Raw genomic sequence first — 576,716 nt, 5'->3', positions numbered from 1 at the left:
GAGAAAAATTACTCCTAGATCCATTATAACCAAACTATCTAAAGTCAAAGTCAAGGAGAATAGTGAAAGCAGAAAATAAAAGCAACTCATAACAAACAAGAGAACTTCCATAAGATTGTTGGCAGATTTCCCAGCAGGAACCTTAGGGTCAGAAGGGAGCAAGATGATATATTCAAAGTGCTGAAAGAAACCGTGTCAAACAACAATGTAGTATCTGGCAAAATTGCCCTTCAACAATGAAGGAGAAATTAAAGCTTTCCCAGGTGAATAAACCTCTGTAAGAGTGCTAAAGGGGGCCTTCAAGTTGAGACAAAAGTCCACGTCACGTACAACCACAAGAATTATTAGTTATACTCCATGCATGTATAATATATCCAAATATACTCAACTGCAAGTGTATCTAAAAAGGAGGAAAACAATAAAAATAAAAAAATTGAAACAAAAGTATGTGAACAGAAACACAGAGACATATGAAAATAAGGTTCTCAGCAAATAGAGTAGCCTGTATTATAATTTTGGTGTGTATGATTTAAATTGCAACAGACTTTTCACTATAAATCTATATTAATGGATATATAATATATTGATATATAATATATTTGTTAATCAAAACATGGAGTAGGGGAGAGGTGGAGCTGTAAAAGTATAGAGTTTGGGTATTGGATTGAAGTTAGGCTATTACTCTAAAATTGATTGCTGTGGGCTGGGGTTGTGGCTCAGTGGTAGAGCACTCGCCTAGCATGTGCAAGATGCTGGGTTCGATCCTCAGCACCACATAAAAATAAAGGTATTGAATACAACTACAATTAAAATAAATAATTTAAAAAATTGCATGCTGTAAATTAATAGCATTTAATAGAATGTTATAAATTTTTTTTTTATGTAATTGAAATGGTAACCCCCAAGAAGACAGGTATAAGATATATATACACACACACACACACACACACACACACACAAGAAGAAGGAGAATCAAAGGATACCATGACAAAAAAAAAAAAAGCAACACAAAGGAAGGCCAATTCAAGCAGAAAGGAGAAACAAAAAAGCTTCAAAACATTTAAAAGACGATGAATGAAATGGCAATAATAAGTTCTTCCCTATCAGTAATCACCTTTAATGTAAAAGAATTAAATTCCCCAATCAAAAGGTGCTGAGTCACTAAATAGATTAAAAAACTCCCTCTGTAAGACAGTCATTTTAGATTTACAGACACGCATGGTCTGGAAGTAGAAGGACAGAAAAGGATATATTAAGCAAATAATAACCAAAAAGGTCAATTTGTATTAAAATCAGACAAATAATCAGACTGTAATAAAAACAAACAATAAAAATAAAAAATTGAAACAAAAGGATGTGAACAGAATCACAGAGACATATGAAAATAAGGTTCTCAGCAAATACAGTAGCCTTGCAGTCCAAAACTGCTCCGAGAAACAAAGAAGGACATAGCATAATGATACAAGGGCAAATTCACCAACAAAATAAATATGTATAAATATTTATACACCAAATCTCCCTAAATATGTAGAGGAAATTTTTATGGAATGGGGGGTGGGCAGGGAGCCAGTCGAGAGCAACATAATACTACTAGAAGTCTTTAATACCTCACTTTCAATAATAGAGAGCAACCAGACCAAAGGTCAATAAGGAAATAATGGGCTTGAACAGCACAATTGAGCAACTGGGTCTAACATATCAATGGGATAGTTCACCCAACAACAGAAGAATGCACACTCTTCTCTATATGTATGTGGAATGTGTGTATGGAATGTCCTTCAGCTTAGGTCAAATGTTAGACCACAAAACAAGGTTTTACAAATTCAAGAAGGCTGGTATCATAAAAACCATGTTTCCTGGGAACCATAAGATGAAACTAGAAATAATAAATAGCACAAGGAAACCTGGAAAGTCCCCCAAATCGGTTAAAATTAAACAATACACCAGGGGGTTAAAAAAAATCACAAAAGGAAAATGTCTTGAAATAAATGAAAACAAAAAACACAACACACCAAACTCATAAAGTGCCTATATTTTTAAAAAGGCCTCAAATTATCAATCTAACTTTACATATCAAGTAACTATAAAAAGGAGAACAAAATAAACTCAAAACTAAAAATAAGCAGAGGTAAAGGAAATAGAAAAAAAAAAACTAAAAACAAACTAAAAGTGTTTTTTGAGATCATCAAAAATTAACAAGATTAAGGAAAAATAGTAGCTAAAACTAAAAATGAAAGAGGAAACATTACAACCAATATTATAGAAGTAAATAGAGTTTAAGAGAGTACTATGAATAATTTCATACCACCAAAATTGACAATTCAGAACAAGAAAATACATTCATAGAAACTATTACAAATAAATAGAGAACCTGAACATAAAAATAACTAATAAGATTGAGTCAGTAATCAAAAACTTCCCAACAAAGAAAAGCCCAGGAACACATGGCTTCACTGGGGAATTCTATAAACATTTAAGGAAGAATTAACAGCAATTCTCCTGAAACTCTTCCAAAAAAATTGAAGAAGGGTAACAGTCTCAAACTCATTCTATAAAGCCAGCATTACCCTGTTATCAAGTCAAAGAAACTACATGAAAACTATAGATCAATATCCCCGATGAATATTGATGCAAAAATTCACAACAAAATACTAGACGATTAAATTTAAGAGCATATGAAAAGGATTATGCCCCATGACCAAATAGAATTTATTTCTGAATGCAAGTATGGCTTCATATATAAAAATGAATCAATGTAATATGCCACACTAATATAATAAAGGAAAAAAACCACATCATCTCAATAGATACAGAAAAAGCTGACAAAATTCAGCATCCTTTCATAATGAAAATGTACAATAATCCAGAAATAGAAGAAAACTACCTCAACATAATAAAGATCATGGCCAATATCAAACTTAATGGTGAAATGCTGAAAACATTTCTTCTAAGATCAGTAACAAGACAATAATTCCAATCTTGATGCTGCTTTTCAGTGAAAAGAAGTATTGAAGTCTTAGCTGGAGTCATTAGCAAGAAAAAGAAATTAAAACAATACAAGGAAAGAAAGAAGTAAAATAATTTCTGTTCATCCATAGATAACACAGTCTTACATGCAGAAACTCTAAGGATTCCATTCACAAAAAGAACTTTTAGAACGAATAAACCAACTCAGTAAAGTTGCAAGACATAAAATCAATAAATAGAAATCAGTTGTGTTTCCATACACTAAAAATGAACAATCTAGAAAAGAGAAATTAAGAAAATAATCCCTATTTATAATAACATCAAGAATAAAATACTTAGGAATAAACCTAACCGAGATAGTGAAAGACTTGTACACTAAAGTGTACAAAAAAATTCTGAATTAAATTAAAGATAATAAAAATGAGTCTATAGGCATCTTACTGCCATGGGTTTACAAGGCCTAATATGTTCATACTATTCGAAGTGAGTCATGAATTCAATATAATCCCCTTAAAAACTCAATGGCACTTTTTCAAGAAAAAAAAAATTAATCCTAAAATTTATTTGGAATCCCAAATGATGTATAATAGTAATTTTTTTTCAAAAAGTTAGAATACAGTTGGAGGAATAGTAATCATACATCCTGATTTCAAAACATACAACTAAACTACAATAATCAAAACAGAATGGTACTGGCATAAATACAGACACATAGACCAATGGCATGGAATAGAAAACTCAGAAGTAAACCCTCACATATAAGATCAAATCCTCCTCAACAAGGTTGCCAAAACCACTGAATGGGGAAAAGAGAATTTCTTCAACACATGCTATTGGGGAATACTGGGCATCTTCATGAAGAAGAATGACGTTTGACCCTTATAGTGTGTGCAAAACTAAAATACACTAATGACTTAAAGGTAAGACATAAAACTCTAACACTACTAGTAGAAAAATAAGGGAAAAGCTCTTTGATGATGAATTTGGCAATGGTTTTTTTTTTTTTTTTGGATATGATCTCAAAAGGACAGGTGACAAAAGAAGAAACAGACAAATGGGATTATATCAAACTTAAAAATTTTTGTGCATCAAAAGGCACAATCATGGGGTGAAAAGCAACATAAGTACGGGAGAAAATATTTGAAAATGATATATCTCATGAGGAAACAATAGGCTGAATGTATAAAGAACTCCTGCAATTTGGCCATGAAATAACCAAATAACCTGATTAAAATAGACAAAAGACTTGAATAGACATTTTTCCAAAGATGACATACAAATGGCCAATGAGTATAAGAAGATATGCTCAATGTCACCAATTTTTAGAGAAATGAAAACCAGAACCACAATGAAGTGCCACTTTACATCCACTGGGATGGGTATTATTTCTTAAAAAGACAGAAAATAATAAGTGTCGGTGAGGATGTAGGGTATTTGGAATTTCTGTGTAATGTCAGTGTAATTGTGTAACAGTCATGGAAAACATTATGATGGTCCCTCCAATACACTAAAAATAGAAATGTCATGTGATCCATTTCTGGATATGTATTGGAAATTTTGAAAACTCTCTAACTTGAAGAGCTATTCCACTCCCATCTTCATTGCAGCTTTATTCACCATAGCCAAGAGGCAGAAACATTGACAGATGAAAGGAAACTCAAATTGTGGCCTAAACACACTATGAAATATTATTCATTCCTAAAAAGGAAGGAAATTCTCACACATGCTACAACATGAAAGAACCTTACAGGGTATGATACAAAAAAATGAGCCAGGCACCAAAAAACAGATACTACATGGTTTCCTTCACATGACTTATGTACCTACAGTGATCCAATTCATGGAAAGTAGAATGGTGGTTGCCAGAGGCAGAAAGGAAGAAGAAATGATGAATCATTGAATGGGTATGGAGTTCAGTTCTGAATGCTGAGAAAGTTCTGAAGATCTGATTTACAATATGACTATATTTAACACTGATGAACCGTGTGCATGAAAACAGTTCAGATGGCAAATTTAATGTGTTATATACATCATTTATATAATCTAATGTTATATATATTATCATAGGAAAAAAAATCCAGAAGCAGCTATGTATCTTTAACAAATTAACATTGATTTATAGATTCTTTTTTTGAAAGCAGGTAAAAAATAAAGTTGTTTTCTGAAACAGCTGCATGTTTAAATCTTCTTTATCAGTTACTGATTTTTCAACTGCCTTTCCTCTGTGCCTACATTTCCGGGAATTACAAAGTGTGAGTTAGCTTTTCCTCATTGTGACAAAAATACCTAACATGAACAGCTTAAAGGAGCAAAGATGTATTTTGGCTCAGTGTCAGAGGTTTCAGTTCCCATTCAGCCGGCTCTACTGCTCTGGGTGAGGTGAAGAAGGGCTTCATGGTGGAAGGGTGTGGCAGAGGAACGCTGCCCAGCTCAAGACAGCCAGGCCAAAGAGAGAGAAAGAAAGAAGGAGAGGGAAATCAAGGAAGGGGCCAGGAACAACATATAATCTCCCAGTGACCCACTTCCTCCAACAATGCCCAATTTGCCACTTTCCGCCACGTCCCAGTAATCCAGCTATGACTGCATCGAATGGATTCATTCATGGGTGATGTCAGAGCCCCCATGATCCAATCACCTCCCCCCAGTCTCCACCTCTGAACACCTGAACCTTTGGGGAACATTCCAGATCCAAGCCATGATACTAAAATATCTACTGATTTCCACAATCAGCCCCCAGCCGACAGCCACTTCATGTTTTTGTGTCAATTTCTGGGAGAAGATGATAAGGCATAATGTTGATTCCAGATGTCTTTGTGAGCATAAAGAAAACGAAAGCAGATGTTACCTGGGAGGGATTGCAAGTAGCATCAGGACTCCCCTCAAGTCAGGTGACTATTTACACAAGGCCTCAGGAGACCCGGAGCTGCCAGAAGTCCAGAGGTACACAATAAGTGTTTCCAGAACAATCTAGCTTGTCAGAGGTGGGTGACGACCGGCAGCCCGGTTATCATTTTTCTCTGCAGTAACCATCACTATAAATCTGCCTGCTGCTAACAGCTGCGTTAAGGAAGCCAATGCAAACAGTAAGCCTTTTGCCAAATATATAAAACGAATCCCTTTATTTCTACTGATTAGCCTTGTAGACTTTTTCCTGCGGAGGAGAGGCTGGAGTACCTGGTATAAAGTGCTGTTTAATTAACTTTTCCTCCTCCAGGGAAGGACAGCTTTGCCAAGATGGCTAGATTCTAAGGAGATTAAATTAGCTTGCACTAAGGGCAGTCAATTTCTGGTAATTTGTTCAGGCACCAGCGTGTGCCATTTGGATTACTTTCCCCAATTATGCAAGGTCCTCCGCAGGGATTTGGGTTTCAATATCCTCACTTTCCTAATGATACCAGCCTGGGGTTTTTGTGCCCTTTCAAAGAAAATGCTGCTGAGGCACATTTTTGGATGAACTTGGGCTGGTAAGAAAGTTTCCGTTGTTGAAGTAAACTCTTCTTCATGGCAAAAGCAAATATAACACTCCCTGTTTAGGATATAGTCACTACAGTTTTGTGTGGCTTTCTGCTACTTTGAGATGATACTTACAAAATATTTTCATCTTATATTCTTTGTTCTGTATATTCATCATTTACATGTCTTTATATCCCACTCCACTAAAATCAGACCAAAATATAGTTGATCTTCTAGTTATTGCCCTACACAAGTGACAGCTGCCTGTCACTTCTCAGCTCCACAACCAGTTATGCTTTAGTTAGCAGATATTAAAATCCTGAAACCAAGGCACAAGCTATAGGTCTTATTTCATAGACAAGAAGGGCACCTGTAGCCCCACCAGCATCCCTCAGGTGAGTGGCCCCTAGTCAGCCCACTTCTGATCCATGTAGCCCAACCTTTCCCAGTACAGACAGGACCAGAACTTATGCCCCAACTCCATTGGCCAAAAAGCTAATTTTAAATATATCTCCAGTGCACTCCTGCAGGGTGGGAAGAAGGTTTGTTTGCTAATGGGAACAAAATAAAAGCTGAGTTTTAAAATTTAGGACAAAGAAAAGGGGAGAGTTTCAAGACTGAGAGGCTGAGAGGCACATTTGGTGTGGGGTGACGGTGACAACTACAATGTCTCTAGCAACTTCATTCCAGCACTGAAAAGGATTTGTGATAAGAGTTAAGAGAGTGGCCAACATGATGCTCGTTCTTCCATAGACTGCCAGGAGCACATACTGCTGGAATCTATTGTTCCAAGGGTCCAATGCCAGTTGCCTCAGGGTCAGGCAAGAAGCCTCACTCAGCCGGGAAAGTACTGAGTTCCTGCCCCAGTATGGCAGGAAACAACAATGCCAACTGGAGCTTGCATGCCCTGCCTAATCTGCAGACCTTGATCAGTCTCTGTGACTCCCTCCAAACAGCCAGCAAGGAGCAGCCCTTGAAAATGGCTGTCTTCCCCATTAATAGAGATCCCAGTGAAACCCACAGGTTAAATGCTATAATCCATGGACAGCCATCTGGACACTGCTCAGCACACAGTGGGTTCTCAGTGAAGGTACAGATGAGATCTGTAGGAGCATTTCTGGATACTCCACATCTGCTCCTCATAAACACCTGAGTATAACAACTTTGGCATGAAAGGCTAATTTGTCTTCATCTAAGGACATCCTGTTGTTACACAGGTTTCCCAAGACCCCAGATAATAAAGGCCCTGGCCACTTGCCTGTGCATTGAAGTGTGATGTCCACAATTATGGAATGAGAGGGTACTATTCAACCAGGAGACCAGAGAGCTTTGAAATATCCATTATGATAGCAGTTGGGCCAACTGAAGCGAGTCACAGTGTTGTCTCTGCGTTGTACATGGGGAAGAAGGGGGGAAATGAAATTGAGTACCTCAGCCCTCATAAAAGTCAATTCTTTCTTTCTTTTTGTTTTGTCAACAACTCAGTTTGATCTCCTAAGTGTCAGGCATGGCATAGTCTAGGCATGGAGTTATGTGGTAACAGCAAAACCTACATAGTTGAGTGAAGGGGTGGGAAAAGTCTTCAGGAAGCACAATCTCATTAGGTAGTCAATAACTTCCATTTTGTGTACAATAAGGCAATATGTTAGTTTTTTTGTCATTGTGACAAAATACCTGAGAAAAACAACTTAAAGGAGGAAAGATTAATGTTGAAACCTCACAGTTTCAGAGGTTTCAGTCTGTGGTTGACTGGATCCATTGCTTTGGGCCTGAGGTGAGGCAGAACATGGAAGAAGAGCAAGGCAGAGGCAAGCTGCTCAGATTATGGTGACTGGGAAGAGTGAGAAGAAGAATGAGGAAAAGGAGGAGGAGGAGGAGGAGGAGGAGGAGGAGCCATGGATAAGATATAGTCCCCAGGATCACACTCCCAAGGACCTACTTCATCAACTAGGTCCCACTCTCACAGTTTCCACCACCTCCCAATAGTCCATTGAACTATGAGAACCTCCATGGACTAATCCACAGATGAGGTCAGAGTCCTCATGATCCAGTCTCTTCCCCAAAGCCCCACCTCTGGACATGGTCTCACTGGGGATCAAGACTTCCAATCCTGAGCCTTTGTGGTACAGTCCAGACCCAAACTATAATAGGCAGGTAGTTCCGCCATCCGTGCCTTGGCTCATTCCCCTTCCCCTAACCTCTACGCCTGTAGGCCACTTACTGCGGACATCTTGATGCAGACTGAGGGATTTTTTTTTTCTCTCTGATTACCAGGATACTCTTGGTTCTTAGTGCTCTCACAGGGCAAGCAGGAAGTGCTGGGAAGATAAACTTCCGGAAGCAGCCAACAGACAATGATGGACGAGCAGCTGGAGGATCAGTACCTCTGCTGTCCCCCTCCTTGGCTGAGGTAACTAACTGCGGCCTCCCAGGGGCTGGAGGGCTCTGTGGGCTTTACTCCCTTCCCTTGCTCACTTCCCCACTCTCTTACCAGTCAGTGTTTCCTAGATTCCCTTCCCAGATAAACTCTTTGTACTCAAATCCTTGTCTCAGGGTCTTCTTCTGAGGGAGTCCAAACCAAAGAACCATATGACTTTGATTTTTTTCCTCCAGAGACTTTCAGTTTAAAAAATTCCATCCACTGCTCTATGATGGCACATGTTCTGGTCTAGAAAACCTGTTTGCCACATATATGTGCCAAATAAGGTGTCAACCAAAGAATGATCTTTTTTTTGAAAGCAATAAAAGCCATCTGTGGATGCCAGAAATGAAAATACGAAAAAAAGAGAGAGAATCGTTTGAAATATTTTTTAAGAAGTTTATATTTTAATTTGTAAAAATGGAGTCTGGTTACTTTTGCTCAGTGCTTAGAACTGTAGGGAATTCACCAGCATAAAGGTCAAAGCACACCTCCAGCCATGGTGGAGAGAGCTGGGTTAACAAGCCCCACCGGGCTGGCTTTGCTCAGCCCTCATTCCTGCCAACCCAACCCTTGCTCCAATGGCTCTTGTCACCACGCTCTGCTCTGCGCTTACAGAGCATCTTTGAAGGCAAAAAACCTTCAGCGTGGTTCCAGACAGCCTAGAAAAAAGTACACATATGGGGATCCAATACGGGAAAAAAAGATAAACAATGAGCTTCAGAATTTGCTTAGTGTCATATTACATGTCTCCCCAAAGTCTTGATTTTAGCCAGACTTCCCCCAGGCCAGTTTGAAGTCAAGACATTTTGAACTGTTGATTCATAACCCAGCTGCATAAAAAGTCTGCTGATACCCTATTTTTGCATTTTATGCAAGGGACAGTGGGAAAAAGTGCTTTTTTTTTTCTTAACAGCTCTAACCATAACACGAAACTTTACAAAAATCAGCTAACTATATGTGGCAAAACGCCTTGTCCTATAAGAATTTGATAAACCAGAAAAAGCACAATGATAATTATACACAAAGATAATTATACTCATACACACACCAACACCTCGACACCTCACCTGGTCTCACAGTTTCTCAGATGTATCTATCAACAAGCAGCACATTTTCTCGTCATTTCGCCAAAGATCAGTTAATCTACAACAGCCACTTACTTGCCATCCTTCGATTTCTAGAGTACCCAGACTGGCTTCTGTTTTCACAGGTGATCCCAAGAGCCTGTTTCATGGAGATACACTTGAAGGTCACAGAAAAAGGTAATTTCTTTGTTTTTCCTTTTTCTTTTCTTTTTCATCAATACATAATAATTGCGCATATTTATGGGGTACAGTGTGATATTTCAGTATGAGCACACAACTGTGTAATGATCAAATCAGGGTAATTAGCATTTCCATCTCATCATTTCTTTGTTTTTTGAAGACTCTGAGCTCTATTTTCCTAGCACTTCATAAAATATGTAATAGATTATTGTGAACAGTGGTCACCCCTGGTGCTGCAGAACACTGGAACTTACTTATCCTATCTAACTGTGAAGCAGACAATTTTAAGAACAGTGAGTTGGCAATTTCGGTCCCTGAAGAGAAGAAAAGAAAATAGAGACTACAAAGAAAGGACTTATGATTTTTTTGTTAAAATACAATGACCACCTAACTCAGGACGAAATATGCTTAGAACGTGCAAAAGCAAAAGTGAAATTTCATTATTCATCATGATGAACCAAAATCATTAAAAACACCCAGAAGCATTAGAAAGAGTCAATGCATGGCACAAGATTTCTATTTCTTATTGTTTTGAAGCCATCACATACCAGCCTTCGGATAAACATTGTTGAAAACACCTTAGATTAATATCTTAAACAAGTTAAAAGAGTCAAAATAGGAATATCTTTCTTGCTTATATCAAGATAACAAGATAGAGACTCATATCACCCAGACTCTTTCAAAAAGGTAAAATTGAATGTAGCAAATATTTACCAAAAACTTACTGAATACTGTGACTTCTCCATGCCTCAGTTTCCTATAAAATGAGGATGATTGTGGCACCAACCTCATAAGGTTGGCATGAACATTATGGGATTTAATAAGTGTAAACACTCAGAACAATGCCCAGAAAACGGTGAGCCCTGTGTGTGTTAGCTATCAGCATGCCATTCTTCTGGGGAGATATCATGAATACACCAGTAACTATAACACAAAATGGCAAGTGGAAGTTCCCTTGATAGGAACCACAGCACACTCAGGTGGAGCCAAGGTTCATTAAGACAAAAGCATGTCAGGGAGATGGCTCATCTGGGATCACTCACTCTGAGTGTCAGAACTTGGATTCCAGTGGTCAAAAGGTGCACCCAGGTTCAAAGTCAAACAGCTAAGAATATTCTTTAAACTTAGAACTTTATGGGAATGGAAAATGAAGTTGCTTAGAATGAATAAACTTATGCCCTGTAATGAGAACCACATGCCCTTACGCATAGGAACAAAAACTATGCTGGCACCCATCTAGAGACCACTGTGACTAAAACTGATGGAAACCCTTCTCCAGGGTGCTGACTACCAGCTCACACCCTCTTCTGTGGTCCAGACGCTGGCTGGGATGTCTGCGACTTATTTCGGGGCACTTAAGGTTGACCACTGATGGTTTCAACCCTTGTTTTTTAACTCAGAACAGTTGCCCTGATGTACACTGCAGTTCTGTCTCTACCCTGAACACACAGCGAGCTCCATCAGCCACTTCTCTGTTCCACCTGGACATGTGGAATGCACACTTGGACATCCTAAAAGCTGTGTTTTCTCCCTATTGTGACCACACAAAAAATCTTGAAGTCCATGGAGGAAGAACTGCTTTTAACTTGGAGTTCGCATTGAACATATGTCCCTCCTTTGTGTCTTGCTGAAGAGAATGGACTTATGATTTTTTGTGTTCATGCCTCTAAATATTTCCCAAGCAATGGTAGCTCAGGGTACTACTGTAAATTGCTTTGGGCTTGGTGTCCTATAGATTGTGATGTGAGAGCTGTACATAAGATTTAGGGTTTCAGGGATGGGGTTGGTGAATGGGGGGGGAGGTCAGAACAGAGGTTAGGGAGGACAAGGATGTTGCATTTGATAAGGTCTTGGAAAAGCGGAGCTGGGGATGGAGAAGAGGAAAAGTGAGAAGGAGGAAAACATTCTAGACTCTGCTTCATGATGCAGTGCACTCTCACTATGCACTTAGTACAGAGGCATGTCATAGATAAGCAGTAAATAGTTGGTGAAGGAGTGAATGAATGAGTCAACAGGAAAGCAAATGACAGGTGCAATGGCGGATAAGGATAAGGCAGATTTTCATAATGCGAATTACTCGGTTTTTACTGGGTAAAATTCAAGTTGGAGGACAGTAGGGAATTTTGAAAACTAGAGGTGCTTCACAGTGATGCACCAATAAGTGAAAATCATTTATCATTTTTAACATCTAGGTTTCAGTTTTAAGTTTAATCAGATTCTTCTCTCTTCCCAATATCTGTCTTTCTTTCCCCTCCCTTTTAGTTCCCTATTCCCCACTATTTCTCCATTTCATTCTGAAAATGCCTACCATATATCACTTTGATTATAAAGCACTTAAAATGCATGACTTACAAAAAAATTATGAACCGAATTTATGCAGTAATGATTAGTTGCCAAAATTTCCTAACAGATGTGATGGGCTGTCCCAAACCACAAGACAAGATGGCTCTTTCTTGCCCTTCAACTCACTGTCTTAAAATCAGCCAAATGGAACATGGCTCTAGGATAGATGGCCTGCAAGGTTAGGAACTTGCTATTGTAGTTACAGATCTGTGTGCCGTAAATTATGTCGCATTTTACAAATAGAGTTGGAAAAGGTCAGCACATTTTCTCTGCTCTTTTAAAGCTGTTCTCTTTATTTATTAAAGTGTTTGAGTTACAGATTAGCTTTCTACCTTTATTAATGTTCTGCCTGCCTCAAAACCAAAACTGTGCATGAATGACTGGCTTATACTGTTGCATATTTAAATACAGCGCTTTTACAAATAATTTCATTTGTGAATTTAATTATTGTCTCAGGGGAGAAATATTTACCAGTCAAGGAGAGGAATGGAGAAGAGAAAGAACCTCGTGTTCAGACAGAAGTGAAGTCTTGTCATAGGAAAATATTAGATAAAATTTTAACCTGTTTTAGAAAAACAGAATTCATTTTTTAAGGACTTAGTGTTCTGGGAAAAAAATATGTTATGAATAATTAATGATAGAAGGTGAAGTTTGCACATTTTTCTCATAACTATGGCAGTTTATTAGCATACTTTTGTAAGAAATTCCCGAAAGCAAAGAAGGAGGCTCCACTGAGAACACCCAAGCAGGTTGATTTCCTCTCCAGGGATCCACTGACTCACAGGCATCTGAGTCCACTCAAATCCTACCATTCCCTTCATAAGCAGAAAAGGTCAACAGCTCCAAGAAGCCACTGTGGCTTCCTCTCTCCCTCTGAGAAGTCCCAAGTGAATTGACAGGCAGTTCTGCAGTTCATCAGCCCTGCCGGCAGAGGGAGCAGGGTCGCTTTCCTGCACTCGCAGCCTCTCTCTAGCGCCACCTCGTGAGCACTCAGAGGCCTGCATTTCCCCTGCCTCCCATCTCTCCCTTCCTCCTTTCCTTCTTCCTTGCGATTCCTTTCTTCCTCCTTCCCCTCTCCCCTTTTCTTCCTCTCCTTTCCTTCTCTCTTTCCATATTTCTTTCATCCCTTCCTTTCCTTCTCCCCTTTATCCTTTCTTCTTCCTTCCTCCCAAACTTTCTACAAATTTCTTTAATTTTATAACTATTCTAATTATACAACTAATACAAAAATGTGTTCTCGTCACAGAAAAACTTAAAACTATATCCACGTTTTTCTTGAGCCCTATGGCTATGATTTGAATGTGTCTGCCAAAGAGCTTGTGTTGAAAGCTTAATCCCCATGCAACAGCTTTCAAAGTGGGAACTTTGAGAGATAATTAGACCATGAAAACTCCACCTTCGTGAATGGTTTAACACAGATGATAGGAGTTTGAGATTTCGAGTTCAATCTCAATCTCTTCCCCACCCCATCTTCTCTATCACTCTCTCACCTTCAGCCTTAGGATGATGAAACAAGAAAGCCCTGGCCAGATGCTGGCTCTTTGATATTGATCTCCCAGTATCCAGAACTGTGAGAAATAAACTTATTTTCTTCATTAATTTTCTAGTCCGTGGGATTCTGTTATAGCAACACAAAGTGGATTAAGACACCTGTCTACCATGCCATGGTCTCTCCTTGGAAGTAATCACTATGTTCAATGGGTGAATAGCCCAACAGACCTTTAAATGCAACTACAAACTCACAAATAGATGGAGTTGTTGCGTGCAAATGTGTTAAAATTTCAAGATGCTCTACTGCACATATTATTCTGCAATTTGCTTGTTAAGATATCTTATTAGATCTCCAATAGATAAAAAATAATCCAAGGTATGTAAAATGTATAGAATAAACAAACAACGAACTCCTCAGCATCCAACGCCTGATTAAGAAATACCATCTGACTCTTGATGTGAAAGCTCTCTAGTTCTTTAATCCTGTTCTCTTCCCTTCTTTTTTTCACATGAATTTTGTACTTATCATTCCATAACTTTTCTTTATAGTTTTTCCACTTCTTTTTCATTCCTAAAGGATATGTCATATAGCTTTTCATACTTTATGTAAAGAAGATCAAATCTGGGTGTGTGTGGATTGAGTGGGTAGCTACAATCCATTTGTTTTCACTGTTTATTGGTAGCCCAGTATGTATTTAGACCACTATTAATGTACACATTCTATTGTTGGTGTAATTACTTCTAATTTTTTGCTAAATATCTTCTTGTTAGTGTCATTTGATATGGATACTGAAGCTACTCTCGGTCATATATTCTGAATTTGACTGGCTGATAGGTATGCACATGTTCAACTTAACAGATAATGCTAGATTGTGTTCCAGAGTGGCTCTACCAGTTGACACTCATCTGTAAGTACTGCATGAAGAGTCTAGTTGCTCCGTATCCTGCACAATACTCAGACATTATCAGCTTTTAAATTTTTGGCAATCAGGTAGCTATCTCAGAGCAGCTCATTGCTTTAGTCTTTATTTCCTAATTGATAATATGGTTGATCATTTTTTTATATATTTTATTTATTTGTCTTTATGTGGTGCTGAGGATTGAACCCAGGGCCTCCCTCGTACTAGGTGAGCGCTCTACCACTGAGCCACAACCCCAGCCCCTGGTTGATCATCTTTTCTTCTTCTGTGAAAAGCCTGTTCAAATTTGGGATGCATTTTTCTAGATGGTTATTTGCCTATTGGGAACAAGGGCATGGCAGGATCTGTTTATATAACCACCACATTAATCTCTTGCTGGTTATAAAAGTTGTAAATAAGTTCTTCAAGTTTTTGTGTATCTTTTCACTTTCTTTTCTCATCTTTTGATAAATAGTTTCTAATTTTAATGTATTCAAATATATCAGTATTTTCCTTTAAAATTTATCATATTTTATCTGTTATAAGAATGGTTTCCTTTCCCTTATTTATGAAAGGAGTGTACTTTTGCCTTCTATAAATTTATGGTTTTTGCCTTTCACATTTAGATTTTTAATCTTCTTAGAGTCTTTTTTGTCTGATGAAAAATAAGATTGAATTTGCATTGTTTCCGTGTGGATAATCACTTGACACCATTCCATTTATTGTAAAGGCCATTATTTTTCCATTAATTTGAAAAGCCAGCTCTGCCATAACTCAACTCTTCCCATGCACGTGGGTGTGTTCCTGGGCTTTGATATTTTGTTCTATTGGATGATTTTTTTTTTACTGTTCAAATACCATCAGTCTTAATTGTTATAGATTTCAACCTTGATATTTAGTAGGGGAAATCCCCCACGTTATTCTCTCTTGAGAGTATAATTATGCTTATTCTTCCTTTAGAATCATCTTACCAAGATCCACCAAAAAGAACCCAAACTGAAGAACAGAAAACTGTTGTAATTTTGGTTGGAATGCTTTGAATCTAGAGATTATATTGAGAAGAACTGATCAGCTTATGCTATTAAATAAAGCCACTTTTGAACATGACATATGACTCCATTTATTTTTATCATCTTTTAATAATGTTTTATGCTGTTTCCATTAAGTTATTTCACATCTCTTGTTAGATTTATATGTACATAGCTTGTTTTAATGGTTTTAAATGGTATTTTTTGCTGTATTTTACATTTGCCATTAAAGTATATATAGTTGGTTTTATGTTGATTGTGTACTAATAATCCTGTTAAATTATAAAAATATATCTGTCTGTTCTTTCTACTTCTTTATGTAGACAATAATATCATTTTCAAGTAATGAGAATTTTTACTCTTTTACAATACTTGTAAATTTTCTTTCTCTGACTTCACTGTATCAGCTAGATTTCCTAATACAATGTTAAATAATGATTACAGGCAATCTTATCTTGTTCGTGGATTTAGTTATTTTGCAGTAATGGGGACTAGACTTAGGTCCTTATGTGTGCTAGGCAAATGCTCTACCACTGCGCTACACACACGGCCCTTGTTTGGGATTTTAAATAAAGTGCATTTATGATAATATTTCACATATCTCAGAAATGAAGAATTAAAATTAATCAGATTGTGGGGCAAACTAAAATGAAATACAAATCAACAATTGAGCATAACAGTAATACAAATGAATACATAATCATATTAAGGGAAGTGGGTAAGAAAGAAGTGATCTAATACCTTTGGACAGTTGTAACTTGAGTGTGCTCTATAAGCCTAAAGATTTGTACCCAAACTTGTACTGGAGATAGTGCATTTGTTTGCACAGGAGTATTCATTAGAGATGCTGAAACCATTTTATGTGTATATTTGGATCAAGAAAGTAAACAAATATAAAGAGTATTATGAGATCCAGTTTTCTCACTGTCAGAGAGAAGAATTAGAAATAAGGAAACAGGTGATAGGCTAGGATGGGCAGTAGACGGTCACACTGAGGTCCCAAGTATCAGTATGACTCATGTTTCTTATATACATATATAGTAGATACAGAAATATCAGTGTACCCTTTACACATTTTAAATCCTTTTTTATCATATTAAACACACATATTTAATATCCTGTATATGTAAATTATGCTCAAAAGCTATGCGTATCTGGTTGTGTTTGTGATGTCTGTGACTCACCCTCTTTGCTGTAGCTTCATTCATGTCTCTGTGTGTCTGGGTCTGTGTTCACACAGTGATTACTTAAAAATGTGAGTGTGTATTTTTTGGACCTTCAACTGTGGAAGTTCTGTGAACACTAGCTTGAAATGGACTTCTCTGGAGGGCTCATGCTTGTATTCGCCAGTTGGCTGGATTCCTGCTCAATCCTGGATCATTTGAATTCAAGTTCCTGGTTTGAAGTTTATTGAACAAACCCAGCAATATGAATGTAGACTTAAAAAACATGTGGTGTCTGGTTTGTAGTTATAAGATGTAGAAGTGTGTCAAGATTTGAGATAGGCAAATTTCTTTAGTGGGGTTAGGAGATAAGTCATCATTCTTGTTGGCCTTTACATTGAAGAGTTGGCCCTTCAGGACTCAAGATTTAGGCTACAAGTTTGTCCTTATATTCTTCCATACATCCTTTCCCCACCCCAGGAGAAGTCCTGGGCTTTGTCCTGTGCACTTAAAATCACTCACACACACACACACACACACATACACTCACACACACGAGGACACAGGATTTCAACACAAAAGCCCACCTCTGCTTTCTGCTTACCTCTCTGGGTTCTCACTCTGAGTCAGTCTTTGGCTCAAGATGTCTTCCCTCTTGCCAGCTCATCAGTACACTTTAAAACATGCATTTCCATATTTTATACAAAACACGCAGTTGTTCTTGGCAGAAGGACTGGTGCAGTGCTCTTCTATCGACACTAACAAAACCAAATAATCCTCACAATGACCCCACGAGACAGAGATGATTGTTTTTGCATTTCCCAACCAATTTACAAGTACTCATGTTTAAGGGTTCCATGGTGATAGAGTTCAACTGTAAAATAAGGATAGATGATGTGATTGTTGGACATATGGAAGCCAAGAGTTTTCTCTGTTCAGAATTATCTTCTAAATAGACTCACATCTGCACAGGGAGAGCAGCTTACAAGCGAGTTGAAATCCTGATTGAGTATTACTTCTGTGATTTTGTACTGTGCATTAGCCTGTCAAGAATTATTTGATCTGGTGGAAAACAATGGCATTCCATGAGTTAGTAACAAGATGAGAACATCTCATTCTGGGAGACAAAGGCCCTTTCAATAATCATTGTTATTCCAAGATTTTTAGAGGACTGTTGTGTTATGTAGGGCAAATGTCTATTCATTTATATACCTGATTAAGTGGAAGATTTGGCCTGAAATTATCCATTATTCAGACTGATGTGTTCCATTAAGTCTTTATTTTTTAATTTTTATTTGTTTTAATCAGTATACATGATAGTAGAATGCATTTATGCATTTTGATATACATAGATGAATGTAATTTCTTATTTTTCTGATTGTATGTGTTGTAGAATCACATTGGTCATGCAGTCATAAATACATATAAAGTAATAATGTCTGTTTCATCCTACTGTCTTCCTATTCCCATATCCCCTCTTCTCCCCTCCCCTCCCTTCACTCCCCTCTACCCAGTCTAAGGTAACTCTATTCTACCCTAGTGCCCCCTCTTATTGTGAATTAGCATCCACATAATAGAGAAAACATTCAGCCTCTGTTTTTTGGGGATTGGCTTATTTTGCTTAGCATGATATTCTCCAATTCCATCCATTAAGTCTTTAAAAAAATTGTTTTTTAGTTGTAGATGAAAACAATACCTTTATTTTACTTATTTTTATGTGGTTCAGGATTGAATCCAGTGTCTCACGCATGCTCAGCAAGGCTCTACCGCTGAGCCACAACCCTGGCCTTCCATTAAGTCTTTTTTTTTATTGTTGATTGTTCAAAACATTACATAGTTCTTGATATATCATCTTTCACACTTTGCTTCAAGTGGGTTATGAACTCCCATTTCTAGCCCATATACAAATTGCAGAATCACATCAATTACACATCCATTGATTTACATATTGCCATACTAGTGACTGTCGTGTTCTGCTACCTTTCCTACCCTCTACTATCCCCCCTCCCCTCCCCTCCCCTCCCCTCTTCTCTCTCTACCCCCTCTACTGACCTTCATTTCTCCCCCTTGTATTATTTTTCCATTTCCTCTTGTATGTTCTTTTGTATAACCCTGAGGGTCTCCTCCATTAAGTCTTAATAAAAAGCTTACCATAAACATTTTTGTCTCGTCATAGTTAGAATGGTAGATTACTCTTCATTAAAATTAACTTGTCACTTTTAAAATCACACTGAGAAACAAAACAAAACCCTAAACAAACAAACATATCCTTGAGAAGTCTATAAAATATTAGGGATAAATAATTCTTTCAACAGACATACTAAATTGAGCAATGTCACAGGCACAGCCCCTCAGCTGTCTTTGTCTAGGGCTGCTGTCTAAGGAACCTTATCCCCAAAACAAAAATTGCAAGTGAATGTAACATATTGGCTGTGTTTACTATTCCGTATGGCATTTTTAGACTTCACAAATAGATTGCTTTGTAAAATTCCGAGGATTTAGACATTGTTAGAAGCTTCCTGGGGATAAAGCTGTTCTTAACTTTACAGAACAGTGTCTCAGGGTGAAACTGCTCCGCTTCTCCGGCAGTGATTTCCACATAATGGAAACCACACTTAATACACACATTTGTAGAGCTGCTCACATGGCTATGAGCATCACTGCCAAGGTAGAGACACCCCATGTTGAGATGAAGACGTTTGCCTCAGGATAAAACAATGTGTTTTATTTCCATCTCTCCCCTGTTTTTATTTCATCGTTACAATCAACAGAAACTTACTTTCTTATGTGGAAAAATAATTCATCCATGGAATTCATCAGGGGAGACAAGAAGCACATATATGACTGTACACTCATATGAGAAGCATCTGATAACATTCAGTGCAGACACCTCCGTTGGAGTGCTCTCCTACTTGACTTGCATTGGAATGAAAACTGGTCACTTAGAAGAATTTATGACTGTACCCAAAGAGCCAGTTATCTTTATAATAATACAACTTTAAGGGTTTAGCTTAAATGTCTATCTCCTTAAGCCAAATGAAGTTTAGAGTTGAGCTCATTTGGAACCACATCAGTGATTCAACTTCACATGTTCATCTTCTGGGGATGGTATATGCTATGGTTTGGATATGAAGTGCCCCCTCAAAGCTCCTGTATTGATGTGGAAATGTTTAGAGGTAAAATAATTGGATTGTGAGAGCGACAACCTAATCAGTCCATCCTAGTTAGGACGGATGGTGGTGGGGTAAGTATAGGCAGGTGGGGCATGGCTGGAGGAGGTGGGTCACAGGGGTAAGCCCTGGAAGCATTCATCTGACTTGCACCCCCATAACACCAGTCTACTTCTTGACCCCCAGGAATGGAGCAGCTTTGCTTGACCATGTTCTTCCACTGTGATGGTCAGTTTCACCTTCAGCCCAGAGCAAAGGATTTAGCTGACCATGGACTAAATCTATGGAACTGTGAGCCAAAATAAACATCTCTTCTCCTCTAAGTTGTTCTTGTCAGGCATTTTGGTCACATAAATGCAAAGCTGACTAATAACATTTTTGACTATTTATTGCACAGTATGATGGAATCATCTGAAATCCTTTAAGGAATATGTCAGCAAATAATGTATATGTACATATATGCAAAGTGGTTATACGACAAAATAGTTACTATAGATTACATCTGAATCTATAAAGACAGAAGGCTCGAAGAAGTGCAATTAAAGTAATGTTTTTTTCAACTATAATTCTTACATATTAACAAGAAAACTATTTTGTTGTTACTGAAATACAGAGGGCATTTAAATCTTAAAGACTATGGCTTCCTTTTCTCTCTCTCTCTCTCTCTCTCTCTCTCTCTCTCTCTCTCTCTGAAGCATGCCAAACAATGGTATCTTTAAGAAAAGAAAGAGTGTGCAAATTCTGGTGCAGTGTGGCAGTGAGCTCTGTTTTCGATTCATAAAGAAGACAGTGTTAGACCATCAATAGGGCAAGTATGGCAAACCATTTCACTATGAGGGTTTTGCTCTGATTAATCTCATTCCCCTAATCTCTAATGTAACAGCAAAATAGCATGAGTATGAAGTTTTTATTTTTTAATTTTTTTTAGATGAGCAGCTGGAATTTGGGACATTTAACTGCTGCCATATGGTGTGTGTATGTATGTGTTTAAAGAGAGAATTCTAGTAAAATTAACAATTGCTATTTTGTTCCTGAAATAAATCATTGGTTTCCAATAAGGAAAAGTGTTTTTAAAAACACCTATTGCACCCCAAATTATAACTTAACACTGACCAACTAACTTATAACTGTATGTAGTTTTTCAAAAAAAGGAAGAAGGAGGAGGAGAAAGAAGAGAAAGGGTAAGAGAAGTAGAAGAGAAGGAGGAGGAAGATGAAGAGAAGAAGAAGAAGAAGAAGAAGGAGGAGGAGGAGGAGGAGGAGGAGGAGGAGGAGGAGGAGAAAATGAGAAGGGAGAAGAAGAAATGGGGTTGGAGGAGGAGAAGGAGGACAGCACTGATGTCAACGATGACACCAAGGAGTCAGTGCTAAATGTAAACTCACTCCCACGGAGAAGAGATGCATATGTATAAAAGGCATCGGCACCGTGTAGCTGGGGTGGCAGAGACTGCCAGGTGCCAACAATGCACCCATTGTCTCTTCTGCTCATTGATCACTGGGTCCCAATTTCCAGCTGCGCATGTTGCCATCTAACTCCGGGACCATTAGCTCAGTCCTCCATTGCAACAGGAAGACATGATCAGAAGCGTGTTGTGGGGCTTTCACACAGCTCAGCCCATGAGAGTAAGGGCCCCTCCCTGCACATAGCAGCACCAGGACTTCTGAGGCTGCTGTGTCCAACTCCCAGCGTCTAAAATCCTGGTGGGAGCTCACCCCCCCACACCCCCGCCACTCACTTCTAGGGCTGCTTATTTGCAGACTTCTTCCACATAAGAAAGAAATAAACTTTTATTTAAGCTGTTGTTGGAAGATGGGTGTCTCTTTTTTGGTAGCAAAACTGAATCATAAAGGATGCAACTTAGCATTCTAAATATTATACATCTTTTCACATTCATTCTCTGTAGAATAAAAATGGTATGGTATGCAGAGGATTATTATATGATTATTAAATATTCTTAGGATTATTATCTCCATTTTATAGATGTGGAAATGGAGGCACAGGAAAAATATGGATGTCTTGTTCAAGGTTAGAAGGCTTTAAACTAAAAAAGCAAATCTAGAATTCATTCTGGCTGTCGTCTTACTTTCCTCTAAAGTCTTAATGGCAAAACTGTGACCTGAATTCAGGCAAATTGGCTTCAGAATATGAGAGTTTCACCTGTGTCCTCTGAGCAGATGAAGGAAAATATCATGGCATCGTTGATGAACTGTCGAATCTCTTCTCCTGTAAGACTAACCATACATAGTGTTATAGTCCTGGATATAGACAGTATTTGTTTGGGAGAACTTCATTGTAGGCATTCAGGAGCTGAGCTAATCATTCAGTTGCTTGAGATAAGGGAGGAGGGCAGGATTCTAAGCTAAATTTATCTCTGCTTCCTCCCTGTCTCCATCATATGATGCTTTGATTGTTTTGAGAAAATGAAACCATAGGTCAAATAGGTAGTGACCTAAAATATTTGAGAAATGGGAAGATATTTATCCTTGAGTTATATACACCTATCATGTAGTAGGAACTCAATAAAAATGGTAGTGGTTGTCTACACTGGTCTCTTCATGTCGCACTGTGTAGTACACATTTGTTTGATTTATTTTGTGGTTCCACAGCCTTAATTCTTCCTTCTCTTGATAACAGGAACTCCAATTTTCCTTTGAAAGCCATTTCCCCATCTCAGTCCATGGGTTTCCTCTAGAATTGAACAGAGTCCTTTTCCAGAGAGGAGCACAGAACCTTTGATTTCACATTGGATCCAGAACCTGCCAGCCTTCTTTGTCTGTCTACAACTTTGCAGGGTGGGTGGGAGGTTCCCTTATTAAAAGATCTCTGACCACCTGAGAGGTTGTGAGTCAATCAACAAGAATCACAGTGAGTGGATGGGCAGCTAGGCCACCACTATTCAGGTAGTGTAGGTATACACAGAAGAACCAGGTGTTGAAAGGATGGAACTCTTTCCCACTGAAAAGACAAAGCGTGGGTATTTTGTGCATCATGCAGAAGCATTGCTGCCATTAAACGTTTGACTTGTATAATTGGTTGTCCTCCTACTCTTTTAAGATTCGTTATAAGTGGTCAGAAAGTTCACCTGCATGATCAAACTCATTTCTCCTTTATTTACAATGAAGAATGTCTTCCTCACTGCAGGAAGGTAAAGGAAATTTTCCATATCATCTCTAAGATACTATCCAGAAAAGGAGCCCATGCTTTCAGACAGAATGAATACCGCGTCATCATTTATTGGCCTTTGCTTCAAACTCATGTTACCATGAAAGGCTAAAATCGGTCACTAGCAGGACTGAAACTTAATTCTGTTACAAGAATGATGTGAGGCTAAGTCAGCATTCACAAAGCCTTGATGAAAAGAGGGTTTGCTATTTTCATGAGATAAGACCCTGGCCTTTTGGAATACTCTTTGAGGAACTCAGACAGAGCACTGAGTCACCTATGAGTGGTTGCATTGCTAGGAGATGTCTGAGGGGTCTTTCCAGTCCCATCTCCAGTCAATGAGAGCTAGCAATCTCTCCAAAAGGGCCAGGCTAAGGCAAAGCAGGAATGTGAGTTCTCTTTGGGGAAAGAGAAGAGATGGGATTGTGTTTCGTGTGGAGACCACCTGAGAGGTTGTGACCTCCTTCACCTAGGAGAAGGTGAATCTAGAAAACGCAGATTCTACCTCCTGGGTAGCAGCGCAAATAAAGGCTGGTTCTTCCCATGGCTTGGGCTAATCATTCAGAAAGACAAGGAATGGGACTGGGAGGGCAGGAGAGAGCAAGGGGGAGAGACAGAGAGAGAGGGAGAGATCTTTGAATAAGGGAACCCCCCCCCCCACTCACCCTGCAAACTTGTAGACAAAGAAGGCTGGCAGGATCTGGATCCAATGTGAAATCAGCGAGCCTAGAGCCATACATGAGTCTAGGGGCTGTTGCTAAGGTCTCAGAGATGTTGCTAAGGATTTCTCTTTTTTGAAGCTATCAAGGAGGAATCTTAATACTTCAGGATTAGTGAGGTGGGTACCAGGTTCTGACTTAGAACAGAGATTCTCAAGTGGTCCAAGTACATGCTTCTCCTGGGGTGCGGGGGATCAAAAAGTTTAAGATCATGTAGTTCATGGGAGGACTTAAGAATCCTTTAGTGATTTCCTATTGCTTTAAAAATAAAATCCAAACACTTTCTCACAGCCTCCAGGGCTGAGTATGAGCTGGTTCTAACCCTCTTCCCTTCCTATTTCTTACTGTTCCCTTTGCCTATCACCTGGAATGAGTCCCACTATCCATACCACTCCAGGGTGCTGCTCTGTACCCCTCCTCCAGGACTCCCAGGCTCTGCCCTGTCTCACTCTCACCCTTGGGTCTAGATGCCTCACCTCCCCCAAGGGATTTCTCTAGTCTCTCTCCAAAGTGGCCTCCCTAATTACCTACTTTCTTATCACTCAGTATTCATTACAACCTGTAATTATTTGGTCTATTCATTCTTTTGTTTGACATGAAGCTTCATTTGTTTACCTTTCTCTGTTAGAATATTTATCCATTCCAATAATTATTTATTCAAGCAATATCGAAGGAGCCTACCATGTGCCTCAAACAAGATTTATCAGTGAACAAAGCAGACAAAGCTTGGCATCCTTAAGGCCTTACCTGAGAGGTGGGGGAGATGTGTAATAAATAAGCCAAGTGCTGGGTATGTCAGGTGGTGGTATTTAACATGGAAAATGTAAAGTAGGGAAGGCGAGGAGGGGGCTAGAGAGAGGCTGCAATTTGTTCAGAATTTATAATTTTATTACTCATGCAGGAGCCCAGCATGGGGTCAGTGTCAGGCTCAGTGTATCTGGTAAGACAAGCGGGATGCAGAGGAACGAGGAAGGAGGAGAAAAAGCAAATTCACAATGCTACGATCTTGTAAGTTTCCACCACTCCTATGAGCATGGTTACATCCGAGAGGGATTTAGAAGTGGGGGAAAAAACAGAACCATGCCTTAAACTTTGTTATTTTGAAACTCACTTTATGCACCCTCCTGAAATGCAATGATTTGTGTGCTAAGTTTCTCTTCTTTAGTGCAGTTTTTTTTTCCTTAATCCTGTGATAGAATTGACTGCAAGACTCACCAGACAATATGATACAAAATACTCACATCAAATCTAAGATGCATCTGGATTTAAAACATGTTCAAATGGTGGGAACTGTTGATGTTCTAATCAAGGAACTATTTTAATTATCTCTTGACAGGTGATCAGGGAAGTAACCGTGATTTTCATTTGGGTTTCAGTCCCAGAACTTCCTAAAAAACTCAACCCACCAGAAACTGGTGTTACCTGCAGGCAGCAAATAGTCAATACATGGAAAAGTGCTTCAGGAGGGAGAGGTGGCCCTGCATGCTCTGAATGAAAACTCTCCAAGTAACAACAGCTGAGTAGGACCAGTCCCAAAGTGCTGTTGCAAAACAGCCTGACGGTTTTATGCAGGAACTGCACGGTTTTACATGAAGCAAAGTTCTCCTATAGGAATGAATTTTAGATACTAAGCTGTGATGAGGGACTTCTATGGGGATTGGTGCTCATTATAGAGAAATTCCAGTGTATTTTGCATTCGAAATGTCCTATTTGCATTTAAAACCAATTTGATCATCTCTAAAAATAATCCAACCACTATGACTCTCCTTCCTTGCCAAATGCCACACACACACAGAGTGAGGCCACTGGTTTACTTTTGTATAACATGCCTTGTCAGTCTGGATAAGAAACCAACAGACCACAAAATATATCTTTACATGACAATGTTGAAAAATCCAGCCATTATTGCTCAGGGTCAGAACTTGTTTTAACAAGCTCTAAGAGAATGCTCCCATAATTTACATATCCTACAGTTTGGTTGTATTGAATATTGTTTTTATTATGCAGCTAGTATTGGCCTAGGAATAATTTGTTGTAATGGGATTCAGCTTGTACTTCCTTTAGACTTTATAATTATTCATGCTAAGTGAAGAAAGCTATTAATTATTCAATTAATCCCCCTCTGTGGTAAAATGTTCATTGGATTCTTATTATGCATTTTAGCTACCTAGTTAGACATAATTAACCAAATAAATGATAACTTTCTGTTTTTCAGGATCCATTTATGCATAGTCTCAGTCTCAAGAATGGACTTCTAAATAGAATATTAGTAATCGCCACAAAATCACTGAAGTCAGAGCCTCATGGGGCATTGATCATAACCAAGTGACTGGAGAATACTTCTTTTATAGACTAGTAAGGCTGAAAGGTGGCCCACTCTTATTTCTTCTAATCCTCAGCAAGACTTCCACATTTTCCCACCCCTCAATCAATCAATAATGCTGTAATAATTTAGGAAGGGGTTATAAATCATCTTTGATATGTCCAAATGTTTTATTCATGGATAAATATGGTCCCCAAATAGGATCATCTCTTTCATATCATTCCACAATCCTCTAAGGCTCTGACTACTTGAAGGTGCAATTTCACTTGTACATACCTGTGCACACTTGAGCATACCTGTGCATACTTGTGAATGTCTCTTCCTCCCTGTCCTGGGACTTGAAGGAATTTAATGTACAGAAGGCCTATAGGAGCCCACTGTGTATTTGTACCTGAAGGATTCAAGGTCCAGGAGACATAATGCAGGGTTCAGCCTCCTATTCCCTGGGGAAGACAGTTCTGAGACATATCTCATAAGGCTCTTCAGAAGGTCCAGGCTGGACAGAGCATTATTTACCCATCATGGTAGCTCATTGGATGATACCTTTTTGTATTTTTTCCCTCCTTCCCTGTGTTACACCCCTGTCACACAATCATGTCTCCTGAAATTAGCCCTGCACCCACAAGCCTTTGTCTCGGGCTTCTACTTTGTGGAGGAACCCAGATAGCCCAACAATATTGGGTTTCTATCTTTCATACCAGAACAAATACATCATTTTCCCTTCCAACCCAAAACAAATACAATCCTGATAGCAAATCACTAATCCAATATACAGCCCTGGCACAGCGCGAAAATCAGCCTTAAAAAATTAGAAAACAGAAACCTGGGACAGACGTGGTCCCTCATTTGTCTGGCAAATGTGATTGGACACCCACCAACACTGGGCTCTCTGCCATGGTGGGTACACAGGGGAATGTGGGATGGTGCTTGCTTCAATCACTCTCTCCCAGGCATCTCTACACAGTAAATGTCTGTGGGGTGGGCAGCGCACAATTCCTAACTCATCATGCCTGTATGAGGTACTGCAAGGCTGGGAGCCTATTGCCAGTTGGGGGTGATTAACCCTGCAACTCAAGTTCCTCCTGGGCTTTCTACACCAGGAGGTATTTTTCTGAGCCCAGCTTTCACCAGCATTTCTGGCGAGGGGGTCTTAAGAAAAGGCAGTCTCCTGACAGTGCTTGCTTAGCTTGTGTGAGGCACTGGGTTCAATCCTTAGCACTGCATAAAAATAAACAAATGAAGTAAAGGCATGCTGTCCATCAACCACTACAGAAAAGAAAGAAAGAAAGAAAAGGCAGCCTCCTGTGGGCCTGGCCAACACCTGACAACACCCTGCAGTCCTTCTTGGGAAGCCAGCCAGTAGTGCTGAGGCAGCACAGGACACAGGCTGGCAAAGCACTTCCTAGTTAGGATAAAGATGTGGTTGGTGGGGGGCTGACGTTGTGGCTCTGTGGCAAAGTGCTTATCTTGCACATGTAAGGCACTGATTTGATCCTCAGCACCACATAAAAATAAAAAAACAAAATAAAGATACTAGGTCCCTCTATATAAAAAAAAAGTTTAAAAAAGATGTGGCTCTTCCTCAGATGTGAAGCAGGGAATACATTTTGCAATTAGTGTTTTCCACTTCAAATCTCCAGGTAATCTGGCTTGAACTCATTTCTCATGGACTCTTATTTCTACCAAAAGTTCAAAATAGTTTCAATGCTCTTAGATAGCCTGTGGAGCCAGAGGCTTCCCCTGGCTTACTTTTGCATGGCTAAGACCTCCCAGCAGGTCTGGTCCCAGGTAGGAACTTCAGGAATGCCTCAGAGAGGAAAAAGGCATCTCACTGTAGTGGCCTTTCATGGACTCTGCCCTGGATCCCCAAAGATCAAGACTCCCAAAGCACTGTCACTCCATCCACTGAGCAGCTATTTCTGAGAAGAGTTGGTCAAGTCCTTTATTTCGATACTTTCTATGAAACCTTTTAAAAAGTTTGTCAGCGTTCTTTAACAACTTAGGAATTTGACATATAAATCAATGAGACGTTTTGATTTCATGTACAAAGAAAAAACACTTTATAGATATATTTTTATCCATTCATATATATATATATATATATATATTATATCATATATAATTTTTTATTTAATATCTCATATTTAATTTTAAAAGAAATCATAGATTGTAGCTGTAGCTCAGTGGTAAAGTCCTTATCTGGCATGTGTGAGGCCCTTGGTTTACTTCTCGGTCCCACAAAAGAAAAAAAATTTCACATCAAAGTTCAAAAACTTCTATTTCCTTATATTTCAATTCAGTATGATATTTTCATATGCAGACACTAAAACTTCACTTACCCAACATTAATTGGGGTACAATAAGCTAATTCAAATTCTACCATTATGGGCCCCAAACTGTTTTTGGAAAATGGTAACCATTTTGCATGAGTGGCTTTCTTAAATATAGTATGGTTTTCTTGTCAAAAAAAGCATGTACATAATCTCCATAATTTTTAATGGCTGAGGGTCCCCCCAAGCTTCAGTTTTGTCCTTTGCAGTGGTACATGGGGCTAAGGAGGTCCTGTTGGGCAGCCCTATTTACTGTGACAGTAAACAACCCCGGGTACCCATCTGGGTTCAGTTCTTGTCTCTGCTTGTTTGGGTTTTGCTCTCTTCTCCCTTTTCTATTTATATTTCTCACATCCCCATCTTTCTCTAATGCCCATCTCCATTTATCCACAGTCACAATAAGTCACCCACATAACTACTTCTGATTTATTCCATTGTGGGTTAGGAGAAGGAATTGTAAAACTAGATTAAAAATAAAACTGAAAACGTTACCTTGCATTGGAGTACAAGAGATAATGACAGGATTGGTAGCATGTGGGACCTTTCAGACTGGAACACTGACAAACTGTTTTTGGAGCTCTGAGACTTTTTGGCTGACCACTTTCTATGGAGTGAGGTGGCTTGATGAATAATTCTAGTTCAGTGAGGTTCTCAGTTTTCTTATTTTTTATGATTAATGTGCTTTACTGGTCCATTTAGCTAACTTTTAAAAAGTTTCCTTTATGTTTTTAAATTTTTAGTTTTAAGTGAATTTCAATGCATATATTTGAGATTTATAACATGTTGTTACTGGATGCACGTAGATAATAAAAATGATTACTCTAGTAAGGCAAATTAACATCTGTCATCTGACATAGTTTTTTTGTGACAAGAGTAGCTAAAATCTATTTAAAATCCTTAATAAAAAATACTTTTAACTATAATCCTCCTCTTACACATGAGATGTCTAGACTTAATTTTCTTATACATCTGCTTCTTTGACCTATATCTCTCCACTTCCTCCTTGCCCCAGGCAATTTCACTGTTTTATTCTTGATCTCTGTTTACTTGACCTGCTTTTTCCTCCTTTGTTCCACATAGAAGTGATATTAGGCAATATATATTTTTTTCTTTTTGTGCCTGGCTTATTTCACTTAGCATAATGTCCTTGAAATTCATCCAAGTAGAGGCAAATGGCAGGACTTTTTTTTTAAGGCTAATATTTCATTTTTTAAAAAAATGTTTTTATTTGTCCACTGACAAATATTTAGGTGTTTCCCTCTTTTGGCAATTGTGAACAATGCAGCAATGAACATTGGTGTGCAGATACCTTGGAAAGGGGTTGATTTCATCTCATTTGAGAGTGTACTCAGAAGAGGGTCATATGGTAGCTCTACTTTTAATTTCTTTAGAAATTTCCATATTACTTTCCTTAGTGGCTGCACCAATCTACATTCCTGCCAGCATGTATACTACGGTTTCTTTTTCTCCACACCTTTTCCAACATGTATCTCTTGTCATTTTGACAATAGTCGTCCTTATGTGAGCAAGTTGATATCTCAGAGTGGTTTTAATTTACATGTCCTTGATGATTTCAAGCATGTTCTCATGTACCTCCTCTTACACAATCATTTGTATTTCTGCAAAAGTCCTTTGCCTACTTTTAATGGATTTATTTGTTTTCTACCATTGAGATCCTCATATATTTTGGAATATTAACCCCTTATTATATGTATGATTTACATATATATTCTCCCGTTACATACTTTGTTTTTACTCTGTTGATTATTTCCTTTGATGTTCAGAAGCTTTTTAATTTCATTTTGTTTCATTTATTTATTTTTTGCTTTTGTAATCTGAGCTTTTGGTGTGATATCCCAAAAATAATAGCCAAGGTCAACATCAAGGAGATTCCCCCCATGTTCTCCTGATGGAAGGAAGTGTTGCCTGATTCTAGACTCACCAATAAAGTCAATTAATACCTTCAAATTAAATCTGTTGTAATTTTGTGTCTTGACACTCTTTAAATAACCTTGGAATGTCAGTTTAAAAGTCATATCCATTTCCTCCTCAAAATATCTCTAAAATCACTCCTTTCTCTTCCTTTTCTGCTATACCCGCATCCCCCCACACCCCCCAAAACTTTTGGATAATTGTGCTTACTTTCTAATTTATTTCTCTGACTTTATTTTTCTGATCTCTAGTATGACATTTAAGTCTTTTTATTCATTTGGAGTTAATTTTTGTGTATCACACAAGATAAGGGTCCAGTTTCCTAACTTTGCACAAGGAAATTCAGTTTTCCCAGCACCATTTATTAAAGAGATTATCTTTTCCCCTTTGTGTCCTCATTCAGCTGATTTTTAATTTCTTTGTGTTCTTGCCTATTTTTTCCTTTTCCTTCCTTCCTCCTTCCTTCCTCCATCCCTCCTTCCTTCCTTCCTTTCTTTCTTTCTTTCTTTCTTTCTTTCTTTCTTTCTTTCTTTCAATTAGTTGGTGGTGGGTATTGAACCCAGGGCCTCACACATGCCAGGCAAACATTTTACTACCAAGCCACATCCCCAGCCCACCTAAATATTTTTAGAGTGCAGCACCCCAATGGAAAAAGACAGTTTAAATACCAGCAACGACTGTGTGAGTTTTCAGACCTTGAATAAAATAAAATCCCACAATTTTAAAAGAAAAGAAACCAAGCCATATTTATTTGCCACAGTCCTGGAAAAAAGCCAGTTTTTCAGGGGTAGCTATTGCTGAGACCTGTAATTTTAAAGAAGGGGCTGAGAATCAAGGGAGCTGGTTGAGGACAGGATGTTCTAAAAGTATTCAGACTTTCAGGCATGATGAGCAAATGGATGGCTGGACTCCAAACTCCTGCTTTCTGAGCAGGACTTCTATTTATCTGAAGACCTATTTGGCTGTTCTATAATTACTGGCCTTTTATCTTAGTTTCAGAAACTATGTTAGTTTTTCTTTTTATGGGACATGTCACATTCTGACTTAATTGCAAAAAAAAAAAAAAAACCCATTTTAAAAAGTTCTATTGTTAATAACATTATTCAGCCAAACATGCTAAGTTGAATATTGGCTATACCACCCTCAATTTTAAGTTGAAATAGCGTGATAATTTCAATGCAAGGCACTCAGCTTCTGGGTCCTTAGATCTCTGGTCCTCTTCCAACCTCCCCTTTGGCTCTGTGTTTTGGGTTGGCATCTGAACTCTTCTTCCTCCTCTTGCCTTTTGAAAGTGAAGGCTCCCTAAGGCATAGCCTCAGGCCCTCTGCCTTCTCCACCCACAGCCTCTTTGGGAACACTCCTCTGTGTTCACAACCCCACTCACAATCCATGCACAAAACAGCCAAATCGACATCCCATGCCAGCCATGACTTTCACCATCCTTTCAAAGTCCACTCGGTTCGCCCAGCCACCCAATCTCAACATCTGGAATATTTTTGATTCTGTTAACATTCGTTAAATAAAAATTATAAGAAACCATTGTTTTGGAGTGAGCTTCTGAACTAAATTTCAAGAGACCAGACTAAAAATCAAGATGGAGTCACTCATGCTAAAGTTGCACCTCACCAAACCCCAAACTAAATTTTATTTGACCTCCCAAGAAATCAAGAGTATTAATAGCAAAATTTCCAGATACAGGTGAGTTTCAATCAGTATTATAATGAAGTTCCCTCTGCTTTAATTTTCATAATAATAATAACAACAACAACAACAACTGAAGTAACCTGATCCGAACCAATTAGTTATTTTTCTATGGTTCTGTCTCCTGCCTTTGCCCTACAAGGACAGTAACTCTGAACTGACCAATCTGCTCGTTGTGCTTTGTTTCTGTTTCTGTTCAACCTTATTCTGTCTATAAAACCAACATCTTCTGCTCAGCTCATGGGAGCACTTTCTCTATCTGATGGAAGGAAGTGTTGCCTGATTCTAGACTCACCAATAAAGTCAATTAATACCTTCAAATTAAATCTGTTGTAATTTTGTGTCTTGACACTCTTTAAATAACCTTGGAATGTCAGTTTAAAAGTCATATCCATTTCCTCCTCAAAATATCTCTAAAATCACTCCTTTCTCTTCCTTTTCTGCTATACCCGCATCCCCCCACACCCCCCAAAACTTTTGGATAATTGTGCTTACTTTCTAATTTATTTCTCTGACTCCAGTTTTCCTCTCCTTAAAGGATTAAATCCCATTTGAATACTAACACAAACTAATTTTAAGAATACAGTACTTGTGTTACTTTCTTACATAAAAATCCCCATGTTCCTTTTCGACTTTCAGTCTTTTTTTTTTTTTATTGGTTGTTCAAAACATTACAAAGCTCTTGACATATCATATTTCGTACATTTGTAGACTTTCAGTCTTGAGTGTAAATTTCTCTGCCTGCCTTGCCAGTCTGTCTTTATGAACCAGGTGTGAACTCCAGGGTCATCCAACGCAGTTTCTCATGGAGCTCATCTACTGACTCTGCAAAATAGGGATAATGAAACTTGCCTTGGAGGATTTTGTGAAAATTAAATGCAACATTCAATGTCAAGAAGAGAACTTGAAAGGTGACAAATGTTGAAGATTCATGAACTATTTCCCGCCCAACTTGTTTCTTGATGAGATTGAAAACAATTGCTTAATTGACAACCAACCAAGCAGAGCACATGTACCATATTCGTGATGAATGAAGACACGAGCTGGGAGTGTTCATCTGAGTGAGAGTTTGGTTGTTTGGAGATGGCACAGTTCCAGAAATGAGAAGCACTCATGGGTGGCTGAAGTGTTGGTGTTGGGGAAGTGTGATATTGTGAATCTATATTTGGTTTCCACCTTTGTTTCCTGGTATACAACTCCTAATATGCTTGGAAATTCTCTGAAATTATGTGTCATTTTTGTATGTGACTAAATGGACAGATGGCTGGCAGCCCTTGGTTGATTTCAAAATGGGGGCCAGTCACAGAAAGACCAAGCAGGATTAGATGGTTGGAACTTTTAGTCCCACCTCTTAAAATACTTCCAGTGAGGGAAGAACAAAAGGTTAAGTTAATCACAAATGACCAAGGATTTAATCAATCAGGCCTGTGTAATGAGCCCTCTATTAAAACCTAAAAGAATAGTGTTCAGAGAGCTTCCAAATAGCTGAACACATGGAGGTTCCTGGAGAGAAATACTCCAGGGAGAACATCAAAGCACTGTGCCCCTTCCCTATCCTCACCCAATGCATTTCTTCATCTATATCCTTTGTGACCTCTTTTATAGTGAACAAGCATTTCCCTGAGTTGTATGAGCTGCTGAAGCAAATTAATGACACCTGAACGAGTGCAGTGTAGGAACTCCAACAGTCAAGTGCACAGGTTAAATAAACTTGGGCTTGTTATTGGCATTTAAAATATGGAGACGGTATTGAGACTGAGCCCTTAATCTGTAGCATCCAATTCTATCTGGAGGTAGATTGTTTCATAAGTGAATTAGAGGATTCCAGCTGGTGTCCACTGCTTCAGAACTGTTTGTTTGGTGTGTGGGAGAAAATCCCTACGTATCTGGTGCTGAAAGAGTGTTGTGACAGTGTGTTGGGAGAAGCTGAGTTTTTTTTCCTACTCAGGAAATCACTGGTGAACAAGACTATGATCCAGGATGACAGCCTTCAGTGACAAGGCTGCTGTCCTAATCCAGAGCTCAGCATGCACATAACTAATGGCAGGTGCACCAGATGTCATGAGCCTTCTGAAATGTTGCAATGTGTGGCCTGCAACATTGCCAATGATCCATTTTAGTAAAAAAACATTAGTGGAACTGGAGTTGTGGCTCAGTGGTAGAGCACTTGCCTAACATGTGTGAGGCCCTGGGTTCGATTCTCAGCACTACATATTAAAAAATAAATAAAATAAAGATCCATCAACATCTAAATTTTTTTTTTTAAAAATTAGTAAATTGGACCTGTGAAGCTTTAGCTATAATTTCCAGTTTATAGGACCATAGATGTAGCCATCATACAATACACAGCTCAGATCTTTGGCTGCAGAGGGTGACATGGACCAAGGTCCTCTGGATCTGCATCTTTGTGACTACTGCCCAGTCAATAACTGAGAATGCCCAAGTTCCTGGGGCAGGCCCATTCCTGTGAAATGTGCAACTCCTCTTGCTAGAGCTTTATCATAAATTCCCTGAAGTGTATGATCATACCTCCCAATACATTCCTTTCCCTTCTCCTTTACAGGGCTCTGATCTGCATCACAGTCTGACAGCTCAGCAGCTCTCTCTCATTTATAATCCAGTGACATTCTCCTCAATAAATATTTTGCATATGTAATCCCATTTTTGTCATCTGCTTCTTGGGGACTAGAACTAACTCAAGTGGTGCCAGGAATTGTCCAAGAGAACAAGATGGGGTCTGAAGACTGGTTCAGTCACCTCCCAGTGGACAAAGAATGACATTCTGGGGGTTTTATGAGATAAAGATAGTCTCCGATTCAGCCATTATTTTTTCACTGGTAGTACCTGGGGATAGTGCCAGAGAAAGATAATATCTTTGTAGGTGAAATTATTTGGGTATTTGAAGATATAGGGGTAGCAATGACTATAAAGATAGCAGATCTTGCTATTTACTACCCAGTTTCCTTGCTGCCTGGTGGGGGGATTACACGAGACTGAGGACTCTTGTGAGTGTCAAAGGCAGAAGTTCTCTTTGGTAACTTATCTCCTGTGGCAGATGAGTAGACACAGCTGTACAACAGATGCAGGCCCTGATATTTGCATCACCCAGCTCCAAGACATTTAAATGAGTTGCCAACATCTATTATATCAGGGCCGGGCCAATCATAGGCTGGACCTTCTTTTTCTTTGCTCACAAGAATCATTAGTGTTTCTTCAGGACTCCACATTCAATAACATCATATTGGTAGCTTAAAATCAGCCATGTGGAATATTTGCACCGAAGGAATCAGCAAAAACCATGAATCAAGCATTTTTTTGGTTCAGTTTTGTGTTGGGCATTCCATTTCAGAGAGCTAATTGTTAAACACGTGGCATCCCATGACTAGTCAGGGCCCTTGCTAGAAAATTCTGGGACCCAAACATGAGATGGGGTGACGTAGCTGTAAATTTCAGAAAATGCTGGCTCTGAAGACCCTCCTGAAGCCTCAGAACCTACAGAGGTAGCCCGTCATCCCCGGGAGAAGCTTCTTTGTGCTTGAAGATACTGCGGAAGCTTCTCTGCCAAGCAGTAGCTGCATTTTCCATTTACTGTCCTGACTGCCAGGCCAATAATGAGGGTTACATCCCAGCATGACCTGGCTGAGACTGTAACTGGACCTGATAAGGGAAGAGAGAAAGATACATGTAAGGAGCTGCAATAATTACCCATCATTCCCTGACAAGAGCCAGGGGTGCATCCCTGGTATTGAATTTGGCGAGCAGTTGATGAAGGGGAAAAGAATATAGGACTTCATGAGCAAGAATAAATAGACTCAGGGATGCCCTTTTTTGAGCACAGGATTTAACACCCTGGCATGGACCCCAGGGAAGGTTGTCAGATAAAAGAAAAGCATGCTTCATGTAGTATTGGGGACATAATTATGTTAAAAAGAATCTGATTATCTGAAATTCAAGTTTAACTGGATAGCCTATGCTTTTGTTGGCTAAATCTGGCAACCATAATCCCACGAGGTGGGGAAACTTGCCTATGGGGGTTCTTTGAAGTCTAGAGAAAGTGAAAAGCACTAAGTGAAGTGGAAATGCCTGAGATGTCTTGCCTAGAAGTAGAAGACACAGAGGTTAAGTGAACTGGGCATGTTGGAAGGCATATATTACATAAAGCCAGAAGATCTCCCAAAGGTCCACTGTGTTCCACAAGACGGCTCCAAGTACATCCCATCCATTAAGGTCTTGGAAGGGCAGCAGCATGATCAGGAATTTCAGTGTTGGCTCCTCTGCAGGCTGGGATGACAATGGGAGGGGCAGATAGAATTTGAGCTCATTAAGGTCCATGAGAACAATGGAGTCCCAAAGTAGCAAAGGCCACGTGGCAGCCTTACAGCAGGTCGGTGGGCTGCGATTCCCTTAACAACTGATGACAAACTGTCAAGGGAGCTTGTGAAGGTGCTCTGATAAGACAGCAAGGGGACCCAGAATTTCCTCCTTCAGTTTGGCTCATAAGTGTGGTTAGAGAGAAGCCCACAAGGATTATCGCTGTGGAATTTTTCTAATAGTGGAATAAGGGAACAGGTCTAAAGATCTAGAACTAGTTAAATAGATGATACATTTAGTTCTGGAATGGACCCATTGGTTAGACAGGGTTTCAAATTGTATGCTGATTGGGAGGATCTTCACCCCAGAGTGATGTGTGAAAATGACAAGTAGTGAAAGGATATTAGCTGTGTATATTCACTCTGAAATAATTCCTTAAGCTGATTTGCTCATATATATGACACTTCAAAAAAGTCTATTGGAAAACTGAAAATGAGTAGCATGTTCTCATTTTATATAAAAAAAAATCATGTGCTCATGTATATAGATGTGTATGCATAATTTTGTAGGCACATGCGTGTTCTTGGGTGTCCATGTGAACATGAATAAAGATGCAGGTGTGAGTTCCTTTGCATGTATATATGTGTGCACAGGTGTACGTGTGTCTATGCAAGGTGGGCACATATACATACACAGGGGGATGGCTGAGGCTATGGGATAAAAAAAGATATTTAATTCCAAATATATATTCCATGTGAGTTTTTGGCCAAAACCTTTTTATTCTTTTTCCATTTAAAAACCAAATTTTATCAACCTGGGAGAAAATGGACAGAGACTCATGGTCAGGACTTGACGTGGGGGAATATAAAAGGACACTCATTCAGACCTTCAACCTTGATAAATGGAGCTTGAGAGTATAAACAGAGAGGCCCGGAGTGGTGCTGACGGAGAGGACTAAAGTTACTGCTCTCTGGGGATGGATAGGTCAAAATCAAGGAAAAGTGGTATAAGGAATGTTTAGAGAAGGGTCAAGTAATTTGCCAATTCCTCAGTGCAAGTCCCAGAAAGCCCAGGAAAGTCGTGGGAGGGAGAGGGGGTGTTTACTCAGCAGGAAAGACATGCAGGAATGAGAATGCTAGAGAAAGTCAGTCATCTATAGGGAGTATACTTTTGGATAAAAATAATCTGAGTTAGGGTGTTTAATTCTGAAAGCCACTCGGAGGGAGGGACTAGAAGTAAGGTCCAAGGTTAGGAGAGGGTGGTATGTTGCTGTCACCTAGAGTAATCATATGGAGTCATACTGTCTTTGATAGCCATAAGCAAACCAGCATGAGGCCAGCCCTTCTCTTGAGAGCACGTGGCAAATGTGGTGGGGCTGGGGGTGAAGTGGCAGTATGACCCATGAGAGTCCATACAGTCTCTTTGCTGGGTCAACATTCCACCGGGTCATGGGTTCGGCTTTCTCCATGGTCTCATACTTGCTTTGCTCTAGGGATGGTTGGGAGGAGTAGGATGGGATTTCAATGCCATGCTTTTTAGCAGGCATACAATGGTGAATTAGAATTTGGAAGCCAGGTAATAGGACAGGGTCTGATAATTGAAAGGACCTCCAAAGGTCCGGACAGAAAGTGCAGGACATTTTAGGACACTGGAAAGGCCTTGAGGCTTATTCTGTGAGTGATGTGAACTGACATACTCTTTAAGTCCAATGAAGAGTCAATCCTCCTCTCCTTTCCCCTCCCCAGTCTGGCCATCATTCTTTGATTCTATGAGTTTGACTCTTTTAGACAGGACACCTGGATAAAATCACACCTTTTATCTTTTTGTAATTAGCTTATTTCACTTAGCATAGTATCTTGAAGGTTCATTCGTGTTGTCTTGTATTACAGTATTTCCTTCTTTTTTAAGGCTGAATAATATCCCATATTTTCTTGTTCATTATTCATCAACCTCTTGGCTATTATGAGAATTGCAAAATACTAGTTGGAAGACTAATATCTCTTTGAGATCCTTATTTTGATTCTTTTGGATGAATACCCAAAAGTATGGTTGTTGACTTATAATACAGGTACATTTTTAATTTGTTGAGGAATATCTATACTATTTTATGTAAGGGCTGCACCATTTTTTAAAATTCCCATCAATAATTTCTCCACATCCTTGTAAACAAAGATCTATTGTACAACATTGTCCCTACTGTAAATAATTTTCCCTCATACACATAAAATTTTGTTGAAAGGAGAGGTCTCATGTTCAATGTCTCACCACAATAAAATGAACTTTTAAAAAATCTAGATGTACTGAGAATAGACAAAGAGGGAGACAAAGAAGAAGAGAAATCACTTAAGGGTATGTTGCAGGACTTCAAAGAAAACATGAGATCAGGTTTGACCCAGGATGGTAAGATTACAGGTCATAGTAAGTGTTGATATTTTGGAGATACTTTGTAGACACCAAATAATAGGTTTCATGACAGACCCTGACTTTAAGAAAGTTTTCTTAACAACTGGAAAAGTGGAATTTCCATCAACAAATGGAATCATCATCGGAGATGGGAAGGGCTGTTGGAGGTTTGGAGAGGGATCAGTAGTTTAATGATCAGAATAAACTTGAGACGCCAAGCAGAACTTTCAAATGTCAGAAAGAGAACAATTAGGAGTTCTAACCTGAAGGTGCACATTTGGGAGTTATTGGCATGTGAGTGGTCCTTAAAGCCATGTGAGTAAATGAGGTTCCCAAAAGAGTGGGAGTAGATAGAGAAAAAGGATTAAGTAGTCAGTCCTGGGTTGGGTTGTGGCCAACTACACTGGTTTGCTTGGGATGGGGTGTTCTCTAGGATACAGGACTTGATGTTTTAATACTTGTACAGTACCAAGCAGACTGGGATGAATTACTTTACCCTAACCTGGAGCATTTCTGTTGAGTAAAGTTCCCTCCCCTGAAGTGAACATAGAATGGAAAGAGTAGATGAATAGCTTGTTTTAAAATGATTAATTTTATGTCATGTAAATTTTACTTCCATAACAACAAAGAAGAGAGAACAGAGGAAGAGAATTTGAAGGCAGTAGTGAATGTAGACTTTTTAAAGGAGTTTTGCTGAGTGAAGAAATGGAACTGTAGCTAGTGGGAGAAGTTGATTCAATAGAAGGTTTTATTTCCTTCTGTTCTCAGATGGGAGAAAAACTCTTTGTTCCTATGCTGATGAGAATTATCCATAAGAAAGTTGACACAGGAGAGGGAGGGGAGAAATCCTGAGAAGTAAGTGAAAACCGATGCCTTTACTAAAGTTGCCCTTTAAAGCATTCTGAAAGGGCATTACCCAAAGTGAGACAACCTCGGGCAAACAAAAGGACTCACTGAATTTAACCTGCACTGAATAACACACAAAGCAATAAATAGCAAGTAACAAAAGATGTCAGCATGGCCAAGTTATTCTAATATCACCTGTTCCTCCTACCTGTGATGCTGCTGAATATCCAAAATACGTGGGTATTTCCCTATCTGTCAGGGGCTAGGGTTTTCCCCTTCTCCTGGTTTTGCAGAGTTGATTGGTCTTACTTCTCTGTCTCAGATTAGTTGGCACCTATCTCCAGCTAGTCCACAATGGCATGGCGACCATCGTTTAGTACAAACTATGTTTGGCCTCTGATTTGACTTATTTAAATACAAGTCTTCCAAGTCTGGATGCTTTCAGTCCCAGCAATAGGTAATTTCCATTACTATAGTTTTTTTTAGTTCCTGTGGCATTTTACACATCATGCAATAGATATGGCTCAAGAGATGTGACTTTATCTAAAACAAAAGCCCTCTGCAGATGCCTTCTGCAACATGCCTGTGCTCACTGAATTATTTCTACAAAATGTTTCTTCCATTAGATTGGGAATTGGGGAGGTGGGTGTAGCTCTCCAGAGTTTTGAGGGATCACCCTCCAGGCTCAGTGCCGTCTTGATTTCCCCTGCCTTCAACTTCTCAGAAGTTTGTTCACTATCTTTCACCTACATTTTTCTAGCATCTTGAGTATGGAAATTAAGTCAAAAAATTCTGATTGCAATTTCATGAGGATTTGCTGGGTGTAAGGCGCTACATGAGCTCACATCACACTTTGTCCTTTCCAATTTTTTTTTCCCACTGTACTGGAAATTCAATGCAGGGCCTTGCTGATGCTAAGCCTATGCTGCCACTGAATTACATGGACTTCCATTCCTGTGCTTTGTCATTGTCTAAGCATAATTGTGGTACACACTCTCTTCAGGATCCAAAAAGGTGCTTAGTTCTGCCATCTGTTTTTTTTTGTTGTTGTTGTTGTTGTTGTTGTTTGTTTTTAAAGAATTCTCCTTGATTTTATTTTTTTTCTAATATTTTCTTGTAATCTCCATTTTTTTTCTAGGATAAATAATTGTGATTTTTATTTTCACTGAAATTGAATTTAAGTGATACCTAGAAACTATACAGATCGATGGGGTACTATGTGATGTTTGGATACATGTATACACTGTATAATCAGGTTAAATACATTTCTCAAACACTGATCACTGCTTTGTGACAAAAACATTCAAATCCTTTTCGGTTCCTGCCATCTTATTTATTCAAGGCATTGGACTTTTATCAGAGCCCAGTGATTCCAAACTATGCACTGCAATGCTATCCATTTGAAACCAAAAAACCCATCCATGTTTTTCTCTATCATATATGTCACCTATATAGTGATAGAAGTAGCACGAGAAGTTTTGTTGTTTTTAATTGTTGGAGAGGAAAATTTTCACGCAGAGACTAAAACTAAAACTGGAGTACATACTTTTAATAATATGGCATATGGTCACATTTCAGTTTTTTTATTTTATGGAAGTTATTTCAAGACACTATTTTGTGTTCCTATTTTTAACAAAGGTGAGTATTTTGACTCAATTGTGGATCTCTCTTTCTTTTTTACCCCCTAATTAATTAATATATTGCTTGGGATGCATTTTTTATTTCTTTTTACATGGCTCACAGGAAAACTCCATGGGATTCTGAGTACAGAGATTATTTCTGATTATACACTGAAGATCTCAAAAAAGATTTAATTATAAAACTAATTAGAAAGATAATTAACAAGTCATCATTAACCCCATGTAAAAAACAAATGAAAATAATTCTTTGTTTTGTGACTAAAATCTCAGAGTCCCTAATCCTAGATTAGGTTTTCTGATCTGATTGCATACACCAAAAGTAAATACAAAAATTGATTGAGAGTACAAAATTTTAAGAGTGTATTTTTTTGTAGTCAACTGTGAGTCAACAGTCAAGTGATCTGGGATTATCCACATGGAATGGTAACTAGTCATAATAAAGTATTGTAGGTTTTATTTAGGTATACGTCAACTAGCTCTATTTTGTTCATCCATTGTCTCACACAACACAGAAAAATCTGAGTTTATTCCAAAGTTTACTAAACCCCAAGTCCTACTGCATGAAGCAGGAGCTGGGGTACATAGTCATGACACTGAGTGCATCTAGCAGAGTCCCATTAAATTATTACCACTGAATGAGCATATAAGGAGCCCCCAGATGGATTTTCAATGTTCGTATAATTAGCTCTGAGGTTCCATGTTAATATGATCATCCTTTATTTTTAAAATTCCCTCGTTTAAATCTTAGTTTATTTTCTAGTCTCCTCTCTATAATTAAAAAAGTTCAAAAGATTAATTCCCTACTGCCATGGTTTGAGTGTGAGCTCCAAAACCTATTATGAAATTTAATTGCCATTGTATGGTATTAAAAGGTGGACCTTCAAGAGATGATTAGGTCATGAAAGTTCTGCCCTCATGAAGGGACCAATTCTGTCCTCAAGGGAGTGGATTAGTGGTGGCAGGAGTGGGTCCCTGATGAAAAAAATGAGTTTGCCTTGATTTTCTCTGCCTTGCCCATGCTTACCTTTGGCCATGCTGTGATGTAGCCTGAAGGCCCTCACCAGGTACTGACACCATGGTCTTGAACTTGAAGCTTCCAGAACTGTGAGCTGAATGAATCTGTTATTTATAAACTAACCAGTCAGTGGAATTCTGTTATAGCAGCAGAAAACTAAGATTTTTACCCTTCCAGGTCTTGGCCTTTGGTTTGTTTCAGTTGAAAGTCTGCTGTAAGAAAGCCCCAAATACCAGTGGCTTCAAGACAGGGCTGTATTGCTGCCTTGAATGACAGTGTGAGTGCAAACAGCCCAGAGGTAGTTTGGTGCCTCTGTTGTGTTAGATTGTTGTTCAGCTCTCCTCAACATGTGGCTTCCAGATCCTGGTCTATAATGCTGCTTCTTGCTTCTGTCCACTTTCTAATCAGTGGGGAGAGGGAAGGAGAAAGAGGGACATATCTGCTTTCCCTGTGGACACAGAACTCAGAAGTTGCATGCATCACTCGGAACTGCCCTTTCATTGGTCAGAGTTTAGTTGCAAAGCCACACACGGCTTCAGGAGAGTTAGGAAATTTAGTCTTTAGTTGAGTAGTCACAGACCCAGCTGAAACTGGAGATAAAGAAAGGAAAAACAATGGACAATGAGAGACACCATAGGAGTCTCAAACACAAATTCCATTTCTGCTTTCACTAGTAACTATCTGCTGAGGTTTGCATATGGAGAGTGTCACTCAAAAGTTCATGTAGTAAAGACTTGGTCCTCAGGTGGCACTATTAGGAGGTAGGGCCTGTTGGGAGGTCCCTAGGTTGGGAGTATCTCCTAAGGAGTACTGTAGGACCCCAGCCGGTCTTCTTTCCTTTCTGCCTCATGGTATAAGCAGTCTGTTCCAGCACATGCACTTCCACCGTGATGTGCTACTCTTACCAGTGACCTAGAGCAACTGGGCTACCTGGTCTTGGCCTGGAATCTCTAAAAGCATGAGCCCAAATAAATCTTTTTCTCTATGAATTAATTATCTCAGGTATTGTAACAAAAAGCTGACTAATACACCCTCCAGAGTGGTTTATCTAGGGCTGAATATTTCTATTTTAAGCTCCTTTTGAGCCCAGCTCTGGGGATTTCTTACACCTGTGTGTTACACTCACATACAGCCTGGGATGAGGGTAACTGGGCCCAAGAGGTTCAGTCTGGACTCAGAATTTAATGAAGAGTCTTTGATACACAGTTGTGGTCTAGTCATGCAGAATATCTTAACACAAGCACTGACATTTCCATCTTGGACATTTAGACATTGCTTCAGGATGAATGTGTGATCATTTTGCTGGAGGGAAGGCAGCCAAGCAAACATCTTTTGGCAAGTTTGTTTTGCCAGAAAGCTTCATCATGACCTCTTAAGAGCCAAGAGGACAGAGAAAGGAATCGAGACCTCACAAACTAGCTTGGATGGACCTTGTTTAGGTCACTGAATGGAAATGTAAGAACAGTTGTCCAGGAACTGATTGCTTCAGGGGCTTTCTGCCACTTGGAGTGTGTTGAAAGCAGGCGGACAGCTGCCAATTTAATTTTTGCTTGAGTGGGAACGTCTGGTTCTTCTGAAAGGTTATGAAGCGCTTTTGTGAGGGCTATGAGATCACCTCATTCCCAAAGTGCTTAGGCTTTGCTTTTAAGTAAATCTTGAACAGTTCCCCCAAATGTAAGAATGACAAGCCACAGATCCTTTAATGAAGTGTACCTATCACATAAACTTTTATTCCTAGTCCATAATCACCAGGTTATAATAAAAAAATTAATTAGGCTCTCCATGGTCTTTCTTGACATCCACAGTGTGGGCAATATTTTCTTTCTTAGAGTGTTTTAATGTTTATTGATGAGAGAGGAGAGCTGAAAATGGGCCCCAAAACTGTTTCCACAGGACTAAGTTCACATAAATAAAGGGCTCCAGACACTAAAATTCCTTCCAACAAGTAGGTAACTCGGTTCCAAATCTTTAGAAGTTGCTAGCAACCATCTAGCCTATCTAAATAGTAAAGGTTTCTTAAAGCAAACACCTAATAAGTGATTTTAATTTTTTTTATTAGTTGCTCAAGACAATACAATGATCTTGACATATCATACATTTGATTCAAATTTTTAATAACTTAATTTGAAATAAAACAGCCTAGCCATCACGTAGGTGCACACCCTATAGTCCCAGCTACACAGGAGGTTGAGGCAGGAGGAACATTTGAGTCCACAAGTTTGAGAACAGCCTGGGCAATAGACTCCCCATCCCAACAAAAAATAATAAAATAGTCCCAAAGGGGTGCGCATTAGGAGTTAGATGGATTTTTTTTTAAAGAATAGATTCAGCAGCTGTGATAAAACCAGAACAAACAAAAATCAGTGTTAGGAAGTAAAGAAAAATTCCCCTTGAAGGAAAGAAGAATACATTTAAGAACATCTAGATTAAGTGTAATTAATCTTACTAACTAATTACAGTTTGAAAATAGCTGGAGGTATTTAATTTGGGATCAAAAAAGTTTGTACGATCAATTTAGAAGAAAAAGGGATGGTGATTAAAAGGTGAAGATAGAAATGTGGTCACAAGAAACAGGTAACAATTATAGTTCGGAATATTTAACTTGATTTTAAAGAAGGAAATGAAAGGTAGGCCTAACAAAATGGGATTGTGTGCTTGCTTTCGTTGTCAGTCTGTATAATGAGCTTGTCTGTTCCCATTAGATATATATTGTTTATCCCTAGCAAACAATTAGGAAAATGAGCTAGCCAGGCATGACAACAATAATTCCTTTAAAATATAAATATATTTTAATACATAAAGGTAATTATCCAAGCTGCAAAACATTTGGAAAAGAAAAAAAATCTCCTTTAACGTCATTACCATACCACATTTAATGTTTTATTTTGGGTGGTTTTCTACCTCTTTAAGTTGATGCATGTTTTATTACATTTACTCATTCATACTGCTGCGAACAAGATGAACTAAAAATATTCCTGCCCTCCTTGAGCTAACACTAATAGGGAAAGATAGCAAATAATTGAGTCAATTGGTGGTGTGTTTGAAGCTGATAAATAAAGCAGGGTGAGGCGGATGAGCCTGGTGAAGCTGGGTGATGATACGTGACTCTTGAACCAAGGCAGGGAGTAGGTGGGGTGTAAGCAGAGAGGATACCTGAGGAAGAATACTACAGTATGCAGCTACTTTGATGTTTATTGCAGCACAATTCACAATTGTTAAACTGTGAAACCAACCTAGATGCCCTTCAATGGGTGAATGGATAAAGAAACTGTGGTATATATACACAATTGAATGTTACTCCGCATTAAAAGAGAATAAAATTGTGGCATTTGCAGGTAAATGGATGGAGTTGGAGAATATCATGCTAAGTGAAGTAAGCCAATCCCCAAAAAACCAAAGGCCAAATGTTCTCTCTGATAAGTGGATGCTGACCCACAATGGGGAGGGGCATGGGGAGAACTTTGGGCAAAGGGGAGGGAAGGAAGGGGAGGGGGAATGGGGGTTGGAAAGATGGTGGAATGAGATGGACATCATTACCCTAGGTACATGTATGAATACATATGTGGTGTGACACTATATCATGTCAACCAAAGCAATGAAAAGTTGTGCTTCATTTGGGTATAATAAATCAAAATACATTCTGCTCTCATGTATAATTAGAACAAATTAAAAAAAATAAAATAGAAAACTATTGATTCACCAAAAAATAAAGAAAAAAAGAGTATGTTTCTCTATATTAGTTATTCTTAGGCATGTAAAATTTTCATAATAATTACCTAATAATAATTATAATTTTTAAGATTGGGTATTACTGGTATGTACAAACTCTATTCATTTTAGTATTTTCACCTTGCATGCAATTACTTTGTTGGATTTTTAAAGTTCTTATAATTTTTCAGTTGATTTTTTACTGAAAAAATTCATTCACCTATATATATATGCATATATACCAAATTTTGTTTTATGCCTGTTATGGCTTGGACATGAGGTATCCCCCAAAAGCACCTGTGTTAATGCAAGACTATTCAGAGGTGAAATGATTCAGTTATGAAAGCTGTGACCTAATCATTCCATCCTAGTTTGAATGGACTAACTGGTTGGTGACTCTGGGCAGGTGGGATGTGGCTAGAAGAGTGGGTCACTAGGGGCATGTTCTGGAAGGGTTCTTCTTCCCTGAGGTGCATCACCTCTATCTCTCTGCTTCCTTGCTGTCATGAAGGAAGAAGCTTCCCCTTACTGTGTCCATCTTCCAAGATGTTCTGCTTCACCTTGGGCCCAAAACAATAGAGTTGGTCCAGGTTGAGGATGTGTCGGAAAAGTTTCGCTCATACATCATTGGTGGGAATGCAAATTGGTGCAACCACTGTGGAAAACAGTATGGAGATTACGCAAAACTCTAGGAAAGGAAGCACCATTTGACTCAGTTATCCCACTCTTCAGTATATATCCAAAGGAGTTAAAATCAGCATACTACAGTGACACAGCCACATCAATGTTTATAGCAGTATAATTCACAAGAGCTAAGCTCTAGAGCCAACCTAGGTGTCCTTCAACAGATGAATGGATGAAGAAATTGTGGTGTATATATATACAACGGAGTGTTACTCAACCATAAAAAAGAAAGACTTTATGACATTTGCCACTAAGTGGATGGACCTGGAAACTATCATGCTAAGTGAAATAAGCCAAAACCCTCAAATCAAAGGTCAAGTGTTCTCTCTGATATGTGGAAGCTAACCCACAATAAGTGGGTGGGAGTAGAAGTTCAGTGGATTAGACAAAAGGGAATGAAGGGAAGGGAGAGAGAATAGAAATAGGAAAGGGATAGGAATGAATAGAAATAGAAAGAAATAGGAATGAATCTGACATACATTTTTAACCTTTATTTTATTTATTTATTTTTAGATGGTGCTGAAGATTGAACCCAGGACCTCGTGCATGCTAGGAGAGTGCTCTACCACGGAGCCACAACCCCAACCCCCCGACATAACTTTTGTATACACATATATGAATATACCACAGTGAAGCTCACCATCATGTACATCCACAAGAAATTAATTTAAAAAATAATAACTACAGGTAAATGGCAGAAAGATCAATAGAGGAAAGAGAGCAGGGAGTGGGAGGAGGAATACAAAGGAGAGGTACTGGGTCTGAGTTAGAACAAGATCTATTCCATGCTTTTATAATTATGTCAAAACGGATTCCACTGTCATGTATAACTAAAAAGAACCAATAAAACAAATCATGTCTAGCCTGGTGCCTGGCCTGGTTCATATTAGAAAACACTCATTGGATGGATTAATCCAATTTACCCTCACTGCCTATATAACCTCTTCGTCAGCAAGCAACTTTTTTTTTCTTTGACCTATTAAATAACCATAGAACAAACTAAATGTCTCCCTGGAGAAACTTCCTTGGAGAAAGCTTTCCTCCATCTCTCCCCAGGGCAGAATTTTGCAAGCAATTTTAGCAAACTCTAGAATAGTTGCTAGAAGAATCATAACTCACAGCCCAGCGTCTGTCTGCAGGGACTGCAGGTGGTGGCACCTTGCACAGATGACGTCTATTTCCACGCGTGCTCAGGTGCAGTGCCCCAACGTTAAACATTTACAATATGCGTGATGACAGATGATGACTGATGTCTACAACGAGAGCCGGAGGCAGAAAACACAAAGAGGGAAGGCCAGCCTTTTATCAAAGACCCCAAGCTGATCACTGAGTAGCTCCAGTGCTTCATCTTCACAAGCAGGACCCACTGCAAGATTTTGTCGTTCTGCTTCACCATCCTCCAGTGCTCTGCTATGTCACCCTCCAGTGCTCTGCACCAGCAGAGTGTGGCAGGGACAGATGCCTCAGATCTGACATCTCGCACCACCGCAGAGCAAGAGAGGGGGCGGCTTCCTTGTTTCCTGCCTCTCCTGAGGCCTCTCTGAATCCAATGGTTCTTGTTTTAATACAATGGATATGTCCTTCACTTATGCTGTTTCTGTTTTCAGCTGACTGTTTTGGGGTCCTATAAAGCATTCTGCTCATTTAATACACTGCTCAAATTCCTGCTTCCCACACACAAAAAAACTGAATCATTAATACAAATGTGAACATTTATGTATGACATCAATGAACACCACCTAACACCATATCAGAGGCTTCCCTCCATGACCAACACCATCTCAGTGATGTTTTGGGAAGAGGCTGTGGTTTGCATGTGTCCCTTCGAGTTCATTTGTTGGAAACTTAATCCTCAAAGCAACTGTGTTGAGAGATGGGACCTGTTCGGGGTCATTGGGTCCTGAGGGCAGAGCCTTTGTTCTGAGAGTGGTGCCTTATAAAGGATGCGTGTGGCCCCTCTTGTGTGCATTCTGGTGCCTTTCACCCTGTTTTGGTACAGCAAGAATGTCCTCAACAGATACATCCCCTCAATGTTGGACTTTGTAGGCTCTAGAACTATGAACCAAATTAACTTCTAGTCTATAAATGAATTAGTCTGTGGTCTTCTGTTAACAGCAGCAGAAAACAAATCAAGAGAGGGAGGATAGGATAGCTGAGTTTTAATGTACGGTAAAATATTTATTAGCACGTTGCATCGATGAATTGAATGTTTAAAATCATACCCTAAATCAATATTTAAAAAGATTTTGATCACCATCAGCACCTATTCCTAAAAACATTGTGAATGAAAATGGGAATGTAAAGATACTTTCTCATGATGATGAATATTATGTAGTTTAAATCAGGAGGGAACATCATACTAATGGTAAAGTACTAGAAACGGTTTTATGATAATCCAAAATAAAATCATGGAGTCCAATACTATAATGATTATGTGATATTTTAGGTAGTTAGGGATGATCACAAGAAGGCATTTGTGTTAGCTTTTCCTTACTGTGACCAAATATCCAGCAAGAAGAACTTAGAAGAAGAAAAGCTTATTTTGGCTCATGGTTTCGGAGGCTTAGTCCATTTACCAACATTTATTGTTACTTATATTCTTGGTAACTGCCATTCTGACTGGAGTGAGATGGAATTTCAGTGTAGTTTAAATTTGCATTTCTCTAATTGCTAGAGACGTTGAACATTTTTTCATATATTTCTTGACTGTTTGTATTTCTTTTTTCTGTGAAGGGTCTGTTCAGTTCCTTAGCCCATTTATTGACTGGGCTATTTAGGATTTTTTTGTGTGTGTGTTAAGGGTTTTGAGCTCTTTGTGTACCTGAATATTAATGCCCTATATGAGGAGCAGGTGGCAAAAATTTTCTCCCATTATGTAGGCTCTCTCTTCATGCACTTAATTGTTTCCTTTGCTGTGAAGAAGTTTTTAGTTTGATACCATCCTATTTATTGATTCATGATTTCACTTCTTGTGCTTTAGGAGTCTTGTTGAGGAAGTCAAATTCCTGAGCAAATATGTTGGACTGTTGGGCCTACATTTTCTTCTAGCAGGTGCAGGGTTTCTAATCTAGTTTCTAATTCCTAGGTCTTTGATCCACTTAGAGTTGGGTTTTGTGCAGGATGAGAAATAGGGGTTAAATTTCATTTTGATACATATGGATTTGTAGTTTCCCCAGCACCATTTATTGAAGAGGCTAATCTTTTCTTCAATGTGTTTTTAGCACCGTTGTCTAGTATGAGATAACTGTATTTATGTGGGTTTGTCTCTGTGCCTTCTTTTCTATTCCAATGGTCTTCATGCCTATTTTGTTACAGAAAGCATGCTGATTGTGTTACTATAGCTCTATAGTATAATTTAAGGCCTGGTATTATGAGCCTCCTGCTTAGGCTTGATTTTTAAAAAATCTAGACTTAATTAATGAGGTAGGCAAGAATATTTAAGGTCCCTGATCTCCTTTTCCTATTTATCCTTTTCCTTTCTCTGTACCTCAGGCTTCCAATGACTCACTGTATCTTAATTTTGGGTTTTGTTTTTATTTGTTTAGTAGAGTGTGCCTGATAGTAATAGCAACAGTAACACTAACAGCAACAGAAGTAATAATTAACATTTATTGACACTTTATGCCAGGCACTGTTGTGAGTGTTCCCCTTGCATTAACTCATGCACCTTCCCAAGGACCCCAGTGCTGTGATTATGGAAGAGCATTAAGCCACTTACTCAAGCTCATGAGGCTGGAAAGTTTCAGAACCAGGACCTGAACTTGACCTCAGTTTTTCTAGTGAATAGTCTATGAACCAACCCCCAGCAATCAGTGAGCTGCAAGCATCCACAAGTCCGCTTTGCAGAACAAGGACAGAGCAAGGGCTAGTTCAACCAGACAGTCATGGTGCTGTTTTTATGTGTGTTGCCTGCAGTTAGCAAGTAACACTCATAAAAAAATCAGTGAAACCAGAGCGAACAATAACAGTCAAAATTATAAATTAGTGAAAAATGGGCTTTGTGAAAAAAAAAATATTAGGAGTTTGGATTATTTGACCCAGGGAAACATAGGCAGAGGGGCCATCTCAGTGTTTTCAAGTTTACAAAGAGCTATGCTAAGGGGGATCAGCCATTTCTACAAAGGGCGTTTTAGAAGAAAGAGACATCTTTGCATAGACGCTTTAGATGAGGTGTAAGGTGGTGTGTACTGACAAGTAAGGACAACCACTGGGACACCTGTGTTGGGGACATGAGGGAATTCAGGAGATTTAGAGAAAAGTGCATGAATTCCAGATGGTCGCACTGTCATTCTGTCAAAAATTTGAACGAGTCAGTGTTTTACACGTGTTTTCTATACAGACCCAGCAGTTAATTTATTCCTCCATTCTTTTTACCTTTCTTTCTTCTGAGTACCTACTATGTGAATTGAACACGTACGATGGAAAAGGGCGGGAGATGTGGATCTGGCCGTCTTGTAATTTACAGGGTAATGGGGAAAACAGAAAAATCAAAGGGTCTTCAAATACACAGAAAACTGCCTGATAAGATAGTTTGGTGGGGCTGGGGCTGTGGCTCAGTGGAAGAGTGCTCACCTAGCATGCACTGCACGAGGCACTGGGTTCAATCCTCAGCACCACATAAATGTAAAATAAGATAGTGTCTGCCTAAAACTTAAGAATAAATATTTTTTAAAAAGATAGCATGGTGGCTTCACCCCCCCACACACACACACACACACATTCGTCTTCCTTTGCATTCAGCCATGCAGGTGACCCACTCCCATTTGTGGCCCCTGGGGAGGCTGGACAGAACAGAAAACCAGGGGTGGTTTCAAGTCTGGCTGCTTTTGCATAATAAAACCAAGAAACCCTCCAGAGATGACAATTCCCTAGGATAAAGGAACTAGTTAGAATGGGTAGTCCTGAAACTAGAAAGTGACTACCTGAGGCTTGGGGGAAAGAAAAGGAAAAGATAGAGAGATCAGTGTTTCCTGGATAGACATGGCAAGAAGGGCAAGACCTTGAAAGCCTTTGGAATCCCAAGAGCAGAGGGGTCTGTGATCTGTAATCCATTTCCTGGACCCAGGGGAGGGCAGTGAGATTACAGAGAGAGCAATCGCTTCAGGCAAAACAGCTCTGCTTTTATCTGGTGTATAGGATGGATTTCCAGTGAACAATGGTTTCGAGGTTAAAGTGTGAAAACTGCTGTAGGAAATTATTTCTTAGATGACTTTACTCTGAGCAATGTATACTTCAGAGCAGCAGCTAAATGGACCCAGGACTTTTTCACCTCACCCATATGTGCACACCCCACCAGCCCTCAGTCTTATGTGCTCCTGTGCATCCATGTGCCCAGTTTATCCCTCCCAGAGTTAATGAGTGCACAAACACTGCTGTTCACTGCACAGTACACACACTCTTGTGAGTCCTTTTACCCCAGACTCTTCCTCTTATTTTTCTTAGCCTTTCAACATTTTTCCTTCTTCATTTTGGTTCTGCCTGTTTGCCTACATTGTATTGATGCATTATTCCTAGATATCTTCAAATATTAGCTGTTATGGTTATTGTCATAGAATAATTTACATTTTAAGAACAGTGATGCTTTTGAGATAATTAGTATAGGATTAATAGCAATCATTTCTTGAATGCTTTTTTTTTTTTAAACCAGGTGTCAGGTTAAATTGTTAAAAGGTGTATTACCTGTCACTATAACAAAATACCTGACACAGGCTACTTATGAAATAAAGAAAGATTTATTTGGACTCCAGGTTCTGGAGGTTACTGTCCAAGATTGGGTGGCTCCATTGGTTTGGGCCTCTGGTGAGGAAAGTATTACGGTAGAAGCACATTTCAGATTGAGTGGTCACATCTAGATTAGAAAGCAGAAAGAGAAGGCCAGCTGCATTTTATAATTCCCTCCAAGGGTACAACTCCTATGACCTAAGACCTCTTTTAAGAGGTACCACCACTTAAAGATCCTGACCTCACAGTAGTGCTACCCTGGGGACCAAGCCTTTAACTGTGGACCTTTGGAAGACACTCTCTCAAATCATAGCAAAGGAATAATCTCATTTCATCCTCATAGTACACTATATGGGACAGACATTATTGTTGGCTAAATAGATATTAGGTAATTTGCTCAAGTTCACACAATTAAAATGATTGCAGAGGTGAAATTTTAACCCAAGCAATTTGACTCCAAGATCTTAACCACAGTGCATTTTGCCTCTAAGAAAATGGAGCTTATTCACTCATTTAATCATATTTACTGACTTATATGAGTATAACACTAATTTAGGAACATTTTTATCAACACAGTCTGGTCATTGTTATGTTTCTTTTTTTAAATACCTTTATTTGTTTATTTTTATGTGGTGCTGGGGATCGAACCCAGTGCTTCACACATGCTAGGCAAGGGCTCTACCACTGAGCCACAACCCTAAGCCCTGGTCATTATTATCTTTCAATCAATCATGACCTCTAATAAATTCTTGTAACTACTAAAACATACAATTAATGAGAAAGATGTATATCTTTCCTAAGAACGAACAGTGACCTGGAAGAATTTAAATCATCCATTTGTGTAAGTTTTTGGTATATTTATGATTCAATGATTTATAAACAATGGACTAAGAACATACAAATTATGTACTTTGTACTTTTTCTTTAGCCCAAGATTCTGTATGCTTATTATTTAGTATACTAAATTTTAACCAGAAATAAATAGAATAACTAACTCAATATATTTGTGGAGCTTTTCTGTGAATTCTTTCTTCATTTTTGCTTCCCATCGAGAATTATCAAAACCAGGGTATACAGTAGAATGAATCAGATGTCACTTTACTCTGTTCGTATATGAATATACCACCAGTGTAACTCCACATCATGAACAACCACAAGAATGGGTAGTTATTCTTCATGTATGTATAATATGTCAATACTGTCATGTATATCTAAAAAGAACAATTTTTTAAAAAAAGTAAAAAACCAAACAAAACAGGGTCTGCTTTTGACATTGGGTGATTCTTAGTCTGGCTAATACTTCTCAAGTTGGTCAGTATTTGTGAATTGGTATTTATACGCATGTATACTTACAGAGAAAAACAAATTTGATGTATACTAAAGGAAGAACTAGGGAACATGGGAGTCACCCAAAGATTTAACACATTTCTAGAGTGTGGGAACATTACTGAAGTAACAGGTACAAGGCAAAGTGGAAAACTGGTTCAGTTACTTGTCTGATTCAAATCCCAAGCACCCATTTCATCTCAAATATGTGTCTAGTTAAAAAAGAGAGGGTTGGGGGAGATACACAATACACAGTTTGAATCTTCAAGGCCAGCTGGACAGTCAGACAGTTTATTCCATTGCTTTTCAAAAGAACATGCGAGGCCTCTTCTTAGTGATGAGGTTAGAATACAATTAAATATGAGGCTGCAATGTCATAATGTTTTCTAGTTGGCAAAACATTGTCACATATACAATTTCACGTAGGCACAAAACCAAGACTAAGTGGTTGTCCTAAGGGATGAAGAGATGACAAAAGCAGTCCTTTGCCTTGGAAGTTAATTCTGAGAGTGTACTGTGGGCTCAGAACACACATTTATTATTTTTAAAATTAAAAGAAAAAAAAAGATGATAAGAACAGAGTCTCCTTGCAAAGCTGCATCCTTTCTCTAAATCCAGGGCTCTTTCTAAAATATACTGCAGATATTCACTGTGTTGGGCTACTGCTTTCAAAAAATTGTTTTGTAGATTCTTTTCTTTTGGTTTTTAAAAATGTCCTTTTATGAGCAGAACTGTAAGATCAAAGATTCTTACCCTGGGATTTGTGGGATTACAGGAGATCTGTGCAGGGAAGCCTTTGGAGCTCTGTGGCCCTTTTCACATCAAGTGCAAAATATACTATGCAAAAGCAGGGCATATGCAGGCACAAATTTGTTTGATGAAATAACCAGTGATTTTCAAAACATTGCTAAAGAATCTGTGGACCTCTATTTCCAAAACGATAAAAGCATTACATTAAATATTCCCAAGTTAGACTCCACATTTCTAATTGGATGATGGTCTTCATAATTAAGAATTAAGTGCATGGTCATGCCATGAAAACAATATCTTCTGAATGTACTTAGGAAACCATTTGGCCTAAGTATCATTACTTTGTTTCCTGTATCATTAGTTGCCGGAGGGATTGCTTTCTTTATTTCTCCCAATATTTTAAGGAGAAGAATCTCATCAATCAATTCTGAAATTTTACAACTCAGCCTTTTTCAAAAGTGGAATTTAGAAGATAAATTTTTTTTTTTTTGATTAGGCTCGAAGCTACAACCTAGAACTTAAAAGCACAGGTTCTACAGTCAGACAATTTGACTTTTAATTTTGGCTATAGAACTTATTAATTGTAGGCTTGATGTGGTGGTGCCCACCTGTAATCCCAGGAACTCAGGAGGCTGAGGCAGGAGGATCGCATGTTTAAGGCCAGCCTCAACTATTTATAGAGAGATTGTCTCAAAATAAAAAGGTCTGGGGATGTAGTTTAGGGGTAAAGCAACCTTGGGTTCAATACACAGTACTGCAAAGCAAATAAACAAACATAAACAAAAAGTTATTAAATGTATAAATGTTCACTTCACCTCTATGCTTAAGTATCCTTTAAAAAAAAAAAAGGAAGGATTTCAATCCTCAATTCATGAATGTATTCAGCTTCCATTGTGGTTGCAAAAAATGATGGCAATTTGACAGGATAAAACAGTTCTGGGCCTGCCCCATGCCACCACAGCCTGGAATTCCAGGGGAGAGCCACCCCTCACCCCTGCGGGGGCCACTCTGCATTCATGGGGAGAGCCACCCCACTGGAGTTCCTTATTCACCAAAACGTGGCTCCGCAGCCCAAAATCAGGAAACATATAGGCTTGAGGCTGCCACTGCCATGAAACTGGGATATCACCACTTCTATCAAGAGACAACAATAAGGACCTGGTAAGATGTCACCAAGGTACCTGTGGTCTGGCTGCACCAGAGGTTTCTCTACTAGAGGTGCTAACCTTTATCCTGTTGCTGAGTTAACAGGGAGTCTTGCCTGAGGGTGCCTATCTCTTGTTTCTCCCACTAACAGCCAACTTCTTATGATTACCCTCTCACTAGTCATATAACCTAATACCTCCATATTCTCACATCCTCCTTATAAACATCTAAGCCAACCCCTCAGGCCCTTCCTCCACCACCATTAAGCGAACCTATTGATTATATGGTTGAAGATAACCAAACCCATAATTTCTAATTATAGTGACAAAACTGTAAATGTGAAAATAGAAGCTAACAGATATATGGCTTCACGTTGGGTACATTGAGTGCTATAATATAGATCTCTCCCTTAAAAGTGAGGTATTGGTAACCTGTAGGCACACTATAAGACAATAGGGCAGAAGCTGTAATACCTCAGATCTATACTGTTAGAGAGGAAGACATATAGACATCATGAAAAAACAAGGGAGGAAAGTGCCCCAAACAAACCGAGACACTACAACAATAGAATCCATAGATGGTGAAGGGTGAAATATCAGGGAAGGAGTTCAGAATACACCTAACTAAAATAATTTGGGAGTTAAAGAATGACCTAAGTGAGCAGATACAGGCAAAAATCGATCACACCAAGAAAGAGATAAGAGAGCAAATACAGGTTGCAAGAGATTACTTCAAGAAAGAGATAAAGATACTGGGAAAAAAACAGAAATACTTGACATGAAAGAAACAATAAGCCAATTAAAAAACTCAATAGATAGCATTACCAACAGACTAGACCACTTGGAAGACAGGACCTCAGAAAATGAAGACAAAATATACAGTCTTGAAAATAAAGTTGACCTCACAGTGAAGATGGTAAAAAATCAAGAACAGAATATCCAAGAATTATGGATACCATCAAAAGACCAAATTTAAGATTTATTGGGATAGAGGAAGGTTGAGAGATTCAAACCAAAGGAATGTAAGGAATGCACAATCTCTTCAATGAAATAATATCAGAAAATTTCCCAAGCATGAAGAATAAATTGGAAAATCAAACACAAGAAGACTCTAGGACACCAACTGTACAAAATTACATGAGATCTACACAAGACACATTATAATGAAAATGCCTAGCATACAGAATAAGGACAAAATTTTAAAGGTTACAAGAGAGAAAAATCAGATTACCTATAAGGGAAGACCAATTAGAATCTCAGCAGGTTTTCCAACCCAGACTCTCAAAGCTGTGAAATCCTGGAACAACATATACCAAGCTCTAAAAGATAGTGGATGCCAACCAAGAATCTTATAACCAGCAAAATTAAGCTTCAGATTTGATGATGAAATAAAGATATTCCATGATAAACAAAAGTCAAAGAATTTACAGCAAAAAAGCCTGCACTAAAGAACATTCTTGGCAAAATATTCCATGAGGAGGAAATGAAAAACAATGAAAATCTCCAAAGGGAAGAACTACAATAAAGAAAAAGCCAATCAAAGAAGAAACCAAGTCCAGCTAAATACCAACAATAAACAAAAATGACTGGTAATACAAATCGTATCTCAATAAAAACCCTAAATGTTAATGGCCTAAACTCACCATCAAAAAACTTAGGCAGGTAGATTGGATTAAAAAAAACAACAATATGCTGCCTTTAAAGAGACTCATCTCATAGGAAAAAACACCAACCGACTGAAGGTGAAAGGTTGGGATAAAATATACCATTCACATGTCTATGTAAGCAAGCAGGGGTTTCCATCCTCATATCAAATAAAGTAGACTTCAAGCCAAAGTTAATCAAAAGGGATACAGATGGACATTCCATACTGCTTAAGGGAACCAAACATCAACAAGACATAACAGTTTTAAATATATATGCCCCAAACAATGGAGTATCTACTTCCATCAATCAAACTCTCCTCAAGTTCAAGATTCAAATAGATCACAACACAATAATTCTGGGTGACTTTAAAAAACCTCTTTCATCACTAGATAGATCTACAAACAAAAACTAAACAAAGAAACTATAGAACTCAATAACTTAGAATAACCAACATATATAGAATATTTCATACTTCAATGAGAGAATACACTTTCTTTTCAGCAGCGCATGGATCCTTCTCTAAAATAGACCATATGTTATACCACAAAGCAAATCTTAGTAAATACAAAAAAGTAGAGATACTACCCTGCATTCTATGAGAACTCAATGGAATAAAATTAGAAATCAATGATGAAATAAAAAAATAAAAGCTACTCTAACATTTGGAGACTAAATAATATGCTATTGAATGAACAATGGGTCACAAAAGATATCAAGGAGGAGACTAAAAAATTCTTAGAAGTAAATGAGAATACTGATACAATACATAAAAATCTCTGGGACACTATGAAGGCAGTGTTAAGAGGAAAGTTCATTGCATCGAGTTCATTCCTTCAAAGAAGAAAAAGTCAACAAATAAATGACCTCACACTATATCTCAAAGCCCAAGAAAGAGAAGAACAAATCAAACCAAAAGTAGTAGGAGACAGGAAATAATTAAAATCAAAGCTGAAATCAATGAAATTGAAACAAAAGAAACAATTGAAAAAATTGACAAAACAAAAAGTTGGTTCTTTGAAAAAAATAAATAAAACTGATAAACCATTAGACATGGTAACAAAGAGAAAGAGAGAGAAAACTCAAATTACTAGCATCCATTATGATGGACACTACAGAAATACAGAAGATAATTAGACATTATTTTGAGAATTTGTACTCCAATAAAATAGAAAATATCAAAGGCATCAACAAATTTCTAGAGGCATATGATATGCCTGAACTAAATTAGGATGATATACACAATTTAAACAGATCAATTTCAAGCAAGGAAATAGAGGATATCATCAGAAGCCTACCAACCAAGAAAAGCCCAGAACCAGATGGATACACAACTGAGTTCTACAAGACCTTTAAAGAAGAACTAACACCAATACGTCTCAAACTATTTCATGAAATAGAAAAAGAGGGAAAACTTACAAACACATTCTATGAGGCCAATATGACCCTGATTTCAAAACCAAACAAAGACATATCAAAGAAAGAAAGCTTCAGACCAATAACTCTAACGAACATAGATGCAAAAATTCTCAATAAAATTCTGGCAAATCAAATACAAAAACATATCAAAAAGATAGTGCATCATGTTGAAGTAGGGTTCATCCCAGGAACACAAGGTTGGTTCAACATATGAAAATTAATAAATGTAATCCATCACATCAATAGACTCAAAGATAAAAATCATATGATCATCTCAAAAAATGCTGAGAAAGCATTTGATAAAATATAGCACCCCTTCATATTCAAAATGCTAGAAAAACTAGGGACAACAGGAACATACCTCAACATTGTAAAGGCTATCTATGCTAAGCCCCAGGCCAACACTATTCTCAATGGAGTTAAACTGAAATCATTCCCCCTAAAAACTGGAACAAGACAGGGATGCCCTCTGTCACCACTGCTATTTAACATAGTTCTTGAAACTCTAGCCAGAGCAATCAGACAGACAAAATAAATTAAAGGGATACAGATAGGAAAAGAAGAACTCAAATTATCACTATTTGCAAATGATGATTCTATGACTAAAAGACCCAAAATATTCCACCAGAAATCTCCTAGAACTAATAAATGAATTCAGCAAAGTAGCTGGATATAAAATGAACACCCATAAATCAAAGGCATTTCTGTATGTCAGTGACAAATCCACTCAAAGTGAAATTAGGAAAACCACTCCATTTGCAATAGCCTCAGAAAAATAAAATACTTTGGAGTAAATTTAACAAAAGAGGTGAAAGGGGCTGGGGATGTGGCTCAAGCAGTAGCGTGCTTGCCCGGCATGCATGCGGCCTGGGTTCTATCCTCAGCACCACATACAAACAAAGATGTTGTGTCTGCTGAAAACTAAAAAATAAATATTAAAATTTGAAAAAAGAGGTGAAAGACTTCTACAATGAGAATTATAACATACTAAAGAAAGAAATTAAAGAAGATGGAAAGATCTACCTTGTTTTGGAGAGGCAGAATTAATATTGTCAAAATGACCATACTACCAAAAGCACTATACAGATTGAATGCAATCCCAATCAATATCCCAATAGCATTCCTTATAAAATAGAAAAAGCAATCATGAAATTCATCTGGAAAAATAAGAGACCCAAAATAGCCAAAGCAATTCTTAGCAAGAAGAGTGAAGCTGGTGGCATCACTATACCAGACCTAAAAACTGTACTGCAGAGCAATAGTAACAAAAACTGCATGGTACTGGCACCAAAACAGACCTGAGGACCATGGTACAGAATAGACGACAGAGTCTAACCCACATAACTTCAGTTATCTTATATTAGAGAAAGGCACCAAAAAATGTACATTGGAGAAAAGATAGCCTCTTCTACAAATGGTGCTTGGAAAACTGGAAATCCACATGTAACAAAATGAAATTAAACATCTATCTTTCACCATGCACAAAACTCAACTCAATGTGGATCAAGGACCTAACAATTAAACCAGAAACCTTGCATCTAGTGGAAAAAAATGTAGGTCCAAATCTCCATCATGTTGGATTAGGCCCCAACTTTCTTAATAAAACTCCTGTAGCACAAGAATTAAAGCCAAGAATCAATAAATGGGATGGATTCAAACTAGAAAGCTTCTTCTCAGCAAAAGAAACAATCAGTGAGGTGACTAGAGAGCCTATAGAATGGGAGCAATCTTTACCACAAGAATATCAGTTAGAGCACTAATCTCTAAGATATGTGAAGCACTCAAAAACCTTAACACACACAAAAAACCAAATAATCCAATCAATAAATGGGCCAAGGAACTGAACAGACACTTCTCTCGGAAGAGGATATACAATCAATTAACAAACATGTGAAAAAATGTTCAACATCTCTAGCAAGTAGAGAAATGCAAATCAAAACTACTCTAAGATTTCATCTCACCCCAGTCAGAATGGCAGCTATCAAGAATACAAACAACAATAAGTGTTGGCAAGGATGTGGAAAAAAGGCACACTCAGACATTGCTGGTGGGACTGCAAATTGGTGCAGCCAATCTGGAAAGCAGTATGGAGATTCCTTGAAAAACTGGGAATGGAACCATCATTTGACCCAGCTATCCCACTCCTATGTCTCCACCCAAAGGTCTTAAAAACAGCATACAGGGACACAGCCAAATCAATGTTTATAGCAGCACAATTCACAATAGCTAAATTATGGAGCCAACCTAGATGTCCTTCAGTAGATGAATGGGTAGGGTATATATACACAATGGAACATTACTTAGCATTAAAAGAGAATAAAATCATGGCATTTGCAGGTAAATGGATGAAGTTGGAGAATATGCTAAGTGAAGCAAGCCAATCCCAAAAAAACAAAGTCTGAATGTTTTCTTTGATATCTGGATACTGACTCATAATGTTGAGGGTGGGTGGGTGGAGCATGGGAGAAATGGAGGAACTTCAGATAGGGCAAAGGGGAGGGAGGGAAAGGAGGGGGTAAGGGGGTAGGAATGATGTGGAATGAGTTAGACCTCATTACCCTAAGTACATGAATAAGACACGAATAGTGTGAAAATACTTTGTGTACAACCAGTGTCTTAGAAAATTGTGCTCTGTATGCGTAATATGAAATGAATTGCATTCTGATATCATGTATAACAAATTAGAATAAATGAAAATAAATACATACATACATACATACATACATTGGGGGGGGCCTCACAGTTCTGGAGGTCAAAAGTCTGAAATAGATATGGAGGGTGGGCAGGGTTCTGTTCCCTCCAGAGGCAGGGGATTCTTATTTCCTTCCAGATTCTGGTGGTAATCAGGTATCCCAGTCTCTGTCTCTGTGGTCCCCTGCCTTCCACTATCTGCCTGTGTCAAATCTCCTTATTCCTCCCTCTCATTAGGCACTTGTGATTATATTTAGGTTCTTCCCTTTTAATCCAGTATAAACGCCCCACCTCAAGATACTTAACACAATCCCATTTGCAAACAGTTTTTCTCCACATAAGGTAACATCTATGAGTTCCTGGATGGGGACTCACTGTCTTTGGCCATTATCCAGCCTCCTACAACAGGCCTGTTCTGCAGAGCCCCAAAACGGTTGGCACCTACCCCAGTGCCTGGGACTCCTCTATGAGCACTTTCTGAGTGTGAGAGTTACTATTACACCTACTTGGGGCGGATGTGGTCAGCAGCAGTGGTGCCAGACTTCCTTTGAAATCATCAGAGTGAGGCTCCTTCTTTATTTTCAAATTTTCTCAAAATTAGCAGTGATGCCAACAAATGAAGCAAATCACATGATCTGTCTCCTTTTTCCAACCACTTCCGCAAAGGTGGAGTTTGGCTAAGACCTTCAATGAGAAAACTAGTCTCAAAACACAGTCTAGGGTCAATACACCCTCTTTTCCCGTCAGGACACAGGACATCTCAAGGGAGAAGGAATGGATGAGAAATAATAGTTTGTACTCAGGATTTTAATCACCCGAGTTTACTTTCCTTCTTAGAGCTCTAATATCAAATTAGCATAGCTGTATGAGAGTTTTGATGATTTTTTTCAATTTTAATTTTATAAAGAGATTAATGAAGTATATCTAAATCGACAAACCATTTAAAACAAATATTGATTTGTATATATAATAAACATATAATTCATAATATATTGATAAAATGTACTATATACACAAATGTATACACATATATTTCTCTTCGAGATATAAATTTTATAAAATATATCAAAAAATCAGAAAATAGTCACTGAATAACTATTATACAGTGGAAAGAGCTATGAGCAAAACAGATAAATCCTTGCTCTTGCTCAAATCTTCATATTCTAGTAGAGAGAAAGAAAGAGAATGAATCAATATGTAAATAAGCATTTCCAGTATGGTGGGTGGGGGAGAAACAGGCTGATTTCTTTTTTTTTCCTTCTTCTTCAGTACCGGGACTTGAACCCAGGGGTGCTCTACCACTGATCTACATCCCCAGCCCTTTTTAAAATTTTTATTTTGAGACAGGATCTCACTTAATTGCTGAGGCTAGCCTCAGAATGCAATCCTCCTGTCTCAGACTCCCTATTTGCTGGGATTACAGGCACCGTGAGGAGGCAGTTTCTTGTAGGATGGCAACTAGTGCAGGATCAAGTCCTGCAAATCCACAGAACATTTCCCCAGGAAGGTGAAACTGTCTAGCATGTCAGGTGTTTAGTTGTTGTTGTTGTTGTTTTTAGTAGAACACAAAATAATGGTGTAACTGAAGTTGATGATGCCTTAGAGTTACCGAAATACACACAAATATCTTCCTATTGGTTGGGGTGGTTGTTTATTTTCAAGGCAAATTAAATTAGAAATAATATGCTCCCTATTTAAATTAGTTCAAGTCCCAAACCAATAAATACTATTCTGGGGTGGCAGGGAACTTTAGAATCTTTCCAGTGCCCTTCAGAGGTTGAGCACTACTCCTGGGACCATGTCAAGCCTGTTCTAACCTAGACCACCCTCCCACAGCCATCGCTCTATTGCTTTGGCAGAGTGGAAGAAGAACCTCATGTTTGGCTTGCTTTACCAACTTTCTTGAGTCTTTACCCTAGGCTCTCCAAACATCCTGGGGGTCTTACCTCTGGACCCATCCTCTGCACTTTTGGGAGTTCAACTGGCCTCAGCTGAGCTGAGGACTCCCTCCTCAAACACGACCCTGCCAAGCTCAAGGAGCGCCTCCTCACTACTCAAAGAAACTTGATCTTCAAGTGCACCTTGAGCTTAGACCTCAACCAAGTGTTTCATTTGTCTTTTCCATCTCCTAAGAACAAAGAATTTTGAGTCTCTATTCTCCGGAATACAAAGGACCTTTATCTAGTAGTCAAAAGGGGAAAGTTCAGGAATATAAGAGATCCAGCAACACACCAAAGGGAATTAATTTAGCAATTATCATCTCACCACATGCATTTGAGCTATGACATAGTCCTGGTTTTCTTCTCTAGCAGAAAGGGGTTGATTTCTTTTTATATTGTATACATTATTGATAAGAGCCTTTATTTTCTTTATTTCCACATCACACCCTATTAGTTAGTTGTGTGCTTGCAAAACATTTTAATTTGCTTAGAAAAAGTTGTGATTATGATGTTCCTGCTTACATGTCATTAAAAGATACATGCGAGAAAGAGTGGTAATATAAAAATTTACATCAAATGTAAGTATTTACTGAAATATTTTCACAACAGAAAATTACCATTTCAATTCTCTCATAGTATATAGGTAAAACGCAGTGGCGCAATCAGTAAAAATGATTAATAGGCAACATTACCTTTATTCCTATAGTAGCACTTATTTAGTTTTTCAAAAATGTATATAATTTGTTAGCGTCTCTCCTAAGAAGTTTTGTTTTCATGGAATCAACTTCAGAATCAAAAGGATCTTTACGTTTTTTGTTTTAATTTTCCAATCTATAGGAGAAATTGAGGGTCATGGAATTTAAAAGGCTTGCCCAAGTTCATTCAGAAATCAGGACCTTTTGTGTCTTCCGGTGAATCTTGATAGTATACTGTGTTGCTTCTTAGGCCAGGTTTAAAATTTTATTTCTAAGCAACGGTTATTTAAGGCATGTGTGAATAAACCTGCTGAAATAGTAACAGGGAAAAAGAAACTTAAAACATGGACAGAATGCAATTTATTAGTGTCCTTTGCCAGCCAGCCATTGTTCCACTGACACAAACTTCTTCAGAAATGCAGTTAATTGTCATTCTGAGACATATTCCAGGGCCGTGTGAGTTATAAAAGATATGATCAGCATTTAATGGTCTTTCTTTTTCAGGTAGCCTATGGTAAAATAAAGTGTCATTTTTCACATACATAAAAGTAAACTAGATTGAGCGGTTTGATGTTTTCATCCACTTTCAAAAATAATCAGTGGGGCAGTTCTGAAGATGGAGGCATGAACGGTGTATTACAGCATCCTTATTTATGGGAGAATTGTCAGTACATCCGATAATGTGACCCAGAGAATGTAAACTGACCAGAAGAGAGAAAGGAGCCGGCAGGGAAGGAAGAAAGGGAAGGAAGGGATTTGGGGTATAAAGGGGGAGGAACTTTAAGGAGCCAGAGAAAGTGCTGGACAGTAAGGTTATGAAGTGGAAATCAGATGTCCAGAAGCTTGTCAATTTTGTGTATGCAACACTAACCCGTATATAGCAGGAAAGGGATGGGTTCAGCCGGGAAGATTGTTTACTGACAAAGGAACAACAGTCTGAATGCCAGATGTCTCTTTTCTGCCCTAGCCAATCCCTTTTCTGTTTGCCCAAGAGTTGAAGGAAAACCTGTGTATGAAGGACCTGGGAAGGAGCATTGGAGAGCACAAGGAGGGCAGCAGGCAGTGGGGAAAGATGCCTAGTGTAAGGGCACATGGCCTCTGAAGCTGCTGGGGGGACAGACCTGGCAAAAGCCCTGCTCTTACTAATGAAATATCCCTGGACCCTCCCAGAAGAAGCAGGGGTGGGTGAGCAGGGCCTCCTAGCATGGAGCTGTGCACTCAGAATCCCTGGCTTCAAGTTCTGGCTCCATTGCTTCCTAGCTGGGAGAGTTTGGGCTCCCTTTTGTCTACATCCTCCATGGTACTGACCTGTTCTATAGCGGCCATTCTTACTGGGGTAAGGTGAGGCTCATTGTGGTTTTGACTTGTGTTTTCCTGATGATTAGTGATGTTGGACATTTTTTTTCATGTACTTGTCAATCATGTGTATGTCTTCTTTTGAGAAATATTAGTGTAAGTCTACTATCCATTTAAAAATTGGATTATTTTTTTCTGCTACTGTTTTTAATTCCTTAAGTATTTTGGATTCTGACCCCTTGTCAGATGGGTAGCTTGCATATGCTCTTTCTCATTCTGTAGATTGTTTCCTTTTCTGTGCAGAAGGTTTGTAGTTTGATATAATCCAACTTTGTCTATTTGTCTTTTTTTTTTTTTTCCTATGTTGTTCGAGTCTTGGCCAAAATACTCTTGTCAACTTCAAAGTCCTGAAGTATTTGTCTTGTTTTCTTCTAGATGTTTCAGAGTTTCTGGTCTCACATCCAGGTCTTTAATTCATTTATTTTGGTTTTTATAACTGGTTAGATAGTTTCATTCTTCTGTATGTGCATATCCAATTTTCTCAGCACCATTGGTTGAAAAGACTTTTTTTTCTCCAATGTGTTTTCTCAACACCTTCACTGAAAATCAGTTGGCTGTAGATGTAAATGTTTACTTTGAGGATCTCTATTCTTTTTCATTGGCCCATGTGTCTATTTTATGTCAATACCATGCTGTTTTGATTACTACAGCTTGTATTTTGCAGTCAGACCATATAATGTTCCTGCTCTGTTTTTTTTTTCTTTTTGTGTATGTGTGTGTGCTCAAGATTGCTTTGGTTATTTGAGGTCTTTTCTACTTCTATATGAGCTTTAGGATTGCTTTTCTAAGGTCTATGAAGAATGTCATTGGTATTTTGATAAGGATTGCATTAAATCTGTCCATGGGTTTAGGTTATATGGAAATTTTAACAACATTGACTCCTCCAATCCATGAACATGGGATGTCTTTCCAGTTTGGGTGTCCTCTTCAAATTTTCTCAACAGTATTTTATAGTTTTCATTATAGAGATCACATGTCATTGGTTAAATTCACTCTTAGGCATTTTAATTTTTTTCTAGCTATCCTAAATGGGATTGCTTTCTTGATTTCCTTTCCAGATAATTCACTCCTAGGTATTTTAATTTTTTTTCTAGCTATCATAAATGGGATACAGATAATTTGCTATTGATGTATAACAATATTACTGATTTTGGGGTGTTGATTTTTCATACTGCAACTTTGCTGAATTCATTTATTAGTTCTAATGGAGTTTCAGTGGAGTCTTTGGAATTTTCTGCATGTAAGATCATGTAACAGGCAAATGATGACAATCTTTCTGTTCTTCAACTTGGATGCCATTTAATTTTTATCTTTGGCAAGAATTTTCAAAACAATGTTGAATAAACATGAAGGTGGGCACCCTTGTCTTGTTCCAGATCTTGAAAAGAAGCTTTCAGTTTTCCCATTTTGGTATAATTCCCTGTTGCCTTATTATATATGGTCTTTTAGGCGAGGGGATGGGATCATGAACCAAAATAGATTTCCATGCATGCATGAGTTTGTTGGGATAAACCCAACTCCTATTTATAGTCATACAGCTATAATAATAATAATAGCAATCATCATCATCCTCATCATCTTACAATGGGTTGTTAGATTTAGTTTGCTGGTATTTTGAGAATTCTTTACCCTGTTCATCAAACCTATTGGCCTGGAGTTTGCATTTGCATGTGTGTGTGTGTGTGTGTGTGTGTGTGTGAATAGGAATTGAACCAGGGCCTCCTGCATACTAGGCAAGTACTCTACCTCTCAGCTGTACCCTGCAGCCCTTTTTATTTTATTTTGAGGCAGATCTCACTAAGGCACCAAGCCTGGTATGAAACTTATGATCCTCCTACCTCTGCTTCCCAAATAGCTGGGTTACAGGTGTGTGGTCTCATACCTTAGCTGTAGTTTTCTTTTTTTCTTTTTGTTGTGTCCCTTTGTGGTTTTGTGTAATACTGGCCTCATAGAATACATTTGAAAAGAAATTCTTTTTCAATGTTTTGCAATAATTTAAGTTGTTAAGTTTTGGTTGTTGTTTTAACTTTTGAGACATAGTCTTGCCATGTTGCACAGGCTGGTCTTAAACTTGTGGCTTATGTGATCCTCCCACCTCAGCCTCCTGAGTATGTGGGACTATAGGCATACAATACCACATCTGGCTCTGGAATGATTTAGGAAGAATCAATATTAGCTCATCTTTAAATGTTTGACAAAAACCAGCAGTGAAGCTATGAGGTCTTGAGCTTTTCTTTAATGGAATGAAAGATTTAAAACTATGATTCATTCTTGTTGCTTACTATTGGTCTGTTCCAGTGCTCTACTTCTTCATGATTCAATCTTGGTAAGGTATATGTATCCAAGAATTTTTCCATTTCTTCTAGGTAATCAAATTTGTTAGCATATAGTTTTTCATGATACTCTCAAATGATCCTTTATATGTCTGTGGTGTCATTTTTAATGTATCCCATTTTATCGCTGATTTAATATTTTTTTGATACCTCTCTCTCTTTTTCTTTGTCTAGTTTAGGGTGTTTTCAGTTTTGTTTGATTTTTGAAGAACCAGCTCTTTGTTTCATTGACATTTCACTTTTTAAAGTCTCTTTTTCATTTATTTCTGCTCTGATCCTTACTCTTTCCTTTTACTAACTTTGGGTTTGGTTTCTTTTAATTTTTCTAGTTCCTTGAGATGCAGTAATAGGATGTTTATTTTGTATCTTTTTCTACTTTTCCATATAGTTGATTTTATAAGCTTATCTCTTAGTCATATTTGCTGTAACCAATAGGATTTTGAAGGTTGTACTTCTATTTTCTTTTGTTTCAAGAAATTTTTTAACTTACTTTTTGATTTCTTGCTTTATCTATTGGTTGTTCAAAAGAAGGTGGTTGAGCAGTTGTGGTTGTAACTGAGTAGTAGAGCACTGGCCAAGCATGTGGAAGGCACTCAGTTCAATTCTCAGCACCACATATAAATAATATAAAATAAAGGTCCATCAACAACTAAAATTGTTTTAAAAAAATACGTGTTTGAATGTCCCTGTATTTGTATGCTTTCCAAAGTTCTTCCTGTTATTGTTTCTAGTCTCATTGCATTGGGATCAGAGAAAATATTGAATATGATTTCAAATTTTAAACATTTGTTGAGACTTGTTTTGTGGTCTATTGTATGTTCTGAACTGGAGACTATTCCATGTGCTGTTAAGAGAAATGTTCCTTCAATGTCTGTTATGTGTATTAGGTCTAAGGTCTATTTAACTGTGCTCTTTCCTTTTTGATTTTTCTGTCTGGATGATCTATTTATTACCAAAATGTCGATGTTAAGGTCCCAATTATTGTATGTGCACTTATCTCTCCTATTAGGTCTCTTAATATTTGCTGTATATATTTGGTGCTCTGATATTGGGGGCATATATATTTACAATTGTTTCTTTCTGAATTGACCCTTTTATCTTTACATAAATGATCTCCCTTGTTTCTTTTTACTGCTTTTCAATTACAATCCGTTTCTTCTGGTGTAATTTTGGCTACTCTGGCATACTTTTAAAATCCATATTCATGGAATATCTTATTCCATCCTTCCACTCTCAGGCTATGTGTATTTTTAGAAGTGAATTGAGTTTTTTAAAAAACACATGGTTGGGTCTTTTTGTTATTCTTGTTCATTCAGTCACTCTATTTCTTTTCATTGGGAATTTAATATATTTACATTTAATAGATAATTTTCAAATGATAACAGCAAAACATGTTAATAAAAAGAAAAAAAAAGAGAAAATATTCTAATGAAAACTCTCTTTTTGTCCTCTGTCCTCCACGGTTTGAATTTTTCTTTTTGGGGGGTTACCAGGGATTGAACTCAGGGGCACTTGAACACTGAGCCACATCCCCAATCCAATTTTGTATTTTATTTAGAGCCAGAGTCTCACTCTGTTGCTTAGTGCCTTGCTTTTGCTGAGGTTGGCTTTGAACTCTCGATCCTCCTGCCTCAGCCTCCTGAGCTGCTGGGAATACAGGTGTGCGACACTGCCCCCAGCACATTTTGATTTTTTAAAGTCTCATTTTAGATCTTTCTTTTGTCTATCACTTGTTATATTAATCCAGTTATTATTTTTAACTGTTTTCTTTTAACTCTTCACACTAAAGATATGAATGGTTTATGTGTCATAAGTGCAATGTTAGAACCTCCTCAATTTCTATAGTTACCCTTGTTAGTGAATTTTATACTTAATGTTATAGTTTGTATCTGGAGCATCCTCCAAAGTCTCATGCATTACAGTACAGTCTGTGACATTATTAAGAAATGGTGGAAATATCAGGAGGTAGTGGAAGGAAGTAAGGTCACTGGGCATGTCCTTGAAGGGGATATTGGAACTCTGCCAAATCCCACTTCCCAGCTATCATGAGGTGAGCAGCTCTCCTGTACCAGGTGCTTCCCACCATATTGTTCTGCCTTGCCACAGGGCCCAAAGCAATGGAGCCAACCCACTATGGACTGAAATCTCTGGAATCATGAAATAAAATAAATCTTTCCTCCTCACAAGTTGATATATCTCAGGTATTTTGTCATCGCATCAAAAAACTAAGTCACGTTCCAATGTTTTCTTCTTATTCATTAATGTCTCTTTCAATTTGAAGAACACATTTCTTATGGAACAGGTCTGGTGAAGCCGTATTCTCTCAGTTCTTGTTTGTATGGGAGAATATTTATCTTTCATTTCTAAAAGATAGCTTTGCTGGGTACAGTGTTTTTGTTTGGCAGGTTGTTCCCCCCCCCTTTAGTATTGTGAAAAATCCCATGCACTCTTTCTTGGCTTGTAAGGCTTCTACTGAGAAGTCGGCTGTCAGATGAATTGGGACACCCTTATATAATTATTTGTTCCTTTTCTCTTGCTGCCATAAGAATCTTCTCTTTATCTGTAGTCTTTGGGAGTTCAATTATATCTTGAGGTAGATTAGATGACTGGTGACCTTTGACCTTCCTGTACCTTCAAGGACATTAGCCCATAGTCCCCTAAACCAGCACAATATAAGATAGGACCAAAGCACACACTGCTATGGGGTGTGGACTTATTAAGATGGACTTATGGCTTAAGATCACTTCAATCAGCCACAGGATATTTGTATCACTTCTCCAGATTTGGGAAGTTTTCTGTTATTATTACTTTGAATAAGCTATTTACATACTGAGCATACTTAAGTCTCTCTTGAATCCCAATAACCTAAATAATTTCTCTTTTATTACTGACCCAAAAGCTTTATTTCCATAAGCTTTGCTGATTCCTCTTCGTTAATTTTTTCTTTTTTCCTCTGTGTTTTCAAGTTGAGGAGTTGGACTGCCTCTTTTAGGTGCCTTCTCCAGATCACAATGAAAACCACATCAATTGCCAATCTGGGACAAACCTGGACTTGTATTAGCCTCTCGTGCTGAAATAGCAAACAACACAGCAGTGGTGGACTTCCAGTAGACCTGAAATCAGGGTACCATAGAGCTTACAAATTCTCTCTTCTGTTTAATCTATTCAACTATTGATTCCTTTTATCATATTTTAAATTTTGCTTAATGTGTTTTGAGCCCGAAGATTTATGTTGGCTTTTTAAAAAATGCTTTCATCATTGTTAAATTTCTCTGTTAAAAGTATGGAATTGTTTCTCTGTGTGGTAGTATATTTTATTGAGTTTCTTTAAAGCTGCTATTTTAAATTCTCCATCCAAGAGTTTACTTGTAGTGGTTACTATCTGGTTGTTTTCTGGTGTCTTATTTCACTTGTAGGGTGAAGTCATGTTTCCCTGAAAGATGTGTGTGTGTGTGTGTGTGTGCGTGTGTGTGTGTGTGTGTGTGTTTTATTGGGGATCAACCCTAGATCCTTGTACATGTCAAGCAAGCACTCTATTACTGAGCTGTATCTCTTAGCCCCCATCTGAAATTTCTTGATGTTTTTTGGTGTGTAGTATTTTATGTGCATGGAAGAATTGGACATTTATTCCAGTCTTTGTAATATGGCTTGACTTGTGGCAATCTTTCCAAAGATTCAAGCAAGCTGCTTATTTTCTCTGAGCCTACATTCTCTTCCACAATCCTCATCACTCAATGGTACCCTAATTTCACATCTACTGGAAGGCCACCATTGCTGTATTGTTTGCTATTTCAGCACGAGAGGCTAATACAAGTCCAGGTTTGTCCCAGATTGGCAATCGATGTGGTTTTCATTGTGATCTGGGGAAGGCACCTAAAAGGGGCAGTCCAACTCCTCAAGCTTCTGCCTGGCTGAGTTTGGCCCAAACACCACATCCAAAGTCACTAGCCTGTGGTCAGGTATAAAAAAATCTTAGCTTGCTCTTGGCAGAATTACCATGGAGGGACCAATCCCAGGTTCCTGTTATCCCTGTGTATCAACTTGAGCCCATGTTCCCCTTAACCAGCACAATATAAGATAGAACCAAAGCACACACTGCTATGGGGTGCCTATTGCTAAGCTGGACTTATGGCTTAAGATCACTTCAATCAGCCACATGTGATGCTCGACATAATAGAATTCCAATGGACAAGAGCTGTGTGTTTCCATCTAACACTGGAGCTGTTCCAAAGGTTTTGTTCATGAGCTCTCACCTGATGCTCTGGCCAGTATTAGATTTCACCCAAATTGGTACTGAGTTCTCAGGCAAAGTTCTGTGCTTACTACCCTGTCTTACTCCCCCAAATGGAGTCTTGCTCTATGCTGTATTGACTGAGGTTAGGGTAGAGCTGATAAATGCAATCCCTTGCCTGGCAAGGCTGACATTAAGTTTAATTACACCTGAGTCTCACAGTTGAAAGGATCTGCACAGTGTCAAGGGAACCATCCAGGACCTTACTGTAATTGGCAATGATCAGGTTGACACACAAATCCATCCCATCAGGGCTCAAATCAGTGCCTGAACACTTGCCTGGGGATGGCTGTGCTGCCTGAGGTTGGAGGAGGAGAAGTAGGGACAATTCCTGGGCCACCAAGGGTGATGCTAGGTTGAGTTGTCCCTGAGTCTCACAGCCCCAGGAACCTGCACAATACAGTTATGGCTGCATGTGTGTGAGTGTTGCGGAGAGGAGTTCCTCTTGAGGGTTGGCAATGATGCAGGTCAGAACTCAAGCCTACTTCCTGGTGTGCCGGTCTGTGCTTGATCTGGGACAGGTCTCAAGGTTCTGTCTGCAACATCGAGCATGACAATAGGGGCCTTTGGGTTCTTTCTGTTGCTAGATCTTACCATGTTGGACCTGGCACAGAGCTCCAAGGCAAAGTTTTGTGCTACATTTTGTGCCCTGCTCCCCAGCAGTTGGGAGTCTTGTTTCCCCCTCTTCTGCCAGACGTTAGGAAAGGGGTGGTAGAAGCAGTTGACCACCTGGCCAATGCAGTACCATCAGCTTAGTCTGCAGGTACAGCCTTGGGGCAGTGTTCTGGGGACTCTCCTCTAACTGACTTTCACCTGCTGCTGGATTTCAAGTGTAAGGCCTGGACCTAGTTCACTCTCCCTTCTCTTACTACAATGTAGCCAGCCCCACACTGCCTGGAGTTGGGGAAGAGGTGACACAGGCAATTCTCCTTCCTGCCTTTTTCAATGCATCTTTTCCTATTATTTTACTAAAATAAGACACTCACCTGGCTTCCTCAGGTTTTTCTGAAGGTAGTTTGGTGGGTGAATAGCTGTTTAAATTGTTGTACCTGTAGGGAGACAATTGCTAGAGATTCATAACAGCAACAATAAACATGTAGAAAAATTGCAAGGGGTCTAGCTCTCAGTGCTTAATGTACATTAACTCATTTACATACATTGACTCAATAATCTTATGAAGTAGACATTATTATACATGTTTTATAGAAAAGGAGATTGGCCAGGCACAGTGGTGCATGCCTATAATCCTAGAGGCTCAGGAGGCTGAGGCAGAAGGATTGCAAGTTCAAAGCTAGCCTCAATAACTTACCAAGGCCCTCATCAATTTGGTGAGGCCCTGTCTCAAATTTAAAAAATGAAAAGGACTGGGGATGTGTCTCAGTGGTTAAGTGCCTGTGGATTCAATCTCCAGTACCAAAAAAAAAAGAGAGAGAGAGAAAGTCTGAAATACGAAGAAAAAAGATTTCCCCAAATTTCCCAAGCTCTCTCACACACACTTTAATTTTCTCTTTATTAAGAAGCATAGAAAAGGGCTGGGGCTGGGGCTCAGCAGTAGCACACTTGCCTGGCATGTGTGAGGCACTGGGTTCGATTCTTAGCATTACATATAAATAAATAAAATAATGGCCTATCAACAACTAAAAAAAATTAAAAATAAAAGCATAGAAGACATGTACACCCATAGAAGACATGTAGACACTCATACTTAAAACTGCAATTAATGCCCCAATAATCCTGACAAAAATTCATTTTCTGTGTTCATTCCGTTTCTGGAATACATATAAACACATGACTATTGAAAAATAGAACACATCAAAGTTGAATAAACTTATGGGTAACTTCAATTATAGAATAAAATGTAACAAATAAGGAATAACTTGATATTTTCATAACACAATTAAAACTTTATCTTTCATTTTTCCATCCAGACAGAACACTAAGTCATTCTTTGAAATACTCCCTTAGCTTCAAACACTTAGTGACAAAAATGCTTAAAGAATACAAATACAAAACCAAAAGAAAAGAAAAATCTAAGTTCTTAAACAGTAAAACCTTTCAGCGGATCAAAACTTCAAGAGCAACTAAAGAGCAGTGACTAGAAATGAAGACAACCACTAGCTTTACTCCAGGTCTGGAATCAGAAAGTAGTGCCCAAGAAGTTCACATTCTGAGAGGCAGAGAGCAGGTAAGGGGCTCATAATAGGAAGGGGCAGAGCAGTGCAGGCAAGAGAAGGGCTCTTACCATCAAACAAAAGTTTTGCTGTCCATCTCCTTATCTTGTAAATTTTAGCAAGCTAAGGACCTAGACAGAGGGGAGGACAGGCAAGGCCTGAAATATAGGAATGGAAATGGATCAGTCCCACTTCAAGGCTGGATATGCACTCTCCCTGATATATCCCAGCATTTTAAGAACCCAAGAACCCCACATTGCACAACCAGCCATTCTCCTCAAATTGACCTATAAAATAAATAAATGGCAATCTGATTCTGAAACACACAGTCATGTGCTATATACAATGATGGAATCAAATTCTATAGTGGTCCCATAAGCTAAAAAATTCCAATTGCTGAGTGATGTTGTAGATGTTATAACATCTTAGTGCAACACCTTATTCACATGTGTTTGGTTGTAATAGTGTAAACAAACTACTGCACTGCCAGTCATATAAAATATAACTCATACAGTCATGTAGAATACATGATATTGGATAATAAAGGACTATGTTACTGGTTTATGTACTTATACTTTTTATCATTATACTGTATACACACACACGCATATATAATGTAAAACATTATGACACGTAACACTGGGTGCAACTTCATATAGCTTGTGTTTACTGTACCTTCTGATTGCATCAAGAGGACACATGGAGTGACTGACCTACACCATTTAGGTTTGTGTAAGTACACATTATGATGTTTGCACAATGACAGAATTGCCTAGCTACAAATTTCTCAGAACATGTCTTTGATATTAAACAATGCTTGACTATTTATGGAAGAGTCAAGATTGACATTAAAAAATTGGAGATCAATGATGTGGGTATTCCTGTCAGATATTAAATCTATGATGAAGCTAAAGTTTGATGAAAGATTAAAATACCAATGAACCCAAAGACAGAACCCCAAAATATACTATATATGTATATACATTATACTATACATATATAGGAAAAAAACGTTTATAACTTCAGTCTTCTTCATAAAGATGCAATATGCATTTATTTTATAATATAAAATCTATTATTAACAGAAAAATAAATGAGAGAATATTCATCGAATTACAGTTTATAATCTCAAAATATTGGAACTGACATGATCTTCAATCAGAAAATGAAAAATAATTTGTAAATTATTAAAAATAAAGCCATTAAAACGAATACTCTAGACCTACATGTTTCAAAGCAAATGATGTTCAAGTAGTATAACTTCAATATTAAAAGCAAAATTATAGCATTATATATGTAGAAAATACCATTTAAATGACATTAGGAAACATACAAAATCTGTCACATATTTTTAAATTTACACACCTATGTAAGAATAGTAAAAAATATATTCATAGTCATATAAACACTGTATTTTTGAGTGATATTCGGCTCTAGAGAAGGAAGGAAGGAGACTGAGTTGAGTAGGGTTACCCAAAAGCTTCCACTACGTCCAATATATTCTATTTCTCTGCTGCCATAGTCTCTCATAAGAAATAAAAACCAATAAACTAACTACACACACACACACAAATCAACCCCCCAAAAAAACCCCAAAAAACAAAAGCAAAAAAAAAAAAAAACAAGCCAAAACCCCAATAACTATGACAAAATGTGAAACATAGATCTATGTAGTGTTTTAAGGATATATTTTATACTCTCTCCAATCATTTTTTATGCACGATAGGCTTGATACTCATTTTAAAAGCTTGCTTTCTTAAATATGCAAATAATTAATGTAAGTTTACAAAGGCTAATCCTCAAATTCCATTTGATAATTGATTATATGAAATGAATAGAATATTCAAGAATTGTTAGCTACAAATAAAAAGTTATCCCACACATTACTCCAGAGCTCTATCATTTATTATCATTTATTTAATGAGTATAAATTTTTATCAACATCATGGTTTATCTATTTATTAACTACAGTAATTAGAAATTATAAAATGTCAATCGTTGAATCTGAGAATGACATAAATCTTAAATGTTCCTGTTTTTATTATCAGTTGTTTTAGATTTTCTGGGGGAAAAAAAAAGGATGAGCTAAGAAACTACTAGATATGATTTGGCACAATGATCCTTCTTTTTGGAATATTCTGCAAGGAAATAAATATGTTTAAAAATTAGTTATTATAAAATATTTATAGCAATGCTATTTATGATTACAGAAACAAAAACACAGCAGGGAAAAACCCAAATACCTAAGAATAAGAGATGGCTAAGCAAAAATATGTCTTATTACAACAGAAGCTTACTGCAAAGCTACAAAAATGTCAACAGTGGGGTTCATGGTGTTGCATGAAAGTGTTCAGTAAAATTAATTTTAGAAGACAGAGTTACAAAAATGTCAGCTTTAAAAACTTTTGCTGATACATGGAAATATATTAATATTAATTTAGAAAAGAAAGTCCCAGCATTTTCTGATTTCCACTATATGAAAACAAAAATATTTGGCAAAAATAAGAAGGTTCCGAGAGAGAGAAAGAAATTGAATGTGTAGGATTCTTATATTTCAGGTTGTCTCAGTTGACATATATTCTTTAATAAAACAAGAGGACAATGATTTTATCAGCAGTGCAATGATTTTATGAATAAACAGACGTATCTGAGCCCATGTGGCATGATTAGTAAGCAGTCACCTTCAATCTTTTAATGCTGTTCATCCATCCTGTGAGCAGGTGCCCACATTAAGAACTGGGGAACAATGTTTTTCCCTCCAATGTGAACTATGATAAATCTTTACAATGATGGTTGTCTGTTCTGAAGTTAGAACAAATACAGTTGTTATATAGTAAAATGCTAAATCTATATAATACCTACTGGATAATTTAAAACAATCATGTCACCATGATTGTATCATAAATGAATAACTCTATAGGTCATTCTATACCATAGCAGATGTTAATCTTCCACCTGGGTCAAAATCCATGAATCAACGGAACAAATAACCCATGAACAATCTGACTCCATCTGTCAGCTACAAACCTTTTGTTATAAATGAATGCATGAGTGAAATTATAGAGGAGGTAAAAGCAATCCAAATAATATACTTAGTTTTCTAGGGATAGAGAGGATATAAATATTTTTTTCCAGAAGAACAAAATTATTTTTGAAGCCTTCTGTTTTATCTTAAAAATCCAAGAAAATTTTGCCTCTACTCCATTAATATAAGCACATTTGTGTTCATGAAAAAAAAAAAACAATGTTTTAAATCATTGGCTAAACAATTATTTCTCCTTATGGTTAACAGTAAAGAACAATATATAGAAGTTGGGAGCAGAATGATGATTACCAGAAACTGGGAAGAGAATCAGGGGAAAGAGGAATGGGGATGGGTTGATGGATAGATCCTAAGTTATAGTCAGATAGAACAGATATTGCACAGCAGGGTGACAACAGAGATTGATGATATACTATATATCTCCAAAAAACTCCATGAAGGAGGGTTTCAATGTTTTCACCTCAAAGAAATGACAAATATTTGAATAGATAGATATGTTTACTCTACTTTGAATATAATGTATACATTTGTAAAACACTCACATCAGATTAATTGGTACAATTAATTGGTACAATGTTTGTGTCAATTAAAAATAATTAAAAAATAGTCTAGAGAAAAACAGATGTTCTAGGAAGATGGTGATGAGTTTATATACTTTCAGCACATGGATGCCCACCTACTCTGGTGCAGAATCTGTCCCCCATTTGGGAAATTGATGCAAGAAAATGCTTTAGTGTAAGAATTGGAATGACAGAGGTCATGAGGGAGGAAAACTGATATTTTCTTTGCCCGTGAGATTATTTTTGCACTTGAGTTTTTTTGTTTTTTAAAGAAAATGAAATCAATATTTTTTTCCTAAGGTAAAGGATATTTTTATTTATTATTAGAAAGTAGTTTATACATAGTTTTATTAACTGTTTTCCAAATATTCAATTGGACTTATGCTTAGTGAAAAATAATAAATAGTAGTAACTTTTTTTTTTTCATGGTATCATTGTTACCTACAAATTTTTTTTTAAAAAGATACTGCTATTTTGTGGATCGAAAACATGCCCCAAAAGCATGGTCCTGGCTTTGGAGCAATAGAGATGGAGATGGAAAACACTTTGGAAATTGTGACCTATTAGGAGGTTTCAGGTCAATGAAGGTGTGCCCTCCAATGAGACTGTGGGGCCTTGATCTCTTAGTTTTCCTCTTGATTCCTGGACATGAAGTGAGCAGCTTTGCTCTACCATGTGCTTCCTGCCATGGTGTGCTGTCTCACCATAGGCCTAAAATGATGGGGCCAATTTGTCATGGACTGAAACTTCCAAAAAGTGTGAACCAAAATAAACCTTCCCTCTAAATAAGCTGATTTATCTCAGGTATTTGTTACAGTAATTGAAAGCTAACTAGCAAAGATGTCACTAAGTGTTTTGCCATCAATAGCTGATTATTTAAGATAAGATGTTTTCAAGGTTGGATTGTCAGAAATCAATGAAACCAAATTAACTACATTGTAGAAAATAGAAAAAAAGGATTCTTTCTCCATGTCTAAAATAAGAAAATAGAACCCAATTGTGTAGTGGGAGTTAGTATGAAGATTGAGAGAAGTATTTAGAAAAAAAAGTGCTAAGGAGGCATTGATAAATTGTATGTGACAAAAGCCTCATATTCTACAGTTGTAATTTGCTATTTAAAGTTTCCCTTAGGGCTTAAAATTGAATATAAAGATGATAAAGAAAAAGCACCTGGATAACTGATGACAAAAGCCTGTATTAAGAAGATTATTTTCCCTAAATCTTTAAAATCCTTTTGAAATATAGTTTACGTTCAGTGAAACATAAATAGAGTGTAAGACCTTATCTATATCCTGAGTAAATACTGGAGCAATTCAATGAACAAAATCAATGTGTGGTGGTATGACTTACAAATACTTGTACAAATGAAAAATTTGTTTGGATTATTGAAACTTTTAGTCATGAAGTAGGAGTCCTGTCTTTGGACTTATTTATTTATTTATTTATTTATTTATTATTTATTTATTTTTGGTGTTGGTGGTTCATTTTCAGGTTTAAAGCAGCCTATGGAAGAAAGATGATCTCAGAGGATATCCTTTAGATAGATTGGGACTCTATAATAGAAAACCGTTGTATCAAGATTTATTTGCTGAGTTGGAGCCTAAGGTAAAATGATTTAAGATTCAAAAATGGCAATCAGACGCCCCCCACCACTCCCTCAATGTCAAGGTTATCCAGTTGCATGCCTAGAGCTCTATTTAATAGCTTCTTGGACACTCTGTAGTCAGAGAACAAAGAGTTAGCATTTAATAAAGGATAAAAATAAAGAAGAAAAGAAATAAAAGGTGGAAGGAGGTGAAGCTCATTTACCAACCTTCGATGTGGGAGTTATGGCCTGTGGAAGGAGGCTCGTGAGATGAAATTGTGATTAATGAGTAGACTATAAACCCTAGACTAAAGGGCTAGTTCCTTGCATGCATATCACCATCACAGTGACCGTTTAAGGCAGAGAAAGAAAACTCTGGATATACAATAATGAAAAGCATGTAAGGAATATTAAGTAGATTCCTTAGGGTTGAATTGTGTACCATGCTTGTCATCACTATTTACTGAATGACCTGGTCTTTCCTGTCAATTGCAGGAATGTGCCCACCTTGCTCCAGAGCCACTCTCTGCATGTGAACAGGGATGGAGTCTTAGGAAGGATTTAAGTTCATCCAGATCAAGCCTGTGTGAATACCTTTCCTCCACGGTGTACCTCTGATGAGACTTCACTCAGCTTCTGCTTAAACATGATAAAGTAGTTTCAATGCCAGAAACTCAGTTGGAGCACTTATCATGTGTAAAGAGTTATGCAAGGTGCTGAGAGAGTTACAAAGTCAAATTAAAAATGGAAACTTGGAAGAGTTCACTGCATTCATCTTTGAAGTACCCATCCCAACACAAAGTCACTTAAATAAATTGAAACAAAAAGGCAATCTTTTCTGTGTCGTAGAAGCAAAAGCAAACATGCAGCAGAACACAAGTGCTAAAACTATGCCCTAAGCAGTTTCTGGATCCTGAGGTGCTAGAGGTGGATGGCAGTTCCATTTATGCTAAAAAGATTTAATGCATGGAAAGGAGCCTGAAGGTAAAGACTTTTGCTGCCAGGGGTTACAGCTTCTATGAGCTATATTCTTCCAGTGCAGTCACAAAGAAAGGTTTAGGACTGGGCCAATTCCTTACTGTCTTGGTGACTATAACTGTCTTTCCTTCAGTATCACTAGAACAGGGGGCCAGAGTTGGCAGTAGAAGACCTGAATCTATGGAAAAAGGTAAGGGCTGAGAGAAGGTAAAAGAGGGAGGCAGTGGAGAAGGGAAAAAGATAACCCTTGCCCCCAGCTAGAGGCCCCGAGGATTGTCAACCATGATGGGGAGAAAATAGTCAATAAAGCAAAAACTGGAAGATGAGTTAACCAGCAATCAGGAACAAATCAGAGAATATAGAAATGACTTCCAAGTAAATATATTTAAGATCCTCACAGAAATAAAAGGAATAAGCTCTATGAAGCAAGTTGTTACGAAAAGAATAATTACAATAAAAACTATTTTAATAGATATTGAAAGAGCACCTGATAATATCCAAATCTGTTAAAGTTAAAAAAAAAACCTACAAAATACTAGGTAACAAGAGATAAAGAGATTTCAGTAAACATGGTCATTTAAGATTAAATCCGGTTGAAGTCAGGAGAAAAATAAGATTACCATGACTGTCTCCTATTCCATATATACATATACTCAAGGTGCTAACTAGCGTGTTAAGATTTTAAAAATATGTAAAAATCAACATTATCTTTTCTTTCTTTTTAAAAAAGGATTTTTTTTTTGAGATATGGTCTTGCCCAGCCTGATTTCAAACTCATGAACGCAAGTGATCCTCCTGCCTCAACCTCCTAAGTAGCTGGGGCTACAGGTGAGTACCACCATGGTTGGCTTCAGAAAACTTTTATTACTTTGAAGCAAGGAAGTAAATTCTTTAAAAGACAAAAAACTTAGAAGTCTTAAAGAGGAAGGTTTACAGGAGGATATGTAGCAAATTCAGAACAATGTTTACCTCTGAGGAAGGAGGTGGAGAGATAATTAAATGGTTGAAAAAGGAATTCACCTTTATAGTGTTTTGTTTCTTTCTCTCTCTCTTTCTCTTTCTCTCTCTTTCTTTCTTTCTTTTCTTTTCTTTTTTTGTACTGGGAATTGCACCAGGAGCACTTAACCACTGAGACACATTCCCAGCTCAGTTTTTATCTAGAAACAGTGTCTCTCTGAGTTGCTTAGGGCCTTGCTAAGTTGCAGAGGCTGGCTTTGAACTTGCAATTCTCCTGCCTTAGCCTCATAAACCATTGGGATTAGGTGTTTTGTTTCTTTTAAAAAGGCAAATATGAAAAGTTAACAGAAATTCCTCTGATTAGTGGATGAATGGGCATTAATTACCTTATGTCCTGCATTTTTCTGAAAAAAAAAAAGGTTTTAAAGAGGATAAAAACTAGCAGCTAAAGCCCCACAGATAATTGAATATTTAAATGCCTTAAAAGATATAGATAGATCCTCTTCTTAAGAATACCATAGAGTTGTCAGAATTATATGTAATCAAATGTATAAGTACAGTAAAAAGCAAAATAAAGTAAATGCATTAACAAATGTATAAATATAGTCCAACGTAGAAGAAAAACAAAGCAAAGCAATACAATTGATAAAAGCACCATGGAGGTAATTTCAGCAGTGCTGAATGTTCAAAGATATGTCATGTTTCAATATTCAGAAAAGGGCTTGAAGGAGGACTGCACCCTGATAAGCATCTTGGGAAAATGGGTCAACTTGTAGCTATTCTGGGAACAGGGAGTGTCCTGTGAATGGTGATAAGTGGGAGATGGAGCTGGGGTGACCTTGAAGGCTTGGTGGTTCCTGCATCTTTAGGCCAAGAAGAACCAGGACTTGTTTTTGAGGAAGATGAGATTTGGCTTGAATATCTTCATAATAGAACTGAGAAATCCTGGGACAGTGAGAACACACAGAGAGGGCTGGAGAAGCTGGGAGAATCTGATTTTGAAGACTTGGGCTAGGTTGGATTTCTAGCTCAGGCACCATGCTTAAGCTACCTTTGGATTTAGTGTCCTCATTTGCAGCATGAGGAAAGCATTTCAGAATTATATCTGTGTTGTTGGCTTTGGAGGGAATAACTTGTTTAGAGTGCGCTTCAAAAACTTTAAGGATCAAGACAAATGTGGTGGATGAGACATTTCATGTGTAAAACTCACAGCTCTCCCACCCCTCTCCTGCCTAACTCCCTCCATGCAAAGGGGCCTAGCTCCCGCTCAATCCCATCTGCCAGGAAAGAGTGTTCTGTTCCTGGCCTTATTGCCTTTGGTTTTTTGTAGTACAAGGCTGGGAGAATGGGGAGAGAGATTTTGAAAAGGAGAGGCTGGAGGAAAAAGAAAAGGCAGAGGTTTCTTAAGGGATAGTAAGTGTTGACTTAGGAAAGAGAAGAGATTGAACTTAAAAGTGTGGAAGAAAAAGAGCTTTTCAGGCAGTTCTTCTGTTCTTTCACAGATAATAAAAAAGGATAGGGTTTCTTTTTAAAAATCTCTTCTAACAGTGAATTCTTCTCTACTCCATGCTTAAACAATTACATGAGTGCCTAAGGTAGAAATGTTCGTATAAAACTGTTTATAAGGAGAATATAGTTCTGAAAATGGATCATAGTAGGAAATGGGAAAGGGGGAGAATTTGAAAGAAAGAAAGAGGGGGAGAGAAAGGGAAGGATAGAAAGAAAGAAAGGGAGAGAGGTAGGGGGCTGGGGAGATAGTTCAGTGGATAGATTGATTGCCTTGCCTGCATATGGCCCGGGTTCTAATCCCCAGCACCCCACAAAAAAAAAAATGGAAGGAAAAAAGAAAAAGAAAAAATGAGGTGAGGAGAAAATACTAACATAGAAAAATGTCAACAGTTGGCAGCAGATTAGGCTTGGAAGTTTCAGGGAGAAGGAATGGTTGGGAAGACGGGGATCTCAAATAAGGGCAAGGGAAGAGAGGAATAATAAAAAAAATGCTCAGAGGGCAGAAAACTAGAGAGGATTTGAATATATCAAGGGGCAGAAAAAACTTGGAAATTTTAGTGTGTGACTCTAAAGAAATGTTGGTGTGAGATATATAGATTCTGGAGTAAGAAACTGCATAGTTGGTGTCAAATTGATAAATCTGAAAGCTTAAGAAAAGAGCCCAGATTTAGAAGGGAGAGAACCTTATCAGTCATTGCCAACAACATAAGGAATAGGAGGGATCAGCTAAGGAGACTAAGAAGTGGCCTGAGGGTAAGGTGAAGAATCAAGATAGGACTGTACCAAGGAAGCCAAGCAAGATGCTGGAGACACATCGGGGGGCACCTGCCTGTTACACCTATACCAGCGTTGACACATGAGTCAAGCTGGGTCCATTAATTTTTCTCTCCCAGAATGAGAAACTACAATTCAGTGAAACTAATCAGTCTGTCAGGTGCTTGAAGTGGGCCTGGAGCAACTGGTTTTGGCCACATATATCTGCGGAGACAGAGAGGGTGCATCAGAGTAACTGGGGACAGAATGAGATGCAAGGAGGACCTGGAATGACAAAAAGTAACCTCTGCCCAGTGCCTTGCGAGGGGAAGGTGTGCTTCTTGACATTGTGTTCCCAGACAGCTCTCTGACTTGCCAGATCAAGTTGGCTTTTTTTTTTTCCTTTTCCCTGAGCAACCTTTGAGGGTTTTGTCTCCAACCAAAGCCAAAGGAGAGAATTTGAAGGTTGGGCTCAGTATCATTAAATGTTACCGAGGAATTAGGTAAGAGAATGACAGCATGAAGGGACGCATTTGGAAATTCAAGGAGCATTTGTGATCTTTAAGAGCATGGTTTCAGCAGAGTGTGTGTATGTGTGAGGTGGGGGAGACATGGGGCTGTAAGGAGTTAAAGCCTTAAAACAAACTATAGATAGATTTTATAGGAGTTTGCCAATCAAGGGAAGAGAGGTGGGGCTGCCCAAGACAGAAGCAGAATCAAAGGAAGGTTTCTGTAGATGTCAAAGGAAAATGCTTGAGTGACTGTAAATCATGGGAGAGAATTAGGAGGGAGGAGAGAATGGTTGTGCAGGGGAGGACATTAATCACTCGTTAATGGATATACCACTGATAGTAGGGTGTACTGTCCTAGATTTGTGCAGAACATAGACTTTTGTATTTGCTCCCTACAATTTTATCCCTGAAATCAGAAATGCTGAACTTAATACTAACCCTCAAATCGTAGGGGAAAAGAATACCTAGCTATTCATTTTACTCCAAGAGAAAAGACATTACTTTAGTGTAATAAAAATTGAATAAATAATACTTTAGTCTCATCTAACTATTTTTGCCTAAAAATACCCATCCCAACATTTGGAAATTGGACACCATAAACACTCCTGTCCCCATGGATTTGGAGTGGGCCTCCTTTTGGCACAGGATGTGTTCACCAGCACAGAAATTGCAGAAGCTTGTTATTCAAGAGTTTTCCTAGAACTTAATTTCCAGCCCAAAAAACCATGCTTCTCAGATGTCAGTAGGTAGGGATGAGAGTTCTGGCCCTCTGATCATTTTGTCTTTCTGGTGACCAGCTCCACTCTGAGCCTATCTAGAGGCTCTACCCTCAACCACCCTATTAGCATAAATTCAGATGTGATGGGAAGAGCTTCATTCTGAATAACAAAAGACACTGCTATCACTCAGGAAGTTCTGATTTTAGGATACCTGTGCCAGGCATTGAAATACAGTTCTTATTATAAATGTGCGTGTGTGTGTGTGTGTGTGTGTGTGTGTATGCGTGCACATATATACCTAATCTCATTTTTCAGCATAATATTAATGGCTTACTAATATAATTAATTGCATTCAATCCAGAAATGGGAAACAGACAATATTTAAGTTCAAAGTATTGCTGTACATTTGGTAATTTAAAAGTTCAAAGAAATGCACAATTTCTATCCCTCTCAGGGTATGTAAAGCCTTTTTAATTTTTCATGGAAATGTCACTTTAGCAGTTTTATTTATTTATTGGTACTGGGGATGGAACCCAGGGATGCTCTACCCCTGAGCTACACCCCAAGCCTCTAAAAAATTATTTCAAGACAGGTTCTCACTAAATTATCCAGGCTGGCTTCAAACTTTTGATCCTCCTCCCTTAACCTCCCTAGTCTCTGGGATTAAAAGCATGTGCCACCTCAGTTGTCCACTTTAGCAGCTTTACAGAAACACATATTTCTAAAATTAGAAGTTGAATTTTCTAAGACTTTGATTTGGACATCAAAATGAAAAAGAACAAATGCCTATTCAACCTAGAAAAATTGGACTATTCATAATATACCAATATTAGATGCTATCCTAATATGCTAAGGAAAAAAATGGTCTTTTTACTTTGGTTAGTGGTTTCATAAAATGGGGAAAATTAAATCTAAAACTGAAACAATTCAAACAAGTTTGGATTTAGACAGGTAGTATATAAAGGATGACATTTGGTACATTTGGTACATAAAGGTACATTTGGATTTTTGAGAGTAATTCAAGAAAAAGTTAAGAACAACAACTGTGGAGACAGCTGAAAAGAAAACAAACAAACCAGTTTATCATTCTTCAGAATTAACATTCCCCAAGAGACAGTTTGTAAATATATTGCCAATGAGGTTTTTAAAGCACCCAAATACAGGATTGGCATCAAAAGAAAACTGGAACTCAATAGTAGCACATCCAGCTACAAGCTTTGGGTCTCTTGGCTGGAGACATCTCTCTGTGAGTTGTTACTTATTGACACTATCCATTAAGAGCAGCCAGCTCTACTTGTTCTGATTTCATGGTCACTTGGCATTCTTTTGCCTCCCTTTGTAGACTGTCGTGGTGGGAATGTGCTGACCAGGAAATATGGATGTTTTTTGGGATCAGTGTCTGCCAGTGTAATTGACCTTCTTGTTTTCAGTTGGTTCTTCAAATTTATAGACCTAGTCCCTGAATCTGGGGATTCTTAAACCAAGTTCTGTGCTGTGACACACTTTGTATACAGCCAGCTGATTTTTGTGTCAGTGGCAATAATAGTAATAACAACAACTGAGCCTGAGCATGTCATTTTACCACTGAGCTGCATCCCCAACACTTATATTTTTTTTATTTTGAGATAGGGCCTTGCTCAACCACTGAGGCTGCTCTGGCACTTGCAATCTTCCTGCCTCAGCCTCCTGATCTGCAATCTTCCAGCCTCAGCCTCCTGAGTCATTGGGATTACAGACACATGCCACTGTGCCTGACTTTCTAGCATGTATTCTATCTATTACATCGCTATAGCATCTGCTATTTTTAAAGAACCTGTGTTGAGTTACAGTTATTTGAGGTATATTGCTAATCCAGATAATATGAATTCCCTAGAACCGAATTTTCCTTTTGTTCTTTTATTGGTTCTCTCATTTTAGGGATAGCATGGCTGTGTCTTTAATATATATGAAAATGAGAGTAAAGGGATTGATAACTTTCCTTCTGGAATTTTCATGCCCCTTTCCAAATGCTATTAGTTTATTTAGTACTGGTTGTAGTGGGAAGAGAAGTTTGCTTATTTGATATAAGGATCCTTATCTTTTTCAGTTTATACAGGGTAAGGATTATCAGAAATATTGTATATACCCTGAATTTTTAAAAATTCTAGGGAGTATACTCAGAGGCAGTGTTTTTATCCTTGTTTATGATAGCTTATTCTAGTGATAAGATGTGCAGGCATAAAATTAAATACATATCTTTATGGATTTTAAGTCATTTATTCATCATAGCATAATGTGCACATTATCATTTATGAAAATTTTCATTGCTATTTTAAAAAGTTTTTATTATTCAGTATAATTTATGTTTCTTTCTGAACTAATATTTACATTTAAATAGAACTCTACAATTATTTATATTGCAACCCATGAAGGCAAATTTAATATTGGACCATCCACTTAGAAACACATCCTAACAGACAAACTGTAATGGAGACATTTATTAACAGTAGTATTAATTTGAAAATAAACTTGATAATAATAGTTGTTACAGACAAGTGATGACCAGTAAAATAAGGTTAGTGGCTATGGACACTTTGGTTGTGGAGCAGGCATAAAATTATGTTAAGATAACATCTCATTAATTAACCAACGTGTGTAAATGAATTCACTCTTTGCTAACCTCTCACAAATGGTCCTATTCAAAGTTTATGCTGGAAAACAACTGTGCATATTCTTTTTTACAATTGTGCATTTTGAAAACAGACCTGTATGATTATTCAATCCTGCTGTTGATCTAATAATAAAGCAATGCAATTTAATCCCACTTGGAAAAGAAATGTAAATACCCAACCATAAAAAAGTAAACAACTTCAGCATATTTCAAAATTTTTAAATTTTATTCTTTGAATAAATGTGATCACTCTCTTAGGAGGTAGGAATCTTTCATTTTCACCAAGACTAGATGGACACAGACAAGTTCCAGAAAGCAGTGATGGTTGCACTTTGAGGACCTTCAGTCAGCATTCTTCTGTATTTACCATGCCACCAGGTTTAGCATGCTCACAATAAGCCACCCTCTCTATCTGGTCAATATCAACTTTGCCTTTGAATTTGTGAGATTCTATTGAATTAAAAAAAGGAAAATACCTAGTAGCTATCAGTGTTCTAAAACCATTGCTCATGACGGACCATTGGTAAATTTATAATAACTCATGTGGCTACTTCACTTTAATCTGAAGTTGTTCAAATGAAAATAATTTATTGTACCCGCTTTTTAAAAAACTTAATAAGGAGTGTACTAATGTGTTCATGATTATATTCCTATAAATTCTGAATAAATGTGCAGTTTAAAACAGATATCAGCTTTTCTGAATATAATCTTAACTTGTCAGTACTATGCACCTATGCATTTACATTTAAGTAACCCCGATAAGGTTTCCTGCTTGTGTTCCTATTTTATTCCTGAATCCTTTTCTTTTTTAAAATCTAGTCCACCAAAACAAAAGGGTTTGACTTTCATAAACTTAAGCTCAATATAATCCATAAACATGTTATAAAATTATAATTTGTTTTAAAAGAATGAAAACAAGGTGATGCAAAATTCACTCTATTCAGATTTCAATCCAATTTTCTTTGACTATATAAAACATTAATAATGATTTTTTTTGAGGGGCAGGTGGAGCCAGAAGTACCTTTAACTATTTCTGTGCTGGTAGGACCTTTTAATGATAAGTAAACACCATTGGGGTTACACTGTGGTAATTGAAGCAATTGTCCTTCATAAAAATGGAGGAGGAAGAGGAGGAAGAGAGGAAGTGGAGGAAGGGGAGGGGGAGGAGAAAAAACAACACTGTGTTCCTGTAAATAGCAGGGATGGGGACTCTCATCTATCCTTCTCCTCAACTGGGTCCCACTCAGATTTCTCCCTCCCTCCCTCCCTTTCTTTCTTTGTACTGGGGATGGAACCCAGGGGCACCATATCAGCCCCTTTTTATTTTTTTGAGACAGCATCTCCCTAAATTGCTGAGACTGGCTCTGAACTTGTGATCCTCTTGCCTCAGCCTCCCAAATCACTGGGATTACAGGTGTGCGCCACTGCGACCAGCCCATTCTAATATGGTCAGGTGAGCAAGAATCCAAAGGTGGTATCTCCTGATGTATTCCAAAAATGCATCGAAACCTTGTAAGGTCTTAGCACAGACTTGCTAAAGTGGGATGAAAATAAGTACACCACTTCATTAATGCTTTCCTCTGTATACCACTGCTTTGTGCTATTTTTTCCCTTAAATCTTTCTTTTTTCTAAAATGATTAGAGCACAGGCACAGTTTGTATGCCATGTTTGCATTTTTAAGTATCTGTGATCCTCCTCCTTAATTTAAAAAATGCATTAGCAAAGGATTTTGTATTTCTCTCTTCAAGAGCAACACCACATTATGTTTCTAACAAATGGCCAATCTTGCTTAAAAAACTAGTGTCCAGTTTTGGTTTTATAGTCAACAGCAAAACAAAAAGATTAGCTTAGATGTTGCTATTATTATTCATGTCAAATTATTGAATTTCTTGCTGGAAGCAACAAACGCATGCTTATTTTCCTTTTTCTGTACCATTAGCTATTATGTGCATACTAGAGTTTATACATAAGACTCCCCCTGGAAAGAAAATTTTATTTAAGGTCACTAGGCTTCTAAAGTCGTTAATTAACAGCTACTTTAAACCATAAACCAAAAAATGAACGATTTAACAAGTTCCTTCCAAACCTAGCGACAATGATTTATGACAGGCCAAAGTGAGCCAGTAGGGACTGTAAATTCCACGAGGGCAGAAACTGACTAGCTCCGGTTGCCTGCCCAGTCCCAAAGAGCTACGACCTCCCCAGGCTTCTTTGCACTTGCGAAGAGTATTCTTTTATTTTGAAATGGTATCCGGGAACGCGTGTATGGCAAAGTCAAGAGCGGGAAAGGGGCATCGGAGAAGAGGTTGCAAAATCGGACAGAGCATCAGAAGAGAGGTGTTGGGAAGGGAGAAAACGCTCGGCAGGTGAACCCCAAGAGCTGGTTGAAGCAGCGGTGAGCGCCCCGGACACCGGTGCAAAGGACGGGGGTGTAGGGCAGGAAGAAGCGAAGGTTTGGGGAATCCTGTCCAGGGAGCCAATACGGAGAAAGCCGCATCTGAGGAGCGAGCCGCGGCCACCTCCCCGGCACGGGAAAGCCCCGACCTTGGCAGCCCAGCGAACCTCGGCTCCCCGGGGCGCTGAGCCGCTGGCGAGGCAGGTGCGGCGCGAGCATGCGCGCGGGCGGAGAGTGGGGGGCGGGGGCGGCTACCCCTCCCCGGGCGCGCGCCCTCGCGCCCCTCCCGCCGGGCACCGCGGGGCCAGCGGCGCGGCAGTCTGGGCCGGCCCAACCTCAGCGCTCAGGCTCGCCCCCACCGGTGGCCGGCTCTGCGTTGCGGGCCGGCGCTGCTCCGGTCCGCTTGGGGTAAGGAGAACGCCCACCGCCCGTGCGGGCTGGTCTGGAGCCCGCGTGGGTGCCCCGGCCGCCGCTGCGCGAAGTGGCCCGGGGCCCCGGGCGGCCGAGGGGCGTGTGCGTCTCCCGCGGCGAGGGCCCGGCCGAGGGGGCGGTGGCGGTTGGGGCTCGCCTCCGCCCCGCTGGCTCTTTCTCTTTCTCTTTCGGCGCCCCACTTGTCGCCCACTTTGGACGGGTGCGGTCGCCGCAGAGCCCCTGCTCCTCTCTCCACCGAGGGCCAGGCCGAGTGTCAGGCGTGGCCAACGGGGTGGGGGTCCGGGGGCCACTCCCGGGGTCGCAGCTGCCCCAGGCACCAAGCGCCGGGCGGTGGGCGTTTGGCTTTTGTTTCCTCTCGGGGGGCCGAAGCCCTCTCTGCCCGCTTGTCCTCCTTGGCAGACAAGTGCCATGTGCCCACTCTGGGGAACACCTCTTCATCCCACTGCCCCTCGTTGCTTGTCTTCCTCTCCGGAGTTCTGCCCGGCCCGGGGTGCAGAGCGAGGGAGTGTGCTCTGGGCTGATGTCCCGCGGTGTGGGACGGTTGCTAACTAGCCTGCGTCCTAGCCAGGGATCTGCGACACCGTCGTCCTGGCTGCTGTAGCCTTCGCCTGCTCCCTTGGCCTGGCCTTCTTGGGTCAGCCTGTTACTGTTGGAGACACACCTGGGCCAGAGCCGCAGCGACTTGCGCGAGTGGTGTGAACGTTTTTTTTAGGCTGGATTCCCCGTAGGTTTTGTCCCCAGTCTTTGGTTAAAGTCACTGGTTAAGGTCCTCAGAATATGCTTTATTTAATATATAGCTCTGTGCATTTAGAGGAACATTTCTTAATGCACCAGTCCCCTTAGAGGCTGAAAGGAATAAAAGGAAGGCCTGACCACTGTTATTGAGAATACTGTGTGAGATAGCTGGATGAAGTCAGTTTGGTCACCAGTGACCTGCCCGTCTCGGCCAACACTGAAACTTCAGGTTTATTTGGTCTTCTGGATCCTGCAGTTGGAATTGTTCTAGAAGATGCATGTGGCAGGCTCCAGTTTCAGTCCTTGGCAAAAATAAGTGTAGTGAGATCTCGTGGTGTTTTCTAATCCTCTTAAAATCAAAAAAAGATTATGGCAAACAGGTGGTGGTGGGATGGAGTTTGTTCTTGGTGCTGGATAATGTAAAGACTGAATGGATTTAGTTCTTCTCAAGCTGCTGAAACTTGAGAATAAACTTCATTTATTCATACTATAGAATAGAGAGAAAGGGTAAAAAAAGGAGCAATTTCAGAGCATCCCGATGGGTTGGATTCTGCTACACAGACTTGGTGTGTAATCGTTGAGTAGGAAGATGAACTTAAAACTGCTATTTTCAGATGTAAGGCAGCATTGGTTGTTTGTATGCCATGAAGTCCTTGACTGTGGAATCCTTGAGTCAGCACTTTGCTGGACAATTTTGAGGTGAAAAGAAGTATTAAATTTGACCTACCTCTATGATAAGCTTTCACTGTGGTTCCTGATGGGAAGGTGATATGATGAAGACAATTAAGTTAAGGAACTGACTTAACTTTAAGGAGAAATAGGTGTAATTTCAAGTTCATGACAAGAATCTTAGGTAGTCTGTGTCTCTATACTTCGGGTGCAGTACCGAAGTGATTTGTATCTTAAATCATACTTCTGATTGATCTTTAGTAGTAGTAAGACTCCATTGCCTGGCGTGGCACTTGACACATGATTAAGTGTTTGTTCAGCTGATGTTCATAGGGCCAAATCTGTAAGTGAGCAGACTCTAAGCAGAGGCACTGGGTGCTAAAAGCAGCAGTAAAGAAGATCAGTGTGATTCTGAAGGAAGATTTGCAGATGGGAAGCCATGGAGTTCTTACTGGGAAGAGCAGGTGAATAGGAAAAGTCACATGAAGAAGGCTGTGTAGAAAGCACCAGCCCTTCAATGGGGGCAGAAGGACCCCCAACCCCTCTGCTCCCTGTCTTTCCCATGTGTCTGTGTTTGTTCCCCTTCTCTAGAGCCTAAGGAAAGACAGATTGAAAATCACTGAGATTAGTATTCATTATTTTAATTAGGAAGAAAAGCTGCTGGTGGTGAACTGGGGGAGTTAGCACTCGACCCAGCTTTGGTAGACTGGGAGCAGAGTGGAGCAGATAAGTTCAGTTTATAAAGTATAGAAAGAGACGCTGAAACACCTTCATACAGAGGAACTGATACCATTGGGCCAGGAGGTGGCCAGCTAGGGAATATTCAGCAATTTTGTATGGGGTGACAATAAAAAGCATAAAACTGTGTGAATAAATTAGCCTAGAGAGAAAAGAGGAGCTCTGTGATTGTAGGCCACATCCAGGGAAGGAGTAAGAGAAGCCAAAATGTGGTCAGCCGGGAGGAAAACCTGGTGTCACCATAACAGCAAATCCAGTGGACAATAAGTGAAGGGAACACGGGGCCAAATCTCAGTTGGTAATAAAAAGCCCAAACTGAGATGATGTGGTTGAACTTGGCTGTAAGAGTTGATCATGGCATTATGTAACATTTCAATGGCTATGCTTTGCTTTCTGCTTTATAAATATAGATGTCCCCATTCATTTGAACAGTGTCTTATAGTTTACAATGCATTTCAATCTTTATAGCATTGGTAAAATTATTTTGAGGATATGTTATTGTAGAAATGTAGCTTCAAGTGAAGAGAACTATTTAGGTCCATTAGAAAATCAATGTACCATTTGCATACTCTAAAAGGGTGCTCACAGCAAGCAGTGTGTCATGATTATCTTGTATTTCAGAAAAACAATGAATTAGAAGATACTTCCCAGAACTGAAACTATAGTTCATTCACCCACATAAAATCATCTTTTTAAAAACATTTTTATTGTTATTATTTTTTTTAGAATAGTACTGTAAGAGAATTTATCCTTGTTTTATTTTGCAAGTACAAATGATTTTCCATGACAGCAATGGAGAAGTGAACCTTTACTCTGAGCCAGTCAGAGTTGTCACTGCTCTACTTTCTGACCTGCAAGTACCTTTTGGGGGAGGATGCCATCACAGCAGAGGTCCCTGCTCAGTGTCACTTCCTGAACTTTTTTCTCCTTCATTTTGTGTTGATTTGAGCTCACTTGTGAAGCATGCTCTTAGTGAGACCAGACACTTTGGAGAATGCTCGTGCCTTCCTCCTGAAGATAGCTGTTAGTATGTTGAGTGATAAAAGGGTGGTTGCTGCTGCAATTAAGAACTGATTAATGTTGTTTGGGAAGTGTCAGGTGAGGGCAGTGGGAGCTGGAGCATCACTTCTTGTTTCTGTGTTGCTGGGGAGAGAGCCTAGGGCCTTGCATATCCTAGGCAAGTGCTCTACCACTGAGCTGTATTCCTAGCTCTTAACACTTTTCTTTGTTACCATATCTAGTTAGAAAGAACTGTTTAAAGAGAGGGACAGCATAACACTTTACATTATTTTATTTTAAGAGATGGGGTCTCCCTATGCCAGGCTGACTCCAAACTCTGGGTTCAAGAGATTGTCCTGCCTGCCCTCTGGAAAAAAAGGGACTACAAGCACTTGCCACCATGCCCAACACATTTTTATATACGGCGTTTTGGTATGATGTTATCATGGCTTTTGCATTTAAATAGTTTTTAAGATTTAAATCATCATTGACTTGCTTCCTTTAGTTATGAGTGGGAGAATGAGTCAAAGAGAGGATGAGCTGTTTTTGTTGTGTGTGCTGTGTGTGGGGACAACTGTATAGACATGAGCCAGGTCTCTGTGGAGGTCCCATAGTCTAGTGAGGGCCAGGTGTTAATTGATCATCTGAATAAACTTACCTGCAGACTGGAAGTGCACTATGAGGAAGACCTCCAGGAATGTCTACTTTGGGTATTCAGGTCAGCAAAGGCCTCTGAGGATGAGCAGCCCCTAACTAGGAGGGATTAGGGCAATAAAGATCAGGCAGAGGGAAGCAAGGCAAAGCCCCTGAGGTGAAAAAGAGCTTGGTGCACTGGAGGAGGGGAACAGAAAGGGTTGGAAAGCCCTGCGTCAGGAGGGACTGGCCTGTGGGCACAGTGGCTGGGGCTAGACAGGACCCAAGCATGAAGGCCATGCTGAGGACTGAATTTTATTTCTTTTGCCGTGGAAGGCTTCAAAAAATTGTGACATGATCTGCTTTATGTTAGTAAAGGCCCACTCTAGTGCCATTGCAGAATTTGAGCAGGTGGCAAGAGCAGTTATGATACCATGGTGGTTGTCCAGGTGTAAGTCAGTGTGCTTGGGAGAGGGGAAGGTGTCTGTGGAGCCAGGTGGAAGTAGAGAGACTCCAGGAATATTTTGGAGGTAGAATTTACAAAATTGCTGATGGATTAGAGGATAGAGGAAAGGAAAGAATCCAGTACTACTCTCCTGATCTCTAACCTAAGAAGCTGGGTGGATTTTGGAGATAGGAAAGACTGGGGAGAAACAGACCAGGTAACTTGCAAGCCGTAGGGGATTATAGGGTATTTTTAAGGAGACAACTTGGTGTGTTTGTGAGATATGTCAAGCACTCAGCATTGCACTAGGCATGTGGTTTTGGACTTTGGCAGATATGAGCTCTCTTCCCTTTTCTATAGCTGTAGGGTTTTGTATTCTACTTAGCGCACACCACTCCTAATGGGTCTCCTAAATATGAACACCCAGCTTGCCTGTAATGGGCACAATGCACCTAATGCAAGTGGTCTCTGAGCCTGCCATCAAGCAGTCTTTTTGGTAACATTTTCAGTCCTGACAGGTAGGTCTAAACTTGCCAGGTATGGTGTCCCAACAATGATCCTGATTCTTCATGGTTGCTTCTTTTGTGTCTGCATCAGACTTAAAAATGGAACCAGGTATGGTGCTGCGCCCCTATAATCCCAACTGCTCCAGAGGTTGAGGCAGAATGATTACAAGGTTGAGGCAGAATGATTACAAATCCAAAGCTAACTGGGCAATTTATTGAGACCCTGTCTGAAAAGAAAAAGAAAAAGGACTAGGACTAGGTGAATAGCTCATTCATTGGTAAAGCTCTTACAGGTTATGCCTGAGGCCCTGGGTTTGATCCAAGCACTGCCAAAAGAGAGAGAGAGAGAGAGAGAGAGAGAGAGAGAGAGAGAGAGAGAGAGAGAGAGAGAGAGAGAGAGAAGATTTCTTTAAATGACAGCATTTCAGCATTTTAAGAATGGTCATCAGTGTTTTGGGGATTTCTTTCTAAATAAAAAACCAAGGAGCAAATTTTAGCCATGATTCTGGGCCTGTTTAAATGGATCTAGGTTAGCTGCTGATGCCATTCCAAACCCCAGTTCATCTGTGAGCAGATGGTTTGCCCTTGGATTTGGTTTTCTGATCTAGCTATGGGAGGTACACTAGTCTGGTATTTTTTGGCAGATGGGTTAAGAAGTAAATCTGGGGTCTAAATTTGAATGTCTAAAGGAAGGTAATTGAGTGAAGCAGGCAGACGAGATCTCAGAGTCATCTTGGGTTTGCTTTCAATTTTTTCACCTTTAAAAACTGAACATTAGTATTTTTCTACTACAAAAATTCTTTTAAGAAAAGTGAGAGAAAAATCCTCAAAGTGTTATGGAGACACTAGGAAGTGGTAGAGAATATGGCAAACCAGGGATTTTACATGTTCTAAAGGAAGTAGCTATTTATTAAAACACAACACACATATTAAAAAACAATTTGGAAGTCAGTATTTAAAAAATATAAACTCTTTCTACTTAAAATATTGGCTCAAATTTTAAAGGACATTACTAAGATAAACTGGATCTGTCTACTGACCAGATGCAGTTTGTGGTTTTTTCAGTTGTAGGGTCAACTGCCATTTACAGTTGTAGGGTCAGTTGCATAATTTGCTGAATGGACTTCACTTTTGATCAGGTGTTTTTTGGTTTTTTTTGCCATACATGAATGCCTTTCTTACTTTTATGTTGTAGAGTATAAGGACGCTTGCTGACTTCTTATGCCATTGATTCTTGCCCTTTCAAGTGACCTTTATTAAATTTGTGAGTGGTGAATGGGAAGCTGGGCTGAGCCCTGCCACTCTGCTAGTGTGGGGAGGTAGTTAAGGGTTACACTTGTAGAACTTTCCTTCATGTTTCTAAGGACCCCCACATATTCCCACTGTAAAGTGTTTTCACCAGTTGTCTGATGGTTTTGCAGTATATGGACAGTATTTTTGTGTGAGTAGATGGACACAATGTCCTCTCTCCCTGTGGCTTTTTTTTCACATTTTTACCTGCCTTCCTTGTGAATTTTTCTTCTCCTGGAAGCTTCATGTGCCTCCCTAAAAGTAGATCATACCCTTTAACAGTGTGCTTTCTGTTAGGTCTGTTGCTCACTAACTCCCAGTTATGGGACTTTAGTTTTTTGTCTTCTCCATAAAACTTTTTGGGTTAAGCTAGGGCTTGTAACCACATATTTTCAAAGCTTAGAAGTTGCCTGACACATGTGAGACACTCAGTAAGTGAAGCTTGAATGATTTTGAGTCAGTTTGTGACCGCCCCTACAAGAAAGAAATTTTTCAAAGTTCCTAACATTTTGGAATTCTGTGAGTAACCAGCTAAGATTTTGAGTTTAATTAAAAATGTAAGCACTGACCTTCATTTTATTAATATTATAGTCACACATCAAAAAAAAAAAATAAAAGGTTCTACTGTTTTTACTTTGTGGCAAAGAATATCCTTCAATTTCCTATCATTGCACCCTTTAGTGCAAACAGAGCGCCTCCAAGTCTATATTTTATGCACACTTTTTCTGAGAATGGTTAGAACAATTTTTTTTTTTCCCAAAAAATGTCCTTTTCTCTTCCCAAACTGAGTTTGCTCCTAGAAGACTTGTGAAAGTTGGAAACAACTTTTCACATCACAGGTGTAGGGAAGGGACTGTGAAGGTTCAGGGGCTAGCCCACTTTCAGGTGCTGGGGTCTTTGTTTTTGTGTGAATGGAGGCCCACCCACTTTATTACATTAGATCACTAATAATTTTAGGGCCACTTTCTTCTACTGTGAGGATAAAGAAAGTATCCTCCTCCGTCTTTTTCAGAACTGGCTTGCATCTGCGTCCAGAACAAGCAATGCCAGTTGCTATGGACTGACTGAATGGTGAGAGGACAAAGAGGGAACAGTGAAGAGTACAGTTATGTATTGATCACCAACATGATGCACAAAGTGCAAGGTTAATAGGTGTGTTTTTAAACTGCATCCATGTCCAAGTTTGTTTTCTTTCATATTTCTAGAACTTTCAGCTGGGTAGCTACAATTTCTGGGATAGCCAACGATAGCCAATCAAGAAGCTTCTGCCATGTTTAGCAATTTTATAGTTTTGTTGTTGTTGTTGTTATACATTTAGACCTAGTATTTTGAATTTTAGATAGTTTGTAAATGATCTAATTCAGGATTTCTCAATATTGGTACTATTTTTTGTTGTTGAAGAATCCTTCTGTGTATTCTAGGATCTCTGGACTCTACCCACTAGCTGTCTGGGTTCTCCTTCCTTAGTTGTGATGACCCTAAATGTCTCCATACATTTCCATATGTCACTTGGGGAGAGAACAGAGGAGCAAAATTACCCAAGATTGAAAACCATTGATTTAACTCAGTTTATTTGCAGATGATAAAACAGAGGTCTGGTATATTAAGTAAGGTTTCCAAAGTCAGAAGTCATTATGTCCGAATAGAAATAAAAAAAGAAACAGTTATCATAGCTAGGTGTGGTGGCACTGTGCACAGTGACTGGGGAGTGTGATGTAGGAGAATGACAAGTACGAGGCCAGCCTCAGCAACTTACTAAGGCCCTCAGCAACTCAGTGAGACCCTGTTGTAAAATAAAAAAGGACTGGGGATGTAGCTCAGTGGGAAAGCGGCCCTGGGTTTAATCCCCCTTCCCCTAGAATAAGTTAATTACCTTACTTAAGGGAATTTATTATCAATTCAAAATTTATTTTCTCTTGTAAAATAAAAGTTTTTATGACAATAGATGGCCCCTGCTGATGAGTAGGAAGCAGCAAGTGCCATTATTGCTAATCAAGTTATGGCAAAGGTATAAATAATAATTTGTGCTGTTTATAAATAGTAGTTTGAAGAACTGAATTGCCTACCTTTGTCCATCTGAGTAATGGCAGAGTTTGAACTGACTGGACCTTTCAGAGTCCCCAGTCCATGAGGTTTTCTGTGACATCATGCTAACCTGTGTTTTCATATAAAGTTGTGCAGTACTGCTGTATTCAATAGCTTGGCAAATTTTACTCTAGAGTAGTAATTAATTCTTTATGTGTTTCCATAATTGGGAATTATGAAGTCAATAATATTAATATCTGCTAAATGTGAGGGCATTCATTTATTTCACAAATGTTTATTTAGTGTCTGCTTTGGCCAAGGCTGTGCTAGGCCTGGGAGTATAAGGGATATGAGAACTAGCCAGCACCGGAGACTCTGGTCTTTCCCAGGAAACTCACAACCAGGGATGTAGATTCAAGTTTGAGATATCTCTTGTTGTGTTATGGGATGCTCCCCAGGTTATTTGTGCAGTTATTCCTTCAGCAGCATTACTGAATATCTAAGATGCACTCTGTCCCTTCTGCCTAGGAAGTGCCTATGCTGTTGACAGTGGAGCGGGAGGGTGGGGCTGCTGTAGGATGTAATGGGCCCTCAGATTCTAGGAGGGAGGCAGGCCTGTGAAGTGTCAGGGCCTGTGCTAGGAAAGAGCAGGGAGTGAGCGCGCTTCTTGAAAGAGAGCTAGGACCTCCTTGTCAGGTCCCTGATTGACAAGCTCCAATGTCCTGCCCCACCCATGGTGCCTCAGTAGCTACCTGTGGAAAGGGACACGGCAGCAAGGCCTCTACCTTCATGGCAGCTCCTAGGCTTTGTCACCTGGATCATGTAGTGCTCCCTCTGGAGACCATGTGTTACAGATGTAAGAAAAGGTGAAAGTTTTATTCAACCCCTTTTAGAAACGAGCATACCTTCCCTGCTTGTGGTATTTCAGCATTGTTTACAAAGTCCCTGTTGGCATATGGCACAAAAGAAGGAAGATTTGTTTCACTTTTTGGAAATTGACGAAACTCTGTGAATTTTCCTTTGAATTTTCTCACTAAGTGTTCTATTGCAAGTGAAGAGAATAAATTCAGCATTGTACCTGTGCCTTTATATATGAGTGTTAAAGAGTCCTCCAAGATTTCCCCAGCCTTAAGTATCTAAAAATGACAGTAAAAACTGGAATTAAAACTAAATAGCTTGTAGGGCTGGGGTTGTGGCTCAGTAGGTAGAGCGCTTGCCTAATATATGTGGGTTTTATCTTCAGCACCACATAAAACAAAAATACAAAAGGTATTGTGTCCATCTACAACTAAAAAGTATTAAAAAATAGTTTGTAATTATTTTGAGAGATGATTTAATTTGCCCACCTTCTTTAAATTATTCTGAATTTTATCGATTCCACTTCAATGTTTCTGTCATGAGCATCCCTTTTATATTTTTCATAACCATCACACTTGCCTATAGGCCATGAGGATCTTCTTCATGGGACTAAAAATTAAACATTCTTTTAAAAGAGGGGACAGGAAATTAAGCTTTTTATTTTTGTTTTGTTCTAGGAGCTTAAACCACCCCCACCCCTTCCAGGCATACAAATAGTCGCTTAAAAGAACTAAGGGGTGTCTGTCACCTATATTCCTTTTTCATGTGGAATATTGATTCTAAGGTAAAAAGAAGCAAGGTAGAAGAATGTTTCTGAATGTTTGTGCATCAGGGCTTCCAGCGTCACCAGATTTTGATAAATATTTTTTCTGTAGCATCTCCCACAGATCCTGAAATGAAATTAATGGGTAAATAGTTTACTTTGTATAGGCAAACTTAAATCAATATAATGGCATATATAATAAAATGGAGAAATTACTGGATTGTGATTTTTTTAATGAAATGGCATTTGTTTTAAAATGTTTATACCCAATTATCCCAGAGAATGCAATGAAACAATTGGTGCTCATTTCCCAGAGTCTTCAGGCAGCATTATGCTCAATGGAATGATTTTCTGAAGGAGTGAACAATCCTGATGAGTTCTGAACAAAACAAAAGTTTTCCTCAGTTTACTGATTTGAGAGACAAGAAATACTAGAACCATGCAAATAGGCACTTTTTTTTTTTAAGTTCTGTGAATGTCAAATGGAATGCTCTAGTCATGTAAAAGGCAGGATGAGATTTTCCTGTGAAGAGCTGTCCCATATGTTATAGACCCTGTTCATTAAATGCCCACTCAAGAAGCCTATACAAAATATAAAAATTCTCCTAGGGGTGATATACTTCTCCCTTATTTCTTGTTCTTTCCCCTGTTGAGAACTACTGGTTGGGATAAATAAATTAATTCTACTGATTACATGCAATGATGCACATGAAAGATGGTTTGCTGAAGGGAAAATTAATTTTTAATCATTTAGAATAATTAATTATTCTTTTAGGACTATTATATTATTTCATAAGAATTTTGTTAATCCCAAAGTTATCTTAATTCTTCCAGAACTTAAACCTTACAATGAAAATATTATGAATGGATGTTGGTTTTCTCAATTACGAGGCATTGGTTTACCAAGCTTGTTTTTTTGCTTTTTGTAAAATTTATATATGTATGGTTGACTTTGTATATGTTATGGTTAAACCTTGGTCATCCATGTGGCACTAGAGGTAACTAGGACACAGGTTTTGTTTTAGTTTAAAATAACCAAATTGTCTGAGGTTGGAATGGGTTATAGGTAGATTTCTATAAAATAGAGAGGTACTCAAGTAGAGTGACAAATATTCAAATTCAGTATAGATACTGTATTTGGGTGTGTGTATGTGTAAGGAGTTGAAATTGTCATTTAAGTCTGAGTTATATGATTTATTATATCACAGATGCTCATGATATTCCTAGCAGGCTAGAATAATTATTAGAATTGGAAGAGCTCTTAGAAGTGTCCTATCCTACTTTTCTAGCCAATATAGGAGTCATTTCTGCAGTATCCCTGACCGATGGCAATAGAGATTGTACTTGGAATTAAAAAAAATTATTTTGAATAATAGAACATCATTAAAACAAATATATAGCTCCCCAAAGTAATTATTTGGAAAGATGAATATAATATGAATATGTAAATCCTGCTTTAAAGGCAATTCTATTTATGCATTTTATGCTTCTAGTCTGATGCAAGTGTTTACCATTATGAGAGAAATAGATAACAGGAATTCATGTCTTACCAGGTGTGGTGGCACATGCCTATCATCCCAGCGACTTGGGAGGCTTGAGACAGGAAAATTGCATTTTGAGACTAGCCTCAGCAACTTAGCTATCTCAAAATAAAAATTAAGGGCCAGAGATGTGGCTCAGTGGTTAAGCACCCCTGTGTTCAATCCCTAGTACAAAAAAAAAAAAAAAAAAAAAGGAATTCACAGGTCTACGCTTACTGCTATGTGAAGCCATGGTTTAGAGAAATAGAACCTTGTTGGAAAGTTTATCTTAGCTTTTAGTTTTCCTGATTCCAGAGCAGCTTCTTCTTCCTGAGCGTCCATTTTGACTCTGGTTCTAGTTACAGAGTTCCTTCATGTGGAATTTCACTGAACTTTTGGGCACATTTTGTTTCCTGTGCCTTTGTCCTTGTCTTTGTACCCAGCCCACCCCAATTTTGGTAGTGATGGAAGTGTAATTGTACAGTGTGTGGAAATACTTTCCAAAAATTAGATCTGCCATGTGGATGCTAAGGATGTGCCTCCTTATCAGATGTCACCTTTAAAAAGTGAGTCTGCATTGTTCTGCCCCCCCCCCCTTTTAAAAATAGGAATTGAGAGAGAAACTTAGTTTCAGTCTTTAGGGCTTACCCATCTATCATTTGGCTGTAATGCACTAGTCCTTGCATGCTATCTCCCTGATATTTGTAAATCACATCTGAAAAGTTGTACTTCTCAATTTCTAAGCAGCACCCAGTGTGCTGATTGTGTTGTGGGTGGGTCTAGAGTGAGGGTGGGGTTGGATTAGATTCCAGTGCATTCTTATAGCTTGAATATGCTTTAAGAAGCAACAGGGGCTCAGATTTCTATAAAACATATTAATGGTGTTTGACAATTAGTCAAAATTCAGGGCCTGACATGTAACATATAAAATGAATATGTAATGATGTCTATAAATGGTACTTATAGGACTAAAAGTTGATGTGTTGTGTACTGACACCATACACCCATATACCACCCCCAACACAAATGTAATAGTTTCATTGTTGATGTGGTAACCATTATTGCCTATGAGATATATAAAGGCATATTCCTCCTAAGTTCAGTTAACCTGCTGCTATGTAATTAGAATCAGATACACTTAAGATTGTGTTTGAAGGGTAGAATGTGTGGTTTTAGAAAGTCTTTTTCTAATGATGAAAACTAGAGAGTAAGCTAATGACATCAGATAACTAAAAATTCTGTCCTAATCCACGAATGCAAATTGAGGGCAAGTGATAAATCTTAGCTTTTGAACCCAGGGGTCCTTAACTACTAAGCAATATCCCTAGCCCTTTTAAAAATACCTTATTTAAAGACATGGTCTTGCTGAATTGCTTAGGGCCTTGCTGAATTGTTGAGGCTGGCTTTAAACTTGTGATCATCCTGCCTCAGACTTCTGAGCAGGCCTCCGCTACTATGCTGGGCCAGCCTTAGCTTTTGACACACAACAGTGATGATGTAAGGTGTACAGGAGTTGGGTTTTGCCTCTGTCAGTGTGTGGAGTTCAACACCTGGCACCCATATAGGTAGTCTGTCTCTTTCTCATCTTTTCTGTAGATTTTAGTTCTTGGGAGTTGTGCATTGGTATTGGGTTGAGCATTTGGCTATTTTCTTGATTATTGTCTGGGTGTGCACTTTTGGGGATAATTCCTAAATAATATACAAAAGTTATACACACAGTTATGATGTATTTTTAGTGAGCAACTTATTTTCTGTTGCTTTATTATAAACTAATTTAAAATAAAAGGTTAATAAGAAAAAAAATTGGACACAGGTTTCTACAGGTATTCTGTTTAACCATCATCTCTGTACTTCCTTTCTCATTTTCGTCTCTTACCTTCTTCAGCTCTATGGATACAGGCTGGGTACAGAGCCATGAGGGCTGGTGTAGGTGATGGTTTAACAACTAGCATGGATTTACATTCAAACCAATGACAAGGAAGCAGAGACAATTGGCATATGAAATTGCTTATGGCTCACTCTGAGTTTTTGAAGTTTTTTCAGTAGTCCGCATCTACTGATGTGGCATTGAAAGAACTTTTCAAATGTCATGATTTTGAACATCCTAATTGGGGGTAATTTGCTTCACATATCTTTATAGCATTGTAGTAGGTACGTTTTTAAAGTTTAGCGTTTTTGATTACTTTGTACTTTAAAATACATCCATGTGAAATTCAGTTATTCCTTTTAAAATGTTTAATTAAATGAAAATATTGTATTTTGCTAGTGATCCACTACTTAAGAGTTCTATAATAGAAGAAATGGTTGGGGATTGAACCAAAATTACTGTTATTCTGAATACTTCAGTGTATCATATAAAGGAAATTCTTCTGAAAGACCTTCTTAAAGTTAACTGAATAGAATTTACTCTGTTAATTCACCATTAGCTGTATTACCTAAAAGATCCAGAGTTTGCTATTTTCAAAGATGTAAGTATAGAGAAACTTGACATTTTGCTCACTTTTGAAAAGTTGGCAACTGCTGAGCTTTTTTTGTTTAATTATATCCAGTCAGTTGAGATATAAATGAATTGGAAATAAATGCTTATGGCTGATAATTAATATGCAGTTAAAAAAACTCCTTAAGAACAAAAGCCTCTTATACAGTTAGGTGGCACTATTTCCTTTTTCTTTTCAAATGTTTGACTAAGTATAATTAAAATATCAAGATTCTTCACATGGCCTTATTTAGTTCTAGCTAGATGAAAAACAAATAGGAAAAGTACATTAGAAACCAGTTCAAAGTGAGGATCCAGCCCTTATGTGTCATTGAAGTATATTTTGAATCCATTGACGGAAACCAGCTGGTCGTTTTAGGGGTGCTCTCTAGGGGTGCTCAGAATCAGACTTCAAGGGTCACAGCTCTGGTATATTCTGGGTCCAGTGGATACCCTGAGCAGGCACAGTGGCCTGGGTTTAAAGATGGGAGGGAGGAGTGGGTTTGGGGTACTGGGGCCACACATCTGCAGGGCCTCTGCAATGGGCTAATGATGTTTGGGGATTTGAGTCCTCTTTTTTTGCTAGAAGTCTGAAATCCAATTACAAAGTGTGTGTATAATTTCCTGAATTAAAAAAGTGTTAGGCATAAACATCTGTGGTTGAATCATCTCCTGAGCCAAGAGCACAGAGGTGAGGAAGTCGGGCAGAGCAAAGGGCTATTTCAGGAAGTTCAGTGTACCTTGTTTTTGCTTTTGTGACTCAAGCCTAACATGACACCAGGCAGTGTTGGGTCTTGCAGTTGGCATTCTGAACCAGAGGCTTAGATTGATGCTCCATTCAGCAGCTGCTTGCAGAAAGGCAAACAATGTGCTCCACCTGCAGAGAAGGAAGGTTTCCGGCACTGCATTGTCCTGTGGACAGTGGCAGATGAGGTGTCAAGGTTTCAGAAGGGGCTGTGCCACCCCTGCTGAGGATACCCTCTACTCAGAGCTGTGTTGCCTGGTAACCCAAGGTTATCTGACTGGTCATTCAAACACTGTGCAGTAAAAGAATTCAAACTGGTCTATGATATGTGGTCTCCTTGAAGCTGTGGAATATCCCTGTGACTGCAATTTAAAGATTCTTAAGTGCTTTTAAAAGAATGGTTTAATTTAAAAAAAATAAAAGAAAGAAAAGAAGTTCAGTCTGAATCTTCATTGGGATATACTTGGTCATGACTTAAATGTGCAAAATTCAGTATTAGAATGTGAGCTAGCCCTGTTTTCTACAATAAGATCAAGATTTTATTTTCTTTATTAATTCTGTGAATTAAGAAATTCATAGATTAAGAATTAATTTTTTTTATTAACCCTGGAGAGGAAAAGTCATTGATTAACAGGCATAGTGAATATGCCAGTATTAGTACTGTAAATGCTTTGGTTCATGTCTGAGTCTTAAAAAAACAATGTTACAGTGCCTTGTTCTTTTTCTGCTTCTTTATTGTATATAATATCCCTGGGGTTAAACTATAAAAATAATATAAAAGAAAACTGAATACAGAATACCCATGCAATATGATAATGTATTACCATTTTTACTGTTGTGGAGCAAAAATGAAATCCACATCTCAGTTTTTACAGTGTTTAATTATGATTTTACTCCTCCCAAAGTGAAAGTTATCTCAGCTTTTCAAATGCTGCTACTACTAATCATATTTTTGAGACTATGATTACATTAATACATCAAACATATTGCAGTGCATATTTTAATCACTGAAAACAGTAAATTGGGTACGTAGGCACACATGTCACAAGTTTTGTGTCAGGCACATCATTTTAGTATTAATACATTTTTTAAAATAAAAGAGAAAGTTTCTTGATCTTTGGACTCTTTATGTATTTCATTACATTGTATATATTTCCTCTCTTCCCCCCTTAAATATTGTTAAAATCAGGGCAGTAATATTGGTCATTTTGCCAAAAGAAGCCAAAAGAACATTTGAATAGATGTGAAAAGCAGGTGGATAGGAATAAGACATGGCCAGCCAACCTGTTGAATTGTGAAAGTGGAGCAAGGAGGCCATCGTACTCATGATAATGATCATTTATCAATATTGAAGGTGAACCTGATAGGCTCACAATATTTTATAAAGTAATGGAACTGACATTTGGGAATATATATATATATATATATATATATATATATCAAAGCATTAAGAATAAATAATTTTGTAAAGAATAACCTACAGGGGCTGGGATTGTGGCTCAGTGGTAGAGCACTTGCCTAGCATGGGCGGGGCCCTGGTTCGATCCTCAGCACCACATAAAAATAAAGGCATTGTGTTGTGTCCATCTACACCTAAAAAAATAAATATTAAAAAAGATAATAACCTATGTATGTAAATTGAGTGTGCATTTATTTTCATGAGATTACATTTGTGAACTGTGTAAGCAAATGATCTTTCCATCTCATCCAGTCCCTTTGATGTGCACTAAAGAAATTTAAAAATAGTGTATGTATGTGAGAATTGAGGACAGTGTATTTTTGGTGGCAGAGTAGAATCTCTCTTTTAGTGTTTAGTTTTTGCTCTCAGTACATTTATAAAGTTGATATATTAAGCAAATATGGTGGCATTGTTTCAGATTGAATCATTTAGAACCTGGCACCTAGTTTCTTTATTCAATAAATAACTTTTGGGTGCCCAGAGTATGCCAGTCACTGTTGTGGGCTGTGGGTGTATCAGTAAGCAAAACAGGTACAGATCCATTGTGAAGCTTACATCCAGTGAGGGACAGGTCATCAATAATGATAAAATATATAGCTAAGTTATTTAGTGTCCTGAAAACTGATAAATGTTATGGAAAAGTAAAAGAGAAAGTAACAAAGAGTAGGAAGTCGTGGGCTGGGGTAGGTGCAGCTTGCAGTATTGGAAAGAGTAATCAGGTGTAGAACCAGTGAGATGGGGGTGTGGAGCAGAGTGGACAGTGTCTGGGAAAGATTTCCAGACAGAGGAGCAGCTAGAGTAAAGGCCAAGAGGGTGGGGCTTGTTGGAGGTCCAGTGGAAGGACTATGGTGAGCAAGGGGAGAGGAAAAAGCAGGGAGCTTAGAGAAGAAAGATGGAGGTGAAGGAGAGATGCTGCTGTACTCAGTAGCCATCATGAGGACCTTGTGTGCAGTGTGACAGGTCAGCCCTGGCAGGGCTTGGGCAGAGAGGTGAAATGGGTGGTTTTATGCTTTTGGACAGTCACTGTGACTGAAGAGTAGGCTGAGAGTCACCTGCTAGGGATATTTTCACTGTTACCAGGTAGGAGATGATGTAGCTTCAACTTGGATGGAAGCAGTATCTGTGGTGACCAGTGGCTTATTCTGGATTTGTTCTATAGGCAGAGAAATGCAAACATATTATTTATCATTGTTGATGACCTCTCCCTTACTGGATGTAAGTGAGATTCCCTGATTGATTGGATGTGGAAAAAAGAAAGGTCCACCCTACCCACAATGTTTTTGGCTTAAGCACCTGGTGTGGGAAGTTGTATCCTGAGATGGAGAAGGTTTGGAGAGACAAGCAATTGATGGGAGAATAGCAGGGGTCAGCATGGGTAGAGCTTTCACAGGTACTTAGTTGATGCTAGTTGCTGTCAGTAGCATTAGCTCTAGTAGCATTGGTGCTTTTGATTTTGTCTCCTAAGTTTTTTTCCAGTTACTTTCCAGTATATCCACTTGCTGCTCCCTATGAGAATTAGGTGTTAACTTTTTTCAGTGTTTCTTCTCAAATAATGCCAGAATAACCATCATACATTTGTCCCACACACTGGTGCTTTCTTTGTGCATATGTGAAATCTTCTAAGTATGATTGTGTATTCAAGAATAGAAATTTGGAAGAGGAGATCTTGGGGTAAGGGCTCTGGCTACCCCAGTAATAGGTCCTGCACATAAGGTAGCAGTACCTTCCTCCCTGTGATTAGTGAGGATTTTCCTCTTTGGGGCAGGCAACAGTTTCCAAATATGACTAATCATCACAATTACAAGAAAAGCTGTCTTTAAAAAGTAAGCTCTTTGACTTTCATCTTGAGAGATTCTAACATATTTGGAAAGTTTATAGCAGCACAATTCACAATAGCTAAACTGTGGAGCCAACCTAGATGCCCTTCAGTGGATGAATGGATTAAAAAATGTGGCATATATACACAATGGAATTTTACTCAGCAATAAAAGAGAATAAAATCACAGCATTTGCAGATAAATGGATGGTGTTGGAGAAGATAATGCTAAGTTAGCCAATCCCCAAAAAACAAATGCCGGATGTTTTCTCTGATATAAGGAGGCTGACTCATAGTGGGATAGGGAGGGGAAATGGGAGGAATAGATGAATTCTAGATAGGGAAGAGGGGCGCCAGGGTAAAGGGAGTGGGGAGGGTATTAGCAAGGATGGCAGAATGTGATGGATATCATTATCCAAAGTGCAAGTATGAAGACTCAAATTTGATGTCAACATACTTTATATACAAACAGAGATATGAAAAATTGTGGTTAAAAAAAAAAGAATTGTAATGCAAAAAAACCCCGCAAATTAAACAAGTATATATATAAAGACATGAATTGGTGTGAACATACTCTATATACAAAGATATGAAAAATTGTGCTCTATATGTGTAATAAAAATTGTAATGTATTCCACTGTTGTGTATTTTAAAAAATAAAATCAATTAAAAAAAAGAGATTCTAATGTGGTAGGCTTGGAATGGGGTCTGGGAAATTTTATGTTAAATATTTTCTAAGGATAAAAGGGGTATATATACGCTCTAGGAGGCAATTTAACAATTTATTTCTGATTCCAGTCTTACCTTCAGGTTTTACTCTACAATTATAGTAGCCAGTGTATGAGATAACATGTATATTGGTTGTATAAGAAACTTTTAATAGTAAGATCTTAGAGAACTTCTGGTTAAGGGAAGAGAGAATAGAATGGATAGGGATAGGATAAGAAGTGAGAGTTTTTCATATGTACCTGTTTATATTGTATTGATCTTTAAACCAGATAAATAAATCATGCTATTCAACACATGAATGAATATGTAACCAGGTAAATACACACAACTCAACACAGTGCTCCTGGTGATCACTCAGTTTGTGACCCTTGAGACCAAGGCCAGATGTAGTATAGGTTGAGCAGCCCTTTTCCAAAATGCTCAGATCCACAAGTGTTTCCAATTACATTTTTTTTTTACACTTGAGAATGTGCACATGCATAGTGAGGTATCTTGGGACTGGGACCCAAATCTAAATATAAAGTTCACCTAATGTTTCATATATACTGAATACATATAGTATGAAGGTAACTTTATACAGCATTTTAAATAATTTTGTGCATAAAACAAAGTTTCGTGGTGTGGACTTTTTCTGTTCATAGCATCAATCAGTATTGGTGCTTAGAAAGTTTCAAATTTGGGAGCGTTTTGGATTTGGGATTAGGAATGCTGAGCCTATAGCAAAAATCTATTCCATCTTTTCCCTGGTCCTTTTCTTGTTCCTGGCCTCCTCTAAAGCTTTATTTGCTTTTGCTTAGTAGAACTTCTTTCTGGAATTCGTGAGATAGTCAGCATTCCAAATTTCTTAGGTAGTTGGCACTTTGTATATTTGTTTCTTCATCTTCACCATCATGGTTAAGCTATCATCATTGTATCCACTGTTAATATGTACTGTCCACCTCCTGCATTCCAAGCATCCTTGGATGCTTGTGACACATTAGAAAGACTGATAAATAAAGTAGTTATGAAAAAGTGTGCCAATTGTCATGGTAAGGGAAGCACATCTATCCATCTATGGAAGTGTTTCTCACCTAGAAATAACATTTACTGAGACTTGATGAGGCGAGGCAGCTTGGAGGTGGGAAGTTTTATTCAGATAGAAGATAGAAGACAGTGAGAAAGGTCAGTTTGTGGCACGATTTGGCTAGGGTTAGAGGCTGGCTGGTTAGTGTGGAGTAAGGGCAGGAACACCTTGTTAGTATGGACTTACCTTTAGACGGTGGTGAGTCACTGAATGGATGTAAAGAGGAGAGCCAAGTCATAGGCATCTTCAGGCCACATATGACAGTGGGTCTGCAGAGTAGAAAGACTGCAGTCTCTGTAGACTGGGGAGACTGCAGTCTCTAGACTGGGGCTGGTGTGGTAACATAGGCAGTCACCTCCCAGTGGAAAGCACTGGAATAGGGGACAGGGTTTGAATCTTCTGTGTGGATATTTAATTAATTGATTAGATCATTTTGAATTATTATATAGTAACAGCCCAGATGTCAAAATTACATAAAGCAAAATGTTTTTGGAAGAAAAGATTTCATACTATTGGGAAATTCTTCAGAATATAAAAGCTTTATTGAATTGGGTCTGAAATGAATTCCATTTAAATATTGAATTAATTGAAAACCTTGCTTCTGAATATTTTTCCATAGATTTCACGCTCCTTTACAAATTTCATCTTGCCTTCTGTTTTAATATTGGCAATAAATCTAATAATAGAGAGGTGATGTTGAAGGGAATGGTGGTGGGAAATGTGGGTGATGGTGTAAGTGGGAAACAGTCAGCTTTATTATGGTGGGGTAGGGCAGAAGAGGGTGGATGAATTGTGTCCTGGTGTTTTCATTGGGTCCAGTACTGACCATAGGAGGGGATGAAGTACCACCATGTACTACTCAGTCTCCAAGTTACCACCTGGTGGCTTCAATTTAATTAATCTCTTTGTGGTATTTTACATGAAGTCATGGAAGAGGCCCTTTGTTTCTTCAGGTGTGGCTTTTTATATCTAGCAGTCCCGCATTTGACATGGACTGTGTGTTAGGTATTGACCTGCTGAAAACAGTGTGGATTTTGCAAATAAAGTAAGTGTCCTATTTGCCTTACTACTCAAGTGGAGCTACTATGAGGGATTTATTTATTTTGAATTTCTCTTCATGAAGCTTTTTGGCAAGCACTAGCTCTTTACCAATGTGAGACCATTTAATGCTCATGATGGCTCTGTGCTGTTATCATTGGCATTTTACACAGGAGGCCACAGGGGTGCTGAGGATCAGCTGCTTGCTGAAATCATGCAGGTGTGAAGGGGCAGCACTGGGTTGGAACACCACACTGGAATTCCAGAGGTGGATTTTGGGTAAGATGGTGTATGCAGGGTGTTTGTGTGTTTGCAGGTTACGTGTGCAGGATTAGGGGAGGGCTCTTGTTCTGTTTCATTCTTCAGGAGCCCTTTGATATACCTGGGACACTAAAGATGAGAACAGTGGAGAAATCCTTTTTTAAACACACACTTTTGTTTCTGCTATGAGTTTCTAAGACCATTCTTTAAAGAGCTCAGTAAATTACTTTTGTCTGTCTCTTGGGGAAAAACAAACTAAATCATGCATAGTTTTTACTTTGTTTAACTTTCAAGTTTATTAGTATTATTTTGTAAAGTTTATATAAATGGCGTGGTGTAGGTATTTCTTTTTATTAGTTCACTTGACACTTGGGCAGGTCTGAAACAGTTTGTAAATCAAGGCCTGTGCTCTAACTCCCTTTACTTTGTCTGGGATTGTCCAGCAGCTGTGACTCACTGGAAGATGATGTTGTGCAATGCCTAATCTGTTTAATAGTGTGCTGGCTTCACTGTCAGTGGGTTGGCTTCCTTGTTATGGCAGGGGATTTGGTACCACAGTTAGGGTAGAGTGACTTCTTTTTTGCTTTGTCAGAGCTCTAAGATCGTAGTATGTGTGCAGAGGTATGTGGGGGGCAGTTAGGCATGGGGGTTTAGTGGGGAGCTGTAATTGATGTTGACCCTGCAGTGGCTCAGCTAGAGGGGAGCCAACATCAAGTGTACTGAATAGAGGGTCTGCTTCTGTTGCTATGCAAGTAGGAATGGAAAGGACCTTATTCCCATTAAACCTGTCAGATATCACACATGCTACTTTTTAAAGCTAAAGCATTTTGTCTATCCTTTGAGAAGGTTAATACTACTCTGTTCAGTTTATTTCTATGCAGTACGTGAGATGAGCCATCCAGTTTCCAGCATGGATGGGGTTGCAGAGATGAGGATGCACAAACTGGATGGCTTCCCAGAATCTACAGAGTCCCATCTCTATGGTGCAGCCTTGTTATTTTTCTTGGAGAGTTTTCCTCCCAGAATATTGGGGAGTGGAGGTGGGGCAGGAAGACTGTTTAAATACTAACAAAATTTAGTGCAAAATCAAGTATATGTGATTTTTTGCATTATTCTCATTTTTGGATGATGATTTACTAAAAAGAAAAATAAAGTGTGTTTAAATGTACTTTGTAACAATAAAGCACTTAACGACCATCAATTATCATCTTGCTTGAAAAGGATACTAGATTTAAATCTTTCTTTCTATTATTTGCAAAACATAATTACAGTGGGTTAAGTTCTTGGAGGAAAATGTGTTTTAAGTGAAAAAATTGAAAAAATTGAAGCCAGACCATATTGTTCTCTTTTTAAAGATGAATCTCAAATGAAACATTGAAGTGATTTATATATTTTCAGAAATTGCATACTCAGCCATTGTTTATAACTAGAGTGACCATATAATTTAACGTACAAGCCAGGATGCTTTAGAGGCTGAAAGGGGCATGGACTGGATTAGAAACGGTCAGCAGGTGTAAAATGGGGCTGTTTTTTTTTTTTCAAACTAGTTTTGACTACCCATAGCATAAGAAGGTTTCCTTAAGGATGGATTGTTAAAAAGAGGAAAATGAAATAAAGAGTTGCAAAGTTTGACTTTACCCTACTTACAAACTAGTAAATTAGCCTGTTACTATTTCAAAGATGCTGGCAGAAGACATAGGACTTCCCAGTCAGTTACAAAGAAGCTGAGAGTTTTGGGCACAGCAAACAGTGTGAGCATCAGCATAATGGTGTCAGTTTCTCATGTCCACAAAGCCCTGCAGGACAGCTTGATATGGACCAGGTAGATGCTGTGTCTGCGTGTATTTGTATTACAACTGAGTTACTCACTGAGGGGCTTCTACCACTTTTTCAGCAAGTAATAAGGATGCATGTTAAGAGTTCTCTAGAGAAACAGAACCAATAGAATATGTAATTATAAGTGGGGATTTATTAGATTGGCTCACATGATTAGAGGCTAGATAGTCCCATGGTGGCCATCTGCAGCTAGAGAGGCAAGAGAGCTCTAATAGAGCTGGAGTTCAAGAAGCTAGGATCGGGTGAGGGTGGGGTGGGATGGGGTGGGGTTGGGGAGAGAAAGAGAGAGAGAAAGAAGTAAAGAAGAAGGAGGAGGAGGAGGAGAAGAGAAAAGGTAGGTAGGTTGGTTGAGAGAGAGATTGAGATTCTGTGAAAATCTTTAAGTTCAAAGCCTGAAGAATATGGAGTCCAATGTCTATGGGAAGCACAAACAGAAAAATGTACCTGCTCGAGAAAGTGTATTCAAACTTTCCCCTCCTACTTTTTCATTACATCTGGGACCCTTCCTCTTGGGAACACTTCACAGTCAGGACAGGTTTTTGCAACTGTTTGCTGACCCATATGCCTGTCTTCTCTGAAAATAGACATACCCAGAAGTATGTTTTACCCATATTTTAGGCATCACTCAATCTAGTTATGTTAGCAACCAAAATTAACCATCATAGGAAGCCTAGTCTTGGCTGGGATGGGAGGAGAAGGTGAAAAAAAGATGAAAGACATGGACTCACCTGTCAAGGTTACCATCTGCATAATTTTCCCTAAGAAAGGGCCTGAGTGGAAGGATGTCTTGGGTTCTTGCAGTCTTGACACACTCAGCAGGATGTGTAGGAGTACAATTGCCTGGGGCACCATCTCCCAACAATTCTGTGCTGTGAAATGTCTTTTCTTTATTCTTTCAGGCTTATATATATTGCATCAAAGTAGAGGGTGAAGAAACACTAGTGGGGAGAGGCTCATGGAATTTGGAAAGGCATCTTTATGATGGTGTTGATAACCTTCCTGGGAAACTGAACCAGGAATTAAAAAAGGAATTCTTTAGAGTGTTCTGACAACAAGCAGGAGATCAAATTCTCAGGCTTTCTGCTTCATTATAGGCTGGTATCTGTTTTCTCAACCTCAGTTCAGTGACATATTTATTTGTAGCTTAATTAGGAATGTGCTTGAGCATCATTTGCCATAAGCAAGCCCCAGTAGTCCTGTATCAGCAGTACCAAGAAATCTTGGAGTGGGCAGTGTAAGTGCACTCTCTTGCACTATGAATTTTGGTTAAGTTTCAGAGGATCATTTGTAGGAGGGTTAATTTTTCTCAGGACTGTGTGGGGGTGTTTTGTACTTATATTTTCCGGGTGCATTTCTCTCACTTGAAGCTTGGCCTTCCCAGGTACTGAATATCATCTTGTCTTTGAGAGGCTTCTCCGCAGGCCCTAATTCAACAAAGTGACCAGTTTTGCTTCTCTTTTCTTCCTCATCTAGCTGTACTTTTCACATACATTTTCAGCCCTTCTCTTGATTGTCTGCTGAGTACTCTGTTAGGTAAGTTCTGGCTACTCAGCTAACAGGAACAGGGTAAGCCATCGCTGGCAAACTGCATATAGCCTAGTGGCCAGATGTGGCCTGCGCTGTGTGTATAAATGTTTTTACTGGCACACAGCCATGCCTATTCATTTTCCTGTTGTCTCTGGTCCTGTAGTGTGACAATGTCAGAGTGAAGTATTTGAAGAAAAAACAGCAGGGTGCTCAGAGCCAAAAGATTTACTGTCTGAAAAGTCTGCGGACTTCCCGCCTAAGTTAATAAATCAACCAGGTGGAGCACTCTTTGGTGTGCCTGGGTCTTGCCCATGTGCTTCCCCACAGTGTGATGCGCATGGAAAGTGCTTGATGTGGATTTTATCAATGAGAATAAATGTTAATATACTGATGAAGTTGGGGGAAAGAGCTCTGAGGAGTGTATTTTGGTGGGGGCAGTGCTCTAAGCCAATCCAACTGAACTAGGGAGTGGTGGGCTTCTGGGGCAGGTTTTATCAGAGCAGTTGCCTTTTGCCTCCCTTTCTCAGTCTTCCCAGCTCTTCTCTCTTGCACTGCGATGATTGGCATCATACATAGATTTAACTCAGGTGACTTGACTTCTTTTAGCCATCAAAAAGGTATGAGTTTGCCCCTTCTGGGCCCTGAGACAATTGATGGCATCTGCTACTCTCTCATTTGGGCCTCTGGTTACACCATGAAATGCTGAATAGGAGGTAGAATTTCCTATGCCACCCCCAGACACAGGTTGGATATTATATCTGTGTTCAAACAAGGAACCATCAGTGTTGCCCTCTCATGGAAGAGCTGGATTTATTGCTCCTTTAGAGGAGGTTTATTATTTTCCAAGTCTGATTTTGTGTACAAACTTTTTCTTTGCATGAAAACGTCAGAATCCAGCTTCCTTGTAATGTTGGAATCTGTTGTTTTTTTCATTCATATGCCAGGCATTAATGCATGCTCCCTGCTAATCACTGTCCTGGATGCACATCAGAAAGTGGGACAGAAAAGGACTCCTCCCCATGCCTTCCCTTCACCCTGAGGGCAGTGGGAAGCCAGGCCCAACCTTGCTTTTGTAATGCAGTTTATGACTTTCTTTACAGATACCACTTGTTACTTTATAACTGGGCTCTTTCAGCCAATGAAGCCAGGTTCTTGGGATACCCCAACTCTTGTTTTCCATCCTGTGAATGTCAAGACATATCTAATAAGTATTCCCATTTTGGCCAATCTAGTTATAATCCTTCTGCTGGCTCTCAGAGCCCTACACACAGCATTCCCAAGAATATTTTCTCTTATTCTCCATAATAAATTGCCCTTCTGTGTCTTGTTTATTTCCCTCATCTGGAATGACTGCTCTAAATACCCTCAATCCTCTAATTCACCTTTGGCACTTTTCACACCTTTGGACTAGACAATTCATTGTTGTGAGGGGCTGCTCTGTGCCTTATAGGATGTTTAGCAGGATCCCTCACTTTCTACCTACTTCTTGTACTTGTCTTCTAGACAGAATATTGATGGATTATGATTTTTATGCACATTGGCAATTTCTGTCTGTTAGTTTGTATATTTTTGAGTTCTGAGATCCATTTCTCTTTTCTAAATTGTAGCCCTCCTCCTTTTCCTCTCTGTCAACTGTAGCCCTCACTCATCTTCTCTAACTAGGACCACTATAGGGCTTGTGCATACCATGCATTGAACTTATAATTAGACCATTTTGTGTTATCATAGCAAAATACTTTAAACATGCCACTTTATAAAAAAGAGGCTTATTTAATGCATAATTTTTCAGGCTCAAGGGGATGGTATGCGTTTTAGTTTTAGCTTTTTAGCTGCTGTAACCAAAAGGCCACATAAGCTCAATTTTAGGAGGAAAATTTATTTTGGGGCTCACAGTTTCAATGGTCTTAGTCCATAGATTGCTGGTTCCATTCCTCAGGACTCAAAGTGAGATAGAATATCATGGTAGAAGAGTGTGGAGGAGAAAAGTAGAGAGAGGGGTAGGTGGGAGGGGAGCAGAGAAAGGGATCCCTCCCCTCCATGCATACAAAATATAAACCTCAAAGACATGCCTCAGGGACCCACCTCTTCTAGCCACACACTACCTACCTACAGTTCAATCCCTGTCAGGGGATTAATGCACCGATTAGTTTAAGGATCTCACAACCCAATCATTCCACCTCTGAATGTTCTTGCGTTGTTTCACACATGTGCTTTTTGGGACACCTAATATCTAACCTATAACAGTGTGTCATCATCTCAGCCTTGTAATCATGATGGATGCATGTGCAGTAGGAAGAAATCACATCTTAAAACAGGAAGTCAATGATAGACCAGAGTCCCATAGTCTCTTTCAAGTGCCTATTCCCAATTGATTTAAAGACCTCCTACTAGGTCCCACTGCCTTCCAGTACCTTGGAGATCAAGCCTTTAACACATGGACCTTTGGGAGATCAGAGAAACAATATTGTTTGTTAACCATTTTAAGTGAATTGATCTGTGGCTATAATTTTGTTGTAGGTTCCTAAAATCAGGGACAATGTAGTATGCTAGTTTTGTGTGACTTTTAAAAAGTTTCTTACTTGCTATGTCTCAAGTTTTCTCATCTGCAGAGTAGGGATACTAATCTCTCTATTTCAGGGTTGTTTTGAAGTTGAACTAGTTATTACATGTAAAGTACTTTGAAGGGTCCTTGACAGCACACAATAAGCAGTTGCTTAGCTGTTAGTGGTATTAAAAGAGTTAACCTAATGGAGAGTCAATTTATTTTGCTTTTATTTCTTTAGGGAAGTGACTGGAATGGGAGCATGTGGACTGTGGCTTCAACAAAGATGGCTTGGTTTTCTCCCCATACTTGCACCCCAAGTATTTTTATTTTGTTGATATCAGTAAAGTATTAGTTGGTTCACTCTGAGTTGTGAAGGAGTGATATAAATATGCATATTATAGGTTATAGAAGAGAGTTAGAAAGAGAGGTGATAGTAGGGCCTGCTTTACCTTTGAGGATGGTAGGCCTGTAGTCTGTATGCATGTGTGTATGCTAATAGGCTAGGTGTGGTCTGAACATCCCCAAGGGTCCACATGTTAAAGGGTTTGTCCCTTTGGTAGCACTATTGCTGGGGGGTGGTATTTTTAGGAAGAGGGTCCTTATGGAAAGTTCTTAGGTTAATTGAGGGGATGTCCTCAAAAAATGATTGTGGGATACTGGTCTTTTTCTGCTGTAATTACTGTTTTGGTCCTCCATGCACTCCTGCTATGATGTACCACATTTATCACAGATCAAACCACTGGGGACTTGAACTTGGGAAAATGTGTGCTAAATAAACTGTTCCTCTTTATAAAGTTAGCTGTCTCAAGTGTTTTGTTGTGGTAATACAAAGCTGACTAATACAGTATACTTATTCTCTTTTGTGTGATTTTTCTTGCAATCCCCAGGGAAATAATGCTGACTTGATATCCTTGAACAGCTCAAAACTAAAGTTTTTTCCACCAAAACTTTCTTCCAAATATGTTCTTCCTATAGTTAGTATTGAATTCCAGTTTTGCCACTTCTCAGCTATGTGATGATCTCTGTATTAATTTCTTTAGAAAAAGGGAATGATACTACATATCCACGCCAGAGGGTAATTTTACGTTCTTGTTTTATTTTTTAAATATTTTTATTAATTATTGATGAAAATTGTTTATTTTATTTATTTATTTGTATGTGGTGCTGAGATTCGAATCTAGTGCCTTACATATGCCAGGCAAGCGCACTACCGTGAGCCACAATCCCAGCCATGCATCTTGTTTTGTGAACAAACCTCAAGGTAATCACAGTCATAAGTTAATCACAGTCCTTTATGACCATGAATACTGCTTATGTTGGTCTTTTTAAAGATGATGGGAAATCTGGGCATGGAGTGGCATCTGTGGACTTGCCCTTGGAGTGCCCCAGGTCATGTGACTTCAGGGATCTTGATGAACATGTACAAGCTGATGCAGCTACTTGGGAGAAGGGTGATAAGAGATTGCCAGGAACTGTTCCACTGCAGCTTTAGAGAATGCTCAGCCAGTGTACCTAATTGAGTGAAGAGAGGCCAAGGGAAGGGACTCTGTGCAGAGAAGCATTCTGTGTGGGATCAGACAAAGAGAGACCAGGGGGAGCAGCACTGATGCCAGCTAATCCCACAACCCCTAGACTTGGTGGGAAGTCTGTTCTCAGCAGGAGCAACTTGGTTCAGGAAGGTCACACCAAGTAGTTGAGGCCTTTGGTGAGAGAGTTTCCTCTGAGTTGAGCTGTATTGGAAATGGTGGCAGGAGTGACTATGAGTCTGTCTTTTTGGCTTTCAGTGATGACTTCTAGGTGGGTTTTGTAGTCAGAAATCTGTGTGCTCTGTTTTACGGAGGAATGATCTGGGTACGTATACTGGGAATGAGTGTTCTACTAAGGAAAGATGGTATTTCAGACCTTGAGAAGGGCCTTTTCTGCAGGGCCTAACTCCAGGGTTACGTGCTAGGGTGCTGGTCTTTTTCTTTGGTGCTGAGTGAGCTTCTCTCCTGGCTTTGCCTTCTGGTGCCTGCTGTGAGCTTTGTTAGGAGGTTGTGTTAAGTACCTTGTTTGGGATTTGGGGAATCTGATCCCTACTAAATACTATTGTTCTCTTTGCAATGAGAGATCTGTTCCAGAGTAAACAGATCTGTTTTAGAGTAGAAGGAGATCTTCCTGTAGGTAGATGAATTTCCTTTAAAAGTGCTAATGTAAGTCCTTGACTCTTTTAGAAAAAAAGGCAGGCAAACTGTGAGCAGAAAATCTTGCATTTTAATGGCTTCCCAGTATCCTTGGCATAAAACATCTGTATGCAGCTTAGTATTGTAGTCACAACAGTCTATTCAACTATATTCCTGCTGTGAATATTCTCTTTGGAATCATATGAAATTAGATACCCATTTAAAGTTGTCTTAACAGCTTTGCTTTATAACACGAATATAGGTATATAGAGCCTGTTAATATTAATTCTTTTGCATTATGAACTCAGTAGCTATATTTTATATAGAAATACTCACAAATCTTCCCCAGGCTCTGTTTTATATGTTTCTTTGCTTTCTTTTTCTTTTTTGATTCTCAAAGAGCTATTCCTAGATAAAGTCATTATTTAAAAACATTAATCTTTGTGTTTTAAGAATTCAGCAATATTGTGGACACATTCATATGTGAGAAGATGCTCTGAAAAGGCACATTGATGATATTAATGATATCTTTTCCTAGACATAATAGCCACATATTGTTCTCTGATATGAGCACATTTATTGATATCTTCTGTTTGACCATGTTTTGGGGAGTTCGGTATATTTCAAAGTCATTTAATGAAAAATGTACTGATAACCTTTGAACAGGAAATTCCATGTAAATATTGTATCAGAAAATGCATACTAAACTGCTTTTCCGTTTTATATGGAGTAATGATAGAGTTTAGTTAAATTTACAGGTTTATACTTGGCTTTAAAGTTAAGAGAAGGAGAAGACTGTGGAATTAAACATGTGGGAGTAACTTTTGTTAATCTAACCCATTTACATATATAACTGGGATTATAAAAGTCTATGAGGGAGAGTCTGGACGGGTTTCACTTCTGCCTGGCTATAGGAACCCCAAGTTCCAGACTACGATGTAATTGGAATAATCACAGTCAGGATACACCCAGATACTCTTACCAAGGCATGCACATATCCCTGGGCCAGGGGGCACATGTGAGCCTACCCCCCCCCCCACACCTGCCCTGTATCTTGCCAGAGCATGCTCAGCAGCTATCATAGAAGCAGCTGCTTCTTTCTCTTTTTCTCCTTCTCCTACTGCTGCTGCTACTGTGATCTCCTACACCTCCTGTCTTCCTTCCTCCCTCAGTTCCTGCTCCTCCTTCTATCCCCAGCTCCTCCTGTCAGGCAACAAAGGGTAGAGTGCTAGACAGCAGCTCTCCATCTTGGGCCATGAAGAGACTGGAACAGCCCAGCATTTCAGCCCATCTGAGCTTATTTTGAATCTCAGTTTCATTTTTCAACTTGTCTGATAACTTGTCAATGTTGAATCATCCTTAGACATGAACTTTACTACAAGTTTATACCTGGAATTGAGGAACTGTAGAGAGCAGTATCAACAAGCTTTTGTTTTTCATAAGGTTAAATAATATGATGCTTGATTATGAAGTGATATAGTAAATAGGGTTCAGTGGCATCTCTCAACATGGTGCTGATATTGGGATTAGGAGAAGTCACCCACTGACTTAAAGTATCAATATCTGGATATTTTCCCAACTTAGGGCTCTTTAAGAGAAAGAAATTCACAGTGTAGTCCCTTGTTTAAAAGAAGAAGTGAGAACTATCCCAATAGATGTTTAGACATACAAATAATATGAAAAAGCAAGGGAAAAACCCATCAAACACCCCATAATGCCTCGACAACTGAATCCATCAACAGCACAGTGGAGGAAATGTCAGAGGAAGAATTTGGAAAATTCATAGTTAAAGTGTTCTATGAGCTAGAAGAAGATGTAAGAGTGAAGTCAAAGAGAAAATACAGGAAGTGAAAGATCAATAAAGAGAGATTCTGGAAAAGAACCAAACAGGAATCCAGGGAATGAGTCAATAAACCAAATTAAAAAAACTTAATGAAAAGCATCACCAATAGTTCAGACCACTTTGAAGACAGATATTCAGGCCTCAAAGACAAAGTATATGAAAATAATGTTGACCATAAAGAAAAGATGTTAAGAGACCACAACGAGAATATTCAAGAAATCTGGAATAACATCAAGAGGCCAAATTTAAGAATCATTAGGGAAGATGAAGTCTCTGAAATACAAGCTAAAAAGGATGCACAATCTTTTCAACGAAATAATATCAGAACAATTTCCAAACCTTAAGAATGAGATGGCAATTCAAATACAAGAGGCATTTAGGACTCCAAATATATAAAATTACAATAGATCCACTCTAAGACACATTATAATGAAAATGCCTTACATACAGAATACAGGTAGAATTTCTAAAGTTGAAAAGAAAAATGGCTGGTTACATTTAGATATAAACCAATCCAGATTTCAACTTTTTTTCTCAGCCCAGACCTTAAAAGCCAGGAGGGCTTGGAGTAATATATACCAAACTCAGAAAGAAAATGGGTGCATATGAAGAATACTGTGACCATCAAAATTGTACTTCAGAATAAAAGGTGAAATAAAAACCTCACAAGATAAACAGAAGCTAAAATATTCATAACTAGAAAGGCTTTACTACAAAATATAGTGAAATATTTCATGAAGAATAAAGAAAAATAAAAATGAAAAACAGCACAGTGGGGAAATACCCTAGAAGAACAGTTAATTAAAATAGAATCAAGTCCAATTTGAACATTAGAAATAAATCAAGATGGCAGAAAATCAAAATCATCTCTCTATAATAACATGGAATGTTAATGGTCTACAGTATTCAATCAAAAGAGATAGGTTGGCAGATTGGATAAAAAAACAAGACCCAACAATATCCTGTCTGTAAGAGATCTACCTCACAAGTAAAGACATCCACAAATGAAGGTGAAAGTACCGTGCAAGTAATACGTATAAACAAGCAGGGTAGCTATTCTCATATCAGAAAATGTGGACTTCAAGCCAAGATTAATCAGAAAAGACAAAGAAGGCCATTGTAAACTGCTTAAGGGAGTCATACAACAAGATATAATGATTGTAAATACTTAGGCTCCAAACACTTGTACATACATAAAACAAACCTTTTTCAATATTAAGAATCAAACAGGGGGCTGGGGATGTGGCCAAAGTGGTAGCATGCTCGCCTGGCATGCGTGCGGCCTGGGTTCGATCCTCAGCACCACATACCAACAAAGATGTTGTGTCTGCCGAAAACTAAAAAATAAATATTAAAAGAAAAACCTCAAAAAAAAAAAAGAATCAAACAGATCATAATAGAATAATACTGGATGACTTTAACTCACCTGTCTCCCCAGTAGACAGATCATTCAGACATAAATTAAGTAGAATTAATTAATTAATTAGAGTCTACAAAACTAAAAAATATGATTAATAATATGGGCCTAAAAGATATCTATAGAATATTTCATCCATTGATGACTGAATTCACATCTTCTCAGCAGCACATGGACATTTTCTAAAATAGACCATATTTTAGGGTACAAAGCAAATATAAGCAAATAAAAAATTCTTATAAGTAAGTGAGAATAATGATAAATATATCAAAATCTCTGGAGCAATATGAAGGCTGTTCAAAGAGGAAAGTTTATTCCATTGAGTTCATACTTCAAAAGAATGGAAAGATAACAAATAGATAATCTATCATTACAGCTCAAGGTCCTAAAACAAGAACGAACCAACATCAAAATCAGTAGAAGACAGGAGATACCTGAGATCAGATCCAAAATCAATGAAATTGAGAATAAAAAAATATAAAAGGGCTGGGTTGTGGCTCAGCAGTAGAGCGCTCATCTAGCATGTGCGAGGCCCTGGGTTCAATCCACAGCACTACATAAAAATAAATAAATAAAATAAAGGTAGTGTGTGCAACTACAACTAAAAAGTAAATATTAAAAAAATAGAAGATAAACAAAACAGTTTGTTTTGTGAGAGTATAAACAAGATTGATAAACTCTTAACCAAACTAGCCAAAAGAGAGAAAACACTCAAATTAACAAAATTAGAGATGAAAAAAGGAAATATTACCACAGATACTACTATAATCCAAAGGATCATCAGAAACTATATTGAAAATAATACTCCAATAAACTAGAAAACTTTGAAGTTATTGACAGATTCCTAGAGATATATGACCTACCCAACTGAACCAACTAATGACATTGAAGCAGCTATCAAAAGCCTTGCAACAATGAAAAGCCCAGGGCTGGATGGAGTCTTAGCCGAGTCCTGCCAGACTTTTAAGGAGAGCTAGTACCAATTCTCAAATTATTCCATGAAATAGAAAAGGAGAGAATTCTGCCAAACTCATTCCACAAAGCCAGTATCACCCTGATATCAAAAGCAGACGAAGGGAAGGAAGCTTCAAGGAAGGGAAACTTCAGAGCAATAACCTTGAGGAACAGATGCGAAAATTCTCAACAAAGTAAGCAAAAACATGTTAAAAAGATAGTGCACCATGATCAGGTGGGGTTCATGCTAGGAATGCATGTTGGTTCAACATGTGGAAATCAAAAAGTGTAATTCAGCACATAAATAGCATCAGGGTCAAGAATCACATAATTATCTCAATAGATGCAGAAAAAAAGCATTTGAGAAACTACAGTACCCAGTTATGTTTAAAATACTAGAAAAGCTAGGGATAGAAGGAAGTTAACTCGGCATTGTAAAGGCTATATATGATAGACCCAAGGCCAACATTATACTGAATGGCGAAAAACTGAAATCATTTCCTATAAAAACAGGAACAAAACAAGGATGCCTACTTTTACCAATCCTCTTCAACATAGTCCTTGAAACTCTAGCCAGAGCAAGCAAAGGAAATTAAAGGGGTACAAATAGGAAAAGAAGAGCTCAAATGATCTCTGTTTGCTGTTGACATTATTATATATTTACCTAGTAGGTATTTTTTTTTTTTTTGTGCTGGGGGTTGAACCCAGGGCCTTGTGCATGAGAGGCAAGCACTCTACCAATTGAGTTATATCCCCAGCAATGATTATATATTTAGAAGACACAAAAACTTCACCAGAAAACTTTTCAAAATCATAAATGAATTCAACAAAGCAACAGGATACAAGATCAACATTCATAAATCAATAACATTCTAATAATGAATCTGCTGAAACCAATAATCTATGAAACCAATAATGAATCTGCTGAAAAAGAAATCAAGAAAATTATTCATTCACAATAGTCTCAAAAAGAAAAATATTTGGGGATCAATCTAACTAAAGAGGTGGAGGACCTCTACAATGAAGACTATAGAACTAAAGAAAGGCATTGATGAAGACCTTAGAAGATGGAAAGACCTCCCATGTTGTTGGATAGGCAGAATTAATACTGTGAGAATGGCCATACTCCCCAAAGTGCAAATCAGATTCAACACATCCCCATCAAAATTTCAATGATTTTTTTCCACAGAACTAGAAAAGGCAGTTCTGAAATTCATTTGGAACAATGAGAGACCCAGTCAATAACCAAAACAATTCTTAGCAATAAGAGTGAAGTGGGGTTATCACACTACTGGATCTCAAATTACACTACAGAGCTATAGTCACAAAAACAACATGATACTGCAACCAAAACAGGCATAGAGACGGATGGAAGAGTCAAAGGCACAGAGACAAACCTGTATAAATAGTTATCTGATACTTGACAAAGATGCCAAAAACATACATTGGAGAAGAGCGTCCTCAACAAATGGTCCTGGGAAAACTGAAAATCCATATGAAGTAGGATGAAATTTAACCTTTGTCTCTCACATTGCACAAAACTGAACTCAGAGTGGATCAAAGACCTAGGTATTAGATTAGAAACTGCACTTACTAGAAGAAAATGTGGGCCACATACTCCAACATGTCGGCTCCGGAAATGACTCCCTTAACAAGACTCTCAATTCACAAGTAGTAAAATAAAAAAATCAACAAATGGGATGGCATCAAATTAAAAAGCTTCTTCACATCAAAGGAAACAAGAGCATGAAGAGAGAACCTTTAGAGTAGGTGATAATCTTTGGAACCTGCTCCCCAGATCATATACAGAGTATATGAAGTACTCAAAAAACTTAACACCAAAACCGAAAACAAACAGTGTTGACGCTGTGGCTCAGCAATAGCGCACTTGCCTGGCATATGTGAGGCACTGGGTTCGATGCTCAGCATCGCATATAAATAAATAAAGGTCTATAAACAACTACACACACACACATACACACACACAAAAAATAACTCAATAAGTTGGCAAAAAACTAAACAGATACTTCCCTAAATAAGAAATAAAATAGTCAACAAATATGTATGAAAAAATATTAAACTTTGCTAGCAATTAGGGAAATGCAAATCAAAACTATATTGTGATTTCATCTCCATCCAGAATAGCAATTATCAAGAATATAAATAATAATAAATTCTGGCAAGGATGTGGGGGAAAGAATACACTAATATATTGTTGATGGGTCTATAAACTGGTGCAATCACTCTGGTGTATTACTCAGCCATAAAGAAGAATGAAATTATGGTATTTGCCAGTAAATGGATGGAACTGGAGGCTATCATGTAGATGAAATAAACCAGTCACCCAACAGTCAGAGGTTGAACATTTTGTCTGATATGCCAAAACTAATAATCCAAAATAAGGAGAGGATTAAAAAGTGAGAGAGAAAGGAAATAAAAAGGCAGAGGGAATTTCATCAAAATAGAGGAAAGATCAGTAGAGTAGATGAAAGGGATTAAGGAGAAGAGGGGAGGGATGGAAAAAGAACAGTGGAATGGATCTGACTGAACTTCTTCTTCTGTGCCCCTGATGAGGTGTATTTGGCTAAGGTCATGTGAGTTTTTCAAAGCTTACATATACACCTATAGTCTCTTCTTTATATTAATTCAGGAGAATAACCTTGCTAGAATCACTTTATCCAGGCTAGTTATTATTTAAAATGTGACTTGGGGTATCATCTGATGTTTTTGGTTAATTACTGATAGTTGGAAGATCATTTTGTTCATAAATGATGTAGCATTCTGAGTAACTTTTTAAAAGCCAGCAATTTTGAAGAAGGTGAAAGGGACTGAGGAGCCAATTTATATTAGGAGATAGTAGCTAGGATTTTGTTCTCTCCTTGACTTAACAATATTTTCTGGCTCTGTGGACATTGTTTTTCTTATCTGGAATCTGACAATTCAAACCACACCATATTCGGGGACTTATGTGAGCAGTTCCCTTCCTGAGATGGCTAAAATGCCCATTTCTAAGTAGGAAGGTGACAACAGAAGGAATCTGAGGAAGAAACAGAACAACTTAAAGCTAGTCCAAATTAGGCTCAATAGTTATTCTCTTGTGCACTTGTGATTAACCTATTTATATTTCTCACTTACTTCATAACGTATTTATGTCACAAAGGTAGAAGGAAAATGACAGCTTCTTTGACATTCCATAGGATATTGCCTTTCTATTCTGTCAATCTTTATTTTTTTTTTTGCCTGTATGAAACATAATGTTTATACATTTTGAGTTGTATGTTTTTTAACCTTTAGAAAGCTTTTTGTCTGGAAGGAAGCATGTCTTGCATAAATTGTATTCATACATACTTTATGTCATATGATCATCTCAGTATCTAGTAGATGTTTTTAACTTTAATTGTAATTGCTTTGATTATAAATATTCAAATTTAAGTGAAAAATACATATAAACATATCTAGAAGCATTAAAAACATTTTATTTACTTTGAAAACTTAAATCACATTTGTGGTTTTTCTTGGCATAAAATATATTAAACACTGCTTATATTTGCTTATGTTTCAATTAGATAAGAGTTAATTGTCTTTTGTGTAGCTACTTTTAAAATTGTACCTTAAATTTAGTTGATAACTACAAGCCATCAAAGTCTGAGATTATCATTAAAAAGTTATTAGGTGCTGTATAGTAACTGCATATACACACACACATACACACAACACACATACATACACACACACACTACAGAAACTTTTTTAAGTGTTGTAATTTATCCTAGTTAACATATACAACAGAAATATATATTTTCATTATACTTAATGTATAAATTTAAGTTTGAAATTTAGGGGATAATATAATTTTGACATTTTTAAAGGTTAGCAATTCATTTAATCCTGAAGAATTAGGAGAAAAGAAAATATTCCCAGTGGCTCTTCTATTTAGGAAGTCACTCTGATGCTTTTAGGTTTGAATTGTGGACTTTATTCCCCTGTGCAAATAAATAATTAATTAGTATATTTTAAGATAGAAGTTTAAAAAATTTTTGGTCTCAGGACCAAAAAACTAATGGAGACTCTAAAGACGCTTTTATTATTTTGTGCATTTTATTGATATCAATATTTATTGCATTATAAATTATGACAGAAAAACTTTAAGAACATTTATTATTTTATTTGCATAATAACTTTTTTGGGGGTGGATACTGGGAATGATTGAACTCAAGGGCACTTGACCACTGAGCTGCATCCCCAACCCTATTTTGTATTTTTAGAGACAAGGTCTTACTGAGTTGCTTAGCACTTTGCTTTTGCTGAGGCTAGCTTTGAACTTGTGATCCTCCTGTTTCAGCCTCCTGAGCCACTATAACTTATTTCTTAACACAATATGTTTATTTGAAAAATGACAGTATTTTCTGATACAAAATATTTAATAATAAGTGTGGCATTGCTTTGCATTTTAACAAATGTCTTTAATGTCTGACTTAATAAAGGCATTTGAATTGCTTTATCTGCTGCATTCAGTCAGTTGCAGTGCTTTGTGCTGGTTGAAGTATAAAGAAAATCCAGGCAGGTTTGCGTGACAATGGTGGGATAGAGAGGACCTAGGGGATCTCCTGAAAGTGCCATAGAGACCCTCAGACTACACTTTAAGAATCCATGTTTAACCTGGGTGCTGTGGCAAATGCCTGTTAATCCCAGCTACTTTGGAAGCTGAGGCAGGAGGATCTGAGGTTCGAGGCCAGCCTGTGCAATTTTGTGAGACCCTATTTGAAAATACAGAACAAAAGGAGTTGGGAGTGCAGCTTAGTGGTATAGCACCCTGGGATTCACTTCCCAGTCCTGGGGGAAGAAGCTTTTTTAAGATGTTGCTGTATGAATTTAAAGATGCTATTTCCCTCTTCCTTCAAATATTAGAAGTTGGGTGAATGTGATGACAATGAGAAGTTATTGAAACTTTTGCATTAATGTTTGCTGTTGTTAGTGGTTCTGTGGATTAAATATAATAGCTTTGATACTATATTCTCAGGGAGATTTAGGTTAGTATAGCCTTTAAATGGGTGTGGGAGCTCTAGACCAGGGCTACTTGGGTTGAAAAACCACTCCTACACTGATGACTTTGTAACCTTGGTCAAGACCCTTAATCTGTTGTCAGTTTCAATTTGTTCTTCTCTAATATGGGAATAGCAATTGTCCTCACTTCCTAGTATTTGAAGATCTGGCATGTAATGAGCACAGAGCAAGTGAACTCTTGTTATTGTTATATTTGGTTTCCATGTGCAGTTTAGTGTGAATGCCGATATATCTTTGTCATGTTTCACATCATTCTTTACAGTTTGCTGTAATACATGAGCTTGACTGTACTTTACCTGACCATCAGCTTCATAGTTCTGCAGCTCAGAGGTGGTCTGAGAAGACATGGGGGTATGGAGGTGTGTTGAGGCATCTGTGAGGTCTGGGTTGTGGGGTAGACAGTGAGGACTAGGGTCTCCTTTTAGATATTCATACCTGGGATTCCATATAAAACTGTTAGAAGAGACGCTTCCACAGTTAAACAATGGCTGATATCCACTTGCTATTAACTGCCAGTGTACTAGTTGTAAAAACAGATTGACTGTTTTTGCTATTTTTTTCTCTAATTTATTTTTTTTTCACTAGGGATAAAATGTCTGTGTATACCATTTAATTTTGTCCCTGGCACCTGTTCTAGGCCATCATTTCTAAGATTTCATAGAAAACATCTTCCTCATTTTCACAGGGATCAGGGAAAGTGCTGTACTGTAGGTGACTGCATTATGCAATCCAAGTAATGAATTGAGACTTGTCCCATTTTCAGGAAAGCAAGTACACACACCTTACCTTCCCTACCCTTCCAGTTGCTGAGAATTAATGTGAGTGGAAGCAGGTGGGAACTCCTGCACTGGGGTGGACCACTTTACCTTAGCAATTGTAACAATGATTTCTAATAAAATTGCATTGATTTCCCCATATTTTATATTGCTTTTATTTCTCCATTCCTTTTCAATACCGTGTAGAGAAAGTAGTTAGTAAATACTAGTTCATTACTTACTGTAAAGGTTACAGGCTGCAAGGGAGGGGTAGTGGTTTAATGGAAAAAGTGTGCATTTTAATGTCAGAGATTCTTGGGTTCAGAGACTGGAAATATCATTTGTTGGTGTGATTTGAGCCAAGATAATTTCTCTGAGGCTCCCTTAATAAGTGGCTGTAATGGTACTGCACAGGGATATTGTAGAATTCTTTCTGTTATTGAATGTAGTAGCCGTACTCCAAGAAACCACATGTCTGGCATGGGGTGTGGGGGAGAAACAGTTTTCCAACAGAAGGGCGTGTTGTAAAGCAAGGTAGAGTAGGGTACTGAGAAGGCAAAATAGAGAGATGGTGCTATATGAGATTACCTAATGCAGGACTTGGAAACCTGTTCACACTATCTCCTCTGCTTAGGCTCTTTGGTTGCTCAGAGCAGAGACCTAGTAGAGGTAGGCTAAGGTGAAAGGTGATATATGGGAAGGCTTCTGAAGGGTGTTCATGGAATTCATGTACAGGATCGTAACCAGTCTAAGGAGGAGCAAAACCCTGATGGGAACCCTGCTGAGGGCTCTGCTGGGATCTATCCTTATCTATTGTTTTCATTCTCCTTTCTCACTGGAGTCTGTTTTTCTCCATTTCCACATGATGAATATAGCCCCTGCCAACTGCCGCAGTCTGGCTGGGCACAATCAGGAGCCACTTGTCAAAAGAAACTAACTTTATTTTTAGAACCACACACGCCAAACAAAACAGCCTCTCAGGAAAAACCCTCAGAGCCTCAACTGCCACCACCGGCTTTCCACAAGCCTCTCTCTCCCACACAAGCTTCTCTCCACCTCCCACAATCCTCCTTCTCTTGAGGCCGATTGGCTGGGTCACGTGGGCGGAGCCAAAAAAGTCCCCCAATGAGCAGCTCCGTGGTCGGAAAGGGCAGGGAAACAGCCCAATGAGCATCACCGCAGAGGAGCCAATCAGCTAGATGTTGCTGGGGCCGAGGAGCCAATCAGCTAGATGTTGCTGGGGCCGCTGTGAGCCAATCATCAGCCGGCAGCTGGAAGTTTGCTGGCAGCTGGAAGTTTGCTGGGGCCCCTTCGGCTGTGGCTCTCAACATCTCCCCCTCTCTGTTTAAACAACAAGCATGTGGCTTAGGGACCGTGCCTGCCTTAGGTTGTCCAATAGTACATATGGTCCTTAGGTTGGTACCATTGCAATTGGATCTTACCCGTCACTGACTACCGGTCCAGTATACAGCCACACCTGTGGAGAGGTCTTTGTACCAGCGGGGGGAGGGGGGGTGAGGTTCTTTGCCTCACCTCTGTTGGCCCCCAAATTTTAGCTGGACGATCATGACAAGCAGAAGGGAGGAAGATACACCAAGCCAATTGACGGCTCCTTTTGGAAAAATTGTACCACAAATGACATCATCAGCAAAAATACCCCAACACTACCACAAGTCACTGCACCAACAGATAGTTCACAATGCATACAGGTGAGCTCACAATGTGTCCAGGCAAGTTCTGCAAGCAGTTCAGTGATGGCTATTGTAGAAGCTGTAGATTGGTTTTATCTTTGACTTCACCAGCACTGGGATGAAGATAGGAATTCTGGCAATAATGGCTAAAGAAAAAATTATGTAACATTACAGAAGGCACTAAAAGAAAACAATTTTCTTAACAATTTACATTGTCTTCACCGGCACTGGGATGAAGATAGGAATTCTGGCAATAATGGCTAAAGAAAAAATTATGTAACACTACAGAAGGCACTAAAAGAAAACAATTTTCTTAACAATTTACATTATCTTTAAGATAATTATTAAATATAATGAAAAGGAAAGGTAAAAGTAAACAAACAGATCTGTTAACCTTCTTTTTTGTTTACATATTAAAACAATCCTCAACAGTTGTTTACCCAATTTAAATTAAACCATATAAATCACGTGAAAAAAAATATTTGGATGCATTTTATCATGAGCGCTCATCATATATGATATATGGACATACATACATTCAAACATATAACACAAAACACAAGTGTGCACACATAATATAATACATACAACACATAACATTATAGTAAAGGCCTTATAACTTTTTACAGGTGAAATCTCCATTGCAATGTTTAAAAACTCTATAGTCAAAAAATAGAATTGATCAGCAAAACATTAACCTAGGTCTGTATGAGCTCAAAAAACAAAATAGAACTTCATGATATGGCAAAGGGCAATAATAAAATAGATATTGAAAAAAGCATCCTGGTTCTGTTGCAGATGTAAGAATAGCCAAACTGGAGTTTTGGATATCAGTTGTTATGGATTTGAGCCAAATCATCTTCTTTTTGGTCTGTAGAAATCGCTTTAGTTAATCTTTCTGGAATCCAAATCGGCTGCTGTTCTCCCTGTGGAAACACATAAACAGATCCCCGACTCCAGACAATCACTGGGTCAGGACCTTGGTTAATCTCTCTGGAATCCAAATCGGCTGCTGTTCTCCCTGTGGAAACACACAAACAGACCCCCGACTCCAGACAATTACTGGGTCAGGACCTTTCCATTGTCCTGTTAGAATATCCTTCCAAAGTACCTTGGGCTTATGCACATTTTTTGGACACATATGCCTTTCCGCAGCACTAAGTCCTGATGAATCCAAATTTAAAAAGTTTAGAGTAAAAAGGGTTATTTTAAGTTTATCTTTGGGGAATATATACCCCTTCCCAATTCCTTCTTTTTGCTTTAATAAGTACATTTTAATAGTTTGATGAGCTCTTTCAACTATGCCTTGTCCCTGTGGATTGTATGGGATTCCTGTTATATGAGTAATGCCAAATGTTGAGCAAAATTGTTTAAAAGAGGTGGAAGTATAACCAGGGGCATTATCTGTTTTTAACTGTTTTGGAACACCCACAGTGGCAAAATTTTGTAAGCAATGAGCTATAACATCTTTAGTTTTTTCTCCGGCATGAAGGGAGCCCATCAAAAATCCAGAAGAAGTATCAACTGTAACATGCAAATATTTTAATTTTCCAAATTCTGGCAAGTATGTGACGTCCATCTGCCAAATATGGTTAGGTATCAATCCTCTAGGATTGACTCCAAGATTAACTTGTGGTAAAAAGGTCACACAATTTTGACATTGTTTTATTATTTGTCTAGCTTGTTCCTTAGTTATTTTAAAACGCTTTGTAAAGTATTAGCATTGACATGGAACTTTTTATGAAAATTTATAGCTTCTTCTAGTGTAGAGAAAATATGTATGTCATGTGTAGTTTTATCTGCTAAATCATTGCCCAAACTAAGGGCTCCAGGCAATCCTGTATGTGCCCTGATATGTCCTATAAAGAATGGATCTTTTCTGTCCCAGATTAGACTTTGTATAGTGGAAAGCAAAGAGAAAACAGTAGAAGAAGGGGAAATCCTACCAGCTTCTTCAAGAGATACTATAGCATTAACTACATACTGACTATCAGAAAATAAATTAAATACAGAATCTTTAAACATCACAAAAGCTTGTAAAACTGCATTAAGCTCTACCTTTTGAGCTGATTGTTTGGGTACTAAAAATGTAAAAGTTTGATCAGGGGTAACTACTGCTGCTGTACCATTATTTGACCCATCAGTGAATATATTTGGAGCATTCATGATAGGTGTTTTTCTTGTCATTTTTGGAAAAATTACAGGATGCAATGACCAAAAAGACAATAAAGGATTAGATGGTAAGTGGTTATCAAATGAAACATTAGATTTGCACATGATTATTGCCCAAGTATTTAACTCATTAGCTAACTCATCAATTTGATCCATAGTATATGGAGTAATAATTTTATTGGGAGAAATTCCAAACACTCCCTTTGCTGCCTTTATTCCTTTGAGTATTAATTGTCCTACAGCCTCAGGATACCTAGTAAGAATAGTGTTAGGAGAATAAGATAAATGTATCCATAATAATGGACCTTCTTGCCAAAATACTCCTGTAGGAATATTTCTTGTTGGTAGTACAATAAATAATAAAGGCAAACTTATATCAATTCTATCCAAATGCATATTTTCCATATATGTTTCAATGATTTTTAATGCCTTTCTTGCTTCAGGCGTTAACATTCGGGGTGAATTTGGATCTGATGGACCTTTTAGGATATCAAATAAAGGTCCCAACTCTCCTGTTGGTATACCTAAATAAGGCCTTATCCAATTTATGTCTCCTAATAACTTTTGAAAGTCGTTAAGTGATTTGAGTTGATCTACTCGTATTTGAATTTTTGGTGGACGGACCATGGTTGAGGATAATAGAACTCCTAAATAATTAATTGGAAAATTTAATTGTACTTTATCTATTGCTATCTCTAGATTATAATTTTTTAATAAGTTTGTAAGTGTGGCATAACATTCTAGCAATGTGTTTTTATCTTTGTGTGCTAATAATACATCATCCATATAGTGAAATATTTGTAGTTCAGAATTTTGATTTCTAAGTGGCTGGATTACTTTGTTAACATAAATTTGACACATAGTTGGGCTGTTAGCCATCCCTTGAGGGAGTACTTCCCATTCATATCTCTGATCAGGACCTTCATGATTCAGTGCAGGGATAGTAAATGCAAAACGTGGACTATCCTCAGGATGAATTGGAATTGAAAAAAAACAATCTTTAATATCTATAACTAAAACATACCAGGTTTTTGGCAAAGCAGACAACTGAGGAATCCCTGATTGAGCAGGTCCCATAATAACCATCTCATTATTAATGGCTCTTAAATCTTGCAATAATCTCCATTTACCAGATTTCTTTTTGATGACAAAAATGGGAGTATTATGGGGAGATACAGAAGGTTGTATATGTCCTTCCGCTAATTGTTGTTTGACCAGGTCATGGGCTGCTTGTATCTTTTCTTTAGTCAGGGGCCACTGAGGAACCCACACTGGTCTTTCTGATTTCCAAGTAATTTTGATTGTCTCAGTGGCCCTTTCTGAAAATCCAACCCATGTCTTTCTGTTCCTTGATCTATTTGTATTGGTGCTGCTATACCTTGTTCTTGTTTTTCTAATCTTTTTCCTTTCCTAAAACCTTGTCTAGTCATAATAGTGGGTGCATTTTGGTTGATGTTATTTGTTAATGTCAAACCTAATTGATCTAGGACATCTCGTCCCCATAAATTTACGAGAAGATGATCCAATACATATGGCTGTATAGTTCCTTCACATCCTTCAGGATCCTTCCAATCTAATACCATTGCACTTCTATGGGGATTAGTCGCCACTCCTAGGCCTCGAAGCGTTTGAGTGGCTTGTTGTAATGGCCAATGTTTTGGCCATTCTTGACGAGAGATGATGCTAAGGTCTGCACCTGTATCCAGTAGCCCATTAAATTCATGTCCTTGAATATTTAGTTTTAGCATGGGGCGAGAATCTAAATTTAAAGAAAGCATAGCCCAATCTACACCTGTGGAGCCTAATCCCTTGGAACCTCTTTCTACAGTACGACTGGAAAATTTATCATGTAGGCTGGGTATTATTAGTAACTGTGCTATTCTATCTCCTGGTGAAATTACTGATATACCCTTTGGAGAACTGGCTATAATTTTTATTTCACCTTCATATCGGGATCAATTATCCCAGGACTTATCATAAGTCCTTTTAGAGTAGAAGAGCTGCGTCCCAATAATAAGCCTACTGTTCCTTTGGGAAGAGGTCCTTTCACCCCTGTGGGAATGATTTGAACTCCCATCTCTGGAGTTAGTACTGCTCTGGTGGAGGCGCAGATGTCCAACCCTGCGCTCCCTCTGGTTTGTCTGATGAGGGATCTGATGGACAATGTGTCCTGGACACTACCCTGATGGGGTTGCTGGGTTCCTCCAGTGCTCCGTATATTTGTGGTTTTGGGCCCCGGAGCATTGGGCCCCCCTCTCCATTTTTTGGCAATGGAGCCCGATGCCTTTCTCCACGATATCGTGGATAAACACCTGGTCCTTGTTCGTTTTTTGATAATGGAGTACCCTCTATGGTGGTTTGAGAACGGCATTCATTAGCCCAATGTCTCCCTCTACGGCATCGTGGGCAAATACCTGGTATTCTACTCCTTTGATACCTAGTTTTGTTAAACCCTCCTCCAATGGGGCAATTCCTTTTAAAATGTCCTGTTTGTTCACAATTGTAGCATGTTCTTGGCCTGGCATCTAAAGCCTGTTTTACTGCAGCTGCCACAATTTGCCCTTGTTCATTAATGTCTCTGGCATCTAAAGCCTGTTTTACTGCAGCTGCCACGACTTGCTCTTGTTCATTAATGTCTCTACATAATTTAATATATGTGTTTAAATCTTCATGTTTCCATGGTCTAATGATATCTCTGCACCAACGATTCGCTTGCTCATAAGCCAGGTGTTTTAGTAATGGCATTGCTTGTTCTGTATTCCCAAAAACTCTGGTAGCTGTTTGAATAAGCCTATCTACAAATTCAGCATAAGGTTCATTAGCTCCTTGTATTACCTTAGATAATTGACCTTGTAAACCTCCATGTCCTTGTAAAGTCTTCCATGCCTTAATTGCATCTGCAGCAATTTGTGCGTATACGCCAGGATCATATGCAATTTGTTGCTGCTGATCCTCATAAGGTCCCTTTCCTAACAACATATCTAGATTTCTCTGAGGATAACCAGCTGCTGCATTTCGCCTAGCCGTCTCCTTGCAAAATTCCTCATTGGCAACCTTCCATAACAGGTATTGTCCTCCATTTAGCACAGCTTTACACATATTAGCCCAATCTGCTGGCGTCATGTTCAAGTTGTTAATGGATTCGACCATGCTTACAGTGAAGGGTGCTTGAGGACCATAGGTTGTTACAGCCTCTTTTAGCTGCTTCACTGTTTTAAAATTTAAAACTTGGTAAAATTGCTGCCCTCCTGCCTCAAATACAGGGCATGTTAATATTTGAGATCTTGTCTCAGGATCCCAACTATCAACTGCGGGGGTTGGGGACCTCCCAGCATATGGAGGTGGCCTTGTTAGTTGGACACTTACGTCCTCTGGTGATAGAAAGGTGTTAGTAGCAGTCTCCTGTTGTAACTTTCCCCCTGATGGCTTTTTCTGTTTTACACTTTCTTTCTCTGTCTGACTAGCTTGAGAGGCCTTCTCTTTTACTTGAATCTTTTCCTCTGTCTGACTAACTTGAGAGACCTTCTCTTTTACTTGAATCATTATGTCTTCTTCTTCCTCTACCATTGTCTGAACTGAAGGCTTTGGACTAAGCAAACAAGATATGAACGTCCACAATGGCAATGTGCCAACTGGCAGAGTCCCTGGGCTTTTCTTTTCTATTCTTTTTAAATCTTCACCATGATGGTTCCATTGTGATATATTTAACAACTCCTCCTTAAAAAGCCATGGGCTACATTTTTGTATTGTATCAACGTATGCCCTGATTGTTCTTGATTTTACTGAGATGCCTCCTTCCTCTAACAATTTACTTAACACTCTTTCAGTTTGTTTTTTACTAATTTCTGATCCCGTATTTCTACTATAATACAACTCAACAAGATAACGCCTAACAAAACTGAAACTGAGTGAAACAAAATTGGAACAACACAAAATCATTATAATAGCGTCCTGAAATGTCCATCCGTCCTTTCTCCCTATCTGTTCCTCAGATGTGAGCGGTTTTTCTTCCATCTTACACATCTCCAGGGACAGGCAACTTAAAACAAAAGTGAAACAAAATAACAAAAGAAGAATCTTAAAATGGCTACCCATCCTCTCGCCCTGCCCTCAGGGGTGAGCAGTTCACTTACCCTCAGTCGCTCCCCGTGCGAGCCACCAAATGCCGCAGTCTGGCTGGGCACAATCAGGAGCCACTTGTCAAAAGAAACTAACTTTATTTTTAGAACCACACACGCCAAACAAAACAGCCTCTCAGGAAAAACCCTCAGAGCCTCAACTGCCACCACCGGCTTTCCACAAGCCTCTCTCTCCCACACAAGCTTCTCTCCACCTCCCACAATCCTCCTTCTCTTGAGGCCGATTGGCTGGGTCACATGGGCGGAGCCAAAAAAGTCCCCCAATGAGCAGCTCCGTGGTCGGAAAGGGCAGGGAAACAGCCCAATGAGCATCACCGCAGAGGAGCCAATCAGCTAGATGTTGCTGGGGCCGAGGAGCCAATCAGCTAGATGTTGCTGGGGCCGCTGTGAGCCAATCATCAGCCGGCAGCTGGAAGTTTGCTGGCAGCTGGAAGTTTGCTGGGGCCCCTTTGGCTGTGGCTCTCAACACCAACAATTCCCAGTCTATGTGTTATCATCCACCTACCCAGAGAAGGATCAATCTGATTTGCCTTAGTTCTGGTTACACCTTTTCCAGTAGGGGAACTGATTTGTTTAGCTTGAATCTGGACACTACTTGCCCCCATCGGCATTGCCAGGGGCTACAGTCCTACATATGCAGGGCAGCTTTCCATGTAGATGTATGGATGGTGGGGCATGGAGGAGACAGGGCAATTCTTGAAAAAGAGATGTTTGGAGGAGTGTCTGGTGGACTCTTGTTACTGTTTATACTGGAAAGCAAACTGAATAAGTGTGAGAGTATCTATTTGAGTCTTGGCTCTGCTGTTTTGAGTTGCAATGGCCCTCAGCAGAAGGGTACGGAAGGTAAGGTGTGTGTACTTGCTTTCCAGGAGGGTGTGCTTTTCAGTGCCTGGTTGTGTCACGTGCTTATTAACACATTGAAATCCACAGTGGAGGATCAATGGGGGTTGTTGCTATTGCTGCTGCTGCTGTTTCTATGATTATTTGTATTGCCATAATCATCTTTGTTACCCACTATACCTACCCAGGATTATTCTTGAGGGGATCACACCAAGTAACTTATGTGAAAGCAATTTAATCATACATGTATATCCCTTAAGATATTTTGACTTAACCATCATCTCTAATGTCATTCTCTTCATTCTTCTTACCCAAGTGCTGATCTTGCTGTTTAAGTCTTTCTAAGATTAAAGTGGTAAGTCTCCTTTCTTTTTTCTAATTAGTTGATATTTTATTTGTATTGATGAAATACAGTTGAGTACACCAAGGAGTTACAGTACAGATGCATCCTAGAAATGATTCTCCACTGATGTAAGAAATAACCATAAATGCTGGTAATACTGATGATTCTAGATACTCAACATATTTCCATTAACTCAAAGACTGTGTGTGTGTGTGTGTGTGTACATATATATGTATATATATATATGTACATATATATATATGTATGTAGAACATATTTCCATTAATCCAAAGTGTGTGTGTGTGTGCGCATGTGTGCGCGTGTATGTTCTGTTAATATTTATTATTTCTCTGCAGTAAAGGACTCAAGACAATGGAGGTGATCCCCAAAACTCCCCCTGCCCCCCCTGTAATGGATAGGTTACAGCTACAATTCAAATTGTAAGGAAGACTTGACAATAGACACCTTTGTGGGGGTCTGGTCAGACAATTATGTGGGGGTCTGGTCAGCTGGCCCTTGTGACCTTGAAATTAATTGTTGTGTGTCATATAGTAGGGATCAAGCTCAATATTTTTTTTCCATATAAATATCTAGTTGACTCTGCAGATCAATCTCCTTTCTAAGTTAATTACTTTTGGAAATTTTTGAATGTTTGATATATGAGAACCTTGAAAAAGTGAAAATCTCTAGAATAGCAGTGACTGATGAAATCTCCTGTCACATATCCTCCTTAGAGTGTTTTGTTTCCATGTTCAGTATTGTACCTCGGAGGTAGGGAATTATCTTTACTTGACAACTTATGAATAAGTTATGTGGAGATTCTGAATTATAACTCATACTTAAGTAACTGTGAAACATGAAGACAGGAAAAAAGGAAAGACCTCAAGTTCCTAGTCACATTCCTCATATGCCATGTGTTTACAGCTTTCTGCTTGCTACACACAAGCAGAAGGTTACATGAGGGGGAGATGCAGGGAAGGCTCAGTCTCTTTGATTGAAACTTAACTCTGAAAAGCACTGACAAGGCTTCTTTTTTTCTGAGGCTTTTCTTTGGTTATCACGAGCTTTAGAAACTGGTAAAGTCTCATTTCATCTAGCAATCTGGGAATATTTTCAAAGGTTAAAGTGGGTTCATTGTAAAATTTCTTTCAGAAATTCCCAGAACAAACAACTTATTGGGAATCCTTTAGAAAAATAATTTCTTTTTCTGTTTTAAATATGACATGGCTTAACTTTCCTTCCAAAAGGTTATTCAAGTGCAAATGAAAATATGATTAGTAAAAATTTATTTCAGCCTTCTGCTTAGGAATATACTTCTTAATTCTTTGAGGTCATGATATGTTATTAAATGTTGATCTGAGAATTAATTAAATTATACAATTTTATATTTAAAAATAATTTTAGAATTTTACATGACTGATAAAATAAGCTTATATTTATTGTAGATCTAGGCTATGTAAATAACTGGCACAAAGTGAAATCATTAAATTTAATCAATAAATATAGAAAGACCAAATGCTGTTATTGGTGAGATACCTTCATAATCTGAAATGCTACTGGAACTATCAACTTAGAATATCTAACAAATCAGAAATAAATATTGCAGCTTCACCTGATCAGTTCACCTGCTCACCCTCTGCTTCTTGCACTTCTTTTCAAGGACGTTCCTTGTGGAGCCCCCAGGCAGCACATCCTCCCTCCCCTCTGGTCCTCCTTGCCTCCCTGGCACTGTCCTCTTACCTGTTTCTTGTGTACAAAAAGGACAGCCTGTGCATGTGAAGTGTCAAGTTTGCTGAGTGTATACTTTCTAAACTTATACAACACTGAAACTTTCTAAAGCTGTGCCAGGTTATATTTTACAAGGTCATGGATTTAATTTGAAGAGCACTGGAATTTGGGATAGGAAAATGGAGTAACTGACATGGTGAGAAAATAGTCACTCCCTTATCGGTGAAGTCTTGGACTTTTGATACACTTTCTTCTTTTTGGGTGACTCTTCCTTTAATACTGTTATAAAATTTTGTGGGGTTTTGGAGAAGTCTGCTGAAGCATGGTAACATTAATCATTTTGTACCTTCTTAGAGGACACTTTTCACCGGCAGTGGGATAAAGTGCAGGAAGCTGTGGAGGTGAGTTGGCCCAGTGTTCTAGACTTGAGCTTGGGGTCAGCTAGTTCCATGACCTTGTCTCAATTGTTTGGGTTTCAGATTCTTTTTCTGTAAAACAAGAAAGTCAGATTGACTTGCATCTGTATTTTAAAAACCATTTCCATCAAACACTAGCTCATTTAATAGATACTCTTGGTAAAGTGCAAATTAGACTGGGAATTGATTTAAAAAGCACATGTTAGATCTAGAAGAGGTCATAAAGATCATTTTCTTGGTAGTCTAACCCATTGATTTTACAAATGAGGTCATTAACTTCCAGGGTAGTGAACCTGTGTAATTGATAGGAGGTTGTTTTCTTGAACTTGAATGGAGGTGAAAAGGTAGGTGAGACTGTTAAAGAGGATAGACACCCTGTTTTCCTGGCTCTGTTTTCATCTGTCGATGGATGGCTAGATTGAGGAAATGTTTTTAGTGGCTACAGTTTTGTGCCTTCACATGGAACTGAAAGAGAATAGTGAAATAATGAGATTATGTTCTGAACTTTGAAGCAGTAAATGAAGTCAGCCTGGAGATAGCGCCTTTAATGGATGGATGCATGAGTAATTCCATTTTGATGGTTGTATCACAATTTATGCATTTTACATAATCCGCAATGCTTAGGCAACTGATTTATCCATCAAATGACCAGAAAATCCACTCTCTGCCCTTTATGCATGTAGTTTGACTTTCCTCTCATGATTTGTTTTTTCAAAAGTTCTGATTGTGGTAATTGGGACCCAGTAGTTGAAGAGAATTTTCACAATTGCTTATGTGTATGTAGCATTTTGATAAGGGCAATTTAAATTCAGGCAATCAGCATTTGGAGGACTTCTGCATCCCATTAAGAATAAGAGCAGTTTCTTTTCCTCTGGAATCCTCACTACCTTGAATTAGAATAGACCATTGGCTGGAGGTGATGTGGAGGCTGGTTTAAAAGAAAATATGCTGCAATTAAATGAACTGCAGAAGGAAAAGAATGTTCTAGTTATCTTATTGTTGAGGATTTTTTGTTTTACACATTTCTAAATTTTCTCTTAGGAAATTCCACCTAGTGAACAGTTACGAATGAAATGTCCCAAGGTTTGATGAAAAAGTAACCAAAAAAAATATACAGTAGTTTCAAAGACTCCAGACAATTATTGCCTTTTCTTTTTAAGATAAGTGATGTTTCTTAAGTATATTTTTAAGGATAAAATAATAAAGTGAAGCAAGGTTTCAAGTAGGAACAGATTAATAAGATACCAGTGCTTTGGATGAGATAGAGAAAAGTGAAATATCTTTATGTTAATTCAGAAAATCAGAAAAAAAAATCTGTATAAGAAGGATGATGTATACGTGAATATTTATTTTGTAATACTTGGTAGGTTTGAAAGAATGCTGGTCTACACAGCACGCTGTTGATTGCCCCGTGGAGTATGAACATTACCTTGCACCAGGTCCTGGTACTCTGACTGTGTAAACACAGAGAATACTACAGAACTATTTTGGACTTAAAAATGTACATGCACAGAAAGTCCAGGTGACTCATAGGCTTTTATTTGTAACTAGAAAGAGATCTTGGCACAGGACGAGGTGAAAAGAATGGCAGTTGAAGTTGTTTTTGAGGGCTGTGATGCAGTGACAGAGGAGTAGAGCTCTAGAGGTCTCAAGTCTGCTACTCAGGTGACTTTGGGGTCTCAGAAATGGAATGGCCAACCTCCTTGGGGATGAATCACACACAGAAAGTGAATCCTTCTTTAACTTTGTTCTTCATAATTTGACTGAGAAAACATAATTCAAATGCAGACAGATGGGGGTGCTAAATATATATCTTTTACCTTACATACTTATTTATAAATCATGTAAGTGAATGGATTTTTAATATTGTAGGAGGTGGATGCACATAAAATTGATAGAATTTAAAAGCTTATTGAATAAATCCAGGTCTATGTACTTGCATGTATCAAATGATAGATCTTTATTGCCTTACAGTGAATAGAGTTAATTTATTAACTTTTAAGAAACCCGCTTAGTGTGTTCTTGACAGCACTCGTTTTACAAAACCTCTCACTCATATTTTTGTACCTTTTGTTTTATCACATCTGCTTCACTATAGTCCATAGAATTCTTGCCTCATCACTCATATCAAAATTCAATAGTAGGAATTCTTATTGAAAATAATGAGTAGAATATATATGTGATTAGAAGCAAATGCATATGCATAGATTCTTTGCTTTAATCATGGTCTTTTGAAAGTTGTGGTTGTAGAGTTATCTCCTGAACAGTCAGTTTGGTTGATTTGTATCATACTAAGAGTTAAATGAATGGCAGCAAGCCAGTGTATTTTCCTTCATAGTTTTTCAAGTTTGTGTTTAATAGACAAAATATGTGCATAGCTTATGACACAGAATGTGCTTTTTTAAAAAAAATACTGCAATAAACTGCACTTATTTATGGTAAATTATAATTTACATGTGTTTAGTTCAGTTTATTGAAAAGCTATGATTTTGTTTATTTTAGAAGGTCATGAGAGGTATTTGACTTAAAATAAAAAAATTATATAAACTGTATTATATCTGAATATTCTTTTTTATCATAGGATTTATTTTTATTTTTTTTAGTCATACATGACAGCAGAATGTATTTTGATATATAATACATACATAGAATACATCAATCATATTGTCTATTCTATTCTGCTGCCCTTCCTATCCCGCCTACTCCTCCCCTCCTCTCTCCCATCCTTTCTCTCTATCCAATCTAATGTGACACACTTTTTTTTCTTTTTCTCATCACAACATCATACATGTATTCTGTATAATGATGAGGTTCTCCTTCCATCTTCCATTCAACTCCCCATATCCCTCTTTTTCTCTCCCACCTCTCTTCCCTATTTAGTGGTAGTCTTCTTCTCATGCTCTTCCTCCCTATCCCATTTTGAGTCATTCTTTAGGAATATGTGATAGACAATTTAGGAGAAAATGGAACCTAAGGAAAGACAATATTTTTAATATTTACAGTTTCTGAAAGAAATCTGTTTTCAGTCTTCTCCAGTTTTGATGCCACTATTGTGTCTCCTTTTTCTTCTCATTCTCAGCATATAGGAAAGATGGTGAGCACATTGAGAAATCATATTGGCTATGGCTTAGCTTCCCTGACCATTTCCTGGAAAACATGAGGTCATTGTCCGGTCTTTAGGAGACTGGTTGCAAGGTTTGCTGGCCTCTGCTTTATAGAAAGCAGGACTCATAATGTGGGAAATACCCTAGATGTTAGGGAGCTACAAATGACAAATGGACACAGTAGATTTCATATTAATCTAATCAAAGATTTCTTTATTCTTCCAGGTCAGCAGGCAGGGCATGTGAGAGAAGTTTTCTTAGCTCTTGTGAGAATATTTACCTTCTTTTCTAAAATATTAGGCTTTCAAATTTGGAATGGATGATAATAAATACTTAAAAGTTGGTGACAGTCTACTGTGGAAGGGACTGTTTTCAGTGAATTTCTTAATTAACAAATCTAAACTGAGCCCCCCAAAAAAGATTTGACTCATTAATATTTGCAGATTTGGTTTGAATAAGATGAGAGAATTTCTGTGAGTTGGAATGATCATGGTATGTTGGAATCATCTGTTATAAACTTTAAGTGCTCAGGTGCTCCAAATTTTTTAGTTTTCATGAAGAATGTTGAAAGTGACCACGTTTTGAGTAACTATTAGGAGTGGAAAAGGAGAGAAGTAGAAAATCACAAGCAGGGGTGCATGGACTTATAGTCATAACAATTACTACAATGACTAAAAAAATAGATAATAAACTTTTAAAAATAATTTAAAAATTATGGTAGGATATACTTGGCAAAATTTCCTATTTCAAATATTTTGAAGTGTGTAATTCAGTGGCATTAAGTATATTTACATTGTTTTACAGCCATTAACATCATCTATCTCCAGAACTTTCTAATCACCCCAAACTGAAACTCTATAATCATTAACCAAAACTAGTCATTATCCTATAAATGGACTTTTTGATTGTTACTAGTTATACAGTTCAGCTATAGACATTCTTGTATATGTCTTTTATGTCTTTGGGTGAATATGTTAATTTTGTTGGGTATTAATAAGGAATAGGTGTGTGTGTGTGTGTGTGTGTGTGTGTGTGTGTGTGTGTGGTGGAGGAAAGCAGAGAACTAGCGAGCTGCACTAAACAGAACAGAATATAAACCCTAAAGTCCCCAGTGACTTACTTCTTCCAGTCACACCTACCTGCCTGCAGTTACCACCCAGTTAATCCCTATCAGTAGATTAACACACCAGTTAGGTTGAGGCTTTCATAACCCATTTCACCTCTAAACTTTCTTGCATCTTGCAACATCTCACATGTGAAATTGGAGGATGCCTCACATCTAAACCCAACAGCTTTGTTGTTTTACCTTTGACATTTGGATCCATAGTACATCTGGATTTCCTTTTGGTGTATAGGTTAGGTAGATATCAATTTTCTTTCTATACCACAGCCACCCGCTGACCTAAGTACTATTCATTCAAGACCATCTTTCCCCATTGTACATACAGTTACATTTCCTTATTTAAAACTGTGTCACTTGTCCTAAGTTAGGTAACTTTTCCGAATTTATTAATCTGTTCTAGTGGTGTCCATTTATCTTTTGTTAGTGTCATGCTGCATCATTATTGTAGCTTTGTAATATCTTTAAATATAGTAATGTAAGCCATCTAGATTTATTCTATTTCTGGTCTATTTCATTTCAATGTAAATTTTAGGATTAGTTTACCAATTTCATAAAAAATTACTCCAACATATTAGTTTTTTATTAGATTGTATTGAATCTCTAGATCACCTTAGAGACAATTTTCATCTTACAGTGTTTAATTTTCCAATCCATATATATGGTATATTTATTTACTTGGGTACTATAAAATTTTTTCAAGTATGTTCTAAGAAACTTTAAATTATCATTTTAATTGTACCTATTTATGTGTTTTAGTGTGATAATAAATACAAATGATGTATAATCACTTATCAGCATAAGCCAGCATTTCTATCTCCTCATACATTTTTTATTAACACATAATAATTGTACATATTTATGGTATACAGCTGTATACTTTGTGTATACAATGTGCACTGACCAAATCACAGTAATTAACATTTCCATGTCCTTAGCATTACTTTCGGTTTGGACCTTTGAGCTTCTCTTTTCTAGTTATTCATAAAATATATAATAGCTTATTGTGAACTGTACGCACTCTACTTGCTGTAGAGTAGAACTTATTACTTATATACATCAATAATGCATTATAGTTTGCAGAGTAAAGATCTCATTTATCTTTTATTAGATTTATTATTTTATCTTTAATATTAATTAATGGTCTTGCAAATGGCATTTTTAAATTTTATTTTGTGTTGCTGATTTAAAAACAATTACTTTTTATATTGACCTTGTGTCTAGCAATTTTGGTAAATTCTCTTATTGCTAATTGTTGATTTTCTTAGGTGTTTTTGTGTGTTTGGAATCATGTTACTTGCAGATAATGAGAGTTGTCTTCCTCTGATCTTTATGCTTATATTTATTTTTCTCACATAATTACACTAATCAGTGCATCTTTTAGAATATGGATAGTAATGGTAGTATGTATCCTTTTTATCTATATTGTGAGAAAAGCTTCCAAAAACTCACTATTATATAATATTTACTGAAGATCAGTTATAAAAACTCTTTGTCAGAATGAGGCAGTTCCCTTCTATTTCTAGTTTGATAAGTTTTTTTTAATTACGATTGGTGTGAAATTATGTCATTTTTTTATCTGTTAAAGTAGTTACAATTTACATCTTTCTATTAATTAAATTTTAGAACACTTTGAGAGTATGATTCTCACACACACACACACACACACAGACATAGTACATCTCGATGAGATTGGGGATTAAGGATACATCCATGAAAACACTATCATCATCAAGGCCATAAACATATGCTTTATCTCTCAAAGTTTACCCCTATGTTTGCTTGTTTTTGTGGTAAGAACACTTAAGGTCTGCCCTTTTAACAAATTTGTATATATACTGTATTATATATAGTATATCTTATATACTTTATTATATGTAGTATATATTATATACTTTAATATTTATGTACTATATTATATATACTATATATGTTATTATAGTATATATTATGTTGTTTGTATATATGCTATATATTTTATATATTCTATACTATATAGTATAGTATTTAACATATTATTGTGTTACTTTAATATTACTATTAAATACTCAATATATTAATTACAATAATAAAAGGCTTATTTTAGCTTACACTTTTAAGGGTTTCAATCCATGATTGATTGGTCTTATTGCTTTTAAACCTCTGGTAGGACAGCGCATCTTGGCAGGGAGTGTGTGGTGGAACAAAGATGCTCACCTTGGGGTGACTGGGAAGTAATAGAGAAATAGGAAAGGGCTGAGGTTCCAATACCCTCTTCCCAGTAGACCCCACCTCCTAAAGGTTCCATCGTCTCCTAATTTTGCCATTTTGGGGACTCAGCCTTTAACATATTGGCTTATGGGGGATATTACAAATTATGACAAGTATAGTATTCTTAGATGTAGGTACACTGCATAATGGAAGCTTCATACCCTTTATCTACATGTCCCTATATCTCTCTTCTCCCAGCTTGTGGTAATCATCATTTTACTCTCTCTGCTTCTATAAATTTAAATATTTTATTAGATTCCATATATAAATGAGGTCATATAAATTTGTCTTTCTGTGTATGGCCCACTTTGCATATACCCTTCATATCAGTCCATGTTGTTGTAGATAGCAAATTTTCTGTTCTTTTTTAAGGCTGAATAATATTCTATTATAGGTATATATAATAATTTGTTTATCCATTCATCTGTTGATGGATGTTTAGATTGTTTAATATCTTATATATTATGAATAATGCATCAGTGAATAGGGGAGTGTTGATATCTCTTCAAATTCTTGTATTAGTTCCTCTGGACTTATAACCACGTGAGATATTTGTGGGTCACATGGTAATCTTATTTTTTAATTTTTTTTTAAATAGGCAAGCAGATTATATATACTTGCCATTATGGGTCAGTATGCCCATACTTTATTTAACTATAATTTTTTTGGTTGTTCAAAACATTACAAAACTCTTGACATATCATATTTCATATATTAGATTCAAGGAACCTCCATACTGTTTTCCATAGTAGTTTTACCAGTTTATGTTCCCAATAACAGTATTCAGGGTTCTCTTTTTGGGACATCCTCATTAACACTTATATATTATTTTTGACATAATGACAATCCTAACAGGTGCTAGGTGATATCTAATTGTGGTTTTGATTTGCATTTCCATAATAATTACTGATGTGAAGACGATATACATTTCATCAATAAATATATGAAAAAATGTTCATCATTGCTAGCAATTAGAGAAATGCAAATCAAAACCACTCTAAGATTTCAGCTCACTCCAGTCAGAATGGCAGCAATTATAAAGACAAACAACAATAAGTGTTGGCGAGGATGTGGGGAAAAAGGCACACCATACACTGCTGGTGGGACTGCAAATTGGTGCAGCCGATATGGAAAGCAGTGTGGAGATTTCTTGGAAATTGGAATGGAACCACCCTTTGACCCAGCTATCCCTCTCCTTGGTCTATACCCAAAGTACTTAAAAACAGCATACTACAGGGACACAGCCACATCAATGTTTCTAGCAGCACAATTCACAATAGCTAAACTGTGGAATCAACCTAGATGCCCTTCAATAGACAAATGGATAAAAAAATGTGGCATATATACACAATGGAATATTTTTCAGCAATAAAAGAGCATAAAATCATGACATTTGCAGGTAAATGGATGGAGTTAGAGAAGATAATACTAAATGAAGTTAGCTAATCCCCAAAAAACCAAATGCTGAATGTTTTCTCTGATATAAGGAGGCTGTTCATAGTAAGGTAGGGAGGAGGAGCATGGGAGGAATAGACAAACTCTAGATAGGGCAGAGGGGTTGGAGGGGAAAGGAGGGGGCATGGGGTTATAAATGATGGTGGAATGTGATGATCATTATTATCCAAAGTACAGGTATGAAGACACGAACTGGTGTGAAAATACTATATATACAACCAGAGATATGAAAAATTGTGCTCTACATGTGTAATAAGAATTATAATGCCTTCTGCTGTCATATAAAAATTTAAAAAAAGAAAAAATAATTATTTATGTGCACCTTTTCATATATTTTTTAGCTTATTTGTATATCTTCTTTGGGCAATTGTCTATTAAGGTCCTTTGTTTATTTTTGAATCTGGTTATTTGTAATTAAAAATTATCCTATTTGTATGAATTTATTACCTATTTTGGATATTATCCCCCCTTGCATAGACTGTCTCTTCCATGTTGATCGTTTCATGTATGGAAGCTTTTTAGTTTGATATATTTTCACTTACTTATTTTTGCTTTTGTTGTTTGTGTTCTTGGCATCATACTAAAAATGCAATAGCAGTTCACTGGATTAGAGAGGTGGAGAAGGGATGGCGGATGGGAATCAGAAAGACAGCAGAAAGAAGTGGACATAATTTTCTCATGTTCTTATAGTAATACATGACCAGTGCAACTGCACAACATGTACAGCCACAAAAGTGGAATGTTATACTCCATATATGTATGATATGTCAAAATACATTTTGCTGTCATATGTAACTAAAAAGAACAAATAAAAAACACATTACTGAGAGCAATCTCAAGAATTATCTTAATATTTTTCTAGTAGTCTTGCAATGTTAGGTCTATTAGTTAAATCTAATCCATTTTGATTTTTGTATACTATGGAAGGTCAGTTTTTTTCATGTGGATTTCTAGTTTTCCTACCATCACTTATCAAAGAAACCATCCTTTCCTAATTTGGTATTATTGGTGTCCTTAGCAAAAACTAGTTGACTGTATATGCATGTATTTATTTCTGTCTATTCTATTCCATTGGTCTACATATCTGTTTTTATGCATGTACCATTATGTTTGATTACTGTAATATGAAATCAGAAATTATAATATCTCTTTATTTTTCTTATTCAAGATTATGTTAATTCTTGAGGGCCTTTGTACAAATACACATTTTAGGATAGTTTTTTTCCTCTTTTTTTCATGAAAAAATGCCATTTGGCTTTTGATAGGGATTCTATAAAATCTGTATATAAATTTGGGTAGTATCAACATTTTATGAGTATTAATTTTTCCTGGGAAAATGGAATATCTTGTGTACAATTTCTTTCATCATTGTTTTATAGTTTCAGTGTATAGGTCATTCACCTTGGTTAAAATTATCCCTCAGAATTTTACTCTTTTTGATACTATTTTAAATGTGATTTTTATCTTAATTTCCTTATTGGATAGTTTGTTGTTAGCATAGAAACAACTGATTTTTCTGCTAACTTTGTTTTATGCAACTTTCTGAATTAGTTTGTTCTAAAAGTTTTTTTGGTGAAATCTTTAGTGATATATATATATATATATATATATATATATATATATATATAATCATGCCATCTGCAAAGAGACAATTTACTCATTTCTTCCTAATTTGGAAATTTAGATGCCTTTTTTTTCTTTTGTTTGCCTAATTTCTCTAATCGGGAGTTCCAGTAATATACTGAATAGAAGTAATAAGAGCAAGCTCTTTTGTCTTATTCTTGATTGAAGAGGAGAAGCCTTCAAATTTTGACTATTATGATTGGGGCTTGTTATATATGACCTTTTTTATGTTGAGATCCATACTTAACTTGGTTGAGAGGTATTTTTTTAAATTATGAAGGGATATTGAGTTATTTTAAATGCTTTTTCTGCATCTATTAAGATAGTCATATATGATTTTTAAAACTTCATTCTGCTATAGAATGGGAGAAAATCTTGCCAGCTACTCTTCTGATAGAATATGAATATTCAGAATATATAAAGAACTCAGAACTGAACACCAGAAAGACAAATAACCCAATTGATAAATGGGCAAGTAAGAAAATGAACTAAACAGATGTTTCTCAAGAGAAATACAAACGACCAACAAATATATAAAAAATATGGTCAACATCTTTAGCAATTGGGGAGATTGAAATCAAAACTACCCTGAGATTTATTTCATCTCACTCCAGTTTGAATGGCAATCATCAAGAATACAAATAATGATAAATGCTGACACAGAATTGGGTAACAGTGATTACTTATACTCTTTTGGTGGAAATGTATTTTAGTGTAACCACTATGGAAATCAGTGTGGAGATTCCTCGAAAGACAAGGTTTGGTAACATCATGTGACCCAGCTTTATCCCTCTTTGACATTTATCCAAAGGAATTAAAGTTAGCATACTTTAGTGATACATGCATACCCATGTTAATAGCTGCTCTATTCACAGTAGTCACGTTAGGGGAGCAGTCTAGGTGTCTGTCAGTGGATGAATAGATAAGGAAAATATGTTATATATGTACAGAACAAAATTTTACTCACTTTATAAAGAACAAAATTATGCCATTTTCAGGAAAATGGATATAACTGGAGAACATCATGCCAAGTGAAATAAGTCAGACTTAGAAAATAAAGGGTCATGTGTTTTCTCATATGTAGACGCTAGAGAGAGAATTTTAAAAAGGATATCATGAAAATTGAAGGGATTTTTCATTCTAGAGTAGAAGATGGGGATTAAGCTGGGAGGAATGGACAGAAGAGTAAAGTACCTGGATAATAGTATTGACCAAATTATGTTATATGCTTGCACAAATAGATTACAGTGAATCCCTCTGTTATTTGGAATTACAATTCACCAACATTTTAAAAAAACGTTATTCTGTTAATGTGCTGTCTCACATTTATTGATTTTCATATGTTGAACCGTTCTTGCATTCCAGGGATATGTTCCACTTGATCAGGGTCTGTGATCCTTTAAAAATATGCTGTTGAATTTAGTCTGTTGTATTTAATGAGGGCTTTTGTATTTATGTTTACCAACAGTATTGGCACATTTTTATTTTCTTGTAGCATCCTTGTCTGGAATTGGTATCAGGGTAATGCTATCTTTTTACAAGTTTGAAAGTATTCTCTCATTGTCAATTTTTTGAAAAGTGGCTCAGCAACTTGGATTCACCTGTGAAACCATCAGATCTTTTTTTTATTGGTTATACAAAACATTACAAAACTCTTGACATATTATATTTCATACATTCAATTCAAGTGGGTTATGAACTCCCATTTTTACCCCAAATACAAATTGCAGAATCACATCAGTTACACATCCAAATTTTTAGATAATGCCCAATTAGTGACTGTTGTATTCTGCTACCTTTCCTATCCTCAACTATCCCCCCTCCCCTCCCCTCCCATCTTCACTCTCTACCCCATCTGCTGTAATTTAATTCTTTCTCTTGTTTTTTTCCCTTCCCCCTCAAATTCTCTTATATGTAATTTTGTATATCAATGAGGGTCTCCTTCCATTTCCATGCAGTTTCCCTTTTCTCTCCCTTTCCCTCCCACCTCATGTCTCTGTTTAAAGTTGATCTTTTCCTCCTGCTCTTCCTCCCTGCTCTGTTCTTAGTTGTTCTCATTATATCAAAGAAGACATTTGGCATTTGTTTTTTAGGGATTAGCTAGCTTCACTTAGCATAATCTTCTCTAATGCCATCAATTTCCCTGCAAATTCCATGATTTTGTCATTTTTTAGTGCTGCATAATACTCCATTGTGTATAAATGCCACATTTTTTTATCCATTCATCTATTGAAGGGCATCTGGGTTGGTTCCACAGTCCAGCTATTGTGAATTGTGCTGCTATGAACATCATTGTGGCAGTATCCCTGTAGTACGCTCTTTTAAGGTCTTCAGGGAATAGTCCGAGAAGCGCAATAGCTGGGTCAAATGGTGGTTCCATTCCCAGCTTTCCCAGCAATCTCCATACTGCTTTCCAAATTGGCCGCATCAATTTGCAGTCCCACCAGCAATGTACAAGTGTACCCTTTTCCCCACATCCTCTCCAGCACTTTTTGTTGTTTGCCTTCATAATGGCTGCTAATCTTACTGGAGTGAGATGGTATCTTAGGGTGGTTTTGATTTGCATTTCTCTGACTGCTAGAGATGGTGAGCATTTTTTCATGTACTTGTTGATTGATTGTATGCCGTCCTCTGAGAAGTGTCTGTTCAGGTCTTTGGTCCATTTGTTGATTGGGCTATTTGTTATCTTATTGTTTAATTTTTTGAGTTCTTTGTATACTCTGGATATTAGGGCTCTATCTGAAGTGTGAGGAGTAAAAATTTGTTCCCAGGATGTAGGCTCCCTATTTACCTCTCCTATTGTTTCTTTTGCTGAGAGAAAACTTTTTAGTTTGAGTAAGTCCCATTTGTTGATTCTAGTTATTAACTTTTGTGCTATGGGTGTCCTATTGAGGAATTTGGAGCCCGACCCCACAGTATGTAGATTGTAGCCAACTTTTTCTTCTATCAGACACCGTGTCTCTGATTTGATATCAAGCTCCTTGATCCATTTTGAATTAACGTTTGTGCATGGCGAGAGAAAGGGATTCAGTTTCATTTTGTTGCATATGGATTTCCAGTTTTCCCAGCACTATTTGTTCAAGATGCTGTCCTTCCTCCATTGCATGCTTTTAGCCCCTTTATCAAATATAAGAAAGTTGTAATTTTGTGGATTGGTCTCTGTGTCCTCTATTCTGTACCATTGGTCCACCCGCCTGTTTTGGTACCAGTACCATGCTGTTTTTGTTACTATTGCTCTGTAGTACAGTTTGAAATCTGGTATCGCTATACCGCCTGATTCACACTTCCTGCTTAGAATTGCTTTTGCTATTCTGGGTCTTTTGTTTTTCCATATGAATTTCAGGATTGCTTTATCTATTTCTATAAGAAATGCTGTTGGGATTTTGATTGGCATTGCATTAAACCTATAGAGAACTTTGGGTAATATCGCCATTTTGATGATGTTAGTTCTTCCTATCTATGAACAGGGTATATTTTTCCATCTTCTAAGGTCTTCTTCTATTTCTCTCTTTAGGGTTCTGTAGTTTTCATTGTATAAATGTTTCACCTCTTTTGTTAGGTTGATTCCCAAGTATTTTATTTTTTTTTTTGAGGATATTGTGAATGGGGTGGTTGTCCTCATTTCCATTTCAGAAGATTTGTCGCTGATATACAGGAATGCCTTTGATTTATGCGTGTTGATTTTATATCCTGCCACTTTGCTAAATTCACTTATTAGCTCTAGTAGTTTCTTTGTAGACCCTTTTGGGTCTGTTAGATATATTATCATATCATCCGCATATAGTGATAATTTAAGTTCTTCTTTTCCTATTTTTATGCCTTTAATTTCTTTTGTCTGTCTAATTGCTCTGGCTAGTATTTCGAGGACTAAATTGAATAGAAGTGGTGAGAGAGGGCATCCCTGTCTTGTTCCAGATTTTAGAGGGAATGCCTTCAGTTTTTCTCCATTCAGAATAATGCTAGCCTGAGGCTTAGCATATATAGCTTTTACAATGTTGAGGTAAGTTCCTGTTATCCTTAGTTTTTCTAGTGTTTTGAATATAAAGGGGTGCTGAACTTTGTTGAATGCTTTTTCTGCATCTATCGAGATGATCATGTGGTTCTTTTGGTTAAGTCTATTGATGTGGTGAATAACATTTATTGATTTCCGTATATTGAACCAGCCTTGCATCCCAGGGATGAATCCTACTTGATCATGGTGCACAATTTTTTTGATATGCTTTTGTATTCGATTCGCCAGGATTTTATTGAGGAGTTTTGCATCTAAATTCAATAGAGATATTGGTCTGTAGTTTTCTTTCTTTGAAGTGTCTTTGTCTGGTTTCGGGATCAGGGTGATGTTGGCCTCATAGAATGAATTTGGAAGAGCTCCTTCTTTTTCTGTTTCTTGAAAGAACTTGAAAAGTATTGGTATTAATTCTTCTTTGAAGGTTTTGTAAAACTCTGCTGTATACCCATCCAGTCCAGTGCTTTTCTTGGTTGGTAGTCTTTTGATGGCTTCTTCTATTTCCTCCTTTGTTATTGGTCTGTTTAAATTGTGTGTATCTTCCTGACTCAATCTGGGCAGATCATATGACTTAAGAAATTTATCAATATCTTCGCTATCTTCTATTTTATTGGAATATAGGTTTTCAAAATAATTTCTAATTATCTTCTGTATTTCTGTAGTGTCCGTTGTGATATTGCCTTTTTCATCCCGTATGTTAGTAATTTGAGCTCTCTCTCTTCTTCTCTTCATTAGCATGCCTAAGGGTCTGTCGATCTTATTTATTTTTTCAAAGAACCAACTTTTTGTTTTATCAATTTTTCAATTTTATTTTGTTGTTGTTGTTGTTTCAATTTCGTTGATTTCCGCTCTGATTTTAATTATTTCTTGCCTTCTACTACATTTGCTGTTGTTTTGCTCTTCCTTTTCTAGGGTTTTGAGATGAAGTGTGAGTTCATTTATTTGTTGGTTTTTCCTTTTTTTAAGGAATGAACTCCAGGAAATGAATTTCCCTCTTAAAGCTGCTTTCATTGCGTCCCATAGATTCCGATATGTTGTGTCTGTATTTTCATTTATCTCTAAGAATTTTTTAATTTCCTCCTTTATGTCTTCTGTAACCCATTGATCTTTCAGTAACATATTGTTCATTTTCCAGGTGATGCAGGATTTTTCCTTCCTTCTTTTATCATTGATTTCCAGTTTCATTCCATTATGATCAGATAAGTTGCATGGTATTATCTCCACACCTTTATATTTACTAACAGTTGTCCTATGGCATAATATATGGTCTATCTTTGAGAAGGATCCATGTGTTGCTGAGAAGAACGTGTATCCACTTGACGATGGTTGATGTATTCTATATATGTCAGTTAAGTCTAGGTTATTGATTGTGTTATTGAGTTCTATAGTTTCTTTATTCAGCTTTTGTCTGGAGGATCTGTGCAATGGAGAGAGCGGTGTGTTGAAGTCACCCATAATTATTGTGTTGTGGTCTATTTGACTCTTGAACTTGAGGAGAGTTTGTTTTATGAACGTTGCAGCACCGTTGTTTGGTGCATATATATTGATAATTGTTATGTCTTGTTGGTGGATGGTTCCTTTTAACAGTATATAGTGTCCTTCTTTATCCCTTTTGATTAACTTAGGTTTGAAGTTGGTTTTATTTGATATGAGTATGGCCACTCCTGCTTGCTTCCGAGGACCATGTGAGTGGTATGATTTTTCCCAACCTTTTACCTTCAGCCTGTGTATGTCTTTTCCTATCATATGAGTCTCCTGAAGGCAGCATATTGTTGGATTTGTTTTTTTAATCCAGGTTATTAGCCTATGTTTCTTAATTGGTGAATTTAAGCCATTAACGTTTAAGGTTACTATTGAAATATGGTTAGTACTACCCGTCATGCTTGTTTATTTATTTATTTTAATATGGCTAGTTTTTCCTTTTTGGTTTTTTTTTTCTTCCCTTTACTGAGTTACCTCCCCCTGTTAATTTTGGGTGCTGTTTTTCAATTCCTCTTTTTGTAGTGTTTTGCTCAAGATGCCTTGTAGTGCTGGTTTTCTGGCTGCGAATTCTTTTAACTTTTGTTTATCATGAAATATTTTAATTTTATTGTCAAATCTGAAGCTTAATTTTGCTGGATACAGTATTCTTGGTTGGAATCCATTATTTTTCAGCGTTTGAAATATGTTGTTGGGGCTGGGGATGTGGCTCAAGCAGTAATGCGCTCGCCTGGTATGCGCTGGGGGCTGGGTTCGATCCTCAGCACCACATAAAAATAAAATAAAGATGTTGTGTCCACCGAAAACTGAAAAATAAAAAAAATTAAAAAAAAGAAATACGTTTTTCCAGGATCTTCTCGCTTTCAAAGTCTGTGATGAAATATCAGTCGTTAACCTAATTGGTTTACCCCTGAATGTAATCTGCCTCCTTTCTCTCGTAGCTTTTAATATTCTCTCCTTGTTCTGTATGTTGGCTATCTTCATAATTATATGTCTTGGAGTTGTTCTATTACGGTTTTGAATGTTTGGGGTCCTATAGGCTTCCAGGATTTGGCAATCCATTCCATCTTTCATCTCTGGGAAGTTTTCTAGGATTATTTCATTTAATAGGTTGTCCATTCCTTTGGTTTGAACCTCTATACCTTCTTCTATCCCAATGACTCTCAAGTTTGTTTTTTTTATGACATCCCATATCTCTTGGATAGATTGCTCGTGAGATTTAAGCATCTTTTCTGTGTTGACTATATTATTTTCAAGTTGATAAACTTTGTCTTCATTATCTGATGTTCTGACTTCTACTTGATCTAGTCTATTTGTAATATTCTCGTTTGAGTTTTTAATTTGGTTTATGGTTTCCGCATTTCTAGGATTACTGTTTGTTTTTTTTTAAAATCTCTATCTCCTGGTAAAGCTCATTCTTTGCAGTTTGAATTTGTTTGTTTAATTTGTTTTCAAAATATACTTTCATTGCTTGGACTTGCTGTCTCATGTCTTCTCTAAGATTCCGTTCCATCTGAGTTAGGTATGCCTTGAGTTCTTTCCCTGTCCATGTTTCTGATGCTTCTAGGTCCTCCTGTAGATTTAAGTTGTCCTGCATTGTTTGTAATCATTTTTTCCTTTGTTTTTTCATGTTGTTCACGTTACTTTCCAGCTCTGTTTGAGTGCTGTGTAACTGCTTTCTCCTATAAATTTGTTTTGGTTTTGTATATCTCTGTTGTCTCTCCTTTGTGGTGGGAGATTATGCCTAGAAATGTTGGGCTTTATTGTACTTTAGAGCTGATTCATTCAATTCATAAAAGGCTTCCGGGTTCTGTTTGTTTTGGTTTTTATAGTTCCACTATCTCTCCTTTGTGTTAGGAGACAATGTTTAGAGATGTTGGATTTAATTGTGATTTAAGGTAAATTCATTGGTTTCATTAAAGGCCTTCAGATTTTGATGGCATATAGAGAACTGAGGTTTGGACTTAGGATTTTATGTTAAGGTCGGGCGATTTGATGGTATGGAGGTTAGTATATGTTAGCTTCTTTGGGGGGTTGCTCAAATGCAGCAGGATATTAACAAGAGAATAGACAGGAGTACTTGGGGGTAGTTAAGAGCTTAGGCGGACTATAGACCTATTCGTAGTATTCATCTATTTGCATTTGGTAAGTTATATGTAATCTGGGTGTTCATGCTTAAGAGGAAAGATGGGGAAAAGGTAAGGACGCAAACCAAGAAAGAGAGAGGGAGATAAGAAAGAAAGAGAGAAGAATAGAAAAGAAAAGAAATGATAAAATAATAATAATAATAAAATGCAGTAAAATAAAAATTACAGTTGAAAAAAAAGATAATTAACAAACAAAAATTTAAAATTAAAAAATTAAAGAATTAAAAAAAATGAGAAAAGAAAAAAAAAAGGGGGGGGGCAGTGTTAGGCTTCTATTTTCTTCGCTTCCAGTAGGTGGTGCTGTGCCTTCCGGGCCAAGATTTTGCCCTCTGGCTATAGGATACAGTCCTACAGTCCGTGTGAGCCCCCCCCCCCCCCCATCTCTCAAAAACCTGTTAGCTTAGGTTTATTCCTGGCCTCTCGTCCCCTGGCTTCTCCTGCTAGCCAGGCCTTCCCCAGTGTGATGCCTCTCGGCAGTTCAAATTGTACTGTGGGCCTGCAGTTTGCTGGGTGTGGCGGGTGGCTATTCGGAACTGGCACCCTACGCTTGCCCCTCCCCAAGAGCTGGCATGACAGGTTTCGTTTTCGCCGCTGATGAGAGCTGATGAGAGGGGAATTGGAGGTCAGTTGTCTTTACTTTTCCCCAAGTCTCTATGCAGGCTCCTTCTGATAATCCCTCCCCCGGAAAGCCTGGGAGAGATTTTATGTGAATTCCCCGTTGTATGGGAGATGGGCTGAGTAACACACACCTGTTTTATTGTTGCAATCTGTCGGAGACTGGCGATGGTGACATCAGCTCTCCAAGATGGTGGCCGCTGGCTTCCTTGGTGGACTGTCCGGTGTGGGGGATAAAACTGGACCGCTTCCTTCCCCCGTCTCAAACCCCGAACTCAGCCCGGAGCTCAGTGAGGGCACAGCCGGCAGGACTCCACAGAATCCGCAGCGCCGTTTCTCTCTGCTTGCTGTCCGCTTCTCCCATGCCCTGCTGTCTGTAGCCGCGGGGCGGGCCGTGGGGCGGGCCGCGGATCAGTCAGCCTGGATCTCAGGTCGCACAGTTCGTTCGCGTTTGAGACCCAGTAACTGGTCCTCGGTGATGGAAATCCTTCCTCTAGGTTTCGGTGCACCCCAATTTTGCTGGAAGTTCTTAACAAGATAGCTTTTGGTCGTTCTAACTTGTTATTCACCTGCGCAGTGACGCTGTACATGGGTGGGGGAGGGGTGTGATGCATTCTATTCGCGGCCATCTTCCTCTCCTCAAACCATCAGATCTTGGGTTTTTCTTTGTAAGGAGGTTTTTGATGACTAATTAAATCTTGTTATTTGTCTAGATTCTCTGTGTCTTGTTTTGGTAGGTTTTATATTTCTAGGAACTTATATCCATTTTTGGTAAATCATCCATTTTTTGATGAATAGTTTTTTACCGTAGTCTTTATGAACTTTTTACTTCTCTAGTATCATTTGAATTATTTCTTCTTTCTTTTATACTTTTGAGTCTTGTTTTTTCAGTGGTTAATCTGGCTAATGGTGTGCTAATTTTTAAAATATTTTCTGTTGTTTTTTTAGTTTCTGTTTTAATTTTTTCTGCTCTAATATTTATCATTTCCTTTCCACTGCTGTGTTTGGGCTTAGTTTTTTTAAAAATTTATTTATCTAGTTTCATGAGGTACTAGGTTGTTCAGTTGACATCATTCTTTTTTAATGTAGGCATTTATCACTATAAACTTTTTTCTTTGTACTGCTTTTGTTGTATTCCATAAATTTTAGAGTACCATATTTTCATTTTTGTTTGTATGAAAATATTTTTGGATGCCCTTTTGATTTCTTCTTTGACCTTTTGGTTTTTCTCGATTGAGTAGCTTAATTTACACATTTGTGATCTTTTCAATTTTTCTTCTGTTACTGATTTTTAGTTTTATATCATTGTGGTTAAAAAAGATCCTTGATATGATTTTCATCTTCTTAAAATTTGTTAATACTTGGTTTGTGGCCAAACACACACACACACACACACACACACACACACGTACATTCTGTTGCTGTTGTAATGTTTTTGTATGTGTGCTTTGGTCTGATTAGTCTACAGTGTTTAGTCTGCTATTTCCTTACTGATTTCCTGTCTGGATGAACTATCTGTTGCTGAAAGTAGGGTATTGAATTCCCTGTCACTGCATTGCCATCTCTTCCTTTTAGTTTTGTTAATATTTACTTTATATATTTAGGTACTCTGATGTTGTGTGCATGTGTATTTACAGTTATTATATCTTCTTGATGGATTGATCCTTTATTACTATATGATGACCTTTTCTCTCCTGATAGTCTTTGACTTAAAGCTTGTTTTTTATAATATAAATACATACCACCTCTGTGGTCTTCTGGTGACCACTTGCACAGAATATCTTTTTTTGTCCCTTTATTTTTAGCCTTTGTGTATCCTTAAGAGTGAAGTGAATCTTCTGTAAACACCATATATTTAGACTTTGCTTTTAACCCATGAAGTTACTGTGTCTTTGGATTGGAAAATTTAATCTTTAACATTTAAAGTAATTAACTATGTCTATTTCAGTAATTGTTTTTGACCCATGTATAATTTATTTCTTCTGTTGTGATCTCCATTTCTGATTTAATGATTTTTTTTGGTAGTGGTATGATTTGATTCCTAGGTTGTCTTTGTTTTTGGTGTATTTATTACAGGGATTTTTGTTTGTTCTTGTGGTTATTATGAGGCTGACATAAGATACTTCTGGTTCTATCAGTATATTTTAAGTGAATAACAATTTAGTTTTGATCACATTTAAAAAAACTCGTACTTTTATTTCTCCCCCATTTATTCTATATTATTGATATTACAATTTACAACTTTTTAATAATTTTTGTTTAACATGTATTAATTGTACATATTAATGGGGTTCAGTGTGATATTTCCATATATGCTTACAGTTTTCCCTGATTAGAGTCAACCTCCTTCCCAACCTTCTAGTAACCATTATTCTACATTCAGGTTTACTGTTTTAGCTTCCACATAGAAGACATACCACGTGGTACTTGTCTTTCCTTGTCTGGTTTGTTTTACTTACGATAGCCTCTAGTTCCATCCTTTTTCTGCAAATGATGAGATTTAACTCTTTTTAATGGCTGAATAATATTCCATTGTGTCACTATATCACCTTTTAAAAATTCATTCCTCTGTTGATAGGCATATAGGATGGCTTCATATCTTAGCTATTGTTAATAGTGCCTGAACAAACATTGGTGTACTTATTTAATTTCCTTTGATTATATATCCAGAAATGGGATAGCTGGATCATATGGTAGATCTATTTTTAGTTTTTTGAAGAACCTCTATTTTGTTGTCCATAATGGCTGTATAAATTTACATCCAATAGTGTGTAATAATTCCCTTTCTTCTGCATCCTCCTAAATTGGAAATTGTTATTATTCAACTTATAATATTTTGTATTTTGTATCCATTAAGAAATTCTTATAGTTATTTAAATATTTTTATGTTTTAACTTTTATAGTAGAATGAACCATTTGTCTAGCACCATTATAGTATTATGGCATTCTGAATTTGGCTGTACTGACCTTTGGCCAGTGGGTTTTATACTTTTATATTTTTCACGTTGTTAATCAGTGTCTTTTTCATTTAAACTTGAATAACACTCTTGCACATCTTGTAAAGGAGGTTAAGTGTGATTGACTCCTATTGCTTTTGCTTCTCTGAGTATGTCATTCTATTCTCTCCTGGCCTTCAAGGAGTTTCTACTGAGAATTACATTTCTACTGAGAAGTATGTTTGCTGTCTTTTATGATGGTTCCTTGTATGTGATGAGTTGCTTTTCCTTGGTTTAAAAATTCTTTGTATTTTGACAAGTTGACCATAGCAGGTCTTGGTGAAGGCATTTTTATTTTCTACCTCTTTGGGATTCTTTGGGCTTAATGATTTTTTTTCTTCATGATAAAGTTTGTTTTATTTAAATAATTGTCAAATATTAGTTCTGATACAGGATTGAGAAAGGTTAACAATTACGAAATCAGAAGGAAAACACTATTATTGCATTATAAAACACATTCAGTAAAGCAGACTTAAAGAAATAGGCACCTGTTTTTAATATGGACTGAACACCCCAGTATCATTTAGGTCGAAGAAGCAAAGAAACAAAAACAAAAACAAAACAAACCACCATCAATAGCAACATCACCACCACAAAAGGATGGGCAGGATAGAGGGAAGAAGACAGAAGGCAGAGCCTGAGAGCCTTTGACACTAGTGTCCCAAAACTTGAGTATAAAATAAAAAGTTTCTGCATTTAAAAAGTTTATATAAATCATATGAATTGTTCCTTTCATGAAAGTCAGAATGTTATTTGTTCTCCAGAAGATATGCCTAAGTAACATATTTGCACAAGGCCATGCAGTGTCCTGGATGTTAGTCATACAAGCTGAAGTCTATGGGTGATTAAGTAAAGATATTGGTTTGGTATTCTGTAAACACAAGATTATAAATTACTTCAGTTGTATAAAAGTCATGATTACATGTAGAATTTTATGAAGGAAATTTTGTATTTCCATTTGACTCATTACCTACTTTTTAGTATGTGAAGTTAGTGCAGACATCTGTGAAAGGATGTGAAAAAACTATTTTATTCACAGAAGTGGTACAAGGTGAATTTAACAGTCAATCAACACACATACTTCATTCACATCTTTAATAACCAAAGATATTCTAGCCCTGAGGAATTGAATAAGCATATTAACTTCAGTGGCATCTGTTAGGCACTATAGTCACATAAGTTACACCAGAATGGGAAATAGTGACCAAGTAACATTCTACTGTTAAACCAGAAACGGGTTTAAGACCTTTCAATATCAAGCACAGATATAAATCTCTCAGAGCTCTGTCTATTTATGTTTGAATCATAAAGCTTTTCTTTCAACCTGTTTTCTTAAACCTCTGTTTTGCATAATCCAAAAGGAAAATATAGAAGAGATCAGTATTATAAAGGTTGTATTAAATAAGAGTTATTTAAAATTTAGTTTAGATGAAGTAGGGAAAGCTAAAACATTAAAATTGTGAAAATTGGTTGTTGGAACTAGTCACACACCAGGAATTAGATAATATATACAGTTATTTTAAGTAGATCAACAATGTGGCTGAAACATGTCCTTTTCATCAGTGTACTGTTAAATTAATAAAAAAATTTATATTTTTTTCATTGCAATAGCAGTATATTATTGCTATCTATAAAGTTGTTAGGTTCTATTGACTTAGTGAATGAAAGGAAATAAAGACGGCTGGGGATGTGGCTCAAGCGGTAGCGCTCTCGCCTGGCATGCGTGCGGCCTGGGTTCGATCCTCAGCACCACATACAAAGATGTTGTGTCCGCCAAAAACTAAAAAATGAATATTAAAAAAATTCTCCCTCTTTCTCATCTCTCTCTTAAAAAAAAAGAAAGGAAATAAAGAGTGGATAGGTAACATTTTAGGGAGAAACAATGGGAATTAGAAGATGTATGCAGTGGGTGTTTCAGCCAGCTACCAGCTTGCTGGCAACAAGGTGATTTGCTTTGAGGAGGGAGGGTCCTGTGAAGTGGGAATATGGTCACCCTTGACCTTTCTCTCATATGGAGCTGCAATAGGAAGTTGATTGTTCCTAGTTTTTTGATTTACCTATGTTGTAATCCCTAAAATCAAAATATTTTTGCCCTTTCTGCAATAATTTTCTTAAGAAATCTGAACCTCCAGGCTTTTGTACCAGATGGGGATACCTTGCTTTTCATTTGGCTTCTTCAGCTTTGTGTGGACTAGTCACTTACCTTCCATTTTCCTCTGCTCCTCCAGGAAAGACTGCCTTGGGGACTTCTGTGGATACAGAGCTCCCTTTAACTCCTCCTTCTACTTACTGGATCTTGATGTTTATTTCCGTCTTGACTTTTCTGTCATTTTGTTTTAAGAGAGAAAGAGAGAGAGAGAGAGGAGAGAGAGAGGAGAGAGAGGAGAGAGAATTTTTAAATATTTATTTATTTTTTTCAGTTTTCGGTGGACACAGCATCTTTATTTTCTTTGCATGTGGTGCTGAGGATCAAACACAGTGCCTTAAGCTTGCCTGGTGAGCGCGCTACCGCTTGAGCCACATCCCCAGCCCCTGTCATTTTTTAAAACAACCTTGTCATCCCCTTCTGCGTCTCACTCTTTCTTGGATTCCTGGAATTTAAACATTGGTCGTTCTTGGTGTTTCTTGGTGTTCTCTGTAAAGTGCTAGGCTTTCTTCACTCTTTTTCATTCCCCTTTTCTATTTCTCTGACTGGGTAGTCTAAAATGATCTGTCTTTGAGTTCACTGATTTTTTTCTTTCTGCTTGGTTGACTCTGCTACTGAAGCTATTTAATTTTTCAATTTAGATCTTGTATTTCTTCAACTGCGGGTTTTCCCTTTAGTTATATTTATGGTTTCTGTCTTTTCACAGAACTTCTCATTTTGTTCATGTATTATTTCCCTGATATGATAGTGTTCTATCTTTGTTCTGTTTTACCTCACTGAGTTTCATTGTTGGGAAATTTGTAGGTATTCATTTCTTTAAGACCAATTACTGGTGCATTGCGTTGTTTTCCTTTTGTGGTGTTATGTTTCCTTGATGCCTTGTCTCTTTTGAAGTCTTGCATTGTTTCTTTGTATTTAAAGAGGTAGTCACTTTTCCAGTCTTTATTGACTGACTTCAGGAGAGAAAGACCTTCACCAGTGAGCCTATCAGGAGACTTGGGGAGATTCTGAGACCTTTTTGATGGATGTGCCTGCTACACTCCTCTTGTTTCTTCTTATGGGGAAAGTATTGGGATTGTGTGCCTTCTCTCCACCCTGCAAAATGAGACTTGATGTTGAGATATTTTATTTTCCCCAGGGCAGTGCCTTGGTGTTTTCAAGCTGTGTGCCTTCTTCCAGTCCAGCAGAGTTGAGCAAGCTACTAGGACTCACACCTACTGTTGAGATGTGTGTGCTGTCTGCATGGAGCCCATGTGCAATCTGTGAGACTGCATAGGGTATTTATAGGTATCCATGGGTGCTGACTATGAGGGGATACATGGTGTGCTAGTGGCACAGATCCACTGGTTGAGAGGGTGAACAGGCAAGTAATCCTCTGGGATTTGTGGGTGGGCCTTTTGATGGAGTATGAAAACTGGTTAGAAGGATCCACTGATAGTGGTTGTGATCCATGTGGTTGCTGTGAGCTTCTAACCCTTGTCCTGCTCCCAGCTGCTCCCAATATTATTCGGTTGTGCTGATTTCTTCAGTGGTCTTGGTTAAGTGAGACGGATCTGATTCTACTGAAAAAGGCCCACAAGGCTGTGGAAGCTAGCAGTTCACTTTGCTCTTAGCTTCTCCAGTGGTAGAAATTGTGGGCCAAGACTGCCCCCTCTCAACATGCAGGAATGATGTAGGTAAAGTGAAACTTCTCTTCTTTTCTGCTCCTCAGTGCATTCATTCTCAGTATTTTTCTTCCTCATCAGGTTTCTGGAAACCCAACTAAACTCCGGGTCTGTCGGAAAGGTCTTTTTGTAGGTAAGTATTTGCCAGAATTGGTGTTTCTGTGGAGATATAAGGTGTTCTGTTATCTAACTTATATTCTTCCTCTTTTTAAAATGAACTTTTGCATCCATGTTTGTAAAATATTGGTCTGTAATTTTCTTGAACTGTCCTAGTCAGATTTTGAGACTAATATTTATTGGTTTATAAACAGATTGAGATGGATATTTGTTTTCTTGTCTCTGGAAGAATGTGAGTTTTGTATTAGTTCTTCCTTAAGTATTTGGAAGAATAACCTGTGAAGCTGTCTGGGCTTAGAGTTTTCTTTATAGGAAGTGATTGAGTGATTCAATTTTTTAATGAGGAAGAAGTATTCAGAATATCAACTTTTTATTTAGCTTGTTTTAGTTTAAAGAAATTTGTACTTTGAATGTAATTTGCCCCATTTATTTCTGAAAAGTTGTTTATGATGTGTTATACTTTTAATATCTATAAGGTCTGTAGTCATGTTCTCCCTACCCTTGCCTGACATAGGGTGCCAATTTGTAGTTTTTTCAGTCTTGCTGAGAGTCTATCATTTTCTTATGTATTTATTTATATATTGGATATAATAACTTTATTTATTTTTATGTGATGTGAAGGATCGAACCCAGGGCTTTGCACGAGTTAGGTGAGCACTCTACCGCTGAGTCACAACCCCAGCCCCAAGAGTTTATCACTTTCATTAATCTTTTCAAAGAATAAACATTTGACTTTGTTGAATTATCTTATTGTACATTTTATTCCCATTCATGGTTTCTTCTATTCATTATTTCTTTTTCTCAGCTTTCTTTTTATTTGATTTTCTGTTCTTTTTCTAGCTTTTCGATAAGGCTATAACTTTTTTCAAAGCACCAGTTTTAGGTGCATCTCACAAATTCCAGTATATCATGTCTGAATTATAATTCAGTTCAAGATATTTACAGATTTCTGTTGTGATTATTCTTTGATCATTGTACTAATATCCTATTCAGTTTCCATGCAGGTGAGGATTTTCTATCTAAATAATTTTAGATAGAATTTAAGATTTTCTATCTTACTAATTTCTTGCTTAATTTCATTGTGTCCTGGGAGTATATTTTGAATAACAATAATGTCTTTAAAGTTTTTTGAAGTTTGCTTTGTGACCTAGCATATAGTCGGTTTTGGTAAATGCTTTGTGTGAAGTTGAAATGGCTTTTCCCCTCATATTTTATTGGTGCATTTTAATTAATTATAAATAATGATTGGATTTGTTGTGACATATTTATTCATGTGCATAATATAACAATATAATTTGGTGAATATAATCCCCCAGAATTTCCCTTCTCTCTCCCTTCCTCCTTTCCCATGGTCCCTTTTCTCTATTCTACTGATCTCCCTTCAATTTTCATGAGATCTCCTTGACTATCTTTCCCTTTTTTTCTCTCTAGGTCCACATATGAGAGAAAACATATTACCATTAACTTTCTGAGTTTGGTTTATTGCATAACATAATGTTCTCAAGTTCCATCTATTTTTCTGCAAATGACGCAATCAACACTCTTCTTTATGGCTGTATAAAGTACCATTATGTATATATATTATGTTTTCTTTATCCATTCATCCATTGACAGATCCCAAGGCCGGTTCCATGGTTTGGCTATTGTGAATTGTGCTACTGTACAACATAGGTATGTATGTATAGCTATAGTATGCTGACATTTATTCTTTAGAATAGATGCCGAGGAGTGGTATAGCTGGGTCATATGGCGATTCCATGACGAGTCTTTGAGTAACCTCAATACTGATTTCCACAGTGGTTGTTTTAATTTGTAATCCTACCAAGAGTGTAAAATGTTCCTTTATTTTCCATATCCTCTCCAGGATTTATTATTGTTCTTATTCTTAATGGCTGCCATTCTAACTGGAGTGAGATGAAATCTCAGTGTAGTTTTGATTTTCATTTCCCTAATTACTAAAGATGTTGTATGGTTGGCCATTTTTTTTTTGAGAATTGTCTGCTTACTTCCATTTGTCTACTTACTAATGGGGTTATTTGTTGGTTTTGAGTTTTTTCAGTTCTCTCTATATTCTAGATATTAATCCTCTGTCAGAATAATAGCTATCAGGGCTGGGGCTATGGCTCAGTGGTGGGGTGCCTGCTGTGCACGTGTGGGGCCCTGGGTTCAATCTTCAGCACCGTAATGTTTTGAGCAACCAATAAATTTCTAAAAAATAAATAAATAAATAAATAAATAAAATGTACACAATCACAGGCGTGATCCACCAAAATAAATAAATAAATATTGTGTCCATCTACAACTAAAAAAATGTTTTTAAAAAAGAATCATAGCTAGCAAAGATTTTTCTCCCGTTTGGCAGGTTCTTTCTTCATGTTCTTGTTTCCATTGTGGTGCAGAAGTTTTTAATTTGATGCCATCCCATTTTTTAATTATTGGTGTTTTTTCTTAGGCTTAAGGATTCTGTTGAGAAAGTTGTTGCCTGCACCTGTATGTTGGAGTGTTGACCTTTCATTTTCTTCTAGGAGTTGCATAATTTTTGGTCTCATTCCTAGGTCTTTGATCCTGTTTGAGTTGGCTTTTATTCAGGGTAAGAGATAAGAATCTAGCTTCATTCTTCTACATAGGGATAGCCAATTTTCCCAACACCATTTTAACAAAGGTTCTCTTTTCTATTGGATGTTTTTGGCACATTTTTAAGGATCATATTACTGTAGCTGTGTGGGTTTGACTTTTTTCTAATCTGTTCCAATGGTCTATGTGTCTGTTTTTATGCCTCTACCATGCAGTTTTTGTTACCATAGCTCTGAAGTGTAATTTGAAGTTAGGTGATACCTCCAACATTCCTTTATTAGATGAGAATTGCTCTGGCCATTTTCATTCTTTTATTCTTCCAAATTAATTTCAGGACTTTTTTTTCTAGTTCTGTGAAGAGTGTCATTGGTATTTTTATGGGGATTGCATTGAATCTGTATGTTGATTTTGGGTAGTATGGCCATTAAAACAATTAATTCTGTCTATCAATGAACATAGGAGGCCTTTCCGTCTTCTGAGATCTTCGATTTCTTTCTTCAGTGTTCTATAGTTTTAATTTTAGCGGTGATTCATTATAGCAGTACTTCATCTCCTTAGTTAGATTTATTCCTCAGTTCTTTTTTGTGGAAACTTTGTGAGTAGAATTGTTTTACTGATTTCCTTTTCAGCAGATTCATTATTGCTATATAGGAAAGCTATTTTTTTGTGTGTTGGTTTTGTAACCTTCTGTTTTTCTGAAATTTTTATTAGCTCTAGTAGTCTTCTTGTGAGCTTTTTGAATATTCTAAGCATAGGATCATATCATCTACAAAAAGTGATAATATGACTTCTTTCTTTCCTATTTTTTATCTCTTTTATTTCCTTCTCTTGCCTAATTGCTCTGTCTAGAATTTGTAGTACTATATTTAATAGGAATGATGAAAGTGGACATCCTTGTCTTGTTCCTTATACTAAAGGAAATACTTTCAGTTTTCCATATTCACCATGATGTTGTATACAGTCTTTATGATGGGGTAGGTTTCTTCTATTCCTAATTTTCTTCAGTTTTTTTTTAATCACAAGTACATGCTGAATAATGTCAAAGACTTTCTCTGTATATATTGAAATGATATGTGATTTTTATCCTGAATTTTAGCTATGTGTATTGACTTGTGTATGGTAAAACCTCCTTGGAACCCTGATATAAAACCAAAATGATGTTATGATTTGCTAATATTTTATTAAGGATTTCTGCTTTTAAGTTTCTCAGAGATATTGATTTGTAGTTTCTTTTCTTGATATGTCTTTATCTGGTTTTGGTATCAGGGTGATACTGGCTTCATGGAATGAATTTGGCAGTGTTCCATCCCTTTATATTACATGGAATAATTTAAGAAGCATTGACATTAGTTCTCCTTTAAAGGTCTGTTAGAATTCAGCTGAAAACTCATCTGATTTTCTTTGTTGGAAGGTTTTTATTGCTGCTTCTGTCTCATTGGTAGTTATTCTGTAGTTTTTTTTTCTCAATTTGTCTTTATCTGGTTTTTGTATGATGGCGACACTGGCTTCTTTTCTTCACTTCATTACTCTGTATATTCTAAAGAGGATATGGGAACAATTTTTGAGACCCCTCATAGATGTAGTATCCACAGCCTTTGTGTTAATTTTCTTTTTGTTGTAGGAGTAGATGTCTGTGAGTGGGAGTAGAGGACTCCCCTAGCTGTTCCTGCTTGGAAAGCCTGGTTATAAGTTTAGGGTTTTCTCTTCTTTACTTTGTATTAAAGTATTGCTGAAGTTTGAGCGTGGTTAATTTGTCAATTTGGATCAAGGTATGCTGTCCATGGTGGGCTTTAGTTCAGCAGCAGAATATCTACCCTGTGAACTTATAGTGTCCCAGTAGATTCCCATCATCTCACAGAAAAGGAGGCAAGAGATGAGCAAACAGTGTACATTGTTAAAGTACCAAGTGTCTACTATGACATTTACAACACTATCACAGAAATAGGGATGGCAGGGGCAGAACTTTTGCCAATAGCAAAAGCAATAAATAGCCTTTAACTAGATCTGGCATTAGAGAACAGGTGTCAGCTAAGCCACCCACATTACTGATAACTGCAACATTATGAATGGTGGGATGGGAATTCTGTGAACCAAATAATTCTTTTTTTTTAGTTTTATTGTTTTTCTTTTTTAAAATACATGACGGTGGAATACATTACAATTCTTATTACACATATAGAGCACAATTTTTCATATCTTTGTATATAGAGTATGTTCACACCAATTCATGCCTTTATACATGTACTTTGTTTTTTTGCATTATAATTCTTATAACACATATATAACACAATTTTTAATATCTCTGTTTGTATATAAAGTATGTTGACACCCAATTCAAGTCTTCATACATGTACTTTGTATAATGATGTCCATCACATTCCACCATCCTTGCTAATCCCCTTTCTCCTTCCTTTCCCTCCCACCCCTCTTCCCTATCTAGAATTAATCTATTCCTCCCATGCTCCCCCTCCTTACCCCACTAAGAGTCAGCCTCCTTATATCAGAGAAAACATTCAGCATTTGTTTTTTTGGGATTGGCATATGTACACAATGCAATTCTACTCAGCATTAAAAGATAGTAAAACCAAATAATTCTTAAAGATGGCAAAAATGCAGTTCATTAAGAAAAAAGAAAATGTGCTTAAGAAGATAAAAGAATATTTAGAATGTTCAAAATGTGAACAGAGAGAAAGTGGAAAAGATGTTGCAAGTGATGGCTATAAAGGAGGAGGAGAAAAAATAAAACTGAAGAGAGAATGAAAGAGAAAACAAGAGCATTTGGTATTAGAGGGAAAAGAAGGGAGAAAGGAATGAGAACCAAAAAAACAAACAAAAAACCAAAAGGAACAAACCTCCAACCTTTAAAAGACAAAGAAAAATGGTGATTGTAAAAAAAAAAAATGCTAAAAATGAGAGGACCCCCCCATGTATCCCTCCTCCCCCACAGCCAGGAACCAATCAACATAGCAAGAACACACACACATACACACACAAAAAAAAAGAAGGAAAAAGGATTATTAATGAAAAATGAAAGAATTGCCTCTATTCAGGTTGTCAGAACTGTGGCTGAGGGTGGATGCTCCCTACTTAGCCTGACTATCCTCTTTTCTGTTTCTTCTTGGGCTTTGTACCCCTGAAAGTGAGAATGGGGTTGTTGAACCCTTTCTGTTTTTGTGTTGCTCACTGAGCTGTGCCCTGAAGTGACCTAAAACTGAAGCTGATTCAAATAGCTCTCAGCTTCCCTTCTCAACAGTGCACAGAATAGGACCCTCCTGGTAGCTGGAGTTTTGTCAAGCTGGGGCTGCTGTAGAGTTCTGTGAGGGATGTTTTGGTAGGTGGAATTAGCTCTTATTAGTCCTTTGGGACATTATTGGGTGGTTTCTGCTTTGGAGAGATTAGATCAACAGCCCCCTAGGGCCCAGCAGATAGAAGTGTCTGCTGGGGGTCTGGATCTCAGGAGCCTCCCAGGAATTCTAGGGGGTGGGTGGGTGGCAATCCTCCATGTACTCTGCTGCCCATGAATATGACCTTCCCAGCCTTAAGTCTCTGAATATGATCATACCCACCTGTTCAGATTCCCCAACCCAGTTCAGATGATCACATGAGCCACCAGACTCAGCAAAGTGAGTGTCTGACTCGAATCCTCAGGTTCAGTCTTCTTTTGCTTATTTCACTCACATTCCCCTAGGTGCATCCTAAGATCACAATGGCAAATGTCTATGTGATCTTCTGGCTTCACTGAGGCATATGCCTATGGCAAATGTGTCCTGTGATCTTCTGGCTTCACTGCAGCAGCTGCAACATGGCCTCCTCAAGACGGCTCTCCCCTCAGCTCTGCACTGCCAGTTGAGAAACACAGAGCACTTTTCAAACACCAGTTCACAGTTTAGCCTCTGGATACCTAAGTTTGCTTTTCTGTTCCACAGATTTATCTGTGCCAGATCTCGTCATTGTGTTTCTCCTGTTTCTGTTATCCCTCCCCTCTGTGGTGAACCAGTGTTGTTCAGGTGTCCACTACTGGCTTGGTTCCCAGGTATTCCTTCTATTTCTTTGTTCAGTGTACCTGGGTTTCTGAGTCTCTAAGAGACTCTAAATGGATGGTAGTGAATTTCAGTGAATTCCCCCTTTCACACCCCTCACCGGTGAGCAGTATTCCTGCTGCTTGAATCTTGAGTCATAGAGCAACTGGAAATGCAGGCTTCCTCTAATCCACCATCTTGACTCTCAGAATTTCCTTTGAGGTACAGAATGCTTCCTTGAAAAAGGAATTAAAGATGCTTTTCAGGAGACAGTAGTGCTCTGTCAGTCACTCAGCTACTACCTAATTATCTGTTGAAATGGCTTTTAAAATTTATTTTTGTTGGTGCATTGTTGTATATGTTAAATTTTTTGGTTGCATTCATTGTCCAGCTCTTCTGTAGTCCTAATGAGTAGCTTTTTTATATATATATATTTTTGTTGTCAGTGGGATCTTTGCTTATATGTGGTGCTGAGAATGGAACCCAGTGCCTCACACAAGTTAGTCCTGTGCTCTACCACTAAGTTACTGCCTCAGCACATGATTAGCCTTTTCTTCCAGGCTGTTGTCATTCATTCTTCACATTTTGATGGTATCATCAGATGATCCACTTGACAATAACTAGGACTCCCCTATTCCTTCTTCAAGGGACATGCAAAGGGTGTATTGACCACAGCCACAAAGGGTTATTAAAAGTTGATTTGTCAAGCTGCCAGAAGACACAGCCAAGTCTGCTTGGGCAGGCAGTGAAAATTGCATAAGGACTGCTACCTGGCTGACAGCAATGCAGGACTATCTTTTTTTGAGAAGCATTAAACTGTACAAAATGTACTTTGTTATCAATCAAATATGGCATACTGTGGAATATATTATGGCCCCTATTATCTGGCTATTTTATGCATGATGTGTTCTTTATTTTGGATTACACATAATATGCATCTTCTTGCATGATGAAAAAAATGAAAAGAAAAGACAAGTCTACTGCTTGACATTAATATTTGATGTTCAGGGGTTATGAGGGAGATCATTGTAACATTATTGAGTGACTAGGAACATAAAGAGGCATAAGAAACCCTGACAGTGGATGACTGAAAGAAGTTGTCTTGTTTTCATTGATTTTCTAAGAGTATGCTCCAAATTATATAAGCACATAGGTGAGCATCTCTCTGGCCCCACCCCACATCCTCCCACTACCTGCTAATATTTAGTTTATAAACAATTAGGTGAATTTTTGCACCAAAACTTTATCTCCTTTTGCCTGCACATCTTCCAAAGCCCACTTGTTTCTCATTATTATCAATTCCTACCTTTTAAAACATTAATTGATATGTTTATTTTGTGTCACCTCTTAGTTCTCTTGAAGTTGTAAATGTATTTTCTTACATTTTAATTAATAAGAAGTCACTTTGTCTTAAATTGTTGTTTATAATTTTGTGAGTCCCCTTAAAGTTGATCAGAAGGGCAAATGTAGGTTGGATTCACAAAGTAGGATATGGTCAATGAGGCAGAGTAATGTTGGTATTATAATCTAAATCTTTCTCAGTATTTTAAATTGGGGACCAATTTAGAGAGCAACAGTCCTCTTGCTGCTGCTACCACTGCTTCATAATTTTTATTAGTCTGGAATATATCAGTTACAAAGGACAGAAACGTAACTCAAACTGACTTAAGGTCATGAAACTGAGAAGTCCTGGGTGGTTTTCGGTCAGGTATGGCTGGATTTGGGGGCTCATCACCTTCAACATTCTGGTCTTCCTTCTTTGGGGAGGTGTTTGACTTCAGTGAATCTCTCTTTTTAGTTGGTGGCCTCTAAAGATCCAGCAGTACATTCTGCTCACATAATTCTGAAGGAACGGTTGTTTTGCTTGATAGCTCCAGTGAGAGTCCTAGAATTGGATATCTTTAGTTTTGCTTGGTTTACCTACTTATCTGTGAATCAATGACTGTAACCATGAGGGTGGATTATATCGAGTTAGTCCTTTCTGCACTAATTAGCAGGTAGTGGGAGAATTAGCAGGTAGTAGGGATTGATAGTAATGACAAATGAGTGGGCTTTGGAAGACCTACAGGCAAAAGGAGATAAGGTTTTGGTGCAAAAGGGTGCCTAATTGTTTATAAACAAAAGATTAGCAGGTAGTGGGAGGATGTGTCTGCCTTCCTTAGGACCATGTGGACTCAGAATAGGTTCCCCAAAGTAAAAATTAAGTAGCTGGACAGTGAAGAAGGACAGTGGGCTGCCTAAACCAATAACATGTCCTTTTGGGCACTAAAAGTAGAAGTTTGGCAGTCTTCAGGACACACACATTCTTCTGCTTATCTGAATAAGCATTAGAAAGTAAACCTACAGTGCCTTGGCTTTGACTCTGTCAGGTTTGTAGAGTAATATTATGTCCCTGCTTCAAGGTTTTGTCAGTTCAAATCTGAGGGAGGAGAAACTGATGACAAGATAGGCAGGCAGAGTGACCAGGTGGGAGGGTCAGGGCCGTTCCCTGGAAGTCAGGAGTTCCTTGTGCTGCTTTTAGGGCTGGAAAATAGGCCAGTTATTTTGCTCCTGGATTATGAACTTCTGGAGGGTGGGGACTGTGCTTGGATTTGCTTCTTAAACACTTCTCTTCATCTAAACCTCCTGTTAGATAAATGTTGGGACTTCTTAGTTTACTCTGTTTCTTTTCTTTCATAATTTTTAGCATTTGATTTTCTTGCACTTTATTGTGGGTGAATGTTTCAGCTCTCAATTCCAGTTTATCAGTTTTTACTTCTAAAAAGTCTAAGAATTCAACATGAGTATAAAGAATTATTCTATTAAAAGAATTTGAACAATGTTCTAGTTTTGTCTCACGGAGTCAGTATTTTCATTTATCGCTTTAGGGTTTGTACACACTTGTTTTTAAGTCCCTCTTGGCTTTTCCTCTTATGAGGATTTCTTAGGCATCCATTCTTGACTTTGTTTCTTCCTCTGACTCTTACGTTGGTGCATTTCCTGATGTGTTTTGTAGTTTAGTCTGTGAGCTCATCTTCAGTGAGATGTTCTTTCATGCAAGTTTCAGTCAGTGTCGCAGGTTGTTGAGATATTGCTACAGGAGTTTTTTTCCTCTCAAGGTTATGAGCTTTCTACATTGCTGGGGAAAGGGAAATGGACCCTGTACTTATGGTGAGTCTTTTTCCATCAATTTAGTGAGGCAGTCCTCCTCCGTGCTCATACCTAGGCAGGCTTATCAGTCCTTAATCAAGATGGGCCAACTTTTCTTGGCTTTGGCTGTGTAGATTGAGACATTTTTTTTTTTTTAGCTCAAAACCATGCATGTAGTTTATGACTTCAATTTCCAGCCCCAGATAGGAATAAAAAGCAAAGCCCATAAGGTGTAGGGACTGACTGAGTTGCCTTCATTTTCTCCTTGTTTCTCACATTTCTCTTTTATAACAATCCAGAACTTGGATGTGTAATACAGATATCCTTGTTTTATTTTTCCAGTATTTTTTTATCTCGTAATCTGCTTAACTGACCTCTTCATCAGAAGACACCTAATTATGTTGTATTTTTATAACCCCCTAGTGTATTACATTGTATGAAGTGGCAATTCATTTATATATACATGTGCTTTAGAATTTTTATTTTTGTGTTTAGCAAATCACATATTTTTCTAATTAGAGAAAAAAATCATAAGGCTTACAGAAGAAACTAGAGCTGCTGTATAGAAAGGATGACACTTGAGTTTGCTTTATTATAATATGAAATGTTTATAATACAAATTATAAAAACACTTTCAAAATATATACATACATGGGAGGCAAAATTATGTCCCTCAAATATCTATGTTCTCTTCCCTAGAGCCTGTGAATGTATTATTGTTAGGGTTTGGATAAGTCGTATTGTCCAAAGGCTCACGTGTGAGACAATGCAAGAACGTTGAGAGGCAAAATGATTAGAATTTGAGAACTTTAACATCATCAGTGGATTATTCCACTGATTAATGGATTAATTGTGTGGTAACTATAGGCAGGTAGGCAGGTAGGTATGGCTGGAGAAGGTTGGTCACTGGGGGTGCAGTGTGTCTTTTGTCCCTGCTGAGTGGTCTCTCTCTCTCTCTCTCTCTCTCTCTCTCTCTCTCTCTCTCTCTCCTTCCTGTTGCATGTCCTGGCTGCTTTCTTCTGCCGTGTCTGGCTACCATGATGTTCTTCCTCACCTTGGGCCCAGAGCGATAGAGTAGGCCATCTATGGACTGAGACCTCTGAAACAGTGAGCCAAAATAAGATTTTCCACCACAGTAATCTTGTCAGATCTTTTGGCCACACTGATGAAAAAGTTGGCTAAAAGAATTATGTTGTGGGCTGGGGTTGTAGCTCACTGGTAGAGTACTTGCCTAGGATGTGTGAGGCACTGGGTTCGATCCTCAGTATCACATAAAAATAAATAAATAAAATGAAGTTATTATTACAAAAATCATGTTATATAGCAGCATGGAAATTTAGATTGTAGAAGGAATTGCTAATCAGATTGTTGCTAATCAGATTATTTTAAGATAGGGAGATTGATCCATATAATCACGTGGTTCCTTTGAATGTGGAAGAGGGAAGCCAAAGAATTAGTGTCAGGGTGATGTATTGTAAGAAGACTGCACCAGCAGTTCCTGGCTTTGAACATAGAGAATGGGACCATGAGCCAAGAGGACAGCCTCTGGGATGTGGAAAAGGCAAGAAAAGAGTCTTCTCCCTTAGCGCCTGAAGAAAGGAACATAGCCCTGTTGACACCTTGATTTGAGCTTACTAAAATCATGTAGGACTGGGGTCTATGTAGGACCCATAGCTGTAAGATAAGCTGTAAGTTTTAAGCTACCTTGTTTGTGGTAATTTGCTGCAACAGTAGGTAGGAAAGTAATTTGCATATTGATGGCTTGGAAATTCCATTCCTCCAGATGGACTTAACAGAAATGTACTGAACATACATTTCAACAGAAGAGATATAGTAGAATGTTCAAGTAGTGCTATTTATAATACCCCTAACCTGGCAATTACTCAAACATCCATTAGATACATAGGACAAATTTGTTTTACACAATCGACAGTAGTTTGCAACAGTAAGAATGGACTGTCTACATGTACATGCAACTGTATGAATTATTGCCACAAACGTGACGTTAACAAAAGAAACCAGACATAAAATTCAGTGCATACTGAGAATTACAATTTACATAGCATATAAAAAGAGGAGGAGGTAATGTATTGTATTAGAAGTTTCAAAGATTATCCTTGATGGAGAAGATACACTCACAATGTTCTGTTTCTGGATTTGGTTGCGAGAAGATACACTCACAATGTTCTGTTTCTGGATTTGGTTGCTAGTTACATGCATTTATGCCTGGAAATTTATGAAGCTGCACACTAATCTTTTCTTGCATGCATGTTATATTTCAGTTAAAGAAAGAACACATTCTACACATTATGTCATTTTCTTCAAGAGCCCCACAGTCTGTTCAGTGTGGACCAGATTTCTTGAGGATGTGATTTAACTTGTTCTCATTTCCAGTAACCTGGAATCAGATCTAAAACTTGTCATTAGTTGACTTTTTTTTCACTATTCCAGCCAGTTTTCTTTCCTGTCCTCATATCAGATTGGAGAAAGTTTTGGTAGTACTAGTTGTTGTTTACCTAATGAAAATTATAATTAATAGAACTCACAAAGATCTGATGCTGTACTTGAAGTATTCAGCAGAGACATGCTTTAGTACCAAAATGATTTGATTTTATTTCTCTAAGTAAGAGGGTTGCATGTCATTTAGTGTAATATGTTGTATTAGGCAGCAGTGTCAGTTGTCATGATTCAGGTGCCAGTGTATTAAAGATACTTCTGGAAGGTGTATATTTTGGTGTATATTTATTTGAACAGTGGTTAGTGTTGTGACACTAATGAACATTTAATTTTGCAAGGCTTCAGAATGGCCTTTGTTGGAAAAAGGATTGTAATGAATGTGGCCTGTCTTTCTCAATAAGATATGAAGTGATCTGTTGTTTAAACCCTAGATTCTGGTTTTAGCTCTCATCTATCTGCATACTTTATCTGACAATCAAAAACGTGTAAAAAGTGCCTCTTTTGCATTAAGCACAGGCTTCGCCTCCAGGCTGTAGTCAGAGGCAGCATCACCATCCTTGCAGTAGTGGAGCCCTTACTTACTTAAGTCACCTAACTTTTGGAATTAGGAAAATTCTAGTTTGCTTTTACTGGCCCTGTCACCTTAGGCTAGGTCAGTCTAAAAGGGTTTTTGTGAGGCTGTCACCATTCACTTGGCACATGGGAATAACTGATGCAGGGATGAAACTAGTTATGATTTGTTAAGTATCCCAGTTGTTTCTTGTGTTTCTGATTAAGTGGTTAATTTTGAGTCATTTCTTATATCTGTAAAACATTGGTCCTACAACTTTCCATGAATACCCAAATACTTGGATGCCCACTCTTTACATGAGATCATCTTATGTACTATATTTCATCTCTAGATTACTGCATGGTTTGGATCTTGAATATCCCCTAAAAGCTCATATAGTGTAGGCAGATCTCCATTATAGGAATGTTCAGAGGTGGAGATTTTAAGAAATGATTGGGCCATGAGGACTCTAACCTTATCAGAGGATTAAGAAATTGATTGGATTCCTGGGAGGTGGTAAAAACTGTAGGTAGGTGGGGATATGGTCAGAGGAAGTAAGTCACTAGGGATGTGCCCTTGGGTATTGTATCTTGTTCCTGTCCTTTCCCTCTCTGTCTCCCTTCCCCTCTCTCCCCCATCTCTCTTCTCTCTCCTTCCTGGCTCTCCCTGGCTGCCATGAACCAAGTAGCTTTCCTCTGCCACACTCTTCTGTTCTGTCTTAATGTTCTGTTTTACCTCAGCCCCTAAGCAATGGAATCAGCCAACCATAGTGACAAAAGAACTGACATAATTGCTTATAATACCTCATACAATGTCTTACTGCATTCATGTGGATTCACAGTAGAACACAGCATGTGGAAAATCCAAAATTTGATTTTTGGAACTTTCTGAAATTTTTTATCCCAAATATTTATGATCTCTGATTGTTTGAATCCATCCATGGTTGACTCATGGATGCAGAACCCATGAATGTATAATTTTATTACTTGATGATAATATTTCATGACAAATGAAGCCTTTAAAGAAGTAAATATGAAAACATAGAAAATTTCCATAAAATTATCCCCAGCTACTATTTACTGTAAATATTTTTAAAGTGCAATGAAGCATAGAAATTTAGAAAGTGAACAACTATGTTCTCCATCCAGATTTCCATGTGCTTCCTCTGTAAGGTGATTATATTAGCTCACACTTCCTCAGCAATCTGCAAGTGTTCCTATTGCTTCACATTTTCTCCAACACTTGATGAGCCTTCATGTTTGCAGTCACATTCATAGGAGTAAGAGGACATATTCTTTAAAATATACTTTTCCTGATTTCTAGTGATAGTTTCTTTTCATATGTTTATTATTTCTGTTTATTCTGAGCATTGTTTGTATTGCTTTACAATTATTTTACTCTGCATATAACCAAAGATCCTATATATTATACTGAAGTTAAGTTGAATAAATTATTGAGTAGTAGTAATTTAATGCACATGTAATGCTTAATGTGGTATCTGTTCTATAAGAAACAGTATTGTCAATAATAACATTAATAATGATAGCTATCAGTGGAGGATAACTTCAAACGGTATTTGAGGCAACAATTCAAAACTTATTTTTATTTTTTTCTTCCCTTGATCAACACTTGAAGCTAGTTGTTTCCTTCAAGGAAACAAGTCCTTTTAAAAATAATTGTTATTTAGAAGTCAAGATCTGCTGTAGGTGTGGTTGGTGAGCTCACTGCAATTGAGGCATCACTTCTCCTCCAATGTAGAGGTGGGGAGTATGTGTGCACTTACACCAGCACACTTCAACTCCCTATCACCCTCTCCCCCTTACCAGCAAATGGCCTCCACCTCATCCTTATTGGACTCTGGCATCATTACTTGGACTGTATGGATCTTTCCACCCTGGTGGAGATACCAACATGCTCTGCCCATCTACAAGCTTTAGGATAAAGTTGCTCAGGAAAGGAAGGGAAGGCAAAGGGGAAGGGTTGAGCAGGAGGAGGTAGAAGAGAAGAGCTGGCATTCATTGTCACTGTGTTCCACTCTTTCATCTTCATTATATGTATTAACTCTCACAAACTACCAAGAGAAAATTCAGTTAAATAATTGAAAGGTTATTTGTAAGTGTCCAGTTTGATCAACTTTATAAGTTGGATAACAGTCACTCTAGCAGGGATGCAGACAATTGGAGACAGTTCCTGTTTTGATATTATGATGATTGGTGAGATTCATGTGTGATGGGAAAGAAAGCAATAGAGGGAAATTCTAAATTTTTCTTTGGCCTGAGGATATAACTAAAAGACTTGTGACAGAATCATGTATTCTTATATTTGTTTTTCCCTGATAATTTATAATACCTCCTCTGATAACCATGTTTTCATATATGTCTTTTTATTTCAGGGCCTTCTCACCTGTTTAATTGATTTGTTTGCCTATCTCTGCCCAAATACCACAGTGTCTTAATAATTGTACTTTATAAGGATGAATGATGATATAAATATTTTCACATAGATGTTCTTATCTACTTTTATCTTTTATTTCTTCATTTTAAGAAAAGCTTGATAAATTCCCTGAAAATTGATACTAGGGTTTTGATTGGAATTATATTGATTTATAAGTTAATTTTAGCATGACTGTGGTATTTACAACATTTGAAAAATCTCTTTTGTCTCATTTAAACATTTTGAATTCTTTTTGCTTGTCATTCCATGAACTTTTCAGTCCATCTTCCAATTCACTTTTAATTGTTTGTTTATGTTCAGGCTCAGTCTATTCTCTCTTTTCAGAAAGTTTATTTTTCTTATATCAATGAGTACATTTTATTTTTATCTTTAAAAATATTTATTTTTGTTTTAGTTGATGCATAATACTTGTATGTGTTTATGGGACACAGTAGGTCTATACAACATGTATGGCAAGATCAGGATAATTGGATAATTGCAGTGATAACTATCACCGCAAATAGTTTTTGTGTTAGCAGTACTCAGAATCCTTTCTACTGGCTTTTCTGAAATATACATTAAGTGTTGTCAACCAAAGTTACCCTACCATGTTGTAGCACATTAGATGTCATTTCTCCTTTCTAACTGTATCCCTGTGAACCACCCTCTTTCCCACATCCTTTATAGCCTCTGGTAACCACTATTCTACTCTTCTCTTCTATGAGATCTACATTTTTAGCTTACATATGTAAGTGAGAACATGTGGTATTTGTCTTTCTATGCCTGATTTATGTCTCTTAACATAGTGTTCCCCAGTAACATCCATATTGCTGCAAATGATTTCATTTTTTTGCATGGCTGAATAATGTTTTGTTGCATACATATACCACATTTTCTTTATCCTTTCATCTGTCAGTGGACACCTAGTTTGATTCCGTATTTGGGAATACTGTGAGTAGTGCTGCAATAAATATGGAGTATAGGTATTTTTTTTACCATACTGATTTCCTTTCCTTTGGTGTATATCCACCAGTGGAATTGCTGGATCCATATGGTAGTTCTATTTGTAGTTTTCTGAGGAAGTTCAGTACTTATTCCCATAATGGCTTTCCTGATTTACATTTCCAACATAGGAGACTTACCCCCTTTCTGTATCTTTGCTAGCACTTTATTGTTTTATGTTACTTTTTTACAGTAGCCATTCTGTCTGGGGTGAGATGATATTTCATTGTGGCTCTTCATATACCTGTTGGCCATTTGTAAATCTGTTGAGAAATAATGGCTACATTTAAAAAGAGCTTCTTTGAGATAAAATCAAGAAATCTATGATTCACACATCCAAAATGTACAATGTATTGCTTTTTAGCATTTTTACAGACAGGGTTTCTTGATGATCTCTGTCTATTTTAGAGCATTTTGTCCTTTCCAAAAACCAGCTAATGCCCATTAACAGTCAATTTTTCTTTCTCCTTCACACCCAGAAATAGGGAACCTAGTGATCTACTTTCTGTCTCTATAGATGTGCTAAATCTGTACATTTATATTATTCATGTAAATAGAATCATATACTATGTGGCCTTTTTGAGACTCTCTTCTTTCACTTATAATGTTTCTACTGTTCCCCATGTTGTAACATGTTTCAGTGCATCATTTCTTTGCATTTGTGAATGTTGTTCCATCTTACCATTCATCAATTAGTGGAATTTGTGTTATTTTCATTTTTTGGCTATTATGAATAATGCTGCCAAAGTACAATTTTTGTGTAGACATGTGTTTTCATTTTTCTTGAGTGTATTTCTAGGAGTGAAATTAATGGATAATTTTGATTAATGTTTTGGAAAGTTGACAAACTGATTTTGAAAGTAGCAGTGCTATTTTGTTTTCCACCAAAAATATACAAAGTTTCTAGCTTTTCCATATTCTTGTTACTCTCTGCCTTGTTGATTATAGGTATCTTAATAGATGTTAAGTAGTATTTTGTTAAATTTTTGATTTCTGTTTCCCTACTGACTAATGATATTGATCACTTTGTCATGTTCTTACTGGCTTTTGTACATCTCTTTTAGAATTATATATGTTCAAATCTTTTACCAATTTTGAGGATTGTCTTTTTACTATTGGGTTATAATTGGTCTTTTTTATTATGAATATGATCATTTAGATATTTGATTCACAAAAATTATTTTTTTCTTATTCTCTGGGTTGTCCTTTCAGTTTCTTTAGTGTCAATTGCAGCACAAAAAATTTTAAATTTTGTTTTAGTCCATTTGACCTAATTTTTCTTTTATTACTTGCATATCTAAGGAACTGTTACTTAAATCGAAGGACATGAAGATTTATTCCTTTGTTTTCTTCAAGAGTTTTTCTATGGTTTTAGGTTAAGTCTATGATCTATTTTGAGTTAATTTTTGTATATGTTTGAGGTAGGAGTCCAACTTCGTTCTTTTCCATATGGATGTCCATTTGTCCTGGCACATTTGTTGAAAAGATTATTCCTTTCCCACGAGTAGATTTAGCACCATTGTCAAAAATCAGCTGACCATAAATTTAAGAGTTTATTTTAGAATCACAGTGTATTTGGTCTATGTGTCTATCCTTATGCCACTACCAGCTGCCTTGACTTCTCTAGCTTTATGTAAGTTGAGAAATCATAAAACATGAATCCACCAATTTTATTCTTTTTTTATAGAGGTTATACAAAAAAACCAAAGAGAAATCCTTGAAATGAAAGAAATAATAAACCAAATTAAAATCTCAAATGACAGTATCACAAGCAGAGTAGACCACTTAGAAGATAGAACATCAGACAACGAGGACAAAGTATATCATCTTGAATGGAATGTACACAGCACAGTGAAAATGATAAGAATCCACAAGCAGAGTATCCAAGAAATATGGGATAGCCTATAAAGACCAAATTTAAGAGTGTTTGGGATAGAGGAAGGCATAGAGGTCCAAACCAAAGGAATGAGCAATATGTTCAATGAAATAATATCAGAAAACTTTCCAGACATGAAGAATGAAATGGAAATCCAAATCCAAGAAGCCTATAGGACACCAAATGTGCAAAATCACAAGAGATCCACACCAAGACACATTATAATTAAAATGCCCAACATACAGAATAAGGAGAGAATTTTAAAAGCCACAAGAGAAAGGAATCAGATTACTTATAGGGGTAAACCAATAAGGATGACAGCAGATTTTTCAACCCAGTCCCTGAAACCTAGAAGATCCAGGAACAACATATTTCAAACTCTGAAAGTTAATGGGTTCCAACCAAGAATCTTGTATCCAGCAAAACTAAGCTTCAGATTCTTGAAGAGGAAATGAAACACAAGAATGAAAACCAGCAGAGGGAGATAGTACACTAAAAGAAAAACTAATCAAAGAGGAAAACCAAGTCAAGTTAAATAACAAAAATAAACAAATATGGCTGGAAATACAAACCATGTCTCAGTAGTAACCCTAAATGTTAATGACTTCAACTCACCAATCAAAAGACATAGGCTAGCAGCTTGGATTAAAAAGATGCTGCCTACAGGAGACGCATTTGATAGAAAAAGACATACACAGACTGAAGGTGAAAGGTTGGGAAAAATCATACCACTCACATGGACTGCGGAAGCAGGCAGGGGTCTCCATGCTCATATCAAATAAAGCCAAAGTTAATTAAAAGGGATAAAGAAGGGCACTACATACTGCTCAAGGGAACCATACACCAATAAGACATAACAATCATAAATATATATGCCCCAAACAATGGTGCAGCTATGTTCATAAAACAAATTCTTCTCAATTTCAACAGTCAAATTGACCACAACATAATAATCTTGGGTGACTTTAACACACCTCTCTCACCACTAGGCAGATATTCCAAGTAAAAGTTGAATAAAGACGTATATCAACCAGCATTAAGCAGATACATGTTCTTCTCAGTAGCACATGGATCCTTCTCAAAAATAGGCCATGTACTATGCCACAGGGCAACTCTTAGCAAATACAAAGGAGTAGAGATACTACCATGCATTTTATCAGATCATAATGGAATGAAATTGGAAATCAATGACAAAATAAAGAATAAAAATTTCTGCATCACATAGAGACTGAACAGTATGCTACTGAATGAACAATGGGTTACAGAAGACATCAAGGAGGAGATTGAAAATTCTTAGAGGTAAATGAGAACACAGACACAACCTATTGAAATCTCTGGGACACGATGAAAGCAGTACTAAGGAAAATTCATTGTATGGAGTTCATTCCTTAAAAGAAGACAAAGTCAACAAGTAAATGACCTCACACTACATCTCAAAGCCCTAGAAAAAGAAGAACAAATCAGTAGCAAAAGCAGTAAAAGGCAAGAAATAATTAAAATCAGAGCTGAAATCAATGAAATCGAAACACAAGAAACAATTGAAAAAATTGACAAAACCAAAAGTTGTTTCTTTGAAAACATAAGATTGACAGACCCTTAGCCATGCTAATGAAGAGGAGAGAGAACTCAGATTACCAGCATACATGATGAAAAAGGCAATATCACAACAGACACTACAGAAATATAGAAGATAATTAGAAATTATTTTGAAACCTTATACTCTAATAAAATAGAAGACAGTGAAGGCATTGATAAATTATTTAAGTCATATGATCTGCCCAGATTGAGTCAGGAAGATATACACATCTTAAACAGACCAATATTAAGTGAGGAAATAGAAGAAGCCATCAAAAGACTACCAGCCAAGAAAAGCCCAGGACCAGAGAGATATACAACCGAGTTCTATAAGACCTTTAAAGAAGAACTAATACCAATACTCTTCAATTTATTTCAGGAAATAGAAAAAGAGGGAGTACTTCCAAACTCATTCTATGAGGACAATATCACCCTGATTCCAAAACCAGACAAAGATACTTCAAAGAAAGAAAACTTCAGACCAGTAACTCTAATGAACATAGATGCAAAAATCCTCAACAAAATTCTGGCAAATCAGATACAAAAACATATCAAAAAGATTGTGCACCATGATCAAGTGAGATTCATCCCCAGGATCCAAGGTTGATTCACCACATCAATAGACTTAAAGATAAGAATCATATGATCATCTTGATAGACACAGAAAAAGCATTTGACAAAATACAGCACCACTTCATGTTCAAAACACTAGAAAAACTAGGAATAACTGCAACATACTTCAACATCATAAAGGCTATCTATGCTAAGACTCAGGCCAACATAATTCTAAACGGAGAAAAATTGAAGGCATTCCCTCTAAAATCTAGAACAAGACAGGGAAGACCTCTCTCACCACTTCTATTCAACATAGTTATTGAAACACTGGCCATAGCAATTAGACAAAAAAAAATTAAAGGAATAACTACAGGAAAACAAGAACTTAAACTAGCACTATTTGCTGACCATATGATTCTATACGTAGAAGACCCAAAAAACTCCACCAGAAAGCTTCTAGAACTAGTAAATGAATTCAGCAAAGTGACAGGTTATAAAATCAACACCCATAAATCAAAGGCATTTCTGTGTATTAGTGACAAATCCTCTGAGAAGGAAATGAGGAAAACTATCCCATTCACAATATCCTAAAAAAAAAAAAAAAAAAAAAAAGATACGTGGGAATGAACTTAACAAAAGAGGTGAAGGATCTATATAATGAAAACTACAGAACCCTAAAGAGAGTAATCAAAGACCTCAGAAGATGGAAAGATCTACCTTGATCATGGATAGGCAGAATTAATATTATCAAAATGCCCATACTACCAAAAGTACTATACAGGTTTAATGCAATTCCAATCACAATCCAAATGGAATTTCTCATAGAAATAGAAAAAGCAATCATGAAATTCATCTGGAAAAATAAGAGACCCAGAATAGCTAAAGCAATTCTAAGCAGGAAGACAGAAACAGGTGGTATTGCTATACTAGACCTTAATCTATACTACAGAGCAATAGTAACAAAACACCATGGTATTGGCACCAAAACAGGCCGGTAGACCAATGATACATAATAGAGGACACTAAGACTAACCCACAAAACTACAATTATCTTATATTAGACAAAGGTGCCAAAAACATGCACTGGAGATAAGACAGCATCTTCAACAAATGGTGCTGGGAACACTGGGAATCTGTATGCAACGAAATATGCAACAAAATGAAATGGAACCCCTATATCTCACCAGGCACAAAAGTTAACTAAGAATGGATCAAGGATCTAGGAATTAAACTAGAGACCCTGCATCTAATAGAAGAAAAAGTAGGCCCTAATCGTCATCATGTGGGATTAGGCCCCAACTTCTTAACAAGACACCTATAGCACAAGAATTAAAACCAAGAATCAACAAATGGGATGGATTCAAACTAAAGTTTTTTCTCAGCAAATGAAATAATCTGTGAAGTGAACAGAAAGCCTACATTCTGGGAGCAAATTTTTACCCCTCACACATCAGATAGAGCACTAATCTCTAGGATATATAAAGAATTTAACAAGCTAAGCACACAGACACACACACACACACACCACCACCACCACCACCACCACCACCAACAACAACAACAACAAAAATCCAAATAACCCAGTCAATAAATTGGCCAACGACCTGAACAGACACTTCTCAGAAGTGGATATACAATCAATCAACAAATATATGAAAAAATGCTCATCATCTCTAGCAATCAGAGAAAAGCAAATCAAAACTACTCTAAGATATTATCTCACTGCAGTCAGAATGGCAGTTATTATGAAGACAAACAACAAGTGTTGGCGAGGATGTGGGGGAAAAGGTACACTCATACATTGCTGGTGGGACTGCAAATTGGTGCAGCCAATTTGGAAAGCAGTAGGGAGATTCCTTGGAAATCTGGGAATGGAGCCACCATTTGATCCAGCTATTACTCTTATTGAACTATACCCATAGGACTTAAAAACAGCATACAACAGGGACACAGCCACATCAATGTTTATAGCAGCAAAATTTACAATAGCTAAACTGCTGAGCCAACCTATACGTCCTTCAGTGGATGCCTGGATAAAAAAAATGTGATATTTATACACAGTGGAATATTATTCAGCACTAAAAAAAGAACAAAATTATGGCAATTGCAAGTAAATGGATGGCGTTGGAGAAGATAATGCTAATTGAAGTTAGCCAATCCCCAAAACACAAATGCCGAATATTTTCTCTGATATAAGGGGGGGTGACTCATAGTGGGGTAGGGAGGGAGAGCATGGGAGGATTAGATTAATTCTAGATAGGGAAGAGTGGTGGGAGGGAAAGGGAGGGGGAAGGGGATTAGTAAGGATGGTGGAATGTGATGGACATCATTATACAAAGTACATGTATGAAGATTTGATTTGGGGGCCAACAAACCTTATATGAAAACAGAGATATGAAAAATTGTTGTATATATGTGTATTGAGAATTGTAATGCAAAAAAGAGTACATGTATAATGGCATAAGTTGGTGTGAACATACTTTATATACAGAGATACGAAAAATTGTGTTCTATATGTGTAATAAGGATTGTAATGCATTCCACTGATGTCATGTATTTAAAAAAAAGAATGTTTTTACTGTTCTGGAATACTTGCATTTCCATGTGAATTTTAGGATGATTTAATTAATTTCTGCAAGAAATCCGTTGGGATTTTGTTAGTGATTGTGTTGAATCTTTTACCAATTTGAGAAAAAGTGTCATCTTAAAATTACTAAATCTTCCAATCAATGAACAAGTAATGTTTATTTATTTATTTTTTTTAGTTGTCAATGGACCTTTATTTTACAAGTAATGTTTTCTACTATTCACTTACTTCTTTTTTTTTTAAATTTTTTATTGTGGGTTGTTCAAAACATTACAAATTTCTTGACATATCATATTCCACACTTTGATTCAAGTGGGTTATGAACTCCCACCTTCACCCCATACACAGATTGCAGAATCACATCAGTTACACATCCATTGATTTACAAATTGCCATACTAGTGTCTGTTGTGCTCCGCTGCCTTTCCCATCCTCCACACTCCCCCCTCCCCACCTCTCCCCTCCCCTCCCCTCCTCTCTCTCTACCCCCTCCACTGTATAACCCTGAGGGTCTCCTTCCATTACCGTGCAATTTCCCTTCTCTCTCCCTTTCCCTCCCACCTCTCATCCCTGTTAAATGTTAATCTTCTTCTCCTGCTCTTCGTCCCTACTCTGTTCTTAGTTACTTTCCTTATATCAAAGAAGACATTTGGCATTTGTTTTTTAGGGATTGGCTAGCTTCACTTAGCATAATCTGCTCTAATGCCATCCATTTCCCTGTAAATTCTATGATTTTGTCATTTTTTAATGCAGAGTAATACTCCATTGTGTATAAATGCCACATTTTTTTTATCCATTCATCTATTGAAGGGCATCTAGGTTGGTTCCACAGTCTTGCTATTGTGAATTGTGCTGCTATGAACATCGATGTGGCAGTGTCCCTGTAGCATGCTCTTTTTAGGTCTTTAGGGAATAGACCAAGAAGGGGAATAGCTGGGTCAAATGGTGTCTCCATTCCCAGCTTTCCAAGAAATCTCCATACTGCTTTCCAAATTGGCTGCGCCAATCTGCAGTCCCACCAGCAATGTACAAGTGTACCCTTTTCCCCACATCCTCGCCAGCACTTGTTGTTGTTTGACTTCCTAATGGCTGCCAATCTTACTGGAGTGAGATGGTATCTTAGGGTGGTTTTGATTTGCATTTCTCTGACAGCTAGAGATGTTGAGCATTTTTTCATGTACTTGTTGATTGACTGTATGTCCTCCTCTGAGAAGTGTCTGTTCAGGTCCTTGGCCCATTTGTTGATTGGGTTGTTTGTTCTCTTATTGTCTAATTTTTTGAGTTCTTTGTATACTCTGGATATTAGGGCTCTATCTGAAGTGTGAGGAGTAAAGATTTGTTCCCAGGGTGTAGGCTCCCTATTTACCTCTCTTATTGTTTCTTTTGCTGAGAAAAAACTTTTGAGTTTGAGTAAGTCCCATTTGTTGATTCTAGTTATTAACTTTTGTGCTATGGGTGTCCTATTGAGGAATTTGGAGCCCGACCCCACCGACTGTAGATCGTAGCCAACTTTTTCTTCTATCAGACGGCGTGTCTCTGATTTGATATCAAGCTCCTTGATCCATTTTGAATTCACTTTTGTGCATGGCGAGAGAAAGGGATTCAGTTTCATTTTGTTGCATATGGATTTCCAGTTTTCCCAGCACCATTTGTTGAAGATGCTATCCTTCCTCCATTGCATGCTTTTAGCCCCTTTATCAAATATAAGATAGTTGTAGTTTTGTGGATTGGTTTCTGTGTCCTCTATTCTGTACCATTGGTCCACCCGCCTGTTTTGGTACCAGTACCATGCTGTTTTTGTTACTATTACTCTGTAGTATAGTTTGAAGTCTGGTATCGCTATACCGCCTGATTCACACTTCTTGCTTAGCATTGTTTTTGCTATTCTGGGTCTTTTATTTTTCCATATGAATTTCATGATTGCTTTCTCTATTTCTACAAGAAATGCCGTTGGGATTTTGATTGGCATTGCATTAAACCTATAGAGAACTTTTGGTAATATCGCCATTTTGATGATGTTAGTTCTGCCTATCCATGAACAGGGTATATTTTTCCATCTTTAAGATCTTCTTCTATTTCTCTCTTTAGGGTTCTGTAGTTTTCATTGTATAAGTCTTTCACCTCTTTTGTTAGGTTGATTCCCAAGTATTTTTTTTTTGAAGATATTTTGAATGGAGTGGTTGTCCTCATTTCCATTTCAGAGGATTTGTCGCTGATATACAGGAATGCCTTTGATTTATGCGTGTTGATTTTATATCCTGCCACTTTGCTGAATTCATTTATTAGCTCTAATAGTTTCTTTGTAGACCCTTTTGGGTCTGCTAGGTATAGAATCATATCATCTGCAAATAGTGATAATTTAAGTTCTTCTTTTCCTATTTTTATGCCTTTAATTTCTTTCGTCTGTCTAATTGCTCTGGCCAGTGTTTCGAGAACTATGTTGAAGAGAAGTGGAGAGAGAGGGCATCCCTGTCTTGTTCCAGATTTTAGAGGGAATGCCTTCAGTTTTTCTCCATTCAGAATGATGCTAGCCTGAGGCTTAGCATAGATTGCTTTTACAATATTGAGGTATGTTCCTGTAATCCCTAGTTTTTCTAGAGTTTTGAACATAAAGGGATGCTGTACTTTGTCGAATGCCTTTTCCGCATCTATCGAGATGATCATATGGTTCTTATTTTTAAGTCTATTGATGTGGTGAATAACATTGATTGATTTCTGTATATTGAACCAGCCTTGCATCCCAGGGATGAATCCTACTTGATCATGGTGTACAATTTTTTTGATATGTTTTTGTATCTGATTCGCCAGAATTTTATTGAGGATTTTTGCATCTAGGTTCATTAGAGATATTGGTCTGTAGTTTTCTTTCTTTGAAGTGTCTTTGTCTGGTTTAGGTATCAGGGTGATGTTGGCCTCATAGAATGAATTTGGAAGTTCTCCCTCCTTTTCTATTTCCTGAAGTAGCTTGAAAAGTATTGGTATTAGTTCTTCTTTAAAGGTTTTGTAAAATTCTGCTGTATACCCATCCAGACCTGGGCTTTTCTTAGTTGGTAGTCTTTTGATGGTTTCTTCTATTTCCTCAATTGATATTGGTCTGTTTAGGTTTTCTATATCCTCCTGACTCAATCTGGGCAGATCATATGACTTAAGAAATTTATCTATGCCTTCACTATCTTCTAATTTATTGGAGTATAAGGATTCAAAATAGTTTTTGATTATCTTCTGTATTTCTGAAGTGTCTGTTGTGATATTGCCTTTTTCATCCCGTATGCTAGTAATTTGAGTTCTCTCTCTTCTTCTCTTCGCTAGCATCGCTAAGGGTCTGTCGATTTTGTTTATTTTTTCAAAGAACCAACTTTTAGTTTTGTCAATTTTTTCAATTGTTTCTTTTGTTTCGATTTCATTAATTTCAGCTCTGATTTTAATTATTTCTTGCCTTCTACTTCTTTGGCTGTTGTTTTGCTCTTCTTTTTCAAGGATTTTGAGATGAAGTATGAGATCATTTATTTGTTGGTTTTTTCTTTTTTTAAGGAATGAACTCCAAGCAATGAATTTTCCTCTTATAACTGCTTTCAATGTGTCCCATAGATTCCGATATGTTGTGTCTGTGTTTTCATTTATCTCTAAGAATTTTTTAATTTCCTCCTTGATGTCTTCTATAACCCATTGATCATTCAGTAACCTATTGTTCATTCTCCAATTGATGTATGCTTTTTCCTTCCTTCTTTTATCGTTGATTTTCAGTTTCATTCCATTATGATCAGATAAGATGCATGGTATTATCTCTACTCCTTTATATTGTCTAAGAGTTTCCCTGTGACATAATATATGATCTATTTTTGAGAAGGATCCATGTGCTGCTGAGAAAAAAGTGTAACTGCTTGATGTTGGGTGGTATACTCTATATATGTCAATTAGTTCTAGGTTATTAATAGTGTTATTGAGTTCTATAGTTTCCTTATTCAACTTTTGTTTGGAAGATCTGTCCAGTGGCGAGAGAGGTGTGTTGAAGTCTCCCATGATTATGGTGTGGTGGTCTATTAGACTCTTGAACTTGAGAAGAGTTTGTTTGACGAACATAGCTGCACCATTGTTTGGGGCATAAATATTTATGATTGTTATGTCTTGTTGGTGTATGGTTCCCTTAAGCAGTATGTAGTGTCCCTCTTTATCTCTTTTGATTAACTTTGGCTTGAAATCTATTTTATTTGATATGAGTATGGACACGCCTGCTTGTTTCCGAAGTCCATATGAGTGATATGATTTTTCCCAACCTTTCACCTTCAGCCTATGTATGTCTTTTCCTATCAAATGCGTCTCCTGTAGGCAGCATATTGTTGGGTCTTGTTTTGTGATCCATTCTACTAGCCTGTGTCTCTTAATTGGTGAGTTTAAGCCATGAACATTTAGGGTTATTATTGAGATATGGGTTGTTCTTCCAGCCATATTTGTTTATTTCTGTTACTAAACATTGTTTGTTTTCCTCTTTGATTATTTCCCCCCCCCTTTACTGTCCTACCTCCCACTGTTGGTTTTCATTGTTATTTTCCATTTCCTCTTCCTGTAATGCTTTGGCTGAGGATGTTTTGAAGAGATGGTTTTCTAGCTGCGAATTCTTTAAACTTTTGTTTATCGTGGAAGGTTTTAATTTCATCCTCCATCCTGAAGCTTAATTTCGCTGGATACACAATTCTTGGTTGGAACCCATTTTCTTTCAGTGTTTGAAATATGTTATTCCAGGATCTTCTAGCTTTCAGAGTCTGTGTTGAAAGATCAGCTGTTATCCTGATTGGCTTACCCCTAAATGTAATCTGCTTCCTTTCTCTTGTAGCTTTTAAAATTCTCTCCTTATTCTGTATGTTGGGCATCTTCATTATAATGTGTCTAGGTGTGGATCTCTTATGATTTTGCACATTCGGCGTCCTGTAGGCTTCTAGGATTTGGGATTCTGTCTCATTCTTCAAGTCTGGGAAGTTTTCTTGTATTATTTCATTGAATAGACTGCTCATTCCTTTGGTTTGGAGCTCTGTACCTTCCTGTATCCCAATGACTCTTAAGTTTGGTCTCTTAATGTTATCCCATATTTCTTGGATGTTCTGCTCATGGTTTCTTAACAGTCTTGCTGAGCTGTCTATGTTCTTTTCCAGTTGAAATACTTTGTCTTCATTGTCTGATGTTCTATCTTCTAAGTGTTCTACTCTGCTGGTAGTATTCTCCATTGAGTTTTTAAGTTGGTTTATTGCTTCCTGCATTTCTAGGATTTCTGATTGCTTGTTTTTTATAACCTCTATCTCCCTGTATAGTTGATCCTTTGCTTCCTGTATTTGTTTGCGTAATTCGTTGTCGAAGTGATCTTTCATTGTCTGATTTTGCTGTTTAATGTCTTCCTTGATACTCCAGATCATCTGAAGCATGTATATCCTGAATTCTTTATCTGACATTCCATCTGCTGCAGCTGTTACCTCTTCTAAAGTTGCGTTGACCTGCATTGCTTGTGGTCCTTTCTTTCCTTGTCTTTTCATACTGCTTGCGTATCTTTCCTGCAGGTGCGGGCGGCGGCTCTGCTCTCTCCTTATTCCAATTTGGGTGTCGTGGCTACCACGCCCGCAGGTCACTGGGCCTCTTCTGGGAGCTGGCAGCAGCTCTGTTCTGCCCCTACTCCAATTGGGGTGACGAGTGTACCACGCCGGCAGGCCACCGGGCCTGATCCGCCGGTCGGTTGCAGGTTTGCCTACCCTGCAGGCGCGGGCGGCAGCTCTACTCTGCCCCTACTCCAAATGGGGTGACGTGACTGTCGTACCGGCAGGCCACTGGGCCTGTCCCGCTGGTCGGTCGCAGATCTGCCCACCTTTCGGGCACGGGTGGAGGCTCTGCTTTGCCCCTACTCCATTTGGGGTGTCGTGACTACCCCGCCTGCAGGACGCTGGGCCTGTTCCTGGCAAGGGAGGCGACTCTGCTCTGTCACTACTCCAATTAGGGTGGTGTTTGTACCACGCCGGCAGGCTCCTGGGCCTGATCCGCCGGTCTGTTGTAGGTCTGCCTACCTTGAAGGCGCGGGCGGCGGATCTGCCCTGCCCCTCCTACCACGCCTGTGGACCCCTGGGCCTGATCTGCAGGTTGATCACTGGTCTGCTCACCCTGCAGGCACGGGTGGCGGTTCCGCTCCGCCCCCACTCCAATTGGGGTCACGTGACCACCACACCGGCAGGGCCTGATCCGGGCGTGGGAGAAGGATCTGCTCTGCCCCTACTCCAGTTGGGGTGACGTGTGTACCACACTGGCAGGCCACTGGGCCTGACCCGCCAGGCTGTCACAGGTCTGTTTACCTTGCAAGCGCGAAGGGCGGCTCTGCCCTGCCCCTCCTACCACGCCTATGTACTACTGGGTCGTGGGTCTGCCCACCTGGCGTGTGTGGGTGGCGGCTCCGCTCCGCCCCCTCTCCAATTGGGGTCACGTGGTCACCACGCTGGCGAGCCGCTGGGCCTGCTCCGGGGCTGGCGGCGGCCCGGCTCCTCCCCTCTGGCTCGAGGACATATTGAGGAGACTCGGGTGACTGAGCCTCACCCCCCTTACCAGGAGACCAACTGCTTATGTCACCGCTGGTATTGATGAAGATCTCTCCTCCACCGCTTTCTGCTGACATCAGATCTCTGCCATGTTGGTATCCTATGCGAAAGGCAGCATTTCGTTCCCCTTGCCGGGCAACCCAAGCAACGGGTGAGTCCTGACCGGCCCTCAGCAGGACCCGGACCGAGACGCAGTTTCCGCGGGCTCCTAGCCCCGGTCCAGGGAAGTTCCGGGAGCCGGAACTCGGCCGCTCAGTGCTCAGTGTAAGCTCCTATAAGTGTAAGCTCCAAGAAGCAGTCCCCGCGGGCTCAGTTCCGGGAGCCGGAATTCGGCCACTTAGTGCTTGGTGTATGCTCTGATAGTAGCAGGGTCCAAGAAGCAGCCTCCGCAGGCTCCACAGGCCTGAGCCAGGGTGGTTCCGGGACGGTTCCGGGAGCCGGCACTCGGCCGCTCCGTGCTCGGTGTAAGCTCCTATAAGTGTAAGCTCCAAGAAGCAGCCCCCGCGGGCTCAGTTCCGGGAGCCGGAATTCGGCTGCTTAGTGCTTGGTGTTTGCTCTGATAGTAGCAGGGTCCAAGAAGCAGCCTCCGCAGGCTCCGCAGCCCTGAGCCAGGGCGGTTCCGGGACGGTTCCGGGAGCCGGAACTCGGCCGCCCCGCGCTGGGTGTTCACTCCGATAAGATCAGATTCTAAGAAGCCCCCAGGCGCTGAACCCTAGCAATCTGTCTGCAAGCCGCAGGCGAATTGCATCCTGAAATTACCTCTTCTATGGCTGAATGAGCTGCGGTCAGTCAAAAACAGGTATGGTGACGTCAGTTTACCAACATGGTGGCTGCTGGCCTCCTCTGTGGTCTGACCGGTGTGGAGAACCGAGATGGACCGCTTCCTTCCCCCGTCTCGAACCCAGAATTCAGCCCTGAGTGCGGTGCTTGCGCGGCTGGCAGAAACTGCAGCGCTGTAACCCTGCGTCTCTATCCCAGCGCGCCTTGCAGACTCTAGCCGCGGGGCGATTTGCTGAATAAGCAGTGTTACCCTCCGTGCGACAAACCTCTCGCGTTTGAGTCACCGTAGCCGATCCTCGTGCGATGGAAATCCTTCCTCCAGGTTCCGGCGCACCCCACTATTGCTGGAAATTCCTAACAAGATTTCCTTTAGCCGTCCTGACTTGTCATACTCCCACACAGTGAAGCAGCACACGGGGGTAATGCACTCCCCTCGCCGCCATCTTCCTTCCTCCTCACTTACTTCTTTATTAATTTTGTTTTACATTGTTTTATAGTTTGCAGTTTATAAGTCTTATATTTCTTTTAAAAAATTGTTTGCTCTAATCAGTTATACGTGACAGCAGACTGCTCTTCAATTCATTGTACGCAAATGGAGTACAGATTTTCACTTCTCGGGTTGAACACGAAGAAAGGTCACATCATTCGTGCAATCATACATGTACTAAGGGTAATGATGTCCATCTCATTCCACTATCTTCCTATCCCCATGCCCCTTCCCTCTTTTCCCTCCCCTTTGCCAGATCTGAAGTTCCTCCACTCACCCCCCCCCCCCCACTATGAATTAGGATCCTCTTATCAGGTTTTTTGGAATTGGCTTACTTTGTTTAGCATGATAATCTCCAACTCCATCAATTTTCCAGCAAATGCCATAATTTTATTCTCTTTTAATGCTGAGTAATATTCCATTGTGTATATATACAACAGTTTCTTTATCCATTAATCTTCTGAAGGGCATCTAGATTGGTTCCACAGTTTGGCTATTGTGAATTGTGCTTCTATAAACATTGATATTGGCTGCATCACTATAGTATGCTGTTTTTAAGTCCTTTGGGTATAGAACAAGGAGTGGGATAGCTAAGTCAAATGAGATGGTTCCATTCTGAGGTTTTCAGGGAATCTCCATACTATCTTTTCAGATTGGTTGCACCAGTTTGCAGCCCCACTAGCACATATATCCTCGACCATATTTATTGTTGCTTATATTCTTGATAACTGCCATTCTTCCTTGAGAGAGATGAAATCTTAGAGTAGTTTTGATTTGCATTTCTCTAATTACTAAAGATGTTGAACATTTTTTCATATATTTGTTGATCGAGTGTATGTTATCTTCTGAGAAGTGTCTGTTCTATTCCTTAGCCCACTTATTTTTGGGTTGTTTGATTCTTTTGGTATTAAGTTTTTTGAGTTCTTTATATATCCTGGAGATTAGTGCTCTATCTGATGTGCATGTGATAAAAATTTGCTGCCACACTACAGGCTGTCTCTTCACTTCATTGATTGTTTCTTTTGCCGACAAGAAGATTTTTAGTTTGAATCCAGCCATTTATTAATTCTTAATTTTATTTCTTATTCTTTAGGAATCTTGTTAAGGAAGTTGGGGCCTAATCTGACATGAGGAAGATTTGGGCATACTTTTTCTTCTATTATGTGCAGGGTCTCTGGTCTAATTCCTAGGTCCTTGATCCACTTTGAGTTGAGTTTTGTCCAGGGTGAGAGATAGGGGTTTAATTTCATTTTGCTACATATGGATTTCCAGTTTTCCTAGCACCATTTGTTGAAGATGTTATCTTTTTCTCCAATGTGTATTTTGGGTGCCTTTGTATAGTATGAGAAAACTGTATTTATGTGAGTTTGCCTTTGTGTCTTCTATTCTGTACATTGATCTACATGTGTGTTTTGGTGCCAATACCATGCTGTTTTTGTTACTGTGGTTCTGTAGTATAGTTTAAGGTCTGGGATTGTGATGCCTCGTGCTTCACTTTTCTTGCTAAGGATTGCTGGGTTTCTTATTTTTCCAAATAAATTTTATGATTGCTTTTTTCTAGTTCTATGAAGAATGTCATTGGGATTTTAATTGGTATCAAATGAATTTGGTTAGTGCTTTTGATAGTGTGACCATTTTGAAAACATTAATTCTGCCTAACCAGGAGCATGGGAGATCTTTCCATCTCCTAAGTTCTTCAGTTTCTTTCTTTACTGTTCTGTAGTTTTCCTTGTAGAGGTCTTTCACCTCTTTTGTTAAGCTGATTCCCAAGGGTTTTTTTTTTTTTTTTTTGAGGCTATTGTGAATGGGGTGGTTTTCCTAATTTCTCTTTCAGAGGATTCATCAGTGATATATATATAGAAATGCATATGATTTATGGGTATTGACCTGGTTGAAATTGATGTTTAAATGCTTACATTGTGTATTTTTCCTGATTCAGTTTGGGCAGATCATGTGCCTCCAGAAATTTTTTGGCGTCCTTGGGATTTTCTATTTTAATGCAATATAGATTTTCAAAATAGTTTCTAATTATCTTGTATATTTTATTAGTGTCTGTTTTGATGTTTCCTTTTTTAATATAAAATTTTAGTAAGTGTGTTTTCTGTCTTGTTCTTTTCTTTAGGGAATTTAAGAGTTTATCAATTTTATTTATTTTTTCAAAGAACCAGCTTTTTGTTTTGTCAATTTTTTCAATCGTTCCTTTTGTTTCAGTTTCATTGATTTCAGCCTTGATTTTAATTATTTCCTGTCTTCTACTTCTTTTGGTGTTGATTTGTATTTCTTTTTCTAGGGCTTTGAGATGTAATTTCAGGTTTTTTATTTATTGACTTTTACTTCCTTTAATGGCATAATGGTATAATGGCATAATTTGGCGTGAACATACTTTATATACAGAGTTACGAAAAATTGTGCTGTAAATGGGTAATAATGAGTGTAATGCATTCCACTATTGTCATGTTTGTAAAAAATAAATAAATAAGTAAAGAAAGAAAGAAAGAAAGAAAGAAAGGCTTAACACAATGAACTTTCCTCTTAGCATTGCCTTCATAGTGTCCCAGAGATCTTGATATGTTGTATTTGAGTTCATTTTTTAAAATCTCTTCCCTAATGTCTTCTGTTACTCATGCATCATTAAGTAGCATATTATTTAATCTCCAGGTGTCCAGTAGCTTCTATTTTTTATTTTTTCATTTACTTCTAATTTCATTCCATTACGGTCAGATATAATTCAGGGTATTATCTCTGCTTTTTGTGTATTTTCTAAGACTTGCTTTGTAGCATAACATATAGTCTGTTTTGGAGAAGGATCCATGTGCTATTGAGAAAAAAGTGTGTTTGCTCGTTGATGTATGAAATACTCTATATATGTCTGTTAAGTCCAAATTATTCATTGTAGTATTAAGTTCTATAATTTCTTTGTTTAGGTTTTGTTTGGAGGATCTAGCCAATGGTGAGAGAGTTGTGTTAACACCATCCATTATTATTGTGTTGTGGTCTATTTGATTCTTGAAGTTGAGAAGGGTTGGTTGGATGTATGTAGATGCACCACTGTTTGAGGCATAGATATGTATGATTGTTATGTCTTATTGATGTGTGATCCCCTTATGCAGTATGAAATGTCCTTCTTTATCCCTCTTTACTAACTTTGGTTTGAAGTCCACTTTATTTGATATGAGGATGGAAATCCCTGCTTGCATATGCAGTCCATGTGAGTGGTGTGTTTTTTCACCTTCAGTCTGTGGATGTCTTTTACTATGAGTCTCTGGTAAGCAGCATATTGTTGGGTCTTTCTTTTTAACCCAATCAGCTAGTCTGTGTCTTTTAATCAATGAGTTTAGGCCATTAACATACAGGGTTATTATTGAAATATGGTTTGTATTCCCAGTAATTTTGGTCTGTTTTGGTTTTTTACTTGACTTGGCTTTTCCTTTAGTGTAGTTCCTCCCTTTGTGGGATTTTCAGTGTTGATTTTCATTTCTTCCTCGTGGAATATTTTCCAAGAATGTTCTGTAGTGTAGGCTTTCTCATTGTTTATCATTTTATTTTGTCATCCAATCTGAAGCTTGATTTTGCTGGATATAAGATTCTTGGTTGGCATGCATTTTCTTTTGGAGCTTGGTATATGTTGTTCCAGGATCTCCTGGCTTTGAGGGTCTGGATTGAGAAATCTGTGGAGATCTGAATTGGTTTCCCACTATATATAATCTGAAACTTTTCTCTTGTAGTTTTTAAAATTCTATCCTTGTTCTGTATTCTAGGCATTTTCATTATTATGTGTCAAGTGTGGATCTGTTGTACATACGGTGTTCTGTAAGTCTCTTGTATTTGATTTTCCAATTCATTCTTCATGTTTGGGAAATTTTCTGATATTATTTCATTGAAGAGATTATGCATTCCTTTGGTTTGTATCTCTGTGCCTTCCTCTATCCCATTAAATTTTAGATTTGGTCTTTGGATGTTATCCCATAATTCTTGGAGGTTCTATTCAGGGTTTCTTACCATCCTCATTGTGTGGTCAACTTTATTCTCAATATTGTATATTTTGTCTTCATTGTCTGAGGTTCTGTTTTCCAAGTGGTCTAGTCTGGTAGTGATGCTTATTATTGAATTTTTTTATGTGGTTTATTGTCTCCTTCATTTAAAGGATTTCTATTTGTTTTGCTTTTTTTAAGAATCTCTGTCTCTGTCTTGAAATAATCTGTTGCTGTCTGTATTTTTTCTCTTATCTCTTAGTTGGAGTGATCAATTGTTGCCTATATTTGCTCTCTTATGTCATTATTTGATTTGCAGATCATTTTAATTATGTATATTTTGAACTTCTTTAACATTTCATCTACCATGCTGTCAAAAAAAATTTTCTATTATTGTATCACCTTGGCTAGTTTGGAGTACTTTCTTCCCTTGTCTTTTCTTGCTTTTCGTGTGTCTTTCCTTCAAGCAATGTGGAACCTAGGCATTAGTTTCTACCTGATTATCTTAAATTATTATATATATATATATATATATATATATATATATATATATATATATATATATAATTATGTATACATAATAGCTGCCATTCTGTGCCATTAAAGTGTCTCTGCAGGTTTCTGGTATCCCACCTTGGTGCTTCATTTATGTTTTTGAATACTCTAAACTTATTTATCTAAAATATTCATCATTGTTTTCTATTATTTAAGTTTCCTTAGGACTAAATTCTTTCCCTAATGCTTGATTTTACAAATTTTCTTAGCGTCTTTTTTTTGTAATTTTTTTATTTATACATGACAGCAGAATGCATTGCAATTCTTATTACATATATAGAGCAAATTTTTCATATCTCTGGTTGTATACAAAGTATATTCACACCAATTTGTGTCTTCATACATGTACTTTGGATAATGATGTCTATCATATTCCACCATCCTTGCTAAATCCCTGCCCCCTCCATTCCCCTCCAACCCCTCTGCCCTAACTAGAGTTCCTCTATTCCTCCCATGCTCCCCCTCTCTGTTCCACTATGAGGCAGCCTCCTTATATCAAAGAAAACTTTTTCTTTTTTGGGATTGGCTAATTTCACTAGCATTATCTTCTCTAACTCCATCCATTTACCTGCAAATGTCATGATTTTATTCTCTTTTGTTGCTGAGTAATATTCCATTGTGTATATATACCACATTTTATTTACCCATTCATCTATCGAAGGGCATCTAGGTTGGTTCCACAATTTAGCTATTGTGAATTGTGCTGCTATAAACATTGATGTGGCTGTGACCCTGTAGTATGCTGTTTTTAAGTCCTTTGGGTATAGACTGAGGAGAGGTATAGCTGGGTCAAATGGTGGTTCCATTCCCAGTTTTCCAAGAAATCTCCACACTGCTATCCATATTGGTTGGACCAATTTGCAGTCCCACCAGCAGAGTATGAGTGTACCTTTTTTCCCACATTCTCGCCAGCACTTATTGTTGTTTGTATACATAATAGCTGCCATTCTGACTGGAGTGAGATGATATTTTAGAGTGGTTTTGATTTGCATTTCCCTAATTGCTAGAGATGATGAACATTTTTTCATGTATTTGTTGATTGATTGAATATCCTCTTTTGAGAAGTGTCTGTTCAGGTCCTTGGCCCATTTATTGATTGGGTTATTTGTTTTTTTTTTTGGTGCTTAGATTTTTGAATTCTTTATATACCCTAGTGGTTAGTGCTCTAGCTGATGTGTGAGGGGTAAACATTGGTTCCCAAGATGTAGGCTCTCTATTCACCCCACAGATTGTTTCTTTTGCTGGAAGAAACTTTTTAGCTTGAGTTCATCCCATTTATTGATTCTTGATTATAATTCTTGTGCCACAGAAGTCTTATTCAGGAAGTTGGAGCCTGATCCCACATGATGGAGATTAGGGCCTACTTTTTCTTCTGTTAGACGCAGGGTCTCTGGTTGTATTCCTAAGTTCTTGATCCATTTTGATTGAGTTTTGTGCATGGTGAAAGATAGGGATTTCATTTCATTTTTTTTTTTGCATATGGATTTCCAGTTTTCCCAGCACCATTTGTTGAAGAGGCTCTCTTTTCTCCAGTGCATGTTCTTGGCACATTTGTCTAATATAAGATAATTATAGTTTTGTAAGTTAGTCTCTGTGTCCTCTTTTCTGTACCATTGGTCTAACCAATCTGTTTTGGTGCCAATACTATACTGTTTTTGTTACTATAGCTCTGTAGTTTAGTTTAAAGTCTGGTATAGCAATGCAACCTGCTTCACTCTTCCTGCTAAGGATTGCTTTAGCTATTCAGGGTCTCTTATTTTTCCAGATGAATTTCATGATTACTTTTTCTATTTCTATGAGGAATGTCATTGGAATTTTGATCAGAATTGTATTAAATCTGTATAGTGCTTTTGGACATGTGGTCATTTTGATAATATTAATTCTGCCTATCCAAGAGCAAGGTAGATCTTTCTATCTTCTAAGGTCTTCTTTGATTTCTCTATTTAGGGTTCTGTAATTTTCATTGTATAGATCTTTCACCTCTTTTGTTGATTCCCAAGTATTTTATTTATTTATTTATTGAGGCTATTGTAAATGGGAGTAGTTTTCCTCCTTTTGTTTCTGAGGATTTGTCACTGATATACAGAAATGCCTTTGATTTATGGGTGTTGATTTTTTTTATCCTTCTATTTTGCTGAATTCATTTACTATTCTAGGAGTTTTCTGGTGGAACTTTTAGCATCTTCTAGGTATAGAATCATATTGTCAGCAAATAGTGTCAATTTGAGTTCTTTTTTTCCTATGTGATTATCTTTAATTTCTTTTGTCTGTCTAATTGCTCTGGCCAGTGTTTCAAGAACTATGTTAAATAGAAGTGGTAAAAGAGGGCATCCCTGTCTTGTTCCACCTTTTAGAGGGAATGCCTTCAATTTTACTCCATTTAGAATGATGTTGGCCTGGGGCTTAGCATAGATAGCCTTTATGATGTTGAGATATGTTACTCTTATCCCTAGTTTTTCTAGTGTCTTGAACATGAAGTGGTGCTGTATTTTGTCAAATGCTTTTTCTTTGTCTATTGAGATGGTCATATGATTCTTATCTTTAAGTATATTGATGTGAAGAATTACATTTATTGATTTCCGTATGTTTAACCAACCTTGCATCCCTGGGATGAATCCCACTTGATCATGGTGCACGATCTTTTTGATATGTTCTTGTATATGATTTGCCAGAATTTTATTGAGAATTTTTTCATCTGTGTTCATCAGAGATATTGGTCTGAAATTTTCTGTCTTTGACGTGTCTTTGACTGCTTTTGGTATCAAGGTGATGCTAGCTTCATAGAATGAGTTTCAAAGTGATGCCTCTTTTTCTATTTCCTGAAATAAATTGGAGAGTATTGGTATTAGTTCTTCTTTAAAGGTCTTGTAGAACTCGGCTGTGCATCCCTTTGGTCCTGGGCTTTTCTTGGTTGGCTTTTCTTGGTTGTATTAAATCTGTGTAGTGCAGATTTTTCTATTTCTATGGACTGCAGAAGCAAGCAGAGGCTGCTCTTTAGTCACTTGAAATTGATCTTTTTAAATTGTGTTTGTTAACCTGATTAAATTTGGGCATATTATATGACTCTAGAAATTTGTCGATGCCTTCAATATTTTCTATTGTATAGGAGTACAAGTTTTCAAAGTAATTTCTAATTATTTTCTGTATTTCTGTAGAGTCTGTTGTGATATTTCCTTTATCATCATGTATGTTAGTGATTTGAGTTTTTTCTCTCCTCTTCATTAGCAGGGTTAAGGGTCTGTCAATTTTATTTATTTTTTCAAAGAACCAACTATTTGTTCTGTCAATTTTTTTCAATTGTTTCTTTTGTTTCAATTGCATTGATTTCAGCTCTGATTTTAATTATTTCCTGTCTCCTGCTGCTTTTGGTATTGATTTATTCTTTTTCTAGGGCTTTTAGATGTAGTGTTAAGTCATTTATTTGTTGAGTTTGTCTTCTTTTAAGGAATGAACTCCATGCAGTAAAGTTTCCTCTTAGAACTGCTTTTATAGTGTCCCAGAGATTTCAACATGTTGTATCTGTGTTCTCATTCACCTCTAAAAATTTTTAATCTCCTCCTTGGTGTCTTCTGTAACCCATAGTTCATTCAGTAGCATATTATTTAGTCTCCAGGTGATGGAGTGGGTTTTTTTTTTCTTTATTGGTTGTTCAAAACATTACAAAGCTCTTGACATATCATATTTCATACATTTGATTCAAGTGGGTTTTGAACTCCCATTTTTACCCCAAATACATATTGCAGAATCACATCAGTTACACATCCACATTTTTAGATAATGCCCTATTAGTAACTGTTGTATTCTGCTACCTTTCCTATCCTCTACTATCCCCCCTCCCCTCCCCTCCCATCTTCTCTCTCTACCCCATCTAATGTAATTCATTTCTCTCCTTGTTTATTTTCCCATTCCCCTCACAACCTCTTATATGTAATTTTGTATAACAATGAGAGTCTCCTTCCATTTCCATGCAGTTTCCCTTTTCTCTCCCTTTCTCTCCCACCTCATGTCTCTGTTTAATGTTAATCTTTTCCTCCTACTCTTCCTCCCCGCTCTGTTCTTAGTTGCTCTCATTATATCAAAGAAGACATTTGGCATTTGTTTTTTAGGGATTGGCTAGCTTCACTTAGCATAATCTGCTCTAATGCCATCCATTTCCCTGCAACTTCCATGATTTTGTCATTTTTTGGTGCTGCGTAATACTCCATTGTGTATAAATGCCACATTTTTTTTTATCCATTCATCTATTGAAGGGCATCTGGGTTGGTTCCACAGTCTAGCTATTGTGAATTGTGCTGCTATGAACATCGATGTGGCAGTATCCCTGTAGTACGCTCTTTTAAGGTCTTCAGGGAATAGTCCGAGAAGGGCAATAGCTGGGTCAAATGGTGGTTCCATTCCCAGCTTTCCCAGGAATCACCATACTGCTTTCCAAATTGGCCGCACCAATTTGCAGTCCCACCAGCAATGTACAGAGTACCCTTTCCCCCTCATCCTCGCCAGCACTTGTTGTTGTTTGCCTTCGTAATGGCTGCTAATCTTACTGGAGTGAGATGGTATCTTAGGGTGGTTTTGATTTGCATTTCTCTGACTGCTAGAGATGGTGAGCATTTTTTCATGTACTTGTTGATTGATTGTATGTCCTCCACTGAGAAGTGTCTGTTCAGGTCCTTGGCCCACTTGTTGATTGGGTTATTTGTTATCTTATTGTTTAATTTTTTGAGTTCTTTGTATACTCTGGATATTAGGACTGTATCTGAAGTGTGAGGAGTAAAAATTTGTTCCCAGGATGTAGGCTCCCTATTTACCTCTCTTATTGTTTCTCTTGCTGAGAAAAAACTTTTTAGTTTGAGTAAGTCCCATTTGTTGATTCTAGTTATTAACTCTTGTGCTATGAGTGTCATATTAAGGAATTTGGAGCCCGACCCCACAATATGTAGATCGGAGCCAACTTTTTCTTCTATCAGGTGCAGAGTCTCTTATTTGATATCAAGCTCCTTGATCCATTTTGAGTTAACTTTTGTGCATGGCGAGAGAAAGGGATTCAGTTTCATTTTGTTGCATATGGATTTCCAGTTTATCCAGCACTATTTGTTGAAGATGCTATCCTTCCTCCATTGCATGCTTTTAGCCCCTTTATCAAATATAAGATAGTTGTAACTTTGTGGATTGGTCTCTGTGTCCTCTATTCTGTACCATTGGTCCACCTGCCTGTTTTGGTACCAGTACCATGCTGTTTTTGTTACTATTACTCTGTAGTATAGTTTGAAATCTGGAATCGCTATACCGCCTGATTCACACTTCCTGCTTAGAGTTTCTTTTGCTATTCTGAGTCTTTTGTTTTTCCATATGAATTTCGTAATTGCTTTATCTATTTCTACAAGAAATGCTGTTGGGATTTTGATTGGCATTGCATTAAACCTATAGAGAACTTTGGGTAATATTGCCATTTTGATGATGTTAGTTCTTCCTATCCATGATCAGGGTATATTTTTTCATCTTCTAAGGTCTTCTTCTATTTCTCTCTTTAGGGTTCTGTAGTTTTCATTGAATAAATCTTTCACCTCTTTTGTTAGGTTGATTCCCAAGTATTTTATTTTGTTTGAGAATATTGTGAATGGGGTGGTTGTCCTCATTTCCATTTCAGAAGATTTGTCATTGATATACAGGAATGCCTTTAATTTATGCGTGTTGATTTTATATCCTGTCACTTTGCTGAATTCATTTATTAGCTCTAATAGTTTCTTTGTCCACCCTTTTGGGTCTTCTAGGTATAGAATCATATCATCCACAAATAGTGATAATTTAAGTTCTTCTTTTCCTATTTTTATGCCTTTAATTTCTTTTTTCTCTCTAATTGCTCTGGCCAGTGTTTTGAGAACTATGTTGAAGAGAAGTGGAGAGAGAGGGCATCCCTGTCTTGTTCCAGATTTTAGAGGGAATGCCTTCAATTTTTCTCCATTCAGAATGGTGCTAGCCTGATGCTTAGCATATATAGCTTTTACGATGTTGAGGTAAGTTCCTGTTATCCCTAATTTTTCTAGTGTTTTGAACATAAAGGGATGTTGTACTTTGTCGAATGCTTTTTCTGCATCTATCAAGATGATCAAGTGGTTCTTATCTTTAAGTCTATTGATGTGGTGAATATCATTTATTGATTTCCGTATATTGAACCAGCCTTGCATCCCAGGGATGAATCCTACTTGATCATGGTGCACAATTTTTTTGATATGCTTTTGTATCCGATTCGCCAGAATTTTATTGAGGATTTTTGCATCTAAGTTCATTAGAGATATTGGTCTGTAGTTTTCTTCCTTTGAAGTGTCTTTGTCTGGTTTCAGGATCAGGGTGATATTTGCCTCATAGAATGCATTTGGAAGAGCTCCTTCTTTTTCTGTTTCTTGAAATAACGTGAAAAGTATTGGTATTAATTCTTCTTTGAAGGTTTTGTAAAACTCCGCTGTATATCCATCTGGTCCAGGGCTTTTCTTGGTTGGTAGTCTTTTGATGGGTTCTTCTATTTCCTCCTTTGTTATTCCTCTGTTTAAATTGTGTGTATCTTCCTGACTCAATCTGGGCAAATCATATGACTTAAGAAATTTATCGATATCTTTGCTATCTTCTATTATATTGGAATATAGGTTTTCAAAATAATTTCTAATTATCTTCTGTATTTCTGTAGTGTCTGTTGTGATATTGCCTTTTTCATCCCGTATGTTAGTAATTTGAGCTCTCTCTCTTCTTCTCTTCGTTAGCATGGCTAAGGGTCTGTCAATCTTATTTATTTTTTAAAGAACCAACTGTTTGTTTTATCAATTTTTTCAGTGTATTTTTTTTTGTTTCAATTTCATTGATTTCTGCTCTGATTTTAATTATTTCTTGCCTTCTACTACATTTGCTGTTGTTTTGCTCTTCCTTTTCTAGGGTTTTGAGATAAAGTGTGAGTTCATGTTTTTTGTTGGTTTTTCCTTTTTTTGAGGAATGAACTCCAGGAAATGAATTTCCCTCTTAAAACTGCTTTCATTGTGTCCCATAGATTCCGATATGTTGTGTCTGTATTTTCATTCATCTCCAAGAATTTTTTGATTTCCTCCTTTATGTCTTCTGTAACCCATTGATCATTCAGTAACATTGTTCATTTTCCATGTGATGTAGGATTTTTCCTTCCTTCTTTTATCATTGATTTCCAGTTTCATTCCATTATGATCAGATATGGTGCATGGTATTATCTCCACACCTTTATATTTACTAAGAGTTGCCCTATGGCATAATATATGGTCTATCTTTGAGAAGGATCCATGTGCTGCTGAGAAGAACGTGTATCCACTTGATGATGGTTGATATATTCTATATATGTCGGTTAAGTCTAGGTTATTGATTGTGTTATTGAGTTCTATAGTTTCTTTATTCAGCTTTTGTCTGGAGGATCTGTCCAATGGAGAGAGCGGTGTGTTCAAGTCACCCATAATTGTTGTGTTGTGGTCTATTTGACTCTTGAACTTGAGGAGAGTTTGTTTTATGAACGTTGCAGCACCATTGTTTGGTGCATACATATTGATAATTGTTATCTCTTGATGGTGGATGGTTCCTTTTAACAGTATATAGTGTCCTTCTTTATCCCTTTTGATTAACTTAGGTTTGAAGTTGATTTTATTCGATATGAGTATGGCCACTCCTGCTTGCTTCCGAGGGCCATGTGAGTGGTATGATTTTTCCCAACCTTTCACCTTCAGCCTGTGTATGTCTTTTCCAATCATATGTGTCTCCTGGAGGCAGCATATTGTTGGATTTGTTTTTTTTAATCCATGTTACTAGCCTATGTCTCTTGATTGGTGAGTTTAAGCCATTAACGTTTAGAGTTACTATTGATATATGGTTTGTACTCCCAGCCATGTTTGATTATTTATCTTTTTTATTATGTTTAATTTGTTTGTTTCTCATGATTAGCTTTTCCTCACCTCTCCCTTTACTGAGTTACCTCCCAATGTTAGTTTTGGGTGCTGTTTTTCAATTCCTCTTCTTGTAGTGTTTTGCTCAAGATGCCTTCCAGTGCTGGTTTTCTGGCTGTGAATTCTTTTACCTTTTGTTTATCATGAAATATTTTAATTTCATTGTCAAATCTGAAGCTTAATTTTGCTGGATACAGTATTCTTGGTTGGAATCCATTATTTTTCAGCATTTGAAATACGTTGTTCCAGGATCTTCTTGCTTTCACTTTCTGTGATGAAAAATCAGCTGCTCAGTTGTTCGGGCATATATATTTATAATTGTTAAGTCTTGTTGGTGTATGGTTCCCTTGAGCAGTATGTAGTATCCTTGTTTATGCTTTTTTATTGACTTTAGTTTGAAGTCTACTTTATTTGATATGAGGATGGAAACCCAGCTTGCTTCTGCAGTCCATGTGAGTGATATGGTTTTCCCAACCCTTCACCTTTAGTCTGTGAATGTCTTTTTCTATGAGATGAGTCTCTTGGAGGCAGCATTTTGTTGGGTCTTTTCTTTTTCATCCAATTTGCTAGTCTATGTCTTTTGATTGGTGAGTTTAGGCCATTAACATTCAGGGTTATTATTGAGACATGATTTGTATACCCAGCCATTTTTGTTGATTTTTAGTATTTAATGTGACTTTGTTTCTCCTCTGATTGGATTTTTCTTTAGTGTAATCCCTCTCTCTGCTGATTTTCATCATTGTTTTTCATTTCCTCTTCTTGGAATATTTTACTGAGGATGTTCTGTTGTATATTTTCCCGATTGTATACTTTGTCTTCATTATCTGACATTCCAAGTGATCTAGTCTGTTGGTTATGCTTTATATTGAGTTTTTTATTTGATTCACTGTATTTTTCATTTCAAGGATATCTGTTTTTTTTTCTTTCAGAGTCTCTCTCTGTTGAAGTGATCTTTTGCTACCTATATTTGCTCTCTTATCTCATAGTTGGAGTGATGAATTTTTGCTTGTATTTGCTCATTTAGGTCATTCTCTAATTCACAGATCATTTTAATTATGAACCTTCTGAACTCCTTCTCTGACATTTCATCAACTTCACTGTCCATAGGTTCTGTTATTATAGTGTCCTGGTTTGTTTGGGGCACTTTCCTCCCTTGTTTTTTCATGTTGTCTCTGTGTCTTCCTTTCTTGCAGTGTGGATCTGAGATATTACAGTTTCTTCCCTATATTTTTGTAGTTCCTGTGCAGATTGTCTGTACCCCACCTTGATGCTGGGCTTCCAGACCCTGATGGTGTCCCTCAATGAATGCTACTGCATCTTTGTCTGGATCCTGCACAAGTTGGAGTGGGTGGATCTGGCCTCTGGGCTTGACCTTTTGCAGTAGTCTGCTGGCAGGAAAGGACAGTCCTGTGCCAAAGGCTAGGCTGTGGCAGTGTCTGCATCCCCAGGGGAGGGGTAAACTGGGCCTACTGAGATCCTGGATCCTGTATGTACTGTTGTGAGCTGTCTTTTAGCGTCTGATTTATATAATTTAATATTTTGTTTTGTGAGTACACTTAGAATGGAAGTTTGTGTTCTTTCAGTGTGCATGTGCCCACTTTGCCCAGGCCTTTTGAGTTTTTGTGATTGGTTTCACTGGTTGCTGCAGACTACTTCCTGTCAAGAGTTTATGTTTATGTCTTTCTACCTTCTTAGACTCATAGCTATAGCCAGTAGCTCCATGCATTTTTGTGGCAGTTTATTTGACTTCCAGTGGTCATCTGAGGAGCCTCCTTTCACCTCTTGGCTTTAAGGGGCAATACTGACTCCACACTCCATCCTGTATTGACCACTTTGGTTCTCATTCCTCATGGATGCTAAATTCTTAACTTACTTTGCCTCTTTCTTGCTCTGGAGACCTCTGGACTCAGGGTCTTAGCCTCACTTACCACTCTGTTTCTGCTTTGCTGTACAGAGAGTGTACAGAGTGTGTTCTTTGGTGCTTATACTTTAATTTTGCTCTTTGTTTAGAGCAAATTCATGCTGATGTTACTGTCTCCAAACTAGGAAGCACTACCAAAGATATATGTGTGTGTGTGTGTGTGTGTGTGTGAGAGAGAGAGAAAGAGAGAGAGAGAGAGAGAGAGAGAGAGAGAATATGTTTCTCATAATCTGATTTTACAAAAGTTCTACTGGTGACAGAAAGGACTGGATTTAAAGGTATATCTACATAAGTAACTGTCAGAACATTCTCAGTTTCACACAATCCTGTGTAATACCCTTGGACCCTGAATTTTGGGACTTCCTGTGTCATTCTCATAAGATGTTATGAGTGCACACCTAACACAGGATTAACTATTGATTTTTAAAGATTTAAAAACTGATAATAAAGGCAAAAAAAAGTAGTTACAAGAGTAAGGGGCTAACTTGATGTAACCAGAGCAGCTATGCTGATGAGCGGTGTGCCAAAGTTAAGGATCTCACAGGAAGTTTAGTGTCAGTTTCTGATTTACATTCTTATATACACCAGGAGTTTGGCAAGTTTACTGAATGCCATAGTTTCAGATAACTAAATTTACACTACAGTTCTAAAAGCTATTGCATCATATATTGTTTATAGAGGGACTCTGGTTGTACTACCTGGTACTTGCCTGTTGTGAAGCCTTGACAAGTTACTTAATTCCTCTGTGTTTCCTTGGCCCCAGAATAGGTGTGATTATGGTTGTTGGGTTGTCCTGTGTGTTAATTGCAAATGTATATTACAGAACTGGTAGCTGTGCCTGGTAAGTATACTCAAGTAATGTTAGCTCTCATTATCAATACCATGAAGAGGAATCAGTAATTCCTACATAACTTGTCAACATGCATTCAGTTTGTAATAATCTATTAATTTATTCAAACATCAACCACTTGGTATTATTAATATTGAGTATAAACTAGACAAACGAATTTTAGTCTGGTAACATCTTTGAAATAGTGGGAAATAAATATATTAACCAGCTTTTTGTGTTCAATGTTTTGTTGTTAAATTCATTTTAAATTTATGTAGCTCCCTTTCTAGGATGTCTTATAAAGCATCCTTACTATATCACGAAGCCCCTGTGCTTGTGTTGGTGATAACAGATTATCAATAAATATTTTTGAAAAAATTATCAGTTTGCATCTGGATGTCAGCACATAGTGAATTATTTTTCTTATTTATAGATTCCTTTAATATGAAGAATTGAAAATGTCCATATGCCTTCTAAATAAAAATATTTCGAATATGTCTTCACTGGGAGTGTCAGGAAGACATGTATTTGACAATGTGCAGATGGAGAGTTCCACTGTAATGGGAAGTCAAACTGATTAAGATGATTAACTTGAAAAGTCAGCACTGTTTCCAAATTTTGTTCAGAAATACAAATAATTTATGTATACTCATCTGTCTCATTTTTTAAAAATATGAAACATTATTTAGAATATTCTCTAATTATGCTCATTTAAAGTCATCTGATCTATTGTAGTTAATGCCTGGGTGTTCTTTCAAAGCCAAAACCCACTGGGCAAAACAACTCAGTCATTGTTTGCCTTTTTCTCTGTCTAATATGCTTCATTAGTGTGCTTTATAAATTGACATTAATTTTCTTGATTCTAAAATCTTTATCTATCTTTAAACCCATCAAGGAGGCATGTGGCTGGTACAAACCTTAGGGTCCCATATGTTATGGATACTAAGAATAATCCATGTCTTTCAATGATACTCTGCCAAGGATATTAAGTTAAGTTTCTATCAAAAGACATATTCCATTTTGTTGATTAGAATTCATTCTGAGATGACCATCTCAGAATTAAATCTCAAAGCCCTAGAAATAGAAACAAAAGAAACAGTTAAAAAATTGACCAAAGGAATGTTGGTGCTTTGAAAAAAATAAATAAAATTGATAAACCCTTAGTCACACTAACAAAAAGAAGGAGAGAGAAAACTCAAATTACTAAAATTCATGGTGTAAAAGGAAATATCATGATGGACACTACTGAAATACAGAAGATAATTAGAAACTATTTTGGAAATTTATACTCCAATAAAATAAAAAAGCTCAAAGACATTGACAAATTTTTAGAAACACGTGATCTACCTAGACTGAATTAGGAGGACATACACAATTTAAACAGATCAATTTCAAGCAAGATGCCATCAAAGCCTGCCAACCAAGAAAAGCCTGAGACCAGAAGAATTCTCAGCCGAATTCTACAAGACTTTAAAAGAAGAAATAATATCAATACTCCTCATATTATTTCATGAAATAGAAAAGGAGGGAACTCTTTCAAACTCATTCTATGAGACTTGCATCACCTTGATACCAAAACCAGGCAAAGACACGTCAAGGAAAGAACAATATCTCTGATGAACATAGATGCAAAAATTCTCAGTAAAATTCTGGCAAATCACATACAAGAACATATCAAAAAGATCATGCACTACGATCAAGTGGGGTTCAATCCAGGGATGCAAGGTGGGTTCAACCCAGGGATGCAAGGTTGGTTCAACATATAGAAATCAACAAATGCAATACATCACATCAATAGACATAAAGACAAGAATCATATGATTATCTCAAGAGATGCTGAAAAAGCACTTGACAAAATACAGCACCTCTCCATGTTCAAAACACTAGAAAAACTAGGAATAATAGGGACATTCTTCAACATTGTAAAATCTATCTATGCTAATCCCAAGGCCAACATCATTCTAAATAGAGAAAAATTAGAAGCATTCCCTCTAAAAACTGGAACAAAACAGGGATACCCTCTTTCACCACTTCGATTCAACATGTTCCTTGAAACTCTAGCCAGAACAATCCAGCAAAAGAAATTAAAGGGATTCATATAGGAGAACAAGACTCAAAACTATCACTATTTGAGACGACATGATTCTGTACTTTGAAGATCCAAAAAATTCCACCAGAAACTTCTAGATTTAATAAATGAATTCAGCAAAGTAGTGGGATATAAAATCAATACTCATAAATCAGATGCATTTCTATACATCAGTGATGAATCCACTGAAAGAGAAATTAAGAAAAGTACCCCATTCAAAATAGCCTCAAAAAAGATAAAATACTTGGGAATCAATCTAACAAAAGAGGTGAAAGACCTCTACAAGGAATACTACAGAACAGTAAAGAAAGAAATTGAAGAAGACCTTAGGAAATGGAAAGATCTCCATGCTCCTGGTTAGGCAGAATTAATATTGTCAAAATGGCCACACTATCAGAAGTGCTATATAGATTTAATTGTATTACTAATTAAAATTCCAATGACATTCTTCAAAGGACTAGAAAAAAAGCAATCATGAAATTTATTTGGAAAAATAAGAGACACAGAATAGCCAATGCAATCCTTAACAAGAAAAGTGAAGCAGGAGGCATCACCATATTCTTCCTAGCCATAGTAACAAAAACGACATGGTATTGGCACCAAAATAGACATGTAGACCAATGATACAAAATAGAAGACATGGAGACAAACCCACATAAATACAGTTACCTCATACTAGACAAAGGCGCCAAAAACATACATTGGAGAAAAGATAGCCTCTTCAACAAATGGTGCTGGGAAAACTGGAAATCCATATGTAGCAAAATGAAATTAAATCCCTATCTCCCATCATGCACTAAACTCAAAGTGGATCAAGAACTTAGGAATTAGACCAGAGACCGTGCACCTAATAGAAGAAAAAGTAGGCCCAAATTTTCCTCATGTCAGATTAGGCCTCAATTTCCTTAACAAGTTGCCTAAAGTGCAAGAATTAAATTAAGAATTAATAAATTGGATGAATTCAAACTAAAAATTTTCTTCTGAGGAAAAGAAACAATTGATTATGTAAAGAGAGAGCTTACAGAGTTGGAGAATATCTTTGCCACATACACATCAGATAGAGCACTAATCTCCAGGATATATATATATATATATATATATATATATATATATATATATAAAGAACTTAAAAAACTTAACACCAAAAACCCCAAATAACCCCCAAACAAATGACTAAGGAACTGAACAGACAATCCTCAGAAGAAATACAATTGATCAACAAATATATGAAAAAATATCTCTAGTAATTAGAAAAATGGAAATCAGAACTACTCTAAGATTTCATTTAACTCCAGTAAGAATTGTAGTTATCAAGAATAAAAGCAACAGTAAGTGTTGGTGAGGGTGTGGGGGAAAAGGTACACTCATACATCGCTGGTGGGACTGCAAATTGGTGCAAGCATTCTGGAAAGCAGTATGGAGATTCCTTAAGAAAACTTGAAATGGAACCCCCTCATTTGACCCAGCTATCCCACTCCTTGTTCTATACTTAAAGGACTTAAAAACAGCATACTAAAGTGATGCAGCCACACCAGTGTTTATAGTAGCACAATTCACAATAGCTAAACTGTGGAACCTATCTAGATGCCCATCAATAGATATAAAGAAACTGCGATCTATATACATAATGGAATATTACTCAGCATTAAAAGAGAATAAAATCATGGCATTTTCTGGTAAATGGATGGAATAAGCCAATCCCAAAACAGTAAAGGCAGAATGTTTTCTCTGATTAGTGGATGCTGATCCTTAATGGTGAGTGCATCGGAAGAATGGAGGAACTTTGAATTGGCCAAGGGGAGGTTCCGGTGGGGAGAGGGAATGGGGCTAGGAAAGATGGTGGAACGAGATGGACATCATTACCCTAGATAATGATGATTGCACAAATGGTGTGACTCTACATCATGTGCAACCAGAGAATCAACCAGAGAATCAAAAAGTTGTGCTCCATTTGTGTACATTGAATTGAAATGCATTCTGCTATCATGTATAACTAAGTAGAATAAATTTATAAAAAAAGGAATACATTCTGTGGCTTGTTATCCTAAGGGTTTATAGCAAACCTCTGTGTAAGTTTTTTTTTGTTTCAGACTATTTGCCAATGTATCATTCATCTCCTTTGTTTGATTTTGATTTGCATTTTGTATTTGATTCTTTTATTGTTTACCAACAATATGTTATATGGATTATTAGGCACTTTTATGTTTTTGGTTTATTATTTCTAAATGTAATGGGAATTCTGTTGTTACCAAATTGTATTTTGAAACTACTTCTTGGTATAATAGTAGTTTTCTTCTGATATATGATAAATTCAGGCTTACTTATATTAAACAAACCAGGGTTATTGAGATAATTACTTGGTATTAGCAAGGCAGATCACCATGATTGTGAGGAGAAAAACATCAGTAGACATGATTTCTTTTTTTTAATTTTTTTTATTATTAGTTGTTCAAAACATTACAAAGCTCTTGACATATCATATTTCATACATTTGATTCAAGTGGATTATGAACTCCCATTTTTACCCCGTATACATATTGCAGATTCACATCGGTTACACATCCACTTTTTTACACACTGCCATACTAGTGTATGTTGTATTCTGCTGCCTTTCCTATCCTCTACTATCCCCCCTCCCCTCCCTTCCCATCTTCTCTCTCTACACCATCTAATTCATTTCTCGTTTTTTCCCTCTTTCCCCTCACTTCCTCTTATATGTAATTTTGGATAACAATGAGGGTCTCCTTCCTTTACCTCCCCCCTCTCATCCCTGTTTAATGGTGATCTTCTTCTCATGCTCTTCCTCCCTATTCTGTTCTTAGTTGTTCTCCTTATATCAAAGATGACATTTGGCATTTGTTTTTAAGGGATTGGCTAGCTTCACTTAGCATAATCTGCTCTAGTGCCATCCATTTCCCTGCAAATTCCATGATTTTGTCATTTTTTAGTGCAGAGTAATAATCCATTGTGTATAAATGCCACATTTTTTTTTATACATTCACCTATTGAAGGGCATCTAGTTGGTTCCACAGTCTAGCTATTGTGAATTGTGCTGCTATGAACATCGATGTGGCAGTATCCCTGTAGTACGCTCTTTTAAGGTCTTCAGGGAATAGTCCGAGAAGGGCAATAGCTGGGTCAAATGGTGGTTCCATTCCCAGCTTTCCCAGGAATCACCATACTGCTTTCCAAATTGGCCGCACCAATTTGCAGTCCCACCAGCAATGTACAGAGTACCCTTTCCCCCTCATCCTCGCCAGCACTTGTTGTTGTTTGCCTTCGTAATGGCTGCTAATCTTACTGGAGTGAGATGGTATCTTAGGGTGGTTTTGATTTGCATTTCTCTGACTGCTAGAGATGGTGAGCATTTTTTCATGTACTTGTTGATTGATTGTATGTCCTCCACTGAGAAGTGTCTGTTCAGGTCCTTGGCCCACTTGTTGATTGGGTTATTTGTTATCTTATTGTTTAATTTTTTGAGTTCTTTGTATACTCTGGATATTAGGACTGTATCTGAAGTGTGAGGAGTAAAAATTTGTTCCCAGGATGTAGGCTCCCTATTTACCTCTCTTATTGTTTCTCTTGCTGAGAAAAAACTTTTGAGTTTGAGTAAGTCCCATTTGTTGATTCTAGTTATTAACTCTTGTGCTATGAGTGTCATATTAAGGAATTTGGAGCCCGACCCCACAATATGTAGATCGGAGCCAACTTTTTCTTCTATCAGGTGCAGAGTCTCTTATTTGATATCAAGCTCCTTGATCCATTTTGAGTTAACTTTTGTGCATGGCGAGAGAAAGGGATTCAGTTTCATTTTGTTGCATATGGATTTCCAGTTTATCCAGCACTATTTGTTGAAGATGCTATCCTTCCTCCATTGCATGCTTTTAGCCCCTTTATCAAATATAAGATAGTTGTAACTTTGTGGATTGGTCTCTGTGTCCTCTATTCTGTACCATTGGTCCACCTGCCTGTTTTGGAACCAGTACCATGCTGTTTTTGTTACTATTGCTCTGTAGTAAAGTTTGAAATCTGGTATCGCTATACCACCTGATTCACACTTTCTGCTTAGAGTTGCTTTTGCTATTCTGGGTCTTTTATTTTTCCATATGAATTTCATAATGGCTTTATCTATTTCTATAAGAAATGCTGTTGGGATTTTGATTGGCATTGCATTGAACCTATAGAGAACTTTTGGTAATATCGCCATTTTGATGATGTTAGTTCTGCCTATCCATGAACAGGGTATATTTTTCCATCTTCTAAGATCTTCTTCTATTTCTCTCTTTAGGGTTCTGTAGTTTTCATTGTATAAATGTTTCACCTTTTTTGTTAGGTTGATTCCCAAGTATTTTTATTTTTTGAGGCTATTGTGAATGGAATGTTTTTCCTCATTTCCATTTCAGAAGTTTTGTCGCTGATATACAGGAATGCCTTTGATTTATGCATGTTGATTTTATATCCTGCCACTTTGCTGAATTCATTTATTAGTTGTAGTAGTTTCTTTGTCCACCCTTTTGGGTCTTCTAGGTATAGAATCATATCTTCCGCAAATAGTGATAATTTAAGTTCTTCTTTTCCTATTTTTATGCCTTTAATTTCTTTCGTCTGTCTAATTGCTCTGGCCAGTATTTCGAGAACTATATTGAATAGAAGTGGTGATAGAGGGCATCCCTCTCTTGTTCCAGATTTTAAAGGGAATGCCTTCAATTTTTCTCCATTCAGAATGATGCTAGCCTGAGGCTTAGCATAGATAGCTTTTACAATGTTGAGGTAAGTTCCTGTTATCCCTAGTTTTTCTAGTGTTTTGAACATAAAAGTATGCTGTACTTTGTCGAATGCTTTTTCTGTGTCTATCGAGATGATCATATGGTTCTTATCTTTAAGTCTATTGATGTGGTGAATAACATTTATTGATTTCCATATATTGAACCATCCTTGCATCCCAGGAATGAATCCTACTTGATCATGGTGCACAATTTTTTTGATGTGTTTTTGTATCCGATTCGCCAGAATTTTATTGAGGATTTTTGCATCTAGGTTCATTAGAGATATTGGTCTGTAATTTTCTTTTTTGAGGTGTCTTTGTCTGGTTTCGGAATCAGGGTGATGTTGGCCTCATAGAATGAATTTGGAAGAGCTCCTTCTTTTTCTATTTCCTGAAATAACTGGAAAAGTATTGGTATTAATTCTTCTTTAAAGGTTTTGTAAAACTCCGCTGTACACCCATCCGGTCCTGGGCTTTTCTTGGTTGGTAGTCCTTTGATTGCTTCTTCTATTTCATCCGTTGATATTGGTCTGTTCAAATTGTGTGTATCCTCCTGATTCAGTCTGGGCAAATCATATGACTTAAGAAATTTATTGATGTCTTCACTATCTTCTATTTTATTGGAATATAGGTTTCAAAATAATTTCTAATTGTCTTCTGTATTTCTGTAGCATCTGTTGTAATATTGCCTTTTTCATCCCGTATGTTAGTAATTTGAGTTCTCTCTCTTCTTCTCTTCGTTAGCATGGCTAAGGGTCTGTGGATCTTATTTATTTTTTCGAAGAACCAACTTTTAGTTTTGTCAATTTTTTCAGTACGTTCTTTTGTTTCAATTTCGTTGATTTCTGCTCTGATTTTAATTATTTCTTGCCTTCTGCTACATTTGCTGTTGTTTTGCTCTTCCTTTTGTAGGGCTTTGAGATTAAGTGTGAGCTCATTTATTTGTTGGTTTTTTCTTTTTATGAGGAATGACCTCCAGGCAATGAATTTCCCTCTTAAAACTGCTTTCATTGTGTCCCATAGATTCCGATATGTTGTGTCTGTATTTTCATTTATCTCTAAGAATTTTTTGATTTCCTCCTTTATGTCTTCTGTAACCCATTGATCATTCAGTAACATATTGTTCATTTTCCATGTGATGTAGGATTTTTCCTTCCTTCTTTTATCATTGATTTCCAGTTTCATTCCATTATGATCAGATAAAATGCATGGTATTATCTCCACCCCTTTATATTTACTGAGGGTTGCCCTATGGCATAATATGTGATCTATTTTTGAGAAGGATACATGTGCTACTTAAAAATAAGTATATCAACTTGATGATGGTTGATATATTCTATATATGTCAGTTAAGTCTAGGTTATTGATTGTCATATTGATTTCTATAGTTTCTTTTTCAACTTTTGTTTGGAGGATCTGTCCAATGGTGAGAGAGGTATGTTGAAGTCACCCATAATTATTGTGTTGTGGTGTATTTGATTCTTGAACTTGAGGAGAGCTTGTTTTATGAACGTTGGAGCACCATTATTTGGTGCATAAATATTGATAATTGTTATGTCTTGTTGGTGAATGGTTCCTTTTAACAGTATATAATGTCCTTCCTTATCCCTTTTGATTAACTTAGTCTTGAAGTCGATTTTATTCGATATGAGGATGGCCACTCCTGCTTGCTTACGAGGACCATGTGTGTGGTATGTTTTTTCCCAACCTTTCACCTTCAGCCTGTGTATGTCTTTTCCAATCATATGTGTCTCCTGGAGGCAGCATATTGTTGGATTTGTTTTTTTTTAATCCATGTTACCAGCCTATGTCGCTTTATTGGTGAGTTTAAGCCATTAACGTTTAGAGTTACTATTGATATATGGTTTGTACTCCCAGCCATGTTTGATTATTTATCTTTTTTTATTATTTTAATTTGGTTTGTTTCTCCATGATTAGCTTTCCCCTCACCCTCTCGCTTTACTGAGTTACTTCCCACTGTTGGTTTTTGTTATTGTTTTTCATTTCTTTCTCGGGTAGTGTTTTGCTCAAGATTCTTTGCAATGCTGGTTTTCTCGCGGCAAATTCTTTTAACTTTTGTTTATCATGAAAGATTTTTATTTCGTTGTCATACCTGAAGCTTAATTTTGCTGCATACAAAATTCTTGGTTGGCATCCATTGTCTTTCAATGTTTGAAATACGTTGTTCCAGGATCTTTTCACTTTAAGTGTCTGTGATGAAAAATCTGTTGTTAACCTTATTGGTTTACCCCTGAATGTAATCTGCCTCCTTTCTCTTGTAGCTTTTAATATTTTCCCTTTGTTCTGTATATTGGATGTCTTCATAACAATGTGTCATGGTGTTGGTCTACTGTGATTTTGCATGCTCGGTGTCCTGTATGCATCTACAATTTGTACATCCATTTCCTTTTTTATATCTGGAAAATTTTCTATAATTATTTCATTCAACAGGTTTCTCATTCCCTTGTTTTGAACCTCTATACCTTCCTCTATCCCGATGACTCTTAAGTTTGTTTTTTTTATGTTATCCTATATCTCTTGGATGTTTTTCTCGTGATTTTTTACCAGCCTTTCTGAGTTGGCTAGATCTTTTCAAGATGATATATTTTGTCTTCATTATCTGACATTCTGGCTTCTACTTGCTCTACTCTGTTATTGATACTCTCATTTGCGTTTTTAATTTGGTTTATAGTTTCGTTCATTTCTAGAATTATTGATTGATTTTTTTTAATAATCTCTATCTCCTGGTAAAGATGCTTATTTGCTTCTTTTATCTGTTTATGTAATTCATTTTCAATGTGTTCTTTCATTGTTTGAATTTGCTCTCTCATATCCTCTTTAAGATTCCATTCCATCTGTGTAAGGTATTCCTTGAATTCTTTTTTTTTTAAATTACTTAAAATAGTTCATTCAACTTGCAAAAACAATCAGTACAATTCTCTATTCAAATGTTGAATACAATCCATTAGATCATCTTTATAAATGTGGAAATAACATTTTACAAAATTCAAAATCCACATATGAAGTAGGTATGAAAAGAAATGCATTTGATATTATGAATGACATTCTTTTTTTTAAATTTTTTATTGTTGGTTATTCAAAATATTACATAGTTTTTTGTAATGTTTTGAACAACCAACAATAAAAAATTAAAAAAAAGAAAAGAAATGAAAAGACAAAAGAAAAAAATAGAAAATAAAAAAGAAAAAATTTAAAAAAATAATCAAAAAAAATAAAAATAAAAATTAATAAAAAGTAAAAATAAAAATTAAAAAAAAACAAAAAAAAATCAAATAAAAAAAATTTAAAAAGTGCAGTCTTAGAGTTCGATTAACTTCTCTTCCAGTAGGTGGAGCTGTGCCCACCGGGCCAGGCTTCTCCTCTCAATATGCCGGAACCAATCACTGTGAAGCAGCTCCTCCTCCCCGACTGGGTGGGTCTCCAATCCTGATTGCCTAGGGCCCTTTCTTGTGTTTAGTTACTTCCCCACTTTTCCTCCAGCCAGGCCCCGCTCACCGGTGACTCTCACCACGATACTGGCTACATGCCGGGTCTGCTGGTCCCAGGAGCCCTGTTTTCTTGAACACTGGGCACATTCTCCCTGCTTGCCATTCCCTCAGACCCTAAGGTTGTGGAACTTGGGGCTGAGAACCCTCAGTGTATTTTGCTTGCCCTCGGGTAGCCACGCCCCTGGGAGCTGGTGCAAGAGACCTCAGTTGTCAGCTGGGATCCCGTGCCGCTTGGGTCTTGTGCCTCTCCTGATTCCCTTGGTATGACTTTTGCGCTCATGGGAAAGCTGGGAGGGGCCCTTGAGGCCCCTGTGTGGAGAGGGAAGGCTAGGGGTTTACACACCTGCCGCTGCCGGTTTCAATGAAGTTATCTCCTCCGCTGCATTCTGGTGACGTCAGTTCTCTGCCATTTTGCTATCCCATGCGAATGGTGACAGTTCGTTCCCTTTGCCAGGTGACCGATGCAACAGGTGGGTCCTGACCGGCTCTCCCAAGCCTCGTCTTCATCCTGTGGCCACTGCCTATGAAGGCTCGGTTGGTATTAACCTCCGCAGGATCAGGAAAAGCCTACAAGTTGTTTCATTGGGATCATTTAGCATGAGTCACAGCGGTTTGTCTGCAAGACGCAGGCGAACAGGAGCCTGAATTCAGCCGCTCCAGGTTCGGTGTGTGTTCTGAGAGGTGCAGACTGTTCGCCCCAGATCCACGTCAACTCAGCATTGCCTAGTGATCCAGAGCAAACAGCATTTCGTCGGTTTAAGACTCCCTGTGCCCGCGCAGCTGAAGAGGTCAGAGACTTGATATCTCCATGCCCGCCGCCATGTTCGACATGATTTCTTTTTGACAAGCTATGGGGTGTTATTTATTGTGAAATTCAAGCCAGGCTGGGCTAGGCTTGTTGTGTATCCTCATGCAAGAATACTTTACTAAAGGCACCAAGCCTAAGCTGTTGATTTGTGTAGACGTTCACAGTGTTACTGGTTGTCAGACATGAGGGATATTTATAATTTAAGGCTTGTTAAATTAAAAAAAATATATATATATATATACATTGTTAGAATCATTCAAAATGAATGGGTTTTAAATGTCAGTACTCATAGTACTACTTATTGGTTCTCCAAAATGGTCAGCCTGCTTTATAAAACTTATTCCAATAACTATTCAAAGAACCTGGACAACTCTTTAGTAATATTGTGAAGAGCAGTCATTATAAATCAAATTGGTAACTTTTTTTATCTTATTTTATCTTTTTCAGATTGCTGTGCTATGCTTTGCATGATTAAAACAAACGTCTTACCATTCCTGAAGGACAGACTCTGTGAGTACAGAGACTCTACAGATTGCAGTGAATCCTTACTGATCATCAGCAAAACAAACAAACCGAAAAACCCAATATGACCCCCCTCCAAAACTCTTACTACAGATAAAACCCAAGGCAATAAAATCTAGTTTCTTTGTTATATTTATTCTAGATGAGATAGGAAACCCATCTCTGTCACATGATTTTATTATTATAAAACAAATAATGAAATTTTTGTCAGCTCATAATCAGGTTACTTATAATAACCAATTATAAGAAGTATAACTGGAAATATGTGTATTAGTCAGTTTTTGTTACTATAACAAAATACCTGAAAAAGTGTATTTATTTTTAAAAAGAGGTTTATTTAGCTCATAGTTTTGGAGGTTCAAGGGCATGATGACTACATCACCTTGGTTCTGTTGAAGACCACATGGCAGATGGAATCACAATTGTGGGAATACGCATGTGAGGGAAGAGACTGCACAGTAAGTCCAGAAGCTAGAATGGCCAGGCTTGTTTTCTTTTCTTTTCTTCTTCTTCTTTTTTTTTTTTTGTACTGGGAATTGAATCCAGTGGTGCTTAACCACAGAGCCACATTTTATAAAATTTTGAGACAGGATCTTGCTAAGTTGCTTAGGATCTCATTCAATTGCTGAAGCTGGCCTTAAAGTTGTGATCCCATTGATTGCCCCAGCCTCCTAAGTTGCTCGGATTACAGGTGTTCATCTCCACCCAGCTTGGTTTTATATATATAAAATAAGTACTCTGTTGGGAACTAACTGGGATCGCAGGAGAAATATGTTGATCCTTTTCAAAGGCAGTGACTCCACTAGGTCTCCCTTTTGAAGGTCCCATCACCTCTCAACATTGCCACACTGGGGACCAAGCTTCAACACATGAACCCTTGGGGATATTCACACCATATCGGAACTATAGCGGCATATTTTTTAATTTGCTTTGTAATTCTGAAGGGGCGGTATTCCCCTAACTTTTCATGTGGCCTTCTTTTGTAGAAGAACGCTGCTAAGAAGTGCTGAAGTGGCAATGAAACAGCCCAACAGGAAGAGAAAGCTTGGCATGGATTCCGAAGAGCACTTGGATCAGGATGGATGCTTGGTGAGATGTTGTCTCCTGGCCCTTCCTCACAGTCTGCAGTCACTGTTGAAAAGCTCTGTGGAATGGTGCAGCTCATATAACCATAATTGAGCAGTATTTTCAGTCACTTAAAACTACTTGCTGCAGTTGAGTTTTCATGTAACTCTATAGTATCATTAAAGTTTGGTACATTTAAAAAGGTAATCTTAATTTTAAAGGTGAAAGAAGATCGGTTGATCATTATCAAATAGGGGAATGGAGACTATGAACTGTAGGTGGTTTTATTAGGGTTCTTCAATAGAACCAATAGAATATCTGTCTGTCTGTCATCTAACACCTGTATGTAGAATTATTTTAAGGAATTGGCTCATGCAGTTTTGGGGGCCAACAAAATCTGCAGGGCAGGCTGGAGGCTCAGAGAAGAGGTGGCATTGTGGACTTGAGTCCCCTATCAGTCTGGGGGTAGAGTTTTTTTCTTTCTCTAGGGCCTCAATGTTTTTTCTTATGGCTTTCCGCTGGTTGAATGAGACTGACCCACACTATGGAGGGTAGTTTGCTTTTCTCAAAGTCTACTTAATTAGACGCTAATCACACCTAAAAAACCCTTTACAGCAACTTATAGACACCTAGAAAGTATAATGTTCATCGTGTATCTAGTTCCCTTCCCTGTGCTGTTTCCTTGAGACATCTTTATCTATTTCTGGGAATTTAAAAGTTGGCAGTATGGCCCAGAGACATCTCTGGTGGCCATTTTGGGGATAGTAGACAATTAACAGCATCCTCAATTGTGTTTCTTCATGGGCTCTCATCATTTATTTGGGTTTGGGGGTCTTCATGTGGTCTCTGGTTGTATATTTAGACATTATGCTTGGTGAAGTGATGTAAAGGAGGACATTTTGTGGCTCAGTGCCAGGTTTGGTGTGGTTGGATGAACCCTAGACATAAGTACTGGTTTGGTGTGAGCTTAGTTTTAAGATGTTAATTATAATTTGGTAACAAGCTTAAGAGCTGTTTCCTTGGGATCAGCCTTGTTGTGAGGTAGGATGATCAGGATAGAGCTGAGCCTGGCTCCCTTGGTGGTTGCATCTTTAGATCAATGCCAGGAGAGTTAGTGCTCCAGATGTACTGCAGAGAACACTGGCTGTTTAAGAGGTCACTTGAACCAGACCTACCCAGAATTTTGCCTTTCTGATGCTTTGTAAGGATGCCATTTTTTTTCAGTGCCTTTGGTTTGCTGTGTCGTGTGCCTTCTGAAGAGACAGAATATGAGGAGTTGATGTGTTCAGTTACTCCTGTGGTCCCCAGACAACAGCACCAGCATATCCTGGGGGTTTGTTAGAATGAGTGATTCTGGTACCTGCTGTTTTTTTTTTTTAAAGAGAGAGAGAGAGAGATACAGAGAGAGATAGATAGAGAGAATTTTTTTAATATTTATTTTTTTTTTAGTTATTGGCGGACACAACATCTTTGTTTGTATGTGGTGCTGAGGATTGAACCCGGGCCGCACGCATGCCAGGCGAGCGCGCTACCGCTTGAGCCACATCCCCAGTGCATACCTGCTGTTTTTTGAGAACTATTGTCCTAGGGTATAGATCTGCATTGTGCATCGTGCATCATGCATCATGCATCTTCTAAGAGTATTATAGTGAAATACATTTCATTGCATAATAATTGCAGATTGTATGCCTTTTTTTGCAAAAAAAGTGGGATGCAATCATTGCGTGAAGCTTTTAAAAAACCCAAAAAAACCTTTTCACTCAAAGTTCTATTTCCATGCTCTACAGTGAACATAATCATTTTCAGCTTGAAGCCTGCAGAATAGTTTTATATTTATCCATAATCAGGAAGAAATGCTTCATATATTAATGTATCATCAGCAGATGAACTGTACAGCTTAGCTGTGGTGGGAAGATGTGAGTCTTATTATATCATGTGACTTACTCAGGCACCTTTACTTGCCCACGCGCTCTCCTTGAGCCTGTGGCTCTTCATTTGGTTGAGTGACAACACTTTTAGTACTGCAGCACTCTAAACAAACCATACAAATTGACTGACAGTTCACATTCACTGAGAATTCTGGGCTCAGTGCTTGCAATGCTGGAGGAAAAAATGGGTATTCATATGCCACTGGTGAATACATTGCTGTTCTTTTGACCTTTTTAGTGACATGAGCAACAGAACTATACCATGCAACTATTTCATGATGAAAGGTCATCAACCAGTTTCTGGACTGAAAAAACAGGGTGTGATGATTAATGGTTGTATGGTGAAATGCAATTATCAATTGTGGCTCCTTCATTTTTCTGTATTATTTTAGTTTAACATTTGAGAACAACTCCTCTCTTTCAAAAATATTTAGGTCTTTAAATCAGTGTCATTTGTCTTTATTTTTTTTAACTTAATCTATTTTGTATTAGAGTATTTTAATTGTACATAGTAGTTGAGTTAATTTTGACAAAATCATACATGAATGAATTTTGATTTACTCTGTTTTAGTCCCTGGTGCCCTTCCTTTCCCTCTTGTCCTCCTTCCTCCTACTCTCTTTCCTCTACAGATTATTTATTTATTTATTTATATTTGTTGGGTGCTTTATACATGTGCATAAAGGTGGAATTCACTATGGTATATTTATATATGCACATAGCATGATTTTGTTAAATTCATCCCACATTTCCCCATCTCTCCCATCCTCCTCCCTTCCTCTCTCTTTCTTCCATTCCACTGATCTTCCCTATATCATTATAATATCTGATCCCTGGCCCCCCACCCCCTTGTTTGTCTTATTTTTCTTTAGTTTCCACATAGGAGAGAAAACATTTGACCCTTGATTTTCTGAGTCTGGCGTATTTCACTTAGCATGATGTTCTCCATTTCCATCCATTTACTGACAGATGCCATAATTCCATTCTTTTTTTTTTTTTTTGCAGTTCTTCAACTCCCCATTCACTTTTATTTATTTATTTATTTATTTATTTTATTTTTTTTTTAAATTTTTTATTGTTGGCTGTTCAAAACATTACATAGTTCTTGATATATCATATTTCACAATTTGATTCAAGTGGGTTATGAGCTCCCATTTTTACCCCATATACAGATTGCAGAATCACATCAGTTACACATCCATTGATTTACATATTGCCATACTAGTGTCTGTTGTATTCTGCTGCCTTTCCTATCCTCTACTATCCCGTCTCCCCTCCCCTCTTCTCTCTCTGCCCCCTCTACTGACATTCGTTTGTCCCCCTTATATTATTTTTCCCCTTCCCCTCACTTCCTCTTGTATGTACTTTTGTATAACTCTGAGGGTCTCCTTCCATTTCCATGCAATTTCCCTTCTCTCTCCCTTTCCCTCCCACCTCTCATCCCTGTTTAATGTTAATCTTTTTCTCATGCTCTTCGACCCTACTCTGTTCTTAGTTACTCTCCTTATATCAAAGAAGACATTTGGCATTTGTTTTTTAGGGATTGGCTAGCTTCACTTAGCATAATCCGCTCTAATGCCATCCATTTCCCTGTAAATTCTATGATTTTGTCATTTTTTAATGCAGAGTAATACTCCATTGTGTATAAATGCCACATTTTTTTTATCCATTCATCCATTGAAGGGCATCTAGGTTGGTTCCACAGTCTAGCTATTGTGAATTGTGCTGCTATGAACATCGATGTAGCAGTGTCCCTGTAGTTGCTCTTTTTAGGTCTTTAGGGAATAGACCTAGAAGGGGAATAGCTGGGTCAAATGGTGGCTCCATTCCCAGCTTTCCAAGAAATCTCCATACTGCTTTCCAAATTGGCTGCACCAATTTGCAGTCCCACCAGCAATGTACAAGTGTACCCTTTTCCCCACATCCTCGCCAGCACTTGTTGTTGTTTGACTTCCTAATGGCTGCCAATCTAACTGGAGTGAGATGGTATCTTAGGGTGGTTTTGATTTGCATTTCTCTGACTGCTAGAGATGGTGAGCATTTTTTCATGTACTTGTTGATTGATTGTATGTCCTCCTCTGAGAAGTGTCTGTTCAGGTCCTTGGCCCATTTGTTGATTGGGTTGTTTGTTCTCTTACTGTCTAATTTTTTGAGTTCTTTGTATACTCTGGATATTAGGGCTCTATCTGAAGTGTGAGGAGTAAAGATTTGTTCCCAGGATGTAGGCTCTCTATTTACCTCTCTTATTGTATCTTTTGCTGAGAAAAAACTTTTTAGTTTGAGTAAGTCCCATTTGTTGATTCTAGTTATTAACTTTTGTGCTATGGGTGTCCTATTGAGGAATTTGGAGCCCGACCCCACAGTATGTAGATCGTAGCCAACTTTTTCTTCTATCAGACGGCGTGTCTCTGATTTGATATCAAGCTCCTTGATCCATTTTGAATTCACTTTTGTGCATGGCGAGAGAAAGGGATTCAGTTTCATTTTGTTGCATATGGATTTCCAGTTTTCCCAGCACCATTTGTTGAAGATGCTATCCTTCCTCCATTGCATGGTTTTAGCCCCTTTATCAAATATAAGGTAGTTGTAGTTTTGTGGATTGGTTTCTGTGTCCTCTATTCTGTACCATTGGTCCACCCGCCTGTTTTGGTACCAGTACCATGCTGTTTTTGTTACTATTGCTCTGTAGTATAGTTTGAAGTCTGGTATCGCTATACCGCCTGATTCATACTTCCTGCTTAGCATTGTTTTTGCTATTCTGGATCTTTTATTTTTCCATATGAATTTCATGATTGCTTTCTCTATTTCTACAAGAAATGCCGTTGGGATTTTGATTGGCATTGCATTAAACCTATAGAGAACTTTGGGTAATATCGCCATTTTGATGATGTTGGTTCTGCCTATCCATGAACAGGGTATATTTTTCCATCTTCTAAGATCTTCTTCTGTTTCTCTCTTTAGGGTTCTGTAGTTTTCATTGTATAAGTCTTTCACCTCTTTTGTTAGGTTGATTCCCAAGTATTTTATTTTTTTTGAGGCTATTGTGAATGGAGTGGTTGTCCTCATTTCCATTTCAGAGGATTTGTCGCTGATATACAGGAATGCCTTTGATTTATGCATGTTGATTTTATATCCTGCCACTTTGCTGAATTCATTTATTAGCTCTAATAGTTTCTTTGTAGACCCTTTTGGGTCTGCTAGGTATAGAATCATGTCATCTGCAAATAGTGATAATTTAAGTTCTTCTTTTCCTATTTTGATGCCTTTAATTTCTTTCGTCTGTCTAATTGCTCTGGCCAGTGTTTCGAGAACTATGTTGAACAGAAGTGGTGAGAGAGGGCATCCCTGTCTTGTTCCAGATTTTAGAGGGAATGCCTTCAATTTTTCTCCATTCAGAATGATGCTAGCCTGAGGCTTAGCATAGATTGCTTTTACAATATTGAGGTATGTTCCTGTTATCCCTAGTTTTTCTAGAGTTTTGAACATAAAGGGATGCTGTACTTTGTCGAATGCTTTTTCCGCATCTATCCAGATGATCATATGGTTCTTATTTTTAAGTCTATTGATGTGGTGAATAACATTTATTGATTTCCGTATATTGAACCAGCCTTGCATCCCAGGGATGAATCCTACTTGATCATGGTGCACAATGTTTTTGATATGTTTTTGTATCCGATTGGCCAGAATTTTATTGAGGATTTTTGCATCTAGGTTCATTAGAGATATTGGTCTGTAGTTTTCTTTCTTTGAAGTGTCTTTGTCTGGTTTAGGTATCAGGGTGATGTTGGCCTCGTAGAATGAATTTGGAAGTTCTCCCTCTTTTTCTATTTCCCGAAGTAGCTTGAAAAGTATTGGTATTAGTTCCTCTTTAAAGGTTTTGTAAAACTCTGCTGTATACCCATCCGGTCCTGGGCTTTTCTTAGTTGGTAGTCTTTTGATGGTTTCTTCTATTTCCTCAATTGATATTGGTCTGTTTAGGTTGTCTATATCCTCCTGACTCAATCTGGGCAGATCATATGACTTAAGAAATTTATCTATGCCTTCACTATCTTCTAATTTATTGGAGTATAAGGATTCAAAATAATTTTTGATTATCTTCTGTATTTCTGAAGTGTCTGTTGTGATATTGCCTCTTTCATCCCGTATGTTAGTAATTTGCGTTCTCTCTCTTCTTCTCTTCGCTAGCATGGCTAAGGGTCTGTCGATTTTGTTTATTTTTTCAAAGAACCAACTTTTAGTTTTGTCAATTTTTTCAATTGTTTCTTTTGTTTCGATTTCATTAATTTCAGCTCTGATTTTAAGTATTTCTTGCCTTCTACTTCTTTTGCTGTTGTTTTGCTGTTCTTTTTCTAGGATTTTGAGATGAAGTATGAGATCATTTATTTGTTGGTTTTTTCTTTTTTTAAGGAATGAACTCCAAGCAATGAATTTTCCTCTTATAACTGCTTTCAATGTGTCCCATAGATTCCGATATGTTGTGTCTGTGTTTTCATTAATCTCTAAGAATTTTTTAATTTCTTCCTTGATGTCTTCTATAACCCATTGATCATTCAGTAACCTATTGTTCATTCTCCAAGTGATGTATTCTTTTTCCTTCCTTCTTTTATCATTTATTTTCAGTTCCATTCCATTATGATCAGATAGGATGCATGGTATTATCTCTACTCCTTTATATTGTCTGAGAGTTTCCCTGTGACATAATATATGATCTATTTTTGAGAAGGATCCATGTGCTGCTGAGAGAAAAGTGTAACTGCTTGATGTTGGGTGGTATATTCTATATATGTCAATTAAGTCTAGGTTATTAATTGTGTTATTGAGTTCTATAGTTTCCTTATTCAACTTTTGTTTGGAAGATCTGTCCAGTGGCGATAGAGGTGTGTTGAAGTCTCCCATGATTATTGTATGGTGGTCTATTAGACTCTTGAACTTGAGAAGAGTTTGTTTGATGAACATAGCTGCACCATTGTTTGGGGCATATATATTTATGATTGTTATGTCTTGTTGGTGTATGGTTCCCTTGAGCAGTATGTAGTATCTCTCTTTATCCCTTTTGATTAACTTTGGCTTGAAATCTATTTTATTTGATATGAGTATGGATACTCCTGCTTGTTTCCGAAGTCCATATGTGTGATATGATTTTTCCCAACCTTTCACCTTCAGCCTATGTATGTCTTTTCCTATCAAATGCGTCTCCTGTAGGCAGCATATTGTTGGGTCTTGTTTTGTGATCCATTCTACTAGCCTGTGTCTCTTGATTGGTGAGTTTAAGCCATTAACATTTAGGGTTATTATTGAGATATGGGTTGTTCTTCCAGCCATATTTGTTTATTTATGTTCCTAAACATGGTTTGTTTTCCTCTTTGATTATTTTCCCCCCTTTACTGTCCTACCTCCCACTGTTGGTTTTCATTGTTATTTTCCATTTCCTCTTCCTGTAATGTTTTGCCAAGGATGTTTTGAAGAGATGGTTTTCTAGCTGCAAATTCTTTTAACTTTTGTTTATCGTGGAAGGTTTTAATTTCATCTTCCATCCTGAAGCTTAATTTCGCTGGAAACACAATTCTTGGTTGGAACCCATTTTCTTTCAGTGTTTGAAATATGTTATTCCAGGATCTTCTAGCTTTCAGAGTCTGTGTTGAAAGATCAGCTGTTATCCTGATTGGCTTACCCCTAAATGTGATCTGCTTCCTTTCTCTTGTAGCTTTTAAAATTCTCTCCTTATTCTGTATGTTGGGCATCTTCATTCTAATGTGTCTAGGTGTGGGTCTCTTATGATTTTGCACATTCGGCGTCCTGTAGGCTTCTAGGATTTGGGGTTCTGTCTCATTCTTCAAGTCTGGGAAGTTTTCTCGTATTATTTCATTGAATAGATTGCTCATTCCTTTGGTTTGAAACTCTGTCCCTTCCTGTATCCCAATGACTCTTAAATTTGGTCTCTTGATGTTATCCCATATTTCTTGGATGTTCTGCTCATGGTTTCTTAACAGTCTTGCTGAGCTGTCTATGTTCTTTTCAAGTTGAAATACTTTATCTTCATTGTCTGATGTTCTGTCTTCTAAGTGTTCTACTCTGCTGGTAGTATTCTCAATTGAGTTTTTAAGTTGGCTTATTGCTTCCTGCATTTCTAGGATTTCTGTTTGTTTTTTATAACCTCTATTTCCCTGTATAGTTGATCTTTTGCTTCTTGGATTTGTTTATGTAATTCATTGTTGAAGTGATGTTTCATTGTCTGATTTTGCTGTCTGATGTCTTCCTTGAGACTCCAGATCATCTGAAGCATGTATATCCTGAATTCTTTATCTGACATTCCATCTGCTGCAGCTATTACCTCTTCTAACGTTGAGTTGACCTGCAATGCTTGTGGTCCTTTCTTTCCTTGTCTCTTCATACTGTTCGCGTTCCTTTCTACTTGGTGAAACTGTTGTGCTATTGAATTTTCCCCCTATATATTTATATTGGTCTTGTATAGTTGCAAAGTCTCCCTCGCAGGCACGGGAGGCGGCTCTGCCCCTCCTCCAATTGGGGCAATGTGCCTACCACGCCGGCAGGCCGCTGGGCATGCTCTGCTGGTCGGTAGCAGGTCCGCCGAACTTGCAGGCGCTGGCGGCGGCTCTGTCCCTCTGCGGGCCGCTAGGCTTATTCTGTCGGTGGTCGCAGTTCTGTCTACTTTGCAGGCGCAGGCAGCGGCACTGCCCCTCTGCAGGCCTCTGGGGCTGTACTGCCAGTGGGTCGCAGGTCCGCCTACCTTGCAGGCGGGGGGGGGGGGGCGGCTCTACCCTTCCTCACGCCACTGGGCCTGTTCTGTCTCTCGGTTGCAGGTCTGGCCTGTTCTGATGGTGGTCACAGTTCCGTCTACCTTGCAGGCGCGGGGGGGAGGGGGCAGCTCTGCCTCCCAGCAGGCCGCTGCTCCTCTTCTGCCGGTGGGTCGCAGGCCCGCCTACCTTGCAGGAGTGATTGGAAGCTCTGCCCCTCCGCGGGCCACTGGGCCTTTTCTGTCGGTGGTCACAGTTCCACCTACCTGGCAGGCGCGGGGGGTGGGGGGCGGCTCTGCCCCTCAGCAGGACGCTGGGCCTGTTCTGTGGGTGGTCACAGTTTCCTCTACCTTGCCGGCGCAGGGGAAGGGGGCGGCTCTGCCTCTCAGCAGGCCGCTGCTCCTCTTCTGCCGGTGGGTCGCAGGCCCGCCTACCTTGCAGGAGTGATTGGAAGCTCTGTCCCGCCGCGGGCCACTTGGCCTTTTCTGTCGGTGGTCACAGTTCCACCTACCTGGCAGGCGCGGGGGGTGGGGGGCGGCTCTGCCCCTCAGCAGGCCGCTGGGCCTGCTCTGTGCATGGTCACAGTTCCCTCTACTTTGCCGGTGCAGGGGGAGTTGGCGGCTCTGCCTCTCAGCAGGCCGCTGCTCCTCTTCTGCTGGTGGGTCGCAGGCCCGCCTACCTTGCAGGAGTGATTGGAAGCTCTGTCCCGCCACAGACCACTGGGCCTTTTCTGTCGGTGGTCACAGTTCCACCTACCTGGCAGGCGCGGGGGGTGGGGGGCGGCTCTGCCCCTCAGCAGGCCTCTGGGCCTGCTCTGTGTGTGGTCACAGTTCCCTCTACCTTGCTGGTGCAGGGGGAGGGGGCGGCTCTGTCTCTTGGCAGGCCGCTGCTCCTCTTCTGCTGGTGGGTCGCAGGCCCGCCTACCTTGCAGGAGTGATTGGAAGCTCTGTCCCGCCGCGGGCCACTGGGCCTTTTCTGTCGGTGGTCACAGTTCCACCTACCTGGCAGGCGCGGGGGGTGGGGGGCGGCTCTGCCCCTCAGCAGGCCGCTGGGCCTGCTCTGTGCGTGGTCACAGTTCCCTCTACTTTGCCGGCGCAGGGGGAGGGGGCGGCTCAGCCTCTCAGCAGGCCGCTGCTCCTCTTCTGCCGGTGGGTCGCAGGCCCGCCTACCTTGCAGGAGTGATTGGAAGCTCTGTCCCTCCGGGGGCCACTGGGCCTTTTCTGTCGGTGGTCACCGTTCCACCTACCTGGCAGGCGCGGGGGGTGGGGGGCGGCTCTGCCCCTCAGCAGGCCGCTGGGCCTGCTCTGTGCGTGGTCACAGTTCCCTCTACCTTCGTCATTTGTCTTTAAACTGCTAAGATTATCACTTTCTCTCAGTATTCTTGTTCTATAGCCTTGATATTAACTTTCTGTCTGTTAGCTTTAGTACAAATGCCCATTTTCTCTTAAATTCCAACTCAGTTTCTAACTTAATCCTGATGTGTCTACCATTATTCCTGCCCTAAAGTAGGATTTTCCCATTTTTTGAATTTAAAAAGTGCTGACAGGTGTGCTTTAGTGTGGGTCCCTGAATAGTTGGATTTCTGATAGTATCTGTTAAGTGATATTCTTAGTGTCTAATGGGATTTTTAGGCAAATGAATTTCTTGGATTAATAGCATGAAAATTATTTTTCAAAAGACCATATTACAATTTAAATTTTAAGGTGTTTGGATCACATTGTTATTTTAACAGATATTCTCATGGGATAATTAAAAGGTGCACATTGAAAATGAGTTTCACATTGCACAGTCACTTTGAGGCTCATTGCTAGTTACAGTACTCATTTTCATCAGTTGAATTCAACAGTTGAGCTAGCTCACATCAGGGGCTATCTATTCACTATGGAGAGAGGAGCCAGTCATGCTTGGATATTTCTAGGTTCCTTAAAATATAAATAAAATCCTTTGCTTTTTGTGTTCACTTCGGATTTTATAAGTAGCATTTCCTTTCAACCAAGTAAAAGCCCACTGGCAGATTAAGTGTATAAAGCATCAAGCAAATGCACAGTTGGACGTTCCTAAACATCTGCTTCTGAGACAGTAATTTAATTTTTTCAATATCCAATAATTTCTAGATGCTAATAGTATCTGTCAGTGAATGTTTTCCTGGATTAATATTTTCTAAGTATCTCTGAATAGAATTTTAAAAATATTTATTTATACTTTTCAAAATACAGTTATATGCCAGTGCGGTGTCACATGCCTGTAATCCCAGTGGCTTGGGAGGCTGAAGCAGGAGGGTTGTAGGTTTGAAGCCAGCCTCAACAACTTAGTGAGACTGTAAACAACTTCACGAGACCCTGTCTCAAAATTAAAAAATAAAAAGAGACAGGGATGTGGCTCAATGGTTAAGCACCCCTGAGTTCTATTCCTAGTACCAAAAACCAAACCAAACCAAAACCAAAACAAACAACCCAATCATTTGGTTAAAAAAATCAAATAGTACAGTCAGGTATTGAAATGAGATGTAAATTCTCCACCATACCCAATCAAATGTGTACTAACCTGCCAAGGATTTTTGTGAAAGTGGGACCACAGGACCACTGTTGATCATTTCTTTTATATCTATAGCACACAAAAACAAAAGAGAAAGTTAAAAACCCACACCTGCTATGCACATAAACATACACATCACACAATACATATCCCAAGTGGGCTCATATCCTACACATTTTCTGTATTGCCTTTTTTGCTATTATTACATGTATCTTGGAGATGTGCACCTTCTTTTTTGGTGGTACACAGTGTTCATTCTGTGAATATATCATAATTTTTAAATAGTTCTTTACTATGAGGATTTGGGTTATTTTTATTTTTGTGGTTAAACACCACATTACAACTAGTTTTCATATTTATATGTCTTTTTGATCTGGGAATACCTTTGCAGTTGATTCACAGATAAAACCTTATCAGAGGATTTAAAATTGAAAGTATGGATTAACCATTCAAGATCATCCTGCAGAGAGTTTATCTTCTCCCTAACAGTATCTGCCAGAGTGCTGCTTTTCCCTGGGTTTTATTACTCGTCTCATATCTTTGCTCACTCATTTCATTTCTGTGCACGTGAACTTTTGTTTCTGGAACTGGTCTCCTTAATGCTGTCCTATGGCAAGAAAGAATACCTTTGAAGAAAGTATTCTTTGAAACTCCTTGACATATTATGCCTTTGTGCAGCATCCAGCACAAAGATCAGTGTCATTTTGGGTGCCCTTTCCTAGCTTTTTTCCACCCACCTCCATTAGAATTGACTAGCATAGTGTAGGCAGATAGTAATTGGGGAAACAACATTTTTTATAGTAATTTTATAGATGTTTAGTGTGTATGTGGGTGTTCTGGGCACAAAACCCCCAAACATTATATAGGCTTTAAAATTTCAAATTTCCTTCATAAAAGTGCAAGTTTAACAAATAAAAGAATGTTTTATTTGACTGTACAGGAATAAAATATATGGCTTCCTATTGTGTGTATGCAATATCTGACATCAAAGAAATGTTAGTTCTCATTCTGTCTCTGAACCTTCTAAAATCAGCAAATCAATGTTTAAATATTGAGTTATAAATTTGGAATAGAGATATGAGATATTTTTATTTCTCTAAAGAATTTTAATATCTTGCTAAATAAAAGAGAGCTAACTTCTGTAGACAAATACAGTGTGACTAAACAATTATGGAGCACATTAGTGCTCTAAGGTATGGTTACCTTTCAGAAAAAGATAGGTCACTGGGGCCTTGGTCTGATCTTGAAGTATACATGAGACTGGTGTAATTTTGCAACAGCCCATAGAATCCTTTTATAGTCAGAGGAACCACTGGAAGGTGATATTTATAAGGCTACTTTAGCATTGTATATGTGTTAGCAAATTCTAAGGGAGATTTCATTCAGAGATATAGGTATATTATCAAATATTTGGACAAAATGGAAGCATTTTCTTCTCTGACTATTCCAGTAGAGCAATGGGAAAAAATCCCATAAATTCCTACATTTTTATCTAAAAGGCTAATTTCATTTATCATATTTCACATTGGATATTGGATTAGAGCCAAAAAAATAAAAAAAAAACCCACAAAGCAACAGGTTAAAATTCAAATAGTAGTTTGCTACTTAAGTTATTAAATAGGATTCTGGCATTTCCTAGTTTATGAAACTGGTATGTGTCACCTTTGGGGCGGTTGTCAGGTTCTTCTGGGGTAGGGACAGCAGGGTTCTCAGGGATCCTCTAAAGCTCCAGGGACTCCTATGTGACAGTGAATATGCTAAGTTAAAATAAAGACATTGGACTAATTAGGAGGGACAGCATGTCCAGCCTTTTTGGTTGTTTTCCCACTTCATGATCCTTTCTTCCTGTGGAACAGGTTTGAAGTTGATGAGTGGGAGTGCACAACTGCAAAGACTTATTTTATGTACCTTCAACCATTAACACCCCCTTTTGAGAACATTATTATTTTCTTTCCTAAAGCTTTATTTTCAGGTTTTGGAACTAAGGTTTGAAACCTGGGAAATCACAATGGTGGTTTTATTTTTCTCAGTTCATATTGATTTCCTTATGTCTTCTGTCTGGGAAAATAAAGTAAAATGCTCATTTTCCTTCTGTTTTTGAAAATTCATTCTGTATTAATTAGTAGCATTATAGACATATTACCTTTATGAAATAATTAATTATTTCAGATAGAAGCATATAATGCTAGTAGGAACTTTGGAGAATATTTAGTCCAATGTCTTTGTTTTAACAAATCAGAAAAATCAGGTTAAGAGCATTTGTATCATGTGTTCAGATTTAAATAGCTCTTTATTGGTGGTGCTAGGATTTTACCTCAGGATTTATCCTGGCACAAAATTCAACATTTTTCCTACTATTTCATGTGATATTAAATAGTTTTCTGTTTGGAAAATTGTTTAAAGTGTAAAACTGTATGAAATGGCATACACCTGTAATCCTAGCTACTCCAGAAGCTGAAGCAGGAGGACTACAAATTCCAGGGCAGGCTGGGCAACTTAGCAAGACCTATCTCAAAATAAAAATTTAAAAAGCCTGAGGGCATAGCTCAGTGGTAGAATACCCCTTGGTGAAATATTCATTACCCATCCACAATGAAGTCAATATATCATAAGAGAAATACATACTTATATAGATATTCAGAATCATAATCTTTTGTATGTATATGTGTGTGTCTGCATATCCATAACATTGATCCACCTAATGAACATACAGACACAGGAAACCTGGGTAATTTAAATCTGAAGTGAAGGGAAAAGTTATTTTGGTGGGGAGTGTTTTTTTTTTCCACTTTCTAGTCAGAATTTCAATAGCAAATAAGGAAGTATGAATCAAGTATCATAATCCATTAGCTGAGTGACAGATAGCATATTACATATTTCTTTTTATTTTTCAATGAAACAGTGATTATAAAAGTGCTTCAGTGGCTGTTGTGTGAGCATAATCAACTCTTGAATGCTGTTTCTTGTTACCGTTTCAGTTTTGCTGTAGAGAGTTTCGTTGTTTTGAATTATATGGATTTCCCATGTATTGACTGAATAAAGATGGATGAATTTGATGTAAAGAGCTACCATAGAAAATTAGCCCTGATTCAAGAGTTCATCCCACACAGCAGAATGAGGGTAGATGTGATTGAGTGACTACCATCTTCACTCCCACTCTGTCCTGGAAGAGAGCAGAAAGGCTTGCCACTGATATGTGGCAATGGCATCTGCAGGGAGCTTGTGGAAATCCATAATCTAAGACCTAGTAGTCAAGATCTGCATTTTAACAGGATCCCCAGGTGATTCACGTGCATGTTAGAATGTGAGAGGCCTGCTTTATTAATTGCATAGAGGTACCCATCATTAACTTTGGTTTTGAAATCTGTCAGGCAGAAAAGTACTGTTCTCGAATATTGCCTTTGTGCTTTCACTTAGCAAATATTGCTGAACTACACTGGGTGCCAAGCTCTGTTTAGGGGATGAAAGACATTTAAGCCATACTGCCTGCTCACCAAAATGGGAGAGATGAATAAAACTAATGATTGTAGTGCAGTGTGGTAGGCCCACCAATAGATTTCTGTAAGGTATTTCTATGCTTCCACATGTTCGCAGATTACTCTGGGCAGACGGGGAGGAGGGAGGATCACATAAAGCTTGCTGAGAGGAATCCTAAAGACTAAGTAGGAGAGTTTCAATTTTCTATTGTTGCATAATGAATTGACACAAACTTAGCAGCTTAAAGCACTCATTTATTTTATTCCAGTTTCTGGGAAGTCCAGGCATAGCTTATCTTGCTCAGAGTCTGAGGGTGAAATCAGTGGTCCTGAGGCTGACTTCCAGTTTGGGGCTCAGTATCCACATCTAGGCTCCTGTGCTTGTTGGCCGATTTTGTTTCTTGTGACTCTAGTACTCAGATCCCTGTTTCCTTTCTAAATGTTAAGCAGAGGCCATTGTCTGTAATCTTCTAGAGGCTACCATAGTTCTCAGAGACCCTCTAATAGCATAGTGGGCTTGTATCACAGGAATTTGATGGAAGAAAATAGAAATTCACTGATGGTTGTGTTGGTGAGTCTGAGAGTGCCCAGCTGGTGTGGCGTTTGTAGAATGAGGCAGGCAGTGGTGGATAGGGATTTCAGGGAAGTGGCAGTGAAGGCTGCACATGGCATGGAGAGACACAAGTAGGGCACTCAAAGCCTCCTTGAGGCCTGGGGTGTGCAGGGAGGATGGGAGAGTGCAGTGACATGACCGTCTAGGGAGGAGGGGCAGCCAGATAAGCACATTCTGTCACTCTGTTGCCAGTCATTCAATACAGGGAGACCCTGATCAACACTGGACATTGTGGTTTATTCACATTTTCAAAGACCACTGCAGTTCTTGGCATATAGTAATTTCCCAGAAATATTTTTTGAAATGAGTAATTGATTCAGTTAGGATTTCAAGATCTTGCTTACTTCCCCTCAGAATGCTTCTTTCATGAGAGATTTTGTAATTTGTGCTGTGCTTATTTAGGTGGTAAACAAAAGTAGCCAGGCTAGGCTGGTTTAGTTTTTATTAAGTCCCTGATATATTCTTTGCAATTTGAAAACTGGCAAAATAACTGTGATGGTTACCATTAATTGAGAGTCTGCCATGTCCATGTATTGTTATAAGGACTTTACTTGGGTCACTAATCCTTAAACAGTCTTGTAAAGGAGATATTATTAATCTCCAAGTCACAGATTAGGAAACTATGGAGGCTAAATAAATATTTTGCTCAACATCATCCAGCTAGTAAGGGGTGGAGTTGGTATTTGAACCTTTGGCTGTCGGACCCAAAAATTTGTACAAAAAAAGAAATCTCTTATTCTGTACAAAGTACTAGGTAGCCTAAGAAGCATATGAAAATATAAGGCTTTGGCAATTAAAATACTATAGTACTGGAACATGAATTGACTGACAGACTGAATAGACAGGTCAGAAAGCCAGAAATAGCATTGAATATACTTGGGAGTTCAGTGTGAAATGCACAGATCTTAGACTGACTGCAGAAGGAAGATATTAAGTAAGTTGTGTTGGGTCAAGTGGGGAGCTATCTATGCTAAAGTCTGTTGTCTTTACTTCATATCCTGACTCTACCTATCAAAGATTTAACTATATGACATAAACCACAGTGTAGTGGTCATAAAGAAAAGGGGAAAGATTTTATAATCTCGGTGTGGAAAGGCTTGTTTTACTTTTACTCAAATCTACAAGCCATGAAAGAAAAGTTTGATAATTTCTTAAAACAAACAACAAATATTCTGCATTTATATTAAAAAATACCATAAGGAAAGTGAAAAAAAGAACTTACGTACTAGGAAAATAAGTAATTTATATCATATCATAGACAAAGGACTCATCTTTCTGATTTATCAAGACCAGAAGCTGGGTAATCATTTCAACGGAAAAATAGAACAATGATAAAAAGAGACATTGTATAGAAAAGGAAATACAAATGCTTTTAAATATATAATGTGATCTTCAACCTCTGCATAATGAAGCAAATGCAAAGGACAGCTATAATGAAATTTCAGTTTTGACCTGTCATCTTGTTAAAAAATCCCAGACTTTGATAACACACCCTATTTACATGACTGTGGGGAAACAGACACCGATCAAGCTTGTCACCCATGAAGTGGAGCTTCCGAGGTGTGGTTTGACTTGATAGTATCTAGCAACATAGAGATGCATGTCTCCTTTGACATGGCAGTGCCACTCTGCAGTCACTCTACAGATAACCTGGCATGTGCGTAATACTGCACATATTCAGGTTTTCCACCGCAATAGTGTATAATTGAAAAAGAAAAAAAAATGACTCGTTGCACCCTAAACTGGTTACATCTAAAGTAAATCCTGACATATCTATTTATACCATGCAGGTATTAGACAAGGATGAAAACACCCTTTATAAATCTGCCTGGGAGGGAAATATCACTCAGGTATTTTAAGTAAAAAGACATGTAGAAAACAATACTATGAAATGTTATCTTTTGTGTATTATGGCAAGAAAATGAGGCTATATATTTATGTTTCATTGTATTTTTATGAAGAAAACTTTCCAATGATATATTATAAACCAATCACAATGATTATGAGAGTAGGAATATTAAGAATTGGTCAGATGTGGGAGGGCAGGGGGAACATTTTCACTATATCTTCTGTATGTATAATATTATCTGTGTACCTATTTATAACTATATCTTGAACCACACGAACTCAAAAACCGAAATAAATTAGTAAAATAAATTAGCAAAATAAGCTTCAGGAGCTGTGGTCAGTGTGTTCTGCCTGGTGGAGCACTTGACCTAGAGATGGGTTCTATGACATGCTTATTGCTTATGCTTATCCTGTTTGCCATACCTGAACTGTGGCTTCTTTGCAGGAAACTTTGAAATCACTTTTCCTTTCTGCAAAGGACATTGTCATAGATATTATCATCTTAACAGAGCATTACAAAAGTGCAGTAGGCTCTGATAGGGTAAAAGCAAAGTAGGATGGAGAGCTTGACTTGCGCTGAGAACAAGCCTCTTCTGTCATTTACCTTCAGTGTGGCTATCAGGTCCAGGGATCCAATTTGTGAGGCCATCTATGTTCACTTCCATATTAGCTGCTGTTGAGGTAAACTTTCTCTTGTATTTTAGCCAATGAACAATTAAGACAGTAGTAAAGGATTCCTCCCATGACCATGTGGATTGTTGTATAAGACCCTGCACCCAGAAAGTACTGGCTACTGTGTATTTTCCCCTCACTAACAGAGATCTTCATGGCTTTGCTTCCTGAAAACAGAATCATTAGTTTCAAGCAGTTATCTAGAAATACAATCTAACCCATGTTTTCTGTTTTCCAGGAGCAAGTTGAAGAGGAGAAGCGGGGGACCGGCACAACCCTTTTGAGTCATGGTAATTATCACCATTGGTTACAGTTTTAGTGCACAATGAAATTTTTATTAGGTTGCTTTAGTTATTTTAGTCTTATTAATTTATATATATAAGAGTCTTTATCCCAATTATTACAACATATTACGTATTGTTCTGCAGAATTCATCAGTGCCATCTGTGATTTTCAAATATATACATGAAGAGAGTATATATTATTTCCAACTTTTCACCACATATAAATAATGCCACAAGGACCAAGATATACTCAAATTAAATGTGCATTCTTATTTCATTGAGAGAAATTTCAAGAAGAGTAGTTCTTCAGTTGAAGGATAAGTTTAAAACTTTGGTAAATATCACTGAAAGTCTTCCAAAACAATAAGACCGGATTCTGTTCCTTGTAGCAGTGAAGCAAAAGCCTGTCTTCCCCAGCCCTCAAGCAAGGGGAATTAGTGGTATCTCATTTACTAAGCTTTAAAAAAAACTTTAAAGAAAATTTGTAGTTTGTAAACTCTCTCTGTGAACAAGAAAATAAGAGATGCTGTTGAGTTTATTTGCAACTCTTGGCTGAAGGTTTCCTCACCTTTGTTTACTCTTAAAATGATGACATTTGTACTCTTTGACGAAAGCCATGCTTTAGAGGAGATGTACTTTTACTCTAAAATGAATATTCCTCATTATAGTTATCAATATATCAGTGGGTTTCAGACAATAGCCTTTTAGCATTTGACAGATTCTCTGAAACTTTAAATCAATAAATGAAGTTGCTACTTCACTGGAATATATATTCCACATTATTTTGTAATATTTTGCATCCAAGCAGAGAATTGTTATTAAATTTTCTGTAAATGTAGTTGAATGTCCAGCAATATTTGTGCTATTCTCAGTGGGAAGGAGACAGATAAATTTGATAATGCTCCTCTAATAAACTTTTAGAAGTACCTTAAACATTTGTTGAGTAATAAGTCTTCCATTTTATTTGTTTTTAAGTATTGAAAACATCTGAAAGTACTTTGAAAAATGACAAACAGTAATTTAAATTTTAAAAGACCACCTTATATTTCTTAGCCCTGGAACATATTAAAAATTTGTGACCTACCACCTAAATGATACCTAAAATAAAGTTGTTTTCTATTACAACCAAACACTGTATGCTATTTTAAATTTCTTGTCTTCTCTGGCTGCCACCCCAGGCCTGTCATGTTCTTTGCTGAAAAAGCAAAATAGGATGCAGTAGTTTGATAATTATGTAACTTGATGTTTAGCTCTTTTGAAATATACTTCAGTTATGCAACACTGGAATTTTAGAAATAAATTTGGACTGTACCTTGCCCTAAAGGTAGGGGCTTTTTAAAATAATTTTTTTCTTCTCAGAAAAAGGTGGTGATTTACGATGTTGTTGTCTACCATGCACCTGTATTTTAACATTATTGTAAGTTGTTTTAGGTTCTTTTATTTTGTGGTTGAAGCATTCACTGTAGAAAAAAAAGATCAGACTTAGGTCAATAATGTTCAGTTACCAAACGAAGAGTCTTTAATATTTATAATTTTACTCTATCCTGACATATGTTTATCTTAGTGTTTCATTTTAGTAGAAGATACTTTTTCCTGTTCTTTTATTGGAGATTGGTCCATAATAGATTAAAGGAATCAGATAAGGTAATCAGATTCACCAAGATCTTAATCAAAACCAGGCAAAGTACTCAGTTTCACTGAAATGTAAAAAAATACAAATTCAAAAGTAGTGATGATATTTTGGACCTTCCAGATGAACAATAATTACAAAAAATTTAAGTATATCTTGGTCCTTGTGGCACTATTTATAAATGGTGAAAAGTTGTAAATAATCTAAAGGTTAAACATATTTAGAATATAGGTAAAACACTGTGGCACAATTTTATATAGAAAAATATGTCATCTAAATGCCTTTGAAGAAATTTAAATTACATGAGAGGAAAAGATTATAATAAAATATTGAGGGGAAAAATTCCCATGATATTAGTCTGAATGATGGCCAAAATTAACACATATTTATAGGAGAAATGAAAAAGATGTTAACAATAGCTATTTTAAGTAGTGAGAAAAAAAGTATATTTCCTGAGGGTTTTTTTTTTTTTTTTGCCATTAGTTTGTAATCATGTTACAATCAGACAAATACTCTTAAAAGTAAATTTAGAGACTCCTGAACACTAAAAACTTTAATTTCTGGAATTGAGTATATTGTTGGAAAATCTGTTGTTCGATTTTTCTTTTTTAAATAAGTGTTTTGTTTTGGAATAATTTTAGATTTACAGAAAAGTTGCAAAGATAGTTCAGCGGTAATTACTGTGTACTCCTCAGCTAGTTTCTCCCTACATTTAACAACTTTAATGACCCTGGAATTTTTGTCAGAACTAAGAATTAATATCAGTGTATCACTCTTCACTAAACTGCAGACTTTATTCAGATATCACCAGTTTTTAAACTGATACCTACTTTCTGTTCCAGGATTCAGTCTAGAATATCACTTTGACTTATTGTACATGGTTTCTTTTACTGTGTTCTTATCTTCTCTCATGGCCAGAAGTTGCCAGTAGCATCTGAGTTTCTGGAAAGCTACAGTGTTTCCTTACATGCCACCCAGCCTCCTTTGCTCTGCTCCAGTCTCCAGAACATGCAGTGTAGAACTTACTTTTGAAGAAACACTTTTCTGCTCTGAGGGTCTTTCTTCAGACTGGCTCCTTCAAAACCTCATTATATTCTCTACTTTTCTTATTTTATATATTTTTCCCTACTCTTATTTTTTTTTCTCAGCATATCTCGGGGCACTTGTTTTCCAAAAAAATTCAGTTACCTAATTTTTCATATCTTCTACTTAAGTTAAGTATATCTGTTCAGGCCAATCAAGCCAAAAGGACCTATTATTTTGTACACTGAGGTAATAATTTACTAGAGCTCTGAAGAATTAATTAGCTAAACGTCCTGAAGAAGAATTAGCACAGCTTCCAGAAGTGCTTAACTTACTTTCAGAGAGTGGTTAGTGCTGGGGGATGTGGCTCATTATGTGATTCTAAAAGCTTCAAAGATGGACTGACCCTTGAATATTATCCTAGAGTCTTTTGTTCTGGTAGCCAGCTTACTTCCTAGGTGTAACAGCAGAGGTACTTTTCTTACAAAATAATTATATCCCAGTGGAACTAATTGCCTGCATTTTCTGAGCTTTGTGAGAGGTCTGTTTTCTTCCACTAAGGCAGTTGCTTTCCTAAAAGTAAATTTAGAGTAAATTTCTTAAAAGTAAATTTAAGGAAAAAGGAAAACCAAAAAAGGAAAACCAAATCCATTTCACTTCACTCAATTTCTAGTCATATAGATGGCCCTATTATTAAATAAACAATTAAATACTTAGGCACTTGGCTACTTTGAACCTAAAGAATTCCGTGTTCACTAGTCCATGAAGCTATCATGGGAGGATAAACAGGGAATACTTTCTAAATAATGAACTTCTTGTGGGGGCATTGTAATAATTGAAGCATTTGTGTACACTTTAATGAAAATGCTACTGTAATAAATAGTCTCCAGGGCACATTTTCAAGTCATTTGTTTGCTTTCGATTCTAGCTTATATAAATGGTTCATCTTTGAACCTAATTGATCTCCCTTATGGCATCCTGCCGCTTCTTGGTGAACTGGTGGCACTGTGAATTCAGAACCTGACAAAGGGAAGGAACACATCTGTTTTCCTCTTGAAGTTAGAAGTGATCAGTGAGTAAAACTGGATAAGGCACATAGGGTTAGGGACTGTATTTATAACACTTGTTTTATGAAGGCAGCTTTTATAGGCTACATAGAATTCTTTAATACATGAAAGTTAAAATCATGTTAGAATTTTTCCCTCATTGAAGAAATTCTGTGAAGCTTTCCGATTATTCATAATTGTAAGCCATCCTACAGAGCAACCCTTCCAAAGGCAGCACTAAGACTCTGCCACATGTGTGATTAGAGGTCCCTCATGGATAAAGGTATTGAACTCTAGAAAAGGACTGAATCCTTGATGCTCGGTGTGATTTAGCAAAAGGGAATGTCACAGTGCAGTGGAGGGAATGTTCTAGTGGAGACACTTTTGAGGCCTTTGAGTTGCAGGCAGGGCCTTGTGACAGTCAGCCTCTTTCTCTTGCCTGAGTCAGCCCCCCATCTTCCTTTTGCAGATCTTGCTCATTCTCTTGCTAAAGACAGATGCTTCTGTTTCATTTGGAGCCTGAGTGAAGGATTCTTTCCACTAACATGGTTTGCCCTTTTAAAGCATATTTAATTATTGTTTGACATAATTACCTTTTGCGTCTTAGATTAAAGCTGCTCCTTTGAAGGCTTTTAATGTTCATTTAGACCTAAATTTTTTCACTTGAAATGTTTGGAACATGGGCTTATTTTCTGACATGCCTATTTTAGATGACTTCTCATCTCCCTACACTCTCTTGGTTTCTAGAGTGAATGCATTCTTCTTTTTTAGCGTATATTTTTAAAAGTTGTGAAACTATCAAACTTATAAAAATGTAGGAAGTATAGTATAAAGAAAATTTTCCTCTTAACTTACTAATAAGTAAGTTGCCAACCCCATACTCATCAACCCTAATTCTTTATTATGTTCCTACAGAGAAAAACATGCTCTTCCAAATAGGAGATCTCCATTGATCCATTCCTGCCAGGCCTCCAAGCTTCAGACCCCATTCAGGTTTCACCAGTCATCCCAGGAATGTCCTTTAAGTGAAAGGATCAGTTTAGAATCATGCTGTGCATAGAGTTGTCCTGTGTCTCCAGTCTACTTAGTCCTGAACACTTCCTTAACTGTTCCTGAACTTTCATGACCTTGACACTTTCTAGAGCACAGGCCAGTTATTTTGCAAAATGTCCCCCAGTTTGGATTTGTCTGATATTTCTTCTATATTACATTCAGGTCATCATCTACCTTTGGGGGAAATATCACAGAAGTGATGCTTTTTTAGGGTCCTTATTGCATTCTGTCAAGTGGCACATAGTTTGTTTGATTAGAGGTCCCTCATGGATAAAGGTATTGAACTCTAGAAAAGGACTGAATCCTTGATGCTCAGATGATAAGTTTGAACTCTTGCTTCAGTTGGTATCTTGTTAGATTTTTTTCCCACTGTGAAGTTACATTTTTCCCCTTTGGATTTAATATGTATTTAAAGACAGGTAATTAAAATTGTGAGTATAATATTTTCTACCAAACTTACTATTTTCTTTTTTTTTCTTGTTTTTAATTTTTAAACAATTTATATTGATTTTTTTAGAGTTTATTTATTTATAAGTCAGTGGACTTTATTTATTTATATGTGGTGCTGAGAATTGAATCCAGTGCCTCACACATGCTAGGCAAGCCCTCTACCACTGAGCCACAACCCTAGCCCTCTTTATTGACTTGTTAGGGAGGGTTTATTTTGACATAATTATAAAAGCATGGAATATAATTTGTTTTTACTCATCCCCTGTACTTTGTGTATTTCCCTCTTCCTCCCTTCCTTTTTTTCCTTCCCTCTACTGATCTTTCTGCTATTTAATTATAGTTGTTTTTTTTTAAAATCAGTATCTCCTGGATGACTATTGTCTTATTTATTTCATTTATTTCTTATGGATTCATGGATCCTAATTTTATTCCGTTTTTTTTTTTTTTTTTGCCATTTCTGTCATTATTTTGATGCTCAGATTCTCTCCAGTTTGGTTAGCAGGGCCCTTAGAAAGTAGTTTTGGTGTTTTTTTGATGTATTTGTATGATTCTCTGAACACTTCTGAATTAATGGTTGTTATGGTTTAGATATGAGGGCTCCCCCAAACCTCATGTGTGAGACAATGCAAGAAGGTTTAGAAGTGAAATGATTTGGTTGTGAGAGCCTTAACTCAGTTAGTGAATTAATCCCCTGATAAGGATTAGGATAGTGATTGTAGACACAGGTAGGGTGTGGCTGGAGGAGGTTGGTCATTGGGGCATGCCTTTGGAATTTATAGTATTTCCCATGGGAATGGAGTCTCTTTCTCTTTCTCTGTTTTCTGTTGCCATGTCCTGAGCCATTCTCCTCTGTCACATTCATCTGCCAGGATGTTTTGCCTCACCTTGGCCTTGAGCAAAGAGGTCAGCCATCTATGGACTGAGACCATAAATAAAAACCATGAGCCCCCAAATAAACTTTTTCTCCTCTAACTGTTCTTGTCAGGTCTTTTAGTCACAGCAGTAAAAAAGCTGACTAAAACTTGGGTATGAGATAGTTTAGGCTCATCTTGTTGTCTCCCAGCTCCAGTCTTTGAACCAGCCATTTCTGCAGGGAGCTCTGATTCCTGTCCATGGCTGGGGCGGAGTGTGTTCATTGTTACTGGGGTGTCATTACTCCCGGGACCTCTCAATGAATTATCTGTTTGTGTGCTTATATACCATATGTATGTTCAATCAAATTTACACACACACATGTATTGATAATTTATATCACTATTTTAGTGTCTACCTCTATATGTTATATCTTTGAATCACAGTTTCTAATAGTGAGAAACATGAGTATCTGGTAGTTTTAGTTTATAATGAGTAACCTTAAGTGAAATTTTTATTAGATTGCTTTAGTTGTTTTATTAAATATTTAATAATATTATCTCCCATTCATTGACTGTGTTGTATACTGTCCTACAGACTTCAATAGTGTCATCTAAGATTTAAAAATGGTGGGAGGAGAAAGAAAGAAGTTGGGAGTTGGGGGAGATAGATAGATAGATAGATAGATATGCATACTAGGTGGATAGCTTAGACCTTGAGTGTTCAGCAGCCAGGGCTTTGTCTTTAGCCCTGGGTAAATGTTACCTTTAGAAGTCCAAACTTTAGTTATTTATTCTGAAGAATGATTTCTTTTGATATTTGTCAGGAAATGTATATTGTGCTTAGAATCAAACAGACCTTATTTAAATTTTGAATTGGCAGTGTTACTTCCAATAAGTTATTTGATTTCTTAAACCTAGGGTTTCTTTCTTGTGATGGTAATAATAGAAAATATCACTTACCCTATAAAACTGTCAGGATTAAATGAGACTATGTCCATAATGTATTGGACTCTGGCTAGATACTTAATAAATGCCATTTTCCTTGAACACCTTTAATAGGGAATTTATATTTTTGATTTTAATAAATCTTAAGACTCTTTTTAAGTGCTGTAACTTTGCTCAGGAGAGTCCTAGAGGTCTGTTTTAAAAACTGTTTGCTCAAGATAATTAGCATTAGGTAAAGCATTTTCTTAGTGATTTTTGTCTTATATTTCTCTGTGGAACAGATTGATATGAGGTTTAAACCTTTAAAGACTCATTTGCTTTTTCTTTATTACGTAACTGGAAGCTACATAGTTTGTTTCTCATAAGGCATTCTTGAACAGCCTCTCTGGGATGTAGCTGTAGAAAATAACTTTTTGGAAAAGTACTTTATGTAAAAATTGGAGATTGTTGCCAGTAGATTGTGACTGTTGTGATGAAAATGAAGAGCACAGGAAAATGATCTTGGCATGGATTTGCTCTTTAGTAGGTTGAACAGATTTAAAAAATATATAGTTATAAGATTACAAAAATTATAAACTTTTGAAAAACTTGAGAAATGTGAATTCTTTTGGGCTCACAGGGATCTTACATGCTGGATTTAAAGTCACTGTTGTATCCCTGAGGTTCTAGGTGGGTGAAGATGCTCTGAGTTCAGTAAAGGCCTGCCTGTCAGTGCATAGCTGGGGCCTTTGTGACCCTCTTGATACCTTCTTTCTTTTTTTCCCTTCCCTTGGGCAGTCTGTCATCAAGGCCCATTGCATCAGATATTTGTCACGTCTGTCCACTTCTTTTTATCTTTCCTGTACCGCTTTAGGTCCCAGGTGCCATCCCTTTCCTGAACTTCTCAACCCATCTTTGTAGACCTGTTCTGGGTACCACCTCTTCCAGGCTGTACAAACCAGCCAGATAATTCTTTTCAGAACATAAGCCTGATCCTGTTATTTTCACTACATTTTCTTTGCTTAAAACCTGTCAGATGCTTCCCATTACCTGAATGATAGAATTTAGGCAAAATCATTAGTAAGGCCTCAAATCCCTGCAGAATCTGGTTGTTCCCTGTCTCTTCACACTTGCCACTCCAAGATTGGGATGTGACCACCCTTCCCTCCTGCTGATTGCACTGGCCTTGTGTGAGACTGCCATAGGGCCCTTGAACCTGCTGTCCTTTCTGCCTAGAATGCCCTTTATTCTCACCAGGTCTTTCTTTTGCCCAGTTTTCAACATAGGTTTTGCTGAAGATTTTGGCTTCAGTGCCACTTGTTTGGAAAGATCCCTGATCTCCTGGATCTGGGTCTCAGGGCCTTATATTCTGTGAAAGCACTTTATAGAGTTTGTAATCATATTTTGCATTAGTTGATTGCTCCCCTCTGGATTTTAAAGCTCATAAGGGAGGTGTTATGTCTATATTTGTCTGTAGAGTTTGTTGTATCTACGGAGCCTAGTAGGTCCTCTCTACATAGTTGTTGAACTAGTGAATAGAGAGTAGTAGATGAGGTGGAAAGTTGGATTGGGCTTCTAGGACAAGTACCCTGTGTACTGTGCTCAGCTGGCTGAACATTGTCCCATGGTTAATAAACAGATGAAGCTTAGTGCAGCAGAGGGATAGCTCTTTGTGGAGAAATAACTATTGGCAAGGGTATAGTAGAAGAGGAACTGAGATTTCAGTGTACTCCCAAAAGTTGACGAGATGGGCTTGCTCAGCTGTTACAGGGTATATGTTGACTGGGGAGACAGATTTCCCAAGAGATTTAGGAGCAGGGGTCACTGGATCTAGCGTAGATAGACTTAACTGGGATCACACTTGAAGGCCAACACTGGGGTTATATTTATGTGGAGACTGAGGCCTATGGAACATTCAAGGGGTCAGGTCTGAATCAGAGGCTAGTGAGCGGGGCCTTACATGCAAGTTTGGATTTTGGGGTGTGATCATCAATTGTGTAGAGAGTTGGTGAAGAGTACAGGGGACTTCTGCAGGGGAGCATGTTGAACTGAAAATAAAAGGCTGCAGATGTGAGGAGAGGAAAAGAGGGCAGCAGGGCACAGAGGCGGGGCTCTCAGAGTCAGGAAGGAGGAGCATTGGACAGCTGGGGGGAGCTAGGCACCCTGTGTAGAGCTTCATATGCCCCAGGTCTACCGGTATGTACTTTGTAGGTTAGTTGGTTCCCAGAATGAATCTGGTACTGATTTTAAAGTAGTTTTTTTTTCCTAAATAAGTATCAACCTATACAAAATTAAGTTTTAGATGTTTATGGCAGTACTATTTTAATTTTGCTGTATGTTAATAAGTATTCTACCTAGAGTCTACCCTTTTATTTATATTTTTAAAAATATTTTTTAAGTTGTAGATCGACACAATACCTTTAGCTTATTTATTTTATCTGGTGCTGAGGATTGAACCCAGTGCCTCACACATGCAAGGCAAGCACTCTACCACTGAGCTACAACTCCAGCCCTTCTTTGTATTTTTAATTATCTATCTGTAGTTGTCTTCACAGTACGTAGTATTTTAGAAGTAATTATTCTTCTCAGATAGTTATTATCATAATGAATTTTTGTAACAGCAAATCTGAATTTAGTAGTTTAAGATTTGACTTGACAAGGAAACTATTTTATTGATGATTTTTAAAACATAAAAAAGATACCTGGGAATTGAAACCAGTTACTCAAATTAGTCTTCATTTATGGCTCATCAGAGTAATTGGTCCATGAAATAAGACATTTATGCCACAACTGAGCCTTGGGGGAAATCATTTTTCATTTTTAAAGTGATTAGCTGATTTGTTAGATACATTTGAGCTCTGAATCTTTATGAGGATATTTAAAATTACTTTAGAGAATTAACTTCATAGAATTTATGTACAAAAACAATAGAATACTGAATGGGTCTTTGGTGCCATCTACCTGGTCTATTATAATTTAGTTGTCTGAGAATCTGTGCTCAGAGACAGGTCTCTTAAGCTGTTCTGTATTCAGTACAGTGAACCTCAGTTCAAATCAGAGAATATAAGACCCATTATGTGATAACTGTTCTCCCATGCTAATCCAGTATTTATGGATTCTTTCTTATTTTCAGACACATGCAATATGATAATTTGTAAAATTTCACAGTTATTCAGCATTTATAAACTTTTTTGTTGTGAGTTTGAACAGTTTACTAAGTATCAATGCTTGTTACTCCTGCTCTGTGGTTCTTTTAGTTTCTTGTTACTGTTATAACTGCTGCAGAATTCCAACAGCAGAATTTAGTTATCCTAGAATTCTGTAGGTTTGAATTCTAACATGGGTCTTATGGGGCTACAGTCCCAGTGTGGGCAAGACTGTATTCCTTCTGAAGGCTTTGGGGAGACTGAGTCCTTGTCTTTTTCAGCTTCTAGAAGTCATCTGCACTCCTTCAAAGCCAGCAAGGTTGTGTCTCTCTGGCTGTTGAGTCATGGTCCTATCATGCCCTGAGCATAGCTGGGAAAGCTTCTCCATTTAAGGACCCTGTGATTACACTGGGCCCACCTCTTTACTACACACCCACTTCAAAAACCTGAAGCCACATCTGCAAAATTTCTTTTGCCATAGGTCTTCATAATTTCTAGGGATACAGAAATGGACATATTTGGGAGGTCGTTAATCTACCTACCTCAAGTTCCAAGTTGCAAAATCATTTTGGTCTTTCTTATAGAAAATGGGAATTATTTAGTACATGTTGCTAAGGGAAGAGTACTATAATTGAACTTTTTAGCATGTGGTATATGGATTTTAATCATTAAGCCTAACAGCAATTGCATTTCCTCATTATATGTACGCAACACTAACTCAAGCAGGTTTAAGGGTCATAAAAACTTCAGAGGGGAAAACACCAGTATGGACTAACAGAACTCTTCATGGTTGCTTTACATGTACTTTATAGAAATTGAGTTTTACAATATTGCTTTAGAAGTTTTTACATTAAAATTTTCATTTAAATAGTTCTAATTTATTTCCCAAGTAATAAAAGTATGCTGCTTTGCTAGTGATCTGAAATTCAATGTTTCTTCATGGATTTTAAATTTACATTCATTGAGAATGACTAGTGTTTCAAAAGGTTAACAAGCTGTGAAGTTGAGATATGATTTGAAAAGAATTTATTTTAAAGCATTTAAGGAAGATTAATCTTGAATAATGTTTTAAGCATGTCCATTAATTGAAGCCCACCAGGCGATATCTGGAACAGAGGAAAGTCTAAATTCTGATTGACAGAATTAATTAAATTAATGAAAGTAGCAACAACAACTAGAACTTTATTGTATTTAATAGATTACATTGGGTTTCTCTAGGATACATCGAAGAAAAAGTTAAAGGGAAATATGTAGTTAATCATGTTATGAGAAGAATATTGCCATCTCCTATAGATACTTGTTAATTTGATGACTTATTGGGTGGTATTTATGGGAGAGTATTTTAATATCAACCTCCTAATTATATGAAGTATTTTCTTATGGAGTCTCTGTGATGAGAATTATTTTTATAGACCTACTCCAACTGTACTACATGTCCAGGGGGAAAATCAGTTAATAGTGGAAATCTATGCGCAAAGGTGCTCTTTATTGCCAACTTCACCTTCCCTTGAAGTAACAATTTCAGTAACAATGTTAAATTCTTGAGCTCCTTATTCTCCTCTAGTGACAGAACTGGTCCCACTCAGGAATCCTGATCATTGTTACCCCTGTTGTTGAGGTGACCCTTTGTCGACTTTGCATTTTCTTCTCATCTTCAACCTTGAATTCCATATTTATCTTTCTGATTTCAACTGAAACGATGACTATTTCTTCTCCTTTTTCTTTTCCTTTTCTTCCCCCCTCTCCTTACCCTCACCTCCTCATTTATCACTTTTTCTTTCCTTGTATTTTGAAACATCAGTCTTGGTTTTTATGTCAGTGTTTTCTGATCAGTTCTTTTCTCCACCTTCCATTAAAGTGTTGGAATTCCCCAGAGTTCCAACAATGATTCTCTTATCATTTTGTACTTTTCCTCTGGGTAACCTCTGTTATCATCTTGTTGCTAAACTGGCTATTTCTACCTGGTGGCAGAAGCATGCCTTAACTCTGGTGGAAGTGGACTCTACCTAGTTATACTTCACCTATTTCAATTCAATGCCCTGCTGAAATTTTCCCTTTCTCTGTGTTCCTGGTCACTTTCAATGCTGTCACCATTTATCTGTTTTCGTAAGTCAGAAATCAGCATGTAACATATGGCCTTAAAACTTAATTACTAAATAAAAATAAAAAATAAAGATGTGGAATAAGTTTTTACAAAAGCAAATGTGAGAAAGAATAATATATTCACCTCTATAGAAACATATTTGAGAACTTGGAGGAATGGATTATTTCCAATAAATCGGAGAGTATGTAGACAAAGTTTAACCCAAGAAAAGAGTTGAAGCTTTGAATATACAGTCGAAGAGACTTGGAGGTCCAGCTGAACTGTTCGTCTTTATAATGCCAGTGATAAACTCTTCCAGGCCATAGAAAAAGTTGAAAGTTCCTTTATGGAGTAGCAAATGAAACCTGAGTACAAAAAATAAAATAAAATTTTAGACTAGAAATCACATCTGAACACAGATATAAAATCCTAAATAAATATTGGCAAATATAATCCAGCCATATATTGGAAAAATCATACCCTTTTACTAAAGATGGCATATTGTTCATTAATGTAATGTTCAATAATGAAACAGGGTTCAGTATTATAGAATCTACCAGTGTATTTCATATATTAATAAATTAGAAGGGAAAGCCATGTAATGTTCTATTAGACACTGAAAAAGCTTTTGATAAAATTTAACTGCTATTCCTAGCTAAATTGTGTTTGTATAAAGAATTGAATATGGTAAAAGTTATTCTAAAATGTAATAGCAAATTATAAAAACCTTGAAGTAAGGAATTAGGAGTGTCTATTATCAGATTAATATTAATTCTTTTTAATTTTTAGTGAATAAAATAAGCAACAAAGTCAAATGAGTATAAACTTTGGAAAGAAGGCCCAGAACTGCACCCCCTTACATGAATGCACACACATTTGCAAGTAACATGATTTTATACCTGGAAAAATCAGAAGAATCTAATTACAAAATATCACAATAAATATAAGAATTTTGAATGTGATCATACATAGGATAAGTTTTAAAAATCCCATTAACTTTTCTGTGTTTCAGCCATTTGTACTTAAAAATGGAAAAGGAACAAAAATACCATTTACAATAACAATAAGGTATAGAATATGTAGAATAAATTGAACATGAAATGTGAAAGAACTTATATGACGAAAAGTAGAAAATTCCATTGAAGGATATAAATTAATATATGAATAAATGGAAAGATATCACAAAAATGTTAATTATCTCCAGATGAATATTTAATTTGATTCTAAAATAGAATCCCAACTAGTTTTAATTTAAATGGTGTAAAATAATTTTGTACTGAAATTCCCAACATTATTGTGGTTTGGTAATAGACTAAGAGTCTACAGAACAAAATAGAGAAGGAGAAAGAGATGCATGAAAATGTAATATGAGAAAATGGTAAATCAATGGGGAACAAATTATAGGTTATTTAATGGGTTGTACTTGCCCAGCTGTACACAAACGTGACTTTCAACTAGATTAAAGACTTAAATGTTTGAAAGGAAAAATAGATTTTATAACAATATTTTAGGAAAATAAATGAACTGTAGTAGTTAGGCAGAAACTCAATTAAAACTGGAAACTTGTACCTTATAAAAATAAATGACATATATATCAAAATCAGTTTTATTTAATCTGAAAATTTTTTTATTTCATTCTCATTTTGAAAGCTGTTTTGTTTAAATTTTTTATTTTATATATTACAACAGAATGCATTACAATCCTTATTAAACATATAGAGCACAATTTTTTTATATATCTGGTTGTATACAAAGTATATTCACACTAATTCATGTCTTATATATATACTTTGGATAATAATGATCATCACATTCCAAAATCATTTCTAACCCCATTCCCTGTCCATTCCTAAACTTAGCTCTTAAGTATATAATAATCCCATTGTCTCACTGTGCTTATTTTTATCATTGTAAGATTCTTTTTTATTTTAACTATATTATATTTATTAAGACATCAAGTCTATTTAAAATATATTAGTACTTCAAAAATATTATTCTACCACACCTCCTGGTTGACCTAGGAAACATGCTTCCAAATCACTCATTATCCTGACGGCTAGAAAAACTATGAAGCACCAATAAAACAGGGCTTTCCTTCTAACAGTAGGAATATTCAAAGTACATGCATGAGAACACGAATTGGTGTAAGTATACTATGTATACTACCAGAGATATGAAAAATTGAGCTCTATATAGGTAATAAGAGTTGTAATGCATCCCACTGTTATATATAAATTAAATAAATAAATAAATAAATAAATAATTTGGAAAACATAGAAAAGATGATATATGAGAAAAAAAGAAAGCTGTTTTTATTGGCTACATAGTTCTTACAGTTTTATGGGTTTCAATGCTTTAAAGATGCCATTCCATTGTCTTCTTCTCTGCCTTGTATTCTCCTTACCAGTTACTGCCGATCAACATATTATGTATTTCACTTATCTTGTTTTACTGTCTTTATTCATTGGATTACTCTGTTCTTTGTATTCTTAGCCCTTTGCTCATGTCTCTGCAGTTGATTTTCCCCTCTTTTATGATAGTTATCTGTTTCTTCCACTAAGTTTCAAGCTTCTTTAGGGCAAGAGCTCTAATTTTCTTTGAATCATTAGCACTAACATGGGGTCTGTCTCATAGTGAGTATTGAATAAATGTTTGTTGAATCTGTGGGGACCTGGACTCGGCCAGTTTTCTCTTTGTCTTGTCATATTATGACTAGAAACATAGATGACTCCTCCAGTAAAGTCTCTGGGTTCTTTGAATTCCCACCAAAGGTTTCGGTCCTGTATACATTTCCATGTCAGATCTGTGTTTTCCTCTTTCAGCCTTTTCCCTCTTCACTCCAGACCTCTTTGTCCCAGCACTCATTCCTTTTCACTTTTTTCCTCTCAGTAGAAATAGCACATTCTTTTGGTTGCACCTCTTTCTCCAGCTTCAGATGCCTGTTTTTTTGGAAAGATATATCACATAGAGACTACTTTCAGTTAGTCTCAACTCAGAAGTCTCAGGTAAAGGCCGTTTATATCATTCAAGTTACTAAAATCAGTGGTCTCTGTTCAGTTCCCATATTGTTTTACTTTTCCAAAATAAAATTTAATAGAGAAATTTTGTACTTTATAAAAGTGTTTTTATTCATTATAGTTTTATATAATAATAGAGTTCATTTTGATATAATTATTCGTGCATGGAATGTAATTCACTCCATTTCAGCCTCCAGAACTTCCTCTTTTCCTTCCTTCTTCTCTACTCTGTTATTCTCTCTCTATTGGTATTCTTTCTGTTTATTTATTTAAATCATATTTATGGAATTCACTGTGCTGTATTCATATATGTATATAGCATAATTTGGCTACTTTCATTCCACCATTTCTCCCTTTTCCTATCCTTCCTCCTTCTTCCTCAATATCTTGCCTCTGCTCCACTAATCTCCCTTCTATTTTCATGGGATTCTCCCTGCTTTTTCCCCCTCTTATTTTGTTCTAATTTTTACTCATGGGAGAAAACATTGAACTCTTGACTTTCAGAGTCTGGCTTATTTCACCTAGAGTGATGTTCTCCATTTCCATCCATTTACTTCCCTGTCTTCTTCATGTCATTGATTGTTCAGTTTTGTCAAGTCACATTCAGATAGCTCTCTGAATTCTTTCTGTTCCTCTCAGTCCTACAGCAGTTATCTCAAATCAGCACCACATAGTCTCATGCCTGCCTGTTGCAATGTTCTTCTTCTGATATTTCTATAATTGTTCTTCCTTTCTTATTCTATGCCATCATATCTATACCTACCATAGTAATATCTTTTTTTTTAAATCAAAACAGCAGTGACAAGACAGTAGAGAAAGGAGTCCAAAACATATAATGGTATTTCTCTGCTTAAACACATCCACTGGCTTCATCATTCTTAGTGTGGTGTTTAATTAGATTCTCCTTGCAGGAAGAGAGATCACTTAAGTTTGCCCAACTAATGGGCTAAAAAAAATGTTGGGAGAATGTAGACTCATGGAGAAGTAAGGGAGGGACTGTGCTTAGAGTCTGATCCTGCTTCAAGCATCTTCAGGAGTCTGGCCTCCCTTTAGGGAAGTGGTTCTCAGACATATGCTTGTGAAAACAGACTGCTGCACCCCACTTATAGAGTTTCTGATTTGGTAGATATCCAAATGTTTACTGATACTCCAAAATTTTGTACTTTTAACCATTGTCCAACAGTTAAAAATATCACCAGGAGAGATTATTCAGACAGATTGCTGGTCCTATTCACAGTTTCTGATTCCTTAATTCTGGGGTGTGGCCCACGTTTACATTTTCAGAAAATTCTCAGAGGATGACCATACTTTGAAATCTACTTACTCCCATAACTTCATTCATGCTTCTGCTCACATTGCCCCAGAGATTGTTCTTCTGTGAACTTGTTGGGACACTGAATAGAAGCTCAGCCACACTGTGTTGAATAAGCTGTTGATTGACCTCACCTTGAGTTCTGAAATCCTCTTTTTGATCACACTCCCATAACCTCCAGTTCTTCTTTCTCCTTCAGTCCTGTGGACTCATAAAAAATGAAGCAAAACAACCATATACTATATTTTGGCTTTTCCCTTTCTTCTTCTCTGTTAATTATTTCTTGATTTCATTTGTGTGGAGCCAGTTAGGGCTTCTCATTCTCTTTGCTGTTCTCCGGCTTCAAAGCTCCTGTCCCTAGTCCTCTTCTCATCAGTTCCCAGCTGTCTACAAACCTCACCATCTGCTCCCACTTCCAGACTGCCAAGAGCTTCTGAAGAAAGTCACTTGGCACAGTTGCCTCCTCTGTGAGCCACCATTTAATGAGGGTGGCTCTCAGGACTGCTTTGTACTCCTGTTTTTCAGTGCTGGTTGAGTTCGTAACTCCCCCTTTCTTCATGCTCCCAAGGGTACCATGATAGGCTCACACTTAGCAGATGGCATTTTGAAGGAGATCAAGATTATTTGGTATGACCCCTTCTGCCTTCTTCTCTAGGACCTAAAACTTGTGTTCTTCATCTCATGAACAATCTGCCCTTTTATTTCTGGACTTTTATCAGTAGATTTCTGTTGCTGTGATAAAATACCTGAGATAAACAACTGAAAGGGAGAAAAGGTTTATTTTGACTCATTATTTCAGAGATTTCATTCCATGGTTACTTGGCCTTGTTGCTTTGGGCCTGTGATGAGGAAGAATATCATGGCAGCAGGAGGATATGGTGAGGGAGGCTGTTTACCTTGTGGTGGCCAGAAAGCTGTGAGGGGAGTTGGGGGAAGGGGCCAGAGTCTCAGTATCATCTGCCATGGCATGCCCCCTAATTTCCTTCCTCTAGGCCCCACCTCCTAAAGTTCCTACCACCTCCCAACATGCCATCAACGGGGACCAAGCCTTCATCAGCTGAGACCTTGAGGGACATTCAAGGTCCAAACCTTCTTAACCCTTCCATCTGGTCTGCCTGTCCTCCTAGGATTGTTCCGTTTCTTCTAAGAACCTCATTTTCTTTCTCTGTTCATTTCCCTCAACTGAAATGCTCTCTACTTTTTTTTTAATAAAAAGGAAAGAAAAATTCCTTTCTCTTGATTGTCCTTCCCCTCAGGTGTGCTTGGCACCTGCCTCTTCCTCTGTGTTGCAAACCTCTTGAAGTTAGTTTGTTGCTGCCACTTTCCATTTCGCTGTTTTGCTTCTTAGCCTGATGTCTGATCTTATCCCTCCACTGAATTCTCTCCACTGTGGTTACGTTGATGCCAAGATTTCACACTCAGCATCTGCTTCTCTGATGTTGGTCCTACTTGACTATTTTAGAATGTTGATGGTACTGACCTCCCAGCCTCTGGGAGCCCTCTGGGAGCCCTCTGGGAGCCCTCTGGGAGCCCTCTGGGAGCCCTCTGCCTCTGTGGCTTCCAGGCCTCTGTGTGCTTCCTGGGATCTCAGACCTCTTCCCCCAACTTACCTCCAGCGAGGCCATTTGCCTTCTCTCCTTGGTTTGTCTTAGTATTTATTTTCTTCATCGTTTTTACTTTCAAAAAATTTTCAGAATGCCCTTTTATTGGATACGTATTTATTATATATTATTATACATACCTAAAACTCAACACTTCTGAAAATAATCCTTTCCATTTTCCTCCAACATTCTGCTTTTGAAATTCATTCTCTCTCTCTCTCACTGTCTCCCAGGATCAAGCCTCAGGATCATCTTTGCCTTCTCCTTCTACCTCCCCATCCCATAGGCAGTTGTAGGCCCTGACCTTTCATTTGAATTTCTGTATTCCCTCAGTTTCCTTCCTGCCTTTCCTCAGGACTGCTCTGCTAGCCCTTGCATCGACTACCCCATTGTCATTCTTAGATTTCAGTCTTCATTTTCACATCCACTTCATCCTTCATCCTAGAGCTGATACATGAAGCAAGTTCTGATGATGTCCTCTGCCACTAAGAACTCTCTAATGGTTCTCTAAACCACAAGAGTAAAGATCAAACTCCTTAGGCTGGCTTTGAAGAACTTTCATGATCTTACTCTGCCTCCTCCCAATCTAGCGGTCTGGCCTCTGTGCTGTGGATCCCCATGGGGTTTATGCTCAGTGCTTCCCAGACTCTGGTTTTTGCCGAGGCATCTCTGCCTTTCCAGCCTCTCTGGTTTTGCTCATACTGCACTCTGCTTCCCCCTCCATTACCTTTTAAACTTCTGTTTGTGTCAAAAAGCAATGGCCTCCTGGAAGCTTTCTCTCTTCAGAGTTAATCCTCCTTCATTTTGTTCCCAGACTCATTGTTTATGGTTCTTAATTAGTGCAAATTAGCATTTGGGTCTGCTTGTGTACTCACCAAGTCATCCAGTCCTGCCCTGTGTAAGGGTATGGGTGACATCAGTTTGTCTACTCGTGTCTCCCCGCTTGGAACAAATGCTGTGTGTGGACAGGAGTCAAGTTGTCTGAGCATCTCACAGCATGCAGTACCTGCTTTGCTTGGGGAGATGAGCAATAAATGATTTTTAAATTCATTTGGACTGAAACAAAAAGCAGTCTGAATGTACAAATGAAAAATATTTTAGGTGGAGCATGGAGAAATTCTTGCTGCGGAAACATGACAGAGTTATTAAAACATGAGTTTGGAAAGCACAGCTGTACTTAGGGAGCTGCTGCTTCAGGGGGTTATTACCCAGCAGTGATAAGTCCTTAACATTAGGAAGACTGTATCACTTCCAATTGTGGGTGCTTTGTAGGAGGAATACTTCCAAAAGAAGGCATTGTTATAACAATGTGTTATAAAATTGGTTGGTTGCTACTGACAGTTGTTTCTCACATGTTCTCTGATAGAGCTTTACTCAGCACAACTTTAGAAATGGAGTCAAACACTTCAGAAAAGAAGAAATACAAATGGCCAGAAAATACAAGAAAAAAAATTTCAACATCATTAGCAATTAGGGAAATGGAAACAAAGACTTTTTTGTGAGATTTTATATCACACCAGTCAGAACAGCAGTCATCAAGAATACAAATAATAATAAATGCTGGAGAGGATGTGAAGTAAAAGGAACACTTTTACTTTGATGGTGGGACTGTAAATTAGTACCATATATGTATTTGTGTGTACACACACACACACACACACATACACACACACCATAGTTTTATTCAGCCATAAATAAAAAAGAAATTATAGCATTTGCAGGAAATGGATGGAACTAGAGACAATCATGTTAAGTGAAAAAAATTGAACTCACATGTTTTCTCTCATATGCAAAACCTAGAGAGGAAACAGAAAACAAGGGTGAGGGTGGATCTCCTAAAAATCAAAGGGAGATCAATAGAGGAAAGGGAGAGGAGACTAAGAGATAAGAGGCAGGAGAGGAGAGGGAAAGTGCTGAAGAGTGATATTGGCCAAATTATGTTGTTATATTGCATGCATGAATAAATATGTAAAAGCAAATTCCATGAATATGTACAACTATAATGCATCAATAAAATGGGGGAAAAAGAAATGGGGTCAAAGTATTGTGTGAAGGGTTATGTTTGCAATTAAAGGCAGTGGAAGGAGCTGCTCTGAGACAGGACTTAAGATTTCCATGTCTACTTTTTTTTTTTTTCCCTTTCAGTACTGGGAATGGAACCCAGGGCATTGTGCATGATAGGCAAGTGCCCTACCACTGAGCTATACCCCCAACCAAGTTCTGTCCGTAAGAGTTGTAATTTAGGGCTGGGATTGTGGCTCAGTGGTAGAGCGCTCCCCTAACTCGGGCGGGACCCGGGTTCGATCCTCAGCACCACATAAAAAAATAAAGGCATTGTATTAAAAAAAGAGTGATAATTTATTCATTCTTTACTGCTTGTCATTTTTAATTTCAGTTCATAAAATTACTAATAAATGTTATGCAGTTTCCTAGAACTGAGTTGTAATTTAGGGCTGGGATTGCCCGAGAGAGAGAGGTTTGTCTCTTGTTGATTTTTCAATCTCTACTCTTTGAGGTGTGTCAGTGGGAGGCTGAGTGTGAGGGCTTGGAGCTCCCAGAGCTGTTCTGATAGGCTATCTTTGTAATAAAAAATGCAGCATGGTAGGGAGAAATTTAAGGTTTGAAAAAGTAGTATGGCAAGATGTCATCCAGCTAGGGCTTCTCTCCATATTTAAACAGCATGCTGTTTAAATTCATGATATGAATTTTGGTAAGAAGAACTGAAAACAAAAATACTAGTGCACCTTGATAGCTTTAGATAATCTAAAATGTCCCTAAAGGTAAAGGAGTATCTAGTCTGGAATATGTCGTACATAGTGTGTGAGCCCCTTTAGTAAGTGTGATATTGTGCCCAAGCCTGTTAGACATGTGGGCACTTCGTAAAAGCAATACATCTTAGAACAAAAGCTCTCAATGTTTGCCTGTCTGTAAATGTGCCTTTTGGCTCATAAAGTAAGGCTATGTGGACATATAATTAAGAAAATTGGTTATTGCACCATCGTTAACCCCTCTGAGCATCAAGCCTTCCCTTTCTTAACTTATGTTTTATTAGGCTTATGTATTTTGCTACACCATTAGGTGTGTTTTTCTAAGCAGTTGACCCACCTACTCCGCTGCATGGTCTAGAGTTGAACTGTTTCCTAGCACTTCCCTCACTTGTACCATTATTTCTGTAGTTGATCCCACTGTGAATGGTCTAATGTGGCTTCTCTTTCCCACTCCTTTGTTGACAGTCTGTGGGCCTCTATCACAGATTGCAGGCAAGAGGTAGTTATGATCAGTGGAAAACACTGATTTATTGCCATCTTTTTGTTTTGCTTTGTATAATGGGCTGCAGAATGGGAGAAGTTCATAGCTACCTCAACTCCTGCAGAAGTAGCAACATATGGAGATGCTAAGTACTTAGAGCAGTTTTACATCATTCATCATATTGCTTTGGTCAGTGAGCTCTGCTGCTGCCATCTTGCTTTCCTGACATTTTCCATAGACTTTCTTATATCTTTTAATGTATTCTTTGCTTGTAATTTCTTTCCTTTGGTCTAGCCAATCTGATGAAGAAGCCACCAAACCTCAAGGTGTGTGCAGAACAAAACAATATTTACTGACTGGTAAATGTGAGTGTGTCACCTTTGCAGGTATTAGTTGTCACTTTTTGTGAAAGGAATTTTTGTGATTTTGTGATTTTGATCTGTAAATATGGCTGAAGCCAAGTAAGCCAAACACCTCTGGCTTACAGGTAAAGCTCAGGGAGTCTTCCTTGGTTTTAGAAGAAAGGAAACACATATGCATACCCCACCTAACACTGCTGGAGGAAGAAAGACATGGCCCTGCACACTTTCACATAAGAGAAGTGTTATGTTTCTATTATTTTTAAAAAGTGAAATCCACCCTTCATAGGGGACGGACTGCACCATGGAGCCCTGGTGACTACACATAGCATCCAAATGGTCAGGGAGACAAGGTTTAATTGCAGGTCATCTTTCACTACAGAATGCCCTATGAGTCTCCTAAACATGAGAACATGGGGGCTGACCAGGAGCTGCTTCAAGGCCACCTTATACTGTTCCATGCTTTGGAGGAGGCCATTGTGAGACAATGCCCTACCTCTTCTGATGAGGTTGGATCTTTGTTGCGTCCCCCTCTTCAGAGTACAGCTGCAGACTCTAAAGTAACTTGCTGCAGCATGACTTTGGCTTCTTAGCAATGGGGCACAGGATGTCTGACAGTTACATTATCTGCCTGCTCTTGTTTCTGTGCCAGGGACATGGGACACTAATACCTTTAGCCCTTCAAGTAAGAAGTAAACTATCTGAATATAAAAAAAGAGCTCCTTCTTCACCAGCCAGATCTGTCAGCCTTTGTCCTGCATCCTTTGACAGTCTGCATCACCTTAACACTTGATCTCCATTTTTTCTTATAATTTTTATTCATATGCAAACATCTACAGTTCTAATGCTAATGTACATATAAACTACTCAAATGTGCTTAATTAATATTTACAAAGTACTATTATGTGATCTTTATAACTATAATTTATTTGACTTCTGTTGTTGGATATTTGTACTATAGTAAAGGCTATATTTATTTCCTTTGCGTTTCTTACATTAAATATTAAAATTGGGATGAATAGATCAATGAATATTAACACCTTATTTTCCAGTTATAAATATGTATTTTCAGCATAAATTTACAAAGCCACCATCAATGAGTGAGCATATTAGTTTCCCTGAAGACTTAATTTTATGGTGCTTTTACCTTAAACGTTACCAATTTCATAAGCATTTCTGTTACATCTAGGCTGTGTGCACTAATGTGGGTGTGACTGGGCTAGGAATTTTGTTTAATTCCAGACCTTTTCAGTTGTAAACTCTGAGAGCTTCCAGTTTTTAATATAATATTCAGTGTGTTAAAGAATAAATGGAAGCTGGGCACGGTGGTGTGCACTGGTAGACTTAACTCCTCCAGAGAATGAGGTAGGAGGATTACTTGAGCCTGGGAGTTTGAGGCTGCCCTGGGCAACACATCAAGACTCCATTTCAAACAAAACAAAACAAAACAAACAAACAAGAATAAATGGAAAAATATACACTCACTTATACATGTGTACATACATACACCCCAGCGCCTAATTCAGAACCTGGAATATAATGAATATATATTTAGTGGCAGATACTGTACAATCAAATATATTTTCTGTATTAACATTTGGCAGAAGAAGAATAATTGGGGCATTTTAATTATCTAGCTCACAGTGAAAATAGTAAAAAGAAATGAAATTTAGGGTTTACAATATGCATATCTAATATTTTATAAAGCGAGTACCATATCTGTAGTATAGTATTCTATAACATGAGTATCATGTCTATAGTATATTGCATAAAAAATTGGTGCTTGAACTGGTGCTCTCTCATTATTGGTTCCTTCTCTCTGGGAAACTGAGAAGTGAGTTGGTCAAAATGCATATCCTTGAATTCATGAAGGTCTTCTTTCTTTCCTTTTAACTCATTAATCAAGTACTTAGTGCTTGGTAGGGTTAAAGCTCCAGAATTACAGTGAAGAACCAAACTGACAAGTCTTTTCTCTTTCGAGGCTTAAATTCTAGTTGAAAATAAGTAAGTTGGTTAATCTCATCACGTGTAATCCCTGAGGACAATGAGGAAATCACATGGTGAGAGACAGGAGTGGGGGGATTAGTGGTCCAGGAAGGCCTGTCTATAGGCTAAGAGTGTTCTTCCATCTCCCCAGCGAGCACCACATTGCTGAATAATTCTCTTGCTTTACAAAATGTTTAGTTCATTGAAAGTTTTTATTGTCGGATATTATGTTTTCTTTTCATGATAAATTTTAAAAGGTTCTCTGCATACTTATGTAATCACAAAGGGAGGTCTTAGATATGATTTACTTTGGTGAAATGATAATGTATGACAATTGGAAATATGATTAAATTGAGAAATTACACACAATCTTTTTAAGAACACAGCTGTTGTAGAAAATGAGATATCTATATTTGCTTTAGAGCCAACACTGCTGTAATGTTTTTTTGTAAAGCACATAATTGCAAATGCTGCAAAATACTTGCGTGAAGATAGGGAAGTTGAATAATCTTACCAGAGCATTTTCAGGGTTTGCCATATTGCTTCTTCTGATTAGCAGAAGAATTGGTGTTGTGAGATGTAGAAATGGCAGCAGAACTTTTAACATTGTAATGGGCTAATGGACTTTAAGATCCTTGATGAAATCACACTGTGATCCTTGGTATTTTTGAACAAGAAAATCCAACCATTACAATACTTATAGTCTTATTTGATGATTAGAATGCTTTAAAGAGTTATCATACTTTAGGAGTGTATTTCTCAGTAATAACTAGTTAGAGTTGTGACTAATAGTGAATGCTAATATCCATGCTTTTGTGTCGGTTTTTTAACTTTGAATCAATATGAATTTTTAATTTTCTGAATTTATTCTTTTATTGTCAGTGACATATGTGATATTAAAGGAAAATTAATGTGTAATATTAAAAACAAATTAATAAATCTAGTAGACCAGGAACAGCATTATATTTTTATTTTAGTGGGATAGCACTCTTCCTGGGACATTAGAAGGCTCCAAAAATACTTCAGTAAGTGAATAAAAGTCTAACCGGAATTTGTCCTATACAACGTGATGGGATTTTGTGTTTGTTTTTCCATCAGATGCCTTTATTGGCCCAAGAGTTCAAATGGTTGATTTAGAGGTGTCTTACCACTTGTCATCAGCAACGCTAGTACACTTCTGACCTTTTATCATTTGTATCTTCTGGAGTATTTTACAGCATGATTAATGTTAAAATTAATATTCAACATTTTTTGGCCAGTATTTTCCCAGGGCACATATAGGTATGGTTATATAATAATGCTTATAGACAATTTTTAAAATGTAGACAAAAACAAGAAAATAATACATTTTCATTAATTCTACCATCCATGTATAGCTACTGGTAACAATCTTCTCTTTCTTTTTTTTTTTTTTTTTGGTACTGGAGATTGAACCTGGGGTGCTCAATCATTGAGCCACATATTTAGACTTTTTTTTTTTTTTAATTTAGACACAGGGCCTTGCTAAGTTGCTTAGGCTGTTTGAACTTGCAGTTTTCCTGCTTCAGCCTCCCAAGACACTGGGATAACAGGTGTGTAACACCATGCCCAGCACATTTTTCTGTTCAGTTCCACTTGCTTTCCTGTATGAGTGTGCTTGTATACACACATATGTGTGTAGAGCCTAGCACACATTAATATGTGAATAAATGTTTTAATATATAATAATTTAAATATTGCTTATATTTTTATTTTATGTATAATTGACCAATAATGATCACATGTATCTATAGAGTTTAATGGTATGTTTTCATAGAGATTTACATTGTGAAAAGATCAAAACTCATGGTAATTTAATATCCATCATCTCACATACTTATTTTTTTTCTGGTGAGAAATTTGGAAATCTATTCTTTAGCAACTTTGAAGTATATAATGCATTACAATTAGTTTTAGACACCATGTTATATAGTGATTCTCTAAAACACTGGCCATCCTGAAACTTTGTACCCTTTGACAAACATTCCTCCTCCTCTACTCCCCTAGCTTCTGGGAACCATCTTTCTACTCTCTGCATCTGTGAATTACACTTTTTAGATTCCACATATAGGTAAAGTCATTTGATATTTGTCTTTTTAATTCATTTTTATTTTTTATTTATATATGACAGCAGAATGCATTACAATTCTTATAACACTTATAAAGCACAATTTTTCATATCTCTGGTTGTATACAAAGTATATTCACACCAATTTGTGTCTTCATACATGTACTTTGGATAATGATGTCTATCATATTCCACCATCCTTACTAAATCCCTGCCCCCTCCATTCCCCTCCAACCCCTCTGCCCTAACTAGAGTTCCTCTATTCCTCCCATGCTCCCCCTCTCTATCCCACTATGAGTCAGCCTCCTTATATCAAAGAAATCATTCTGCATTTGGTTTTTGGGATTGGCTAATTTCACTAGCATTATCTTCTCTAACTCCATCCATTTACCTGCAAATGTCATGATTTTATTCTCTTTTATTGCTGAGTAATATTCCATTGTGTATATATATGCCACATTTTTTTTATCCATTTATCTATTGAAGGACATATAGGTTGGTTCCACAGTTCAGCTATTGGAAATTGTGCTGCTAGAAACATTGATGTGGCTGTGTCCCTGTAGTATGCTGTTTTTAAGTCGTTTGGGTATAGACTGAGGAGAGGGATAGCTGGGTCAAATGGTCGTTCCATTCCCAGTTTTCCAAGAAATCTCCACACTGCTATCCATATTGGCTGCACTAATTTTCAGTCCCACCAGCAGTGTATGAGTGTACCTTTCCCCTCACATCCTCTCCAACACTTACTGTTGTTTGTGTTCATAATAGCTGCCATTCTGACTGGAGTGATATGAAATCTTAGAGTGGTTTTTCTCTAATTGCTAGTGATGAACATTTTTTTCGTATATTTGTTGATTGATTGTATATCATCTTCTGAGAAGTGTCTGCTCAGGTCCTTGGCTCATTTATTGATTGGGTTATTTATTTTTTCTGGTGCTTAGCTTTAGAGTTCTTTATATACCCTAGAGATTAGTGCTGTATTCTGATGTGTGAGGGGTAAAGATTTGCTCCCAAGATGTAGGCTCTCTATTCACCTCACAGATTGTTTCTTTTGCTGAGAAGAAACCTTTTAGTTTGAGTCCATCCCATTTATTGATTCTTGATTATAATTCTTGTGCCACAGAAGTCTTATTAAGGAAGCTGGGGCCTAAGCAGAGGCGTGTTAAATTCGCCCAAAATTATTGTGTTGTGGTCTATTTGACTCTTGAACTTGAGAAGAGTTTGTTTGATGAATGTAGATGTTCCATTTTTGGGGGATATATAATTGTTAAGTCTTGTTGGTGTATGGTTACCTTGAGCAGTATGTAGGGTCCTTTTTTATGCTTTTTGATTGACTTTAGTTTGAAATCTACTTTTTTTGATATGAGAGTGGAAACCCAGCTTGCTTCCGCAGTCCATTGTGAGTGATATGATTTTTCCCAACCTTTCACCTTTAGTCTGTGAATGTCTTTTTCCCAACCCTTCACCTTTAGTCTGAGATGAGTCTCTTGGAGGCAGCGTATTGTTGGGTCTTTTCTTTTTCATCCAATCTGCTAGTCTATGTCTTTTGATTGGTGAATTTAGGCCATTAACATTCAGGGTTATTATTGAGAGATGATTTGTATTCCCAGCCATTTTTGTTGATTTTTGGTATTTAATGTGACCTGGTTTCTCCTTTGATTAGATTTTCCTTTAGTGTAATACCTCTCTCTGCTGATTTTCATCAGTTTTTCATTTCCTCTTCTTGGAGTATTTTGCTGAGGATGTTCTGTGGTGCAGGCTTTCTAGTTGTCAGTTCTTTTAACTTTTGTTTATTATGGAAGGTTTTTATTTCATCATCAAATCTAAAGCTTAGTTTTTCTGGATATAAGATGCTTGGTTGGCATCCATTTTCTCTCATAGCTTGGCATATGTTGTTCCATGATCTCCTGGCTTTGAGGGTCTGGATTGAAAAATCTGCTGAGATATGAATTGGTCTCCCCCTATATGTGATCAGATTCCTCTCTTGTGGCTTTCTTATTCTGTATGCTAGGCATTTCATTATAATAAGCCTTGGTGTAGATCTGCCGTAATTTTGTACATTTGTTGTCCTGTAAGCCTCTTGTACTTGGTTTTTTAATTAGTTCTTCATGTTTGTTCTGATTTTATCTCATTGAAAAGATTGTACATTCCTTTAGTTTGAAACTCTGTGCCTTCCTCTCTCCCAATAACTCTTATATTTGGTCTTTTGATGTTGTCCCATAATTCTTGGATGTTCTGTTCATGGTTTCTAATTATCTTCACTGTGTGATCAACTTTATTTTTCAGATTATCTGAAGTACTTTCTTCCATGTGATCTAGTCTGTTGGTCATGCTTTCTGTTGAGTTTTTTAATTTGATGTATTGTATCCTTCATTTTAAGGATATCTGACTGTTTATTTTTTTAGGGTCTCTATTGCTTTCTTGAAGTGATCTTTTGCTACCTGTATTTGCTCTCTTATCTCATTATTGGAGTGATGAATTTTTGCTTGTATTTTCTCATTTAGGTCATTCTTTAATTCACAGATTATTTCAATTATGAACCTTTTTTAAATTTTTTTATTTTTTTAAATTAGTTATACATGAAAGTAGAATGCAGTTATGTACTTTGATATATCATACATAGATGGGACATAATTTCTCATTTTTTCTGAGTATACATACTGCAGAATAACATTGGTCATATAGTCACATACGTACATAAAGTAATAATGTCTGTTTCATTCTACTATCTTAATTATGAACCTTCTGAATTCCTTCTCTGACATTTAATCAACTTCGCTGTCTGTGGGTTCTGTTATTATAGTGTCCTGGTTTGTTTGGGGCACTTTCCTCTCTTGTTTTTTCATGTTCTCTATGTGCCTTCCTTTCTTGAAGTGTAGATCTGAGATATTACAGTTTCTTCCCTATATTCTTCTAGTACCCGTGCAGATTATCTGTACCTTACCATGATGATGGGCTTCTAATCTCTTCTGATGTTTCTCAATGGATGCTACTGCATCCTGGATCTGAGTCCTGTGCAAGTTTGAGTGGGTGGATCTGAGCTGCTGGGTTGGAAGGGGCAGTACTGCACCAGAGGCTAGGCTGTGGTGGGTGTCTGTCCCGCCATGGGGAGGGATGGACTGGGCCTGTTTTTTGCCTTGGACCTGCACAGGCTGGTGTGGGTGAACCGGGCCTACTGAGATCCTGGGTCCTATGCGAGCTTGTGTTGGGGGTCTGGGCTGGATCTCGGCTCTCATAGTAGTCCACTGGTTAGAAGGGATGGTCCTGGGCCAGAGGCTAGGATCTGGCATGTGTCTGCCCCACATGGGGAGGGGTGGACCAAGTCCCCTGTGAGCCTAGGTCCTGCATGGGCTGGTGTGGATGGGTCTGGGCCACCGGGCTTGACCGATATTTGTCTTTGAAAGCCTTGTTTATTTAATATTTTATTTAACATAAGTAAGGATACAAAGGACCATGCAAACTGATTTTAATCCTTAAGATGTTTTTAAAAATATTTTAGAAACAAAAATATAGTTTTTGATGATTTCAATCATACACACACACCCACACACACTATAGTTTTATTTAATCTTCCTCCTGTACTAACACTGTTTTGCTTTCTTATAGTTGCATTGTGATGTACATTTTTTCATCGACATTTATTAGTGCTTGAGTACTCCCTTAGGAGATAATTCTTGAGGAGATGTTACTAGGCTTCAGAACATAAATTTGAAACAATGACTAATTCTTTTTGCTAGATTTACATTGTTAAAATGACACTTATTGAATTACAGTGATTAGCTATTAATGTAGACAATTTGGAAAGCAGAAAAACAGAGAAGAAATGATTTATAATCGTAGCACTAAAGATGACTTCATTCAAGATTTTTATTTATATAATTTTCATCTTTTTATAATCCATTACATATTTGCAAAAAGGATTATTTTGTTTTCTAAACTTTTCCCCCCACTCAGTACAGTATCATCAACATAGCGTTTCTCTATCATTAGACAGCCTTCTACAACATGGTTTTACTGTCTGTTATTAAAATGACATGTCTGTACAATGAGTTTACTTAACTTCCTCTTGGAGGACCTTTAGTTTATTTCTGATGTTATATTATTATATGAACTCTAGCTGAAGAACCCTGTGTTTTGCCCCTTGGGCATATCTACTGTGATTTCATTAAGTCAATTTCATAGAAGGAGAATTGCTGGTTCAAATTGTAGGAATAAGTTTTAAGACTTTTGACATATATTGCCACAGTGCCTTTTGACAGTTGACATTTATACCAAAGAGTTAAGAAAGCAAAAGGAAATTATAAAAAGTGTTTGAGGGACTGGGTTGTGGCTCACTGGTAGAGCACTTGCCTTGCATGTAGGAGGTCCTGGGTTTGATCTCCACACTGAAAAAAAAATTTACATATTATTTTCTTAAATATAAACCATCACTTTCCAGAAAACCTCTTTGAGAGCACCTGTTTTAAGTATTCATCAGGCATCTTCCTGAAGGTGAATTTATCCAATATTATCCTGTTCCAAATAGGAAAATGTGGTTGGCTGATTTTCATGAGGGGAAAGTTTCTTTTTAGTTGGTGATCTTCTGTCACTAACTTATTATGCTTGCTTCTTGAATTTATTTTCAATTAAATTTTGTTACTTTTCTATCACAGATTGCTTCAAGAAAACCCTATGTTTTTTTTTTCCAGCACCTTCAGTGGCAACACAAGAATCCTGGTCTTGGGAGCAGTATTTGAAAGAACAGAACGCTATAGCAGCACCTGTTGAGCTGTTTTCCAAGGTCAGCCACTGGAGGTCTTATATTTTATATTAAACAAAATTAACTCATTTATCTAGATAATCCATCAACTTATTTGAAGTTGGAGATGGGACTGGGAAATTTCTTAATGAAGCTCATCAGTGCCTTACTGTTTTCAAGCATATGGTGGAGCCTGTGTTTGAACCTTAGTTCTGCCACAGGCCGACCAGCTCTGTGACATTGGGAATGTCACTGTAAAGTAGAAAAAGCATGCTACCTACCTCGGTAGGTTGTTGGAGGACTATATCAGTCGAATACATAAAGGACATGAGATACTATTGCATATAATGCTCTTTCTCAGCTGATATTATTTGCATGTACCCATTCGAGGGCCGCATTACAGGGATTTGTTTTAATGTGGTGTATGGCAGTGGTGGGTCTAATAAGGTGTTGGAGAAGGTAATGGAACCCCTGAAATAAGACATACAACTAGAAAGGTGTACTTCTGTAACCAAGTGACTTCTGACACCAGGGTCTTATAGCCACAGGGATCATCTATATCCGAGATGTAAAATTGCTTGCTGCCCTTCCTATTTTTAATCTCAGTTTTCAGTGTTTATATGAAGAATATTAAATAAATATTAAACAAAATTTCATTGGATTCACAACATTATGTTGCGTTTAATTTATTTATTTTTCCTTTTTTTATTTGTTCTTTTTAGATATACATGACAGTAGATATAGATCCATGGAGTATCATTTGTTCTAATTAGGACCCCATTTTTCTGTTTGTACATGATGTGGAGTTACACTGGTCATGTGTTTATATATGGACATAGTTATAGGAACAGTTATGTCTGACTCATTCTCCTTTCTTTCCTACTCTCATCCACCCTTTCTTCCTTTCATTCCCCTTTGTCTAATTCAGTGAACTTCTATTCTTCCCTCTTCCCACCTTATTGTGTGTTATAGGATGCACATATCAGAGAGAACATTCATCCTTCTTTATGGCTGAGTAATATTTCACTATGTATATATATATACCACATTTTCTTTATCCATTCATCTTTTGAATGGCATGTGTATTGGTTCCATAGTTTAGCTATTGTGAATTGAGCTGCTATAAACATGGATGAGGCTGCATCCCTGTAGTATGCTGACTTTAAGTCTTTTGATTATATACTGAGGAGTGGGATAACTGGGTAAAGTGGTGGTTCCATTCCAAGTTTTGTGAGGAATCTCCATACTGCTTTCCAGAGTGGTTGGACCAATTTTCATTCCCACTAGCAATGTATAAATAAGTGTATCTTTCTCACCACATCCTCGCCCACATTTATTTTGACATGTATTCTTGATAATTGCCATTCTGATAGGAGTGAGATGAAATCTCAGTGTAGTTTTAATTTGCATTTATCTAATTTCTAGAGTTGTTGAACATTTTTTTCATATATTTTTTGACTATTTGTATTTCTTCTTAAGTGAAGTGTCTGTTTAGTTCCTTTGCCCATTTATGGCTGCTGAGAAGAAAGTCACTGATGGATGAAATATTTTATATATGTCTTTTAATATAGATTATTAATTTTATATTTGAGTTCTATAGCTTTTTTATTTAGTTTTTGGTTTCGGAGGATGTATACAGTAATGAGAGAGTTGTGTTAAAGTCACCTAGTATTATTATGTTGTGATATGTTTGATTCTTGAAATTGAGAAGGTTTTGTTTGAGGTAAATAGATACTCCATTTGGGGGGCATAAATATTTATAGTTGTTATGTCTGATTGGTGTATAATTGCTTTAGGCAGGATGAAATGATCTTCGTGGTCCCTATTGATTAACTTTGGCTTGAAGTCCACTTATATTATCTGATATTAGGATAGAAATCCCTGCTTGTTTACAAGATCCATGTGAGTGATGTATTTTTTTTCATTCTTTCACCTTCAGTCTGTCTTTGCCTATTAGGTGAGTCGCTTATTGTTGGGTCTTGTTTTTTAATCCAATCTGCCAGTCTGTGTTTTTTGATTGAAAAGTTGAGGCCATTTATGTTCAATGTTATTATTATTATTATTAATTTGGTACTGGGGATTGGATCCAGGGTGCTTAACCAATGAACCACATCCCCAGCCCTTTTTTATATTTTATTTAGAGATAGGGTCTCATTGAGTTGTTTAGTGGCTTGCTAAATTGCTGAGGCTGTCTTTAAGCTTGAGATCCTCTTGCCTCAGCCTCCCAAGTTGCTGGGATTATAGTCATGCACCACCATGCTTGACTATATTCAGTGTTATTATTGAGATGTGATTTTTATTCCCTGAAATTTTGACTTTCTTCTGGTTTTTAATTTGATTTCATTTGAATTTAATTTCTCCATTGATTCACTGCTCTGTTGGTGTAGTTCCTCCCTTTTCTGGTTTTTACTTTTATTTTTTTATTTCTTCTTCATGAGCTATTATATTGAGTATATTTTGTAGTACAGGCTTTCTAGTTGTGAATTCTTTGTGGAAAGTTTTTATTTGTTAATTCAGAAGCTCAATTTATAGCATTCTTGGCTGGCATCCATTTTCCTTTAGAGCTTGGTACGTATTTTTCTAAGGCCTCTTAGCTTTGAGAGTCTGGGTTCAGAAATGAGATGAGATATGGGTTGGTTTTCCACTAAATATAACTTGTCATTTTTCTCTGTCAGCCTTAATTCTATATGTTAGTCATTTTCATAATAATGTGTCTTGGTATGGGTCTGTTGTAATTTTGTGTATTTGATGTCCTCTAAGCCACCTGTATTTGATTTTCCATTTCATTGTTTAGGTTTGGGAAATCATCTGATATTATTTAATTGGAAAGTTGTGTATTCCTTTGATTTGTATCTCTGAGCCTTCATCTATCCCAACAAATCTTAAATTTGGTCTTTTCATGTTATCCCATATTTCTTGGAGGTTCTGTTCATGGTCTCTTAACATCATTTCTCCATAGTTAACTTTATTTTCAAAGATTATATATTTTGTCTTCATGGCCTGAAGCTCTCTCTTCCAAGTGGCCTAGTCTGCTAGGGATGCTTTCCATTGAATTTTTAATTTGGCTTATTGATTCCTTCATTTTTGAGGATTTCTGCTTGATTTTTTTTTTCAGAATCTCTATGTCTTTGTTGAAGCGATTTTTCATGTCCTGTATTTTCTCTCTGATTTCACTCCTTATAATGTCCTTTACCTCACAGATGAGTTAAACTATGAACATTCTAAACTCTTTCTCTGACATTTCTTCCACTATGATGTTGGTGTATTCTGTTACTAAAGTATCTTGGTTGGTTTGGGGTGATTTATTCCCTTGCTTTTTCATGTTATTTGTGTGTCTGCCCATCTGAGGGTATGGATCAGAGGTGTAGATTTTCTACCTTGCAGATTATTAGTGTCCCTGAATTTTAGTATTTCACTGTTTAGATGGTGACAAATAATAACAACAACCAATGCAAAAAAAAAAAAAACAGCATTAAACCAAATAGTTCCTGCTCTGATGTCTACAATATTGATTATCACAATAAATAAAAATGATATGATGAGTTATTGTTTACAATAAAAATAGTAAGTTTGCAAAAGAGTTTACAATTTCAAATGGTAGACGGGGAGAACAGAAGTGATATAAGATATGATTATGAGAGAAGAGGAGAGATAGAAGTAAAAAATTAAAGGCAGAGTGAAAGGGAGAATAATAGACATTGGCTGCTAGCAAAAGAAAAGAGAATCAAGGGAAATAGATAATGAAACAACTAAGTAAAATTTTGAAAAACTAAAAATAAAAGAATATATAACAAAACCAAAATATACTAATCCAACATCTTAGTTCTCAAAATACTGATCCATGAAAAATAACTTGCTTCAAAAAAGGTTGAGATGAGAAAAAAAAATGAATATGAATATATAAAAGTGTTCATCACATGCTTTAGGCTTAGATTGTCTCCAGCTTTTTGCTGAATGCTGCTTGGTCTGAAGATTTTAAATCAGTGCACCATCATGGCCCAGTGTTGCTGGTCCACACTGGAAGACTATACCCTAGGGATCTCCCATGAGTCCCACTCATGTGGTGGAGGAGCCAATTCTTAGTCCTCTACATCACCTGTGGACCCCATTTTTCCTGGTCTCCTGGGTTTACTTTCTCCCACCCTAGCCCTTTTGAATTCCCTGCTAGGCACATCATCCCAGCCAGTCTTGCAAACTGCCAGATTGGAGAATAGAGGAATTGGGTGGGTTTCCATGACCATTTGTGCCCTGTGTAAAGCTCTTTCCATATTTGATTTAACCTAACTTAAGCACACTCTATGTCATTTCATGTGGGTTTGCCAGGCCTGTGATTCAGGCCAAACCCAGGTTTGTCGGGAACAGACTCCCCCAGCTGCTGGCCCCTATGCCGCAGCTGCAAAATGGCTCCTTCCTCTGTCTTCCACAGGCAGCTGGGAGAAATGAAGTTTCTTTTCTGCACAAGGATATTGTGCCCCACACTTTTCGGTTTAGTCAGGCAGTGTCTTTTATCTCTGATCTCTCCATACCCAGACATACCTCAGGCCTCCTAAAAATGTAGGTTTCTTTAATTCCCTTACCCCTCCACTTTGCTTGCCAAGGGACCACTCTGGATGGTGTCTTTGGCCATAGCAATGACGGTGGCCCTGGGTATTTCATTCTTATTTTATTATATCCAACCTCCTGAGTTCCTGATCTACTTTGCGTGTCCAATATTAAATCCCAGTAAAGTGCTCCCCCAGCCTTTTTTCACCGACCTTGCTGAGAAGCTGCCTATCTGCTTTCTTGGTTTCATGCAATGGGACAGCTAGGAAAGTGACCTTCTCAATTCTACCATCTTGAAAAACTCTGTTTCAGAGGTCTCAGTTTATAGATGGCTGACTCCACTCCTCAGGGCTTGAGGTGGAATAATGTGGCAGAGAAAAGCAGGTCAGGACACAACCATTTAAATTAAAGTTAGAAAATAAAACTTTTTATTTGCTTTACTTTTCATATTATCTATTCAAATGCTATTACCTCTAACATCTGTTATTGTGTGAAAGGGCCAGTGTTTGTAATACTGTGTATGACAATAGATAGGGGAGAAGAGGTGTTGCAGAGAAGAAGAAATTAAGACCAACTCCTAGTATCTCATGTTCAAGAAATATTAAATGTTCTTCTGTCATCTGGATCAGTGTCTTCCCTAATATGGGAAATGAAAACATCTAGAGCAGAAGTTCTTAACCAAGCCTTTAAAATAAGATGCTTCTGTGGAGCTTTGAAAGTACAGCTAAGTGCTTTGATTTTCGAGAGACCTGCAAGTCAGAACCTCTGGGCATGGAGCCTGGAAGTGAGTAGCTAGGGAACCTCCTCAGGATGTTCTGTGTTCAGTTTCAAGGTTCACTCTGTAGAAGGTATAAGAACTATGCAGTTCCTGCTTATAGGTCAGGTTGCTGTAACCCCATGTTGCTGTCACCTGATGAGACTTGGGCTGTTTATTCTACCCAAAGTGTGTGTGTCCATCAGGGTAAGGGTTCTCCCCTTCCCTTTCTCTTGCATCTCCTCGCAGGGCCATCTGTGTTGGATGTGTTCGTGTTATCAGTCAGGGTTGAATGACTTTTGGGAACCACTTCTTACTTCTGAGTGCAGAAGGCCTTTAAAGATGGTTGGCTTGGGTCAGGGCACTCCTTTGTAACTTACAATGACCTTTTCCTTGAGCCCTGTGCCCATCCTGTACCTTTAGTGCAGGCCAGGAGGTACAGAGGGCCAAATAGCAGCTGATGAGGACCTAGCAGGGTCCACAACTGAGGGCAGATGCAGCCCATATGAGACCCAGGATTTGAGCTTCAGCAAAGGACACGGGCAAAGCTGGCATGGTGATTTCACCATCAAGGTCTCAAGGCAGTCAGAAGTCAAAACGACGAGGGAGTAGTGATTCAAGTAGAACTTACATGTAATTAAATTGGCCAAGAAAGGTACCGTGTCTTGTAACCAGATCTTTGTCTTTAGATTAGGGTCCCTGGGCAAGGGTCCTCTCTTATTTTCACCAAGGATTACATCAGATATTTGGGTGTTAGAAGTGAAATGAAAGCTGATTTGCTGAACAAGGCAAGTTTGACTGATGGCAGCAAAGCTTTGTTCTCTGTCTAGCTCCTGCATTCCCTCATCCCAACCAGTCAGTATATTAATATTATTCTGCATTTCTTTGATTAGTTCCTTTAAGGTCTATCAACCAGTGCAAGAACAGTTACAGAACTGAGAACTTATCCTCCAGATTTTGGTATGACTTGGTGTTAAATTAAAAATCCACCAAGGGGGAAAATATGGGATTTCTGCTCCTGAGATAAATCCTCATGGTGATGGTGATGTTAGAAAGTGTGTAATAGACTGTTGGCTATAGAACTTTTTCTCCTTGACTTTGAGAGAAAGGGCAAAGATGTGCTGGAAAGCACTCAGTGAGGGAAGGAGGATCTCAGGGCATGTAAGGGCAGGCAAGGGTTCCCCAGGGAGGGTGCAGAGATCTGAGAGACTGTTGAATGGAACTGGGTGGTGGGCAGGGCAAGTTCTCTTTTATGATTCTCAGGCTAATAATATGGCAGTAAAATAGAACTAAAATTAAATATTTGTGAACTCTAAAGGTTTTAGCAAAGTGTTAATAAACAAGAAAGCAGAACCATTTGACATTTTGGCCACTTTTCTCTTCCCCTCTAATCTGACAGGAAGCTGTTCTTGTTATTAAGGCTTTGTGTGTGCCAAATGATGTGTAGGTAGACCAAAACACCAAGGGCTTTATGACAAGGTTTTGTAGAATCTTGACATCTAGTGGGATATAAAGTATGCCCATAAAACACAATAGTAGTACAAGACAAGATGCTAGTTGGCCGTGGAATTTAGAAGTAATGAGTTTACTAGATGAAATCTCTTCTGACCCTGGATGAGGAGAAGAATTCAGTTATTAGGGCTGAACTGTCCTGGTGACTGAAGAAGACATCTGTGGTCAAGATACAGTGTTACTCCAACTTGACATTTGTATTTTAAGATGAAATCAGCAATGGTTATAATTGAAAGTAGATTTCAGTGCAGTCAGAAAGGCAGATGTTTCATATCAACCTTCCAAGAAAAAGCATCAGACTGAACTGAATTTGACATTGACATTGTGCCCTTGACTATTAATGCTCATTTTCATCATGCAAATATTATAACGATGTTGTTCAGGTCAGCCACTAGGATGGAACTCTGAAACGTTTGACACTGAAGTATGAAAATAAAATTTAAAAGTGGAAAACTAAAGACATTGAACTAATGCTGTACTTCAGTATGTAGTTTCCATCCTAATACATCCATGCATACACATGATTCCATCATGCAAATAAGGTACATATTCTACCAAGACAATATGTGTTTATTCTTTTAAGGAGAGTATGCCTATTGTATTTGTGCACAATGTTTTTACATATCTACAGGTCTATTTTAAACTTCATGTTTCACATTTTATCATATATTTTACCATCTGGGGTAATGAGTATAGGAGGATATAAACACCTTCTGTTGACAGAGCAGATGTAAAAACATCTTCTCTTCATTACTGGTAAGATTTGCCTATCTCGATTTGATTTGAAATTTAAAATACTGTTTTTCCTTTTGTTTTGAGGTTTATCTTATGGCTCTCTGCCAGTCAGTCATCTGGCACTGCTGCTCATCTCACATGCACCCCTATAGCACTCTTTGCACTTAGACCCCAGCTGCAGATGTATGCATGGACACAGAGCTGTGTCAGGCATCAGGCTGTCCTTCCAGCCTGCAAGGCTGCTCCATGTGCTGGCTCCTGCTGTTCAAAGTTTATCCAAGTTTGTGTCTTTTCTTGCTCTCTAAACCTCATAAGTCCATGTTTTCCCTGAGACTTCCTTTGATGGAGCTATCCCAGACAGCCTACTCACCATGGCCAGCTAGTGGGAGTGAGAGTTGGGGGGATATCCTCACACTTCTGCAGGAACAGCAGAGAGACCAGATGCCATCATCTGTGTGTGTGGCTCTGAGCAGTCCCCAGTCCTTTAGACCAGTGCTCTGCAGGCCTCTGACCTGGAGCACAGCCTGACCTAGCTCTCACTCTCTGTGACAGTGAATCTCAGATTCATCATACCATCCATTCTAGTCACCCTCAGTTATTGGCTTGAAGGCCAGTTCTGTCTTTTATCCCTAGGCAGGAATTCCTCTCTTACCAGCCAGTGTGGGATTGATAGGTTGAATACAGAATTAGGCCTGGAGCAAGGCAGAAATATATGTCTACATTTTTAAAAGAACAGTGTTTCAGAGCAAAAGAAAAGTCATTATGAGACAGTTAAAATTCTTTCAGATGTTTTTCTATACCTTTCATAGTTTAGAAATATAGGTTTAATTTTAATTCCATATAGCTAGGGTGCTCCATAAATTCCTGTTGCTGCTGTAACAAGTTACCACAAATGTAGTGGCTTAAAACAACATGGATTTATTACCTTAAAGTTCTGAAGGTCACCATCTGAAATGGGCCCTGCTGCTTTCCTTCTACCAGTTCCAGGGGAGAATTTGTTCTCGTCTTTTCTCATTCCTTGGCTTGTGCTCCCACAGCACTCCAACCTCTAATCTCCTCCTCTGCCTTTCTCCATTCGGAACCTTGGGGTGACATTAAGCTCACCCTGATAATCCAGGGTAATCTCCACTTCTCAGGATCCTTCACTTAATCACATTTGCCAAGTCCTGTCTGCCATGTAAGGAAGCATACTCAGTGTTTCTGGGATTAGCACATAGTCATAAATTTGGGGAGCATTATTGCTGACAACAGGTGCCTTCCTGTTCCATTGCTGTTCTTAGACTGTCTCTGCTCCCGGACTGAGTGACTTTTCATGGGTCACCTCCCTCCCAAATGATTTTGCTCTGATCTCTGCAAGCCCTGCCTGTGGTCTGTGTTGAGCAAATGACAAAACTTCCTTGGTAGCTCAAATTGTTGTTGCCTCCTCTTTGTGGCCAGATGCATACCTGCATCCCCTGGGTGCTGCTTTTTCCTGAGTGAGCACTGTCCCCTTTATCACAGGGGAGTGGGAAGGCCTAGTATTTGCTTGCTCTCTGCCAGCTCCTTTCTTGCATCTGCCCTAAAATACCCAACCCTCTCTTCTTCTCCTTTGTGGTTATGCCTTCTAACTGCTGCTATTTCCACTCACGTTGCTTCATTAGAGAAAGTCTTTCTCTGTTTCTGTTCTTCTATCACTCACCTCCTTGCATACCCTCCTCTGATCTCTCATCCCTCCCAGGCTGTACCCATCCTGGGACATGCTGGGACATTCCTTTGCTAAGTGATAACTCTTGGTCCCTTGAAAGCCTCCATCTGGGGACTTTTACCCCTTTTAAGTTCTGTCCGTCTCTTCTGTAGCCATGTTTGCGTAAGTCACAGTTGAACCCCTGCAGTATTAGGGTCCATCCACTGTCTTCCCAGACTTTTCTCTTTTATATTTTCACAGCAGCAGGTTTTCTTTTAAACTTGTAGTTCCTTCCTTTTCTCTCTTTTGGCTTCATATTTCCCCTGGCCAGTCTTGGTGCCCTAGGTCCTCCAGTTTAGCCATTCTCAGCGGGGTTCCTGAACCCCCTGTCATTCTCTCCCACACATGCTGCCCAGTCCCGTTCTGGATGAGTTGTGTTTACCATGGGCACCATACACTGCTGGATAAGAACCACAAGGCCTTGAGGGTTGGTGCATGGCAAATTTTCAGCCTTAGCATGGTGAACTTTGCCTAGCCATCCTCCTGTGTCATTGGTCTCATTGTCCCTATTCCTAGGAAGGTTATTCTGAACTCTCTAGCCTCTTCCCTCACTCCCACCAGAAACCATACTTCCTGAAATGGATATGGTGCCACCTTCACCTTCCTGCACAGTTGTTCTTACTACTCTCCCCCACTGGAGTGGAGGAAGTATCCTTCCTCACCATCTGTCCACCTTTACCTGTGCTCTAGGTCCCATTCATTAAATGCTTTTCTAGAGCTCTTACTGCATCAGTTATCTCATGACTCATATGTAAGTTTACATTTCTGTTCTTCTGTACTTCTCCCTTTAGTCTACAAATTTGCCTAAGTCATCCCATGTTTAAGAACAAATATTGCCCTGGGTCCTGCATTTTTCTCTCCAATTCATCTTTTTAGCCCAGTCTAACTTGCTGAACATTTAGATTGTATTTTCTCTTGATATTTCTAACCTTTTCCACCCCCAACCTCTCATTCTGGCCTGTATTCCCTCTGTTGCTTGAAACTGTTCTGCATAAGTGACCTCCAGGATTTCATAGCCAGATGCATATTTGGCCTCTTCCTATACTCCCTTCTCCCAGAACTCATGTACTCTTGGCCTCTGGTTTTGCTTATTCTTAGCCACTCCTTATCTGACTCTTCTCACATTCCTATTCTTCTGTGATTTTTGCCTCCAGATCCCTTTCTTCAGATATTCCTGGGTCAGACATCTACGCCTCTAACTTCCCTCCTACCAAGTTTCAGTGGAGTTCTTATTCTCCCTCCAGGGCTTCCTGCCTCCCCACCTGGCTGCACAAATTTCTCCCAACCTGGATGCCTCCAAACTGGACTCATCCCAGCCTCCTTCCATGGAGTTGCCTTCCAGAGCTGCATGTCCCTGTGAATAGGCTGCATGCTCAGATCCCTGGTGACCAGCTGGATACCTGCTGTGTATGTCTGCCCATTTATCTGCTCTAGTTCTGCCTCCTAATTGTTTCCTTGCTGCTCTCAGTTGCCACCACTAATGACTTGATTTTGGAGTAAGCCCTGGATTTTTATTTTTTTTAACATACATTTTAGAAAAAGTCGCTTGACTGATTTCTCTCTGTCCAGGTCAGCTTTTCTTCCACACTATTGCCAGGGCAGTCTTTGTAACATGTACTTCAGTGTATCATGTGTGTATTTAACATCTATCTTTAGAAATGTATTTTCTCTCTTAGTGAAACTGTAATCCTCCTAATTGACTGGGTTTCTTTCTCCCTTCCCTGGCAGCCCTTTTAAGTTTCAGTTCCTCAAGTCTTCATGGCTCCCTGGAGGAGGCACCTGTCATTTCCTGGTGCTTTTGCAAGAGCTGTCTCATGAAGGCTTTCCAGTTCCTCTTCCCTCACTTTAAGGAGGAGAGGCTCTGTTTTATACTTCTCTTCCTCTTCTGTATTTATCCAAAAGTGGCAGATGATCACCTATTTCTGAGGGAATTTTTGAAGAATTCTACCTAGTAAAAGTGTCTTGCTTAAGGCAGTGGCTGACATATGGTTTACTTTGTTAAGTACAAAATATTTTTCTTTTCTTTGGTAGTAGGGATTAAACCCATGGGCATTTTGTCTCTTAGCTACATCTTTAGCTCTTTTTATTTTTTATTTTGAGATAGGGTCTTGCTAAGTTGTTTAGGGCCTCGCTAAGTTAATGAGGCTGGTCTCAAAGTTGCAATCCTTCTGCTTTGGCCTTCCGAGTTTCTGGGATTACAGGTGTGCACAACCATACCCAGCACTACCAACCATTCTTAAAATTAGTTTCTCTGAGACTATTGTCCCCTACTCTTCCTGGAGTCCTTTTCTGTTCTCCTTGGTGGCTGTGTATGCTCCAGCCTCCACCTTCAATCAGAACACAGCCTGGCCTGTCAGCCTGTCTGCCTGTCTCTCTAGATTCCTGCTGGTCAGGTTTTGCCTCAGTTTGAGGCAAACTTCTCATGCCTGGCTGTCCTCCTTGGTAGCTTGCCTGCGCACCATGTGTGCTCTGTCTCTGCACTCAGGGTGAGTGCATGGCCTCAGAGCCATAAGGATCACTCACTTCACCTGGTACCTTCCTGATTGCAACTAAAGCATTCTGACCTTTTGCTGTCCTTAACCTTGCCCTCTTCTCTGCCGCCTTAACACCTGATCACAGACAGTCTTTCTTCAGATGAGAACAGCAGTACTTCCTTGCTCAGTCTCCTTGGACTCCTAAACAAGGACAGTCACACAGATCTACATTTCCACTCCTGTCCTCTCCTGCTCCTTCAGTGCTCCGTTTGCCTGTGTCATGCTCTGTCCCCCCTCCCCTTTAAAGTCTGCTATAATCTGTTATAATTTTGGAAAGATATACTTTGTGTTCTGAAAGGAAATTCTAGTCATCTTGAGGATGATAGCACTGTATTTCTTTTGGTGAAGCCAGGAGTTCTTGGGGAACAAAGACACTTCCTGGTTAGGCCTCCTAATTGTCCTAGGTAGAAGACAGCCATATTTGAACACATTCCTGTTTTCCCTGTCTTTCTTACTTGAAGTCTAAGCAAAAGGAATACCCCTTTCACCTTTTAAATTTAATTCCTTCACCTAGGTCTCAGTTATATTTTTTTTAAATCTAATTTTTCTAAATGTGCCTGTACTTAAGTAGAAACAGAAAAGGCTTTGTGTTTGTTTTGTTTTAAGTCTGGATTTGGATTTATCTCTGCAGGTTCAGAAAGATGCTCCTGTGAAAATTGATATTTGTTATAATGCCCCTTAAAAACCACCTGGAATACCTAGAACCTTTCCAGCCAAAACAGTTTAGTCAGGTGTCAAGATTTTGTACTGTGAACATGCTTCCAAATTATTTGATGATCATTGAGAACACCACCTTGGTTTAAATATAGATCCTTCTTAAGTAGTGCTTTAAATATTGATAACAGCCCCATGATGACCTTGCACTGTTTCCTTAGTTGCTGTACAAGCTATAATGAAATGCTGTGTGGATTTGGACATAATTAGAATCAAATTATAATCTCAGTATTATGCCCTTTTTATTTGCTCAAAGTGTTTACCTGTTTGTTTTTCTCTTCTGTGTATATTTTTGTTGCCCTCAGTTTAAAGGTAACTTTATTAGTATTTAGCAGTTTTCCTAGGAAAAAATTTGGAAAAATATATTATGTGCATTATATTCAGGCATTTGGTTGATGTTTAATTCACAGGCATATGGAACCCACTTAAAAAGAGAGTGTAGCCATATGATGTGAAGTCTTTAAGCTGATTAATTGCTGAGGCTCCAAATAGCAGAAAGAATTTCCCTTTTTGTCCATTTTTCAGTCTCCAAAGCTCTGAGTTCTAGAGCAAAATTGAAGATACATCTTGATCTTGTGGCTCAGATAGTTTTCCTATACTTAGAATCTGCTTCTTTGAAATGGTAAAATTCAAAGTGCCAGGGGTGCTAGGAAATAGCTGATCTGAAGTCTGGAGCCAGAGAGCCAGATCATGGCTGCTTTTCTATTCCTGGGAGGGGCTTGAAGCCCCTGTACCAGCTGCTTATCTGCAGTGCCAGCTGGAAGCTGAATGTCAAGCTCAGAGCTCTTCAGAAGGAAGAGAAATTGAAGGAAGAACAGGGTAGCATTTGGAATCAAGGGTAGACGCAACTCTTCTCTAAAGGAAATTTTTATTGGTAGTATCCTTGTCTTTTTCCCTCGCAGAGTTAAGTCAATTGGGTGAGGGGGGTGTGGGTTTATTATTTTAGACACTATACCAGAGAATTTGTGGAGTACATTCAGTGATGGTCAGTGAATTAATTATCAGACAACTCCAGGAGTTATTTTAGAAATGTCTGCCCATGCAGTCCTCTGCTGTGCACTGCATGGCCTCTTTTCCTTCTTGGTCTCAGGTTCCCTAGATCCAGTAGTGTGTTACCTGCTTTAGTAGGTATTCTCTTTGGTTTCTGAGACTGTAGTTCAGTCGGTGGTTAGCATGTATATTAAAATGTGACTGCAGCCAAATTTCTTACTATCAGTAGGTTCTGGGGAAATGAGAGCTTTTGCATATGAGATTGTAGCAGAATGGATTCACAGAAAGCCAATAAGAATTGCATTAACTTAACTTATTAAAGTATACTTTTGTTGAGCCCTGATTTCTGTGTTCTCTATTTGTAGAATGTCTCTCAGTATAATCTTGGCAGTAGCTTGCAATTCTGAGTTCAGAATTAATCTATGAAAGTGTTCAAAATAACAAGAGTCTGTAAAATGAAAGTTTAAGAATATGTAATCAGCCATCCTTCACTGCTGTCTTAACTGAAGCTTTGTAGCAGGTTTTGTTTCATTATGTAGGTGATGATTTTTTCCCATTAGCCTAACAAATAGCAACAATTGGCATCACTTTGAAAAAGCAGAAATTTGAAGCATGCCTCCTTGTGTGGTCTGTATAGCCACGATGAATGCTGCAGTGGACTGCTGTGTTCTGCTTATTGAAGTCTTCTAAATATATGTTTAGTTAGTGGATTGATGAATGACAGATTCCCTGGAAGGATACCTATGTGGCTTTTAATCTTTTTTCTTTTTCTTTCTAGTCATAGACCCTTTGAACAGTTAATGAAAGCTATTGATAATATTCTCAGTAAAATGCTTATACTCATTTGCACATAAAATTTTATGTAATACTGAGGTTTCTAAAATCCCTGAAGACATCAATAATCTTGTTCCACAATTCCATTAAAAACAGCTGTATTAGGGGGCAGTTTGAATAAGAATAGAAAAAAGTGTGTGTATGAATATGTGAGGGGTGTGTGTGTGTGTCTGTGTGTTTGTGTGTGTGTGTGTGTGTATTTTCAAATTCTGTTTTTTTCTGTCCAAAAAACTAGAAGTGGAATCTGATATTCTTGATAAATACAGTTGTTCACTTTTGTTAAAATCATAAAGATTCTTGAGGAAAAAGCAAGGGAGGAGCTTTACAACCTCTCACAGTTTTCCAGAATCTTGCAATGAGTAAACTTTTATGATGAAAAGATTCATTAAAAGATACCTAGGAGAACACAGAAGTTATAGGACTTTTTCAGAATGTTGGAACAGTGTAGTTGTTCACTAGCTCTCCATAAAGTCTTGGAAGGCATAGGTAGATATTGTGCATGTTATAAAAGTTCAGATTACACACTGTGTAAAAGTTGAGTATTCCTTGTAGGCCTGAGACCTGGCTGTCAGTTTAAAATCTGTCTTCCACATCATCTGCCTCCAGCCAGTCATCAGATCTTCCCCCATTTTACCTCCTAATTAGAGTGAATCTGGTCCCTTCTCTCTATTCCCAGCTCCTGCGTTCCTGTGTTGTGTGGTCAGGGTGCTTATTATCACCCGACAAGGCTATTGCAATGTTCTAGAATACAAGAACACTTTGCACTTCAGTGCAAATTTTTTTTTTTTAGATTTGAATTTGGATTCCAAGTTTTATGCTAATGAGCTGTCCAAATGATGTAGTGTATGAAAAACTCTGAGCCTCAGTTTCCCCAGGCAAATGAGGATTGGAATAATTCCAATGTGGTGTTTTAAGACTTCCATAAGCTGAGTTAGGTGCTATACATGGCACATGGCGAATTCTCGGTTGTTGGTAGATATTAAAAGCCGCCTGATCCATTGTTACTACTCTAGTTTTGCTACTTTTCTAATTAATTCTCCACAGTTTCACTAAGAAGATATTTCTAAAATACAATAATGGCTCCTTCTCACTGCTCAGTCTTTTGTTCATGCTTCCCCCAAGTAAGAATAAAGTACAAGTTTCTTAGAAGACATGAGGCTTCACATGGCTTGCATTCTGCTGAATCACCCAGCATCGTCAGCAGTGGATTATGTGCACCTTTGATCTTTTAAAACTCACAGCCTACTTAAAAATTTGAATAAGCAGAAGAATATAAAAGTAAAGGGCTTTTTCTCCATTGGTTCTCCTCTCTAGGTGAACCACTAGAAATAATTTGATATTTATTGTTCTGGATCTGTAAGTTAGTGTAGTGATGTCGACATGTAAATAATGTTTATGTAATTAGTTGTTTATTTTTTAATTTTTTTTTGTTACCAGGGATTGAACGCAGGAGTGGTTAACCATGGAGCCACATCCCCAATCCTTTTTATTTGTTTATTTTTAATTTTGAGACAGAGTGTTGCTAAATTGCTGAGGCTGGCTTTAAGCTTGTTATCCTTCTGCCTCAGCTTCCAGAGCCACTGGGATTACAGGTGTGTTCCACCACACCAGGCCTAATTAGTTGTTTTTACAAACAAAAAATCAAAATACTTATACTTATTTAATACATGCTTTATATTTACCATTGCTCTCCTGGTGCCTCAGCAGACCCAGATCTTGTCTTGCTTTTCTGATAGCTGCATTGTATTCCATTTTCATTATCTTAAGAATGGCTTAACCATTCTTCCTAAGTAGATAGCCATGTAGTCTCATGCCATTTATCTTTGCTCTACAGTCTACAATGCCACGTTTATTATATACTAACCCCCCCCCCCAACTCACACACATATACACACATACAGGTTCTGTTTTAGCTTTTCCATGGCATCGTTTTCAAACTTTTGGCATGAGGATCATTTAATGGCTATGTAGCATATACTCGATTGTCATAATTTTAACTATAGAATAACATTTTTAAATTATGCATCTTTAGTTAGTGAGGGGGATGTGATATTTATAACCTTGCATGATGATCAAGGGTAGTGACTGCTTGCTGAACAGTGAAGGCAGATGCACTTGCACTGTGGCCTCAGGCATGTCATCTGTAATATGTGCATAACAACACCAGCTTCACAGGGTTTTTATGGTGCTTTAATGTGTTAATATTCATAAAGTGCTTAGAACAGTGTCTGGCTAGAGTAAGTGCTATGTGCATCTTCACTGGGTAAAAGGCATCTCTGCACATGGCCTGATAAAGGACAGCTCTGGCTTTGCAACTGTTCTCCTTCCTTATTCTTCATTTCTATTAGTGAGAAACTTGTATCTCACATTTGTATGTTGTTGGCTATGATAGCAAGTGTTCAGTGGTTCCACAGATAGTTCTGGTTCCTTTTGCATATTCAGATTATAGAAGCCTGGATTCCATTTGTTCTGTCATATGCTGAGTTAACAAGAATGTCACACTCTGTCCTGGAAGGTCTCTCTCCTTTGGATTTCTCTTCTTTGGATAGAGCTTCATATGCATCTAGCCTTCTCTTTGGTCGTTTTTGTCTCAGGAGGCGACTTTTTCATATTACCTTTTGAAGAACTTCCTTAGTTTGAAGAAGTTAACCAATAACATGTTTAATTTATTTTTCCCTTTGAGTGAAGAAAATCATCATGTTTTGGCAAAAAATTCAGTTCTACGTGGTCAAGCTACTAATATCACAGTTTGCCTACAAAAGACTTCCTGTCAATTTCTTCTTGGACTGTGTGGACCATGTGTTATATGCATGTATGAATATGAATTCCAGTGAATATGAATCCCAACGAATCCCACTATTATGTATGACCATAATGCACCAATTTTAAAAAAGAATGCGTAAGTGGCAAATGAAAAAAAATAAGACTTCTGGTCTCTTACTCTTCACATGTAAAACGGATGCTCAGTCTTGGAGATGTGCATTGGGACCATTTAAGATGTGGAAGATGTTGAGATAAATCCTTTTGAGCAGGCTGCTGAACTTAGGGCAACGGTCTTTAGTGTTTTAATAAATTTTGTTTTCATCTGCATACAAAATTCCTGTGAATCTCATTCCCTTGAGAGCTGTTGTGTAAGGTTTGGAAATCAGACCATGGTCTTGCCTAGTCCTTTGCATAGCATGCTTAAAACGTGGGCCTCAGTGACTGTGATTTGATTGCATGCCTGATAGCCTCCATTTCTTCCAACACTGAATAAAGATCAGGAAATTGTTGACTGCAGCTCTTGTCTGTGAATAAACCAGAATGCCTGTGGGCATTCAGATTGAATTGTGCACTTAGCACATTAGCTCTCTTCAGTGACACACGTCCAGCCAATGTGCTGATAGTGCTAATGGCCAACCGCCTCCCTCAGTCTGAGCTAGCTTACAGAATGATCACTATAAAGCGCAGTCTCTCTGCTTTTGTGGGGTTCTCAGTGTTAAAGTGAAATGTCCAGCATTTCTTGCACACATCTATCATGTGAGCTTTGCATGCTGAGTATTGGTGACAGCATCCACGGAGCTTAGAAGTGCTGCTGGCATACACACATGTCATGACAATCACTCCTCTATCTGATAGTTCATATGGAGTTGTGCCAGTAGTTCCACTGCTTTCCCTAGGCTTGGCTACACCCTTCCATTGACCTCATGATTAATTTTACAAGCTTTTAAAATAATAACATATAATTTGTTCCTGCTTTTGCTATGAGGTATGGAACCTTGAATAATGCTGCTTCTCCATTGTTAGTGACAAAATAAATCAGTTTCATACTAGAAAATATTATTTTATAACTGTTCTGGGAAAAGAAAAAGGCAAAACAGAATGACTTCTCTTCAGAACCCAAGAGCATATGTCACTACCATGGAACTGTCGTTGAGGACTTCCATAGCCTTGAGCCAGATTTTATTGTGTTTGTTTTGTTGCCAGCTCTGTCCCCTTACATCAAACAGTTGGCAGGCTTTCAAGTCTTCAGGCCTTAGTTATATTCTGCTACTCAACTGGCTGTGTGACCTTGAGAAAATTCCTTCACCTCTCTGGGCTGGACTTTATTTATTTTTATCAGGTCTATTTTATGTGACTAAATTCAATGGATTTTTTGTTTGCTCTAAATGTGTGATTTCAGTTCACTTTTCTTATCATAAAATATGGTTTTATAAGCATAGACATCAATTACATTAAAAAATATAAGAGTTTTAGAGAGGAAAAATTTTAAAATCTGTCATGTCATGAATAAATCATTGAACAGAAAAGAGACTGATGAAAGGCAGTGATATTTCTCACTAAATGTTGCCTTTCAGATTGTTAAAATGAACATTTTATTTTTTATTTGAAATCCTCTAAGGAATACTGTCTTTTAGTCATCTAGTATTACTTTCAACATTACAGGCAGCTTCCCAGTGTTCAGATGAGAAACCTTTCTAAATTCTGACGAGAACAGCGTGGCTCATCTTCCTCTTGGCTGTGAATCATTGCCAGTGCCTTGGATTTATCATTCATGTGTGATCAGACCGCAGAGTGTCCTCAACGCTGCTTCCTCCTATTCCCAGTTTTGCATCTTTCAGTTTTGTTAAAACAACAACAAAGTTGTGTCCGTTTCTCTAGTTCTCAACTTTCCTTCCTGCATTATCAATATTCTCCCCCTGCTGTCTGTCCTCCTCCTGTCTGTCCTCCTTCTGCTTTTTCCTCAGCCATGTGTGTGTGTGTGTGTGTGTGTGTGTGTGTATGTTGCTTTAAAGTGAGCTGAGCGATTTCAAGGCAGGGAACAGGAGGGAGGCACACAACACTTGCTAAATACAATCTGCTGGAAAACAGAGGAGATGTGAGAAGCAGGCTGGGAGAGGTAGACACACACATGACATTTTATTTTTATAGAAATAAAATATCCCTGAGAAATCATTCATTCTTGCCATTTCATGTTTGGGTTTTATCCTCTTTAAAGTTTTTCCTTAGAAGCTTCCAAAATGATCTGTGAATGTAAGAAAGTTTTCAACAACATTTTACAAGCCAATTTATAAGTACTTTTAAAATGGTTTCATGTTCATATTTTAAAAAAAAAAGCATACATGAAAGTGTTGACGACTGAGTGAACCATGGAACCTGCATGTGCTGGAGTACATTGCAGCTGTGAGCAGGAGTGGCCAGTCTCCTTGAGCCAGGGTGTCTCCAGGAGAAAGAAGTGCAGAATGCTGCAGGGAGAACAGTGTAGTCTGTGGATTTTTGCCTGAGAAAGAAGGGGAAATAAGAAAAACATGCACATAACGTCTTTGCAAAAAAGAAACTCAAGAAGGAAAAGACAGAAGGCAGTGAAGTTGGGTACCTTCAAGAGGTGAGGTGGAGTGGGGTTGTATGAGGTAGGGTTTTAACACTTGGAAGCTATCTGTACGTTAAAAAAAAATGAAAATATCTTCTGAACTAAAAGCAAATTGAAACAAGTGAACTCAACTGTATTTTAGTTGGATTCCATTACATGACAGCATTAAATGGAGGGAAAACGAATCCAATTGGTTTATATACAGTTTAAACTATATACCTACCCCACTCTTTGATGACATAGGACTGAGGGGAAACAACACACGAATCTTGAACTCTAGGTTTGATTACTGTGGCATGTGAATAAAACAGTTCTGAAACTGTAAGATCCATACTGTAGGATTTAGTAAAGAAGGAAATGGGAGGACCTTGCCAGAGGGAAAGTACAGAATGGATGAAGGAAGGCAGAACATGCATTGTGGGTTAGATTAGAATCACACATATTGGTTTAACCTTAGGGTGTATAAAATACGTGTATCTATGTGTGTGTATGTATAGGTGCATTTTGCAGGCTACTATATATCTAGTGAAGAAATTGGACAATACTGTGTCCCTCAGTATCTCCGAGGGACATCATGTACCTCTGGGTGTGATATTCTGAGAAGCACATGTCACTCATGTAGTATTCTGGCAAAAGGCATATAACCCAAACCTAATTGCGGGAGAGCGTCAGACAAATCCAAAATGTGGAACATTCTAACTGAAAACTCAGAGGAAGGAAAAGACAATATTCTTAAAAAAAAAGTCAGTGCTATAAACAACAAAGACATGCTAATGGAAAATATTCCAGACTACGAGAAACTAAAGAGACTTTCTAACTAAATACAGTGTCTAATCCTAGACTGGCTCTGTTTTGCAGACTTGGGGGGGAGGGATGTTGGAAAAATGGACAGAAGTGGATTATGAATGGAATGTTAAATTAAAAGTATTGTTTACAGAAGTTGATAATTGAGTTGTTGTTATATAAGACACATTCTATTCTCCAGGAAAATACAGTTCTCTTAGGGAATTGTTTTGAAATTTAGAGGTGAAGGGCTCTCAAATGGTTCACACAAAACTACATTGATATCATCTTTCTATGTCTAGGTAGACATAGGAGATAGAAGGAGTGACAATAAATTATAGAGCAAAGGAGGTAAAATGTAGCAACAGATGAATCTAGGCAAAGCTGTGCATGTGCTTACTGCACTGTATTGTTCTTGCAGATTTTCTTTAAGTTTGACATTATTTCCAAATGAAAAGACTCTTAAAAAATAAAATTCTAACCTGAAAATAGACACTCAGATGTTAAATACTATTAAATAGCAAGATAATTAGTGGTTCAAAAGCAGCTCTAGATCTAATACAACTAGATTCTAGTTATCATTTTCCTTTAGTATAAGTTTATTTTCAATTAAGAATGAATTGACTGGTAATGCTGAATCTGTTCACAAATGTCTGCTCAAAACAAGCGATAATTCAGGAAGGTTGTTGGAAAGAATACCATATTCATTGTTTTTTAAATGTAAGTATTAAAGAAAACAATGGGAGAAAATTAGAAAGTAATATAAAAAGAATTCATTGACAATAGCAATAAACATTAAAAATTTACCCAGAAATAAATATAACAAAGCATTTTTGAATTCTGTTGAAAATTTGAAGAAAATCCTTGACAAAAAATGATTAGATAATATGGAGAGAGAACAAATTTCTAAGTTAGAAAACTCAATATATAAAGATTGATTCAAATAGAAAGGGTTCACATTAGCAAATAAGACTGTGTAAAACAGACAAATAAGTCAATGAAACAGTATAGAGGGGCCAGAATAGATCCACAAATATATAGAAATTGGGTATCAGAGTTGACTTTGCAGATCATGTCAAGTATGGATGAGTCATAAACCACTTGTTGAATAGTGTATTTTTCTCATGAAAAAAACCAGGCCCCTACCTCACACCATAGAGAAAGCAATTTCAGTTTTACTATAGATTTAAATACTAAGGATGACACTTCAACATTTTGTTTTGAAAACTACTACTGGGTAGCCTGAATCAGGAAGGACTGCATAGATTGCATGTGTAAACTTAACAGGAAATATATTTGACTATATTGAAATTAAAGTCTTTACAGCCAAGTCACTGTACCAGTGAAGAGCCAAGGCACACATTGGAGGTGGGTAATCCATGTAACCAACCAAGGACAGAAGGAAGAACAGGCAACACAAATAAGTGAGAGGTTCACAGAACACAGAGCTTCACAATTCAACTCTTTCAAAGTATATTAAAATGACCAAATCATCTTTGAGAGCCAATTACATGTAAGAACAGCCTTCCATATTACTGGGCTTCCAACTATAAAGATTTTAAAAATTATATTTTTATTTTTTACACAAATTATAACTTTATATAATTATGGAGAACACAGTATATGATATGATATATTCTATAGTGTGGAATGATTGAATCAAGATAGCTAGCATATCTGTCACCTTAAGTCTATATCACTTATTCCTCCTGTCTAACTACAATTTTGTACCCTTTGAACAGTGCTTCCTTCATCCCCTTACCCTAGTCTCTGGAAAACACCTTTCTACTGTCTTGTTTCTTTGGGTTCCATTGTTTTAGAGTCCACATGTAAATGACACCAAATATTTTATATAAAGTTATGAAGAAATATCAATGGCTAATGTTGTATCATGAAATTCCGTAGGATCAATCCTTTCCGGAGCACGAAAATGGTTTTCAGGTTGGCATGAGATTAGAAGGCATTGATCCCCGACATCCATCTGTATTCTGTGTGCTTTCTGTAGCTGAGGTGAGAGATATGGTTATTGTTTTGGGCTAACCATATGGTAACAGGATTTTCTAGAGAATAACAAATTTGTATACTTTTGATCATTAACAAGTTCTAGAACATTGTGGATTTATTTTAGTCTGTGATGGGTGAAAATGTTTCTTAATGAATCCTTTTCCTTCTGTGAAGATTAAGTTTCTAGTAAGTTTCATCGTTTATTCTTGACTTAATTGGTTAGTGGTTTTCACCTAAGATTGATAACAATTCATGAATCATCACACAATTTTTTTATTAACAGAAATATAATTATTCACATTTTAGTTGAACTAATGAGAAATGTATATGAATAATATTATTCCTGTTGTATATTTATACAAATACATGTATTTTATGGAAATTATGTAAAGTGAAGAGCCAGTAATGAAAGTAAATGGTTTGTAAAATGTAATATTTACTAAACATATCATCAAATCAATAAGAGATGTCTCTATTTCTAATAGCATTCAATGAAGAAGCCACATTCATTTGCTCCACTTGATTGATTGTAGCTATTAAACTTGCACAGCATGTTTAGAGGCTGTATCTGTTTTAATGTTCTCTTTACTGAGTATGCTGTATGCATATAGTAGAGCGAAGGCCGTCCCCATTTTGTTTTGCTCTGTACTGCAGTCTACACTGTCTTGGGACATGAATCCAAGCCAACAGCGAGAGATAGGGATTCTGAAAGAAATATTGGACAGGTGTTGAATTAATAAATAAACTACTCAATTAAAATACTTAAATTGTGGATCCTTTTTTCCACCTATTGTTTTTAATTTATAGGTTCTTTTTAGTTATACATGACAGTATAATCCATTTTGACATAATTATAAAGCATGGAATATATCTTGTTCTAATTCAGTGCTAGTACCTTTCCTTCCCCTCCTTTACCCCCACACCCTGTTCCCTTCCCTGTACTCATCTTTCTGCCATTTACCCATAGTTATTATTTTTATTATTTTTAATTTTTTGTGAATGTATACAATGGTAACACTCACATATATATTCATATACGTACATAGGCAAGTAAAAAAAGGCTGTGTTTTGCAGAAGGCTTTAGGTTCTTGAAGGACAATACCTACTTTATATCACAGTTTTAATCAGATGTCATGTATAAATTTGTTCTCTATTGAAAAAATTTGGCTGGAAGCATCAGCTCTTAAATATTGTTAGCATTCACAAAGTATTTGAATATTTTGATAATTTTGTGTCCATTTTAAATGTATGACACTTAATGAACAATTGCAAACTTTCCTTGCTGCAGGTGTGTGGTTACCGGCTAAGACTTCATTTTGATGGGTATTTAAGCTGCTATGATTTCTGGACCAATGCTGGTTCCCCTGACATTCATCCAGTAGGGTGGTGTGAAAAGACCAAGCATGAATTGCACATCCCTAAGGGTAAGCCAGGATGCATTTGCCAATCAAAAAGAGAGTCACTTGATATTTCAGTTTTATTTTTAATAAAATTTTATGAAATACTATCAAGAGAACCTGGTGTGAAAATTTGATCCCCAAAGAGCACTAAGACCTCAGTAACACCCTCTTTAAAAAGAAGTATCTTCGAAAGAAAATTGTTCATGACTTTTAGGTCAATTATTCTGATAAGGCACATGGGGTAGAAATAAAATATTATGGGAGATCTTATGGTACATAAGTTTATTAGACCTTGAGCAACTAATGTCTAAATCATGGTTGAAATGAAACTTCCCACTATATCAATGGCACTGCAGGGTGAAGAAATTTGAATCACTGTCAATTGTTGCAAACCCCCAAATCATGGAAAACATGGAGCAATGAAAAAAAGTTCAGTTCAAGTTTTCTTGTGATGGTAAAATCTCAGCTTTGTCTTTTGTTACCTACTAGAGGAACCCTAGCCAGCGGTTTGTGCAAGTGAGTAGAGGGTGCCGTCAGTGAGAAGCCCATGGGCCAGTTTCTTTGCATGGCCAACTTTGGCATACAGTCTCCTGCTTGCATGTTAGACTATGAAATGACTATGGCAACTTCTGGGATAGGTATATATATGTTTTATTCTTGGTAATCAACTCGAGAGTGTCCCTTGGGCTCTGCCTTGGGACCTATGAAAAGTCCGTTGAAATTGCTGAGTTTTAAGAACTGGTGACAGGTAACAGGCACATTCATCCCATAGATTTTATGGAGTCCTTACTATATGCACATACTGGGGCTGGAACAATGAGTAAAAACCTCTGTCTCCGTGGACTTTCATTTCAGAGGAGGGGAAGGATTGAGACCAGCCGTAAGAAGGCTCTTTTAGATAGTGTGGTGAAGACAAGCCTGTCTTGGGGGTCCCATAGATGCCTAAACAAAATGGGAGAGAAAGCAACAGGGTTCCTGAGGAAGAGCATCAAGCAGGGAAAGTACAGAGCAGATGCCCTGGGGTGGAGTGGACTTAGTTAGGATGAGGAATCTCAGGGAGACAAGTGGAGAAGCAAGTCAAAAAGGTAGGAGGTAGAGACGTCTTAGCCTTGAAGACTGTTTAGGAGTTCAATTTGTATTTTCAGTATGATGGTCTCTTGGAAAATACTGAGCCTGCATTGTTTCTGCAGTGCTGTTTGAGCCAACTTAGGGCATATGAATGGAAGACAAGGCATTTCTAGTGGGAACATTGTACAGATAGGGTACAGAAAGTTAGAATTGTCAAAAATGGTCTTTGGATTGTGAAGGCTTTCGTAATTTCCCTCAAGTGTCGGCTTCTTGGATCACAGCATCATTGGGATCTCTTATGGTCTTTGTGACATGGCTTCCTCAGGGGTGGGGACAACACTGGTACTCTTATCTTTTTACCCATTCTGGAAACCTTAATGGGAGGTGAGATCCCCATCAAGCTCCCAGGGTCCTAGTGCCATAGCTTAGTGAACACTAAACATTTGTAGGGAATGGTGTGCACAATGGGAGACCACAATCAACTGTTTTGAATTTAAGACATTAAAAACATTAAGACAATTTGGAAATTTAAATGTAAACCATTGTGATCTGCTAATAGCATGGAATTTGTGACAGAAGACTGAATGGTAATAAAGTATTTAAAATACTTGTGGTTACCTCTTGTGGATATTTTTGAGCAAATTGTACTTTTTATCTAGGTTATAGAAAAGATAAATTTGTTTGGATGGATTACTTGAAGGCCTGCAAATTGCAAAATGCTCCTAAGAAATTATTCAGGAACAGAAGTTCTGTAAGTATTTACTTCCTCAGTTTAAGTTAGAATTTCCCTTGAGCTTACATTTATTAAAATTTGCTCTATATTCTGTTATATTTTAATCCTTTAAGAAATTATCGAAACTCAACTTCCTGAAACTTTTCTCCCTTAATTTGTCTCCCTTTTTCTATGGGCATCTGTTTTATTTTCTCTTTTAAAAGTACAATTAAAGACTTCAGTTAGCTGTGTAAAAAGTATTTAACAACGGCTAAAAGTAAAATGCCTTTCATAATTTTTTTTTCCTTTTTACTTACAATGAGTTAATCTTTTTAAAGTTAGTTTTGGTATTTTGAAACAAGTAGGTACTTCAGGCAGACTTTGGATGTACCCAGCTTAGTTAAGTGTGAATAAAACAAGGGTCCATCTCATGCAGACTCACGGTACTGTGAGCATCTGAGTAAAGAACACTCCCTCTGCCAGGGTGGTACACAAGCCTGAGTCACCTGCAGATGATGTCACTTTGCAGGTCTCCTTCTTGACTTTCTGAGATTTTCTTTATTGATCTTAGAATTAATGTTACATGATTGTTGTATGTGTTTCATATAATTGTATAAATGAAAGGGCGTTATTGAAATGTGAAATTTCTTTAAAAGTAGAATGGGCTAAAGAAAACTAAAAATTGGGGTTTAAATAGTATAGAAGTAGAGAAGAAACCCTCATTTTGTCCCCAGATATTGGGTAAATACTCCCAAATCTCAGAACTAGCTAATTGTCACAATTCAAAGACTGGGGTTTTGTAACAGTTATTTTATTATAAATCATAATCTGTAGCACGTTTATATGAACAAACATGTATGTATATATATATATATATATATATATATATATATATATATATATACATACAGGTACTTAAAAAAAGAATTCATACTTTTAATTGTATTTTTTATATGTGAGTTAGTGTATATATACTTAACTACTGAGAAAGCCACTACTTTCAGTTAGAGTAATCAATTTAATGATATCTTGATGCTAAAAAGGATGTCTTTATCGCTGTTTCAAATAGCAATATTTGAATACTATTCAAAAGCCTATGGGGAGCAGAAAACCTCATTTGATAGGACTGTATTCAGCAAACAGTATATCTTTAAATGGATACAAATTACACTAAGAACTGAAGAGGGAAAAATGAAGTTGATAAGGGAAAGAAAAACTCCCTGCTCATCCAAAGAGAAGAGCCCAGAGGAGCTAGTTTCCGTGGTCTTGATTAGGAATGTGAGCTGCATGACAGTTGCTGGGTGTTTCCTGGCATTTGCTGGTTTCTTTCCAGAGGGTGAGTGTTGATGCCCTCTATGCTTTGCTGATGCTAAACATTGTAGAAGTTTCACCTTGGCTCAGTCCTGCTTGGTGTCCTTGTTTCTTTTTGTGCCTCTTCCCCTGCTGGTGCTATGTTAGAATGGACCAGTGCCTAAGGAGTTTCAGGTGGGAATGAAGCTGGAGGCCGTGGACAGGAAGAACCCTTCTCTGGTGTGCGTGGCTACCATAGCAGATATTGTGGATGACCGCTTACGAGTACATTTTGACAACTGGGATGACAGCTACGATTACTGGTGAGACACCATTGTTTGTTTTTTTCTCTTTTCCCCAGCATGTTCTTATGTTTGGTTAAGAATTTATTTTTATTCCAGTCCTATCACTTTTCTTGCTGTTCAGGTAGTAATAAACATCAGGAAATTCAGTAGTGACTTTTCACAGCCTTCTCTGATATGAATTTTGTTGAAATAAGGAACCTAAGAAACTATTTCCACATCTATAAGAAGTTGTCTAATGAGGCCTTACCAGAGCAGTTAAGGGAACTTCACTTTATGTTTGTCTAGTTTGCAAGGAAAACAATTTTGTGAAGAGCAATTTAAGAACTTGTAGTGTTTTTTTTTCTTTTTTCTTTTTTTTTTTTTTTGTGTGTGTGTTTTTCTGAAAGATGTTGCATTCAACCCATCATATTTTTAAAAGAAAGATTCAGGGAGCACAGGATTATTTGAAAGCCTGTGGGGAACAGAGAAAATGTGTGCTATGAAGCCATTAAACTAACATTGCATGAGTTAAAAGGGTTTTCTGGATAAAAACCTGAAATACAGAGGAGGTCACAGTGAAAATACTTTTTTGTAGCATTTCCTCGTAGTGTTTCCTGAGTAATGGACAAGTCCCTACAAGGGGCCATTGTTCTTAATTTGCATGAAGGGAGTCTTGTTTTTCCTTTTGAACCAAGAAGTAAAGCATAGAATAATTATTGTATGTGTCTTTGGTGGAATGTTCTGGGTTCTTTGAAAGGAGGAAGAGGAAAAATGTAGTTATCTAGAATCTGGACTGTCCTATTACCATTTAGACTGTCCTATTAATATTTTCCATTACTGTAAGTAAAACTGGTAGAAAAGGTATAGTGTTTGCTCTCTGAGGATATCACTAACACTTCAGGTCTTTCCCCCTTTATTTTATGCTATGAAGTTTCAAGAAGGTTATGCAAAAGAGAAGTTTAGTCACTCAGCTTACAAATATGGTACTAAAAATTACTTCTCTTTCCCTTTAGCTATGAAGTACTGTTTTCTGTGATATCTCTTAATATCTAGAATAGCAATTACTCTTGGATTCTTTCTCTGGGATTGAGTAATATGGGATCTAACACAGGATCCTGTTTTTGCAGGTGTGATGTTAATAGTCCTTATGTCCAGCCAGTTGGTTGGTGTCAGGAGAATGGAAGAACTTTGATAGCGCCCCAAGGTGAGCAGACTGGGTTTTCTTTGAAGTTATCTCTGTATGAGTGGCTATCCACATTTTAATTTTTGTGCATGTAAATCACATTTCAATGCAAAGTATATGATAAAAATGCTGAGCAAGATTTTTTCAATCACCAAGGATCTGAACTGTGGATGTGCTTGCTTCCCATAGTGAAAAAGGACGTTTTGTAAAGATGTATTAGACAACCATTAAAAGAAGTTAAGAGTTTTTATCTCATTAAATGAATATCATTGCTGAGGATTGACATTTAAAACTGGCTATTTACATGTACATAATTTATCTTATAACAATTAATTTTTGAGTCATAAGATTATTAAATACACTTAACTTTGGCATTAAATATAGAAATGCAGAAATCTGAGAATTGAGAATTAACTTAATGAGTTTCTACACTTGCCAGACTTCTGACTTAATGGTTAGCTAAGCATTTAAGTAAAGACTCTTAATAGATATTTTTACTCCATTATAGAAATATTTAGAGATTTTCTTTATCAAGCTTCTTTGTTTTTACATTTAAAAATGAGTGAAGGCTAGGGATGTAGCCCAGCAGCACAGATCATGCAAGGAGCCCTGGATTTGATTCCCAGCACCTTCCTCCCCTCCAAAAAATTTAGATGTAAGTGGCTATGTAAACTTGGCATCTTAAAAGCAGATGACCAAGGAGAAATATGTTTTCTTTCAGTACATAATATACAGGAAGAAATGTAGAGTAAGGAACATGTCATCTGGAGTGGAGAACTGTTTATTTTTTAATTTGAATGATTCTGGAGCTTTGCTATTAATCTTTTTTCCCTTAAGTGTAGAAAAGTATTAGAATTGCCCACTAAATTCTTAAATTTGGTGACCAGAAATTAAATAATTAAAAACAAAAATCGAGTCAAATAAAGCAAAACAAAAATTTTCAACTATTCACAGATACCCATTTGGTCTAGAAAGGTTTTTATGAAATATGTAACATCTCAAATTCTGATTTTGACATACAGATTTAGAGTCTTTTCCCTATATTTCTATAAAAAGGGCTAAAGCTCACTAGCATTCTTTAAGATGAAGTCCGATATCTGTCACTTCATCCTGAAGCTGAGGTTAGATGTCCATCAGTTGGTGTGTGTGGAGATAAGAGACTGCATTCCTTGCATCTTCCTCTAGTGAGTCTAGAAACGTTCTTTGAAGCATGTTAAAAAATAAGTGTTCAGCATTCTCCTGTAATTCATAAGATTGGGGTGTCTCTGAGAGACGTATTCCAAGGTCACCAAAGATTACTTTTTTCCCATTAGTTTTTTCCCTTATTTCAATAAGAGAAAGTTGATCATAAGTGTATGAGTTCAGAGGCTGGGGATGTGGCTCAAGCGGTAACACGCTAGCCTGGCGTGCGCGGGGCACTGGGTTCGATCCTCAGCACCACATAAAAATAAAATAAAGATGTTGTGTTCACCGAAAACTAAAAAAAAATAATAAAAAGAAAATTTCTCTCTCTCTCTAAAAAAAAAAAGTGTATGAGTTCATTTCTGGACTCTTCAGTTTTATTCCATTGGTCTGTATGTCTATTCTTATAACACTAATACCCTACTACCTTGATGACCATAGCTTTATTAGTAAATTTCAGAATTGAAAAGTGTGAGGCCTCCAGCACTTTATTTTTCAAGATTAGTTTTTATTCTTCTGGGTCTCCTGCATTTTCATATTCATTTTAGAATTAACTTTTCAATTTCCACCATAAAGCTAGCTGGGATTTTGATAGAGATTGCACAAAATTTGTAGACCAATTTGGGGAATATTGGCATTTTCACAATGTTAAGTTTTCTATCCCATGATTTTCCTCTGTTTAGGCCTTCTTCAACTTTCTTCTGATGATATTTGTAGTTTTCAGTCTACAAGTCTTTCACTTTTTTATTATATTTGTTACTAAGTATTTTATTCATTTTCAAATTGAGGTAAAATTCATATTGCTAAGTTAACCATTTTAACAACAGTACAACCCTGGGAACGATGCTTATAATAACAGTGACCCTTTGGGAGAGACTCAGAGCACACCCAACCATGGCATTTTCTGAGACACAGTAGTTTTTAATTGGAGCATTTTAGCTTATGTATTTTTTCTTTTGTTTTTGGTGTTAAATCTAAGAATCAGTTGCCAAATTTGAAGTCATGAGAATTTACCTGTGTATTTTTCCTATGGAATTTGTGGATTTTTGTTCTTAAATTTAAGCCATTGATTCATTTTTTATTTAATTTTTATATATGAAATAAGGTAGGGGTTCAAATTAATTATTTTGCATCTGGTTCCCGATTTTACCAGCAACATTTCTTGAAGAGACTATTCTTTCCCATTGAGTGATCTTAGCACCATTTCTGAAAATAAATTTTCCATAGATATTTAGGTCCACTTCTGGACTCTAGTTCTGTTTTCATTGGTCTTTTTGCCTGTAATATGCCAGTACCATTCTGTTTTGATTACTGTAGTTTTGTTGTCAATTTAGAAACCAGGAAGTGTGAGTTCTCCAGCTTTGTTCTTTTTCATGACTATTTTGTCTATTGAGACCCTTTGAAGTTTGATAGTAATTTGTGGACTGACTTTCCACTTCTGAAGAAATGATTATTGGATAAGTGATTATTGATAAGTGTTGTGCTGGATCTGTAGATTGCTTTGGGGAATATTGCCATCTTATCAATATTAAGTTTTCTAGTTTATAAACACAGGATGTCTACTTGAATTACTTGCTGCAATGTTTCTAGTTTTCAATTTATAAGGTATTCACCTATTTGATTAAATTTATTCATAGATACTATTATAAATGGAATAGTTTTCTTGATTTCCTTTTGGTATAGAGAATCACATATGATTTTGTGTGTTGTTATTTTATCCTGCAACTTTACTGAATTAATTTATTAGTTCTAGCTAGTGGTTTTCTTTGTGCATCGACTCTAGAATTTCCTATGTGGAATCATAGCATCTGCCAAAAAAGATAGTTTTACTTCTTCATTTCCAATTTGTATGCCTGTCATTTTTTTTCCTTGCCTAATTGCTGTATCTAGGGCTTCAAATACAAAGCTGAACAGCATTGGCAAAAGTGGGCTTCATTGTTTTTTCCTTAGGGAGAAGCATTTAGGTTTCCTACCTTTGAATATGATGTTAGCTGTAGGTTTTAATAACTTACTCTGTTATGCAAAGGAAGTTTTCTTTTATTACTAGATTCTGGAGTCTTTTTATCATGAAATGATGTTGAATGTTTTTTCTCAGGGTCTTATTTGCATCTATGGAGAAGATGATGTCATTTCCTGCCTTTTCTCTATGAATTTAATTATTACATTGATCACTTTCTTATGTTGAACACCCTTTATTTCTGGAAAATAGTTATTTAGTCATGGTGCACAATTCTCTTAATGTGTTGTTGGAATCAGTTTGCTAGTGTTTTGTTGAAGATTTCTGTACGGACATTGACCCATAGTTTTCTTGTCATATCAGTTGGTCTATTCTTTTTATGCTATTGTAAGTGGAATTGTTTTCTTAAGTTTTATTTTTGGATCATTTCATATTTACAGAGATTCAATTTCTAAGTATTTATCTTAAAAATCCTGTAGCTTTGCTGAATGCATTTATTAGATCTAGTAGGTTTTTTGGGGGTGGGGTTGGGAGTGGGAGGATTCCTTAGGACTTTCTATATACAAAAACATATTATCTGCAAATAAAGATACTTTTACTTTTTCCTTTCTATGCTTAATGCCTTTTCTTTTTTGCTTAACTCTTGTGCATATGCATACCCTTCAATATACAACTGACTAGTAGTGGTAATGTGAGTCATCTCTCTCTCTTTTTTTTTTTTAATTGTTCCTTGTTTTGGAGTAAAGCTTTCAATCTTTCACCATTAACTGTGGCATTTGCTGTGTTTTTTTTTTTTTTGATGTTCTTTATCAGACTGAGGAAGTTCCCTTCTATTCCTAGTTTGTTAAGCATTTACTTTAAAGGGGTCTTTTATTCTATTAATTTGGTATAATTATATTGATTGATTGTCAAATGCTGAACCAATCTTGTATTCCTGGAATAAATCCTACACGTGTATAGTGTGTGTATGAGTATGTGTACATGTGTTACCACAATTTGTTTGTTAGTAGTTTTTGAGCTTTTTTGAGTGTAAAGTCATAATCTCATCCATTCTTTTAAAATATTTTTATGTGTAGCCTGGGAAAGTGGCACATGCCTGTAATTCCAGCTACTTGGAGACTGAAGCAGGAGGTTTGCAAGTTTTAGACTAACCTCAGTAACTTTAGGAGGCTCTAAGCAACTTAGCAAGACCCTGTCTCAAAATTTAAATAAAAAGCTTGGGGATGTGCCTCAGTGGTTAAGCACCCCTGTGTTCAATCTTAATAATAATAATAATAATAATAATAATAATAATAATATATTTTTATTCCTAGTACAGAAGACTTTTCTGAAGGCTAAGGAAAAATAGGAAGAGCAATAAGTACAAAACTTTAGTGTTTAACATATTCATCCACAGTATGCATGATTACTTGTCTGTAAGAAAGACTCAGTAGTGTCATAAAAAGTTTGTTTGCATGATATTGTGCAAGGATGACCCTTCAAGATGGTCTTCATGAGCCATAGGACACTTCTCATTTGCTATAATGATATTTAAAATGAAAATTCAAGCAGATAGTTTAATCAATGTATGATCAAGTTAGTGGAGTATAATGAAATTACATACAAAAGTACTATGAGCAAAAATTTGTTGAAGACAAAAGTTAACTAAAGTTTAGGAACCCAACTGCACCAAAGGTGTTAAACTCTACTAACTGCATAAAATAGGAAAAGTTTGGAGCCGTGGAGAGTAGAGGGGATGGAGAACCAGTGTCATCTTCAGATATTCTCTCCCATAAGACAAGGCTGAAGCTAGGACTGCTTGTGTCTGTGTGTTTGTGTGTAACACACATGTGTGCACCGCCATGCATACACACCAACACACAGGCTGAGTATTTCTTATCTGATGTGGTTTGGACCTGAAGTGTTTTGGATTTGGGATTTTTCAAAATTTTGAAATATTTGCATATGCATGAGACATTTTGGCGATGGAACCCAAATCTGAATGCAGTATTTATTTATGTTTCATATATATTTTAAAAACATAAACTTTAGGTGATTTTATATAATAATTTTAGTGTGCCTACATTTTTAGTGCAATCTGTAATGAGATTGGCTGTGGAATTTTCCTCTTGTGGCATGTGTCAGTGCCTCAAAATTGTGGATTTTTGGATTAGGTTCTCTCTCTCTCTCTCATCTGTGTGTGTATGTATTTAGTGACTGAATATAGTAAAATATAAAAAAAAATTCAACCTTGTACACTTAAATAATTGTTTCTGTAGTACTTGGGCTCCAAAATTTGCTGGCTGCATTTATTTTACTTAAAATGAGTTTATATTTTGAATATCATATATGTCCATGGAGTTTTACATTAAATATTATTTAATGGTTTCAATTACATTGTGAGAAAAATGTGTTTGCTATATTTGTCATTGTGTGTGGGGGTGTGTGCATGTGTGTAAAATTGCACTTCGGAGAGCAGTTAAAGCACTTGAAAGTAAAACAGCATGTGCTGATATGTATAATCGTCCCTAGCATATAGGCAGATTCTTATAGATTCCAGATAAAATACCTTCCTTCAGAGAGAGGAAAGAGACAGGGTGACAGAGATGGAGGAGGATGTCACTTTTTATAACATGTAAAGATGCTTTTCAGTGATATATATTTAATTCTAAATGTTAGATATTCTATTGATTATCTTTTTATGTTTTGATTAGTGCATTATAGTCACACAACTATTCATTTGGATGTAATCATATATACATATAACATAGTTTGCTTATTCTCAATCCCCAGTACCCCCTCTTTCCCTTCCCTCCTTTCTCTCTCCTGGATTCCCTTCCTTTACGCATCTTTCTTCTATTTATTTATTATCTTTTTAATTGTTGCATGAAATTGACCAACTTATGTTCTATGTATGTATGAATGCATACCAATGAACTTCACTATTATATATCTATATTTATTACCTTTCTAGAGAACTTTTAAAAATATAGAAGTTCTCCTGTTTCTCCAGAATTTTAGTTGAAATCATAAAAAGATGTTAGATGGACATACAGAAAACTCTAATAAAACAAATCTTAGCATTTGAAGAAGAAAAGCTTCTCTCTAAAAGAAATCTCTGTTCAGAGATCTTGGTCTTCCTTCTGTGAGGGGCAGGAATCACCTCCTTACATGAATGGGTACATCTGATCCTTCTGTTGAAGTAAAACCACTGAGGAGCCTAGTCTTATTACAACATAGAGCCAATTCTATACAGAAAACTTAAATCTACCCACTAAGGAGTAATAACTAGCTTGTCAGCTGAAAGTTAATTTTCTTGCTTTTTTTTCAGTTACTTTTTTTTTAATATTTTATTTTTATTTATTTATTTATTTTTTTATTGTGGGTTGTTCAAAACATTACAAATTTCTTGACATATCATATTCCACACTTTGATTCAAGTGGGTTATGAACTCCCACCTTCACCCCATACACAGATTGCAGAATCACATCAGTTACACATCCATTGATTTACATATTGCCATACTAGTGTCTGTTGTGCTCCGCTGCCTTTCCCATCCTCCACCCTCCCCCCTCCCCACCTCTCCCCTCCCCTCCCCTCCTCTCTCTCTACCCCCTCCACTGTATAACCCTGAGGGTCTCCTTCCATTACCATGCAATTTCCCTTCTCTCTCCCTTTCCCTCCCACCTCTCATCCCTGTTAAATGTTAATCTTCTTCTCCTGCTCTTCGTCCCTACTCTGATCTTAGTTACTCTCCTTATATCAAAGAAGACATTTGGCATTTGTTTTTTAGGGATTGGCTAGCTTCACTTAGCATAATCTGCTCTAATGCCATCCATTTCCCTGTAAATTCTATGATTTTGTCATTTTTTAATGCAGAGTAATACTCCATTGTGTATAAATGCCACATTTTTTTTATCCATTCGTCTATTGAAGGGCATCTAGGTTGGTTCCACAGTCTTGCTATTGTGAACTGTGCTGCTATGAACATCGATGTAGCAGTGTCCCTGTAGCATGCTCTTTTTAGGTCTTTAGGGAATAGACCGAGAAGGGGAATAGCTGGGTCAAATGGTGTCTCCATTCCCAGCTTTCCAAGAAATCTCCATACTGCTTTCCAAATTGGCTGCACCAATCTGCAGTCCCACCAGCAATGTACAAGTGTACCCTTTTCCCCACATCCTCGCCAGCACTTGTTGTTGTTTGACTTCCTAATGGCTGCCAATCTTACTGGAGTGAGATGGTATCTTAGGGTGGTTTTGATTTGCATTTCTCTGACACCTAGAGATGTTGAGCATTTTTTCATGTACTTGTTGATTGACTGTATGTCCTCCTCTGAGAAGTGTCTGTTCAGGTCCTTGGCCCATTTGTTGATTGGGTTGTTTGTTCTCTTATTGTCTAATTTTTTGAGTTCTTTGTATACTCTGGATATTAGGGCTCTATCTGAAGTGTGAGGAGTAAAGATTTGTTCCCAGGGTGTAGGCTCCCTATTTACCTCTCTTATTGTTTCTTTTGCTGAGAAAAAAACTTTTGAGTTTGAGTAAGTCCCATTTGTTGATTCTAGTTATTAACTTTTGTGCTATGGGTGTCCTATTGAGGAATTTGGAGCCCGACCCCACCGACTGTAGATCGTAGCCAACTTTTTCTTCTATCAGACGGCGTGTCTCTGATTTGATATCAAGCTCCTTGATCCATTTTGAATTCACTTTTGTGCATGGCGAGAGAAAGGGATTCAGTTTCATTTTGTTGCATATGGATTTCCAGTTTTCCCAGCACCATTTGTTGAAGATGCTATCCTTCCTCCATTGCATGCTTTTAGCCCCTTTATCAAATATAAGATAGTTGTAGTTTTGTGGATTGGTTTCTGTGTCCTCTATTCTGTACCATTGGTCCACCCGCCTGTTTTGGTACCAGTACCATGCTGTTTTTGTTACTATTGCTCTGTAGTATAGTTTGAAGTCTGGTATCGCTATACCGCCTCATTGTTTTTGTTATTCTGGGTCTTTTATTTTTCCATATGAATTTCATGATTGCTTTCTCTATTTCTACCAGAAATGCCGTTGGGATTTTGATTGGCATTGCATTAAACCTACAGAGAACTTTTGGTAATATCGCCATTTTGATGATGTTAGTTCTGCCTATCCATGAACAGGGTATATTTTTCCATCTTCTAAGATCTTCTTCTATTTCTCTCTTTAGGGTTCTGTAGTTTTCATTGTATAAGTCTTTCACCTCTTTTGTTAGGTTGATTCCCAAGTATTTTATTTTTTTTGAAGATATTTTGAATGGAGTGGTTGTCCTCACTTCCATTTCAGAGGATTTGTTGCTGATATACAGGAATGCCTTTGATTTATGCGTGTTGATTTTATGTCCTGCCACTTTGCTGAATTCATTTATTAGCTCTAATAGTTTCTTTGTAGAGCCTTTTGGGTCTGCTAGGTATAGAATCATATCATCTGCAAATAGTGATAATTTAAGTTTTTCTTTTCCTATTTTTATGCCTTTAATTTCTTTCGTCTGTCTAATTGCTCTGGCCAGTGTTTCGAGAACTATGTTGAAGAGAAGTGGAGAGAGAGGGCATCCCTGTCTTGTTCCAGATTTTAGAGGGAATGCCTTCAGTTTTTCTCCATTCAGAATGATGCTAGCCTGAGGCTTAGCATAGATTGCTTTTACAATATTGAGGTATGTTCCTGTTATCCCTAGTTTTTCTAGAGTTTTGAACATAAAGGGATGCTGTACTTTGTCGAATGCTTTTTCCGCATCTATCGAGATGATCATATGGTTCTTATTTTTAAGTCTATTGATGTGGTGAATAACATTTATTGATTTCCGTATATTGAACCAGCCTTGCATCCCAGGGATGAATCCTACTTGATCATGGTGTACAATTTTTTTGATATGTTTTTGTATCCGATTCGCCAGAATTTTATTGAGGATTTTTGCATCTAGATTCATTAGAGATATTGGTCTGTAGTTTTCTTTCTTTGAAGTGTCTTTGTCTGGTTTAGGTATCAGGGTGATTTTGGCCTCATAGAATGAATTTGGAAGTTCTCCCTCCTTTTCTATTTCCTGAAGTAGCTTGAAAAGTATTGGTATTAGTTCTTCTTTAAAGGTTTTGTAAAATTCTGCTGTATACCCATCCGGTCCTGGGCTTTTCTTAGTTGGTAGTCTTTTGATGGTTTCTTCTATTTCCTCAATTGATATTGGTCTGTTTAGGTTTTCTATATCCTCCTGACTCAATCTGGGCAGATCATATGACTTAAGAAATTTATCTATGCCTTCACTATCTTCTAATTTATTGGAGTATAAGGATTCAAAATAGTTTTTGATTATCTTCTGTATTTCTGAAGTGTCTGTTGTGATATTGCCTTTTTCATCCCGTATGCTAGTAATTTGAGTTCTCTGTCTTCTCTTCGCTAGCATCGCTAGGGGTCTGTCGATTTTGTTTATTTTTTCAAAGAACCAACTTTTAGTTTTGTCAATTTTTTCAATTGTTTCTTTTGTTTCGATTTCATTAATTTCAGCTCTGATTTTCATTATTTCTTGCCTTCTACTTCTTTTGCTGTTGTTTTGCTCTTCTTTTTCAAGGATTTTGAGATGAAGTATGAGATCATTTATTTGTTGGTTTTTTCTTTTTTTAAGGAATGAACTCCAAGCAATGAATTTTCCTCTTAGAACTGCTTTCAATGTGTCCCATAGATTCCGATATGTTGTGTCTGTGTTTTCATTAATCTCTAAGAATTTTTTAATTTCCTCCTTGATGTCTTCTATAACCCATTGATCATTCAGTAACCTATTGTTCATTCTCCAAGTGATGTATGCTTTTTCCTTCCTTCTTTTATCGTTGATTTTCAGTTTCATTCCATTATGATCAGATAAGATGCATGGTATTATCTCTACTCCTTTATATTGTCTAAGAGTTGCCCTGTGACATAATATATGATCTATTTTTGAGAAGGATCCATGTGCTGCTGAGAAAAAAGTGTAACTGCTTGATGTTGGGTGGTATACTCTATATATGTCAATTAGGTCTAGGTTATTAATTGTGTTATTGAGTTCTATAGTTTCCTTATTCAACTTTTGTTTGGAAGATCTGTCCAGTGGCGAGAGAGGTGTGTTGAAGTCTCCCATGATAATGGTATGGTGGTCTATTAGACTCTTGAACTTGAGAAGAGTTTGTTTGACGAACATAGCTGCACCATTGTTTGGGGCATAAATATTTATGATTGTTATGTCTTGTTGGTGTATGGTTCCCTTAAGCAGTATGTAGTGTCCCTCTTTATCCCTTTTTATTAACTTCTGCTTGAAATCTATTTTATTTGATATGAGTATGGACACTCCTGCTTGTTTCCAAAGTCCATATGAGTGATATGATTTTTCCCAACCTTTCACCTTCAGTCTATGTATGTCTTTTCCTATCAAATGCATCTCCTGTAGGCAGCATATTGTTGGGTCTTGTTTTGTGATCCATTCTACTAGCCTGTGTCTCTTAATTGGTGAGTTTAAGCCATTAACATTTAGGGTTATTATTGAGATATGGGTTGTTCCTCCAGCCATATTTGTTTATTTCTGTTACTAAACATGGTTTGTTTTCCTCTTTGATTATTTTCCCCCCCTTTACTGTCCTACCTCCCACTGTTGGTTTTCATTGTTATTTTCCATTTCCTCTTCCTGTAATGCTTTGGCGAGGATGTTTCGAAGAGATGGTTTTCTAGCTGCGAATTCTTTAAACTTTTGTTTATCGTGGAAGGTTTTAATTTCATCTTCCATCCTGAAGCTTAATTTCGCTGGATACACAATTCTTGGTTGGAACCCAATTTCTTTCAGTGTTTGAAATATGTTATTCCAGGATCTTCTAGCTTTCAGAGTCTGTGTTGAAAGATCAGCTGTTATCCTGATTGGCTTACCCCTAAATGTAATCTGCTTCCTTTCTCTTGTAGCTTTTAAAATTCTCTCCTTATTCTGTATGTTGGGCATCTTCATTATAATGTGTCTAGGTGTGGATCTCTTATGATTTTGCACATTCGGCGTCCTGTAGGCTTCTAGGATTTGGGATTCTGTCTCATTCTTCAAGTCTGGGAAGTTTTCTTGTATTATTTCATTGAATAGACTGCTCATTCCTTTGGTTTGGAGCTCTGTACCTTCCTGTATCCCAATGACTCTTAAGTTTGGTCTCTTAATGTTATCCCATATTTCTTGGATGTTCTGCTCATGGTTTCTTAACAGTCTTGCTGAGCTGTCTATGTTCTTTTCCAGTTGAAATACTTTGTCTTCATTGTCTGATGTTCTATCTTCTAAGTGTTCTACTCTGCTGGTAGTATTCTCCATTGAGTTTTTAAGTTGGTTTATTGCTTCCTGCATTTCTAGGATTTCTGATTGCTTGTTTTTTATAACCTCTATCTCCCTGTATAGTTGATCCTTTGCTTCCTGGATTTGTTTGCGTAATTCGTTGTCGAAGTGATCTTTCATTGTCTGATTTTGCTGTTTAATGTCTTCCTTGATACTCCAGATCATCTGAAGCATGTATATCCTGAATTCTTTATCTGACATTCCATCTGCTGCAGCTGTTACCTCTTCTAAAGTTGCGTTGACCTGCATTGCTTGTGGTCCTTTCTTTCCTTGTCTTTTCATACTGCTTGCGTATCTTTCCTGCAGGTGCGGGCGGCGGCTCTGCTCTCTCCTTATTCCAATTGGGGTGTCGTGGCTACCACGCCGGCAGGTCACTGGGCCTGTTGTGGGCGCTGGCGGCGGCTCTGTTCTGCCGCTACTCCAATTGGGGTGACAAGTGTACCACGCCGGCAGGCCACCGGGCCTGATCTGCCGGTCGGTTGCAGGTTTGCTCTCCAAGATGGTGGCTGCTGGCCTCCTCTGTGGTCTGACCGGTGTGGAGAACCGAAATGGACCGCTTCCTTCCCCCATGTCGAACCCAGAATTCAGACCTGAGTACGGTGCTTGCACGGCTGGCAGAAACTGCAGCGCTGTATCCCTGCGTCGCTATCTCCTCGTTTCCCAGCGCGCGCTGCAGACTCTAGCCGCAGGGCGATTTGCTGAATAAGCAGTGTTACCCTCCATGTGACACACCTCTCGCGTTTGCGTCCCCGTAGCCGTTCCTCGTGCAATGGAAATCCTTCCTCCAGGTTCCGGAGCTCCCCACTATTGCTGGAAATTCCTAACAAGATAGCCTTTAGCCGTCCTGACTTGTCATACTCCCACATAGTGAAGCAGCACACGGGGGCAATGCACTCCCCTCGCCGCCATCTTCCCAGTCCTATGTTTTGTTTTGTTGTCCTTCCATCTCACTGAATCCTCTAGCCAGGCACCTAGGTGAGGAAAGCCACTGCTGATGGGGTGAGGGGTGAGGGTAATTCAAAAGCCTTGTAGAAAGGTAGAGATCCAAAATACAAGAAATGGCTTTTTTTAAGTGTGTGCTATAAAATTAAATGCAATTGTGAAAATAACTATTGAAACCAAAGATATATAGCATGGTTCATATAAGAAAGTGCAGAAAGCAAAGGAAATCCCAAGAGAGCTTTAAAAAAATCCAGCTTGAGATGTATTTATGAAAGAGAAGACAAACTGTTTATCAAAGCAAATGCATATTATTTTAAAATTGTATTTAGAGGGTGTTGAAAATAGACACACGTAAGCCAAAATAATTTAAAAGTAAAAAATGATGAAGCAAAGCGTTCCATGATCTAGCAGTTTTACTTCTGGATACATTCCAGTGGAATGGTCACTAAAAATAATGTACTTGAATGTTCACAGCATACATTGCATGTAATCCCCAAATAGAAACTGTCTAAAGGACTGTGGTAAATATAATGGATAGAAAGTAAATTGTAAAATACTCACATGATGGAATATTGAACAACAATGAAAATTAATGTTTGCATTCAGTAATCATGTTTTGATGACCCTCACAATCAGAATGTTGAACTAAAGAGGTTCTCCATGAATGAGCCCTTACTGTGTGATTCCATTTTTATAAAGGTAAAACAGAACCAGCAAAACCAGTCTCCTGGCTGGAAGCCAGGGTGGAGTTTCTCTGGAGAAGGCTATAGTTTTGATTAAAAGGGAACATGATGGGGATCGGGATGAGTTGGTGGGGCTGTGGTGAAGTTTAGGTTTTGATCTGGCTCAGGTCATATAGGCTATCCCCTTGATTTGTGTACTTTTCTTTAAATATACTTTAGAAAAAGTTTAATAAGTAGTAAGACTCTGTATCAAAACAAATATTAAAAAGTGTTGGGAACATAGCTCAGTGGTAAAGCATCCCTGAGTTCAATCCCCAGTACTAGAAAAATATTAAAAGTAAGAAGAGGGAAACATTATCAGAAATGCTGGGTAACTACTAGAAAATGCTTAAAGACTTTAGCATACTGCTTCAGGCTTTAGGCTTAGTTATAAAAAGCATTTTTGGGGGAGAGGAAGATGGCGGCAAGGGGAGTGCATTGCCCCCGTGTGCTGCTTCACTGTGTGGGAGTATGACAAGTCAGGACGGCTAAAGGCTATCTTGTTAGGAATTTCCAGCAATAGTGGGGTGCTCCGGAACCTGGAGGAAGGATTTCCATTGCACGAGGATCGGCTACGGGGACTGAAACGTGAGAGGTGTGTCGCACGGAGGATAACACTGCTTATTCAGCAAATCGCCCTGCGGCTAGAGTCTGCAGCGTGTGATGGGAAACGAGGAGATAGCGACGCAGGGATACAGCGCTGCAGTTTCTGCCAGCTGTGCAAGCACCTACTCAGGTCTGAATTCTGGGTTCGACATGGGGGAAGGAAACGGTCCATCTCGGTTCTCCACACCGGTCAGACCACAGAGGAGGCCAGCGGCCACCATGTTGGAAAGCTGACGTCACCATCCCTGTTTTCGACTTAATCTTAATGTTGTATCAGTTCCAAGTTTCAGTGTCAAGTCTTCCTATGCTTTAATTCTCACCTTCTCTCTTAGAGAAGCCTGGGCAAGCTACCCTATGGAAGGATGAGAACACGTGAAGCCCAGGCAAACAATCTAAATTAAAGTTATCTTCAAAATCCTGTCCCCAGATAATTTACCAGCTAACAGTAGACATAGCAATGAATAAAACTCCAAACTAGGCCCCAAATGGCCAAACCATAGCACTGTTGGCTAAAAAAAGGAGTTAACTTAAGGTTTTATATTTTTGATGAAGGAAAATACAAACAATATACTACTTACATAAAAAAAAATGTGACCTGTTAACTTGTGTGAAATTTGAAAGACTGTGTAATTTTTTAATGACCTAATTAAATTCTAATAATAACATGTATTTAAAAAACACATAATTTAGATAATCATCTAATTTCATACACAAATACATGAATATAAAAAGAAATTCTTAGAGAAAAAAAATAAATAAAAAGCATTTTTCATAATGTAACTAAGCCATAATTATGCATGTTGATACTAAACCTTACGATGGACACACATACACATACATACAAGATAAATTTTTGTTGATCTAGTGTTACACCAAGAAAAAATCCTCACATTCCCAAAGCAGGAGTTGTGTACATCTTGTGTAATAAATTCGATATTATTAATTTTAAACCACTGCAACAATTAACCATGTGGAATACCTCTTAAATAACTATTCGACCAGTGATTCAATTAATACTACAAAGACAGAATATAATCTTTTTATAAAGTAAAAGAGAGAAAAACAAATGCATTATGCATAGACGTATGCCCAGATGTTTGGTGCTATTGAGTGGAAACAATGACTAGCTCATAGTCTTAAACTATTTTATTATATGAAAAACATGAAAATAAGTTGATTATAATTCAGTTTGATTAAAAGAGAATAAAACAATCCTAAGGAAAGCAGGAGGAATGTAGTGATAAGAGTAAAAGCAGCAAAAAAAAAAAATAATTAGAATAGAAAAAGGAAATCAGAGCTGATGAATAAGTGTAAGTACTTACTCCTTGAAAGGACAAAGGTAACAGTGCAGCATAGACAGAAAGGAAAGATTATTAGTTTTTCCAACTGAATGGTTTGAGTTCAGGTGGCTTGAATTTTCAAACTTCTTAGGAACCTTTTGTTGGATCCAGGAGCCAGAGTCCTGGGTGTAACCTGCTTCTACCAAGTGCTTGCCTAACCATTTGACATTGGCCAAACCAATTGATCTTGTGGAGTGAGTGAATGAACCAGTGAATGATTGCTTGCATGCATTAATGCTTTGGCTCTCTCAGAGGGGAGCATAAGACTTAAGTGAGGTTCTTAGCATGGGGCCTGTTAAATAATGGGCCTTCAGATAACAGTGTTATCATTACCAAATGTTTTATAGAAAATGGGAATCTGTGAGTAATCTTTGTATGTTTGTTTGTTTATTTATTTATTTATGTTTTTAGGATATCCTGACCCAGAAAATTTTTCCTGGCCAGAATATCTGCAGACTACCCAAACTAATGCAGTTCCTGCCAAAGTTTTTAAAATGGTAAGTTCTATATAGGTATATACTCTTACCTTTAAACAAAATCCTGTTGAGTCCTCCTTTTGTGTAGGATTTTAAAATTATTCTAGATTTTTCTTTATAAATTCAAGTTGTGTTTTTAATAACCAATTTGTTTTGCTTTTCTTAAAGTTAAGAATACAAAGTAAGTAAACAAGCAGGGTCATTTGCTATCATTCCTATATACCAATGCAGGTGATGATTTTCTTTTTGGAAAAAGCACAGTGCAGCACATCAGTGGCACTGCTGACAGCACCTCAGCAGGGGTGGAGGTGTGGAAGCTCCCAGTGCCATGAGCTTGCGTGTCCCTTTCTCAGGGACTGTTTGAATAGCAATGGCCATAATCAAGTAGGTGAACCATCATCTTTGTGCATAGTTTTATCCACTTTTGAGAGGAACATTCCTTTTAGCATTTTTTTAGAATACTGATTTTTACAGTTCAAACTTATTTTAAGGTACTTTTCCAGGGTTGAACTAAGTATAGATAAATTTTTAAAAGAAAACACATAGATAGAAATAGTATAATCAGAAATATTTATGTTCCAAATCAGTGATTTTCAAATTGTTCCTTTCTGATTCTAATTGTGGGCTTCAGGCTCCTCAACTTGTCTTAAATCAGAATTTTATGTGTAGGGTTTATTCATGTAATTTAATTTCCTAGAGTTTTCTAGGTATTAAAAGGCGTTAAAACAAAAATGCTTTTTCATCTAAAAAAATTGGTCGTAATAGTCTAGATTTGATGGTGAAGTATAATAAGATTAGGGAAACCATAGCTAAAGTCCTACAGAGGTTTTATGAATTGCAGAATTTCAAAGAGCAAAAATACCTAAGTACTGGTAGTTTCTGTCTTGTCTTCTTTCAAATCTTTGTTTTACTTCTTGAACAGGAGAAGTATAAGAAAACAAGGAAAAAATTCACTAAAAAGACAAATTTAAGACTCTGTCTTTCACAAGGTTGTTGTGGATTCTGCTCAAGAATGTCTCTTTGGCATCTGTAATACTAAACAATTAATTACCTTTGTTGTTCAGAACAGTGACCTTGGCAAGAACAAATTTCAGAGACCTGATAATACTCAGTATATTCCATTTAATTGATGTAATAATGCATTCTAGGAAGAAAGTATGCTTCTGAAAAAGCTGAAAACATACCAGATACTGGAGAAAAATTTAACTATTTATTAATCATGTATCAGTAGAAGTTTTTTTCTTATTGCCAATTCTAGATTTGAGGAGTTCAGTACACTTTCATTTCCAATAAAATCAATTGAACACTTTTATGTGTAATAGCATTCAAAGAAAAACTTTCTACTAATGTCTCAAAACTGTCAGATTTGTTTTGTGACTTTGATTTCTGTTGCAGGGACGGGGAGGGGATTTAACCTAGGTGTGGTTGACCACTGAGGCACATACTGAGCCCTTTTAATTTTTTTTTTTAATTGTGAGACAGGGTTTCACTAAATTGCTTACAGCCTTACAAAGTTGCAGGGTCTGGCCGTGAACTTGCAATCCTCTTGCCTCAGCTTCCAGAGCTGCTGAGATTACAAGCATGTGCCACTGTGCCCAGTGTGACTCTGATTTTGATTGTTGAAATTCCTTAGTTTGAATGATTTGGCATGTCCCAGTACCTTTCCCCTTCTGTTTTCTTTATTGCCTGTGTGTCTGTCACCATGAACTCTTGGTTTCTAGCATTTTAAAGACTTGAAAGAAACTTCAACTAAGTTCAACTCTGTAGTGTTATGATATGAAGTGACAAAAAGCATAGATATGGCTTAAAATTATATCATGGTATATTTAAAAGATTTAACAGTTGAAATTAAATATGCTTTTACTAAGCATATTTTAAAATTTAGATTTATGAAGAATCATGGTTTTTTTGTATTGCTTATTAAATAATTTTACCTTCTAGCCATATAGTCCCAAACTTGGTAGGGAGAATAGTCAGCAATATCTATGTGTAAGGCTAATTTCAGAAAAGAAGATGAAAATAAGCTGATATGTAAGCGGAAATAAGAAGATAATGCTAAATGAAGTGAGCCAATCCCCCCCAAAAATAAATGCCGAATGTTTTCTCTGATATAAGGAGGCTGATTCATAGTGGGATAGGGAGGGGGAGCATGGGAGGATTAGACGAACTCTAGATAGGGCAGAGGGGTAGGAGGGGAAGGGAGGGGGCATGGCGTTAGAAATGATGGTGGAATGTGATGATCATTATTATCCAAAGTACATGTATGAAGACATGAGTTGGTGTGAATATACTTTATATACAACCAGAGATAAGAAAAATTGTGTTGTATATGTGTAATAAGAATTGTAATGCATTATACTGTCATTTATTTTTAAAAAATCAATTTAAAAAATTAAAAAAAAGATCCCCAATAATGGGAAAACATAACTCAACAGACAATTCAGAAAGAAGAAATACAAATGACCACAAATTATGTGAAAGAAATGTTCAACATCCTTAGCAATCAGGGAAATGCAGATCAAAACTATATTGAGATTTCATACCAGTCCAGTCAGAATTGCATCACTTATCAAAAATACAAATAATAAATGGTAGTGAGGATGTGCGGAAGAAGGTATACTCATCCATTTTTGGTGGAACTGCAAATTAGTATAACCACTTTGGAAAGCAATATGGAGATTCCTTCAAAGTCTTAAGAATGGAACCACTATATGACCCAGCTATCCCACACCTCAGTTTTATCCAAAGGAACTAAAGTCACTATAGTGATACAGGTACATCAGTGTTTATAGCAGCACAGTACAATAGCCAAGTTATGGAACCAGCTCAGGTGCCTGTCACTAGATGAAAAAATAAGTGTGGTATATATACATATGGAGTTTTACTCAGCCATTAAGAAGAATGAAATTATGGCATTTGTTGGTAGATGTATGGACCAGGAGAACATCATGCTAAGTGAAATAAGCCAGACTCAGAGGGTCAAGAGTCAAATTTTTCTTTCCTATGCAGATGTTAGACCAAAATAAGAGGGGGAAAAAAAAACCTGGTGGTGGAGAGTTGTGAATCACATGAAAACTGAGGAGAGATCAGTAGAGTATCTAGAAGGGGCTTGAGGAAAGGGAGGAGGGATAGGAAATGGGAGAAACAGCGCAATGATATCGACCAAATGATCCTATGTACATATGTGAAAATACTACAGTGAATTTCACCTCATGTATATCTATAAAGCACTAATTTAAAAAAATATTACAAATAAATAGAAAGAAGACCAGTAGAATAGAGGAAAGGGAACAGGGAATGTGAGGAGGAGAGGGTTAGAAGAGTACTGGGAACTAAATTGGTGAGAATTATATTCCATGTTTGCATAATTACGTCAGAATGAACTCCAATATTATGTGTAATTATAATGCACTAATTTAAAAAAATCGTTTTGAACTTTGTTGTGAAAATTAATGAATTTATAATTTATTCTGTCTTTGTCTTTTAGCTATCTTTAAAGTGGCCCAAAATTCTCTCACAGTCTTTGTGACTCTGGTTAAAAAATATGCATAAAATCCTATGTGTTCTGTAAACTAAATGCCAGTTGTATTAAAAATATGCTTGTTAAAACTGAAGTATTGTATTCAAAATTAATAGAAAATTAATAGAAAATCTGAATTGCTGAATTTTCCACAACTTGTTACACTTGTATTTTTTTCAGAGGTTGCCTCATGGTTTTTTGCCAAATATGAAACTAGAAGTTGTGGATAAACGAAACCCCCGGTTAATTCGTGTTGCAACAATTATAGAAGTTGATGACCAAAGAGTAAAGGTGCACATTTTAAATTATTATGTTATTTTGGTCCTTTTTTCATGTGCTTTCTGTTTTCCCCTTCCTCAGTTTTTAATTCTCCTGCATGATAGTTTTCTGGGGAGAAAAACCGTCTGGATCTGATATGGAAGATTGACTGTGGCCAGGATGTGACTGGGACTAACACAGGAGGCAGTGTAACCTGCAGGAGGATACCTGCAGAGGCTCTGATTTTTTAGTGCAGGAGGAAAATAAACCTGTGTATAGCTTCCTATCCATTCACATGTCTTTGAGTGGAAAAAATGTCTAGCTTTTCTATATGTAAAGTGGGAAATCTATAGATAAGACTTCACTGACTTGGAAAGGAATTCTAGTACATTTCTGTTTGGATTTGCTGTTTAGATTTTCACTGTCAGGTGTTCTTTTTTTTTTAAATCATTTTGTTGGCATTACTTGATTTTTCTTGAAATTGTTATGAAACACCTTGAAATAATTATCTTTCTTTTCTGCTTTTCTTTGTGAAATTAAATACAATTTAAAAACACTTTAATCATCCTAGCTAAAAGAAGAAGTTATATTTTTGAATTAAAGATTTGATTAATAGATTTCTATACTGTCCATATTGATGACATTTTAAATATACATATTTTCAAAATGAAATTTTCATAAAATGAAATCTTTTCATCTTTTTTATACAGAGAACTGAAAGCATCTGTGGAATTCATTAAATCTTTATGAATTAAATCATATGAACAGCATATGACAGTTCAAAAACAATTTTCTACCTGTACACAGTTTATTTTCATAATGACAAAAAGATTGAAGTCAACTAATTTTAATATGTATTATATTAAAATATGTATTTGTTTGATGTACATTTTGATATAAAAGAAATTTTATTTATTATATCCTAATTTGAAAACAATATTAATTCATTTTATACTATATAATCAGTACACACATTTTGGCCAAGGTTTAGAGGTACATGCCTATCAATAGCACAAATGGGCAATGTCCTTTATTCTTCTAACAAGTGAAAATAATAATTATATTCATGAATTATAGATATATTTTCTTCCATACTACCTTATTATTAATATTTTAAATTTAATGTTAATCATATTGCTTATGATCTTAATAATTTGTGTTTTTTATTGTTTACTTTTATGGTAAATACTTTGGAAATAACTTTGGATATGATAATTGTCTTGTAAATTCAATCACATTTTGTCATTAGCTTTCATTTAAACATTATTGCCTTTCTAGATAAAGCTCAATTTTAACAGCACATTAAATTTTACCTTGATGTGTAATTGATTGAAAATTTTCTTATTATTCATAAGATACACGCTGTAGAATCCAATGGATAATTTGTCATCAGTTTAGTATGTGAACAAATTGGATTAATATGTTACCTTAAAATATCATTTGAAGAAACTTTAGCTCCAAAAGTGAATGTCTTATCATCCTTATATACCGTCTCAGCTTTGCTCTTCTAAATTCTCTTAAGCAGTTAGCTGATCCTTCCAAAGAAATAGTTCATGTATCTTTTTCTTATTCTTTTTCTTCATGGTAACTGCATTGTTCTTTATTGGAAGAAAAAGAGTTGAAAGGTATCTGGCACCTCTGAAAGAACCAGAACCTTAATAGTTATCTCTGCGGTGTGGGAAAATCAGAAATTCCTGTAGGATTTTAGGGCTAAATTAAGACACAGTTTTACAAGTGGCGCTCTCTACCCTGTGAAATGGTGCCTTACAGATTTTTTTTCTACTTAGCATGCAGTCTGCCGGACTTAGATCCGCCTTGCAGTGGCCATCAATATCTTGGGCTTGTGGTCTGCTTGAAGCCCGGCACACACAGTCCTGCTCCTGCAGCCCATTTCTGCAGATCCTGCCACAGACCCTCTGCTGACCATCCCCCTCACCCTCTGTTGGGCAGTCCCAAGGTTGGGAAAACACTTGTCTTGCTTCATGAGCTAGAAGGGAGAAGGCTACCTAAGGGTTGGGCATCTTGGGAACTTAAAGAAGAGCCAGGTGATAGCTTAAAATTCCAATTATTAGTTCCTAGGGAAATAGGGCTTCGAAGGTGAGCATCAGGTTGTTCTCTGAATTCTTATGTAAGGAGGTTGAGGTGTAGTAAATGAGGCTTTCTTTGATAGTTGAGAAAGCATTTGGAGCTTTCTGATGTCCTTTTTGCCCAGCATAATGCTCTATTCCTCAATGTGTTGAACACATCATTCTGTAATTTTCTTTCTTTCTTTACTGTTTCTCTTTTTTTAAAGAATTTGTTCTAATTAGTTATACATGACAGTAGAATGCATTTTGAAACATTATATACAAATGGAGCACAACTTCTCCTTCCTCTGGCTGAACATGGTGCAAAGTCACACTGGTAGTGTAATCATACATAAATATAGGGTTAAAATGTCTGTCTCATTCCACCGTCCTTCCCATCTCCACGTCTCCTCCTTTCCCCTCCCTTACTCCCCTCTGCACTATCTAGAGTACCTTCATTCTCTCCCCACTCCATTATGGATTAGCATCTACTTATGGAGAAAAATTGAAAGCATTCCCCCTAAAAACTGGAAGAAGACAGAGTTGCCCTCTTTCACTACTTATTTTCAACATAGTCTTTGAAAATCTAGCCAGAGCAATCAGACAGAAGAAATTAAAGGAATACAAATAGGAAAAGAAATCCAAACTATCACTCTTTGTTGATGACATGATTCTCTATTTAGAAGATCCAAAAAACTCCATCTGAAAACTTCTAGAGCTAGTTAGTAAATGAATTCAGCAAAGTAACAGGATATAAAATTAGTACCCATAAAAATGCATTTCTCTACATCAGTGATGGATCCACTGCAAGAAAAATTAGGAAAACTATGCCATTCATAATAGCCTCAAAAAAAAAAAACACTTGGGAATCATTCTGTAATTTTCTAAAATCAATATTCATCAAAGACTGTTTAATATTTGGATAATGAATGAAGGGATGTGTGAGTAAAGAAGTGGATGAATCAAATGTACTTTGGCATTTGGACAATTATTCGAACATAGATAAACTGTGTGTTGGTAATAAACCACTTTCCCTTTTTCTTAATTCCTATCTTAATTACTCTTCTTTTGGAAATCCAATTCAACAAAATGGACTGGGAAGTGCCCCTGGATTGGACAGATCTGGGTTGGACTCCTAGCTTTGACTTTTACTTAACCATGAGATTAACTTGATGGAGTTACTCAATGTACTTCAACTTTTCTTGTCTGTAGTTTGATGGATTAATAATATCCAACTCATAGGCATGTTGTGAAAATTCAGTGAGGTGTCATATGTAAGATTCCTGGGAATGTTCCTGATTCTACAGGTGCTTTGGTGGTAGCTGTTGTGTTCAGTGTGAATTCAGTGTGCCTGTGAATATCCCGTGCTGCTCGCCAGGCTGTGTGTACAATTGTGTTATTAAAGGGGCCTCATAGGAGATAAGCCCAAGCTCCTGGGTGAAGAGGACAGGGTTTGACTGGAGTTTCCTGGGGAACCTGAACATGACCCTCTGTGATGGTGCTGCTCACCTTTGACTGCGAGGAGTCAGACTATCCTAAAGAGACCACAACAGTCAGACAATAATCAGGATGATGGCTCTTTGTGCATGTCAGACACTGTTCTGAGCACCCTGCATGTCCTCTCAGCACAACCATGTGAGAGAAAGTCCTGTGGTTATACCTACTTTATGAAGGAAGAAACGAAAGCCCAGAGAGGCCAAATTACTGGTCCCAGGCTGCTATCTTATGGGACCAGGGTTTGACACCCCAGCTTTCAAATAGAGGTTTTCATCTCTAGAGCTTATAACCTTTCTATTCCCTACTCATATGTTCTAATTTTTATTTATGCTAAATAAGTCCCTTTAGAAAGAGAGAGCAGATGTTGTGGGATGGAAAGTGGAAACCACTTATGTTCTTATTTTTATGTTCTAATTACTCTTATGTTCTAATTTTATTATGTTCTACTCTTATGTTCTAATTTTTCTTAATATTTTAAATTCTTTTCTTCTTACTTGTAATGTTCTATTTTTATGCTAAATAACTCCCTTTAGAAGGGGAGAGCAGATGTGTGGAATGGAGAGTGGAGACCACCCGTGATCCCAGTATGCTTTGTCATCTGTGCCTAAGCTCACACTGCCTGTCCTGTCTGGAGGTACCTGGGCACTCCTGGCATTCCCTGGCAGAGTGCAGCCAGTTCACTCTGCAAGTATGTAGCTGCCCTTATGTGCTTTGTTAGTTTCATTTTTATAATAGTTTTTTTGAGGTAGCGTTTACACATCATAAAATTTAACTATTGATTATATTCCATAGCTGTACAACCATTACTACTAAGCTTAGAACATTTTCATCACCCCCAAAACAAAACCATGCACCCCTTAGTGGTCACTACTCATTCTACTATTCCCTTCTTCTGCCCAAGCTCCTGGTAATCACAGATTAGTGGATCTGCCTGTCCTTGGGCATTTCATAAACATAGAATCCTATAATGTGTGACTTTTGTGATGCCTTCTTTCATTTGACATATTGTTTTCAAGGTTTATCCACATGGATAAACTTTATGTACTTCATTTGTTCTTCATTCCATTTTATTTCCAAATAATATTCCCTTGTGTCGCAATTCCATATTTTATTTCTCCACTTGTCAGTTGATATTTGTTATTTCTACTTTGTGCTATCTTGAATAAAGCTCCTATGAGCATCTGTGGACATGTACTTTTATGTCTCTTGGGTATATTCATAGGAGCGGAAATGCAGGATCATAGGGTAGCTCTATGTTTGGCATTCCGAGAAACTTCCACTATGTTTTCTGAAGTGGCTGCATCATTTTACATTCCACAGGCAGTACTTGAGGATTCCAGTCTATTCACATCTTTAAGAACCCTTGTTATTTATTTTTTATCATTTTAGTTACATATTTTAACCCATCCTAGTGTGTCTTAAGTTCTTTAGGTCCCGAAGCGTAGATTATTATTTTTATATGTACCATTAATATTATCATGGCCAGGAGAAGTGGGATGAAGTAACTGTTGCTCAGTGCTTGCAGCAGTAGATGTAGTAATAGTAGAGAATACAGAAGTAATAAAAGCAGTGCTAGTAGAGAAGAACACCCTATTATTGAATGTGTACTTTGTTCCAGGTACTTGGCTGAGTATGTTATTTATCACATCTTCTTTACAGCAGAGATTTTAATAAGATATCATCTCTGCTATCCAGTTAACATGGAAAACTTATTTGACCTAGGTTAGATACATCTAAATACAATGTCAATGTTCTCTACATTTCAACACTTACCCGTAGCTATGATAAGCTGTTTGAATTGGAGATCATGAGCTAGCAATGCTTCAGGGAGGGGACATTTGGGCAGCTCGATTCAAGATATTCAACTCTCTTGATATCATAAATCCACTTTACTTGTTGGGCCAGATAGTCTGTTTTTCATATTGAACACATTTATTTGGTCATATGTGGTCCACTGGTAGGAGGTTGTGAAGGTCTTTTTTTTTTTTTTTCCTTGGCCGGGTATTAAGATGCCATGCCCCCTTTGTGTTGATTGCTGTTTATTAATTACCATATTTACTCTCTAATAAATATTTATGATGTGCCTGGTGTATCTTGTTCAATTTATAGCCATCTATTATGTTTAATAATTATTCTTTTGTTTGGCTGCACAATGTACTTTGTTATATATGAAAATCCATTACTGTCATCTTATCAGGAAATGCACGTTAAATTACAATAGATGGATGGATGGATGCTTTTAGGAAGTTTAGCCATTATTGGGGGCAAAAAATATTCCACAAAAAAATGTAAAGGGAAGAATTAAAACAGAGTAATATTTGATAAATATTTGCCCTGTGGGAACTGAAGCTAAGCTGTGAAATGAATTATAAATGAATACCAAATAGATGCTTCAGGAACTTCTCCTGAATCATTAATAAATTGAGTCTCTTCAGCACGTATTTTCATATTTAATGCATTAACTGAATGTATTTGTGACATTTCTAAATGAAATGAGTGCATAATGACCCAGAGAAATTGTCATGGTAAGATGTCCACTTACATGACTAAAAATTATTTTAGCTTTTAGGTCAGACCAGTAACTTGAAAAACTATTGTTTGAAAAAACAAAACCTGCAGGTGGATTAATGCAAAGAAAAAGTCCAAATTATAGTCAACAATGTTCACTATAATTAAGGGTTGCCTGTGCTTTGAGAAGTCACCTGATCCTGTGAGTCCTCCTTTAACTATCTGTCAAGAAGAGAGCAGGTTGTGGATTAGATTATCTCACTTGCCAAAGTTTCTAACTTGGATGCATTTTTGAAAATGCGTTTTGAAATATGAGGATAAGACAAGATACTAACATTAAAAATAACTGTCTTTTGAACTAAACTTATAATCAATGTCCATTATTATGTCACAATGATTGATGGCTGTCTTCATTTGAGGAGACTGGGACAATTTTCCAAAGTATGATGACCAGTTAATGAAAAGATAATTTTTAGACTTGGTGAAACCATAAATTAGTGTTAACCGTAATTTCCAGGAGAGTTGAGATAGTAGAAGTGCATTAGAGTAATTGCAGTTATGGCAAGTGGCACAGCAGTAATACTAATGATGGCCAATACAGGATGGGAGTGCCCTGAGATGCTGTTTATCTTCTGTATGTTTCCCTGCTCTCATAATCCTAGAAATGACCCTATAAGGTAGACAGAGGCGATAAATCAGGCACAGAGAGCCTAAGTAACAGGGCCATGCTGCATATAAGTTTAGAGCCAGATGGGAACCAGGTGGCCTGAGCTATCGCTCCTTCCAAGTAAAGGGCCAGATAGTAGCTGTTTCAGGATTGTGGTCATATGGTCTTTGCAGCAACTGGTCACCTGCTGTTTATCACAGAAGCAGCCAGAGAAAATATGTGAAGGAATGTATAACCCTCAAATTTGAATTTCACACCATTGTCCACATGTCATAAAACACTCTTATTATGATTTTTCTCTCAACCATCTAAAAATATAAAAACCATTTTTAGCATGTGTAACACAAAGCAACTATTGCTTGTGGACTATAATCTTGTCAATGCTTATCTTAACTGATACTATATTGATTAGACTATAAGCTTCATGTATTTACTACCTATAGTATAGGTATATACTATAGGTATAGTTTAGTTATAGTATAGTTTTGTATCCTTGTATTACTTTTATAATATTTTTAAACAATCCACATCAATATTTAATTTTCATTTTAGTTTTATATAAAATCTAGATATTGATTAAAAAAAGGTATAAGAGATGAAACCTACCATGTAATCTAGTATCATTTGATTGCCACTAGTGTCAATTTTCCTAGTATCAATTGATTGCCACTTGGTTAGACACTCCAAGAAATATGTACTCCTAAGAGAAGGGTTAAGAACAACTAGTGTGTTGTAACAACATCATCTCTTATCTTAAGAGTGTATGAATGCCCCCCAAGTGTCATATAGTGTCTCATACAGTGAACTCACCTGCCACAAGAGTTGTATTTCCCAAGAACTGTAAGTAGAGACTTAACTTTCTCATTCCTTTTAAAATCAATCTGTCTGGAAGAGAAACAAAGGCTTGCCAGCACAGAGTGCAGGACTATTGTGAGGATGAATCCACGAGCTCATCCTGGAACTCTCTGGCCCATCTTCAGCCTGATTCCCCCTACCAGCCTGACCTGCAGATATAATGAGAGCTTGACATGTGATTATTTGGCTTCAGGTGTCAGTTTAGTCATGAGATAGATAGAATAGAAATAGAATCGTTCAGTTTTCTATGCAGAACAATGTATAGAAACTTATTAAATAAAAGATGATGGTGTTACAGCACTAGTTGTTCTTAATCCTTCTTTTAGGAGTATGATTTTTTTTGAGTGTCTGAGATCTGCTACAGATTGTTCTGCTGTGAAGTGCACATGCACACATATACAAGTACTGGATTTATTCATGCATCAGGGGTTAATGGGCCTTTGAGCAAGGACCTCATTTTACACTAACAACTCATAAGTTAATAAAATAGACACTCCATTCTGCATACTCTTGTTATTTTATTCAAAGCTGTATATTTGCTCAGTAAGTGTGGACCCCTGAACTGCTATAATAATGAATCCTTTTATCTACAAGTCCTTCAATCACAAGATGCAGTGTGGACTCCCTCTATTCCTTCAGAACAGTCTATGAACTTTATCCTAACTTTAGAGGAAACGTACTCTGCCTTCTCTGCTGTTTCCTAAGCAGAAGCACACTGTTAGGAACAGCTGCAGTTTTGACATTCCAAGTGCCCTTACTAATACTGATACTTAGCTAATTATGCTGAACATCATCTCCTTTTCTCACATCCTGCTTTATAGTCACTCTGTTTTTACCACTGGAAGAATATTTTCTAAAAATAAATAAGTAAAAAAACACACCCCAGGACAGACTGGCTAGGCAAGATGGTGAACACATTTCCTACTTTGTTCCAAAGTCAATGTCACTCCCTGTAATATAAGAAAGGGTGATAGACTCAGGGAAAGGAGATTATACTTCAAAAGGGAGTAGATGATTAATTTATTTCCAAGATGTAGCTGTATTACGTTCCTGTTGCAACTTTAACAAATTAACATAAGTTTACTAACTTTACGTAACTCATATATATCATACATTTATCTAGGTCAGAAATCACACTGGGCTAGAATCAAAGTGTAAGGAGGCCAATTCCTTCGGGAAGCTGTGGAGAGCAATCCCCTACTTTGCCCTTTCCAGCTTCTAGAAGCCACTTTATTCCTGGGCTTATGGCCCCATTCTCCATAATCAAAGCAAGGTACACAGGCACCTTCAAACTTTCCTCTTATAAGAACTGCTGTGATTTCTCTGGGTCCACAAGGTAATCCCACCTGCATAGTTCCTCTTGCCATATAAAGTAACATGTTCACAGGTGCCAGGAAAGGACATGGACATCTTTGGGAGGGCATGATTCTGCCTACTGCAATAGTTGCAGTAAAATTTAACATAATTCAATAAAAATTAGAATAGATGGCATCTATTGTGTAGTTATCAGCTTTTGTTCACTGAGTGCCCCTAAGGTAGAAGACCATTCCAGGTACTGTGATCCCAAAGGATGAGATTAAGACTTGGAACCTGCCCTCACACTGTGACTGGGGAGATGAGAAAGAATCCTGGTTCAGTACAGTGGTATGAAGCACAAACCCCCAAGTGCTGTCAAAGTCATTGCATGTGCACCATGGCTTTGTGAGGAGAGATGCTAGGGATCAGATGACTTTTTCAAGAACAGTGATTCTTCTTTTAGAAAAAGTGCATTACATGCCTTGTTTTATTTGCATTTCCAAACACCAAATGCTTTTATTTTCTATTATGCAGAGACAAAGGAGACTTTATATTTAATATGTTTAGTGTGTTTATATGTGCAGGTATGGATACATACATATGTACCTATGTCCATGTATGGAGATATATATATATATATATATATATATATATATATATATATATATATATTATATATATATATATTCTTTTTAAAAAAATCGAAAGCAGCACCTCAAACAAGTAAATTTAACTTAGATGACACAGATCTTAATTTCAACCTGTGACCAGAGAAATCCTGGGTAGGTGCATGGCTGTGACTGTAGAAGCCATGGAGGTGCAGCTAAGGGAAAAAGTGGAGGGTCAATAAACTGAAGCAATTGCTGCAGGTTTTCTTTTTCTACAGCTACTCCTTAGAGGCTCACTACCAGCACATCTAACCCTGGAACCCTTTGATAGGATATGTGCTCTTGCTGCTTTGGCAAAACCAGCTCTTGATATGAAAACCATTGGTACCAGATCACCTCTACAGGACTGTCTTCCCCAAACCCAAGGGGGTCTGTTGATATCTTTTTCTATCAACTCAGCAGATGAATCCATATCTCAGGATTACGAAACCAAACAGAAGAAATAAATCAAAGTAGAGTCCCGAGGCAGAGTCAGAGCAGGAAGACAGCTCTAGAGAATAGGCAGATAGTCTTAGAGGAAAGAACTGCACATTCAGGCTTCAGGGTGGGCATGTTGGTAGTCCAGTCTTCATTCCAAAACTGGATGTAGCATTCCAAGGGTCTCCCACAGGTGAGGACTTCCTCTTCAAGATAAACAGAATATGGCACCTGAATCCCTAGGGGATTTTTAGAAATGCCAACAACATGATCTATATTTAGACCACCCAGAAAACTTCACTGGAAAACCTGTAGAACTCAAACTAATTCAGCAAAGTAGCAGAGTATAAATTAACATCTATAGATCAATTGCATTCCTATAAACCAATGATGAATCAGCCGATAGTGAAATTAACTATCCCATTCATAATAGCCTAAAAACAAATACTTGGGAATCAATCTAACAAAAGATATGAAAAACTCTACAGTGAAAACTACAGAATACTAAAGAAAGAAATAAAGAAGACCTTAGAAGATGGAAACGTCTCCCACGTTCTTGGGTAGGCAGATGTAATATTGTCAAAATGGCAATACTACCAAAAGCACTATATAGATTTAATGCAATTCCTATTAAAATTCCAATGACGTTCTTTGTAGAAATAGAAAAAGTACTCATGAACTTAATTTGGACAAATAAGAGGCACAGAATTAGCTAAAGCAATCTTCAGTGAGAAACATGAAAGAGAAGGCATCACAATACCAGAAGTTAAATTATACTATAGAGCTATAGTAACAAAAACAGCATGGTATTGTCACCAAAACAGACATGAGACCAATGGTACAGAATAGAAGACACAGAGACAAACCTACATAAATAAAGTTATCTCATACTAAACACAGGTACCAAAAACATACATTTGAGAAAAGATAGCCTCTTCAATAAATGATGGTGGGAAACTAGAAATCAATATGTAGCAGAATGAAATATAACCCTTTTCATCCTGCATGAAACTCTCAATTCAAAGTGGATCAAGGACCTAGGTATTAGACCATAGACTTTGTGCCTACTAGAAGAAAATGTAGGCCCAACAAACATTCCATCATGTTGGCTTAGGAACTTATTTCCTCAGCAAAACCATTAAAGTACAGGAAGTAAAACCAAGAATCAATAAGTGGGATGGTATCAAACTAAAAGCTTCTTCACAGCAAAGGAACAATCAAGAGCATGAAGAGAGAGCCTACAGAATGGGAGAAAATCTTTTTACCTCAGATAGAGCGTTAATCTCCAGGATATATAAAGAACTCAAAAAACTTAACACCAAAAAAAATTAATAAATGGGCAAAGGAACTGAACAGGCACTACACATAAGAAGAAATGTGAATGATCAACAAATATGTGAAAGTATATTTAACATATCTAGCAATTAGAGAAATTCAAATTAAAAATACACTGAGATTACATCTCACTCCTGTGAGAATGGAAATTATCAATAATACATGTAAAAGTAAATGTGGGTGAGGATGTGGGGAAAAAAGTTCTCTCATACATTTCTGGTGGGACTGCAAATTGGTGCAACCACTATGGAAAGCAGTATGGAGATTCCTTAGAAAACTTGGAATGGAACCATCATTTGACACAGTTATCCCACTCCTCAGCATATATCCAAAGGACTTAAAACCAGCATACTGTAGGGACACAGCCGCATCAATGTTTATAGCAGCTAAATTCACAATAGCTAAGCTATGAAACCAACCTAGGTGCCATTAACAGAGGAATGGATGAAGAAAATTTGGCATATATACACAATGGAATATTATTCAGCCATATGAAAATAATGACTTTATAACATTTACTGGTAAATGGATGGATCTTGAGACTGTCATGCTAAATGAAAGAAGACAGTCTCCCAAAACCAAGGGTTGAATGTTCTCTCTGACATGTGGATGCTAACACACAATAAGCAGGGGAGGGAAAGAATAGTTGTCAGAGGATTAGACAAGAGGGAATGAATGGAAGCCTGGGGTGGGTAGAAATGGGAAAGATAGTACAATAAATCAGACATAACTTTCCTATGTTCATATATGAATACATCACCAGTGAAACTCTACACTGTATATAACGAGAAGACTGGGATGCTAATTAGAATACATTATATTCCATGTATTTATTATATGTCAGAATAGGCTCTTTTGTCACATATATCTAAAAAGAACAAAGAAAAAAAAATAGAAATGGCTCATCCCTGATCTTCTGAATCCACATCTGCATTTTGACCAGACCTCACCCAGTCTGTCTGGATACTGAAGTTGGGTGTACTCATTTGCTGCTAGACAGGTAGCCTCGCTGATGTCTGCTCTGGTTTGTTTTTCTTTTTGATACCAGGGATTGAACCCAGGGTTGCTTAACCACTGAGCCACATCCCTAGCTTTTTGTTTATATATATATAAACAGGCACTACATATATATATTTATAAATATATATTTATTCATATATATAAAAAAATTATATAATTATATAATATAATATATATAATATAATATATAATTATATAAATATATATATTGAGACCCTGTCTCAATATATATATATAATTATATAATATATATTATATAATATATATTATATAATATATAATTATATATATATATATATATATATATATATATATATATATATATAGAGAGAGAGAGAGAGAGAGAGAGAGAGAGAGAGAGACAGGGTCTCACTAAATTATTTAGAGTCTCTCTAAGTTGCTGAGGCTGGCTTTGAACTTGTGATTTTCCTGCTTCAGCTTCCAGAGCCAGTGGGATTACAGGCATGCACCATTACATCTGGCTGCTCTGGTTTTTAATACCCTTCTCCACGTGTACTAAGAAAGGGTAATAGGTATTCACTGCTCTCCACATTGAGTCAGGTATGAGTGGCTACTTTGGGCTGTGAATTCAGTAGACACCAGGATCTTGGTGGTTCTCTGGGGAGCCCTCCTACCTGCAAGGCTATTTAAGAAAGTGAAGTTCACTGATAAACTTGAAATGAATGCTCCTAATTTTGTTTTCAGTATGAAGGTTTATGTCAGAGGACTGCAAAGCTTGATGTGCAGTCTTTGGTTTTCTGATATAATGATAAGGGGAGGAGTCAGCTGTCCACCTCCATCAGTGTTTCCCTGCCTGTCCCCTTTTTCAGTAGTTGTACTTGTGACTGTAGGTTCTATGCAATCGTGTTTACCTGTTTTCTGTTACCTCTTTGCTCCCTTTTAGTCTTGTCTTCTACTTAACTTCTACACACTGGCACTGCCCAACACCTTGATCTTGATCTTTATGTTTTCTCTCTATCCTGGTAAATCTCAAGCCTAATTGCATAGTTACATTGTCCAACAAGCATAAGCACTTTGTAAAACTCCCCTGGGTAATTTTAATGTGTGCCTGAGCTGAGAATTTTGCTTGATTGTCTCTCCCTAAGTGAAGCCATCCATTCTTTCCCTTGTTTTTCAATACTTTATATTTGCAAATAACTGTCAAGTCTGTATTGTGTTCCATGACCTCTCTCGGAGTCCATGGTCATATAGTAGGTTACTGTAGCTTGGCATCTTTTGTATGTCTTATGTTAAAATGTCCTGGACTGAAATCCTCTTTGCACATACCCAAACCCTAGGCATACTCAGTTTAGTAAATGGCAGGCTTACTAGCCAAGTTGCCCAAACCAGAAACCTGGGATTCATTCTTAACATCTATGCATCTCAGAACCACCAAACAGACTCAGCCACCACACTGTAATGCTTCTAACTTTAGATAATACACTCCTACCTTTATACTCTGTCCATCTTCATGCCTGCTACCCTACTGAAAGCCAACAGTGTCTTTCATGTGTACAACCACAATTCCTTCTGGAGGGATCCTTTCAAGACCCCTTCACAAAGATACCAAAGTAATCTTAAATGTGGGGGAGTCACATGACTTCCTTGCCTATGCCCTTGGGTTTCTTCTCATTGCTTTTTGTAAACAAGGAATGGCTTTTTAATGTGCTCTGTGAGACCATGCATAATTTGGTCTTGATTTCCTTCTTCAGCCTGTCTTATTCCATACTTTATCACATTTAGAAACAATCATAAAATTGAGAGAAAAATAGAAAAATATCAAGACTCTTGACTTGGTTTTTAACAATTTTTCTTTTAAGTTGATGGTGATACTTGAGTCATTCTCAACTGCGTGAATGGGTCACAGCCTCTCTTCTGCTTTTGAAGATGTCAGGATCCCTTCTTCAAGAATTGGCTATATTGAACACCCATGTTGGCAGTGATGATTGTTTCATAGCTGACTTCTATAGTTGGCAGTTGGCAAAGTTGTAAGTTGCATCTTGATTTCGGATCACTGAACTGTGACATAGGGGTAGGGTGGGGGACATGTATGATAGAAGCCAGGTAATAGAAGTATTTCTTTTCTTTTCTTTTTTTTATTATTGGTTTGTTCAAAACATTACATAGTTCTTGACATATCATATTTCACACATTTGATTCAAGTGGGTTATGAGCTCCCATTTTTGCCCTGTATACAGATTGCAGAATCACATCGGTTACACATCATTGTTTTACATATTGCCATACTAGTGTAGTATTATGCTGCCTTTCCTATCCTCTACTATACCCTCTCCTCTCCCCTCCCCTCCCATCTTCTCTCTCTACCCCATCTACTGTAATTCATTTCTCCCCCTTGTTTTTTTCCCTTTCCCCTCACTTCCTCTTGTATGTAATTTTGTATAACAATGAGGGTCTCCTTCCATTTCCATGCAGTTACCCTTCTCTTTCCCTTAGAAGTATTTCATTTTTATGTTCTTTTTGCAAAGTCTTACTCAGTGAGGTCAGTTGATATGTGTTCACTAAAACAAGGAAGTTGGCTCCATTTTATATGGAAGAAGATTTGGAAACAGACAGTGAAGTCTAAAACATGTACCATCTTTGTAAATAAAAGTTATGGGAGATACTTGTGGGGTCCTTCAAAAGGTGCTTGAGAGGTGTGGATAAAGAATCTTCAGCAAAGCAGATACCATTGTCCTGTGCAGCACAGTGATGCAAAACTGGCTGTGTCTTCCTCTTTATAAGGGGTGTCTCTTCATTCTGCTTTGAGTGCCTCTCTGTAATTCTTCTCTTCATTGTGACTGTTATATTTGCCCATTTTCATGTAGTCTTATGGTTACAGATTTATGAGTGAGCCCAAGTTCAGTCCTTTAGAAAAGCAAATCATGATTAAATTCTTCAAATTTATCTTCACTAATGTCCAAGGGAACCCTAAGTCCATTCTTGTCATTCTGCTCCATTTTCCTCTTCAGTTCACTTTCTTCTTTTCCACGAAGACCAGTTCACATAGTCTTTCTCCTCACAGCTTTCTCATTCTCTCATTTTCTTGCTCCATTTCACTGGTAAGTAGAAGAAATTTAAATTAACGATATTCCCATGGCCACATTGGCCTTTCCATTTATGTCTGAGTTTCTTGTTATTGCAATGGGAGAACTTTTTGTGCTCCTATCTAAAACAATTCACTGTCTTACTAATTTGATTTTTGTTATTGTACTTAGGGTTATCTGACATTATATATATATATATATATATATTTAGATTTTTTTTTTTTTTCTTCAGCTCTTTAAAGTCTGTTTTACCACTAGAATGTGAGTTAGTGGCAGGGTCACTTTGTCTCTCTGGATTCCCCAAGTAGTTTTGGTCTCCAATATCTACAGAACAGGACCTGGTGTTTCACAGGTGCTCAAGCACATTTGCAAAAGGAATGAATGTGAGTTAAAAATAAAAGTGTACTGAGAGATTGGTTACTGGCAGTGAGTTACTATTTATTAAGGATTTTTTATTACTCATCTTTATGTAAAACAAATGTGCATTAGCTCCTGGCATTAACTAGAAGCCTTCAACATATTCCTTCACAAGAGAGTAGCTATTTATAAACCATATAGGAAGCTGAGTTAATTGGTGCTTCTGTGCTTCTAATATACCTTTAATAAACAGCATGCTTATTATAAGCGTGGCTGAGAATTATATAATATTTGAATAATGCAAATTGGGTATTATTTCCTTGTATATAATGCTTTCTTCCCTGAAATATTGACATAGTGAATCATGGTAGAGCTTTAACAGTGTCAAGGAATCAGAGCCCATTATGAGACCATTATACTAATAACATGACAAACAGTGGGACTGTAGAGTAATAATGGATACATAATGGATAATAAATGGTTGAAATTCTGAACAGTAATGGTTGCTAGTGATTTCTCAGTAATAATAATCTCATCTTAAAATAATGTAACTTTAATGTCAAAAACTGCCAGCAGCATGACGGGTCCAGATTGCTTTTTCAGTGTGGCCCACTTCACTTGGTTTGAGCCATCCTGAGACCAAGTTAATTTATCTTGCTTTCTAGCCAACTAAGAGTTTTTCTGACAGCTGGTACTGGCAGCAGCATCTCCATCAGCATCTAAGCATGGTGTATTTACAAACATATTTTGAGTTGTAGATGGACACAATTTATTTATTTATTTATTTGTTTGTTTGTTTATTTATTTATTTATTTATTTTTATAAGGTGCTGAGGATCAAACCCAGTGTCTCACTGTGCTAGGCAAGCACTCTATCATTGAGCTGCAACCCTAGCCGCACATGGTATATTTAATACGTATTAAACACCCCAAGTCCTAAATTGATATATTCTATACAAATATTGTTACATGTGCTCCTTCACTGTGATCCATGTTGAATATTTCTTATGGCATCTAACATGCCTGAATGCTAAAATAATTTTATGCCACCATGCTTGCTGCTACCTTCAGGAAGCTTGCAGCATTTGCTCTATGAATGTGCTCTCTAGCCCTGTCTAGTGCTCCTCATTGTCCTTGAGCTTCCCGTGGTTGCTTCTGCTGGCAATTTATTTTAGCTTCAGCGTTGTCCATCCCTCTGTAGGGATTCCTGTCCATTCCGCTGGACATCCCCCTCTAGGACACTGCTGAAGCTGTTTAGTTGCTCCTGGGGTTCCAAGTGTGCATTGAGAGCCAGAGGTTCATGTCTTGCTCTGGTCATTAAATTGTAATTCATCTGTTATCACTCTAAGTTAGTTTGGTGCGAAAACAGGGATTCTCTTCTGTCAAAGTTCATTTTAATGTTTTCATTTTAATTGCTCCTGTAAAACCACATTTATTCAAGAATAAGATCAGAGAGATCTCCTGTGATCCCAAGTGCCCCTGCTTGATCTTCAGGACCCACCATTAAGCTTAGGGCTGCAGGCCTGTAGGTGACTGAAACATCCCCTGATTCTGCTGTTCTTCCTATCTCATGGCAAAATGGGGTAGGGCCACTTTGCAAGGTTATTTGACACACTGGTCTAGGTCATAAATTCTTCTCATGTATTGCATCAGTGGTCTCTGTACAGTAATCCAGTCATCTGGGGGTAGTGTTGACCATGCAACTTTCTGCAGAGATGCAGATGTTCTCTCCACTGTGTTATCTACCCATCACATGTAGCTCTTGAGCACATGAAATGTGGCTCAGGGATGAAGAACTGAAATTGTCATTTCTGTTAAATTTAATTAAAATTGAAATAGCCACAGTGTGGACAGTGGCTGTCATGTTGGAGGCTAGTGTACATCCATCTTAAGAAGCCCCTTTTCAGGCATGAAAGGGCCATTAACTATCCCCAAGGTCTGATGCTGTGTTGGGTTTGGGATCATCCATAGTTGATCCTTTGTCTTTTCTGTCAGTTATGTCCCCAGGTCAGTTATCTGCTGTCTCTTTAATATTACTAGTGAATACTATAAGCTTAAAAGGCTGAAAAGAATTTTCCCCTTTTGGAAATCAAAAATAAAATTCAGATGATTGGGAGATAGCAGCTAAACCCTAGTTAAAATCAATATTTCAATAATGACTAATTGTAAAGCTCGAAGATTATCTAAATATTTACATTGACCTTTCTATTTGCACCCTAAAATATTCTTTTAGGATTATGAACATCATAACAAATAGATGCTGCCTCATCAGAGTAAAACAAGCTGTCTGCACTTAGCAGTTCCTCACCATAGTGCAGTACTTCAGGTGACCAATCTGTGGTTGTCAAAACTAAAATTCCTCCTCAGTTAGTCAGCAAGTATGCTGTTCACTTAAAAAAAGGTTGAGAGGCCTTCCTTTAGTATTTCCTACAGCTCATGGTCATTTATTTTTAATTCTGATTTGTAGAATTTAAGTTCTTTTGGAGATTGATTTTACTTGATAAAAAAAAGTGGACTGAAAGGGAAAAAGACCAAGGAACTTGTAAGAAAAAGAAACACTAACAAGTTGTGTTTATTATACAGCCAGTGGTCAGAGCATACCACAAGCTGCAGAGGTAAAGAAAATAACTCCATTACATATGAAATCTCACAAAAGATTAGAATGAATGAAGTACTTTGAGAGTACTACAGAATTTCTGCATTTATTTTCTGATAAATATAAAAAATCTTATTATAAACAGGAACAAATCAGATTAGCATGTGAGGAAGTGAAACAGACAAGTTGACCTAAAATAACTGTTTTATTTTTGTGGTGCATGAGTGGGTGCAGCCCTGAGGTGAGCTTGGGTGAGGGGATTATGTTGTGCTCAAATCATGTTCTTCATGACTTCAGTCAGAAGATGTGTTGACTATAGATTGTGTGATTTTTTTTCATCAGCAATGAAATACCTACAAAGAGACTGAAAAAGATGAAAGCAATATTCAGATTAGCTTTCAAGATCACAATGACTTCATGAAAGAGAAAGGGGATCAAAGAAACAGGCTGAGTTAAGAGGCACTGGAAGTAAGGAGTAGAGAAGGGGAGAGAAGACGAGTCACCCCAGTCCTGGACCCCTCTGGCCTGTGCTGGGTGGAGATGCTTCTGTCTGCTGTTTGCCAGTGGCAAAGCTTTGGTACTTCCTCAAGTGTTTCGCAGGGCCACAGTGATAGCAGATTGATTTATGTTTGTTGAAGTCTGGGTCTGGTAATAACCTTTACTGAGTGGAGGTGTGAGTCACCAGGATGAGAAGCCCAGTAGAGCCATGGACAGTCTGCAGCTGCACAGGCAAGGGCCACCTTGAGCCAGTGCCAGCAAAGTTATGGTGGCCACTTGGGATCAAGCAAGAGGCTTTACTACAGTTGAGGGAGGGAAAGCATGAGTGGTAACTGTCCATGTCTGTTAGGCCTGGTTTCCTGCTTTAAACTGTGAGTTCCCTAGTACCCTGATGGCCTTGCCTCTGCATGCTCTGATTTCAGAGGAATTTCTTAGGGAGTATTTGTCCTGGTACTTCAGTTGCATGTGAGAGAAATCCAGGGCTGACCCAGCATCAGTTAAATGCCAGGGGGTGGGGGAGTTGCTGGCATAGCCAGATCCAGGTCTCAACAGTATCACAGTGTTTTCCTGCTTGCTTGTTCCCTTTCCCTCCAGATCTTTCTTTCTCTGTATGTGTATCCCTCTCCAGGCCTCTCTCCTCTCTCTGCCTGTCTCCCAGCTCTCCTTTCCACTGTGGATGCTGATCTTTCCTCTTGAAGGCAGACTTTCTTCATTTAGATGTGGAAAGGCTGCCAGCGGTTTCATGCTCATGGCATCTCAGGTCAGTGATCCTGAAGATAATAATTTTTCTGGTGTTCTAGGGAAGAGATCATGGGGAAGACTCTGATGGGGTTAAGAGCCAATTCCTAGACCCATCCTTGTGACAGAATTTGGAATACTCTGATTAACCCACTATTCCCCATTTAGAATGGGGTGAGTTGTGGCTGCCTATGGTTGTAGAGGTCTGATCCCCAAAGGAAGCCAGTTCACATAAACTGTGGTACTATACTACTCTCACCCCATAGGTAGCAATTGTCCCCACCAGACACCAGATCTTCAGGATAAAGGTCCAAAGTCAGGGCCATTTCTCCATCCCTATTGAGATACCCTTGGGCTTATTACTCGGTATGATGCTCTGAGAATCCAGGTTTTGCATTGAAGTCTCTCATCTCCTCTTTGAGCATTTTTCATCCTGAGAAGGGGTTTGGGGTCTTACATTTGAAAGGCTTTTTGTACATTTTCTTTTGGATAGATAGCTCCATAGGAAAAAAAGAGGTTTTAAAAGTGATGTGATATTTCTAATAAATATCTATTTAGTTCAGAATTTGAACCAAACACCCAAACAAGAATTATGTGTATTCAGAGCCAATTTATGTTCCTAGCGGTCTGTTTAAGAGGAACTCCATGGTAGGCATGAGTTGGTTGTTTCTGGTGCTTGAAGGGAAGGTAGATGTCAGTGGCACTGTAGGCGATGCTGCCTCTGCCTGCCCGTGTGGTCAGTGACTGGTTAGTGGGAGTGTGGGAGGGATATGAGAGCAGAATACAGGTCAAGTGAGGCTGGGAAGGATGGAGTGGGCCTGGCTGCACCAGGGGCTGTTAAAGAAGACCCAGAGGAGCAATCCACTGGGGAATGGAACTCTGCCAACTCCGCTCCTCATCTGCTGACCCTGGTGGCCACAAAGTATGACCTTGTCTGCTCTAAGTGGGCTTAAAAACAGTTCTGGAAAATTCTATTTTCATACTCTTGTACAGGAAGCTCAGGCTTTTTGGAAAAACTAATAAGGCCAACCAAATAAACAACAGGCACCTGCAGACATTAAACTGAGCAGGGTCAGTGATTGCATGGAATCTTAAAAACATTTTCCCCTTGGCAATAAAATATTTTATCCTTATAATAAAAATAAATATTTGCCATTGTTCAATTGTAAAAATCGTGGTGAGGCTTTCCCTCAGTTTGCTGTTGGCACACATTTGTGCTAACGTTCTTCAGGTAGTCTGTAAAGACTGACTCATCCCAGTCTATGTGCTCCAAAGGGAGTTTGTGTCAAGCAATGTACTGCAGCTCATGTCAGCCACAGAGCTCTAACTCAAAGAGAAAACCCTGGCATATCAGCTAGCTTTCAGCAGTACCCAAGGATTACACCAGTAAGTAATTCAGTACTTAGTAGAGGGTGAGAAATTAGACCATCCATCTGCAGAGTGCAGGGGCCACAGGGTGCCAGAGGCTTCCAGGTAATCAGGGTCCTGAGGCAGGCTAAGAAACTGCCTTCCTTTCTTGGACCATCCACTGTCCCTGGGAGACTGCAGTATCCCCGCTTTAAGCACAGCTCGCTTGGATTTTCACTCTCAGAGCCAGAACAGACACTGTTTGTTCAGCAGCTATCAGTGTAGATCATGGTCTGTTGATGAACCAAATTTTTACCAGCTCAGTGTCATTTAGGAAGATGACAATCTTGTGTGACAATATTATTATCTATGATCATTACTGCCTGAATGCCCACTCTGGGTCAGGCGCTTTTGCATATTACTACTAATAGCAGTCTTGTGCTTGGGAAAATTTGGCCTTGTTACCTCCATTCTACAGTCAAGGCTGTGGAAGGTCAGTGTCAGTGGGCTAGCAAGTGGAAGAGCTTGGATTTCATTTAACAACCAAGTGGTAGTGTTTCGAGTGGACTAAAGTGTTCCTCCTGCCTCATCCCGTGAGGAGTTGCTCCTTGGGAGTAGAACTCACTCTGCTCTGTGCTGACTGCTCTTCTCTCCCTCAGACCCCAGGAAGGGCTCTGAGTGAGTTTGATCCAACAGGCATTCCATGTGGCCCTCCAAGTCACCTGTGTCTTTATCACTGATTTCTTGTGGTATCCCTGTGAAGAGGGAGTGCCGGAGCCTTTCTGACAGTGACTTACATTTCAGAGTTAAGGACTGCAGCACTTGGCGGGTGAGAAGGAGCCTTTTGCTGGACGCTTTGGCTATCTGTGCTGGGCTGATTGTGGAGTGTGCCGCTGTTTCGGCTGCACAGCTCTTGGACTATAATTAATTAAGTGGGCCACTTCCCACTTGATTTCTTTTAATTGGTAATAACTGTAATGCCTTAGTTGATGCTTCACTGAAAAATGTTTTTAAAAGAAACGGCAAAGATGACTATAATGGTGGCATTTAGCGGCCTATATGTGCTCCTTGTGGCATTCCTTCCCCAGATGGCATTGGGCCATTTTTCAGAGGAGGGTAGGCGGCTGTGACACTGCCACTCCTGCAGGAGAGTGGGCTCATTCATATTCCCTCTCTGAGTCACTTTCCTCACTTGAATTATGGGATATCTGCTGATTCGGTGGCAGTGTGGTAGATGTGCTAAAGAGTTTGTATAAGGCACAAAGCTGAGCATTGTGTGTTAAGAACTTAGCACTCACTGGTGCCTAAAGCTCCCCGCCCCCCACCAATGGGCAGGATCTAAATAAGCTCGGTTGTTTTTTTCCTTTCCTTAACATGATTATGGAAAGCTTGACTGAGGATGTACTGGCATGTACTTCTTCTTTCCTTGGTTCCCCAAAGGAGCACAGTGAAGACTGTGAGCTCCAGTGGAGTTCCATTCACTATAAGCAAAGCCTGGAAGAGTCATTTGTCCTTTATTCCCTGGTGTGGTTTGGGCCAGCAGTACACTGAGTTTATACCAAGAAGAGAGTGTCTAACATGTTTGAGGGAGTGGTCCATATGCCCAGACTGTGAGCAAAGAGGGGGCTCAGTTCCTCTCCTTGGTCCACCAGTCATCACATCTCACATCTCATCTTCACATCTTGTTTCCCATCAATTTCGTCAAGAACTCCAGACTCTCAGGGCCCTCTCAACTCTCTCTGTCCCTCATCCCAGGATTCTGCCCTCTGGAATGTCTTTTCTGATCACTCTCTTCACTTTCTACTACAGAAAAAAAAAAAAAAAACTGGCTCTCTCCTCAGACATTACTTTTCTGCTGTCCTGGCAAATGGGGTCCAGGGGGTCTTTAGGGGAGAGAACTGTACTTTTTGATATTCATGGTTATTTTCAGACCCCTTCCTGTGCCCTACCTAAAGTGATGCAGGTTTGAATCTCACATCTGCAGACTATTTGCCACAGCACCTCATATTCACAGGCACTGGCCAACACCCACTTTTCCTTGACTGTTTTAGCTGGTACTGTAGTTGATCTCACCAGCTACTCTGGTTTCCCTTCCTGATGGTTTCACTGTGCACATAAATTATCTTCCTAACACCTGTCTTCTTGGTCCTTTGAGATTCTCTGTGCCCTCTATCCTATCTCAGCTACTGGCTCCTATTGCCATACTTTAGGCCATGCCATGAACAAATAATTAACCCTTTTATACTTGTAATTTATTTCATCCTACTCTCTAACTACCACCATCTTCTTTCTAGACCATTCCCTTTGAATACCCTTGACTCCATCAGCTTTCAGCTCCCCCAGGGTTCTAACCCATTGATCCCACAGAATTTCACTGTGCCTCCCTCTCCTTCTTGTTTTCTTTTTTTCTCTTTAGACAGCATGAATTCCATGTGGTAAAATCAGATGACTGCATATACCTCAGCTTCCTTTCCCTTGCATTCATCTTGCTTTTGTTATTAGAACAAGAGCCCTGGTAGTATCTAGCTCTTTCCCACTTGTTATCTACTTGCTGGAGTGAAATGTGGACAGAGCATGGTTTGGATGGGTCCCCTGCATAACCAGAGGTGCAGATGTCACCCGTGCTTGATGCTTCTGGCGGGGGGTGGGGGTGTCATGTGTTTCCCTAATCCATGGCTTCCCCATTTTCCCATCCTTGCTCTGAGCTGATGATGCCTATTACCTGCTTTCCTACCTAGAAAGCTGCAGCGATCCACAGAACTCCCACATGCTCAGAACCACGGGTGCCCACCTGCCTGCTCCAGACCCACAGGACCTGCCCATCTTGTGCTGTTACAGAGGAACCCTCCACGTTCTTATCCTTTGTGTCCACGCCCGTCCTCTCCTGCCAATTCAACCCTGTCTCACAACTTACCCCTCTTTCCTCTATCATCTGATTTCTCTTTCCAGGGTAATTTCCATCAACCAAGTATGGTGTTATTTCTGACATCTGTAAAACCATTTCCTCACTCCACCTTTCCATTCATTTTTTCTGCTTCTATCTAAAAGAAATCTCTTTGAAAGACTTGTCACTACTTCTGCTAACACATTCTTCATGTGGCTTTCAGGGCACAACATGCTCTTAGGTTTTCTGCTCCTTCACTGAAAGCTCCTCTCAGACTCCATTTATTGATTTTTATTGATTTCACCTCATCTCCCCAACCAGGGCTTGTCAATGATTCTCTTTTTTCTTCAACTATATTCACTCCCTTTGTGATTGCATCAAATGGCAGGTCTTTAAATGTCACCTGTGTGCTGATGAACTGCAAACTCCTTGTCACTCTCCCTACTTGACATGCCTATTTGATGCCTAATGGAAATCTCAATGCTGAGTTGTCCACAACTTGAGCGCCTCATCTTGTCTCTGAATTGTTTTCTCTGTCTCAGGCATTGGCCATTCCATTCTACCCATTGCTCAGGACAAAGGTGTGGTGTCATCTTTGACTCTTCTCTTTCTGTAACATTGAATACTCACATTCATCAGCAGCCTGTGGACATAGACCTTGGAATGTGTTCAGAAGCAGGCTACTTGCTCCCCATTTCCCTTCATTCCACTTTGTGACCACCATCGTCAGTCATTATAGTACTCCCTTGTTGGTTTTACAGCTTCCAACCACCACTCATTGCCCCCAGGAGCCTCAAGCAGCAGCCAGATTGATTCTTGTAAAGAACAAGTGCTACTTTTCTGTACAAAACCCTCTAGTGCCTCTCTGTTTCTCCCAAGAGTAAAATTAAAGTCCATAGACACAGCCTACCAGTGTCATCTCTCGGACTGTAGCTCTTACTACTCTTTCTAGTGCTTGCTCTGTGCCTCAGGATCTTTGCACTGGCTGTTTTGTGTTCTCTTTGCCTATGGTATTCTTCCCCATAAATCCATATGTCTAATTCTGTTACCACCTTTAAGGCTACTGTTCCCACTTTATTTTAAACTTCAACAACGTTCTATTCCTAAACTCCTACTCCCCCTAATTCTGCTCTACTTTTTTTCAAACTTTCCCTCTCTGGTGTTGGGGATTGAATTCAGGGCCTCACACATTTTAGACAAGTGTTTTACCACAGTACTAATTTTTCCAGCTTTTTGTTACGTTTTATTATGCTAAAAATACACTTATTTGATAATATCTAATTATCCTTAGTAGAATTTAAGCTTCAAAAAAATTTCCCCCTGTTTTGTTCATTTATATTTTCCTAGTGTCTAAAATAGTCCCAAACATAAATATATAACTAATATTGGTTGAATAAATAAGTGAATGATTGTTTAGAAGTCTACCTATAAATTCTAAATGTCTTATCACAGCTAGCAACTGTGGCACAACACTTTTATTTTCAACCTGTCTGTTTAAGCATTTATAAACCAGATGTAGTTGAGTCTTGCTTTTCATTTAGTCTTGCAATCCCTGTGTCCTTAATTTTAGCAGTCCACCTTGAATGTGCTATGTGGACATCTCTCTTCCCACCATCCCCTCTCTCTCATTCTTCATATTTGGAATTGATTTGAGTTCTTAAATATGTGAGTTGATGTTCATTGTGAATTTTGAAATTGTTGGCTTTTACCACTTCAAACATTGATTCTGCTCATTTTCTGTCTCTTTTGCTTATGAGATAATGGTTACACATTTATAATTGTTCTAAAATATGGTTTTACAGATTTTTAATTAGTTTCTAAGACATTTTTGAGTTCTTATACTCCTCATACTTCCCTGCTTTCTCCCCTGCTCTCCCCTCCCCAGCCTCTGGTAACCACCTTTTTACTCTCAACTTCTGTGAGTTCTATGAGATCAACATTTTTACATTCTACGTATGAGTGAGATCATGTGGTACTTACTTGTCCATCTATGACTACATTATTTCATTTAACATGATGATCTTCTATGTTGTTCTGAATGACAGGGTTTCATTTTTATGGCTAAATGGTATTCCACTATGCATATGTCCTGTGCTCTCTTTAAAACAGGTCTTGTGAAACCTGTTCTATTTTTTATCCATTTTTTTGTGCTTTCATTCAGATTTTTTTTTCCTTTGTCCTTCTTGTTCTTTACGTCACCAGCTCTTTCTTCTGCTGTTTCCAGTCTGCTGTTAAGAATCCCTTCAATTAATTGTCATTGTCAGATGTGGAATTTCTAATTCTGGAATATCCATTTGTTTCTTTTATAAGTAGTCCATTTTTCTGTTAAATTTCTCTGTCTTTTCATACAATTTATCCACACACACACCCCATTTTTAAGCACATGTAGAATAATGAACAGCCTTTCCTGCTAACTTCCACATCTGAGTCATTTGTTTTGCCTCTATCAGCCGTGCTTTCTCTTGATTACAGATCTCATTATCTCTTTTCTTTGCACGTTTCATATTTTTTCATGTGTGCTGGATATTGTGTATGAGAGAACCATAGGGACCGAAGTAGATACTGTTTCCTCCCAGAAAGGATCATGACTTTTCTTATGTTAGGCAGCTTGTTCTAAGGACTATAATGAGTCCACCTCTTTACCCCCGGATCCTGTGATTGGGAAGGTATAATTTAGTTAAGGATCCTGAGATGAGATTATCCTGGATTACACACGTGCACTCTAAATCCAATGATAAGAGAAGACTTGACACCAGGAGAAGGGCACAGGGAGAATGGAGGCAGAGACTGAGTGATGTGGCTCCAAGCCAAGGAATACCTCCTGCCACAGGATGCTGGAAAAGACAAGAAACTATTTTTTTTTCTAGAATTTTTCAAGAGCATACAGTCTTGCCATACTCTTGCTTTGAAACATTTGGCCCCTGAAACTGTGAAAGAATACATTTTTCTTATTTAACCCATCAAGTTTGCAATAATTTGTTAGAACAGACCTGAGAAACTAATGCAGTTTGATCCAGTTAAGAACTGGGCCGATCTGGGGCAGGTGCAGGTTTAGTTTTAGTACTTCTTTGGTTTCAGATGCCTTGAGAGATAATATTTCTGTTATGCATCCCAGGCCCTCCAGCTCGTGTTCCCAGGACCAGGAGAGGGTAGAGGTATCTCTGGGGTACCTGACCTTCCCCTGGGCTTCTGCACCCCTGCTTCCTCCAACTTATCCACAGCACTCAGCGTCTGGGCTTCCTCCACAACTCAGAGTGTCATGTCTCACCAGCCACACAGCTGTCTGTGACAACTCCAGCAGGAGCTGATTCCCGGCTTCTCAGGCACAAATTTAGCAAGTGCCCCTGAGGCAGAGGTCACAGCCCATCTCTCTGCTCACATGGGAAAGCACTCTCCTTCCCCACGAGTCAGATCATTCAGACTTCTTGACATTCATAATTGTTATAAAATATGGTTTTACAGTTTTTTAATTAGTTTCAAAGAGATTTTGGAGTTCTAATACTTCTAATTGGTCGATTTAACATCCTATCCAGAAGCAGAATTCCCTAAAATATGAATTGCAGAGTTAAATTATTAATGGGTGATTAGACTTTCTTTAAAAGATGAATTTATTTTTTAATCAACACATACAAATTATACTTATTAATGGGGTACTGTGTCATGTTTTAATACATGTGTAATGTTTAACTAAGGCTAAACATCCAACTCCTCAAAAATTATTTCTTTATTGTGAGAACTTTCAGAGTCCTTTCTTCTGGCTTTGTGTAATGTATAGTACATTGTTATCTATAGTCACTCTGCTGCGCAACAGCACGCCAGAACTTCTTGACTCCTGCCTAATGCTGACTTGATCAACCTCTCCCCATCCTTCTCCCTCTGTACCCTCCCCATCCCCTGGTAAACACCATTCTACTCTCAACTTCTGTGAGGTCAACATTTTTACATTCCATGTGAGTGAGATAATGTGGTATTTGTCCTTCTATGACTAGCTTTTTTCATTTAACATGATGGATCTTCAGTTCCACTATGTTGTCCTGAATTACAGGGTTTCATTTTTATGGCTAAATGGTATTCCACTATGCATATGTTCTGCACTCTCTTAATCCATTCATCACTCGATGGATACTTGTTGCCAAGTCTTGGCTATTGTGAATAGTGTAGGAATGAACTTGGGCTGCAGATGTCTCTTTCACATGCTGATCCCATGCCCTTTGGATATATATATACTAGTAGTGGGACTGCTGGGTTATATGTAGTTCTGGTTTTGATTTTTCTGAGGGACCCCATACAGTTTTCCATAGTGGCTGTGATAATTTACATTCCCATCAGTTGTGTGCAGAGATTCCCTTTTTACCACATCCTTGCTGGCACGTGTTATCTTTATTCTTTTTGATAATAGCAATTCTCACCTGGGTGAGTTGATATCTCATTGTGCTATTGGTTTTCTTTCCCTGATTATTGGTGATAATTGAGTATTTTTGTATGTAGCTACTGAACATTTCTATCTTGTCTTTTGAATTAAACTTTTAATTGTATTATACCAGGCCTATAACTTTATGTATATAAACAAGATTAAAATATATTTATAATAATTATCCATATAATTGGAAACAAAAACAGCTACTTATCAATACCAGTGGAGATTGATGGGGGCTTGTGTATGATCTTTGCAATGGGCAGTAATTTCTGACTTCACACTTTAGGAGCAGGAATTCCAAGGCAGAAAAGTGGAAGAAAGGCAGAGAATGAATTGGTAGATGTGAAATATTTAGGAACATATGTGCCAAAGTGAATAGGCCTGTGTCTGATAATTTTAATTTACTTTATGTTTAGTGAATAGGCCTGTGTCTGATAATTTTAATTTACTTTATGTTTAGTGAATAGGCCTGTGTCTGATAATTTTAATTTACTTTATGTTTAGTGAATAGGCCTGTGTCTGATAATTTTAATTTACTTTATGTTTAGTTCTCATGGATGCAACATTTTTAAGAGCAGAAGCCAGGATGTAAATGGGTTTCTTGGTTTGCTTTTTCTCTTCTGTACCAAGAGCTCTATGGGAAGAAAGTATAATTTAATTGAAAATAATTTAGCCTTCTGACATTGAGTTATGAAAAAATGTAAGCAAACATAAACCAACATTTTAATTACAAACATTCATTCTCTTGCCTTGCTTAAAATTATTTACTGGATTGAACATTATTTTCTCTAGAAATTTAATCCATTTCCAAACACTTTGTTCTGGTTGAGGTAATTACTCACCTGTACATGAAGAAAAATGGAAGGCCCTTGCAGTCAAATGGATAAATTACCTGTTTCAGAGGGTATAGTACATGTAAACATGAGCAATTTGTGCAGAATTTTAAATCTATAACTCAGTTCTAAGCTCAATCCCCTTGTTACTTAGGAGCAACATGTATTTATTTTAATGACCTAGTGTACTTCACAGGACATCAATATAATCACTATGTAAATAGAACATAGACATAGATTTTATTGTTGAAATAGAGCCAAGGTCTCCATCTATTATTTGACTTTTTTAGATGAAAAGCTTTGAATTGAATAATGTTGTAGTGATGTACAAATTTGTTTTAGTAAAAGAGGCTAAACAAAACATTAAAAAATGACACCTGAAATATATTTGCTAAAACCAAGCAGCTAGATCTCAGAAGAATCTACCCTGAGTATGAATAGAAGATAATACAGTTTCCTAAACAGACCTTGTTTACACTCAGAGAAGAGCAGAGAAGGCAACAAACTGTTGAGGCCAAGTTCATAGACATCATCCTGCCTCTGACACCTGTCCCCATCTTATCAAAGGTCTTGGCATCACACATGACAGCTCCATCTTTAAGATTTCAGATTCTGAAATCACATTTCTGAGCACAGCCTCCTGTTTAGCTCTTTCAGCTGCCTCCCTTGCTCTACAGCCTCATATAGACCCCAGATTCCCCTGTTTACCTCTGCCCAGCCCCCAGCTCTGTTGGCCACCCCAGCCTGTTCCTGTATAGAGCAAACTGAAAGTGCATAACTAGCACACTGTCTGCTGCTCTTTCCACTCCCTCAGTGCCACATCTCTGTGTGGCCTTCTGGACCTTTATTCACCAACTAAAAGAAGAGTGCCTTGGCTGATTTGTAATTTGCCCTGCTGTTGAGAGCTAGCTGTGCCATTAAGATAGGCCAAACATGTTTGTGTCTTTCCACAATGTCAGAATTTAATGAATAACAATAAATTCACAGGCTGCACCACTTTCATCAGTGGCAATTCACCTATATGTGTAAGCAATCGCAAGTTCTTTTATTCCAATCTTAATTTCAAAAATCTCTAACACTAAATCAAGCATCACACTCTAAACAAATATGTATGTCACAGAAAGGCTAAGAAAGGGTTAAGGAAGCCACAGGGGTTCAGGAGGCTGAACTGAGTGCAAAGACAGAGAACAGATAAGAATGCAGTAGCTATAGATGGTTAGATAAGATTATGAACCTACCAGAAGAATTGTTCAGGGTGCAGACCTGTCTAAACACAGGAACTTGTTCTAAGCCAAGGTCCATATGGAGGCAGTTTCACAGTGTGTGAACTTACAGTGTCAGCTTGAGATGTCAGCTTGGGGTGGGACTTGTGTGATCATCGTGGGCAGGAGAAACAACACTCTGTTGAAGCCTGAGGACAGAGATTTTGGAGGTTCCTTATTGTGGCAATTTTCTTGGGCAAGGATCATGGCAAGAAGTGACCAGGCAGAGGGGTCAGGATGCTGCCAGGTCCAGTTTTGGAGTGCCCCTTCTTTCATGGGCCTTGAGTGAGGGGATTGCTTCATTCTATGTCGGTGTGTTTGACAAACTCATGGGCCTGGTTTTTCCAGTATGTGTTTGATGCTCCCAGGCATCCATGTGCTTCCAGTTAATTAAATAAGTTCACAGTTGATCATTCTTAGGAGCATGATGAATTTATTTATCAGTTTGTGCCTTATGGTTGTGCCAGGCAGGTGGTGGTTGTTTACTTGTACACAGTACAGAGTCATTCCACCTCAGCACGTAAACTCAAAGTAAGAGTAACTTATGGCAAATGAGTGCTTTATAAAATGGAGTCACTCAGGTTTAGGCCCAGCCTGAAAACTGCTGGTTCTTTATATCATAGAGTTACTCAGAGCAGGGCACAGTCTGCTGTCCACACCTCCCTACTTGCCTTTCTGTTCTGGGACTACCCTTTACCTCAACACAGGACACCTTATCTCCTATTTGCCTGAGAAACTGGGAGCCACCTTGTATTATGCCTCATTTTTGGGGCCTCTAGCTTTACTGGACTCAATTTGTCTTCTGTGCCTCAGACAAAGCTGACACTTCTTCCTGAAACTCTTTTTCTTGTTTGTCCCATTCCTGCCCCATCTCTTCAACCCCATCTTCATTCCCTCCAGGCAGGATCTTCCATTAACATGTGGTGGTTTCTGCTATCCTACATACATCCTTCCTAAGGAAACTCCCACTATTTTTATCATCAAGGTTGTTAAGAGTGTTTTTCATTTGTGGCCATTCTTACCACTTATTCACTTTTCTAACTGAGTCAGTAAAACTTTCATGTCACTTTGCTGTTGTAGGCAGTGTGATTTCTCCTGTCTCTTTCATATGGCTTCAGCATAGCTGACCGTACCTCCATTTTAAAATAGCCACCCCCCAAACTGCTGCTTTACTATCCTCTCTTGATTTTCCGTCTTTTTTTTAAGTTTATTATTGCTTCTTACTCCTGTGCGACTTTTTAATAGAATTCCTCAGGATTTTTTTTTGCAGACTTATGTATCAGTCAGGATTCTGCATGAAATAGAGGGCATACAGAGTTTAATAAAGGGCTGTGACAACATTTTGGGCAGAATGGGAAGAAGCCAGTGAAGAGTGGGGCTGGGAAAAGGAGGAGCAAACTGAACTGCTGGAGAAAGAGGCAGGAGCTGTGGCCACTAGTGGGAACGAAGCTGCTGCCAACTTGCGGTCCTGCAGAGGAGGGGCCTGGGATCAATTCCCAATCCCTCTCTTCTCTCGCCCTCCTAAGTCCTGTTGATAATTCTCATTGGCTAGAACCCAACTGGAAACCAGAGATTAAAGACCTTTGATTTCATCTGAAAAAGTGTTTCCTTGGCACAGTTGGAGTCTAGGGGCAGAGTCTAGGATCTCGTGTCTCGCGCTGCGTGCTTCTCTGTCCAGGCCTCACTCCTTCCCTCTGCAGGTGTGCCCTTGCCACACCTGCATCTGTGCCTCTCCATCTCAGGTGAGATCCAGGTATGAATTTTCATTTGTCTACTGGGCATTTTCACTTGAGTTTCTTGTAGGAACTTCAATTTAATATGATCAAATGGAATTCATTATATATACCCTTGAGCAACAAAATAAACCAGACCAAATAAATTCAGAACCCTATTTCTTTCCCCGTATTTCTCATCCAACAACAGATGAACTAGTTTACCTATATTGAAAACTTTGTTTTTAGTGTTATCAGTGTCTCACACACAGAGCACAAAATATAATTATACAAATTTCATGATGAGGCATTGTCCTAAGGACCCCCCACACACTCACACATTTTCCCTTCTGCAGAGGGATTTGCTTGTACTCAGTTTAGCTCATTTTTATCATGTTTATCCCTAGGACTCTAAACATGGGCTCATTCTGCAGTGTCTGGGGTTTCTGTGGGGTTCTTGTGGTGTGAGATGTGGGTGAAGCTCTCTTATTTCTCCTTGCCTCTTCGCATGTGCACTTTTCTTTCTCTTCATCCATTCCCTCAATCAGCTTGGTCTAGTTAGACCCAAATTCCTATTTATCCACTGTGTATTAGTCATTATAACCAAGAGGAGCTTGTGTCTACTTTTGTATTTTAGAAGAATAAATGGTTTAAAAGGATCTCAGGCACTTTCATGCATTTTAGAATATCATATTTCTTGAAAAAATGTTGGTAGTTCAAAAGATAGATCTATAGAATAAATGAATAGGGAGATATGGATTAAAATTCAGTGGGACCTTTGATGTATTTGTTTGGTAATGTTTGCCTAATTTGAATGGCCATACTTGAATTCCTACACGCGCTAATTTCTTCATTTGTTGAACAAATAGAAAGTTAAAATGCTTCAACAAGTGTGCTCCAGATTCGGCCTGATCCTGGAGACAAAGACTAGAAGTTAGAGTTTCTGTCCTCAAATAATAGTCAAAATACTTGGACATATGTAATTCATGGCAAAATACATTTTTAAAGGATCAGAAACTCATGGAAATTATCAATTTAGAACTTGTTGATGGTAAAATTGGTAAATTAATTAGGTGAGCTATTTGTAAAGGAAAAATAGGTCACCTACTTATGACTTCAAGCATTTTAGAAAGAGTGCTCATGATACATTCTGTTCCTAAGCATATTTGTATGTATATTTCTATTTTGCTGATATTACCCATAAACATATTATGTAATTATATAAATCATTATCCATGTGCTATATCATATTTTCCATTGCAGATTAGTGCTTTGAATATAAATGTATAATTAATTCTTGTCAGGGGAAATTTTTGCAAATTTCAATTAACCATAGTATAGTTTTTCACATGATAATGGGAATTGTGCCTTTGGTTTACTGGGAATTGAATGTTTATTTACAGCAATCTTGGGCGTAGACTCCCTAGAGTCATCATCACTCCTAGCTTTCCTGGAGGGTCCTAACTTCATCTAATTGTTGGAAGGAATCCAATTGCTGGAATTGTCTAATTATTAGCAATGCTCCCTTTCACTTTCAGAAACATCTATTTGGACAATAAATTATGTGTTCCCTCTAGATATGACCACCGTTTTTCCTTTTCACAGTCCTCGTGTCTCACCATTCTTCATAGAAGTCCTATCTTCTTCTATAATAAACAGCTCAGATCCTTTTTGAGTTGGTGGAATATAAACACATAGATAGATCCAGAGAGGAAATTCAGAATCTCAGGACAAGTTGAGAGCACATTGAAATCATTTCCACCACAAGACCTGTGGCCTGAGCAGAAGGAGCAGCAGTAGCATAGTGAATGATGGTGGAGGAAGCGGCCCCTAATGAACAGGGCAGGTGCAGTGTTGGTGTTAGTGTTCACTTTGCTGCTCCAGTGCTTCAGACTATTTTATAAACTCTGTGGCAGAGCTTATGAAAATATTTATGTTAGTTATAATCATAAACTGGTTTTAAGGTTATTTGTCCTCACACTGCTATTGAGGGAGGTTTTTCTTCCTGAGAAGTTAACAAGAGACGTGTTGCCATGGATCACCAAATGTGGCTGTTCTGCTTAACTCTGATGAAGTACTTAAAGATTTCTTAACAAGAACTAAAACCCTGGGGATTCTATTAGAAACTTGGCATTTTCATTTCTTATGGGAATCTCCTGGGGAAAACACATCCTTTGGGGAAAACTAATTGTATTTGTTATAACTGTAACCATAGAAATGGAAAAATGGAAACTTGTGTAGATTCACTTGTCACAAATGGAGACATCTGGAATTGCATGTCCTGTGCAGCAGGCCTCCAACCTGTTTTTCTTGTTTGTTGTCTTTCAAAGATGGGGGGGGGAGGGGCTATGACTTAAAAAAAAAAAAGTTGTCATTCTTGATTGCTTTAAATAGAACTGTGGGTTTGATAGCCAGTGCCGTGGATTAACCGCTCTGTGGTTACCATGATGATACTTGAAAATGTTGAAGGTTTTGAGGAGATGTTGATACTCTCCTTAACTAAATTTTGAAAACCACTGCACTGGGACCCAACATGGCGCCCGGCGAGGAGGCAGCACTTTCAATACTTCCACAGTAACGGGATCAGAGAGACCCATTAAAACACCTACATGCTACCTGCTGAGAAACTTCTAGCAAAATTCCGCTGAAAGGAGACCTGCCGGGAATTAGTAAGTTTATTGGAAGTGTCAGTTTGTCTCGGCCACGAGGTGCAGGGGCCCAGTCCCGCCGGCCGCCTCCGAAAGGCCGCTGCTAGCCCGGAGGCGAACGTTCAAACAGCCACTGCCTGCACGAGCCCCTGCCGGCCCGGCTCTGTAAACCACCCCTGGCGGTTCGGCGCTGCAAACGACCCCCCCTCCCCCCACCTCGGGTGAACAGCTCCCGCCCCCCCCCCTCGCACTGCGAACAGCCCCGCCCGCACGGAACGGGATACCACCTTGGCAGAGAACTGACGTCACGGGCAGAGGAGATAACTTCATTGAAACCAGCGTGACAGGTGTGTAATCCCCTAGCCATCTCTCTCCACACAGCGGGGAAACCTTAAGAGGCCCTCCCAGCTCTCCTGTGAGCTCCATAGCCAGACCGAGGGAATCAGGAGTGGCGCGAGACTCGCGGTGCGGAACTCCGGGCACGGAACTCCCGGCTACCGCTCCCACCAGTGCTGACAACTGAGGTCTCTTGCACCAGCTACCGGGGGCGTGGCTACTGGAGGGCAAGCAAATTCGCTGGGGGTTCTCAGCCCCAAGCTCTACAAACTTAGGGTCTGAGGGAGGCAAACAGGGAGAGTGTGCCCAGGCTTCATGAAAACAAGGCTCCCAGGAGCAGCAGACCTGGCGTGTAACTAGTATTGTGGTAAGCGTCACAGGTGAGCGGGGCCTGGCTTGAGGAAACACAAGAGAAGGCCCTAGGCACTCAGGATTGGAGACCCGCCCAGTCTGGGACGAAGAGCTGCTGCACAGTGAATGGTTCCCACCTATTGAGAGGAGAAGCTTGGCCCAGTGGGCACAGCTCCACCTACTGGAAGAGAAGTTAATCGAACTCTATGACTGCATTTATTATTATTATTTTTTTTTCTTTTTCTTACATTTTCATTTTTTTGTTGGTGTTGTTGTTCTTTAACTTTTTTTTAATATTTTTAATTTTTTTTAAATTTTTTTATTTTATGATTATTAGTATTATTTCTTTAAATTTTAATTTTCATTTTTTTATTATCTTTATTATTTAAAATTTTTTTTCTTTCTTTCTTTATTTTCTATTTTTTTTCTTTTGTCTTTTCATTTCTTTTCAATTTTCTTATTCCCCCTTCCTTGAATTCTACCTGCCTACTCTCATTCTCTTTAGTGACTTCTTCCCTTCCCCTCTAATATACTTCCTCCCAAGCATCAAATAAATTTATAAGAATAAACAGTAACTCAGCAGTCAAACAGAACAAGAAGTAACATGAGCAGCATAAAAAAGCAAGGAAGAAAAGGAGTACAAACAATGAAGGACAGCCTAAATATTCAGGAGGACCTAGAGTCATTAGAAAAATGGTCATATAAAGATCTCAAGGAATACCTTAGACAGATGGAATGGAACCTTAAAGAGGATATGAGACAGCAAATCCAAACAGTGAAAGAACACCTTGAAAGTGAATTACATAAACAGATAAAAGAAGAAGTTAAGCATCTTTATCAAGAGATAGAGATTATAAAAAAAAATCAAACAATAATTCTAGAAATGAAGGAAACGATAAACCAAATTAAAAACTCAATTCAGAGTATCACTAACAGAGTGGAGCAAGTAGAAGCCAGAACGTCAGATAATGAAGACAAAATATATCATCTTGAAAAGACTCTAGCCAACTCAGAAAGGCTGGCAAAAAATCACGAGAAAAACATCCAAGAGATATGGGATAATATAAAAAAACCAAACTTACGAGTCATCGGGATAGAGGAAGGTACAGAGATTCAAACCAAGGGAATGAGTAACCTGCTGAATGAAATAATTACAGAAAACTTTCCAGAAATAAAAAAGGAAACGGATATACAAATTGTAGACGCATACAGGACACCGAGCACACAAAATCACAGTAGACCAACGCCAAGACACATTGTTATGAAGATATCCAATATACAGAACAAAGAGAAAATATTAAAAGCTACAAGAGAAAGGAGGCAGATTACATTCAGGGGTAAACCAATAAGGTTAACAACGGATTTTTCATCACAGACGCTTAAAGCGAGAAGATCCTGGAACAACGTATTTCAAACACTGAAAGACAATGGATGCCAACCAAGAATTCTGTATCCAGCAAAATTAAGCTTCAGGTACAACAATGAAATAAAAATCTTTCATGATAAACAAAAGCTAAAAGAATTTGCAGCCAGAAAACCAGCATTGCAAAGCATCTTGAGCAAAACACTACACGAGGAAGAAATGAAAAACAATAACCAAAACCATCAGTGGGAAGTGCCTCTTTAAAGACAGAGGGCAGAGGGAAAGCTAACCATGGAGACACAAACTTACTTAAAAAAAAAAGAAGATAAATAATCAAACATGGCTGGAAGTACAAACCATATATCAATAGTAACTCTAAACGTTAATGGCTTAAACTCTCCAATAAAGCGACATAGGCTGGTAACATGGATTAAAAAAAGAAATCCAACAATATGCTGCCTCCAGGAGACACATCTGATTGGAAAAGACATACACAGGCTGAAGGTGAAAGGTTGGGAAAAAATATACCACGCACACAGTCCTCGTAAGCAAGCAGGGGTGGCCATCCTCATATCGAATAAAATCGACTTCAAGACTAAGTTAATCAAAAGGGATAAGGAAGGACATTATATACTGTTAAAAGGAACCATTCACCAGGAAGACATAACAATTATCAATATTTATGCACCAAATAATGGTGCTGCGACGTTCATAAAACAAATTCTCCTCAAGTTCAAGAATCAAATAGACCACAACACAATAATTATGGGTGACTTCAACACACCTCTCTCACCATTGGACAGATCCTCCAAACAAAATTTGAATAAAGAAACTATAGAACTCAATATCACAATCAATAACCTTGACTTAACTGACATATATAGAATATGTCAACCATCATCAAGTGGATATACTTTTTTTCTCAGCAGTACATGGATCCTTCTCAAAAATAGACCATATATTATGCCATAGGGCAACCCTCAGTAAATATAAAGGGGTGGAGATAATACCATGCATTTTATCTGATCATAATGGAATGAAACTGGAAATCAATGATAAAAGAAGGAAGGAAAAATCCTACATCACATGGAAAATGAACAATATGTTACTGAATGATCAATGGGTTACAGAAGACATAAAGGAGGAAATCAAAAAATTCTTAGAGATAAATGAAAATACAGACACAACATATCGGAATCTATGGGACACAATGAAAGCAGTTTTAAGAGGGAAATTCATCGCCTGGAGGTCATTCCTCAAAAAAAAAAGGAAAAACCAACAAATAAATGAGCTCACACTTCATCTCAAAGCCCTAGAAAAGGAAGAGCAAAACAACAGCAAATGTAGCAGAAGGCAAGAAATAATTAAAATCAGAGCGGAAATCAACGAAATTGAAACAAAAGAAACTATTGAAAAAATTAACAAAACTAAAAGTTGGTTCTTCGAAAAAATAAATAAGATCGACAGACCCTTAGCCATGCTAACGAAGAGGAGAGAGAATTCAAATTACTAACATACAGGATGAAAAAGGCAATATCACAACAGATGCTACAGAAATACAGAAGACAATTAGAAATTATTTTGAAAACCTATATTCCAATAAAATAGAAGATAGTGAAGACATCGATAAATTTCTTAAGTCATATGATTTGCCCAGACTGAGTCAGGAGGATACTCACAACTTAAACAGACCTATAACAGTGGATGAAATAGAAGAAGCAATCAAAAGACTACCAACCAAGAAAAGCCCAGGACCAGATGGGTATACAGCGGAGTTTTACAAAACCTTTAAAGAAGAATTATTACCAATACTTTTCAAGTTATTTCAGGAAATAGAAAAAGATGGAGCTCTGCCAAATTCATTCTATGAGGCCAACATCACCCTGATTCTGAAACCAGACAAAGACACCTCAAAGAAAGAAAACTTCAGACCAATATCTCTGATGAACCTAGATGCAAAAGTCCTCAATAAAATTCTGGCGAATCGGATACAAAGGCACATCAAAAAAATTGTGCACCATGATCAAGTAGGATTCATACCTGGGATGCAAGGATGGTTCAATATACGGAAATCAATAAATGTTATACACCACATCAATAGACTTAAAGAAGAACCATATGATCATCTCGATAGACGCAGAAAAAGCATTCGACAAAGTACAGCATCCCTTTATGTTCAAAACATTAGAAAAATTAGGGATAACAGGAACTTACCTCGACATAGTAAAAGCTAACTATGCTAAGCCTCAGGCTAGCATCATTCTGAATGGAGAAAAATTGAAGGCATTCCCTCTAAAATCTGGAACAAGACAGGGATGCCCTCTATCACCACTTCTATTCAATATAGTTCTCGAAACACTGGCCAGAGCAATTAGACAGACGAAAGAAATTAAAGGCATAAAAATAGGAAAAGAAGAACTTAAATTATCACTATTTTCAGGTGACATGATTCTATACCTAGAAGACCCAAAAGGGTCTACAAAAAAACTACTAGAACTAATAAATGAAGTCAGCAAAGTGGCAGGATATAAAATCAACACGCATAAATCAAAGGCATTTCTGTATATCAGCGACTAAACTTCTGAAACAGAAATGAGGAAAAACACTCCATTCACAATATCCTCAAAAAATAAATAAATAAATAAAATACTTGGGAATCAACCTAACAAAAGAGGTGAAAGATCTATACAATGAAAACTACAGAACCCTAAAAAGAGAAGTAAAAGAAGATCTTAGAAGATGGAAAAAATATACCCTGTTCATGGATAGGCAGAACTAACATCATCAAAATGGCGATATTACCAAAAGTTCTTTATAGGTTTAATGCAATGCCAATCAAAATCCCAACGGCATTTCTTGTAGAAATAGAGAAAGCAATCATGAAATTCATATGGAAAAATAAAAGACCCAGAATAGCAAAAGCAATTCTAAGCAGGAAGTGTGAATCAGGCGGTATAGCGATACCAGATTTCAAACTATATTACAGAGCAATAGTAACAAAAACAGCATGGTACTGGGACCAAAACAGGCGGGTGGACCATTGGTACAGAATAGAGGACACAGAGACTAATCCACAAAGCTACAACTATCTTATATTTGATAAAGGAGCTAAAAGCATGCAATGGAGGAAGGATAGCATCTTCAACAAATGGTGCTGGGAAAACTGGAAATTCATATGCAACAAAATGAAACTGAATCCCCTCCTCTCGCCATGCACAAAAGTTAACTCAAAGTGGATCAAGGAGCTAGATATCAAATCAGAGACTCTGCGTCTGATAGAAGAAATAGTTGGCTCCGATCTACATACTGTGGAGTCGGGCTCCAAATTCCTTTAATAGGACACCCATAGCACAAGAGTTAATAACAAGAATCAACAAATGGGACTTACTGAAACTGAAAAGTTTTTTTCTCAGCAAGAGAAACAATAAGAGAGGTAAATAGGGAGCCTACATCATGGGAACAAATCTTTACTCCTCACACTTTAGATAGAGCCCTAATATCCAGAGTATACAAAGAACTCAAAAAATTAGACGATAAGATAACAAATAACCCAGTCAACAAATGGGCCAAGGACCTGAACAGACACTTCTCAGAGGAGGACATACAATCAATCAACAAGTACATGAAAAAATGCTCACCATCTCTAGCAGTCAGAGAAATGCAAATCAAAACCACCCTAAGATACCATCTCACTCCAGTAAGATTGGCAGCCATTATGAAGTCAAACAACAACAAGTGCTGGCGAGGATGTGGCGAAAAGGGTACTCTTGTACATTGCTGGTGGGACTGCAAATTGGTGCGGCCAATCTGGAAAGCAGTATGGAGATTTCTTGGAAAGCTGGGAATGGAACCACCATTTGACCCAGCTATTGCCCTTCTTGGACTTTTCCCTGAAGACCTTAAAAGAGCGTACTACAGGGATACTGCTACATCGATGTTCATAGCAGCACAATTCACAATTGCTAGACTGTGGAACCAACCCAGATGCCCTTCAATAGATGAATGGATAAAAAAAAATGTGGCATTTATACACCATGGAGCATTACGCAGCACTAAAAAATGACAAAATCATGGAATTTGCAGGGAAATGGATGGCACTAGAGCAGATTATGCTTAGTGAAGCTAGCCAATCCCTAAAAAACAAATACCAAATGTCTTCTTTGATATAATGAGAGCAACTAAGAACAGAGCAGGGAAGAAGAGCAGAAAGAAAAGATTAACATTAAACAGAGACATGAGGTGGGAGGGAAAGGGAGAGAAAAGGGAAATTTCATGGTAATGGAGGGAGACTCTCATTGTTATACAAAATTACATATAAGAGGTTGTGAGGGGAATGGGAAAATAAACAAGGAGAGAAATGAATTACAGTAGATGGGGTAGAGAGAGAAGATGGGAGGGGAGGGAGGGGGGATGGTAGAGGATAGGAAAGGTAGCAGAATACAACAGTTACTAATAGGGCATTATGTAAAAATGTGGATGTGTAACCGATGTGATTCTGCAATCTGTATTTGGGGTAAAATTGGGAGTTCATAACCAACTTGAATCTAATGCATGAAATATGATATGTCAAGAGCTTTGTAATGTTTTGAACAACCAATAAAAATAAATAAATAAATTGGCACATACCCAATGTGCAGCACAATAAAGCAGATGCTGTTCTCTAAAAAAAAAGAAAACCACTGCACTAAGAAATATGAAGAATTTGGGAAATGGCCTTGAAAGCTAAAAAGAAGTTTAGAATAACTATAGTGAAAACTATTTATTGTCTAATTTAGTGCTTAAAAATTGTTTTTTCCTGTAATACTTAGGGGAATGGACTAGAAGGAAGATGGAAGTAATGAATTTGTGAAAGAGTGAATAGGTTTGGGAAGAGGTTAGCAGGGAGGGGAGGGAGAGGGAATTGAAATAATTTAAATGATTTACGGAGGGAGTGGAAGTAGTGGTGAGGAAGGAACACAGGGACAGGTGGCTTTGCAGGAGGCCTGGGGCAGAGTGAGGGTGTTGAAGTCCTGATGACTTGGAAATGGTGGGCATACATTTAAATCCTTGCATTTCTCAGTAGCCTCATGAAAAAATAAGCAAGAATAAATTTTTTAAGAGTAGATACATACTTTTCCGTCACAATCCTTTGTCCTATGCCTTGCCTGGATAGACACATGAGCAGCAAAGCTCAGTGTGCAGGTTATGTTAAATGCCCAAAAGGGCAAGTAGTTCTGGACTGCATCCCTGTATTATTTAGCATCATATTATTTGTATTATGAGAACACCTTGTTTTTGTTTTTAAAAATCTAACTTAACTGCTATAAGATATTTCAACAATAGCTCCAAATATCCTTACAATGTATGCATGTTCTCAGGAAACTATTAGCTTAAGTCTGGTTTTACCATTTGCCATGGCCATGTAATCTTGCTAAGCCTCTTAACCTCTCCTGTTCATCATATATTAAAATAACTTACTCTGGACATTAAATGAGAAGATTTACATATTATATATTATGTACATTTTGTAGCTATATATGTTATATACACATTACAACTGTGTACACAAAATCAAAACACCTCACCTGCCATAGCTGCACTTTCACTCTTGAATTGTGTTGGTGTTCTATAAAGGCAGGGCACAGGCATTCTGGCCTTGGTTCTACCGTGGTGCTTAGTGCCATCCCTCACAGAGCCCACAGCCCTGCATCACAGGAAAGAAGTTGAATCATTATCTTATTAGCACCAACAGATATGAGTAATAGATCTCAAGATTGCATGTTAAAACAAATTTTCTTCCTAGAATGAAAGTTAAGGCTCAATTTAGTTAACTGAAAATGTATTAAATTAAAGATGGAAGAGTTCAGATACAATAGAGGTTGTATCTAAATACATTAACACCATGCTTATAATTTTTTCATTATAGCATTTACAATAGATTTAAAGACTCTGACAACAAAACATACATATTCAATAGGCCTGTTAAAGTGGAAATTAAAAATTAAAAACCATTTAACAGGCAAAAACAAGTAATAATCACTTAGATTAACAAAACTGTGACAATTACATTTTGCCTCAGCATTCCTAAATTATTAACTGTTCTATCTTCCAAATGCCCAAACAAGAGGATACGGTTACTCTCCCACATCTTATTCAGATGAGGGGTTTTGAGCCCTTACCATGTGTGAGCTGCAGTGCTGAAATCCATGCAGGCATCAGAGGTGATTGAGGCCAAAGGGCAAACCTCAAGGAGACAAGGGCAACTCCCAGTGGTCATGATCAGGCAAAGCAGAAAGGAAGTGTCAGATTGACAGCTTTGGATTTATACTAAGGAGTTAGTCCTTGTTTTTCACATGCCAATTGAATTCTTGAATCTCCAAGTCATTTTCCGTTCATTGAAAACTAACATATATGATGTTAATACCACCAGAAAGCATTACTGTCTTTAAAGATGGGCACTTGAAATGGTGTTTGATTCAGTGATCTGACCTTTGTTTTCTAGTTTATCAAAACTAGAGCAAGAAAGATCTGTGTATTTATTTCACACAATCCCAAATATGTGAAAAATCATAAATATATGAAATATGATGCTGGATTTGATTTGGTTTTCAAAATGGTTCTTTCCTGTACAAAAGGACTCTTTATAAATAAATATCCTTCAAATGTCAATCTCCTCTATTAACTTGAGCATCTGGTTAGAATTTCTTAAATTGTATTTTTATTTCAGAAATATGAATTCCCCAAATAATGAAAATCTCTTTCAGAAGTATGCATATGGGTGCAGATTGTTTTTTCAAGTTAAGGCAGCCTTGCAGGTGAAAGGGGTGTCACACCAGCGGATTAGGAGGAGTATTATCATAAGTAATTATGTATAGTCTTGAAAAGATAACTGAATATTTCTTAATGATTATAAGAATGCATGTTGATTAATAATCCATAAAATACATTGCATCTGCTCTCAGGGAAACTTTGAGAAAGATTATTATTTTACTTTTTTGATTTTAGACCTAAAACCAAAATAGTAAGTTTCACAGGTCCAGCACAGTAGCTGAAATGCATGGGCATGACTTCTCCAGGTTTGGCCTGTCTCGTTCATTTTCCAAGGTGATTATACACTTTTATACCCTTTCTACCACTGATAAGTGTTCTAGGAGATCCACAGCCACACGAGTAACTGATGATGTCAGTCACTGAAGTCATTTTGGTGGGTATGCAGAAATGTTGCCTTTTATGTTCTCTGAGAAGAATGTTGAAGTTTGTTTGTTTGTTTGTTTTTGCTTAATCATTTGTGAAATTTTGAAGCATCTATTTAATCTTTTGCTCACTTTCAATTGCACTTTTAGTCATCATTTTACCAATAAATTGATTGTTAGTGTCTGTGGCTTGCTTTTTCTTTTCTTTTTTTTTTAAGCTGATGATTAAAAATAAAACAGGAGTTTCTAATTCTGATAAAATACTGAATTTGTTAATTTATTCTTCTCCTTTTTTTTTTTTTTGGGTACTAAGGGATTGAACTCAGGGATACTCGACCACTGAGCCACATCCCCAGCCGTATTTTGTATTTTATTTAGAGACAGGGTCTCACTGAGTCTCTTGGTGCCTTGCAGTTGCCTAGCCTGGCTTTGAACTCAGGATTTTCTTGTTTTAGCCTTTCTAGCTGCTGGGATTACAGGCATGTGCCACCACTTAATTTTTTCTTGTATGAGTAATGCTTTCTGTGTGCTGATCAATCCTTGACTATCCCATTTTCATGATAATTGTATCTTAAGGTTTTGATCTTTTGAGTTTTACATTGTTGAGTAAGCATGGTAAGAAAAGATAAATTTGCCTCATTGCTGATTTTTTGGGAAAAGCATTCAATAAAAATATCATTGAGTTCAATATTAACTGTAAGTCTCTCATAGATGCCCTTGCTTTGTCAACTGAGGGAACTCCACCTCTATTTATAGTTTGCTGAGAATGTTTGTCATTGTATATTAAACTTTGTCAAGTATTTTCTATCCAGGGATATGACTAGATTTTTTCCTTCCTTATTCTGTTATGTACTGGATCAGTTAATTACAATTAGAATGCTGAGTTAGCCTTGCATATTTCCCCACACATTTGTCATTTCATTTATTTCTGTGGATTAGTTTCCATATGAATCACCCATTTCAAACTAAAGGGAATGCAAATCAAGGTGATTGTTTTTCTGTTTTGGTTTATCTAAAGTTTTCTTTTGATTATTTTAGAAAACTATTTTTGTAGCATTTAAATCATGGACTGACAAATGTCATTTCATTGATTCTGCCTCCACTGTTCCTGATAAAGTTGGCCAAGTTTGCTTTTAAGATTCTTATCTTTCACTATAATTTACCTGGTTTGGATGTCATTTGTATTTATTATGCTTGGGTTTTCCCATTCTTTTTAAACTTATAAATTGGTGTTTTTGGCCAAATTAGATTGTGACCATCATTCTTTCTGCGTTTGGATAGTTTGATAATTATCCCCGCTGTATCTTTTCCCTGTACTTTATTTCTGGCTTCCAGAGTTGATATTTTCTCACAAGTGCCTGCGGCTTTATTCACTATTGAACTCTTGTATTTGTTAACTGTTCTTCGGGTCAATGGTTTCTAAGTCTGTCTTCATGGTCATCCACCTATTTTGCTACTATTTCTAATCTGATGTTATAGCCATCCAGCATCTTTTAATTTCAGACATTTTGCTTTTCAATTCTAGAATTTCCATTTGTTTCTCTTTTGTAGTTTCCATTTCTCTGCTGAGATTCTCTATTTGTTCACTAAGAACTTTGTGTTGAAGTTCTTTAACGTATTTTAAAAGCAACTTTAAAGTCCTTGTCTACTAATTACAGCATCTGGGTCATCTCTGGCTCTGTTTCTGTTTACTACTTCCTTAAAAAATTGACTGTGGTTCACATTAACCTGCTTATTTATATGTCTAATGATTTTATTGTATGTTGGACATTATGAATGAAGTAGTATACAGTGGGGACATTTATTTACCTTTTAAAGAGGGTAGAGTTGGTCCATCAGACAGTTAATTGCTAGTCATTCTTAATCTTATTGAGGCTTTATTTTACTCCTCTATAGGGTTTGATGATTTAGAGTAGCTCTTACTCTAGGACATGGTTCTTTCCCTCCAATTTGAGTCCTTTGGGGTATTTTGGTCACATTTTCAAGATATCACTGAGGTCTTTCCACTCTAGTCTCTCTTCTCCCAGCAGATTGTGATTCATACTGTCTTGATTTCACTGTCAGGTCTATATCAGCTATTCTTGTTGGCCACACAGAAGTGCCTTCTTATATGTGCAGTGCAGCCTTTAAACCAGGGTCTTGTGAACAACCCTCATATGTTTGAGGGCCCTTCTTGTAGTTCCTTATCCAGTTCTCTAGACTTCTGCAACTTCACCAGCCCTGCATTGCACTCTGTGTGTGGAGTTTCTGATTTGGAAGGATTGAAGTAACGCCCGCCCCAGGAATCTGCATTGCTAATGCATGTCTAGATAATGCTGAGGCTGCTGACCTAGGTGCCACACTTTGACAAGTACTTTCTTTGAAAGATGAATCTTCAGGAAAATATTAAGACCCAATATATACAGTTTTGCTTTTTTTTGATCCCATGTTCAGCATAATAGATTTATATTCCCATTGATTTATATAGTGATAGTATTTATTCAAAATATGATTTTATTTATTCAAAATATGATTTTCAAAACATTATGCGGTTCTTTTGGCATTGAAAAGAATAGATTCTTAATTTAATTGGTAATTAAAACTAGAAAATATAAGAGAATAAGTAGTGTTCTATAATAATGAAGTCTTTTCATTCTTATTTACACACAAAAATGGACTTTTCCATTCAAATATGAAACTTGATGAACATAGTATTTGTTATATTGAAGAAGTATTTGATTTTTATTTCATAAATTGGACTCTATTTTAATTATTCTTAGGCTTGTACACATGTGAGTTGTGTGTGTATGTTTGGCCCATATATACAAAGCAGTGATAAAGGAGCCTTTTTGGAGCCCTACCAAGCAGATTGCTGCCTGCATTTCCTGCCTCAGAAGATTTCCTGACACTTTGCATTTTGTCCTTTAGTAGTTATCTAGATAGCTGTTAAAATCCATCTATCCCAGTAACAGATTTTATCTCCTCTCTTGCCTCCATTGTTTCACCGAGTCTCTCCTTATTTGTGAGGACTTAGGAAATTATTGCTTCCTTATAATTTAATCCACACCTTTCCTATCAGTATAAGTCTTGCACTGGTCTCCATTTGGTGACTGTTATTGTTACAATGGTGACATGGCTTCCAGTGGCCGACAGGACAGTTGCTCAGGATAGGAAGTGTCACTTCAACAGCAGTATGTGATTTGTTTGTTAATTCTAATGTATCTCTGACAAATATTTTACTTCTCAACCTCTTTAATTTCTTTGAGGAATTGTTACAACATCATTTGTTGGCTAAATCAGAAGGCTATGAGATAGCACATTTTAAATATTGTTTCAGGTGCAAGGTGCAATTAATAAAATTTCATTATCAGCTTCAGACATTTGTTTTAAAATAATACAGGAAGGTACCGGGATTGTAGCTCAGTGGTAAAGTGTGTACCTGGCACTTGTAAGGTACTGGGTTTGATCCGCAGCACCACTGAAAAATAAATAAATAAAATAAAGGTATTATATCCATCTACAACTAAAAATATTAAAAAGTATTAATACATGAATACTAAAATACTAAGTAAAATATTAATTATTAAAAATCATGTCAACAGGTTCACTTTGATGGTTGGGACCATAAGTATGACTATTGGCAGGAGGCAGACAGCCCTGACATTCACCCCATTGGCTGGTGTGATGTAACAGGACATCCACTGGAAGTGCCACATCGTAAGTATTTTGCTTTTCATTGTTGGTATTGAATTGTGATTTTGAATTCCAGCCTTTCTTGATTTCATACCCCAGCATTCCAGGAAGATGGTTCTCATTTTATGTTGACCGACCTCCCCAACATTGCTCACCTCACATCTTAGTCCTGTCATTGCAGACATTTGAAAGCTAAATAAAGATAAGTGAATTAATCATTGCTACAGCTACATCGAATTCTAATTATTCTCAGGCCTCAAAGGACATGCGTTATGTAAATGAAAAGTAATACTTACAAGGAAATTATTTTGATGATGTTTTCCAAAGGAAACTATTTTCTTTATTTTAGTTTGGAGAATTCAGCCACCATCTCTAAATCCGTCTGGTCATTGCTTTTAGTTCAAGCCAGATTTTTTTTTTTAAACATTCTTCTTAATTTTATTTTATAGAATATATTACAAATAATTTTAGGGAAAAACATCCTAAAATATTTTAGATTTCAGCAATTTCAGACTTTTTTGATTTTAAAGTTTTTTAAAACCTCTATTTTATTGGCATATTCTTTATTTCTGCCTTTCTATCCACTTAAAGTTAAGGAGGAAATTAAACACTCTAAATTCTAATGAGCTTCCAACCAAAATCCCTTATTCTTTTGTCTGAAGGAGTCCTCTGATCTGATTAGGCTGACATGACTAATAACTAGTTCCAGACACTTGTGCAAGTGTTCTCCATTCTTGGGTTTGTTTTGCTCTCTTCCTCCTTCTGCTTCCCTCCCTGGACATCTTGGGATGGAGCTGGCTTGAAGTGTGTTAATGAGGTGTCTTATGTTGAGCCAGCCTAATGAGCTTGAACCTTAGACCTTGAAGCACCCATGTCTTCTGTGAGAGAATCCCCCAACTTCTGTCAAAATGAGAGGAATCCCTGACTAATTTGACAGTCTCACATTGTGCTGGGCTCCTTAAAATCTACAGCATCAGTAAGATGCATGCTTTTATGGAAATGACAATGTATTGGCAAGTGGAGGCTCTCCTTAAGAAGAATGGCAGACAAGACACTGATCAGCACCCTTGGGGGATGTCAGGTCTGAGAAGGAGCCTTTTAATTTTCTCTGGCCCTACATTTTTGTTTTCTTGATTTCATACCCCAGCATTCCAGGAAAATGGTTCTCATTTTATGTTGACCGTCCTCCCCAATATTGCTCACCTCACATCTATTCCTCACTCATGACTTTTTCAACTAGAAACAATTTCAGCTGTAACAGTGATGGGCCAGCAATGCAGGTATAGGGGCAGCTCTCTTCACCCTACCTCACCCACCACCTGCTCCTTTCTCAAGCTGCTCTCCTGGCTTCTCGGCCTGAATGCTGAAGTTTCGGCATTAAATTTGAACTCCATCTCCACCCCAGATTTTTCTCCTTTTACTCTAGTTCCTCCCTAACTTCCTTTTTCTTACTAAAAAATCATGTGGAGACTTCACTTTCTTTTTGCCCTTCCACTACCCACATGGGCAGCCAGTCACCAAGGCCTGCTGATTCTTTAATTTCTCCAGAATCCTCTCTGACTTCCACTCTGCCTCCTCAATGCCTTGCATTATTTTGAGCTCTCATCATGATTTCAAATGATTCTCAGAATTTGGTCTGCACTCTGCTGGCGAGAGGCACAGGTCTTCCAACCAAGTCTGGGGAGTATCAAAAAAGGCAAATTCTCAAGGAAATACAGTCTAGTGGTTAAAAACATGAAAACTGGAGTCAGAATGCTTGGATCTGAATCTCAGTTTTACTGTTTGTTTATTTATATGTCTCTCTGTGACTCAGTTCCCTTGTATAAAATAAAGGTAATATGATCTGTCTCATAAATGTAATGATGAGCATTTCATAAACTGCCTGGCTCATAGTAAGTGCTCAACTAAAGTTGTCTGCTATGAAGAAATGTTACAATACTCCAAAGATTTTCATTATTATATAAAACTGGGAATTATGAAGGGTTCCAAATTTGAAATTTAGCTAAAATCAACTGGATTTTAAAATCAATTGGATATTTCCAAAATTTTAATAAACTTTTTATAAAAGTTTGACTTCCATATGTTGTTGGGAATATTATAAGCTTCCTATATTGTGTACTCATACTCCAGAAATTAGACTCCCTAGAATTTAGGTAAAGATAACTTGTAACTGGCTGTCTTCTCTGGGTCATGATTTTCTGTTTTTACTGTGCTTCATTTTTTCTTATAAATTTCATTTTGCTCAACAATTATTAATGTGGTCTATTGCAGATTGTTTGGTTAACCCTATGATTACAGTTATGCATCCTAAGAATTTGTGTAAATGATTTTCAAATACATAGATTTTAAGGCAAGCTTATAATATGTATCACCCATGCTTCTGTTTGCTAAAGCAAAAATACACGTACTCTTACTACTCTTGTTATTTATTTATGTATGTATTTACTTATGTATTTATTTATCAATAACTGAATTATTCTTCACCTGGAATGTAGAAATGGTTGGTCTTGTATTCAAAAAAGCTTGAGGGTCTGGCCTTGACAGTTGCAATGGATACATGACTGTCTCTTCCTGTTTTTGTTTGTTTGCTTTAAATATTTTTAGTAGTTGTAGATGGACAGAATGCCTTTATTTTATTTATTTATTTTTTATGTGGTGCTGAGGATTGAACCCAGTGCCTCATGCATGTTAGGCAAGTGCTCTGCTGCTGAGCTACAGCCCCAGCCTCTGTCTCTTTCTGTTTTTTTTTTTTTTTTTCCTGAAACAGCCTGTGAAACTCCAAATTCATCTCTTTGTCTCAATTCTTGAAACTTTTCTCTGGCACCCAGCAGTCTCTAAGCTCTAGATTCCTTCACATGTACTTTGCCCATCTCGGTATCTTAACCTGCCTCCATTATTCTCCTAAATTCTTTATTTACTAAACAGATTTACTCACTATGTCCCCTGAATGCTGTCCTCCTAAGAGGCTGAAGTCAGTACCTCCCGTTTCCACAGCTTTCCTCCACACCTCAGCTTCCTTCACAGAAGAGCACAGCCCTCACCTGGCATGGGGTGCCTGTGGGGAGGAGGCAGAGCAGCGCATGCTTCCCCATGGGGATGACGCACAGCACCTGGACTCACCCTGTATTTTATGGATGATATTTGTACAGACAGTCGCATCAGATCATCTTCTACTTCTGAGTGTTACTTTAAATCAGAGTTTATTTTATTTATTCATGTGATTCAAACTAAACTCTTCTCACAGAAATGTCCATTATCCTTGATAATCAGATGAAAATAATTACATTTTATAAGTAAATATATATAAAACAAAACACAATATCTTACTGCATATGAATGGATAGTCATCTGACAAACATTAACTTTCAGATATTCTGAAGATATTTCCAGATATTTTAACTTTCAGATATATTTTGCCTTCTGTTTTTTAATTTGTGTGACTCAAGAATCATCTTTATTACTTTATTTCATGAAGTATGATTGCTTTATTGATCAAACACGGTAAAGACTATCAAAAATTTTAGGACTTAGAAAAAAATCTGAAGAGATATCTACTTTACTATCATTTTATAGAAATAGAGCCTGGCTTAAGCTTTATCTCTTTTATCGATTTACTTTATTTAATTTTTACAAATGTTATAATAGCAGGTCGCTTATTAGTGATATTGTGCAAAAGTAAGAATGGTCAAAAGAAAATATGAGGTAGGCAGTTCTTTCATCTATTCTCATCTTTTTTTTCTTTATGTTTCTTATTTTACAACACATTTGTAGCTAATATAATAAGTATCTTAGAAACAGAGAAAATGCATATCTGTATAAAATGCATATGTATGTGTGTATTCTTTATTATATATTTATGTATGCTTTGTTTCATTTCAGTTTATGTCTGAAGAGGCTGTAGTTTATAAATATATGAAACATAATGAAATCACACAGCTACTTATCTGTGTATAAAAACTAAATCTAGATTGCTAATATTGATTTAAAGAGTGGGCAGAACCATGAGTTTGCCTGGAAAGCCCCCATAGAACAGTCCAGAACTGGTTCAGAAGCCCATGCTTGACCCTATCTAGTGGCAGTCTTTCTAGAGATGGAAGTCACCCATGCATAAGCAAAAGTGGAGCTCATTGGTTCTCATACAAATTTTATTAGAATTTGCTAAAATTTTAGATCTTTCTAAATAAATAGTGTCTATTTATTTCCATTTTGCTAAGACCATTTAATCTTATTGTAAAAAGTGAGCTAAGATACTACATGCTGTTTCTTCTGGCTTCTACAGAAGTGGTTGTGCAATAAATGTTGGCTAAGACCATAATTTAATGTAAGTCCTTGGAAATATAACAGAGAAAAACCTCTGGAGAGTGAAAACTTGAATGTTTCCGTTCAACTAGGAGTTTGTATGACCAAGTGACCACAGCTTCCTCCTAGCAGCTGTTCCCACAGACAGGCACTCACCTGCATGTCACCCTTGATTCCACTTTAGGGTATAACTCTCCTTTCCTCATCCGGGAGGATTCAATTTTCTGTTTTACCCAACATACAGTCCTTCATGAGGGACTTTGTTTGCACTTAGAATCAAAATGAACTAATTAAGATGTGGCTCTATTGAGTTGTTAAGATCTTTCCATCACACTTTGTATTCCCTGCGTGTCCTTAGATACCAAAAGAGCCTAGCTTAAAAACCATGCCTACCTCCATTATCTCACTGGATTGCGTTTGGCAGTCTTTTTGGTGACATCAAGCAGAAACTTATCTCAGTCACATTTTTTATTAAATTTTTAAATTGAGCTCATTTCTTTTACTATATCCTTTACTATTTGCCCACAGATTAAATACTCCATTGGATAATGAAGTATTTCTTGCTTTAGAAATTAAACAAGCTTGAGGAACAAGATGGTGGACTTTGGAGTTAAAGATTCTTGGGTTTAAATGTTCATTCTGCTCCAACTCTATCTGTGTGCCCACCACTTCACCTCTAGGCCATGCTGTCTTGGGAGAATAAATGCAATCCCAGTTGCTGTTCTTCTACCTGGTATCCAGAGTAAGTCTAGGACCAAGAATGCAGGCACATTTGCTTCCCAGGCCTGCATTTCTCTTTATTAGACCAGAAAATTAGGAGTGACTTTAATTCCTAGGTCTTCTACAGCTAGTATGTTTATTTCTGTAGGTGCTTGTTAAGTTGTACTCTTCAGAAAAAGTTTGCTGATCACTGAGTGAATACTGATTAATATTTAGGACAGTTCAAAACATTTCAAATTACTGATTCAGACATAAGATCAATGGGCCCTATAAACCAAATTCAACTAAGATATAGTTTTGGTGTTCTTTAAGTAAAAATCTAAACACATAAATATATCACTGGAGACAAAAATTATTGTGACATGTGCAGTAACTTTCTAGTTGTCAAATCAGATAGTCCTAACTATTCTTCACCTGAGCTTTCTCCTCTGTTGTTTTCTGTCTTTATTTCTGACTTAGGCAAAGGAAATTTCTTATGCCTCTTTTCATAGTCTATGTTAGCATTTGGGCAGAGAAGATGAAGTGCTTTGCAGTCTAGAGTTTCTCCTCTCCCACACTTTGTCTGATTCCCCTGGGGAAATAAATTGTCTCTCATCCTTGTCATACCACGGTATTTTAACCTTACTTCTTGGTATTACAGTTATGTGTTCTTGTGCTTACAGAACTCCCTCTAAAGTTCTTGCTCTCTGCTTAAGGCCCTTCACTGGCCTCTGGCTACTTTCCCAGCAGGGCTTCTTATCCTCTGTCCTCACTTTCACACCAACCATGCTGGCCTGGAGCAAACTCTACAGCTAGACAGCCATACTTCACTTCACAGTTGCTGGGTTCCTTTCCCTGGAGCTTTGTGGCACCACCCATCCTCAGGCTTTGTTCAGATGACACCTCGCAGAGATGCCTTCTCCGATCACACCTTCCACAAACAATAATGCTGCTCCTTCTAGCCACTTACCTGCTTTGGATGTTCTCACCGGAAGCTCTCAGAGGCTGGCCTGATGCTAAATGCTCTTTTAGTTTCTGCTTTCACTCCCACTCTATCTTAGAGACTGTCTGATTCACAATGGCGGGGACATTATGTTTCTGTTGGTTCTCCATTGCACCATCTGTAATGCCTCCATAGACAGTACAGCCTGGAGCTCAAGACAGTGACTGAAAATGTGTATCCATTTTAGACCTATGGCTTCCTTTGGCAGCAGTTTTGTAATATGCATCTTTGATCCTTGGAGTCTTTGAGGCTCTCACAGGTGGTAAAGCACATTAGAAAAATGTTTGCTGAAGGGTTCAGAATGGAATGTACCAGTTACAAATAGATGGGCTTCTCCCTGTGTGATCTGGCCATTGCTTGCTTGCCTTCCCACCTGCTAGACAACATGCCCCTTCATACAATGGACTGGGACAGCCCCATCCATGTCCTCTGTTGGCCTTGTGCAGGGTGGGCCCTCAGTAACTTGTTACTCTACCCTCCCTGCCCCTTCAGCCCTTCTTTTAACACTATTTCAGAAATCACAGTTAAACAATATGATATTCAGTTACATGGAATTGCTTTGTTAATGTTTTCCGGTAGGAATAAAAACAAAATTTAAAAAATGACAGGTCCCAGTTCCTCTAATAAGGTAGATAAAATTAAGACAAAGGACCTTCTTTTTAATTGCATCGATATTTGGATGACCCACTTGGTAACTAATAGAGTTTTCACACCAGGATACACAGGATACATATAAAGTGGGTTTTTTTTCCCCCTGAAATGACCAAGAGCTGACAGGCAGTGACAAGAACTGGTAGGGTTTGGAGTGGTCTGATGGCACTTGGCCCTCCAGGGAATGCTGCGATGCACAGTCTGGAACAGCCCATGCAGCAAACATCACATCAGATGAGGCTGGTCTCTTGTTTCTGACACAAACACCATGTAGCTCCAACTTGGGAGGAATAAAGCTGCTCTCTCAGATTAGGTATGAAAATGAGTAGACAGGGGAGAAGTGATTTGGTTCATCTTCTCAGAAAAGTTCTTTATCTTTGGGAATCACCAATGTAGAGATGTAGAGTATAAAACAATGTCCTAAGAGCTATTGGTTTCAAACATATCATTCAGGTGTAAGGGAATCAGTGATTGGCACAACTCTTTGGAGCCAGAGGTGGGTTTTGGCTCTGGTCAAAATGTAATTCTTGGGTTGGCCTAAATGGGCAGGATGCTCTTTTATCATCAGCTGAGTCTCTTTTCTGTTACAGCTACCCTTCTCTCAATAGGACAATTCAGCTGGTGAAAACTTCCAGCTTGAGTAAGGCTGAGTCTGGGTTTCCAGGAAGAGGTGGCATCCTCTGTTTTGCAGCAAAAGTAGTACTACACAAGGCATAAGGGGAATCAGGTGGCAAAAAACAAAAATAGGTGATACCTCATACCATTTCCATATATCCTCATAATGAGCAGCTCACAACTCTGTGGCTGGACCTGGATAAATCCCCTGGATTCATGCTTCAAGATACTTCCCCCAAGCGAGGGAATCCTAGTTGTTTGCTCTGGCCCTTAGTTCTTTCTTTATGTGGCCTTCCTTCTGGGTCCCACAATTCTACTTTCAGAGACCCTGTCCTCCCTCCTGAGGCACATAAGAACATCAGGGTCCCCTCTGGGCCCCAGATGGTTTTACAGATGCAGCAGTATGGCCCTAGGTCAACCCCCTGCTGCCACTAGAAGGCTCCCCATGGGCATGCCAGAGGAAGCACATAGCTGCCACTGCTCCAGCCTCATCTAATCAATGCCAGCCTGAAGAAGGGAAATGAGAACAGGAATGCAGGAATCTATACCTTGATCCCCTGGTCTGCCTACCACCTCTTGTCTGTTGCCTTCCTTTCTTTAAACACTTATTCTTTCTTACCCAAGATCTTTTCACAAATTCTCTTCTAAGCGATGACTCTTTCTCACTCTTTGGAATTCATGTCAAATATCCCTTCTTTAGAGGCACCCTTCCTGGCCATATTATCCAAAGAACAGCCACCAGCATTATTTTTCCATTTTACCATTTCCATATATCCAGAGTGCACATCACAATATGTAATTATTTTAATTTTTATTAGTCCCCATGAAACTGTTAAGCTTCATGAATTAGAGGACAGTGAGTGTTGTGTCTGTCAGTGTTTTCTCCAGGGTCTGGCTTCCAAAAACACATGTCTATATTTTCATCTGTCTGTCTGAGAGATGGACAATCACTTATGCCAAATTGGCATCCACAAAGGCCACCTTGGCTTTTTACCTGTAACCTTGCCATATTGGTGAGACATGGGCAAAAACACTCACTACCACTGACACGGGAAGCTTTCACAAATGGGAAGTTGACAGGCAGAGGAAGGAGATTTCCTAGCTAGTTTCCATGTCTAAATAATTTTGCCATTTTTCTTTCTTTAGCTTCTGTTTGGTTTATATTTGGAAGTAATTATAATACTGGATTACAAAGTAAATTAAATAAAGTATTGTTATGAAGTTAAAGCGTGTAGTAGAGTAATAGCATAAACTATAATGATAACATCTATAGCCTTTATAATTCGTATTGTAGACCTTGGGAATGTGGCTGATTTATTTAACTATTAAACATAAATGAACAATCATAATAGAACCTAACTTGATAAAAGATTTATTTATCCATTTTGGTACATTACACAGCAGATACATAAAACAACAGAATGACTTGTAAATGTACCATATGGTGTGGTCCATTGTTTATTCTGTTAAGGGAGATAAAATACTTAATCTATATTAAAAAATGAATGATTAATAAAGTCCTCTCTACTGTGCTTTTGGAGCTCTGTGGAATTAGTAAAAATATTATCCAATCACAGAGGGAAATTTACTTAGATTAAAAAATGAGTTAGTACATTTATAATCCAGATCTGGAATAATAAATATGATGATGGATGGATGTCATTCCCCTGAAATAGTAAAGGTTATTGACTTAGCCAGGTAATATCACATTTCATTTTCAATTTTTTTCTATTTTAAAGAGAATTTCATAAGGAATCTTTAGTACTTGTTCTTCCAAAACACAGCACGCAAGTAATCAGCAGTTTTAAGAGTCCCTGAGTACTCATTGACTTAATAGACAATTACAGCATATTGAGTTTAAAAAAAGTTAGCTATTTTAGAAGTCCCTAATTACAGATTTACATGATAGACTTATCAAGAAAAAATAATACATTTCAAAATGTACTTACAGTCTTAATGATATTATCTATTTTAAATGTTTCTTGCTGAAATGCTTTGTCTGTGTCTCTACCTTTTAAAATGTGAGGGCAGAACTCATTTACTTTTTTCTGAAACTTGGTCTTTGGCTGCCTAGTGCTAGCTGAGAACAATTGTGCAGATTATTTTTTTTCTCAGTAGATGACTTCATTTGCTGCTGGTGTCTGTTCACAGTTGAGATGCAACATGCCATGGCAGCCTCCTATTTACAGACAAGTGTATATTGTGTTTAAACAAGGCACACCTCTGTGTACATTTAAGACAGAATATTCACTAACTTCTAAAAGTCATAAAGTAACTCAGTAGTTTGACAGGAAGGCCAGACATATTCTTACCCTGTCCCCACGTACAACTCATATCCCACCTTAGACTTAGGGAAGTCATGCATTGATGTGTCCAGTGGAGATCCTGAGCTCAGCGAGAGAGAGATACAACCTTATTTAGACTGAGTATAATTATTATATTCTTGCCCTATACCACTCTACAATATCTGGTAATGACCTTGAGTATTTGAGCCATTAACCGAATCCCCAAAGAGATGCCTCCAGGAAAGATTGGGTTTTACCAGCTCGGTGTTCCTGTTGTAGCTGAGTAAAGACTCATTCAGTATCTAGTGTACTAACCACTGTGCTAGGCCTTGAAAAGTCCTGTGGTTCCACTCTGGTGACAATGATGACCAAGGCCCACAGAGGCTACAGTGTAGGAGGCAAGTTCTGAGAGCACACCTTGCTGCTGGGCCTGGAAGTGCTGTGGCAATTGCATTGACAAAGAACCTTCTGTGGCTGTTTTGGCTGCTTCACACACTAGGGTTCAGTGTTAAGAAATTAAATCTTTTTTTTCAAACTTGGGGATAGGATGAGGATGGGAAGTAGGTGAAAGCAACTCTGGGTGTTGTTTCAAAGATGAGCTTAGCAGTATTAGCCTCTTGGAAAACATTTTGTTCATTTGTATTTCATGGTTTTATAAAGACTGAGAAATACTTGACAGTAGATGTGTCCTTAGATGACTCTTAGGAATGAACATAGAATCAAATATCTTAATATAAACGAAACATTGTTTCTTAAGATATTATGTTCTGTGAAAGGGAGCTGTATAAAGATTATGATTTTTTTTTTCATTTCACCCTGCATTCTAAGCATCCAAGAACCAAGAAATTAAAAATATATACAAACCTAAAATCCAATGAATACCATGAAAGACAAACTTAGAGAACTAAAACCTTGATAGCATATTTGAGAACTAAGAGGCTTTGGCTATTATTATTATTATTATTATTATTCATCTATGCTTTGACATTCCACAATAGAAAGTTAAAAATCATCTATAAAGTTTTCCTTAGCAAAGCTCATATCTCTACCTCTATGAACTACTAACAGGACTGACATATTTATGAGTGCCTCATCTGCAGCATTACAGATTCAAATCACAATTATTTTGACCAGCCAGTACCCTCTCCCACTGTATTTGAGTTGGCCCACTAGACAAACCCTAATAGTTGGGTGTTCTGTGGGCATCTCTTACTCACCTCAGGAAATTGTCTAGAATACTTCTAAATTTAATTGTGCTTAGTTCTTCACACAAATTTTTTATGTATATTGTTATTTCTATAATCACCACAGAGTTGGAAGTCATTAAGAGGAGGATCCAGCTGTTGAGAGCTTATCACTTTTCCTCCTGAATCACTGACCCTCTCCTCAAGAGACCGCCTCCCACCAAATTCCTTGTCTCTTTATTGCTGCTTTATTCTACCATTCTCCTGGACATTAAAAGCTTTTATTGTTCCAAGGAATTGTAAAGCAGAGTAAAAGAAATATGGTTATGGAAGTTTTTATTCTTTAATGTGCAGTTTATGTTTTCTAGATTGACAAGAACATCCTCTATCGTTTTCTTTGAAATCATCATTCTTTTTTATTGCAATGGAAGTCATTAGGAGAGGAATCTTTTTATGTAATACCTCCCATGGAATTATATTACAAAGGTAGCTGGGAAAATTGAACAACACAGTGGAGTCACAATTTATTCTAGGGTTCTAAATTCATAACTTATTCTAGGTTCTGAATTCATCAAGCAAATAAGGTGAAAAACATGTTTAGTCACAATTAGTGGAGAGGCTGTCTCAGCAAGCCCTGCATAGTGGACTGCCCTTCTGCATTGAGCTGGACCGCAGCATTGCTGAGCATTAGGTGACAGCATAAAAGTGAGTTGGGGGCCATGCTGCATGAAAACTGTGCTGCATGTGTAAATACCAGGACCACTTCAAGTTCTGGGAACTGTTCACACATATGGACACTAGGACCATAAAGAATAGTGGCAGTCTCTGATTTCATAGCATGGTGGGACTATCCATACTCATAGTTGCTTAAGTACCTTTCTTTCTTTCCTTTTCTGTGTGTGTGTGTGTGTGTGTGTGTGTGTGTGTGTGAGAGAGAGAGAGAGAGAGAGAGAGAGAGAGAGAGAGAATTTGTACATAATGCTGGAACTCTATTCATTTGAGATGTTTGATCACTTTTTTGCACATGAAGGTTTTGTGGTCTTTTAAAGCTAAAAGTAGTTGAGGTAAGAAAGTTGGTATATGTATATATAAACATTTTTATTATATAAAGCATATATTAACAGAACTGAAGTATGGAATCACCAAAAATACAATAATTGTTAGGGGACTAAAGTACCCCACTTACATTCAGACAGAAAAGCAGTAAGGAAACACCAGACTTTAATAACACTGTAGACCAACTAGACCCGACAGATATATGCAGAACATTCCATTCAACAACAGCAGAATATACATTCTTCTCAAGTTCAGATAGAATATTTTCTAGTGTAGATCATATGGTGGATCTCTTGGGTTTTGAATCCAGCGTCTCATGTATGCTACATAAGCACTCTACCACTGAGCTATAGCCTAGTCCTCAAATATCTTTTCTGATTACAATGAAATAAAACTAGAAATTAATAGTAGGAGATTTTTGGAGGATTTACAAATATGTGAAAATTAAACAATATATTCCTTAACAACCAGTGGGTTGAAAAAAGATTTATAAAAAGGCAGTATAAACTATCTTGACACAAATTAAAATGTAGATACAGCACACCAAAAGTTATTGGATTCAGGAAAGCAAAGAGAGATGTTTTCGGCAAGAATATCTACATAAGGATGAAAGAAATATTTCAAATAAAACAACTTGACTTTACACCTTAAAGAACTGTACAAAGAAAAATAAACTAGGCCAAAAAATCCACAAAAGAAAGGAAATAGTGAAGACCAGAGCAGAATCAAATAAACTGCAGACTAGACAGACAAGAAAAAAATCAATGTAAATAAAAAAGTTTATGTTTGTTTAAGATAACAAAATTGATGAACCTTTAGCTAGATTAAACAAGAATAAAAGAGGAGGCATTATAATTGGTACTACAGAAGTACAAGTGATTATAAGAGACTACTATGAAGGATGTGATATTTGAAACAAATTATCGAACTTGGAAAACAATGGAAAAAATTCTAGAAATATTCAACCTACCAAAACTAAGTGATGAAGAAATAATAAAATCTGAAAAGATTGACAATGCATAAGGTGATTGAATCAGTAAACAAAAATTTCCCAATGAAGATAAGTTCAGGATTAGATGTCTTCAAGGTGAATTCTGCTCAACATGTAAAGAATAACACCAGTCCTTCTAAACTTCATTGAAGAAATTCAAGAGGAGGCAACACTTTCATACTCATTTTACCAAAATAATACCTGATACCAAAGCCAGACAACTTTACGAGACAAGAAAATTATAGATCAATGTCCCTGATGAACAGAGATGCAAAATTACCAACCAAATGCTATCAAACAAAATACAACAGCATATTTAAGTGGAATGCAAGAATGGTTCAACATATGATATGTCAAGAACTATGTATTGAACAACCAACAATAAAAATTTTTTAAAAATAAATAAATAAATAAATAAATAAATAAATAAATAAATAAAAATCAATAAATGTGATTTACTTCCTGAACCAAATGAAGGCTAAAAGCCAGGTGATTGTCTTAATAGATGCAGAAAAAGCATTTGGCAATATTCAACACCCTTTTATGATGAGAACTGTAAACAGATCACAAATAGAAGCAATGGACCTCAACATAAAAAGGCCATTTATGACAAGCCCAGGTCTAAGATCATACTCAATGTCAGAAAAGCTAAAGCTTTTCATCTAAGATAAGGAACAAGACAAGGATTCCTGCTGTCACTTCTATTCAACGTAATATTTAAAATCTTAGCCAAGGAATTGGAGAATAAAAAGAAATAAAGGGCATCCAAATTAGAAAGGATAAAGTTAAATTTTTTGTAGACAACATAATCTTATATATAGAAAATCCTAACAATTCTATCCAAAACTCTTAGAGGTAATAAATGAACCCAGTGAAGTTTCAGGGTATAAAATGAATATAAAAAATCAGTTTGATTTGTATATACTAATAATGAACTACCAAAAAGAAATTTTAAAGAAACCATTAAATTTGGAATACCATTAAACAGAATTATACAGGAATAAATTTAACCAGGGAGTTGAAAGATCTGTATATTACAAGTTTATGACGTTGATGAAAGAAATTGTAGAAGACACAAATAAATGGAATGACATCTTGCATTCATGGATTGGAAGAATCATTGTTGCTAAAATGTTCATGGTACCCAAAATTGTGTAGATTCATTGCAATCCCTATGAAAGTTTCAATTGCATTATTCACAGAAATAGAAAAAGAAATTCTATAATTCATGTGGAAAAACAAAAGACTCCAGGTAGCCAAATAAGGAACAAAACTGGGAGTATAAAATTTCCTGACATCAATCTATATTACAAAATTAAAGTAATCAAAACAGTATGTCAGTATCTTAAAAACAAACACATAGGCCAACAGAACAGATCAGCGAGCCCAGGAATAAACCCACACATATGATCAACCAGTTTTTGGCAGAGGCATCAAGAAGACACAATACAGAATAGAAAGTCTTTGATGAAAGGTTTTTCACATGGTTAAGAAAGAAGCTGGACCCTTAACTTCCACTAAATACATAAATCAACTCAAAGTTGGTTAAAGACTTAAAAATAAAATCTGAAGCCTTAATACTAGAAAATAACAGAGGAGAATCTCCTCAGTATTTGTTCCAGCAATTAATTTTTGGATTTGACAACAAAAGCACAGGCAGCAAAAATAAGCAAGGGGAACTACATCAAACTGAAAACCTTCTGCATAGGATATAGTCAACAGTGTGAAGACTCAACCTATAGAATGGGAAGAAATATTACAAACCATACACCCGATAAGAGGTTAATGTCCATATGTATAAGGAACTGACACAATTCAATAGCAGAAAAACTAACAATGCAATAAAAAATGGCAAAGGATCTGAATAGATTTTTCCAAAGAAGGTATACAGGTGACCCAAATATATGAATAGGTCCACAATATCACTCATCATCAGAGAAATACAAATAAAAACTATAGTAAGATATCCTTTTATGTCTTTTAGAATGACTGTTATCAAAAATACAAAAGATAACTAGTGTTGACCAGGTTGTAGAGGAAACGGAATAAACCCTAACATATTCACTGTTGATGGAACATAAACTAGAATAGCCATTATGAAAAACAATTTGGAGGTTCCTTAAGGAATGAAAAATAGGGCTGGGGTTGTAGCTCAGTTTTAAAGCACTTGCCTAGAACATGTGAGGCCCTGAGTTTGATCCTAAGCATGACATCAATATAAATAAATAAAAGGTATTGTGTTCTTCTACAACTAAAAGTAAATTTTAATAAAGAAATTAAAAATAGAACTACCATATGATCCAGCAATCCCTCTTCTGATTGTATATTCCAATAAGTTGAAATCAGTTTTTAGAAAGGAGGCCTGCACCTCTATGTTCATTGCAGCATTATTCAACAATGCAAAGATAGGAAAAGCATGTTTGCATCCACCATCAAAGAACGTGTGGTATATGTGTACACAATGGTAAACTTCTCACCGATTTAAAAAAAAAAGGGAAATTGTGTCATTCACAATACCATGGATGATCCTATAGAACATTATATTGTGAAATCAGCTAGGAAGACAGATATCATATAATCTCACTTATATATTCATGCCCTGCATAATAACTCTGATCAACAGTGAACTGCATATAGGTTACATCAGATTATAATGGAGATGAAAAAGCCCTACTGCCTGTTGATGGCATAGCCATGGTAACATTGTAGTACAGTACATTAATTATACATTCATGGGGAAACTGGTGCAAGTGTCCCTACTGAACTGGAGTTGTATAAAAGTATATAGCACTTACAGTTATGTATAGCACATAATACTTGGTAATGTTAATAACTGGCTATATGATGGGTTTATGTATTTACCATACATTTTATAGTTACTTTAGAGTGTATTCCTATTTACAAACAGTTTTCTGTGTTATTCTGGCAACAGCCTCACACATATCATGATAGCCGCATCTCTTGATTGCATCAAGAAGTCACCTTGAGTCATTGGCCTAGACCATCTAGGCTTATGTAAGTGTACTCTATAATGTTTGCACAACAGTGAAATTGCCTAACATCCATTTGTCAGAATGTGACTTTATGTAAACTAAAAAGTTGCACATGACTTTATGTAAACTAAAAAGTTGCACTCAGAAAGTAGAACAGTGGTTATCAGGGATTGGGAAGGGCGGCAAATGGACACCTTTTGGTCAAAGGATACAGACTTTAAGTTGTAAGATGAACAAGTTCTGGGGATCTAATGTATAGTATGGGTGGTGATGTGTTAATTAATTTGACTGTGATAACTATTATGTAATGTATATATGGATATCAATTTTCACATACATCTGTAATATATATATATAGTCATTGTCAATTAAGTAACTTAAACTTTAAAAAAATAATGATAGGGTTGTTTATTGTACAGCCCAGGAGAGTCAAAAGAGCATAGATCTGCAAACTAGGAAACTTGAATTTTTGTCCTAACTACCACAATGTGATTTATGAGCTTGGATTAAATTATTAGAATTTCTAAATCACTCTTTGCTTACTTACAAAACTAAGTAGTTAGATCTGGTTCCTGGCTTATAAAGTGGACAGAGAACACTTAACACTTAAGAAATAAGATTCACAAGCTTACTTCTAGAAGTCTGATTTTATGAGACCATAAATTTACATATTTAAACATTATTGGGTCCTTTTCCCAGTTCTATATGTCTCCATCCTTCTGGTAGCCTCCTATGCTTAACCCTGTTGTGTTCATGGTGTCTGACCTGACAGAGCCTGCTATATTATTGTCTAGCATATATATATTTTTTGTCATATATATTGTATATATCAACATATATAATATATATTATATTGTTTATGTTTTTATATATATAAAAAATATATATAAAATATATATGTATATATATATATATATATATTTATATATATATATATATATATATATATATATATATATATATATATAAATTGACCTAATATTAGACCACCTTGAGGTGGTACTGCATGTGGTCCAGGCACTGTGGACACACACACACACTGCAGACAAGTTATAGTTTGAATAGTTAAATGGTGTGATGGGAACTGTCTTTTTCCAAGTGAAGTGCTTTTATATCGACAATGAATGTGAGCATTATGATTTGCTGTCTTGATTGGGAAATATGTGGAAAATCTAATCAATCATGTCTACTTGCTTGACACTCACAGAAGTGAGGGCTTATTCTCTCCCCCAAAGCTATAATCCAGACAAATTCAAACCCACCAGTGAATAAACTACTGCAGGAGTATAGCTGGAGAAGCAGCTGCTTCTTTACTTCATTGAGGCATCTATGGGGTGGAGCATTTCCTTACATGGAGAAATTACATTTACAGGTAGTTCAATAAGGGAATAAATTAATTGTAGAGTTAGGTTTAGTGAGAAGCCATTGGGAGAAATAGAATCAGAATTTATACACACAGAGACACAAATCTAAAGAGGTTTTCAAATGACTTCTGACATTTTCCATTAAGAATGGCCAACAGCTTATTGGGCATGAAAACTCTTAAAAAAACCCTAAAAGATGAGATGTCACTAGGTTTCCCAGCTGGCGTAGAATTCTCTGTTCTCCTGCCTTAGACTCTGAGTATCTGGGATTGCAGGCATGTACCACCGCCACTACTCACATACATGAAAACTCTTCATTGTAGCCATGCTAAGTTAACATGTAGAGAAGACTCTCGGGCACTATACTTAATGCTCCAGATGCACTTTTCAAGTCCCTACTTTAGAGTTTTGGCATTATAAAGAATGTGTATTCTTCTAAATAACTTTTATGTTTGCATCTGTTTGGTTTGTTAAGGGAACAGATGACATTTCTATCATAAGTAGTCAGTTTGTTTCTTTAGTCAGAAAAGATATGTAACGACATCAGTGAAATTGGATTTACTAACTTTCTCTTTCAGCAAAAGGGAAAACTCAAAAGCAATTTGCAAGCTACCATGTTATTCTAACAGTTTTAAGCCTGACCCTTGTCTCCTTTATATGAGTAATAGAAATCCTAAGAATAAGGGGGACACAAGTTATCATCCTTTGGGTTGAGTTCAGTCTCATCTTGTGAAGGCAATGTGAAGGGAGGGAGGAAGGGACTGGGTGGGAGGAGGAATGAGAAAATGAATGAGAGAATAAAGAGAATCGATAAGAGAACGCTAGTAGTTTTGCAGCATTTGAAAAACCCATAATTTCAGTGAATTTAGGTGAGATGGGCATATACATTTACACTAAATCAAGTTGCAAATTTGTTTTTTTTAGGGTTTTTTTAATATTTATTTTTTAGTTGTAATTGGACACAATACCTTTATTTTATTTATTTATTTTTATGTGGTGCTGAGGATCAAACCCAGGGTCTCGCACGTGTGAGGCGAGCACTCTGCAGCTGAGCCACAACCCCAGCACTGTTTTTTGTTTTTAATGACCAATTCCATATAGAAGGCTAAAAGAATTTTAGGGCAAAGGAAGTAGTTTCAGTTTTTGTAATAGCATTTTTTTTATAAAACATTGAGAATGTTTATCCAACATTAAGTTTAAAAGACAAATGCATATATTTTGATCACAGGTTCTTACTTCTTTTTTAAAAATAATGAAAAAATGAACTAGGACTGTCTAGTGGAGTACTCTTAATGTTGAATACTATGGATGCCATATTTGCTTCTCAGTTTTTCACAGGGAGGTTATCAGATTGAAGTGAGTTTAATTCAGTTTAATTTCCTTAGAGGTAAACCAATTTTTTGGTGTGTGCTAATAATCCTGAAAGTGTTTTTTGTTTGTTTGTTTTGTTTTTACTGTTTGGATTCTGTGCTTCTGTGCTATTTATGTGGCTTCGTACTATTCTATCCTTATTGTAGATCTGCAGAAGGCCCTTTCCTCCTGGTTTTATAAGGTCAGAGACTAGGTAATAAATGTTTCTATGAAGACCTTTACTGCTCTGTAATATATTTTGAAAAGCCTAATTTTGTGTATTTAAATGGTTGATGTATACATCATGGTATAAATCCTTTAATAATGTTAATGTGACATGTTTAATGAAGAAATAGGTCAAATTGAAACCTACATTTTTCCCCTTACTCATTAATGATGTTATATTCAGATTTATCACTTAAAAAGATGCATGAATCTTGTGTACTATCTTGTCCACAATCCTTACAGCTCATGCCAATACACAGCCCCATCTCAAATGCCCTGCAAGTCAAATCACTTCATTTCCTTTAGTTTCTGGTCTCCCCATATTGTATTTGTACATGTAGTCATCTTTGTCTAAGAACAAGTTTTCCACTTTATTATTGTCTCTTTTTTAAAACCCAATCTGTAATAAATGCATTTTACTATGCTTTGCTAAGAAAGGATTTGCCAGATCTTTACTAAAGAAGTGGCCCTCTGTCTTCCCTTAAATAATAAGAAAAGCCCAATAAAACATGTTCTCTTTTTGCCTTAACTGTTTGCAAGTTCTGTCAGATCTGTGGAAAGGAGTTTTAGAAAATCATTGTTTTTGTACTCTTTTCTTAACACATAATTGTTTCTGCATGGTGGATGAGTGCTATTATATTCACTGATCTTCAAGTCTACCGATTTTCTAACTGCTTTTCCTACATTAGGTAGATGGTTAGATCACCTCTACTAGTATTTCTGTTGTTGGCCTTTAAAGGCTTCTGTAGATCACCAAATAAGTATAAAATTCACATTTTAAGAACCTTTGTTATTATTTTATTGCAGTTCCATTTCACAGAATTATTGTTGTATTTATTTCACATATAAAATATGACAGGCGGAAACCCAGCAATGGGTATTTATTATCCTAATTTCATTAGGAGTTGGAGAATAGGTATGATTAACCTATAATTTCAGTTTGAAATATATTGCTTATTATTTGCATTCTCCAACCTTCAAAGGTAATTATTTCATTAAATCTTATATGAAAACTACAATATAAATTTACTAGATGGGGCAAGGTGGGGAAAAAACAGAATCTATGCTAACATTTTCCAATTTAAAATAAAGGTCATCAAAGCTTAATTATTTTAAAAGGGGACTTATGTATATGTGAAGAGTTTTATTTATTTATTTTAGTTCTAGATTTAATACTTTTGCTTCCCTGCATCATTCTCAATCATAGCTGCTAACCTCATTGCCTGTTTTGCTGAGAAAATAAAAGCTCTGAGCAGAGACATTTATCTTCCTCCCACCAAGGAGTCCACCAGCCCCTTCATCTCTTCACCTCTGCTTGGCCTCCCTTCCTGGCCACAGCCTTTCTTACTTCCAGTCCTATCACTCACCATGTTCACACTCATTTTTCCAGTGAAAAAGTCTACATGGCCTAGTTTTGACTCTAATGAAACATCCTCATCATCACTGCACCAAAAACAATAACAAAATTGCTTTTTGGCCATAATCCTACTTTTTATAAGCACTTTTATACAAAAACTCCTCAAAAAAGTTGTTTAAACACTAGCATTCCCCCTTAATCTCATTCATTCTCCCTTGAACTTTCATCAGTCTTGTTCATATCTTTTCACAAAACATTTTTACAGCCATTACAGCCTTGCCTAGGTTTGCAGCCCAATGTCCTGTGTATCAGTCTTGATTTCTTGGCAGCAGGGTGCCCCGCTAGTGACTCCCTCCTTGGCATGCTATATTTCTCTTCCTTCCCTAGTACTTTTCTTTGCCTGACACCTTTTTCTTTACTGATATCCCTTTGATTTTTATAAGATTTCCTCCAAACCATCTTTTCCTTTTTCTTCTCTGGTGTCCACATATGAGAAAAAATATGCAACAACCTTTGACCTAAATTTGGCTTATTTCGCTTAACCTAATAGTCTCTAGTTCAATCCATTTTCCTACCAATGACATAATTTTATTTTTCTTCATGGCTGAACAAATCTCCATTGTGTATATATACCTCATCTTCCTTATCCATTCATCCATTGATGGATGCCGAATTCAGTCCTGAGACTTTTCTTCATTGATGCCAACTCACCATGGGATCTCTTATGTCTATACATTGACTCTCAGAGGTCACCACCGGCACCTTTAACAGTGCAGAGCTTATCTCAAGACCTTTACACATTTCCAGAGAGGAAGTAAATGCTTCTCAAGGGAGAGAGCCTCAGTAGGTATGTTCTCATCAATCCACTCTGCATTCACTACTTTTGATGTTTGACGTCTCCCGTCAAAACCAGAATAAAGGGAGATGCTTCCTCTTTGGGTCATGTGATCTCAGCTCTCACTACCCTTTGTACTGTCCACCTCACTGGCCTGATGCTGGTGTCCTGGAATGGTCTATACTTTCACTGATTTGAGGATTCTGCACAAATGTCAGGATGTCTTCCTTGACCATCCTGCCTTAGAAAGCATCCCCATATATCATGGTTTGGGTCTAGATTGTCCCCCAAAAGCAGATGTGCTAAAGGCTTGTTCTCTAATACAGAAATGTTCAGAGGTGGGGCTTTGGAGAATTGATTGGATAATAAGGGCTCTGACCTTATCAGTGGATTAATTTATTGAAGAATTCATAGTTGAGTTGGGAAATGATGGAAACTGTAGTAAGGTAGGGCCTAGTTGAAGGGAGTAGGTCCTGGGGCAAGTGCAACTGAGGACTTGAACTTGTTTTAGCCCCCTCCTTCTATGCTTCTGACTACCATGAAGTAAGCAGCTTTGTTCCTTCATACCCTTCTGCCATGATGCTCTGCCTCACCACAGGCCCAGAAACAATGGAGCCTTCTAACCATGGACTGAAACTTCTAAAACTATGATCCAAAATGAATCTTTCCTTTTGTAAGAAGTATTTCTCAGGTATTTTGGAACAGTGATGGAAAGCTGACTCAAATACTGTAGCCACTCTATCACTTTCTTCTCTTTACCCCAGAGTATGTGATCGCGTACCACCCTCACTGTCGGACACCATGGCACCATGTTAGACTTATTATTTCATCTTCTTTCCTTGCCTGCCCCCCAGACCTCATCACTTCTACCTTTGGCACCAGAAAGTAAGTTTCAAGGGGTGGGATCTTTCTGTTAGGGTGGCTGCAAATAATATTTTCTGACACATAACAGACACTCACTATCGCTTTAAGTGAATGAATAACCTTCATTGGTATTTTTTTGTTGTTGTTGTTTGATTGTGTGTGTGTGTGTGTGTGGGGGGGGTACCAGGGATTGAAACCAGGGGTGCTTAACCACTGAGCCACAGTATAAGCCCTTTTTTATGTTTTATTTAGAAACAGGGTCTCACTGAGTTGCTAATTGCCTCGCTAAGTTGCTGAGTCTGGCTTTGAACTCACTATCCTCCTCCCTCAGCCTCCTGAGTCACTGGCATTACAGGCAGGCGTGTGCCACCATGCCTGCTCATTGGTGATTTTTATTTTAAAAATAAGAAGTAAAACACTTAACTTGTCAGTTATTAGGCACAATTAAATGTCTTTCCTTTTTCAAAGAAGCATAGTTTATGTATCCTAGTGGATATACTACCCAATGCTAATATCATTTTCTCTATTAAAAAAAAAAAACTTGCTGAGTGAATCAGATTGAAATGAATGCTTCCCCCTCCCCCCAGCAGTGAGTAATTAGTATTGAAATAAGGATGAGAGGTCTGTAGCTTGATCCTTGCTTTCCAATGCTGGCCAACATCAGTCTGGAATTCAGTTATTTATTTAAACAAATAGATCCTCTTCATTTGCTTCAATCAGTGACAATATTATCATTCTGCTCTGGGTCAGCTCTTCTCCAGACACACTAACTGTGAGGAGATTGAACCCTGCTCAGAAGGAGGGAAATAATCTCAGCCATTCTGGGTGAAACAGAAAGTCTTTCATTTATATCACTCACATTCACCAATTAGGACCATTGGAAATAAGGACAGTTTCCTTTGTCATTTCTAGTGATCACTGCAATTTCTTTTATTTCTTGATTTTGCCTTGATGTCCTACATAAAATCATCTTTTCATGAGAAAAGATCTAATGCCTACTTGCAACTCTAGTTTTTTGTTATTGTTGTTTTGTTTTCAGAACAATTGCTTGATTTCACAAAAGGGAAAACTGAAGTTGCTGTTTCAGCCTAGGGAGTTTTCATTTGGTAGTAACACAAGATCTGTTTACAACGGAAAAGAGGGGGCTGTTTTTCCTTCATGACAGAGCACCAGTTCAGTGGGTCCAAGGCTGGCAATGTCCTGGGTTCAAGCTCTGTCCATCTTCCTTCCTCAACATTTTTGCATTTGTTCTTATGTTTATTCCTCTTGAGCTTTACACCTCATGTCACCAGGAAGTTCAAATAAAGGAGAAAAGGGCAAAGCAGTGCCCAGCCTCTCTTTCACCCCTTTCATAGGAAATAAAAGCATTTAGAGACATCCCTGCAACTCTTTCCCTGAGGTCTCATTGTTCTGGGAAGTCAAATGACATTTTTAGTTGGGCGTATTGCTGCCTTTTGTTTAACAAGGAAGGAGAGAATGAATATTGAGCAGCAAAACCAGTGTCTGCCCTGGCTGCTCCAAGCAAATGTGGATTGCCCTGTGAATGGGAATAACAGGAGGACTTCTTTATACCTTCTCATGTTAGAATAAAGCATTATTTTTCATTCAGGTAATTTCTAGTTTATTGGGAATTTTTTGTTTCTTTTTAGTCCTTGAAACAAACAAACAAACAAACAAAAACATTTGCCTTTAGATTTACTCCCACCTGAGTAAAATTTTTCATTGAAGACTTGGAATAAATCAGAAGACATTCATGCTGCCTGAGAGAGTGAGTGGCTCACAGTACTTGAAAATAGAAGGTCAGGGATTGATTTTAGATAAGCCTAAAAATAGAATAAAATAGTGATTATTCACAGCTAAGAATCTACCAAAATGATGGTTATAGGTATTGTTATGATTTATTCAAATACACACTGAATATATACCATGTGCCAATCACTGCTTTTGCAGGTGCTTGGGATGCAATGTAAACAAGTTAGATGAGGCAGACATCCTCACTCTACTTCAGGGAAACAGATGACATTCCCACAAATTAGCATAATCTCAGGGAAAGTGGTAAAAAAAAAAGAAGGCAAAAAATGGTAAGGAGATGGGGGACAGTCTCTGAAGAAATAATTTTGAGATGGGAACATTTTTTTCTCTACAGACCTAATTCTCTAAATGTCCAAATTACAAGTAAGATATTCTTGGCAAAAATGTGATATTTTTTTTTGGAAAAAAAAACACATTACTTTGCTCATAGGTTCCCTTTGTCTTAATGGCAGTAATGTGAACTGTTGTAGAATTTACCAATTCCTTTTCCCCAGTTTATGGTTCTTGATCTAACTCACCATTGAATCAACTCATTATACTTTATCATTCAGAATTAACGAGGAAATGGTTTGGCTCTCCTCATTTTTAGTTCATATTGTCTTTGAATCCTGCTTTGTTATGTCCCTTGCTGAGGTTTTTAATGTGATGGCTCCTGTTCCAGTGTGGAGGTCAGACCTCTCCTCCCAGCTTTAATAAGAGTAGAATTGTGGGACCCATTAGGGATCTGGAGATAAATATTGCAAATATCATGTTAATCCTCAATTTAATCAAGTTTATTAAAATAGTACTGAGCATAATATTAAGTAGCATTCACTGTGTGTGGAATATTGTCTACAGAATTGTATCTGGGCTGACTCATGGGAGTATTTGGTTGGTTGATTAGCTATGGGTTAAAATTTTAAACTTTTATGTTGGTATCGTGGCAGCATATCATGAGATGCAGAAAAGTCTACCTGTTGAACCTGTACTTCTTTTTCCATAGATCCTTTCATTTACTGTAACATAGCGTATTTCCTAATTTGGGACATCTATTCCTCTGATTGATTTAAAATTTGTTTTTAAGCTGTTTCCAAAAACTGCCTCTGGATAAAAGCAACTCTTTATTTTTCTCTATCCCTCAAGGTGTTTCACAAAGTCATAAGAGCATAAGTGTCTCATATATACTTTCTTATTGTTCAATAAATGTAATGAATTATATTTAAGATTTAAATATTTTTCTGTTATCACCATACATTGGGAGCTAACTTTAGTTGAGACTTTCATGTAGCATAATCAGACTATAATGGGAATTTCTGGTTTATATTGAGCCTCTCTTCTAGCCTATGAGCACCACAAGGGAACAACTGGGGAATATTCCCCTATGCATTCAGTAAGCACTTACTGAACACTAATTATGTGTTAGACTAGATAATGATGACACACAGTGAAGTAGATTCTGGCTTGCAATTTACAATCTAATAAGAGAGATAGGCATTAAACAAATACTCATTTAATTTGTGGTTGAGGTAAATGCTGTATAAAATGAGGACCTAACCTCTTCTTTAAAGTTAGCTTGAGGAAGTGAAATATAAGCTGTGACTGTATAGGTAACTAGAGTTACCCAAGGTAGCAATTGGACACTCATTCCACCATGTAGATGCCCTGAGTTGTGAAAGAACTTGCAGGCTCAAGGAACCAGTATGAATGAAGAATGTTGAATAAGGAGAAAAATCCAGTTAGCTATCAATAAGAACCAGATCTAGGGACTTAGTTCTAACTGCAATGAGAAGTCATTTCAAGGTGCTAAGATTCGATTTGCAGTTTGAAAGTATCACTGCGTACAAGATCAGAAATAGATTGGGATGAGAGAGCTAGTGAAGATTTCCATGCAGATGATGATGAGACAGATTAGATCAATAGTGGTGATGAAGATACATTAGCAAGTTAAGGAGATATTTAAGAGAATAGAGTTTGAGTGACAGTTGAGATGCTGTGAACTGAAAAAGAGGAATGTCAGGGATTTAGGTTTCTGGTATGGATTGTGATGCAATTTATTGAACTCAGCAGCTAGAGGGGGAAAAAAAGGTTGGGGGCAAGCTTATGAATTCAGTTTGGACATGTCACATTTGAAATGACTTAAGAGATCCCAGGGGGGATGTCAGATGGAATTTAGAAAAAGATATTTGGACTATGGTGTGTGAACATCTATGGAATACAGTTAGGAAATGAAGCTTTGGAATGGATGACTTAAGAGCAAACCGTGAGGAAGTTTTCTGAGATTTTAAAGTTAAATAGAGGAGGAAAACCTGGCAAAGGAAATTACCAAAGAATGTTTATATGCAGAAGGGAAACTGTCAGAATATGTTTTCACCAAAGTCGGTAGACAGTAACAATTCACAAAGGAGATGGCTACCAGGACATCATGTATGGTACATACTCAGCAGCACAGAGGCTTGGTGTGTAGAGGTCATTAGTGATCGTGGAAATAAATCCATGTGTATGAGAAGTGAGGTGAAGAAATAGAGATTATTCCTTCAAGAATTTTGACTAAGGGGCAAGAGTGAATAGCAACTCTTAGAGAATTATGAGATCCTGTGTTTTGGGGGTTTTTGGTCATTTTTTAAAATAATGCATGAAACAGGAATATATTTAAGTGTTGGTCAATTAATCAAAATGACAGCCTAAAGATCCAGGAGAATGGGAAGGTGATGCGATCCAAACATTAATGGTGAGGTGTTTGCTTTAGAGAAGGGAAAATTCTCCCTACATTTTAATGGACAGGAAGAGAGAAATGAGGGCCCTGGGTAGGAGAGGACAAAGCCCCTGTCTGCTGCCTCCTGTTTTCTCAGTTTGCAGCAAGCAAACTGCCAATGGGAGGTGGTTAGTGGGAGATTTGGAGATTAGTGTATTTTAAACAACTAGTCAGTACTATGTGCAATTTTTTCCCAGGAGAACTGTACAAAACACAGGGTTCAGTTAATCCATCACAATTGACTCCCCCTAACATAGCCAGGTGTGATTAAAAAGTCAGAGGGCAGAGGAATTTAAATTCCTTGCAATAGAGTGTCAAAGAATGGTTGATAGAATTTAAATTAGAAGAGAATAGAAGGGAAATTAGTGCCCTGGAAATTCCATCCATGTTAAAAACATCATCAGAGTTTGGGCATGTGAGTAGCAGTGTAGAAGGACATAACTTGTAATGAGATGGGGTATTGGTTCAGAGAGTTTAGAAATAGGGATATTTGGGGTGATGACAGGACTCAGATCATGTTATTTGTGTGTGTGACCTGAAGGATTCAGGGAAAGACCACTGGAGATGAGCAGGTTCATGATGGGGTGACATGGTGGATGGGACGCCTGTGAGGCTGATGAGCTCACCTGAGCTGATGTTTGAAGAGGCGGCATAGTAGGGACAAGGTAACATGGTGCCAGAGTCTTGCCTGAGTGGCTGGGGTGACCCAAACAGATGGATGAGAGGAGAAGCAGATGGTGGAGTCCTTATCACCAGCCTTGGAAGAACAGGAGTCTTAGAAGTGAGGTTCAGGAGAGGCTGATGGGAAAGATGGAAAAGAGCATACTTTTTGAAGAAAAGTAAGGGTTTTCTTGAAGAAGACTGTGGCTTCAGTGAGCCAAGAGCTGGATGAGAATAGAGCTGGGAGATGGAGAAAACAACTCAACAAGGAAATAGTTTGTTGAGGAGGAAGGGAGGTATGGGGTTGTCAGGCCTAGAAGATAAGGGGTGGAACATTTCAAAAGTTGATATTGGTGTGTGTGTGTGTGTGTGTGTGTGTGTTTGGGGATGGGGGAAGAGTGAGGAAAATCATATCATTGAACAGGGCTTGGGGGTTTTTAATCCTATTAACCTTTAGGGGCAGATGGCCTCTTGAGATTGTCAGAATTCATCTCTGGCCTGGAGTGGTTGGAGAACAGTGCTATTGTGTAGGGTAGTGTAGAGAAGTGTGGCTTGGGGTGGAGGTGTCAGTCCTTTCTCAGTTGAGCTTTGACTGCCACTTGGGTTAGGCCTTGGTCTTGAGTCAGCTGCTCATGGCCAGTTTGCCTGTGGGCTGTCATGTGTTCCCATCTCAGCTTGTGGCTATATTCCCTTTGCTATACTTAATATCTATATCTGTATAATTAATATCTGAAAGAATAGGTGAATGTCCTCATATCCATTTGTTTCAATTTCTTCAATGCTGATTCATTTTCTCCTTTAATATTAATTGTGTTGTGAGTATTATTTATTATACCATGGTGTTTTCTGCTAAATCAATTTATAAAATATCAAGTACTCAATAAGTGGGTTTTTTTGGTGATAGTTTGTTTTTAATTTGTAAAGTATCAATTAACATCATGTACATATTTTAGTCTCTCCAGTTCTTTAATGAGGGTGTTTTTAAGGTATGTTCTTTTACTTCCTGAAGGAGCAAATGATGTGAAAATCCTTCCAGGTCAAGCTGTTTGTCCTACACCTGGGTGCCGAGGAATAGGCCATATCCGTGGTCCACGTTATTCAGGACATCACAGGTAAAATTTTTTCTTACTTAAATTATTTTAGGGATGAATGAGAACATTATGCAGATTAGCTACTTCATGTAGCATCATAAATGAATCTCCTGAATGCAGCTTCCCCCATCCTACTCCCTTCTCTGTGACTAAGGCCCGTCTTTCCTGTTATGTGCCTTCTTATGCCCTTCTAGAGTCTTCTTGGACTCTGAAGTATTTCCCAGATTTACATCACATCCCTGAATCTCTGCTCTCTGGTGGTTTTCCTAATAACTGCATATCCTCCGATACACTCACCTCCCTACATCCCACCCCTGTTCTGAATCATCTCCATACCCCTTCTGAGACTAGTTTTCTTCCAGAGAATTCTAGAGTCTCTTGTTTTTTCCCCTCGTTTCCACCTTACCTCTGTTGCTTTTTCTCTCTTATTCATTTGGAGAAGAGCCAATTCTGTGAAAGAATAGAAAGTAAGTGTGAAGTTTATGTCTATGTTTTAAATATTTTAATAGAACATGGAGCAGATGGTTCTTATAAGAGAAAATACAGGTAAATACGCAAGTCTTTACTACTTTTTCTGTCCTCATCAATTGGTGAAATGATGCATAGACACATTATTCATATTGACAATCCAGTAACAGAATGGCTTTTCATCAGCATACCCAAAATATCTGACAAGATAAATTTAGAGGAGGAAAAGTTTACTTTGGGCTCACAGTTTCAGAAGACTCAGTCGATGGTCAGCCAATCCAGTCGCTCTGGGCCTGAGGTGAGGCAGAACATCTTGATGGTAGTGTGGGGCCAAAGAGTGCTGCCCAGGCTCATAGCAACCAAAAAGCAGAGAGGAAGCAGCCAGTGACAGATTTCAATGCCATATCCCTAGTGACCTACCACCTCCAGCCATGCCCACATGCCTACAGTTACCAACCAGTAGTGCATTCAAATTATTAAGCCATGAAATGGATTAATCTACTTATGAGGTTATATCCCTAATCACTGCCTAAAAGCCCCATCTCTGAATCTTACTACATTGGGGAATCATGCTTTCAAAACATGCGCTTTTGTGGAGATATTTCTAGATCCAAACCATAACCCATAATGGATAAACTAAAACCCAAAAGAATTGACATAAAATTAGTCCTGTACCCAAATTTATAAAAACAAGCATCCCAGATAAGTTTAAAGACAAAAGTATAACATGTGAAGCAGAAAACTTTTGTTCAAATGAAAGAGATCTAAATGCAGTATGAGAAGTCCTTGCTTTATCAGGGGTTGCAATTCTGGAAAGCTATGATGTTAAAACTTTAGTCTCTCAGTCACACTTTCTATTTTTCAGATGCTCAGCAGCCACATGTGGCTAATGGCTACTGTATTGGGATGGCACAGATGTGGTGTTCTCTGAACTTTCCACCATTGCAGAGTTCTGTTAGGCATCCCTGAGAAAATCTAGCACATTTCACCTTCTCTTTGTGGATTTCTGAATGACAGGTATTTCCAGGTGAAATAAATGGACATCCTAATGCCTCCTTCAACATGTGGGCCATTCTTCTCAAAGTTAGCTGGGACATAATTTTGCAGTTTTTCTGTTCCTTAGCACTCCCTGAGATTCCCTCTGGCAAAGCTGTCCTCCCTAGAAAGCCCCTTCAGGCTGCCCCGCAGCTCACTAAGGCCTCTTTTCCACTTCATCAGAGCTGACTTGCCTCCCTCACTATTCTGTGATTCACCTTTCCTGACTGGATTCTGCACTGTGAACAGATTTCTAGTGGGCATGTTCTAACCTGTTCCAGCCTCTTCTCTGAACTCTTGCTCCTCTGTAGACATAATTAGAGCCTGGTTGATGTTCTTATTTCTGCCATCTCATTATCAATAGTATTGAGACTATTTGACATGTTTTATCTAACAAGTAGTCTCTAAAAGTTGGGCTTAGAACTTATGAATAAACTAGAAGAACATAAAAATCAGGAAGAGTTTAAAGAAAAGCATCCTATGAGGTTCAGAGGGGAAAAAATGAAAAACCAAAGACATTGTGAGGAAGCCAGGAGGTGTGAGACACTACCCTAACTCAAGACCTCACAAATGCACAGAGCTGCTTGGGGAGATGCCTTAAGACTGGGTGATGGCTCTTGTTCAGCTGAGACCTCAGTATGACAGAGCAGGGATCATGTAAGTAAGAGCAGATTGTTCAAACCATAATGACTCCAGGGCTTCAGAAGTGGAAAACGAAAAGCAGTGAGTACCCTCAATTAGCTTCTCTTTAGATTAGAAAAGATAAATTCAAGAATTATATATTTTTCAGAATTACATATATAAGATTTATAAGGAGTTTAAATCAGATAAATAAATCCTAAGTTACCTATGAATGGAAATGCAAAATAGATTTTTATTCTATTTAAAACTATTTTGTATTCAAGGAATGGAGACAAATTTCCTGGTGGAGTTAGTGCAAACAACAAGGCAGTTATTGGAGAGCGGGGCACAGGTATTAGAGGTCAGCTGTAGTAAGCACTGAACATCTCTCCTCCTGCTTTAAGCATTTAATCAGCATCTTTAACCAACTTAATTTATGAACGTAACTATGTGTATGACCTCTTTTAATTAACTAGATAAAATTGTTTTGATATCATGTATTATCTCCAGGGTTCATTTTCATGTTATCTCTATTAATGGAGTCCAGATATTACATGGCTCTAAAAGATTAAAAGTATTGTTCTTCAGCACTTGGTAGTGTCTGATGAGATACTCACACACACACACACACACACACACACACACACACACACACACGTGTGACTGATAGAAAGCGTCTATCACCCAAGGTTATCATTATGTTTTGTTCCTGGGGGTCTAAGAGATGGTAAATAATAGGTGACGATTTTTTAATGTTGGTTCATCTTCCCAAATCCTAGATGTGGTGTGATAGTCATTTCTACCTTGAGTTTCCTGACAAATTTAAATGAATTGAACTTGCATATTCCAAAACAAACTTTTTTTTCCTCCTGTCACAGACATGGACCTTTACTATAGAGCCTTCCTTCTACAGATTGCCTTATGTAGTTTCATCTCTACTATATATTTTTATATCTTAGAAAAGAAAAAGAAAAAAGAAAAAGCCACCCCCCCACACCAGTATCACTGAAGTGTGTAGTTGGTTTCTGCTTCCAAAGCCTGGGGGTGGGTGAGCATGAAAGCAGGCCTTCACTTGAAGCCAAGTGGCTGTTTCAGTCTCTTTTCTGTAAAACACTCCCAGTCCATAAAGTGCTTGCAAGTAGTGAGTGTTGTTTTACCATTTCATGTCCGAATTCCTGGCTTCCACTCAGCCTGCTGTTTTGAAAGGAAGTAAACAGTCTCCTTAAAGTACGTTGTCGATGTCTTTTTTGTATGGCTAACAAGGGCAACAGTGACACCAAGATATCACTAAAGAAAATTGGGAATAGTGTATCAGTTTGATAAATCAGGTAGACCTGTGAGTACTTCTCAAATAAATTTCAGACACATTTAATTTAGTTTTCATTAAAATAAGGAAATAACCATAATATTCAAGTCTGTCTGGAGTTCATGCAGAATCTACATAAACCATTATTTGAGAGAACTTGCATTAGTTCTTATCTTTGTGAAAATAGAACTTTTGGCACTCAGTTATCACACAAATTACATTTTATTTGAATGAATTTACTGGGAATAAAAGGAGTAGGTATATTTGTTTACATAGAAATATTCAAAGATGACAACAAGGTCCAGGATTAGACATGAAGTTGTTTTTTCTAAATAAGTAAAACACAGACCCTGGAAGATTTTATCTATCTCTATGTCATAAAGTATACAAAAGTAATTTATTTGTCACAGTGTGAGAGCCACTGGCCCCAGTGCGCATATGTGGGGGCATGGCACATATTGGCAATGCATCTGTAAAGGAGCAAGTGCTGCCCAGAGATGGGGCGTCCAATGAAGCAAAGATGACTTTGGGTGCTCTTTATGCAAACCTAGCATAATTCAGCCTCTATTTGTAATTCTTGTGAATCATTTTGTTAGCTCAGATGGAAAAGGTGGAAATTATTTCAGATGTTTTCTTCTTTTTTTAATCTGTTCCTGTGTGTGAGACAGAAAGAGAAAGTGTGAAGTGTGTGTGTGTGTGTGTGTGTGTGTGTGTTTGTGTGTGTGTGTGTATTCATGTTCAAGGCTTTAGGCTGGCCTGAGTTGGACATCCAGACCTGCCTCTTACTGTGTGATGTGGGGCAGTGGCAGATTGCCCCCCTATTCTTAGTTTAAATTTCCTCATCTGTGAATGGGAGCTTTTTGCATTAGGAAATGTCAAGTTCTGTGAGATTACAACAGACCTAAATCTTTACTCACTAAATAATACAGTATCATGCTGCTCGAAATATGATTGCCTAAAATATAGAGAAACAAAATAATAAAAGGAAGTTTAACACATCCATTGCAAACAAGGGTTTATTAAATAGGCCAAAAAGACACACTGATGTACAGATTCTCAATAGCCTGCTAAAAGAAGACTGACTAAAAGATATAGATCAAGGAAAATCAAAATAAATCTGCTTAAAAGCAATTTGCAAAACTTGAGTGTTAGGCTATAAAGAACTCAATAAATTCTCAAAATGAAAACAGTTCTTACCCTTTCCCTGATCAAAATGCATCAAGAAAAAATGCTGAGAAAAAATCATATCACCTAGAATATATGGAAAAGTATTCATAACTGTAGCTTCAATAATCATAGGCTCAAAAGAGAACCTAACTTTGAATCTCAGAAAATCTAGATGTAGTGCAATGAGAACACTAAGGAGATAAATTTTGGGGGCATTACTCTGTGTAGGTTTAGAAAAAAAATTACATTCCATTCATTTAAGACAAAATGGAAATATAATATTAAACTCAAAAAGCTATAAGAATTTTTAAAATGATTACAAAAATACAAAGAATACCTAATTAAAAGATAAAATGAATGAATTGCAACACAGAGACATAAAAAAGGAAGTGAATTATTAAGACAATCCAAGAGTTGGTCCTTTGAGACAAAATGATAATACTACTACAATAGATAATAAACAGCATCAATTCAGTTTTTAAAAACAACAAAAAACAAACAAACAAAACTGTCCTATATAGTCTATGCCTCTTACGAGATTTGGTGGGGGACTCCCCTTATGGAAGGAATTGGAATCACAGCTCTTAGATTTCTCATTTGGTTGCTCTGAATTTACTTGTAATAGTTTCATCTATTTCATTTGCCTTCCTTCCGATTGTGGCATTTGGGAAATCCCAGGGCTCCTCTTATGCTTCCCTCCACCATCTTAGAGGTTGCCTTTCTTCTGTAAAGCGAACATTTCCTCAGCTATCTTCCTGCCACTGGGGTTGACTTTTAACAAACACCATTGGTTGCATCACTGTGACCTAAGAGGACAGACTCCTCAATTTAACCTTTGGCTCCTTTCAGCCTTTGCTCTGGGCAGCCTCAGACTACTCTTGCTTAGTTCTCTCACCTCCAAAGCTATTATCATCAGGTGGTCCATTTATCAATGGGGTAACCCTTCTGGAGCCCTCATTCCTCTGACCGGCACTGGTTTCTCCCTGAGGCCAGCTGCACAGCAGTCTTCCTGCCTTTTATCTCTTCTGGGGACTCCCTTTATTTCCTTCTCTTGGAGCCTCCATCAGAGGCGGGGATCTGAGCCTCTTGAATTCTGACAATTTTATTTCCTGGTTTACTTTCTCCTTTTCCTGGCTTTTGGGGATGGGATTTGTGAGAAGTAATTATTTTGAATGTATAAAATATTCTTTGTTTCCTAGCCATAAAATTTAGTTGTGGGTATAGTTACAATTGGAATTTCTTTCCATTTTGTTTTACAATAATGAAGGCATCACTCCATGTTATTTTTACCTTTTTGTTGTTGAGAAGTCCACAGTTATTCAGATTTCAACGCACCAGCAGGATTTCTCTCCCCTCTCATACCAATCATCCTATTCCCTCCCCCTCTGCAAGAATGACATCCTTCCAGAAACATGTAGGACTTTCTGTGAATCACTAACGTTCTGAAGTGGTCCTCTTTTCATTCATTGCTTCAATCTAGAAATGAACAACTTTTATTTCTGGGAAACAGTCTCATAGTATTTCTTTGATAGCACTTTCTTTTTTGTTTGTATTCCTAAACACATGTTTGAAATTTTCTTGCATAGCTTTAAACTCCTTGTCTTTTGTTCTGGTATATGAAATGTTTCCTCAACTTTGTCTTCCAATCCTTCAATTGAAGTTTTTAATTATATTTTGATATTTTTCAGTTTTTGTGAATACATCCTTTTTCTCTTTTTTTGTTTTTTGTTGCATCCTGTTCTTACTTGATGGACAGTGTCTCGTCTTACCTGACTGATAAAGGTTGGAGTTATCCTTGTTATTTTTTGTTTGTTTGTTTGTTTGCTCCTTGCATTCACTCTTTTTTCTGGTATTTTTTTATTTGTTGTTTTTAGATATACACAATAGTAGGTAAGTTGCAAATCAGTCATGGGTCTTTACTTCTATCCATTACTATAAAATTCTTGAAGGCTAATGTGTAGGTCTGATTTTATGGAACTGGGGAATAATTATGTGACAATTCAGTTCATTTCTATCTTTTTAAAGAAAATTCCATATGAAATCCTTCATTTTACAGCAACTAGGGCATTGTTTTCCAAAGACACTATATTTTTGACACATTTTAAGCATTTTTTAAGTACAGCATTCCAAAGTAATCAATTTCCAAAGTTGTATGAACTGTCCCTATTATGATGAAAAACAGACAAGAGTTTGGTTTATTTCTTTGTGAAAACTATAGCACATAAATTAAGGAAAGTCAAACTGATGATCTCTGGTTACTTTAAATCATCTTGAAAATTAAAATCACAGTAAAATGTAGACAAAGACAATTCATTCTCTTAGTAATTAGAAATAGTACACATTATTTTAAAATTGACACCATTTTATCACCAGACTAGCCCATGGGTAATGTTAATATTTGGATAGCATAGAGAAGCATTAAAAAGTAAACAACTACTTATAATTAATCAGCAAAGCTAATGTGCATTAAAGGTTTCATTTTCCAGGCTTTTTGTTTCTGAGAAACTATTTGATATATTGACAAGAGCAGCGTATGTTGCCTGTTTGTATTCAGTATAATTGTACTCACATTTTTTTTTAACTGAGTACAATCAACACATACTTGTTTTGTAATTTGTTTCTTATGTTGTTGAAAGTTACTCAGATATATTCATCAGATATTATATTTTTGGTGTGTAAACTTCAAGATTTTTGTGTCTTGTTTTCTGGATTCTGTATTGTTAGAAATGACTCTTCTTACTGTTTTTTCCCTTGAGTTCTGCCTTGTCTCATTATTAACGCCAAAAAAATTATTTTGTGTGCCTATGTGCATATTCAAAAAGCACTTGCCTCTTCTATTACTTTTAGCTGTATCATGTTTTTTATTTAGGTTTGCATTTTAGAAAAGCATATAACTGTCTTAAAAAGAAAATTGTTGTCTTTTTCTGTTTTTGACAACAGAGTTTAACCTATTTGCAATTACTGTTAAAATTACTTCAAAAATTATACATCTGCCAACTTGTTTTATGCCATAAACATTTTGGTGTGGTGTTGTTGTTGATGATGGTGCTGTTGGTGAGACTCGGAAAGAACCTGCCTTTCCTTCCTTTCTCCCTGAATCAGTCCCTCCCTCCTTCTTCTCTTCTTTCATTCCCTCCATCCTTTTAAAGAATATTTTGGTTGTTGATAGATCCTGCTTTAGAAGGAAGGCTTATAACTATTCTAGTGGTCATTCTAATGTTTTCAAACACATTCTCAAAACCTACCTTTACTTAACTTTCAAAGTCATTCAAATATTAATCTCTGGCTTTCTTTTGGGAAAGATGAAATGCTAAATGTTTTTCTTTTTTCTCTAATCCAATATGCCCTGTAGTATTACTTAAATTTTATTTTATGCACATTATAATTTCCTCTCAACTGTTTAGAGGTGAAGATCCTTGGAAAAGGGGGAGGGGATATTTTACAATCATATTTAAAACAACCATGCACCTTAATTTTTTATGTGTTTTACTGGTTCCAGTGGTAATCTCCAATCCTTCTCAGCCACAGTGTCCTACATTTTTTTTTTAAATTTAGTATTTTTTGCTCCTTGTCCTGACACACTTTTTTTTCAAGTTTTTTTTAAATTTCCCTATGATGCCTGCATGTCATATTTAAATTCTTTACACACAAGAAAATATCATCTATGAAAAGAATTTGACATGAGATAGAAATTTGTGCCCAGATATTTTCCTTTCAGAGTTCTGTCCATGTTGCATCCTCTTAGCCTCCAGTTTTAATTGTGGTGGCAAGATCTTCTGTCAGCTGATTGGTGTCTGTGTGTGTGTGTGTGTGTGTGTGTGTGTAAAATTTTAAATTCCCCCAGATCAATCAATTAATCTATCTATCTATCTATCTATGGTTTTCTTTTTATTAAATTTACCTATAATACCATTTTCAGTTTTTTAATATTTTTTGTTGTTGATGGACACAATATCTTTATTTTATTTATTTATTTTTATGTGGTGTTGAGGATTGAACCGAGTGCCAAATATGTGCGAGGCAAGCACTCCACCACTTGTTTCATGGGACCCCTCACTGAAGTTTTGGTGGAGGCTCAACACTTTCTGGCATAACATTTTGCCATCCATCACAACTCAGTTCTGTAAATGTTTTTCACTCTGATTCAGTGCCATTTCCATCTTAAATACACTGTGGTCATAACCTGTGCAATGTGAGGTACAGTAGCAAAACTACCATGAAGTTTTCTTTACAGTTTCATAATTGGGAATTCATTCTTTCAAAGATCTTAACAACCTTAGTGTGTCATTTTTTCCCCTTAAATGGAGAACTTTTCACTTAAAAGAAGCACTTTACAGCAACTTTTTTGCATGTGCCAATTGCCAGCATCACTGTCTTGTGCTTTGTGGCCATGATTAACATGAGTAAAATAAGGTTTACTTGAACACAAGTGCTGAGACAGTAATCTGATAACTGAGATGGCTAAGTGACTAACAGGTGGGTGTGATGTTTGACAAAGGGATGCGTCATATCCCGGGTAGGACAGAGTGGCATGGCACATGATCTCATCACACTGCATAAGATTTATAAGATTTAAATTTTAATTTGTTATTTAAATTTTATTTAAATAAAAATTTATTACTTATTAAATGTTTATGTCTGTAACTTTCCATCTGATATTTTCAGACCACAGTTGTATTCAGGTAACTAAAACCAAAGAAAGTGAAATTGCGGGTATGGGGGAACTACTAAAAAATATCTGTAATAAAGTTTATTAAGAGACATATAACATAATTCTCTAAGATCTATGGCATACTGTCTAGACAAGATTTATTCTAAATTGCATGTAACATTCACACATGCATTTCACCATTTATTACAATGTAAATATCTTGGTCCAAGAATCACATTCCAAAAGTAAGACCCATAGCTGTAAATTGATCGCTGGCAACAGCAACTGGATGGGAATAATTCCTTTTCCTAAAGGTGTTTCAAGAGTCAAAAATCAATGATCCTGGGCTGGGGATGTGGCTCAAGCGGTAGCGCGCTCACCTGGCATGCGTGCGGCCCGGGTTCGATTCTCAGCACCACATACAAACAAAGATGTTGTGTCCGCCAAATACTAAAAAATAAATGTTGAAATTCTCTCTCTCTACCTCTCTCTCACTCTCTCTTTAAAAAAAGAAAAAAAGAAAAAAAAATCAATGATCCTTCCATTATTTACCAAATATAGGAAAAATTTATATCATTACATAATTAACTTCTGTGGTCTCCTGGAACTACTCAAAATGTTCAGGAATTTATCCCAGTTACTTCATACTCTGAAGCATGAATTAAAATGGTTTATTCTCATCACAAGGAAAAAGCATCCTTAAGCCTAGGAAGTTTTTCACTCTCTGTATTTTTTATTTGTGTGATAGTTCTAAAGATATAATTGTCTTGGGGACAGTTTTCCTAATTTTTGGAAAATGAACTCCACTATTAAAACATAATGGCTAAAATCCAAGAAATTTATGTAGCCAGGGCCAGTCTTCCTTTGGTAAACAGAATAATGTTGTAAGTACAACTTATTTTTGGAAGTTACGAATAGACAATATAGTTGACAAATTTTGGTTTGATGTTTAAATGTTGGTGTCTTTTCATTTGTAAAGAAATGATTACATCATCTATTAATGGGAATCGTAGCATTGTGTTGTATTTCTGTCATTTAACCACTTTCCACATGTTTTCACAGGCATTATTTAATAATATCACAGTCATATAATGCAAGTTTTATTATTCCTATTTTACAAATGCAAAAAGTGAGTCTTGCACAAAGTCTCTTCCCATCATTACACAGCGTGTAACTGGTAGGGCTGACTGTAAACTCAGTGTAGTATAACTGCTTATCTGCTGCTCTTCCCCTTTCCCCCAGATACATCTGCAGAACTGGAATGGTAGTTAGAATTATACCTCTCACTTGTAGATGAGGAAGATTTAAGGTCAGAAAGGGAAAATAATAGTAACTACCCACAACCTGCTGCGCCTAGATGATCCCCTGTTAAGGAGACCACAGAAAGGATTCTTACTTGAGGCAAAGCCAGCACAGAGTGATCTCCAGGATTCCTTTCAAATTGTAACTTTTTTATTCCCATCTCTAAAACACATACACACACGCGCGCGCGCGCACACACACACATATCTGGGGATAGGTGGAGGGGACTTGTCAAGACAACTGTAGTTGTTAAACATTATTTGTCATAGAAAATAAAAAGTAAAAGCTGCTTGAATCCTACCTCCACTTTGGTACATCGAGTTGTTAAAGTATTCCTTGTAAAATCTGAAACATCAATAAGATGTTATTTATGAATCAGAAATGTGGAATAGAAGCTGGGGTTACTAAGATGGCCGCTGCGTACGGGGGTTGCTGAAGTGCTGAGCGTGGTGCTCAAAGCAGCGGCTTTAATAGAGATTTCGCACAGTCTGTTAGAGCTCCTTTCACCGTTAATCTGTAGCGGACCACTTTGCCAAGGAGCAGGAAGAACAAAGAAATCGAAAAAGAGACGCTTGGCTGCTCAGAGCCGCGGGCGCTTTGCTACCATCTGCTTCCTCTTTCGCTTCGCTCCAGGCGGAGAAGCTGAATGTGTAATCAGCAGTGGATTGTAAGTACCCGAGGCAAAGAAAGCTCAGTGCGCCCCGCCTTTTTTTTCTTTTTTCTTTTTTTTTTCTTCTTTTTTTTTTTGAATATTTTTTATACAGGGAGAGTTTGTGGATTGGGATTGTTGGCGGGGCTGTGGTTTCTGTGCCGAAAATCCAATCCGTGGGAGCCGCCATTTGCTTTCTGCTTGCTGTCTTGATGGCTCTGTATACACTGTCCGGCAGCCGCACCTAGAGGTTGGAGCTGGGCTGCGTGCCGAGCCCTGTCCTCCGAAGGCTGGACTGCAGCCTCGAGCGTCTCGGTGGCCTGTTCGCCGCTGCACCTTCGGGCAGAGCCTGCTCTGGGGTCGTTCTGCACCCCCCTGCCAGGGGACCCGTGCTCCGGAGGAGGGGGACGGAGAGCCGCGGCGGCAGCCGCTTGGGCCCCTGGGGCCGGGCACCGGGCTGAAGAGCTGCGGAGGCCAGGGCGGCTCTGCTGTGGTCGCAGACAAGCGCGGCGCTCCTGAGCGCGGCCCAGAGATGGAGGCGACGGCGGCAGGGTTTCATTTCTAGAAATCTGGACTGGAAACAGAAGCAGCAGTTTGTATAATCCCAAGAACTTGCTTATACCAGGAAGCTGTAAGGGCAACATGAATATCATTGAGGAGATGTAACATGGTGGCAGGCGCAGAGAGATCAAGTCTCTGACATCTTCAACTGCGCGGGCATAGGGAGCCGTAAACTGTCTAAATGCTGTTTGCTGAGGATCACTAGGCAATGCTGAGCTGACGTGGAACTGGGGTGTACAGGCTGGGCCCCTCAGAACACACACACAGAGCCCGAATCGGAGGCAATTAAGCTCCGGTTCGCCTGCTTCGTGTGACTCAGCACTAACGATCCCGCTGAAATAATTGGCCGGCCCTTAGGAACTTACAGAGGTAAAAGCCAACAGAGCCTTCATAGGCAGTGGCCACAGGACTGAAACGGGGATTGGGAGAGACAGTCAGGACCCACCCGTTGCATTGGTCACCCGGCAAAGGGAACAAACGGTCACCATTTGCATGGGATATCACCATGGCAGAGAAATGGCGTCACGGGCGGAGGAGATAACTGCATTGAAACCAGCGTGACAGGTGTGTAATCCCCTAGTCATCTCTCTCCACACAGCAGGGAAAACTTAAGGGCCGCTCCCAGCTCTCCTGTGAACGCAATAACCAGACCGAGGGAATCAGGAGTGGCGCGGGACTCGTGGCGCGGAACTCCCGGCTACCGCTCCCACCAGTGCTGACAACTGAGGTCTCTTGCACCAGCTACCGGGGACGTGGCTACAGGAGGGCAAGCAAATTTGCTGGGGGATCTCAGCCCCAAGCTCTACAAACTTAGGGTCTGAGGGAGGCAAACAGGGAGAGTGAGCCCAGGTGTACATGAAAACAGGGCTCCCAGGAGCAGCAGACCTGGCGTGTAGCCAGTATTGTGGTGAGCGCCACAGGTGAGCGGGGCCTGGCTTGAGGAAACACAAGACAAGGCCCTAGACACTCAGGATTGGAGACCCGCCCAGTCTAGGAGAAAGAGCTGCTGCACAGTGAATGGTTCCCACCTATTGAGAGGAGAAGCTTGGCCCAGTGGGCACAGCTCCACCTACTGGAAGAGAAGTTAATAGAACTCTAGGACTGCATTTATTATTATTATTATTATCATTTGTTTTCTTTTCTTTTTTTTTCTTCTTTTTCTTTCATTTTCAATTTTTATTTGTTGTTGTTGTTTAACTTTTTTCAATGTTTCTATTTTTTTAATTTTTTTTATTATTATTACTTTTTTTAAATTTTAATTTTCTTTTTTATTATCACTATTATTTTGGTTAAAAATTATTTTTCGTCTTTTCTTTCTTTCTTTATTATCTAATCTTTGTTATTCTTGTTTCTTTTGTCTTTTCATTTCTTTTCAATTTTCTTATTCCTCCTTCCTTGTATTCTACCTGCCTACTCTCATTCTCTTTAGTGACTTCTTCCCTTCCCTTCTAATATCTTTCCTCTCAAGCATCAAATAAATCTATAAGAGTAAACAGAAACTCAGCAGTCAAACAGAACAAGAAGTAACATGAGCAGCATAAAAAAGCAAGGAAGAAAAGGAGTACAAACAATGAAGGACAGCCTAAATATTCAGGAGGACCTAGAGTCAGCAGAAAAATGGTCATATAAAGAACTCAAGGAATACCTTAGACAGATGGAATGGAACCTTAAAGAGGATACGAGACAGCAAATCCAAACAGTGAAAGAACACTTTGAAAATGAATTACATAAACAGATAAAAGAAGAAGTTAAGCATCTTTATCAGGAGATTGAGATTATAAAAAAAAACCAAACAATAATTCTAGAAATGAAGGAAACGATAAACCAAATTAAAAACTCAATTGAGAGTATCACTAACAGAGTGGAGCAAGTAGAAGCCAGAACATCAGATAATGAAGACAAAATATATCATCTTGAAAAGAGCCTAGCCAACTCAGAAAGGCTGGTTAAAAACCACGAGAAAAACATCCAAGAGATATGGGATAACATAAAGAAACCAAACCTACGAGTCATCGGGATAGAAGAAGGTACAGAGATTCAAACCAAGGGAATGAGTAACCTGCTGAAAGAAATAATTACAGAAAACTTTCCAGAAATAAAAAAGGAAACGGATATACAAATTGTAGATGCATACAGGACACCGAGCACACAAAATCACAGTAGACCAACGCCAAGACACATTGTTATGAAGATATCCAATATACAGAACAAAGAGAAAATACTAAAAGCTACAAGAGAAAGGAGGCAGATTACATTCAGGGGTAAACCAATAAGGTTAACAACGGATTTTTTATAACAGACGCTGAAAGCGAGAAGATCCTGGAACAACGTATTTCAAACACTGAAAGACAATGGATGCCAACCAAGAATTCTGTATCCAGCAAAATTAAGCTTCAGGTACGATAACGAAATAAAAATCTTTCATGATAAACAAAAGCTAAAAGAATTTGCAGCCAGAAAACCAGCATTGCAAAGCATCTTGAGCAAAACACTACACGAGGAAGAAATGAAAAACAATAACCAAAACCATCAGTGGGAAGTGCCTCTATAAAGACAGAGGGTGGGGGGAAAGCTAACCATGGAGAAACAAACTAAATAAAAAAAAAAAAGAAGATAAATAATCAAACATGGCTGGAAGTACAAACCATATATCAATAGTAACTCTAAACATTAATGGCTTAAACTCTCCAATAAAGCGACATAGGCTGGTAACATGGATTAAAAAAAAAAATCCAACAATATGCTGCCTCCAGGAGACACATCTGATTGGAAAAGACATACACAGGCTGAAGGTGAAAGGTTGGGAAAAAATATACCACGCACACGGTCCTCGTAAGCAAGCAGGGGTGGCCATCCTCATATCGAATAAAATTGACTTCAAGACTAAATTAATCAAAAGGGATAAGGAAGGACATTATATACTGTTAAAAGGAACCATTCACCAACAAGACATAACAATTATCAATATTTATGCACCAAATAATGGTGCTGCGACGTTCATAAAACAAATTCTCCTCAAGTTCAAGAATCAAATAGACCACAACACAATAATTATGGGTGACTTCAACACACCTCTCTCACAATTGGACAGATCCTCCAAACAAAAGCTGAATAAAGAAACTATAGAACTCAATATCACAATCAACAACCTAGACTTAACTGACATATATAGAATATATCAATCATCATCAAGTGGATATACTTTTTTCTCAGCAGCACATGGATCCTCCTCAAAAATAGACCATATATTATGCCATAGGGCAACCCTCAGTAAATATACAGGGGTGGAGATAATACCATGCATTTTATCTGATCATAATGGAATGAAACTGGAAATCAATGATAAAAGAAGGAAGGAAAAATCCTACATCACATGGAAAATGAACAATATGTTACTGAATGATCAATGGGTTACAGAAGACATAAAGGAAGAAATCAAAAAATTCTTAGAGATAAATGAAAATACAGACACAACATATCGGAATCTATGGGACACAATGAAAGCAGTTTTAAGAGGGAAATTCATCGCTTGGAGGTCATTCCTCAAAAAAAGGAAAAACCAACAAATAAATGAGCTCACACTTCATCTCAAAGCCCTAGAAAAGGAAGAGCAAAACAACAGCAAATGTAGCAGAAGGCAAGAAATAATTAAAATCAGAGCGGAAATCAACGAAATTGAAACAAAAGAAACTATTGAAAAAATTAACAAAACTAAAAGTTGGTTCTTTGAAAAAATAAATAAGATCGACAGACCCTTAGCCATGCTAACGAAGAGAAGAAGAGAGAGAACTCAAATCACTAACATACGGGATGAAAAAGGCAATATCACAACAGACACTACAGAAATACAGAAGACAATTAGAAATTATTTTGAAAACCTATATTCCAATAAAATAGAAGATAGTGAAGACATCGATAAATTCCTTAAGTCATATGATTTGCCCAGACTGAGTCAGGAGGATACTCACAACTTAAACAGACCAATAACAATAGATGAAATAGAAGAAGCAATCAAAAGACTTCCAACCAAGAAAAGCCCAGGACCGGATGGGTATACAGCGGAGTTTTACAAAACCTTTAAGGAAGAATTAATACCAATACTTTTCAAGTTATTTCAGGAAATGGAAAAAGAAGGAGCTCTGCCAAATTCATTCTATGAGGCCAACATCACCCTGATTCCGAAACCAGACAAAGACACCTCAAAGAAAGAAAACTACAGACCAATATCTCTGATGAACCTAGATGCAAAAGTCCTCAATAAAATTCTGGCGAATAGGATACAAAGGCACATCAAAAAAATTGTGCACCATGATCAAGTAGGATTCATCCCTGGGATGCAAGGATGGTTCAATATACGGAAATCAGTAAATGTTATTCACCACATCAATAGACTTAAAAATAAGAACCATATGATCATCTCAATAGACGCAGAAAAAGCATTCGACAAAGTACAGCATCCCTTTATGTTCAAAACATTAGAAAAACTAGGGATAACAGGAACTTACCTCGACATTGTAAAAGCTATCTATGCTAAGCCTCAGGCTAGCATCATTCTCAATGGAGAAAAATTGAAGGCATTCCCCCTAAAATCTGGATCAAGACAGGGATGCCCTCTATCACCACTTCTATTCAATATAGTTCTCGAAACACTGGCCAGAGCAATTAGACAGACGAAAGAAATTAAAGGCATAAAAATAGGAAAGGAAGAACTTAAATTATCACTATTTGCAGATGACATGATTCTATACCTAGAAGACCCAAAAGGGTCTACAAAAAAACTACTAGAACTAATAAATGAATTCAGCAAAGTGGCAGGATATAAAATAAACACGCATAAATCAAAGGCATTTCTGTATATCAGCGACAAAACTTCTGAAACGGAAATGAGGAAAAACACTCCATTCACAATATCCTCAAAAAACATAAAATACTTGGGAATCAACCTAACAAAAGAGGTGAAAGATTTATATAATGAAAACTACAAAACCCTAAAAAGAGAAGTAGAAGAAGATCTTAGAAGATGGAAAAATATACCCTGTTCATGGATAGGCAGAACTAACATCATCAAAATGGCGATATTACCAAAAGTTCTCTATAGGTTTAATGCAATGCCAATCAAAATCTCAACGGCATTTCTTGTAGAAATGGATAAAGCAATCATGAAATTCATATGGAAAAATAAAAGACCCAGAATAGCAAAAGCAATTCTAAGCAGGAAGTGTGAATCAGGCGGTATAGCGATACCAGACTTAAAACTATATTACAGAGCAATAGTAACAAAAACAGCATGGTACTGGTACCAAAACAGGCAGGTGGACCAATGGTACAGAATAGAGGACACAGAGACTAATCCACAAAGCTACAACTATCTTATATTTGATAAAGGAGCTAAAAGCATGCAATGGAGGGAGGATAGCATCTTCAACAAATGGTGCTGGGAAAACTGGAAATTCATATGCAACAAAATGAAACTGAATCCCCTCCTCTCGCCATGCACAAAAGTTAACTCAAAGTGGATCAAGGAGCTAGATATCAAATCAGAGACTCTGCATCTGATAGAAGAAAAAGTTGGCTCCGATCTACATATTGTAGGGTCAGGCTCCAAATTCCTTAATAGGACACCCATAGCACAAAAGTTGATAACAAAAATCAACAAATGGGACCTACTTAAACTGAAAAGTTTTCTCTCAGCAAGAGAAACAATAAAAGAGGTAAATAGGGAGCCTACATCATGGGAACAAATTTTTACTCCTCACACTTCAGATAGAGCCCTAATATCCAGAGTATACAAAGAACTCAAAAAATTAAACAATAAGAAAACAAATAACCCAATCAACAAATGGGCCAAAGACCTGAACAGACACTTCTCAGAGGAGGACATACAATCAATCAACAAGTACATGAAAAAATGCTCACCATCTCTAGCAGTCAGAGAAATGCAAATCAAAACCACCCTAAGATACCATCTCACTCCAGTAAGATTGGCAGCCATTATGAAGTCAAACAACAACAAGTGCTGGCGAGGATGTGGGGAAAAGGATACTCTTGTACATTGCTGGTGGGACTGCAAACTGGTGCGGCCAATCTGGAAAGCAGTATGGAGATTCCTGGGAAAGCTGGGAATGGAACCACCATTTGACCCAGCTATTGCCCTTCTTGGACTTTTCCCTGAAGACCTTAAAAGAGCGTACTACAGGGATACTGCTACATCGATGTTCATAGCAGCACAATTCACAATTGCTAGACTGTGGAACCAACCCAGATGCCCTTCAATAGATGAATGGATAAAAAAAATGTGGCATTTATACACCATGGAGTATTACGCAGCACTAAAAAATGACAAAATCATGGAATTTGCAGGGAAATGGATGGCACTAGAGCAGATTATGCTTAGTGAAGCTAGCCAATCCCTAAAAAACAAATACCAAATGTCTTCTTTGATATAATGAGAGCAACTAAGAACAGAGCAGGGAGGAAGAGCAGGAAGAAAAGATTAACATTAAACAGATACATGAGGTGGGATGGAAAGGGAGAGAAAAGGGAAATTGCATGGTAATGGAGGGAGACCCTCATTGTTATACAAAATTACATATAAGAGGTTGTGAGGGGAATGGGAAAATAAACAAGGAGAGATATGAATTACAGTGGATGGGGTAGAGAGAGAAGATGGGAGGGGAGGGAGGGGGGATGGTAGAGGATAGGAAAGGTAGCAGAATACAACAGTTACTAATAGGGCATTATGTAAAAATGTGGATGTGTAACCGATGTGATTCTGCAATCTGTATTTGGGGTAAAATTGGGAGTTCATAACCAACTTGAATCTAATGTATGAAATATCATATGTCAAGAGCTTTATAATGTTTTGAACAACCACTAAAAAAAATAAAAAAAAACCAAATGTGGAATAAAAGCTTTAGTTATGAAAATATTAAACTAGGTATGATGATTTTAATTATCCCTTTGTCTCAATTATTCTCATTTTGATGACTTAATAATTATAGCATCACACTCCAATTTCAGTTATTATATTTCAGGGCCTGCATTTGTCAGATTTAACATTCATTTTCCTGTTTTTATGTGGAGCCAGATGGAAGAGGTGCATTACCTATTTATAAGAACTAGCTATTATTACTGAATTTACTGAACTCCTTGAGTGATAATAGCAGTCAAGGTTGAGAGTGGCTTAGGATCACATTAATCTAAAGTAAATAATGCCAGAGCAGTAATCCAAAGTAAATACTATGTCATGCATCTGTAAATGACCATATTGCTTAATAAAATGGATACAATGGCATTGACCCCAGTTTTAATACATGCTGCAGAAGGTTCAAGTATGAATGGACAACAGATAATTCTGCATGTAACAAATGGAGCTCTGAATCTAAGAAGAGTCTTTTACAGAATGTTGTAAATATCAATTATGTAATAAATTCCAAAATAAATTTAGAAATTCCATTCCCAGTTGCATGACCAACAGAAATGTGTGCGTTCAGCTCACTAAAAGACATGTAGTAGAATGTTCATAGCAGCACTTTATGTAATAATCCTACCTGTATCTACTCAAATGACCAACTGTGCATGTTTGCACAGTGAGATTCTGTACAGCAACGAGAAGGAACAGACTAATCACACACATGAATGAGGTTCACAAATTGATTGCTGATTGAAACTAAATGGGTCCAATCTGAAATACTGGAAGACTTCAATATAAGGTCTAAAAACAGGCAAAATTATTTATTGTATTAAATTCAGCTCTGTGGTTACCCTTGTAGATACTCCTCTATGACTGAAAGAGGGCAATGGAGGGGTTTGGGGGTAATGTTCTGCCTTCTAATATGGAGCTTGTTATAGGAGTTTCTCACATTGGGAAAACAATTTATAATCTGCACTCTATATGTAAAGTCTATTTCAATAACAAAGTTTACCAGAAGTTTAAATCACCTCACAAATATCAGTATCTATCTACAAGCTAACCTGCTGTGGCAGGCCTAGGGACAGCCTGCTAGGTTGGTTAGCAGGGGCCATGCTGGATGGCCAAATCTCTTGCCTCTCCATTACTCTCTCTGGACAGGGCAGGAGAGACCCATTAATGTCCACATCCCAGGCCTTTGGGCTTGTCAACTCCTTCAGGAGGCAGGTGGCCAGCTTTAGGGCCTCCCTGGTGAAGGCCAAGGGTGTCACTGTTGAGTGAGGTTAGAAATGTGTCTGCCCTCATTAGAGTCTCAGCCCTCAGTGCTCAACTTAATTTTAATCTCCTCTGCATGTCTCTGTCAGGGATTAGGAATGAGCTAACAGAACAGATTAAAATGTTTCAATTTATCTGAGATAGGATTTAAGAGACCTTGCTTCTGGGCTTTGTGTTCTGAAGAACATTAGCCAGTTGTTGCCCTGTTTTTGTTTCTTTTATACTTAGCTTTCAGGTGGAGTAGAGAGATGATTTTCTTTCTATGAGACAACAGGTTTGCAGAAAGATGTATCAGCTGTATCAAGAAAAACCTTTTCCTGGAATTAAGCCTGAGACAGATGCCTCCCACACTTGAGAGAGCCCTCGAGTCTTCTGGCAAATGATATTCCTTAGGCCAGACTTGTGTGCTATTTAAACCATATTATAAAATAGATAGAACCTGAGGAAGAATAAAATAGCATATATCACTGTTTTGAGTATTTCCTGAACAATGATCCACACACTGTCAAGCCTAACACCCTGCCTCTTTCTCTCATCCCCTCCACCCACACGTTTATCTAAGAATTCTCTGCTGCTAATTCACAAACACTAAAAAAGCCTTTTTAGAAAGGACGAAGAGCCTGCTTTGCCAAGCAGCAGACTGACATTATATCCTGAGCTTGCAGAGAATCTGAGTTAGGTTGCACCCAGCATTTCTGCTCCATCTGCACTTGGTCAGCCATTTGCATGGTTTCTTGTGAAAGGCACTCCTGATTGTTGTTCACAACTACAAGTGCTAAGGATTTCAGCACAGTGTAAAATATCCAGCAGCAAGTGGCAAAAAATTTACCCCAGTGCTCTTCTTGCCTTCCTTGTGGGTGACTTCATATCATTATTATTGTTAGTAACTGGTATAAATTTAGGAATAGGCTGGCTGTGTTGTGTGCCTCACTGGCCAAGATGGAGATCAGCCGTGCAGAGGGGCTCATGGAAGGGAAGGATGCTGTTCTGCTAACAAAATCAGCTGCACCAGTTCATGAGAACCTTCTGGATAAGTTGAAGAGTGTCAACTCTTGATGTAAACAATTGTGCCAAGTGATCTTCAATGATACATGCAAACAAATAGCACCTCAAGGAATAAAACACTTGCTGCTTACTACATCGGTCAATTCTGGTGTTACAAGTATTTAACAAAAGGTCATATAAGTGCTTGGTCAGATGAAACTTTCATTTTGTATTTTAAGGGTTTCTTCTAAATAAACTAGCTTAGTAGGTACTTAAGAGAAAAACACTGTGAGAATGCATGACTTATAAAAAAAAGTTAGATTTTTTACCTGTTTTATTTTTCTATATTTTATTTTATTTATTTTATTTTTTAAATACACAACAACAGTGGAAAGCATTACATATCTTATTACACATTAGGGCACAATTTTTCATATCTCTGTATATAAAGTATGTTCACGCCAATTTATGCCTTTATACATGTACTTTGTTGGTTTTTTTGCATAACAATTCTTAATACACATATATACCACAATTTTTCATATCTCTGCTTGAATAGATAAAGTATGTTGACACCCAATTCAAGTGTTCATACCTGTTCTTTGTATAATGATGTCCGTCACATTAGATTTGCATTAATATCTTCAATAAATTAGACTGAAGTCTTCACCAGAATATCTCATCTGGAAATGACTTTTGTTCCTTCCACTGAACAGCATTTATTGACTTCCCTTTATTCAACCTGTGTCATGCTAGATATAAGATCTGTAGTCCTGTTTCCAGAAGCTCAAGTCTGGAGATGGAAATGAATGGCGTGAGAAAGGTATGCTTAGGAGTCAATGGGTGGTCACACAGGGCCTCTGGAGCCATTTGGGGGTTCTAGGGAAGTTTCCCAGAAGAGGTAAGATCTTCTGAGCCCTGAAGGATGATAACCCTTAAGCAAAAGGGTTAGGAGGGATATTCTAGTAAAAGGGAGTGACTGAGACACAGAGACAGTTGATACTAGTGAGTGTTCATGGAGGTTGAGGGAGGAAGAGTGGCAGGGGAATTGTGGATATGACAGAAGCCCCTCCCACTGTATTTCCAAACCTTTCCAACCCTTTATGGGTGTGGACCTTCAAGACCTTTGAGTTTAGAGGTTGAGATCTTGGACTTAGCTTGTTGGTTGAGTTGCTGTCTGCCTGGCAGGTGCCTGTGCTGTGGTCAGCTGTGCCCTTCACCAGCACATCTGCTGCAGTAACTGTGCAGGTCAGCTCCCCAGTCTCATGTCATCAGCACAGACCACTGTACTTTGTTTCCATGAGTTTATTCAGCATTCTCTGCTAGTCCAGGATGTAGGCATTAAGAATATACTTTTTTAACAGTGCTTTTGTGGTTTTATTATTGATAATCCATTGTGAAAAAAAATTTAATGGCACTTTAAATATTAGGTTTCTATTGTATAACAAGATTTTAACATCTGATGGTATATGTAGTTATCACAATCAACATCTTACAGCAGTTATTATCTCCATCTTATAGATGAGGAAACTGAGGTACAGAAGGGTTAGTTATCTTACTGGTACCAGTATATAGCCAACTCAGAATTTGCATACATGTGATCCAACTTCACCAAGTCATCACTTGTCCCATTTCACCAAAAAGTACCACTTTTCTCCCTAGCCATTAAACCAAGAATACTGATGGCTTCTGGAGGGAGTTATTCATCCAGATACTTGCTGTTGGCTTTGAATTGTGCTCTGTGACTTCAACTCCTTCTTCAGCACTCTCTGGGAAGTCTTTTAGTTTTCTCTACCAGAGCTGATCCGTAAAGTGTCTGTGTTCTTCTGATCTTTGTTCCACTGCCTCTTCTGCTCTCTTCCCCAGAGTAACCCCAGTTTCTACTTCATTGGAAAAATAATTATAATCAGGACTTCTTCCCTCTTGGCAGGGCAAAAAATAGTCCTTCCTCCTGTTTAATGCCAGTTCCTGAACCCCATCCCTGCCCTTGTCATTTGGTTGTGTATAAATGGGTCTTTCTTTTGGACACTCTGTCAGTCCCTCTCTTCCTTCCTTTCTTCCTCTCTCCTCTCCCTCGACCACTTCCAGGAATCAAACCCAGGACCTTGCCTATGCTAAGCACAGGCTTTACCACTGAGTTATACTCCCAGCCCTGGTCTCTTCCTTTCTATTGAAAACAAAGAGATAATAGAGGGCACACTGGGGATTTGGGGAAGGACGCAGTATTTTATTTTTTTATTATCATCATGGTTACACAGGTATTGGTTTAAAATTACATTTTAAACAGTATAGACATAATTTATGCCTGTTTTATGTGGGATATCCAACAATCACAATGAACTTAAACATGTTCACATCGCTTACATTTAAAAAACAAACAGAAACTATTTTCCAATTCAGATCCTCCTGCCCTTCATAACAGACATTCTGATGGAATGCTCTGTCCCTGCCTTGCTGACACCCAGCACTTCTTTGTGCCCTGTTACGTGGCTCTGGCCACAGTTCCCTGTCACAGCTCTCATCAGAACTCCTTATACCTCCTTATCACCAAACTTTGGCATCATTTTTACCTCCATATGCATCCTGTTTTTCTTCAGCATGGTTGGCATTGCTTTCTCTCCAGTTTCACAGCCACTTTGCTTGTTCCTGGCCTCCCTTTCTTTGTTCTCCATGGGATCACTGGCTTCTTGCTTTTCTCTTTCTCCTTGGTCTTTCTTTGCTGCTCACCCCTCCTCTAAGATGCTGTCGCCCAGGGTCCTTCTAGGAGTTCCTCTCTTGCTCACACCTCTGCAGAGATCCTTCACCCTGATTCTGAGTGGGATTCCCAGGATAGCTCTGAACACACTGAGATCTCCCACAGTTCTGAACTCACTGACCTGGGGTAGGGTTCAAGTATCAACATGGCTTTTAAGTTCTCTAGGAGATTGTGCACAGGGAGAAAAGCACTTGTCTCCATGTTTACTCACAAATTCTCCTGGCATCATTTCACAGCCCCATACATCACCATGGCTACAGCTAAATGCTCATGGCTTCCAGGAGGTACATCTAGCCCAGATCATTGTTGAATGGACTCCCATGTATCTACCTGCCCAATGAACACGCTTCATTGGATGATTTCTTGGCTTTTTGTGTTCAAAGCCAAATTCATCCCCCTACCAAAATTTCAGTGGTTGGTAGGATCATGTATCCAGTTACCCAATTTGTAAAGTGAGAAATCATTCTTAACCTGTTTCTTCCTTTACCACTGATTTTGAGTCAGTCACTCAAGATTGGTAATAGGTCCTGCTTCCTAAATCATGTCCCATTTGTCTGTTTGTCTCTGTAATTACCCATGCTTTTGTTCATGCCATTCCACTCACTCAGTGCCCTCATTATGGGCTACCAGATTGTCTTCCTCAGACTGGTCAGTCAGACTGGTCTTTTCCAAACTGAATCGGGCTGTCTCACAGTCTACATCAAGCACCTCTCAGTGACTTCCCATTCCTCCCCCAAACATTAAGATGCCTCCAAGGCCCATCTGCACTCCAGCTACATGGAACACTCTGGAATGTATTGAGTTCCATCTTGCTCACAGGCTTAGCCTAATTCTTCTACTGCTGGACATCCTCTCACCAGCCCCAACCCTCACACTCCTCTCCCATTATAACACAACCCAGACACCACTTCTTAGAATTTCTGGTTGCCCCTCCTCTATGTTAAGTGTCACCTCCTTTGGGCTCCTAAAGCATTGTATCCCCACCCCACTCCCAGTGCACCTGCAGCCTCCTTCCAGGTATGTGTTGTTGTCTTTCCCCAGCATGAGACAGTGCTCCAGGAGGCAGCTCTGTGTGTTGGTCCTCACTGACCTCTGCATCCAGATGAGTGCCTGGAGCACATGTGATGGGAAGCATGAGGTCCACTTTCACAAGTCTCAAGATACAGACTTAAGAATCATAAAAGAATAAATAATGGTAGATGGTTTCCCAGGTAAATCAAATGGCAAATATTTACCAAGCAAAAGTAGAGCACTTGCCTAACACGTGTGAGGCCCTGGGTTCGATCCTTAGTACCACATAAAAATAAATAAATAAATTAAATAAAGGTATTGTGTCCATCTACAACTAAAAAAATTTTTTTAAAGTGATACAGTTCTGTAAATGCAATTTTGTTTCATTGACATCCTTAACTATTTATTCTAGAAACATTGGTTGAAATCTTGCAGTGTCCAAGGCTTATGCCTTGGATAGAAACTACAAGAAGTGATAAAGGGAGTATTCAGACTCTCAAGGAGCTTGTTGTATAATAATGTTGAGAATATAATATGAATATATGAATACAGATGGTTTAATACAAAAGAGAAATGATGAGTTATCTTAGACGAAGCACAGAGAAAAGTACTTAGGGTTTCAGTATTTCAGAGGGAGAGATTAACTGAAGGGGAAGTGGGTCATAGAAAGCATCCCTGAGGAAGTGATGTTCCCACTGTCCTCTGAGTCTAGTCAGTCAAATGTCAAATGCAGTTTAAAGAAGGCTGTCAGGGAAAGATTGATCCTTGGCAAGGGAAGCATTATCCCACTCTTCCCTGCTTTATTCACCTTCATCTCAAATACATATTTTGGATATTTATCATGTGTATGTGTGTATGTATATTTATGAGGTGTGTGCATTTTGTTCTCTGCAGTATCCCAATGCCTAGAACAATTACTGGCATATAGTAGATGCTCAATTAATATATTTGGAAGAAAGGAGGAAAGAAATTAGCACTAGAATTTGTTCTGTGTGTGTGTGTGTGTGTGTTGCTAGATATTGAACCCAGGGTCTTGTGCATGCAAGGCAAGCAGTCTACCAACTGAGCTATATTCCCAGCCCTAGAATTTGTTCTTGATCTCCAAGTAGGTAGGCTATGGATATTGCAAAGGAGCTGAGAGTATATTCCATAGGGGAGCCCTCCATGCTTTGCTTAAGTATACACTGAAATAACTCAAAACACCTTTTGTCATCAGGCTTTCAATATTTAGTTTTTGGAAACATAATTATTACCATAAATTCTATTGTCTTTCAATTGTTCATTATTTGTAGGCAATATAAGGAAAAGCAGCCCAGGAGTGGTTTAGTGGTCTTGAAACAGGTGAATTGATGAATGTCTTTTCCCATTCCTTATTGTCTGTATTTATTAAATGAGGGAAGATGACATATCGAGGCTCCCCGGGAGCCTGTGAGAGCCACTGTCAAATCATTCTTTGTGGCTGATTCAGCATTTTCAGAGTAAAGTGTCACATAAATGCAAGTTTCTGCTTCTTGGTTTTCATTTGCTTTCCACCCATCTCCACACACATCACTCCAGTAACTACTGTCATAGTTTTACTACAACAAAGCTTTATCAGGTTTGTGGTTACACCACTTAGCATTTTAAAACTGTTTTGAATATGATTTCTTTTTAAGTCTTTGTTGTCTTCTCCCAATGTCTGAAAACAAATGAAGCAATATTCTTTTCCATGAATGAATCTGTTAGCCTTTAATACTAATCAGATAATACTCATATGTGCACAAAATATTAGAACATAATTTCTTATTTCTCCCAAGACCTCCTGTCCATGTTCTTTGTTTTTTTTTAATCAGTATATTCAATTTTATAAAGTATGTTCTCATAATTTTGTTATTCCTGAAATTGCTTTTTGGGAAACACTGAGTGAAAGATGCAGTATATAAACAAATTGAATTAAGTATGAAAGACAGATGATTTTGGCTCTGCTCTGCTCCTGTGCTGGGGAGTTCACCAGGCACAGCTCATTAACACTAATGGGAAAATCCATCACTTACCGTGTGCATGCCCACACATCGCAAAGGCAATTCCTCCCCCCAATTTGCTAGATAACTTGATTACTTTTAAATGCACTAAGATTGAAAAAGGAGTCATTTTATCAATCATGCTTCTTAAAGATACCTCTTATTAGCTTAAATTTGAATTCTGTTGAGGAGAGTCTTCTCCAAAAACCAATTTCTTTTTTCATAAATATATCTATGACTTCCCAGACACTATATTCTTCTTTAAAGTTCCAAATTATGAGTAGTACATACCTGCCATGTTTTAGACGTAACTTGTGCTTTTATTATAATTTAAATACTGCTCAAAAATTCAGAAAAAGAGTTGTTTTTTCTCAATTTGATTCATAAATTTACATTATGCTGAGATTTCAAAATAGGGAAGTAGCAGTATCCCAGGCATATCCAGAAGTCAGTTACTCAACAGTTCTCTCCATGGGGAACAAAATTGATACCTACAAGTAAGCCAGAAAGAGCTTTTTCACACGAAGAGACTGTGCATGATGCCTCTGTGCTGTCCTTACAGACTGTAGATCTGATGCCCTCCATGTAAATACAAAGACTCGTTTGCTGGCTTCCCTAGTTCAGGGAGTGTCATGCCAAGACAGAGAAGGGAGAGATTTTTTTTTTTTTTTTTTTTTTGGGGAACATATACTCACTATAGAGAACAGAAAGGATTCCTAGTTATCAAGGAATTTAAGAATAGGATCAGTCCCCTTTTAAAAGATGTTAAAAAGTATATGTTACCACTTTAGAGACACAGCAGAACTCTTCAACAGTGACAGGAGGTTGTTACTTCAGTTATATACTGAGGAGAGTGTGCAGGCATATGTGTATGTTCACAGTAGTTGGAAAATTTGGGTTTTAGCCTTGGTTAGCAAGTGGAAATCTCTACTAATTAACTTTTCATCTTCTCCTAATGAAAAATGTATTCAGGAAAAACAAATTTTGTATGCTCTCACTTATATTTGGCCTCTTAAAAAGTTGAACATACAGAAGCAGAGAGATGAATGGTGTTTACATGAGGATGGAGGGAGGGATGGGAAGATCTTGATCCAAATGTATAAACTTCCACTTAGAGAAATAAGTTTAAGAGACCTACTGTACAAACAGGTGACTATATTTAATAATAATGCATTCTTGAAAATTGCAGAGAGTAGGTTTTAAATGTTCTCACTATAAAAAATATGCGAAGTAATGCATGTTAGTCCAAGTTAGCGATTCTACAGCATATATGTATTTCAAAACATCATGTTTAAATGATGTTTTTAGACATTTCTGTTTTATTTGTCAGTAAATAAACGAATAATGTGTTCAAGAAGAGATGAACAGATGCTCAGCAGTTCAAACTCTGGAGAGCCTGAGCAGAGGACCCCTCTTTTCTCTTCTGTGTCTTTTCCATTTTCAGTTCCCCTTATGATTCTCCTCCTTTGGTGACTACAAGGGGCCTATCTGCCATGGAACCCTATGCAAGTGATACCATGGTCTGAAGTGGATCTTAGCATAGCTGCTTTGCTATACATAAAGTTGGTCTGGGGACTATCCTGATTTGAAACAAGTAATTGATTTTTGTAAAATACTAGGTCACTTTTGTTAATAACAACAGCTTTATTTCACTATAATTCATGTACCATGCAATTCACCTATTTAAAGTATACAATTCACTAGTTTTTAGTGAATTCATAGTTACACAACTGTTAGCACAGTCATCAGCCCTAAAATAAACCATTGTTCATTTGCATTTTCCTCTGATTTTTATTTCTTCTTTTCATTACTATTTGCTTCTTTTTTTCCTTTTTTACCTCTTCAGCTCCATTTTCTTTTAAATTCTCTTCCTGATCCTCTTTTTCTCTGCTGGTTTCTCTTCTTAAGTTGCTTTCCCCAAAAATGGCAAACATGCTTTGGGTCTGGCTACTATTCATTTTTGCTGAAGTAGAAAAGGAGAGAGGAAAAGGGGCTGTAGGCCAGTCCAGAAGAAGGGAGATGGAGGAGATAGAAGTAAGAAAAATGAACCACTTACCCACATGGCTCACAGCAACTGGGAAGGAACATACAGCAATGCAGAAAATGAGAAACCAAGAACGTACCAGCACTTTCCTTCTCTCCTCACTCTTTCCTTTTAAATTCTCCAGAGTAGTCACCATAGCAGACTAGTAATGCCCATACATTGCTGTCATCAACCTTGTCCTCTCTGGAATGTGCATGCCTGTACATCACATATACACACAGACATACCACACCACAAATATACACACATGGCACACACACACACACACACACACACACTTGAACACACATAAACACATGCACACACCACATACATGCATTCATACATACATACCCAAAACACATACCCCATATCATGCTCATGTGTGCATGTATACACACCCACGGGAGAGAGAAAGACAGAAAAGCAGACCACATTGTGTTTAAAAGCTATTTCATATAAATGTGGCAGATGACGTTTCAGAAATAATCCTAACTGCAACATTTCTTTGCTCAGTTACCAGTAAATACACTTGGAAATGGGTGAGAGCCTGAGGTATTGAGGCCATAATAGAATCCCTGCCCTCCTCCCAGTCTCTAAAGGCCCTTGGACACAGAGTCATCAGACTTCACTGTAAAGTTGTTTCAGATCTTCACTTTGGACTCTTAGCAAATGTTTGTGGTAAACATGTCCTTGGCTCTGCAGGCATTGCCTAACAGGTATACTCTTCCTTTGGCTCTGCGTGTGCTTCATCACGGTGGGCTTGTTCAGGTGCAGATTCTGTCAGCTATGGTATCCATTGGGTTGCGGGGGTGTCTGTGCCAGGAGGGTACACCGATATTCTACATTTCTTCTCTTTTTTTTTTAAGGAAAAATAAAATATCAGACAAAGACCAGAGATAACTTTGAAAAAGTAATGAAAATCTCTCTCATTTCATAGAAAGTGAGCAGGTCAGGCAAACCATGCTTGTTGAAAACCTCAACAACTGTGATCTCAACAGAGATCTGACTGACCCAGTGTTTTCTGGGGTGTTCAGATAGCTTCCAAGAGTGCTGTGACCTCAGTGAATGGATATGTCACACTTGTGTGTTTACACACATGGATTTGTGAGCCATAGAGTCCACAATATCCAATAGATTTTTATAAGGATTTTGACCCAAACTGGATCTAACATAATATTGATTAATTATTCAGAAAAGACCTTCAGAGAAAAGAGTAAAGCCTTGCAGAAGGATTGGGACATCCTGGAAAACTGCTGTATAAACCAGAGTTTATAGCTGGTGCTGGAGAATTTGGAGTTGATTGTCCTAGATATGCAAAATGCAAGCCTCATGTCAGCGATTGTGACAATGAATACCTCCATCCACAGACATAGACACCCTTGCATGACACCTGTGCATATAGCAGAGAAAATAAAATTAGAAGGACATAGAGAAAAACATGGATAGTTTGCAATGGAAGTAGACACTTTTTCTTCTATTAATATTCTTACTAGAAATTTTATAATTTAAAAATTATATGCTATAATTATTTCTACATATAAATTTTAGTGTATGGTTTACAAGCTAAAATGAAGACAAGTAAAATTCTGGGCAGGTCCAAAGGTAGTAAAATTCCTAGTAATTTTCCTGGACTAAACAGATAAGTAAATTTTGCAGACATGCGAATAGAAAGCATGGAGCTGAAAATTAAAGTCTATAAAGAATCAGAACACTTTTAAAGGGATCTTACTGTCAGACTGCTAAAACTAAATGAGTCAACAGAGATTTAAACATTTTTTTAATTAAGCACAGTGAAAAATTTAGAGTACCTGCCATCTCAAAAAAACAAAACAAAAAACTGTTACTAAGAGCAAGCACTGCAAGGGTGTAGTATTGGATTCATTAGCTTAGAGTTAAGTATTGCTCTAAATAATAGACAACCATTTGTCTAAAAGACAGTGACCATTTAAGACCATTGTCTTAAGGCATATAATTGGTTGAGAATATTTTACATTTTGGAACCAAAAAGAAATTCTGACTTATTTTCACTGAGATAACATCCCTACCTTAAACTCTCTGAAAACATATGCATCTCACAGATTCCCAGTTTCTTGAAAGTCTCAATACAGCAAAAATTCATAAAGCAGGGAAGGCCTTCTGAAGGCTCTGAGCAAGGGGCATGGAATAGCCATGCAGTTCAAGAAAAGCCCCACGTGCCTCAAGACTGACTCAGCTTCAGTTACTTATTATCTTGTGTGATGGACTCCCAGTCAGTGACTCTAGCTGTGAAATCCAACTCCACCAGATCACACTGGGAACAATTCATGGACCCAAGTAATCTATACTACTGCAAATTGCACCTAGTTCCAGTTTTCTTAGATGACAAAGCTAGCACATCTAGAAAGCTTAAAATGTCAGCTTATCTAGGCAGATTTGCCAACCAAACGTACAACTGGAACATTTCTATTGAAACTGTTTTTGTACAGTTTTTTTTAAAGATGGTAATTTACAAAATGAAGAATAGAAGTTTTTTCCGCCTTTTTCTGCTTCAGTGCCAAGCATCAGTCCCACTCCCTCCCTGGAGTCTTCCCCTGACTGCTCAGTGGAATCTTTCATGCTTAAGCACCTTTTAGCACTAAAGCATATGTCCTTGCATCACATAAGGCCATTATTAAAGATCCCCAACCTAGAGTGCATTTGGAGATCATGCATGACACCCCTGTAAAATGTAGCACAGCTAGGGCTAAGAGTCTCCTGCTCTGACCAGAAGAGAACGCCGTCCCAGGAGGGTGCTGTGAGTGAAGCCGGCAGTGGGAGGAAGCCATTCCAGACCATGCCTGAGATTGGAAGCTCAGCGCTTAATCCCTTTATTCAAAAGAATTTGTCACCTGGGAGAGTAGACAAGGAGAAGTGATGGTGTGCAAAACCTGTGGAGAATTCCAGGTAACATTACACAGGTGCATGAAATACAAGCAGCCACCACTGTGTGTGTGGGCAGGAACACCGAGTGTATCCATCCTCTTCCTCAGCCATGAGAGTCCACTCAAAGTCTCCAAACATCTTTGATTCCCTACCTCTATAAACTGTAAGGTAAGTCCAGAATTATACGGTAAGCCCTTGCCCTTTAATATATTAGAAACAAAGTACATTTCCTCAGCCCAAATCAGCGTCTCCACCTTGCCCATCATTTCCATACTTGTGCCTTTGTTTATATTTTATTGTCTTTATTAACTAAAACCCACAAAGTTAGAAGGTCTCTAAGTGTTATTGCCTGTTGAGTGTGTATCAGAACCAACTTTTCCCTCGATTCCTGGCATTCTTGCCCAGACTCTTCTGACAGCCATCCAGATCCTGCTCTGTTCTATCCTAAGCTGCTGCTCAGGAGGAGCAACGTCCTCCCCATACTAGGAGAATGACCTTTCAGACCTGTGTTGGGATACTTTCTCAATCCAGAACCAACTGAACAATTCACCTTTGACCCAGACATTCATCCTCCCACTCTCATCCTCTGGAAATGTCCTTCCCACCCTGCCCCTCTCCCCCTTGGAGCACATCTCTCAATATTGCCTTCCTGTCTCTTCCCTTGGAACCAGTTAAGGCCAGTCCTATTTCAAGGACCAGCCACTACTGCATCGTCTGCACCAAATTGAGAAACCATAGCAGCAGCAATAGCAAACCTAATTTTATGAAAATGTTCCTTCCTAGATTTTATTTATTTATTGAAATAATCCATGTAGTGTGACATACACTTACAACTCTATGGTAAATATTTAATAAGTATATGGTCATATTGTTATGATCATATCATCATTATATGGGTAATAATGCTATACATAATAATAATGATCCACAATATACTGCTTTAACCTTGTAAGTATTAAATTCGTTTGTTTTTAAACTCCTCAGGTCACAGACCCTAGAGTCATCCAGTGTCATTTTGCAAAGATTGGTAGATGAAGTGAATTAGCAGAGACTTCTGCCTCTTAATCCTGGCTTCAACTAAAATAATATGCTGTTTGGATACTTGTAAATCTCTGTTAAGTAAAATGTTGTATTTGGCTATGTAGATGCAATCTTAGTGTGTATATGCAGATATGAAATATTTAAATTCTCACTTAAAAACAGGCTAGGATGAAGCTTTAAAATCTTTATTTTTTTCTGGCAGAAATTCAAGACTCTCTCTTTTCTTTCTTCTTTCTCAAAATTTATAAATTATAGGCTCATCCCAATTAAAAGTATCCAGATGGCCAATTCTCCATGTTATATTTGATTTCATGCAGAGAATGTGCCTTTGTTTCTACAGAATGCCCTTTCTACCACATGTTCTATTCTTGTGGCAACTCTGCATTTGAGAATGAAATTTAACAAATACTAAGCAGCTTAAGTTCCCTAAGAGTATTCTAATTTGCTTACTTGTTCTTCTCCAAATACAATCAACAATGCCAAGGACGTTGTATAAATGTTAGTATCTATACCCATTTGGTAAAGCACCTAGTATGTGCAGAGCACCATGCCAGGTGTTTTATCATTCTTATTTTCTCTAATATATTCAGAAAAAAATCTAGCCCCAGATGTAGTTTGGAATAATAGTTAAAAACTTCCCAGATTTAAATCCTATTTGCATAATTTAGCCAGGTAACATTGAATGAGTTAAGCTCTCCATGCCTTGGTTTCTTAAACTGTCAAATACAGATAATAATAGTATCTACTTCATAGGATATTGTGGGGGTTGGATGAATTGATTTAGAATGAGAGCCTAAATCAAAGTATAGGGCATAATAAAAACTATGAAAGTACAACCCCCCTGTCAGTATTCCTAATATTAGACTAATTTAGTTCATTTTGAATGGCATCATTCTTTAATTTATAAGATAATTTTACTACCTAAATTTAATACAAATAAAACATTCATGTATGTACTTTAGACTGATAGTCTTCTATAAAATATATGTTGTCCATAACAAATATTTAAAATATATTTGAATAATGTTTTAGAATACTTTACGATAGAAAAAGTAGTATTGATCATGTTCTCTTGAAAAAAGTAGATATTTACCCTTATCACCAATTATATTGATGCCTCCAATATGTAATATCTCAGGGTTATTTAGTTTTCTTTAAAGTAGCTATTTCTAAACAGTTCCCTTCAAGATTTCATGAAGAATTCCTAATGTCAGTTCATATTGCTAATAAGGGCAACATGGCTTTATGCACTCTAAAATACAGAACATATTTTCCTTTTGCATGTTAACTAATTTAGAGGAAACATAATTGGAAATCAACATCTTTAATATAGAATCTATATATACATATTTTAAACATTGTGTGAGCTTTCATTTTTAGATAGTGGAATGATGAAAAGTCAACTTTTTATAAATTTTGCTAAGAAAATATAACATGAGATCCACCCTCTTAATGAAATTTTAAGTGCACAATACTTAATAATATAGGCACAATGTTGTATACAGATTTCTAGAACTTAATTATCTAGCATAACTTTATCCCACTGAACAGCAATTCTCTCCTTCTGCTGGCCCTTAGCTCCCAAAAACCTCCATTCTGCTCCCAATTCTGTGTGTTTGACTACCTTAGATACCACATAGAAGTGGAGTGGTAGCTACAGTATTTATTCTTCAGTAACTGGCTTATTTCATTTAGCATAATGTTCTCAAAGTCCATGTATGTAGGCAGGATTTCCTTCTTCTAAAATGCTGAATCCTATGCTATGGATTACATTTTCTTTGTCCATTTGTACATCAATGGACGTTTAGGTCATTTCTACCTCTTGGCTATTGGGAATAATGCTGTAGTGAACATGGGACCTTGAGGTTATGATTTTAGTTCAGTTGGATAAATACCCAAAGTAGATTTCTGGATTATATACAGTTTTAAATTTTGTTTAGGAATCTCTATACTGTTTTTCAAAGCAGGTGCACCATTTTATATTACCACCAGTGGGGTTCCAATTTTTCCATCTCCAACACTTTTTATCTTTTATTTTTTTATAACAGCCATCCTAACAGGTGGATCATCTCTTAAATGGAGACCCACAACATATGCTTTTGCAGCATTCCACAGGACTCCATGACACACTGCTCTGGAGGGTGGCAGCAGGACTCTGCAAATCCTCTTGGATCTAGGAGTGTTTGGGAACACTTAGCTCAGGCAGTTAAAGGATGGCCTAGTTTTCATTTTCTTTTTCCATCACATAGCCTGAACTCCTAATCTTTTTGTGTGGATTTGTACAGATAACAGAATTTATTATCTTGAGAAAGAACATCAATAACAAAATTTGAATGCCCTGTTGACAGACATTGGGTCAATATTAGATTTAACATACAGGTGAGATGCTTGTGCTTGTTTATATCTATTTATAACCATATATGTATATATCCTCATGCATTTCCAAAGAATATATAATAATTTTATTTAAATTGAATATATTGAAGTTAGAGCCTTTTGAAAGATGAAGATGGAATTTGTTCATTATGATTAATTGCCAAAATATATACCCTTATTTTGTAGATACTTTTAAAAATTGTGCTTGAAGCATTTTTGAGTTAAATAATTTTCCAAGAGTCCTTTGGACCACTGACCTGGAAAAAAATGGTTTATTTTATAAGTGACATTTTGTTTAAAAAAATGCCTGTTTATTTTTTTTTAGAAGGGGGGAAGCATAGCTTAAGAAGACCTTTGCCGAAGTTAAATATGTGTCAAACTAGAATGTTCCAATTAAAATGTATTTGACGAATTAAGCTATAAAATATTACCTTGATATGTTCACACCACTTAACCAAAATAATATAACTAAAATATTTAAAACTTATATATAGAAACAAAAATGTGAATTGTAGTAATAGAAACACAAACCTATCATTTCAGTGGTTTTGATTGAGTTAATAATGTAGCATGTTAATCACTTCATTTGTTTAATTTCCTGCTTAATGTTAACTGTATGGATAGTGTTCTGGTAGAAATTTTTAAACTGCAATTCCATTTGTCAGATCTTCTCCATGCATAAATCATACAAATTACCTACTTAGTACATTAAGCTAATTTCTTCATAAATTTTTCAAGGCCCTTAGTGTTGCTGGTTAATATAGTCTCATATTCCTTGAGACCAGTTTACGTGTTGGAATCTTTTAGTCATCAACCATACATGAAATACTTTAGAGGAAAGGTACTACACACACACACACACACACACACACACACACAACTTTTACTTTCTCTCTAGAGGTATTTACTTTGCTATTTAGTTTACAGATTGTATTACCTACAACTGAATTCAGAGAATATTGTTGTACAAGCTCAGTTAAAGTGCCTCTCCTAAAGTATCACATCTTGGATTTAACTTTCTGGTACTAGAACAGTCATTAAGGAAATGACTATGCTCAAAACTCCCATGAAACAGTAATAAATGGAGATTGCATTTAATGTTCATCTATTTCTATGAACATCAGCTTCAAATTCATACTCTTGGCACGAACTCTCAACTTTACACATCTTTCCAGTGCTGCACAAGGAGCTCGGTGAGCCAAAATATTGATAGGGCTGCATCTCTCCAGAAAAATGAAGCTGGTTCTCCAGTTCTGCAGTTGGACCTTTGTTGTTTCATTGGATAATGGCATGGAGATCCCAGAAAGTGAGAAAAGCTCAACTAATTTTTCTGTAAGGACAGAGGTAGCTCCCAGGAAGAAGGAGTAATCTGATGGCTAAATGGCTAAATAGATGAAAAACTCAATATGAATTGAGTTTGGAGACATTGATGAAGTGAGAAAGATGATTGAGAGCAAGTTCTGTGCCATTTCATATTTGAGACATTGGAAGTCTTTTTTTTAACTGTTAGGCTTCAAATTCAGCTTTCTGTTAATTTAATAACATCAATAAATAGATAAATTGGTCATACCATATATATAAGACTTATATTTCTTTAGAAATTGATATAGTACTCAGGTGCTAAAACATGAGGTAGCCTAGTTTTACTAAATTATACTGACACTATAACTTATGGTATCTAATTTTAAGAGACTTATTAGAGGAGACAGATCCATGCAAGCAGCAGTGTAAAGAGACAATATTCATAAAACTTGGAAAGTATAAAAGCTGGAAAATAGTAATTATTCTGATGTGACTGGTACTTGGTAGGTGTGTGTGTAGGGGATGAAATGGAGATGAATTGGAATGTGACTTAAGTCAGATGAAGGGGGCCTTTTAATGCCATGGGAAAGAATTTCAACTTGATTATAGGAATATGCATTATACCAAGAGAAAGGAGGGAAGAAAGAGAATGGCTCTTTCTTTCTGAAATGTATCTGCATCATGAAAATTGAATTCATATAGCTAATAGTAGTATGAATTATAAAAGGATAAGTTAGAATTGGAAAGAAATTGCATTTATTGAATGCACATATGCCAGCTACCAATACTTGGCCCTCTACATCCAGTGTTGTGCTTACATTGACACCATGAGCAGAATACAATTTCCATGTAACACACGAGGAAACTGTGAGCTATAGGTGGTGTGTACTAGAGTAGCAGTGAGATTGAAACTTAAGTTTGGCCTGTCTTGAAAGCCTCTTTTGCTACTTTAGGGTTCACTGGATGCTCTGGTTGATTAGTTCTTCCTTTAAAAAGAGGTACAGATAGGGTCATGGTCCAGGAGGAGTCCTCAAGAAAGCTTCTTAACATTAGAACCTTATTTGGGGACTTACACATTGAGAAAGATGGAATAGACATCTTTGTAACACTCGTGTGTTACATGGAAGTTGTATTCTGCTCATGGTGTCAATGTAAACACAACACTTTATGTAGAGGGCCGAGTATTGATAGCTGGCATATGTGCATTCAATATGTGGAGGGAATAGAGAAAAGCATGTCTATTCATCTTTCTAAAAGTATAAGTCCCCAAATAGGGTTCTAATGTTAAGAAGCTTTCTTAAGGATTCCTGGAGATAAATATGTTGATAACAACATCTACCTCAATATGTAAGGAAGATATTGTTATCAACATTCTGTAGATGAGGAAATGAAAAGCAAAAATGCTGACTAACTTGCCCGTGGTTTAGAGCTAGTACTTCAAGCAAGTTTTCTCTAATTCTGAGTCCATGCTTTTTACACTATATTAAGTTAATTATTGTGCTTAATTTAATTAGTGATTATCTTCCAGCTTCCTAATTAGCTATTTTTGTGGAGTTTGTAGCATCTAGGATGTTGTTACAGGCTGATATACCTGAGGATATTTTAACAACCAGTGTTTTTCTTCTAACTTTTCAAACCCTTTGAGTTCCATACATATGTAGATTTCTTTTAAATCTACTGATGATATATTTAAAAAATATTTAGACTTTTTTCTTACTCTCTGTGCTGTTTTACAATACCTAAAGCAATGAGTAAAGACATCAGCTATTTTATAAATGAAAGTTATTTGATCTCAGAAAAAAATATATTAGAACTTTTTTTTAAAAGCTATAGGAATTTGGAGAGAATTAATCCTGTGCCTGGCACTGTGGCACACAGCAGTACTTCCAGTGACTCCAGATGCTGAGGCAGGAGGATCGCAAATTAGAGACTAGCCTCAGCAACTCAGTGAGGTCCTAAGCAACTTATCGAGACAGACTCAGTCTCAAAAAAAAAAAAAAAAAAAAATTGACTCTGAGACCTGAGAATTTTCTTATATATGCCAGTTTGGGTTTGTCTATCTTTGTTTAAGAACAATGTAAGAAATTGTGTTACATTTTCAGTAGGTACTAAAAACCTATGATGTTCCTCCCTTGGGTCCACATTCTAACATGTATCATTTGTACTTGCTCTTAATCCTCAAAGAAGTAAAATTAGCAACACTGTAAGTCATATGTTAGCTTTTAAAAGTTTTTATGAGAAGCATTCTAGCTCTAATACAACTTCAATCATCTACATTTTAGTATTTATCATGTCTTGTGTCATTTGGTCAAGAAGTCAATATTTTCTTAAGAATAAAAGCAGTCCATTAAAATCCTTACACTGGGTAAGGTTACACTACCCATATTAAAGACAGTAAGATTCTGCAAAGAGGTGGGTTATTTTCATGAAGTGAATACAAGCAGAATCAAGTCTTACTGGGGAGTATCCTGGGGGCAATGTGTTGCTTTTCTTAAGTAGCAAGTGATAAGGTGCACTTGGCCAGTATCCCCAGTAGGCACCTGATACTGTAGCATGACACTGTTGTTACCATCAGAGCCCAGGGAGGTGGCAATGAACTCAGACAGCATGTTTCTCTGTTTTCTTCCCATTTCCATCACTTAGCTCCTTTGTCTCAGGGCCCTCACTTTTGATCTAGCTGAGGCTTCTATTCAGTGCCTCCTCACTCCTGTTTGGCTCTGGGAGACAAACTCCCTCAGACCTTCTCTTCCACCAAATCCTCCAAATCAATATGCCTCCTATTCACCCCCTCACAGTGACTTAGAATCTAACCTCCCAGCTAGGACATGACTCTCCAGTGTTGTCTTGTCTACCTCCTAGAATAAAGAATATATATAATTCTCTGATAAAATAAGTAAGACTAAAATATAAAACACAGTAGTCCTCATGGACACGGTTAGTTGCATTTAGATCAGAATTCTTTGAAGTCTAACTAACTGCATCTCTAATTCTCAGGCTGTACGAGGTCGTGTTCCTGCACCTGAGCTCCTCACGGGAGCTGCTTTCCTATTTTGGGCCTATTTCAGGCTGTTTCCCTTTTCAGGATCAGAAGACATGTTGTCAACAACTTGACACTTCCTGAGATACTGCTGACTTCTGGATTTTTTATTTATGTTCTGAAATACAGCACTCAAGAGGCTGATCTGTCTTTGCCATTTTGCTTACATTTGTAATGCTCCCCACCTTTTTAATGCTACGTCATAGAAAGTGAGAATCAGCATTTGAGAATGAGAGGGGACTTAGGCCTAGAGGTTTCTCAAGGCAGGAAGGGACTGGCCTAGGATTCTGGAGCACAAATCCCATCCCAGCCACCCTGAGGCTATAGCTGCACTTGCTTTGGGAGGCTACCATTAGGTAAGTTGTGGCAATGTAGTTGTAACTTCATAGTCCAAACTCCTTGCTCTAGGATTTCACAGAGCATGGCCCATTATTTTCAAAAGAGCAGGCTAGTCTGAGAAACAGGAATCAAATTTGCTGCTTAGGTAGGAAAAACTGAAACATTTTTGATATAAAATGAAAATGTCGTTGGATGAGCATAACCTGGTGTTAAGGGGCTTTATCAGTCTGTTATCAGCATCTAGGATGTGAGAATTGGGCCCCATATGGGAAAAATCCAAGACAAAGACTGGGATTCCAATTAGTTGGAGAAGCTCATCATAGGGAGTAATTCTTAGTGAGGAGCACATAGGAGATTGGCCAGGCAGTATATGTGAGATGGAGTAGTGCTTCCTAGGTTGGGATTGGAAGGAAGGAGCTTACGTAATGGGAAGGGGGTGACAAGAAAAAAATAGAACCATAGGATTCTATACCAGTGTGGCACCTGAATTCTAGTCCTAATAACAAAGAAGGCATTTAGGAGCAAGGACCAAGACCCAGAGTGCTCAAGATTGGTAGGGACTCTGAGCAAGGCCCTGCACAGTGTTCAGGGGGTCAGAACTGCTGCTGTTGCTGCTGCTGCTCCTGCTGTTGCTACTGCTGGCACCTGTGCCCTTGAGGACAGAGAGCTGGGCTTAGTTCTGGCCTCAGATCAGGATGGGTTCTGGGAATATGGCAAGCCCCATTAACCCCAGGTTCAGATAGCCCTGCTGTGAAGGAAGGAAGGTGGATTCACAGGCTGAGGGGTCCTGGACCTGGCACCCAGTACATGGGCTCAGCCTCTGCTGCTGGATGTGGCTGTCTTCCACATCCTGACCTCATTGAAACTCAGAACATTCGGGAACAGCTCACTTTTCCATTTATCATCTGCTATTGGAAATTATACTTAAACATTCTAGAAACACTATCACTGTTTTATTATAGTTATTAACAATCATTTTTATGATATTAACATTGTAAATTATTACTAGTGTTTTAAATTGTTTCCTTCTAACAGGAGATAAGAAGACTCGTAGGATCTATCAAAAAAAATCTCTTTTGAAAGCTTATCTGCAACTGTCTAGCATCTTTTTTTCTTATTTCACATATACCTCTATTCATCTGCTTGACTATTGATGAGGTTAGGGCTGACATTTATGGTAGTGTTTGGTTGATCCACAGGAAACTCCTGATATTCAACTGTTTAAAAACTGCAGTTTCATATAGGTCAAAATAAAGGTATTGTGTCCAACTACAACTAAAAAATAAATATTAAAAAATAAGGGATGAAGATGGGCTGTTCAGTGAAAAGACCCAAGCATCCAGCAGAGACTCTGCCATGCAGCACCCCCCTCTAGCCTGCAGCATTTAAGCTTCCTTATATCCATCCATAATGATCTGAAATCTGAATGTAGTACTTCCCTGTCAATCAGAAACTGACATTTACCTTAACCAACAGGGCTTTAAGTCATGAATTCCAACTTATGTCAGAAATTTTGTAAAGAGAGTATGTCTTCCAGAACCATATTTCCCCAACATTTGGCTAAATCCAGAGCTTCAAAAGTAAGTTTAAAATGCTTTATTGTATTTTAAACCTCCACGTCAGTCCTTTCTTTCCCTATGTGAGTAGGTTCATACAGAATCATGGGCGTTCTGAAATATATACATGCATATACCTATGCACGAGTAAAGGTGTGAATTTACAAGAAGGCAGGCCAACATTAGGATGCCATCTCTTGGACATAACTGTCTGTCTACAAAGAACACAAATGAGCACAGGGTGGCAATATAGAAACTGGCTCACAGCAGAGTCTCAGAGCCATGTTCCAAGCTCAGAATGCTGCAGAAATTGTATCTGAAAGCCCCTCCTACCCTCTTCTTTTGTACTTTCTATCATCTTCCCCAAAATTTGTGGCCCACCTCTTCTGCACAGTGATTTTTGTCATTTAATATATTCTTTTGAACTTCACACTCACTTCTGCTCTGTATAATCTGGAGCCATGTCCTTACGTGCCTTGCCTCATAGAGTCAGGAACTATTCTATTCTAGTGATGTTTCAGGAGGTCTGTTTGGTTTTGCATCCATAATTGCCAAAGAGACAAAGAGGGGCTAGAATGCAGTTAGGATATAGGCTAATGATTAAATGGCTAGAGGGCCTGGTTATGAATGAAGATCTAGGAGAACAAAATTTCAACACAAGCAGCTACTGAGCTAGAGAATATCCAAGTGCTGGACATGTAAATAAACCTTGAGGATTATTTATTAAATGCTGTGCAGCATGAGTTGGGGTGATGATGTGAAGTTAAGAAAAAGAAAATGCACCACCATATGATCATTTAAAAATCTCAAATTGAGAGTATGCATTAGATGGACAACAAACCTTCTGAGTAATAATATCTTTTTGGTGGGGTGTGCCAGGGGGCATTTGACCATTGAGCCACATTTCCAGCCCTATTTTGTATTTTATTTAGAGACAGGGTCTCATTGAGTTGCTTACTTCCCCGCTTTTGCCCAGGCTGGCTTTGAACTCATGATCCTCCTGCCTCAGTCTCCTGAGCCACTGGAATTACAGGCATGCACCACCATATCTGGAAAGTAACAGTATCTTAATGAAAACACAGTTGTACTGGGGGAAAAAAAGAAGAAACATTTCTCAATCTCTTTAGTATAATGATTTTTCAGTTTTTCTCTGCAGAAAATTCTTTCTTAAATCTCATATGGTGCATCTTAAATAGCTGACCCTACTCTGTTGTACAAGAAGCAGCACTTTATCTCAGGACTCTTGCATATGCTGATGTTTGTCCTCAGCCATTAAACCATGGCACACCCAGTGCTGTGTTAGCCTTTGAATATAGGCCTCTGGTTCTTTTTATACAAGAATTATGCCAAGGTTTCCTTCATGTTCCTTTTGTTGATGGTGTTAAAATCTTTTTCCCACCTCTGCCCACTGAACTGGTGACAATAATTAAGCCATCTATTTCAGGGCTTCCCAAGAAAGTCTTAAAAGGCTTTGGGAAAGTTGGTTACACTGTGTAAACCTTTTTTCTTACCACAAAATGAATGTGTTAATACTATCCTTAAGTAATTAGCTATATGTAATTAGAAATGATAGATATAAAATCTTATATTGTGATGATACTATACACTCAATAAAAGTAGCTTTTTATTTTTATTATAAATTGTATTTATTGATATATATACCAATATATATAGCAATATATATATATATAGCAATATATATATATATACATATTCATATATATATATGAAGTGCCTAGCATACAGTAAGTGCTCAGTTAGCAGATTTTTAATTGATAACCAAACAGATGAATAAGTCAGTAGATCAATACCAATTATTATCATTTATAGAACATGCATGAAAAGGGGCCCTCATGTCTGTAGCAAAGTTTGATACTCAGTCATAATTCCAGTACAGCCACTGTGTCATGTTGGGTCAGGCTGATGTCATCATAACCATCCATCCCAATTCCAGAGATCCATTCCAGTTATAAGTGGCAGTGAAGTCTTTCTGAAGTTAGATTGCTCCTTGGAAAACTCAGTCTACCTTAAAATAGACGAACATTTGCTTTGTCCATAATATTTTATTATGACCTTAAAATAACAAAAGAAAACGTTCATATTTTCATAAAGAATTTATTGTGTACTGTGTATCAGCAAATTTACAGTGAATAGGAAGTCAGTTCCCAAAACATCAGCTCCCTTGATGTTGCTGTGTTTGGCCACATGTGCCTCTTGATGCAGTGGGTGATGATGCTGTGGTGGTGATAGCAGCTACACATATTGGATGTGTGTCCATCTGTCTTGTGATTTCTCATGGTCATGGCAGTTTTTCTGAGTTGGATCTGCTTTTCCCACTTCACTAAGTAGCAACTCTGAAGCAAGAGCAAGGAGTGCCCTCCCCAGAGGAGTACCCAGGTGACTTGTCATGTCTGTACTTTCCCTGGCAGTGGCTGCTCTTTCCTAGCAGCCCCAAAGATTTGCCCCCGTCCTGGAGACAGGAACAGGGGAATGCAGTTATAAAGGAGACAGCTTAGCAGCCTGTGGAAGAGACCGGATCATTTGTCCTGGCAGAGCCTTTTGCCTGTGACCCGCTGTTAGATTCCAACAGCGTCCAGGATTCAGTCTTGACATTTAAAGGGACAAAAAATTCCAGCGATCTGATGCGACTCTCCTAGTTCACCTATGAGGTGTTCCTGCACATTCTAATACAAACACCCTGCAGTAAGTTATAGGAGGGCTAAGCAGAAACACAGAGACAGTGTTTCTGGATACATGAATATAAAGAAATGAAAGTCTGACACTGGTAAATGTTTTTAGTTATGCAGAGCATTTGGTGATGCAGGTAGTCAAGCCAGGGCATAAATACTAGAGAATACAAACTGAGCCATGTGTCATATGACATTTCCATAGCTCCATTCAAAGCACATCTGTATGCTATTCTTAGATTTTTCCATTTCCAAAATTGTAAATGCCATATGTGCTGATAAATCTACCTTTAATATTTACTGACCAGTGTCTGTACTTTAGAATGTGAGATTTTCTCAAAAAGCAGCATGAAAGAAACTGCTTTTGAGTGTGCTCAATGAGAAAAGACTGTCTCTATTCAGTTTTTAAATATTAAAAGTGAGTCTGTTCCAGTGACAATGGATGGCTGATTTATCACTATAAACTGACAACTGTGCTTTCATTTTTATACAAACCAGTGCTTTTGGCTGCCCTTATTCGGACATGAACTTGAAAAAGGAGGCAACACTTCATGATCGTCTGAGAGAACAAACACAGGCACATTTGGAAGCAGACTCTTCACATTCAAAATTGAAAAATCTCTACAGTTTGAACTTCAGTGGAAAACATGAAACAGTAAACAGTCAGCCCAGGTAAGAAACTTTTTGTAAATGTGTACCAGAAAGTGAACCTGATCAAAAAGTAAAAGAACAAATTTGCTACTTGTAATGGTTCCTTTTATTTCTTCAAAATAATTATTCTTATTTTGGGGGTATTGATACATTCACTGGATCATAGAATTGACCGAATCCTTGGTGTTCATTTAACACAATATTTTCTATTGCTTCAACCTCAAATATTTTCATTTACCTTTTTCTGTGTAATATAAATTGTATATAAACAATGGAAAGCATTGTGTCATCTATATAATTCTAAAAGATTCATCTTTGTCTTGAAAACATCTTTATTCTTTTTCTTTCTTTTGGCACAGAGCTGTTTGTATCTGCTGAGTCATATCAGGATTGCCTCTCATACCTGTCACTCGTCTTTGTCATCTCTAATCCAGATGTACCTGATATGACTTCTTCCTGTGAAACACATCATCCTTTTGACTCTTAATATAAACTTATGCTTTTAAGTATCAGTTTTCAATTTTTATTTACATATAATTAATTGCCAAAGTATTGCAAATACAATCTCATTTGATATTTTTTAAAACTATTTATGAGCAAACAGTCTAAATAACATCTTGTACCAAAGCACTCCATACTCTGTGCTAGGAAACATAGTAAATCAAACATTAACCAAATAGCTGGAGACCAGACAAGGATTGAGCCAAGAAAAGCCAGACAGAGAAGTGAGAAGTGGATGTTTTCCATAGGCAAAAGGCAGTCATGTTCAGAGTCTCCAGAATCAAGACCCCACCTGTGAACTTTGAAGGCTTCCTTCTCCTAAGCCTAGAGCCAGTTTTTCCATTCAACACATAGGTATAGAGTTTCCTTTGGAAAAGCTTTCTGCCCTTTTGCACCCCAATCCCAGCAGGGCAGGAGCCCCTCCATTCTCAAGGATCCACCTGATTACCTCTTGGTTGAGAGAATTTGGTTGGTAGGATATACTTTTTTTACATCCTTGACTGTGGATATTTTTTTTCCACACAAATGTTTTAGAACACTCAGGTGACATTTCGTTTTTATTATATAGCTTGTTTGGTTTTGATGGCTCTGCACACGATTGCAGCTTAGCCTCCTCTTTGTTGCATGGTCTATTTCCTATGGATACACATTCCTCTCTATTTTTATGTCTGTAACTTGCATTTTTATTATTTGGTACACACCCACTCCTCTTGTTGAAACTTCACAGGGTCTAGTTGTTCTTTACTGCCTGTTCACACCCACACTGTTTACAACTTAAGAAGTTGAGAGCTTATTTGTCCTTTCCATTTCCCAATTGGGGAAGAAATTTTCTCTTCCCTCCCTCCCACCCTCCCTTCTTTCCTTCCTTCCTCCCTCCCTCCTACTTTTCTTCCTCCCTCCCTCCTTCCCTTCTTTCTTCCTAAAGAACTGAGTTTATTTATTCCAAGTCATAGAGACCAGTATTTCTACTTGCCTTCATCCTTTTTGCTGTATTCTGTTGTATTTTTTTCCACATAAAAACCAAGTCAGTCTCTCTTGTAAATATTTCTATATTCATCCTCAATGTCAAAAGTCACAGAGACTAAGCAGATCTTTGAACTGCTGTTAAAAAAAAAAATAAAACACTGTCATATTGTCTCAGAGGTTAGCTAAGTTGTTCTTTCCAGCAAAATCTTTTCTCCCCATCTTATTTGTCTTAGGAATTGCCCCTTTTCAGGATATAGTATGTGCTTTGCCATTTTTGAAGGGGCTGTGCACTGAAATATATAAGGTATAATTATGATAGGTAAAAAGAAACAGTGGAAAATGTTAGCTAACAACTGAGCAGAAAACTTACATCCTTTCCCATTGTGTCCTATCCTCTCTCATGCACATACACAACTGTGTGAATAGTTGAAGCTGAGTAGCAGGCACAGCATTTGGCTTTCAAATCACAAGACTAGTGCAATCCCTGTTCTAAAGTAGTTGTCCACTTTTTTTCTAACCAATTGTCTTAATAGTGTTTAAATGCATAGTATTAGCAATAGCAATCTCGGTCTAAGCCCTCTTTCTACCCCATCTCCATGACATTGTTCATACCCTTGAATTCCAGGCTGAGGAAGAAGGAGAACAAGGAAATCACCAGGGGATGTTAAATAGGCTGACCATGAGCAGATAAGATCTGTTTCAGTCTTCCTCAGTTTTTCTCCTAGGACTTTTCTGAAACTACCATTCCTCTATCCCAAATTTTTGCTCTTGAAATCACAAGATATCAAACCTAGAGAGGAAGGAGAAGATTTTAGTTTCATCTCTTCTCTCCTGCATGTTGAAGAAAGGTCATTTTTTCCTGGTTTCTTTCATGGGATGAGGGAGGGGTTTATGTTGGTGACAATTAGTACTACAGATTCATCCTTCCCCAAGCTCTGGACAGCCTTCAGTAATCTCTTGTATAAATACGATTTGTCACCTTAGAATCTCCAGAATTCTTATAATTCAAGTGCAAAGTGTAACATTCTGGGCTGGGAATATACCTCAGTTGGTAGAGTGCTTGCCTCGCAAGCAAGGCCCCGGCATCCCTGTTCATCCCCAGCACCACACACACACACACACACACATACACACACACACACACATATACACAAAAAAAAAGAAAAAGAAAAAAAAAAAACATTATTTTTAAACATTTTTTCACAATCAATTAGGCATCACCTGACCATTTAGAGAATTTTGTTTTTTCCTTACTGTGTCTCAGTTTTGTGATTATTTTCAAAAGGTCTGGCCGCTCTCATTTTAATATTTGTAGGAGCCTATTGTTAACATGCTCATGGCTCCACTGCATGATTTACTAGTGGAAAGAGTCCAAATGCATTCATATTTTTAGTAGAAGGTCATGCTTTAAATTTGAGTAGATTATATACTACTACATGTTTGCAAAGATTTACCTTCAAAATAGTCAGATATTCATGGTATGATAATTTTCAGGAGTCAGATTCACAATGGGTCACAATTATTGAATATATATTTTATGCTTATACAAAAATCTTATTTTTCTTTGGGTTTCTAGAATTAATAGTAGTATATTTATGTGCATTAAATGGAGGCAAACAGCATAACACCTGAGTTTCTTCCTTTGAGTCTGAACCCGATAGGCAAAAATACATGTTATGTAGTGTAACAGTTTAGAGCAAAACAGGTGTTTTTGTTCTCATAGCAGTGCCATTTGTAGGTAAGGAAACAGGGACCCTTGTGTTGCTGATCTGGAACCCAAACATTGGTTTTCTAATTAAATCCAGCATATTTCCATACAAGAAACAATGCAATACAATTTCCATCCAATAATAAATGCTTACTAACAATATCACACACTTCTGTTGAGCTAAACAATTTATATAGATCCTCTTGTTCATTTTATTTCACCCTTATGACAACCTGTGTGTGGTAAGGTATCTCATTGTGATCGTACAGTAAAGGCACCTGAAGGTTCAGAGAGGTTAGGCAAAGTATCCACGGTCACCTAGATAGCCAGTAGAAAGGTTGGAATTTGAATGCAGATTTACTGGACTCCAAACCCTATTTTAACTACTCCGGCATAACATAAAGATGGTTTAAAGGCTTTGAAAAGATCTGGCTGGGTTTCTACTTAGACAACTTTTTAGTTCTATATAGAATTCTTAGGGTCATCTTATAACATGTATTTCTCATTTTGTGAAAATAGAACTACCCATGGGGAAGAATATTACCATGTTTTCCCCAAAGTGTTTATTCTTATTTATTCCATATATAACACAAAATGTTCTATCTTGAACACATTTCATCATAATATAAAAGACTTCTATCTGCAACGAGAATAAAATTATAGTCATTAAAACATTTTCATCATAAAGAAAATTACCCCGGATGTAGTTGCCCCTATATTATCCATTAGCTCTTTCCCTCAGGCCTGAGAAGGACATTTTCTCCAGGCTTTTTCCCACCCACCTAAGTGTTGTTTAATAACCTCTTTTGCCTCCTCAAAGCAGAGTTCACCATGGTGTTTGAATTCATAGCACCACTGTTGTCTAAAATATCTGTCATTCTCAGTCAGTGCTATTAGGAAAACCTAAGAAAATGCCTAGTAAAGCTCACTTGTTTTCCCCAGTGTCTGATGTATTGTAAATTTTATGCAGTTCATGAAGGCCTGTATTGGTAATAGAAATGGCTGGAGGAAATTATGGTAATCAGAGGGAATGGTACGTAGTGGAATCATCCTTTAATGATTCTGATAATAAATTGTACTGCTGTGAGCTAACAAGTTTAGTTCCATTATTCAAATTATCAGCAGCATAAATACCTTCTATGAGAGCCATTCTCAGAGTTATAACAGAGTTAGGTGGTTCTTCCACATATTAACCTTCCAAGTAAGTAAATGGACTTTCTTTAATTCATCGGGCTTTTCTCTCACTTCTTCTCACATATATTCTATGCTTCGGGCATGTAATCTGCTCAGTGTTCCCATCCCTCAACATCCACAGTGTTGTTTCTCTCTGGCATTTAAACCTTTGTTCCATCCTGAGTACTTTGTTTACCCCGCCTGCAGCTTCTCCCTTCCTTAAGGTTCATCTCTGGACAATTTCTAAGCCATTCCCACCTATCTAAGCTTCTTGAGGATAGAGATTCTATTTTACATGTCTATGTGTTTCCAACACATAATATAAAGCCTGACATTTATTAGTCACTCAATGAATTAACTAGATTTTGAACAATCACTCATGATGTGTCAGGACAGTGATTGGCCCTGGGATGTAGAAACAAGGGAGCCCCACCCCTGCCCTCAGCTCTCCTCTGTCCCTCCTATCTGTGCTGCATACGGGTGGCTTACTTCTGTGTGTGTCTGCGTGTACCATTTCAATACTTGCTTTGTGTGTGTACCTTCTTTCTCAAAATGACTGTAGGCTGCCAAAGGGAGGAACCAATGTTCTTTATTTTTGTTTTTTACACATCATAGATTCCAAGTATATGTCTTAAGTTATTTGATTTAGCTATAGACATTCATTTTCCTCTGAGTGTCTCAATTGCTTCACCTATAGAATGGACATGAATGAAAAGCTTATGATTCTGAATACAGGTGTGCGTGTGTGTGTATGTGTGTGTAGACAGAGAGAGAAAGATGTTATAGTAGTATAACAATCATAATAATAGTTCCAAGTCTTTTTATTGTTTTTATAAAACTTTTAATTAATTAGTTTATTTATTTAGCTGTGCTGAGGGTTCAAACAGGGCCTTACACATGCTAGATAAGCAGTCTAACACTGAATTGCATCCCCTAGACCCCCAAATTGCTGAATTTGACCCCCACCAAAGTTGTTGATTTCAAAGTATGGAAATTTGACCAGTTCTAGCTGTGTATAAGACACATCTTGGCACCAAACATAGGAATTTAGACTTTTATTTATTTAGTTAATACCTGATTCATAAGCTGATTAAACCCCTTGATCAAAAGCATAGTGATCAAAACACCAAGACACCCCAAAATCCTTCTAGGCTTTTAGGGCATTCTGGCTAAAAGGAAACCTTCTAAAGGGAAGCCTGTGGCCATTCAGAGAAGGGCTCTCCCATCCCTACCTCCAGTGGGACTCCAAGGAGCCTCTGGACAGGTGTGCCAATGTAAGAGTCTCACATGCAAAGACTCAAGTTTAATCCAACTTCTTCAACGTGGAAATGAGACCAAAGGCAAAGAGTCAAGTTCCTTCATGAACAGTGTTGGTGGCAACTCGGTTCTCTGAATGGTCACAGTTCTGTTTGCTGTTCTAGATCACTGCCAACCCCACATTAAGACCATGTCAGAACACAATTGGCTTTGGCACTTGGAGAGCTGAATAACTCTGAGTCTTTCTGAACTTAGAGATACTCATTCAATCATTCATTCAACTTTTATCCATTAAATAAATAATCAGAAAGGCCCTATTCCAAACTCTTGTGATATAGCAGTGAACAAAATAGGCAAAACCCCATTCTTATCTTTTCTTAGGAAAGTTACCCAGGCTTAGAAGTGTCAGGACAAGGATTGGAACTCAGGCAGGATGGGCCTTGTCCTGTGGACTTGGCAGAGGGCACGTTGATTTACTCCCTCTATCAGCACTCACTCATTCAGTGGCCAGCTCAGAAGCCTGGAGAGAAACCCATGCAACTGAAGGACCTGGCCCTAATCGGGTTCTACCTGCTAGGGTATTGTTTCATATTTCCTAAACAAACTTATAGTTCTGCTGAAACTTAAATTAACTGATATGTGCCTTAATAGGTTCTTTTATTTTTTCAGAGCTAATTCTTATAATTTATTGTGAATCTCTGGATTTCTGGAATCCTGCCTTGGACAGGCTCTTAGTAATTAAATTCCGAAGAACATTGTGTCCTAAAATCTCCGTGGTTCCTTGCAAAAGGAAATATTAGTGCTCTTATACCCTAGAAAAACAAAATTCTGCTATCTGGGCACCAACAGGCATTTTTTTCTCATCTACATACTTAATCAGCTTCAAAATAATTATTTTCCATTCATGGTTAGTAGTAAAGTTGGGACATTTAACTTTTTTTCTCATTACTAAAATGATGCTTGTTTATTATAGGAAAATTAGAAAATATGGATGAATAAAAAGAAAACAATTAAAAACATTAATAATATCTAGACCTTTTTCTATAAAACAGCATAACTTGGAAGCTTGTAAAAATTTAAGAAAATGCCCATGTTAATTATTCAAGTAATGGATTTTTTAAAAATTTAATAATCTCTCATTTATTGCTTTACAACTTTGGTGATAGAAACTGAGGTGGCTGGTATCAACAGATTGTCACACACTTGCAATACCTCTTTAGTTTCTGTGTCTACCTATGGACATGTAGATATACTTTAGCTCTTTTTGAAAATCATGCCATTTTTTGTTAATCTGTAACATGTTTGGGGGGTTTAACAATATATCATGGATCCATTGTCATATTAATAGACATGGAGCCAATGCCTTATTCTTAACAATGTATGATGTTCTACAGTATTCCACCTTGTTTCATTTAACCCATTCCCCTATTGAAAAATGGTTTCCAATATTTTTCCTTATACATAATGCCAAGTAAACCTTTTATATATATATCATTGTTTATGTATGTTTTCTACTGCCATATTTTTCAAGGTTTAATTACTTCTTAGGTAAAAACTAAGCATATTTTATTAGTTCTTTAGATTAATAGACTCAGCTCGTTGGCCCATTTTGCTGTACTGTAGATTAAAACCTTTGTATATCCAAACATACAGGCACACAGGGAAGCAGAGAGATGTTGCGGTTCTCATCAGTGGTCCTCAGCTCCACTCCCCACCTCATCCCATCCCATGCCCCATCACTTCTCCTCACCTAACACTTCACAGGACCATGCTCTGCACCTGGGGGCCCCTCTGCATTTTCTGCAGTTAACCTTGTTTTGAAGCCTCTTTCAAAAAGCCCCTGAGAGCTTTCCTAATCTCTCCCACTTTACATGCAGAAGACCCCCCACTTGCTCTGTGATCCCACCTTCTTCATCTCCCTGTGACAGCCCCTTTCTTGTTCTGCCTCCTATGAAAGTTGATGGTGCACACATCTGAATGCCCTGATAGATGAGGAGTCTTTCAGTGGTAGAATTCATCTCAGCTGAATGCAACTTGTCAGCATGGAAATCTCAAAGACTGTTGATTAGACTTGGAGAAGTTACCTAAAAATTAAATAGAGTCAGAGCCTAGTTTTTGCCTTTGAAGTCTGATTATAAGCTATAACTAAACAGTTATTAGAGCAATATTTAGAAAAGATAAAACATACATGTTGTATGTGTATTTTGACCTTATGGACTTTTTCTTTTATTTCCAGGACAGGGGTTAGTAAACTTTTCCTGTAAAGAGCCACATAGTAAATATTTTAGGTTTGGTCAGCCATAAAATCGCTGTTACAACTTCTGAGCTCACTTGTGAAAGTGACCCTAGACACAAAGTGAACTAATGAACCAGTAGCTGCATTCTAATACAACTCTATTTACCAAAATGCAATGGGCAGGAATTGACTTTTGGCCTATCATTGTGGCCAACTCATGTTCCAGGAGTTTTCTAGGTCCAGATAGACTAACATGAGTTAGATTCAGATTCTAGTTCTTCTACTCACTTTGTGACTTTGGACAAGTTCCTTAATCTCTCTGTCTTTTTCAATGCAAAGCAAGATTGATCTTATTTTCATGGTAGGCATCTAGTTTATGGGCTTGGAACTTAATGAGCACTGAGTGGTAGCTACCAATACTGCCTTCACTGGAAGTAGCAAATCTATGATAGTTTGCGAATCAGTGGATGGTAGACACTACTGGGCAACAACGGCAAGTTTCATGGCAGTTGTTTACAATACTTTCGAGACTGAATCTGGTATAGACAGACAGACACACACACACACACACACACACACACAGAGAGAGAGAGAGAGAGAGAGAGAGAGAGAGAGGGAGGAGTGTCTGATTCTTGCTGCAATAACATAAATCCTACTAATGAAAGATTTTGAAGATTATTTAGGGTGCCTGGAGCTATGATTATATAAAAGGTGGTACAGGAGGGGCTTTAGAAAAAATTAGCAGTCAAGTAATTGTACCTGGAGATTTACATGAAGAAATACCTTTTTAGCTCAAACCAAAAAAAAAAAAAAAATCATCTTTGGCGCTTTTCTGGCCTTCGTCATTTCCAAGCATTTCTGTTGTAGATCTTGCAAGATGCAAACACTCCAGTGGCCTTTCCACTGCCCGTGAGATCCAGTTCAAACACCAGCATTGCAGGCAAGGTCCTCTGCAGCACATTTCCCCCCCTTATTTTGTCAATGCACCTTTCATTGCACAGTGCAGGGGCTTCTACCAGACAAATTGATTTGCTTATTTGGGTTCCTAAAACTCTTCTCCCCTCCTGTTTTCCTTCCAGCCCAGTTTCTCCCTTTCTCCCCAGTTCTTCCTAGTTCCCCTTCCCCCATTCTCTGCAGAGAGCCTAGCTATGTTCTCCCCTTGGCCTCTAAGAACATTCCTGACTGTCCTTTTTTTTTTTTTCTTTTTGTTCTGCCTGTGACAATTCCTCCATATCTACTGTAAATAAGCAGCAAGTCCTGCAGTATTGGAAGATCATGTGTGGAACAGAATCAAGTCTGGGATTTTTAGTTCAAAAACTTGACTTTGTATCCTGGCTCCACCATCAATGCACTGTGTGGCTGATGTGGAGAAAATGCTTTAATATTTCTGAGCCTTAGTGTTTGTATTTATAAAACAGGAGTACTATCCCTACCTTTTAGAGTTTTGTGAGAATTAACTGAGGTTAAGCTAAATAGAGAGGCTGGGAGTCCCTGGAAAGTACCTGTCTCATGGGAGTTTTGCCCACAGGATTGGCTTGGTGTTATCTCCCTAGCAATGCAATAATTTGAAAGCAAGGCTATACCAAAGTGTAACCTGTGAATAATTGCAGTGCCTAGCATTGTTAACATAACTCAATGATCTTATTTGGTTTATTTTAAAATTATTTAAAAATCCTCATCAGTGTTATGTAAGGAAGCTCCAGTTTTTAATTTTATATACTAGAATTAAGATCTTTATTAACCGATTGCAGAGGGATGCTTTAAGATGGATTGAAAATCAATCCAAAGTGTCATAAAATTTGTAGGACTGAGGGGAAAATACCCAAAGATTTGCCAAAAAGAAGTAAGCAGAACTAAAATTGTTCTTCTTTTTTTCATATTCTTTGCAAAATGGCTGTGCTATGCTTTTCAGAAAGAATGTAAACAAATCCTGATGATATATATATATGGATTATGAGAGAATAAAAAGTATACACATTGAAAATAAAAATATTGCACACATTTTATGCATATACATGATGCATAAATGTTTTTATACTATTTTTTAATATCTACTTCAGTAATTGCTCAGAAAACCTAATGAAGCAAGTACTGTCTCTCTTTTGCAGATTAGAATCTAAGACTCTGAGTATTTAAATATCCACTTGGGATCATAAATGTAGGAGCCAGGTCCTGGGTATGAACCCAGGTCCTCCCATTCCTGGCATGCTGTTCTTCCTTTGTATTACAGGTGATTAGCCACCTAAGGAACTTGGCTCCACAGCAGCCTTGCAGAATCTATATGGCGCAAAGATGCAACTTCAAACAAAATCCTTTTTCAGTTTTTGTCAACTTGATAAAAGTCTTAAGAATTAAGATATAACTGATAAATATAATTATGCCATGAGATGCATGATTATATGACATATAGATAAAATTACCTTCATTACGTATAAGTTATTTAAGTTTCTACATAGGCTTTTGGCAACTGAATCAATTTCTTCATCTGAAACAGAAACTGAAATGTTCTTTCATGAGCATTTCAAAGGCTTGTTAGGATAAAATTAGAGAGTAAGTATAATAAGAAAATATATGTGCAAAGGAAAGTATTGTGATCTTATTAAAGTTATAAATATATACAGAAAAATTAATTGCATCAAGTTCTATCTACCTAAAATTAATTAGTAGGTAATTAGCAACCCTGGAAAAGTTTCATTTTAAAAACTTCCATATTCATTATGAAGTATGAGCTTCAAGTTCTAATAAAGTTCCATGATGAAAGAGTTACAAAATCAGCCCTTACTGCATAGTGCAACATTTTAAAAGTTAATTAATTCTCTGACATTCAGCAATGTAACTAAATTACTTTATATAGTTGTTTGAGCACAATGTCTGTAATCTTCTGATTAAAATAGTGTCAAAATCATCAGTAGCAATTATTATTTACCCATCTACAACCCTGTCACCCACTGTCTCATCTTCCTCAGAATCTGAAGAGATTTTTTCCAGAGGGTTTTAGAAACTTTTTGCTATAATAGAATGTGGGGGCAAAGGAGACTTTTAAGTTTCAGGTTTCATAGGCAGACTTCCTGAACAAAAGTATATATTTTTCAAAATCTTAAACTGAAAAAAAAAAAATCTGGCAGGGCTCCATGCAGCATAATACCTGCTAAGTCACTAACGTTTACCCAGTGGTTTTTATTTAAATTTGTGCTGCTGCTATCATGATTTATTCCTACTTCACAGGATAATGAATCTAGATTTTATTTCTGTTCTTTGCCCAGACATGTACAGCAGGCAAAGTGTTTGAAAATCAAAGGAAAAGAAGATATTGACTTGGATAATCTCTTCAGAGGTAAAAACAAAAACACGAGCAAAAACACAGAATATACTTTTTGTTGTTTGGAATGTCTTATCTGTTTGATTGTTTGGCTTTATCATTCCAATAGGGAGTGGTGGAAAAACTTGACCAGAAGTCACGAGACTTGTCCTAGTCCCTACCCTGCACATACAAATTTCCATCACTTCAAACCCCTAAACCTCAATTTTCTCATTTTTAAAAGTAAAAAGACTTTCCAGGTGCACTGGCACACACCTGTAATCCCAGTGGCTTGGGAAGCTGAGAAAGGAGGATTGAGAGTACAAAGCCAGCCTCAGCAAAAGTGAGGCACTAAGAAACTCAGTGAGATCCTGTCTCTAAACAAAATACAAAAGAGGACTGGGGAAGTGTCTCAGTGGTCGAGTGCACCTGAGTTCAATTCCCAGTACCCTCCAAAAATTAAAAAGGTTGGACTGTCTATCTTTATGATCCCCACTCAGGTTGGGACAGATCTAAATCTTCTGAAGTCATGGAGGGAAGTCAGGAGTGTCCCACTGCATTTGATAAGTTGAATGACTAAAGAAGGTGTCTCATTAGGCAAGAAAGTTATTTGAAAAAGTTTAGTCATCAGAGCTGAGAAATTTGTTAGTGTGTAGGAAAAAGAATTTCATGTTTTAATACCATTTGGGTTTTTTTTTTTCTTTTTTTCAGTGAAGGCTCAGTGTAGCCCAAATTCTGAGGCTAGGTTCCATGGTAACAAGCTAAAGAATGAGTTTTCCCTTGGTTGTCTTATTTTAGTGTTAATATTTTGATCTGGTCAGATGAAAATATTTATCATTTTTAGTTAGCATCCTGTGTCTCTGGCCACAAAAAAAAAATTATATAAATTTGTCTCTCTCAGAACACAGTAATATTTGTTTATCTTCTAGAAGAAAGGAAAATTTGTGAGTTTTCTGCTGATTTTAGCAGAATACACCAAATTAGCACAATTGGATAGCCCTGCAGTTCATCTCCAGTACAATTACTTGTTCAACTTTTCTGAAGAAGAAAAAGAGCATGGATGGCTGTCATTGAACAAAGATCATGAGGTCTACAAGTAGTACTAACCTGCTCATTTCAGTTGGAGAAAAGATGAATTTGGGGGTTGGAAGACTTCCTGATTTTATCTCAGCAACAAAGAGGGAGGGTCTTTTCCTCAGAAAAATGGAGGTCAAAAATTATGTGGCTTTCATTGTGCAGCTTTATATTTCTCCTCATCAGAAGAGTTTCTAAATCATAAACCAGAGCTGAAGCTTGCTTTAAATAAATAACTGATATTTTAGAAACTCCTCCATACAAATGTTCTCATCCATTTTACCAAGCCTTCATTCTGTAAGCAACATGTTTTGGAATCACATAAGGAGCCTTTAAAAAAAAAAGTGTCGGTGTTTTAATTCATATTTTGACACTTTTGAAAATTTCTCCACAGAGTAATTATGTATATGTTCTTGTTAAAACAGATACACAGTTTTGTAGTTCACATAGTAAAAGTAGTAATGAGGATCATCCTGACTAAAATAGAAAATATCACTAGCAAAATGCATTTGCATAATGTGAACGATGAAATCTCTTACAGCTTGTTCAATATGCACTTGTTCTTTTCTGCATCACTTGTAAAAAGTTTATGCCCATATGCTTTTATTTATTCATGCATTCACTGTGTGCTTTAATTTAAACATTACAGTTTCTTCATAGTGGAGGTCATTGGTAACAGATATGGCAGTGATATCAGAAGACATGCAGAGAAACACCTGCCTCGGGTGCCTGTGGACCCCTAATTCTCTGCATGGGGAAATGCCATGGGGGTCTCTTTGATTGCGTGGAAATATACAGGTGGTGCTCTCAGATCCAGCTTTCTCAGTCTAGCCTGTCACCCAGAGCTGTTCTTCCTGTATCAAACTAATCCCCATTATTATAGTCAAGATCATTTGTTCTGGTTCTAACCTGGATAAGACAAAATAACAAGAATCAATGTTACTAATGTGATATTAAATGATCATTTAACATTATCCTTTTATTTTTAAGCCTGTTAATCTAAAGTCCTTATTGCCCCCCACCCACATAAATTTGAATGAACAGCCTCTTATTAGGAGTCTTTTTTTAATGAAAAATGAACTAAAATTTGTTCTCTATTTCTCCCATAATAGGAAATTTTATACACTGCATTTGTAGAGATTGGGTACACATGTACACATATATATGGATTCTGATTTTCATCTTAGACATGTTTTCAGATTTTACTTGTAACCATCTTTAATTCTGAAATCATTCTATATACAATAGACACATTTGTCATGTATAATGAAAAAATTTAAAGCTACCTTTTTAAAATTTTCAAACATAATTCTGAGAGATGGAACATTCTATCTTTTTTCCTTAATAATGTGTCAAAAATATAAAGTTACTTTCTAATGATACAAGTTTGTTGAGGAAAGCATGGTTTTCTTAAAAGGATGTTTGGTGGTGAAATTGACAGGTTTTCAGTTGGAGTTTAAATAAATAACTGGTATTTTCGATATTCAGTTGGAGTTTGTCTCACTAATCTTCAGTTTACAGGTAAGCTTCATGAATGTGCCACCCAAGACAGGACTAGTGGCACTTTTCCTCTGTGCATTTTGTTAAGTAATGCATGAGCAACACCACTGGTCCCTTCTGCAGGATGGAGTTGGGCATCTGGGCAGTGGCCTCTCTGGTTTTTACCCTTGCTAACCGAGTGTTCTACAGAGAATGGGACAAAACTGCTCCTTTAGTACAGCTTGAGTGAGGCTAATTGGAATGCATTTGCACTGATGCTAAGAGACCTGCTCATCTGCACACTGTGTCTTTTTACCCTGCAGAATGCTTGAGAGCTAGAGCAGCTAAGACCAGGCTCCTTGAACAGAGGTCACCCTATCTGGGCCCCCTCACTGCACCACACAGGGACCCCTTTGTAATTGTGTAAATTTCAGCTAGACAGTTGTTTCTTTTTTAACATATGTATTTTTTGGACTCTAACATGTAACTAATACTCATTTTTAATTCAAAAAATTTTTAAGTCTAAAGAATGAAAAAAGGTAAATATTATTAATGAATCCTTCATAGATTCATATTTTTAAATTTATTTTTTATTCTAATTTGTTATATATGACTGTAATTCACATTTTTATTTTTTTCAACTGGTAAAGAATCATATTTGGTGATCTTCAGTTAGATTTGTTTCCCCACTTATTGATACCTGGCCTATGTTACTTTCCTAAGTCAGCTCAGATATATCTGCCAGATTCTTCTTTTTTAAATAAAATGTTTCAGCTGAGTACACAAGAGATCACATCCCCTTAATCACCAATTGGGTCGGGAAGCAGAACCTGACCCTGAGCTGACACCATGCAGTCCCCTGACCTCCTCGTGACAGGGGGACCACTGTTCTGACTTCACTCACTACCACTGACTTTTGGCCCATTTTGAACATTTTATACATGGAATGATAGCCTGTGTACTCTGATATGTCTGACTTCTTTTGCTGATGTATTTGTCAGATCCTTTCAAATCATGCTTTGTTTAGTCTCATTGCTGCATATTATTAAGTTTTGTGAAAACGTAATTTATCTATTTCAATGTTAACTATCTTCAGTTTTGCATTCTTGCCAATGGTGCCACCAGGAATATTCTGTGCGATTTTGTGGGTATGTGTATGCATTTCTGTGGAGTAAATATCAGTGAGGGGGCTATCTGGGTAATTAGGTTTGCTTAAGTTCAACTTCACAAGCTAGTGTCAAATGTTTTTACAAAATGGTTTATTAGTACTCCCACCAGCACAGGACAGAAATTGGGCTGTGCATCCTTGCCAGAACAGATTATTTGTCAATCTCTAATTTTAGCCATTTTTATTTGACATTTCCCTAAGACCCAGTGAGCCTTGTACACATTTTCTGAGTTTGTTGGCCATTGAATGTCCTCTTTGATGAAGTATCCCCCCATTTGTCTTTTAGATTGTCTTCTTATTATTGATATGCAGGGGTTCTTTTTGTGGGGTGATGAATCCACTGTTGATAGATATTGCAGATACCTTCTCCAGCCTCTTATTTGCCTTTTCACTCTCTTAATGATGCCTTATGGCAAATGCAAATTCCAACTTTCAATGTAGTTCATCAGTCCTTCCTGTTTTGGTTAGCACTTTTAGCGTCTCATTTGATTGATTGATTTAGCCTATTCAGTGTTCATGAAGGTGCTTTTCTATTTTTCATTGTAAATTATTTTTTGTCTTTCACATCTAGATCCAGAATGGACCTGGAACTGATTTTATATATGGTATAATGTAGGGTTCAAAATTCACTTTCTCTGTGAATTTTCTCTGTGAATGTCAGATGACTCAGCACCAGGTATTAAGAAGCTCTTTCTTCTACTAATGTGTGGCAATGTCACTTTGTCATAAATCAGGTTAACTATATATGTGTGGATCTGTTTCTGAATTCTGTTTGATTCCATTGTTTATCTGACTGTTCTTTTGTCAATATCAAGCTGTATTAATTAATTATCACAGATTTATATAATAAATCCTGATCTAAAAATGTCACTCCTCAACTTTGTTCTTCTATAGTATTGTCCTATTTTTGTCCCTTTACATTTCTAATTAGCTTGATTATTCACTATAATTCTAATTAGAATCAGAGTAAATTCGTACACCAGTTGCAAGTACGTTGGCACCTTCTAAGTCATGAATGTGGTATATCCTTCAGTTTCATAATTTTCAATAATATTAGGCAGTTTCCCTGAGCTAGCATCTCCACTATTGAATAAATGTAATGATAGCAAGGCCATCTTTCTTTTATTCCCAATCTCAGAAGGAAACATTTTTATGTTATTCAAAGTATGACATTTGATGTAGTTTTTTTTTTTAATTTTTTATTGTGGGTTGTTCAAAACATTACAAATTTCTTGACATATCATATTCCACACTTTGATTCAAGTGGGTTATGAACTCCCACCTTCACCCCATACACAGATTGCAGCAGAATCACATCAGTTACACATCCATTGATTTACAAATTGCCATACTAGTGTCTGTTGTGCTCCGCTGCCTTTCCCATCCTCCACCCTCCCCCCTCCCCACCTCTCCCCTCCCCTCCCCTCCTCTCTCTCTACCCCCTCCACTGTGATGTAGTTTTTTTAATGCCCTTCAGAAGATGAGGGAATTGTCCCCATTTCTAGTTTGCTGTTTTTATATTTTCACTAATGAGTATTGAATTGTATCAAATGCCTTTTCTGCTCCAATTGAGAGGATCATATAATTTTTCACTTTTATTCTGCTAATGTGGCAAGTATTATTATGATGATTCTTAAGGGATTTTTTGTTGAAATATACTGTTATTAAGGAAAAGTGTGCAGATTACACGTTTATTACTTAATGAAGTCCCCCCAAAAATGAACATTCATATATTTCACTCAAATTAAGAAATAAAGCCAATAATTGTGAGGGTTTTTTGTTTTTGTTTTTGTGCTGAGGACTGTGGCAAATGGGTGCTTTATGACTTACCTACATCCCCAGTGCTTTTTATTTTTTTATTTTGAGACAGGTTCTTGCCAAGTTCTTAGGCTGGCCTTGAACTTGGAATCTTCCTACCTTAGACTTTAAAGTTGCTGAGATTTCAGGTGTGTGCCATCTCACCCTGAATAAGTCCCTTAATTTAGGTAGTTCTTGTTTCGACTGCTTCCAATATGCATGCATTTCAATTGTTATGATTTGAGTAAATAACATCAGTCCCTCCTCAGCACAGTTCAGATTTCAATTACCAAGGTATGCTAACTATGAGTGATTACATGAAGTACTAAGATTTCATCCTGACCAGTGACCAAAGACATCACTTTTTTCAAAGTCTTTTGGTGTTTGGTGATAGCACATCTTTTAGTTCATAAGCTGTCAACATAGCATGTAGTTGTGTTGCCTGTTTGTCTCCCAGTGATAAACCCACATGATATTTTATGAAGTTGCATGATCCAAAATGGGATTTGTCAACAAATATGAAAGTACAGCAAAAAAGGAATTGATAACACAAGAACTGCAATTCTAATCAAATAGAAACAGATTTGTAGAAAAGTAGCCAACCATAGAAATGGTGAATCTGCCACCATTGCAGACCATGGATGTACAGAGACTTTAGTGAAGGCAAACCCATTGACATAAATAAGAAGTGTAGTTCCTTGTTCCAGGATAAAGACATTGCACAGGAAGTGATGTTGACAAGAAACAAATTCAATGTTTAAATGTAAATCACAGTGTACTATTTAAATATTCTTACACTATTTTAAAATTTATGATTGATGGAAAAAGAGCTGTTAATATTTTAACCAAAATTTGTAAAATTCATGGGAAAATATCATAATTTTTCCCATTGATTATTAAATCGGTTTGCATGGTCTCAGCTTGCATAGTGAATTTTATAACCACATGCTGCCATGCCATGTGAACACTGCCTTTATTTTTCAAAAGACTTTCTTCAAAAATGTTTATAGGAGAAATCTGTTTGTAATTTTTTTGTATTAATGTAATCACATTTCAGTATTACAAGTACAATGACCTCATAACTGAATTGTATCCACTATTTTTCCATTCCACGAAGAGTTGTTTCATGACATTTGTTTTTTAACTATTTAGATGAATTCACCAGAAAAGTTATTTGAGCATGGTGATTTCTTCACAGGAAGAAATTGCACATTAAATTTCTCTAATAAATTGAGGACTTTAGGTTTTTGAAATTCTCATTGTATCAGTTTTTCTAGGAATTTGTCTTTTTCATTTAAATTTTCAAGTTTGTTGCTATAAAATTATTCACAATATCTCCTGATGACTTTTTTGGTGCATATAGATTCTAAGGTCATGTCCGTTCTCCTTCCTGAAACCGGTACCCTGTGAACTCACATGCTAACTCTCCATTTCTGTTTCTTTCCTCCCTCTCTCTCTTTCTCACTCTCGTTCTCGCTCTGTCTTTGCCTCTCTCCTGATTAATCTGGCTTGAGATTTGACCATCTTTTCAATGAACCAACTGTTGGCTGGGTTGATTTTTTTCTATCATATACTTCTTTTCTCTTTTATTAATTTCTGCAATTTTATATTTGCCTTCCTGCCTTCCACAGTATATGGGTTTAATTTGCTTTTGTTTTTCTGACTGCTTTAAATGTTACCTAGATTTTTCATTTTTAATATACTTTAATATATGTACTTGAAGCTATGAATATTCGTCTAAACATACTTTGTCTACATTTTGTAAGTTTGTCAAATTTCTAAATCATTTAATTCAAAATATTTTCTCATTTAGATTGTGATTTCCTCTTTTATCTATGGGTTGAAGTATACTACTTCTTTTCCAAATAGTTGGGGACTTCCATATCTTCTCAATAATGATTTCTAGCTTTATTTCACTAGGCAAAGAACATATTCTGAACAATAAATTAAAAAATTTATCATGTTGTTAGATATTTTTTATACTTACTGATATTTCTTTCTTTCTTTGCCCTCTTTATTCTTTGGGTTCCTGAAGAAATGTGGTAAAATTCTCTGCTATGACTGTAATATTATTTCCTTCTCCTTTTACATGTGTATTTTATGCTATATTATTAGATTCATATAAAGTTAAAATCACTGGTAAACCTAATTAATTGACTGTCATCATTTTGAAATACTCCTCTTTATTTCTCTTATGGTTTCTTATGTTTAATTTCCTTTGTCTGATATTAATATTGTTATATAAGTTTTCTTCAGGTTAGTGTTTGGATATTATATATTTTCCCATCCTTTTATACTCTCCTTATCTAAGCATATCTCTTTAAATGGCATACAAGTTTTACTTTTAAGTACAACCCATTTATAATAGTCTTTTAATTGGGATAATTAACATTTAATGTTATCGCTCTTAAGTTGGATTATGGCTACCTTCTTAATTATTTTCTATTTCTCTCAATAGGTTATATATTCAAATGTATGAATTTTGCTTTATTTTATTAGCTAAGTTTATTTTAGTAAACCATTTCTCCTCACTTGCCTTGCTGGTTGAACATTCCAAACATTCTTTTAGCAGAGCTCTGATCCACTGCAGTATACAACTTTGCATAGGATGATTTTTCCTCTGACTGGAAAACATTCCTATTGGAGTGTCTGTCAGCTTTATTTGTCTACAAATTTCCTTTTTTTCAACCTTAACATTTTGGGGGGAAGTGGGGGAGGCGGGTAGCTATTTATTTATTTATTTATTTATTTATGTATCTATCTATTTTCTCACTAAGTTCGTGAGGTTGGCCTCGACCTTGCTATCCTACCACCTGAGCATCCCTAGTCTCTGGGATTATAGTTATCTTAACTTTTTTTAAAATTTTAATTTGTTATATATGACAACAGAATTCATTATAATTCATATTACACATATAGAGTACAATTTTTCATCTCTGGTTGTTCACATACTAGAGTCACATCCTTCGTGTCTTCATACATGTACTTGGGGTAAGGATGACCATGGCATTCCACCTATGACCCTTCCCTACCCCTCCCTCCCCTTTTCCCCTTTGCTCTATCTAGAATTAATTTAATCCTCCCCCAGCCTAGAGCATATTATGACTCAGCATCCTTAAATCAGATCAGCATCCTTAAATCAGAGAAATCATTTCAGCATTCGATGTTTTAGGATTGGCTAATTTTACTTACCATTATACTCTTCAACTTCATCCATTTACCGGCAAATGCTATGATTTTATTCTCTTCTAAGCTGAATAATATTCCTGTGTGTGTGTGTGTGTGTGTGTGTGTGTATGTATGTGTATGTATGTATGTATGTATGTGTGTGTGTGTATATATATATATATATATATATATATATATATATATATATACACACACACACACACACATCATATTTTATCCATACATCTACTGAAGGTCATCTAGGTTGGCTCCATAATTTAGCTCTTGTGAATTGTGCTGCTATAAACATCGATGTAGCTGTGTCCCTGTAGTATGCTGTTTTTAAGTCCTTTGGGTATAATCCGAGGAGTGGGATAGCTGGGTCAAATGGTGGTTCCATTCCCAGTTTTCCAAGGAATCTCCATACTGCTTTCCAAATTGGCTGCACCAATTTGCAGTCACACCAGAAATGTATGAGTGTACCTTTTTCCCCGCATCCTCACTAGCACTTATTGTTGTTTGTCTTCTTAATAGCTCTCATTCTGACTGGAGTGAGAGGAAATCTTAGAATAGTTTTGATTTGCATTTCTCGAATTGCTAGAGATGTTGAACCATTTTTTCATACGTTTGTTGATTGACTGTATATCTCTTCTGAGAAGTGTCTATTCATTTCCTGGGCCCACTTATTGATTGGGTTATATGTTTCTTTGGTGTTAAGGTTTTTGAGTGCTTTATGTATCCTAGAGATTAGTGTTCTATCTGATGTGCTTGTGTTAAAGATTTGCTCCCATTCTATAGGCTCTCTAGTCACCTCACTGATTGTTTCTTTTGCTGAGAAGAAGCTTTCTAGTTTGAATCCATCTCATTTATTGATTCTTGGTTTTAATTCTTGCAATACAGGAATTTTATTAAGAAAGTTAGAGCCTGATCCGACATGATGGAGATTTGGGCCTAGTTTTTCTTCCATTAGGTGCAAGGCCTTTGGTTTAATTCCTAGTCTTTAATCCACTTGGAGTTGAGTTTTGTGCATCATGAGAGATAGAGGTTTAATTTCATTTTGTTACATGTGGATTTCCAATTTTACCAGCACCATTTGTTGAAGAGGCTATCTTTTCTCCAATGTATGTTTTTGGTACTTTTATCTAATATAAGATAACTGAAGTTGTATGGGTTAGACTCTGTGTCCTCTATGCTGTACCACTGATCTACAAGTCTATTTTGGTGCCAGTACCATGCTGTTTTTGTTACTATTGCTTTGTAGTATCGTTTTAGGTCTACAATAATAATGCCTCCAGCTTCACTCTTCCTGCTAAGGATTGCTTTGGCTATTCTGGGTCTTTTATTTTTCCAGAAGAATTTCATGATTGCCTTCTCTATTTCTATAAGGAATGCCACTGGGATTTTGATTGGGGTTCCACTGAATTTGTATAGTGTTTTTGGTAGTATGGTCATTTTGACAATATTAATCTTGCCTATCCAAGAACAAGGGAGATCTTTCCATCTTCTAAGGTCTTCTTTTATTTCTTTCTTCAGCATGCTGTAGTTTTCATTATAGAAGTCTTTCATCTCCTTCATAAAGTTGATTGCCAAGTATTTTATTTTATTTTTTGATGCTATTGTAAATGGGATAGTTTTCCTCATTTCCGTTTCAGCTGATTTGTCACTGATATACAGAAATGCCTTTGATTTATGGGTGCTGATTTTGTGTCCTGCTCCTTTGCTGAACTCATTTACTAGTTCTAGAAGTTTTCTAGTGGACGTTTTTGCATCTTCTAAGTGTAGAATCATATCGCCAACAAATAGTGCGAGTTTGAGTTCTTTACCTATCCGTATCCCTTTAATTTCTTTTGTCTGTCTAATTAGACTTGAAGATAAGAACCATATGATCATCTCAATAGATGCAGAAAAAGTATTTGACAAAATACAGCACCCCTTCATATTCAAAACACTAGAAAAACTAGGGATAACAGGAGCATATCTCAACATCATAGAAGCTATCTATGCTAAGCCCCAGATCAACATCATTTTAAATGGGAAAAAAAAAATGAAAGCATTCCCTCTAATACCTGGAGCAAGACAGGGTTGCCCTCTTTCACCACTTCTATTTAATATAGTTACCTTAACTTTTGAAGAATATTTTCAATGGTTATAAAATGAATTTATTTTTCTGGCTTTAAATGTGATATTCCATTGTCTATAGACGTACATTCTTTCTCAGTAACTCAAGTCACCTATAGCTTTATTGTGTCTCTTTTGAAAGGAGTGTGTTGCAGGATATAGCATATTTATTCTAATTGCATGAGATTCTACTATTGGCTTTGGTGTTCATCAGTTTACTATGAAGTGCTTAGATGTAGTTCTCGTTGTATTTCTTTTGGGACTTGAAGTGCATCTTATGTCTATGGTATGTCTTTAATCACTTTGAAAAATTTAACTATTATCTCTTCAAGTAGTTTATGTTCCATTCTCTATTTTCACCTTTTTGAGACTCCATATGCAAATATATTAGACCTTTTATTTTTCTAATGTCTTATATGCTCTTTTGTATCCCTCATTTTTTTCTCCATGTGCTTCAGTCTTTTTAAAACTTTTTCTAGTGGTATATCTTCAAAGTGTCTAATGCTATCTCCACATTGCTTTATACCCATGTAATGAAGTTTTAATTTAATCTTCGTATATTTCAGTTCTGCAATTTCCATATACTTGATGATTTATAGAATTAGTTCTCGAATAAAATTCTCCTTCTTGCCAGGTAATGTCATAAACACATTAGTCATAGTTGTTAGTTCAGTGCCTTAAATAAAAGTATTGAATCATCTGAGGACCTGCTTTTGTCACTTTTTGTAGAAGACTAAGATCTATTCAAGTATTCATATCATAACTGGGAAGAGAAGTTTTACCTTATTCTTGCTTAATGGCCACAAAGAACTCCACTGGATGATTCTACCATAATTTATCTAATCAAATGATCTTCGTGAATGCGTGTATTTTCACTGTTTCCTTACAGGTAATTACTGGTTTACTTTTTTTCATTTTGCCAATTTGGAGAAGAAAAATAACTTATCTGGATAATAAAGAGTTGTTCTACTTTTGATTATTTTTCTTTGATTAGGAAATGTTTTATTTTTCTATGTGAGTCATTTTCTGAAAGTTGCTTTGTTTATCTAGAGTCTTTTTTCTTATTACTTTTGTTATCATTGTATATTTTGAAGCAGGCTTATTGTATTTACGGATATCTCTCTTACAAAGAGATTCTGTGTGTGTCCCCACCTTGTCCACTTTTTCTTTTCAACTAAAGATAAATTTTATGTAATCTAATAATTTTTTCTTTTGTGGTTTCTAGTTTTCATTTCATCTATTCCAACATCAAGATTATACCTTTCCTTTAGAAAAATCTCTGGATTCATATTTTTTACACTTAAGTCTGTACTTTAAGTGAAATTCTCTTATGTAAAAATTAAGGTATAGTGCCAGCTTAATTTTTTCTGAATTTATTAATTTATCTTAACATCAATTTGAAAATGTTTTAAAAATTAGAACTAATGTGAATACAATCTTTATATAGTAAATTCTATTATATACTTGAAACCTCACAGCTCTGTCATGGGTGATATTGTGGGTATGTATTGTGTGTGTTTATTGGACAGTTCCCTTGTAGCTGTGGGAACCACCTTGTTCTACTGAGATCTGAATCCAGTGGAGGACAATAAATACTAAGTCAGAAATGTGAGTACAAATAAGAAGGAGTTGAGAAAAATGATAAGAATGAAGAGATAAATATCAAATTAATAGAAAGACCAACTCCAACCAGGGAGTCAAAGAATGAAGACAAGAAGGACTTAAGCAGTATATCAGAAAGCCACACATGTGGGCTGTCTCCACAGGTTTTGAAGGTACTCATCTTCTTCAGCATTTTTTATTTCATTTAGTTATCTGTGGAAGATGACTTTCAGAGTTACAAATTGTTTAAAGTCTTCTAGGCAGCCTCTGCATGTCTCTTTACCAGAAGTTTTTAATTAATGAAATTATAAGTCTGTGTGAAAACTTGAATTAGTGCTTTCAGTGTTTTTGTATTGCAAAAATTTTGTTTCTGTGTATGTTTAAGGATTTTTAACTATCAGTGAATTAATAAGTTGCTGAATTACCCTGAAACATTTTCCTGGAGTTACCTGTGAGAGAAGGGTTATAATAGCAAATTGATAACCTGTGTCTACTCTTTTTCTTTATAATGTGAGACTCGTGATTGGCATCATTTTATGCCTGTCCTAGGCATCTGTCTTGCTCTGTGTAGCATGACTCTTCAAACAGGAGTGACTCCACTTACAGCAACATAACAACAGCAAAAGGTATTATTAAATACACAAGAATTATGAGGAATGTGAGACAATCACAGAGGGCACAGTGGGATTAGCAGAAGGAAAATAAAAATGAAAAAGAATACAATAAATATTTGAAATAATAATAGCTGAGGATTTTCCAATATTAATGGCAGACAGCAGAAAACAGGGAGCATGAAGCATACCAATCAGAATAAATGCCAAAATATCTACCCCTAGATTGTATCATATTCAGATGACACAAATCAAAGATGAAGAGGGAATCTTAAAAGAACCTGAAGGATGGGGTGTCACCTTACTCATAGAGGAGCAATGATGAGAATGATATTGGACTTCTCTTCAGAAACCATGTAAGCAAGAAAATAATGAAGTGGGATGTTTAAAGCATTTTCAGAAAACCCTACAACCTATAGTTCTATATGCCACAAAATCACCCTTCAAAAGTGAAAGAGGAATAGTGTTTCAAACAAAAACGGAGGGCATTTGTCTGCAGTATAGCATCTTTGCAAGAAATATTAAAAGAAGCTTTCCAAAGAGAAGGAAAATTACACATCAGAAACTTAGAGCTATAAAAAAGAAGCACATTAAATAAAGAAAAAATGAGGAAATACAGTCTATAGTATTAAGTAATCAACTAATTTTCAGAATACTAGTAACAATTAATTGGATGATTATAGGTTATAATAAGTGAAATGAGTGACTGCAGTGCTATATGGGATGAGAGGGATTATGGGGGTGTACTATGTTATAAGGTGCTAACAATACCCACAAATTGGCATAGTGTTCATTTAAAGAGGACTTAGATAAATTGTAATGTCTGATGCAAACTGTGTATTAGCCATCTTTCTGCCACTATGGTCAAAACACCTGACAAGAACAGCTTAGAAGCCAAGAAGGTGGCACACACCTACAATCCCAGCAGCAGGGAAGGCTGAGGCAGGAGGATCACAAGTTCAAAGCCAGCCTCAGCAAAAGCGAGGTGCTAAGCAACTCAGTGAGACCCTGCCTCTAAATAAAATACAAAATAGGGCTGGGTATGTGGCTCAGTGGCCGAGTGCCCCTCAGTTCAATCCCCAATACCAAAAAATAAAAATAACAGCTTAGATGAGGAAGTTTATCTCTGTCCCACAGTTTCAGATGGTCAGTGTGTGGTCGGCCCACTTCATTGCTCTGGGCCCCAGATAAGGCAGAGCATCATAGTGGAAGTGTATGGCAGAGGAAAGCTGGTAACAGAGTGAGTGAGGAACTTCACTAGAGATATAATTCCCATGCCCTCAGTGATACACTTCCTCTAGCTGTACTCAACCTGCCTACCATTACCACCCATTCACATTATTATTCTGAATTATTCAGTCCATTCAGATTATTAATTCATCAAATGGATTAATCTACTAATGAGGTTTCAGCTCTCCTCATTGCCTAATACACACACTCTTCAGGGAACATTTTTAGATCTGAACCATAATACTATCAGCACAACCAATAAAAGTATTTTTTGGTTTAAAAGTATAATTGATGTTCTCAGTAAAGAGAGACAGTTTAATCATATAAAATACCCAATCAAAATCAGAGAAAAGATAAAAAAAACAAGTGCAACAAATTCAAAATGTAAAAACCTCAAAATGAATAATAGATTGAAATGGAAAATGCAAAACTAAAATTCCTATAACAAAGGAGAAAATCTAGTGACACCAACAGCTCAATCCATGAAAGAGAAACTTGGTAAATTGGGTTTTAAAAAAATTCTATTAAGCAAATAAAAAAGATAAGTCAAAGTTTGGGACTTGCATCCAAAGAATTAAAAGGACTATTGAAACTCAACAATGAGAAAATAACCTAATGGTTAGAATAGCAAAGATCTGGAAACCTCAGCAGATATAAATGGAAGATAAGCATATGAAAACATGGTCCACACTAGGGAATCACCACTACACAACCTAACAAAATTACTGAAATCCAAAAGCTGACAAATACTGGTGAGGATGTGGAGCAATAGGAACTCTCATTCATTGCTTTGGGAATGCCAAATAGTGCAACTAATTTGGAAGAACAGTTTCACAATTCTTAACAAAGTTAAACACATTCTCACCATACAACCCAGCAGTTACATTCTTAAGTGTTCACCAAATGAATTTAAAACATATCCATACATGAACCTGACCACTAATATTTAAAGCAGATATATGTATTATTTTATGTATTATTGCTAAAAGCTAGAGGCAACCAGGATGACCTTTAGTAGGTGAATGAATAAGGAATCCTGTATTATTTAGTAGTGAAAATTATTCAGCAGTGAAAAATTAATATTCAGTAGTGAGAAAAAAATGAGCTCCAAAAACACATGGAGGGAAATTAGTTGGTTATTGCTAAGTGAAAGATGCCAGTCTGAAAGGCTACCTACCGTATAACTCCAAGTTGTGACATTCTGCAAAACACAAAGACAGCCAAAAGATCAGTGATTGTTAGGGGTTAAGATGGGACTAGGGACAGGGAAGGTATGAGAAAAGCATAAAACATTTTAGGAAGTAAAACAGAGGGCATTTTAAAGGAGAAGAAATCATTCTGTATGAAACCATCTACCATAATAGTGAATACACATTGTTTGTGTTTTTTTGGGGGGATTGGCTAACTTCACTTAAAGCATTATCTTCTCCAACGCCATCCATTTACCTGAAAATGCCATGATTTTGTTCTTTTTAGTGCTATGTAATATTCCATTGTGTATAAATGCCACATTTTTTTTCTCCATTCATCCACTGAGGGACATCTAGGTTGGCTCCACAGTTTAGCTATTGTGCTGCTATAAACATTGATGTGGCTGTGTCTCTGTAATATGCTGTTTTTAAGTCCTTTGGGTATACTCCAATAAGAGGAATAGCTGGGTCAATGGTGGTTCCATTCCCATATTTCCAAGGAATCTCCATACTGCTTTCCAAATTGACTGCACCAATTTGGAGTCCCACCAGCAATGTATGAGTGTACCTTTTTCCCTACATCCTCGCTTGTCTTCATAATGGCTGCCATTCTGACTGGAGTAGTTTTGATTTGCATTTCTCTGATTGCTAGAGATGATGAGCATTTTTTCATATATTTGTTGATTGATTGTATATCCTCTTCTGAGAAGTGTCTGTTCAGGTCTTTGGCCCATTTATTGATTGGATTATTTGGATTTTTTTTTATGCTTAGCTTGTTAAATTCTTTATATACCCTAGAGATTAGTGCTCTATCTGATGTGTGAGGGGTAAAAATTTGCTCCCAGGATGTAGGCTCCCTTTTCACCTCACAGATTGTTTCTTTTGCTGAGAAAAAAACCTTTTAGTTTGAATCCATCCCATTTGTTGATTCTTGGTTTTAATTCTTGTGCTATAGGAGTCTTATTAAAGAAGTTGGGGCCTAATCCCACATGATGGAGATTAGGGCCTACTTTTTCTTCTTTTAGACGCAGGGTCTCTGGTTTAATTCCTAGATCCTTGATCCATTTTGAGTTAACTTTTGTGCATGGTGAGAGATAGGAGTTCAATTTCATTTGGTTGCATAAGGATTTCTAGTTTTCCCAGCACCATTTGTTGAAGATGCTGACTTTTCTCCAGTGCATGTTTTTGGCACCTTTGACTAATATAAGATAATTGTAATTTTGTAGGTTGGTCTCTGTGTCCTCTATTCTGTACCAGTTGTTTACTGGCCTGTTTTGGTGCCAGTACCATGTTGTTTTGTTACTATTGCTCTGTAGTATAGTTTAAGGTCTAGTATAGTGATGATACTTGCTTTACTCTTCTTGCTAAGGATTGCTTTAGCTATTCTGGGTCTCTTATTTTTTACAGGTGAATTTCATGGCTGCTTTTTCTATTTCTATTAGTAATGCCATTGGGATTTAATCTGAATTGCATTAAATTTGTGTAGTGCTTTTGGTAGTATGGTCATTTTGATAATATTAATTCTGCCTATCCATGAGCAAGGTAGATCTTTCCATCTTCTCAGGTCCTCTTTGATTTCTCTCTTTAGGGTTCTGTAGTTTACATTGTATAGTGAAAACCCACAGAACTGTATAATACAAAGTCCTAATGTAAATTATGGACTTTAGTTATTAATAAAAAAGTATCAACATTGGTTTATCAAATGTATGACATATGTCACACAATTCAAGATATTAAAAATAGAAAACTGTGAGACTGATGCTACAAGGGAAATATGGGAACTCTCTGTACTATCTGCTCATTATTCCTATAAACCTAATACTGCCCTAAAAACTAAAGGATTAATTTAGTTTAAGGTTCATTGTAAGTACTTAGGCAGTTTTTGTACTTGCATTTATCTTAGTGTATTAGGTTTATGGGATATATATAGACAGAAGATAAGTTAGAGGGGGAGGGGGAGGGGGAGGGGAAGAGAATGATTTGCATGGCCAATAGATGATCCTAAGGACTGGAGTTTGGTACCTATAACTAACTCCAGCGGGATGTTCTGACAATTAAGTAAAAGGAAACTGGTAACATTTTAGCAGAATATAATGAATATTCTCAATTTTAGCTTTGAAACATTTAAATGTCTATTACAAATGACTGTAGTGCTATAAGAAAATGTAAATAAGTACTGGTTCTTATGGGGCATAGATATTGCATGTACTCTTGGTAATAATATCCTGTAACACTCTGCTACTTTCTGTAGATGTCAATTAAAATATTAATAATCAAAGCTTACCAGATGGGATAGAATGTAATAAGTTTCTCATTAAAAAGGATAGTTATCAGCCTTATTTGCTTAACAAAATAATACCATAGAATTTTATCCCAAGTTAACAACCAGCTAAGACTAGATATATTGAGATTAGATATTTTAGGGTGCTGAGATAGACATGATTAATTAGTTTTTCTGCCAGAGCCTCACACTCACACTCCTGGGTCTACTGGAAGCCATGTGGTAGCAGCCAATAAAACTCTAACAAGGAGAAGAATCTCAGTGCTGAGTGGAGGGGCCTGGGTCCCTGCTCAGCCTCTTTTCTAGGCCATAGTAGGCTCCCCGTCCCCCGCCTTTATTTTATTTTGAAAACCTTGGGGTTTTTTTGTTTTTGTTTTTGTTTTTCCATTCTGAAAGCATGACATTTATTGACAAAACTGTTTTGGGGTCCTCTTTTTTTTATTCTGATTTGTTATACATGATGGCAGAATGCAGATCATTTCATATTACACATATAGAGCACAATTTTTGAAGATACTGATGGTACAAAAAGTATGTTCACATCATTCATGTCTTATACATGAATTCTATTTAACATGATTCTTGAAACTCTAGCCAGAAAAATCAGAGAGACAAAGGAAATTAAAGGGATACAGATAGGAAAAGAAGAATTCAAATTATCACTATTTGCAGATTATGTGATTCTATACCTAGAAGATCCAGATCATTCTACCAGAAATTTCCTAGAACTAAGAAATGAATTCATCAAAGTAGCTGGATATAAAATCAACACCCATAAACCAAAGGCATTTCTGTACATCAGTGACAAATCTGCTGACAGTGAAACTAGGAAAACCACCCCATTTACAATAACCTCAAAAAAAAAATTTGGGAATAAATTTGATTAAGGCGGTGAAAGACCTCTATAATGAAAACTATAACTCGCTGAAGAAAGAAATTAAAGAAGACCTTAGAAGATGGAAAGATCTCCCTTGTTCTTAGATAGGCAGAATTAATATTGTCAAAATGACCATACTACCAAAGGCACAATAAAGATTCAGTGGAATCCCAATCAAAATCCCAGTGGAATTCCTTATAGAAATAGAGAAAGCAATCATGAAATTCTTCTGGAAAAATAAAAGACCCAGAATAGCCAAAGCAATCCTTAGCAGGAAGAGTGACGCTGGAGGCATTATTATTGTAGACCTAAAACTATACTACAAAGCAATAGTAACAAAAACAGCATGGTACTGGCACCAAAATAGACCTGTAGATCAGTGGTACAGCATAGAGGACACAGAGTCTAACCCACACAACTTCAGTTATCTTATATTAGACAAAGGTACCAAAAACGTACATTGGAGAAAAGGTAGCCTCTTCAACAAAAGGTGCTGAGAAAACTGGATATCCACATGTAACAAAATGAAATTAAACCTCTATCTCTCATGATGCACAAAACTCAACTCAAAGTGGATCAAAGACCTAGGAATTAACCAGAGACCTTGCACCTAATGGAAACAAAAGTAGGCCCAAATCTCCATCATGTCGGATTAGGCTCCAACTTTCTTCATAAAACTCCTGTATTGCAAGAATTAAAACCAAAAATCAATAAATGTGATAGGTTTAAACCAGAAAGCTTCTTCTCAGCAAAAGAAACAATCAGAGAGGTGAACAGAGAACCTACAGAATGGAACCAAATCTTTAACACAAGCACATCAGATAGAACACTAATCTCTAGGATATATAAAGCACTCAAAAACCTTAACACCAAAGAAACATATAACGCAATCAGTAAGTGGGCCCAGGAACTGAAGAGACACTTCTCAGAAGAAGATACACAATCAACAAATGAATGAAAAATGGTTCAACATCTCTAGCAGTTCGAGAAATGCAAATCAAAACTACTCTAAGATTTCCTCTCACTCCAGTCAGAATGAGAGCTATTAAGAAGACAAACAATAATAAGTATTGGTGAGGATGTGGGGAAAAAGGTACACTCATACATTGCTGGTGGGACTGCAAATTGGTGCAGCCAATATGGAAAGCAGTGTGAAGATTCCTTGGAAAACTGGGAATGGAACCACCATTTGACCCAGCTATCTCACTCCTCGGATTATACCCAAAGGACATAAAAACAGGATACTATAGGGACACAGCTACATCGATGTTTATAGCAGCACAATCCACAATAGCTAACCTACATGCCCTTCAGTAGATGAATGGATAAAGAAAATGTGGTATATATACACAATGGAACATTACTCAGCATTTAAAGAGAATAAAATCTTGGGATTTAGTTTCTGCCAGCCGCACAAGCACCACACTCAGGGCTGAATTCTGGGTTCGAGACGGGGGAAGGAAGCGGTCCATCTCGGTTCTCCACACCGGTCAGACCACAGAGGAGGCCAGCAGCCACCATGTTGGTAAACTGACTTCACCATACCTGTTTTCGACTGACCGCAGCTCATTCAGCCATAGAACAGGTAATTTCAGGCTGCAATTCGCCTGCGGCTTGCAGACAGATTGCTAGGGTTCAGCGCCTGGGTGCTTCTTAAAATCTGATCTTATCGGAGTGAACACCGAGCGCGGGGCGGCCGAGTTCCGGCTCCCGGAACCGTCCCGGAACCGCCCTGGCTCAGGGCTGCGGAGCCTGCGGAGGCTGCTTCTTGGACCCTGCTACTATCAGAGCATACACCAAGCACTAAGCAGCCGAATTCCGGCTCCCGGAACTGAGCCCACGGGGACTGCTTCTTGGAGCTTACACTTATAGGAGCTTACACCGAGCACGAAGCGGCCGAGTTCCGGCTCCCGGAACTTCCCTGGACCGGGGCTAGGAGCCCGCGGAAACTGCGTCTCGGTCCGGGTCCTGCTGAGGGCCGGTCAGGACTCACCTGTTGCTTGGGTTGCCCGGCAAGGGGAACGAAATGCTGCCATTCGCATAGGATACCAACATGGCAGAGATCTGATGTCAGCAGAAAGCGGTGGAGGAGAGATCTTCATCAATACCAGTGGTGACATAAGCAGTTGGTCTCCTGGTAAGGGGGGTGAGGCTCAGTCACCCGAGTCTCCTCAATTTGTCCTCGAGCCAGAGGGAAGGAGCCGGGCCGCCGCCAGCCCCCGGAGCAGGCCCAGCGGCTCGCCAGCGTGGTGACCGCGTGACCCCAATTGGAGAGGGGGCGGAGCGGAGCCGCCACCCACACCCGCCAGGTGGGGAGACCCACGACCCAGTAGTACATGGGCGTGGTAGGAGGGGCAGGGCAGAGCCGCCCTTCGCGCTTGCAAGGTAAACAGACCTGTGACAGCCTGGCGGGTCAGGCCCAGTGGCCTGCCAGTGTGGTACACACGTCACCCCAACTGGAGTAGGGGCAGAGCAGATCCTTCTCCCACGCCCGGATCAGGCCCTGCCGGTGTGGTGGTCACGTGACCCCAATTGGAGTGGGGGCGGAGCGGCACCGCCACCCGTGCCCGCAGGGTGAGCAGACCAGTGATCAGCCTGCAGATCAGGCCCAGGGGTCCGCAGGCGTGGTAGGAGGGGCAGGGCAGATCCGCCGCCCGCGCCTTCAAGGTAGACAGACCTACAAGAGACCGGCGGATCAGGCCCAGGAGCCTGCCGGCGTGGTACAAACACCACCCTAATTGGAGTAGTGACAGAGCAGAGTCGCCTCCCTTGCCAGGAACAGACCCAGCGTCCTGCAGGCGTGGTAGTCACGACACCCCAATTGGAGTAGGGGCAGAGCAGAGCCTCCACCCGTGCCCGAAAGGTGGGCAGATCTGCGACCGACCAGCGGGACAGGCCCAGTGGCCTGCTGGTACGACAGACACGTCACCCCATTTGGAGTAGGGGCAGAGTAGAGCTGCCGCCCGCGCCTGCAGGGTAGGCAAACCTGCAACCGACCAGCGGATCAGGCCCGGTGGCCTGCCGGCGTGGTACACTCGTCACCCCAATTGGAGTAGGGGCAGAACAGAGCCGCCACCAGCTCCCAGAACAGGCCCAGTGACCTGCTGGCGTGGTAGCCACGACACCCCAATTGGAATAAGGAGAGAGCAGAGCCGCCGCCCGCACCTGCAGGAAAGATACGCAAGCAGTATGAAAAGACAAGGAAAGAAAGGACCACAAGCAATGCAGGTCAACGCAACTTTAGAAGAGGTAACAGCTGCAGCAGATGGAATGTCAGATAAAGAATTCAGGATGTACATGCTTCAGATGATCTGGAGTATCAAGGAAGACATTAAACAGCAAAATCAGACAATGAAAGATCACTTCGACAACGAATTACACAAACAAATCCAGGAAGCAAAGGATCAACTATACAGGGAGATAGAGGTTATAAAAAACAAGCAATCAGAAATCCTAGAAATGCAGGAAGCAATAAATCAAGTTAAAAACTCAATGGAGAATACTACCAGCAGAGTAGAACACTTAGAAGATAGAACATCAGACAATGAAGACAAAGTATTTCAACTGGAAAAGAACATAGACAGCTCAGCAAGACTGTTAAGAAACCATGAGCAGAACATCCAAGAAATATGGGATAACATTAAGAGACCAAACTTAAGAGTCATTGGGATACAGGAAGGTACAGAGCTCCAAACCAAAGGAATGAGCAGTCTATTCAATGAAATAATACAAGAAAACTTCCCAGACTTGAAGAATGAGACAGAATCCCAAATCCTAGAAGCCTACAGGACGCCGAATGTGCAAAATCATAAGAGATCCACACCTAGACACATTGTAATGAAGATGCCCAACATACAGAATAAGGAGAGAATTTTAAAAGCTACAAGAGAAAGGAAGCAGATTACATTTAGGGGCAAGCCAATCAGGATAACAGCTGATCTTTCAACACAGACTCTGAAAGCTAGAAGATCCTGGAATAACATATTTCAAACACTGAAAGAAAATGGGTTCCAACCAAGAATTGTGTATCCAGCGAAATTAAGCTTCAGGATGGAGGATGAAATTAAAACCTTCCACGATAAACAAAAGTTTAAAGAATTCGCAGCTAGAAAACCATCTCTTCAAAACATCCTCGCCAAAGCATTACAGGAAGAGGAAATGGAAAATAACAATGAAAACCAACAGTGGGAGGTAGGACAGTAAAGGGGGGGGGAAATAATCAAAGAGGAAAACAAACAATGTTTAGTAACAGAAATAAACAAATATGGCTGGAAGAACAACCCATATCTCAATAATAACCCTAAATGTTAATGGCTTAAACTCACCAATTAAGAGACACAGGCTAGTAGAATGGATCACAAAACAAGACCCAACAATATGCTGCCTACAGGAGACGCATTTGATAGGAAAAGACATACATAGGCTGAAGGTGAAAGGTTGGGAAAAATCATATCACTCATATGGACTTCGGAAACAAGCAGGCGTGTCCATACTCATATCAAATAAAATAGATTTCAAGCCAAAGTTAATCAAAAGAGATAAAGAGGGACACTACATACTGCTTAAGGGAACCATACACCAACAAGACATAACAATCATAAATATTTATGCCCCAAACAATGGTGCAGCTATGTTCATCAAACAAACTCTTCTCAAGTTCAAGAGTCTAATAGACCACCACACCATAATCATGGGAGACTTCAACACACCTCTCTTGCCACTGGACAGATCTTCCAAACAAAAGTTGAATAAGGAAACTATAGAACTCAATAACACTATTAATAACCTAGACCTAATTGACATATATAGAGTATACCACCCAACATCAAGCAGTTACACTTTTTTCTCAGCAGCACATGGATCCTTCTCAAAAATAGATCATATATTATGTCACAGGGAAACTCTTAGACAATATAAAGGAGTAGAGATAATACCATGGATCTTATCTGATCATAATGGAATGAAACTGAAAATCAACGATAAAAGAAGGAAGGAAAAGCATACATCAATTGGAGAATGAACAATAGGTTACTGAATGATCAATGGGTTATAGAAGACATCAAGGAGGAAATTAAAAAATTCTTAGAGATAAATGAAAACACAGACACAACATATCGGAATCTATGGGACACATTGAAAGGAGTTCTAAGAGGAAAATTCATTGCTTGGAGTTCATTCCTTAAAAAAAGAAAAAACCAACAAATAAATGATCTCATACTTCATCTCAAAATCCTTGAAAAAGAAGAGCAAAACAACAGCAAAAGACGTTGAAGGCAAGAAATAATTAAAATCAGAGCTGAAATTAATGAAATCGAAACAAAAGAAACAATTGAAAAAATTGACAAAACTAAAAGTTGGTTCTTTGAAAAAATAAACAAAATCGACAGACCCTTAGCGATGCTAGCGAAGAGAAGAAGAGAGAGAACTAAAATTACTAGCATACGGGATGAAAAAGGCAATATCACAACAGACACTTCAGAAATACAGAAGATAATCAAAAACTATTTTGAATCCTTATACTCCAATAAATTAGAAGATAGTGAAGGCGTAGATAAATTTCTTAAGTCATATGATCTGCCCAGATTGAGTCAGGAGGATATAGAAAACCTAAACAGACCAATATCAATTGAGGAAATAGAAGAAACCATCAAAAGACTACCAACTAAGAAAAGCCCAGGTCCGGATGGGTATACAGCAGAATTTTACAAAACCTTTAAAGAAGAACTAATACCAATACTTTTCAAGCTACTTCAGGAAATAGAAAAGGAGGGAGAACTTCCAAATTCATTCTATGAGGCCAACATCACCCTGATACCTAAACCAGACAAAGACACTTCAAAGAAAGAAAACTACAGACCAATATCTCTAATGAACCTAGATGCAAAAATCCTCAATAAAATTCTGGCGAATCGGATACAAAAACATATCAAAAAAATTGTACACCATGATCAAGTAGGATTCATCCCTGGGATGCAAGGCTGGTTCAATATACGGAAATCAATAAATGTTATTCACCACATCAATAGACTTAAAAATAAGAACCATATGATCATCTGGATAGATGCGGAAAAAGCATTCGACAAAGTACAGCATCCCTTTATGTTCAAAACTCTAGAAAAACTAGGGATAACAGGAACATACCTCAATATTGTAAAAGCAATCTATGCTAAGCCTCAGGCTAGCATCATTCTGAATGGAGAAAAACTGAAGGCATTCCCTCTAAAATCTGGAACAAGACAGGGATGCCCTCTCTCTCCACTTCTCTTCAACATAGTTCTCGAAACACTGGCCAGAGCAATTAGACAGACGAAAGAAATTAAAGGCATAAAAATAGGAAAAGAAGAACTTAAATTATCACTATTTGCAGATGATATGATTCTATACCTAGCAGACCCAAAAGGCTCTACAAAGAAACTATTAGAGCTAATAAATGAATTCAGCAAAGTGGCAGGATTTAAAATCAACACGCATAAATCAAAGGCATTCCTGTATATCAGCGACAAATCCTCTGAAATGGAAATGAGGACAACCACTCCATTCAAAATATCTTCAAAAAAAATAAAATACTTGGGAATCAACCTAACAAAAGAGGTGAAAGACTTATACAATGAAAACTACAGAACCCTAAAGAGAGAAATAGAAGAAGATCTTAGAAGATGGAAAAATATACCCTGTTCATGGATAGGCAGAACTAACATCATCAAAATGGCGATATTACCAAAAGTTCTCTATAGGTTTAATGCAATGCCAATCAAAATCCCAACGGCATTTCTTGTAGAAATAGAGAAAGCAATCATGAAATTCATATGGAAAAATAAAAGACCCAGAATAGCAAAAACAATGCTAAGCAAGAAGTGTGAATCAGGCGGTATAGCGATACCAGACTTCAAACTATACTACAGAGCAATAGTAACAAAAACAGCATGGTACTGGTACCAAAACAGGCAGGTGGACCAATGGTACAGAATAGAGGACACAGAAACCAATCCACAAAACTACAACTACCTTATATTTGATAAAGGGGCTAAAAGCATGCAATGGAGGAAGGATAGCATCTTCAACAAATGGTGCTGGGAAAACTGGAAATCCATATGCAACAAAATGAAACTGAATCCCTTTCTCTCGCCATGCACAAAAGTGAATTCAAAATGGATCAAGGAGCTTGATATCAAATCAGAGACGCACCGTCTGATAGAAGAAAAAGTTGGCTACGATCTACAGTCGGTGGGGTCGGGCTCCAAATTCCTCAATAGGACACCCATAGCACAAAAGTTAATAACTAGAATCAACAAATGGGACTTACTCAAACTAAAAAGTTTTTTCTCAGCAAAAGAAACAATAAGAGAGGTAAATAGGGAGCCTACACCCTGGGAACAAATCTTTACTCCTCACACTTCAGATAGAGCCCTAATATCCAGAGTATACAAAGAACTCAAAATATTAGACAATAAGAGAACAAACAACCCAATCAACAAATGGGCCAAGGACCTGAACAGACACTTCTCAGAGGAGGACATACAGTCAATCAACAAGTACATGAAAAAATGCTGAACATCTCTAGCTGTCAGAGAAATGCAAATCAAAACCACCCTAAGATACCATCTCACTCCAGTAAGATTGGCAGCCATTAGGAAGTCAAACAACAACAAGTGCTGGCGAGGATGTGGGGAAAAGAGTACACTTGTACATTGCTGGTGGGACTGCAGATTGGTGCAGCCAATTTGGAAAGCAGTATGGAGATTTCTTGGAAACCTGGGAATGGAGCCACCATTTGACCCAGCTATTCCCCTTCTTGGTCTATTCCCTAAATACCTAAAAAGAGCATGCTACAGGGACACTGCTACATCGATGTTCATAGCAGCACAGTTCACAATAGCAATACTGTGGAACCAACCTAGATGCCCTTAAATAGATGAATGGATAAAAAAAAATGTGGCATTTATACACAATGGAGTATTACTCTGCATTAAAAAATGACAAAATCATAGAATTTACAGGGAAATGGATGGCATTAGAGCAGATTATGCTAAGTGAAGCTAGCCAATCCCTAAAAAACAAATGCCAAATGTCTTCTTTGATATAAGGAAAGTAACTAAGAACAGAGTAGGGACGAAGAGCAGGAGAAGAAGATTAACATTTAACAGGGATGAGAGGTGGGAGGGAAAGGGAGAGAGAAGGGAAATTGCACGGTAATGGAAGGAGACCCTCAGGGTTATACAGTGGAGGGGGTAGAGAGAGAGGAGGGGAGGGGAGGGGAGAGGTGGGGAGGGGGGAGGGTGGAGGATGGGAAAGGCAGCGGAGCACAACAGACACTAGTATGGCAATTTGTAAATCAATGGATGTGTAACTGATGTGAATCTGCAATCTGTGTATGGGGTGAAGGTGGGAGTTCATAACCCACTAGAATCAAAGTGTGGAATATGATATGTCAAGAAATTTGTAATGTTTTGAACAACCCACAATAAAAAATTAAAAAAAAAAAAATCTTGGGATTTGCAGGTAAATGGATGAAGTTGGAGAATATAATGCTAAGTGAAGCAAGTGAATCCCAAAGAAACAAGGGCCAAATGTTTTCTTTGATATGAGGATACAGAGGCATAATGGTGATGGGTGGCCAGCATGGGAGGAATGATGGAACTTTAGATAGGGCAAAGGAAGAGAGGGGATGAGAGCGGTTAGAGGGGTAGGAATTACAGTGGAATGAGTTAGACATCATTACCCTAAGAACATTGATTAGAAAACCTTGGTTTTTAATATATCCTACATTATCATTCCAAAAAACTCCCTTAACCCTGTTTATCATGCAAACTCTTTTCAGCTTCTAGATATACATAAAAATGAGAAATCCATTTTTTGTGAGATTTGAGATGTAGTTGTTACATTATGGATTTTGAAGAATTTTAAGCATTATTGACAAAATATTTTGAAAATTCAAATGTGGAGAATTTGCTATGCAATTATGAAAAAGCCTGAGTAAAAATAACAACTGCTTTAATAAGTAGATACTTATTTTTAGTTATGAGTCTTGAGGGACTGACACCTCTGAAAACCGGCTTCCTCAGCACCCAGGCTGGTGTGATGTGGGCAGCCACACTGTAGGCTTCCTCGGAGTATTCCAAAAATAACCCCTCAAGCTGGAATCTGTCTCGGACACATCCTTTTCTCCACACTGACACTGTCTCTGGTTGTTAGAAGGTGGCTTTACCTTTCCAGATCCCTCCAGACTGCAAATGTAATTACTCCAACTTTGTGGTGGGTTAGGAATCTGACACCAGTTGTCAAGCTCAATATCCTTGACTTTTTCACCAACCAGCGCTGTGCAAGAGTGGACAGCCCAGAGACAGCCAGAGGACCAGAGTTCATTTCTGGGATAGATTGCAGCTTCATGTTCCAGCACCACACAGTGTGCCTCTTCCAGGACCAAAATGGGATTCTCAGATTCTAGGGTTCTCACTCCAGGAAAGGTGATAGGAAGGGAATTCTAATAGCATTGCCTTCCTAGTTCCAGCCACCCTGTTTGTTGAGTTCAAGGATGTAGACATTTCTATGTGAACAATAAGGATTATGTGGGTGTCCATAGCTTGGGGACACCCCAAAGCAAAGAAATTCTCTCCTTTATTTATCACTTCTCCAAGCACTGCCAGGCTTTGTTCTCCTTGTTTAATTTCAGTGCTAAAGGGAAATAGCCCCAGGTTGGAGTAAAGAACTTTTTTTCCCCTTAAAATATACATGCTGTCAGAACAAGAGACCCTCTGCTTCTGTCAGACTGATAGTGTGAGATACTTTCTTGCCTTGATTGTAAGTACTGTGGGCTTTTAAGAAAATGCACTGCCATACAGTCTCTGTGGGAAGAAAGAACATGGCTACTTCATAAGAACAAGTTTTCTAAACTTATAAGTACCATAAAAATACAGACATAAAGCTCTGGGTTTGTTCTAAAAGATGCAGCAGAAAGCTTAGGAGGAAAAGTTCAAGATTCTGGAATAACTGGGTAATAAGACAATGGAAATCCTTTTTCTATTATAAGCCTTCAATCCAAGATTGTCCTGGGTTTCTCTATTCAGGGAGCATTGCTGTTTTGACATTGCATTGAAGTGCTGAGAAATAAAACTTAAATATTAATGCCAAGCACCTTAAGTTGAAGAGAAATCAGGGTATATTGTCTTGAATGTATGTAAATGACTCTTAACCTGTTTCATTGGACAGTCATCTTGTTAGACATCCGAGCTGAAATTCATTACTGAAAAATAGAATATGAGAGTTGTTGCTAGTCCTAGGACACTTGGATTAAGTCATGATGATCTATTATGTAAGTTACGGGGCACAAGAAACTTTGATCTCTTTATAAGTTAAAGGAATTGCTGTTATTATTATTATTATTAAATGAGCGATTTTACATAAATTAGGGAATAACCTTTCAGTACCATGTAAAAATAGGTGTATTAAATATACCTGAAATATGTTTAGTATATCAGTTAGCTATTTGGTTGAGTTACTCTGAGTACATTGCATCTCTTCTTGTTGTCATAGTAACCATTGCCTTGTGGGGGTATATTGTGTATCATTTATGTCATACACTTTATTTATTAGCTTTGACATCTGTTTCTTCTATTATTTATATGACTGTCCCTCATTTACCATCTTCTTGTGCTTTTCTCATTAATTTGTTTTTCGTTTTTGAATAATTTTAATCTAAATTTTTTCTTCAAATTACTGCCAAGCCCTTAGTGGTTTTGATATGCATGAAAATCATATTACAAAATAGCTATAAGAAAAACAATAAGGTAACAAACATTTAAAGAAACCAAGAACTAGAAAAAGAAGTTTCCTGAGTTATCCCAGTGTAGCTATTTTGATGACATTTTTTCTTTTATTTGCCTTTATAAAGATGACAACTTAAAAAATAAATTCTCAGTGGTGATGGGTTGTCATTCATACACTTTTGCCCAGTTTTTATTTTATTTTTTAATATTTAATTGATTTTATTTTTAAATACATGACAGTAGAATGCATTGCAATTGTTATTACACATATAGAGCACAGATTTTCATATCTCTTTGTATAAGTATGTTCACACCAATTCATGTGATCATACATGTACTTTGGATAATGATGCCTATCACATTCCACCATCATTGCTAACCCCCTGTCCCCCCCCCTTTCCCTCCCACCTCTCTGCCCTATCTAGAGTTCATCTATTCCTCCCATGCTCATCCTCCCTACCCCGCTATGAGTCAGTCACCTTATATCAGAGAAAACATTCGACATTTGCTTTTTGGGGATTGGCTCACTTCACTTAACATTCTTTCTTCAATGCCATCCATTTAACTGCAAATACCGTGATTTGATTCTCTCTTATTGCTGAGTAATATTCCATTGTGTATATATGCCACATTTTTTTAATCCATTCATCTATTGAAGGGCATCTAGGTTGGTTCCATAGTTTAGCTATTGGGAATTGTGCTGCTATAAACATTGATGTGGCTGTGTCCCTGTAGTATGCTGTTTTTAAGTCCTTTGGGTATAGACAGAGAAGAGGGATAGCTGGGTCAAATGGTGGTTCCATTTCCAGTTTTCCAAGGAATCTTCCTGCTGTTTTCCATATTGGCTGCACCAATTTGCAGTCCTGCCAGCAATGTGTGAGTGTGCCTTTTTCCCCACATCCTCGCCAACACTTGTTGTTGTTTGTCTTCTTAATAGCTGCCATTCTGACTGAAGTGAGATGATATCTTAGTTTTGATTTGCATTTTTCTAATGCAAACCAGTTTTTATTTTGTAACTATGGAAAGCAGTGTTTTTTTCTTAAATCATTTCTTAGCAGTGGCATCAGTAACTGTTTTCTTAAAATGTTCACTATGATGGTAAAAATAAGTAGTATAATAAAATAACATGGTTTTCTAGCTCTTCCCAGATTATAAATCACTTTAACTTTTGTCCCATTTTCCCTTTGAAGGATGTGGTGTTTTACTGCTGAGGTGATTAGGTGGCTGGGTGAGTGATTATCCAAGGTCGCACAATTAGTAAATGACAGAGTTACGGTTTAGGGTTTCCTCTGCACAACCAAACCTGTTTTCCTGGAGCACACCATTTCATCAGGACCCAGTCATGGACTGGTGGTTCAGTGGGCAGTGACATTAGAAAGGAAGTTGGGAAGTATGTTAAGCCCTGTCCCAAAGCTCCAGGCTCACCGCCTCATGTGCTGAGCCATTGAGAATATGACCTATTTCTTCACCTGTAAAAAAGAGATCACTTTTCTACCTTTCAAATCAGGTGAGTAGATCAAATGAGACACCTAAATGAAAAGGGCATTAAAATAAAACACAATATATATGAAGATAAATTCATCAGGGGTGATAAACTCCTAGCTGGGGGGGCCTGGTGCCCATTTGGGCCCCACATGGTGTGTGTGTGCTCCGGATGTTCTGACTTCTGCATCTTCTCTGAACATTGCCAAGTTCTCCCTTAAATACAAAAACAACTTCTGCAGAAAGTTTAAAACTGTGCTCTATGTTGAATAGATTGGCAGTGAAACCTGAAGTCAAGAGCCATTTCAGTGTTGCTGACATTCTTATTCTGTCTGATGACAGCCCTTCTTAAGAAGAATGCCTTTCTGCTTGGCCTGAAATTTCTCCTTGAAGATGACAGAATTGCTGTCTTACTGTTAATGAATTTTACAGCCCAAATCCCTTTTTATTTCAAAGAAATATGAACATATCTACCCAAAGCCATGCTTTTCAACAAAATGGAGGAAACCACACTCCCCTGAGAGCCCAGGTGCTTTCAGCCTGTGGGTAAGTTCTCCTGCAGATAATTGCCTTCTAGCCATTTTCAGAAGTGACTGCTTTTGCTATTGATACTGGTACATTTAAAAAAGAAACACGAAATCCCTGTGTACAGAGAAGAGGCCGAGAATAAAAGTTGCGCCATCTGTGTTTCATGCACACATACATCTCATGAATGTGGTGGGAATAATTTTCCTTGGGGGTCTGAGAAATCTGGGTTCCATTTTGGTCACCATTCCTGTGGCATCGAGCCACCCTCTCCCTGGGACATCTTTCAGATGATGGGTGGCACTTAGCTAAATTCCAGGGGCATTACCTGCTAATATCAAAAGGTTTTTTTTAATTGTTTCTGTGAGCATGGGGACTGGGGAGAGCAAGTTTTCCAAGTAATCCTTGTTTGAGTACTGTTTTCTGTTTAGCCTTAATATTCTAAATGGTTCCTGGCCAATCTATGTACATCCTCCCCAATAAAAATTGCAACTTGAGCATAGTATCAAAGAAACCTTATTTTCAAACCTATGTGCTTAAGCAAGTAATTCTTCCTCTTGATAATAGTGACTTAGAACCTTATACTTCTATCTGGTGCTTAGCAACTTTTAAGTCCAGTGATTTGAAAGATAACTAGGAATTAGTAAAGAGAACCTGACGGTAGGGGATGTCATTAAACAATATAAATTAAACTTGGAATGAATACCAAAAATCGAACTTTCCTGTGGGGGCTTCATTCTTACAAAAGCTAAAACCTCTTTAGAGAGGTCCCAGTCTCAATGGCTCAGCACATGAGGCGGTGAGCCTGGAGCTTTGGGGCAGGGCTTAACATACTTCCCAACTCCCCTTCTAATGTCACTGCCCACTGAACCACCAGTCCATGACTGGGTCCTGATGAAATGGTGTGCTCCAGGAAAACAGGTTTGGTTGTGCAGAGGAAACCCTAACTGTAACTCTGTCATTTACTAGCTGTGTGACCTTGGATAAATCATTCACCCTTTAGAAAAAGTTAGAGTGGATAAATGGGTTTTCTCTCATCTGTATCTTGGGGTGATATATTTACCAAAAATGGGAGCCAGGTTCAATTCAAGTTGCTTATTCAGTAATAGATGGCATGAGATTATCTAGTCGGACTCTTGAGGTAAATCTGAAACAAGTTTTGAAATACTTTTCAAATTGTATTTTAGTGTCTTCCAGTGGAATCACATGGATTAACCCACAGGTAAAGCAGATAACAACAGCTGAGTGTTTGAGAAAGCAGACAGATTCTGAAGCTCACTTACTTGGGTGTTGCTTCCCTCACCATGCGGGGGTCCTGAGACTTTTCCACAGAACCAATTCTGGGGTACCAGAATAATCCATTTGTTCATTTAACACATATTCTCTACATGCCCATCATTATTCTGGGCGTTAGGGAAACCACAGCAAGGAGCAGCACAGGTCTGAGCTGTCATGGAGCTCTCAGGATGACTAACGTTAATCCACGAAAGGCAGCAGCCAAGATAGGTGCTAAGAAAGAGCGCTGCAGGGTGCTGTAAGGTCAGGGCTCTATCTCTGAAGAAGTTACAAGGGTACAAATCTGAAGGGTGAGGATAAGTAAACTAGGCTCTGTGGGAGAAGCAGGTCATGTGGCATCGGCAGGAAAGAATGCTGTTTCCATTCACTGCCTGTATAAGTACTATACATAAATTCTTAACATCTAATACAGTACTCTTCTAGTGAGAAGAAACAAAGGGACAGAAATAGAATCATTTACCTTTGGCTCCAAGCCAAAGACATGAACCCAGGGTCTGAAGCCAGGACTCAACTACAGAGCCCACAGCTTGGGCCACCACCCTGACTACCTCCTACATGAGCAGGCTCTTTGGGAGGCTGGGCTGACAGTAATGTACACAGCAGTCTTTTTGCCCAAAAATTACCATGAAGGCTACATCTCCATCCATCACTTCTCACTCTGGGATCTGTGATGCTGTAAAGATAGAGTTTGGAGAGTATTCAGTAGGAAAGGTGTTATCAGGAAGGAGCTAGCACACACGTTGTCTCTGGCACACAGAGACTTGAAAAATCACATCAGAATAGAGGTGATATGTTTGCTAGATTCTGGTCAAAACAGGCAAACCATGTTTGGAGCACAGAACTGAGCCTAACCAGGTCAATTAGACTCTGCAAAAGCATTTGCATGCCATGATTTCTCTTCTCAGTTGCTTTTCACACAATGTTTAGTTCATCTGCCTTCATTGAACATAACATTTATGTGACCAGTAGAAGACGGACTTCTCATAGCAGAAAAATCTTTGCTTATTTTTGCATCTTTTGGGCCTAACCTTGTGCCAGTACTACAGTGGAAACTCAGTTCTCTGTGATTTTTGCAGCATTTCTGAAACCATTTTACTTGCCTTATTCTCTCTCAAGCATTGCCTTATCAAATTTATATTTCAACTATGCAAGCAAATGCTTTACTAATACACATAAATAGATTTCAAGCTGTCTTACTATCTTAGCACAGTATATTTGAAAGAGCCAACAACTAGCTGGAAATATATAAGAAACCTTTTATACCATTTAAAAATAGGAAGACATGATAAACAAGAACAGAATGATAATCACATGTTCATACACTGGAGTTGTTCTTCCAAATGACAAATTTGTTGTGGGAAGTATAAATTGACAGAACTTTCTGTTGGAATTCCCTGAATTGTAAATGGTTTCTGCCTTGTCATCCAGTGTGCACTATGGGTTAGGAATTTGTAGCATTCCATTTGCATATCACAGTTTTGGGCCAGTACAGTGCATTTTCCAGTTTATTGACTTATTCTTTCCCTGAAAACTAACAATGTCATAATTTTGTCTGTTAGCTTACTTATACACTGAGTTCTGAAACCAAAAATTTGTCAGTATTGACAAAGTAAGAAAAAGTCAAGTATTTGCAAAAGTTAAATTGAGATTTAAATTCTAACCTCAGAAGGTTAGATGGTAAAACACATATGAATTTTGTAACTTGCTGCCCTTTCAAGACATTTGACCCCACCCCATTTGCTTAATTGTCTAAAGACTGATACTTATTATTACACAAAAGGCATGTGAGTACACCAGGCTCCAGTTTTCAGTATAACCAGTGTCTGGCAAGGGTAGTAATCCAATATATTGATTAGCTGAAAAATTAGCTGTATATCAACTACTATATTCCAGAAAATGCAATTAATTTGATATTGAAGCTTTTTTGGACATATTTTATTGCCATACAATTCACAAAGTACTCCACGAACTTACTAAACTTCAGAGCTATTGTTTTAACATTACTTTAAATGATATTGATCAATGTGATAGTGCCAGTGTGGGGAATTTCCAATTGGTAGCATAGTCTCAGTATATGTGATATATATATATATATATATATATATATATATATATATATATATATATATAAACATATTTATTTCTTAGACCAAACCATAAAAAATGCCTATGAAGTTGACTTAAAGGCAATTTTTTAGTCATTGCTATGTGTTTCTCTAGGTTCATAGTAAGCCTTTGGAATGGCCTCCAATTGCTTTTCAAAAAACTTCAAAGTAGACACTTGGTAATTGAACAGTACAGTGTTAGAAAAGTCTCGAAGAAAGCCTATAGTAATCAAGCTCAAGCTCAGTGGCCAAGTGTGTACCATCACTGTTTAATGAGACAGAATAGCTAACTGATGGGAAATATTACAAGACCTCTCTGGTGTTTTCTGTGATATCTGCTCCAGCAACCACAACTGCCACTTTCAATTGTCCCTACTATTAATACTCATCCTGCAAAGCCAGGAATTTTAATGTGATGTTATCAAAGCTATGACTGAAAAATAGGGCAGTTATGGTGACAGGACCCACTAATACAATGCAACACTCCTGAAGAACCCTTTAATCAGGACAGATCCCACCCCCCTCACTCAGCACAGTACAGGAAAAGCTCCATTCAAGGCCATGGCCAGTGTCTCCACCACAGTTACAAGATAAGATCAATTCACTATTGACATTTTCAAGAAAGGACTGATTTTTTTTTCCCACTGAATTTGTTCTACCAAGGAAATGCACTGAATTTTACTACTCAGTTCTTGAAGATATTAACAGAGATTACTGTGGCCTCAGTGGCATCTTATGGCTCCTGTACTGGCAAGATTTTAGCATCTTCTGGGCTGGCAATCAAATCTGGTTGGTGGAGTATATTCTGTCATGTAATATATATTGAAGATGCTACATGGAATAAAGTACAGGAATTCTGCAAAGGATACCTCTGTCAGGTAACAAAAGAACCCACATGTCAGAATCACTGGCCCTAGGCACCATACCCAACCCTGACAGCAACTACCACTTCTGCCTTTCCCATCTGCTCATCCCAGAGACCTGAGGCAGGAGGAAAACAACTTCACTTAACTAAGCCAGTGTCACACAGCTATGATTATTTAATTTAAATACACATTCTGCAACAAAAAGTGCTTTTTAATTTTTTTCTCAACTAGGATCATATCACCTGCTGATAGAAAAAAAATCCTCTTTTACTTTATCTTCATCTTACCAAAGCTCATTTCAGACCCATTTTATTGCCCTTACAGAAAGAAAGAAAAAAAAACTCCAATTAAAAACCAGAAGTGGTTCACTTCACAGTAAGAGCCCAGAGATACTGAATAACAATGTGGATTCTATTCCAATAGCAAATCTGAGAGTGTTTGTGAATTCTAGAGTCAGATTATACTTGCATTTTGAAAAGTCAGATGTTGATTTTGTTGAGCTGCTTGAAATTAGATGCTTTAGAAACTATTGTGCATAGGTAATAGAGAGTATCATCATTTATAGAGACTGAGGAATATTGCTCTTAAATTGTAAAAATTACACACTGAAGTTATTAATTCATTCATCACTGTGAAGATTACAAGGTTAATTGCTTTTTTAGAATGGTGATTGTAACAGTTTTTACACAGTTTATGCTTAAAGACCAGATTAGCCAGGATTTTATGTGGTCCTAAAATATTTCTCTAACATACTCTGGGAAAGTCCTTGGGAAAAGAGAACTTAGTGAGAAGTCAACTTATTCAGAGTTTTTTTTTAATCTTTAGAGGAAAAGAACACAGAGAACAAACTTAGTTCCTTTCTTTTTACCCAGTTTTCTCCAAATATTATTTCATTTATAGCATTATTGAATAGAGTCCTGTCCAGGCACTTTATAATTTTCTGAAGTTTGGTATCTTAATATTTATTATTCCAAATTGAGTAGCTGGAGTATTGTGGATAATTATTATAACACTCAAAATTCTACATTTAGTGCATTCCTGGACTCATGTCTATTTGGCAATGACATTTTGCTAGCTAACATCCTGATCAGTTAAAATATTTTATTAACAAATAAAGAACATGGTAAAAATGTATAAGTCTCCTATGCAATTACAAATTGGGCTTCCCAGGCAACGTTACACTTTTAAAACTGGACTTGAGTAATACAAGTTAAAGTCTGTATTGCATTCCTTTTCCCCTTTTATAATTGTTCATCAGAATAATGGAGAAAGAAAGGATATGAAGCTTGCTAGCTGCCATGGTGCTTATCACCTGGAGCTGCTGTCCACCAGCAGGTGCTCTGGGGTCTTAAGACCCTTATTAACTCTTTTGGGGAGACATGAACTAAGCTTACAGACAAATCTTTAATGGAGATTTCATCTGAAGGTAAATATCTAGATATATGAAAGTAATGCTGGTTGCGTGCACTATGGGGAAAATGTTATTATTCTGATAACTGTTTAAGAATGGAGCAAAGCTTGGGTAAAGGTAGGCAGAGCCCACTGTGCACCAGGCTCGGTAGGTGCTTGTCCCATTTACTTCTCAAAGTCCTCCAAGTTATATATTCTTCTTCTTATCCTCCTCTTCCTTCTCTATTTCCTCTCCTCCTCTTTCTCTTCCATTTTTTTTAACAACAGAAATTTATTGGTCCTCAGTTTTGTAGGCCAGATATCTGAAATTGAGATGCAGGTAAGGTAGGTTCCATCTTTTTAATATTTTCATTAGCATATTATAATTGAACATAACAGCAAGGTTTGTTGTAGTATATTTGTATATGCACATAATTCAGTCAATTTTATTCTGTAGAACTTTCCCTTTTCATCTCCTTCTCACTCCCTCTGACCCCCATCCTGTGTTCCACTGTTCTCACCTCTATTTTCTTTTTTTTCCCCCTCACCTCTATTTTCATGAGATTGTTTTATTTACCTTTTTTTCTCTCTGGCTTCCAAATATGAGATAAACATATGACCCCTGACTTCTTGAGTCTGGCTTATTTCACTTAGTATGATGTTTTCCAGTTTCTTCTACTTTGCTGTAAATTACATGATTTCATTCTTCCTTATAGCTAAGCAAAACTTCATTGCTCATAGTCACCACATTTTCTTCCATCCATTATTTTCATCTATTCATCTGTTTATGGACATATAGGCTGGTTCCATAACATGGCTGTGGTGAATTGCTCTGCTGTAAACATTGGTATCATGTATAGTATCCTGACTTTAGTTCTTTTTAATAGACTGAGAAGTGGTATAGCTGGGTAATATGGTGTTTCCATTCCTAATCTTGTGAGGAATCTCCATACTGATTTCCATACTGGTTGTGCTAATTTATGATCACACCAATGGTGTAAAAGTGTTCCTTTCCCCCTATATCCTCTCTAGCATTTATTATTATTTGTGGTTTTGATGACTGAATTCTAAATAGAGTGAGATGAAATTTCAGGGTAGTTTTGATTTGAATTTCCATGATTACTAAATATGTAGAACACTTTGTCATGTATTTTTGGACATGCGTATTTTTTTTTTCTTTTTGAGAAATACCTGTTTAGTTCATTTGCCCAGTTATTGATTGGGTTATGTGTTTGTTTGTTTTGGTGTTAATTTTTAGAATTAGCATATTCTGGATATTAATCCACTGTTAGAAGAGTAGCTGGCAAAGATTTTCTCCCCTTCTGTAGGCTTTCTGTTTTTATTATTGTTTCCTTTGCTGTGAAAAAAAACTTTAATTTGATGTAATCCCACACGTTAATTCTCGATATTATTTTCTGAGCTTTAAAAGTCCTATTGAGGAAGTTATTGCATGTGTCTGGATGTTCGAGTGTTGGCCCTGTTTTTTTTTTTTCTAGCAAATGCAGTGTTTCTGATCTAATTTCTGTGTCTTGAATCCACTTTGAAATGATTTTTTGCAGGGCAAGATTTATGGATCTAGTTCCATCCATCTACATATGGATATCCAGTTTTCCCAACACCTTTTGTTAAGCTGTGTCTTCTCTAACATAAGATTGTGTTACCTTTGTCAAGAATCAGATAGCTATATCTATATGAATTTATTTCTGTGTCTTCTATTCCATTGGTTTTTATGTCTATTTTTATGCTAAAATTATGCTGCATGTATGACTGCAGCTCTGTAGCATAATTTGAGATTGGATATTGTGATACCTCCAGAATTGCTGTTATTGCTCAGAATGGTTGTTCTGGGTCTTTTGCTCTTTCATATTAATTTTATGACCATCTTCTCTGGTTCTGTGAAGAATGGCATTGGAATTTTGGTGGGGATTGCACTTAATCTGTAGATTGCTTTTGGTAATATGGCCATTTTGACAATATTAATTCTTCATATCCATGAACGGGATCTGCCTTCTAAGGAATTCTTCAATTTCTTTATTCTTTGTTCTCAATAGATGTAGAAGATATTAATAAAATTCAGCACCTCTTCATGGGTGAAGAAACTATAATTTTCATTGAAGAGGTGTTTTGCATTTTTGGTTAGACTTATTCCTAGGTATTTTATCTTATTTATTGAAATGGAAATTTTTTCTGGATTACGACTGTCTTTTTCTTAATTTTAGAGGAAATATTTTCAATTTATCCCCATTCAATATGATATTGGCTTTGAGTTTGTCATATATGGCATTCATGATGTTGAAGTACATTCCCGTGTCCCTAGTTTCTTTACTGTTTTTACCATGCATGGGTACTAAATTTTGTTGAAGACATTTTCTACATCTGTTGAGATATCATGTGATTTTTGTCCTTATTCTATTTATGTGACAAATTACATTTATTGATTTGCAAATGTTGAACTGTCTTTACATGCCTGGAATGAAACCAACTTGATCATGTTGTACGTGTTCTTTTCTTGTTTTGGTATCAGACTGATACTGACTTCAAAGAAGGAATTTGGAAGTGTGCCACCCCTTTCTATTTCATGGAATAGTTTGAGGATCACTGGCATTAGTTCTTATCTAATGAATGGTAGAAATTTAGCTGAGAATCCATCTGGTTCTACTTTTTCTTGTTGGAAGGCTTTTTATTATTTCTTCAATCTCCTTGCTTGTTATTGGTTTGTTCAGGTTTTCTATATCCTCTTGATTCAATTTTGATAAATATGTGTGTCTAGAAATTTGTTCATTTCTAGATTTTTCCAGTTTATTGAAACGTAACTTTCCAAAATAGTCACTAATGTAGTATCTGGATATCAGTGATGCCTGTTATGATTTTTTTTCTTTTTCCCCTCTTATTTTATTCATTTGTTTTTTTTTTTTCTTTCTTTGGTTGGTTTGGCTAAGAATATGTCAATCTTGTTTATCATTTCAAAGAACTGACTCTATTGCAGTAATCCTTTATTTTTTTTATTCTGTATATTTTTAATTTTGACTATGATCTCAATTGTTTTCTTCCATCTACTTTTGGAATATTTCTGACTTTTATGAAGGGACTCATGGCCATAAACTTTCTTCTTAGAACCACCTTTATAGTTTCCCAAAAGTTGTGGTATATTGTATCTCTATTAAAATTTGATTCAAAGAATTTTAAAATTTATCTTCTGAATTCTTCAATGACCCATTCATCATTTAAAAGTGTGTTCAGTCTCCATGCATTGAAATAGTTTCTGTAGTTTTTTTTTTTTTTTTGGTGTTCATTTCTGATTTCATCCCATTACAATCTGATAAGATGCAAGAACTTATATTGATTATTTTTTATTTGCTAAGACTTGCTTTGTGAACTAAAATGTGGTATTTTTGGAGAAAATTCCATAAGCAGCTAAGAAGCATGTGAATTTCATTGTTGTTAGATGAAATACTATATAGATGTCTATTAGAATCATTTTATTTACAATACAATTTAGTTCTGAAATGATTTTTCAGGTTTTATGTCTGTATTACCTGATAGTGAGAGAGGTGTGTTGAAATCAGCCTATATTGCCCATATGTTGGTAGTATTTCTTTTATATAATTAGGTGCACTGACATTTTACTATTGTTACATCTTGTTTCATTGTTCCCATTACAGTATGATTAATTTTGGCTTGAAGTCTCCTTTGTGAGATATGATAGTCCCTACTCTTGTTTACTTTTGGGTTCCTTGCTTAAGAGGTAAGTCTTTTGCAGATGATATAAAGTTGGGTCTTGTATTTTTTAAATTAATTAATTTATTTTAATTAGGTATATATGTCAGCAGAATACATTTTGATTCCGTGTATACAATTGTAGCACAACTTTTCATTTCTCTGATTGTACACAATATAGTGTCTCACCAACATGCAGTCATACGTGTATCTAGGGTAATACGTGTATCTAGGGTAATGATGTCCTTCTCATTCCACCATCTTTTCTACCCCAATGCCCCCTCCCACCCCTCCCTCCCCTTTGCCCCATCAGAGTTCCTCCATTTTTCCCATGCACCCCCCATTATGGATCAGCATCCACTTATCAGAGAGAACATTCAGCCTTTGGTTTTTTGGAATTGGCTTACTTTGCTTAGCATGATATTTTCCAACTCCATCCATTTACCTGCAAATGCCATAATTTTATTCTCTTTTAAAGCTGAGTAATATTCCATTGTGTGGTGTGTGTGTGTGTGTGTGTGTGTGTGTGTGTGTGTATATATATATATATATATATATATATATATATATATATATATATCACAGTTTCTTTACCTGTTCATCTATAGAAGGGCATCTAGGTTGCTTCCACAGTTTAACTATTGTGAATTGAGCCTCTTCAACAAATGGTGCTGGAAGAACTGAAAATCTATATGCAGCAAAATGAAAATAAACCCGTCTCTCACCATGCACAAAACTCAGATCAAAGTGGATCAAGGACCTAGGAATTGGACCAGAGACCTTGCACCTAACAGAGGAAAAAGTAGGCCCAAATATGTATCACATCAGATTAGGCTCTGACTTCCTTAACAAGACTCCTAAAGTGAAAAATATAAAATCAAGAATTAATAAATTGAATAGACTCAAACTAAAAAAGCTTCTTCTCAGCAAAAGAAACAATCGATGAAGTAAAGAAAAAGCCTACATTTTGGGAGCAAATTTTTGCCACATACACATCAGATAGAGCACTAATCTCCAGGATATATAAAAACTCAAAAAAATTAACACCAAAAAAAAAAATACAACCCAATCAAGAAATGGGCTGAGGAGCTGAACAGACACTTCTCAGAAGAAGATATACAATCAACCAACAAATTTCTGGAAAAATGTTTAACAGAAATGTAAATCAAAACTACTCAGATTTTATCTCATGCCAGACAGAATGACAGTTATCAAAAATACAAAGAACAATAAGTGTTGGCAAGGATGTGGGGGGAAAGACACATTACATATACATTGCTGGCGGGACTGCAAATAGGTGCAACCATTATGGAAAGCAGTATGGAGATTCCTTAGAAAACTGGGAATGGAACCACCATTTGACCCAGCTATCCCACTTGCTGGTCTATACCCAAAGGACTGATAATGAGCATACTATAGGGACACAGCTGCATCAATGTTTATAGCAGGGGCTTGTTTTTTTTTTTAAATCCACTCTGCCACAGTCTTTTAATTCAATAGTTGAAAACATTTACATTTTGTATTATTATAAAGAGAGATTTATCATTTCTTTGCATTTTGATTTATTTCTAAAGTTCAATTTTGTCCTAATTCTCACTTGCTTAACTACTCATTTTCTAATGATGTATCCTTTCTCAAGCTCTGGAGTTGTTTTTAATTTCTTCTGGGATCAGGATTTCTTTTCAGTATCTTGTATAATACTGGTTTAATAGTTATGAATTCTTTTAGTTTATACTTATCGTGAAGGTTTTTTGTTTTTTCTTCTACAATTCTGAAGGGCCATTTTGCTGGTTGTAGCAGTCTTTGTTGTCAGTTGTTTTCTTTTAGAGCTTGAAATACAATCTCCCAATCCCTCCTGGACTTTAGGGTCTCTGTTGAGAAATCAAATATTACTCTGATTTATTTACCATTTAAATGTTACTTAATATTTTTCTCTTGAGGCTTTAAAAATTCTATCCTTCAATGAAAAACTCAGTCCTTATTCTGTATATTCAACATTTTAATTATAATGTGTTATGAAGAGGTTGTTCTTTGATAATATCTATCTGGGGTTCCAAATGCCTCCTGTATTTGGATGTCCATCTCATTCTCAAGGTTTGGAATTTTTTGTTATTATTTCACTGAAAATATAATCAGTGTCATTAGCCTCTATCTCATTTCCTTCCTCAAGTCCAATGAGTCTCAAATTTTTATCTCTTAATGTTTTTCAGGAATTCTTGCATATGCTCTTCATTGTTTATTATTTTTTCTTCTATTTTTGTCCGAATGCTCGAGTTCATATATAGCTTGTCTTACAAGTGCAAAATTGTGTGTCCTGTGTGCTCTAATATATTGTTGAGTCTTTCTATTGAATTTATAATTTGATTTACTGAGTCTTTCATTTCTAGAATTTCTGTTTGATTCTTTTCAGAATCTCTTTCTTGAACTCCTCTTCCACACTCTGTATTTCTTCCTTTCATCCCTTAGATCTATTTTTAATTCATTCATCATTTTAATAATCAGCTTTGATCTCTTTGTCTGGAATTTTATCTACTTCAATATCTAGGATATTATAAACTTTTGGACACATATTTTTGCCTGTTTTCTCATATTTTCTGAGGTCCTATATTTGTGCATCTGTGCAATGGATTTCTTTTTCTTTTCAGAGTGTTAACATCAACTACCAGTACCAATGTGAGAGGAGAGAGTAGTCATCAGTCTGATAAATTAAGAATAAACCATATATCAATTTATTTAATAAAAGTTATTTCTAATAAGCTGTACAACCTCTGTGACAATGAGAAAAATAGGTGAAAATATGGAGTATCTTGAAAAGATTAAGCATTAATGATAATATAGTAAATTGAATAAGGAGGAGAGAAAAATAAAGAAAATGAAGGAAAAAGAAAGGCGGAAATGAAAGGAAAGGGGTGGCTGAAGGAGATAGAAGATAAAATTGAGAGAGAAAAAAGGATAAAGGTAAGGAAAAAGGGTAGAGATTGGTCACAAGAAAAGAGCTGCCAAGAGAAGATCTACTTAATTGACACCATGTGGATAATTAGAGCTCTGGCAAAACAAAATGTAGGGAGACACTGGGAATCCATTTACATGAAACATTTAACACAACAACTGGAATACAGAAATTTGGTTTTCTTGGTAACTGAGGTTTTTGAAATGGAAACCTTTTCCCCCTGTGTTTCAATTTTAGAAACTCCCTGTGTGACAGTGGTATCTGGCTATCTGTTCCCAGCTCTGACCCAGAGTAACCACCCTTGTTAGAGGAGCCTATGTACTGAACTCCACCCTCTCTTTGCTTGGCAGCCTCTGTTGGGGCTTTGTGTGAGGATTTCACTCTCAGAATGGCTTTGTTATTGTGACCAGGAAGTGTAAGTGTGCAGGACTGCCCGCCAGCCTTCTCACCATGCTACCACTCATCTGGATTGCGTCACACCTCTTGTTCCAAGTGCCCAAGTTGTGTGTGAAGAGGAGGTATATGGAATGCATCAGTTTGTCCTCAAGATCTTTATATGTTTGGGGGAGGTGGCACAGCAAACCATTGTAAGGTGTTGACTGATCATGCTTTCCACCCAGCCCTGACCCATCCCATTCCCACACCCCATCAGCCATACTCCTTATCCCAGAAATCAGACCACCAATTCCTGATGAAAGCACACTTGACTCTTCTCTGCTATGCAAATTAGCAGACCAGCAGACCAGCTGCTGTCACTGCCCTGAGTTCTCCACAGTCTGTGCTAGAGTCTCACCCCTTTGCCCAGACTGACTCATGGCATAGGCACCCATCAACCTACTGAAAAGTAAAGTTTAATGGCTGGTCTCCATATCCTGCTGCAGAATTGTTTTAATTCAGTTTTGGAGAGTGGCTGTGATTTTATGGGTTCCTCTTTTCTGCCATTTTTTCTCTCTCAGGGTGGATTCCTTCTGAGGACCTTGAGGAAGAACCTGTTCTGGGACTCTTGGCCTTCTGGTGATTCCTGGCAGTCCTTGGTGTTCCTGCTCACATTTTTTTTAAACTGTGGAGAAAGTGTAGTGCACAGAGTGGGTAATGTTCATAGTGCCACACAGCTAGCATATGGCTTGCTGGCACCAGTGCCTATACTCGGTCATCCCCATGGATGCCAGCATAGTGCAGTTATGTCCTGAGAAGTAGTTTGGCAGCAGAGGTTGGGATCTCCAACATGTGTTAAATCTGCATGAGAAACACATTCCTAAGTGATAGCTTGAGACAAAATGAGAAATAAATTGGCCAGCTCCCCAGCACATTAATTTGTGGTTGTGACATGAACATAGACTCAAATAAAAGATTGTGAATTTCCATCAAAAGTTAATGAGTCAGTGAAGTGTTTTCACTCTGCTTCAGAGAACTGGTATCATATGTCAATATTAATGTTCCTTTAGTGCATTCCCATATGAGAATTTTTCTTAAAGCAGTCATCTGAGCATTTACATTCCAAATACAATTCCTCTTCCCACATCACCTAAAAACAAAAGCAGATATCCCTTAGTCATGCTCTTTAGAAAGAAATCTAGATTTAACATTGAGTGGACATATGTTACAAAGTAATGAACCTGTTAAAGACCAGCCACTCAACAAACATTTTGTAGATCAATTACTCTGTGCCTAGCACTGAGTTTCAGAAAGTCCAACAAACTGTAGCTTGGTCAAAAGAAAGAAATACAGAAGTGAATGGTATTTGTTTTCATTGACAAGCTCTCAAAAATTCTGGTCATTAGAAATGAGAAGATTTCAATGATCTGTGGTTAGGAGCACAAGTATTGGCACTCAGCCATTCATCTATTTATTTAATAAATACAGGGTACCCTGCTCACCAAAATCAGAAACAAACCAATAAGTCTTCAATGACTCTTTATTCTGGCCGAGGAAACATTAATCAAGTGAATATTAAAAAAACATTAGCCCATGTCTTTGGCAACTGCTATAAAAAGAATATATAGTCATCTCTTAAGAACCTACTTACTATAAAAATGATTTGGTGTAATTGAGGATACAAGATAAAGATTCCTGAGGAAGTGATATTTGAGCTTGTACAAGGGATGAGCAGAAGGCATTGGGTGGGGAGATCATAGTAGCAGAAATCAGTGTATACAGTTGCCTGGAGGGGAGGACAGAGAACACCAGGGCCTGAGAGTGAAAGTATTTGGAGTAGCAAGAGTAAGAAGCTGTGAGGAGGTCATGTTGCCCCATGAACTAAAGAGGCAAAGTCCATCATTCTCAGAACAGTGGCAAGTGATTGACAAAGTTTAAAGCAAGAAGTGTGGACTATAGGGATTAGGCATATAGAGGCAAGTTGATCAGGCATAAAGTTATGGAAGGTTCCCTGGACAGAGATGAAAGTAACTCAGCCTTGTGTAGTAGTATTGAAGCAATGTAGAGGATGGATATTGGAGTGAGAGATAGGAGGCATTAAGAAGACTTGGACAACTTCACAGAGGGTGCTGCCTTTCATTCAAATAAGGAAACTTGAAAAGAATCAGATTTGGGATCTGAGGACAGTGGGGGCAGGGGTGAGAACACTGACTACTTGAACATGAGGTCGTGAAGTTTCTGAAAGGCACAAGGAGATAGATTCACCCCTGGTGAGAAGTGGGGCAGTTCCTGTAAGTTTGGGACTGGGAAATATGTCGGTTTTCTCTGTAAAGTTAGAGTCCCGCACATCTATTGGCAGACTTCAAGGAGGGGCCAGTGGTTGGAGAAATCTGCGTGGCAGGACTCAGGATGGAAAACAGTCCTAGATGGAGAGAAAAGCCAGTGAGCCAAAGCAGGGTGTAGGCCAAAAGCCTTCTTGTTCTTGGTGTTAAAACCAGTGGAAGTGCTCTCCCTGTTATGACTGTGGAGATGGTCATAATGAAAAGAAAGAAATAAGGGGGATGTGTAGTGTTTTCAAGATATTAACAAATGTCCATAGAATCCATGCATAAAATGGAGGAAAGTGAAGTAAGATGACCAACAGATTGAGAGAAATTAAGGGGTCTACCCCTTGGGAGCTCCCCCTCACAAGCTGATTGATGAAGAGAAGAATGGCAGGTGCACTGGTCATGGCCATAGAGATCACTATGTATGTTCACATAGAGGTCACTATGTAGTTGGTTCACCTGGGCTCCCAGTGGACTCACAGCAGCACCTGCAGGAATACCAAGACAGCAATGGATGTGTGACAGGTCTCCTGGCTCTACCATGGCAGATAGCATACACTCTGCAGGCCCCTACCCCTCCAGACCTCAATATCTCCTTCTCAAATTTGGGGTCAGGTATGTGGGGTCTTTCTGTGGTTGTGAGAACTGAATAATGTCCTAGGTATAAAACAGCACAATAGCTGACATCTGAAGGGACCCATAAAGAGTTCCAATAGCTGCTGTTTTCTTGTGACACAGACATATTCTCATTAATTTTGAATTTTATACAAGTGATGTGATTGTGATGTTGACTTAATCTCCTCTCCTATGAGGAGCCTAAAAGTTAGCAGGTCAGCTGTAGAATATCGGAGAAAGAGCAGAGCTGATCTTAGCACTGGGTATCTTCAGTATGTGTGCTTTTTGTTTTTATCCTTTACATCCATATCTCTGATAGAGTTTAATTTATAATAAGGCACAGTGAGAGATTATCAACAATAAGTATATATTGTAATAAAAGTTATGTGAATGTGGTCTCTCATTTTCTCAAACCAGAGTTGTGGTTTTGAGAACACCTGCATTCTCTGATCAGTACACAATGCCTGGCCTTTATCATATGTCCTGCTACATTACCACATAGGGCCAGTCCTTTAGGTTTTATGCCCTGGTGCCTCCTCTGCACTTTTAGAAATGTAAGTTCTATTGAGCAGTGTCTTCCAGAAGAGCCTGGTTTTATTGCCATAAAAGACTTACTTTAGAGGATATCCATTCTACTCAACCGACTTCTTCAACTCTGCTGGAAATGTGGCAGCAGCTTCTTTGTCAGCACACATACAGCCTCTCCAGTAATTTTTATATTTTTCAGTCCAAACTTATTCTTTAATCTTTGTAACCATTCCTTATTTGCATTGAATGACTTGATGTCACTCATTTTAGGAGATCCCTGGGTGAAGATTTCATATATAGGCCCAGTGCTTTATGGTTCAACAGATTGTCATCAACTGGAACATTTTCTGTTCGTATCTTCTACTCACAAATTTGATGTCTTTTCTACTGTCACTAAATTTTTATTATTCACTATAGCCATAACTTTCTCAGTTTGAGGTATAATAGCAAAACTGTCATGAATTTCTTTTTCCTTCTTGTTAGTATCACAGATACAAGATTTAATCTAACTGTGTAGGTTTACTTTTCTTTCCTTATTGTATCATCTTTCTGTGACTATAATAAAATACTTGAAACAATCAATTTAATGAATGAAAATGTTTATTTTGTCTCATAGTTTCATAGATTTCAGCCATGGTCCATTGGCCTAAGAAGTTTCATCTTGTCACTTAAAAGAATACTGAAGCCTCTCTTTGACATCCAGATGTCAAAATGCTGGCATCACTACTCTTGTTCTTTAGTGCCATGATTAAGTACAATAAAGGTTACTTGAACACAAGAAATGTGGTACCACAACAGTCAATCTGATAACTGAGACGGCTATTAAGTGAGTAACAGGTGGGCGGCATATATAGCATAGATACACTGCACAAGGGTGACTCACATCTTGCATGGGATAGAGCATAAGATTTCATCACACTACCCAGAACACCACACAATTTAAAACTTACAAATTGTTTATTTCCGGAATTTTCCATTTAATATTTTTAGGACATTTGACACTAGATCATTGAATTTGCAGAAAACAAAACCACAGATAAAAGAGACTGCTATATTCTCTAGCTATCGTAACTGAGGTGAAGAGAGGGATTTATCTTCTCTGCAATGTATAGTACTATTTTATGTATAGTACTATTCTAAACCCATGTGTAACCCAAATATACAAGGACACAGAAACACTCTGTTCACCCTTCTAGTGTGGTTGTTAGCAAAAGGTATATTGGCTTGCAACATCCCCTTTGAAACAGAAACTAAAACAATGCTTAATGGTCATTTTGCTCCCATTGCAGAGGAAAAGGGAACATTAATCTAAACAAGAGCTAGGCTTAGAACTTGATTGCAGGTGTCTTTTCTCAGTGATCACAAACTGCAGCCTCCTAATAAGTGGCATTTGGACTTATTAAGTATTTTATGGAGCAGTCTAGCCAAAGACCCAATATAAAATAAAATAAGTAGGACTGGTTAGGTTAAAGGAAAGATGAGATGGTAGAAATAGTTAGTGCATTGAGTATTTCACAACAGTAAGCTTATTGTGTTTGTCTAGGAATAGCACTGAGTTTTTTAGTGGCCTAACTATTTGTGACATTGAGTGCAGTTACAGTATGTTCTGTGTTCATACATCCTTTTAAAATATTTACCTTCATTATTATAAGAAGTTTTAAATGCAATGAAATTTCAAGCCAGGAGATTCTTAGAAAATTATTGAAATAGGGAGAAATCAAGATACCAGTAAATAAAAAGTAAAATTTGAGACAAAAATTTTAATAGGCAAAATCAAAGGGGAGACACAAGGAAGCAATTTAAATAACAATGGAAACTAAGATCTGTCACTTGGGAAACTTTAGAATAAAAAATCTAATTTTTCATTTCTACCTTTACTATCTCTTCTCTGCAATGAACTCCCAACACCACCAACCAGTATCAGAAGAACCACATGAAAGTCTGAAGAGAGAGAGTGGCCACCTAAAAGGTGAATCTGTGCCACCTTCTTAAGAGCGTCTTCTTTATTCAAACCTAGTATTTTGCATAGTAGAACCATGAAAAGTAATACTTAATGGTAAAGACATAAAAATATTTATGTAACTGTCCCTGTGGTTTTCTGTTGTTGTTGTTCGTTTCACAGTCTAATCTACCAGATGTAGCTTTTTGTTATCACTTGGTCTATCAGCCAGAAGTTTTAGATGAGTAAAAAATAGATTATGGATTTTTGAATAGGTAATATACATACTTGGCATTAAATTCAGAAGGTGTAAAGGGGTACACTGAAAAATATATCCCTCCCCGCCCCTATCCCTCAGCCTTCCCAGAGGCAATTGCTCCATCCTTTTCCTGGGTCTCTTTCCAGAGGGGGCTTTCCGTATAGTAGTGTGTGTGTGTGTGTGTGTATGTGTGCGTGCATGTTTACACAAATGTTCACAAATGATGTCAAATACATACATTGTTAAAAACTTTCCTCATGTTGCTTAGCAATAAAGTTTGACAAATGGTTCATATCACATAATGGAAAGAGTGAGAAAGCTCACTCTTTTCATCATAGAAAGATAATGTGGTGTGTTTTCCCAGTCTCCTACCAATGGCCATGGCCATCGAGGTGGTTGTCAGTGTTTGTTATGTAAAGATTACATAGAGCGACTTCTACATTCAGCATGTCACACTCATGGGAATCTGTAGGATAGATTCTGTAAGTGCAATGACTGGTCAGTGGGTATGTGTGCATTTTAAATAATGCCAGATTTTTCTCTCTAAAAATTCCACCAATTTACTCCCAACATCAATGTATAAAAAAGGTCTCTCTTTCCACACACTATATTGTGGCACTTTTTATTTACAAAAATTGTATTAAACACAAATGTTAGGTGAGCATCTTTTCATATTTTGAGTCATTTGTATTCTTTTTTCTGTTAATACTTGGTTAAGTCCTGTACTCATTTTTCTCTTGAATTGTATGACTGTGTGTATGTGTGTATAATTAGCCATTTTTCTATATTGCAAAATGTAAGTTTTTTTCAGTTTATCTTATGTTTTTGGAGTTGTTTATAACACTAGGCTTTTCATATATTTTTGTATTAATATTTATCAGTCTTTCCATTTGTGGCTTCTAGTTTTTTGTTTTGTTTTTTATCACACTTAGCAGGGATTTTCTTTTCTTAAAATGAAATCTACAATGGTTTCTTCTAGTTACTACTTCATTTTTAAATTTGAAAGTATTGCTTCATTTAGAACTCATCTTTGTGTAAAGTGTGAAGTGGAGATTTAATAACTGCTAAGTAGCTGCCTTTCCAGATGTCCCTATACTATATTGAATAATCTTTCTCCACTAATTTGAAAGTGCCTTTATCGTATATTAAATTCCCTTATGTATTTTACATTATTTGCATTGTTCTTTGTGTTATATATCAATCCTAAATTGTTTCAGCCACTGTATCTTTAATACTAGGTTTTAAAATCTAAGTATCAACTAATTCCCTCTTAAGAGTCTTCCTTCCCAGTTACTCTTGCTTGTTCATGTACAAATGAATTATAGTATCAGTTTTTCCTGTACAGAATTTGTTTTAAATTTCAGTTTGGGGATTTTTGAGATTATGTTAAATTTCTGATCTTTTGATTTGTCCTTTTATGAAGTTGAGTATAATAAGCCTTTCCCACACTCAAAATATTTCCTGTCCTTAAATAGCATCTTAAGTTTTCTTTATGTAGAAATTATACCCTTATGAAGTTTATTCATAAACATTTTATCATTAGTTGTTGCTATAGTATATGCAAGCAGTTCTTCCTTGATAACCTCAACTAGGATTCTTAGAATGTGAAGGCAACTATCAATTGCTATAATTTTGATCCTGTCACTGTGTTCTCTTCTTATTTGTAATTTTTCATGCAATTATTCTGAGTTTCCAAGTAAATTAACATATTATTTATAAATAATTATCATTTTGCCTATTAAATTTTGTTGTTTTATTTTAATTTATCCTTAACTGAAATATCTTGATGACTTTAGGAAAAGGTATTTTAGCATTCTCTCTAGAAGGTAGGCTTGGGTTTCATGGAGATTGCAAGGACTTGGTTCTTCCTTAGGATCCACAGAGCTCCCTTATTGCCTTCATGTGATTATGACTTATCTTATACTTTACCTTCATTTGAGTATTCTCTTACTTGCTGAAAGAAAGAATTCCCTTCTCATGTTTGTTTTGTACTAAAGAACAGTGGGGTAGGAAGTGCTCACAGCTTTAGTGATTAAAAGTTCCTATTTTTTAAGCTTCCTTACAAATTCTGTTTAATATTTAGAGATGGGGGATATTTAAGTAGAAGTTTAAAATTACCTGATTTAAAATATGATTATAGTACTATTTTAATATTGAACACATTTTACCATAGCCTCAGTATCTGAAAATTGCTAATCTTGTAAGGAACTAAATTAATTTTTCTTCTTTCTTCTATAACTTAAGTCAGTAGGAACTCAGTATCATAATGGTCCCAAGTCTCATCAGTATAAATACTAGCTGTTTTACTGGTGAGTGGACATGAAGGCTAATTAAAATTCCTGGTTGAGGGAATATTAACAATCTTGGGATTTTGAAGTTAAACTTAGCATAGGGTAAGGAAAATTAATGTAAGAGGTTGTAGATTTGATCTTAGCTCAGAAACCAATTTGTTGGGCAACCCTTGGCAAGTCACTTACCCTCTCTACTCCGATAGCCTCAATTTGTGAGTGTAAATATTATTAAATATTCAACATTTAATTAACAAAGTGTTAATATTAAATATTCAACCCTTTATATTTGTAATCATACTCTAGAGTTCTCCCTAAAGCAGCCCTTTGTGTTGATGTTATTTCTCACTCTGGTTTCCTTGATCCTCCCATGGTGTTGTAGACATGGAAACTAGATAGGTTTCCTTGACTTCTGTGGCCTTTCAGCAGATTGAGGGAGCAGCTGAGATAAGAACCCATAGCATAACGTGTTTAATTAGCTTACCATAAATGCATCGGACCACCTCCCTCAATTTTTCTACCACCCTTTCAAAATGTCTCTAGGAATATTCCACTCTCCCCTTGTGGTAACGTCATTGCAAATGGGAAATGTTAAATTATATAATACAAGTAGACTTCCTGGGGATGAGACACTGACATTGCAAAGCATTGTGAAGGCTTATAAAATATTTTAAATAGGGAAAATAAACCCCATTTGAAATAGCAGTCAAAATGTCTTCTAGATTCTATATATACAAGCCTTTTGTACCATACCAATACTTGTCTCTTTTGTGGTGTCCCATTTTTCTGTCCCTTCCCAAGACTGTAAAAACATCCCTTGCAGGAGGGCCAATGGAAAGAAAAGCTGCATGAGAGAAGTCAGTAATGTCATGATAAATCTGCAGACTTAGCCATTTACTATTTATCTGAAGCTAGCATAATTTAAATGACAATATACAATCAATGGTTATCCTACCAGACATCCAACAGATGAGAAGCAAAATATCCACCCACACTTTAAAATACGAAATAGAAGACCTAAATATAATGAACAGTTTGAAACTACACTGTGAAGATCTGGAAGAGTAAAACAAAGTGAATGTTTTAAAAATGGAGAAAAACTGGGTTTTATGCTCACACAACTGGGCTAATCAGACATTGACAGTATGGAGAGATTTGGGCTGGTCTCAAGGTTCAGACTTAGTTTGGAAAGACCAGATGAAGTTTGGTTTGCATTAATGGGGTGAAAATAGAAGCTCATTGTTTGTTACATTGACCTGGGAGCCGAGTGCTGCAGATATCCAGAGACACTCAGCCAAGTATTCCAGTTCCAGAATGTAATTGTCCTAGGGTTTTGTTGTTGTTGTTTGTTTGTTTGTTTGTTTGTTTGTTTGTTTTTACCAGAACAGAAATTCTTGTTTTCTAATGCCCTCTGAAAAATTGTAATTTTACTGAGCCATTTGGAGGGGTCCCATAGGTACGTCCTACCTGAGGAAAGGAGGGGGTATGATGGGCAATTGTGAGGAAACAGGGAAAAGAGCACAGAGAAAAGAAAAGAAACCACTTGAAAGAAAGAAGCAAACTATTTCAAACACCCTCTGTGATTATCTAGCTAAATGTGGGAGGCGTACTGAACTTTATTTTCAAGTCTGTGACCTTCTCACAACCATAAACTACATACCCAATGTGCAGTAGTTTTAATTAGCCACCCTGTCATGTAAAACCAACAACCAAACCGAATATGAAGAGTTTTTTTTTTTGAATACCCAATTGATTTGAGTAATTAGAAAAAAAGAAAGAGTCGTTGTAAGCAGCATTCTGCAGCTGGGTTTATTGTGGCCTCTTTCATTTTAACCAGAATTGAGGAAAATAATGTAAAGTATACTATTCAGTTTCATTTCTTAGTTTAGAAAAATGAATATGACTAGCACTAATTAATTAGCTGAGGCACTACTTATGCAATGGCTTATTTCAGATAATGCACCTCAAAGGGGAAAAAAAAAATAGGCGGTTTGTTATTTTGTGGGCTTTAGTGACTATGAGTTAGCAAAGCAATATCCTGGAATATATTAGGAAATAACAATGACAGATTCATTTTGTGTTGCATGCCCTGTAAAACCATTTATGTAAATATAAATGCTGTTTGTAATATAAAAGTAATTGTAAAAGTTGAGTCCCTCAGTTGGTGTTTCAGGGATGATGATGAGAGGTAAAATTGGGTACCTTACAACTGTCATGATTATTAACACTGTATATTTAAATGCACAGATAGGCTTTCATTTTAAACAATTCCAATAGGAGAATATCCACACTTCCAAATATGTAAGTTTAGAGTGGTTGTGAACACTTCAAAATAATTTTTTTAAAGTAAGGGGGAACTTATGGCAGGGTACTAGCAATTATTAATTGCTCTAATGGTCAGCTGAGAGTTTATCTCTGGAAAGGCATGTAGCAGTAAAAATAATATTCAAGAAAATATTGATTTGTAGGAAGACTTCCAGGACTACCTCTATGGCATAACATGGGAGTAGTCTTATTTTTAATCTTAATATGGCTTTCCTGTGTGGAAAATAATGATATGAGTAAACCACACAGGTTTTTAGAACAAGACTAATAGGTTTGTGAAAGGGTAATAATTGTGTATTTGCATAGGCATTGTGTTGAATGGAAAGAGCATTGGAGTCAAATAGTAAATTTTCCCCTTATAAACTGTACCAACTTGGGCAAATTACTTCTCTGATTTCAGTTCCCACCTGGAATAGCAGTACTCTCTCCACTGTGGCTAAGGACCAGGTGAGGTGACATGTGAGGGCACAAAGTTAGTTTGCTGTTCTTATTTTTTGTGAATATGGTTCTCAGTTAAAATTATTTTAAGTACTTATTTTCAGCAATTTTAATAGTTTAAAAATCCTGCCACTACCCTTCTTTTTAAGTATTTTCCATAGTGCTCAGCAAAAGTGATACTTACTAAATGTTTGTAGTTATATTATTAAATCCTCATTTATTTACATTCTCCTTTCCTAAAAAGTTGATTCTTCCACAGGCAACCAGCACATTTCTTTCTGTATTTTCCACTGGTACCTTCTCCATTCTATCAAAAGGGAAGAAAATCTGACTCACTTTTTTACTCTTTTCCATTTGAGGTTTAAGGGCTATAAGAAATGGAGTTTTCTTTTATCTTTCTGAGTATTTCAAATCAGTGCACTCAGATGCAAAGATCACTTGCCACCTTTCTCATCTTTTCCAGTCCTTATTGTCATCCCCAAAGCTAATGAGAGCAACTGTTCCCAGTATGTTGTCTCCCACAGAAGTCAGGATGTCTAGCCACAAAAAAATTATTTCTTTCAGACTCTTAATCTAGCTACACCTTTACTGGAAATGAATAGGAACCAGAGCCTAGGGAGTGACCTAAACTGTATTCAGTTCTGACCACCAGCCAGCACACTGTCCTAAGCATCTATAATCCTACTTGCAGACTCCATTGAATAACTAGAGAATGAAGGGGATGAAGAAGTTTACTCAAGGTCATGAGGCTAGACAGTAAGGATGACCAGAGTCAAATTCAAGCAAAGTGGATCCAGAGCCAGCAGTAACCAACCACCACCTGACAAGTAGCCACAGTACCCCTCCCTCCCTACAGAAGGAACTGAACATGATCAGTAATACTGGATGATATATAAAAGTGAAAAAGTAAAACATTTGGAAATATAAAACTCCAGGTTTGACACCTGACTACTTGCCACCAGATGACCCTAAGCCATGTCACTTAATCTCTCTTTGTGTCCTAATTTTTGCTAAATAACAAAAAGTTAAAATACCTGTCTTACAGGTAGATATTTTTATATTATATTAGCTGTGATAAACCATACAAAGTGAGTAGTATGGTGCCTGGCTTAAAAGCACCATGATGATATGGCTTATAGACCTTTTGAGCAATTCTGAATTAAGAGTATCAACTATAATCCCTTGGCAGTAGCAGAACATTGAAAATTTATATAATTGCCCAAGGAGGTACATTATCAGATTGTTGTTTTGGGGTGGCAGGTAGGGGAGGGCCTAAAAACATCATGGAGGACATAATTGATGAAACCAAGACCAGAAATCAGGGCACATGACTAGAGCTTTTCTATGGTCCAAGCAAGAGAAACAAGGGTTTAGAGAACCAACCGTAGTGGCAGAAAAGGAAAAGCAGCTCCATAGATAACTGCAGAGGATAAAGGAGAGAGGTTGAGTTGCCAGTTTAATATGAAGGTAGGGAAATAGAGATTGTGAGTGCTGATGTTACAATACAAACACAGGAAATACTTGATGAGAAATGGATTTTATGGTGAGAGAATGAGGCCAGTTTGGGAAAGAATTTTAGATTTCCTACCAAAAGACCATAGAGAAAATGTCTATTAGAAATCACTCAAGAATTCCAGAAGGTATGTCTGAGTTATAGAGAAAATTTGGGATTTATAAAGAAGGTCGTAAATGACAGTGGGCAACAGGGCTCCCAGCAGGTATTCAATAAGTCTGTAAAGGGAGGGGAGCAGGCAGGAAGGGAACTGCTAGAGTGGAGTGTGTCCTGCCAGAAGAGAAACAGCTAAGAAGATAAGGGAGAACAGAAGAGAAGGAGGAGTTGCAAAGGGTCTGAGAAACAGACCTCATCAGAGAACCCAGCGCAAGGGTGTGCCATGGAATGGCTCTCCTTCTCACCTTACTTCCATTTGTCTGTACCAAATAAGATTTTCACAGATACCCTGAAGATCAGTGTTCTCCCTTTGTTCACTTCTCTCAAATAGTCTGAATTGTGCTATTTAGTCACTTCCATGCAGGGAGTGCCATAAAAGACAGGTCTCCCCACTGGAGGGCAGTGGCTGTTACAGGTGACAAAGGAGAATGGACACTATATGCCACTGTACTTTCCAACTGAGGATCTTTGAAAATAAGTGACTCATGGTCCTAGCTCTTTGTCTTCTTCAGTCCATTTCTCCATTGTTCCTTTCTGAATGTCTCCACCAAGCTTGATTCTACCCTGCACATATTCTTGTGAGTAGCATCTCCCACAGTTGCATGGAAATACACTCTGAAAAAAGAGAATAAAGTGGTTTTTCATGTTCTGAACTTTTTAGTACAGGATGTGTCTTTGCCACTAAAGAGCTCCTCCCCTAAGTCCTTGGTTCCCATAAAGTTGATGCGCCACTGCCCTGGTGGCATGGCACTGTTCTCAGGAGACCCTCTGATTCCTTCAGTGCAAAATCCATGGAACATGTTCAGACGTCCACGAACTTGACCTTGGAGAAGTGTTTTGCCTTCTGAGACCACTACCACCTTGTTTGGCTTTCTAGATAATTATCTTCTCTCTAATTTTCTTCCCTCTGGCTCTTTCTCTCTGTAGGTTTCTTCTTCTTTTTTTTTTTTTTTTTTTTTTGCCTCTTCTGACTTTAAATATTATTCCCCTGAATAATGTTCTTCTATCTGACTTTAAATATTATTCCCAATCAATCTCTGAATAATCTCTCTCTGTCTTATGGCTGATGGAAGTCAGAGTTTGTTTCCAGCTCATATCCTACCCTTAACCTTCATCTTCAATGAACATGTCCACCTCAGACATATGAACTTAATATCTTCCAAACCTAAAGCGACCTACTCTTTATCCAGTTTCCCAAGCCAGAAACTTAGGATCATCTTTGACCTCTCTACTTCACTAATCACCTATATTTAATTAGAAAACAACCTGTTGATCCTACCTCCAAAATCTTCTCACCATCCGTGCTGCCACAACCCAGTCCAGGCCACAAGAGTCTTTCCTCGTGACCATATGATGACATCTTCTTCACTGATCTTCCTGCCTCTTCTTACTCCCTTATATTTCATTCTTCTCTTTGCAACTGAAATGATCTTTCAAAGTAATCTTGGCACTTAGTGCTTGAATCCTTTCAGTGGACTCCCCAGTAAGATCTCAAAACCTTAATGGTCTTGTTGTTCATATTTCCAGCCCCATCTCTCCCCAATGTCCTCCTTCTTATTTATCTTCTAACCTCTTGTCTTTGCACATATTGTTTCCTCTTTCCAGTACTTTCTTTTGCCATTTCCACCTCCACCCAGTATCTGGCTAAATTAAAAGTCATCTTCTCACCTCATCTTAGACATAATTTTTTCTTTAGTCACTACCACCACCATCTTCCTTCCCTCTTTCCCTGCAGTAGGATAGGTATCCCTGGTTTTTAGTCTTACAAACCCCATAATCCCTGCACTTCCCCCATTTTGGCATATATTATACTCTATTTTAATTGCTTGTTAATCTGACATTTTTTTCCGATAGAACGAGTGCTCTATGGGGGCAGTAACTTGTCTATCTTGTTCATCCTTGTATCTCCAGTGCCTTACTTGGTGTCTGCATAGTAGGCATATGAGAAACTTAAGTTGTTGAATAAAAGACACTCCCTGGGAATGCAGAAATGGATAAGAAGATAGGAATTCTGCCTTCAAGGACTCATAATCTTGTAAAGAAGAAAAGCTTATGAATTAATCATACACCCAGGTACAATAATGGGGATATATATAAGATCCAAAATAGCACAGAAAGCGGAGCAGCTAACATTGGAGAATTTATGTTGATCTTTATAAAGTGAAAGGACCAAACATTAGATCTGGCTCTAGACTTAGCTCTGCCACTAATTAGCTCTTTCATCTCAGGTGAATTGAGTTTACTTCTCTGTACTTTAATTTCCTTCTCTACAAAAGTGGAGATAATAATGTCTCACTTTACATGAAAACTATAGAGGATTAAATAGATAATTTAAATAATATACATAATACATATCATATACATGCATTTGTGTATATATAAATGTATGTATCATTTAAATATATATATATATATATATATATATATATATATATATATATATATGGTCATTTGTAAGTATTGTTTAATTTTATTTAAATTATTATTTATTTTTGGAGTACTGGGGATTTAACCTAGGGTCATATTGATTTATACTGTGTTTCTTGAATCCATGTACTTAAAGATGAATAAGGAAAAATAATCTATTTTTTAATATGACAAAAATTATAACTTTAGCCTGGGTCAGAGATGAAGAAAGTTTCTAAATTATAGTCTTATACATATAACTTATTCCTTGCCTTCATTAAGCTGTTATGACTATTGAGAACCCAGGGGACAGACTTTATAGTAGAAAATTCCTTTTACTCCAACCTTATGGAATTATTTGAACTATTTCCTTAATGCTTACAGTAATTTACCAGCCCTAGATCACTGAAGTCATCCACAATATTGATTCTACATTGTATTATATAATCAGCTTCTTTCCTGGACCTCAGCCTCATCAGCCTGGTATACTTAGGGAGATTTTTTTTTTATAAGTATAAAATCTGTCACTGTCTGTGCAAAAGCAAAAATATACACTATGATTATAATTCTGATCAAAAACTATAGGTAAATCTGTGTATTGCATTTTATTCCTTAGGAAAAAACTCATGTCCTTAGCCTATCTGTCTGATGATGGTGATCTAAAATGTGAGTTCTTTAATCCTAAGACATAATATCATGAGATTTCTATCAACAACTTTCATGTCTCTTTCAGAATGCCAGCAAGTTGGTTTCAGTCAGTCCAGGGCCCCTGAGATAATAGTCATCAACTAACTTGCATACCTTTAGGCAACTTTGCAGGTATCTTTGCTGCTGTCTTTCTTTAACAGGGTGTTAATCAAAATCTTTGCTCTCAGATTTTTTTTCCAGTCCTTAACTTTTTCAGATCATGGAGCACAGGTATGTCGTTAGTTTGACATTACCTAAAACATTATCCAGTTGTCTAAGGATTAATACTCTTATTTGAATTATTTAAAGTGGTGTGTTTACAGGAATAACCAATTCCAGCTGGCCTTCAGAATTTAGGCAGGGGAGGAAATGGTAGGGCTTTTCCCTGTTTCAGAACTTTCAAGGAATCCATTACCAGTCCACAGCACACAGGTATCTCTCAGATCTGGATACAGTGGGTCTTTAGTAAATAGTTGCTGAAGTCTTTAGTAAATAGTTAATGGTAAGTGTCATTCTAGAACCTACAAGTATTCTGTATCAAGACTTAAATTTGGTTTTCACTGTGCAGTACAAGGGCCCTACCATGAATCTAGCCTGTGTGGTGGTGTGCAGCCCTGCTGCACATCAGATCACCTTTGTGACCATTCTGTCAGGGCACATGCTCAAGCTCCACCTGAGAAACTATAGTTACGAAATTCTGGAATGGGAGCCAGATGTATGTGTATTTTTCACTTCCACAAGCAATTTGGCACAGCAGCTAAGGATCAGGAATCACTTTCATTTTGGATGGCACTCCAGGGTGTCTCTCCACAGCCAGCCTCACTCTGCCCTTCTGGCCTCCTCACTGTCTGCAGTGGACACTCACCCCGTCATTCCCTTGTGTATGTCCATCTTCATGGTGTCACCTCTGCCACCTGTCTTTTTCTATATACTGAAATCCTAGGCATCCCATAAGATACTGGCTCTTGAGCCTTAAAGAGCATAAGAAAAACCCTAAAATCTCTGAAAAACTCCTATTCCCAACATTCCATGTCCCAGAGCTTCTGATTGACAGGAGCAGGGATGGGATTGCAGATGGACACATTTTATAAGCTCTCGTCCACTCTGAGGCAAACGCCAGCTATCTACTGCTGAAGCTTTCCTCTGCTCAGTCTTTCCCAATTCGAACAGCAAAATTAATTGCTCTTTCCTCTTCATCCTGTGTGGTATTATGGGCTGGTATTCAGGGTCTGTGCCCTTGTGTAATAAGCTGGCAGTCCCCAAGGGCAGTAGCCATGTTATCTTCAGTTTTGTGTCCCTGCCCTTAATTGAGTGCCTGGCACAATTCAGAAAAAGTGTGTGCTGAATAGACAGTAGTGTTTGGTGACATAACATGTATTTATAATTTAAAATTACAGTGTAAAATCTAGAAAAAGTAAATAGAATTCCACAGCTGCTGCTCCATGACTCAGTGCCAGCATCAAGAGTAGGTTGTTTTCCTGTCTTTATCTGGGGCTGCTGTGGGGCCGCATCTCTCACACTATCCCTTCCTGAGAAGCGTTTCTGATTACCAGCAATCCCACACTGTCTGTTTTCATTTAAACTGCACCTAAATCCACTTTATGTGTTTCTTTCAACATCAGCTTTTGCAATATTTTTCTGAAGAGGAGAAATGCAGTCCTCTGTTGAAGATGTCTGACACTTTTAGATGTTGTCTTCGGTCTTTGCCATATTTATTTAGTGAGCACCCTGCTGATGCCCACATATTGCAGGGAGACTGAGGGCCTCAGCTCCAGTCACCAGCTCTAATGGGCCTTTCACCAGCCCCTCACACTGTGCCTCTGCAGCCTCCATGCCCATCCTCTCTGGCCAGGTTTCCCACAAGGGCTTTTCTCTGCCAACTACACTCCTACCCTGTCTCCCGGTTAGCTGCCCACCTTCAGGTCTCAGTATAGTCATCATCCTCACCAGAGAATATCCCTGAGTTAGGGGCTTTCCCTGTTCTCCTATTCACTCATCATAGATATGACACACTAAGCAAATCAACCTAGCAGCAACTCCCACTGCTCTCTAATAGCCACTCACAGGCAGGAACTATAACATAGCCACCATTTTTTCCTGCTACCTCATACTGTTCCTGGCTAGTAGTAAATGTGCAATTAGTAATTATTGAACGACAATAGAAGACAAGAAGCATAATTCAGAAGCAGTGACTTAAACAAAGGTAGCTGCCCCTAAGACAGGAGGGGTCCTCAGAGCCACAGTCCGTGCTTTTGATAAAACCGACAGTGGACATCAGCTGAGCTATGAGCCTCCATTACTGGCCTTCACAGACCATAAAAATATCTTCAAAGTTTTTTCAACATGAAAAGTACTTGAGCTCCTGTGCAACAATCAAAGAATAAAAGGACATGACTCTACATGCAAATTGCTTTCCAAGAAACTGGAGTCATAATCATACAGATGACAGAAATAAAGAAGATAAAAAATGATCACACAGGTAATCGTTACAGTTGGTCATTATAACTGACCTTCCAGTATCTATAGCCATCCTTCAGCTTCTCCTCCATCTGACCTTCCAAGGGCTGGCGTCATGTCCCTCCAGCTCTTCTGGATGTGTCCTTTAACCACACTGTGTATTCCTTACTGTCCAGATAAACCTTCCCCACCTTTGAATGCAGGTCTTACCGTACCTGAGCTCTTCCTCTTACTCTGTCTTCTAAGCCATGCCCTGTACTGCTGAGTGGCACCTGTCCTGGCCACCTCAGCCAGACATTTAGTTTCAGTACAGTCACAGGGCACTCAAACTGAGTCATGGTTTACACATGTAAATACTCTCTCCTCTCAAGGACCATATAGTAGTCCTCCTTACCTATGGTTTTGCTTTCTGCAGTTTCAGTTACCTGTGGTCAAACCATGGTTTGAAAATATTAAATGGAAAATTCCAGAAACGAATAATTGGTAAGTTTTAAATTGTGCTCTGTTCTGACTAACATGATGGAATCTCAAAGTCTGCTTCATCCAACCCAGGGCACGAATCATTCCTGTCCACCACATCCACAGTGTATATGCTCCAGCCTGTTAGTCACTCAGTACCCATTTTGGTTACCAGATGAGTGCACAGTATCACAGTGGCTTGTGTTCATGTTACCCTTACTCTACTTAATAATGGTCTATTTTATTGTTCTATTAATAATTATAATACTTAATGCTATTTATTATTGTTAGGCTCTCACCATACTTAATTTATAGATTAAGTTTTATAATAGGTATGTATGGGAAAACTATAGTCCTTGTACATACAGGGCTTCAGGCATCCACTGAGGGCCTTAGAATGTGTACTTTGTAGATAAGGGGAGACTACTGTCTCTGTGTCTTTGTTAATCCCAAGTACCCAGTGTACCAAGTGGGGGCTCAATAAATATTTTTAGATGGTGTTCACTTTTCTCTGGAATGGTCAACAAAGACTTGCAGAGGACACAGTATAGAGGTGATATTGAGGATGGCCCTGCCCCCTGTTGCTTTTGGGCACAGTGATGAGATAGATGGATATTTGGCGTCAGGCCTTAGCTCCAGACACCTTTGAATATGTTTGACTACCCTGCTCTCTCCTCCTAAAAGCTCCACAAGCACCACACTTTCCTGGCTTCCTTCTCACATCACCAACCCTCCTCAAAGTGGAGAATTCAGAGGCTACTTCTTTCACACCTCCCTTCTTTACACATTCCCTCTGGAGGATATCACTAACTCCATGTCTTCATTCAGAGATGTTATGGTGAGCATTCTAAGTCCACTTCTATCCATAGACCTCAGCTTTCTCCTGAGCTGTTTGCTGCCCTCCCGTTCATATTTCTCCAAGCACATCTCCACAAACCTCCTCTTTTCACCAGTCTCTGGTGGAATAGCTTCCGGCTTCCACCAACCAAAGCCAGAAACCAGAGTGATAACAATGACTTTTCTCCTTCATCAACGTCATCCTGTGGTTTGGAGATCAGTTCTGCCTGCTGACTCTTTATTCATCTGCCTCTCCCTATTCCTGCCACAACTACATGAATCTAAGAACCATGATTTCTTGTCTGATTACCACAAAGGTAGAATGGTGCCAATATATGAGATTATTAGAGATGATAGAGAAGTACCGCAAAGCACTTTTTAAACATGCATTGTATTGTATTAAACACACATGGCATTTTCTTTAAATAGAGCAACTTTAAAAATTATTTTTGTCATACTAACAACCGTATATAAGGTTGAAGGAGCAGGAATACCATGCTTAACTTACCAAAGAGAAAATTGAGGCCCAGAGAAAGAAAGTCTCTGGCTAAAGGTCACACAGGATTTTGGAAAGTCTCCTTCATGCTGGGCCTGTGATCTCCACAGACCACTGTCCAGGCTACCTTCCCAATGCTGGTTGCTATAAAACCAAGTAACCTTCTCTCTACCGGGAAGGCCTTGGAAAAAAAGAGGATGGTGGGGAAAACCTATTATAGAAAAGGACAGCTACCAGATCAATCCCTTGTATTCAGTCATTCAGCAAATACTTCTGTTTGTCTACCATCTGCCAGGGACTGAGAATGATGGTGACAAAAAAGGAGATGTGTTTTCCTCACGTACATGTGGTGGGAGAGGTAGGCCAGTCAAAACTATGGAAAATCGCATGCAATTAGAGTTTCAAGAAGAGCTCCAGAAATCAGCCTAACTGGCACCTCCAAAGCACTTGGCAGGGACATTTGACTTGTCAGGAAGGTCTGAGAACATGCTGAGGAACAAGTATTTCTAAGAAAAGAGTAGGGCTGGAGCTGCCCAGGGCACAAGCAGGCAAAACCCTAAGCAGAAACCTGTTAGTTTCTTGGAAGTGTGAGGATCAAAAGAAAAGCACAAGTCCTCAGCAGAGTGGAATAGTGAGGGAGACAGAAGATTTCACTTAACAGTTTTACTTCCCATTCTGAGTCAGCACAAGACTGGTGTTACAGCCAATTATAGAAGAAAAGTTAGGGGAAGAACAAGACAATGCAGGATGCTGGGAGGAGACAGCTGTGGCACAGAAGACAAGCAAATAAATATCCCCTTCTCTGTGATCTGCAAACCTAAGGAGCTGCCTCCAGGTGCCAGTGGGCAGGGTTTCGCTGCTAGTACCTGCCTCTGGGTCCTTACTGAAAGTCAGCCCAACTAAGACATTTTTCCTGGTCTCAGAATTGGGCCTGGAGGATCACTGTGACCACAGATGGTTGCTGATTTGGTTCTGCTTAGAAGAGAATGGGAATATGAGTGAGCCTCTTGATCACTCTGTGCTACAGGCCAGTACAAGAAAGGCCAGCCAGGAGGAACTACACAGCATCAGAGGTTGCTGGCAGTCCCAGTGGATGAGAAGAGGAGAGGGAAGCAGAGGGGAGGGGAGGAAAGAAGAGGAAAGCCTGGTGAGGCACCAGGAGAGCAGATTGGAGATGGAACAAGAGGGACCAGCTTGCCCAGAGCAAAGGTGGGGCAGGTCGAGGTCACAGACCCACCAGAAACAGTAGAGTCCCTGTGGTCTCTCAGAGTAAGGTGAAAAGACTGTCAGTGCTGGCCCACTGGGAAACTATGTTGCACATCATTGTCACTAATCAAAAGGGAAAAAACGGCTAATTGTGTTGATTTCAAACAAAACTGCTGTAGTTTGAACTCGTGAGGAGTTTAATCCCCCAAATCTTATGTTAACAGTATTAAGAGGGTAGAAACTTAATCCTGCTATGGGTTTAGAGATGAGGCCTGTAGGAAATGATTAGCATTAGATAATATCTGGTTGAGATAAATCCTAGTGGCTTTGTGATGAGAGGGAAAGAGCCACAGACACCACACACACAATGTGTGTGTGTGTATATATATATATATATATATCAACATGACATAATACAGTCACAGAGTACCCTGCCAGAACTTGCACCAAACTGTCTGGACTTCCAGCTTCCAAAACTGTGAGCTAAATAAACCTCTTCTCTTTATGAAGAAAATATAATACCTTGGATATTTTATTATAGTAACAAAAAGCTAAGACACTGTCACTAAAATCAGACACTTGTATGTTTTCAAAACCATTTTCTACAATAAGGACTTGAAACTTGCAATTATTTATCACATTGGTGGCAAGTTGCCTTTTTTTGTGGTTTTGTTTTTTTTTTTATTTGTGTTCCCCTTATTGATTTTTATTTCATCAACAGGCAAATAGAACTTTAAATTTCTCAATGCACTTGTGTTCCTTGTAAAAGCCCTTCAGGATAGCTGTTCCTCTGTTCTTCTTTAGCGTTGTATGATCTTAATACCATGTTTTCTGTTCTCCCCCAGCCTGCATCTCATTTATGGGCATTAGTTAATGCTGCACTGCAATGCAGGTCCCTGAGATAACTGCTGAAATGTCCATCCACTCTCTTTACAGTCCAGCAGCCACACAGTTGGGAAGTTATTACCAATCTTATTATTAAGAATACCTTGGTTTTAATGTGTTTTAGGCCAAAAAACAAAAGGTTTCTATCTAGAAACAAAGTTTAGTACTAATGGAAATTGGAAATGCAACCAGGCCATTATTTCAGTAAGGAGTGATGGCTCTTTAAAATATCCTTTTAAAAACTGTCAGCCAAGTTATACTCTGTACTTGTATTGTAACAAGAAACTGTAAAGGTAAGGGAGTAGTTTGGCCTGTGTTCTCTGTGTTTAGGAGATCAGTAGTATTCTTAAAACCACTGCATTTCCATTGAGCTGGCCTGATCCACTGCTGATGAGCACTTGCTTAGCTGAAGATGGAGGAGATTGGGATAGAGGTACCCAAAGGGCACTGGCATGTTACTGCCATTGCAGAGTTAAATCAATGCCGGAATACCTGAGGGTGGGGAAGCAGTTTCCCTTGAATAGACTGACAGAGAAGCAAAAAACCATGGTGAGCAGGAAATATTAGAACATGTAAATAATAATTCAGATAATAAACAGGTAATTTAGATGATAAAGAGGTAAGTTAAAAAATAATAATTCAAATAATAAACAGACGGGTTAGTTTGAATACCACCCAGATCCATAAGCTCTGGAAACTGAGCTTGTTGTCACCTGTCCCCTCTCCTAAATTTCCCTTGAAGTCTATCTTTGTCAGGTATCTGTCTGTAAAAACTCTGACCTCACTAGCAAATACTACAATTATTTTGAGATGACAGGAGAATTTACTTCTATCTCTTGATCTTTTTTCAAAATGTGTTATATCTTTCTAAATATGCTATTATGTCTGACAGACTAAATGAGGACTTGTCATATGCCACTTTAGCTTGTCTTGTGTATTTTCAGCCAACATTAAAAACACATATAGTAGCAATTAAGTCTTCTTTCGAAATCATTTTTTACTGGTAATGTGTTTTTCCGTTACCTCAATGAGACTCCAAAAAGTTAATAAATTATTCTGAGTCGGCATGATTGTTGCCCTCTCTCTGCCAATACTTAGCAAAGTAATTATCCCGGCTGATTTCCTCACTTTGGAATAAGAAGCCAACATTAGCAGGTTAGCAGAAATATTCTGTCTTTGGGGGGAGGGGATCATTGAATTAGTTGACAAATAAAATGTGATTCTGCTCTTGTTGCTTTATAGCCTGGTTTCACACTAATTTTTATTGAATTCAGTTGTTGTAGTAAGGCCTCAATGAGTATAAATCCAAAGGGAAGATCATATGTTTCATTTTGTGAGGAAAAGTTTTCCATTTATTTTATTTCCATTTTGCCTTCTTTAAAAACTCAGAATTCTTCAGGGAAAAAGATGTTATATTATGTAAATAAAAGGAGACAGATGGGTTAAAGTGGGGGGAGAATATTTCCATTTTAGCTCAGCTTTGGAAATCTAGGCCAACACTGATAAAAATTGAAGAAACACAGATTGAAACCAGATCTGTCTTACAAGAGAAATGCCGCAGTGCTGATTCCAAACACAGTGGCTTTAACTAGAGAATCCAATTGCAGTGGCTTCAGAGGGGCTGCTTTCCAGTTGGACTTGTTCAGCTCTCTCTCTCTCTCTCTCTCTCTCTCTCTCTCTCTCTCTTTCCCCCTAATAATTTGAGTCATCACTGATGCAAATGAATCACATTATATTATGTGAAATTTGAAGGACATTTCAAAGGCATAAAGTGTATCCTATCAGGACTGCTTGACCCTTCACATTCATCCTGCATTTATTAGATTGGCAACATTTTAAAATCTAAACTCTCACTTGATAACATTTTCATTAGCACTTCCTATTCTGTGTTCTGGCTTTTAAATTTTAATGTCTGTCTTGTAAAGAAAGAAAGAGTAGAGACTGCTTAATCAGAAATGTATTACTTACAATTTACCATCTTCAATAAATTAAATAAATCACCTTGCACCTTATTGAATAACTAGTCATAACTATTGAATAAAGAGTCTTAGAAAACATGAGTAGGACAGTTCTAAAAAGACAAAAACAAAAAGGATATTAAAAGGCTAAAGTATGTTTTTGTGGTCTTTTTTAATTCTAGATAAGAAATGACTAAGGTACTAAGAAAACTATGATTCTTCAGTCCATGGCTGATTCATACAAGAGAAGATGGGCAACTTTGGTCTTTGTTAAGACCCAATAGAATAGGACTAACTTAAGTAGATTTAAACCTCAAAAGATGAGGTTATGCTAAGAATCCTTCATACCTGTTCTTCTGTTGGCATCTGGGACGTTAACCTGTCCATGTACTTTGGAAACACAGGCATAATAATGTGGAGAGTTGGGAAGTCAGACTCCTGGTGGATGCAGAACATTCAGAGGCTCTTGGAGAGCTCTCCTTGGCCCTGACCCCCAGGTTTTCCTTCACCCATTCTCTTCCTTGAGGACCAGGGTTGGCCTTACGCTGGTTATTGCTCCTCCAAAGTGCACCCTGCCACTGACACCCAGCTGTACTGATTCTCTCTCTCTCTCTGCCCTTAACTTTTAAGTTGCTGTAGCTCTCAGTTCCTACCTGCGGCACTGCTCTTCAGTCACCAAGAGTTGTGGCTCACCAGGCTGCTTATCTGACTTGCCACTCAGCAAGTGGTCTGAACCCACCCGGCAGCTCACCTCTCCTGAGGTCTCCTACATATGCATTCCTCCCTCACCGGTGTGCCACCGCTGCCCTAGACTTTTGCTGATGGAGAATCATTGATATTTGTGGTTGTACAAGAATTTCCATCCCACTGGGAGCAGGTAAGCCCTGAAACAAGTCCCTAAGGGATGACTGTAGATACAGGAAAGGCTCTTCTTTATCTGAAGTCAGTTATCAGCCTGTCAGAGACCACCCAAACTAACAGGAGCCTATTCCTTAGGCTTAGTTAACTTCAGGTTTTATAAAGGCTGTGGCACAAGAGGCCAAATTGTAACAAACAGTGCCTACTTTGGGGATTTATACAACATCCTAACCTTTGTTGCTATAGAATGAACGTCTGTGTCCTCCTAAAGTTCATTTGTTGGAGCCTTAATCTCTAACGTGATGGTATTAGGAGGTGGGGTCTTTGGGGGGTGACCTATAGGTGCTGTCATGATGGTGAGGCCCCCATACTGGGATTAATGCTCATATAAAAGAGGAATAGACATGAGGTCTCTATCCTCAAGCACATGCACCAGTGAAATGCTCTGTGAGGATGCTGGGACACCTTCTCCTCAGGGAATCCCTCACACCCTGCCATGGTAGTGAGGATAGCTGTCTGCAACCAGAAGGAGGACATTTCTCAGTGAGTCTGTCAGCACCTTGATCTTGGATTTCTCAGCCTCCAGAACTGTGAGAAATAATTTGTTGTTTACTTCACCCAGTCTGTGGTATTTTGTTCTATGGCCCACACAGACTGACACTTACATAGAAATTTGTAGCTTTTTGTATCCTTTGGTGGTTGAAGATCCCATGTGATCTCTATATCAGATACAGAATGACCTCCCTTGAACTGCCATGAGAGTCCTTAAACCACAGAAGCTAATAGGGCCTAGGTGTTTCAGCCCTTGCTTTCCTAGGATAAATCCCACTTAGTCCTAACATACAATTCTTTTAATATGCTGCTGAATTAGGTTTTCTGGAATTTTTAGGTCAAAGCTGTCCTGCAGAGGAAGAATATGTGATCATATACTAGAGCCAAGAAAAGGGTTCCCCAGCAATTGAGGCAGAGAAACACCTTCCCATTCTGCAAGAATAGATTCCCATGACCATGCTCACCAGTAGACAAAAGAAGGATTGTATTTCTTTGTTATTTTTAAAATCAAGAGATGAGAACCAGGCACAGTGACACACATCTGTTATCCCAGCAGCTCAGGAGACTGAGGCAGGAAGATTGCAAGTTCAGAGACAGCCTCAGCAACTTAACAAGGCCCTAAGCAACTCAACAAGATGCTGTCTCAAACTAAAAAATAAAAACAACTGGGGACGTGGTTAAGTATTCCTGGGTTTAATCACATTACCAAAATGGGGAGAGGGAGAGAGAGAGAGAGAGAGAGAGAGAGAGAGAGAGAGAGAGAGAGGAGATATGAGATAACAAAAGAAGTGTTATATGCAGATCCTGTGGAAAAGAAAAAAACATAAAACACAACTATCTTAGCATTTTCTTTTGCCTTTTTAGTTAAATTTTTGGATAGATAATCTATCCACAAGGCATGAACTATTTTAAATATGTAGAGAGATACACAGTGAAATTTCTATCCCCACCCTATTATCTATCCATCCATGCCCCATAACCATTATTAATAGTCTCAAGTATCTTTCTAGAGTTTCTTTGTACAGAAGTAAGCAAATATAATAGGTTTTCTTATTCTCACTTCCTTTTAATAATGCAATATGCCACATACACTGTTCTCACTTGAATTTTTTCCATGCAACAATGTACTGGAGATTTTACTCCATTTGTACAAAGCAAGTCACTTCTCTATACCCAGAGAGTAGTTTTATAGTTGCAGAGCAGGGTCCTATTGAATGGATGCACTTTTATATAGCCATAGCCACTCCTCCACTATGAACATGTAGTGGTTTCCACCCTTCTCTTATTACAAACACTGCTGTAATGAATAACTGTGTACATATGCCATTTTGCACGTGAGCTATTAAGATAAATTCCCCAAAATGTTATGGCTAAATGAAACAATACATAGGCATTTGTTACTTAAGTAACAAATTTCCCAGTGTACACAATATGCTGATTTTACTCTTTCCAGCAATTTTGGAGAGTGTCTGTTTCTGAATGCCAACAAAGTATGTTATCAAACATTTGGATTTTTTGCCAACATGGTAATTGAAAAGTGCTATTTTGGTATAATTTTAATTTGCTTTTTTATTGAAAGTGACATTTTGTATTATGAGTGACATTTTAAATTATGAACATTTCTTCATACATTTAAGGACCATTTGTGTTTTTCTTTATGTGAATTTGCTAATTTTTCTATTGCCATGTTAGTCTTTGCCTTACCAGTTTCTAAAAGTCCTTCATCTTTATGTCTCAGGAAATTGCCCTTTCTCTGTAAGATGAGTTGCAAATTTTTTTCCCCATTTTGCTCGACTCTTGACTTTGCTTATGGGTATTGTGTTTTGTTGGTTGGTTAGTTTAGGTTTGCTTTGCCTTTGTTTATTGATTTTTAAAATTTTATTTTGTATTTAATAACATTGTTAGATCTTTCCTAGGCCATGACAGGACCCTTCTGATTTCTCCTAGTATTTTGTGGGTTCTTTTGTTTATATTAAATCTTATATCCATTTGGAATTTATCCTGACACACCATGTCAACTATGAATGCCACTTAATTTTATTTTGTTTTTTAGTTCAGAAGGCTACCTAGTTTATTCAACACTTTATATCTTTCCTCATTAATCTGAGACACCCACTTAGTATGCACCAATGTTCCAGTAAGTACTTGGCCTGTGTATGAGTTTCCTGCTCTTCTCTATTGTCTTTCTGCTCATGGGGTTGTGCCACATTTGTTTGATTATTGAGGTGTCATAATATATTTTAATATCTAGTAAGTAAGTCACACTTCATCTTTGTTCATACTTCTTACATTTCCTATATGAACCTCAGAATCAGCTTTTGAGGAATTTTTATTAGGATTATGGTAAATATATAAAAGTAACTCAGAAATGGGACTTTTATGATGTTGATTCACATACAAGAACATGTTAAATCTTTTCATTTACTTGAATCTTATTTTGCATTTCTCAGTAGTGTTCTAAATTCTTCTACATACAAGATTCATATAGTTTTAAGTGGCTTTCTAGGTATTTGATTATTAGAAATGAGACCTTCTCATATACATTGTTTGTATATTTAAAGTCTTTTGACACTATGTTTTAATTTTGTATTTTTCTAATTTACTAAATTTTCATATTTTAAAAAAATATTTTATATGAATCTTTCAGTTTATATTAATGGCCTTTGCGTCTACAATTATACTATTTGCAATATCCAAATGTTTCACTTCTCATGGTGTAGGTCCCAGAGGGACAAGAGTACCCATAATAAAAAGTAGTGATATTAATAAGCTGAATTCCTGTTTCCAAATTTATTTTGACTTGACTTTAGTGCTTTCCCAGTAAGCATGAAACTATCTTTTTATACTAAAATTGAGATATTCCATTGTGATAAGGATCTATGACAATCAGTTTCTTTTATTTAGTGTTTTTATTGATAATGGTTGTTGAATTTTAATAAATGTCTTTTATGATCATAAGCATCTCTCCTCAGATTTCTAATTGCTGAGAGCCATAGCCATGGAATGCCATGCGTCATTCTGACTGGGCTATGGCTCTCAGCATCTAATATGAATGAGTTTCTGGATATTAAATTGCCTTGCATTATTGACATAACATAACACTGTCATGACATACAATTTTGCATTCTAATGATTTACTGATGTTTTGACACCGATAAATAGAATGGCCTGTAGTTTTCTTCGATGTAATCTGTCAACTTTGGGTGTCAATTTTATACTTGTTTCATAAAATAATTTGGAAGTTTTCTCTTTTTCCTATGCTCTAGGCAGTTTTAAATGACATGGGAATCTTTTCCTTCTTAAAAAATTTCCTGTGAAGCCAGCTGGACATGGAGTTTGAATATGGTGGGCAGTAAGAGTGGATTTTTGATACCATTATTATCTATTTTAACAATGAAAAAAAAAAAAACCTTTTCAATGTTTATATTTCTTCTTGGATAGGTTTTGGTAAATTAAAATTTCCCAGAAAATTATCCATCAAATCCGCATTTCAAGGATATTGACATAAAGTTGAACATAAGTGATTTTTAAAATTTGTGTTCCTCTGGTTTTGTAATTATTTCCCCTGTAGCATTTTTTATTTTCTGTTGTTACAGACATTAAGCCTTTTATATGTGATCTGATTTCACTGACTCTCTTATGTGTGATTCGTCTGAAATTTAACAAGATCTGGTTTTGTTCAAAACATCAGTCATAATTTTAATTTTTTATAAAACTTTTAGCTTTCTCTCTAAAGGACATTTTCTGTTTTCTACAGTAAGCAATAAAAAATGATGTTTTCCCTTTCTCATCAGAGTTTAATTGTATTGTAATCTTAGCTAATATTTACCTTTGCTATTTTGTTTGTATATATCATATTTTGTTTATTCATCTATCAATGGATTCATTAGGATTTCATTAGACTTTGCTACATCATAGATCATTTCATCTGTGAGCAGAGATAATTTGACCTCTTCCTTTTCAATTTGGATGAATTTCTGAGTTAGGAAGCATTTTCTCCTTCTTAATTTTTTGGAAAAGGTTGAGAAGAATTTATGATAGATTTTAAATGTTTGGTAGAATTCAATTGTCTGGGGTTTTCCATGTTAGGGGGTTTTTGACTGCCAACTCAATCTTCTTAATAGTTACAGTTCTATTCAGATTTCCTATTTCTCCACAGTTCAGTCTCTAGAGGTTTCATGTTTCTAAGCATCTGTCTTTTTCATCTATTATACAATTTGTTGGCATACAATTGGCTATAATCTTTTTTTATTTCTATAAAGTTGGTGCAAATGTCCTCATTTTCATTTCTGATTATAATATTTGAGTATCCTTTTTTTTGGTTCAGTCTAGTTAAATTTTGGTTATTCTTTTTAAAAAAAACCAACTCTTTGTTTCATTGATTTTTCTATAATTTAATTATGTTCATTATAATACTTATTATTTCCTTCCTTCTGCAAGTTTTGGACTTAGTTTGTTCTTCATTTCTAGTTCCTTTACATGTAAAATCAAGTTATTGGTTTGAGATCTTTTTTAACATAACATAAGCATTTACAATGATAAATCTCTCCTGCACTACCTTTTCTAGATCATATGAATTTTGCTGTTATGTATTCATTTAAGTTTACCACTAAGTATTTTCTAATTTCCCTTGTGATTTTCACTTTGATTTATTATTTAAGAGTGTGCTGTTTAATTTCTCCAACTTTGTGAATTTTCTAGTTTTCCTATTGTTACTATTCAAATTTCATCCAATTGTGGTCAGAGAAAGTACTTGATGTGATAGCTGTCTTATAAAATCTATTGACTTGATTTTGGCTGGGTACAGCGGTGTGCAACTGTAAGCCTATCTACTCGGAATGTAAAAGTAGGAGGATCACACGTTCAAGGCCATCCTGGCCAATTTAACGAGACCCTGTCCCAAAATAAAATAAAATTAAAAAGGGCTGAGGATATAGATGAAAGGTTCAATCCCCACTACCACAGAGAATCAGAGAGAGAGTGAGAGAGAATGAATTTATTTTGGCCATAACATATGGTCTATCCTGGAGAAAACCCCAAACATAATTGAAAAGCTCAGGTAGAATTTTTTATATGTATCTGCTGGATCTGGTGGACTTATTGTCTTATTCAAATGCTCTATTTCTTTCCTTTTGTCTGGTTGTGCCATCCATTGTTGGAACAATGGTATTGAAGTCTCTATTATTTCAGAACAGGCTGTGCCTTCGAATCTGTGAGGTTCTGTGTTATATATTTTGAGGGGCTTTTAGTTGATGTATAAATTTTTAATTGTTATTTCTTCTTACTATAATGAGTCTTTTATTGGTATTTAATGCCCTTCTTGTATCCTCTTTTCACTCAAAGTCTATTTTTTCTGATAGTAGCAGAGCTACCCAGTCTCTTATAGTTACTTTTTGCACTGAATATTTTTTTCCACTTTTCCGTTTTAATATATTTGAGTCTTTGGATCTAAATTGAGTCAGGTATAGTTGGAATATATTTGCGTGATGTGTTTTTGTCCAAAGTGGCAATCTTAGTCTTTTGATTAGAGAGTATTTACATTTTCATTTATAAAGAAATTACTGATAAGAATGACTTACTCATACCATATTTTTGTTTGTTTTCTATATGCTTGTAGGACTTCAGTCTCTCGTTTTCTGCATTATTGTCTTCTCAGTGTTTCATTTTTGTTGTGAATGTTTAAATTCCTTTCTCATTCCCTTTTGTATATACTCTGTAGGTATTTTCTTTTTAGTTACTATGAGGATTATATTTAATATTATAAGATAAGAATACTAATCTGAATCTATACAATTTTAACTTTGGTAGCATATGAAAAATCTGCTCCTGCATAGCTCTATCTTACTAGTTTTTCAATTATTACTATCACAAATTATATTTTATGTATTATGTATACAAAACAGATAATTGTTATTTCCTATTTTATTGATGAATTATAGTTGTACATAATGGTTGGGATTTGTTGGTACATATTCACTTTACACACAGTATAACAATATAATTTAGCCAGTATCATCGCCCAGTATTTCCCCTTTCCCCGCTGTGCTACCATTTTTTTGTCCCTTTCCCCTGCTCTGCCAACTTCTCTTTGATTTTCATGAAGTCTCTTTGTACCTTTCTTTACCTTTTTCCTATCTAGTTTCTGACATATGAGAGAAAACTTACCATCCTTGACTTTCTGAGTTTGGCTTATATTGCATAACATAATGGTCTCTAGTTCCATCCATTTTCCTGCAGATGACGTAATTTCATTTTTCTTTATGACTGAATAAAACTTTGTGTGTGTATATATACCACAGATTCTTTATTCATCATCCATTGATAGACATATAGGCTGGTTCTGTAGTTTGGCTGTTGTGAATTGTGCTGCTATAAACATGGGTTTGCATGCCTTGCTATAGTATGCTGACTTTTATGCTTTATGATAAATACCAGGGAGTGGCATAGCTGGATCATATTGTGGTTCCATTTCAGGTCTTTTAAGGAACCTCCATATTGATTTCCATAGGGGTTATACTAATTAACAATCCCTCCAACAGCCTAAAAGTATTCTCCACATCCTCTCCAGCATTTATTATTGTTTGTATTCTTGATGACTGCCATTCTAACTGGAATGAGATCAAATCTCAGTGTAGTTTCAATCTACATTTCCCTGAGTGCTAATGATGTTGAACATTTTTAATATGTTTTTTGGTCATTTCCATTTCTATTTTGAGAATTGTCTATTTAGTTATTTGGCCATTTATTAATTGGTGTGAAGTTAATTTTGAGTTCTTTATATATTCTGGATATCAATTCTCTGTAAAAAGTTTAGATTGCAAATATTTTCTCCCATTCTATAGGTTCTCTCTTCACTTTCTCAATTGTTTTCTTTGCTGTAAAGAAGCTTTTTAATTTGATACCATCCTATTTATTAACTCTTGGTACTATTTTCTGAACTTAAGGGTTCTTTTTAGAAAATCATTGCCTCTGTCCCTATGTTGAATTGTTGACCTTACATTTTCTTTTAGGAGTTACAAAGTTTCTGGTCTTAATTTCTCAGTATTTGATTCATTGTGAGTTGACTTTTGTGCAGGATGAGAGTTAAGGGTCTAGTCTTATTCTTCTATGTATAGATAACCAATTGTCCCAGCCGATTAAATGGATAACTATTTTATAAAAAGGCTCTTCTTTCTCCATTGTTTGTTTTGGTACCTTTGTCAAGGGTCAGATGACTGTACCTGTGTGTGTTTACTTCTGTGTCTTGTGTACCATTGGTCCATGTGTCTGTTTGTATGCCAGTACCATGCAGTTTTCATTCTGATAGCTCTATGGTACAATTTGAAGTCAGGTATTGTGTGCTTCCAGCATTGCTTTTTTGTCTTACAATTGCTTTGACTGTTTTGGGTCTTCTATTCTTCCAAATGAACTTTTGTAGCTTTTTGTCTAATTCTGTGAAGAATGTCATTGATATTTTGATGGGGATTGCATTGAATTTGTAGGTTGCTTTTGGCAGTTTGGCCATTTTAACAATATCAATTCTTCCTATCCATGAACGTGGGAGATCTGTCCATCTTCTTGAGTCTTCTTCAGTTTCCTTCCTCAGTGTTCTGCAGTTTTCGGAGGTCTTTCATCTCCTTGGTTAGAATTATTCCCAGGGGTTTTGTTTTTGTTTTTGTTTTTGTTTGAGGCTTTTGTGAATGGGATTGTTTTCCTGAATTTTTTCTAAGCAGGGTTTATTAATGGTGTATAAGAAAACTCTTAAATTTTAGATGTTTATTTCGTAAACTGCTACTTTGCTGAATTTGTTTATTAGTTTATTAGTTTTAGTAATCTTCTGGTAGAACTTTTTGGGGTTTGTAAGTAAGGGATCATATAATATGAAAACAGTGATAATTTGACTTCTTTATTTTCTATTTTTATCCCTTTTATTTCCTTCTCTGGCCTTGTTGCTCTGGCTAGAATTTCTAGTACTATATTGAGTAGGAGTGAGAGTAGATATTCGTGTCTTATTTCAGATTTTAATAGAAATGCTTTTAATTTTTTATATGTTCATTATGATGCTGGTTTTGTGTTTGTCATATATATATATCCTTTATGATGTTGAGGTAGGTTCCTTCTATCCCTATCCAGTGTTTTATCATGAATGACTACTGAATTTTATATAAGGCTTTCTTTGCATATATTGAATTATTTCCTTAATTCTATTCACATGATGAATTACATTTATTGATTTGTGTGTGTTAAACCATCTTTGCATCCTTGGAGTAAAAGCAACGTGGTCATGATGTACAATCTTCTTACTATGTTACTGAATACAATTTGCTAATATTTAATTATGGATTTTTTGCAACTATGTTTATCAGGGATATTGGGCTGCAATTTTTTTCCCTGATGTGTCCTTATCTACTTTTGGTATAAGTGTGATACTTGTTTAATAGAATAAATTTGGAAGTGTTCCATCCCTTTCTATTTCACGAAATAACTTGAGGAGCATTGGCATTAGGTGGCATTAGTTCCTCTTGAAAGATTTGGTAGAATTCAGCTGAGGATCCATCTGGTCCTGAGCTTTTCTTTGTTGGAAGACTTTTTGTTACTTTTCTATCTCTTTGCTCCTTATTGATATGCTTAGATTTTCTATATTCTTTTTATTTCATTTTGGCAGGTCATTTGTGTCTAGAAATGTAACCATTTATTCTAGATTTTCTAATTTATTAGAGTATTAATTTTTTTAAATATTCCCAATTTATCCTCTGAGTTTCTGTGACTTCTGTCTTTATTTCTCCTTTTGTATCTCTAATTTTATATTTGAGTATATTCTCTTTTTATCTTCATTAGATTGGCTAATACCTTATCAATCTTATCTTTTCAAAGAAGCAACTCTTCGTTCTGTTGATTATTCTATTGTTTTTTCACTCTCTGTTTCATTTATTTATCTTTGATATTAATTATTTTGTTCCTTCTAGTGATTTTGGAATTGGGTTTTTTGTTTGTTTTGTTCTTTAAAAGCTTTTAAATGAATCTTTAGGTTGTTTCTTTAGGATCTTTCTGACTTTTTGTAGGCACTCATAGCTATAAACTTCTTAGAACCATTTTCATAGTGTCCCTGACATTCTGGTATGTCTCATTTGGTTCTAAAAATTTTTCAGTTTCTCTCCTAATTTCTTCTATCACTCATCACTTTATCTTCATCATTCCAAAGTATACTGTTCAACCTCCATGAGTTCATATAATTTCTATGAGTTCATTACTAATTTTATTCCATTTTGATCCAATAAGGTATAATTTTTACACACACACACACACACACACACACACACACACACATATATATATATATATATATATATATATATATTATTTATACTTTTGCTTCATTGGTTAAAATATGGTCTGTTTGGGAGAAATTTCCATGAACTGCTAAGAAAAAAAATGTATATTCAGCTGTGGTTAGATGAAATATTCTATAGATACCTGTTAAATCCATTTAACTTATAATATTGTTCAGGTCCACTGGGCACAGTGGCACATGTCTGTAATCCCAGTGGCTCAGGAGGCTGAAGCAGGAGGATGGTGAGTTCAAAGCCAGCCTCAGCAAAAGTGAGGCACTAAGCAACTCAGTGAGACCTATCTCTAAATTAAATAAAAAAAATAGGGCTGGGGATGTAGCTCAGTGGCTGAGTACCCCTGAGTTCAATCCCTGGTACAAAAAAAAAAAAATAAAGGAAAAAAAATACACACACACACACAAACACACACACATACTCACACACTGTTGTTGTTGCTGTTCAGGTCTAAAGAGTTATTACAGAGTTTATGTGCAGATGACCTATATTTTAGTGAGAGATGTGTGTTGAAATCACCCAGTATTATTGTGCTGGAGTCTGACTGCAGCTTTGATTAACGTAGTGTATGTTTTACATAACCCAGTGCACCAACATTTGAGCATAAATATTTACTATTGTTATATCTTCTTGTTAGTTTGTTCCCTTTACCAGTATGAGGTGACCTTTTTGTCTCTTCTGTTCAATTTCAACTTGAAATCTGCTTGGTCTGTTATGAGAGTTAGCTATTCCTGCTTGTTTTAGGCTCCATTTACTTGATATGTCTATTTCCATCCTTTCACTTTCAGCCTGTGGTTGTTTTTGCCTGTAAGGTGAGTCTCAGGCAAACAACAAACAGTGGAATTCTAAATTTTTAATCCATTCTGGCATACTGTGTCTAAATTGAAGAATTCAGACCATTTACATTCAATGTTATTATAGAGAGATGTTTATGAATTCCTGCCATTTTTATTTATTTCTAATGTTTAATGTGGTTCTGTTTCTCATTTGCTTAGCTACTTTTCAAGTGAGATTTGTTCATTTGTGAGCACTGGAGTTTGTTTTTTTATTTCTTCTGTGTAAGATGTTTTCTTAAATATCCTCTGTAGTGATGGTCAAGTACTCAAGCATTTCTTTTAGTTTCTTCTTATATTAGATGGCTTTTATTTCCCCTTTGATTCTGAAGGATCGCTTTGCTGGATATAGCAATCTTGGTTGATAGTTATTAACTTTGAAGATTTGGAACATATCATTCCAGCAATTCCTGGATTTAGAGTTTATGCTGAGAAATTGAAAGTAATCATGATTGGCTTTCCTCTAAATGTAACCTGACGTTTTTATCTTAAGTTTTTTTAAAATTCTATGGCTTGTTCCATATATTAGGCATTTTAATTATAATTGATCATAATGAGCTTCCTTTTTGAATCTTTTTTATTTAAGTTCTGAATGCCTTTGTACCTCGTTGTCCATTTCATTCTTAATGTCTGGGAATTATTCTGTTATTTCCCTGGAGAAATTATCCATGCCATTATTCTACATCTCACAACCCTCTTCAATTCCAATAATTTTTAAATTTGGTTTATTAGTATTGTCCCAGAATTCTCAAATATTATGGTCAAGAATACTTGTTTTCAGGGCTGGGGTTGTGGCTCAGCGGTAGAGCACTTGCCTCGCATGTGCAAGACCCTGGGTTCGAGCCTCAGCACCACATAAAAATAAATAAGTGAAATAAAGGTATAAATTTTAAAAATTCTTGTTTTCTTTTCTTTAATACTGTCTGAATGCTTTAGGTCAGCCACTTTGTCTTCCAGCTCTGAGATTATGTCTTCAGTGTGGTCAACTCTATTAGACTTTCAGCTAAATACTTTATTTGATTTATTGTGTCTTTTATTTCTAAAATTTCTTTTTCGTTCTTTTTCAATATCTCTATCTCCTTATTTGAATTTCTAATTCATAACCTCTACTGACTTCCTTAATCCATCTAGTGGATTTTCTGTTATCTTGGAATTCATGCATTATTTTTTAATCATTATTTTGAATTTTTTATCTGATATTTCATCCAGTTGAACTCTATTTTTGTGTCAGTTGCTGGTGAACTCTAAACTTTAGGGGGTGTCTTGTTGCCTTGATTTTCCATATGTCTTGTATTCCTGTGTTAGTTTTTATGTATCTGTTGGAATGTATTTATCTTCCACTCTTATTTGTGTGCCTTTTTAGGGCACAGTCTTCTCTTCACAAAATGTCCAAAGTGGTATACAGTGAGACCCCTTGTGGTGTGGTATCCTTAGCCTTTGCATTAATTCTGTTTTTGCTATAGGAGTACATGTCCATGAGTGGGACACACAGCCTTTCCTACTCAGGGTCTGGTCATTAGTTTGGGATTTTGTCTCTTCTGTTTTTAGTATTTAAGTATACCTGAAGTTTGGCTAATTTGTGTGTGGAGCAAAGTACATTATCTCTTGGCTCTAGTTAGTTAAGCGACAGTGTTTCTACCCTGTGAAATTGTAGTGTTCCTATAGATTTCCAGCACCTCACAGAAAAGGTGGAAACCAACAAGAGCAATAACTAAAGCAAATAATATACAGCATTAAAATAAATACCTGGTGCCTACTATGAGATGAACAATGCTGATTACTTAATTTTCAGTGAATTCCCTCTTTCACTCACTTTGCTGAGAAGCAATACTCTGGATTACAGAAGGTCTCTTCACCTTTTCTATTTCTTCCAGTTCCATCTTCATCATGTGGTCGTTTTAGTTTTTCTTTCATTCTGCATCATCCTCTGTTGACTTGTTCATCTCTTTCTTGAATTATCACATTTCAATTTTTAAAATTTTATTTGTTTTAATTAGTTATACATGATAGTAGAATGCATTTATGCACTTTGATATATCATACATAGATGGGATATAATTTCTCATTTTTCTGAGTGTACATGCTCACATCAGTATTATCAGTAATGATGTCTGTTTCATTCTACTATCTTTCCTATCTCCACATTCCTTCCCCTCCCCTCCATCACTTCCCTCTACCTAATCTAAGGTAACACTATTCTTCCCTAGTGCCCATCACCTTATTTTGAATTAGCATCGAGTATTAGAGAAAACATTCGGCCTTTGGTTTTTGTGGGATTGGCTTATTTTGCTCAGCATGATCTTCTCCAACTCCAACCATTTACTGGCAAATGCTATAATCTCACTCTTCTTTAAACCGAGTAATATTTCATTGAGTATATATACTACATTTTTTTAATCCACTCACCTATGTTGGTTCCATAGTCTAGCTATTGTGAATTGTGCTACTATAAACATTGATGAGGCTGCATCATTGTAGTATGCTGGTTTTAATACCTTTGGGTGTAAACCAAGGAGTGGGATAGCTGGGTCAAATGGTGGTTCCATTCCCAGTTTTCTGAGGAAATCTCCATACTGCTTTCTATTTTGTGTGCATGCTTTGTTTTCCTAAATGCCTGATGAGTCATCACCCTTCATCTTTTTTATGGCAACATTTTCCCAGAGTGCACCTTTTAATACATAATTTTATTGGCCTTCTTTACATTTTTCTCATGGCATCTTTATAACACCACCATACCATCTCCTTTTCTACTTTCCTTCCTACATTCCTTCCTTTCTTCCCTGAGTTTATCTGGACTATTACTTACAAACATCTGTGTTGATGGGGAATGAGGATCAGGCATCACAACTAAAATTTGTGTCCCTCTTTTTTGACATTCAGAGTGCTTCCTGCAAATATAGCTCATCTGGATCATTCTTCGGGTAGTCCTGACCCATCTAACTCTACACCAAACTGGTGTAGAGCCAGTTTGGGCCTCTTCCACCAGAACTACTTACCCAAGGTCCAGTCCCCATTTCTGTAAGCAAGGGACATGCATTTCCATTCCAAAACTAGGTCCTTACCAGAACTAGATAGGCCACCACTGAAGCCCTTCTTCACTCCCTTAACTCTATGCAACTTCTGACCAGTCACAGGTACTTCTGGCCCCTCTCTTGTAGATACATTAGAATTTAGTATTCACTAGATTACATGAAAGATAAATTAGAATTCTAGTTTCACTAAAAACAGAAATTATATGTTTTCTTGATTATTTTGCTTTTCTTTGTTATTTTATATGATTCTAGGAGGGTGAAGGAAAATACTTATGATTAGCATATTTTAAATGACAGCAGTAGAATCAAATGCTCTTCCCTTTCCTTCCAGTCAACATACCTTCAGGAAGCAAGTACTCTGTGGACCATAGGTACTGCTGCGGAAAAGTGGCACCTTCTTTAATTGGGCCTAATGATACAAAACCATGACTACAGATACAAGGTGGTGTGGGATAAATATGCTGCAGCTTCAAACCACGATGTTTGGAAGAGGGCAACAGTTTCATTATTTTTGTTGGAATCCAAAACAATTTCAGGAGAAATTAGCATTTAACCTGGACCCTAAATGGTGGATGAAATTCCAACAAACATAAATATGAGTAAAGCAACTCCTGAAGTAAAGCACAGCACCAGAATGGTAGAGGCCTTATCAGGGCTGAGTGGCTGTACGCTTGAGTGCTGGACACATCAGTGGCAGAAAGCTGAAGGTAAGGCAGCCAGTAAAGGCCTGAGAGTTAGAATCTTGGACCCCAAGCTAAGGAGTGTCCCTTTGTCTTGCAGATAATGGGAGAGAGTTTGGAAATCATTTTAATTCAGTGTATGGTTTATCCTTCTATTTTGTTTAGAGACATGAGTAGATTTGTGTATTTTGGAGGAGACTTGAAAATAGAGGGATCTCGAAGGCAGAGGTCATCACAGGCTACTGTGAGTGGTACCTTGGTAGGATGCCGACAGTGAGGATAGAAAGGAGGGAACAGTATTGACAGTGTTGGCTTTTACCTGACCCTGCAATACTGGGAAACGGCAGATCCTTGCCACTCTTTTGTTCTGGAAAACAGCTTATTGCTCCTTTCCCCAGTGACTCACAGAGGACTTCTGGTAAGCCCTGGTGTACCTGGGACAAGGCCAGACACATACCCTCCAAATTTCCATTCTATGCCTCATAAACAATCGAAACAAGTTGCTTGTAAAACAACTTTTGGTTAATTTTCTCTCCTTCCCCGAGGCCCCTAATCTGTGGCCCAGCCTCCCCCTGGTTAAGGAAGACCCCCCCCCCTCCAGAAAGATAGGCCAGCCTCAGGGAGAATATTCTCTGAAGCTAAGAGATTGCCCCTTTTCCTCACCCCTGTTCTTTCTGGCCATGTGGGTAATCTCCTCTTAGCCCTAAGAGTTCCCTGATATGTGGCCAGAGCTTCTCCACATTGTAGCAGGCTCTCCCCTTATTGTAGCAATCCCCCTTTAAAATTCCTGGATACCAAGCATCCACAGGCCTGAGATGAGAAGGAAAATAAAATTAAGGTTTGTTTTTAATGTTGGTAATTTTTAGCTTTATTTTCTTTTATTCACTTAAAGAATCCTTGAATTGGTACCTGGATGATGCCTAAGTTCTATGCCTTATAAAACCATCCCATTCCTGCGGCCCCTGAGTCCCTGCCTCCACACTCTGCTCCTGGGTCCCCACCTTACTTGCTGGATTCACAGATACTGGTCTTGAAATGCTTACCCCTCAGCATCTTCATAGTGCTTCATCATCTCCACTTACGTTAACTCACACCTAACAGCTTGGTCAGGCCCAGTTCTTTCCCACAGAAAAGCTTGTCCAGCTTCCGTTTTCAGGATGGTGAAACAGGGAGCATGTGGTGCCTGAGGCAGCCGTAGCCAGCCAGGGTGCTGGGTGCCTGTCCTTACTTTACTCCCATATCCATGTTTCTTGTGGATTTTCAGCCCAGGCCCCTGTTCATCATAAGAATATCATTCCTTCCTTTCACAGAGGTTGAAAATTCAAAATAACTAAAATAGTCATGTAGATCCTATGGAAATAGAAAGGAGAATGGTGAAGGCAGGTGTGGAATGGCGAGAGGTTTGTCAAGGGGTACAAAGTTATGGTTAGATAGAAAGACTAGGTTTTGGTGTTCTGCTGCACAGTAGGGCAACTATATTTAATGATAATGTATTGCATATTTCAAAATAGCTAGGAGAGGAATTTTAATGTTCTCACAACAAAGAAGAGTTAAATGTTTGAGGTGATAGATACATTGATTACCCTCATTTGATGGTTTTACAAGGTATACGTTAGGAAACTTCCAAGTATATCCCATAAATTGGTGTAATTTTTATGTGCTCATTTGAAAACTATTTTTTAAGTAATTGAACTCAATGGACCATACTTTATCTTCCCTGCCAGACACTCTTTGGGATCATATTCTCCTATGCCTCTGTCTCTGCTTTCATTTTCTTGCGCTTGTTCTTATAACTTCAAAATCTGTCCTTCAGTGTTCTCTCAACTCTCTTTGCCTAGTTTCTGTACCACCAACAGTGTGAGGGGGCATCCTTAGTGACGTGGATGATCTTTCTATTCAAACTTCAATGAAAAAGAAAAGAACAAAGCCAGGTGTCCATCTAAATGACCTAAGAATGTGTTTTCTTTGCCACAAACTTGGCCAAATTCTGAGTTTCTTTTTTTTCTTATTTTCTCAAATGACATTTTCATAAGTAGATGCTATAGTTTTGATCTTGAAAGTCCTCTCGAGCCCTGCATTAGAGGATTGGACAGCCTGCAGTCTGTTGGGAGGTGGAGGATCCTTTAAGAGGTGAGGTCCAGTGGAAAGAAATGAGGTCATTGAGGGCATGCCCTGGAGGGGATATTGGGACCCCAGCCCCTTCTTTCTTTGCTTCCCAGCTGCCATGAGGTGAGCAGCTCTTTGCTTCCACCAAGAGCTTCTGAGATTAGGTACTGCCTCACCATTGACCAATGGCAATGGGATAAAGCAGCCATGACTGAAACCCCTAAAATGTGTGATCCAAAATAAACCTTCCCCCATGTAAGTTAAATACCTCAGGTATTTTTGTTAGTGATAGAAAGCTGACTAACACAAAAGGCAATTGTGCAAGTAGGTTCTCAAAAATAGCCTCTCTGTAATATGTTAAATTTAATTTTAAAAAATGTTGCAGCTTCAGCCCCCAGTTTTGCTCCTCACAGTAGTAAAGCTGGAGCCCAGTGTCACTGTTCAGAGGGACACATGGTGATGAGAAAGTTCAGCTTTAATCAAGTCCACAGCACCGGCTGCTGCGTTATTTTCTAAGTCCTTGATTGCATCTTTACCTTACAGTAGCCCTGTGTGGTGTGGTTGCCCTGCAGACAGCACAGATGGTGACTATCAGAGCCATGCATCAAGCCCATAGCCCTCCCAGATGCCCCCTCTGCTTCTCTGAGTATAGCTATTTCCAAACCATTTTGAAAATTAACTTTAAATATACTTTAGAAATCATCACATTTCTGGATGCACTCTCATCCAATAATAACAAGTCTCACTAAATCAGAATGATGAGAGACTTATCTCAGTTAAGTGTAGGTGCCTAGAAATCTGAAGATTTATAGAATGTTTGTAAAGGTATAACAATGTGTGGTATCTGAAGGTACGATCATAAGCTTATAATTTTTTATGTGGAAGAGAAAATGGACTATTTCCAGGGCATTCCAGGGAACACAACTAGGGCTAATGGATAGAAGTTTCATAAGGCAGTTTTATTTCTACTTAAGAAAACCCAGCTCCCATTCCTGGCTATGCTTGGCTTTAGGGCTGTATTAGTCAGCTGCCAATCATTATGACCAAATACCTGAGATAATCAATTTAAAAAGAGGAAAAACTTATTTTGACTCAGTTTTGGAGGTTTTGTTGCATGATCCATTGGCCCTATCACTTTGGTCTATGTGGGGCAGTATGTCATGATGAAAGTACTTGATAGGGCAGCTGCCCACCTCATGGTGGCCAGGAAGAGAGGAAAGGAAGGGTATGAGCTGGGTCCCAATATCCCCTTCACAGGAATACTTCCAATGACCTAATGACTTAACTTCCTTCCACCAGTCTACTTCCTCGGAAAAAGTTCCACCATCTTCCAATAGTTCCATGTCCTGGGACCAAACGTTTAACACAAGGGCCTTTGGAATATATATATATATATATATATATATATATATATATATATATATATATATATATATAATGTTGGTTGTTCAAAACATTACATAGTTCTTGATATATCATATTTCACACTTTGATTCAAGTGGGTTATGAACTCCCGTTTTTACCCCGTATACAGATTGCAGAATCACATCACTTACACATCCATTGATTTACATATTGCCATACTAGTGTCTGTTGTGTTCTGCTGCCTTTCCTATCCTCTACTATCCCCCCTCCCCTCCCCTCCCCTCTTCTCTCTCAACCCCCTCTACTGTCATTCATTTCTCCCCCTTGTATTATTTTTCCCTTTCCCCTCACTTCCTCGTGTATGTAATTTTGTATAACCCTGAGGGTCTCCTTCCATTTCCATGCAATTTCCCTTCTCCCTCCCTTTCCCTCCCACCTCTCATCCCTGTTTAATGTTAATCTTCTTCTCATGCTCTTCGACCCTACTCTGTTCTTAGTTACTCTCCTTATATCAAAGAAGACATTTGGCATTTGTTTTTTAGGGATTGGCTAGCTTCACTTAGCATAATCTGCTCTAATGCCATCCATTTCCCTGCAAATTCTATGATCTTGTCATTTTTTAATGCAGAGTAATACTCCATTGTGTATAAATGCCACATTTTTTTTTATCCATTCGTCTATTGAAGGGCATCTAGGTTGGTTCCACAGTCTTGCTATTGTGAATTGTGCTGCTATGAACATCGATGTAGCAGTGTCCCTGTAGCATGCTCTTTTTAGGTCTTTAGGGAATAGACCGAGAAGAGGAATAGCTGGGTCAAATGGTGGTTCCATTCCCAGCTTTCCAAGAAATCTCCATACTGCTTTCCATATTGGCTGCCCCAATTTGCAGTCCCACCAGCAATGTACAAGTGTACCCTTTTCCCCACATCCTCGCCAGCACTTGTTGTTGTTTGACTTCATAATGGCTGCCAATCTTACTGGAGTGAGATGGTATCTTAGGGTGGTTTTGATTTGCATTTCTCTGACTGCTAGAGATGGTGAGCATTTTTTCATGTACTTGTTGACTGATTGTATGTCCTCCTCTGAGAAGTGTCTGTTCAGGCCCTTGGCCCATTTGTTGATTGGGTTATTTGTTCTCTTACTGTCTAATTTTTTGAGTTCTTTGTATACTCTGGATATTAGGGCTCTATCTGAAGTGTGAGGAGTAAAGATTTGTTCCCAGGATGTAGGCTCCCTATTTACCTCTCTTATTGTTTCTCTTGCTGAGAAAAAAAACTTTTTAGTTTGAGTAAGTCCCATTTGTTGATTCTAGTTATTAACTCTTGTGCTATGGGTGTCCTATTGAGGAATTTGGAGCCCGACCCCACAGTATGTAGATCATAATGGCTGCCAATCTTACTGGAGTGAGATGGTATCTTAGGGTTGTTTTGATTTGCATTTCTCTGACTGCTAGAGATGGTGAGCATGAATGAAGTCTTAAGGTATTGTATGTCTGGAGTGGCATTTCAGAGCACAAGAAAACAGGGAAAGGCAATTTGAGGACAAGACAAAGGGCAGAGTATTGAGTAAGGGTAAGGAGTGGGGAGGATGCACCCATGGACCCCAGGGAAGGAGCATATTCAAAGGACTTATTTTTCTAACCCAGATCTGTGGGAAGAATGCTGCTGAGGGTCAAAGAGGGCCATGTGTACTTGTAACTCTGAGCCTGTGTGCCAGTGTGTCTGAGACCAGCACAAGGTTAACTTATCATACTTTAGTTTAGAAATAAAGAGTAAAAAAAAAAAAAGCAAAAGCTGTTTTATGACCCAGAATAGTATGCATATTCTCTTTCAAATTTCATGATTTTTTAAACTCTTGTTTGTGAAATTTGTAGGGGGTCTAAATCTACATGTGGGGTTCCCAAGCCTGCAGGCTTAGCTCTCTCCCCAGATGTATCTAGAAAGTTCATTCCATTTGGAAAGACAAGGATCTGTCTTTGGAGAGAATTACTTGGAGGCGGAAATCTCTGTGGAGAGGCTCACAGGGAAGTAATGCTGTGTGGAAGCAGGACGGTGCCCACAGGAGGGCCGCTTCCAAACACACTGATGTGTGCAGTAAAGAGAACTGCCCACGGCCACAGAGCTGTCTTTCTCAGAACTTTCAAACATAAAATGCTCATTTTGTTCCCAGTCTCACACTTTACCACCCATCCTCTTCCCCTAGAGTGATCCTTTCAGTGCCCAAATCTGGTAGAGTTCTCCATGCATGAAGTTCCACCATGCTACAGGACCTTCAGGGAAATGTTCTAGGCACTTACTGTGCTCACAGGATTCCACACTCTGCAGCCCCTAACCCCTGCTCTCTAGCCTCATGTCCCACACCTCATGCTCTCCTCAGATCAAACATACCATGCAGCCCCATGGCCCATAACTAATCAAAAGGTCCCAAGCCCCATCCACCTGACAGACTTCTCTTTACCCAAGACCTACAACTCGAGGATCCAGTCCCATGGCACATCATTATGCCCTCCTTGCATCACCCTTAGACCCCAGGCATGGCTCCATCATTGCATTCACTGTGTTGTTTTCATGACTAATTCTTCCCACCTTTGCCTTTCCTGCTGGACCATGAGTTCATAAGTGCAAAGCCTGTCTGTTCTTGTATCTCAAACACCCGGAGTAGAACTGGATGAATGGGTGTATTGTTGGTAAAAACCTAGTACTTGGGCTCTGCAGGAGAGGCCCCTGAGTAAGAGTGGGGAGGAGGAGTAGGGTGTGAGAAAGCACCAGCTAGAGCAGTAGGATACCAGCAAGGCCCTAGGAGCTGGCCTGGCTCAGCACATAAGTACCTGCAGAGCTAGATTCCACTCCAAACTCCACAGCCAGTGTCACTTTCAGATGACCTGGAATTTTCCAACTGAGCAGTGCTCCACAGTCCAGAAGTATTTCTCAGAAACCCTAATATATCTAAAGTTTGTATATTAACATTTTATTGCAGAAATTTTAAAGGCAATGTGAGCAAATTCCTTAAAATTTTAAGTGCATTTAAAAAAAAATCTTGACACTACTGGCTATTAATTTTTCATTATTTTAACTCTACCATATTCTTCTTTTCCCATTCTAGATACAGAATAAAATAAGTATGAAAATAAACAGGTTGGCATCACAGGCAGCTCTAGTGTAGGCAAAAGATATCAGGTATCAAGTGCCTGACTTGCGGTGTGACTTAGGGAGAGTCATTTAAAGTATTCACAGAGCTTTAAGTGCCTATTAATAGCAGTCCCCAGTACATCATTACAGCTGAATAAGAGATTCCACCCAAAAGAAATGAACAGTGCATCCACTCATTTGCTTAACATATATTTTTTTAGTCCTCCCTGCATGCGAGACCCTGGGCTGAGGGCTAGGTAGGAGACACAGAGAACATACACACATTGAAGTACAGAGTGTGATAGGGGAAATGATGGAAAGGGACAGTGTGCCATAGGAGGGACTAAAAGCATGGTGTGGGAGGTATTTGAAGGCAGAAAGAGCCTGTCTGTGACATGCCATGTAATCTCATCTTGTAAGAGTCAGCCACACCAAGACAAGACACAAGGGCAAAGAAAGGGAAAGAACAGCCTAGACAGAAAACAACTGCATGCAGGGCTGTGGCTAGGCCATGGAACAGGAGAGCAGAGGCCCAGGATGGGGTTAGAGAGAGAGGGACATTGATAAGGAAATTAGGAAGGAAAAAAATGTGTTTCTCCAGTCCTAGGCATAGCTGTACACATGTCTTATTTAATCTTTACATCACCATTTACTGCTTCAATCATGTAAAAGGTACCTTGGTGAACAGTGGAACAGAAGGGTAGTCAGCTTCTTTGTTGCCAAAAAAAAAAAAGTCTGAAAATGTAAACTAAAGTTTAAAAGAAATTCTCAGGCTGTTTATTAAACTTTCAAGGCTCAGAATTTGTAATAACTCTGTATCAAGCTAAGATTTATTTTTGCTATCTAAAATGAAATGACACTTCATGAAGGAGAAAGTATGGGGCTAAGAGAGGTTAAGTAATGCCCAGGTTACACGGCTTGACCGTGAGATACCTGGAATTGGAACCCAAATCTCCCTGGCTTTAAAGTCCATGCTTTCTCTTTCCACAGTGGCATGCTTTGGATAAAAATAATGATAATTATTATTACCGTAGAAGCATGCATGACTATGGGAAAACAGGAAGCGATGCTTGATTCTAGTCAGGAAAAAACAGGGACAGTGTCACAAGGTTTTCATAAGAGTGAAATGAGACCAAGAGACTAAATGGCACATAAGCTGCTTCTACTCCCAAAAGGCTATGGTTCTGTGAAACATCTCAGTCCTGATAAGGGAGAGACCAGTTTATGTCGTTCATAGCTGGACCTAAGCTCATTTTTATTTCATAAATGTGACCCATTGCTATCCATGCACATAAGCCAGATAATAATGATGGGCATAGGGAGTAGTACACCTTCTATCAATACCAGCCCCTTTCATTCGGAAACAGATGGTTCTGTTTTTGTCACTAAATTCCATTTGTTTGGAGGTAAAGTTCGATTTTACTAGAAGTGAGAGAATATTTTCTACAAGCTAGTTTCAGTGCATCCTGAAGTCTCCATGTGAATTAATAGCATGACAAACATGGCCTTCTCTTTGTTCTATTGTTTTCTTCTTCAGGCTTATTCCTTGTAACAAGACAGATTTCTTTAGGTAAAAGGCTCTCAGAAATCTATGACCAGACACTTGAGCAAGAGCAGAGCTATGGAATAGTTGCCATTTTAGATTTGTTCTGTAGCCGGTGTGGAAAACTGACAGTGCAGAAAGATGAGTGACCTCCCTGCAGTACTAGCCTCAGTGTCCAAACAGGAGGCTTCACAAGGGTCTTGTCCTAGTTGGCCTCCATCACATCACATCACCATCCAAACTTGGACATTAACTTCTCTGATCAAAAGCCTCTCCTGGCTCCCTACAGCCAAAAGTATACAACCCAACCCCTCCAAGGGCATTCATATCTCTCACTTGAGACCCCATTTGTCTTTTGGGTACCAGTGAGAAATAACTAGCTCATTTCACTGCCACCTGTCTAGGAAGTTGTGTCTTTGCCCCCTCTTGACTGCAAGAACCCCAATCTTGCCTCATCTCCTAGCCCCAGTGCACACTCCGCCTCCCGCAGAGCCTGCCCAGCACTGCTGGGGGCCTGCAATGGGAGCGCTCCAAGTCAGTTCATTCACCAGGTTGCATAGCTGGCATTCCTGAGCTCCTACTCTGTGCCAGTGATCTTGAAAAAAGACAGGGTGCTGCCCACCAGGAATAAGCCTAGAGTCCTACATGGAGTGATGATGGCCAGTGATATCAGCATCACCTGAGAGCTTGTGATAACCAGAGAATCTCAGTTACAACCACACATGAACAAGATTCCCAAGGGATCTGTGTGGCACAGCAGAGCTTAAGCATGTCAGGCTGGGTGGTGATGGGGGGGGGGGTGTTTGTATGTTTGTTTTACAATGTTTGTACACCTATGGAGTTACACTGTCCTTTGGTTAGCCAACTTCTTTTGAAGGCCTGTTAATATAAGTTACAGTATTAGGTTCTGGAGAGCACAACTAAATTGCAAATCAATGCCATAGATTTATCTATATTGTTTAAAAAACTAAAACTTCCCAGATTTTGATCATGGAGCATCTGAAAATATTTATTGCTGTATGCTTACCATATACAGTATATTATGTTAGTTCAGAGACTGTACAGTGGCAAGTTTTAGGCCACATTTGGTCATATGTGTGATGATTTGGTCAATACAGAATTTGTATAAATTTTAAAATTCATTATAGGCATTTAAAAATCAAGAGACTTTCACATACAAAGCAAATTTCTGTCTTCTTTTAAAAACTGAGCTGCCCTGGGCCCGCATTCCTAATGGCATGGTGGGCTAGAGCTGGGGGCTCACCTGTAAGTGGGGTGTGTGTCCCACAGCTCCTTACATAGCCTGTTAGACCCTATAGATACCACATGTGAGGACCTAGGTTTTCTTAGAGGGCAACCTCTTCCTGACTCTGTGGAGTTGACTCCTTTCTGTGTTCTTTCGGGGCCTTGTTCAGAAGCACCACCACCCCCCATGGGAAGAGAGAGAAAGGAATGAACTGGTAGTAAAGACAAAGACAGAGCTCTAAACCAGCAGGTCTCACCCAAGGAAGAGGGACCCTATAAAACTACCAGTGCCCAGTCCCCAACCACACCCCCAGAAATTCTTATTCAATCAGTATGATCACTAGATTTTAAATCTCCACAAATGATTCTCACCTAACTGGAGAACCATTGATCTAGCCTTCTGCATAACTTTATATGCAAAAAAGAAAAAGAAAAGAAAAGAAACATGCCAAATTGATTTTTAAAAACACCTGTAGCTATATAAACATTGACAGGATTTTGTTGAAGCCTCATCACTGTGGACACTGATTAAAGATGTCTGATAATTTTGTAGCCTAGCATGTACCTTTCTTATCTATAGAAAGAGTTGGCTGGGCAAGATTTCTTCAAAGTGCTTTATTAAGATTTTTTAAATGACTTAAATTAGATGTAATTTACATTCTCTATTTTAAAAACAAAAATTCAGAAGATACCACACACGCGCACTGTGAATATGTCATGCAGGGCCCTTCCCACAACTACAGAATATATTTTGTTGCCATCTCTGTTACCACATGGCCTAAAATTCTATTTGTATTTTAATTACATTATAATAATTATTATGACTCTTGGAATTCAGCTTTTTATGGCACAGGAGTATTCATCCAAAGATGCTGATAACAGGGTAGCTTCCTCTAATGCTCCAGCTTAATAAAAAACCATCCCTGCCCCAAGCACTCTGATCTACTAATGCTAGGCAGTGTCCTGCAAGCAAAATCTCTGCCATTTCGGGCAGCTCTTCTTGATTAGGGGTCTGACAAAGCATCAGAGTAATTTATGTGGTGGTTTTATGAAAAAAAAATGCTCATTATTTCTAATAGCTTACAGTGTTTTAATATTTTAATGCAATTATACTTAATTGTTGATTTGAATATGTGTTAGCTAGGATGTGTCTCTGGACCTAAGTAAAATTTACAGCTAATGGAAAATTTTCCTCCAGGTTTTTTTTTTTTTTTTCTTTAAACAAGGAATTAGGTCCTAAAGTGAAACCAAATGCAAATCCACCAAGCTGTCTCTTGCCAGAGAAAATATTGGTGTAATAGATTTGAATGGCCTAGTTTATCATTCCCCTTTGCAAAATCCCCAAATCTTGTACTTGGCTTAGAATTTTTAAAAAAATTCTCTTTCCCACCTTCCCACTAACCTACTTTTAGTAATTTCTATGTTGTTTTATGAATTTTTTACTAAAAAGCAATCTGAGAGAGGGAGATGTATTCAGAGAACCATCCTTGTTATAATCAGTACTGAAGATAGAGAGGGAGTTGGAACTGATGCCCAAGGTGAGGCGTGGGATTTCATTAGTGTGTTTTGCCATTGTGGGTGGACACTAAAGATAGAAACCGCATGAAATAAAATGCAGCTGCCTCTGTTTAGCACATCCACTTGGGGCCGCTCATTTATGGCAGCATTTGCTTGTCCATTCCCACCCTCCCAGGCCAAGTGGGAGATGGCACAGTATATGAGTATATGAGTCCCTTAATTCTTACATTGGATTCTACTTTTGAGAAATAAATTGATTTTAGAAAGCCCACATTCTCTCTGCTCCCTTCCTTCCTCTTCTCACTTCAGAGCATCTTTACTGTGCCGCAGAGAAGTCAAAAAAGATGGCATCAGCCACCTCTCTCCCATCCCGAGCCTCTAGCACATGCCCAGGCAGCTGCTCTGTGAGGCACCCTGGAGGCTGGGTCACCTGAAGGCTGCTTTGCCTTCAAGCAAAGGCGTTGTTCAGTCTGCCTTCTGACAGAAGAGAGAGGCTTGCTTTTCATTTCTGGGAGTTGCCTGCTTCCTGGCCTGGAAAGGAAGGGAGCAAAGGAAAAGGATGGTGGTGATAATTATTGCCCAGCATCCTTTGTGCTGGTCTCAGACACACTGGCACACAGGCTCAGAGTTACAAGTACACATGGCCCTCTTTGACCCTCAGCAGCATTCTTCCCACAGATCTGGGTTAGAAAAATAAGTCCTTTGAATATGCTCCTCCCCTGGGGTCCATGGGTGCATCCTCCCCATTCCTTACCCTTACTCAATACTCTGCCCTTTGTCTTATCCTCAAATTGCCTTTCCCTGTTTTCTTGTGCTCTGAAATGCCACTCCAGACATACAATACCTTAAGACTTCATTCCTACTTCCCAGGCAGATAGAATTCCCTTAGCCCTACAGCTCCTACACGATTTTGCCTATCCATGCCTTTTAGCAGATTCTCCCCCCAACCTCCACTGAAGTACTGGGATTTAACCAAGGGCCTCCTGCATGCTAGGCAGGCACTCTACCCTGAGCTATATCCCCAGCCTCCTAGCAGATTGCTTAAGCAACTTCTATCCCCTTTCTGTGCCTCATTCTCCTCCCTGAAAATGCTTCAAACTGCCTGGCATCTAGAGAGCTCAGCATGAACACAGTGGGGACCTATGTGATGTGCTCAGCTTGGGAAGACTTAGGGAAAGAGGATGGGACAGAAGGAGAGGAGCATCTCACCCAGTATTTATAACATCTTTTTCACCTACAACATTGGCTTGTCTCTGTGGCTCTTCAGGTTAGCCTTGGCCAAGGTCCACCCTCTGTTCTCCCACTGCTCCCTGTTATGGTCTTTGACATTAATGCCCTTGGTTCGAACCATCATGCACTTCTTCCCCAGCTTGTACTTCTCCTTTGTGTCTTCACATTTAAGCCTTGCTCTCTCATTTGAACCTGGAGTAGGTGAGAACTTTTCACTTAAATTTCAGAGTAGCTTATAAATAGGCTGCTTAGTTTCCGCTAGCACATACAAGCTTTCATTAGATCATTCCTCCTTCCCATGGTACTGTCAATATGGAGCTCAAGAGAGCACAAAAAAAGATAAGAGTGACATTTCCTTGGTCATTAAGAAAGGGTAGTTTGAAGGCCACACAGCAGTTTTTTATTTCTTTACCTAGAATTGACCAATATGATTTTGACCCCTATACAATTTTCCTTCTGAAGAAAATTCTCCTCAAGACACCTCAGTCGTTATCTATGATTCAAGAAAGACAACGTTCAAAAATAATTTAGAAACAAAATTCAGATTCACTATGGATACAGATTATTTTACCATTATCAATTAATATTCTCACCAAGACCAAAATGAGAACATAAGCAGCCACAGCACCTTTGCTAGAATACTGCATTAAGATAGGGGAAGCAGACTCCTTTTCTTTTCAAAATCAGAAGTGGCATTGCCTCTGAAATGTTTCAGTAGACATTTCCCATAGTTATGTTTAAATGTTATTGCAGTTACATAAATAAGAATGTGTGGCATTTCTTTGGCTTTATATTCTTTTGTCATCATCTTCCATTTTGAATAACAAAGTGGAAACCATGAAAAAGAGGAAGGCATGGAAGATTTTCCATTTTCTTTGATGCATAAAACTGTAACCATAGTTTCCTTGTGGAGGATGTTCTAAAGTAAAGGGGTAGCTCCATCAAGGGACCCCATAGCACTATCATGTGAAACGTGGCCACCATGATTCACCCTTGCAATCCCCCAAAGAATGGCACTGGTGTGTCCTAATAAATGTACATGGCCTTCCAAAACATTTCAGATGATATTCTGTTCCCAGGGTAGAATAAAATGTGGTACAATGAAGCCTTACCGTGTAATTAAGGAATAGTTACTATGAGAATGTCAGCCTGAGGTTAGACTGAGAGACGAGAGGCAGTTTTATTCCCTGAAGATTCCCAGGTTATTTGGGAAGATGGAGGGGTCATTGGACTCAGAAACTTGCTGTTTCTCATTTATCTCAGGTGCATTTTCCATCTTGCCGATGTGTTCTGTCACTGTTCAATCATGGCTCAGTGCTGTCTCTTTCAAATGGTTTATTAGAAGCTCTGCAGAATGTTTCTAAATATTCCCCATCACAACCAACAGGGTTTTGAGCTTGTGGTGACAGCTCACCTGGATCACTCTTCTGCAAACACTTGCCTTATTAAAATTCTTTTATTTTCCAACACTGCTTTTTAAAAAAATCCCCACCCACCCACATGAACACACAAATATTAACAGCTTGCCTGTTATCGTTGGCAATTAAGAAAAGGGTTTTTTGCTGTTTTAAGTGTTGGTGCTACTGCCTTATTCGCTAATTCATTAATAGTTATCCAGTTATGCTGCAAGTAGCTGATCTGTAAGCATTCACTCCCTAAAACATCACTTCGTCCTGGTGACACTACAGTATCTTCAAGTGGAAAGTAACCATGCCAAGAAAATTATTGATTCCAAATGCAGTTATTTTCAACATTGATGTAATGCAGGGTTTTGAATACAAGTACCATTTGCTTGAAAAAGAGCCTTGCCAAATCATTACACATAAGGAGTCTTCTTCCCATGGGAAATGCAGGCCTTAATTTACAATACCAGGTTGCTTTCTGACAAAAGCAACTTGAAGCTTTCCAAACACAATCTCATCAGTTTCTCTTATGACTGTACATGTGTGAAAGTGAAAGACCCAAAGAAATGGTCACCTTCCTGTTTAGGTGAGAAAGCCTGTGTCCTCAATTGCCCTTCCATTGTTATTTAAATTTCTAATATGATAGGTTTGAAGTAGTTATAAAGTAATTGCTTAATATATCATACACATATACAAATATACCAAATGAAACCCACTATTCTGTATAATTAATATGCACTAATAAAAAGTAGCTGCCTAATAGTTAAACTCTAATATTCATAAAAGTGTAATTTTCAAATTTTGTCTTTTTCTATACTCACTTAGTCAATTCATTAATTCTAGGGTCAAGCATATCATTTCTTATCCCATAGCTTCCTGTTCTTTGTAAGCATGCATGTGATAAGTGTACTATTTGCATGTTTTTTTGCAAGATATTATGAATGTGTAGAATAAAACAGTTTATACTGTAAATATAATAGTGTTATAAACCTAATTCTTCTGCACTTTTTAATTTTTCCTGGTTTGTTTTTTAAATTGCAAAGAACTTGTATCTCAGGCCATACCTTCTAAAAGCATGCTGTCAACTTCCCAGGGCTATTTTCCAGGATCTCTGGTGGAGGTTACAAAGCCCAGTCTCTGAATGGCTCTGTTGGAGATTCACCTAGTTCCATGTCTCCTCATGGGATTCTAATTGATGGATGTGAATTTCAAGCAACAGAGACCTTGCTTCCAAATAATTGAAAGTTCCTTGCTCCCATACTAACATGTCATCAGGAAACAAAACACCACAGCTCAGTGGGTCTGGGATACTAGTTCTGCAGTGTGAAGAACTAAAAGAAGAGAAGAGCTTGCTCAGGCCATGCTGCTGGAATGAGAAAAGGACAGGTGGCAAGAGCAAAGCCAGTGTGTGACGGGTGGCCTCAGTGGGAAGTGACCACACGTGTCGCGTGGGTGGATGGGGATGTCTCTATTGGCAGACTCCAGGAGACGGAAATGCAGCGTATAGTGACCAATCCAATCCTTCGTTGCTTCTTTGCTTTATTTGTTTTTAAATTGTGTCAAGTACTCATTCCTGCCACTGAAATATTTAGTGTTTAGTTTTTCTCTTTTCACACACACACACACACACACATACCCATTAAAAGCTTTCTATTCTCTCGAATGTTGGTAATTGGAGAAGGTCAGATATATCATCTGTGCATATTGGCATCAAATGGTATTTATTTTAGGAGAGAAAAGCTAAACAGAATAGCTTTTGCATAGCTTGGATCTGAGTTTCTGACAAGACTTCAACCAGGTAAAAAGAGCATGGAGTCTTTTTTGTGTTTTATCCAGCTCAAGTCAATTCTCTTAAATTTGCTATAATTTTGTTTGTTTATTCATAATTGTTATAATTTTTAAAGAAAGCCTGAAGTCTATAAAATACTAAGAACACTAATTTCTTCTTTAACTAAAAAGCTAGCCTTAATTTTATTTGCTGTTCTGACTATAATTTTCTAATCTTCTCAGCCCACTTGCTCCCTATAATTAGCAGAAGGTGACACCAGGCCAAGGAGCCCAGAGGACAGTCAGTGGGAGAATGGCTCATGCCAAAATGTGTGAGGACACACATTTGATCCATTTGCACAGAGGAAGCCCTGGACAGCAGGTGGGAGGGGCTAAGGAGCAGGGAATCAGGGTGTGCCCAGATAGGGCACATCACAAGCAGCTCTGCAGGGAGGCTGGATTTCCTGAGCCAGTCTTGGTATGCAAAGGAGAGACAAGCAAATCAACCAAGCCATGGACCACCTGAAGAGCAGCCTGGCCTGTTTGTGTTGTGCATCTGGCTTCTCTGCAAAGCAGGAAAAGGTTTGGAAATACTCATGATTCCTGCAAGAAGAAAACAGCCCATGAGTTGCTCCTCAATGAGTCTGTGCAAAAGTGAAACATGAAAAGAAGTCCACTAATTTATTTACATGTTTTCAACAATGAATAATCACAAGAAGAGGAGTGATAAACACTTAAGAAGCAATGTGTGCTTTTAATTCATGGAGGGGTGCCCTGGCTTCTGGTAAGTGTTTTCTCTCTCAAAGTGGGAGGGAAGACACATGGCCTTGGGGCTGTCCTGTGTAGAAGATCCTCTACTGAGAATCACTTTCAGAAGGGAAGAGCTGTCTGGGAGTGTCTGAGCCTGTGAGAACAGGTGGCTCCCCAAGACACGTGGAGAACCCTCTTGGACCTCAGAGTGCCCCAGAGCAGGATAATTTCTCTAAATCTGTGAACACGTCAGAATCTCCATGAGGGGAGTCCTTGGCACCATGCAGGAGTGAGCATCTGTGCTGAGCTCGCTGCCAGTGAAAGAGGCAGCTCTGTGTGCCAGGGGTAGAGGAAAAAGGGAGCAGCAGCCTTGTGTCCCCAGAGCAGCATGTGTCTTTTACCTCTGCCAGGCAGAACCTGCCACTGTTATTTCTGGGGAGCTTGAGGTGCTCCTTTGGTCATGTTTCCATGGGTCCCCAGTAGCATCTCTGGAGCATGTTAGTTTTTAGATAAATCTGACAATACTTTCAGGGACCTGTCTGGAAATTCAGATGCTGTGTATTGCTATAATGAGAAATCCCTTTTCAAAGAAGGACAGGAGGAAAATAGTGCCCCAGAGTGCCAGTCTCTGGGGTTCAATGGGCTGTGTACCTCCATTGGACGCTGGCCTAGGGGACCAAGTCTCACTGGTGCTGACAGATCTTTGCATCTACAACCATGCCCCATTTCCAATCTGGCACCTGATGGTCTTTCCATTGGGTTCAGTTTTTGTTCCTGTTGCTTGCTACTGGATGATGGCACCATGCTATGCCCTGAGTTGGCTGTGTTTCATCATGAGCATAAGAAACTTGGAGTCACACCAGACCTTGGGAGTCTTTCCACCCAAGGATTCTCTGATGAAGCTGAACACCTTTGGACTCCTATTCAAATGGTTTGCCCAGTGGTTGGGAATAGAGAATAGAGGCAGATTCCAGCAAGACATTTACTCATGGCACACAGTGGGAGTTTCAGTCTTTGCTTCATTCCAGAGACATACATTCTTCTGCCCCCTTCCCACCATCTATACCTGCCCTGTTAGTTGTCAGCAAACAGCTCTTGAGCACCTCCTATGAAGGCACTATATCAGGAGGTAGAATCTGCAAAGGCAGTGTGGAGATGGTAAGACTTATAACTTGCATTTGTTCATTTCACTTTCCCAACTTCTGCCTTGTAGGAGCTGGAAAATGGGCCAGGTGGGTTAGGACCCTGTGAAGACCTGCTTGGATTTTTCTCTCTCATTGCCTTGTAGTCCCCCCTAGGCATGGGTGCACACCCTCCCCTGATTTTAGAGAGTCTACAGGCAGAGCATTCCCACCACCAAACCCCAAATACAGGATGCTCCAAAATCTGAAACTTTGAGCACCAGTATGATGTCATAGTGAAAACTTTACTATGCCCCAAATTATCAATAATGTAAAAAATTATGGTCAGACTATATGTGTAAGGTATATATGAGACATAAATGAATCTCATGTTTATATTTGGGTTCCATTCCCAAGGTATCTCATTATGTATATGTATATATTCCAAAATTTAAAAATGTCTGAAATCTGAAATACTCTGGGTCTCATCTTTGATAACCCAAACTTCCAAATTCATCTTCTCCTTTTAATCTAGTCCTGCCATCCATATTGGAATTTGAGTATGCTTACCTCACTTCTTTATGCTCACAGAAGTGAGTGTTAGGGCCTTTCAGATTTGTGAATGCTAACCCCACACAGCATGTTCCACACACTGCATGGTGTGGAGTAGGGATAGGAAGTTACCAGGTGGGAGCATACCTACTTTGAGAAGAGCCACTCCAGTTCTCCGGTCAACTTCATGCCCATGTTGATTCAATTGTGATCTCACCTTTGCAAGTGAAGGAGATTGGTGTTGCAGAGGATACAAAAATACATGCTGGGTGATTGAATTGTAGTATTCAATCAAAGAAGTTAATTAATATGTCTCAAGCTGTGGCAAAAAAGATATTAAACTCAAAGGTCACCCTTTAGCCATCAGAAATATCCTGTACTAAAGTCTTTTATTGGATGACTAACATATCAAAAATTAATATGGATTTTTCCTGCATTTTTGTTCAAATGAAGTAAAGGAATATCTGCTTCTCAAACATCTAATTGAGGAGTGAGTTAGATTTCATTTCACAAACAATCCCTGACCTTTTCAGTAATGAGTCTCTTTGGCAAATGAGAGAATCCAGGATGGATACTCATTGTTTTCACTGGCACAGACTACGTTAGCTGTTGCCACTGCATTATTTGTCTCTGCAGTAAAATTCCTCAGATGGCTCACCAGTCACATCATGTATTAAGCACCTGTGTTATGTTATACCATGTGTCAGATCTGTGCTACATCATGTGGCTGTGCGGATAAATTGGAAATGATTGCCCTTGAATTTATGCTCTGCTAATGGGGACTGAAAAGTAAAGTTTTAACATAGTGTAGCAAGTGGCAGGGTCTTGCAGGGGCATTGGAGTTGGGGGGTGGGCATGAGTCACTTCCAGACAGGCAGAGGGAGGCCCCTGGAAAGTGATCAGGTCTGAGGGTAGACCAGGGCCTCTGTACCTGAACTACAGGTCTCTGGATCTAGGAACCCCAAGGCTGGACATCCTGGGACCAGGGACCTCTTTGAAGAGTGTTTACTGAAATAAAATCCAAAGAAGGAGCTAAAATCCTGTGCTCATGGATTGAAGCTGAAGGCCAGATCCCTTCACAGCCTTGGTTTCTGGTTTCTGTTCCCGGAAGTATATTGCTTGCCTCTTCCTCTGCTGATTAAATGGCTGACTCCATCAGATTCCGCTGCATTTGGCAATTAGTCTTTAGAAAGTGCCTGTGTGGAGGCAGCCAGGCAAGGGAAGCCAGGAAGACTGTCCCACACACTAGCTAGGCTGGGTGGCAGCCCCTGAAAGAAAGAGGAAGCAAGTTTCAGTTCCTGAAGACCTGGGGAAGAGTGACCGAGTCCTGGAGGGAGTAAAGAGAAGACTTTGGGACCTAGCAGGGAGTTGACTGCATTTCTGGAACCCATAAAGTAAACTGAGGAAACAAGGCCACCCGCACTGAAGGGCTACTGGCCTTTGGGTCTTCAAAAATGTGCTGTGAGGTCCTATAAGAGAGAACTGAGGAGAAAGGCACCTCAACCAGATGGAGGAAGGCAGGCTTGAGTGGAGAGCTGGGCATTCACTTCTCCCTGGGCATCAGAGCATGCCCAAGATGGGAAGGCACCTGGTTGTGAATGGAATTGGGAAGCCAGTAGGTGGAGCCTCAGAGGAGCTGGACTATTACAGGATGACTGAGGGGAATACTGGGAAGGCGGCAGCAGGAAGCCTGGAGATGCCAAAGCCCACAGGCCCTCGCTTATCTCCACCAGTACTCAAGCCCCAAAAAAGAAAGGGAGCAGCCAGATTGCCATAAACACCCTCAGTCCTTAGTGATTCGGGGTGAGTAGCAAAACTGTTAGAGAAAGTGACTCTAACCTAGTTTTGAAAGTCGCTTTTTGTAATTGATTGAAAAAGTTCCTGCTTTCCTAATGCATGTACTCATTTGGTCATTTATTCATCCACATAACACATTATTTATGAACTTCACCTGTGTGCCAGAGAAATACATTGTTCAAAGTCTCACAGCAAATATTGTGGAGCCAAGATGAGAACTCAGCTAGTCTCTCTCCAGGCAGACTTGTCTGCTCCTAGAGAATGTCTGTGACCTCAGGTCTTCAAGTCTTCTACCATTCTTGAAGTTGCTGGCCCTTGATGGAATACAGGCCACCTTCAGCCTTTGTCATTATCTCAACAAGGATAATGTTGATTGCATCTGGTCTCCAAGTCTCTTCTTGCACCTGGAGCATTTCTCTACAGAGACATGGCTCAGCACCCTCCCAGACCTGTACCATCTAATAGAAAAAGAACACTAGCCATAGAAATTGTCTAGTAGTCACATTTAAAATAATAAACAAGTAAAATTAATTTTATTTAACCCAACATACCCAAAATATTATTTCAACATGTAAATCAAGATTCAAAAAAATATTAAGGTGGTTTATTTTGCATTCTTCCTTTTAATACCAAGTTATCAACATCCAAGACATACTGTGGCACATCTCAAATTGCACTCCACATTTCAAGTGCTCCATAGCCACATGTCCCTAGTGGCTATCATATTGTATAAGACATAGATCTAGAACATCCTGGGCTCTTCATTCAACATCTGATTCTCTTGAGAGTCCATTGGGCAGTCCTTGGGAAACCCCTGATTTTTCTATGCTTCATCTTCCACATTAGTATGAAACCAGATATGAAGAGCAGCTTGTGATGAGGGAGGATCAATAGCTAAATCATTATGGCACTCAGCAGATATCAGTGTTTAAATTCTGAACAATACTGTAGTAAAGAAATGGAACATGGTACAACAGACAAGCCATGCCATATTTTGGATATGATTTGGCATATGAGAAATAGCAAGTGCAGAGGGCCCACTGTCAATTAAATGTCTGTTCTTGATGAGCTCATATTACCAAGCATGACATGAGGAGTAGACATCATCTTGCCAATCATGCCTCAGCTTCTCTTGGTCTGCTCTTCCCCTTGTTTTGGGCCATAGAGAAGATGAATAAATGGAAAAGAAGAGGGACCAAGTGGGTTCAAAAGCATCACAATCAAGAGAAGAATCTGGTATAGCCCAGAAATGATGGTTTCAAGCACAGAGTAGGCAGACCATTAAGAGAGGTGACCCAGGAAGAAAACACCATCACCAAGTGAAGAGCCATTTCTGAACATTCGCTTGCTTCTCCAGCAGAAGTCACTAAGGAAGCACAGTACCTTGAACAGAGTAACTGCTCAGCAAGTGCTGGATAAACTGATGGAATCAGTTGGGAGCTATCACAGATTATACAGTGGGCAAGAAAATCACATAATTGGATTTCAGGGCCAGTTGCAATTCTCTTTTATTTATTATTTTTATCTTTTTGAAGCAGAGAACACAGTAGAATTGTACCCCCTTTAATTGAAGAGATGGTTACTTGTGAAATGGGTCTCTGTTTTTAGTGGAATTAAAAATAACTCCAGGCCCAGTCATGCAGACTCTGGTTTACCATTTATGACTCACTTGCTTCGGTTTTGTTGTGTGAGGCTTTTGTGAAGAAACAGCCATATTTTTAAAGAACATTTCCATAAAGGATGTTTTTTCCCTTTGGTGTGGGGGTAGAGCAATATGAGAGGAATGACTGAGAGGGATAGAGAAGAAATTGGGGACCCATTTTCATGCTATTTTCAGATGAAATAAAATCCTTTAGACCCCAAATACTTAAGATATATATTTGGAATTAGGAAGCATATGGTTCTATACTCCATGTCACAAGCCTGTTTGGTCACTGAAAAAGCTGCTTCTAAGTCACATGTCACTCTCAACTGGCCATTCCCTCCATCTCCATAGACTAGAGAAAGAAACTCTCTCCTGACTGGGCTTTTCTTCCTGCTAACAAGACTTATGTCTCTAAAGGGTGTTATGTATTGCCTCTGCAGGACAGTAATGCTTAAACATCCTTAGAAATGGAATTCCCCTCTCCCAGTCATCCCGAAGAGACTCACGATCTATGGCCAAGTCTCCCATTGCTCTAGTGCAGGACTTCTTTGGACCCTGGGGTGGGATGCAGAGCTGAAGTTGTTGGCCCAGATCCCTAAGCACCTTGATGAAATCCTTAAACACTTCATTATAATTTTAAAGGCCATGAAATCCAAAAGAAATACCCATTGTGAAAAAAGTGGTAGCAAAAATCCTTCAACAGTTCCACAAATGGTAACCCACTGGAGTGACAAGTGTTACTACTCTTGTTTTCTGGAAGGGAAAGGTTATCCTAAATGTAGGGATAGCTTCCTTTGTTGTCACTCACACACTGGGTTTAGAGACAAAGCCAGGATTTCATACGCATTTCATTTTCTGGTGCAAAGGACATTTTGATTAATTAGAATGTTGAAACCTCCAGTAGGAGGGCTGCGTTTGCAGGATGAATTTCCTTGGCTGACTTTTCGGGAAACTGGGGAAGAGTCATTACTGCAGTGAGGCAGTGAAACTGGGAAGCAGCCCATATCCCTCAGCTGTGGTAGGTAGAAGCAGAGCTGGAATGAAGCGCAAGTGACCTTCTTGCCTGCTTGATGGTAAATGTCCTTTTCCAATCTGGAAGCCCCTATTTACCCAAAGTGCCCCAAGATAGAATAATCTGAACCTTTTAGTTTGATGAGAATGATTTTGAGGACAGTACTGACATGTATCACTTGACAGTCTGAGAACTACATCAGTAGGTGATTTTATCATGCAGACATCACGAAGTGTTGTTTATACACCTAGATGGCAGAGCCTACTAAACAGTTGGTATAGCCTGATCCTGCTAGGCTACAAACCTGTACTGCATGTTACAATACTAAATACTGTAGGCAACTGTAACATGATGGTATTTGTGTATCTTCATGTCTAAACATAGAAAAAGTATAGTAAAAATACCAGGCAACAGGAATTTTTTAGCTCTACAGTAATCTAACAGGACTACCATTATATACACAGCCCATTGCTGACTGAAAATCCTCACACAGCACATGATTTATACACCTTCATCAGTGGTTTATGTAACTTATTGATTAGCAACTATCTAGCAAATATCTGATATGATATGAGCTGTATTGGATTTAGAGAAAAGTTCAAATTACTGTGTTCACATCTTATAAAGATGATGCAAGTTTTTAAGCAGATATTTTCAAAAGTCTAATTTTATGCACAGAATTTAAACTAATGCAAATCAACCTCTGATTTAAAAAGTCTGTCAAGAGTCACGTAATCTCCAAGCTGCCAGCCCCACTGAATTTTAGCAGTGCTGTGAGGCTACCACCACACATGGGGCCTAGTTTGCCTGGGAAGCAGCCTGAGGATGCCACTCTCATTTCCCTCCTCTGGGACTTCTGCAAAGGGTTCTGCTGACCACAGCACTGCCATTCCAGGACTTCTTGGGTGTGAATCTGAACATGGCCCTCAAGAACCTGAGTCTCAGTATGGATTTCAGCTTTTATAGGTTTCAGGGACATCTAGTTGCACTGGCTTTGGGCATATTATATGTCCCCACATTCACTATTGTTGCAACCTTTATGTCTTGAAACAGTAATGTGATATCTTACATGCACTAAACACTCATTTTATACTAAGAGCTATTCTAATCACAGCAACTCAGTGAGGTGTAAGTACTATTATTACCTACTTTAGAGAGGAAAACCTGGATGCATAGGCAGTAAACATCTCATTCAAGGTCACTGTTCTGCTCCAAAACCAAGCAATCTGGTCAACCCAACCTTCCCTCTCTGTGCCACAGTACCTCTGGGGCAAGGTCATCTAAGCACTCCTTCAGCTCAACCTAAGGGTCCCACTCCAAACTCATCAGCTGTGGAAGAAAGTAGACCTGGCAAAGGGTACAAAGGATACAAAACAGTTACCATGAAACACTCCCCCCAAATACATTCCCTTTTGTCACTGCCTGAGAATTAGTCTTGCATTGTGTTGATTTGGAGTTATGCAACTTTCCTTTATAAAACATTAATCCCAGTCTCAAAGATTCAGATTGCGTTTAGAGTAGTACCTGCATTGAGTGATTACAGCAGCTTCGACCTTGCTGAGTGCTTTACCCTTCACCCTCACACCAGCACTGCATGGTAGATATTGTCAACTCCAGTCATGTCTTAGAGATGATAGACTAGTTATTCAGAAGCTCCTTTCCTAACCTAACTCTTTTTAAGTACAATAATCCCTCTTTACCCACAGGGCATACCAAGACCCACTGGATGCTTGAAACTGCTTATATATTGAACCCACTATATACTCTGTTTTTTCCTAGATGCCCTGCAGCATTGCCACTTAAAACCAGAGTTAATCTCTCCTTTCATGTTTTGTGCCCTGTTGCCTCCTTTGCATCAGTACTTGTACTTTGGGGACATTATTAAATAAAATAAGGTTACTTGAACACAAGCACTGCTATACCATAGTGGTCAATCTGATAACAAACAGCTAGTGAGTAACTAACGGGCAGGTAGTGTGTACAGAGTGGATACACTGGACAAAGAGAGGACTCACATCACAGGAAAGATGCCACAAGATTTCAACAACATCACACAATTTAAAACTTATGAATTGTTCACTTTTGAAATTTTCTATTTAATGTTTTCAGACTGTGGTTGAACATACCCATGTTCAACTGAAAACATGGAAAATAAATTTTCAAGTTTTTATTCAATGATGTGAAATTGATACAACAAAATTAATAACAGTAAAAAATTTTCACATGTTAAACATGTGACTGATTCCCCAGGACTTGAGGTTGCAGATAAATAGACTCTAACCCTTATACCCGGTAAAAATTCTTGGAACTCAGGTAGGGACTTTACAGCCCAGCAGAGAGCTGTAGATCTTTCTCCACTGCCCATGGTGGGATCTCCTGTGGCATTAAAATTGTTCCCCACAGTTCTCATGGGCTTCCAAGTAAGTTTTGTTCATTCCTTGAGTAATCCAAATTCCAATTCCCTCCAAATGAATACTTTGATTTAACAGGGGCACGGTTAACCATATTCAAAAGCCATAGATAATATCAAGCCAATCTAAATTCAAAAGTATAAAGCAAGAGCTCCCTGCCTTTAATTCTAAAGGCTGTCTTGCTACCTGAGCCAATGGGAGGTCTTAATCCTTAAGAGACCATGGCTCTGGATTTGCCTGGGAAGTTCTCTGAGGTTTCTGTGTTGCTATAATCACAGCCTGGCCCTGTGATGCTTCCATCCTGGGCTTCAGGGCTTGTTTTGTGCATGCTCCTTGTACAATGGGACAACTTCATTAAAGGACATTCTTATATGTCAGCATACTGGCTTTTCCAAGAAGATATGAAGTTTCCTTTCAGAACCTGCAGCCTTACATACTGTTGGCAGAACTACATGAAGAGAGATAACCTATTTACATATTAAAAAGGTCAGCATTGGACAATCAGCAGTTAGAGATGAATTTGCTGCTGGTTGCAACTGGAGCATAAGAATTGGGAAGAAGCTGGCAATTTTGCTGTCTCTTCATCTGGGTAGACAGCAAGCCTTGGTAAATATGAGGATGTCTGCTGCGATCCACAAGAGCAGCGTCGTATAGAGAATCCCAGTGATAGACAGATTGCTTAAAGCTTAGGGCCTTTCTGATTATAAAAGGTATACAACCGACCATGTCAAGTGCAGGTCAGCCTGACCCTTTAAGAACTGTAATTAATTTGAGGTGGAATTATTTGCATAATAACTCTTTAGGCTCAGTTTGTAAAACACCAACCATCATAATAAACTTTAAATTATGTAGCTATTGCTTTCTTAACCTGCCAATTGCATTATGAAGGGTGTACTTTTATAAGTCCTGAAAAATTTCTTTTCATAATATGTCTTTTCAAAGTCTTTTTATATATTGGTAGTTTTATTTTGCTAATGCATGTCAAAAGTATCTTAGAAGGTATTATAAAGGCAATGTTTTTTTCTGAAATCTCTGTAACATGTTTTTGTTCCTTGCCCATTTGTAGGTTCAAAGTAAAATAGAGGATTTAAATCTATGGTCTGTCTTAAATGTTGGGATGTAACTTAAGAATAAAGTTACTTTGTGACTAGGGATGTAATAGTATGGTAGAGCACTTGCCTAGCATGCATGGGGCCCCGGGTTCAATCATCAGCACTGCAATAAACAAATAAATAAATAGTGAAGTCACTATTGAGGGGAAAAACTAAACAGAAGTGTTAATAAAAATGACATTGAAGTGCATCAATCCCATTGAAGTCTCACTTCAAGAGCAGCCACTCTTGGGCAAGCAGCAGCCATTGTTCTTTATGCCCTCACAACTCTGGTGCACTCAGAGCTTTTGTTCAGAAAAGAGAGCACCCCCATTTAAGAATGCCTGTGCCAGGGAAATCACATCTCAGCTGAGGCTGCTTTCCAGAAATCCTTAGCTGCCCCAGATTCCCACCTGAGGTTATTGTGTGCTGGGGATTGACAGCAGCAGCTGATGTCACCCCAGTTCTCATGAGGACCCTGTGCTACATTTCATTCAGTGTCAACAGGGGATTTAGGAAGCCAGATGTGGACCTGGCCAGCTTTAGAGATGTATAAAGTGGCTTCCAGGAAGAAATTGTTCTTTTGTACATACACATCTCAGATAGTTCAGTATGCCAATCTGCTCAGCATTCACATTCTGAGTGGGTCTTTGGTTCCTATGACTCTGATTTAAGGAGAGAGAAGCCAGGGGCAGTGACAAGCTAGTCCTTCACTGGCCATCATACAGTATCTCACAGAAATGATTTGTATTAAAAGTATTTAAAGCAAGCAGCCACAGTCTTCAGGGCCTAACATGACATCTATTTTGGCTAGGCCACTGTTCTAAAGCAGAACCATGGTATAGGCTATGCATGGGGACTCCTGGCCATGTGACCTTGTATAAGCAGGAGACAAGGCTGTTGGTTGTGTCTGCATCTTTCCTACCCTGACCACAGGCCCTCGGCTCCAGGCTGACCTGCTGCTCACTCCACACTGCCTCTCTTTCAGAATACTCAGCTGAGCAGAACCAGCAGGCCCTGCACCAATCGGTCTTCCTGACTTCCATGTCAGCCCACCCTTCTCGGGAGCTTCCCCTCGGCAGGGAGCAGCACTGCAAGCTGCTGCCAGGTGTAGCTGACATCCAGGCCAGCCAGGTGGCCCGGTGGACAGTGGACCAGGTGAGCACCAGGGCCATGGGATGGGACCACCCTTTGTTGGCTTCTCTGTTGCCTGGGAAAATACCCTTTTTCTTTCAGGCAGCACATCCTCTATATTAAGTTAAATTCAAATGCAGTGAGAAGCCAGACATGATTTTGAGGAAATTAGGAAAGCCCAGTTAGTTAGTTTTGTGTCTCCTCTTCCCAGCCTTATCCAGTGCTGCCCTGTGCTTCATCACTATCTGCCCAGGGCTAATTTAAGCCTCCAAGTCCACATCCCAGCTTTGATTTGAGGAAGTACAAATGTATAAGCATCTTAGACTTGAGTCCCAGCAACATCCTTGCTGGAAGATAGCACTGCCCCAGGACATCCAGACCCTGAGCACCAAGTACATTCTCTGCAAGCAGGCCTTGCTTCCCATTTCTTCACCCAAAGCCACAAGATGATCAGGCCAACCTTAGGTTGATTTTTAAAGTGCATATGGTATCAACATTGTGTAAGATGCTGCACAGAGGGAAAAGCCAGATCATATTTTAATATAACCATGCCTTACAATATTGGTTCTTAGTAAGGATCCGTTAAGCCCCATTGCTTACTATAATGCAATAGGACTACTTCAGATTTAAGGCCATCTTATTATAAGGAGTACACTGTTTGGTGGAATTTCTTTGGGATGAAGGTATTTTTTCCCTAGTTAGGCTTGAGAACTTTTTATTTCAATGACAGAAACCCTGAGGGCAAGATTCGAATTACAACTGGAGTTAAATTTGTCAAAAAATATTTACTGAGCGCTTCCTGTGGTCACCTTGACCTACTCGTGGTTGAACCTTCCTTCGTAGGCTGGGGCTGAGGTCCCTGTTCTCACTCCTCCCCAGGCACTTTACATGATGGGCCTGTGCCCGGAGTCTTTTGGCAGGAACAGAGGGGTCTGCCATTGTTTTATGGGATGCCATGCTGCCTACCTCTCCTTTCACTCTTAGAAAGGCCTGGATGGTCCTGGTCATGGAGAGTTGACCTGGAATGTGCCAGGAACTGGCTGTGTGTCTGGGAGAATGGCTAAAATGTGGTCTTCCTCCTTAAAAGTGTCCCAAGTCTGCCTGTTTATGAATTTCTACAAGTTTACAGAGTATACCTCAGCTACATGGCCAAACATCAACTTTAAAACTTGTTGTGTCTGTAATCAAATCATGTATAGTTTTGCCCTTGAAGCAACACTACACAAATAGGAAGTTAACTGAGAACTCAATGGCATGTCATTTATTCTTAATTTTCAAGCTTGTTATTTGAAATTCTATATCTGGGAAGTAAGTCTGAGAGTGGCTCCTCTTTTCTTGCTGGTTTCCTAGCTCTTGGCTCCATATGTCCTCCATAGTAAGGCCGAGATTTTTATTTCACCCATTTGGCAGATGGGGAAATTGAGTCAGCCAGAGGCTAAGTGACTTGCTTAAGGCTACACTGGTAGAATCAGGTTCACCATGCAAACAGCAGCCCTGGGCATGAAGGAAAATAACCTGGGATAGCGAAAGGTGACCAGGTGTCAAAGGCCTCCGGGGCTAGGTGGGGAGTGGCATGACTCATTTGGCAGCTGAAGTCACATTAGGATCTCGGCATAAAGTCACTTTGTGAATGTGCTGTTTCAGGGAAATGAGTATGACAGGTCTGCAGAAAGAGGGAGAAGCCAAGGAGAGGGAGACGACCAGGAAGTTGCCAGCATGCGCCTGGTGTGGGAAAATCAGGGTCTGGATTGGGTGCTGCCATGAGAAGAACCTGACTTCCGTAAATGTTTTAAAGGCAAAAACAACAGCACAGGGAAGTCGATTAGACATAGAAGATGAAAAGTAAAACCAGCCAAGTGTGATTCCATTTATAGTCTCAGCACTACACAGTTTAATAGGTCATTAGGATAATAATATGTGAGAGCTGGGAGGCCCAGTAAGTGGGGAAATGCTGGAGCTGTCAGAATACTGGAACTTTGGGGAAAGGGCCCAGTTTGGAGGCAAGGGGACAACACAGGGAAACAGGAGGCACTGCCATTACCAGTGAGGGAAGGGCACCAAGTCAGTGCTCCCAGAGACAACTCTGAACACTGAGGAACCAGGCTCAGATAAAAAGTGCAGGAGAAGGGGAGATGCAAATGAGAGCTCAAAGAGGAGCTGGAGGAAGCCCCTGGAAGAAAAGCCTCACAGGCAGGCCAGTCAAGAGCCTTCCATGCAGCAAGGCATATGGCAGTTCAGCTCAGGGTCCTGGTTGGGGCTGCAGAGTTGGACTTCAGGAGATTTGGAAATCTTGTGTTTTTCTTAATGGAGGAGAGAGAACTTTCATTTGCTTCTTTGCATGACAGCAAAAAGAGCAGGACCCCCTAACAGGAGCATCAAGCAGTAAATAGGAAATGGGAGGCTGGTGGCTGATCTGACAATTTTCAAGTTTGGCACTTAATGTTAAAACAACTTTGGAAGGTGACTTAAAAAAAAAAAGTCTCAGTAGGACTGGGAAGTTCTCAAAAGGAAGATCAAGGAGAAAGGATGCTACCAAGGATTGTGAGGAAAGCTACATCCCAGTACTTGAGTACTGGTGTGTGTGTGTGTGTGTGTGTGTGTGTGCGCGCGCGCACAATCTCAGCCTTTTATTGCTGGAAAAGGCCTTAGAGCATTTATAAATTAAGTAAAATCAGAGAGGCCAAGAGCCTTGCATCGAACGCCCCTGTTCATAATGCTTCCTGGTGCTTCGGTAACCATGACTCCCACCAGGGAGGCATTCCAAAGGCGACCTTCTCCCAATTCCCTCATGTTGACTTGTCTCAGCATTTGTATCATCCTAACAAGATGCCCTTGAGGACAAGGAGCACATCTTAAATTTCTTGCCTGTATCTTTATGCACTACAGCACCTCTCTCAGCACTGAAATAGGTCCTCAAGAATGATCTTTGATGGATTGAAAAATGCAGGCTTTGTGTTTGTGTTCTTTTTCTATCTTTGAAAATAAGGCAGCTCTCCAAAGGGAGTCCACATCAGGGTGTTTAGTGGGTGCCCACCAATGGTGGAGTGCGAGCCTGCTCCGGATGTCACAATGAAATGGTGATTGAGGAGGATGATTTGAAAGGGCAGTGCAGATCTGAGCAGGATCAGTGGGGGCTGGGGCTCCTTTTGTGCTTTGTTAGCACTGGTCATAGGGGAGCCTCAGTAGCCGAGGACAGGGTGTGTTGAAATGAACTTGGGCATCCTGCGTAAAGCGCCATTCAGAGACCTGACATGAGTGTCTATAGCAGAAGAGAAGAGAGAGAAGGTTCCCATTGTCTGCCACCCTGGCCTGGGAGAAAGGCCTCTGCTCTGCATGATGCTACCTGTGAAGAGAAGCCAAGCAGGGCCTTTGTCACACTCCCAGAGCTGTGAGCTGGCTTTCAACTCCTTTATCACCATGGTTGTCTCTCCCACCACAGTGTTTTTCAAAGCATAGTTAGGCCGTGAAGTCAATTTAGTGGTTATGAAATGGAAGGCAAGAATAGATACACGATGTATCACAAAGGTTATTGTTTTGGGAAACTTCCGTTAGACATGGGTTTGAGCTCGTGCTAAATTATGGTCAGTGTAAGTTCATTTCTTACTCTAGACCAGGGAAATATCCTGTTCAAATACATCAACGTCTGAGAGTAAAAACCAAAGTATTTTTATATTTTTACATCTTCACAGCAAACTGTCCTCCGCTCAGAGTGTCAGATGCACATTTGAGTGAGAGTGAATGCACAGGTGAATTTTATGTAGTCTCTTCCTGCCAGGTGTGTGTCCAAGCACATGCAGGCAGGCTGTGAGTGTTGCGTGCACATTCACCACCACAGATATGACTCAGTTATGCTTGGCCCCTCTTATATCTTAAAATACTTCTTAAAGCACCCCATATAAATTGTCTGAGCCTCAACCAAGTGCTCCCTAAATGTTCATTAACTATAAAAGATGGAAGTCACTTTAAAAGCAGACTTTACACAGGAGGGAGTATTTTGAAAAATTCAGGGTACTGCTAGCTAAGCATAGCAGCCTTCACAATTGAGCCCTTAAAAAAGGGCAAATAAACTGTGCTGTTAAAAAATGAGACTCAGACTGGAAACATGGTCCCCAGTGGACTTTTAGCTAGTACAATCAGGCACACATCTCCAGGCTCAGCAAGGGAGAACACCACCATCCAGGAAGATTGAAGGCAGCAGCCCCACTGCGGAACAGAGGCCTCCTGCGCTCTGGAGAGGAGGCCGAGAAAGTAGGTCGTGGGGGGGACGTGAGCTGGGTACAGTGAAGGGCTCATCTGAGAACCCAGGCGGTGTCATCCTTCTTAGTCTTCCCAGACTGCTGTCTCATACCTACAATTAACTTACTCAGTGTCCTTCCAAAGCAAAGCAGGGATTTTGGCCATAGGACATTGTGTTCCTGACAGTGTAGAAAATGGTGTGTGTCAGCCCCCACAGCCCCAGCCAAGGACACACGCCCACATGTCAACCCCACACCATGGGGAGCTCCCCACAGCCATGGCCGAAGCCTGGGCTGCCACTGGTCTCCAAAAGAGTAGCTGCTACTTTGAAACAGCAGAACCACCCCACTGCTGTCCTTTCGTGGACTGAGGACAAATGGACACTCCTCTCTCATTGAATTTTCTGCCATTAAATAGCTACCCGCATTTTACCACAAACTTGAAGGGCACACACACAAAAAAAGACTTTCTTTGAAGGGGAGAATGAGAGGAAAACCTTTGGATGTTACTCTCCTTAAAAGCTCACCACTTCACATGTGGAAAACCTGTAGCAAAACGGGCTTGCTATTAAAAGTCAATAAACCTTATTGTTAGAGGAAATAAATATCAACTAGTAATACTGAATCAATTTTTACATTCTCAGCCATATAGTCTGCTTCTACAGGTTTCATGGAACTTATTCTTTACTTTGGAAAAACAGACTGAGTAGAATGGGAATGTCTTTCTGGAAAAGCAGAGAGTTTGGGAGAGGTGGTAGTCCAGGGAGACGTGCCTACCCAACTGCCTCTGGAGAGCCAGGGCAAAGCTGCAGGAGGAGACCACCACGCTCACAGCCCTCACTTTGCTCTGTTGACACTTTGGTTTGACACATTACTTATTCCCATTAAAAGAAGCCAGTTTACCTCGACAGGGACAGTGATTTCTTGGCTAATGGTACTGAGGAGGGGATGGAGTCCTTGTTTCATTGTCCAGAAAAGGGCAATTTAACATAGCAAACCCCCAGAGCCACACGCAGCACTTCTGCTGTGAACAGAAGCCCTTGAGCAAGTACGTAAGAGCCCCTCCATCCCACAGGGAGGCCACTGTCCCGACAGTTGACATGGCGCCCCCACCACAGCTCCTGAGTGAGACGGGATGGCACACCGGTCTCTAGCTCACTCCTGGTCCCCCTTTTCTCTCTGCCTTTTTCCTTCTATGACATTCAGCCCTGTGAAAGAGCCACACTAGAAGAGGACCTGGGGGGATTTTGATCCCCCCAGGGATATTGGCAACATCTGGATGCATCTTTTGGCTATCACAGCTGGAAAGGGAATATTGCTAGTGGCAGCTAATGAGTAGAGGCCAGGGAGGCTGTTAAAAATCCCTCATCCGCAGGACAGCCCCACAGCAGTTCTCTGACCCAAGGCGTTGTGGCACTGAGGTTGAGAAACCCCACCCTAGAACATGTTCCCTGGAGTCAGCTTTGGTTGCTTTTGCCCCGGCACCCAGCCCCAGTTCTGGGGATTTTACCCCTGTATCCCCTCCTCCTCAGCTCTAGGCTTTTCCCCATGCAGAGCAGGTGTCCAGGCCCTCATGTTTCCTGCTGACTGCAGCTGATGCCTCCGCTAATGCCCTGCCCACTCAGAAGACCCAGCACGAGTCCATCTAGATGCTGCTGGGTCACCTCTCCAGCTTTCTCTGGCACTGTGGCTCCTCAGCCCTCAGTGCACATTAGCATCCGCTGGGGAGCTCTGAAAATAAATACCCAGCACCTGGACGCAGTCCAGCTCCATTCATTTGCAATCTCTGGACTGAGCCTGGACTTCAGTCAGCCTGAAAGCTCTGCAGGTGAATGTAATGTGTGGCTGAGCTGGAGAACCAGGGCGCCAGGCTTTCTGCCACCTGCTGATGGACATATAACCCACACCCTTGAGGCCATGCCAACCCTGCCTTTCCTGGTGCCACTCCCCTTGCCCTCCTCAGTGCCAGCTGACCTGGACTCCTCAGTGCTGCTCCCACCCACCCTGTGTGGCCCTGCTTCTGGGCTGCCTCCTGTGATTCTCCATACCTGGAAGGTCTTCTCAACACATCCGTCCCAAATTGCCACCCATGGGAAGATGGAGCTTACATCAGTGACCATCTCAGGGACCCCATCCTTATGATGTTCCCACCTGGATGCAGTCTTCTCTTGCAAAAGCCTGTGCCTTTACACTTCTCCTCTGGAGGGTCACACATTTGACCATGTGTCATAGTCATGAGAAAGGAGTGTTATACTCCACCCCCTCTCTCCTCCCACCACACATTGAACCATTAACTCACAGGTGCAGCCCTTCCAAACCCCAGCACAAAGCCTCACACTTGGCCAGGTTTAGGACATGCTCACATAGAACAGCAGCCTGGGGAAGGGCAGAGATGCCCCATCTCTCAGTGTTTTGGGCCAGAGACCCATTAGGAGTCCTTAGCCACCATCAAAGCTCTTGTCACCTGAGTTCCAATTGACCGGAGGCCTTCCATGACTTTCTCCTGCTCCCTGCAGATGCTATACACATGCTCCGTGCATCCTGTTTACCTAGAAGAAGACAATCAGGTGAACTCAGTAAACCTCAGCTTTTTCCACTTGTGTTGCAGAGCCCCAGGTTCTGAATAAACTGGGCCTGTCATGCTAAGAACCACAGCTGGCCTGAGCACATGGGCACTCATCCCAGAGCTCCTGGGTCAGGGTGGTGCCAACACATGCTGCGTGATGGCTGGTTTGGGAGGGACTTTCTACGTCCTTATCACCTCTAGAAGGATGATTGCAAAGGGACCCATGATGAAATAGACTCACGGTGCCAGAAGAGCATAAAGCAGATAGAACTCAGGTGTGCAGCCACAGGGTGTGTCTGGAGGCATTGGTCCTCCCTGACTGTGCTAGAACCTGGGTCACCCATCACCCGGTGCTCTTCTGCAGTGAGAGGAGGAGCATCTTCTTACGTCTCATGGGGGGCTCTGAGGGAGTGGGTGCTCCCAGAATGCTGCCATGGTGGAACTTGTTAGTATAAGACCATGAGCTCCGCAGCCCTCTTGAGACCTTCCCTGTGAGATGCGGAGAGGGACAGGGTGAGCGCTCACCATTCAGTGAAAGAGACAGCCAAGAGGAAAAACAAGCAAGAGGACAGTTCCTCCTACAAATCTCACTCCCACAATTCCATTTACTATTGTGCTCCTGCTTCCATTCCTCCCCTGCTGAGACTGTGCCAGACCCAGCTAGAAATAGCCAGAGCCCAGCAGTCATCTGGGTTTTTTAGGAGTCTACGTTTTATCATGTCTGTTCAGGGAGCTCCCCTAAATTGTCTGTTGAGACCAGTCCATGGCTTCCTGAGTTGACAGTCCATCCTTGACTGAGTTATTTTATTAAAAGGAACATGGGGCATGTGGGGACAGAGAAAGGGTAAAAAAGAGAGTTGGGAAGTCAAGTGAAAGGGACCAAGTCTCCAGAACTCAGGATTTGAGGTAGAAAACCCAGGTCCAAAAACATCTCTGCTACCCACTGACCATGTGTGAGCTTGGGTAAGTTGTTAAACCTCCTTGGGCTTCAGTTTTGTGGTTGTTGAATTGGAAATCCAGCTCAGCATAGATTCACAATTTCCTCCAGGCTGCCAGGCACCAGGTGAGGACCTGGAGCCTCAGCCCTAAGAGGGGACTCTGCCATCAAGTCTGCCTACAAATACAGTGGTACTTGTGAATATTGCTGCATGAGGCCACTGTCCCCTGCCTACCTTGACACTGGAGTGTGGTCAGGAGGTTCAGGTGCAAGAAGCTTCTAGAATGCCAGAACCCCACTCAGAGGGAGGCCATCACTTCACCATTATCACTATAACCCTGTATAGGTCAGCTTGGTGATCAAAGGATAGAAAAGACACTGGGGGCAGGACTAATTGCTCAGCTGACAAATGCTAATGTGACTTGATAGTTACTATTGAAATCCCAAGTGTTTGAGGGATTCAAAGTTTATTTTACTCACATGTTGATTTACTACAACCCCCAAATTATTTCAGGTGTGTGTCTTAAATTAGGCTTTTCATCTTGCACTGTAGGTGGCTGAGTTTGTACAGTCTCTTTTGGGCTGCGAAGAACATGCCAAGTGCTTCAAGAAAGAGGTAAGAAATGTAAAAATTAGATATATGTCCATACTTCTGGCCCCAAAGTTCTTTATTTCTGTTTAGTTAAGTATAAATAAGAGCAGTTTGGGAAGGCAAGAGAAAAGGGAGCCAGCAGGGGAGGAGCCCAGCAGTAAGTGAGGGACTGATGCAGAGGGGCAGCCACTGTCTTTGGTTTTCACTTATTTAGCTCTGCTTTCTCACAGAGTGCTGTGACACTCAGCTTAGATAGTATGCTCCACAAATATACTGTTTGGTGGAAGAGTAAATGAACAAGATAATTAATCATGAAGTCTCTGCATGGGGCCATACGGGGGGGAAGAGAGGAATCTTCCCTTGGGACTACAACCAAGAAGTAGAGGGGACTCTGCTCCAAATGCAGAAGGGGGACCATCCTGTTATCCCTGCCAGCACCTGCTTCAAGAGGGGTGTGGAGGAGCCACAGAATCCTGTGAGATCTCTGCCTCCTGCCTTCCCTTGGTTGGGATTTTTCTGAACTGCTTAACATTTTTCCTGGAATTAGTATCCATAGCCATATGGGCCACAGAATGATACTGCAAATAATAATACCAACAACAGAATGGTAATGCAAATAATAATGACAGCGATTACCATAGGCCTGCCATGTGGTGCAGGCCTATAATCATTATCTTTTGATTCTCGAAACACTCTACATTGACAGTTCACCACGAAAAAGTTCAGGTTCAAGAGGGCTAGGCATCACAAGCAAAGAGCAGAGTTCGATTGTATCCCAAATACATCTGATTCCAGAGCCTCATTCACAGCTTTAGAACTTACCAAAGAAGTACCCTCCTAAGGACTCTAGAAAGCACCACACACCTCTCTTCCTCTCGAGTTCGGAGGATATGTGCATTCAAGAGAAGCACTATGGAGCCCAGTCAGAATGGCATTGGTCTACTGGCTGCCAATAAAACGAGGTTCTCCTGATTCCACCTGAGTGCAGCACAGCCTAGGCACTGCTGACCCAGCCTCATACATGAGTCTACTGTCTGTGTTACCCACCTTGTCCGAGTCTGTCTGCATGATGAGCAGGAAAGAGAATCCTTTGTGGCCAGTTTATTCCAGCTTGATCCTTCCTGGCCAACTTTGTTATGTGCTCGGGTCACTCAACTTCTCTCTTCCCTCCCCTCTGAAACACAAGTCTTTTAGCTTAGAATTTCAGGTTTCCTCATCTACCTTACAGAGTCACTGGGAAGTTCAAATACATGGAAGGTTATCAGAGTTCCTTAAATGTTAGCTGTATCGTCACCATCATCACTTATTATCAGGACAACTGGATATGTGGACAACAATTTTTGCTTGAAAATGCTAGAGCCAGACCCATGTTAGGGATGGAAGGAGGCATATTCTCTCTCCTCCACCTGTAGTGTGTGCTTTTTAGCCCCTGGGGAAAGTATTTGCTTTTAGTATGTGCTAAATGGATAAATCTTCAATATATCATAAATTCACAGGAAGCTTTTCCAAACTTTTAAAGGATTAAAATGTTCAGAACAGACACTTCTCAGAAGATGATATTCAATCTATCAATAAATATATGAAAAAATGTTCAACATCTAGCAATTAGAGAAATGTAAGTCAAAGCCACTCTAAGACTTCATCTCACTGCACTCAGAATGGCAGCTGTTAAGAATACAAACAACAATAAATGTTGCTGAGGATGTGGGGGAAAAGGCATACTCATACATTGCTGGTGGGACTGCAAATTGGTACAGACAATCTGGAAAGTGGTATAGAGATTCCTTGGAAAACTGGAACCACCATTTGACCCAGCTATCCCCCTCCTCGGTTTATACCCAAAGGACTTAAAAACAGCATACCACACTGATGCAGCCACTTCAATGTTTAGAGCAGCACAATTCACAGTAGCTAAATTGTGGGACCAACCTAGATACCCTTCAGTAGATGAATGGCTAAAGAAATGCAGTATATATACACAATGGAATACTACTCAGCATTAAAAGAGAATAAAATCATGGCATTTGCAGGTAAATAGATGGAGTTGGAGAATATAATGCTAAGTGAAATAAGCCAATCCAAAAAAAAAATGCTAAGTATTTTCTCTGATATAAGGATGCTGATTCATAACGGGGATGGGAGGCAGCATGGGAGGAATAGACCACCTTTAGATAGGGTAAAGGGAGGGAGGGGAAGAGGTGGGAGCATGAGGGTAGGAAAGGCAGTGGAATGAGACAGACACCCTAGGTACACGTATGAAGACACAAAGGTGTGGTGTGACTCTACTTTGTGTACAACCAGAGACATGAAAAATTGTGCTCTATTTGTGTAATATGAATTGAATTGCATTCTGCTGTCATATATAACAAATTAGAATTTTAAAAGAGAGTTAAAATGTTCAAATCCCACCCCAGGGGTCTCAGGGTAATTCTTCCTTCCATTATAAGAATCATCACTGTCAATGAGACATGAATTCGAAGGGGTTTGTATTATGAAATTTGAAAAGGTTTAGAACCATGGCTCAAGGTTTGTGGAAGCGTTGCTAGTATGGAAACCCCTTTCATTCCTGCCTCTGTGGTTCTGGAGCCAGGATTTAGCTGAGTCAGGCTGTACCTCAAATATTAGCTGTATCATCACCATCACCTCAGTGGTGTTACAGGGGGAAAGACACTCAAGCAGCCTCTGGAGACAAGCTCTGAGGTCCCCAGTGCCTCAAGAAGCTGTGGACAAGCAGTCTAGCCATTCACCATTACTGACTCAAGGGAAAAAAAAATCACACTTCACACTACAGTATTTTCTATTTAAAAATATTTAATTGTCTAATAAAAATTGAAGGGCTGGGGATGTGGCTCAAGCGGTAGCGAGCTCGCCTGGCGTGCGTGCAGCCCGGGTTCAATCCTCAGCACCACATACAAACAAAGATGTTGTGTCCGCTGAAAACTAAAAAATAAATATTAAAATTCTCTCTCTCTCTACCTCTATCTCTCTCTCGCACTCTCTCTTTAAAAAAATTCTCTCTCTCTCTCTCTCTCTCTCTCTCTCTCTTTAAAAAAATCAAGGCATAGAACATGATGATTTAATATGCATATACATTGTATAACAATTTCTCACAATCTAGATCACTGATACAGCCAGGTATATAGTGATGCTTGCCTATAATCCCAGGAGCTCAGGAAGCTTAGGCAGGAGTATTCCAAGTTCCAAGTCAGCCTCAGCAACTTAATAAGGCCCTAAGCAGCTTAACAAGACCCTTCTCAAAAATAAAAAATTAAAAAAGGACCATGGATATAGCTAAGTCGTAAAGCAACCCTGGGGTTCAATTCCCAATACCACCAAAAAAAAAAAAAAAACCTTACAGATACATCTATCACCACTCATTCAGACATTAGATCTTCATTTAGAGCCAGGAATCCTTCTGAGCTAATTTTAAAATGTTTTTAAGGCAAATAAATAAAATATTTACAAACTTAAGATATAAGAAAATTAAAAGGAGATAATAAAAATCAATCACTCTTCCACCAGCCAAAGACAACTTCTGTTAATATTTGATGTAAAATTTCAAATATTTTAAATATTATGTATACATGTGGTCATGTACATTTAATTCAAAAAATCAAGTTTGAGATTTGTGTCAACATGCTGTATTATTGCTTAACAATTCATGAAATTTCTCAGATCATTAAATGTTTCATAGAGAAGTAAATTTGGGTGCCTGCTTAGTGTCTCATCCCATGGCTATACTATAACTTATTTACTTCAGCTCTTATTGGAACTCTGGATTGTTTCCAGTATTATAAGTATTGCTATAGTATGCACATTGCATATTATTCTCTCAGGGGGAAAAAAACAAAACTCTTGGAGATTTATAGCATTACTTTAACAGCTTTTGATACAAATTCAAGACCAAGATTTTTTAAACACAACAACAGAAATTCATACTGGAAAATTTTTGTATATGGAATTCTTAATCAAGAGAGTAAGCACCTTTTCAAAATAACTTTAGTCCCAAGACCTAGGAGGAGATGAAGTTGATGGATGGGTGGTCACTGACAAGCTCTCCATGGAGGCCTTGATGATTTGGTCTCACATTCAGCACCCAGGAGTTCCCAGTGGGTAACCAAGCTTTAATGGCAGGATATTGTAAATTGTGTTTGTTTATTTGTTTGCAGCAGATCGATGGCAAAGCCTTCCTGCTTCTGACACAGACAGACATCGTCAGAGTGATGAAGATCAAGCTGGGCCCCGCGCTGAAGATCTACAACTCCATCCTGATGTTCAGGAACTCCCAGGACCTCACAGAAGAAGACACTGTCACAGGCCAGGATGTCACAGAGTAAAGGTGCTTCCAAACTCATGCCAGTGCCAGGACTCTTTCAGCAGTAAATTGGCACCCATCAATTTGATTTGAATGTCCCCATGGTCATATCCATATTTAATCTGGACACTTTCAAGCGTCTGTGGTTCATGTGTAGAGGATTTTGAAGAGTGATGGTGTGCCAGTGACTCAGAGGCTCAGGCACAAGTGTGGGTTTATGAATGTGGTTATCGTTGATGGGATCCTTTCTGCTATGATGTGTTGCAACAAACAGACCAAAGAAGCCCACACATACATCTGTGTCCTTCCCTCACCATAAAAGAAGACATTTTCCATCTTGCAAGCACAAGTCTCTCAAGTGGTACAATATCAGAAAAGCAGATGCATCAACACATTGTTAGTGTTTTCACCAGAACCACATCTGAACATGGCTCATACCTGCTGACTGGAGGCCTGGCACTTTAAAGACTTCCTGTAAGGCTTTTGTGTACTTTACTCAGGAAAGTATGACTCTTTAAAAAAATAATAAGCACATGATTTTGCAGTTCATGAAATCTCTTTTTTATTCCATTAACCACTTCTTGGTTGCCACCCCAAGGAGTCCAGGAGCTTATGTGCCCAGGAATCATGGGAGAACAGTTGGGTGGGCCCTTCCAGAAGCTGATAATACCCTTCTGAGGAGCTTTCACCAGCTGTGGGTCCCCTAGGGTCCCCATTCTAACGCTGGCATTGGCTGGTAGGCCAGATACCACCCACAGTGAAATCCTCCTGGCTCCCACTCTGTGGAGAGCTCAGGGGTGCTGTTTTCCCCTGCATCCTGTCGGATCTATACAACAGGTACATCTGGGCCCTGTGTACACCTTTACAGAACCCTGCCATTAGGAAGGAATATTTCTAACGTTGGGAGCTCGGTGTCTGTTATTTGTTTGAAAAATTCTGACTCATTATCAGATTTTATTTGTTTTATAATTGATTATATCAGAGACCCAAGTTGTGTGGAGTTTGTCCCACAGTTACAAAAGGCAAGTACCTCTTTCTTAGCTTCTTACTGCTCTTCCATGTAGAGCAGTAAGCTACAAATGCCCTCATGGAAGTGGAAATTCATCATTTTAGGGTAGGAAGAAAAAAGGGAATTCATAGAGAAGAGACTCAGAACTGACCACATCCATTTGCCTCCTTAGGAATGTTAACAGTTTAAGAAAGTTAATTCTGCTTACAGAAGTTCTCCAATTTTAGGTAATGAAAGAAAAAAATCTTCTCTGAGAAATATGCATACATTACATTTGTTCAGATCCTTACCTAAATGTAATTTTAATATATTATCAGTTATGTAAATTTTGTTTCTGTGGCATTTGGTTTGTTGTTTTGCTTTGCTTTTTGTAGACTTCCATGTGCAATTAAAATTTCCTGCTTCTGCTGTTAAAATTTTAATATATTTTAAATGATAATAAACAGATAAAACAAAATCCACACCTTTCTATCTTTAATGAGCACATCATTATAACCTACACCCACACCATAGTCTGGTTTTCCCCAGCTGTGGAAGAGCAAAGGTTGATTTGCTACATGTGTTAGTCAGCAAAGTCAGCCAGCTGTACCACTGAGTTCCTTGGGATAGGTTCCCTTAGGGAAAAAGGTTTAGGTGTTAATAATTTGAGATACCAAATTGGGGATTTTTTTAAATAATAAGAATTTTAAAATTGCTCATTGTTTAGCATCCATGGAAGACCTGGCTTGCACATTATATGAATGTCATTTCAACACATTTCCTAGACCAGAACAAATGATACCAAGCAAAATTGGGATTGAACGTTGTTCCTGGAAGCCAACATGATCAGAGATAGATCCAGGTGTCCATCACCTGAAGAACACCCCACTCTGCCACCCTCGACCTTAACATAGTCAAAAGGAAACTCAGATCTTCTCACCTGGGTGAACAATGCCCTCATAAGAGTAGTGCCCCAGCCAGGAAGCTGAAACCCTCTGACTGTCCATGCTGTTTCGTAGCTGGATAACACTAGAGTTAGGGAGAATGTGCACCATCAGTTCTTGGGAGCTGGTCCCTGCTGGCCCCAGCACACTGCAGACATTCTACTCAGCCCTCTGCCCTCTCCCTTTACTTTCTTTAATATTCTGCACTTGATTTATACTCAACCTTCCTCCAAATTCACGCCGCTCTTACGCCTCCTACCTTTGCATCTGCCCATCTCACTGCCCAATGTGTTCTGCCCCTGACTTCTCAGTAGTCTTTCTTGACACCTTAACTGTGAGGTGCCCAACTGACTTTCTGACCCCGCAGAAACTGGCATCTCCC

At 37.9% G+C, this 576,716-nt stretch overlaps 1 protein-coding gene across 5 annotated transcripts; it reads left to right on the top strand.

Moving 5' to 3' along the window:
* Window positions 1-90,406: 90,406 nt before the first annotated feature.
* On the top strand, window positions 90,407-575,833 carry L3mbtl4 (L3MBTL histone methyl-lysine binding protein 4). Of its 5 annotated transcripts, XM_058586450.1 has the most exons (21): window positions 90,416-90,527; window positions 165,438-165,489; window positions 222,102-222,435; window positions 222,903-222,965; window positions 223,964-224,066; window positions 242,106-242,157; window positions 272,656-272,747; window positions 295,082-295,186; window positions 296,469-296,604; window positions 298,308-298,399; window positions 299,819-299,973; window positions 301,062-301,138; window positions 316,604-316,689; window positions 320,369-320,479; window positions 367,914-368,028; window positions 395,988-396,090; window positions 440,528-440,701; window positions 451,785-451,855; window positions 561,612-561,781; window positions 570,049-570,111; window positions 574,257-575,833. In XM_058586450.1, exons 5-21 carry the CDS (start codon window positions 223,995-223,997, stop codon window positions 574,422-574,424), a joined length of 1,842 nt encoding a protein of 613 aa, XP_058442433.1. In that variant the 5' UTR covers window positions 90,416-90,527; window positions 165,438-165,489; window positions 222,102-222,435; window positions 222,903-222,965; window positions 223,964-223,994; the 3' UTR covers window positions 574,425-575,833. The 5 variants fall into 5 exon arrangements, with proteins under 5 accessions (XP_046323437.1, XP_058442433.1, XP_058442434.1 ...); XM_058586451.1 differs by lacking the exon at window positions 165,438-165,489; XM_046467478.2 differs by lacking the exon at window positions 222,102-222,435.
* The last annotated feature ends 883 nt before the right edge of the window (window positions 575,834-576,716 follow it).

The sequence above is a fragment of the Marmota monax genome, unplaced genomic scaffold (assembly GCF_021218885.2).
Source record: "Marmota monax isolate L192 unplaced genomic scaffold, Marmota_monax_Labrador192_F-V1.1 WCK01_AAM20220418_F8-fsc00103, whole genome shotgun sequence".
In the NCBI taxonomy this organism is placed as follows: domain Eukaryota; kingdom Metazoa; phylum Chordata; class Mammalia; order Rodentia; family Sciuridae; genus Marmota; species Marmota monax.
Note: the sequence above shows the minus strand (reverse complement) of the source record. Positions and strands in the feature narration are given on the sequence as shown.

Bases quoted from the DNA above. Each gene is read 5' to 3' on its own strand.
- L3mbtl4 (XM_046467481.2), top strand. From the start codon at position 223,995: ATGAAACAGCCCAACAGGAAGAGAAAGCTTGGCATGGATTCCGAAGAG. The intron at 295,187-296,468 runs GTGAGAGATATG...TCCTTGCTGCAG, and splicing joins GTGTGCTTTCTGTAGCTGAG to GTGTGTGGTTACCGGCTAAG. The intron at 451,856-561,611 runs GTAAAAACAAAA...CCTCTCTTTCAG, and splicing joins CTTGGATAATCTCTTCAGAG to AATACTCAGCTGAGCAGAAC.